At 41.0% G+C, this 522,251-nt stretch overlaps 36 protein-coding genes and 3 long non-coding RNA genes across 80 annotated transcripts; 19 read left to right on the forward strand and 20 right to left on the reverse strand.

The window, feature by feature from the left end:
- The first annotated feature begins 796 nt into the window (after window positions 1–796).
- grh (grainy head) lies at window positions 797–79,090 on the forward strand. Of its 9 annotated transcripts, XR_010574947.1 has the most exons (19): window positions 25,907–26,245; window positions 45,913–46,088; window positions 46,255–46,417; window positions 52,693–53,062; window positions 53,694–54,152; window positions 55,339–55,532; window positions 59,050–59,212; window positions 63,428–63,539; window positions 66,526–66,620; window positions 67,804–67,860; window positions 68,895–68,993; window positions 74,868–75,047; window positions 75,236–75,291; window positions 75,914–76,054; window positions 76,170–76,281; window positions 76,344–76,487; window positions 76,760–76,826; window positions 76,963–77,027; window positions 77,484–77,560. XR_010574947.1 is itself a non-coding variant. In XM_065486328.1 (18 exons), exons 2-18 carry the CDS (start codon window positions 45,983–45,985, stop codon window positions 77,611–77,613), a joined length of 2,646 nt encoding a protein of 881 aa, XP_065342400.1. In that variant the 5' UTR covers window positions 797–917; window positions 45,913–45,982; the 3' UTR covers window positions 77,614–79,090. The 9 variants fall into 9 exon arrangements, 8 of the variants coding, with proteins under 8 accessions (XP_065342400.1, XP_065342398.1, XP_065342395.1 ...); XM_065486328.1 differs by lacking the exons at window positions 25,907–26,245; window positions 76,760–76,826 and adding an exon at window positions 797–917 and having other exon boundaries at window positions 77,484–79,090; XM_065486326.1 differs by lacking the exons at window positions 25,907–26,245; window positions 76,760–76,826 and adding an exon at window positions 11,268–11,514 and having other exon boundaries at window positions 77,484–79,090.
- A 1,162-nt stretch (window positions 79,091–80,252) lies between these two features.
- On the forward strand, window positions 80,253–82,145 carry LOC135941439 (CCAAT/enhancer-binding protein gamma-like). Its single transcript, XM_065486964.1, has 3 exons — window positions 80,253–80,440; window positions 81,428–81,684; window positions 81,761–82,145. Exons 2-3 carry the CDS (start codon window positions 81,462–81,464, stop codon window positions 81,874–81,876), a joined length of 339 nt encoding a protein of 112 aa, XP_065343036.1. The 5' UTR covers window positions 80,253–80,440; window positions 81,428–81,461; the 3' UTR covers window positions 81,877–82,145.
- A 157-nt stretch (window positions 82,146–82,302) lies between these two features.
- cora (coracle) lies at window positions 82,303–92,628 on the reverse strand. Of its 6 annotated transcripts, none has more exons than XM_065486942.1 (18): window positions 92,431–92,628; window positions 89,538–89,710; window positions 89,306–89,453; window positions 88,918–89,038; window positions 88,688–88,861; window positions 88,480–88,632; window positions 88,219–88,404; window positions 87,942–88,114; window positions 87,643–87,824; window positions 87,388–87,489; window positions 86,433–86,723; window positions 85,289–86,281; window positions 85,034–85,141; window positions 84,787–84,897; window positions 84,355–84,432; window positions 84,030–84,239; window positions 83,545–83,730; window positions 82,303–83,484 (listed from the first exon to the last, which is right to left on the reverse strand). In XM_065486942.1, the coding sequence occupies exons 2-17, from the start codon at window positions 89,661–89,663 to the stop codon at window positions 83,551–83,553; spliced, it is 3,336 nt and encodes a 1,111-aa protein (XP_065343014.1). In that variant the 5' UTR covers window positions 89,664–89,710; window positions 92,431–92,628; the 3' UTR covers window positions 82,303–83,484; window positions 83,545–83,550. The 6 variants fall into 6 exon arrangements, with proteins under 6 accessions (XP_065343014.1, XP_065343015.1, XP_065343016.1 ...); XM_065486943.1 differs by having other exon boundaries at window positions 82,303–83,499; XM_065486944.1 differs by having other exon boundaries at window positions 87,643–87,815; window positions 92,431–92,627.
- A 2,796-nt stretch (window positions 92,629–95,424) lies between these two features.
- On the forward strand, window positions 95,425–99,868 carry stmA (Protein EFR3 homolog stmA). Its single transcript, XM_065486949.1, has 13 exons — window positions 95,425–95,943; window positions 96,439–96,515; window positions 96,586–96,864; window positions 96,917–97,069; window positions 97,125–97,231; window positions 97,285–97,507; window positions 97,573–97,986; window positions 98,034–98,206; window positions 98,266–98,497; window positions 98,592–98,720; window positions 98,782–99,078; window positions 99,134–99,292; window positions 99,543–99,868. The coding sequence occupies exons 1-13, from the start codon at window positions 95,850–95,852 to the stop codon at window positions 99,753–99,755; spliced, it is 2,550 nt and encodes an 849-aa protein (XP_065343021.1). The 5' UTR covers window positions 95,425–95,849; the 3' UTR covers window positions 99,756–99,868.
- Window positions 99,866–102,117, reverse strand: Fkbp12 (peptidyl-prolyl cis-trans isomerase Fkbp12). Its single transcript, XM_065486965.1, has 3 exons — window positions 101,957–102,117; window positions 101,072–101,306; window positions 99,866–100,285 (listed from the first exon to the last, which is right to left on the reverse strand). Exons 1-3 carry the CDS (start codon window positions 101,991–101,993, stop codon window positions 100,228–100,230), a joined length of 330 nt encoding a protein of 109 aa, XP_065343037.1. The 5' UTR covers window positions 101,994–102,117; the 3' UTR covers window positions 99,866–100,227.
- A 423-nt stretch (window positions 102,118–102,540) lies between these two features.
- Mettl14 (methyltransferase like 14) lies at window positions 102,541–104,577 on the forward strand. Its single transcript, XM_065486957.1, has 6 exons — window positions 102,541–102,703; window positions 102,785–103,111; window positions 103,178–103,351; window positions 103,492–103,701; window positions 103,757–103,929; window positions 104,205–104,577. The coding sequence occupies exons 1-6, from the start codon at window positions 102,638–102,640 to the stop codon at window positions 104,461–104,463; spliced, it is 1,209 nt and encodes a 402-aa protein (XP_065343029.1). The 5' UTR covers window positions 102,541–102,637; the 3' UTR covers window positions 104,464–104,577.
- Window positions 104,495–112,107, reverse strand: Pten (phosphatase and tensin-like protein). Of its 3 annotated transcripts, none has more exons than XM_065486956.1 (8): window positions 111,126–112,107; window positions 110,467–110,596; window positions 109,965–110,247; window positions 109,717–109,858; window positions 109,307–109,655; window positions 108,418–108,535; window positions 108,126–108,360; window positions 104,495–105,607 (listed from the first exon to the last, which is right to left on the reverse strand). In XM_065486956.1, exons 1-8 carry the CDS (start codon window positions 111,568–111,570, stop codon window positions 105,591–105,593), a joined length of 1,719 nt encoding a protein of 572 aa, XP_065343028.1. In that variant the 5' UTR covers window positions 111,571–112,107; the 3' UTR covers window positions 104,495–105,590. The 3 variants fall into 3 exon arrangements, with proteins under 3 accessions (XP_065343028.1, XP_065343027.1, XP_065343026.1); XM_065486955.1 differs by having other exon boundaries at window positions 104,495–105,610; XM_065486954.1 differs by lacking the exon at window positions 104,495–105,607 and adding an exon at window positions 105,857–107,376.
- A 262-nt stretch (window positions 112,108–112,369) lies between these two features.
- Window positions 112,370–114,869, reverse strand: nmd (no mitochondrial derivative). Its single transcript, XM_065486958.1, has 8 exons — window positions 114,708–114,869; window positions 114,357–114,504; window positions 114,233–114,277; window positions 114,000–114,177; window positions 113,743–113,943; window positions 113,234–113,430; window positions 112,999–113,177; window positions 112,370–112,946 (listed from the first exon to the last, which is right to left on the reverse strand). The coding sequence occupies exons 2-8, from the start codon at window positions 114,498–114,500 to the stop codon at window positions 112,790–112,792; spliced, it is 1,101 nt and encodes a 366-aa protein (XP_065343030.1). The 5' UTR covers window positions 114,501–114,504; window positions 114,708–114,869; the 3' UTR covers window positions 112,370–112,789.
- Window positions 114,870–114,985: 116 nt separating this feature from the next.
- CIA30 (complex I intermediate-associated protein 30) lies at window positions 114,986–116,843 on the forward strand. The gene is made up of 5 exons (XM_065486961.1): window positions 114,986–115,042; window positions 115,295–115,575; window positions 115,748–115,965; window positions 116,050–116,235; window positions 116,597–116,843. The coding sequence occupies exons 2-5, from the start codon at window positions 115,299–115,301 to the stop codon at window positions 116,819–116,821; spliced, it is 906 nt and encodes a 301-aa protein (XP_065343033.1). The 5' UTR covers window positions 114,986–115,042; window positions 115,295–115,298; the 3' UTR covers window positions 116,822–116,843.
- Window positions 116,832–118,572, reverse strand: CLS (cardiolipin synthase). The gene is made up of 6 exons (XM_065486960.1): window positions 118,039–118,572; window positions 117,842–117,979; window positions 117,661–117,787; window positions 117,510–117,595; window positions 117,103–117,263; window positions 116,832–117,039 (listed from the first exon to the last, which is right to left on the reverse strand). Exons 1-6 carry the CDS (start codon window positions 118,474–118,476, stop codon window positions 116,955–116,957), a joined length of 1,035 nt encoding a protein of 344 aa, XP_065343032.1. The 5' UTR covers window positions 118,477–118,572; the 3' UTR covers window positions 116,832–116,954.
- Window positions 118,573–118,834: 262 nt separating this feature from the next.
- On the forward strand, window positions 118,835–124,403 carry Gnpnat (glucosamine 6-phosphate N-acetyltransferase). Of its 2 annotated transcripts, none has more exons than XM_065486963.1 (7): window positions 118,835–119,170; window positions 119,854–120,016; window positions 120,291–120,353; window positions 120,411–120,541; window positions 120,834–120,895; window positions 120,961–121,101; window positions 124,085–124,403. In XM_065486963.1, exons 2-7 carry the CDS (start codon window positions 119,854–119,856, stop codon window positions 124,113–124,115), a joined length of 591 nt encoding a protein of 196 aa, XP_065343035.1. In that variant the 5' UTR covers window positions 118,835–119,170; the 3' UTR covers window positions 124,116–124,403. The 2 variants fall into 2 exon arrangements, with proteins under 2 accessions (XP_065343035.1, XP_065343034.1); XM_065486962.1 differs by having other exon boundaries at window positions 118,836–119,232.
- Window positions 120,901–129,674, reverse strand: LOC135941429 (uncharacterized). Of its 4 annotated transcripts, none has more exons than XM_065486952.1 (8): window positions 129,543–129,674; window positions 124,993–125,282; window positions 123,861–124,042; window positions 123,167–123,375; window positions 122,821–123,110; window positions 122,543–122,761; window positions 121,475–122,065; window positions 120,901–121,361 (listed from the first exon to the last, which is right to left on the reverse strand). In XM_065486952.1, the coding sequence occupies exons 1-7, from the start codon at window positions 129,562–129,564 to the stop codon at window positions 121,484–121,486; spliced, it is 1,794 nt and encodes a 597-aa protein (XP_065343024.1). In that variant the 5' UTR covers window positions 129,565–129,674; the 3' UTR covers window positions 120,901–121,361; window positions 121,475–121,483. The 4 variants fall into 4 exon arrangements, with proteins under 4 accessions (XP_065343024.1, XP_065343025.1, XP_065343023.1 ...); XM_065486953.1 differs by having other exon boundaries at window positions 124,993–125,279; window positions 129,543–129,579; XM_065486951.1 differs by lacking the exon at window positions 129,543–129,674 and adding an exon at window positions 127,670–127,846 and having other exon boundaries at window positions 124,993–125,279.
- Window positions 129,675–133,218: 3,544 nt separating this feature from the next.
- Window positions 133,219–158,305, forward strand: LOC135940312 (uncharacterized). The gene is made up of 37 exons (XM_065485151.1): window positions 133,219–133,406; window positions 134,846–134,884; window positions 134,952–135,121; window positions 135,230–135,451; window positions 135,613–135,773; window positions 135,832–135,989; window positions 136,045–136,333; window positions 136,604–136,793; window positions 136,850–137,119; window positions 137,174–137,402; window positions 137,500–137,710; window positions 137,922–139,281; window positions 139,332–139,625; window positions 139,681–139,893; window positions 140,585–141,229; window positions 141,283–141,482; window positions 141,654–141,990; window positions 142,130–142,427; window positions 142,487–144,372; window positions 145,051–152,918; window positions 153,105–153,246; window positions 153,296–153,543; window positions 153,906–154,088; window positions 154,143–154,367; window positions 154,430–154,617; window positions 154,669–154,822; window positions 154,880–155,039; window positions 155,096–155,574; window positions 155,633–155,801; window positions 155,919–156,173; window positions 156,227–156,500; window positions 156,556–156,877; window positions 157,110–157,362; window positions 157,430–157,561; window positions 157,614–157,763; window positions 157,822–157,908; window positions 158,096–158,305. The coding sequence occupies exons 1-37, from the start codon at window positions 133,355–133,357 to the stop codon at window positions 158,258–158,260; spliced, it is 18,678 nt and encodes a 6,225-aa protein (XP_065341223.1). The 5' UTR covers window positions 133,219–133,354; the 3' UTR covers window positions 158,261–158,305.
- Window positions 158,296–160,099, reverse strand: Ubc7 (ubiquitin conjugating enzyme 7). Its single transcript, XM_065485152.1, has 5 exons — window positions 159,970–160,099; window positions 159,476–159,557; window positions 159,299–159,417; window positions 159,099–159,239; window positions 158,296–158,534 (listed from the first exon to the last, which is right to left on the reverse strand). The coding sequence occupies exons 1-5, from the start codon at window positions 160,010–160,012 to the stop codon at window positions 158,416–158,418; spliced, it is 504 nt and encodes a 167-aa protein (XP_065341224.1). The 5' UTR covers window positions 160,013–160,099; the 3' UTR covers window positions 158,296–158,415.
- Window positions 160,100–160,322: 223 nt separating this feature from the next.
- On the forward strand, window positions 160,323–163,252 carry nop5 (nop5 ribonucleoprotein). The gene is made up of 8 exons (XM_065484698.1): window positions 160,323–160,503; window positions 160,686–160,762; window positions 160,822–161,136; window positions 161,192–161,391; window positions 161,453–161,598; window positions 161,683–161,973; window positions 162,454–162,748; window positions 162,811–163,252. The coding sequence occupies exons 1-8, from the start codon at window positions 160,459–160,461 to the stop codon at window positions 163,092–163,094; spliced, it is 1,653 nt and encodes a 550-aa protein (XP_065340770.1). The 5' UTR covers window positions 160,323–160,458; the 3' UTR covers window positions 163,095–163,252.
- A 324-nt stretch (window positions 163,253–163,576) lies between these two features.
- Window positions 163,577–168,044, forward strand: Vps51 (vacuolar protein sorting 51). Its single transcript, XM_065484695.1, has 11 exons — window positions 163,577–163,777; window positions 163,883–164,017; window positions 164,073–164,174; window positions 164,230–164,490; window positions 164,763–165,217; window positions 165,540–165,780; window positions 165,834–166,043; window positions 166,459–166,778; window positions 167,322–167,472; window positions 167,527–167,639; window positions 167,849–168,044. Exons 1-11 carry the CDS (start codon window positions 163,691–163,693, stop codon window positions 167,955–167,957), a joined length of 2,184 nt encoding a protein of 727 aa, XP_065340767.1. The 5' UTR covers window positions 163,577–163,690; the 3' UTR covers window positions 167,958–168,044.
- On the reverse strand, window positions 168,026–240,864 carry Snoo (Sno oncogene). 2 transcript variants are annotated; one of them, XM_065484696.1, is made up of 6 exons: window positions 239,844–240,864; window positions 189,210–189,275; window positions 174,287–174,543; window positions 173,769–173,916; window positions 173,026–173,397; window positions 168,026–172,637 (listed from the first exon to the last, which is right to left on the reverse strand). In XM_065484696.1, the coding sequence occupies exons 1-6, from the start codon at window positions 240,708–240,710 to the stop codon at window positions 172,476–172,478; spliced, it is 1,872 nt and encodes a 623-aa protein (XP_065340768.1). In that variant the 5' UTR covers window positions 240,711–240,864; the 3' UTR covers window positions 168,026–172,475. The 2 variants fall into 2 exon arrangements, with proteins under 2 accessions (XP_065340768.1, XP_065340769.1); XM_065484697.1 differs by lacking the exon at window positions 189,210–189,275 and having other exon boundaries at window positions 239,844–240,863.
- On the forward strand, window positions 195,227–196,672 carry LOC135940049 (uncharacterized). Its single transcript, XR_010574818.1, has 2 exons — window positions 195,227–195,643; window positions 195,779–196,672. It is a non-coding gene; the product is annotated as an uncharacterized LOC135940049 (long non-coding RNA).
- Window positions 215,562–217,847, forward strand: LOC135940048 (uncharacterized). 3 transcript variants are annotated; one of them, XR_010574817.1, is made up of 3 exons: window positions 215,562–216,528; window positions 216,761–216,992; window positions 217,244–217,847. It is a non-coding gene; the product is annotated as an uncharacterized LOC135940048 (long non-coding RNA). The 3 variants fall into 3 exon arrangements; XR_010574815.1 differs by having other exon boundaries at window positions 216,761–216,963; XR_010574816.1 differs by having other exon boundaries at window positions 215,565–216,499; window positions 216,761–216,963.
- LOC135940042 (uncharacterized) lies at window positions 218,043–220,536 on the reverse strand. The gene is made up of 2 exons (XM_065484694.1): window positions 220,230–220,536; window positions 218,043–220,165 (listed from the first exon to the last, which is right to left on the reverse strand). The coding sequence occupies exons 1-2, from the start codon at window positions 220,383–220,385 to the stop codon at window positions 218,090–218,092; spliced, it is 2,232 nt and encodes a 743-aa protein (XP_065340766.1). The 5' UTR covers window positions 220,386–220,536; the 3' UTR covers window positions 218,043–218,089.
- On the reverse strand, window positions 223,390–225,677 carry LOC135940046 (uncharacterized). Of its 3 annotated transcripts, none has more exons than XR_010574813.1 (3): window positions 224,738–225,677; window positions 224,274–224,476; window positions 223,390–223,993 (listed from the first exon to the last, which is right to left on the reverse strand). It is a non-coding gene; the product is annotated as an uncharacterized LOC135940046 (long non-coding RNA). The 3 variants fall into 3 exon arrangements; XR_010574812.1 differs by having other exon boundaries at window positions 224,709–225,677; XR_010574814.1 differs by having other exon boundaries at window positions 224,245–224,476; window positions 224,709–225,677.
- A 9,654-nt stretch (window positions 240,865–250,518) lies between the features above and the next one.
- On the reverse strand, window positions 250,519–277,724 carry aPKC (protein kinase C iota type). Of its 9 annotated transcripts, none has more exons than XM_065482549.1 (16): window positions 277,586–277,724; window positions 277,305–277,395; window positions 277,126–277,247; window positions 276,689–276,778; window positions 259,114–259,164; window positions 258,027–258,112; window positions 257,531–257,759; window positions 256,766–256,861; window positions 256,656–256,679; window positions 256,112–256,284; window positions 255,455–255,689; window positions 255,118–255,298; window positions 254,720–254,838; window positions 254,439–254,608; window positions 253,746–253,861; window positions 250,519–252,339 (listed from the first exon to the last, which is right to left on the reverse strand). In XM_065482549.1, exons 2-16 carry the CDS (start codon window positions 277,364–277,366, stop codon window positions 252,252–252,254), a joined length of 1,842 nt encoding a protein of 613 aa, XP_065338621.1. In that variant the 5' UTR covers window positions 277,367–277,395; window positions 277,586–277,724; the 3' UTR covers window positions 250,519–252,251. The 9 variants fall into 9 exon arrangements, with proteins under 9 accessions (XP_065338621.1, XP_065338618.1, XP_065338619.1 ...); XM_065482546.1 differs by lacking the exon at window positions 253,746–253,861 and adding an exon at window positions 253,534–253,649 and having other exon boundaries at window positions 277,586–277,723; XM_065482547.1 differs by lacking the exon at window positions 253,746–253,861 and adding an exon at window positions 253,534–253,649 and having other exon boundaries at window positions 277,451–277,587.
- Window positions 277,725–285,539: 7,815 nt separating this feature from the next.
- LOC135940230 (transcription factor ovo-like homolog lin-48) lies at window positions 285,540–326,340 on the forward strand. The gene is made up of 4 exons (XM_065485034.1): window positions 285,540–285,745; window positions 297,717–297,914; window positions 320,012–320,099; window positions 323,844–326,340. Exons 1-4 carry the CDS (start codon window positions 285,637–285,639, stop codon window positions 324,016–324,018), a joined length of 570 nt encoding a protein of 189 aa, XP_065341106.1. The 5' UTR covers window positions 285,540–285,636; the 3' UTR covers window positions 324,019–326,340.
- Window positions 326,341–333,185: 6,845 nt separating this feature from the next.
- On the reverse strand, window positions 333,186–410,231 carry LOC135939541 (uncharacterized). The gene is made up of 11 exons (XM_065484005.1): window positions 410,001–410,231; window positions 376,681–376,708; window positions 353,864–354,058; window positions 349,613–349,749; window positions 345,475–345,957; window positions 344,403–344,767; window positions 341,199–341,595; window positions 339,547–340,101; window positions 337,963–338,465; window positions 336,248–336,479; window positions 333,186–336,152 (listed from the first exon to the last, which is right to left on the reverse strand). Exons 3-11 carry the CDS (start codon window positions 354,054–354,056, stop codon window positions 335,721–335,723), a joined length of 3,297 nt encoding a protein of 1,098 aa, XP_065340077.1. The 5' UTR covers window positions 354,057–354,058; window positions 376,681–376,708; window positions 410,001–410,231; the 3' UTR covers window positions 333,186–335,720.
- Window positions 410,232–415,744: 5,513 nt separating this feature from the next.
- On the forward strand, window positions 415,745–438,017 carry Bruce (BIR repeat containing ubiquitin-conjugating enzyme). 9 transcript variants are annotated; one of them, XM_065486073.1, is made up of 52 exons: window positions 415,746–416,188; window positions 416,380–416,561; window positions 416,621–416,761; window positions 417,240–417,505; window positions 419,104–419,458; window positions 419,530–419,677; window positions 419,737–420,512; window positions 420,673–421,072; window positions 421,199–421,272; window positions 421,434–421,735; window positions 422,032–422,243; window positions 422,299–422,498; window positions 422,607–422,839; window positions 422,975–423,274; window positions 423,424–423,818; window positions 423,961–424,303; window positions 424,431–424,652; window positions 424,756–425,077; window positions 425,256–425,459; window positions 425,607–425,812; window positions 425,867–426,090; window positions 426,158–426,474; window positions 426,566–426,814; window positions 426,949–427,240; window positions 427,631–427,805; window positions 427,857–428,127; window positions 428,235–428,374; window positions 428,428–428,593; window positions 428,653–429,126; window positions 429,223–429,334; window positions 429,474–429,889; window positions 429,990–430,344; window positions 430,480–430,777; window positions 430,970–431,232; window positions 431,295–431,437; window positions 431,501–431,625; window positions 431,717–432,060; window positions 432,121–432,286; window positions 432,352–432,485; window positions 432,631–432,864; window positions 433,047–433,412; window positions 433,538–433,755; window positions 434,095–434,418; window positions 434,574–434,912; window positions 435,051–435,228; window positions 435,313–435,511; window positions 435,627–435,762; window positions 435,814–435,946; window positions 436,071–436,531; window positions 436,788–436,976; window positions 437,038–437,172; window positions 437,265–438,017. In XM_065486073.1, exons 1-52 carry the CDS (start codon window positions 416,011–416,013, stop codon window positions 437,529–437,531), a joined length of 13,302 nt encoding a protein of 4,433 aa, XP_065342145.1. In that variant the 5' UTR covers window positions 415,746–416,010; the 3' UTR covers window positions 437,532–438,017. The 9 variants fall into 9 exon arrangements, with proteins under 9 accessions (XP_065342139.1, XP_065342146.1, XP_065342140.1 ...); XM_065486075.1 differs by having other exon boundaries at window positions 427,863–428,127; window positions 429,990–430,308; XM_065486067.1 differs by having other exon boundaries at window positions 415,745–416,188; window positions 431,717–432,286.
- Window positions 438,018–438,962: 945 nt separating this feature from the next.
- LOC135939325 (cytochrome P450 9e2-like) lies at window positions 438,963–441,486 on the forward strand. The gene is made up of 8 exons (XM_065483634.1): window positions 438,963–439,246; window positions 439,312–439,404; window positions 439,471–439,668; window positions 439,720–439,890; window positions 439,951–440,170; window positions 440,414–440,635; window positions 440,689–440,940; window positions 441,150–441,486. The coding sequence occupies exons 1-8, from the start codon at window positions 439,016–439,018 to the stop codon at window positions 441,311–441,313; spliced, it is 1,551 nt and encodes a 516-aa protein (XP_065339706.1). The 5' UTR covers window positions 438,963–439,015; the 3' UTR covers window positions 441,314–441,486.
- A 714-nt stretch (window positions 441,487–442,200) lies between these two features.
- LOC135938386 (uncharacterized) lies at window positions 442,201–447,270 on the reverse strand. Its single transcript, XM_065482005.1, has 16 exons — window positions 446,949–447,270; window positions 446,799–446,891; window positions 446,553–446,750; window positions 446,328–446,495; window positions 446,060–446,267; window positions 445,782–446,003; window positions 445,439–445,687; window positions 445,219–445,379; window positions 444,269–444,523; window positions 444,118–444,210; window positions 443,865–444,062; window positions 443,640–443,807; window positions 443,123–443,327; window positions 442,848–443,069; window positions 442,544–442,792; window positions 442,201–442,489 (listed from the first exon to the last, which is right to left on the reverse strand). The coding sequence occupies exons 1-16, from the start codon at window positions 447,171–447,173 to the stop codon at window positions 442,320–442,322; spliced, it is 3,084 nt and encodes a 1,027-aa protein (XP_065338077.1). The 5' UTR covers window positions 447,174–447,270; the 3' UTR covers window positions 442,201–442,319.
- Window positions 447,271–447,881: 611 nt separating this feature from the next.
- Window positions 447,882–450,986, reverse strand: LOC135939326 (cytochrome P450 9e2-like). Its single transcript, XM_065483635.1, has 8 exons — window positions 450,584–450,986; window positions 450,437–450,529; window positions 449,903–450,100; window positions 449,642–449,809; window positions 449,381–449,588; window positions 449,104–449,325; window positions 448,717–448,965; window positions 447,882–448,660 (listed from the first exon to the last, which is right to left on the reverse strand). The coding sequence occupies exons 1-8, from the start codon at window positions 450,806–450,808 to the stop codon at window positions 448,497–448,499; spliced, it is 1,527 nt and encodes a 508-aa protein (XP_065339707.1). The 5' UTR covers window positions 450,809–450,986; the 3' UTR covers window positions 447,882–448,496.
- Window positions 450,987–460,682: 9,696 nt separating this feature from the next.
- Window positions 460,683–466,305, reverse strand: LOC135938387 (uncharacterized). The gene is made up of 15 exons (XM_065482006.1): window positions 465,967–466,305; window positions 465,711–465,914; window positions 465,475–465,642; window positions 465,182–465,416; window positions 464,901–465,122; window positions 464,485–464,736; window positions 464,219–464,387; window positions 462,865–462,996; window positions 462,536–462,755; window positions 462,259–462,465; window positions 462,029–462,196; window positions 461,731–461,971; window positions 461,424–461,645; window positions 461,001–461,252; window positions 460,683–460,919 (listed from the first exon to the last, which is right to left on the reverse strand). The coding sequence occupies exons 1-15, from the start codon at window positions 466,303–466,305 to the stop codon at window positions 460,753–460,755; spliced, it is 3,198 nt and encodes a 1,065-aa protein (XP_065338078.1). The 3' UTR covers window positions 460,683–460,752.
- A 212-nt stretch (window positions 466,306–466,517) lies between these two features.
- LOC135938388 (cytochrome P450 6B1-like) lies at window positions 466,518–469,350 on the reverse strand. Its single transcript, XM_065482007.1, has 7 exons — window positions 468,982–469,350; window positions 468,293–468,496; window positions 468,075–468,242; window positions 467,846–468,026; window positions 467,579–467,792; window positions 466,751–467,016; window positions 466,518–466,693 (listed from the first exon to the last, which is right to left on the reverse strand). The coding sequence occupies exons 1-7, from the start codon at window positions 469,318–469,320 to the stop codon at window positions 466,527–466,529; spliced, it is 1,539 nt and encodes a 512-aa protein (XP_065338079.1). The 5' UTR covers window positions 469,321–469,350; the 3' UTR covers window positions 466,518–466,526.
- An 883-nt stretch (window positions 469,351–470,233) lies between these two features.
- On the forward strand, window positions 470,234–471,878 carry LOC135938389 (N-acetylneuraminate lyase-like). The gene is made up of 5 exons (XM_065482009.1): window positions 470,234–470,386; window positions 470,436–470,604; window positions 470,886–471,049; window positions 471,103–471,274; window positions 471,724–471,878. Exons 1-5 carry the CDS (start codon window positions 470,234–470,236, stop codon window positions 471,876–471,878), a joined length of 813 nt encoding a protein of 270 aa, XP_065338081.1.
- Window positions 471,879–471,926: 48 nt separating this feature from the next.
- Window positions 471,927–476,211, reverse strand: LOC135938985 (twist-related protein 2-like). The gene is made up of 3 exons (XM_065483085.1): window positions 475,865–476,211; window positions 474,614–475,005; window positions 471,927–472,034 (listed from the first exon to the last, which is right to left on the reverse strand). Exons 1-2 carry the CDS (start codon window positions 476,165–476,167, stop codon window positions 474,634–474,636), a joined length of 675 nt encoding a protein of 224 aa, XP_065339157.1. The 5' UTR covers window positions 476,168–476,211; the 3' UTR covers window positions 471,927–472,034; window positions 474,614–474,633.
- A 1,675-nt stretch (window positions 476,212–477,886) lies between these two features.
- Window positions 477,887–480,591, reverse strand: LOC135940335 (phospholipase A2-like). The gene is made up of 6 exons (XM_065485182.1): window positions 480,295–480,591; window positions 479,938–480,015; window positions 479,675–479,830; window positions 478,806–479,616; window positions 478,385–478,673; window positions 477,887–478,329 (listed from the first exon to the last, which is right to left on the reverse strand). The coding sequence occupies exons 1-4, from the start codon at window positions 480,558–480,560 to the stop codon at window positions 479,556–479,558; spliced, it is 561 nt and encodes a 186-aa protein (XP_065341254.1). The 5' UTR covers window positions 480,561–480,591; the 3' UTR covers window positions 477,887–478,329; window positions 478,385–478,673; window positions 478,806–479,555.
- Window positions 480,592–480,655: 64 nt separating this feature from the next.
- On the reverse strand, window positions 480,656–482,945 carry LOC135940334 (uncharacterized). Its single transcript, XM_065485181.1, has 5 exons — window positions 482,812–482,945; window positions 481,698–482,201; window positions 481,143–481,220; window positions 480,933–481,085; window positions 480,656–480,870 (listed from the first exon to the last, which is right to left on the reverse strand). Exons 1-5 carry the CDS (start codon window positions 482,823–482,825, stop codon window positions 480,783–480,785), a joined length of 837 nt encoding a protein of 278 aa, XP_065341253.1. The 5' UTR covers window positions 482,826–482,945; the 3' UTR covers window positions 480,656–480,782.
- Window positions 482,946–484,989: 2,044 nt separating this feature from the next.
- LOC135938391 (uncharacterized) lies at window positions 484,990–504,199 on the forward strand. Its single transcript, XM_065482011.1, has 22 exons — window positions 484,990–485,100; window positions 495,322–495,659; window positions 495,727–495,930; window positions 495,979–496,146; window positions 496,205–496,430; window positions 496,648–496,869; window positions 497,057–497,302; window positions 497,360–497,523; window positions 498,301–498,651; window positions 498,710–498,761; window positions 499,007–499,149; window positions 499,204–499,426; window positions 499,492–499,713; window positions 499,774–500,025; window positions 500,094–500,202; window positions 501,899–502,241; window positions 502,300–502,503; window positions 502,562–502,729; window positions 502,785–503,007; window positions 503,210–503,431; window positions 503,589–503,840; window positions 503,895–504,199. Exons 2-22 carry the CDS (start codon window positions 495,330–495,332, stop codon window positions 504,059–504,061), a joined length of 4,491 nt encoding a protein of 1,496 aa, XP_065338083.1. The 5' UTR covers window positions 484,990–485,100; window positions 495,322–495,329; the 3' UTR covers window positions 504,062–504,199.
- Window positions 488,363–488,981, forward strand: LOC135938390 (cytochrome P450 9e2-like). The gene is made up of 2 exons (XM_065482010.1): window positions 488,363–488,710; window positions 488,769–488,981. The coding sequence occupies exons 1-2, from the start codon at window positions 488,363–488,365 to the stop codon at window positions 488,979–488,981; spliced, it is 561 nt and encodes a 186-aa protein (XP_065338082.1).
- Window positions 488,831–490,983, forward strand: LOC135938787 (cytochrome P450 3A19-like). The gene is made up of 6 exons (XM_065482716.1): window positions 488,831–488,972; window positions 489,049–489,191; window positions 489,244–489,469; window positions 489,521–489,742; window positions 489,792–490,043; window positions 490,105–490,983. Exons 2-6 carry the CDS (start codon window positions 489,120–489,122, stop codon window positions 490,269–490,271), a joined length of 939 nt encoding a protein of 312 aa, XP_065338788.1. The 5' UTR covers window positions 488,831–488,972; window positions 489,049–489,119; the 3' UTR covers window positions 490,272–490,983.
- LOC135938786 (probable cytochrome P450 6a13) lies at window positions 491,119–493,987 on the forward strand. Its single transcript, XM_065482715.1, has 7 exons — window positions 491,119–492,029; window positions 492,084–492,287; window positions 492,334–492,501; window positions 492,857–493,082; window positions 493,142–493,363; window positions 493,415–493,666; window positions 493,719–493,987. The coding sequence occupies exons 1-7, from the start codon at window positions 491,664–491,666 to the stop codon at window positions 493,883–493,885; spliced, it is 1,605 nt and encodes a 534-aa protein (XP_065338787.1). The 5' UTR covers window positions 491,119–491,663; the 3' UTR covers window positions 493,886–493,987.
- A 1,793-nt stretch (window positions 504,200–505,992) lies between the features above and the next one.
- LOC135938960 (protein distal antenna-like) lies at window positions 505,993–511,701 on the reverse strand. Of its 2 annotated transcripts, none has more exons than XM_065483042.1 (2): window positions 510,848–511,701; window positions 505,993–507,449 (listed from the first exon to the last, which is right to left on the reverse strand). In XM_065483042.1, exons 1-2 carry the CDS (start codon window positions 511,395–511,397, stop codon window positions 507,106–507,108), a joined length of 894 nt encoding a protein of 297 aa, XP_065339114.1. In that variant the 5' UTR covers window positions 511,398–511,701; the 3' UTR covers window positions 505,993–507,105. The 2 variants fall into 2 exon arrangements, with proteins under 2 accessions (XP_065339114.1, XP_065339113.1); XM_065483041.1 differs by having other exon boundaries at window positions 505,993–507,452.
- Window positions 511,702–522,251: the final 10,550 nt, after the last annotated feature.

Below are 522,251 nucleotides of genomic sequence, written 5' to 3' on the forward strand. Positions count from 1 at the left end.
TTTACATTTAATTCGAATTTTGTGGTTTCAGGGAACTAAAAGATTTTTATTGCTGGTTTATAAAATGTATTGTTTTATTTGACAACACCTTTAACACAAAAAGTGTGCAAGTTTAAGGTATCATTTCATAGTTAGCTAAGGAAAATTTAAAAAAAAATGAGCAAGAGCAGTTGCAAAGAAAGAATTAAGCACGGGAATTTTGATCAGCTGTGGCAGTTAAGTCTGTCATTTTCTGATAGTGAAATTTTTGATAACTTGACATGTACCATGCATTGTGTCTAATGATAATGAAATCATCAACACGCGAATTATGAGCTCCCGATAATATTGCTAATTATTATCGCACCTTCTTCCCGCTTACAACTTACCGAGAAATCCTTTTGATCTTTCTCTTTAATACTGATAGTAGCTTGATAAGGTAACTACATTTTTTGTACATAACAAACAGCCAAATAAACAAGTTAGCTTTCCTTTAATTTCGCGCCGAGATCTTCAAAATGAAAATAAAGGCACCACATTTTAACTCAATCTACAAGTTGAAAACCCGTTTGAATTTGAAGAAGGAAGTGTTTGATTGCCTCTCGGCCTTGAAAGCAGCTTTTCACCCCCCGAGCTCTTGTGCCGGGACCTGAATTTTCGCGCCTCGGGCCGGCGAACGGCTGATTTCTGCCCATTCATCCTTTCATTCACCTGTTCCGAGTGATTCGAGTGAAAGAAGCAGCAGATTTGCCTGTGGTCGTTGATCCGGTTTAGCCTGAATCTGGTCTCTCAGCCTGTCCGGTTAGTTGCTTTGTCTGGCTGCCTTAGCTAGCCGCGGCCGAGTGAGTCGCACGCTGGCTCTCCGGCATCCAACATCGCATCGCCTGCGGACCGCGTGTTTTACTGGAGCACCAGCTGCACCAGCTCTCAGTCGAAAGGTCAGTTACTCGTCTTCTTCTTCTTCTTCTTCTTCTTCTTTACATATAATAAAACGCTGCACTCGCTCGAAACCGTTTGCTCCGGCCGACGCATATACAAGGCACCCGAGGGTAGGATCAGGGATCCGATTTCGCGGGCGCGGACATGGCGCCTCGAGAGAAATCGGGCCAAATGGGTCACACAGATCCACTTTTAATTCCAACCAGCGGTAAACTGATCCTTGCACGTCAGCTCGACATGACGTGGAAAACTAAAATTTAGGTATGTGGTCCACTTTGACTTGGAATAGCCAGTTGGAATGATAACAATAAAATTTTACCTGCTAAATCGCCCAAATCCATTTCTTCCGATGTATCTCAGGGGGAAAATCAACCGGTCATGTTCTTGATGTGTTTATTTTTAAAAATTTCCACTAATAGTTAAGAAAAATATCCCAATTAGCTTTACTTCACTTTAGTTATTGTTTCGACTGATCCTTAAGAGGAGGAGGAAAATTATCTCGCACGTTCCCTAACAGAATAAGAGCAAGCTATTTTTTATTTCCCAGCCCTCGCATCAAAAGTACTTTCAATCAGTAAAACAAAATTCAACACTGCAGGGTTATGCGACAAAAAAGTGCATTAAAATATTTTCTCTTCATCCTTAACCTTAAATATTATCAGAAGCATATAGGATAATTAGTTAAATACGATTTTTTTAACCGTTGCTCAGCACATCCTGTTGGTTATGAGCTCACCGGGTGCCAATATTTGAGCATTTCGAGTAACTAGAACTGTATATTAATATCTCCCGTTGCCTTGACATTGCGAGCCAACAGGTGGAGTATTGTTGTCGTGACACTCTTTGGCCTGCCACTGACCGGAGAATTGAACCGTGCAACAATTGCATTTTTTATAATTCAGCTTTTATTTATGGAACTCAGAATGCATTAATATTTTTCTCTTTCAACACCAATGGAGTGTATTAGAAAGGGTATATTATGTTTGCTATAGGAATTCCGAAGTCATTGCGTATAAGGTTTAGCTAATTTAATTTACTTATTTTTGCTCCCATTTTATAGAAATATCTTGTGAAAAAAAGAACATAAAAACTGCGCAGCCAGAAGCCTTGTCTGCTAATTACGCGTCAATTGCTGCTGTTTTCCTGTTGTTGCATCGCATATACAGCAGCAGACAATTATCATTGTTATAGGTACGGCGCGGCACACGGAAAAATGCAGCCTCCTCCTCACTCGCTATATTTGTTATGATAATACCGGCGGCACATGCATTTGATACATAAATGCACACATAATACACACGGACTGGCAAAGGTCTCACAATATGGTTATTGTTACGTGAGCGCAGTGCTTCTTTTTCTTCCTACAGACGCGAGAGCAATTTTCAATTCCTTCCAGCGTCTGCTGACACCGAGACGCATTCGCTCACCGCGCTTTTTTGCCTTCCATAGAGTCGCATTTCAAATAATAACTCTCAGGGTAAACACATTGAGCGACGGGAAAATGTCGCAAATTATCAAAAGAATAGTGTTATGCCCGAGCGTATTCCATCATTTTATTAATATTTTTATTAATTGGTGTCAGTTGGTGTCATTCAACTTTGTTAACAACGAGTGCAATTGAACCTCTGTCAGGATAGGAATTTTACTAAATATATTTATATCTGTTTTATTTAACCAATCATGAAATTCTTACAAAAAATACGTCTGTAAATTTACAAAAACTGACATTTTGCCCAAATGAAATGTTTTGGACCAAATAACCAACTAAATCTTTAATTGATGGATATAAAATACGACAGTTTGTTGTTGTCAAATATTATATGGTCTTTCATTTTTTGTGCTCATGAAAAAATGCTGACCCTTAACATTAAATTATTTTCTGACCATGTGTTTAATATTTTGTTTACAAAAGGTTTCGTAGAACTCAAAATAACATGCACACTAATTGTAAGTACTTGCAAAAATTGTTATCTAATCCCAAAAAAAAATAATAATTGCCCCATACATCACAAAGGACACTTTTTAAAATCCGGAAACAACAGTTTAAGTCTTAAAAATTAAAGAAATTCGACTGTTTTGCTGATTAAACCGAAAAAATTTTCAAATCTAACAAGCGCCTAAATAAAATAATCTTCTGCAAGGCAACCCGCTCAGCAGCTCTTGCCGTTGTGCAGGTTGCGTGTTTACGACTTGAAGGAGCAGTGTGCTTCATATTTGATTTATTTTACGACATCTTTACAGCTGTAATAATATGTGGTACGGATTTTTAATCCTGACGATAACTTCGAAAATATTGGATTAGATTTATCGCAGCTTTCGACCCTTCCTTTGAATTTGCAACTTTTTCTCTGAAGCACATATCAAGGTTTTTGACTTGATTAAACAAGAAAAAATACACAGACGTTTGGAAATCACCGCACAACATATTCAAAGAAGGTATTGGCTGGAATGGGAACTGGGTTAGATTTGATCAAAAGCAGAAGTGGCAGGGTGCACTTATGGTGCGCCTCTCGCTCGCTCGCGCGCTTTTATTCTTTGAATATTCGCTGAGCACATGGCTGCAGGCTACTTTTTGTTTCAATTTCCATTTCCTCGGCCGCAGAAAGGCAAACAGATGATAATGGAAATCGGCCTCGTTATTTATTGAGCGCGGAAAGCTGCTCGTTGGCCGCGTCCGAGGCTGCGATTGGTCCGGCGTGCATATGCAATAAATATTTATTGGCCGCGCGCATCAGGAAGAGAGGATGCAGAATACATACACAATGTCGGTGTGCGCGCATAAATATTAAGCGCACAGCGAATGTATCTTTCATTCGTGTCAGGTCTGCGTCGCTGATGCTGATTGTGATCAGCTCGGCAGTGCATAATAATAATCATAATATGCGGCCCAAGCGCACCGAGAGCACCGCTCTTGCTGCAACTCAGCAGCACAAGAGCATTAATTTCACGTCATTATCCGCACTTTATAAGCGCATCAAGGCGAAAGATGCCAAATCGTGCTGCACTTTCGCGGCATGAACGGAAAATCCAATTATTTTTTTACTGAAAATCATTTAAAATTACTGAAACTATGGTGCAAACAGAGAGGGATTGTAAGCCTATTAACCAAAATAAAAAAGAATAAGAAAGAAACTGTGCTTACCCATTTTGAAAATTTAATATTTTCTATTTAAAACTAAAATTCCTAAAATTTATCACACGATAAACTGGATAAACTTTAATAGTATTAATTTTAAAACAAACACTACTGTTTTAAAAGTTTAATTTAAATTTTAAATATAGGTTTTAACAAAAAATTATAATGAATCATTTTTTTTAATTTTGATAGCATAAAATAACTAGTTTTTATATAAAAAAAATATTTGGTTTGCAGAGAAAAATTTTAATTTGGCAATTTTTAAACATTTAAATGTATATTAATAGTTTTTATTTATAAATTTTTAAGTATGAATACAATCTACTAATAATATCAGCGTTTCTAAAAAGATACATGCATATCTTTTAAAGAAAATTGTTTTTGTTATTTGTTGAATATATAACCTAGATAATTATCAATTACATTAATTGCACTCCGCGCTCGGCCCTGACTCCTGTTAATGAAGTTTGCTTGCGTCGCAACATGCTGTCGGGCAAACTGTTTTTAATTTTAATAAAACGCGCTGTCCACAGTTTAGAGGAGGAAAGCACGAGGAAATTAAATGAATTTAGTGGCTGAATACATAAGAGAAGAGATGCCTTTCTTGGCCAATAAATTAACAAATGGCTGTCGCCTCAAGGTTAGGCCTCGGCGCGCGGAGAGCTCCTATAAATCCGCGCTCGCGCGGGGACCTTTTTTATTTTAATTCCCTCATTTTGACCGACTAATCGCGAAGAATACGCCGTGAATACATTAAAAAGTGAAACACACTCTTTGAGCGCGGAATTGGCCAAAAATAATATAAATAAAAACGCTGCCTCTCCTATTAGCCGCGCACATCCGCGCTGCGGCTGCGAAATTTATTTTATTATTATAGCAGCTGGACAAGAGAATCCCCAAAGCACAACGGACCGATGTGGGCTCTTGAATTTGCATTGCTTCGTAATCAACCTGCGCCGCACTTAACCTTGAATCGCAATTTTGCTCTCCGAGAGCACAACTACACACAGCAATGTTGTGTTTGCTTTTATGACAGCGTGGTGACGACGCGCGACGATCGATTCTCGATCAAGCGCCATTCCCTTCTATGAAATTCGTTTTGAATTTCGGGAAATCACTACGAGACAGGCAGGAATAAATTATCGGACGGCCTTGCCTGGGAGAGAAAGAGAGAGATGGAAAACGCACGAAAATTCCCCAGCCTCTGGACACCGCTAAATTTAGCGCACGTCAAAACAAAACCACCCATGGCATGCTCTTGAAAATAAAAATGTTCTCGCGATCAGATTGTCTGCAAAGCAGCCAGGGGAAGAGGAAAGTCGGGCGCGGACGTCAGTGCATGCGAATTTGACGTCACGCTAGATCAATTAAAGGCCGCTGCAACTTAATTGCGCGTGTTGCAAATAATTGAAATCTGCTGCTGCAGCGGCAGCAATGACATTGGCACCTGGAAGTCGGGAATCGCGGTGCCCTCTGGCACTTTTACAAACAATTCCTGCACGAGACTCCTTGAGCGGACGGCGCTGATTGGCCGGCTCGGCGCCCATATTCTATCTGATATTGCACACACATTATACAAATGACTGCAACTGCTCATGTGATACATAGTGTAATTGCCGCACGCATTTCATGCCTATGCAAGTGTACGTTTAAACGTGTGTGACCTCGCACTTTACGTGAAACATCATTTTCCCCGTTCGGAATAAATTATTATGCATCTTTCACGCTCTCCGACCTTATCTGATCCGCTCACTCACACATCCGTCAAAACGCTCGATTTAATTAGAAAGACGTGTGTGCGCACCGTTGCTCAAAAACATTTTTACTCCACTTTTACAGTTAGTTCGTCTCTTACTCCGAATGCGTTGTGTGCGATTTTAGCACGTCGCAGCAAACCAACACAGCAGATGATGACGATTCGTTTGGCCGTAATTTTTAAGTGACAGCTGCGTAATTGCCGATAGCAAGTCTCCTGCTTTTAATAGTTTTAATTGAAAAATAATGGAAACCTCTCGCCTGTACGGTTTTTACTTCGAGAAAATGATTTTACGTCATAAAAGCAGACTTGCGCATGCATTAATTGCCCCTGCTCAAGGTGAGATTCAGTTTGCACGATTTGCATCATCTTGACTTTGTGATTTAGTTGACTCCCTTGTAAACCAGTTACTTAGTTGCAAGTTAGTTGTTGGTGTTTTTAAAAACAATTTAAATCATGCACTGGATAAATTGTTTCCTACCAAGTTTGCAGCAGAATATAATTCATATCAAATAAATAGCTATACTGTGTATAGTGGTGTAACCATGTCGGACATTGTGGTAAAAAAGGTAAACCAACATGTACAGCTTCTTTTTATTTAAATGATTCTGTTCAATTGCAAGAAAATTGTTTGTAATTTATCTTTCGTTAGAATTAGTGTTGACAGACATCTATGATACAATTATGAGTTTATGACCCATTTGTGAAAATAAAGTGTGTTATGTTTAACATACAAGTAAATTTGAGGCCACGAGACGCACAGTTTTTTTTTTGTTATACCAAGCCGTTTGGCTCGCATTATTGAGCGCATGCTTTATAATTTATAATATGCAATTGCAATGTGCGAATCCGAGCGATGTTTGGTGTCCAGTGCGGGCTGATTTTCGTCTACATTTGTCTCTCCTGCATTCCAATGACGAGTCCATTCGGATTAAGGACGATTGCGTAAGCTTTCCGACTCGCTACTTGCTGGTTTGTTCCTAATTTGCAGCATGCGTGAATTAATTTCATGGGATGAATGTCTAGTGTTTCAATAAAACAGCAACACGAGCTGGTCCTTTTCTGGAGTGAGGCCCGTGAGCCCAGGTTTTTCGCTCGCTATGTTATTGGGAAGCTGAGTTTTCCCAAGTTGTTTGCCCATCGCATAAGAGGTATGACTATTTGAGCACAGCTTTAAATGTATTGAAAACAATCAATTTTAAGGTTTGATTTGTACCGAAATAACAAAGCGCAACCTTCTTTCTAGAAAGTGATCTTTTTATATCTTGAGGACAAAACATCAAAAAATATAAACACACAAAAAGGAATTCAACTTAAGTAAACACAGCCTATATCCTTAAAATTAAGTAGAATATACCCATAGTAGAGCTATTATTTGTAGAGCAAGTTTGAAAGATCTGAGGCATAAAAATTATGTGAAGAAAAAGTGAAAGATTTGGTTGTTATCATGTGACTAATTATTTGTAACAGGTATTTTATGCACACCATATTTTTGTAAAGAAAAAAATTGCCATGCATATTTTTTCGGTAAATTGCTGCTGATCTAGTAGCTGAGCGAGAACCAGCCGACAGTTCATTCTGAATTGACTAGACTTGTAAAAACTTTCAAAATAAATCTAATTTAAAAAAATCGAAATGGTTCAGAAATTTCTGCTCTTTTATGACTGCAACCAGCAGGCATTTCATGTTAGAATATTCTGCTAGATAAAATCTGATTTGCATGCAATAAACCCATCAGTATAGCAATTTTGAAGTACAAGCTGCAACCTGCACGGCCATCCAATTGATTAAACTTATACTTTTAGTATTTCAACTAGACACAAAAGCTCCCTCAATCTCCTGATAATTTACTGCATTGTGCTTAGGATTTCTACGCATTGCCTAAAATGGTAACAGTCATGGACTTCTGAGAAACTAATCTCATATAAATGTAACCCGCGCGAATTCCAGAAAGTCATAGTTTTATGAGCCGCAGTAAAGACATGATTGAAAGGGAAAGATGATACGTATGCATTCTCGTAGTAAGCAATAATTATTGATTACGCAATAAACCTCTGTGCAACCTACTGCCGCGATTTTCCACATAAATAAGCCTGCCGTCATAATTTAGCGGCGCGGCGCGAGAAAGGATGAGAGAGTTGCACCAACACGAGACGCATTTTTCTTCTCGCCAGCCTGGAGAAGCAATCGGCATCGCTACCTTTTGCACTCTTCGCTGGTGTTTGGCACCGAGTAGCACATTTTTCACTTGCTTTATTGCAGCAGAAGCGAGAGAGCTGATGACAATAAATCAACACGCAGCGTTTTTCTCCTGCCGAGAGAGTTCCTCGCCTGTAATTTCGAGGAAGCCCGAAAATCAACGGCGGCCAAGGTTGCTTCCTCTCGCGCGCAGATAAAATACTCACCATAAATCGATAAATGGGTGCTTGGCCATTTGATTTATGGCCGCTGCTCGATCCACAGACCGGTCACATTAATAATAATTTCGCTCAAAGTATCCAACATCGATTTCGCCTAGCACGAGAACGTACTTAGAGTTTGTATTGCGGCGAGCAGAAGAATAATTGCTGCCTGTGTGCCTCTCGAATTTTTCGTACACATGACCGGCCACTGCGATAACAAATTTTTAAAAGCACTCCTTAGCCTATATAGGTTCGCAGCTTTAATTGTTTTTTCTTAGTCTCTACATATGCAACTCGTGCTTCAGAAAATTTTGATTACAAAAACAAATTAGTCTTTGCCAGTTCGTAATTTAGGCGAAAAATAATCTTACGGATCGGCAGAGCTTTTAAAAAAGTGAAATATAATTTTTAATTTTAATTTATTGTGCTATCAACAGATGAAAATTTTTACAATTAACTTAATCAGTTCAAAATTTAACATCTTAAGCACTAAAATTTTATCTTTGTTGAAAATTAAAAAACGGACTTCATCCTCGTTATTTATAGAAGTACAGAGGTAAAAACAAGTTTATTGCAATTTAATTTTTTAACTAAAAATCAAATGTGTCCCACCGAATTTGAGTTGATGCCGTTGCCTCCAATTTTGCCAGAGTTTACCAAGGCAATAACTTATTTAATGTTAAAAACTATATTTTGGGGTCATATGGAGGGAACGTAAAGATATTTTACCATTTTTTTCTCGCACAAATACAGACGAGACGCTGGGGGTGCTCTGTGCGAGTGAGTGAAGATCTGTCTTGGTAACACCAGGAAAATTCATAGGCATTTCAACAATTAATTACCAATATTAATACTGTGCTTCGTCCATGCTGTTCAAAATCATCTGAAACGTGCGTGATGTAGTATCAATTTTATCTTTTTTTAATGGGTCTGCTGAATGAATCAAGCAATTAAAATTAGCACAACTCTGCATCCTCAGCTTTCAAAGGCGATCAGGTCATTTACATTTCCCATGATGAGATATAGAAAACTAAATAAAATTTGCTCCGAAAGTGGAGCGTAATTTATTAAAATGACAGCTTCCTTCCAAACCAAATCCGAAGTCTTCATTAGCACCTCGTTTAATTGATTCGCCTGACAACTCTATGGCGTTGTCATTTGAGCAATTTTAAAAATAGAACCTTTGCAAAAGGCAGGAGCATGGGGTGCTGCCGCGGATACACGCGCCAGAGTTAATAAAGGTTGGGCACTTAATGTCAGAAGTAAAAATAATTTTCCTTAATTCAGGTGGTCCTCGTTTCAAGAGCTTTAAAGGAATTTCGCGGCGTTTCTAACAACAAAAAATGACGCAGGCCAGGAATTGTAAAGAGTGCAAATTGCAGCGCCATTTTGGTTTTTGATGGACATGCTGCTGGCTGCTGGCGAACGCTGCGGCCGCGGCACACACAGGCCGATTAGTATGCGAGGCACAGTGCGCACGTCGGCCATTTATTAATAATTTATATTCTATGAGACAGTGAGAGAGCGCGCGCGAGAGAGAGAGAGCGAAAGACAATTTAAAAATTGTTTCGCCGAGGAGACTTTTTGCTCAGCAGGAATTTATTTGTGCACGGCGGCCGGCTGGAAGTGCTGCGCGCATCAAAAATGGCCTGGACGCGGCTCACGTGGGTTTTGTTAATGAGCCATTCTCGAGCACGGCCACTCTTTGATCCTCTTTTTGTCTCCGCAACAATAGAAATACGCACGCACATTTATTCCGCGCGGCCAGAGAGCAGAGAACAGTCGCCGCGCGCGCATAACCCACCTTAACGCCGCGCAGAAAACGAACGCTGCGGGCTTTTCGGCGGCGCTGTCTCTAATTTTTTCTCCGCTCCTGTGCACCGCAAACGACATTTGCTGCTTGTTAAGTAAATTAGATTCTCGGAATCGGTCCGCAAGGCTTGAATGCATAAACGAGGCTGCTGGAACAGGGGTCCGCGCCGTGGATTTGAATTTAAAATTTCCTCCGGCCCAACTCCCTTGCAATGACAATTAGGCGACGGCAGCAGGAAGAGCCCGCAGGTCATTCAGGTATTATTGATGCTAATTGTGCGAAATGCCTCTGTGCGAAATGGATAACGAACCGCCTAATCCGCGCGCATCAGCATAAACTGCAGATAAAAGTTGCTTTTTTTAAGGCTGCTGCTACGACTAGGAGCTCTATCAGTTGCCTAACACAATTTGCATTTCAAAGGACGCACAAATCTCTGAAAGACATAATGACGGAGTTATTTTCGCAATATTAGAGAGAATGTGAATTTTTCCCCTCCATTAAAAACCAGATTTCGAGTTGGGTTGTGTTGTTTTGCGTGTGTTTACATATTTTTTGGGTTCTTGAATCATCAGCTGTTCATTAAAAATAATTCGGTGCCATGATTGAATGAGAATGGATATGTTTAGTTCTAATCTATAAACGAGATGAAATTAAAACTTATGAAATAGAAAAAAATCATCGTGTTCAGCATATTTTGGTCAATTTACAAGGTGTTTGTAGAAAAAGTTTTTTTTATTAAAATGGCAAGTTATAGATTATGAAATGAACAATAATTGAAAAAATACAGACAAAACTAACTCATGGGCGGCGAAAGAAATAATTTTCCATGAAACAGCTGCAATAAAATCACGTGCGAGCATTGTGGAGGAATTCAAAGGCACTTTAGCACGTAAATATCAATCAAAATAAACGTTTATCCAATCAAGAAGCAATGCGAATCGCTCATGCTGGCAGTGCGTGCTGTGGTTTCGCATAATTAACCGCCTTTGACATAATATCATGAGAGCGAATCGAGTTGAAAGTGGCCGTATAAGTGCTCGCGCGCGTAATCCAATCGTCAAAGAAAACCTTGTTTTTATGGCAGAAACGGCGAGATCTGCGCGACCGATAACTTTTTCGCATTGGCTGTCGTCATAAATAATTGCGACTGCGAATGCACCAACCGCTCGCCGAGTGCGATTCCTCTCGGCGGCCGCAGCGGGCAGGCTCGCGGCACACAATATGACATGCAATCGCGAGGGACGCTGCTAGAAAAGCTGTGAACTATTGGCTCTGCCGGCAAGGCAAGGCTGTTCACTTCCAAATGAGCAGAAATGCTGCTAATTGACCGAGAATCAGGAGCAGCCTCCGCGTGCTAGACGCGAGTGCTTTCGCGAGCAGTCGGACACTGCATTGCTGCACTGTGAGAACCGCGTTCGCTGCAGCCCCGGGCGATGGAGCCCTTTGACCCCTTTCAGCAGCTGCATCCCTCGGAAATGCACCCCGAGCAGTGAGTACAAAACCGCGTGTGCAACCCTTTCCTCGAGCAGCCGCTCTCTAACGTCCACGGCTGTTAATTTATCTGTGTACTTATGAGACAGCCGAATGCAAGAGCGTCTGCATTTTTGCAACTTGATCCCTCTTGCAATTAGCAACGCACAATAAAGCGGGTAACAGGAAATACATAATTTACATTCGCAAACATCGCATCACTGAAGATTTTTAGACGCACTTTCTCAAGGTGTTAAAGCAGAGTTTTAGTTTTGAATATTGGCTCTTTTGGACATGCATTACCATATTCAAAATTAAAAATATAATAGATAAAAGAAAAGAAAAATGTGTACGAAGTAGGATGGAGTTTCAGCGGATAGGTTGCTTGATTTTTCCAAAATTAGATTTTGTTTTGACATCATGGTTTTGGAGAAATGAACTAAATTGGAGACTAAACATTTAGAAATTTTGCTACGATGTCTCAATATTTCGAATTAAAGATTGTTCCAAAACGGCAACGTTTTAAAAATGTTAAACTTTTTTAAAATTAAAAAAGTGTTAAATAACCATACGGGGGGATTTTAATTTATTAAACTGATTTCGCAATGACTATATTCTCAGAGGATTACAGCAAAGAATAATTGACTATAAAAATTGAAGTGATTGTAAAGGAAAAATAATTTACCATAGCTGATTGTACTGACTTCATACTAAAAACAAACTAACAGTTTATTTAGTTTAAAAATGAACTTTATTGTGGTTCAGCAGGGCCACTCTGCCCCATACAATACCACCTATATCCAGACAAAATTAACGAATTATTGCAAATAAATGTGAAAGAAGGGTGAGACGATATGTTTAATACAGCTTGAAGAATTTTCTTTGAGCTTCTTTGTTCTCATTTAATCTCATATTCTGCTGCAAATGATTCCACAAGCGGTTGCACTGGACTTGAAAACAAATCTCTGGCACTTCGACGCTCACAAAAGGAGCTATAAAAACAGTTTGAAATTGTGCTCTTTGGTTTACCTCATAAATTAACATCTCGCATGGTAGTAACAAAAGGATACAGTTACGATCGGCAGTTTTTGTACAGTGTGCCTGTCTGAACTATCTAGTGATGTATTTTCCTACGATCAGTTATATAAAGAATTCCATTGACATAATGTATTATACAAAATTAACAGAAGTTGTACGCGTTATACATTGTATAAATGTAATGTTTGGAGTTTAGTTATCCGAGTTGCGTTAGGACAATCCCGCATTGATCAAAATGTGGAAAATAGGGCTCTAAACTTACTGGATCATATTTATATCTGAATTTGAGCAAACTATTTGATGAACCGTAAACATTTGGAAATTATTTATTTATTTGTGCACTCTAGTTCATTATTAAATATATTAACATTGTGAAACAATAGATGTTTCAATTTAGTAAATTAATAATTATTATGAGTCAACGCAATTTTTGACTCTATGTGACTTTTAACTCTGACATTTTTATTCTTCATTGGTGAAAGTCGTTATCCGCGTTTTACATAACAGCGAATAAAATTATTGTGCTGGACATGAAGCTGATTTATCCTTGCAACTCTAAAGCATGGTATTTTTTCTAACTATAATGATTTCAGAAAGACGCAAACAAGTGACTTTCTTTTTAATTAAAGACACGTCTCCAGCATACATATAATTATAATATTTTTATTTTATGAAGATTTCTGTAGAATAAACATTCTTAGGACAGTTAAATATTCCCACAAGGAAATCATCCAAAGCTTTTGAAGACTAATCAGACAATCCCAATCAAATTTATATGAAATCTCGAGAAGCCTTTTTATATTTATCATGTACTCAAATAATGGACTTGAAAATTGGTTGAACTCGCATTTTAAAAATCGCCGGCCATTCCAGCGATATTATTTCATGATGGATATCTATATAATCCCCATGTATCAGAGGTTTGAGCCGAACATCTTGATGCTCTGTGTAATTCGAAGAGGCATAAAATATGAAGTAATTATCAGTTACTGCACAGCCACCGAGAGCTATTAAATTGGGCTGAGCTTGTGGAATAGCGCAATTCGCTGCGATCAAGACAAAATTTATGAATGCAGGGCAAACAGCCGCGAGAGTGGTTGCGAGGGCACGCCGCGCGGTCACTTTTCGCGAGCATTTCGTGATTTTACTGCCAGCCGCCTGACAGATTGGATATTTATTCGATTACGGTAAAGCAGAGCCTCCTAGAATAATGCTACTGAAATTTTGAACGGCAATAAATTCAGATACAAGTTCATTAACCACGGCAGTAAAAATAAATTAAAATGGTTTCCGCGGAATTGATGTGTAATTCATCGGCTTGCGGGCAAAAAGCAGAGCTGCGCTGAATTAAATGCCGCCGCCGCCGCTCTCGAGAACGTCGTCATCGGCGGCTTGTTTGTACACATTCGTTCCTACACTTCAGCGTCGACACCATAATTTAGATGCAGTTTAATAATCGTGATAATAGAGCGGGTAGCGTAATTGTAATTGTCGTCGGCGCAGTGCTGCGAGACGCGACGCGCGGGGAAAAAAAGATTGATGAACGTCGACAGAGAGACCATTACTTATATATCTGATGACAATTATTTTTATTGCACAAACAAAAGAAACGGCTGCTCTGATAATTAGCGACAGATTTGTAAAAAGGCTATTCGAGATATAGGAAATTTGTAAATGGGCAATTCCATGCCTCTTTTCTGAGAAGCAAACGTGCGAGAGAGCATCAACCTCGTAATTGCATTTTATTTCCACCGAAAGGCACATTCATTTGTTCCAACTGCAGCAAACACGCCCATTAAAAGGGCAAGAATTTCCTTTCAGGAAGAAGCATTCCTTTTTTAGAGAGCGTGAAAATTCGGCCTGCAGGCACGAGGGTTGATCCCTTCACTAAAAACTGATGTTTGCACCGCGTACCTTTATATTGTGCGCAGGAATTTCCTCTCCGTTCGGCCTTTCAGAGGTATGCAAATTAGGCGTAATTTTGCAGCCCTCTCGGGAATCCGACGGAAAATGAAACTTTAAAAAACGCCGGTGATAAATTATTTTCAAAAGTTCAAAAGGCAAATTTGTCAGAGTTAAATGGCTTCTGCGAACATTTTTCGAGCGCAATTTGCATTTCGGCTATTAAGTCACTTGAATAGAAATTATGTCGGACGAATAAAGAAAAATGAAGAGAAAATTCGTCTCTGGGAAAGGATTTGGGGAATCTGGAATTTAACAGTGCTGATGAGGTCATCATCAGCGTAATTATCTTGATTTAAATAACTACATTTGTTCCACTAACCAGGATGTCGAAAAGAAGGCGGCGCACTGGACATTCCTAGCTGTTGAAATTTTTAAATTATTGAATGCACGACGCTCAAAACTGAACCAGTTTTTGAGGATTCTCATTGTTGCAGATTTAGGTCTCGGTCCTAATTTATGGCTATACGGTATATTCGGTTTATATTTTTATTTATTTATGTTTATATGAATTAGATGAAAGTTTAAAATCTTTATTTGCATGAGGGTTTATTAGTTTTTAACTACAGTGCCTTTTATTTATAGTTGGCCCATTAAATCCGTTGACTCAACGAATATATGAATGCAGTTTTTCAGCAGGCCTATTTAGAAAATAAAAAAAAATGTAATTTACATCTCTGCAAAGACCATAAATCGTGCTTGTTGCAGTTAAGATCTCGCGCTGGCAAAAAGTGGTCGGGGGTCCGTTGCAACTTTTCGCACACATGAGAAAGTGACTGCATAAAATCGATGCATGCAAATCAAATTGCGTATTTATGCAAATGTGCCGGTGGCGGGCGAACAAAAATGTCGGGTCCGTTGCGCGATAATAATAATTCTTCCTCTCTTCTCTGCGTGGCGTGCAGAACGAAAAGAAGAGTTGCTGGCGAATTGCAAAGGTCGCTGCGAGCAAGTCGTTTGTCACACTCGCAGAAGACGCGAACCGTGCAAAAAGTAATTAAGCGAATTTACAGTTGCGGTTTGCCTCTAGAAATGCAGTTTCCGACTGACCATGGCCGTTTCTATGTAGAATGGCCAGTGCATATGTGTGCCATTTATTATTCCATACTTGACCTGGAATCGGAGCAGAGTGCCGTGTACGAACGCGATTCTATTTACTATTACTACTGCGGCGCAAACAGCTTATTTTCCAGCGGCCATTGCGGATTACGCAGAAATGCGTTGATTAAAGTGGATCTGCTAGAGCTATGTGTGTAATTATCGCTTATCCCTCCGCCAGCCGAACGATCCGACCGACCGACCGACCGACCGACCCACCGACCACTAGGTATAATTGCGATCGCGAGTGACGCAAGGCTAACAATCATGCGCGAGTGCAGATCTAATAGCCCTCACCTGTCATCCTCCTTGCAGAAAAATATCATTTCTATCGAATATCACGCGCTCGTATCGCGTTTTCTGTTCGCCTTTTCCAGAATTAATGCAATCTCGCCTCGACCGCAAACGATTCTATTCTATACTCTTGCATACAGCACGAAAGCTGGACGTATAAATCATTATCAATTACTCTCAATAAACACTGCTCGCTCGACACCTCTGTGGATCAATTTCATTCCTAGAGGCGTGTCAAAAACAGACTATGCACTCAGTGGATTCGGTAAATGTTTCAGCAGGTTTGACTCTTAATTAATGATTAACCAGTGTGAAACTATCTTATCGATCTCTGATTGAAATTGCAATATCAGGCACATTACGCAAGATATCTTCTAATAACTTATAAGCGAAACAAACGTAGCGCAGCATTAATAGTGCAACGTTGTAATGGTTAATTGGCTTGAGAATCAGTTTAACACGTAATTATTAAAGGAGAGAATAATTTATTTTTATTTTTTGTAATTCTGTTCCTTAGTAAATAGTAAATTGTTTAAAATCGTGAAACCCATGGGAATAGTACATATTATATGCCATTATTGAAATTTTTGACCTGTTAGAAATTGTTGAGTTGAATAGTTACGGGTTAAACCTAGTCTCAAGCCAATCAACCATTACCACGTTACGATAGAATGTTCAGTTCCTAAATTTGACCTTACGCAGTTAATAGAAATAAAATTCATGTTAGATTCCTCAATTATTTGCGAAAACCCTTAGTGTTTGAATCCGCCAACGATAACGCCACCCTATATTTCCTAATTTGAGGCATTTTCCGTTGCGATTTAAGACTCAATCCTGCTGCTGTGCATTCAGATTCAGCCCATAAAATTATTTCTTTTGATTTGCTGAAAACCAAAATCGGTTCATCCAACCATCGTAGAAACGTGAAAAACAATTTTTTTTAAAGATCAAGATTATTATTCCCCATAATTATTCTTCGCTGCACCCCTAAAAGTACAACTTATCATACAATCTGATAGATTTAACAAAACAGCAAGTTCATTTTCAATAAAATTAAACTAATAATTTACATCTCTCAAAATGAACTGTTTATGATTCTTCAGGGACAGACCGATACAAAAACTAATTTCTTATAATTCAGTGCAGATAAGGTACAGCCCAAAACACAATATATATTATAAAGTGTTGGGGAAAACGGTGAAATATTTAAAATATGCATGAAAAAGTGGATTTACAACTCATTGGGAAACAAATCCTCACAGAAGGTATGGGAGAAACGAGTCGGCAAGGTACACAAGTGCGTCGAGGCAAATTTGTACTTTTCGTCGGAAATCGGCAGCATCCGAAATGCTAAGGGTCGCGGTCAGATGTGAATTTTTATTGTGTTCGAGCGGCGGGAATGCGGCCCCTCCGTTTGACCCTTGGCGGCAAAGCTGCTGGAATTTACGAGTGTGTAAGCCGAGCCTGCCGTAAATACGTGTATAAATTAACAAATAAATAGCAGCGTTTGGCTCATACACTCACTCACCTGCACAGAGCGTGCAGCAATACTTTAAACGACACTACACACCCGAGATATTCAAACTCTTTCCGCCGAGTGTGTATGTGTGTGCGCACCGACTCAAATAATTTTACTTCTGCAAGCGCCTCCTCGTTTGTTTCTCTAGTGACAAGCGTCATAAACTGTTTGAAGCCCGGCCACACGTTCGAAAATTAGCATTTTTATGAACCTTCAAATGGATAGTTTTGCTCGTCCTATCTTTTACTTGTTTTTGTTTTTTTGAATAATGATGAATGAATGCTGAATTTGAAAAAATAACGAGCATACATAATTATGGAGGAATTTTAAACGAAAACCTAAAAATTTATGAAATCTCACGCAATGAAAAATTACTTTTAGGTTTAATTTGTGTTAACGTTGTGAGTTGTTGACTGTATAAAACAAGAATCCAGACTTGATTTTGAGATTTAATTTGATTATAGAAATTTCACAAACAAAATTATGTGATATATATGTTATAAATCTGGGCTCCTCGTACTGCCACAACAATCAATTACTCTATGAACTTGTGCACTCCCTAAATAAAATATCAAAATCGATATTTCCACGCAGATAATAATTTGTCAGGCATACATGTAAAAATCTAATTTAATTAGAAAAAAACTGAAATAAATTAAGAGGGGTAATTGAATAGACACATTGGCTACTGTCATAGATAAATAAATAAAGGGATTGAGTGGCTTAAACTGCGTTGATGAGGCCATTGGGTCCGAAACAGCGAGCTGAACGGTGAAAAATTATGTGACATTATTATTTTTGCAATAATTTAAATTTTGATCAACCTATATTCCCTATACATTTGAATGTGGGAGAAGCCATTATAAAATCGATTTGTTTTTATTTCCCATCCATATTTGGATGATCCTCTATGTTGAAGCTGTGTTAAAACTTAGTGCCACAATTAATCATTGAGATAATTTGTATTTATCCAATTATTGCATTAAACACCGCGCTTGTTCTAAATTGAACAGTAATGAAGCCAGTGTGCTCTTTGCATAAATTATATAAGCGAGCGTACACCACGCTTGTTGCTTGGCATTGTGCTCTGTTATTAATTGCCTCATTCGAGCCGTTTAGCATGAAAATGATACGCAAATTAGTTTTCTGAGAGTGCGATGGGATCAAGGTCGTAATTTCAGGTGCATCAGCCACATAAACATGTGTGCAAAAAGCATTAGCTCGCTCGCTCGTCCGCTGATTCGCTCACAAAGACAAGCCGCTTGGGAAATGATTCGTCCGCGTCGTAAATTAAGAAATCACTCAATTTTGCAGCCGAATGCACTAAATCAGCGGTTTGAGTGGAGAGGTAAATAAGAGTGCTGCGTGCATGCTTGTATCTGTGTTTCAATAAAAAACAAATAAATTCATTCGGCGGGGGACTGGCAATGAAATGAATTCTTAATAACGCGCGCGCTTATCGCCAACTGAAATCTGGCTTCATTTTGAAAATGTCAACTGGTCAATTTATTGAGCACATTTTAGACCCTCCCAACCCAAACGACGTGTCTCATCAATCAAAATAATATCAATAAACTGGACTCATTGCATACTAAACGCAAGTATTTACAGCGCTTTGTAATTTAAATTTTCTTTCGTGGCGTAACGCGAACGGCAGGCTGCCGCACGTCTTGAATTTAAAAATATTAATGCTTTCAGCTGCAAAGTAACCAAATTTGGGAAGTGTTTAGACCAAAATCCGTGAGGCAATTTGTTAGCAAAAGGAAATGCCTCTAAAAGGCAGGCTTGAATTTTTAATCGCAAGCAAACGCCAGAAAATGTTTCTCGTGTCGCCAAAACATTTGAACATCTATTCATACTAAAAATTTAATATTTTTTTAATGTGTGCAAAGAAGATCGTGGCCGAGCTGGCAGAGAAAGAAGTGGCCGGTTAATTGCAAGAATAAGCACAAATGATGTGCGTAATGGAGTGGTAATGAGTTTCGCGTTGTCGGCAGCCGCTGCCGCCGCGTCGCGGGCAGTAAAAAATGTAAGTACGCAGACGTCTGTAAAGTGAGCCAGGCACAAGACGGGGAGTACATTAGAAACTATTAGTCATGCGTATACGTACGCGCGTCTGAATCTTTTTAATTGTGGCTTAATGACGGCTGACGAGCAGGGCATCATTCAACTTTCTAGGCGTTTCTGCCGCGAAATCTCGACAAGAACAGCGCGCCGCTGAGTGTGATTTTCCATTATGCTCGCGAAGATTTCTTCTGCTCGCAAACACAATTAAACAATTAGCCCCTCCAAAATGATTTCTTCCCAGCTATGCGGGTTTCGAATTTTATTTTTATTCAAATTAGATCCACACAGCAGGGACGAGTGTTTTGGTTAAATCCTTAACGGGACCGTAGCACACAGGAAGTACACGTGTCAGGCGCATCAGGTTTTGAGAAGACAGCCAGCCAGCAACCGATGCTGCTGCGGTGGATTTGTGTGTTAATTCGTCATTTGCTGCCCACGACTAAATTGGCGAGGCGCTGGGCGGATAAACGTAAAATATGCCCACCAACCGAGCCAGATGCATTTGCATGACGACCACGCACGAAGCCAGAGGAAAAATGACCGATTTTCTCCTCCATTCATTCGTGTTAATGTAGCCATCAAATTTATTATTTATTCCGCAAGACTTTCTCAAATGCATCTGTTGAAAAATGGGAACATGTAAAGTTGTCGAGGCATAAACTCTTTTAAGCAAATTAAAGAGAGTGTGCCCGGCTAATTTGCAACTTGTTTATCTTAAAACATTTAAAATCTATGAGGATTAGCTTTTTTGCGAATGGTAATCCGTTAATCACTGTAGATAATGATGAAAACGTCATTCCAATTAATCCAACCAAAACTAGATCTTGCTTCTAAAAGGTTCGAAATTTGCAGTCAATTTCTTTGACTATAAAAATGAGTAAATAACAATTTGATTTTAGGGCTTTCACTTTATTAATTCTTTTGAAAAGAGTTAATAAATGGAGCCGTACTGGTTAATGCAGAAATAATTGGATGGATCTCTGTAGCCAAATTCCTAACATGTACCTACAATGATTAGCAGCAACCACATAAATACGACACAAAATTAAATTGGTTTGTACATTGTCCGCAAAAAAAATAATAGTCCTAGTTCAATGAGGATTGATTATGACAACCAAAATTACCACGTGCGGTGGTCCGTGGTTAGATAAAGAAATTTTAGGTGAGTTTTTCGTTAGATGATACATAACAACCGACTCTATTAACTTATGCTGAAGCAATTTTTATTCCCTGCAATATCGTTCGGAAGAATTGGATTAACCCCTACATTCAACAGAAGAATAAGTGAAAAGCAATTCTTTTAGATAAACTATAATGAGAATAGACTGAATGTGACTCCTGTACTCAATTATTAGAAAATTAACACATAATGGCTTCACTTTGTGCGGATCAAAACCAGGTTGAGCTACTAAATGTGAACAATTGAAGATAAAAATAATTATCCCGCGCATGTTCTCGAACAAAACAGCAGCTGTTTTGGCTCCTCATTGTCAGTCCTCATAAGCTGCCTAAAAACCCACACATTACATATAATTAGTTGCAGCGAATACTGACTGTTACTTCTCTCATTTCTTTACTGAGCATTTTTTAACCCTTTCAATTCAAAATTCTTTTAACTATGAAGTTTTTCCAGAGAAAATTTTCTTATTTCGTTACAGCAACGTTGCTTTCCTCCTTCTTTCGGCTGATTTCAAGAAGGAAGGAAAGGTATGGGGCACACGATCGTAAAATTCTCGTGCCCTTTCCTGAAGTCGACGAAATGTCCGCGACGGCATGGGGGCCAGCCACTCCTGCGTCCGCGCGCGGTGCTCTCAGCAGGTGCCGGCGAGAGAGTGCACGAACGCAATTCAGCCGGCGTCTAATCAGAGAGTGCGGATCACGTGAGATTTCGGGCGGCCAGTAAACAAGTCAGAATTATTGTTTTCGTAATTGCACGCCTCCGAGTTGGCGGGTCAAACGCGAAATCCAGCGCTCGCGTGGTTTATGGCCCGGCCGCCCCGCGTGTGTGTATACGAAATCGCGCCGGGAGATGCACGAGATTTATCTCGCGACGATCGGAGAGTGCGCCGCAGCTAACTCGCTGCTCGCGTTCGGTTTGCTGGTTTGCTTGGCGCGGCCGGCCCTCTTTATTTTTATGTCTTTGTTCAATCCATTGAATATGAAAATGAGATGTCTCTGTTTTATGCCTCTCGATCCATCATTGTTAGCGCGCTCTCGGGCTGGCCATATTGTTGTTTCGCAATTACTCTGACCTTCCTGTTGCAGAAGAAAATGCGAATATGTGTGTGTGTATGTACACAGCGCACACACCACGCATGAGCCGGCGAACACAATAACGAGGCGCAGGCACTTTTGTTTCGGGATCATGTTAAGAAAACACACACACACACACTGTCAACCTACAGCCTGTATATGTATTTCATATATTACACGCAGCACTTATTTATATTTTGCTGTCTTTAGTGCAATTTACTTACAAACTTGAGCACACAAAATATGGAAACGAAAATTTATTATCTTATCGCGCCCCAACTCACTAAACTGAAGACCTTGATTTTGAAACTTCTAAAATTTCAAGTCAGCAAGTTGATTGTTTTGACTATTCAATTCACGAAGAAAACGGATCACGCAATAATCACATATTATTTTGAAACGCAATATCAGTTTAGTTAATGGCAAACCATTAATTGCGAGAGATATCAGCAAAGAAGCTGGCATACCATTGATAATGATGAATAGTATTATTCTCTTGACAATTTTTTAGCACGTGCAAGATGTCAGTGGCAGTCCGAAGTGACATGCAAAAAGATAATATGAACTAAATTGAGATAAAAGTAATCAACAAAAAATTAGTAAAGTTAAATGTTGCTACCGTTGAGAGTTAAGATGCGAGACGCAATTATTGCTGTTGTTTTAAGACTGATACTAACTATTTTTTGGTTGCATTTAATGAAAAATTCTGAAAATATTCACAAAGGCGATTGTATTTTGTTATCTATCATATTGACGTGTACTATATATGATTTTTTATTCCAATCTCATTAATATGCGTATTATCTACAGATAAAACTCGATTTTAAGTATGTGAATTCTTTCATTCTTAATTAAATTATAAAACTTTAATGCGTCTTGACAAATTTTTGTTCATCAGATAAACAAAATAATGGGGCTCTCGGCAATATTATTTCCTTTTTTATTATGCATCACAATTCATGAAACTGGCAGAACAAAGTATATCAATAAAAATTTGGAAAATTTCATTGATTTCATCTGTCTCAACTCTTCCTTCCCACACGTTTTGAAACAGCCTGCGATTGCATTATCTGAATTCGTTGCAAAACGCTGATGCAGATTGCCATCTGCAGAGTTCTTCCGCGTGTGTTTCGGACCACACAGCTTCGGCGCTTAGCGAGATGGGCAAAATTTGCAATCGGCTTTTCCCATTCAAAGGGCCTGCTCTGCACATAAAAAGCGTCTTCCATTACCGCACACACGCCTATGTAGCGGGCAAGTGCGTACATAATTGTTATGTACCGCGCGGGCACATAAGTGCACACATATGAAGATAATGTAAATGCTCGAGATGCTGCCGTGTCGGCAGCGGCGGGACGGTGCTGGTGCTCGGCTGCGGCGGCGGCGGCGGCTCCGACGGCTGCGCGCGCACCATTATTTTCCTCAGGTTGCTTTTTCGTTTTGTGTTCAAGGTCTCGAGTGGGCCTCTCTCTGACCTTAGCAAGGCGAGCCTCTTGTGAGTGAGTCGCTCGCTCGCTCGCTTGCTTGCTTTTATAAACTCTCGCAGGCAGGCCGCCGCGATCGTCTGCCCGTGCGCGATTCAAGAAGCAGTTATTTCGATTTACTCGCCGGGGCTGTTTCGAGAAACGAGACCAGGACTAGTTTCCTCACTCACTCTCTCGGCAGCTGCAACCTGAAACACCCTCGCACTCCATTCAGTTTCGTGCTCGTCACACCAGTCAATGGACCGCATCGCGCGTTTATGACGGGATATGCCCTTCGCGAAAAAATAAATATCACGATGAACTGGAACTTCAGGTCTTCTCATTATTCATCGAGCATTCCTTGGTTTTCGTCATAACGGATAAAAATAATTATTTACACGATCAATTATTTGTATTTCCTAGGGGCAAACTTTCCTCAGACGTCGACTAAATAAATCTACTTATTGGAAGCGTCCAATGGGAACTATTGATTGGCTACTTATTATAAGATGGAACCCAATTCAAATTTATGTTAACTGTCTGTGAGAGAAGAAAATGATGACAAACGAGTCTTTGAGTAAAACAGTGAATATTGATTTTATCTTCGCAGCACTAAAACGTTAATTAGAATCTATGCTGCGATTACTACACATGATAAATCGCATCAATCAAACACCTTTTATTTTATTGCTCTGCATTGAAGCTGGAAGGACGAGTATCAGTCGTAATTGTACCAGCTGAAATCCAATTTGGACCTGTTTGTATACAAATAGACGAGAGGAAAATAATTTATTCTTGTTCAGGCTAATAAAAATGCTATCGACCCGATCAGTGAGTAAATTTCTATGTTTTGACTGGAGACTGCAACGCACGCAAGTGACCGCGTAGCCCAAAACCTGCTGCACCGGTTCATAACTTTTCCTAATATTAAATTCTCTAGCCCATCTTATTCGCATTCGAAGCAGGCGTCGACGTAAGGTAGCCGCAGAGGAACACGCTTTCGGAGCACGTCGCCCAATTTAACAGGATAGATGGCCCGGCGTGCAGTTTTCTCTCGGCTTTTAATATTTCGATTTGTTGCGTGTCGCGCACCGGCTGCTCACGTGTCCGCCGCGCATTCCCGGCAGCGGTGGCAGACGCCAACTTTCTAACCACCGAATCTAATAAAATTGTTCGGACCAAAGTGATATTGTAAAAAAAAAAACGCCGCGGCGGCATTATATAGAGAAAGAAAGTCGTCCTCCGGTGAAGATAATGGACGCCGAAAATCGTCTGGAGGGTCCACACGCTTCTTCCTGGATGCGATTTTGCTCGACACGCAGCACCTGTTCCCTCACTAATGGTTGTTTTGTTTGCTCTCAGTCAGTCAGGCTAGACAAGCACTAGACGAGCAACGTGCGATGCTCCGATGACGATGACTTATTCTCTTTCAATATGCCCGCGCGTCTCTTGCGGTGTTTTTGTTGTTGTTTTGCGGCCACCGCACTCGAAGGATGAAATTGCACTCGAAAAAAGATACACTCGACACTCAGTTGTTCTCTCTCGCGCGCTCTCGCCGCATTATTCGAGCATTTCATTTGAGACGATGATTGAGCTCTAACTCGCGGTCGATTCACCCACGGTGAGCGTCTAATGGGACGGAAAATTGCCTGTTAGACCGTATCCACGCGGCAGAATGTGAGCAGCTTTTTGTCTGCTCCTTCCTTTTAACGACGTGTGCACTCTTTTCGGATAATTTTATCATCACACGACGCGGCCAGATTGAATTTTGGTGTTTTTTGTGCGGCTGGGTGGCGATCAGCGCGCGGGATTTGGCTGATTGATTTATGGCGCGGCTTGTTAGGAAGTGCAGATCGCATCGGTCGTGTTAAACAGTTACACGGACGAGAAAATGGATGTTCGCGATTTGCATCTGCAGAGGTGGAAGCTGCAAGGCAAATTTCGTCGTGGAACATTCACGCTCGAGAAAATGTGTGGAAGGTTTGAGCCGTCCGTCCACCGTGTGCTGAACGTTACTTCATTCCTTCTCGTGCTCCGCTCTTATCGATTCAACTTTATATGAAACATATCCTGAAATAAAAGTGTCAAATATACAGAAAGTATAGCGCTTTTATAAACATTTGCTTAAGATGTTTAATCTGGGAAATGCCGGCGTAGAAAAAATATTACTTACAAGGACGAACAAAACATAAGTTAAAAGCGCTTATCCAAATTTATGTCAATTATCCAATTAATGCTTTTGAAGTTAAGAGAATAATTTATAAAAAGACGCAAAAATTCACACAGTTCCCACCGGCCATGAAACGAAAATGATGCGTTGCTATTTAAAAAATTTCGTTCCTGGATTTACGAGCCATGGATATTGTTAAGCTTGAGCTCAGCTGCACGCGTCTTGCCAGTTCGAAATTGAAATTACCCGCCGACCAATCCTTTTGAGAAAAAAATTAGCGCAATAAGGAAACTTCAATCGGGGGTTAATTAATTGCTCAATTGCTTCGTTAACGAGAGCAATTCAACAAAATTGAGACTTCGTGACAAGCAAATGAATCAGCAGCCGGCAAAGTATTAGAATTATTGTTCTCGTTCTCCAAAGCAGTGGCAAGTGGCTTGCCGGACGATCTTCTCAGCTCCAGCCGCAGCATCTCGGCAGCAGCAGCGGCGGCGGCGGCGACGGCGGGGCTGAGGAGGGGAGACGGGCGGAGGCGTCCTGTGAGGAGGGGGTCTCAGGGTCCGGCGGCCTCTCCACCGGCAGACCCATTGTTGAGCCGATTGTTGATGGAGAGCGGCAGCAGCCAGCCGCAGTCGCCCGCCCCGCAGGCGGAGGCGGCCCCCGCCCCATCGCCACCCCCGGTCGACGAGCAACCCTTCCTGGAGGCGGCAGCCCCCGAGACGGCAGGCGAAGAGGAAGTGGCTCCCGACAAGGGCACCATGCTCATCGTCATGACTGCCGTCGACCCCAACGACCTGCAGCAGCCACCCCCGCCGGCCCCGACCGCTCAAATCCTGCTTCCGGCCGATGAGTTCCTCATCAGCTCTGCACAGATCAACGAAGAAAGGCAAGTTCTCAATTCAACGCGCGTGTGTAATTCGGCGGTGCGCACGAGGGTTGGACACGCCAGTGCGCATGCCCAGCAGTTTAATTTAGGACTATTTGCGATAGATTTTTTTAATGTTCATCTCTACAGTGGAATTCGTTTAATATGCGGTTAACCAAACGCCGGTAGCCAATAAAAACGATCTCTCATGCATTGCTCTTCTCAACGGCCACCGGCGACATGTGTGCAACAATCGGTGCATTGTTGAGCATTGACATGCAAATGGAGCAGTGTGACTTGGCTTTAACTGAGACATCACTCACACACCTTCGGTCGCATTTTTTGCGCTATCAGTCTAATGTGAAGCGACGTTTATTGATGATCAGTGGCGAAGAGGGTCGAACGGGGTGAGCCGCGCGGCGGAAGGGAATAAGGGTTGCTGCTAATCAAACAAAGCATCCCTCAATGTCACGCTCCTTACGAGGAAAAAATCATTTTCTTCTCGCCATCTCACGGCCAAACTGTGTGTGATATTCACATTTGCCTAATGGATCGTCATTTATTTTATTTTTACGACACAATCACAGGCGGAGCGCATACAAAATAGAAAAAACAACACACACATTAATTCAGCCGGCAAACGACGCCGGCTGTTGCACGCATACATTATTTATTTACCGAGATGGGCCTTTCTTCTCTCTCACAAATGAGCGAAGAATGGAGCCAGGCTGCGAAGATGAATGAAAAAATTAATAATATGCCATTGCTGCGAGCGCGCCGAGAGAAATCAAAACTGCCTTATGGTGTGTCTTGACTGCTCGAAATTAATCTCGTGAGCGAGTGTGGCAGTCAGTTTACGTTGATGATTTTAATTATTAGCGTAGATTTATTTCGCCTCGGCTCGCCTCAGCTTGTACACAATTAATGCTTTCAATGTTGCAATTTAATTGTCTCTGAAGGAGAAGCGCGATCGATTCATTGTGCCGTTAATTCATCAGGCGTTCCTTACCGCCCGCGTGAAGAGTTAATTAATTTTTTGTTCGCCGTGCGCGCTTTTGTGCGCGTCCGTTCGAAGAAGAAATCCCAAGAATCTCCGTTCGTTTCTTCCCTCCAGCGCAGAAATCTTACTTTTTAATGACTTCTAAAAACACATTTTGCTTTGGTTCGTCCAGGAATGCAAAAAATTGCGCAATCCCTTTTAATAAATGCAACTTGGCTTGCGCGACGCATGCAGTCACAGGGATGAGTAATCCAAAACTTAATGTTAAGTTTTATTGCACGCGCGAATTAAGGAAAAAGGCGGCGCGATTGAAAAACGAGCGTCGGTTAATTTTGCGTATAGAAGCGAATAAGTGTCGAGTGTTTTTCTTCTTTCTTTCTTTTTTTTTTAATGTAAATGCGTTTGATGCTGAGAGCGATCCGACCGACTGAGAGCGAAGAAATTCCGTGTGGGGAATAAAAGGAAGGAGAGAGAAGAGCGCGAGAGTTGAAAATTTCGCAAGAGGCGCTGTTGCTAAGTGTTTAATTAATTTCGACACACAGCCAACTCGATCGAAACCTTTGAAACATGCAAATATGTGCCTTAGTAAAATAGAAAATCGCAAAATCCACCCGTCAAAAAATTTCTGTGGGCAATAGAAAAAAGGCGCTGCGCGTATTTGTGTTAGGCGTTTATTTTGCGCAGCTTCGGTTTCAGCGGTGCATTCAAGACGTGAAAAGGACTGAATAAAACTGAAGTAGTGTGCTCTCTGGGAGGGTCGCTGGCTGGCTGCTCTCACTCGGCCGACGACGAGGAAGAAGCCGCTCGAAGAAAGGGTTGAGATGAAAACGCGACAACAGCGCTCGCCGCGCGTCTGCTGTATCCAGGCAGGCGCCTCTCGGTCCTCGTGACGTCACACCATTAGCATACCCAGACGCACTCTTAAAATTCTCCGCAGCTCACTCGAAATGAAATTGATTGAGAATCGCGGCCAATAACGATCCGACGCTCTTTGTGTGTGTTCGTTGGAAACCGAAAGAAAAGCCGATTTCGAAGGCTCATTTTAATAATATACTCCCGGCGGCTGGCTTCACGTTCGTTCGCAACACCGAGCGATAATAGAAAGGTGGTGATGAGGTTCAATTGAGCGTTGAATGGGTCGAGTCGTTGCGGTTGTTGTTGTTAAATTGGCCAATGGTGCACAAACAAATAAGAGAGCCAGCGAAGAAGCGAGATTTTTTGGCCCCAGGGCTATCTCTCTCTCACACACACACTTGTGGAGAAGCTTTTCATTTTCGTCTGACCCTGCTGTAGATGTTTGTGTTTCAACTAAAGGCCGTTTCTGACCATATTATCACCTGCGAGCTGCGGCTCGGATTGTTTGTTTTACTGGGAAACACAGATATTGTGGGGTAATGCACCTCCATTCCATTAGGGTCGGCTACTTTTCCTTTATTTGATTCACAGAACTCATTAGCGAATGGGCAGCCAAAGAAGAATGCATTTCGCGAGGAGATGCACGGCAGATACTGGCACAGAAGAGAGCTTGATTTTAGCAGCCCGTGTTGTGCGGTGCGCGCTTCACGTGGGCAGCAACTTTCGAGTGGGTGTGCTGATGATTTTACTCGCGCGCGCTATTAACTGCCTTTTATTTTCCTCCCCACTTGCCACTCTGCACAGAGCGAGAAAAAAGAATTAATTTTCCCTCGCCCGTTTTGAGAGGCAATTTTTTAGTTGGACTCATCGAAAATGAAAAGGTCGCGAGAATCGGCCCTGACGATCGGTGCCATTCGCATTGATCGCTGGATGGAAAGAAATGTGTCCCTCCTTTGCTTGGCGCGCGGGGAACAGTTTCACAAATCAACGTGTTCGCGGCCAGAAACAGAGTTTAAGGCGGACGTGAATTGCTCACTCAGCAGTTTTTTAATGAGAAGTTAAGTCCGTGAGTGTTTCGGAATAAACTTTGTGAGTGTGTGTGTGTGTGTGTGTACATATACACGGTCGCGGTGCAAACTGGCGCGTATATTCGAAGCAAGCCGAGCGTTGGTCGCAAAAAAGCAGCAACATCAAGTGTGTCGATCGAGTGACTCGCAGCAGAGAGAAACAGAAACAACCTTCTTAAGGGCGTGGTCACCGCCGCGCATATACATGCATGTACATTTATTTCTACACACACGCGCGCGAGAGCGGCAGATAGATTTTCTGAGTGAGATGCATGCCATCCTGATTATGTACCTCTCCGCTTAGTTAGTTAGTTAGCCTTTGCACACATTTGAAATAAAACTCGATTAGCATTTAATTTACGCATTGCGTCGACAGCTACGCGTGTACACTCTTATAATGCGAAGCGTCGAGCCCGCGAAATTGGCTGGCAAGGGACATTTTTGCTCGCGCTCCGCATTTTTGCATATATTAAGATGGCAAAGGAAGTTAAAATTTCCTCATTAAGTGAATGGAAAAGGCATGTCATTGAGGACGGCGCGTGCAGTAAAAATGAATGTGAGCTGGAATGGTCTGAAATTTTGCGCAGAGGACGCATGGCCATATTTACACACAAGCCGACAGATTGCTTATTTGCTAAAATATTAAGTCAGCTCGTGTGTTAAAGCCGCTGTTTTTACAAACAAAATCTGCACTCATGTTTCTTCTTGGAATTAGGTAAACACTAACACGTGTTAGAATCACAATTTTTTCATATTTGAAAGCGAAAATTTTTTTGGGAAGGCTGCCAGAAAAAATCGAGGAGCAACAAATGAACGGAAATTCCAAAGAGAAATAAGCCATTTTTCAATGACTGAAATAAGTGTGTCTCATTTTGACGAGTATTTTCCTCATAGCCATGACGTCACTAATCCTGAAAACAACAATGTTTGCGTTTTACCACAACGTGGAAAGCTTTTAAATGTGTACTAAATTTTTGGAAGAGAAGGAAGAACGTGGTATTATATTTAAATGATGACTTCTGTCTTGTTTTTGAAAATAAAGCATAAAATAAAATTTTAAAAAATTGATTACTGTGCTAGCTAACTGGCCAAATAAAAAATCCTAATCATGTACTCTGAGACCAAAAGATTTTGATTGCTTCTGTTCCAATTATAAATGTGTACTCAGCTGCTAAAAATCCATTTAAATGGTGTCGTAATAGCTATATAAATTAAGACCAGTGCTTAAAAACGCGTGATTGTCATTTTGGAGCTATATGCGTTGCGACACATTAATTTCCATGTTGGTCAATTTGGAGCGAGCTCGCTGTGCTGTCTTGGCTCCGATACCGAACGGCCGAGTGCAATTAAACGATGGGATACACGCGCGTTGCGAAATGCGCCTCATTTGCCTCACACTCGCACACACACATCATATGTATAATAAATGTATATCGCGGCGCTAAAAGTGAGACTTTCTATCGGGCTGGAAACGAGGCGATTTTATAGGCGGCATTCATTTTATGCTTATTTTTATTCGATATCCAAGAGGCACACACATAGCCGGTGGCTGTGCGCGAACTGACGGCGGACGGACACATTTGAATAGAAATACACAAGCCCTGCCTGCCTGCCTGCCGCGAACATCCCAATACACACACACACTGCCAACTTTTACCTATCTCAATAATAACGAGACGTGTGTGTGTGCAATAAAAAGACGCCGCCGAAACGATTTTTTGTGCTTTTGGCTCACAGGTGAGATTTTATCTCGCGACTTCTCAGTCGGCCAAAGCCTATATAAGACGCGCTTTAAAACGAAAAAAGAAAACACAGTACCAAGGAGATCATCTATCGTGTGGAGCAACAGATGCTGCTGCCTTTTCGAATAAATACCAAATTGTAGGGCAATTTTCAGAAGGAAATGCCGCGCTTTCTCACGGAGATGGATTTGAATAGGCCGCACGCAGTTTGGCAGGAAAAGACAACAATAAAAGCGTTTGGAGACTCAATGGTCAGGCGTTTTCACATACTGCGTCCAGTGTTTTGCATTAAAAAACTACTTGGATTAATTGTTTTCGGCCTATTTTTCTAAATTTCATTCCAAGCCTTATGAGGGGTAACTAAAACATTTTTACGACGCTAATTTATTTTTATACTAAAGCAAATTTAGTTTAAATGCTAATTCAGCACTTCCAGTGCAAGAGCTAGAAATTCTTGTTCAGGAAAAACGAATATACGTTCAAAAATTTTAAAAGGTGAGCTCTAGAGCAAGACTTTTTATGATAAATCATAAAAGCAGCTACGTAAATCTCCGTATGACGTATTTACTCTACGCGTCTACAATTTTGTCTGGAATTAATGAATATATTATAATATAGCTTTATTAACGGAGCCATACGATTTGCAAAATGAAGACTTCAGCGTAGGTAAAAAGACCGCTCATTAAACGCGTATGCTACGAACGAACGAGAAAAAAAGACCATTTGACTTGTAAATTTCTACTCATTTATTACATGCGGTCAAATGGAATTGCGGCGTCGTCCGTTGCTCCTCCAAATTGGACGCTTTAGCATCCAGCGCGGATTAGAGCTTTTCCAGCAGCGGGGCTCATTCCGCCTAATGAATGCGCGCAGTGACTTTAATGCATGCAGGCCCACTTTTGGGTGTGTTTTATTTGAGAGTTCACCCGCCGCGTTGAATTCCAATTACACACGTCTAGCCCAAAGAGCGAGCGCGGCGAATCGCGGCGCACAAACTCGTGAGCGCCGCGTAATTGGCTGCGTTCGCGAATATTTCGCCCTTTAATTTAATTATCATTGCTCGGCTCACGCGCTCGGACACACGAGAAGCGGCGAAATAACGTTATTTATCGACGAGCGGCCATAAATTGCGGGCGTCTATCCCTGAGGCCAGATGGAATAACAATATCTGCAACCAACAATGCGCCATAACTCAGTCGAGAGACACCCCAAAAGAGATGCTGCAGCCTGAAAAAATTCACATAAACGCCGCCCTGCCCACCGAACTCACCTCTCTCTCTCTCTCTCGCTCCGCCGACGAGATTCATTGCTATTTGCAATTTAAATGACCAACATTGTTACTTTTATTTCTCTCCCTCTCTTTCTCTCTCTCGCTCTACTAGTGTGTGTACGTCTGCCCAGTGCTCGTTGGTGTATATCGCGCAGGAGGAAAAACACCCACATCGAACCACGCGAAATTCTGTTCATATCGCGCAAGCTGAATTTGGATCTCAGCATTACCAAGAACACAGTATCAAGAGATGAATAACAATTATTTAAAAAAATTAAACTATTATATACAAAACAAAAAGCTCAAAGTGAAAATCTGTATTACGCCACGCTATTATTTTTTTTTGCATTTATGAAATGTGCATTTTTAAGGATGGAGCATAGCATGTTATGTTCGAAATAAATCAATACCTGCTGGTGGTACTATATGCAGGCTTTAACAAGCTACTTTAACTTTTTCCCTTGGCCATTGGGTTAAAATTATGTACAATAGATAAAAATTGTTCCAGCATTATCCAAGCATTTCTGTACGTACCATATAAATAGTTTGCAAAAAATATGTTTAAAAATTAATAATTTGCATTTAGTGGTGTTAATCTGAAATGAATAAATTTCTGCGATTAAATTTATTAGAAAACAGTTAAAAAGACAATAGAGAAAATTCAGGAACTTACTCCACGAACACAAATAATTATATAATCAAAATTCGCACCAAAATAAGGAAATTTTCTTCCTGATGGCATTTTAACCACGAAATAATACAATTTAACCGCAAATTATCACTCAGAGAGTTCAAATTAGTTGGATAATTGGGCTGCTTATGCGACCGAGCGAGTGTTTGTTTTTGTATATATGGACAGAGGCAGGCGCATTTAAATTTCACCTTGATGCATCCATCGGCGAGATTCGAACAGAGAGGAGAATCAGGTGCCGCGCGGCGTTCGTTTCCTTATATACAGCAGAGTGAAGTGTGTATGTGTGTGTGTGTCTGATGCGGGCTAATTTATAGGCTTATTTACCGAGATGCAGGTAGAAAATAAATCGACATCGCGACCAGCCCGAGAGCCGAGGAAAAGGAATCCGTGCCGCCGCTTTTAACTCTCTTCTCTCGCTCTGTTCTGCCCGCTGCTGCTGCTTTTTCTCCTTGACTCACTGTCGCACATAAAAAATAACCAAACGCGCGTCACACTCAAGGATTATTGTTTGGAAACGGCCCGACCGTCCATCCGATTCAGATTTTATCAAGTCCAAATCTTTAGCTCACTCAGCTGGTGCCTTTCACATTGCGTAAGAACGTTAAGTGAAAAATTATCACCCATTCGCTCGCTTCCTTGTGACTAATTTTTGGACTCGAACGCTCCGGCTATTTGGCGGGACTGGGAGCAGTCGAATGATGAATTGCAAGTGCTTATTGGAACTCCATCTCTACCATAGGTTTGCCAAAATGATTGACTGCCCAATAGTTTAGTTGAATAGGTTTTTTACTCGCACAGTTGACCATCCGAGAAATACTTTCTTTGCATATTTTAAATTTTACTACGACTTGTTAAGTTATTATACCAAACAAATCTATTAAAATACATTAAAATAATAGAACCAAATTTTTAATTAAAATTTTGGTCCAAAGTTCTCAAGTTGTTTCTTCTGGAATCTAATTAATGGAAGTATCAATTTCTGATAACATAATTCCTCTGTTGAGTCAATACACTTTTAAAAATAGCAAAATCATTCGATCGAATTGACGAGGAAGAAAATGATCAGTCAGCAGCGTTTGACCACTTTGGCTGAGGCGGCTTGCAGGTGTGGCTTTTGATGAAGTAATTTGATCGCCGTTCTCACCTGATATTATATGTGTTCGTGCACATGCAGTGTCAGGTGCTAGTGATTTCGTCGGTTTGTCTAGCTGTGTGAGAGCTGCTCGTGTTGATCTCCGCCCACAAATTGACCTGCGGTCGTCCGTCATTTTCACCTCTCGCCGTAATCGGAGGGGCCCCTGCGATTCGTTATTTACGCTGCAATCTTAAGAATGGTCAGAGGAGTCGTGAGAAAGTAAGTGGCTCTAAAGTCAACACCCCTGAAATCTGGCAGTAAATCAAGTCATAAATTCGTATAAGACATATGTAAATGGGAGCACGCGTGTTTTCAGAAAATTAGAGCGGCATTTTGTGAAAATAGAGTCTTTATTCGTGAGTGTGTTTTGAATAAGCAAGCAGCGGCAAAATGCAAACCGAGCCTCGGTTCGGAGAGCGCAGCAATTTATCTCAAATTGCCTTCCACGCAAACTATTTTGCATTTTAAACCACGCGGCTAATAGTGCGAGCTGAGCAGACGAGGGGAATATAAATATAATTTAGAGTTTGAGCCACCGAGAGAGTGTCCTAGTCGCGGCTTTTAAAATACTGTGCACTTGCCGCTGATAAATAAATCTTGCGATTGCGACGCTCGCCGGCTCTCACAAGGATGGAGATAAATTTCAGCGAGAGCCCTGAGCGGACGAAAAGCAGCCTTGGATGGCCACCGCGCAGCTCTTAATAATCCTTTTCTGGCGACAACGCTTGGAGTAAAATAATAATAATAATAAAATGAAGATCGTATGCCCAGCCCTGTTTTGAACGCCTGCCTGCGCGTGAATTAGCCGCTCCAAAATGTCAAAAAAATAATGTCAAAAAAATCAGTTTCAAGTCATTTTATAACGGAACAGTCAATTTCCTTATAGTTTTATTACACAATATGGCTTGCACGCAATTTAATTTACACGCAAATCCACTCTTTATAAAGTATTAAATGGCGGAAAAATGCTAATGATATGTGTATAAATTATTGATTAGCTTGAGCATTTTTAATTACACGTCTAGCGGGCAATGCAAATTTTCTCTGTGCAGAGTGTAAAATGTTGCAAGGTGACCGGAGTAATGCTATAAGTCGATCATTTTTATCCATATAAATTATTAATCCTCCATCTAGTGCATCTACTTTCACGCCTAACTGAAGAAAATGGGTTGAAATATCAGGCTTGAAGCAGCGGCAACATTGAAATTTCACACACCCATCGGCGAAGAGGATTGTCCGCGCGAGTCGCTAGAATGCATTTCCATTTAAGGCGCGTCGGCAATCGAGCCGATCTCAATAAAATGAGTTATGAATAATTTTCTGCTCGGCGGCTGATTTGACGATGAGAGACATACTCACTTCTCGAGAGACGGTTTTATTCACCTTTGCTTCACTCCATTAGCTTGTCAATTAAGCGCGTGACATATCGTTGGCTCCGCTTAATGGGATGAGAGAAAGATTTGGTCCAAAACTTTGGCCTGCAATCCGAAACGTCGAATAGATCAAGAACCTCGTTAAGCAGCGCTTCGCCGAACGGTATGTTAAAACATTTGAGCCATTTAAATCAAGAAACACTGATAGCATTTCTTCTTTTATAAGCCGTGCACCGCGAGGATTGGAATCGCTCTTAACTTTTCCATGCAGGCGCAAAAAGTGCGACCCTTCTCGCGTGTAATTTCATTAAGTGTAAGCAACTGCGGATCGGAATTTGCATTTGCCTAGCATTAGACAAAAGACTGTTAATTCTCCGGCGGGCATCACGTGCAAAAAAGCGCAGAGAGCCGCTTATTGTGCCTGCCAAGGCACTGCGTGATGCTTGATTATTATTATTTCTCCGCTCTTTTTTATCCGTTTGGTTTCCTTTTACACGGTTTAGCATTTGAATGGCCTTTCTGTGTATCTGGTCTGTACGTCTGTCCGTATAGGCATGGATATATGCGTGCGTGTGTTGGCACATAAAAGGACCCACCTTAAATCCCCATACATAATAATGTTCCAAATGCTCTCAGCAGCGTATTCAAATCCCCCTCCCCCCTCGCCGGTTTTGTCACTTCGCCGGCGTGAATATACTTTTGCGAGGAACCGTGTTCGATACTTTTTAACGTAGAGACCAAAGTCATAAAATCGCTGCATGCGTGTCTGACAGCGGACAATAAGACAATAAAATGCTGAACGCCTTTTTTAGGGGGTCCTTATCAGCGAAACACGACGACGTCGACGTCTATTCACCGCAAACTTTCCTTCTGCTTTGATGTCAAAGAATCCAATATTTCACAGAGAAGAAAAATATTGCAGCTAAGCCAAAACTCTTAAAACCTAGCACAGACGATTGTTTTTTAATACAATTGCATCCAAGAACTTCTCGAGAGCATTTAAATTAATTCGAATTAATCTGTGCAACGTCCTTTTTTCATCCACCTTAAACAATTTCTCGAGAGATCGAAAGATGCGACCGAGAAGAATTATATGTTCATTCACCTGGGCTTTGCTCTTTCATATTTCAAACGATGGATATCTGCATGACCGTCTAATGGGATTAAATTTAAATGCATACAGTGTACGCTTGATATGCAGACGCGAAAAGTCTGATATACTCGCGGCAGCCAGGAGCCGCGTATTTATGCGCACTCGGCAGATTGTGAGCCCCATTAGGTGGGGTCTTAGCACAAAGCGTTTGTCCGCGAACTCGCAACACACCAAACACTCGAGCAGAGAGACTCGACAGTCTGCGAGAGCCCTTGAAAATCACTCGACTGACTGCTGACTCTCAAGCAGTGTTTATTGAAAATCTTTTCTTAACCATATATAGAACTATATTTAAAATATTAAACATAAAGTTAAGCGATGAATTTAAAAATTAAATTTTAAGCCTATTTTGCTTGTTTGATTCATACTGATAATTTAATGAAAATGGGGCAATTAGAATTAGCAAACACTGCAAACACAATTATAGCTCGCCGTACTAAGCCAAACTTGTAAAAATAATTTAAGTGGAAGTGTTTTACAAATATAATAGTTTTCTCTCTCATTTTTAGCTGCATCGAGGTTAGTTTATATTATTTAGACTACTCTGTGAAATAAATGCGAGTTACATGCTCGACAAACCAAAGTATCGCATTTGTATTCGCGATCTCGTGCCTCCTGGAGACGTTTTCAAGGATGGGAAAAATAAATTCCACATGCAGAACTGATTTGTGCAGCATTTCTGTTGGCGCGGCGAGGAGGGACAAGTACACAACATTTTGTCCAAGTGCAAAGAACATGCATTAATAATGAGAGCAAGCACATGTACAATGCGAGAGCGAATATATGCACAAAAGTATCGGATGCACGCAGCGAGGTGGCTAATTTGAATACCCTCCGTGTCTGTGCGCGCGAGATAAGAATCTGGTGCGAGTCGTTATGTGCATTTGCGCTCATTTGCTAACAATGAGATGAGTATACGCGCGCGGGGGACACACACTCGTCGCCGACAGAGCAAAGAAAGAGAAAGAGAGACCGAAAAATAAAATAATACGCGCACACGATTTTTATCAGTTGGTCGCTTTGCGGACCCGCAATTTGCTCGGCGCGCAGAAGGACGCTCGGGAAAAGTTCGGGGCGAGTTATTTTACAGCTTTAATTGGCCGAAAACATTGAAGTAAGGAAGCGTTTTGCGCCGGTTGGAATTCCACGCACGGCTCTTCCTGGCCACATTTTCATATGAAACACTGTACATGCATGCACATGATTATTATTAAACGCGCGCCGCCGCCACTGCCGCGACCTTGCCTATTTTATTAGCACACGATCGCTGGCCGCAGAGCTGGCTGCCTTCGTTATAAATCAACTCGCCTCGGGACTATTTGTTTTAATTGAATGGTAACTGCGCGATTCTTTTCAGCAATTTGCGTTGAGCAGCGTGTTTTGTGGTGAGCTGCTGCGCCGCTGCATTATCATTAGCTTGCTAGACGATTATTTTGCGCCGCGAAACAATGAATCTTAGTTTAATGTCTTCTTTCCAGTGCGATTATTATCATGCACACAGCAAATTGTAAAAAGTTGTAAAACTAGTAATAGGTCAGAGACGATAGTTCCCTGTTCCAGAGTTAGTTGCGCACACCGCACACTTTAGTTTTTCCTCTTTATGTCTTCATGCAAACGTATGATTTGACTTGCCGAGGGAGGCAACACTTGCTTTACGCCGGTGAGGCAATAAAAATGAGGTTTTATGTGACAATTAAGCACCAGCGCATGTAACTATCTCACGTATGCAACTCGCACAATTTAAGCGGAGAGATTAAAGAATAACAATAAAAAGCAGCAGCCTTCTTCTGAACATTTTTGCAAAATAATTTAACATTCTGCAGATTAATGGATAATTTACACGAGTTATTTAAAATGGACAAATTTCAAAATCGTTGGTTTTTAATGACTGTCTATTTTGCAAAAAAAAGAAAACTCTTAAAAAGAAAATACATAAAATTATTTCGCTACAAGGAGAAAAGGGTTAGGAAAGGATAGTAAGCTTCGGGTCTGTTGTATATAGTTGTAAATATATATATAATGAATCTGCTCCGGGCTTCTCAATTTTATCAATACGTAAAAATGCAACCTCGCCTTTAAGGTAAATATAGGAAGAACCTCTAACCTCTGATTCCTCATTTAACTGTGTTTTCAAGATCAACTATAACGCAAAATAAATAATATTATTTTATACATGCACTAAACTGTATAGACTGTATTTATCTGGGAAAAACTTTAAAATAATGGAGATCTCGCAAAAAACAAGTGCTATTGCTATGCGGTGGGTTTTTCTGGAATTGTGTTTTTATTTGCAAATTCATCATCTACATGAACCTCTTAATTTGCTTAATTTTGTTCTTCTTCCTTTTCACCTCCGTACTACGAATATTCTCCTTTTTCCTCTCCCTTTCATTTTCTCTATTTTCCCTAAAAAAATCCTTCAGAGAATAAACCGTTACAGCGCAGACAGTATTTTTTATGATTTGAAATATTTTCAAGAAAGCTTCTAGATGAAATACCGCATGATAGCAAGTTTAAACCACTAAAAAAGATTGTGAGACAAAGCCTTGATTTTAAACGCCAGAAAATGTGCCAAAAAAGATCAAGGAAAGGTGAAATTCTGGTGCTGTCAACGCCTCACGTTTTCCAAAACAAACGACGTTATCAGCGCGGCCGTCGAAAACAGGTCCGCCGCGGCGAGCTTATTTTTTTGTGCAATTTAAAACGCTGCGCGAGAACTAGCTGCAAGTGCCACACACACTAGTTAGTTGCTCTCTCTCTCTCTTTCTCCATCGGCACGGAACAACAAGTGCGAACGTAGCAATTTTAAAAAATCGTGTGCCGCTATTTTGTCAAACTAGTTTGCGACGAAACCAGTCTGTTTGACGGCGGTGCACCTCGGGCCCCGCCCACACCGCAAAAACCGAAACTCGGCTGCCGCTTAACCCCTTCGGTGGCGGCCCGGCCGCCAGGTGGCTCCTCCGCGGGAGGGAAGGGGTCGCGCGGGTCGCGGGGTGGGGCAGAGGTGCCGCCTCCGAGGCCTATCTTTCAGTCCGCTCGCCGACTCGGACAGGACAGGACACTCGCTCGCGAGAGGATACGCTCGCCACTGACAATCGGCACCGCACACGCACTTTTTCGCAGGTCAGTCCGACAAAAAAGGGGTAGTATTTGACGGGGGTGTTGGAGATTTCGATGCACGATGCACGCGAGCAAAGCAACAGGTTGTTAGTCGATTGAATTTCACTGATTTAACTAAAAAATCGCGATTTTACTGTCAAGTTCTGATTGCAATTGTCTTGAAAGACGTTCAATATAAATTATCAGAGGCGCTTTCAAATTACCAATTGATGCCAGTGTCTTCTTTATGCATGAGACAGACATTTAATATTAAGGCTGAAATCTGAAATGTAAAGGAAAAGGGGCGTATGACAGCGTTAAAAAGGCAATTCGTCTCTTGCTGCCCTGCCTTAAAGATTTAATATCATTTCGATCTTTGAAACAAATGATAAAAATTTCGAAATATCGGCTTGCAAACAAGGGTTTTTTCTACAAGTTTCTGAGAGATCGACTGAATATTTAGAGCTAAGAATGTTTTTCATACCATAAAAATCTTCAAGGTGCGCCCTTAAAATTATCGCACCGCAATTTGACTTGGTTACCCATAAAAATCCACTCTGTTTAACATCAAAAGCGTTTTTAGTTTTTCTCTCAATCGCCTGTCAGCCAGAGATGCAAATGCCTTTTGCGAATTTCTCTCAGCACAGAGATCGAAATCTGCGGCCATAAAAATCTGAATCACACACAAGCCGAGCGCGAATCTGCGGGAACACGTGAGTCGAGCGCGTTTTTCTTTCTTTATTTGCATCTCTGGCGGCCGGGCGCGCTTTTGTGAGTGCACACCAGAAGGGGAGCTGAATCGAAATCTTTTCCCCGCGAAAGATGTTCTATGCCCAGCCAGCAGCGGCGGCGGCGGTGCCGGCGCATTTCACCGCGTGCTATTATATTATTAATGTTCGAAACGCAGACACACACAAACTCGCGCTCAGCGTTTTTCATTTCGCCGCAGAGAGCGTATATTATAATGGAGCAGGGCCCAAAGGGTTGTCTCAAACGCACATCCAATTCCGAGCTGGTAGCCGCGGGCGCTGAATTTTTAAAGCTCCGCAGACATGCGAATCTTCTTTTTGTTCGCTGTCAGGGATAAATATTAATGGAAAGCTGAGAATTATGTTGTACTGTTATTCGGCTAGACTCGAATGGTGTGGGAACCACCACTTTTTTCCATGCTGGAGAAATCAAAATGCGCGCGAATCTCGGAGATTGAGTATTGAATTTTTGATAATTGTTTTATTGTGTTGGGATCGGGCGGTCGAATTACGAATTCAGCACTCTGCTTTCATGCAGCTAATGATTTTCGTACATGCGTGTGGTATTCAGGTTTTCGGTCTGAACTCTTTTCATCACCCGGCCTGCACACAAAAGTTCAAGTCACGTCTTGGGAACGCCGCAAAATGCTCTCGAGTGCAATTAGTTTCGCAAAACTTTTAATGCAGAATATCGTGGAGATCAAGTGCCATAAAATCACTAATAGTTTTACAGTTTGGACATTCGATTCGGATCTGATATTAATATTTAAGAGATTGGGTTCGCCTCTCAGGCGTGAGAAGATACTCATTTGGCCGTAAAAGTCACCAGCACACGATCAGGATATTGCATTGCAACACACTCACTCGCACAAATGATGCACAATATTCTGCGAAACTCGATACTGAAAAATAAAGGTGTTGCTGAATTACCGTCGAACCTGCTGGATATGATATTTTCGCCCATTTCCCCTCTTGCCAGGTAAATCGCGCGGCCATTAAGAAATAATGGGGAAAAGAATGTGTGTATGTATGTGTATGTGTGTGTGTGTGCGTGCAGTAATAATAAAAATATTGTGTGTCACCTGCGAGGATAAAAACGCGTATGAGCATATATCTAAGTGGCTGGAGGCCAAGGTGTGGCCCATCTCGCAGTATCCATATCCACCCAGGATGATCCGATTTCACCATCCTGCTCTTTCGCACCTATATATTGCCGGGTCAAATCTGATTCGAGACGCGCAGAAATGCTCTCGCGGCGCAATTAACTCCTTTTGATTCATCGCTGCCACGAGAAAATACGTTTGAGTATTTGAGTAACACTTGCAAACAGCCGCCATCATAGCCCTCTCGCGGCCGGCGCGCTTTTCCAATTAATATTATGATTATTTTCTCCCATGCAATCTGTGCCGGCGTTTATTCTGCCGATCACACGCCGTGATAAGAATTCAGAGTTTTGCGTGGAAACGTAATTTATAAACAAGGAGAGAGTTTATTACCGCGGCCGAGGTGCTGCCGGCTCTTTCCAAATCAGACCCCCGCAGACAAATAAATGTTATCAAGCAAAGAGTGTTACAGGATGCACATAAATTAACACGCGCGATGTGCAGCGGCTGAATTTATTCGCCCAGCGCCACCTGCCAAGTGCGTATGTGCGCTCATCTCATCGCGGATTCCGGCACTCGAAAAATTATCTAATCGCCATTCACAATGCGCGCAACTCGCTGTCAGCCCAGATCTAATAAGCGTATTTCGCAATTAAAATTCGATCGCGGCAGCTGTCCGAGATAATAACAATTTGTTTAATTCAAGGCACAGAGAGTCTTATCCAAAATGGCCGCCGAGAGCTCATCGAAATAGCCGTCGTTAAATTTAATGAACGGCTCCTTATTTAAGCGCGTATTACAGCGAATAGGACGTGATGGGAATTAAATTTCGAGCCGCGCGCAGTGGCACAAAGGTCCTGCCGGCTGCATACACGCCCAGGGGCATCAGCCTGCAGCTTCCTCCGCGCGCGCAACCGATGTGTGTGTGTTTTTCGGAGAGTGATTTATATTTTCCGAGAATGCCCACTCTACTTCGCCAGCAAAACTGTGTATAATTGCGAGCTTTAACGAATTGTCCGTGGAAATTTATGAACGCATTTCTTCCTACACGACCGATTATTATTGCTGCGCGCGGTTAGAAAACGTGAACACAAAGCCTTACAGCGCATTTGCAAGCCCACTGTCCGCGTGCAGCGTAAATCATCTCTTGGTCCACTTGTTTGACTTGAGTGCTCACATAATTTGTACGCAGATGTTACTTTATCTCTGTAATTGACGTTCTCTCGTAAATTTCCGCTACTTGCTAATTAGCCATACGATATAACAATAAATGTTCGATTTAAGAATTTTTATGTAAAAAGGATTGGATGATCAAATATAAAATTAGCTATATTTACCAACAACTCCAAACCACGCACAAAGTAATTTTCCTTTTCTTGCGCACTTTTTTCTATTTCATTGTAAGCTCAAATTTAAAAAATAATTAATAGTAAACAAAGAAGAAAACAATCTCATTTCAATCTGGACCCTTTTGAAATTCGAGGTGTGTCCTCGAAAGGGAATCCGCTTACTTCCCAATTACAAACTGGCATTATTGTCTTGGCATCGGGCAATTGCAAAATCAAATTGAAAGCTGCCTGTCAAAGATCACTCACGGGCTGCGTCGAAATCGACACTATTTTCACAGCAGGCAGAGAGCAGCTTTCGAGATGAAATTTTCACCGCGTGCGAGTGAGTCACACAAACACAAACACAGACACTGCTCATTTCTCATTCGGCACCAAGGGAAAGAAACTCATCCATTTCGCGCCGGGCAGATCAGACAATGCCGGTGATAAATTCAAATGCGGAGCGCAAACAATCGCGCGGGCAACTCCGCCTGCAGGAACAGAATTGAATTGGAAAACGGCGAGAAATTGAAATGCGACGTGCAGTGAGCCAATTTAGATGCGCTCGAGATTAGCGCGAGCGAGCGAGCAAACGCGCGAGATGAATTGTGCTCTGTGTGTGTTTGTCGCGTGTTCGCTGCCGTTTTTGCCTTCGCGGTGCGTTTGACCTGCGCTGACCCTGGCCGGCTGGGCTGCGCCGGCGGATAACTGTTCGCGCTGCGCTGCTAGCGAGCGGACTAGCGGACCGACTTGGTCAGCAGCAGCCACCGACCAGGTCACCGGGTAGGTGGTCCCCCGCGAAAAACTAAATCACGCAATCCATTGCCAGATTCGTGGCCTAATGGCTCGATTAAATACATCTAAGATAAAATAAAATTTGCGCAACCTTCTCAAGAACACTCTGAAGGAAATTAAGCATCATTTAATTCTTTCTGAGAGATTTCACAGATAATTTTTCTAAATATCCGGGTAAAAATACTGAAAGAGATGAAGTCTTAGAAATTTTCAACGAATGTAAGAAGTATTACAGAGGTTTATGCAGAGTAAAGAAGTCTCTCTTCATTGATAAAAGTGATGAAAAAATAATTCAGGACTCCGAGAAGTTTTGTTTTAAATTACTGAATAAAAATTGTGATACTACGCAAGTCAATAATGTTCCTATGCATGAATGGGAGGCTCATTTTGGAGCGATTTACAACAATGCCAAATTAAGCGCATCAGATTCTCTAAATCTAAAAGACCTTTTAATAAATTACACTAAAAATCCTACTGTTAAATGGTTCCTAGAAGATGAAGTAAATTTATCTATTAAGGAACTAAAAATTAAGAAAGCACCAGGGCTTGACTTGGTAACAAATAAATGTTTGAAAGAGTTAAACGTAGTTTTAAATAGTGAACTAACGAAATTTTATAATATATGCCTTCAGAATGGTATTTTTCCCGATTCCTGGAAACTCTCTAATTTGAAGCTTTTATTTAAAAACAAAGGTAGTCCGGAGGATGTAAACAATTATAGAGGGATCAATTTATCCTCCTCTATGTTTAATCTTTTGGACAAAATGCTTAACAAACGTTTGTATTCCTCTCTAATCAGCTATATTCCATTAAATCAATTCGGCTTTATTAAAGGGAAATCTACTGTACAAGCTGTAAATTTACTTATTCAACATATTCACTCAACAGTAATTGTAAATAAGAGACCCCTGTACGCTTTATTTTTAGATTTACAAAAAGCATTCGATTCTATTAGTAGAACATTTATCTTTAAGAAAGTCGTAGATACAAAAATCTTTTCTTTTGAAGAGCTAAACTTGCTTGCAGAAATTCTTGACGTAAATTTTCTATTAATTAATGATGGTATTTCCGTTTCTGAAGAAATTTTACAGTCAAACGGGGTTAAACAAGGAGGGTGCATGTCACCCTTCCTGTTCATTTTTGCTATCAGTGATATTAACGATATTATGAAAGATTTCCCTGGCGTTAAATGCATTTTGTATGCAGATGATATTGTACTTTTAAGTGAAAATTTAAATGATTTTTCCATTTTACTGCCCAGAATTACAGACTACCTAGCTATAAGATGTTTAAAATTAAACGAAAAGAAATGCCAAGTCATGAAATTTAGAGCCGGTGGTCATGGTCGTTATAGCAAAGTAGATTTGAACTGGGAAAAACAGAATAAAATTACCTTCTGCTCTTCAATTAATTATCTAGGAGTCACTTTCCAAACTGCAGGTGTATGTTTTAGTAAACATATTGATAAGAGAGTTAAAGCCTCAATATTTGCTACAGGCAAAATTAAAAATTTGTCAAAAAGTTCTATTGTTACAGCCAAAAAATTATTTGATTTAGCTATTTCTCCTGTTGCCTCATATGGTATTGAAGCTGTCTGGAAATACTTGACTTTAAAAGACTTAAATAATCTTGAATGTGCTAAGTCTAGATTTTTTAAGAAAGCCTTATGTGTCGATAAGAGAATGAAATCAAGATTTGTATATGATCTAGTTGAGACTGATTATTTTGTAAATGACTTAAAGACAAAATTCTCCCTGCCGGACACACCTGTTTATATTAAATTCTTGGATAATATGATGCATAAAAAACAAAATATTCACCCTAATTTTTACAGTACCCCAGCTATGACAAACAAGAACTGGTGGCTACCCTATTGTAAAGATCGAAGTGTTTTTACGAGATACTCTTTCCATGGTTATCATTTTCTGTTATGTAAAGACAAACGTTTCCATCTAGATGTTTCTGCTAATTGTGTTTGCCAATTCTGCGATGAAAGCGGTATAGACATGTATCATTTCCTCAATTGTAAAAATAATACAACTACCTTATTTCAAGCTGCTAAATATAAGAAATTGCAGTTAAATAATATCGTTATATAATGTACTCTGTGTTGTACACCGTTGGTGTCTAATATAATAAATAATAATAATTCTTTTAGAAGATGTTAACTTAAAAATTGAACTGTAAAAATCGTTGGAATGAGTTTCCTTGCAAAGATGAAATTGATTATTTGAAAAACACATGTGTATAAATGCCATTGATTTTTAATTGTTTGATCAAAAATAATGTAATTAGTTACTAACAAATAATTTCTTTTGATTACAGACGGCGCAAGGAGTTGGGCTTGGTGGAGGGCGGCGAGCAGGCGGGCCCTGTGTTCCTCACAGCCACACACATGGCTGAGCTGGGGGCAGCCGAGGGGTCCGCGCCACCCCGCGCTGACGGCGACCCCGACAGTTGGAGAGCCTATTATGAACACCCCCTCACCGCAGCAACCTCAGGTAGGATCGCTTTAGCTTTTCAACAGAAAAAAATTATCTTCAGCACTGCTTTTTTCGTGGTCAAAAATGAAAATATAATGTAATCAGTTGCAAAATATAGTTTCACGTGTCAAATGGAATTACCAAAACTCTTTGAATCGGAAAAACATTTATTTTTTATTCGCAGCAATGCTAAACATCAGCGGCGGGGGCCACGAAGAGCAACAGTCCACTTCGATGGGCTTCCTCTACGAATACTACAAGCCCCAAGACAAGGAAGGTTTGAAGATCGTCCCACAGGCCAATGCCGCCACCCTGGCCGCTGCTTCCACCCTGAGCGATCTGTGGCAGTGAGTACCTTTTCATTGCTAAAAATCTTAATTTTCACCTACAAGACTCGAGGTGAAACCTTGTTACTCTGGCGCTCCATTTACTTACAATTTGCTTTGCAATTGAAATTGCTCCTGCAAACATGTTTAATGCCGAGCAATGGTAATAGAAGAAGAACTGGTACCACTTTTGAGGCACCCCGATTTGCAATTTTAAATTCGAGAGAGCCACTTTCTTCACGGAGTGAAATTTCGGACGCGATGTAGTCGGCAGGACATAAATTATTGATCGACCGACTCTTAATTAATGGCTGGCTCTTGGCGCAATTGCTGCGGAGTCGATGCAAATCTCGAGAAAAAAGGCAGGTGGGTGAAATTGACCACAGGGACACCTTAATTTGGTCACTCTCTCGAGAAAGTCACGCGCGCGCTCGGATCAGGTAGCTCAAAGCTCGAAAGGCAGCAGCTTAAATTGTGAAATAATTTCTCGTAGGACATTACGTGTGACTTTTAGCTTAATGTATGGTCCCTGATTGTATCGTATTACATTTTCTTGCAAGTGTGTTCCACTGCGCAGTGAACACATACAGTTTGCAATGCACCGCTGGGAAAAGTTTAAAAACAGTCACTCGTGGATTATATTTTCATGTAACTGCTTCAAATAAAGTCTTGTCCCGGGAAATAAAAGTTGATTGAACAGCACGAGGCTTTGGATCAGAAGATCAGACGCGCGCGTCTCGGGTTTTTTGTCGTCGACGTTCCTCTCGTTGATTCTCTTTTTTCACTCTCAGCTGGGCGGGCTGATCGCGGAGAGTGATTTTGAATAAATCACGTACGGTAGCCTGCGCTCTAGTAATTATCTAAATTGAGGAGTTGCGGTCAGAAAAGCAGCTCAATAATAAATAGCCGTGTGTGAGCTCGCTGCTGCCTCGTTCGCTTGCTCGCTCGCTCGAGCTGGACGCAGTCGAGACTGTGTGTTGCAATAAAAATAAAAACACGGCCCTCGGCTGGATTATTGCCCGCAATTGCCCGCCGTTTATGAAATATTGCTGCACATTTCGAGCAGACGTCTTCATCATGAGAACCGAATTACAAAATTTCAGGCCCGCCGGCGCATTTTGGGCGAATACATTATATAGGCAGACTTCGCGCGCGGAATAATTATTGCGTCGGGCGCCGAAAAACGCTGCTCGCATGTTTCCAGCAGCCGACGGCGTGTTCCAATAATCTTTCCACAAATTGGCGAGCGCGTCAGTGCCGCCCAAATCTAAATACTGGCCCGCGAAAATAACTTATTGAGCACGCGGTAGCCGCGAAAAACAATTCGTATTCACGAGTTTTCCTATTACAAAACGCAACATGCAAATTCAGCAAACGAGTGACCTGCAATTCGATCAGTAATAAACAGAGTTAAAATATGAGAATGGCTTCGATTTCATGGGAAAATCACGCCGCGTGAATTTCATATAGTGATAGAATGAGAGCGAGTACCTACACATCTTTTCTTTCTCGCCGTGAATAATCTTTCTACACTTTATATCATGTCTCGAGCGTTGAGATAATTATTTTATTAACATGATTCAGCATATTTGCTTCTAATGAGTTTTTATTGCTCAAATAATAAAACTCGCGGGGCAAACATGAGGGTCGACTTTGGCATGAAATTGAAGTGTAACACGCATTGTCTGAGAAATCAAGTACAATAAAATATTGCTCAACAGGACAATCAGTTATCGTAAAAAATATTCTCTTTTCTCACATCGATAAAATTAGATCTGAAACAAATTACGTAGTGATTTGGGAAACGAACTCCCAAGTGACTGCATCGTGATCTGCCGTGAATGAGCTGCAGCGTGTTCTTTGAAGAGGTAGCGCTCCAAAAGCGCCAAATTAATCATCACGCGGAGAAGCCGGTCGTGAGAGTGTGGCGGGCAAAATCTTTTGACGGCCGCCGAGTCAGTCAGCAATATTATTATTATTATCATCTCTCTCTCTCTCTCTCTCTCGCACACTCACTCACTCGGCGAGTGTGTTTGTAAACAATGGCGGCTTCTGCTCGTAGCAGCACCTGTTTGAGTTTTGTGCTGGCGGCCGCCCACGAGAAATATATTCAAAAGTGGCCAGACCGGAAATACGAGAGTGGCTGCCGCCGCGCTGTAGAGCGAGCATCTTCACTCGCTCGCTCGCCTGCTCGTGGAGTAAAAATCGTGCTCAATGAGAACCTGAACAGTCAACTTTTCATTCATTCATTCAAATATCGCCTGGTAATCAGCGGCGGCGGCGGCACGCCACCAGCCACAACTCCTCAATTATCCCCACCCAATATCGCACCCAAGGCTCGTTCGCCGCGCCGCGCAAACACACAAACACACGCCTCGCGCTACTCTTGTTTTCGTTCTTTCGAGTTGATTTTCCTTTTTCAAAATGCGCTTATGTCATCCACTCGTCGCGGGCCGTGCGTCACTCAACGCTGCGTTGCGCAATTAAGTGTGTACGGCACGGTAATGGCGAAATGAGCGAGCTTGCTGACTCCATCCCGAGCCGACAATTAGCTCATTTATACCGGTTTAAGGTCATTACGGCGTTTCAGTGGATGTGTGAATTAACGAAACGCTATTTTTAGACCCTATATGCACGAAACAAATACTCCCAAGTTGATTTAATTTTATTTTCCTGTCACAAATTCAACTTCAATATTTTTTATTGATCTGAGAAGCAATATGGGGGTTTCATATAAAATATTAACTAACTTTTGATGAATAATGATTTAATTATGAGAGTTGAGAGGGTTAGAAAGTTTTATATTTGAGGGTAAAAATTATCTCTAACATCCTCCAACTTGGGATTTTATTTTTCAGATTGAATGTAGTTTCTGTTGAAGATCATTTTTGTTTAAAAACAATTAATTTCATATTTAAGATATTTTAAATAATGCACGTCTGACTATGGTCAATATTTGTCTTGCATTTTGGAGGGTATGCAACGAGCTTGGCACAGGAGCCCAACTGGATGCAGAAATTTGCCTCCCCCACTCCACTCCCACGCTGTGCAGCTCCTCCGACGCCGTGGCTGCACGAAAATCCGATCTGCACGCGGAGTGTGAAGTGACAAGAATATTCGCACTGCAGCCCGGCCATTGTGGCGAGTGATTTCATTTGCCGCGACGAGTGCACGCCCGCCCAAAATCATCCGGCCAGTGCACAACAATGCGCTCGGGTTACAGTGCCCCGCGGGCCAACAATGTGCTCAACAATGCGTTCAATTCGGAGGACGCTTATTTACTATTCAAACCGACTCGGCCGGGGAAAAGGAGCACGCGCTTTTCACATGCAAATGCGCAGCGAGCAACAGGCCGTCGTTTGGGGCCCGCGGGTGTGCAGGCAGCGGCCGACCGGGGGCCGAGGGGCGCGCACCCCTTCCGTGCCGCCGCCGTCGCCCTGGTAATCAGATATATTAGCGCCTGTTGATTCGCAGCCACACGTGATACGCTTTTTCTGTCGCTTTCGACGCCTTCAAATGTGACATAATTCGCACGCAAAAAGGTTTGAAAAACAACATGACAATCCGTCTTGGTGGCGGAAAAATTGCGCATCGCTCAACACAAACAAGTTTTAATTTTTGAATTAATTGCTGCCCTTTTCTTGCAACAAGGAAATTTGTGATTGGTTGTTCAGCTATGCGTTATTTTTCCGCTGCAACTACAAATTCAAACCTTCAATATTTTTTTTTAAAAAAAAAATCTATTTGAAATCACCTCAAAAATACACATTATCACCTTCTTTTCTAAAATCTAAATAACCAGGACACTTTTTCATTTTATTGTTCAGCTTCATCTGAACAGAAATAAAATTAGAAAAAAAGTATTAAAATAATGATCTTAAAAATTATAGAACTATTCCCTTCCTCCCTTCTCGTGATTATTGAGTTCAATTGCGCGTCTCAAGCGAGGCACATGCAAATGTGAAGCAGCGAGCGAGCGCGTCTTTGTGCACACAAAAAGCGCCCCTCTCGCGTGATATTCTTCCCTCCTGGTGACGGCAAAAAAGCGTCGGGCCGTGCAGCAGACGCATAAATAAATGTACTTTGCGATTGTCTTACCGCGCGCTCTTGTACACTCTTTTTGCCGCCGCGACTTGGCATGTAAGGTTCTTGAAGGGGCGAAAATGCATTCGAGTGTTGACACGAGATGGGTCGGGGCGCGACTTAATGAGATTTTCCACCGGAGAGAGCAGACAGATGCATTTTGTTATAAATTTTATTTACTCGACACTCTCCATCAACTCGCGTGGTGCTGCTTTTGAGTCCATGATACCCGCGCGCGCACTTCCATATCTCAACCGATTTTCGAGAGTGACAACTTGCCACCGCGCGGAGGGATCAAAAGCGTGGTATTTTTGAAGATGCGCTGTCACCTCTCAAGTACCCGATGATACATGAAAGCGAATATGCATTTTTTATATAGAAATTGGCCGGTCCGCGTTTATTTCGAAAGTGTGCAAGCGTTTGATTTCACATTCCCACAAGCTCTAGAACTGAAAGTCTACACCTATGAGGAATCCGAAGCCTCAAAAAGCTTTTAAATAAGCGGATCGCATTTTTATCGAGTCGCGGCCATTATCACTCAACGCACACATGCGGCTGTGAGGCATCTTCCGCGCGCTTTAATGAAGAATTATCCACCGCAGAGATTAATACTGACACAAAACCTGATACGCGGCTGAAATCTAGCGTCACTCGAGCCGGCGGTGAAGAAGCAAAAATGCATCTCATCGCCATGTGTGTGCATATGTACGTACACTTACGGGTGTCGGCAACGTTCCTTCTTTCTCACGGGCGCAACCGCCGCACAAGTGATAATAGTGCAAATAAAAATAGTCGTCGAACCGGTCCTGCTTTTTGTCTAGGAAGACACTGAAAAAGCAGCGAGCGGCGTAACGAAAAGTAGTAAGTTTCGACTAAGAGAGAAAGAAAGTTGGCGCATGAAATGCGTGTTTTAAAACAGCAGCTCATTTGAAGGGCGAATGAATCATCTGCTCAAATGAGAAATAATCTCTGGCAGCATGTGAGAGAAGCATTAAACCCTTTACGACGTGCACAATACCGGCAGCGTCTCTCTCTCTCTTTCTCCCGTTTTATATCTCACTGCCTCTTCTAATGGGATAAATAATGATGAAAAGATGCCATAAAGCAGCTGACCAGTGACGGAACTTTTGTCCGAGCCGCGGAGAGATGTCAAAATTTGTTTTATTCCCACGTAATTTAATCGCCACCGCTGAATAGAGGCACAAAAGGCCTTGATTAGGCGGAATTTAACGCAGGATGCAGCAGCACATCGTAAAATTTACTACCTTTCTTGCTCGTTTCGATTCGACTCACCGCAGTGACGAAACAACCGATTAATAATATATGCTGGGCTTGTCGGTGTGTGATTTTGCAATATCCACGCAACGAATGGATTTCATTTCAATTAGTACCTGCACTCACAGCTTAAAGTGATTTTATACGTGACTTCTTTTTTCGCAATATGTGTTTTTACCGTTCATTTCGCTGGCATGAGCAGCAGTGAGCCGAATAGAGTCGGTAAAATTTCTTAATTTCAAAACCTTTTTTATTTCATTAATTTGGAATATTTATATGTGTGTGACTTTGGAATAAGTTGAAACTTAAGGAAAATAAAAAGCACTCTGTCTGAGTCACACACACACAAATGTTCAAAACCTCGTGCACAGAAATATTTTTTGTGTTTAGAGATTAGCTCACGTGAGAGAAAAAAATGGTATTTATTTGGTATTTAGCGAAATAGTTTTACTCGTTCAAAACGCAGGTTCATCGACAAAAAAAATGATAATGGAAAGGAAAATGTTGTATACAAAATCAACTGTCAAGAAATAGAAATTTGCCAAGAAATAGTCAAACAATGGTCATCGGTGGCACCAAGCATCAGACGTGCCGATAATTGCAATTAATTGGCTAAAAATTATTTTCCTTTTGATTTAATTACGAATGTTGTTGACGCCTATTTCCAATATACGTATTAATAGTTCCTACTTATCTATTTAAAAAAAAACAGCACCATAAATTAGGCTATTTAAAGTTAGTAATAATTTTGACCAGTTTGAGGAAACAAAAAAGATCAAGGTGACACCACGACATGGCTCTTGGAGTGCTCTTAATTAGAAATATATATTATTTAACATTATATATGAAATATATTGAGATAGTTATTTCCAATTTTATTTCACTCGTTGGCCCCAATCACGAGCTAATTAACGGCGGTGTGTTTGTCAATGTTGCAGGACGTCCAACTCGGGAATGCTTCCTCCGCACCATCACAAGCCGACCAATGGCCTCTCGGTGGGCGGGGCAGGTCTGCTCTCTGGCCCGTCCCACGAGTACTCGTCGTCGCCGCCGGCGGCGCCCGCGGCGGCGCCGAGCCCGGCGCGGGACGGCGCCGAGTCTCCGCGACGCGCGTCGCCAGCGGGGGCAGAGCTGCTGTTCGCGGCGCCCAACCTCAGCGTGAAGCGCGAGCCCGAGGACCTGAGCCAACCTGTGCCGCGCAAGCAAATGCTGCTCGACAGGGTCATCGACGCCGCCAAGCAGGTGGCGCCGACTAGACACGCCGCCGACAGCGTGCTTGTGCTCGGCAGGAAGGCCGTCAAGGTAAGGGTTGGTTGACAATTTTTTGCTTCTTTTTCCATATTTATATAGTGCTTTTTTAAATTACATGTGGACTCATAAGTTAACAAAGACTTTAAATGCTTTAAATAGACTAATTGAAGAATGACAACACATCTAAAATTTGATTCAGGGAAGTATACAAATGTCTTATAAAAGTGTAGTCTCCAAATATACTTCTTTTAGTTATTTAGCTTTTTGAAATCCCTCCTGCATAAAAACCAAAAATAATATTTTTTTTAATAAAAACTTACTAAAGATTGGCAGCAAAAAGTAGCACCAAAAGTTCTACATTTGATAAATTTATTCAAAAATAAAAATCCTTCAATCGATTTATATCATTTGCTGCATTGTAAAAACAGTAGTAACATCTTCACCCAAGCTGCTAAATATAAAAATTGTTTTCCGACGCCAACCATATTGTAATTTTTCTGTGTTGCACGCCGTAGGTGTCTAGTAAACATTATGTATCTAAAATTAAAATCTTGATGTACAAGACTTGAAGATGTCTTCTTGTGACTTGAGAAAATCACATCATCGAAAGATAATTTATTTATTGATAATATTATTTCACACATTGGAAAGCTCCTCTACATTTCAGTCCTTCCATTTGTTCCCTCAGGACGAATTCGGTGGTCGGGGCAGCCCCGTGGACGAGGCCCTGCTACTGAAGGCGCCGATTCCGCCGTACGCGACGCAAATGTTTGGCGTGGCGTCGAGCGGCGGTTCCACCTTCGACTACTCGCCGGCCTCGCAGCAATCACAGCAGGCGGCCAGCCAGTACGCGGCCGCTTCTCCCGGCCGCACCACAAGCGGCGCCACCTACACCGATCCGTACTACCGCGACTACTTCAGCGCCGACTACCAGCGCCAGTACGCGTCGGCGGACGGCGCCGACGCGGCCTCCAGCGTCGCCACGAGCACCGCCAGCGCGATTTCGAGTGCCTTCGTCGAGCGGTACGTGCGCCAAAGCGCCGTCTACAAGACGGGCAATGTCGCCTTGACGGTCGACCTGCCGTCGCCGGACAGCGGCATCGGCACCGACGCCATCACCCCCAGGGACCAGACTTCCATGCAACAGGTAAGCTTGACTCAAAATTTCTTTTGGTTCGCGGTCCCATCTATAAAATTTAGCAGATTATAACTAGAGGTTTGCTGTATCACCAACATTAATCAGAATCCAGTGGGGTGAAATTAAGGGGATCAAATATTTCTGAACTAATTTACCACCTTAAAATCGGAAAACAGCTCTGATTTTTTTTTGCTTAAAATTTGTATGACCAAGAGGCTCTGGAAATGGACTGTTTCTCATTGGATTAAGTAAAGTATTGAAATCATCGATCACTCGATTGAAAGGAAACTTATTCTAAATTAATTTATTTCTTAGAATTTTATGGTTTTAGTACACATACAAACTAAAGAAACTCAAAACTCAGCTCATTCAGTCATTAAAACATTTATTTTAGTTCAATTTTTATTTTGCGAGAATCTAAAAGCAAATGAAGTTCCTAAAAAAACGATAAACATAGCAAATTTGCGCTATTGAATAGGGCACCAAAGAACTAAATTTAAACCGCCTAAATTAGCTGAATTGTATAGCCCTGATTATTTGGCATTTAGTAAGAGTTTCTCAAAAAAGCTTGGCCTTATTTTGTGGAAAAAACTAAAATTTACAGCCCTTCAAGTGGAGTAATTAAAATTTATACCAAAGGAACGATGAATTTCTATTTTATCATTATAAATATTAATTCAGCCAATGGAAGTTTTAAATAAACTGTTAACAAGAAGCAACAAATGTTTCCCTTAAAGTTTTTAAATAGTCTTGCAAAAATGCTTACTTTCTTACTTGAAACTGTTGTATTTTTGTTATTTAAATATGTAATAAATTGCGTTCTCGTTAAGCTTACGCGCAAATATGTCATTGAATTCGTATACAATTCAATAAACAATATTTTTACACTCAAAACACAAATTTGGTGACGTCATTTTTTGTGTGTGGGAATCAACGTTCATGAAATTTTTCACTCATAAGTATGGAGTGCAAGTCAGCTGCCATGTATGTTGAGCGAGGGCATAACGTCCCCGCGCTAATCCCTAAAACAAACACCATTCAAAGGTGCCAACTGCCTTTAAAATTTATGAACTCAATCTCAATGAGGACCCCTTATCCCTCGCGTGTTTATTCTGTCGGTATGCCGATCGAGCGCGACTCGAATAAACAGTTTCGCTAACGCTGGGGTGTCGCGTCACCCGTTTTTTGCGCGCAGAGCTTCGACTACACGGACATGTGCCAGAACCCGATGATTCCTGAGACGCTGAACCAGCAGCGGTCCAGCAGTGCCAACAGCCTCGCCTCCCCCAACGCCTCCAACACGTCGATCGGCACCCCCGGGGGCCGCTCCAGGCCGTGGCACGACTTTGGAAGACAAAACGACGCGGACAAAGTGCAGATTCCGAAATTGTGAGTATTTTTTACTATTTTAATTTAACACGAGTTTCCACTTAAACTGAAAGTGCCGGAGAGGGGCATTTAATAAGTTTGTTTCCTCTCCACTGATGGACCGTACGTGTCGTACAAGTTAGATAACAAAATAGCAGTCATTAATGTTTGCAGCTTGCTGCCGCTGACGAATTTGTCAAATCCTAGAAAACACGAACCTTCCTCGTTAATTTCCGCTATCTCTCCACATATCTGTGTCCTGTGTCCAACTCTGAACATAAACCCCGACGCATTCTATGAAATAGTTCACATCTAGGGTAAAATAATTTACAATTTTGGAAGCGAAATTGCCGTAATTAAGAAGTCTTGTAATTAAAACCCAAAAGTGGCGGTCGCGCAATTTTCACTAACGTCGCACGTGATTCATTACGGCTTACGCAAACGTGTGTCTTCCGGGAACAAAAGTGTCAAGAGTGCGAAACATCTTCGCGCCGTGTTTTCCTCGAAATAAAACGCACCCCACACACACAACTCCACGCTCAATTAACTTTTGATTACTTTGCGGAAAAACTCTGGCGATGACGACAATCGAGAGGCAGAGAAGCCAGCGCACCAGCAGCAAAAGCAGCCTCAATTTTAATTACAAAGCGTGCATTTTGGCCAACAACGAAATAGGAGCCGACTCGTGATATTTTTTCTCTTGTTAAAACTTCGCGTGGCGAATTTCGGTGCTCATTAGAGTGTCGGGCTAATTGGTATGGAGGACAGGTCGGAAAGGGGGACGTGCGGCTTCTACCCAAACTCACCGGCGCGGCGGCGGCGGCTTCGACGACACACACACACACACACACACTCGTGAATAATTAAGCCTGAATTTTATCCGGGCCGAGGATTTTCTGTGTGCAGAGGTGTGTGTATTTATTTTTTTCTATCTTCCTCTCTTTCTCTGCGCGCGGCTCTCTCATTCCGCCTGATTTAACGAAGGGAGCAGCGAGGCAGAAAATAAAAAATAGCAGCCAGATTTCGAGGCACAGATTGTATTTTGGAGAAAGACACTCTCGGCTCGCCGGTTCGCCTCAGTTGACCCGCTCAATTAAAAATCGGGCCCGGCCATCCATCAACGGCGATGAGAACAAGGATGGATGGGTTTGTTTTATTTTCCTAACTCGCTGGCTGGCTCAGTCAGAGAGGTGGGTGCGCCCGACTTTCGGCTCCGATCGGCCCGTCCAAAGTGTCGCATCGCCGTACAAACACACACGCCGACGAGTACGTGCACCTTTATAAATTATTAATATTGCACGCCAAACCAGCCAGCGTGCCAAATGGGGAATTGGCCTTTGCCCGCGCCCGATTTCATCTGGGCGAGGGGGATTACGCGCCGCTAATGGTCCGAAAAGAGACTTTGACGCTTGCAAAGCCCTCATCATTAGCTACTAATTCCGCCAGCACGATTTATGGCGGATCTTCAATCGAAATGCGGCGCTGATCATTCCCACCCATTTCTTTAAAGTGCCTCCAGATGATTGGAGCGAAAGTTTTAAAATTTTACGATTTTATCTGGAAGCCGATGTGATTTTCTTGTAATGAAATGGGCTATGCAAATTTTATTCCAATGGTCATTCCACTTCTTATTGTTCATTTAAAATCTCGTCATTCAGCATTGTGTTTTGTATATTTTTTTCTGCTCGCGCCGCGCAATAGCGGAAACCGGCTATAAAAATGGCAAGAAGCCCATAAAATGATTTGGTCGGGGCAGCATCACTGCGCCGCGTGTGGATTTTCATTTTATTATTTATTTTTGGCCTGTGGCGAGTGCATTGCGTGATTGCAGCGAGTGCGGCAGAGTGACTCATGCGATCGCCTCTCCCGACGCCGTGTGTGTGTAATTTGACTTTTCTCTCGTCGGTTTAAAAATCGCGCGGCTCGGAAAGCAGAAAATCTGCGGCACTGCGGCACGTATCCCGTAATAAAAGAACGAAGACACAAAAAATACGACACGTACGACTCGCTGCTCATACTACGGGGCTAGCCAATAAGAGTATCTGGCTCTTTTTCGGGGTCACGTGTTCATTCGCATTCAAATCGACCGAACAATGGCCCATCAATTACCGGCTTTTATAAATAAATGAGCAGAGAAATTCGCGGCGACACGCAAACAAGCGGCAAAAAAGAGTTCGGAGAAAGGCGCTCTTTTTGTCAAGCCGCTTGAGGAAAAGAAACCGAGCTGCTCTGCTTGGTTGACAAAGACGCAAATATTTCAAACTCGCAAACGAAAAGTCTCGAGTCGCTTTTAGCTAATTATCCATAACAAACCAAAAAACACAGCCTATTGTTATTAAATTTGCATTGCTATTTGGCAAATGCGTAATTTTTATTATTTCGGTTACTTTAAAGAAACATAAAATGTCAGGGGAGTGTACCCGAAAGGTCAACTACTCGTGCCGAGCAGAAGAGACTGCTGAAATCTATTGCTGTGGCCACGTTGTACTCTTTTATTGCCTACACCGAAAACTCCTTCCTTTATTATTTCTCCTGCTCCTGCTTCTAATTGTAAGAGCAATTTGAGCCGCTCGCGTCTTTTCGCTGCTGCCCTGCGATATCAGTTACATGTCTCGCTCTTGTTTGAAACTGCTGCTGAAAAGTATAATTATACACGGCTGGCAGTATAATATTATAATAAAAGCTCGGCGCGCGCAGCAACACACACACAAGCGACGGCGACGAGAGTTGCTTGCATGCGTCTGCGATTTGCAATTGTAAATTGGCTGTTCTACTTTTAATGGCGGCGAATCCTGCTGATTTTACATCTCTTACACGTATATGTACTCTGCGGTGAAAATCTCGCGTGGACAGGCGAGTGAGCGAAATGCAAATGAGCCGGCAGCAACTATACAGTTAGATCAAAACTCTTTGCTGTCCGGCGCAATTAGGGTGTCGGCAATAAAGTAAAAAAGTACTTTTATTGCTAAATACATTTTTGACCAGGTGAAACTCAAATGGAACTGAGAGCCGACAAATCGGACCTTTCAACGCGACGGGCACTTCTCAAGTCAGAGGCGGCGGCTTCTTTATTTAATGTGCTTCGCCCATTAGAGGCAGCCAGGCGTTTTTATTTTCCATTGATGTACGCATAAAATAGCTGAAACGCGATCTGCACACAAATAAATTCACAGGCAATAATCGCGAATGGCCCGGCCAGCCGTTCGAATTAATGCGACCGCGCGGCTGATGCCACACGCATTTTATCAATCAGCTTTTTTACTTCTAATGGGCGCGCGGCTGGAAATGAGAAACGTCCGCCCTGTCGTGTCCGCTGATCAACCGAGCCAATATTTATTTGCATAATGAATTTAAATGGGATAACAGCCTGCCTCGCGGAGTGTCCTCTCTAGGGCGGAGATAAGCCTGACGAGTAATTGCGGTCGCTTCACTTTGCAAATTAACAAGTTCTCCGCCTGATTCGTTTCGTTTATATGCTGTATACGTGTGACTCGACGCATTAATCAATCCTTCCTTCGTCGTTTGCTTGTGTCAACAGATTTTCTCAGTACGGTTTCCGGTACTTCTTGGAAACGCCGATCTCGACGAGTCAGCGACGCGAAGACGACAGAATCACCTACATCAACAAGGGCCAGTTTTACGGAATCACCCTCGAGTACCTGCCTGACCCTGAGTCGGCCATCAAGTTCCAAACTGTCAAGGTAAGATGGCTTCCCATTTTTATCGCGAGATTATGCGCGAAGGCTATCAGAATAAATTTCAGCGCCGGCTGAAAAAGCTTAATTAAATGTGTAATAATTAAACTGTTGAGATTGAATGGATTAGACAATAAATTTTAGCTTCTTCCCTAAATTAAACATGCTTCTGTACGTTTGCCAATGTTTTAATGGCACGAAGAGCGAGGAAAACGTTTGCTTCATGCAGAAACTCACATTCGAGCTCTAAAATCGTCGCCTACGAATTGCAGAGATTGCAAGCAGAGATTTACGCCGACGGTAATAAAGTACCCTATAAACTGCCCATCTGAAGTTAAGAAGCTTTCTCGCAAAGAATACAGTTCTGAATAACAGCGCACAGGAAAGGGTTAGATTCGCTCGCAGCCAAGGCGTTAATGTAGAAATATCATGAGAGAGAAGTTTTCCGTTTGGCCTTGGGGTGAGCATAAATAAGTAAATGAATAAAATTGCAGCAGCAGCAGCAGGCCGTATGCAAATGAGCGGCGGCAACGCGAGTAATTGCTCATAGAGAAAAAATGTTAGAGAGCACAAACCAGGGGCCCGCCGACCAGCGTTTATTTATTATTTATATCTGCATGAGCGTATTTACACTCGGCTGGTGGGAAAGTCGAACATGCGTGAGTGCATTTTGAGCAATTACCCAGGCCATAAAAGAGAATCGGCGCGGACGCGCGAGAATGAGAGAGAAACAAGGAGCACTGCATTTTGCTATTGTGCACTATATGGTTGGGACAGCGAACAACAGCAACAATCGAATTATGCTGTTCACTTTTGCTTGAGCAACATTATGGGCGTGTGAGTTCATTTACATTTTGCTACGATTTTTTACGCACGACAAATTCTATATTCCACGAAAGGAAGCATTGTTTGGGAATTTACAGTACGTTTCATTTTAAAATAATTCGCGTGTTCAAACTAATTAACCTGTTTGTTTGAAATGATGTCTTTCAAAATAGAAAAATGGTGCTGTCTGGCAAATTTAACAATATATGGCCTAATTATAGGCATTGCCCTCCGACAACACGTATTTTTCTTGCCTCTTACAAATTAGCGAGATGCACCTTAAACGGCGCGAGAAACGATTTTTCTTGTTAAACACTCGACTGCGGTCTAATAGCATTTCCTAATCTGAGTTTTGTTCTTGTCCCGAGGCTCGGTTGTGTCTGCCCGGGAAATCGAGCGTGAAGCGGCCCATCATTTATTCTAGTCTAATCATTTATACATCATCAAAACGCCGCCGGACCCATCTTATAGAAAATGGCCTCGCTAATTGATTTCATCTACGGATTACGCCTCCCGTTTGATAAAGAAGCGATGCCAATCGTACATGTCACGAGTTTTACTTTAAAATATCGCGAAAAAGAGATGCCGAGAGGAGTTTGGTTGCGCTTTTAGCGATTACAATGTAGTTTCGCAATAACACATTAATTTACGAGCTGCTGAGAAAGTTGGGCTGTTCGAGTGTCAAAATCTTTTTGTGAGCTTCTTAACTAGGAATTTATGCATGCATGTGTTAGAAATGTAGGCGAAAGAGCGCCTCTCGGCGTCCGCAGCGCGTATATGAGCAATTTGCTTGTTTATTATGCACATCTTCGACCTTTTGACCACGGCTTGATTGAATAAATTTATGTCCATTTTGTCTCGACATGGAGATGAGTCGTTCAATCTCATCGGCACGTACACACACACACTAATTATCGGCGTTATTACCGACATCGGTGCAGCTAATTGCACACCGCGGTGTCAGAGGGATATGCACTTTTGCGCGGGGCCGGGAAGCACGACTTGATTGAAATAAACCGCGTGATTATTCTCGGCACATCCATCACCGACCATAACGTGAAAGTTTTAATTGAGAATCTCCGAGAGGCGTCGTTAAATTTGAATCGAAACGACCGCTTCGGCAGGAATTTTCGCTCCTAAGCGCGAAGAATTTCAGGTACACGTAAAAACGCACATTTTTATGGCGTGCCCAATTAAGCCTTTCCATTATTCGCGTGTTTTCGCATGGAGATTTTGTACCCGATTTGCTTTCCGTTCGCATGTGAGAGAGGCTCCTTTTTTTCTCTCTCTCTCTCTCTCTCTCTCTCTCTCTCTCTCTCTCTCTCTCTCTCTCTCTCTCTCTCTCCGATTTGAATAATGCTGCCAAACAAGTTTGCCCCGCAGTGACCCAGCCCCGCTGATGGTCACCGCAAAATAACTGTAAACCTGCTGTTCGCGCGGCAAAAGCTCGCAGAAATCCGAGTGGACCGAATCGAATAATTGGAGCACCTTTGCATATGCTAATTGCACGGTTTAACGCTCTGCTCGCGTATAAAAGTGACACACATGATTTTCCGGATTTGCGATTTGCCAGCTTTCAACTTTTTATGCGGCATTGGCAGTTTACGACGTGCTCCCGATTTTTTTGATGACGTGCGATTGGCTTCCTAATTTGTCATTTAATAACATGGAGCTTTCCTTTTAAAAGCCTATAAAACGTATGGAAAAATTGCAATGTTATTTATGCTAATCGGTTAACGCTTGTTTTTAATGGAATTTCAACTTCAAAATCTACACCACTCAAGTCTCCAGAGCATATTTTACCTTCTCTGCCGAGCGCAAGGTTAGTCGCAGTGATGTCAGCAAGAACACTTACTTATTAAATTAATAAGTACCGTATACTCTTAATTAAAACAGCAAAATATGTATGCACCGCCAACACGCTTTTCCAAGAACGGTGTCTATTTTGCAATAAACGTAATGAAAAACGCTTTTACGCCTAATGACCAGATGAATGAAGCGAAAATTTTGAGTGAAATTACGTGTCCATAATGGGGTTATAAATAAAAAGTAGCCTTCGCCAAAAAGTGGGCGGAATTCTGCGGGTCCGGAGCTTGTCGCGCGAACTTCTCTGCCGCTTTTTCCCTCGGCCGCATAAGTGGCGTTTATCTTTGTTGACTTTCACATTCGCTGTCCACCGAAGTGATTTAAGATGCGTGTTCCATTGCAAATAAGTAAGTGTAGCCGCCGCGATCCACTAAATATTTAAAAGAGCCCTTTCACATCTTATTGCCGGTCGCAGTTTCCAAACTCGACATTTTCACGCATCGCCTAGCAAGTGAGCAAAGCGCGACCGCAAAAAAAAATACGAGTATTTGCTCTCTCGTCAGCAATTTTTATAATTGCCAACTTCCACCGCCTGCATGCGCTTACGTAATGGACGCACTCGCTCGCAATTGCTCAAAACACAATAAAGTGGTGCTCGTTATTATTATAATAGTGTTTATCTGCACAGGAAGAGTGTATCTCAATTAAGTCGGCAAGAATTGCTGCAAAATCTCATGCATAATTTATCAACAGGTGAGAAAATTCAAATTAATCCGAGAGCGGAGTGATCCCGCAACAACCTTGTCGCGCGTCGTAATTAAAAATGTACTTGTAAGGTTTTCTGCTAATGCCGCGTTGACGATTCTTTGGCGAGCTCCATATTAGGCGACGCAGCAGGTGCCTCTCGCTCTCTGCACATCAAAATCGTCTGACCAATAATAGAACGACGAGGAACGAGAAAAAAGCTCGCGCGCTGCTCGTGCCGCGAATACGAAAAAGCGAACGCAAGTGCAGCGGCGAATAATTAACGAAAGATATGGACGCTGCGAGAGTTGAATCGATAATCACGGCCGCGTCCATAAATGCAGCCTCTAAGCTTTTTTTGTACAGAAACAGTCTATATTGTGTTTGAGAAATTCCGCGAAACTGGGAAAAGCGGCGTGGCTTTTGTCTTCTGCATCGTGGGAATCGAATTTTCGGTCTGCAAATGGAGAAGCGATCAAGGCTGATTGCGCGAGTTCAGGCACCGTGATTTACTGCCGGACTTGCTGATCACACGCCTTCCCCTGACTTCTAACGAGAAAGGACAATTTTTCACCGATGGCCGCTGCGACGTGCCGAAAGGCGAATATTTTTTCGCATACCGCGAGCCGCGTGCACATTAAATGTGAAGCTCAGTCTCAATCGAATGCCTTTGTGCAAAGTCCGAAAATCCATTCTGCGCCGCCTCACTCCTTATCTCGACTTTGATGTGCATGCGAACGAACGTTTTGCGTGCGTGAATATAGAATATAGTAGCTGCCGCCACGTCCGTCAAGCCGCTCTCGAATTTCTAGATGCTAATCGGCCGCCTCGAATGTCTCGTTTCAGAGCGTGGTGATGCTGATGTTCCGCGAGGAGAAGAGTCCAGAGGACGAGATCAAAGCGTGGCAGTTTTGGCACAGCCGCCAGCACAGCGTCAAGCAGCGCATCTTGGACGCAGGTGAGTGTCTCACAAGGGTCAACCGTCAGGTCGCAGTGGGCGTGACCATTTCAATCAGGAGCTTTTACGCTCGTTTTCCGATCGGCGGCCGGATTTGCCAAAACGGAGAATTAATCCTCTGCCTCTCGAGAGAATTAAGAACGCGCGCTCTCGGCTTTTATCGCAAGTCCGAGATTATAGAGAATGCGCCCTGCGAGAGTGGGATTAAATACATAAACTACTTTTAAGGTGAACATAAAATACACGTCACTACTTGTGTATCCGAAGATTTATTCACGCCGGCGAGGCTGACTGAAACGAATTAATCTTTTTCTCGCTCTAGTGTCGACCGGAATTTTGGGCTAGTCCGGCGACGCGAATGATTGTTGTGAAATTAATTTTTCCAGCCGACAGCTAGATCACCGGAAGAGTGTGCGGGGCAAAAAATCATCTCGGCGCCAGCATGAAAGGATGCTCCACATTTAATTGACAGCCGTCGTAAAAATCGCGCGCACAACACTTTTACAGCCCACAGAAATTAATCGCAACACTCAAAGTACACAAGAACACAATTACCGGGCCGCTGCTGTTCGGAATTTGCACGCGTTTCGGCCAGGATAACGATCTCTAGCGAAAACAATAAAAATAAACAGCTGTAGCGTGCGTACAATTTTGAGTAGAGTGATTAAGATAATCTCTATAGCATTGTAGTGAAGTAGTTAAGTAGAACAGCAGTGTTTTATAATTTGCGGATTTGTATTATAGCTTTGCAAAAATTTTGGAACCATAAAATACCAGAAACACAATGAATTCAAATTATGGAAGGATTTTTTTATTTTCCGCCTCTTGAGTTGTTACATTATAATTACATACATGTTTTTATTTTAAATCCATGAAAAATAACTTGAATATTTTTTTAAATAAGATATCTATTAAAATGTAAAAAATTATGCCCAACAAAAGCTCCTGGGAAGCGAGATTTATGGGCTGTGCCAATGAAGCCATCGTAAATCGATTCTGTACACTAGAAGAGATTTTGTATTATGATTTGCGTTTGTTGCCTCCCACTGTTGCGACTCGGGATGACCTCAGCGAGTGTTGAACTGCGCCGAGTCAGGCCCGCGCAGCATCTACGTAGCCAAATGTACAAAAAGCAATCAAGGGCTAAACACACGCAGCTCCGTGTCCGTCCGTCGGTTTGGCGTTCTCGCTCGCGTCGACAGCAGCATTTTGGTTGAAAGTGGATATCTGGGTGCGAGCCCCGCGTGAAATTCAATACGCGCGTCCAGCCAGCCAGAGCCCTGCCGAGACTCGGGTTTCACGATTTATTTTCCGTTTCGTGCGTATGCGGTCGGTGCGACTCGCGGGGCCGTCACCAAGGCCCCGTGGGCCCCTGCGTCCTTCGTGGGCCTCCTTCCTTCGGGCGCTTTTAAGATGGAAATTAAATTTGTAAGGAAAATAATGCTTTTTAGAGAGCCTAATTTGATGCCTTCCTGAAGGGGCTTGTGCTGTGGGTCGAAGAACCTTTTGTCGCTTTGGAAATTTCGCTTGGCGAAGACGCTGGGCTTATTATTATGCGCAATTATTGCGCGGCGAATCGCGGGGCAAAATTGATCGGATAATTAGTTCAAATTGCTGGAATTGCGTCAGGTTCGTGTGCACATGATGGTCGTCTTTTCATCTTTTTATCGATTATAATGAGGGTAATTCTATGCACACGGCGCGGATAGTGTAGAAATCGAGCTGGCGCTGATTTCGTCGTAATTGTGGCATTTTAAGGCAACTTTAGCACCTTGTAAATTTCGGAGCCACCCGAGGGTGTAGCCCAGCACGTTCCCGCGCGCGATGCATGCGCATTAACATATTTTATGCACGGCAAATACGTTAAACGAGCCATTTACTCTCTAGAGTGGATATATAATTTTCAAATTTCAGCCAGAAGGTTCAGACGCGGCCTGGTCACTCCGCGTCGGCCGATACAGTTACCAAGTTTTCTCTTGAGCAACAGGAAGCACTAAACAAGCGCAAATTGCGCTCGGTATAAGTGCGCGAGGCGAGATAAAATCTCTAATTGTCGATTTATTTTCCGATTCGCCGAGAGATGCAATTCTACAGTGCCGCGGTCGCGCGGTTAGTAATTATAAATATTGCTGTCCCGCCGATTGATTTACATCGCTAAATTACAATGTTGCCTTTATCAAAAGCAAGTGGTAGCCTCCCTCGCAGCGTGATGAGGTCATTGAAGGCCGCGTTTATTTATGTACACTCACGAAGTAAAAATGCGCAAAGAGCCGATGCGGCGGCAGAGCGTGAAATATCAATCATTGCTCAAGAATCCGACTTTAATTTCTGACTTCGGGCCGAGTTGCAAATTTAAAATTTACGACGGCTAAGCAATATTTTGCATGCGCGATTTCATGCATAAATTTCCAATTTTAAGCACCTGCGCGCAATCATATACTTGCGTTGGAGATTTACAGCTTTTAATAAACAAGTGATTGGGACAATTAGTGAGAGGAATTTTATCCAAGCGCGTTCACGTACATTCAGCGTTCCGTGCGACCCGCGAATAAATCAGCATTTGCGATAAAATTTATTTGCCCGGCGAGGAGCTTTCTAAGTGCGCTGCCTGGCATAAACATCTCCACAGCGCCCGGATTCGTTTTCACGTGCTGAATTTATTGTACCGCTGCACGACACCTGATTTCATTCAAAATAAATATGTACATTAAGTCGGTGTGACCTTTGCTTTCCTCTCGAAAAATGTCGCGCACTGCACGAGCTTGTAATTCGGTGACTTATCGCCGACAAATCCAGAAAAATTGGATTTTTTCGCAGTGACGAACGGACCTTGACTTTTGCGAAGAAATTTTCAGCTGAAACGAATCGGAATTTTGTTGCTTGATGGAAATCAAATATTTTTTTCCTCCTTTCGCTTGCACTTTATCTGAACTTTAAAATGTGTGTTGTGCGTCTTTCCTTATCTTTATTATTTAATATATTGCAGACACAAAGAACAGCGTTGGACTGGTGGGAGTGATAGAAGAGGTTGCTCACAATGCCATCGCCGTCTACTGGAATCCTCACGAGTCGTCAGCAAAGGTCAGTTTCATCCCTCAGTATTTTGTAACAGTTTTAAAGGTGATATGGACTCCAAAATAAAAATGCTTCAGACATTTAGACACCTGAAACTTGTGCCAGAATATTCATTAGTTTTTGGCGAGCTTCCAGCTTATTTCACTACCTGTTTGCGTAATACTCCGCGGCAAAGGTCGCTCGCTGGCTCGTACTCACAATCAATTCCTCTACATTCGCGCCGTGCCTATTAAGCTTTTTTCGCTCGGCTGTCGAGCAAACCGCCAATTATGATTTTTACACTGGTGGGTCTGCGCCGGCAAGTGCGTCTGGGGCGATTATAAAATTCCTGCAGCCCAGATGAATAATACATAATTATTGGAAACAAAACTGCCTCGTGTGCGCGCCAAGCAGCTCGTTGGGCAAAAAATAAACGCGAGCCAGCGAGAGGGAATGAAGTTATTTTTAATTGGGAAAAAGGAGTGAGTGAGTGAGAGAGAAAGAAGAGGATGGACGCGAGGAGCCGGCACGGTAAGCGCACGCATGGAGCGAATGTCGGAGGGAGAAAGACTGGTAGGAGTTTGTTTTGGGTCAGGGGTCACGCAGCCACCTGATCTGGAGCAGAAAATCAGGTTTGCCGAGTGTGTGTGTGTGCGCTCGCGCTGTTTGTACATCTCTCGGCAAAACAAGACTTCTTGTTTAACACATTATTTTATTCCATTTGCATGCTCCACGTGCTCGCAGGAATTATGAAACAGGATTCCCTTTCGCGCCGCGCGAAATGCGCCTGGTAATTATAACACTTTAACGGGCATTTTCACTTTGGCACGAAAAACGAAGCACATACTCTTGGCGTTGGATGTAGAGACGTTTTATCTAATTACAAAATACACACGCCGAAAACGGATTTAGTAATGCGCAGCACGCAATTTAAACGAATCGTTAGGTTTCAAATTAATCTGCTTTTAATTGCTTTTCGAAGAGCATGAATATTTCATTCCAGTAGCTTCGACTCGGAGCCAGAATTGTTCCATAATGGAGTCCATATCGCAGCGAGAGCGAGTTCATTCATTACGTTTTGTAATTATGCGCAGCCAGATCAGTGTCGGATCGACAAACCCATTAAAGCTCAACATAAATCTGCCGATCAGCAGCAGCTAACAATGCACTTTAAAGCAATCGTTTTCTCACGCCGCAATTGTGATTTCAGATCAACGTGGCCGTCCAGTGTTTGAGCACAGACTTCAGCAGTCAGAAAGGCGTCAAGGTGAGTCTTGAAACCGGCAATTACGATTCCAAGTGTTTACAGCAGCAGCACGGTCCGATCGGCAACAATTAGCTGATCAATCAAGTGATAACACTAATCACTAATTGAATCTGATAATAACGGGGGAGGCGGCCGAGAAAGAGGCGGTTTTTGTTGAAAAGCACCAACATCTGCATTTTCTTTCGTTACGCACGCACTCGTTGCGATGAAAGGGTCCGCGTCCTCTCGGCCGAGAGGTGAAAGCGAATTTTGTCAGCTGAGATATTGAATTTCGATGAAAGTTTGACACGCCGAGATTGCTCTCTACCTCTCTTATCTCGGGCATCTCGTATATACGCATCGCCGGAGTACTCGCACACAATTCGGTTTCTAACGCAAGGTCCGTGCACGTGAAGAAAAAGTAGTCGCATGTATTCATGCATGGTCCAATTAATGAGATAAAAATGTCCTCTAGTAGGTCAGCTCTCACGCAAAATTGAAATTCTGGTCTGTATGTACGTGCAAATTTTGGACTGAAAATTCAGCGCAGCTTCCAGTCGGACTGGTCCCCCCACTGATTCGACGATAGGCAACTAGGACCGCTTTTTCTCGGTGTCTTCTTTCCCTCTAACACAAAAAGCCAAGTCCTTCTCAGAAGAATAACGAAACTAAATAATTATTTCCGTTATTCGCGTATAGTGTGTTTTAATCGCTAATTGGGTCGGTTGTAATTTTGATTCACCTCTCGTCCACTCGGCGCGATTATATTCTCTTTCTTTTTTGCTCCCCCGAAAAGCTGCGCTGCTTCTTTTATTTATGGACTTTTCTCTATTTAATTAATCTGTGCGCGGTGTGTGTTGCTCAGCCGATTGTTCGGCGGGCCGGCCAATTAGGGCCAAATATTCAGGCAGAGTGGCCGCTTTTTGTCCCGCATGCTACCTGCTGAATATAATTTAAATCCGAGAGGACGTGCTTTGTTTTATTTTGTTAATTGGCTGCGGGAATAGCTGTACTCTTACTCTGGCTGAGCGTTTGTTTTTTTGTTCCGTTCACAGGGCCTGCCGCTGCACTTGCAGATCGACACCTACGAAGACCCGAGGGACGGACCAGTTGCCCACAGAGGATATTCCCAAATTAAGGTCTTTTGTGATAAGGTCAGTTGAATACTCCTTTGCTTATGCATGAATTCTCTCTCTCTCTCTCTCTCTCTCTCTCTCTCTCTCTCTCTCTCTCTCTCTCTCTCTCTCTCTCTCTCTCTCTCTCTCTCTCTCTCTCTCTCTCTCTCTCTCTCTCTCTCTCTCTCTCTCTCTCTCTCTCTCTCTCTCTCTCTCTGATCTCTCTCTATCGTTGGCTGATTCGATTTCTGGCTCTTTTTGTTGTCTCACGATGCTGTTTTTTGAAACTTCAACCATCTGAGGTTTGCTTGAAAAGAAAGTAAGGTAGTATCCCCGTCAGCGGCTACTCCGGACTTTCCACTTTGAATTCTGGCCGAGGCGATTCATGCCTGCCTACTCAATTGAGCAGGCACATACATAGGGACATAAAATTGGCAATTACCTCTCCTTGGCCCCAACGCTCGGCGATTTTAATGCACGGTCCGAGCAATTTTATAAATCGGATTTCGCAATTCAGCCGGTGTGCGGCTGTCTATTAGCGATAATATTCAGCCGCGTGTAATATTCCCGGCCGCTTGACAGTTACACGCAAACTCCATTTCTATATTTCTATACTACTCGCGCTCTCGCGCGCGGGCACACATACACTTGGACGGAGCAGCCAGGAACGGATGAGAAATAAAGTATAAATGAATGGTCCTGCTGAGTCGGATTTTATCTCGCCGGCCATCAGAGTAGATTTTTAATTGAAGCTGCTTGCTGGCTGCGCCAAGCAGTGGGCTGCCCGCTAAACAAATAATAAATAAGCGAATAAATTAATATAAGAATCGATTGGACGCAGCTTGATACACGCTCAGATTTACGGGTTTGCTTTTTGCTTTATTTATAGTCGATCTCACAGTTCTGGCAGCCCCGTTACATGTAGAATTCGGCCTTTCCTCGGCATTTTATTTTCAAGTGGGCTCATTGTATCAATGTGAAGATTTATTCGTTATTCAACGCTGCCTTGATTTAGGGACTTTCTTTGCTGTCGTGTTTGTTATTTAATGCAACTTAAACGTAACCCGAGATAACATTTAAGATTTTTGTTCATGAAAATTTCATCTGCTTAAACTGTTTGAAGCTTTTAAAAGTATTCCTCCCATTTAAACACACTAAGAACAAGACTTTTCCTTATTGCCACAATTTATAATCTCTGGCCATGCAGGTAAAACGTTCAATGAGTACATAGTGCAAGCTGCGTTCTTCAAAACTGCTTCACCTCATTATGAAGATAGGTTAGGAATAAAGAAACTGAAGACATTTACATGGAAGCGTAAAACCCGGTTACCTTTTCTCTGCGTGATCGAAATTTGCTCCAATTGTTTAAGTACGAATCGAACAAGATCGTAAAAATTTACACGCTGTGTAATGAGCAAGTTCCTTATGGAATAATTTTCCCGACTCGAAAAGCATTCTCAAACAACCGCACCGGTGTGTTTGTCTTGGCTTTATCGCATTTTTCTCTTTATTATTTTCGGTTCGGCGAGAGAGCGACGCAACAAGCCCGTTGCCATATTATGCGAATGCTGCTTGGTGTGCACGATTGCTGTAATTGATAGCGCGCCCGCGAATGGCCGCTGGAGAATAAATGCCTGGCGCGATAGACGGGTAATTTGCAATTAAGCACGCTCAAATTGAATGTTTCTTCCCCGGCCCCGATGCAAAATAGCCTCAAACATAAATTTTAGCGGAAATTTATCTGATCGAATGGCTTCTTAATTAAAAATTTGCGGCCCGCCGTTCGTTTCTCTCGCGCAACGAGCACGGACAGGTGTCAAAAGCGTTTTGTATGACTCGCAAAAGTCTGCCTTATCTGCCGGCCGGCGTGTCACTGATTATTTATTATGTGCCGCCTTGAAGACGGATTTCGTTGCGTTTGGTGACGTGTAAAAAAATCGAGTAAACAGGAAACCGTCAATTATTTGCGAGCTCAGTCCGCTTCACTGGTGAATATGATTATCCAGACCGACATGTCAATCTAGAAATAATGTGCACCTTGTTATCTAACTCGGTTTGTTAGCAACAATCCAAAACCGTCAATTACGAGCAGGCTTAGAATTCAATTCAGAGGAGTATACCAAAATGTAATAATCGGGCCATGAGTTTCATTTGACAAAAAAATAATAATAATAACTAAATGCAAAAGACATTTGATAAGCTATAGAAAAATAAAAATAGCACGGAAAGCTATTTTTTATCTCCATCCTCGCTGTGTGACTGAACTATGTACAGAAACTCTTCAGTAAAAACCACTGCACTCCTATTATTAAATGAAAACTAAATGCTTTTGCTAATCTAGCATATTTTAATGCGAATAAAGCCACAAAGAAACTTCTGAAATGCGCGGGCGAAAAAGGGAATGCAAGACAAAAGAAGCGTCTCGAGTCTCGACTCTTTCAGAAGCGGCGGTCGTGTCGTCTTTTTTTGCGACGAACAGGTCGTGAGATAGGTTAAAAAAGGGCCACGTTCTAAATTAATTGTTGTGTTTTTTGCCTCGCGAGTGCCGCGAGTGCGTCTCTCTCTCTCCTTTCTGTTGTTGCACCCGTGTGTTTGTGCATGGCCCGCTGCATTTCTTCCACTTCTTCTTATTATCGCTGCACACACGTCAACTCATTTGCATATGCAGCAGCAGCAGATGAGATGAAATCGAATGGCAAAAAAGGGGTTCTCGTTCTTGTGTGCGCGCAGAAGGCATCACGCGCTTTATCATTATTGTCTGCTCCCCGCGCGCGATACACTTCTGAATATATCAAGGTGTGTCATTTCTACATATCGTTTCTTCTGCAATTATGCACAGCGGCGATGAATTACTGCATGCAGCCAAGTCACGAGCTGGAGCAAAAGTTTTGTCACTGGATTTACAACGAAATTAATAATCAACAGCTTCGTCATCTATCTCTTTTCAACGTGGAAATGTTTTAGCGTTGCTGGAAATATAGCGAGTCTGGAAATTTTTCTGTTATTTTCTCAACATTTTACATATTAAATAGAAGCTTTTTACCTTTTCCTGATAGATATACTCTCTAAAAATTAGGAAGAACCTAAAATTTTCCCAGGTTGCCGTTTAAATTTGAGATAAAATCGGCTCCAAAGCTTGCATGCTAATCAAGTAGCGGGAACTCTCTCCCTATTGAATATCTTATTTATTTCGCCAGAGGAGAAATTCACCTCATAAATCGCACACCGTTTGATAAATCGCGACGAGAGGAATTTTAATCGAGCGAAAATATTATTAACAAAAACCATTCAATTTTTTAGAAAAATTCAGCAAAATCCGAAATTTAACTTCCGTGACTACTGATTTCATTATTGCACATTTGAGAGATATTTTGTTGTTAATTTCCACAAAAATAGACTCAATTTGCTAAAGCCAAGAATGCAAAATGTTCATACTTTAACCGTTGGCTCGACCCAGCGATGAAAAATCAATTTATATGAACTTAAAACCATATTAATCTTTGCTAAAGAATATTACGCGGCTGTGGAATGAAAACAAACTGAATGGTAAAAAGATTCTAAAGCAAAAAAGCGGTTGAGAAGAAATTCTCGTCTGACGTATTAAATATATACGATGGCCATATTCGATAGCTACACACATACACACACGCCGATCAAAGAAGGCTGAGCCTGCGTGTAATTCAGTTGAAGCAACAGTTTTCTAGCCGGTGATGTACACGCTAGATAAAATTAATTCCTCGGCCATTATTCGCGGCAGCCCATTTGGAGCAGAAGGAAATCAGTTACGTGTCCTTTTACATGCACACATCGCGTGTGCACTGTGCTCTCTGAAGAGCTCTGCCGTGTTTTGTATTATATTCTATCAGTGCGCGCGGAGCGGCCGGTTTTATTCATTTTGTGTGTGTTTTATTTTCATCTGAGAGAGCAGATTTGAATGCGCGTCATTAAAAATATTGGACGCGCGCACAAAAGGAAGAACGTTGGAAGCGACGCGAAGACGGATAATAAATGAATGCGATGCTCCTGCGGCAAAAAGAAAAGCAGTGTGGGAAAATTCGGTAGTGACCCCGAGTGACCAGTGGGGTTCAAAGGGGTGGTTAGCAACGACGTGCCTCCCCGCCTCGCGCGAGAAAGCGACTGTCCAGCGGGCTCTCATTTGCATACGGATTTCAAAGTGAGTGGCGTGCAATCTGTGGGGAAAATAAATCTCCTCCTGCATGCGTGCACATACTGACTAAAGTGTTCGAGGAAAAATCCGTCGAGAGGAAAAATCGCATTGTCAGCGGACGAGCATTATTATAAATCAAAAGGAGACACTTCTTGTCGGCGTCCGCGCATCTTGGAAATAATGCAACGTACACGAACCGTCCTCTCTTGCAAATTGCTGAAATTTCCATGCGCGCATTCATTTTTCATTTCAGTCACAAACAGCGGTGATGTATCATTTAGTGCTTTGACAATAGCTTGTAATGGAGGGATAGGACATGATCAAATTTTAATTCAACCGTTTATCTCCTCTCTTTGTGTGAGGTCTGAGACATCAAATAAAGTTATTTCGAAACAATATTTGAACTTGTTGAAATGTTCACCTCTTGCGCTGGACGACGCAGATTGAGTTAAAATGTCGAGCAGACACACCGGTCGTGTTGTACGAATGTAATTGCAGGGCAGGCAGCGAGACGCAAATTGAAATTATTAGAGTCGGCTCTCGGCGGCATTCGATCAAGTTGCGAGCGCATCCAGGCGTGACTGCCTTTGATCGGCAATATCGATCGGGATGCACATTGAAAGAGAATCGTTCAAGCGTCACTGCCGGTGACAACAGAATAATTCACTTGTTCACTACACAATGTGGCCATTCTTCAAGTGCGACGATTGCTCATTATCGTTATTATTTCATCCTTCGTTGTGCAAAGTCCGCGTGCAGAAAGAAAGAATGCGTTTTAAATATAGGTGCGGCCGTCGTATTATTTTTTTTTGCTCCGCGCTAATTTATCGGAATGGCGAGTCGGCAATGCTAATGCACATTCGTACGCAATAATAAGGCAAGCCTCCTTTCTGGGCATTTCCTGCTTTTTACCGATTGTTCCTATTTGCATTAATTACCATTCGGAGGAGGCGGCCGCATTATACAAGTAGCGGAATCTGAAGCATGTTTATTGACAAGCAAATAACTATTTTCTTGTAGCTCCATCAGATAATTTATTCAAAATACTACATCATCATTTGAGGAAAGAAATGTTGATAAAATCTGAGATATAAGTAAATTATAAAATAAAATCCTGCAAGCGGGCATGACATCTTTAAAATTTACAGTTACATACTCGCAACAACAAGCCAATGATTTTTAGCGACAAGCTCCAATCCTTCTTGATTTAAGCGGCTACGCTCCTGGCTAGCGATACCTTATATTTTCCAACATTTTTGGGCGAATGAATAAATTACAGCGATTTACAGAATATCCCATGATGACGGGAATTCAATCTAAATGCAAAGTAGGATTTGAAAAAGTCAAAGCTAACAGCAAATTCACTTGAGACAAATGGATACGGCTAAATTCTAACAAAATCTAATTTTACACCAAAATAGAGATCATTATTCAAATCATATTCGTTACGCTAACAAGAATAGTGATAATTTAATTAGTCTAACAATCGAAATAGCCATCGAAGCCAAGCTAAAATCACAAGTAATCCAATTTTAAAGCTTATCAAAACTTGAAAAAATACGCACTATTTTTTTTAATTTATGATTATAAAAACCGTATTTCATGCTCTCGTTTCATACTAGCCTAGTTTCTTGATCAAAAAGTAGATCCATTTGTTTACTCCTCATTTTAATTTAAGCTGTAGTGCATGAGTTACCTATAAAACATATAAAAAAAATTGAATCCTTGATCTTTCACTTTCCCAGGGAGCCGAGCGCAAAACGCGGGACGAGGAGAGACGAGCGGCCAAGCGCAAGATGACGGCCACCGGCCGCAAGAAGCTGGATGAACTGTACCACCCACCGGCCGAGCGCACAGAGTTCTACAGCATGAGCGACCTGGCGAAGCCCCCGGTGCTCTTCTCGCCGGCCGAAGACATTGATAAGGTAAATGAACCGACTTGCTACCCTCCCACACGCGCAGGCACATCGACTCCATAACTCATCCACTTTACGCCTCCTACGTCGTTAGCTTTTATTTCCCCGAGCCTTTAATTGTCGTCGTGATTTACGTAAACAATTCGCCAGCCTCACGCGTTCGACTTTTTTTCACAAGCGCAATCTCTCCATTTCAGCTGACCTCAATGGAGCTGCAGGGATTTTACGGACATCCTGACCCGGACAGTTCTAGGTGAGAATCTTTGATGTGATATTTTCGTCTGTGTTTCTCTGTACATGATCAATCAAGTCAATCATTCATCACTCAAACTACTAATAAGCTTTCCAGTTGGATTTAATTAACTTTCATTAATCAATTCCTCCTCCTGGGAGTTAAATATGCATGCGCAAGATTAACCAGTGATTTCCAAAAGCGTTTATATTAATTGATTAATCGTTTCCTGCCACTAACATGTTGTGTAACAAATACATTTGTGTGCTAAGCTAAGCTGGGGTATCAATTAAAGCCAAATTAATTCCGGTTTAAAGTCGAGAGGAGATTTAATATTAATCTGTATCAATAATTAATTATTAAATTCACCTTTTGGTGAGATAACTTAAAACCAAAATTATTATTTTAAATTAATCAACTCTAATTTATAAATGCATATTATGTTCTCATATCTCAAGTTTGTAACAAATATTTCGTTGAATAAAACCATTATTTTAATTAAAATGATAACCATAAACTCGCAAAATTGATGTTTATTATTTGAAAGTGTGATGAAAATGATTGATCGGTGGTTGGTTTTTCACTTTTTTTCAAATCTGTTGAGAATGTTTTGAGTCTGATTTTCGGCTTTTTCTGCTCGTAGTCTTTCAAATGGGGACGGAGCGCTGGGCCGGTCGCATGTGGCGTCTCCGACGTACCTGCTGCACGCCAAGCCATTCCACCACCACCCTCCCACCCCAACCACTTTAAAGTTCCACAACCACTTTCCCCCAGACCACCCAGGGTAAGAACAAAAACACATCAACCCCTTTTTCACAAAGATAAAAAAAAACATTCTGCTCCCAAAAACTGCGATCGCAAAAGCTTTGGACGATTCATTGCAATGCGTACTTTTCCAGATTCGGTCAGGAAAAGAAAGATGTACTGGAAGACACGGTCTTCAACAGTCCTACCCAGCCACCATTGAAAAGGCCGAAGCTGCAACCTTCCCCGTCACCGATTCACCATCAGGTAAACATTTTTTTCTCCAGCCAAAAAGAAAATTTCCTCACGATTCCGTTGTTGCTTGACAGGTGGCGCACAGCCCTGGCAGCCTAAGCAGTGGAGGTCCACCGCCGTTGAGCGAAAGGGTAATGCTGTACGTGCGGCAGGACACAGAGGACATCTACACACCCTTGCACGTGGTGCCACCAAGCACAGCGGGGCTCATGCACGCAGTAAGTAAAGTGCTTTTTTCTGCCTGCTCTCACTTGATTTAAAATCATCGACCCGTTTACTAACTAACCTTACATAAACACACGTGAAACTCTTTAACTGTGGTTCCTTTGGTTGGTGATTTCGTTGACTCGCTGCTTCCTAATACGAGCGCTTATGATTGTGTCGGCGAGGAATTATTTTTGCACGGCTGATGTGAAGTACCTTGAAGAGACCCAAAATATTCGATCTCATGAGCTGTTTTGTAAAGACTCGTCTGTGGTCTCTGTTTCAGCATGCCTATGAAAGGGGCCCGGGACTAATGTCTTTACAAAGCAGCTTTGACATGTGATTTGGCGCGAGTGAGTTTTTCTTTATTTTTCATCTTCTCTCATAATAATACACCCCCACTTCTTATTTTCGTTTCATTTACTAAAGAAAACACGCACCAAAATTGTTCGCATTTTGTGACATGTTGTGTTGTTTTGTTTGTTGCAGATTGAATCAAAGTACAAAATTTCAACTTCCGCCATTTCTAACTTGTATCGCAAAAACAGGAGGGGGTAAGTGTCACTCAAGTTTCACTTTGCTTTGCACAAACCTAAATTCAACACTTTTTTTTAAAAAAAAATCATTAACTGCGCCAAGCTCCAAAATCTAGCTCCGCGGCTGACGGATTAGCATGATTTTGTGATTTTGATAGAGGTGCTTGCTGGGCTGCTTTTGTAAATAAAAAACCCTATGTAGCTTAAAATTGGGATTGATAAAATTAATTCTCACGACACGACACGAGTCGATCAATTTATTTATTACCCATGTTCACCGCAGTAAGCTTCTGTGTAATAAAAGCGTATCCCTTCCGCAAAGCATAATCATTATTAGAACCCTTTTACAAGCAAGAGAGCAACAATGTTGCTTGTACTAATGCGATGATGCTAACGGTGCGCAACCACTATAATAGGATTAATGTCAGGAAATGATTCATAGGCAAGACTGATCGAAAAATCGGAATGTTGCAGGATTATAGCCAAACTTGACGACGACATGCTGAGGTATTACCTGAACGAGGACCTGTTCATCGTCGAGTTCAAGCAGGTCAAGGACGAAGATTTGTATGAGGTGACCTTGTGCGAGGTGGACGACCGCTGACCTGTGTAGCGCAGCGCTATTAGTGCCATTAACTCCCGTATAACACCCTGATATGCATTATTTGATACGAAAAGAAGAAGCATCGAAAATCAAACGCTGTGATTCGACGATGAAATTCGCACACAAATTTTCCGGTCCGAGAGCCAATCGAACAAACTCACACGACTCGACGAGAGTACAAAAACAAAAGATTTTGTCTTTTGCACACAGAGAATTTGTGTTTATCGACGATGATTTTGTCTCATTTTTTATAAATATACACCTAAGTTGTTAATTTAAAACGAAAGGCTATTTTGTGTACACATTGTGTTTTTACAAGTTGTAGTTGTGTAAAAATTAATGCTCAATAAGAAGTGTTTGCATGCTTAGTTTTAATTATGGAGCTGACGCGAAGGAAAATATTGTACTAAATGAAAGGCGTTCGGGGCGGTGGATTTCTCAATGAACAATCAACGGCTCAAATGCCAACTGTATAGTGTTTGCTCAAATTCTCTCGCAAACGAAATTCTGCTAAAGATTGTTGCGGGCCAAGCTCGCGTTTATTTGGATCTTGCGCTGTTTTCTGTGATTTTTAAGGTTTTCATTTGTCTAATCAGTATCGGCGTCAGCAGCTGGGAAAAAATTAAATGAGACCGTCTTTGTCAAATCCACCGCCGAAATTTTTAACTCTCTATGCTCTATGAGAATGAAAAGTCGTAAGAGGAAAAAAAGAAACAAAAATGTTTTGTGTTAATTTATTTGATCTCAAGTGAAAAGAATCCAATCAAACTCAAAAGTGTAAATCAAAATCAGACCTGATTGTGCTCAAGTAATATCAAACTCATTCATAGACGCACTCAAGGCGTAGCGCTCCTTGCCAACACCAACAATGATCCGATTGTTGCTCACAATAATCAAAATGTAATGAACAGGACAAATATTGTATTCTCGTTTGCCATCCGCCTCTCCCTCTCTAGATAATTTCGTATGTACAGCTCTCTCATCTGCCTAACCCTTTGTACAATTAATTATTTTTTGACACGATGTATTTTGTATGGATTTAAATAAAAAATATCAACCCCTGTCGCAATATAATTGTTATAGGGCAGGCCGCGCAGCAACACAAAACACGTATATTAATTAATGTAACAAATTGGGCCAGCCAACAATGGATGATCGCGATCTCGAGCAGTGCCCTCGTCGTTATTATTTTTTGTTTTAACTATATATTTTGCATGATGTGTACTCTCTGTGCCATTTTTACACTCACGATCCAATGTAAACACAATACACACGACACACTTCACTTGTTTGTTTTCTTAACTTCACTGCCCGCCAACAATCGAGTAGCAACAATGAATATGTTTTGTAATAGTAGTGTAACTGGTAGCAACTTCCGGCCCGCCGGAAACTCATTTGAACCTGCGAATCTGGTGTTGAAATCAAAACGATCACAAATAAACTGCCTTGGGGATTCTGTTGTACTTAAATGATCAAACCTTTCTGTTTTTATTTTCTATAACCCACATAATTTTCTTCATTCTATACATACTGTTTGTTAAACTCATGATCGCTCTCATGATACTAAAATATACGAAATATTCCACCTCTCGCCATGACTTTTTAGACAATTAATTGTTATAAAGCTAAACGGCGTTAAAGTAAATGAAAAATGAAGAAATCATTTTCGTACGCAACGAATCAAGTTTCGATACTTCTTGAGAAATGCTATTAAAAATATTCTAAAATAAGCAAAGCAAAGTTGCAAAATGAATGAAATATTTTTAAAATTTTTAATATAATAATAAATTATAGCAGGGTCCAGGAAATTTTTATTTTCCCACAAAGAATTTTCGTGATGTTAGGAGCAATTTTTCACTCTTTGAAAATAGCTCACTTAAGAAAGGATGGTGTTTTATGGCTTAGTAGCATTTAGAAAATCTCTATCACAGAGTGACTCGAGCTGTCGAATTCGTTGCTAGTTTCTCTTTTCGTTTGCAATCTGAAATTAGTGTAGGCGGACGTTTTCAACGATCGGGCTCATTCAAATTTCTCTGCAGCTAATACTGTGGTTAAGAATTTTGTTTTATGAGGTTAAGTACTGCTGATCAGGCTTGCGGGGCCAAACCCCCTGCTGTACAGTGTGAGGGCGTGTGATATTATTTTCTTATTAGCCGTCCATACTTGTTAATTTTCTTATGTTTGTTTATTCTCACCTTAAAAATGTACATACATGTATGTTAAAAAAAGTTTGTCAAAACAAATTTTAAAAAAATGGTACATAGTTGCCATTGTAAAATTGATTTATAACAATTATAATCTAAACAAATTGGAGTGTGCCCAAGTCTAGGTCATATTATCCCAAGCTGCCTTTTAAAAGAAACAAAATTGTAATAATTAAGTCGTACGCCGTAGTGACCAATAAACGACCGAATAATAATAATTATTGTACATAATTAAGTTACAAAAAATATCAAGCGATTTATATGATCATGTATTTGTATGATAATTGAAAAAGGTGAAATTGTGCTTTTCGTGTCTTCGCTGGATTTCATTGTCTGACGCAAGTTATGGTTCGCGCGGTTTGCCACTCGAACGATATGTTTATGTTGGTATCGTGCCTCATTTCTTTTCCGTTGGCAACAGTGCTCAGTGCTTTAGCTTTAAAGACAACAGAGAAGCAAAACTCAAGGCTGCTCACGTCGTCTGCTCATCGTAGCTCTGCAAATTTCCCAATATTTGGTTGACGTAATCGACTGTTTTGCAAGACACCCGTCAGATTTTCGTCTTTAAAGGATAGATTGCCTTTAAGTCCGAGACTGAGGTGAAGAGGACATCCACGATACTGGTAAAATGCTTGCGCCACTTACTGGCCTACTCTTAGCGTGTTGCTTTGTTTTTCGCTTGGTTAGGTCGTAATTTAACCATTTATCCGGCTGTAGATGCGTTTTACTATTGAATTTATCGACGGGGGGTTTCCATGGATGTCCGAATATGCCTCGTGGAAGTGACGGTGCTTTTCGAATACACAGCTGTGAGTCGGAATCGTAATCATGTCGCCTGACTTGAGGCTCCAACGCGGGTTGATTAATGTGACGCAATCTGGGAAGCTCATTGCAACTAACTATCAACATTATAGCAATAATAGCTGCAAGACTTGCTTCTGGTGATTCAACTTTTTGTTGTCACAGCTTATGTATGTATGTTTTGTCAGAAAAAATATCAAATGTACTGTATTTATGTTAAATAATTATAATTATTTAAAAAAGAAAAGAGAAACTTTGTCTCATTTTATGAAAATAGTTAAAGATGGTGATGCAACGCCCTAATCTAACAATTTTTTATTGGGTATGTTGATGCTTTCCGCATTATATCTTAGTAAGATCATTTTGATAATCGTTTGATAAGCCGAGGATATTGGTCATTTTAAGAACTTAAAAAGGCAATTATTATTAACCTCTACGATAACTTTACTTAATAAGCTAAAAATAAAATTCCTTATATATCAATATATTTATATATATCTATCGACTGTTTGATATTGTTGTTTGTGCGTGCGGGAAGGCACATTTTGACAGCAAAAGAAAACAATTTTTTAAAATAAATTTAGTGATCAAAATAATAATATAATTTATGTAGATTATTATTATAAAGTAAATTACGCTGCACCAAGTATGAAATATTAATTTAGAACTCACAGGAAGTTTTGAAAAATTATTATCTTTACCGTTCCATTTCTGCTAAGGCCAAACTATCAGGGAAATCTCACGCTCTTTTTTTTCTTGATGATTATTCGTTTAATTTTGCTAATTAATATTCAATCTTATGGTTACAGCCTGTCCACGTGACACGTTTTAACTGCTAGCAAGATGGGAAAGAACACCTACAAAGACGAAGACGAATACCGACGGCGCCGTGAGCGCAACAATGAGGCGGTGAAGAAGAGCAGAGTGAAAAGTAAATTGCGTAGCCAGGCCACGCATGAAAGAGTTCAACAACTGCAAATGGAGAACACTAAATTAGAGGAAAAGATTGGCTTCTTGGCGTCCGAGGTTGAATTTTTGAAAGACATGCTCTGCGCAAATCATTCAGGTAAGAAATTGTTTTTTTCGACCATGCTTTATCATCTCCTCTTTTCACTGAAATTTGAAGGGTAAATTGGTTGCAGACATCAAAACTGAAGACAGCAACAGGGTGCAAAGTATGCTGAATGATGAAATGCAGCAGGACCATTCGACGGGACACAACAACCCTCCCACAGGGAACAGGAGACTTCGCAAATAGGTTTAAGGCAAAGTGCTAGATTGACTCTCTCTATGTGAATTCAAAAGATCTTTTTTCGACTGCACATTTTCACAAGCATCATGTAACAAACCACTTTCAAAGTGGGCCATTTTCTGAAAGCATTTTGCCAATTTTTACAATTGAACTGTCTTTTCATTAATACCTTAGATTTTAACATGCTTCTAGAACTCCTGATTGAGCTCTATGTGACGCATTGGTGTGCAAATTAGAGATCAATTCTTCATTAAATTTACTGTAATTTGCGTAGTACTTTACTCATTTAACCATGGAACTGTACTTGGTTAATACAAAGTTGGACCAGAACCACGCCTCCAAGGCCAGCGATGTGTTTGAAAAGTGGTAGAAATAAATGGGTATAATTATACAAATTGAAATGTGTTGTTTTTGAAGAGAAAGAACACCAAATAATTGCTGCTAACATCATTTTATTGCAATTAAAGCATCTGCATTGAAGGCTTCAAAGATCTGCATGTGAGATTTCCAAACTGAGTTAATTTTGAAATGGTGCCTAACTCATGTGAAACTCGTAGCAAAAGCTACATACTCGTTGATAAAAATCAACAGCGCGTGAAAGTAGTAACATGGTTGTAGATCAATGGCCGTTAAGAAGCAATATTGAATCTGACGTGTGAATTAGTAACTTAACATAATGCTTTCCTTAACACTAATTTTAGCAAATTATCGAAGTCAACAAAATAACATTCGTTCAATATATATTATTTTATGAACACGCAGCCCCATCAACAAAGAATAACTAAAAATTTATATCAAAACTAAAAAAAGTAAAATATTCTTACAAGCTAAGAAGACTCATTTGAAAAAAAGAGGAGGTAATTTCAAAGGAGGCTTGAAATGGTGAGTGAGACCGGAGTTAACGAAAAGAAGCATTAAGCTTATATTTGATAGATTCAAAGATTTCTGTTTGATGACAGTGATACATTATAATATGCACAATAAAATAGTTGATCTCCAGTAGTTAGCTGCACTATTAATCTTCCAAATATATTTAGTATTTTATTATCTTGAATTGGTTAAATAGAACTCTCTAAAGTTCCTTTTTTTCCTTGTTTCAAAAATTATGCGGTTCACCATTCCATTTAGCAACAAATCCTTTCAACAACGTTCTTAGTGTGCTTAATAGGCACATCACTCACATTTCAAATTAATGAACGTGTCAATTTTGTCTTAGACATTAAGTGACAACACACGTAGCTGCACTCGTTTCCGTTTTGCTTAATAATCTCTCACACTCAAAGCTGTCTCTACACTGTTTGATACATAATATATCAATATTATAATTTCGTTTTGAGGTTGAAAGGAGTGCGAGGTGCAAAAGCACATGCTAAAAGTATAATAATTACATCATCTTCGTTAACTGGTAATATTTTTGATATTTCAACTGTAAACTATAGTGGAATCCTTTGCGTAAATGCTCGTCGTATTGAATTTGGTCCTAACATCATAACATGAAGTGAAATATCAGGAAAAGGCCGCCAGAAAAGCTGAGAAGCAAATTTTCATCAGAAGTATAGCTGATTTTGAAAATTATCACGTTGTTTATTCTCCAATAATTGTGACCTGGAGTGCCTGCATACAGAGCGAATATCAAACACAGTGAACAGGTTGAGAGAATAATTTTACACATACCAATGTCTACTGAGCTGACTGCTGCTGAATTTCAATCTTCTCGACGGTCATGTCGGGATTCATGGCGGTGGCTTCCTGAATTGCTTCAGCCAGGGCTTTGTCGTGGTCGATAGGGTCACCATCCGACTGAATGGTGATCTTCTGCTCAACCCTCGTCTCGACGATTCCATCCTTTTCTGTCTTGTACTACGCAAGAAGAAGTTAAGTGTTAAAATCAATTTTGCGATGCACAAACCACAACATGGCAAGTACGTCACGCATTATTAATTGACTGTGGACAAACCAGAATTTTAAAGTTATTGGGAGGCTTGACGTTAATATTAATTAATATTTTATTCTCTTCTGCAGGTAAAAATTCAAATTTATTCAGTATCCAGTCATAGAGAGTTGTGTTAGTACAAAAATAATCTTATTTTTAATTAGAGTACATTAGAAATCAATTGATTTCTTAAATCAGCTTATGGATATGCTAAAAAGAGTCTTACGGTAATTGTTTCGACAGTGCGAGTCTTGCTGCTGATGGTCTGTGAGCTGATTATCTCGCCAGATGCGCTGTAGTTGCCATCCGCCGACTCTAAGGCCACTTTGCGACTCTCGGTCTGCACAAGTGGCACCTGCGTGGTGCTGTGTGGTGGCACAAACTGGTTCACGACGTCCGGGTCGTACACCATACTCTCCGTTTTCACAATGGGAGTCTACACAAGTCAAAAGTTAGGCGTGCAAGTTCAACAGCTGCGCTTTAAATGTGGCTTTGAACGCGAAAAGCAGTTGGCATGAGGGCTATCTATGACTACAAGCATGTGTCTTTACCTGGCCTTCCTCGACGTCAATCGGGGTACCAGAGTCATTGGAGCTGCCACTCGACGTTCTTTCCCTTCGATAAATACTCTGCAGAAGCATGCGATAGCATCAAGACAAATGGATCAAGCTGTTATCATTACCTGAGACTAGCAAATTATCTGAATTACTTTATTTAACGTGTTAGGAAATTATAAATCTAATCAATTTAAAGGTATTAGCTGCTTATCAGATTTATCACAATCTTGAAAAGAGTCTTGATCTAAATATACAGAATTCAATGGTTTCATTTTGAGCCTAAATTCATAGTTTGGAACTATATCTAGAGCATTGTGTGAAAGAAAGCGCATCCAAATAATAGCATCATCAACTTAACACCGTCGCGCGTAATATGACTTCGATTTTAAGGCCTATTCAGAGGCTTGAGGCTAACTGTTAACTGACCTGGTCACCAGTGAGCACCGTAGACGTTGAACGCACTTCCTGGGTCACTACACGCTGCTCCTGACGAGTGGCGCTAGTGGTTGTGGTATGTGCAAATGTTTTCTCCTCGATCTTTCAAAAAACAAGGCAGAATGACAAAAGGGAAAGTGAGAATGAGATAACTACTGGTACTGGTTGCACAAGTTAATTGAAAACTAGTTAGAATGAACTGCTCGGCTCATGCCTAGTGAGTTAATTGAAGTCTTACCTGGCTAGTTTTCTCATTCTTCTCCTTGTCTTCAGTCATCATGGCTGTCCTTGTCGTGACAGCAGTGGCGGTCACGTGTGGTGAGCTCTCCGCATTTTCAGCATCAGCCTTTAGATAAAAGTGGTGCATAAGTGCTGATGCAATTTCTAACAACTAAAGCTAGCTTTCGCATGCGAACATCATCAACTAATATTGACAATCATGCCAATAATGAAAAGCATCAAATTATAATGGAAATCAAATCGACAGCCTCACCGTGTTGATGACGTTTGAGACGGTGACCACTCCAGTGCCACCGGGAGTGAGGTCTTCGACCTTCTCTTCGATGTTTTGCGTGATACCTTCAGCATTCTGGACCACCCTCTGCTTGGTGGTGGTTTTGAAAATCTTGGGCGTGTTAACCACGACAGAATCACCGGTGGAGCGAACTGTTTCGTTGCCTTGCGCGTACTGATCAATCATAGAGTCCTCGCTGCTGGAGCTGCTGGAACTCTCCTCAGATTCTTCCTTTTTGCCCTTCTTCTTTTTGTCCTTTTTCTTGCCCTTTTCCTCTTTCTTGCCACCCTTCTTACCCTTTGAAAGGAGGGCGGCCACCACAGACGCAGCCGTGGACTTTTCTGGCTTTTCAGACTGGCTCTTCTCCAGCTTACCTGGGATTGGAATAGCGACTGGCTTGCCCGCGACCCCGCCACTGCTGCCACCTTTCCCTTGTTCCTTCCTGGACGCCGACTCGACATAATCAAATCCAGGAGTGCCGATGCCTTGCTGCTGGTTGAGTTCTTCAGAGCGGAGTGAGCTGGGATCGGTCAACTTCTGGTCGAAGGTTTTCCTCTTCTCGGCTGCTGTTTCTGCCACCTTTTGATCTTCTCCAGGGGCGTAGTTGAAGGCGAGCCCTACAGCTTTGCGGCTGACCCCTTGAGCATCATCATTTGGTTGGTTCAGTGCAAGGGGGCTCTGGCAGGGGTCCTTCTCGTACGTGAATCCGTGAGCAAGGATGGCGTTGCGGGCTCTGGAGGGAGACAAGTTGGGGTTTTCTTCGTAGTCATACTCCCGGGTGTAACCAGGCAGCTGAGGGGATCCTTCAGGGGGGCCACCATCGGAGAGGACAGCTTTGCCTTGAGGACTTACTTTCAGTGACTGTGGAGATTCAAGAGTGGACGAGTCATCCGCAGACGAACCAGTGCTCTTTTTGCCCTTCTTGTCAGCGTCTTTGGACGGAGACGAGCCTTTTGAAAACAATCCTGAGATCTGCTCAAAAACAACGATACATGCAAAATGAAAATAAACAGCTACTAACATGCTGGCAAAGTAAAGTAAAAACTGTGCCTGGCGTAAAACAAAAGCATAAGGCGCACGTATGTGTTGTGTTCATTGTGTATCAACTAAACTACGGACGTACCTTAGATTTTGATTTCTCTTTCTTTTCCTTCTCAGTGCCCTTTTCTTTCTCTGGTGTGCCGGTTTGATTGTCCTTTTCTTTCTTCTCCTCTTTGTCCTTCTTTCCCTTCTTTTTGTCCTTTTTGTTTTCAGGGGAACCTGGCGTTTTTTCATCTTTAGATGCATCAAAAGCAGCATTTTCATTGCCAGCTTCCTTTTCTTCATCACGCTTTTCATCGTCATCTTTCTTTTTATCCTTCTTCTTTTTGCCGAAGATTCCAGATGGGAGCACTGCCACTCCACCAACTGGTTTCTGAGCCGAAAAAATAAAATAAGTACAAATTGCAACCAGCGCGCAATGATGCATTTTATAGAGGCACAAATAACAACTACCTGACCTCTAAACCAAATTGGAGTTGCGACGGCTAACTAATAAGTCTTTAACTATACGAAGTGGCCTCTCAAACGAACCTAAAGATGAATAAATCCAGACTTGGGCAGTGAATGCAAAGCTAACTTAAATTAAAGCTAAATCGATAGTAAATAGTGATTGGTCTCTGTCTGACAGGTGGGTAAGCTGACATTAATTGCACCAGCCATGGATTCACAAACTGTGACAAAAGCATCGTTGAAATGAACCAGCTAAACCATAAATATCCATACTGCAACTAATACTTACACAAGAGAAGCAAAGATTTTCGTTAACAAGATTACCATCCCCATTTAGTTAGTGAAGATTTCACAATAGCGTTATTTACATTAATGCGAACAGAGAGATATCAAGAAGAAGCAGACAAGTAGAAATGAATCGTATTCATAGGAAAAATTCCAGAGATAGAAAAGAAATCCAACAAGTAGCTTTGAACAGCAGGAGCAAATTTGTTTCCAAAAAATTGATTGAAAATGCAGAGAAAAATCAAAAGACCAAAATTCACATTCCACGAAAAGTGCATGCAGTCAGTTGAGGTGAGACACACCTTAGAAGTTGTCTCATCACATGTTTGTTCCTTGTTAGCTTCGTATTCTCCCTCCATTGAGCTGGAAGAGCCCTCTGAGGATACACTCGTTTTCCTTTCAATCTAAACCAAGCCCATTTGGTTAGTAAACTGGGCTTTCAAGCTTTCACATTGAATAAAAAAAATCAACACTCTGATTGCTCCTTGCATTATTAATATTATTAGTCACAGAACGAAAAAGAAGAGAAGTTGTTGTTTAATACTATTCATTCCTACCTTCTCCTTCAACTTTTCATCCTTCAATTTTCTGTCCTTGTTCTCCTTGTCCTTCAGGGGCTTGTCATTGAGGTTGTCGATTTCCGGAATATGCTCTGGTGGGTGAGACATGGTGTGTCGTTTGGAAGCGTTGTCCGCAGCAGTAGCAGCAGAGTTTCTTGATGTGGTCACAACTGGAATCACTACAGGTCATTTACCCATGGTTAAAAGACGATTTGGCATCCTCGCAAAAATTAAAAGGTGCCATAATAGTTTGAGTGCAAATTAACATTTTAGAAATAAGCGACAGTTAAACGAACCGTCCATGCTGCGGGAAGTGAGGCGCCTTCCACTCAGGCTGCGCTCAAATTGCGGCGCTGGCCGATCGATCAACACTTTCTTTGTCTCATAATGCGTCCTGCCAGAGTAGCGGAACTTGGAGCCGAATCGGGGGAACAAACTTGACTTGGCAACTGGCTCTGGAGTCATCAGTCTGCGAATAAGAGGACCAGTTTGTTAGTGACAGATATCAATAATTTTATTAACATAGGAGAACAATTAAATTTGACAGAGACAGGAATGGATCATATTCAATACCTGAAAAATGTGTGATGCTCCACGCAAACCTTCCAAAGTTTCTTGGCAGCTCTGTGATTGGCTAGTTTGAAGCCAATTGTGGACTCGCACTGCTCAAACTCTCCAGGGCGGATCTTGATGTAGAAATTATGACGTTTGTATGATATTTTTAGAATCTTGGGCCAGGCAAAACGGTTGATCCTCAGCCTGTGAAAGGAAATGGAGAGTGGCAATAATTGTAGAGGCGTTGATAATAACAGGCTGTGGCAATCAAATGCTTACTTGTCTCTGTAGACAAGGAGGCCTGAGGCGCATACACCCAGCATGATGTCAACGCCCTCGGAATCTTTGGCTGGATGCAGATCCAAACCGTACATTGCCAGTTTCTTGGCATTTTCCAGGTAGTGCAGCTCTGCTTCTGCCGGCGTTTGGCCCCTGAATATATACAAAATTGGTTGCGGGAAAACTGCATGGCGATTTATTCACTCACTTGAGCCCTTTGTGAAGTTCCATGACTTTCTCTTCCATCTCCATGCTTTGGTTGGGTGCAAACTGGAAGTTTCTCAAGTAATTTCTTCCATGCTCATTTGGATCGTAATCTCCGAACTCCGACTGGACGAGATAGGAACCCAGCACAGCATGCGTCACAAACGAACAAGGCAGCCTTTGGGTTTTGAGGAAATTACAATGTAGCAGATTAGGAAAACGTGAATAACTCACTTTTCTGTTAGGATATCATTTCTCACTTGAAGACACAAATGGTATCTGGTGATGTCTTCTTGCAGCTGGGATGGGTCAGGTGGGTAGAATTTGACCTCAAAATCAAAGGCCCATGGCTCGTCTGCAAGGTTAATTCAAATTCAAGCTATAGAGCTGGACGGTCGACAAGGACAATGGATTTACGTCAGCACTTAACGCATTATGTTTGGATGCCTTTTTAAGTGCTTGCAATACTATTCCCGGCATGTTCGACCAAAATAACTTTAGGCGTGCCAAATGAGTAAACAGTATCAATAGCTCAACTTGAGCGCAACAAATGTCTAAAGAGAAAAGGGACTGTAGATAGCTTATCTCCAAAATAGTTAAATTCACAGCTTTAAAAATGAACCTTTGATAAACTTGGCTATGCCTCTCTCTAGCTCCAGCCAGTTGCGTTTGTCATATCTATCCTCGTAGGTGAGACCAAAGTAGTCCTTTTCCAGCAGATTCAGGCTTTCGCAAATCTGCTCCATCAATTCGTAGCCTTTGCATTTGCGCTGCAAACAGATGCGATCAAAATGAATAAAAAGTTGAATTATTTTCGAAGCTAAAAAAGAGCTGAAACAGAATAGAATGCCTACATCAACGCTGAGTTCCATGTCTGTTCCATCGAGCATGTGGATTCTGGCCAGCACCTTCTTGCCGACAGACTTCTTACTGGCGGTTGGGCTCTTGACGGCCGAGGCTTGTTGCGGTTCCTCCGGCATTTTGCCGACTCTGAATTTTTAATCGTGTGGGTTGACAAGAAAGCCGCCTGAAACAGCAGATATCGAATTCTAATAATCAGCTGCGTGGCAGTTCCCATTGGCAATCGAGGAATATGGGCCACTCGCCCGCCCAGATAATCTTCGCTTCTATCTACGCGCGGCCAAATAAATATTTACATTTAATAAATCGAGACGATGCGCGCATGGCGAGCTGGTGCGGAGAGATAAGACAAAAGTAAGCAGGACACTGGTGCGAACTGACAGGGAAACGACGAATATACAAACAAATAATAGAGTGCAGCAAACTGCTTCGCGAGATCAACAAGTTGGCGTTGAATCCGCGCACAATGAGTCGCTTGCTCTAAACTTACGTGTCAGTGCCGGCTTATATCAGAAGCCAATTATGCCGCGGTAAAAATGGGATTTTTACTGTAGACGCACGAATATTCTAGAGTTGCTGCTGACGGTTGTTCAGCAGAGTCAAAGATCGGCATTATGAAATCGTTTTTTAATAAATGCTGTGCAGTAAGACAGCAAAGGTTGGTTAAACGAGGGGAAAATAACACGCAGCAATTGAAAGGAAAGCGACCGGACTGAAACAACATAGCCAGCAAAACACAATTATTATCATTACAGTGCAACGCAAGTCTCAGTCAAAAAACTGGGAACAATAAGCCTCACATTCCTTAATGTTTAAAATTGTTTAATTGCGTTGATCATTCAAAATTAGCGAAGAGTAATTAAAAATTGCACTAAACAGAGCTGAGAAGCAAATTTCTGATTTATGCAAATAGCGGTGTAAAGGTTAATTGGCTTGAGACTCGGTTTAGCACGTAATTATTGGGGAATAATAAAAAAAAAAATTAAAAATAAGCTCTTTGAACAATTACGTGTTAAACCTAGTCTCAAGCCAATCATTAACTTTTACAACGTTACAGCGGAATAGGAAATTAATGGCAAGCCAACAAATTGTTTAGATTTTGAGAGCAAATGCAGTGCGCGAGCTGAAACTTGTTTATGAATTGGACGAGATTTTTCGGGGAGTTTGTCAAAATCATGTATGATAAACAATATTTCAACCAAAATGACGTGAACATAACTATGATTTCTCCAGTTGCATAATTGTTTTTTCCAATTATTGAACAGTGATAAAACGAGATAATATGTAAAAGTTTACTCATCAGTGAACCCAAAATTGCCCCTCCGAAATGTTCGACTTTTCAGAAGGTCAAATAAAAAGGCAAATAACCAATGGTAAAAACTGAAAGTAGAAAAGAAAGCAAAAGTGACCCAAAACATGAGCAGAAAAATAAACTGGCGTTAGTTGTCCTGATTAAAACCACAAAAATGCTTGTTATTGATTCATGTATTGATCGTATCGTCATAAACACGCGACACTTACATGTACCTGTAATAGCGTGGCAAGAGCTAACGTGTAATATCACTGAATGATTATTCCCAAAACTTCTGTGATTGATAGTCTTTGGTTGCTATGGCCAAAGATTGAAAATCAATTTGCTGCTCGTCAGACTTAAATCAGCATTATTAAGACGGGAAATTAAAATTGTAACCAACGACTTGTTTGAAAAGGAAATGTGTTACCAATAAAAGCAAACTTTGTTTTTCACTAAGAGACTATCAAAAAATGAACATTAATGGTAATGCTCTTATAACGCTTTTACTATTTTATCTGCCTTTAAATAAAACGATTACAAGCAGAGGCACAGAGAACGCTGACTTGCCTATCATAATACTGCGACGTCGATTGTGCTTTTCGAAATGACTGATGTTTTATTTTCACCAGTAGACTGACAATGACTTCATTCAGCAGTTGGCGATCGAGCACCATAAAATCGCTACAATGAAATCACCTCGCGATCATGCAGCCACTTCTGAAGAAAAGCAGTCAGTCACTGGTATTTTTAGCACTCGGCAGATAGCAATGGACCAATTGTGAGGTCATTTATCACGTTGCAGCCGCGCGTTCAATTATGCTGTCGTGTGTTCAGAGAATTAATGTGAACCGCAATCACGCACGGGTGCTTTATTTATCCTTTGTTCAAAAAAATAAAAATACAAATATTTATCTTAACAGCTTTGAGGCAAGAATAACGCACAAATATCTCCGAACGTTATTTAATTTCAAAGTGCCGTGAAAAATGAACAAAAATGTTAAGACACTTATCCAGAACTTTCCTTTGAACTCAGAAGCACCAAGATAATCACGAAGTCGCCCTCATAATCGCTATACTTGACGAAGTACACACTTACAATAAAGAGAAAATACGTGCTTAAGCAACGCGGCTTTTTGCATGAAATCGTGAGAAAATTCGCGTTGAAAGTGGCGCACGGGTGGCGATGGCGACACTTTGACTAAAGAGCAGACAGTCTGGCGTCCAGGACACCGTCCGCGCCAATCGATAAGACGTGCGCGGCGCCAATTAAAACGCAAAATATGCACGCAAACGGGCACAGAATTACATGCAACGACAGTTAGTTATGTATGTGGTTGTCGGCTGCTTGAATCATATTGGAATCATACGTGATGGGCGGCCCCACCCACAAAAAAGCTCTCGCGAGTGCGGCACGGGGCGCGGCCGAATGCGTCTCCTCACGTCGGCTGATTTTCAAATTCGGCCGACGGGACCAAGGAGGCGGTCAACATCACCTCCGAACAGTCATCCCCTTGCACCCTCTGTCGCCCGGTGGTGTCGCGGACGAACGGAGCGGAAAGACGCGGCATCGACGGGTATGGTGTTTTGCTTACCCAGTTGCAGCTTCAGTCGCTCTCGCAGGTGCCAAACACCATCAAACAGTGCAGCCGAGCCGGTCGGATCGCATCCAAAAGTTTGATCGATCAAACCGCCCCGAAACACACGCCTGGAACTCGGGATTCTTGACGTTTACAGGTGAACAACACAACTCACAGCACAACTGGGCTTGGTCTGCGATGCTCGCAGAGCCTCTACCGGCGACACGCCTGCAACGCTTTCGGCACGCTGCCCGCGACCCCTGGCGGGGTCGTTCAAACGAGTGGGCGTACTCAAAGCTCAGACTGATAACAGTGCTGAAGAAAGGTAGGGCAAAATGATACATTAGCGGCGAATAACTTTGCCTCTCTTTAGAGTTCGTAACTGTCAAGGAAAAATACTGTTTGGACTTCTTGAAGTTAAGGTAACTTTTGGGTGGCACCATAACAGAGCTCCGCTGATTGAATTGGTTCGAGGCGGGTGGTTGCGGTCGGCTAAAATTTCATGCACAATAATTGGGTCTTATCATTTGAGATCACACTCTGTTGTACAACTTATTCCAGACAAGATAAACATTGCAAGGGTAAGCCCGATTTTCGTCCTTTCAAGGCTATCCATAATAGGTGCCTCCAAAGTCGAGTTTGGTTTTCGGTGACACTCCCTATTAAGCGTGTCAATGAGCAAGGAGCTAGGCCCATACTGTTCCTAATACAGTTAGGTCAACTCGAGGAATTTGATTTATTCGAGATCAGTAAATGAACTAATCTAAGGAGGTGTCTCTTTCTTTACTGCTGAACAGTTTTTAGTAAATTTCAGTTGAGCCATATAATACCCATTATTCAAAATTTAAACTTAATTAGTGGAATTGAATTTGAGTTTAAAATTAGATTATTTTATTTGTACTTCATAGCTCATAAACTTGTTAATTTGTATGTTCCTTCACATAGAAATTTGATATTTTAGTGCATATATTTATAATCTCCAAATAATTATCAATATGTTAATAATATTATGACATGCGAAGGTTATTTTATGAAAAGCAAAATTTTGTTTAATTAATAATAATTAATTATCAAACACCTAAGGTTTTCAATTTACAAAAGACATATTATAAATCTTCTTAACTATTGCTGCTTTCTTTCGCACTCAAAAACTTATCAAACTTGTATTGCTATACTTTTATCAAAATTTGCACTTAAAAGATGGTAATGATTCGAGATGGAAACATGTTTGAACAAAGCAAAGAATATCCATAAAATGTTTTTGGTAAATAACAAATTTTTAAATTTGCTTCTTTCCAAGATCCTTCAGATACTGCTAGTGTATTGAAAAATTTTGAATCGAATTAATCTGCTTTTAAGTTCATATCTGTAATGGGGGAGTGAAAATTTAGTTTTTAGAAAGTCCACAATAAATGATCAGTTGGAATTAGATTATACACAAATCGACAGACTTTGCTCTTTTTGAAAAATCTAGATTTGACACTTTCAAGAAGAATTATGTGCTTTAAAGATAAATGTTGCCACAGCGCTTTGATGCCGTTTGAAGCGAAGCGATTGGTGAGATAGCCAAATTGAATGATTTTATCCACTATAATAATAATTGTACTGATGGAAGAATTTGATAAATTTATAATTTTAACACAAGTAAAAATCAAAGCTAATAACTATAACTTAAAACTCTTTTCACTATATGTTTGTGAAAACACGTCCCTTTGAGGCTTGGAAAGTCACGCCTAAATAATTTCCGCAAGGACGAAAGTTTATAGTAAAATTAACTTCAAGTTGTGAATGTTGATTTAAAAGTTGAGACGGTTCTAGTTGATATCGATTTTATTCTTCATAAAATTTGATTTTAATCTTATTGGAACTATCGTTGTAATTACATCAACATTATTACGTGCACAAGTTTTTTTTCTTATTCTTGAAATGAAATCATTTTCCTTGGGGCAGAATTGTTTGATAATTTGAGCGCTCTAGATAGATAAAAAATTCCCCCTCGCTCAAGTTTAGTGTTTCAAGAAAATGCCATTAATGAGAACTTACTATGTTTTTTCTTGTCTGAGGTAGTAGTGCTCCTTCAAGTAAGCGAGAGAATTTGAAATTGCCTTATATCATGACCTATAATTTTATTACTGTTCCTGCTAGGTTTGTGAGATCGGTGGTTAATGTTACAATCGTTTTTTCCCCAGATTTCACTGATTATTTGGAGACTGACTTGCAGTGATGTGCGGTAAGAACGGTAAACCTTTTAAGTCTTTTTTCCCTCTTGTTATTGATGACAATTCTCTAACACCTGTTTGAAAATTGTCTTTTAATCATATTTATGTAAAAGCGGAAGTCTTTCATTAGTGCTCATGTTTGGATGTTATTTCTGACTTGTTCATATTTCAATTTGAATTAAAGCAAAGCTTTACAGAAAATTAGTGAAAAATCCTCTTTACCTTTTACTTGAAATACTATCTAAAAGTTAGCGGAATCATGTTTTATTTTGTCAGAAGGGAAATTTAGCTCATAATTTTCCCAACATTGGATAGATCGCTGGATCGAAATCAACCCAAAAATTATTTAATTTTTGAGAAATTTGGAACAATATCTTCGCTTTGGTCCTGATTTTATTATTGCACATTGTGGAGATAAACTGTTGCTAAGTTTTGAAAAATAATTAACTCAATGAATTACCAGTCAAGAACGCAAAATATTCTTCATTGGTGGCCTGTAAAGCTCTATTTTAACTATAAATTTTTAATTGAAAAGCATAATATCCTAAAATAATTATTAATCCTTCATGCTAAAATCTCTTTCCAACTTTGCATTATCAAAATAAATTGATTTAATAATCTTAAAATTAATTTTGCTTTTGGAAATATAATAAGTCGTGCACTACTGGCGCTTAATGAATTCCAAATAAAAATTAATCTTAATTAAACGAAACTATTATTGGAGACTTAATGGGTAACCGCATAAATTTAAAAACCATCCCTCGTGATTCAGCGTTATAACGTTATACTGATTCGGCTACCCTTGACCTATATTCAAGTTAACGCAGCGTGCCGCCCTCACAATTCAATCGAGGAAGCACTCTAGCTAATAAATTTAATAAAAGCAAAATCGCGGCACGGCCCAATATCGTCGGCTGCACGTAAATAATAAAAACAGAGGCGCACGCGATTAAGTGGCTATTTGGCTAATTCGGGCGTCACGCGCTTTCACCGTTGATTGTTGGATCAAAATGCAAATTGCCAGTCACAAACTACCACGGAGGGTGTCCCAAATCTTGCGCAGGGCGAAAAAATCGATGGGGACGGAGGGCGCGAAAAGGCGCATGACAGACCCGAGCAAAGCGACCCAGTGCTCGCCTCATCCTCAGCGAAGCCGTAAGCAGTGAGCGGTGCGGGCGGGCAGGCGAGTGAGTGAGCCAGCGCCGCACTCCAACCATGGATATGTCTTGGGAGTTTTTGAAATGCTGTTTTGACTCAGACCTGCCCGAATTGTTCGAGTCCGCCGTGAACAAGTGCACGGATCCTAGTTGTGAGTCCGCCCAATTAGCGCCCATTAGTCAGTCACGCTGTCGCGCGCTGCAATTGGACCTGTTTGCGCATCACAAGTAGTTTCTTGACCTTTCACGTATCGCTAGAGGTCTTTGATTTTTTCGTCTAACGTGCAATTGACATCCATGCTGATGACACATATTAAAGCCTGGTGATTAAGTTGTTCTTTGTAACTCTACTTTATATCTAGCTGCATTTAAAACTTATATTAACCATTTAAGCTAAAGCATAGGTGTATTCTTACATTTCACGCCGCAATGGTAGATATGAATAATGCGATTGACGCTCTTTATTGGCATTGATTTTTGAACGATTTCGTATAAATGTCGGCTAGAAACTTATTTCCATCTTTTACAACCCCGCTTCAATCCGCCTGCTTAGCATTCATAAGAATTCTCAAGGGTCTTAACTCTCGTCGTTCTCGTCGAGCTTTCAACACACCATCAGCGCCAGCTCAATTTCGTTTGCATTGCAGGTTGCTGTGGTTGCTGCTCCGCCCTCCGACCGCGTTACAAGCGCCTCGTGGATAACATTTTCCCTGTTGATGCGCAGGTAATAAAATATTGTGCATTGTGCAACAGTTGTCTGGATTGTTGATGTGCCAATTTCATTTCTGCTGCAGGATGGATTGGTCAAAAATAACATGGACAAGCTCACTTACTACGCTCTGGCGTCGCCGGAGAAGCTGGACCGAATCGGCGAGTACCTTCTGCAGAGGGCTCGACGCGATGTCTACCGGCGCAGATATGGCTTTGCGACGATCGCCATGGAGGCGATGGACACGCTTCTTTCTGCCTGCCACGGTCAGACCATCAACCTGTTCGTTGAAAGCTACCTGAAGATGGTGCAGAACCTTCTTGAGTCATCCGAGCACAATCTGCAAGTTCTTGCCACACAATCTGTAAGATTTTTGTCTCTGGGGATAGGACACAGTTGATCACGCTTTTCTGCAGTTTGTCAAGTTTGCGAACATTGAAGAAGACACGCCTTCTTACCACAGAAGATACGATTTCTTTGTTTCTAAGTTTTCGTCCATGTGCCACTTCATGAATGACAGTGAGGAACTGCAGAGCAATATCAGACTGGCCGGCATTAAAGGGCTTCAAGTAAGGCGTTTTGTTATGATGACTCCGTTTCAAATTAATTTGTTTCCTTATTCAGGGAGTTGTGAGAAAAACCGTGGCTGATGATTTGGTAGAAAATATCTGGGCGCCAGACCACATGAATAAGATTGTTCCTTCATTATTGTACAACATGCAAGATTTACCGTAAGAGCATTTTATGACTACTGCAACCTGATCCCTAATTTAATTCGTGACAGATCTCTAAAGAAAGGTCACCATGTTCAAGAGGAAAATCAAGAGGAGAGAATTGACCCTCCTGCACTGGCTGAAACTTGCATGCGAGAACTTGTTGGCAGAGCATCCTTTGGACAGATCAGGTGTGTTGTGAAACCTGTTTTGCAACACATCGACAACCACAATTTATGGCTGTCAAACCAGTTTGCAATCCACACTTTTAAGGTCATCATGTTTTCAATTCAGGTAATTCAAAACTCGCCCTTTTTGAAAAATTTGCAAAAGCTCAAAATTGGCTTACCTGCTCTCAGGCTCAGCACTCATATGCTGTTGTGGAGACATTGATGGCGCATTTGGATGAAAATTCCAAAGCATCTCCTAAGATCAGGACAAGCGTTGCTGACGTGCTATCGAAAATAATTGCAATCGCTGCTGGAGAGAGTATTGGTCCTTCCGTTCTGGAAATAATTAACTCACTGTTGACGCACTTAAGACACTCAGTCATGACTGAAATCCCACAAGAGCAGAGGAGGGACGAGAAAATGTACCAAGAGGCGTTGATCAATGCTCTAGGTGAATTCGCCAACCACCTGCCAGACTATCAGAAGATCGAGATAATGAAGTTCATAATGAGCAAAGTACCTCAATTCACGGACAACGTCAAAAAGGGTACCAACGTTGCACATGCCTTGTTGCAAAACATTCTCCTCAAGTCCTTACTCAAGGTACAAATAGGCTTGACATTATTCTGGTTGCTAATCATTATCAACAGGTCGGAACAAAATACCGCACTGTCCAATTTTCAACAACATTCCCGATGTCCTTCTTGGAACCACTGCTGAGGATGTCTGTTGCGCCTGACGGTGACATGAGACTCCTGGTCCAGAGGATCCTGCACACACTCATTGATAGACACCACAACATAGAAAAACTTCAGAATCCAAGGTTTGCATTTTTGTTGGATGCAATTCTTCTTTACTCTCGTTCTCATCTCTTTCTTTCAGTGTTGATGTTGCAGGAATTGGGTTGGAACTTGAAAAGTGTTGCCAGCCGGACGAAATTTTTGTTCGAAAGCATGGGCAAGAAATTTGTTCATATCTTGGCCAAAGCCTTGAGGAGCCAAGCAACACAATTGAGCACATATCCGCGATCTACTCAACCTTGGCCCTTTATTGCGTTGAAATCAACTGCAAGGAAAATATGATGGATATTTTGAGGCTTTTGAAAAGTGTACAGGTAAATAATCCTCATTTTTGTAGCGTTATTGGGAAATCTCTCTGTAATTGAATGTATGAATAAATTATTAAATGTCTTAATTTTCAATTATTAGGACACGGCCATAACCAACACTCAACTGAGCACAGTTCAGCGGTGCAGCCTGCATGCAGTAGTAGCTAGTCTTCTTACACTCATGCCCTTTGTCATGGGCGTCGCCCCCCTACAGGAATATGCTAATCAGGTAATCACCTGCTTATTTAAAGGCTAGGAATGCATCAATAGACTGAAAATCTGAATTGCAGATCATCACCTTGAGACGACAAAAAGCACCTCACATGCTGCCCCCGTTGCGAAGCAGAATTGAGGTTCCAGGAAACAACTCTCCTGGACAGATGCCAGCAGAAATGGGCATTGACCTCGCAGTCATCATTGACGTGCTTAGGTCTGCGGGTTATGACGTTACCAGACTGCAGGCACCGTTTGACGCTGGCGGCCACAGGAATTCATGGGTAGACTCCACCAATGGCAGAGGCAGTGTCGGGGACCTCAACATGACGGTTGACGACGACAGCCCTGCTTCCTCTCCTGGAATTATTAGAGTAATCTCCGATTCCCTTCTGCTAAATGGAAAAGCAATGGTTCTTTTGTGTCTAGAAACCTATTGACCCCCAATTAACTGTGGAGGCACTGAAAAAGATGCTAAATGAGCCAGCGAGCATCAGGAAGCAAGAGGAGGAGCAATACAGACAGCAACTGTGCATGGCTTACAGAATGGAACCATTCCAGGAGCTGGTCTCAAGAAACCAAACGAAAGTATGCATTATTGTCTATTTTCTGATTTCGTTTTGCTTTCAATGGGCACCTGTCAAATTATTTTCCGAACTAAGTCTTGCAGAGCCCAAGCTGCTGCTATCCACAAGGCACTATTTACTTGTTATTAATGGCACATTTTTATCACCTTAAAAAAGGAGCATAAAATGCCAAGAGAAATAAACCAAACTTTTTAGCACGACTTGCCCTTTTGGCTAATGGCAGTTGCAAAGTCAATATCCATTTGTTCCAGACGGACACGCTTCAAAACACCTTGAACGATATCTTCAGTATGCTGGTTAGTGACGTGCAGCGTCCACCTCACACGCCAAACCTGTCCATCAGCAGGCAGACCACGAAAAATTCAACCGACAGCTTTGCAGATTTATCAAATAGTACATCAGCCTCGGCTGTGGATCAGCCTCCATCATATGAAATACTGTTTCCACAACTCTTCCATATCTAATATTGTAAGATAAACTGTTACTAATGTATCCAAAGTTTAATGTATATATATTATTGGTTGTCGAGACCAATGGTTCAAAGTGAATGGCAATAAAATTAAAGAGGAGCACGTAATTTGTGTCGGTTTTAATTTCAATCTTGAGAACAAATCGATACAAAAGCAAACACACGTACTGATTTTGTGTAACAGTGAGGCAGAACAACAAATGCAAGTAGACCTGAATTATTTGGCTTAATCAAGCCAGGAAGTAGTCAAATATGAAAGGTCTTCTACACGAAATGTAATCTACCCTCGTAAATTATGAAGACGGGATATTTTGGATATTAATTGCAGACTCGATAGGTAGTATAGGTTCTTTTCACGTAACAGCATTAAAAAGTGGGTATTTTTGATGGGGTAAATTAAGGTGAGCTGCTCGTCATTTTAGACGGCCTATAGACGGTGGAAAGAGCAGGCGCAGAGGTGCAGCTCTTCAAGGCTCAACTCGCAGCAGCTCGACATCAAAAATCAGCGTGGCATTTGGAGGGATAGTGTGCTTCAGTCAAGGAAAATATCGTTCACAAGTGAAAACCTATAAATTGGAGCATGAAATTGTTTGAGAAAGCAAGGAACGACAAGTGTAACAAGGGAAACACCAATTATTGATCCAAAAAGTTTGATATTTACAGAAGTAAACACTTAAACAGAAGTGCAACACCTAGAAAGGATATTTCCCTTCTATGGATGGTCAGTGAATTATTCACCGTCGAACAGCGATTTATTTTCGCTCAGCGGAAAATAGCGGACGATTTAACGCTGTGGAAGTGACGATTGCCAATAAGAAAAAAAATAGGATTGTCGCAATAACCGCTGAGCAATCAATGAAAAATTAAAATTCAATCCTTTGTCGAAGGTCACTAGCAATCACCGCTTCCACAGCGCTTTAATAACGTTCGCAATTCTCCGTCACGCGAAAATAGATCGCTTTTTTATTGCGATAATCTCGTTGACTAAATTTTCTTGATGAGTGTTGCAATACTTGTTTACTAAATATTATCAGGTCAAAATTAAACATTTAACTATATGAATCAATTATTGTTTGCCTTAAAAAATTAATAACATTTTCATTTACCAAGAAAGTTTAAAATGCAAACATGTTTTGCAAGTTTTGAAGACGAGATTGGTAAAATTAACTGCTTTAACGTCAACAGTGAAATTATCGTTCATAAAGAGCTATGAAAGAAGAAGTAGAATTTAATTTAGTAATATATTTGGTATTAGTCAAATAGTTAAAATTGAAATAAATTATATTCAGTAAATATGCATGAAAAGGATATATTCCTGGGTGACCACGAGAGCCATAGGCAAAATCAGGGGAGCAGGTCAGCCTAGCGCGTTCGCCAACACACATCTGAGCCACGCCCTGGTCCCAGCCCTTGATGACCTCACCGCGTCCGAGGCGGAACTTGAATGGGCTGTTCCTGTCGCGGGAAGAATCGAATTTGGTTCCATTAGTGAGCGTGCCAGTGTAGTGCACCACTACGGTCTGGCCAGTCTTAGGGTACGTCTGGCCTGGAAAAATTATCCAAGGATTAGAAAATCAGCCTGAAAACATCATTTTTTTAAAAAAAAAAAAGTAATTCAAAATATACATTATATCCGTATTAGAAATAGAGCATGCACGGCAAAGAAGTCATTGCTGATTCAAACAACTCTCTGTTCTATTTATGATCATAAAGGCTGGGGTATAGGTCAGGTTAAAGGTCACGGTCACATTAATATTGCCAGTTGAATGTCAAAAGATGTGTTGACCAAACGTGTGTAATCAGTTGGTAGTAAATATGAAATTAATTTGGCACACATAGATTAAATTTTCGTACTAGGCTACTATGAGCATGGATGCCTCAACCAAATCCGGCATGTCCCAGGTGTTTGAGGTCTTTGGCCCCAAATCATCTACAAGACTCAGAAATCTGGTTTTAAGTAAAAAGTTAGCTCAAAAATCGGAAAATAGTTAGAAATTAACTTAACTTAAGTATTAAAAAAGAAAATTAGCCGAAGAGGCAAATTAGCCGCTACTTTGGTAACGAGTGCGAGCCTGGGGAGCGGCATTATGAAAGGCGTCAAGTGCGGATGGCTAGAGCCGGCAATGGTAGCGTTGCATCGATCGATCCACCGGGCACGGACAAAACTCCTTTCCGAAAGTCCCAAAGTATAATTACCGTCTCCGGGAGAAATAACTTCGACATCAACGCCCATTTTATTGGAGTTAGGCGAACAGAGGTCTTTCTTGACGGAATTTAAGAGGATAATTTAATGCCTCGGTTTGTTTATCAAGAACACCGGAAACCGTCGAGCTGAGAGTCAAACGGAAGTCGACGCAAGCGCTGTGCAGTACACGAAGAAAACGAAAGTTTTCGTCGGTGATTTAGCCTGAAATTTTTGTGTATCTCTACTATTAATAATTACTACTTTAATAAATTTAAATTAATCTCATTGGTATTTATACAGTTATTTATCTTCATTAAATAAGGTTCATGTTTAAGATCAATTGAGTTGATTAAACTCCTTTATAAACACTCAAATTTACAATAACCGGTTACTACATTAACGATTATCAAGTTTCTTGTCCTATTTCAAAAGATTTTATGAGATAAAATAATATTCCCGTTTAAAATTGCCTTTGTTTAATAATAAAGTTATTTAATTACATTTTTCGTTGAATATTCTCAAAACCACCTGTTTTCCTTCCAAGTTATATTTTGAACACCAAATTACCGGAATTTTATCCAGTCTTTCACCGGGAGATTTAAAATCACTTCTTACTACACTCACCAATGTAAACAGGTCCACCGACTCAAATTTTACAGTCCATTTATATCTCATTGTTAAAATTAAATATAATGAGTGAGAGATTGAAAGAGTTGCGGGAGCGCTCCCGCAAAAGGAAGGAATTATTAGCCCGGACGGTAAGAAAAAAATCACTAAACTCAATCCATCGTAAATCAAAATTTACAATCATGAGACTGACTCTATTATTGGTCGTATAGTTTGGAGTTGGCAGCGTGCAAGAATTGAGCCGGGTGCTCGGAACCGCGGAGGAAGTGCCGAGCAAAAAAGCGCAATCAGACGACAGTTTATATGAGAAAGCCAAGGAAAAAGAGCTTGAGGGCAAGGAAGAAAGTGACGATGCTGACAACCTTGTTTACACCGACTCTTCGACTTTCCTGAAAGGGACACAGTCGTCCAATCCACACAACGACTACTGTCAGCATTTTGTTGACACTGGCCAGCGGCCACAGAATTTCATTCGGGACGTTGGCCTTGCCGATAGATTCGAGGAGTACCCTAAGCTTAGGGAGCTCATCAAATTAAAAGTGACTTGATTTTTGCGTACAAAATGCGGCGATATTAAAACGTGACTTCCTTTTGTATTTCTTCAGGATGACTTGATTGCCAAAACAGCAACTCCACCCATGTACTTGAAATGTGACTTACATTCTTACGACCTGAAAAATCTAAAAAGCAAATTCGACGTCATACTCGTTGAGCCACCCTTAGAGGAATACCAGCGGACTATGGGAGTTACGAACATGGAGTTTTGGCCATGGGAGCAGGTATTCTAAGGGAAAATTATTTTTTATGACTTGGCTTCCAGAGATGATTTCCTATTTTGGTTTGGGGAATCATTTTAAGGCCGCCAAGGCTGCCTTGATATTTTTTTCTTGGAAAATATAAAAAAGCAAATTTTTCTCAGATTATGGAACTTGACATTGGAGAGGTCGCGGCGCCGCGAAGCTTCATTTTCTTGTGGTGCGGCTCTTCTGACGGACTCGACCTCGGTCGCTACTGCTTGCGCAAATGGGGCTTCCGCAGGTGCGAAGACATCTGCTGGATAAAGACAAACGGCAACAACCCTGGCCACTCGAAAAACCTTGACTCTAAAGCAGTGTTTCAGCGCACAAAGGTTGTTTGCACAAGTTGTTAAAAGGGTTGTTGGCACATTTTGTTCTGCGTTTCAGGAGCATTGTTTGATGGGCATCAAAGGCACAGTAAGACGATCAACCGACGGCGATTTCATTCACGCCAACGTTGACATAGATCTCATTATATCTGAAGAGCCAGAGTATGGATGTTTGGACAAACCAGTGGAAATTTTTCACATCATTGAACACTTTTGTCTAGGCAGACGAAGGTAAAATTTTTGTAATAGCTGGTTTATAGGCTTTGGTATACTGTTAACAGTAAATTTCAATCATACATTTTAGGGGTGTCTATTTGAGACATGAACATTAATAGTGAAATACAATTAAATTTTAAGGATTGTTAAGTTTTTAAATCGTCATCTCATTTTATAAGACTAAACAGAAAAATTGATTTTATTTTGAACCAATGAAATTGTCGCTATTTCCTCCAGTCACGCTCCCTCTATATTAAACTAAATTAGAAACTTCCGAAATATTTTCACAGACTGCACGTGTTTGGACGAGACAGCACGATCCGGCCCGGCTGGTTGACCATCGGTCCAGCGCTGACAAACAGCAACTTCAATGCTGACCAGTACTCTGGCTACTTCAGCAACGGGCAGTTGACTACCGGATGCACCGAACGCATAGAGGCGCTGCGGCCTAAGTCGCCGCCTCCGAAGGGCAAAGGGCCGCCCGGCTCCAGGGGAAGGGGTGGTGCCTCCAGAGGTGGATTCAATCGCGGCCGGGGAAGGGCCAGATAGGCGTAGCTTACAACCGACAGCACTCTCCTTATTTTTTATAGATTTTAACTCTTTATTCGTATAATATTCTCGCTACGTTAAACAGTTGTCAAATAAATTATAACATCTGCAAGATTCGTTCGATTCTCTCTTTCTACCATGTCGTTAAATACAATGTATAATAATTGCAAATTAATCGAAGGAGAAAGATACGCTAGTAAGTTTAATCACAAGCATTCTAATGCAATTGCTGATCATTCATAAAACCCATCACCGACCAAATTGTTGATCTCTATCAGCACATTCATAAGTTGGGAGACACTTCTGTTTTGCCACCTCTTTAAGTAATACCGATTGTTAAAAGAATACACAACAACTATGGAAAAGCCCAACATGCAGTTTTCTCATCCTCTGACACCTGTATTTCAGAAATACGTGTCGTGTTGTAAAGTTACCTAACACTTACAATCAATTTTTGGTGTCAGAGATTTGAGATCATAAAATTGTACATATAAACTTCTTTTTTTTAACTTTTCACACTTACTGTTAAATCTTGTCGAAAACAAGGAATATTATAACGTAGAAAAAATTTATCTGCTTCTCTATTAGAGAAAATTTAAACAATTCCGATAAAGAACATTTAGACATAAAATATGAGACACGTATTTTAAGTAGAGTCATATTATAATGCGCCACAGCAAGAAACCACTACAGTCCACACCTCATTCTTTCTAAAGCAGATCTGTTCGTAAGTCTTCAGATTTAACTAACATTTGCAGATACAAGTCTAAAATTTTACAATAATAAAATAAAAACACTTTTGTACTTGCAAATTCCTGCTGAAAATTGTGTAGCACCTAAAATCGTTTTTGTCGTCAAATTGTACTTGCATCAAACTCATCACATTTCTTCAGGTTCCTTTCGTAAATTGTCACATTTTGATGATGGCACCTTTTTGGCAAGCCTCTAATCTTACTTGGTAATCTACTACGTAATTGAGAGATGAAGATCTGTGTGTTATGAAATGATGAGCACTTTTTTCACATTAGATGAAGTCCGTGTTTGTCCCGCTGGCGGGTTAGTCTCCCGTTAGAGCAGTACCACCAGGCAAAGAGGCATTTTATACTTATGATGCGCATGACGATGGGTTAAAAATGAGTTGATTCTCCTGAAAGAAAAACTAACTGTTGAATTGAGCAGGGCAATTCAACACCCAGCACTCTCACCTTGCGACCGACCGATCGCTCGACAGAAAGCATTTTTGTTTCGTTTATACGTCTCACTCCAAGCATTAGTCATAATGAATTGAAAGAGACTTGCTCCAACCGAAGCAACAAGCTGTTAATGGCCGCCTCAAAACCACAACCTCGATGATTGGAAGCAAAGCAGGAAGAAATAGGAAGACAAAGCACAATTGTTGTTGTTCGTTTGTTTATTTGATTAGTTGTCGTTTTGCAGCAACTTTCTATGCCAATTTTGGTACACAGAGAGACAGAACATGCTTTTTCCTTCTCCACTGTCATCATCATTTCTCATTTTTCCCAACGAACACCTCCAACAACAAAGTGTGTTTCAGCAGCTAAGTAGAAATTCCGACAATTATTTCTCGAGATCTGCAGATAACTTGAAAATGCAGTATTTTCCTCTTGCTACATTCAATAAATTATTTCGTGAAGATAGGTGTGATTGGCACAAGTTGGCACAAAACAAATTAAATAGAGAACCGTGTGTAAATAATTGTTATAGTATATCGGTCGTTTAAATTCGTGAGGACGTCGCAGCAAGGGAGAAAGACATCTTGTTATACAATTGAGAAGCGCCCGTCACGAAGCCGTATTTTCTTATACGTGGGATTTTGACGAAATATCAAGTAGTAAGACAGCAGTTAGTTGAGTTGCAGTGAGGGAATTTCTTTCTTGATTTGTGCCGAACCAGAGTCACATCAACAATTGAATATAATTCTGCTATCAAATATTAAGTTGACATATTTTATAAATTAATTTGGTTCCTTAAGTGTGAGAAAATTCAGTTCTATTTTAGAAACCTTGTACTTGTCACTTTGACAGAGTAATTTAATAGTAAATATCTATGAATCCGTTAAAAATAATGCATGTATATGCAACTATCTCATACAAAGAATCATTATTATTAGTTATTGTTAATTGTTTTCACAATTTTCTTTTGTTCCGATTAGAAATCAAATTTCCCGACATTTTTGCCTCGATAGGTTACGTCTCGAAACTATTTCGCATCTTTTGTTCGAAAAATGGACTCAATGTGATCACTGAATAGCAAAATGTTAATTTGTACATGTATGGTTTTAACAGTCCTCCATCCACATATTCAAGTATCATTCTCGTCTAAATCAAAGCGCGCTCTTTTTTCGACTGCTACATCTATGGGTATAATTAATAATGCGAGAAAAATATGCATTTCTGACTAATTAAGATGGATGCACTAAGAACGGAACTAAACATCATCATTCGGCAAAAGGAATTTGCAGCTAATATTTTGGAAGTAGTGCGACCTGTTGAAAACAAAACAAAGTCTACCGAATTCCGCCAGGCCGGTCGATTCCGTGCAATTTCACACCGATCTGCAAACAAACTGCGGTGAAACAACTACCTCGTCAGTGTTGCGTCTTACAAATAGCATGAAATATGCACTAGGCTCGCTCAGACTAAGAGAATCAGTTTACTGCTGCTTTGGTTGGTGTTCTCTAAATCAACTTATCTCGAGGAAAAATAAAATCGTGTTCGCGCAGCGCTCGCACCAGGGCTGCCGCCCCGGTCTCAGCAGTAATTGATCGATTTGAATATCAGCTTTGTCTTCGATTGCTAGTTGCTCGGGATATGATTCATCACGCCACCTGCTCACCCGCTTGATACTCTGCCTCAGAGAGAAGCCGATACCTCACCACACGTGCATGATTCACTGGAGAGTTCAGAACAGAGTGTGTTTATCAAGGGCCAGCCTGCACCAACAGCATTCAATCAACAAATCAGAGCAAGCGGGAAGGGCAAGCGTTAAATCCGTATAATTATAAGGTGTCGCCGCCGGTCCTTTCAACCAAAGCAAACTGGCTTATTTCTTCCTTGGCATTTTGGTATTTTGTGAGAAAGCAGCGAGCCTGGTGTCTGGATACTCGCCAATGGGTTGAATCGCAGATGGAAATTTGAAATATTTTTCAGCCGCTGCAATTCCTCTTTAGAGTTCTGTTTGTGAGGTCTTGAATGAACAAAAAGTTATCTTACTAAATTCATTTTTAATGATTTTGCATACTAAGCAAATTTGAAAAATACAATAATTTTCCCAAAACTTTTACAGTGGCTGAAAGATGAAAAACTGCATCAATCAAGAGCCACTTTGCCAGCTTATTCTCAGTGAAAGAACCTACAGCGGTGTGCAAGTCACTGCTAGCTACTAATAATAATTGTAAGTAGAAATAAAGCAGAAACTGAGCGTCTCAGAGCTCGTACGCAAAGAGCCATGCAACAGCATGCAGCCAGGTAAGAGAGTAGTAGTGTCAGGATTGAAAACGACGAATCTTTGGATCATCCAGAGTTATTAATGATCTTGGCGAAACAAACGGTTTTCACAACACAGTTGCAAAACAATCAAAGGTCAAGCTCTCGGTAAAATGAGTGAAGAGTTTTGCAGTCTTTTTCAGGGGTGCAACTCACCAGACTCCCAACTCTCATCCTCGTCAGGCTCTTCGTCTTCGCTGCTGTCCGAACTGGAGCGATCGTCACCCTCGGAAGAGCCGTTCGGCGTGTTCTGGCTCTCCACCACAACCACTCCCGCTTGCGCTTGAGACGCAATGCCCGCTCCGGTTTGCAATCTTGACGCGTTGTTACTCAAAGAAATTCGGTCCACGGACGATTCCAAATTAGGTAATCGCAACATGCACAGGCGAACCTGAAAACGCACAATTCGGAAGTTTGAGCTTCAATCAACTGTGAAGAATATCCTCACTTTGAAGTCCTGCTCAAAAATCTTGTTCTGCTTGTCCTTGTGAGCGTCATCCAAATGCCACTTGTCTATGGTGAGCGTCAGTTCGTTGATGCCGTCGGTTCTTAGTGACGCAAGCGAACTGAAAAATTAAAACAAAAAATGAGGCTCAAATTCAGTTGTGAAAAGGCAGTTTTTAAAAGCATTTTAACCTTCTTAAGGACTAGAGATAGCATTATCCAAGTTGCAAAAGAGGCAAATCTATAGCTTAAAGATTGCAAGTACCAGGCAGAAGCTAAAAACTACTGATAAAAATAGAGCAGAATATTTGCATTACACTATATCAATAGAAACCCGCAAATTATGTTAATTGGTGTCCAAGGCAAACAGTTTTTGGCTTCTGTTGGACCTGGTTAGTGTATGGTGCTGAGAAAATATTTTAATTTATAATACAATTCTGCAATTCAGCATATCTTTGTTTCACTCAGAATACGCATTTATGCAATATATTATATTGTGATTCATTGACCAGAAAGAAAACTATCTGTGGTTGGGAAGTCCTTCTTAAGAATGCAATGTTTGTGAAATGGCCATGTAATAAGGCTAGCAAACCAAACAGCCTTGCAGTGTGGTGCTAATGATTTCTAACTCGCACAACCTCTTTTACAAACAAAGCCATTTTTATAATTAAGTGAATAGTAAGTTATGATTGTGACTGACGCAAATGAAGTTCCAAGTAAAGGAAGTTTTAGAAACTATGTGTTAGCATGGGAATTTTAGATAATGGACCGCTGTTTTCTAACCTTTGGAAATAAATAGATATTATTTTATAGGGGCGATGGGAATTTTCACATATGTTATAACTCATCTCAAACTATTGAAGCTTGATGGCATAGAATATTATTTCAAATACCTTGTTTGTGGTAGGAACTTGGTATGAGGAAATTTGGATTGTTCATCATAGCTCATGGCACGGCTGGTCCTCTGATGTGGCGTCATATCAGGCCCTACATCAGCTTCATTTCCATTCTCGTTGCTTTCATACTTGGCCTCTTCGTTGACGAAAAATGTATTGAACCAAAAATGAAAGAGTTTCTCCTTCCTGCGGAGAGCATTCTTCATGAAGAACTCCACTTTAATATCACCAGTGATGGCCACTCTCGCGCTCAGTGCCAAGGTTTGCGGAGGCAGGTTTTTCTTGATTTCATACAACGGCGATGTGTACAATTTTTTATGAGAATCTGAGATCACAAATTGCAAGTCTGGAACAGAAATGAACAGTGTTAAGACAATCTAGAGCGCGAGGAGCATTGAAAAACTCACTTCCTTGCATTCCATGGAGATGGGGGAGGGGTTCCATGATGATTTTGTCGAGGAAAAGGGTGACAGGCTGATATTTGAGCCTGAGATGGACAATCTGCGCATAATAATCCACAAATCTACGCTGGCTTGGAATTGTTACACCCTAGAAGAAGAATTATGGTAATGAATCCACTCAAATTTGATGGTTTATAATAAATCATATGATCTGCTGGACAGTTTGAAAGTTTTGATTAATGTATTGCGTCCACCTTTTTGTCATGGGTCCTACTCTGTCCATAGAAGTTGAGAGCGTCGTCGGCCGTCATGAACTGTTTGCTGTGCAGAAGGTAGCAGCAGATCATGACCCCAGTGCGACCCTTTCCAGCCTTGCAGTGGACCACGGCCACGTTATCTGGGTCTTTGCAAATCCATTCGTGCACATCGTTGCAAAACGGCCCGATCAAGTCGATCTGAGGCGGATTGTGGTCGTTGAAAGGATAGTGGGCTACCCTGTGTTGGAATTTGCTTGGGTCGTATGACCTCTCAGAACAACTGCAAAATAAGAATTGAGAAGTTAACAGGGAAATTAACAACTCAAATTTGTAAGAAAAATCATTTATTGATTTATGTTAAATTGATGACCAAACAACTCCACTTTAAATCGCAAAGGAAAGTTTTATATTTTAATTTCCTAGAAAAATGTCTTATTCAACCTTAATATATGTTTTTCATTTAACATCTTAAAAATAAAATATGTTGATTTAAGCTTACAGATTGTAGATTTTATAGTGGTCCGGGTGTTTTTTCTCCAAAAACCTGCAAACGTCCGCTATGTTGTTGCGGTACATGCCCTCGATCTTCTCAGCTGGATAACCCATGGCAATGATGTTGTTTCTTATGTCTAATCATTGAGTTAAGGAAAAGTTTAGAGGAATTAAACATAAAAATTGATAAATTCTATTTACAACCACTTTGAAATAAGGTGAATGAATTGTGAGGACACGCCGAGTTTAATAGGAATTCTCTTTCTCGTACACAATTTGTGTGTGAGTGTAGTGTACATTCATTCATCTATTCACGCACTTAATGTATGTAAATATAGTAGCACTCTACAATGGGGATAGGCGAACCATTTGTCATTCAGCTCAAACAATACTAGCTCGTAAAAATTTTAAGTCCTGAAGGGATTTTAACAACAAAGAGAGATGCCGCAATCTTGGCAACTGTTTCAAATATCGACTTTTCACGAGAACGATGATTGCCGCTCTGAGCAGTACAGTGGAATATTGCAAAATTGCAAAAGGAAGACGAAATTTCGCAAGCGATTGCGGCCACTGCTCAGCATTGGTCAATTCAGACAAGAAGGAAACTTTACTGCCGAACGGTCCGACCGACCGACCGAGGTGAGTCAATAACTTTGAAAAGGATACAAGTAAGGTCGAGATTAAAGCCGTCCTGGGTGTAGCGCTTCCGCTTCTTGCTGACCATCTGCTTGATGGGGTTTGCCATTTTGGTGTAGCCACCGAGGCTGTGATAGTAGTTGCTGTGGTGGTCGTGGACACCAGTATGCACCTGCTGCTGGACGCTGGTGCTCGAGGCTGCTGACTCTATTGAGGAGACCGCCTCGGTGGAAATCTCCTTGCAGCGGTAAATGTCTGCGATGTTATCCTCCTCCGAGCAGGATGAGAACTGGTTGACGCAGATGGCAGCATTTAAAGGTGTCACCGACGAGACGGTGTTGATGTACTCGACTTTGTCCAAGTCCACCTCGAGACGGTCACTGTGATTGTTGTTGCTGCTGCTGCTCAGTGATGCTTTACGGCACGAGTAGCAAACACCCATAAAAAACTCGCAGCACTTACTAGCCCACTTCATAAGACGACTGTTCTTCCGTGCGTCCGGCCAGCCCCGCTTGCTCGGACAGGCAGCTCGGCTCCCGGTCACGCCGACGAGCGGCCAAACGAAACAATGGCGCTGCTCCTCGGCACGCAGCCACCCACCGACCGAGTCACTGACTTTCCGCCGTGCTTTCTGTCCGACTTCGGCTGCTGCGCCACCCCGACCACTATCTTACGTTCATGCCGAGCCTTGTCTGGCCGAAAACGCACTCCGACAACCTACAGATGCATGCTAAAATCGAGATGTGTCACGGCAGCCAAACTGCAAACGAGTTGTTGCTCAAAACCTATAAAACTGGCTGCCAACCTAACGGCGCGAGTCGGTCACAGTGTAGGGAAAGCGTCGACCCGCGTTCGCCTGATGCTCTTCGTCGCGGCTATTTTCACTTTTCCCGACGCCTTCCGTACCGACTCGCTTCCACAAATCGGACGCTAGCTTCGGTCGACAACACGTTCTAATTGTCGACACTCGATTAGCAGCGCAAGTTGTTGGCAATTGTGCCGCCTTGCATGGCAACAACGTAGATGACGAATTAGAGCAGTGGTGGGGGGTAATAAATTAAAAAATCAACCACTGGCATAGAATAATAGACGCGGCGGTATCTTTTTTGCCTCAACCCCCATTAAATTTTCTCGCGTCAGTCAGGTAGAAAAAGAAAAAAGGTCAGCATCAAGGGGAGAGAACGATGCTTCTTAACAGAAAATCTTTTCAAAGCGTCCTTCATTCAAAGCACCCTCACGATTTTAAAGGGCAACTATTTAAAAATTCTAATATGTAATATTTTCCTACTTGTTTTTTAATGTTTTTGTAACACACAATTTTACAACTATTGGCTATAGTCACAGTGTGATTTTGGTAATATCTGCGCTTTTATGAATTCGTTTATAACAGGCCTAAAAACTATAGACAACAAAACTACCTTGTTCCTTCTCTGTTACTATTGACTTGACTCACAGTACCCGACTAAAGCAGAGAGCAAAAAGAACACAAAATTGAAGAATGTTATCACTTTCGCTGAATATTCAGACAGCGAAAATGCTCATTAAAACGAGCTGTACCATAAGACAAATGATAAAACAAAAATCACATCAGAATTGCAATTCTCTTGCAAACAAAGCAACTAACCAATCAATCATAACAAATATAACATTTAAATTATCAAAAAGGGAAAATAATTATTACTTTCCATCAAACCCTAGTCCATATCAGAGCTTGACGCCACTATACACGCATTACTTCGAACTTTAGATTCCCTGATCTTGCTAAAAGATTTTCTCAAATCATCCATGTTAATAGGCCGAAGCGCCTCAGCTGTTCCCTGATTGTTTCCATTTATCACAGCAGCCCTGTTCCTGTGAATCACAAATTGGCGTCAGTCTTCCAGCAAACAAATCTATGCCAAACCTGGTTGTAGACCTCATGAAATCTCTCATTCTGTAAACAGAGGCACTGCGACACAGCTCGTGGAGATCAGAACCTGAGAACGTTTCAGTCACTTTGGCAATGCCCTCCAAGTCTACGTCAGCGCCGATTGGCTCCTTGTCAAGGATCAGTTCCAAAATCTGCAGCCTTTGTCGGCGGTTCTGCAATCAGAATGGGAAGTTAAAAACCATCACTGGAGGCAAATCGTAAAACGCACCGGGAGTCCAATGTGGAACATGGAGGGCATTCTACGCTGGATGGCCTGATCCAGGTCGCGAGGCCTGTTTGTCGCGCCCATGACGATCACAACGCAGTTTGGATCCGTGATCAGACCGTCCCACAAACTCATGAACTGAGCTTTCATCATAGCAGTGGCTTCGTGGTCTTGCGAACTCCTTACTCGTAGGAAAGAGTCTGCAGAAGAGCAAAGCGTGCGTTTCAAACATTGCATAATTTTCTGTGGCCGCGAGAAAAAATTATTCGACAGAAATGTCTTAATTTCTCTGATTTTCAAATAACTGGATAGCCTAAAACATTAGGACAAGGATTTTTTCAAACAAAAGAAATATCCACACAGGTTTAACCTTTAAATTTAAAGAAAACTGACTTAAGCTTTCCACACAGCAAAGCCATTCAGTTTTCCCTCAAGTTCAGGATTTTTTCCTTAAACAAACACTATAATATAGTAAAACGATCATGCAAAAAGTCCTATTAAGATGGCCCTACCAATTTCATCAATGAAGATAATGCATGGTTGCAGTTCAATTGCCAAGGAAAATACGGCTGCAGCTAGCTTTTGACTTTCGCCATACCACTTGTCCGTGAGAATAGAAACGTCAAGATTGATGAATCGGGCGCCTGCTTCCTTTGCCGTAGCTTTGGCAATTAATGTTTTTCCACAGCCAGGAGGACCGTGCAGAAGCACACCTGAGGGTAAGAATTAGGTCATATGAAATGCAATGATAGTAATTTTGGACTGGTACCTTTAGGGGGCTGACTCAATTTTGATTCTACTAGCAGATCTTTTCTAGTGATGGGGAAAATAACAGTTTCCTGGATTTCCTCGATTACATCATCCAACCCAGCGATATCGCTCCATGAGACCTTGATATCTCTTGGGTCCACCAAGTGGGTTGCAATCATCAACTCATGTTCGGAAAGCTTTAAATCAAAGTACTGTTAGAGCCAACACGACTTTGAGCGAGTCTATGCAAACCTGTCTTTTTACTTGAATCCCTATTTTCTTCATGAGATCAGTGGCCTGAAAATATAAAATTTGGAGCAAAAATTATATTTGTCACTTTACTTCATTAATTAAGGAGTGTTATGTATATAATTACTTTAGCTTTTGCCTGATTTTTCTGTTTGTTGGTAGGATCAAGCTGGTTCATTAGCCACTTCATTGAATAGTATGAAAATGCTGACAGTAGAACTAACTTTGCTGTCACTTTGATAATTTCTGTTCTTGTGATCTCGGACTCCATGCTTCTGAAAGTCAAGAGAACAGATTATTAAATATGCTGGTGTGATGAATTCAGTGCATTGGCTATAATTAAACTAAACACGAGATAATCCTTTGAATAAGTAAAAACGAAGGTCACATCATTACTCTTCCATTCAGTGCGCATGGTTTTGTGACCTCCATACCGCACAATATGATTACGAAAATAATGATTGTATGAATTAGAGACCTGTAAATATTCTTCAAATGATGTGAAACGACGACTTGGGAACGATTTTCGGAATTTGATTAGTTAAACTCTTATACAGCTCAAGTAAAAATATTATGTGTTTGTCACAAAAAATAATTCATTTCTCCGCGCTGAACTGATTTCACTCCACCAGCAGGACCGGACTGGGACTGCTGTTGCTGTTCTGTACAACGTACATATTGTTCAAAATGCGCATGCACATACTGGACACGCCTTCTCATATCCAAGCGCGCTACGTTTAAAATACCCTTTCTGCCTTCAGTTGCGTTGCGTACACAATACCACCCCATCATATCAGCTAGTTGTTGTATTTCGTAAGTTTATCCAGTTGTATGGTAAAGAAAACTGTATAATATTATACTTATTATTGCAATTTCTCTTAAATTTTGAACCTAATTTATTCATGTTATAAAATAAATTTTGTTGCAAAATTATGGGGGACTCACACTTTCCGCTCACTCACAGTTCTCGCTCTGATGGGAAGATTCAATGTTAATCCCTATCCTAGCGAGAAACGGTGAGTCTGCCATATGTTTAAAAACAAAATTATGTTTCCTCTGTTTTAGGACAATGGCAGAGACTTTAAAACTCTGCCAGGTTTTGCTGCGAAGGCGTTTGTTAAAACTGGGCTATAGCTCATCATGTCAAGCTTTTCATACCTCTGCAAGAAATCAAGTTTACGATCCAAATCCGAAAGGGGGCTTCAGGAAAGAAGGAGATTTGAATTTTCCCAGTCGAACAGAAATGATTCGAGACGGCTTGAAACAACTCAAAGGTGAAATCATGCTTTGGAAAGAAGAGGTGAAAGAAAAATTAGCTATGGACCCTCTCATGGTGGCAAGAAAAGGTTCGTCTTTAATTAGATTCAAAGTAATTTTTTTATTGCGGATCAGCAGAGCAACTATGCTCCACACCTCCCCACACTCAGAACACAACAGATAAATATACAAAAACATTTTTTTTTCTTTTTTTTTAATTAACTTCTGAGAGTTTGGCTCTAACGAACCATATCTTCTTAGGTGAGGTGGACGTGCAGTGGCAGTTTAACAACCCTGAGGTGCTGGCCAAATTCCAGCTCAATTCTGACAGGGACCAGAATCACGGCTATAGCACCTGCGAGCTCAAAATGAGTCCTTCCGGCAAAGGTCTCTTTACAGGTTTTATTGACACACGGTGTCCAAAGGATGGAATCATCAGCACCACCGGCTACTGCTCGATGAGAACCTACAGGGCCAGGGTAAAATCTGTTTAGAAACCATTAATTTAAAGTTTAGTAAAGGCGTAAGTTCGTCCTGATTAAGTTGTCATATTTTTGTCTTAGAAATCGTTCAAACGGGACAGCTACCTGAACTGGTCTATGTATAACACACTGGTGATGCGAGTGCGCGGGGATGGACGCAGTTACCAGCTCAACATTGCCAACGCTGGCTATTTTGACATAACGTGGAATGATGTCTTTAATTTTATCCTGTACACAAGAGGCGGCCCTTACTGGCAACTCGCAAAGGTCAATATCAATACAATTAGGTGTTACCTAATTTAATAATGGAAAAAATTATTCGTGCGTTTTTAGACGGATTTATTCATCTTAAAGTGTCTGTACGTGGTAGTTTTCCTTAAAAATGACAAGTTAATTTTTAAAAACTTAAAGTTCTCCTCGAAAAATATAAAATTTAGCAGCCAACACGCGTGAATTCGTTCGGAACGTCATCTCAAAAAACCATCTAATTTGTACAGAGAAAGTCTAGAAATATTTGAGTATTTACTTAAAAAAAAACCGTCTAAAATTTTAGTCCTACACTACTTGTAAAACAATTATTGGTCTCTTGAGGATGCTTAGTTATCGCCTCTGGCTTCATTGTTTTCAGATACCCTTTTCGAAATTTTTCTACGTAAGTAAAGGCAGAGTTCAGGATAAGCAACGGCCGATCAACCTGGAGTTGGTCTCCAATTTTGGCATCACAGCTACAGACTCCTCAAGTGGGGAATTTAACTTGGAGATAGACTACATCGGCTTGGAATTTGATCCTGCTCACCAGGAAACGTTTGCATACGAAAAGTATAAGCATAGCAACTTCATTGTGGGTAATTAATAAAATGCTGTTTCAATTTGAAGCTCCTGTTTATGAATATAAAATTTGTAATTTACAAACCACCTTTCTAATGCTGGCGCAGAACAAATGGCTGGCATCTCATGCCAATTAGGAATTTTATCACTTTTCGAGTCTAGCGCTTGCTAATTATTTTAAAAGTATTCCTCTCGATGATGTAGCTAAGCGCAGAAGCTATAGTTGTTGCTGCTGTGACATACCTGCAGGAAAGCACAATTTAAATTTAAATAGATTATCGATTTCAAGTTCAGATCTCGTTTTACCCAAACGTGGTCAGTGCATCTTGGGACGGGTATGAAATGACTGGAGCCACCAATACGGACGCCACAAATAACAGTTGGACAACAGTGTTGACCTTGCTGATTAGAGTTGGCTGCAATTGTGCGGTGACAAGAGTGGCGTCAAAATACCTCTTCAGTGTCCTCTGCAATTGAAAGATTCCATGTGCTTATAAGTGATTATTAATATTTTATTGTAAATTGTAAATCAACATTTTAACAAGATAAGGAAAGTCTGGAAGCAACTAGAAATAGTATCTTTAGCATGAAAAAACATTTTTAAAATTTCCCACCTTTTTGAATTGATAATTATTTACATTGAAATTAGTGACCATTAACAAATGGGCCAACACGAGCACAGCAAAAATATATTAGATTAGGTATATACTTACAGGTGGTGGCAGAGATTTGTATCTGATTACAAAACCAGCCAAGACCAAAAGAACATCGCGACCGATTATTAGGCCAGTCAGGGCAACTGCAAGTTAAATGATAGTAATTCATTAAAGATCTGAATTATTTTTCGTGCAGTTAATTCATTACTGGGAATATGTCCAGCGACTGTGAGCGTAGCAAACAACACACTGATTAAAATTTTGTCTGCCAGTGGATCAAGGAAGCTCCCGAGCTTAGATGCTTGGTCAAAATTCCTGGCTATCCATCCATCAAGCTGCAATAAAATATTCAAAATATATTCTCTCAAATATTAGAAAATAAAATTTACCAAATCTGTGATTCCAGCGATTGTGAAAACTCCAAGGGCCATAGGAAAGTCTCCCTGAACGATGAGGTAGCCAAGATATGGAGATGCCACAATCCGAGAAATACAAAGAATGTTCGGGATTGTCCAGATGTTTTCCCTCTGTAAAATTATCATATGATTAATAACGTATCTTTCCTTTTGTTCATTTTTAAACATACTTCGATGACACCCATCCTCTCCTTCATCTTGTCCTTTGTCTCCCTGATGTCATTCAGGATGTTCTGCCCTGTCGCCCTTAGCCTTTTTTCCCTCTCCAAGAACTGGTCCTTCTTCATTTGAATGACGTCCTTGATCAGGTTGTCCTTGGTCGTCCTCCCCATGTGCAGACCCTTCTTGTCCGCCTCCTGACTCGAGTACAGGCGCCGCTGACCCGGCCATGCTTCCGTTAGAGTTTCAGGGTAAAAGAGGGACCTCCGCTCAAACAACTGCTGGTTTCTGCTGGCCAGCAGCCGTACCGTGTGCAGCCGGTCGCACCAGAGGAAGGCATGTCGGCTGGCGCACAACCTGGGCCCGACCAGAAGCCGCTCTACGAATTTCTTGTTGAGAAACTTGTCCAGCCGCAGAACGGATCTGGACATGGGTGCGTAGCAGGCCATGCTCTGCTCACCTCCTGTCACATCGCACGTACGAACTTCTCGTATGTGGTGCTAAAAAGCACAACAACACGAGCAAGAGCACCGGACAAAAATGGACACATGGACACACCCCTATCTGGTGTCAGCTGTATAGCGTGGAGTGGAAAGGAGTTGAAGAATATTTCTCGAAATGAACGTCTTGCCGTGAATAAAAACTATAAACCATACATTTTACCAAATTAATTCAGTTTATATATAGTTTAAAGTCCTTAAATTCTTATATTGTTAAATAAATTGGTGTGATAGTTATTTTCTTTTGTAAGTACGGCTCTACTCCTTAGAGGTTACTACCTCTTTATTTTAAACAATCCGTCAAGGTTGTATTGTGCGCTGTGCGAAAACACGAAAATCTGTGTTGATACAACGTGGAAAAACACAGCCTGAGCAACGTAATTCTAAAATGCTGAGATAAGCATAGAGTTCCGAGTGCATTCGCATCATTTTCCTTCGTAGTATCGAGTCAGAGTCGAGTGCCACTGCTTCACCGTCTTGCTCGTCTCGTGAAAGAAAATAGGCACCGCCCAGAGCACAGGGAAACGAGGGTTTCAAGGGCACCTGAGTGCTGCGTGGAGTGAAAGTACATACATACTTCTCTGTCAGGCGAGCCCCTTTTGCTCCTCTTGCTGTGCCAGCATACCTTCCAGGGCAGTCGAAGGTAGAATACGGATCAGATTAGAGTAGTGCTCCTAGCTAGAAATGAGTCCGCACGGCAATTCGGTATGTTTTTATTTTATATGTCAGCATTTTTTTCAAAAATTAGACAGTATGTATTCGTATAATATAATACTCTTTGTGCTGTAGGATCTCGTTCATATTTTTTCCATAAGGTTAAGTATAACATGATACGAATACGAAAAAGTGATGCTTTTATATTTTCTTAAGCGCGAAGCTCTCATTTTACAATTTTTATTTTTTCTCAGTATTTTCTGCATTGAAACTTCATGTTTTCATGTTGAGAAAAAATGAAACCAGGCTTCAACATTTAAAAACATATGTATATTTCTTAATATTGTCATAGGATTGTATTAATATTACAACAGTAGTATTAAAAATACTATTTTTAAGTATGATACATAACATTATTTGGAAAATGTTTTAAAAAAAGCAATATTAAAAAAAATCATTGCTCATATGGTTTAATCACACATCGTTTAATAAAAATTGCACGTTTTATTCTCTGCGTTAGATTGTAAAAATAGAATGGCTATTTATAAATAAATTAACAAAAATCAAAGGTTGCAAATTATAAAACAACTTGATGACTTCGTCCTGAATTTTGTCGATTTTTCTGGTAATTTAAATCTATTTAATCCAATGTACATTTGTTATTGTTTGAAGATGCGATCGAACAGCGAAGAGGCTGAGTTTTTGTATGAACCATCCATTCTGAAGAAGCTTGAATTTGGCAAAGCCAGAACTAAATTCGAGCCAAAAATTAGTGCAGCACAGCCCGGCGCGGGGCTTCTTGTACGGCCTTTGAGCTCGGATGACTACGACAAAGGTACACTATTTTATTATTCTGCGGTTGTTACTCTCTCGCGTCAATGGCGATTAGATTAAGTTGAATTGACGCGTGTTTTCAAGGCTGTCAAGGTGGACCCGGAAATTTCTCCTTAAGCTAAAGCGCCGGTTTGATCCGAACGTAATTGGTCACTTATGTGGAGCAAACTTGTCGGCCTTGAAAGTTCATTTAACGCCATGAATGCTGCTTTTTATTTTACACGCTAGCTCTCCAGTGATGTGAGGAATTAATTGCTATATTTCCATGATTTCAGGGTTCATCCAATTACTAAGTCAGCTGACCAAAGGAGGAGATGTGAGCAGACAAGACTTTCTTGGTAAACAACGCATTGTGAAAGGAAAAGGTGCATTGTCCTAACCCACGGCTCTTACAGATCGATTTGCTTCAATGAAGCGCTGTGCAAATACTTACTATGTGACTGTGATCGAAGACACGCATCTGGGCAGAGTGATTGGGTCTGCCACTCTGGTCGTCGAGCAGAAATTCATTCGCAACTGTGCCTTGGTAAATAATATATGCTTTTTATATGTTCTGCAATAAATAAAAAAAATATCAGTGGCTATAAATCTGTGGCAATACCGTCAGACTGATTGGAGCTGTATCTAAACATCTTTCAACAAACCTCATTTTTTTGCTCAAAACGGGTTTCCATCAGAAGTGAAAGCAGATTAATGCAAGAGTTGACAGCCATTTGAGGCGTCCCTGCCAAATTCTCTTTTACTTGATTGTGTCATATTCTTCCTTTCGTGTAAACTCTATTTTTAGGTAAATTCATAAACGTTTTTTCTCTCTTTAGCGAGGAAAACTGGAGGATGTGGTTGTGAATGACAGCTATCGGGGCAAGCAATTAGGCAAGCTGTAAGTAATGCTTTAAATGTTTGCTTTTATTATTAAATTATGTAACAACAACTTGAATCCCGCAGGATCATTTCGACGATCAGCCTTCTTGCTGAGGAACTTGGCTGCTACAAAATCAGCTTGGACTGCAAGGACCAATTGGTGCCATTCTACACCAGCCTAGGCTACCTGCGCGAGGAGGGAAATGCGAATTCGATGACGATCAGGTTTTGAGCTTTGCAATCTCATTTCTCCCATCTATCTATCTATCTTTCTATCCCGCCACTGATATGATCTGAGTAATAAAATAAGTCTGAGTACAAACAGCCGTAAATATCCTGGTATAAAAGTTCCATTCTTGTTGAATGAGAGAGATGCTGAGTGGAATTTTCCAAATTGAGCTTAATGTAACATTTATGGAGTGTTTGAAACAGCAGTTCGATTGAAAGTCCATTTCCATCAGGGAATTTTGATTCTCTGCATTTTTCTGAAACAAACAAATTAGGTTTTTAATCATTCAGATCGATAACTGAAGGTTTGCTTGCTGGAGGGAGTTGGTGAATGAATTTGTTTAATTCGTGGGTGAGGCATTATACTTACAAGTCTCTTTCACTGGAAGGCGAACGTGAGGATGAGAATAGGCACAAGTATCATGCAGACTAGGTACAGGGAGGTCCTGGGCTCGCAGGTGGACACGACCAGATACTCCTCGTTCCAGTGCTTGGCCAGCGAGTCAGCCGACGAGTTGGATGGTCCCTCTTTGCCTGGGGCCACGGGCACCTCGAGCACCACCTTCTCAGAGGAGAAAAAGTCGAGCGGGAAGGAGCATTGCATTGTGTTGTCGCACTGGGCCACCCTTTGGCTCGTGTTGTACGTGGTCCTCACCAGGGAAAACTCAACGCTGATCAGGTTTTCTTCAATCTCGTTCTCCGAGTTGAACACAAAGAAGTAGTAGCCGCTGGTGGTGGCGGTGTAGCTATACGTGTCCGCCACGGGCAGCGTCGTCACCGCTGCCGGGTTGGAGCACTCGCGCCGAGGCGTCAGCGGCAGGTACAGCAGCAGTCCTTCGCACTTCATTAGCGTTTCCTCGCTGCTTGAAAAGGAGGACCACTCTTCGTCATTGGAGCGGTCGAATGTCGTATTTTCCGCCAGGTGGCCACGCGTGTCTGCGATGCCGTCTGGCTCCAGACCCTGATATATAGAGGGGTAATTTATGATCCGTTCATTTCACAATTTAATTTGTGCTAAATTTTAATCAAGCATGTCTTTGTATCGTGAAAATAATTGGAATTCTAGTGTTTAATTAATCTCCATTGGATGCACTTATAGTTTTATTTTTCATATTTTTAATCAACTTATATATGTTAACATTTTAAACTCAAATCCCAATTGTGCTTTAACAGGTTTTTGGAATGAATTGCTCACCGGTAGTATAATTTGTGAGATGTTAAAAAAGAAATTTATAGATGCGAAATTAGAAATTTTCTATTGAATGCTTTGGCCAGTAGTGCTAAATCAATTGATGCCTTTGATGCATATTAAATTATATCATTACTGGTTGTGTCATTGAAATATAAAATTTATAATCGCATCCAATCATATTTTTCTTTTATACATCTTTCAAATAACAATTAGATATACTGGGTTGATTTTTAATCTGATCCTCACCTCCTCAAAAGCGCCGTCTTCTAAAGAGTCCGTTTCCGCGTGAAGCTTATCCTGCAGGGCCGCAATTCGCCGCTTCCGGCTCAGAATGACCTTTTCTTCCTGAATAACTTCGTTGAGCAACTGCAAAGCCTCAGCTTTGTGGTCAACACTTCTCTTGGTTCTATCGCTGCCGTTGTCGGCACTCCTTTTAGCTCTGTCGATCGCGTCTCCGTCTTCATCCTGACAAAGTAACAATTAATTTTATTTCCAAACGCGAGAGAGGCTGTGCTGATGCGCACCTTTGCAGTGGTCACAGTCAGTCTGCTGCCGCTATTCTTGAGAAGCTGTTGAATAAGTTCGACCAACATTTGGTCCTTTAGTTCGTCTTCCACCTGCGTCTTACCGTCGTTCTGCTCTTTGGAATGCAGTTGCAGGGCCAGCTTCCTTAGGGCTCTTTGGCCGCTGGGTCCCAGGGAGCTAACTTTGGACACGAGCTCGTCCAAGGCCTCCTCGGAGGTGATCGAGTCGGTGCTGATGCGGCCTTCTTTGACTAGTGGATTTGGCGCAGCAGCTCTTGCTACCTTTCCGTCTACGAAAATCATAGTTTGGTTTTTAAATACTTAAAACGCTCTCATACTGCCTCACCTGAATGTGTGGGTTCGATTTTTTCTGGAACACGACTTGCGGTGGAAGTAGTTGACATTCGGTCCGTCGTCGGCTCGTGTGATTCAGGTACAATATTGTCTTCCGTCGTCGTCATTTCATCTAGTTCCTCTGACGAGTTGTCGCCAATATAAGCGCAGTCTCTCAAATGTTTGTGGCCTTTTATCACGATTAAAGATGCACCAGGCCCCCTATATAAATTCAAAATTGTTGTTTGGTCGGAGGATTTGAAGAATTTGGAAATAAATTTTAAATCTAGGACTCTAATCCCTAAATTTGCCCGTTTATTTTGTAGCAAAGCTCTCTCTGGTATATATTTTTTAATTTTAAATACAAAGAATGACTCTACTTTACGCGGATATTAATTTGAGGCTCAAACAGCCGCTGTATTGTACAAGAACGTGTTTTTCACTACTAGCTGACCGTCTTGAATTAATTTCCACGCAGAGTAAAGCCATTAGTTCTACTTTAATTTTAACAAATAACCTTCTTGTGGCTTCTTGTATTCTTTATTTGTCTCAAATAAATTTTTAATAGACATTTTCACTAAATAATATCCAGATCCCTAGGAAAATTGGGGTAGAGTTTCTAAATTTAGAATCAAGCAGGAATAAATTTAACTGATACTACTAGAGTTTTCCTATGGAAAAATATTTCTACGTATAACATTAGTCACCTCGAGCAAGCTTTAACCTTCACCTCGGAGCCAGGCAGCAAGTAGAATCCCCAGTATTCTTTCATGTCATCTTCTAGGTACATGTGTCGGGTCATGCTGACCCTGGCAGGGCGGTTATTGTACTTTGGCGTTTCTGGCATCAGATAGGCGTTGAACGATGCGTTTCCCCTCATCTTTTGCCCCTGAAACATTTCACAAGCGTTTCTAAAACATGATCTTTTAAGGTTGAACGAGGTGGTCAGCGCAAAACTGTGAAACGACCCAGCGCGTTTTAACAAAAAGGACGGAACCGTTTGTCATCCTGTCTGATGTAACATTCGACCGACCAAGCCAGTGACCCAGAGTGCGATTCTACGAAGTGAGTCACCAAAAATATATAGTGATCAAAATAACCTGGTTAAAAAGAATAAGAAGCTTTGACTGCTGCGGCCAATTTCGGATCCTGCTGCCCGAGTTTCGTTGTTGCGCGCAGTATTGTCTTCTTTTATTTTACTATTTTGTGATATGGCTTGCGCGTAATTAAAGGTACTTAATAATGGGAAAGTGCGTTTCATTAACACTTAGCAACAACAGTGCTGATTAAAGCCCTTGACGGCTGTAATAATGTCTTTGGGCAAAATAATAAAGATAGTTCACGTCATGTGGAACATCTTTGTGTAATCAAACTTATCTTTCGAGCATTCTCTAGTGATATAACCAATGATATCGAGTAGTAAACCAAAATCTTGAAATTAAATTAGGAAACATAATCTTGTTACTCAAGCACACGCGTGCAGAAAAAATTATCTGAACATTAATTTCCGCAGATACGGACCATTTTACAGATCATATATAACTTAATCATTCCAATAAAATTTTGTAAGATTCTGTATACTCTTTCACTGGATTTTTTCATTTTCAAAGAATAACCAGAACTAAAGAAATCCTTTTTTTAAGTACAAAATTCATGCATCTTCTTGGATTAGTGTTTGGATCTTGTATTCGTCCTTCGGGGTCTAGAGATCTAGAGATGAAAGTTAAATATATACAATTGATAGTGATGAGTGCTCTTCAGATAAAAAGCCGACAAATAATAGAGCGATTGAAGAGGGCAATAATCTGTCGAGAGGTCTGTGAGGCAGAGGTTGCGTACCTGGCACCAAGTGGTGGAAACGTGTCCATCTATGAGTCGGACGTCAGAGAAGGCGACTGGGTACTGTTGCTCGTGCAGCACGTGGTAGCGCACGTAGAGTGGAACAGCAACAAGACACGCAGGCACCAAAACTCCCAGCAGACACAACCGCACCAGCCGGCATGGACCCTGAAGGCCGCGGCACCATCCGTCGCTGCCGTCCATGCTGCGTCGCCGTGCTCTGCATGGCACTACCACATTCTCGTCGAGGAACGAGCCCGCCTCCAGTGAAACCTCAGTTGAACTACCTGCTGTTGGAAAATTTTATATTTTTTTTTAAATTGCTGTTATTTTTTCTGATCTTAAATGTATGACTGGCAAGAATAAACAACAATATTAATTAATTTTTAACTTCATGAGGTGCCAGCAGAATGGCATTTTTTAATAAAAAATTGCAAAATGGCTCAGCTCTCAGGAAGGATAGCTAATAGTGAATTTTTAAGAGTAAAAGTTAAATACCATGTTTACGTACTCAGAATTCACCAATTTTGCAATACGCAAAAAACAGCTTGAAAACCACGAATTAGTCCGCATTTTTCCGAATCTGACCTCCAAACAGTATTTAACTAGTTTTTTCACACTTACAAAAAAAACAAGTTTCATCAAATCTATTGTTCATATTTAGCGCCAAACAAAAGAAAAATGTATGAAAACTTAAAATTAAATTTTCAAAAATCGTATTGTGGCACTAAGATAGATCTTTAAAAATTAATATTTCAGCCATCCAAAATTAAATATTAAGACATCATATGTACGTGTGACGTGCCCTAAATTGCAGAAAAAACGATATGAAACGTTTTCTGCGATGCCGTGGGTTTTTTCTGGGATAAAGCTGGTTATTTTTGCGTACCCTCTGCGTCATATTGTACAGCGGCTGTTTCTGTCCCGAAGGCCTTTACCAGCAGTACTTTAACTCCTTAACAAGAATTATTTATACTCCAATATTAGCTGCGGAGAATTCTGAATCACCAATCGTTGAAAACGTTCGACTGACATTTTTTCTGGAGTGGACCATACAAACCAAGCTTAAAATTATATGACGAAATACAGTGGAAGTATGAAAATGAATAAATTCTTGGCTACGTTTCTAGCAACGAGATAAAATTCCTTTAATTAACACAGTTGAAAACAATTAGTGCCGAACACTTATAAATGAAAATTATAGGAATATTATTGAGCTGCCGATATTACTAGAATAACTCTAGTTTAATTTGAAAAATTTTAATACGCGCTAAACACTGCCAACGGTTTTTCAAGTTGGGTGTTGAATGTTATTTTCAAGAAGTATTCCTGAGAGCATTAACCTAAAAGCACCCAAGGTTAAAATAAGAATAAAAAACTCGATCAAATACCATACTACTTGTTTACTGCTGAGCTAGCTGCTGCGAGTTTGCAACATTCGAGACTATCTCGCTAGGATTTTTCAAGCACATTCGAGACAGTGCGTTTGCGAGATCTGTGTTTGATGCGCGCTTGCTATTTAACTTGTGCAAATTGACGGTAGTGACTCCAAAATTTGGGCACTTTTATAAGCACTCTTTACTTGCTTGCTCGTTAATTCGACAATATTTTCAACCAAACAAATATAAAACAGTGTGAAACGTTTGATTCATGTGGATAGTCCTTGCATCCAAGCAACCCGGCGCTCTCCCAGCACGCGACGTTATTGAGACACTTAAAAGATTTCGCAAACTCTATTGCTTTTACAAGTAGTTTGCGCTACTCGTGGTAGTGAGACACTAATAAATAAAAGTCTAAAATTAGAACCTAAATATTTTATTGAATTTATTCTCTTCCATGCATGTTGCCAAAAATCTCGCTGTTATTAAGGTTTTGATTCTATAAAATACCAATTTTTCTTCCCTACAGTGGCAAAAGAGAAAACAGTTGTTTTGAATAATGAGTGAGATGCTCTACGTAGCTTTCATAGTGTGTCAATCATGCATTCCCACGCGTGTGTTCGTGAATTATCTTTTTATCTCCTGCAAGAAGCCTGTGGTTGGCTGGGATGATCCAACGATTAGAGACTCGTCCTCCGAGGCTACAAATTAAAATTAATGAAACAACAACATCCTTATTGAGCCCTCCCCAAACTATCTAACAGGCGCTTTCGTAACTCAAACATTGTCTTTTTTGCAAATTTCGGGCGATCGGCCTCTCTCAAGGACTCGGCTATTTTGATCGTGTTGCACAAGCAAGAGCCGGCGCGTGAACTAAACAATCGACTCGCGCCGAGGCTGGCTCTAGTTTTAAATGCGCACATTTACTGATCATTGGAATTTATTCCTTCGAACCATCACACAGCCGTTTGAGTGTCTATAGCAACAGGATTTTGTTTGCCTCGAGATTATAAAATATTGTAATTTTTTATGAACTAAAAGTAAGTTTTTTTAACAAATGGTCCTATATCTATTTTACTGTCAGAGAGATCAACGTGTCTTATACGATTTTATTTGACACGTGGATATATATTTTGAGTATACACTATTGTACTCTTTTAAAATGCAGTAAAAAATAAAAATTATTTTCCACCCAATATTGTGCGAAGCAGTGCCATGCTGCTTTTTTTGCAATGGTGGTCTAAATTAAAAATTAAGCAGAGGTTCTTCAAATCTTGCAAAGCAAATTTTGAACTCACCCATCGCGTACTTCATGCTGACTCTGTGCATTTTGCCCTGATTTCACCCAGCTTGCACGTCTTGAGGAATCTCCCCAACACCATTCCTCAGAAGAAGCCAGAAGGAAGCGAGTCCCCGGCTCCTTCGTTGGTTCGGAACTGGCAGCCGCGGCCACTCAAACCGTCCGTCCGCCGCTTCTTTATCTGTCTCTCGTGAGACACGGACGGCCCCCACCAACTCGCAGCTGATATTTTTTGTCCCACACTCGCGATTAGGGATGTCAATGATCACGGATTTTAGACTGACTTAATCGAATTGTTTTTCGGCTCTTCGTCTCGCATCTGAGTTAAATTTTTAAGTTTAAGTTTAAATCAAATGCAGAGCCCGCATTTAATTAAAACTAAAAAAAATTATGACAACCTCGAGTGCATTTGTATTCATTGGCATGATCTAGCTACATTTTTAAGTCTCAATCAGTACAAATACAACGGTATAACAATTGATATTTATATAATTTTAAAACAATATCCATTTTAAAAATGTTGTGATAGACTAAACAAAGGTTCAAAATTCATTTTACTTTGAATGCATACTCTGGAATAATATTATACCATTTTCCCTGTCCTATAAATCATTAAATCGTTTAAATTCATTATTACTTTAATTTTTGCTGACAAAGAATATAAGACAAAATTGAAAAAACGAACCACTAATTTTCTCTTGTTTATTCCTGCTATAATTTCAAAACATGAATCAGAGAAAGTAAATTAAAACGCACGGTATAAGAATAAGCGAATACAATTAACTAGCAAAGTACTGCAAATACAAACGTAATATCTCGCCGCATATTTTTTTCAATAAAATTTCAAATTGTCAGCGTGTTGCTGATGAATTTTATTTACTGCCGCCTTTTTGGCACAGTCACCCTGAAACACGGCTTTTATTGTTTTAAAGCTAAATTTGTTTTATCTTGTCGGAGAGGCGGAAGGCATTAATTATGATTTCTACGCACGTATTCTCTGTGTTGTGTTTACTTTGACACAAACGTGCCGTGCTTCCGTGATGAAGGAGCGCACGCTTAGCAAATCAATTGAGCTAAAAGCTATGTAATATTTTACGCAATCAGTCGTGAATCTTATGAAATATCACACAAAATTCGTTGCCCAAATCGATATTGTTCAATGTTCAGTAAATAAATTTAATTTCCAATCCAGAAAATCCGTGCACCTCGGAAATTTGCAAATTTTGTTAAAAATCTGTTAAATGTTTTTAGCACAGTTTTAAACTCAAAAAACCAGTTTTCAGATTCAAGATTTCAATCATGCTAGAGCCTTTAAGAAAATACGTCTATGAGTATGTCGTGTAGACGATTCATTAACAATCTGAACCAACAAGAAAACAGGAAATATTTGTCGTTGCTAATGCTCGAGCAAAGAAATATAATAAATATTAAATCGCAGCGTCAACTGAAGAAACGCGTGCAATTCTTTTGAAACCACGTGGAAAATGTTGAAAAGGGAGAACTCGTATTGTTCTGAAATTGAGCAATGGACTTGATATACGGTTGGAAAAATATTACTAAATGATACAGATAATTATACTATTTTTTGAGTTGCTATTGCTACTTCTACCTTTGGAATACTCATTAGATACTGCTTTTGAATCTAGTGTGGTCTTGAAGCATTAAATAGCAACACTTTAAAATATTTAAGAAGCTCTACACTATAGTAACTGAGTGCCTTGAAAAGGAATATTAACGAAGGCGCAATTCACTAGCAGCGTAATCCAGCATTAGCACCGGTTGAAAAACAATTAATTTTTCCAGTTTAGTCGACTATGGTTTTTAATTGTGATAGTAAAATTGAACGATGCATTAAATAATTATCAACTCACACTTTTTCAACAGCTCGTACATGTTGGTGTTTGCCGCTCGGTCTCAACCTGTTCTGCCGACGGGTTGTGCTGTTGGTCCAACTTTAATTAGATGATCAGCAGGCAGCGGCGTGAAGAAGTCCGTCTCTCTATCCTTTCCTAATTGCCTTTTTTCTCGAATGGTCAACGAAAGACGGCGTGCAAATTGGTATTAAATCAGTGCTAATTTCCTCACACACACATGTCAACACAAGCAAATATAGTTATTCGCACACGTGACCTGTTTTCTCATTGGCCGATTTATATTTAGTTCCATTTACTCAGAGAAAAGTTATATATTTATATACATTTGGTGCTTCAACGTTTTTCATGTTATGCTCTGTCAGTCCAAATATTTGAGCGTCGCTGATAACGAGTCTGCTGCGCTGAGAAGCAAAGGTCTCTCTCTTTTTACGAGTATAATAGAAATATTCGGTGCATACAAAAGGACTCTTATATAACTAAAGTGTCACCGAAAAGCATTTTCAGTGAATCATTAAATTTTGGCAGTTAAAACAGAGCATTGAAAATTCCCTTTCATCTGCGACTCTGCGTCCTTGTCAATTTCCAACCGAGTGAGTTATCTTGGGTCTTATTTCGAAATGAGAGTCAACAAATCGAGACCGGGCAGCAGCACGGTGGAAAATCAGAGGCCCTTCAAGGTTGCCAGCAAGCTACTTCAATTTTGATTTTCAGAGAAATGTTCTTTACAGCAAAAGAATGCAATATGACATCTTTTTTTAAGTGTGATTTGCTGTCTTATTTTGATTTAAGCTATAATTGTAATACAAAAAATTCAAAAAAATTTAACGATGGCCAGAAGTAAAAAGAGCTTTCGGTCTAGAATTTCATAAATCTAAAATATATTTCCATTTGCATGACTTACAATTATTATCAAATCTTAGGCATCTGACTGAAACGACCATTAAACTCAAAATGCAAATTATACACCACCTCAAATAACACTGTCTGCAGTTGAAGCTGCAGGAGACTTACAAACACGATAGTGACTCACCATATCGCTGATTGTTTTAACGTCTCGTTACATTGTGGTGTTTGTTCGCGGTAAAAGGTTTTTAGTACGCGTGCAGCAAACACAAGTGTGAAATTTTGTGTTAAATTGATTGAAATTGCATAGTAAGCATTTTAATGGTGTTTTTTTTTTATTAATTTTATATCAAGTGGTGTTCGTAAGGACATTTTGGGAAATCAAATCTCCTCAAACAAACAAAAAATCTAAATGTACCCAAAGGAGAAAAAACAAGTTTATCAAAGAGATATATATTGATTTTAAATGTACATTATTGTAAGCCAAATTTTGTTCACCTATTTGCCATTATAGAAACAAAAATAAAAAATTAAGAAAGGATTTAAAATAGGACCTTTTTTTTATTATTTTAATTTTGCACGTTTTCAGAAAGAGTACGGCAGTTGTATGCAACTGGAAGGGCGCGCATGCATTGCCTGGCTGCGTACATGGCAGGCGTCGTTCGAGACCTTCCTTGGGAAAGAACGACTGGTTATATGATAAGGCTACTCGTGACAGCGCAATTTGACTCGAAGAAACATTACAAAATTCTTTCTTCCGTGATTTAAACAGACGGGTCAACGTTAAAAGCAAAACCTTGTAGCTTTGTAGCTAATGATGGGAAATGTTGTGTTTTTCCAAAGAATAGAAAGAATATTAAAATTAAATGGAGTGTTATATTTACAAAGTTTATTGAAATTATTTTTAGGAAAAGGTTGGATAATATCTAAAATACGCTCTGAGCTGAATTTTGATTTTGACAGTTTTAACTAAATATAATTTTGCAAACTCCAAGATGATAATTCGTACATGATATATAAACCACTTAAATGCTATATATAAATATATGCAACAATAAACGTTTTCACCTTATTTAATTGATTAAATACATATATGTCTTTTATGCCAAAGTATTTTCTTTTACGAAAGTTGAAAATATCAAGAATATTCGATCTGTCTGGTAACCATATTTTCAGTATTTGAGTCAGTGAATAATAAGTCAAATTTATCTTTGCCGATGAATTAACATGCTCACGCAGTTCTTTTAGATCAGCCTACGCGTCAATATGTAAAGAATTGTATAGATTTTAAGCCTATTTACATTGAATGTTAGTCGTAATCAAACATTAATTTGTTTGAATGATCGACACGATTCTATCGCGAATTAATTAAACAAATTCCCAAAATCCATAACTTCAGGGTGCTCTTGCTTCAAACCCCTTGCAGTTTATGTTTTGGACCGAGAGCGGCCGGAGACCACCCAGCGCGGCCTCCGTGTCCATATCTTTTTGTCAGCCCTCAAGTCAAAGGTGGAAAGGTCGTTTGTTCTTATTCACTGCGCTTATCGCGTACTCTCAGCGAGCTAAAAACTCCAATCGATCTAGTTTCATGGCTAGAACACTTTTGGTCTCTTTGTTTGTGATCACAAAATGCTAGTTCTATCCGAACACAATTCTTTGTGGTAGATAAGGAGTACGCTCTTCGGGATTTTTGCTGTTTTTCTCTGTCTACAGACGGAAGGTTCACAGTACAAAGACGCTCGGTCACGTTCTCGATGTCGCCGTTGCCATTTCTCGCAGTGGGAAATAACCCACTGCGCATATATTTATCAATCGGTTTGGAATTTGAAATGGAAGAAATCCTTATTTTTGTTTATTCATTCGCTTGCATGTTGGAAAACAAAAATAAATATCTCATCCGCCAGTTGCGCCATTAATTGAAGAAACATGAATATGTGTAGATATGAGTCAGCTTTGGTGATCGATAATATATAAATATAATATATAAATAATGGTTTTCACCTCATTTGTTCAGTCAAGAATAATTGACTTTTCCGCTCACATAGAAACTTAGTTTAAATAAGGGGCTTCATCTCGAATTAAAAATTCGTTGCATTTATGTATAAATGACGATTAAAAATTATGTAATCGATATTTTAAATTTTATTTGATATTTAATGATAAATATCCCATAAAGCCAACAAAACAAATTAAATTGAATCCATCTCCAACCATACTTTGTTTGTACTTGATTTCATCACAACATACAATAGTGATAAGATTTTTATATTCATGAGAAATAAAGGTCACATTAAAGAACTTAATAAATCTTAATTTAAATAGGCCATGCAATTTTATGCTCGGACCAAGACTGAGTCTTATAATGTTGGTCTTTAGGCTTTTTTAGTACTGTATCTTTAATTTAATTAAATGTATCATCATAACTACTTACAAACCCTTCGGCTGTGATTTATTTTTAGTGAGAAAAATTGGTTCAATTTCAAATATTTTGGAACAAGAATTATTTTGACGAACACGGTGATGCGAAGCAAAATTGTCAAGCCTATATGATTATAACGCATCATATTAATTTCCAACATTCTATTAGGCTCATTGGAAAAACTTCAGGGTTCAATCAGCTTTTCTAACTTAAGACACAACTAAAAGAGAAGGAAATAGACAATTCTAGAAGGTCAAACATTCATTGAGGCAGGGGAGCAGGAACAAATTTCACACGTGACCAAGCGCGGGACGAGAGAATGGAGGGATTTACTTGATTAATTGATTTCGAGATGACCATCGCTGGTAAATAAAATGTCAGTGACGCGCGGCAGAGTCTGAAGGAGCTGAGGGAGTGAGAGGATATATCGCTGCCGGCACTCGTTATCACAGTTCACTTGCTTCACAGTCGCTCTCTGTATTGTCAGTTTGTCGGATCAGTGGTGAATTTCAAAGTCTGGTCCTCTGATGCAGCTTCCGGTGTCACCATGATCACCAGAATACTGCTTCTGCTGTTCTACGGCAGCGCTTTTGCCACAGGTAAATGAGAACATTTTTTTGCAAATTGTTGCTTCGTTATAATGAACAAAAAATACGCAGCCTTATTCTGAGATGAACCTGAAGTACCGAAAGTAAAGTCCTTTTTTAATTCAAAAAGAAAGAAAAAAGAATTGATCAGTCTAATTAGTGCGCCATATCAAAGATTTGTCATTGAAATACTGAAAAAAGCTTTCTTAAACGTGATCATCAATGTCAAAAGATTGACCTTCACTCTCTATGATGAAAATATGAAATCGTATATCACTAAATCATACCAAATCTGTCATGAAATACGTTCAAAAATTGTATTTTGCTTAGCTGGAAAGGTTAAATCATTTTTTTATGGACCGTAACGATTTAGTTACCCTTAAAAGCGTTTTTTCTCCAGTTGTAAATAATTTTGTTTGGTATTCACGGTTGATTTTCTCTCATAAAACCATTCAAGAGTTACTTAACTGGTAGTAGAAAGACTAATAAATGATGGGAATAGAAGAAAAATTAAAATTTTCATATCATGCTAGATTAAAACATCCTTGGGATCAGTATGGAAAATAATATTGTGTAATTTTTAAATGATTTAGTTCCAAATGCAGAACATTGTATCGATATTGACTCTTGAAAGTGCAAAAGGTGGGTATAGAGATTTGATTACATTAAACGAGTATTGATTCGTAAAAAATTACTGCATTCACATATTACATGCAGCTGAAAATGTCCTGAGAAGGCTTACAGCATGGCTTCTCGTTAAGCAGAAATTTCTTTCACAATGGATCGGAGAGCAGCCTAATTGCCGGCCTCAAAAAGGGCTTTTGTACTTTCAAAGCTCGCGGTCAGCAAGAGTCGAGAGAGATCTTTACACTCCATGCGTAGTCAACAATTGTTAACGCAGCGTTTATTTATACCAAAGACTAAGAACAAATAACAACCATTGAGCAGTTAAATTTTCAGTTAAAAGCGGTTAAAGTGAGGAAACTCGTTTTGTAGGAGAAATGATTATTTTCAAGAGGTTTTAGAGAAACTAATATATTGTAACTTGAACATTTCACTATTTTCAATGAGAAAATTTAAAATTTTATTCATCAATACAACGAACCTAAACGAAACAAGTATCCTAATACAGAAGGCCCAATATTAAATACTTGTAACGACAGTGTAACATAAAGAAAATTAAATTTTTACAGACAGTAAATGCAATAGAATTACAAATTGACGCAGGGAGTGTAAGAAAACTAAAAATTTTATTCCTAGACGCCCATCCTTAGTGAATTCTTTACAAAGTAGATAGAGCCATTGTGTAATTTCTTTGTTTTCATAAACAAAAAGCATCTATAATTTCCACGTAAAATATATCCCTGCCTTTCAAATAAATATATTCACCATCTTGCATTTGCAAAACACAATTAAAAATCTAAATTTCACGCCCATTTATCTAATTTCAGGAGATTCCTCGCCAGCAAAATGCGCTTCGTACTGCTTAGGTGAGATGATCAAGACCAATTTTCTATTTTTTCCCTGATGTATTTTAAACTACTTGTTAATATCCAGATAACTCGCTCATATTTGAGAAAGATGCTACGTTAGAGTACTCATACTCTGGGTCAGTTGAAACGATCTTGACATCTCAAGAGACGCTAGACAAGGAGCGTGGTGAACCTCTCGAGCTCAACGCTACCGTGATCATTAGGACCGTATCGCCTTGTGAGATTTCGCTTGAGGTCAGATTATCTATTTTTTGCCAATATCTGTGTTACATGAAACGAAAGTGTAAAATTAAAATGAAAAATAATTAACCGGATTTGTGTAAATGAAATACATGTTTTCAGCTGAAAGATGTAAGGTCGTCCAGCGAGAACGAAGGTGCCTCCTTCGTCGACCTCCTGACCGGCAACCCCTTGAGAGCCTCCTTCCAGGACGGTCGCGTTGAGGCGGTCTGCGCGCCGTCGTCAGAGAACCGCTGGGCTCTAAACGTCAAAAAAGCCATTCTCAGTGCGTTCCAGATGCCCCTTGGAGTTCTTGACCAAGATGATTTGATTACGGTGCACGAGGTAATGTAAAATCTGGGCCAAATTCATGCATGAACCCGTTTATAGAGTTCGTGGCTCCTGTGCAGACAAACGTAGGCAGCCAGCGGCACTCGCGTGTCAAGCTGGTTGCATATCTCGCCTCCGCAGGCGCTTTTAAACTGTTATTCCAATTCCTTTTGCAGACTGACGTTTCTGGAGTGTGCAGAACGCAGTACAAAACTCTATCAAACGAGGAAAAGACGGTCGTGAGCAAGACGAAGGATTTGACGCAGTGCTCTGGTCGCAGGGGAAAAATCAACTTGGAATTGCCTTATGTTCAGAACTCAGCAGTTCATCTTTTGAAGTACGAACAAAATTGAGTAAGAAAAGGAGATGCTAAAATTCATCTGAAATTATTTCAGAGGGCAACAAGAATGCGAGCAAACTCTCGCCGAAGGCCGTTTGTTGTCTTCCAAATGCAGAGAAACGCAGGCACTTGTTCCTTTTTCAGATAAAGATGGAGGTGAAAGCGTAAAGACGTTAGTCTCCCAGATCATTAATCTGGAGTCGGTCACTCGGGGTAAATTTCCAAAAATTAGCAAATTATCGTTTATAAAAATCATTTGATGAATTAGACGTTTCTGGCGTGGAACCACTTTCGTTAAACTTCAGCCGCTCGTCTCTGTTATTTGACTACGGAGAATACGATGAAAAACTAAGCCTGGAGGCTAAAACAAAGCCCGAGGACGCTCTCGTAGAGGTCAAAACGATTTTGCACGAGCTTTCCAGCGATGGCGGTGAATCAGCAGTCGTAACAGCCGACACAGCAAAATTGTTTGGCACTCTTGTGCACGCCATGGCGAAGCTTGACGCAGATCATTTGAAACAAGTCGTTACCGATGAGCGCTTGAGCGACGCAAAAAGGTTCGTTTTGCTTTTCCACTTGAAAAAGCATTGGCTAATTAATTTTACAATGCGACAACACTTAATTTAGTTAATTTTTATGAAATTCGATATTTTATGCATTTGTCTCTTGACCATAAATTTAAAATTAGTAAATTTGCTGCAAGTTCGAAGGAGAAATAGTATGCTAGTATTTCTAGTTGAAATAATTTTATGGAAAAAGGTCTTTTGCCTGTTCTTCCCTGACTATCTTATTTTATCGAATTAAATTGAGGAAAATTATAATTAAAGGGGATTTATCATGGACGTTTTGCCAAGCCTTGACAGCCACGCAAGCATCGATCTGATGAGTTTTCTCTACATGGAGAGGGCGAAGCAGATTCCAAAAATTAAGTCATGGATGGAGAACAACGCTGCTTCTTGGTTCGCCTCGCTGGCCTACTCGCGCAAGGTTGAAAGCGCGTCAATGAAGCCGCTGCAGGTTGGTGCCAGTTGTGCGTTTCCCCTTGCAAATTACTTGAAGATTACGAATTGCAGAAACTTTTGGTGTACTGTCTGATGGGATATGCGGCAGAGTCAGACGTTTCCAGCATTGTCTTGGGAATTACCGGCCTGGCTCGAAAGTACTGCGAAAACTCAGGAGACATGGACTCGTGTGGATCGCACGCTTTTGAAATTCTCTCTACCTTGGAGCAAGTTTTGATGCCAGATTCGCAAGCGAGCGAGAAAATCAGAATTGTTGCACTAAAAGGTTTAGGAAACATCGGCGCTTTTACAAATGGTCGAATTTTAAGGAACAAAATATTGGTAAATATAAAACTTTTTTTATAAAAATTTCGCAACTGTCTTTTTCTTTTCAAGAACGAATCTCTCAGCATCGAGGAACGTTTGGTTGCAATCGATTCGTTTCGTCGCGTCTCCTGCCCAACGTTGGACACCTGGATTACCTCCACGTTCCTGAATACCTTCACAGACACAAGCCAAGACACGGAAATACGAATCGCAGCGTACCTCATGACCATTCGGTGCCCAACGCCAGCCATTGTGCGTGCAATTAAACGGTCCCTCTACTCGGAGACAGTAAACCAAGGTCAGATATTAAGTTTATAATTTTTATTATTTTTGCACGAGAAGAGAGTATTTTAATGTAGTCGATTTCATAAATTAATTTTTTAAACTTGTTTTAGTCGGCTCTTTTGTTTGGACGCATTTGACCAATGGCCAAGAATCGACAGCAAAAGGGCGGCAAGTTTTGAGGAGCATTCTTGCCAACGAATTCCTGCAAAATAAGTTCAAAACTGACGCACGCCAGTTTTCCCGCAATTATGAAGGTTCCCAATACTTCCAGTCGCTCGGAATAGGAACCAACCTGGACGCTAACCTGATTTTCTCGACAAAGTGAGCAATTTTATTCCCATTCATTCACGCTGCAAAATCTAGCCGCAGAGTAAAGCTTGCAAAAGAAAACGATATAAAAACATGTACCCTGATATTTAAAATTTAATTAAAAAAGACGTCTTTTAGTGTCCTTAAATTTATTTTTTATATTTTAAGTGACATCATCCCTTACAATTAGGAGATAAATAGGTTATTAAAATTGCAATTTCAGGTCATACTTGCCGCGCTCGGCGATGATGAACCTGACAGTGGACGTGTTCGGCGAGTCCATCAACCTGTTTGAGGTAGGCGGTCGGGCTGAAGGCTTTGAACCCATGGTCGAGCGCCTCTTCGCCAAAAACGGGGCGTTCGAGAACGAAGCTCTCGAGGGGTTCCTGAAGAACGCGCGCCAGGACGAACAGTATGAAAGCGTGCGCAACAAGACTGTGCCGATGAAGCGGAGCACCAAACCCAGGGCAAGCGGCTTCCTCAGGGTCAACGGCCAGGAAGTCAGTTACTTGGAGCTTGAGGACGTGGTGAAGAACGCCTACAGGTTCAATTTCCAGCCGAAAGAGTTGCTGCGGAACCTGCTGAGCAAGAAGGAAGTCGATTTGCAGCAGTCGGCCGAGCTGCTCAACCTTGAAAGGGAGTTTCCCACGCTGATGGGGCTGCCACTCAGATTGAAACTCGCCGGCACGTCCAGCGTGACGCTCAAGCTCAGCGCCAGCTTTGAACGCAAGAACGCGGCCTTCCAGATGTCTGCGATGGTCAAGCCGAGCGCCAGTGTGCTCTTGACGGGAACAATGTCCGTCGGACAGGACGGCTTTGAGCAGGGTGTCCGAATCGAGGCGTCACTTTTCACCAAGACCAGCGTGGACAACCGACTGAGCGTGACGGAGGATGGAAAGGTCAGCTTCAAGGCCCACGTGCCTGAGGAGAAGCAGACCCTGATCGACCTGCGGACGGAAAGACTCACTTTCAATGGACACTCGGTGCGCAGACTCGGCGATTTGTCCGACGCACGCGACAACTCGAGTTTCTGCAGCGGCGAGTGGGTGGACGGGCTGTCAGGGCTGCGGTTCTGCTCCGACCTGAGCTTCCCGAACGCGACCCTGGAGGGTGGGGTGTTCCCCTTCAACGGCAACTCCCGCTTGCTGGTCACCCTGGAGAAAAGTGACCCCGACTTTGAGGCTTACGAGTTTCACTCGTCGTGGACGCATATGCCTGGCCGCAAGTACGACTACAGCCTCGTTTTCGACCGCGTGGGCTCCGAGCAACGCAACAAGCGCCGCGCTGTAATCCTAGTCTTCGACAGAGACGCTGGAGTGGCGTCTGCCGAGCTAGACGTCCCAGAAAAACAGGCAGCAATATCTATTCTCTGGGACAACACGGACTTTTCAGCTGGGGAATTGGCCATTTCTTATGACAGAGTTAATTACGTGGACATTGTGGCCAAAATCGACCATCAGAAGAAAACCATGTTTGGTACTAACGAGCAGTTTGGAAAAATCGAGCCAGAAATCAAGTTCAAGGTGAAGCGTTTGCCAGAGTTCCACCTAAAAGGAACGATCAACTACTCTGGAAAGTCAAAGGTAAAATTCGAAATATCTTTTCACGAGTGCTATAAATTGTTTTTTTGCAGTTGACTGCCGATTTGAATGTTTCGGGCCTGACCGAAAAGCCGATAATTTTGGCGATCGACTACAACACCGAGGCAAATTTTGGAGGCATCAATGCGAGGATAAACGTCGACTCTCAGTACATAACATGGGACGTGAAAGCCAATGCGAAAGTTTCTCCCAGCTCGCTCGGACTGAGGTTGAACGGAGTTTACAATGCGACCGCAGAGAAACAGCATACCTTTGAAATAATAACCAAGTGCAATTGGAATCAGCAAGGTGCCCTGAAAAGGGGTTTTCTAAATTTGAAGAGCAACGTAAGTTAAAATATTTAAGAGTGACACGACGTTTAAAGCAATTTTTTATCGACAGCTGTCACAGTGGCCTCAGTACAGCGGCCAGCTGCAGACAGACGTCATGCTGAGCAAAGGTTACTACGAGAGCAACGTCAAACTCTCTTTGACTAACGAGGAGTGGAACATCACGCAGAGACTCCAAGTATCTGGCCCAGTTGACGTTTGGCTCAAACAAACTGTTCAATGCCCACAAAGACAAATCAACTTCCTCCTGGAGCACAGACACAAAGTAAGTTGGCGGATGTGAGTTTTTGGAAGCAAAATGGATGATATTTGAGCAGTTCGGGGATCTAATACTGGCTGCCAAACGTCAGAGATGGCAAAAGGTGGTTAGTTTCGAAATGCTCAAATAAAAAAAGGTTCAAAAGCAATATTCTATCGAAAAAATCGAAAAGTTACTAACTGATATGCCTTATAATTATTGAAAGTTGATTCGAGTTGTTTTATTTGTTAGTTAAAATTATTTTTCACCGGTCTACAAATCGTAAAATAATATTTCTCGCACGCACTTTAAAATACAATCGGGTCACCAGATCAATTCGATAAATATAGCAAATCTCAGCCTGCAAAAATTAAAAAAAAATATTTTACACAAACTAAAATATTTTAAGTCGTATCTCTGTCTAAAAAACTACTATTTGGATTGCCTACGCTGGGAAATTAAAATATAAAGATTAAAATTATATTTATTAAAAAATTTTGCGTATTATACGTAGGAGTGATTTTTTAACATCAAATGTCCTTAACGTTTTTTTCACCAGGAAATCAGACAATTGTTGAAAACAAAATTTTCCTTGTGTCATGCCCTTAATATGCATTACAACCCAAGATCCCTTAAAAAACTCCGTGACCCGTGACGCATTTAATTTTTAATTTAATGTATGCAAAATGCACTCTGAGATTTATAATACATTTTTTAGGCAGGACAAATTTCCTCTGAGCTTTTGCCGAGAATGTTCTCAACCACGACCCAGCTGAACGTGGATGAAAAGCATCGGGCGAACTTCCACCTGGACTACAAGTACATTGAAGGTGACGGCATCACCTTCTCTGCAGAGTCCGAGTTGCTGTGGCCGAGGTTCACGTTTTCAAACGGCACGGGGCCGCACCTGCAGTCGCGCGTCCGGCAGGTTTTGCCAGGCGAGTATGACGTGTTTTTCATCACGCAGTGGACGGATAAGCGACCACCGGTCAAAATCAACGCCGTTTACAAGGACAAAGGGAACCAGAAAAAATTGAACCACTTTTTGAACGGCACCTTGGCCGGCGTCTTCGGCTTCACCGAGCTCTCTGCACTTGGAGTGCAAGCCAAATTCCAAGCCGTCAGCCACACGTCAAATTTTGAAGGCCGAGTCACTGTCGGTGCAAGCGAAAAGTGCGAGTTTGCGGTGCTATACGAACATGACAAACTCGAGAAAAAAAGCGTCGCAGCAAAAATGAACGTCTGGCGCGATGAGGGTGTCAAAAAGGAATACCAATTGAATGGGACTTTTCAAAAGTCCGAGGAAGAACTTCTCCTCTCCTTTGACGTGCTCATGAGTCGGCTCATCTCCTTTGAATTTAGGGTGCGAAAAAATGTCTCACTCCTTTGAAATATAATGCATTTACCATTTTTTAGAATGGAGGGGAAAGTGATTTCATCTCTCTTTTCTGGGACAAGGCAAACGACGCAAATAAAAACATTACCCTTTTGATCGAACATCCTAGGACAAACGAGATCTCCGTCAATCTGCTCTTTCCAGGGCAGAATATTTTTGTCAGCGGGAATCTCCGATATCTAACAGCGACTAGCAAAAGCGACAGTAACGTACACTTGAGGTAATTTTCAATAATCGCAGTGTATTTTTTATTTCAATTAAATAGATAAGTTATTAAAAATATGGCCCTCTTTACAATCTTAAATTCCGCAGAAAAAATATTAAACTTAAAATTATTATAATAAGAAAAAATGAAATTTTTTCAAAAAATTAACATCCACATGAATTTCAGTGGTCACGCAGTAAGTGGAAGAGTTGCTTGGTCTCCAGGAAGAGAAATTTCTTTCGCTGGAAGCTACAAGGGCAACTTGAACTTAGGTTTGGAAGTTTTGGTCGAGGTCAGCACAAAAAATCTGCCTGTGGTTGGTTCACATTCGCGCAAACTAGAGGGAGAGTTTACTCCGGGAAAGAGCGAGAGAGGCGGAAGATTAATTATCAAGCATGCTTGGCGGACCAACGGGCAAAAGCCGGAAAATCTGGAGGCGCAAATTCTGATCGAAAAGGACCAGGAAAATCTGAATATTGAATTCTCGTTCCTCTCTAGCCTTTGGCATCCAAAAAGTGTGACGGTAAGGAGCAATTAAACTAAGTAAAACTAAGGCAATTTAAATATTTCACCAGCAATTAAATTGTTGAATATTTTTTAGATTTCCGTTTTCAATTTTTTCTCACGACATTTAAAAAATCATTCTACTGCTCTATTTTTAGGGAAGAGTAAACAACAACTTTAAGGACTGGACCGCTATCAGAGGAAATGTGAGCACGCACTGCGGAGAAGAGGGCGTCTCTTTTGCTTGGGACTGGAACTTGACAAACGGTGCATCAGTAGCAGTGCAGAGCAATTGGGAGAAAATTTCTTCCACTAAATTTGAGGTCAAATACAACGTTCCATCTGAAAGTCACCAAGGAGTTTTGCAAAATTGGATTTTGCTTCAAATGAAGGACAATATTTGGAAGATGAATGTCAACGTGAAAAAGGAAAAGACTTTCACCACTGGAGATTACGGTAGTAAAGATTTGATTATAGCTTGCCACCTAAATTTATTTTCTCCTGTAATGTTGCAGTGTTTGAATTGAGAGTGGAAACACCGATGAAAGATTTTGAAAACCATTTGATTTCGGCCAAGCTGAACAGGAACAACAATGACGTTGACTTTACAAGCATAATTCTAACTCCTCTGATTGGCGATTACGCGTTGAACTTGTCTAACCGGCACATAGTCGAAACAAACAAACTAAAGGCCAAGTTAACAGTTTCTAATCAGGGCGACTCAGTCACAGATTTGAGATTAACCGCGACGCATATTCCTATCAGCCAGGGCGTGGAAGCAGAGATCTCTCTTTACATGCCTGACATTTTAGAAATTAAAAGCGAAGTCACGGTTGTTGTCCGAGAAGACGGCGCCGACGCCAAAGTGAACTATTTCAGCAACGACGAACTGTTGCACGACTTTAAGCTCGGCCTAGAGTACGAGAATGAAGGCGACTGGGACAAACTTAGTGTCGATTTTTCAGGCTACAGCTACATGGTAATGCCCTCGCGGTGGAAACTCGTCGTCAAGCTCGAAGGCACAAACCTTAATCACACCGGTTACCTCGAGGTCAACAAACTAATTCTAGAACACAAGTTCGAGTTCAACGAGAATGAAAGTAGCTGTGCCTTTGACCTGAAAGGAGTGGCGGATCAAAAGGAAATTCTGAACGTCGGCATACTGTACGAGGATGTACTGGACGGCAAGTATTTCTTAACCGTGATGGGGACGCAGGTTTTCGACGTACAATGCCAAGTCAACCTGGGCTACGTTAACATGATGTTCATGAACAAAGCTCTGCAGATCTTGACACGGGTTTCAGACGAAAACGAGATGGAAACTAACACCAGAATTATAGCCAGTGGAAAACTGTACGCGACTGTGAAAACTAGCGTCTACTTGCGGTTCAAAGACGACGAAGGCGGGGTAGAGTCAGCAATAATTAGCCTGGACGTCGTGTCAGAAAAAAATAGTGCCAACGTCCAGGTAAACTTGGATGCTTGGCGCCGACTGGTCACGAACGTGAAAGGTAAATACGAAGATCACAAGGCTGAGCTGGAGCTCGACGTGCTCTCCACGAACAACACGCTTAGTTTCAAGTACTGGAAGGTAGATGACGTAATTTTTTATTCGGACGCGTATGTGTACTTCGAGATTCCGGCAGCCGCAGTCGGCGTGGTAATCCACGAGGGACCATTCAAGTTAAGGGCGGAAGCTGAAGGCGCCGTTGACGAGGACATGGTCGTTTACGCCGTTGCCCAAGTGGACTCGGACGACTCTATTTACTTCCCTATGTCGGTGAAGGCGCAGTGGCAACTGCCGCAAGACGATCCTATCAAGACTGGAGGGAGAGTGATATTCACAGCTCCAGGCAACTTAAATATCAAGTTTTCCGGCCACCTTGACTACACGGACGCAAACAAGTACCTGAATGCAACCCTCCTCCAAACTATGGGCGAAGGCGAACATTATGAAGCGCACACCTATGAAGTGCTTGCGTCGCATAAAACCTTTGAGAAGCAGTATTTGTTTGCGCGGTACCGTTACGACGAAGAGAAAGTGGAGGTCGAGGTTATGCTGACGGAAATGATGCTGGAAACGAAGCTGATAACGCCGATTCAGAACTACAAGTACGTCAGCCTGAAGGCGGGCGTGGCGGAAAGGTCGGAGACGGAAAGGCAAATTCTTGAATTCGTCCGAGACGAATACATTATGAATGCCGAACTTTTATTCAAGAAGAACAAAATGATTGGCTCCGCAAAATCCAACAACGGATTCGAGTTGGAATCTTCCATGACCAAGATCGAAACTGAAGCGTCAACTGATGTGGCCATTGAAGTGGTGTTAAACAAAATTAGCCGAGTCGAGGCCGGAGTATACATGCAGTATGGACAAGGAGTCATGGATGTTGCAGCAAACGTAAGAATATTCTCGAGTATTAAAAAAACTTGGTTGTTTCGTGTGCACCAATTTTTATAACCATTGCGCTCATGAAAGTCACCCAGGAAATTTCAATAGAAGGCGTTGATTATTGAAAATACTTAACGTATTGTGCTTGTGTTGTCACAAAACAATGCTGTCTTGCATTAAATTTTTAACAATTAGGCTCGTTAATATGTATTTAAATCATTTAGAGCTATCACGAGGGACTATATAAATAATTATAAAAATGCTGCTAAACCTACAGTATTATTTATTTTCAATTTTTTACGTCGGAAGTTTAAAAGAGTCATTGATTGATATACGCGAATAAAATGTTATAGATTTGAAAGAAGTTATGCAACCTGTTCGTAAGATATGCTTGGCGGCGCAGTGTTTCTCCTTCGAAGGCGCTTAAACGCACAATTGGCGGAGCATTGTGATGTAAAGCGGAGATCATACATTGTTTATATTTGACTAGCTTTGCATTTTTAGATGCAACCATAGCAAGATGTTTTTATTATCCAATGGTTATATAGAAGTTGCTAAAATACATAAAGCAAATTTTTAATGTCGTGCTAGTTTTTTACTATCAAGGGGAAACTTTAGAGCTTTTAAAAATTGTAAAAGGTCCTCATGGCTATAAACCTTATAAAATCTTGATTATTCTAATTTCAGGTGACCAGAAACGGAGAAACCCACAGGATGCAGTCAGTGATAATGAACACATCGGACAAAAAACGGTTTGGTATAAAAACTGAATACATGAAGAAGCGTTATGAAATGGAAATATATTCAACAAGGGCGAACGAAGGAAATTACAGTCAGGGTTTTAGATTAGCTACTCAAGGGTTGGCATCAGAGTTTCACTACGAGAAAACAGAACAGAGTTCCGCAGCCATCTTCAAGTATCAAGAGCAGTACCTGAAATGTCAGCTGAATGGCTCGACAACAGCCGGATCTCTCCACGTCACGCAAAAAAATGGGAACGTTGGATCACAAATGACTCTTGCATTCGACTTTGAAGGAAAAATTGACACCGAGTTCAGAGTTCGACTAAACGAACAGCTTTCTGACAGCGACGAAGTCGATATTCCTTTGTTCGCTAAAGCTATTGTGCGTCCGGGCCAGGAAGTACACCTGAGCTTCTATCACGGTGGATCAATTTACCTTTTCGAGGGTTCAATCGTGAAAAAAGAAGAGGAAATAAAAATCAACGGAGCAACCATTACTCCATACTTTGAGGCAATCCGCTTGAACGCCAGCTACAGCTTTGAGAGCACACAGAAATGTATCAACACGCACTTGGACATCGGATCTGATTTCTATGAGCTAAAGTCTAACATTTCGATGGATGGATCGTACTCTATTGAACTCAACATGGATGCCAAGTCCTCTGTACCTGACTATGAAGCGATAAAAATTAAAGGTGGCTTCAGCAACAACGAAAAATTCAAAGGAGTGCTGCAGATGATTTTTCCCACGAACACGTACAAAATAGCTGTTGAATACTCGCAAGAAGCTGCATGCAGTTTGAAGCTCGAAACAGATGACAATGAATATTTGTTTAAGTACGTCAGGTTGGATGACAACACGAACTTTGTCGAGTACTTCCGCGACCAGAATCAACTGCTGAACTCGACTTTTGTGTTTGCGAACGAAAGCCTGCTAGTGACCATCATGACTCCTTTCGAGAGATTCAATAATTTGACCTTTGATATTGGTTACGGCGCAAATTTGCCAAGCAAAAATTTAGTCGTGCACAAAAACAACGAGGTGGTCTTTATGGCGCAAATGTTTCCAATCGACCAAGAAGATATTGCCAGCGGAACTGGAATTACGGCTACCATCTACCAGGGAGACCAAAAATTCGTGTATGATGCTCAATTCTCGATCGACAACCCAGTGTTTATTGTCTTGAAACAACACGAAGATGGAAATGTCACGAGAGACATCTTGCATTTTAGCCTAAACGTGACGGACGAGAATTCTGCTTCAGGAAAGGCGGAAATCATGCTTCCCATCTCTCCAAACACAAAGTTGCTGGCAAAGGGACAGATTCAAATTGAAAACAAAAACGCCGAGTTTAAAATGAGCTACAAGTTTGACGAGGAAGAGGAAAACAACTTTGCTATCCACTATTTCACCTACACTGACAACTACAACATTTACAACATAGTGACCAACTTGACGACGCCGTTCAAAGGATACGAGAGCATGTCGCTTAGGATCACGAGTAGCTGGACCGAAACGGTGGTCAAGTTCACTAGTCAATTGCCCAGCTATGAAAACATTGCTCTGATCGCGGTGCACAGACTGGAGGGACCTCAAAAAGAGCTCTGGGTTCAATACCAGAACATGAAGAAAAGTGCGCTTTTCGTGAAAGCGTTGTTCCACAACGAGCCCAACAATAAACGAATTGAACTTAGCACGCAAACGCCATTTTTGAACGGACAGGCACTTGCTTCAAACAATGGAACAGTGATGGAAATTATGGTAGAGCACGAAGGAATTACTCTCTGCCAGATCATTTCCAAATTTGAAGAGATCACGAACGGCAATATTTACGAATTTTCATTCAAAAAGCCCGAGAAGGTCTTCAAACTGAAGTCAAAATTGGTCAAGCAGCTCGGTGTTTTGTTTGAATTCGATTCATATCTTGACAACGAATTGCTGGCGAAAATCGATTTCATAGTCGACGCATTGGGATCTTTCAGCTCTAACATAACCGTCAAAGAAACACAATACGAAATGACTGGAACCTTGAACTGGCTGGAGAAATCGATAAACCTTGTCATTAAAAATCAAGACAACTTCCAGGCTAAATTACAATTCGTTCTTCTATGGAAAGGATTTGTTAAAATATCTTCCACAGAAATACAACACGACATCAACGTCGCCTGGATTTTTTCCGAAAGTCTCACCAACTTCAACATATCAAGAGGCGAAGTCATGAAAATGGATTTCAGTGCGAGCGAGGATAGCTTAGAATTCAAATACGAGCGCAACGGAAAAGAATACTCCTTCACATTCGGTCAAACTCGCCCAACTGGATGGCCAAATATTCTTTTAAAAATTGTGTGGGACGATGAAAGTTTGATTGATTTCTTGCACGAGTTTTTAACTGATGCGCATTTGCTGATCGTCCGAACACGGCTCACGTCTCCTTTCCTCGGCAACCACAAAAACATGAAATTCAGTCTAACCCTCAAAACAAAAAGCATCATCGAAATCGAGGCGGAGTTCAAGTGGCGACCAAAAGATGTGACGCTCTTTACGGCAGCCTTGCAAATGGACCGACTGGCAGCTTTAGCTTCCGTGGCGTTTGTGTCTCCTTTCAATTCAAATTTCACCTTCAACGCACAGTTTGATTTCTCTGGCGCCGAAAAAACGTTTGCCGTCGTTTACGTCCTAGGCAACGTCGTTTCCATCGAAGGAAGTATTCAACCAACTGGGGACGAGCAGTCCATCAGCATTAAATTGCGGACACCAATTGTCGGATACAGCACGGTTGATCTGGTCGCTTCCCACAAGGTCAATGGCAAATCACAAAGAGCCGAAATGCATTTCACAAAGGAAACCGATAAAAAGAGCATCGAAATTTTCTATGACGACCGAAATTTAAAAGCAAACGCAATCATCAATCCTGAACTGCGTTGTGTTTTGTCAGCAACCTATGAAAAGAAGGAAGGCATTCACAATATTCAAGGCTTTGCGAAGTGGAGTGGTACCAAAGAACCTTTCAAGTTCGAGGGTAGCTACAAGCCACGCGAAAAATTCTCCATCTCTTTGACAAGCCCACAAAATGAAAAATATTCGTTTGACCACAAAATGATATGGCAAAAGGAGAAAAAAGCAGTTGACGTTTTTATCCAGAAAGCAGACGAGACAATGGAGCTGAGTGGCAGCCTTTCAACTCAAGAGAATTTGAACGTTCTGATCGCGTCCATCAAATCCACCTGGTTTAGTTACGTGAAAATTTCAGCGATTTCAGACAGCAAGACAAATGAATTAGGGGGTGCTCTCCAAATTGAAGACTCCGCTTATTCGATGAAGGCTAGCCAAGTGGTGGGGAACACTTACGACATCAAACTCTATGACGGTCAGGAGGAAAAATACAACATTCAGGTCACGTTTGAAGGCGAATATCGTTCAGGGTTGAAAGTGGCATTGAAAAGCACAACGCCAGGGTACAAATTCACTACAGACGCTGCAATAACGGCAAATGAAGAAATGCTGCACGTTTCGAGCTCAATTTCATGGGGTGATGGAGAAACAGTCTATTTTTCACTGAAGAATTCTGTTAACACGGAAATCGAGTGCGTCTTGAATACGGAAAACGTCAAAGACAGCGAAGTCTACCTATCTTTTGGGTCAAATTTCATAACTGCGATGATGAGAAATCAAAGCGAAACCTACAAAGGAGGCTTAAAGTTCGAACTTGGCGAATTTTACTCGATCAACGGAACGTACGAAATCAGCGGCAAAAATTACGAGGTCCTTACTTACTATGATCCCAATGAAATTAAACTCCACGTAGCATATGCTTGGCCGCGCGACAAAAGAATAGAGACTGTGATTGTGTTGAAGCCCGGAGACGTGTCAATGACTCTGAAAACGCCATACATTCAATACCACAACATACAAATCAACGGTAAATACTCTGAGCATATGACCTACAATGACTACCAATTAGCAAGTACGGCTGACGCCAAGTGGAACGACTTCCTTGTGACCGTTTCTGGTGTGATCAAAAGCTCGCAGAATAACTATGGCTTGGACGGTCGGCTTGTTTGGGACAGTACTAATGAAATGAGACTGAAGTTTGGAGTAATTGCTAGCAAGCAGGTCAATTTCGAATTGAAAACACCATTCAGAGGGTTGCCCTATTTCTCAGCACAATTGGAAGCATTAAAATATCGGCACCTTGTTTCTGGAATAAGCGGAGTTTTGAGAACACCTTTTGAAAAACTCCCAGTCCTGAATTTCACCTTCAACACGGTGAATGAGGAGATCGAAATGAAATTTTCGTTTGATACGGCTACTTACAAGAACGTCTCCATTCATACCATCCTGAAGAGTAAAAATGGAAAATATCTGCATATGCAAATCCACGCGCCATTCTTCAGCCACGTCAAACATCTCATTGTGAACGCGCGTACGAGCAAATTGATTGGAAAAAATGGACAGGAAACAATGATTTCACTGCATCTTGATGAGAAAGAGTACAGTATTCACAACAATTACACTCTATTGAAGAGGAGGCTTGACAGTTACGTGTTCATGAAAGGTCCAAATATTGAGCCAATCGTCATCAGATTTGGAGGCCAATTCGAAATGGAATCCATGGAGAGCTTTGATTTGGAAACCTATTTCAACGATATTCTGCTCGGATTCCAGTACAAGTCGGACAAAGATTTGCTATTGCGTGGACGAATTTGCCTATCAACGATAATTCCCATTCCCAACACTGATTTCACTCTCAATCTCGTCCGCAGCAGTCACTTTGAAGGAAGGTTCGATTATAGCTATGGAGATTTTACTGGTAACGCCCTAGTGAAGAACAAGCTACAAAAAGACTCTCTGGAAACCGTGTTGTACCTAAATCTGCCTCACATCCTCAAATACCCTCTTCAGGTCGAACTGACTGCAAATTACAACCAACCAAGATTGCAATTCAACGGATTTGCAAGTTTCATGGCTGAGCACCGACTGGAGCTCGTTATGGTGCAAACGTCGTTCAGGACGACGCTCAACGCCGAATTGGACAGCGCCTTTTTCAAGGGCAAGAACAAATTCGAGCTTACTTTGAGCGGTGGGTCTCTCAGCGTATCCATCAATGACGAAATAAAAATTACCGGTATGAAGAAAACGAACCAGCTCATGCTCACCCTGAGTCAAGTGTCTTCAAGACAGGATCACACGCTGACTTACAATTGGGATCTTTCGCAACCACCAACCTTTGACGTTACCCTGGAGTCCCCAGTCTTGGCATCCAAAAAAGCAACCTTTTCGGCTACGTACCTGGGCGCCTTCAAGGGCGTGAACATCAAACTTGTGTCTGGGTCGGAATCAATGAAACTGGATTACGATGTGGTAAACCAGACACACTCAAAGGGCCTGAGACTTGTGGTTGGCAACTCGCAAACACAGCTGTTGAATCTTGCAGCTTACTTGGATCAAACCAATAACGGACACAAGCTTCTAGCAGAACTGAATTTGTTTGAAATAGACTACAAAGCTGTCTTTGAATATTCTTTGCCGGTCCAAAGCGCGAATCCAAATTTGGAAGTCAACTTTTTCCTAAGTTTGCCGTATCTCTTCCCATTCAGGCTTCTGGATTTGAATGTAAAGACTGGAAAAGATGCCGAGGAATACTTCATCAATTCCAATATTGCCATAGACAACGACAAAGTCAACTTGAACGGAAAATTGGTCAGTAATCAACTGAGCATCGATATCTCGTCAACTTTTGAAGAAATGAGGTCATTGTCACTGGAAGGCTCGTTCGCGGAGAAAGGAGAACAGCAGAGTGTGAACGCATTGCTAGTAGTGAACGGCTTGGAGTTTCTCAAAACTAACATCTCGGTGATCCGATTGCTAAATGGTGTGATTCTGCAAGTGGAGTCTAGCTCTAAAATCAAGCACTTTGAACACATTTTCCTTAAGTTGTCAATTCCATCAGAGCAGCGGTTCAGCCTGACTGCACAGTTTGAGCTGAGAGGAACAACACACTTTGACGCTCACTTGTCTCTGTCATGCAAACCTGGATACACGAATATGGAAATGAAAGTTACTGGCCTGACAGTTAATATGTACCTGACAACAAACCAAGGCTTTTTTGGATACAAAACTCCAAGTGATGAATACAGCATCAGGATTTATTCAAAATCATCTGGCCACCAGTTAGACAGCGAAGTGACAGTAAACAGCGGAAAAGTTCAGCTCTTTAAAACTGGTCTCTTTGGAATGTACTACAACCACACCGACTTTTACATTTTGATGAGCACGAATTGCATCTACGAGACACTGCCGGATACAGTCCTCTCATTCAGCGCCACCAAGTCCGAAATCAAATTTGGAACCGAATTCGACTACAAGATTGGAGACAAGCGGTCCTATTCTGTAATAATAAATCACTTCATGGAAAGCGCTACAAACTTTGACATTGGTTTAACGTTTGAGAGCAATGACAAGGAAACATTCGTCACCAAGATTACGCACGTTCTGAAAGAAGATTTGTACATAGCCCTGGCGCAGGTGAATAAAGACATCGTCAAAATAACCAAAATAAACCAGAACAACGCGATTTTGGTGACAGGAACAATTATCTGCGCAGATTTCGCGAGCGACCTAAGTGGAAAACTGTTGAATGAGATCAGCAGCAAAGGCGTTGACCTGAAAATCACATGGGATGGAGACCTGTACCAAGCTGGCGGTAGCTACAATTACAGTGACGGCGAATTCATGCAGGCAAAGTTTAACCTAAACTCCCCACAAACTGGTCAGTATATCGGTCAGTTAGAATATTCAGACACATCCAACCTGCACGTTTTGTTTGATCGCGACCAATCGCCCATTCTCCTGGTTGAATTATCCAGTCAAAAAATGCGTACTATGTACATTTTGCTGAACACGACATCGACAAAATTCATGCTGAGTGAATACCAAAGCAGCAATTACTCTTACGAGCTCTTGACCAGTGTATACTACGATGAGAAGACGATTCAAATGCAATACGACTATGACACATTCCCTGAGAGTCCAGATTCTTACAGAATGAACGCTACGATTGTCACGCCTATCAGGTCAGTTGGAGTGAGCAGCGAACAATTCATTAGTGAGACGTACAACCTGAGTCAGTCGTATGTATCGTGGGAGACTCTGGACAAACGAGTTGGCTATAAGTTTGAAATTACACAAGATGACGTGAAAACAAATCTGAAAACGTCTGTTGAAATCCCACACCGAACCATCGACCTGAACACTCACTACAAGTTGAAGAAAGTCGCCGAGCTTACTAACCTAGAATGCGGAATTCAATTTAACTGGAACTCTAAGTTACGTCTCATTCCGGTCACGTTCGTGACAAACGTTACGCTGGACCACGCGCAAGAAGTGGCTTACCATTACACGGTGCTAACACATCCCTCATTCAACAGCAGCTTCATGATCAACGGCAGGATGACAAAGCCAAATCCATACGAAAACTTCTTCAACGTAGAAATGGGATCTGTGGAAAACGGAATAATGAGTCCAGTTCTCAGGATCAATTCGAATGCTACTCGCAAAGCTCTGTCAAGTCTCTACCAAATTATTCTTGAACATCCAAAGACAGGAATACAACAGCAGTGGGAGCTTAATGTTTCCTACGACCGTGGTCTTGCTGCGAAACTGTCGCTGCAGCGTGGAGGAGAAAACCGCGGCTTCAGCTCAGTCAGCTTTGCATATAACAGCGCAGGAAAGAAAATAGAAGTCGGGCTAACTCACAATGAACTGACGGCTGACGCAATGGGACTATTAACTATGGACAAACAGAACAAAAGGTAGATAACAAATTTAACTTATAATGCATTGAAGCAAATTGTGTGGATTTTAGATATAAAAGAATTTCATAAAATAATTATTACAGAGGAAATTATTTTTTTAAATTTATAATTCTTTTTAACATTAAAAATTGTCTTGAGATTAGTTTCCCATTTTTTATTCAGGTATATATAAATTTTGTTCAGGTTTGGAGTGCACGCTTCAGCTTCTTTTGATGAATTCATGCCACCAATAATGTTCACGACTGTCGTGGAAAAACCGGAGACAAGCAGTTTCATTTTAACATCAGAAATTAATTTGGCACTGCAGAGAGCATATTTTGGAGAGGCAAGTATTAATTTAGTTGCTTGTATTGTTTTATAATTTAAAATCGTAGGCTAAGTGGACACCCAATCATGTATCAGCACAATTGAGCACGCACGAGTACGATGAAACTCGCACCGCTTTGCAAGCAGCCGTTACCCTGAACACGACCAACACCCTTTCGTTTGCAGCTAAATACAAGTCTTCCATTTGGGCAAATCTGACGCAGGATCTTTTGGGATCATTTGAGCACGGAAAAATCATTGTCAAACAAATTTCTCGTGGACTTTGCGACACTACCAAAGAGGAAGTGTTTGCACGGTAACTCCTTGCACGGATTATCTTAGGATTCGACGTTTTAAGTTTTGGGGTATTTATTGAAAACGTCTAGTTTTCAACGAGTTAAGAGATATCCTAAGGGGAAAAAGTTTGATTGGATGCCGTTTGCGTATGAAGTAGCTCTGAAGGTAAAAATAGTTATGGGATTTAACATGGGAAATCATTAATTTTTTTTTTAATTTATGAGCTCCATTTTCGTCACTCCACCGCTGTACGTGGTTTACATAAGAAAAGACTACACGAATTCAATGGTTTCACCAAAAACTAAAACGTCGAAACCAAGAATTTCCTATTGTTAGATTCGGTTTCTCAAAACAAAAACTTACGCATATTTTTAATAATAGATATGCGTCGATCATAAAATCAGGAGCCGTGAAAAATGTGTATCACACGATCGTGGAACACACGACTTCTGAAATTAACAGCGTTCGTCAAGACTTGGCTAGTTTCCGGCAGCAAGTTCTGCAGATTTACAAGAGAGACGATTTCTACGTGAAAACGATTACTGAATACTTCATCAAAGCTTTGTAAGATTTTACCATCTGAGGACCAGAACAAAAACTTTATGTTTCAATATGCAGCTCTAACAGTCGGCAGGCCTCTTCGCACGCTCTGGCCAAAGTGAAGCAAGCCTTCTTAGACTTCTTCACGGAAACGATGCCTAATTTCTACGCAGTCATGTACAAAAACAGCTTTGAACCAATCGTATCTGCTTGCCAAAAATTCAGTCCAACATTCGCAAAGTCTCTCAGAAAAGTTTCTTCTATTTGGAATGAAATTTACAGCGGCGGTTCATCAGTTTTGAGGTAGGAATCAATTTTCTACTGAGTATAATGTCACTTAATTAATCCACGAGTGCATTTCTCAGAACCTCCGTGTCATACATGCAAGAGGGAGTGAAAAGAATATCCAAGCACACGAGCGAAAATATGGCTTCTGTCTCAAACTGGGCTGTCGAAACCAAGGAATGGGTCACCACAGACTATTTGGAGCCTGGAAAAAGAGACTTGCTGGCAGCGGCGAATGCTTTGGAGACGTTTTTGAAGGAAATGAATGGTTTGAAAATTTTAACTTTGTAGAAACGCTTTAAAGTGTGAAACATTTTAGCATTTTTTGTTTCCCTGCCAAGAGAGATCGAAATTTATCTGCTGTCGCTAGAGGAGGTCCAAGAAGGAATGCAAATTTACAAGCAATACGCCGCCTGGCTGGAAGAATTCAAGGTTGCTAGATTGGTTGCCGAGTTTAAAAAGGAGTTTGATAAGTAAGGGTTAATTTTCCTAACTAGAAATAATACTATATAATATTAATTCCATTTTAGCCTTACCGAACGTTTCTTGGAGGACTTGAAAGAATATTTAGGGGAGCACGCCATGATTGTGACGAAGGTCATTAAAGCGATAAAAGGATCTTACGACGAATTCATGCAAATGCCGTCGGTTGTTTACCTGAGAATGATTTACTCGAAAGTCAAGGCCAAGGTAACAATGAAGATATAAAAAGATTTGACTCGCAATATGAACCATCCCTTTTTCAGGCCGAGTTCATTTGGGAAGCGTGGGAAATGAAAATGTTCCTACAAGAGCTGGTGATTCGCACAGCCAATGAAGCGCTCGCGTTCATCAACAAAATCAGCTCATCAAGCGACGACTATCGGAAGGGCGTTCTGCTCGAGGATGAGGAATACAATCTCAGATACGAGCCGGAAAATGGCGAGCTCTCGGGCAGCATCACCTTACCCGTAACTTGGAAGAGTTTTGACCAGTTGCCCACCTTGCCTGAGGACACAAACGAGAAGTTCCACAACCTCCGTTTCTCCTTAATGGACAAGGCGTACGAAGCGACCAACCTTGAAAATCTGCAAGACGCAATCTGGCGCACATTGCTGCCGCCTTTCAGATCTAACGCGCTCATCACAGTCAACGGCCACGTCATCACCTTCGACGGCAATCATTACAAGGTCAAGAACGTATTTTGTGGAAGCTATCTCCTCGCTGCTGACTATATGGACAATACGTATGTTTTTTTGTTCAAAAGCAGACTTTTGATTACGGTTAAATTGCACCCAAAACAGATTTGCTATCGTGGCAAGCTACGGCTCTGAAACGGAAAAGAAAGCGGGCCAGCTGTCGTCCTTAACCCTCTACACGCACAACGGAAACAAGGTCACCATTGAGATGACACAGGTCTCAACAAGGACAGACGTGGATGGCCTGAGCAAGATTTTCATCAACGGCTCAACGGTAAAAAAATCGAGCTAAATTTGTGTTATAAATTAAATCATGAGCTACACTTCCTTATTGAGCGAATATATGCAACCGGTGCGTCGCGTGTGATTAACAAATTGTATAACTCCGCAGCAGGTGGAGCTCCCCCTCGTCGTCGACGACTTCGAGCTGACGCGACAGGGCCCCAAGGTGGTTGCCCTGAACGAACGAGGCGTCGGCCTACACTGCAACATCGTCAACGGCATCTGCTCACTTGATCTGAGCGGCTGGTATCACGGAAAAGTGGCAGGGATCATGGGCTCCTTCGACAAAGAGCAGAGAAACGACTTTGCCAAGCCGGACGGTCGCGTATTAGACTCGGTCGTCGAATTCCTTGAGGAGTGGAAGGTCTGACTGTGTCTCTTTACTTAATAAATCAACCGAAGGCTTCCTAATTTCAGGTGAGCGGATCGACTGATTGTGAAATGCCGAAGAAAGTGAAGACAAACAACAATGACGCCGGCGCTGCTGTTTGCGCTCAGCTCTTTTCAAAGTCATCGTCGGTGCTGCAGCCATGCTTCGCGCGACTCGACCCTGAACCCTTCCGCATCATGTGCGAGCAGGACGCGACGGACGGCGTCGCCAGCGATAAGGGACCCGACTGCCTCGCAGCCGAAGCGTATGTCGAACAGTGTCGATTCGTCGGCATGGATGTATCCCTACCTGCACACTGCTGTGAGTGATATAAATATTTGTGAAAATTCAATAAATATCAAAACTAACTATTTAGCACGGTGTCGTCTTCCGGGCCGAAGCATCGCTGCAGGCGACGTAATAAGTTTCGACAGTAGTCCAGGGTCTAGAGCGCCTCCGCCACCACAGATCGCGGATTTTGTGTTCTTGCTCGAACAAGGAAGCAACCAAAACTGCCTGCAAGGGCCCCACCTTGTTGACCTTCCTGCAAAGATCGACTCGGTTCTACGTTCAACCCTGGGCATCAATAGCACCAAATTCGCGCTCGCCTCTTTTGGCGCAGGCAAGCCGCTCACCATTCACACCATTGAGGGCAACATCTGGAGCGGGCGACGCGGTGTCCAGAATGTTATGAGCAGGTAAAATAAAATCGCCGCAAATAATTTCGTGATTTAAAAAGCAAATTGAACTAAAATATGTTGTAAGGGATGTTGGCGGTGTTGCATCAAATTAATCGAATCTTCATTTTGGGGACTAATTTTAAATAGAAAAAGAGAAATTAAAAGTTATTAGTTTTTAAGCTACTGCTACGTTAGTCACATTAACTGCTAAAATACCAAAACTACAGACACAAACACAAATTGTTTATAGTTTGGAGCTACCAAAGAGCGAATTGGCGGCAGATAACAAAGACCTGCGGCAGGCATTGTTCGCCGCGGCCTCCAAACTGCACTACCGACCTGGCGCCTCGAAAAATTTGATTCTGGTGCCGTGCACGTCATGTGGCAGGTCAGAAAAAACGGCTGACATATTCTCTGAAGCCTCAAGCGGACTTGTTTTTACTGATATTAAAATGCACGTGCTGCAGCGGGACGAAATGATGTTTAAACGCACCATCACTAAGGTTATTTCTTATCCATGAGCAGAGTGAACTTGTTTTTCCTGAGCTAAATGATAAAAACAACTTTCAGAAAACGAGACGTGGCAAAGTGAACCCTGTGATGGGCCTGGACAGGCACGGCGCATACACGGGCAGGAGACACAAGGGCACATCGCTTCCGCTCGCGAGCAAAGCCATTTTCCGCCAGCTTTCCCTGCCAAAGGTACGGAAATTCAATCGCTTCTAGAAAACAGATTTAACGCGCGGTATCGCAGGACTTGTGCACGCCGCTGGTCATGGAGACGAACGGAACTCTGTTCTCTGCGTCGAGCTTGTTTGAAAGAGGTGCCAGCGACGAGAAACGAAAGTGGCTGGACGTTTGGTCGCGAAGGGTGGCTAGCTCGGCCAGACCGACCGCCTGCCAGGTCAGTTGCGTCGTGTATTTCCCCTATGTTAAGTAAAATTAATTGACCCTTCCGACAGGCGTGCGACTGCATTCCTTTGCCCGATGGAGTGTCGAGGCTGTCGTGTACCTCGTGTCTGATGCCAGAAATCGAAATTTTCTTGGATGTGAGTAAAACTTTCAAAAGAATGCGGATTTGAATGCTTGGCAGAATTTTTTATTGACTAATATAACAGCTCTGAAGCATGTTGTACTAATTTTGTATCTTTAGACTTAAAAACTATTAAGAATATATTCATCAAGCTAATTTTATTACAACCGTAACTACAATCAAACTCATTTTGTACAAATTAGGACTGGGAACGCGCTTTGGATGAGTCCATGCAAGAGGTTTTGGACGAGGACTACGGCTCAGTTGAGGTCGAACTGCCTGACTTAAGAACCAGCGATATCGAGGCTCTCAAGAACATACGGGGCACATTGTATCCAGGCAACACATTTAGTTCTGACGTAGTTTAACTCTTTGTAACCGTTTGAAAATATAGATTATATCATTTGTACGAGCGTAGCGAGTTTTATTTAGCAAATAGACAAGATTATAAGATTATCACCACAAATACCCCAAAAAAGCATGCATTCACAGATTTTCGCAGGCTATATACAAAGAGAAAGAATTAAGGAGGCAAACCAAGCGTGCGACGAACCAGCCTCTCTGCAATTTTGTTGAACTCTTCTCGATTTTCTCTCCACATCTTCGCGGCGTCAACATTGGCACCACTTTCGTCGTTTGGTTCTGTAGCATTCAAATAATATATCAGTTAGAAACATCATAAAAATTATGGATTTGCTATTATTACTAAATATTTTTCAATTAAAATATCGGTTTAGAAATAAAAAATATCCAATGATGAGATTTTAATTTGAGAGCTTTAGGCGTTTAAATAGTTGTAGAATTGTAGGCAAAAGTTTTAAAATAATTAAAAAAATAACCAAAATCTCTGTTGCATTAATGAATTTCTAACAATCTCACGAATAACAATACATACCCTAGACTAAAAATGAAAAAGGAGTGGGAGCTCGGCTCCGCAACCACTACACTACTATTCTCTGCACTGATATCAAATAGTGTGGGGACTGTAATCGAAATTTTAGGAAAAAAATCACATAATTCTACCCTCAAAATTACAAATAGTCCCGATCCTAATTAATATCAGTGCAGATAATAACAGCCATGTCATAATTCGTTTATTTTCAAAAGAATTTCCACTCTTCATTCAATACTAAGTTCAGTCTTGTAATCAGGAGATCTAATGAATGCACAATTGGAAGAAATTGGAATTGTCCACGATATAATTACCTGCTAGCATGCTCACAACAGAGAGTAAAATTTTCTCCACACTCTGGACTGGACTCCACCTCTCAGCACTGGATTCGTATCCCATTGGATCATCTCCAGGTGCGTGCAAAATGGAAATGCATACTCTGCCGTCGCTGTAAACTATAGATAAACAATATCATTTATACTTCTCCTGAAACAATTTCCAATGATAAGCTTACTGTTCGGATGAAACATTTCACAAGTAAACTGCATTTTAGGTGGACTCAAAGGGTAGTCAGGCGGGAAAATTAATTTTGCCGGGAATACGCCTCCTTCAAAACAGGTACCTTCAGGACCTCTGCAAGATGAGCGTTAGCTTAAAAAAGGATCCTTTTATATTTTGAAAAATTTCTTACGTTATCAACGCTTCCCATTCAAAGAAATTTTCTTCATTGATTGGCCCAGCTATTATTCCCTCTGGAGGATTTAAGGTCAACTCTGAAATTAAAAACGATAATAAAGCTTCACAAAATAAAATGTCTGTTCAAAAGCGAAAATTATGAAAGGAAATGACTTTTATCAGTTTAAGTACATAATAAAGGTAGAATAAGTAACTCTAACATTAATCACCATTTCCTGCATAAGAACCGTTTAATTTGTCAACTATCTATGCTCTATGTTATGTCTATGTATTTATGCCTATTGTGCATAAATTAAGTACATACTTGTCATGAAAAAGTAGAGCAGAATAAATACATAAATTATGACTGTTATTTCTTTTGATTGTCATTACTTCTCATAATACTCCTTTGATCAAAATGAAAATTCTGCCAGTTGTAAAGTTAAATACGTTTTTCATTCTACACCTATTTGTGAAGCCGAAATCATTATCGGCTAATGGAAAACTTACGTTTGTACTCGGCCATCAGCCGACGAAGTGCCGACCCTGCCATGTTTACAAATTTTTAAACTTAGCGCCAAATCTTCGTTACATGAGTGGTGACCTGAACAAGACAACGTGGGAAGTGGCAACAGTGCAATGATCGATGATTAGTTGGTTAGTATTTTATTATTTTCATCTCTTTAAGTGTAGACAATTTTTATAGATGGCGTTAAAACTCGCATAGTGCCATTCAGTGGGTACCGATAGACGCTGGTGCTGTCACTTTTTTGTGTGAGCAACATTGGTACTAAAAACAATTCATTGGATGTTGTCCGACTGAGTCATCTCCATCTCCAACCAGCCGCCTTTCCATTTTATCAGCCTACAAATCGACACGGACTGACGAGGACGCCGGGCTTGTTTTTATCGACCTCGTGGTTGGAATGAAATTGAGTTACACTGCTTGTTGTTAGCTCCAATTTTTATTTGCATTTGTTTGTACTATCCTAAAGCAAGATGCTGGTTTTATACGAGACTTCAGCGGGCTATGCTATTTTCAAGGTACATAAATAACTACACACACACACACTCGATTTGATGCAAAGCTTCTCCCACGTGGTTTCGCCTAGAAACTTCATAGTTGAGCACATTTTCAAGTTTAACAAGCGCATTGGGAACATTATGCATATTTTTATGACTACTTGACATCACAATAAATTCATTATCATATGTATTTGTTTCAGCTCTTAGACGAAAAGAAACTGCAGGCGACAGACAATTTATTTAAAGATTTTGAAACTCCAGCAAAAGCAAATAAAATGTAAGTCCGCTTAATAGCATTCCCTTGTGTCATTTTCTGACTTTCTATTCTAATTTCAGTCTAAAACTCAAGCAATTTTCCAAGTTCACTGACACGACTGACGCTCTCGCAGCCACAACTGCTGCGGTTGAGGGAAAAGTGTCCAAACAGTTAAAGAAGGTCCTGAAGAAGCTGGTGTTGCCAGATGTGCAGGAGAAGCTTTTGGTGGCGGATGCCAAGTTGGGCGGTGCCATCAAAGAAAAATTCAACTTTTCCTGCCTGACCAACAGCAACGTGCAAGAGCTGATGCGATGTATCAGGTCGCAAATCAACGGCCTTCTGGGAGACCTTCCCGAGAAAGAAATGACCGCCATGGCTCTTGGTCTGGCGCATAGGTACGCTTTTCATAAAGCTCTGGTGAACTTATCTAATCTATTCTTCCCTCTGCAGCCTCTCTAGATACAAGCTCAAGTTCAGTCCTGACAAAGTGGACACGATGATCATCCAAGCTGTTTCCCTCCTTGATGACCTTGACAAGGAGCTGAATAACTACATCATGAGGTGCCGTGAATGGTATGGCTGGCACTTCCCAGAGCTCAGCAAGCTGGTCACAGACAACACAGCTTACATCAAAATCGTCCAGCAAGTTGGTAATGTTGAAAGCTTAAGCTATGTGAGTTCCGTGGTGTTAATTGAAGTTTTCAATTTCAGGCACAAGGGAAAAGATGATCAAATCAGATTTGTCAGAAATCATTCCAGAGGAAATGGAAGCTCTGGTGAAGGAGGCAGCGGAAATCTCGATGGGAACAGAAATTTCTGATGAAGATATTGATAACATTCAAATGTTATGTATTGAGGTATGCATAAAATAAAATAGCAAATTAATTGAATCTTTGAATTGATCCTATGCAACGTGAGTGAATCATAATATTTGTTTGCAGATCCTGGCGATGATCACGCACAGAACCTCCCTGTTTGAATATTTGAAGAGTCGTATGATGGTCATTGCTCCAAACCTTTCCATCATGGTCGGAGAACTGATTGGCGCTAGGCTCATCTCACGAGCTGGATCTTTGGTGAACCTGTCTAAGTTCCCCGCCTCCACGGTGCAACTGCTTGGTTCAGAAAAGGCCCTCTTCAGAGCTCTCAAGACCAAGAGAGACACTCCGAAATACGGCCTCATTTACCACGCTACCTTGGTCGGACAGGCCAGCACAAAGAATAAGGGCAAAGTAAGTAATGCTGTGAAGTTTCTAAAGAATGCATTTCAAGAGCATACTATTATTTATGAATTTAATCTTGATCATGAAGTTTTATTATTTTGTGGTTTGGTTGAATTATTTCCTTGTATCACTGATTTGAACTGTTTATGAGCTATTAGCCAATTTCTCTTCAAAAGACAAAAGACATGTACAATAAGAAATAAATGCCTCATTGTTCCATTTGTCTTGTCAAGAAGAGACAACTATCATCATGGATGATAGAAACCTTGCTTCACAATTCGATTTTGAAGCACTTCCCATGTTAAATTCCATTAGGATTCGAAACCTTTGGAGCTCAAAGACTCACTACCCTGTCAAATCAAAACTTTTCCTTTGATAATATCTCTTAACGCGTTATTTTACCAAACACTAAAATGGAGAATCCTTGAAATGTCCTTATAATTGTATGGGTAATTAATATGTTGAATTCAATGTTTCCTCTCATTCTAGGCTGCCAGGATGCTGGCCGCAAAGGCCTCTTTGGCCTGCAGAGTGGACGCCCTTGGAGAGGACGGCAACGTTGATCTAGGTGCTGAGCACAAAGCAAAACTCGCCTCTAGGATGCGCATTTTAGAAGAAGGAAATCAGAGGAGGATCTCCAGCGGAGGGAAAGGTTCTGCCAAAAAGCACGAAAAGTTTCAGTTCAAGAGCGAAGTGGCGCAGTACGAGCCTGAGATGGACTCAACCTTGCCTGTCAAAAAGAAGAAGAAGAAGAGGTCTCTAGTTGAAGAGGATGGAGAGTCTTGTAAGTTTTGACAGCTACTCTTTTAATATAGATTTATTTTGAGTTTGATCCTTTTTCTGTAGCATCTCCAGCTGCAAAGAAACTCAAGGTTGAAGTGAAAGAAGAGGAAGCTCAGGAAGCTGTTGCAGAACCTACCTCCGAAAAGAAAAAAAAGAAGAGGAAGAGAACGATGGAAGTCGAAGAAACCGCTGCAGCTGAACCTGAGGAGCCTGTCAGTGCAAAGAAGAAAAAGAAGAAGTCCATGCAGCCTGAGGAAGTGGAGGAGGTTGTGGTTGCCGAGGCTAAAGCTGAACCCACCAGCGAAAAGAAAAAGAAAAAGAAGAAGTCCAAAGTAGCGGATGAATAAATTTGTGCTTAATTGCAAATGGATGACTTGTATATTTTATATTTTTCTTTCTCTGGCTCTGTTTCAGGCAACCTTACCCATAATATTATTTTCTTCAGACAAATTTGCAATTTCGGTCGGTTAATGATCAAATAAAAGGCATTGATCTACAAGGAGAATATTTGCTTTTTATTTTCATATTATTTACTGTTAATGTATATTATTCAGAATTAATTAATAATGAGATTTAAAATAGATAATTCGGTTGCAAATTATTATCACAAGGCTCTTTAGTGAAAAAGGAAAAGAAAGAGCACACAATATCAGGACAAAGCTGAAAGCAATTTCTGGATTCCTGTTACGGTAATTAAATTTTGCGTGAATGGGTTAATAAAGATGTTAAAATATTTAAGAATTGTATCATGTCCCACAAACCCCCTTCTCGGTGTTCTTAGTCCTTCACCAAGGACACGCCCATAAACCATCAGCTGGTTGGCTGACGTTGTAAACAAAATATTGGAGTTTGGAGTGGATCGGATCAGTGGACCTCAGTGTGGCGGACACTCTGTTTTTGTTACGTTTTGCTCAAATTAATTTATGTACGAGTGACTTTAAAAATGGGAGAAAGATCTTCAGAAGCAGCGGCGATGGATCTTGACGCTGCTAATTTTAATTCAGATTTATACATACAAACAGTTTTAAAGGTAAGAAATGAACATTGAATGAATAACTCCCTACTGTTCAATCCCATTAATTGTTTAATTCTCTTTAATTTGACGAAAAATAAAATATGTTTAAATATTTTTTAGAAATGCACGTTAAGAGAAGTGATGGAAAAAGAAGCTCATATCATAAGAGACACTCAAACCCTGCACTCTGACATGCAGACTCTTGTCTACGAAAACTACAACAAATTTATATCAGCAAGCGACACTATAAAAAAGGTAAGGGGTCAGCTAATCAATTTTAGTCTTAATGCCAGAACTTTAATTTTTTCAGATGACCAGTGACTTTAAAGAGATGGAGGCTGAGATGGATTTGTTGGCTGCCAACATGAATTCCATCGCAAATTTTTCTGATCAGATCAGCACCACTCTTCATGTAAGAATCAATTACGTCTGTCATTCTTCTGTGTCTATATCTTCTTTAATCACAGGACACAAGACAGAAGCTGACTCAGCTTTCGTCAGTACACACCACCCTGCAGAAGGTCCAATTTCTCTTTCGGCTGCCCCACACCTTGAAGCAGAATAAGGAGGAAGGGAGCCTGTCGCTCGCTGTGCAGAACTACACGAGAGCATTGGGAACGCTGAAAATATACTCGCATAATGTGTCATTCAGCAGCATTCATAAGGAGTGCGACGAAATCATGGAGGGCGTTAAAGATCAGCTTTTTGGCCAGCTTTCGAGCAAGCAGGTGCAAAACACACAATATTCCACCTATAAAACTACTACCCCTTTCAAATTTAGGCCCGTTTTACCCTTTTTTCACGTTTAAGCCAGACAAAATATTTTTTTGGCTAGATCATGCCCGAGTCTTGACAGTATGGTTCCCAGACAGTGCAGAAGGAAGTCAACTTATTTTTAGTCAAAACGTAACAGGATTGGTTTAGCAATACAATCTTAACGTTGGGGCCCTTAAATAATTTCTGATTTGTGCATAAAAAAACTTACAAACATTTATGGCAGGCAACACCAAAGGAGCTGGGCGAATGCGTGGAGCTGCTGCTGTCGCTGGGTGAGCCTGCTCCGGTGCTGTGCCTGAAGTTCCTGCAACACGCGAGCGAGCGGCAGAACGAGCAGTTGCAAGGCATGGAGGAGCACCTGCGCGTTGGCGACCAGGACGTGATAGAATTCCTTGACGTTGGAAGCAACGATTTCCTCAGCGACATCTGCCTCAATGTGGCCACCTACAACGAGCTGTTCGCCAAGAAGTGCCAGATCGAAGAGGGCGACGACCCCAGCGCGCTGCTCGACAATTTCGTCCACGAGGCTATGGACAAGTACTTACAACTGGTGAAGCGCAAGGTGGAGGACGAGCAGGCGCCTGGAACTGAAGCCACAGTGCTGGTCAGGGCCCTCGACAGGTTCTACCGCCGTCTGCAGGCTGCTAGTACCCTCTTGCCCGGGCCAAATTATTCAAAGTGAGTTAATTTGATTTTTTATTGTAAGCAAGAGGATCCTTATTTAGGATAGAGTGTTTATGTGCAAAGCATCTTGAAGTTAAATTTCCAGATCATTTTCAAATAAAGCTCAAGTGTCTTTACAGCATTTGGCTGCCATGTCCCAAATAAATTCCAATTGAAGCTTTAAGGTTTACAAATTATCACAACAATATGCTATACATTATTTATGCTCACATAGGTAAAAAAAGGAATAGGTGGCTCAGATTTTCAATTTACCAGTTTGATTTTTTAGTAAACTTCTATTGAAATGACCGTGAGTGTTGCTTTGCTCCTTTTTTAGGTATGGGATGGAGGTGGTGGTTCAAGCTGGACACCGTCAGTCGCAAACGCACCTAAAGAACATGCAGGCACACTTCGTGGAGCTGCTGAGCAATGTGCGTCAGACGCTTGCCGCGCCAAAGTTGTCCCTGACCGTGGAGGAAGAAAAACGAAACCCTTCCAGCAGCAACCTGCCTGAGCTCCTGAACACGCTTGTTGCAGGATCTGTAGACAAAATTAAAAGCTGCCTCCAGGATTTGAAAGTATAGCTTGCTTTGCGTTCTATGAGCTGTATTGTAAATCACTTTTCCTCCAGCTCTTCCTGCAGTCGGACCTGACCTTCAGTCTGAAGCAGGTCTTCCGGTCCAAATTTTGTTGCAGCGTGCGTGAAGGATTCGTGGTTGCGTTCATCAAATTTCTGATGGACACTGCCACTGGTTTTTGCGTGCCGCAGACGCCGCCAACACTGCTGCTTCTTTTGTCTAAAATGTGTCTGGAGATGGAATCTAGCACCGTTAATTTTTTGGTAATGTACCTGTTTTTAATTGTTGCAAAGAAATATAAAAATTATCAGGGATGCTGGATAACACTCATCATCAAAATTTAAATAGAGAGCATATTTTTTGCGCTTGTAGACACACATTTCTATGAATTTAATGAGACTGGATGTGCCTGCTGAAAGTTAAATTTGGATGAGCAGTGATAAATTAATTGCATTTGAATTGACGCAGTCCAATAGAGTTGTTTATCCTTGCAAAGCAGATGAAAACAGTATCTAGAACAAGTTTTAATCCATATTTGAGTGTTATAAAACCAGACACAAAAAATAAACAAACTAAACAATATGTATGTTGGCATGGAGCCTATTTAGTTAATTTGCCCATACTTAACCACGTTTTCTGATTCTTTCCCTGAAAATAATTATAATTTTTCTTATCTAGTTGAGTCAAACCGACGAAGAATTTTGCGTGGAGGACTCAGCAAAGGGGACGACGAGACTGGTACTATGCAAACAGCTGCACGAGTCAGCTCAGAAGCTGCTGGACTATTTTGTGCGGACGCAGGGGCTCAATTTATCGCAGATGCTGCGAAAGTCTGTCGAAACAAGGGACTGGCTCTGCACCCCAGAGCCCCGCACCGTGCGCGCAGTCATGAAGAGGGTCGTGGAGGACGTGGCCGCCATCGAGGTGCAGGTTGGCTCGCTCTACGAACAGGGCATCCAGCAAGAGAGGAGCTCTGACTCGAGCAGGAGAACTCAAAGGTTAGAAAATTAGCTGCTCAGGGCTGGAATTAATTTTTGCAAGCGTATGGCCATTTATTTAACTTGGTTATTGGTTCTTGACTGAGTAATCTTTGGAATATAAAAGTTCTTGTAGGAAATTATAAAAATCTACGTAAAAATTAATGAGTAGCTCTACTCTGCGTGGAAATTAATTCAGGTTATTGGTTATCTAGAAATTAAATAACGCACGGGACGTAGAGCCATTCATTGACTTTAAATTTTCATAAATAACCTGCTTGTGTATTTCTTATCTTAAAAAATCTATATTGCCCCAAAAAATTCGAATCACTGCTAAATTTCTTAAAATATAACAGTTTTATTCTAATCTTATTCGATTTTGAAACATTTTGCAGGATTTTCTATTGTGCTAGGGTCTTAAATTGACTTATTTTGGATACCATTAATTATTATAAATATTTGGCAAGCAGCAATTTTTGTAAGAAACGTTTCATCGAAACACTAACAAAAATTACACAATCAGCGTTCAAGTTTTTATTAACAAGTTTTGGCGGAGTTTTACAGAAAGAGGACCAACTGGTATGCTCCCAGTCAAATAGATTCAACACTCGCCAGCAACTTGCAAAAACTCTTTTCTGAGCGGATTGAGATTTTCTCTTGTGTGGATTTTTCGACTGTCTCAATAATGACAGGCATCATTAAAATAAGTCTGAAGGTAAGGGTATTTACATACAAAAGAAAATCATTGAAATTACCTATTGCTTTTTAGACGCTTCTTGAGTGCGTTCGCCTGAGGACCTTCGGCAAATTTGGTCTGCAGCAAATCCAGGTAGACACTCACTACCTCCAGATGTACCTATGGCGCTTTGTAGAGAATGAAAAGTAAGTCCATTTTGGTTTAATATCTAAAATACGAATGTTTGGGGAATGAACTAAAGAACCTTATCAAATTTTTGCAAAGGCATTGTGGAATGTACTCCAAAACCAATAGTACCTTAACGGAAATGATATTTTAATTGCTATCGCTGTAAAATTATAGGAATCTTAAAACTGATAAACAATTTCCACAAGTAAAAATTTAAATATTTCAGTTTGGTTCACTTCCTGCTGGACGAAATTCTTGGCAGCACGGTGCACAGGTGTCTCGACCCTGTGCTAATGGAGCCAAGCGTGGTTGAGATGATCTGTGAGAGAGGCTAGTCCATCCATTCCACATAAATGTTAATTTAAAATTATGTTGTATATTTTGATCATTAAATAAAACAGGATTTTTCGTTTTTTGACTTAGATGCAATTTATTAATCACTTTATAATAATTATTAATACGACGTGTGCATTTGAAGAAATTACACTTGTTTTTAACCGTTTTATCATCAACTGGTGGCGTAATGAGTGTGTAGTGTCAAAATTGGTATTTAAAATGACAATTGCACTTCTTTCGTGAAACAATAGAAGGAATAAAATCCCAACATCGGCTAGTATTCTGTTTTCAATCAGCCACGTACATTTGCTCAGCGCGTGTTTAGCGTACACACTAGTGTGAAAAGCGGTGAAGAGAGGCGATTCGCGTGTCCGCAACATTTCTTATTTTGTCTCAAGACCGACAACACCATTTTGTTCATATGGCAAAGAATAAATTAATTATTAGCAGCTGCCAAACCAAAAAATGTGAACAAATGCAAAAAAACGAACTTGCTTTCGACTAGCGAAACAATTTAAGCTAATTAAGTAAAGACAGTAAGTCGATATCGTGACAGAATTATTATTTTTATTTCAGCTTTCTATTACAAGAAGAGGTGCTTTGTACTTGATTTGCGTTTTTCTAAAACCCATGCAACAATTCTATTATATTACACTTCGCGTGTGAGTTAAAATGGCTTCGGCAGAGTTAAAAACGTTGTGAAATATGGTATATTAACAACAAAACATAAACGATGGCAATAAATTCCTGAAAGTTGTGAATTAAATCATACATATCTTGTAAAATGTTTAAAAGTCGCGAGTGGATGTGGGAGATGAAGAAAAGGCAACAATTGTCTCTTAATTGTCTCTTTTCTCAGCACTTATGCCCCCGTTCAACAACAACTGATATTACACAGAACTTAGGCCTACGCGCGCGTGTGTGTGTGTCATTGAAAAGATTTTGTTCTCGTCGTTCGTAACTACATAACAATATTGAGAATGATTGTACTTCTACTCTGGGTTGGTGGCTTTACCTACTAGGATTCACGAGTGAAGTGTGCTGATACATAATTTCTTTACAGGTAAAATGCGGGTAACTTTTAGTAACCAACAAGTGGAAGAGAATTCATTGGCATTGAAAGCGTCAGACTCGTTTTTTTGCACTCCCGGTAGGCACGCGGGGCTTGAATTTTTAGTTCCCTCCCAAGTTCGCAACTAGCTGATCTCGCGCGGAGTCTGAGGTGGCAGAAAGTTTAGCAGGAAAATTGCCTTTTGCGTGAGAGTGAGTGTGTGTGTGTGTATGGAAAAAGTGCACAGGGATCGATGGGTTATTGAGCTGTTTCTCTCTTTGTTTCCGCTTCGAAAAAACACATTCGCCTTTCCCAGCAGCGCTTCCAGTACAGTAATTGCAACACTTAATGACAACATACATATTTTTGTTTTCGTAAATTCACGCTACCAATTGCATCTAATGTAACATTACCTTGTCATGATTTTCTTTTTCACAGTGTGTGTTTTCTTGAATATAATGGTTTACCTTTAAATATTGTAATATACGATTTTTTCAAATAGAAATAATCACACCGTCCATCGTCTCTGGCGTGCCGATTCGGATCCATCCGCCAAGAAACTACTACACTCTAGCATTCTTTCTTGCTTTCTTTCCACGTGTCCTCGAGTAGGCAAGTTTTCCTCTATTAATTGCTACATTAATTGCGTTCCCCTCTCAGCTAGAACAGATTTTAATAGCTCCTTTCGGAAATAAACGCAACGCTCATCGCGAGCACGATTTGCACAATTTTTACAACGCATATGTACCACATTGTTTACAATTATATAAAAAGAACGAATTTACATGCCGTTTATTTTATATTTTTGGATTCCATGAAACCAGCTCAATGAAAGATTTTCACAAGTAGTGCGTGTCTCTCTCGAAACCCTTTTCAAAGTCGCGTGTTTGTTAGTTTTTCCTACATAATCGAGAGTGTGAGTCCGTTCTAAAGAGCTGCGCGGTAAAGTTGAATTTTATCACTCTAGAACAATGTGTGGATCATCAAATTTTCAAATTTCCTTCCGTTGAGCCGTGTAAAACCAAAGTTAAGGCGGTTCCGGAGCTACACGCTAGATTCCCCAAATCAAATTGTCCATCTTTTTTCTTTAACTTCGCACCATGACATCTACTAGCAGTTCGAGTGTACAGCACAACGATTGTGATTCAAGCTCATTTTTTGTTTAAATTTACGCACATAATCAACATCATTGTTCTCACACTTATTTTAAACCAACAGATTATCAACGATCAACACGGTCTGCGAATCACAGAAGTTGTGACATATTCGATTTATCCAGCGTCCCGCCCGGCGCGGGCTCAACAACGGGGTCTCAGGGGCGGCTAATGGTAAGGGAAGGGTCTTCAGACCGAAAACAACTCGCGCGTTATTGCATTTCAATTTTCCGAAGTAAAATGCAATCCCTGCCAGTCAGCCTAATCCGCGAAGTTTGATTTTGCAAATTTCAATCGTCTTTATTTACAATTGCAACGAGAGTAAAAACTATTACACTTGCAAGTGTCTATTCTTTTGAGACGGCCTCTTGTTCATAACAAAATTTAACTTCCCCCTTTTTTTAAAAGTGATCGACAAACTCTGCGCTTTGCTATATAATTTCATTTTTGTTTTTGTCATCTAAAGATCCAAACTGTGTGTTTGTGAGTGTATGTGTGTGAGTGAGTGAGTGCGTGCGTGCATGTAGCAGGAGACAAATATCCATTACACGTCGTCTGTAAATTATCAGGTACTGCATTGGAGGACAAAGACATTCAATTAAAACATATCGTTTTCATTATTCGTCACCACAAGACGAGAAATCAAGGCTTGGAGGAGAATTAAAATAAAGTTCATCAGCGAGCTGATGTACCCAAAATCAAGCTTGTTTGTAATAGCCTTGAAAATTCCGAAAAATGTCTACAAAACGACAAATGTGTCAAAGACAATGAATATACACGAATGCGTTGCCGCACAAAGCAAAAATATAAATTTTCAAATGACAACAGAGACAAAGGGGAAGGTGGTTTGCGTGAGAGTTTGTGTTTGCTCAGTCGAAATTATTACTGGTACGTTAGTTTCTTAAAGACAAGGCCTGCAAACTTGGAAAACTCTTTCTGTACCAAACTGCTACGATTTGTATTATTCCTTTCATGTTTTAAACGTGATGCTTGTCGGAAATCCTTTGCTTCGATTTTCCTCCGCTAGAATTGTGTGTGTGTGTTTTTATATGCTCTGTGTCATAATCGCGTTTTATTCGTCGTCAGAACTGTTTGGCAGTGACAAACTGGCTTTTCATCTATTACAATTCATTTGTTTCATCAGTTAAAAAGAAACCCTGAGAGCTCGTTTGTATTATCTCCTTGTCGCAATATAAAGAGCTGCCAGAATAAATTTTTGGCTATTTACAAACACTTTTCGCTTACTTTGTCTAGTGTCAAAATACTGCCGTTAAGTCTTTTAAAACACTTCTTTCTTATTTCAACTCAAGAGGCTGTTTGACCGGATGATATTTCCCATATCATTATTATCGTCATGTACACATATTAAATAATCACTTTTTTTCTCTCCCACGCGCGCGCTGACGGCAACATTCTACTTTTAACGGATAAAATAAGTTTCTCAATCAGTCAGGTAATAACAGCAGCAGAATGTTGGCACATATTAGAGTTACTAAAAAAACTGTACACTTCAAAGTCTATCATTTTGAAAACGCCCAAAAATCGCCAGCCCGGAATCACATCATCAGTCGTTTCATCTGTTTTTATGCTTCTGTGAAAGTCCGGGCTGCAACTCGCAAGTGGGGCTCCAGTTCAAAAGCTATATTAATTCCCTCTGCACGGGTTCAAGGGTGTGTGTGTGTGTAAGTGTTTCGGAATTAGCCGTTTCACCGTAAATATATGGTGCCTGAGAGAGTGAATCATTCGTTAAAAAGTCCAGAGAGATGGCCAGCGGAGCGGCGCTGCGAAGGAAGCTCCGCTCGATGGGCGCTCTCTGGACGAAACCAACGGTATAGTGTGTGAGATTCAAGTGTCGGAATCTCGTTCAACGTGTTTGTTATAAGTTGCTTCTCTTCTGCCTCTGTTAAATTTCTCCCTTCTCAACAGTACTCTTAACTGCTTGATAAAATTATCTCGTACAATTACAATAATATAATGATCATATATTATATGTTTGAAAGGACAGCGGATTACAGTAGCGTGGTGGTTAATTACATATTTACACTATTTACACGGCGAAGAAACAGATAAAATTCTGGGTTGTGCATGATGTGAGAAAAATCCCTAATCCCATTTCGATCGGTCTAATTAGGAAATATGACGAAATCAGTTAACCGTCTGCAGCTTAGTTCTTCATCATTCTTCTTCACAGCACAATAAAAAAAGGAAACAAGAGTGTTCAAATTATATCTGTAGTTTGTACTATTATCTCAAGAGAGTAAAAGAGTGTCTAGCAGCGCGATCCGCACAAAACAAAGTTCAACAGAGCCAGTTCAATCCACGTTTAGCGGCTCTTTCTTCACGATGGCCGACGATGAGGTTATGACTGAGGTGGCCGGCGATGTCCGCTGCGCCGAGCCGTTCTGCAAATTATGCGGATGCTGAATGACGTGCTGGGGCGACCGTAGCCGCTCAAGACTCATGGCCGCGATTTCCTGCAAAACCAAGCAACCGTCGGTTTTAACTTATGTTATTCACCTTGCTGCCTAATAAAATCTGAATTAATTTATTTGGAACTTTCAGGCGTGAGAATTAATTGTCCCTAAAACATTCTTAATTAAAAGAATCGACTGGCGAGATGAAAAAAAATAGGAAAGCAGCGAAAATCCAGAGAAAAGGGGATTTTAAAGAGGGTTTTTTGGGGTTCAGCCTGATGATTTGATGACTACAAGTAGCAGATTGAATCAATATCAATTTACATTTTTTTAAATAAGCAAAATTAAAAAAATGTCATTACAGTAAGAAAAACGATTAAAATTATTTTTTTTTAGTAAAATCTGTTTTGTTACAAAAAATTTTAACTTGCAATGTCTATCAAAGTACCTTTTCGTGCTGAGCCCGCTCCTCACTCATTCTGCACTCGATCTCGTCGAGTTTACTCTTGAGCATCTGGTTCTCGTTGCGCAAGCCCGCGGTGACTTCGCGCAGCACCTGCAGCGCGTGTTCGCCGAGGCGCCGCGCGTCGCCGTCCGCATCAGCCACGCAGCGGGCCAAACTGCTCAGCAGCTTGGTTTCCTCGTCGACAGCCGTGACGATGACCACGCCGCTCGTGCCGGGCGCCGAGTCGCTGTCCTCCGTGTCCGTGGACAGCTCAATCTCCGGGTTGTACGAGTGGACAGGTGCTGTGGTGGAGGAGGGCCGCTGCACGATTTTTTCAATAGGTTTCGGCTCTTTTCCTAGCGACGCGCTTTTCACCTGCAATTGTAAAAAGCCGTTAATTATAATAGAGAATTTCGAAATAAATTTTTTTCAGGCCATATATGAGAAAAGTTTGCCCAAAAATAAATACATCAGTGACTGTCAAAAAGAGTTAACTGTCGTGGCATTAGCTATTTTTATTAAATGCAAATCATGAGGATTTGTGATTTCGATTTCTTGATGCCAAAATGTTTATTAAATAATAATGCTTCAACCAAAACTGTTCACCTCTTTAAGGTAGAGATACTTTTAAATGCAAATACTTAATCTATTACTGCATCAATGAAAATCAATCGTCCTAGAGAGTGGTCTTTAAGGAAATCGGTCCTGATTTGCTGCGACCTTCACTCCAATTGAATCTCAATTACCTGCGTGGACGACCTCTGTAATGACTGGGACAATGGCGCCAGAGCCACGTTCGGTTGCGACTCGAACCGGTCAGACTCTGAAAAAGGCACAACTCTGCTGGGATTCGTCAGAATCGGCGCTGCGTGACTCAATAACGAAAAGGGCATCCTGCAATGAGAAACGGAGAATTAGATTCGTATCGGCCGCGATTCGTGTAGCTTTAATTTTGGATTTATTTCTCCACGCCATGCAAATTGCTCTGAATCGGGTAAGAAAGCGTCCCGTTTAAGTTGACCATTTGCAATTATGATCAAAGTGAGCAACGACATCCTTGCGAGAATGTTAAATTTATAGACGAATTTGAATAGAAATGTAGTCACGTCTGAATTATAAATCGACTGTGGCAGCAGGAAAAATTGTAATTAAATTTGGAAATTATTCAGACACGCAAATTATTCAAAACCTAAAATTTATAGCAGATTAAAAAGATTTAATATTTAACAGACGAGTTTAAGATAAAAAAAGAAGCGAAACTCACGGATCTCTGTGCATCTTAAAGGCCTCCTTGGAGGCGGCCGCCACGATGGGCCAGTGGCGGAAGGGAGCGGCCATGCGGGCGACCATGTCATTATGCACCCAGAAGTTGATGGGGTCGTGGAAGGAGTATGGCGGCGGCCCGCTGGGGAAAATGTGCTGCGGGTCCATGGGCAGCATGTAGCCATCGTAGTGTAGCCGCTGCCGCTTGCCATTCACCATGGCCAACGGTGGCGCCTCGATTTTGATCTGATCCTCATACTGAAACAAGCAAAACAAAAATTGAGCAAATTTCGATCCATAATTTCGAGGCGATAAGAAAATTAAAAATGTTATGATTCTGGCAGAAGCCAAAAATTCAAATGGTCTTGCTTTAAGACGTAATAAGAACTAATTTTTTACGGACCTCCTGAGGTGCAAATGGATTAATTCGTTAAAAATCCATTGGAGAGTAAACAGGTGTCCTCCAATCCATTTTGCCCGACGCAGGAGTGAAGTCGTAAAATGCAAAATTCCGCATTACGAAACGAAAAAAGAAAGAGTTGTTTGAAAAGGAGGCGCGATTAAATCCCACCGCTGTCTGGCTTCGAACCTATCCTAAGGTGCTAAAACGAAATTGCCGCGAAGAGCGTGTGTTTGTTCTGGCGCATTTACACACAAAGAAATGAATCGGGCCGCGTGGGCGTTTCGACTGGTTATTTTCGGCGCCGTCTGTTGCCTATCGCATTAACGCGTGAGACACAGAATAGCATTCCGCACGGTTCGTCGCTCCATTTCACAGAGAGGAATGAACTGCACGATTCTGCACCCAAATCCTGATGGAAAAACGACTTCGGGCGAATGCGACACCGATCGAATCCCACTTGACACGAATTGCTTCTCGCGGCGCCGCTCCAGATACATAATCGCCGCGTTGCAACTCGAATTTGTCACCTTAAAAATAAACCCGATTTCCAGAGAACGGAAATTTGCCACGAAACACCGATCGGAAGTCGGTATTTGAGCGAACACCTATTTTTAAAGTGCTTTTCACGTCCGTAAACTACGCAGCCTTGCCAGAGTGTTACAAAATCGACCGTGAGTGGCTGCCTGGTTGGTTGGCTGGCTGGCCTCCGGGCGCGGATTTTCGACCAGACTCGGCCGGGGAAAGTGCATTTTTACTTTAGGGTCACGCAACGCGGCCCACGACCGCGTCTGTCGCCGTTTCCACTCCAACCTAAAAGGCAATTCCTTGTTTTCTTCCTGTCTACGTGAAAATGCAGATGAATTTGGAATTAAAAAAACCTTCCATGGCAATCAAATTAATCATTTCGGCGCAATTTCTCAACCTGTGCTGATTTCTTATCTCCAGTTATTATCAGAAGTCATAGAAAAGTAGATTTTTCCTTAGTGGTTTTGTTATATTTGTCCATTTAGTGCGCAGTTAGTGTAGCAATTTTACTTTTTTAGCTGGCCTTTTCAGGCATTTGGCTGAGTTCAAACCGGTTGACCGATGACATTTTTTCATCAATTTTCTAAACCAGCTTGGTATACAGTTATTTAACGCTCTTATTGGAACTAAATTCAAGATCTTATTTGCAAAGAAGTAAAATCAGTTTATCATGCTAAAGAGCCCGGTTTTAATTTTTCCATACATCAGTGAGCGTAGATATTTTCGAAAAGCCAGTCGACTGCACCGCACGTCCCTGTCAGAATCTATTTATTTATCTTTCAGCTGAATTCGGCGTGTGCAGCAAAGCGCAATTGTGCACACAAATAATGCGCGCGGACTCGCGGAGGCAGGGCAAGCGCGCGCGCGCGTCTAATTTTAGCCGAGCAAATGTGCCCCAATTGTCCTTTGCGAGAGAATCGGCCGGCCAGCCGCGAGTCGGACGGGCGGGCGACTGGCAGACGTACGCAACAGCACGCAGACGTGACCTCCAGCGAGTGTGCGACCGCGAAAGCAGAACGCCAGACTTTTCGGTCGGCCGACGCGAGCCGAACCAGGTGATTCACCTGTTCTGTGTGCGAGCGCGGAGGGGCGCTCGGAGGGGAACGCCGACGCTCTCAACAAACAGCAAACAGCCGAGACCGGGCCCAACAATCGCACACTTGGTGCAAACTCTGCCACCAAATTATCTCCTCGCGATCGAGAGATAAGGAAAGAGGCGTGACGCATAAAAACAACTTTATTTTTCTTTTGCATTTATATAGTTAATTAATATTTTTTAATAAAGAGGAACCAGGACTAAAATAATCATTTCAACATTCGTCTGGTTATCTCGCTCGGAAGCTTCTATGAAATTAATTTCGGAGAAAATCTAAAGAGCGGCGGCTAAAATAAACCACGTGCTTATCACCAGAGTCACAAGCTGGCGATAAGTTTCCATGTCTCCACCTCAATAAAAGTACTAAAATAGTTTCTGAGCCGACGTCAGACTTAATACCAGTGATTTGTGCGCGTTGTGCAGAAAGGCGAGAAGCACCTGGCGCCACGAGTTTCAGCAAAGTGATAGCGACTTGCACATTTTGATTCCTAGGCGAGGCGGCGGTTTGTCGGTGGTCGGCCGTCCAACAATCGACCTTGCAGCGAGTAGGAGTGCGGCTGGCTGGACCAACGTCCGCGCCGCGGGTCGTTCACCCCTGTAGTACCAGAGAGCTGTACTCGCGCTTTCTCGTCGCCCGCCGCCGCCGCCGCTTCTCTTTTTCGCCACTCCGCGACCGAGAATGTCAACACGCGGCTCCACGCTAAAAAGATCTCGCGCGTCTAACACTGCCACCGCCTGCTGCTGCGTTTGACCGATAACCGACTGAAAACAATGATCAGACTCCTTGAGCGCGGAAACTGCACACAATATGGTTTCCTTATCATCTTATTTTTAAGGTCGCTCAACTATTTATAATAAAATCTATGATAATTTATGATAGTATTTTTCTGACTATAATGTATAATTCATGAGCAATAAACACTAATAAAATCTAACTTGTTTTTTCAAGTTTGGTTATTTTAAAGTAAAAATCTCTGCCTCGAAAAATTGATTCTTATTTTTATTTTGAGAGTTAGAAATCGGAATTAAATCTCTTGTAATTGTGCCAAATAGAATTTAATTTCACGTCCAACCGAGCAAATTTTGCCTGATCTCTTCATAAATTATTTTATTTTAACCTAAGCAGTTAGTGAAACTGACCCTACTCAAGGATGCACATTTTTCAGAAATTAAAGCCATTTCAGAATGGTTCCTATTCTTCTCAATTCAACGATGGTAATCATAGAAAAATCCTATAATTTTGCTCAATTTTGATTAAAATTTAAATAAACATCATTTAGCATTTCAACAAGATAATGGAAATATTCAACAAAAACGTCCTTTGCGTGTCGACTGGCATCCATACTCATTTGTTGGTCCACGGAGTAATTTCACACAATTAAGCCCGACGACCGAGTCCTTTTTGTCTTATTAGTGCAAAAAGAGCAATTATTATCAATTTAAAAATATTTTATGTTGAAATGGATATTTACGAGGCGAAATAAATATTCGCGTGCGTCATAGAGAGCGATTAATTAGCCTACGATGAATAACGCGTGTGTGCGTATTTGTGCGAGCGGAGGGGTCGGAAAACAGCAGCCGGGCACATTTTTCTAACTGTTTATGGCCAATTTGGCAAGGTGCTTTTCGAGAGCCGCGCTGACGTCAGAGCGCAAAAAGTACATTTTTCGGCCGCATTTAATTGGTCTCGCCAGACGCCAAATCACAGCTCGAAAGTGGCAGATATTGCAGACACATATGGAATTTCTTTGTCCGGCTGTTTGAAGGCGGTGTAAAAGAGGTCACAAATCACACCAATAATTAATTCCAATACTCAGAACCAGATGGCAAAAGAATTAACTTATTTGACTTGTATATTTATATTTATTTTTTCCTGGTTCATTTTTAAAATAAATTAATAATAATAAAGTAGTAAGTCCAGGAGCACCGATCGCGGTATCAAAAAGATTACAAAAATACTGTTTCACGGCATTGTATTTAGATTAGTACTGCAAGGAGGCGGTTTTACACATTTTTGGTTGTTGAGCAAAAGACGGAACTATGGTGCCTTGCGGCAAGGCAGAACTCAAGTTTGCGGCCACCCACCGTAAACAAAGGGAATTTGAGCAAAGTTTCGTGAGCAGGTAGCAAACCAACAAAACTTGCTTCGCTGCCAACAAAATGCAAACTTTCGGCTGAGTTCTCGCTTTGAGTTTTAATGTGCCGAAATTCATTTGCAGCGTCGTCTTGATCGTCTCCACGTGTCCGACCATAATTCACGAGACCACCCTCGAGAGTTGGCTTGCGCACCTGCGACGGACTCGAAATAAATTCGCCGCGACTGCATTCATCACATAAATTCATTCGCGGCTCGAGGAAAAGCTGTAAATTTGTTGAATGACTAAAGTTGTTTTTCTCATTTCGGCTAGTCGATGAAATGTGGCAAAATTTCGAGAAAGGGCCTTTAGTATTTAAATTGCAGCTGTCAGAGACTATTCATTTGTTCAGCAAAATGCATTTTGTAGACACAAAGGACGTGACAAATTACGTTGTTTGTGTTTAGTACAAGGACGAAACTCGTATTTTACTCAAGGAATATCCTCATTTGAACGCGCATTGTTGTGAAATGAAATATTATTGCGCGGCACCGAAATTGAGGGCGGAGAAATAGTTTTATTGAATTATGGAACCTACACAATTAAATGCCTGTCTCAAATAATCGTGTATATGTTGATAAATTCACGAAATTTCTCACGCAACCTCAAACATGGGACTGAATTTATTATTGGTGGAAAATTTATTTTTGCCCTTTAAGAACCAAACTCTAGACATTGCCGCATGCGTATATTTGCGAGTTTTTTTTTCAGATAAATCACTTTGCAGCATTCCAGCCACAGCGGCTGGGGTGCGAAATGCACAAATCTGGTGCGAATTCATGATTTACGCTGACACCATTATCGTGTCAAAAATTTCACGCCGACTAAAAGCATTTCGCGATAAACAATGCGTGTGCGTTTTGTACTCCCGGTGCGGCGCACGTCGGCCGAAAGGAAATATCAGGATGAATGGTGTCAAAACCAAAATCTAATCAAAGGCACACCACAAAGGACCACTAATTTACTACTCTCTCTCTCTCTCTCTCTCTCTCTCTCTTCTCTCTCCCCGTGGAAAAGCTCGAATATGGCTTCTCAATTTCCTCTCGTTTATAATTCCGGGCCCTTCAGCTGCAGACATTGGATAAATTGACCGCATAGCAGAGTCGAAAGGATCCAAAAACCTCAACGATTTCAAAAGAGATTTGCACTCAAGGAAGGTGAGAGGAAATTTCACACTTTTAAAGAGCAATTTTATCCTTCTCGCCAGCATGAAAAAAATTAATTTTTCGTTGATAAACATTGCACAGGAGATGAATTCAACTGCGACGTTCTTTCGGTTTATTAAATCAGCAGAGCTCTGATTAAACGCCAACGACTCTCAATTCTGGCTTCGCGTGAATTCGCGAGGAAAAGGCGGATGCTGAACACGTCTGGCCGTGTCTTTCTTCCTCTCACGTCTGGCCTGGGAAATAAATTGGGCGCCGCCCGTGTCTTTAATTAATGGCATGCATGCGGAGAATGATAATTTCACTCCGACCAAAACCTCTTTTATTTACGCGCTCTATAAAAAGCAGACACGAGTGGTTTTTTAATGAGAAAAGTGGCGGGACTTTCGAACCGTGGAGTTTTTCAGCCTATTTTCTTATCAGCTAGAAAAACCGTCGAATATATAGTACAATCAAAGACACACACGTGCATTCCGTGTTTTGTTTTCGCCTTGCCTTTATGTTCTGCATGCTTGCGTTCCACGGGGGAAAGCCTTCTTAAGCCTTTTATTTTGCTGCTTCTTGCGCGCATTACGCGCACTCTGACACGCAGCTGCACTTCAAGTGCATCTCTGCTGCTCCCTGCTTGCACCGAGAGGAGGACATATTTCTAAGGCAGCGGAAAATAAATAAATAAACTCGCTCGGGGGCATCTGTCTCGCTCTCTCAAAAGCGCCGGCGACTTTTTTATCACCGAAAATTCTTTCCATCTCTCCTCCTCTCACGGAGAAAAGAATTATGGCCCGTTTAATAAATAAAAGAAGTGCTGCTAAAAAATTTATTGTCTCCTTTATGAATAAATGCCTTGGGAAATCTTTATTTTATGTAACTGTTTAAGAAGATTTTCTCGAGGCAAAATCAGCTTTGGTTACATGTTCCAACCAAATTAAATTTCCATTTTGGCCCGAATTTGAAATTTCATGTTTTTTAAAGTCATATTCGTTTAAGCTTTTATTTTACAATAATGAGCTGTCTGAATAATTAAAATCCGGTTCTCAGCGGATGTCATATATACGCATTTTTCTCTGGAACGCACTTGAGAAGCGGAAAAGACGTCTGCAGCTATGCTTCTTCTCTCCTCTCTCTTTTCTGCAAGTGTCGCAATTCGGCTGGCTGGTGCGCAACGACCTTTCCCCGAAACGGTGGCCGCGTTTCCCCGAATTTTTTCGCAATTACGCCGTCGCACCAAGCTCTCTCTCTCTCTCTCTCTCTCTCTCATTCTCCCCTTTCCTACAGCAGACACAATTAAAACCGGTATTGACAACCAGAGGAAAAGAAAGAGAGAGAGAGAGAGAGAGAGAGAGAGAGAGAGAGAGAAGTGGGTGGGTGGCTGCTGACGCGGACGGGGGACGAGGGGGGCGCTGACCCAGTAGATTAAGGCCAGGAAGGAACGAAAGAATCGCTGCGGCGACATGAACCGACTTTATTTATTGCGCCGGCGAGCGAGGCAATAAATTTAGCAAGGCAAAACGCCGACAGGCTGGTTTTTGCCTTCGCCCGTCCGCCAGGTGTCCCTTAATTGGACCCTGCTTTTTGCCAAGTCCCCCTGGAAAGGCAACACAACCGGTTTAGATAGCTGAATAATCGATTTGGCAGGTTATTTCAGGGCTGAATAATTGTAGGATTGAGATTTAAACCGGCAAATTCAAATTAACAGCGGTGTCAATTAGGGGAAATTAATTTATTTAATGTTGATGAAAATTATCTCGAGAACTTGATTCAAGCGAGTCAACTTGAAGGAAATTCGAGTAATTTATTACGTAACCAGCATGGTTAAGAATGTGCAAAGAGTTTTAAACATAGCATTTAATAGTTAACTACTGGTTTTAAATTACTCTTGTAATATGTCCCTGTTCTAAACAGGGATTGAATTTTCAAACAAGGAGTCTCTCGTGGATGGTTTTTATTTATTATGCAGTAATTTCTACCTCGAAATATTCCAATTATGTGCACATTTAACAAATTTTTATTTGCTTTGCAACCTTTTTCAATTCCAAGCTCTGCGTCGCATTTTTCTTTTGCACCGCAGAGGAGGCTTGCTTGACTTTTGACTGCAAGATCAGGGGAAAGCCTTTGATTTTCCACGTCGCTCGGTGCAGCAGAGAAACTCGTAAAATTGATATAGGGCTTTTTGCACACAATCGCTTTACGTCTGCGAATTTCGGTTCGTTGACTCGGAAAAGCGGACCTTTCTTTGCAGCTAAACGCGATCAATTTCAACTGCTTGTCGGGCCAACCTGGACTTTCGGAGAAACTCGTCTGGGCGCGACGGCCAACGCGTCCTCTGCGCACTTAACTGCACATTGGAGTAAATAAATTCGCGCAAATCTCTCGGCAGACGGATAACAGTACTGCCGAGTGTAACGCAATAAAAGCAAATCGCGCGCGACCGACTTTCGGCCCGCGCCAAAAATTCATTCCAGGCAAGTGTCCGCTCATGTTATGCGAATTAAAAAACTGACCTTCACCTCGATTTATTTGGCCACAATTTTCACCAACTACTTCCTCCTTCAATTTTAAGTCTTCGTGCTTTAAAATAACACTTGTTTTTATGATTCTCTTAAAAGTAAAGCTTACAAAAATCCTTTTCACTTCAACGTGTTCTTAATTCTTATTTTCTTTCAAGCTCTACTTTGGTTTGAAATAAATTAAAACTACAATTTTAAATAAAACTGTGATTGTCAAGTTAATATTTAATTTTAAGGATCTAAACAGTTTTTCAGACTGTTTAAAAATTCTCTACAAATATTTTAGAAATTAATTCACCACGAAAAAACTTTACATGGGCGAGCGTGGGAAGGAGCGATCAATCGCCGACGCGCCCCGGTCGGCCAGTCAACCCCACCCCGTCCACCCCTCTAGTCTGCCCTCGTGAGCCGGCTGACGTCAGAAAGCGTTCTCCAAAGAGCCCCGAAGGCTTACGGAGGCGACTCCAAAAAGGTTTCCCAAGCGTGCAGGTGGAGAATTTTATCGAAATTCTTGTCAAGTTTGTACTTATACAAAATTCCGCAGTAAACTTCCTGTCACAAGAAGTTCAACAAGCAATTAACAAAAAATTAACTGAGGGAACTATGTTTATTAAATTCCTCGCAACCCTCAGACTTTCGCAAATATTTAATTTCGACCTATCCAATATTTGTTTTAAAGCAGCTTGACTTTAAAAGACTTAAATAATCTTGAATGTGCTAAGTCAAGATTTTTTAAGAAAGCCTTGTGTCGATAAGAGAATGAAATCAAAATTTGTATGTGAGCTAGTTGAGACTGATTATTTTGTAAATGACTTAAAGACAAAATTCTCCCTGCCAGACACACCTGTTTATATTAAATTCTTGGATAATATGATGCATAAAAAACAAAATATTCACCCCAATTTTTACAGTACCCCAGCTATGACAAACAAGAACTGGTGGCTACCTTATTGTAAAGATCGATGTGTTTTTACGAGATACTCTTTCCATGGTTATCATTTTCTGTTATGTAAAGACAAACGTTTTCATCTAGATGTTTCTGCTAATTATGTTTGCCAATTCTGCGATGAAGTCTGTATAGACATGTATCATTTCCTCAATTGTAAAAATAATACAACTACCTTATTTCAAGCTGCTAAATATAAGAAATTGCATTTAAATCATATCGTTATATAATGTACTCTGTGTTGTACACCGTTGGTGTCTAATAAAATAAATAATAATAATATTAAAGCAGCTTGTAATTAAAGCAAAGAGCTGAGTTTGATGTCCTTCACCAAATTAAAAAGAATGATCTTCAAATAATAATGTTATTGCATTAAATAAAGTGGTTAACGTCAGAATGAATTCTCGTTCCATCATTGTACCCTAGCAACCCTTTATGGCAGCTGCGGTTGCGGGATTATTTTTGGCAGGCGGTGGGACTTTCTTTGCACCGTGAAAAGCAGCCGACCGGAGAAAAATTGCTCACAGCCGGCTTGGCTGCTCGTCTGCAAAGGCAAAAAGCCTGAATTGCGCTAATGCGGCAAAAACTCATATTTTTATGCATGACGCCGCTTCCGTAGCGCAGTTTCTTTCTTCTCAATTCTGTGATTTGGAAAAACTTTCCGGATTAAACTACACAATTGTGGCGAATGAGGATTGTGTGCAGGGAAGTGAAAAACTTCCTTTGCTTACTCAAAATGACAGGTTCGTTCCAAATTTAATTTTCTGCTTGAGCCAAACAACCATTGAACTAAACCTTCAATATTTATCTTTATATAAAAGTTGCTTAAAATAAGACAGGCGAACCACAAGCTGAAAATGAGCCATGTTTTTCTTTATTTTATGTTCAATCTTCTAAAAACCCAGCTTGAGTCCTAGGATTGTCCAAAACTGTTCACCAGTTTTTCACGGCCCTGATTCCCATATGCAAAAGTTGCCCAATCTGCACTTTCCTTTTTAACGACGCGCTTCATTCTTGCGCAAATTCAACTTTTCCCCTAACAGTTTCGCCCTTTCTGACGATTGACCGCTTGAGAGGACAAATTCGGTCTGGGGGGGATGAAATCGAATGAGAGGGTAATCGCAGGCGGAGGCGTCGCGTGCACTTTCAGTCAAATTCCGACTGCGATTTCACGCTCGGCACGTCGAGTCATTATGAGCAGCTCGCAGCGGCCCTAATCAAGCCCTCCTTCATCTCCTCCCCGAGCAGATTAAAACATAATTCCGCAGCGCCGTGTGCCAGCCAACCAGCCAGCCAAATTGCAGAAACAAGATTTGCCTGCTGCAACTTGATTCACTCTCGGCGCAGGATTAAACGCCACGTGCGCACAAATCAAGACCAGAAGACTGTCGCCCTCGGCTTGGGGGTTGTCGCCAACCTTAACGCGCACCCTTTCCGAAATTTGGGCAGAACCGCTACCTGTGGAGACCGGCAACCACGCATGTTCTATGCGAAATTAGAGAAATTTCCGAGAATTGAGGCTTGCGAGTTCATTTGCTGTATGATACTGATTTTCAGAAAAAAGCCAGCCACACGGGAAAAATTAATTCCAGTTCTTGCAATCGGAGAGCGCTCCCGCTTGACTGCTCCCGATTGGAAATGAAAATTCGACTCCTGCACCTCCGGGCGCACATTATATTATGCCCTCGCAGGTCTAATTTCCGTTCGCAGTGTTCATAATTCAATAAGCAGAGCGTCGGGAACGTTCCCTGCGGCACGCCGCTGTAAGCCGCACGACCGGCAAATCTGCTGCTTCTTAAAGGGGGATTAGAAGTCGGGGGTGCGTCCTCTCGAGGTGCCAAACTCGCTCACCGAGCCGGCCCAATTAATGTGTGATTACGCGCAGCTCATTAATTAGAACGGCTCAATTCTCGGGTCACTCCGCCGCTGCCTTTTGCAAACAATTAGTTGTTGAATCATGCCATCGGCGTATTTCAGCATTACGCCCGGCGTTGCCATTGTTACGAAATTCCGGGTGCAGCGGATTGGGGCGAAAATTACGTGGAACTGGCAAAGCTGGGGGCAATTTTACGGACCCTATACCATATTGAAAGTCCGAAGTACTAACGAAATTAATGATATCGTATTTTGACCCAAACAAAATTGTCGGTGAGCGATAAATTCCAGTAAATATTTACTGATTAAATTCCAAACAATTTCCTCTGGCAGCAAACAGTCAAAATGTTATTATTTTGTCCCCAAATAATTATTGTCAAGTTCAATAGGTCGTGAAAATCGACTAAAGCTCGAGTGGAAAATTCAGTGGAAAATCGTCATGAGTGGCGAAGAGAAATAATTGAGAGCGTTCGTGGAACGCAGAAATTAATTTACGTGGGTGTCGCGCTGGAAATTGAGTTTTCATATCCACCGACGATTGATTTATCGCCTGTGCGCAGCGTTGCTCTGGGAACGATTATTCGCGCTCGAAATGAGCATTGACCGTCCCACTCGCAAGCTATATAATGAATTATTTGTTTCGAATCAAATGAAATGCGGATTCGTTATTTTAATTTATGAGACGTGACTGGAACCACTACGGGTCTAAATTCGGACCACTTAAATTTAAATAAATAAAACCGTTTCTCGTTATTTTGTTTAGCTTTATTTCCTTCAGAGACAAGCGACAACAAGGAAGAGTTGTTTCTTGTCACCTTCTAGTATTTAATGTTCTTCCACTTTCTCGGCGAGTTTAATAAATCTCTAAGTTTGCGTCGTTAATTCCATCAGCAATTTTGGCACCTGCTGCGGAAACACCTCCCACGCGAACGCATTTTGTCGGCGTGAGCGATAAATTGTGCGGCGGCTTGTTATGAAAATCAGATTTCCCAAAGTAACACGCGCAGGGAAGCTCGAGAGGCGGCCATTATTTCTGACAACGGTTCACGCAGCAATTCATCTGAGATATTGAACGAAACACTGCGTCGGAACGCGAGAGAATATCACTTGACCGGATTAAGAAAATTGAATTTTACTGTAAAATTTAATAAGAGGAACATTTTGGATTTACCCTGCCGAGTCTCATCAAGTTGTGCGCCTAAAATGCTTACCTCCTTTTTAATATTGACAAAATATTTTTTGAACATGACTTGTAAATAGTGAGCATTAAGTTTTCTCAAGAAAATTTTGACGCTTTTACTCTTCAATGAAAAAGTAAAAAAAAAACTTTCGCGAGCTTCTGTCTTCATTATAGCATATCTATCAAGAAAACAATCCATTTAATCAAAATTATTGAGATCAATGAGACTTTAAATATTAAAACAGGAGATCAACCATTAATAGAGTATCCGAACCTGACTGTTTCAGAGGGAATCCAGGTTTCCCTCTTGAATAAATTTGCCGAACTTGTGTAAGAGCGCGAAAATAAACAGGGAATTTGCCGAAATTGAGGCAAATATTTGGTCTGATAAACTTCTCCTCTCTTTGCGCTGCGTGTGTATGTATATATTTTATGCAAAATACACATGAAGTGGAGTGTGCACAAAACTCTGTTGACTTTTGCGCTGGCGGAGGCGCACGTCAAAACACAGAAGCTCGAGTCGAGATTATTTCACTCGAGGCGCTCATGAATTATTCCACGCGCAAATTATGTCTCTCCGGCCAAACAGCGCGCTCCGGGTGCGAATTGCTTTCCAAGAAAGGTCAATGTCGGAAATTTCTCGTCACAAGAAAGAGGAAAGTGGATACACCTGACAAGCTTAAATATTTGATTTTTTTCCATTTTTTTTCGTTCTTATAATTTCTACTGCATTAATAATTTGTTCGACTTACTTATTTTTAGATAAAAAAATTGGAGCCCAAGCCTCAAGGCTGAGCGATGCTCTATCCTTTCGATTTTCTAGCGTGACATCTTTATGGGCGAGTCGTGATTTGCATCGACACAGAATGCAACAAAAGTGCTCTCGAGCCTCGCGTTGATTAATGGCGCCGCTTTACACACCTAATAGTAATTACCGATGCGTGGCGCGTTTTGTACACATTTTATCTGCATTTCATTGTAGTGCATTCGCCCACATGCGCTATAAATCCATCTGGCCGCAGCTGCAGTGCGTGTGCATGCGCGACGCGACCTTAGTTAGCGAGTTGCACCGCGCCGAGGCCGTCACCGCGCCGAGCTAATAATGCTAATCACGACCTTTGCCTTCACCTGCAGCCCATTATCAATTGGCGCCGACTTTCGTGCCTTGACCTGCCGCTTTTCCGAAAATTCACTCCTCACCAAGTCATTTAAAATAGTTAGCAGCTCAGATATATAAATTGTATCCATTACCACTCGGTCATTTTTGGTTAAAAATGGTGCAAACTTTATAAATTTTACTTAACGTGAAAAGGAGATTTTTGCTTAAGCCGAAACTAACATCTCATTATTAATCAATTAAAACTAAAGCCAATTTTTTAGATGCAAAACGCTTCAATTTATTAAAAATTTAGAAATAATGAATATTTATTAAATTGTTGAGTGCGCAAGCAAAACGTTTGCCATGCAAAATATCTGTGAAAACTAGTTTTTTTTTTTAAATCTTCTATTGAAAGGAAAAGTTTTCCTCAAGTCACTCGCAAAGTTTCATTAAATTTCCGTGAGAAATTTCTCGTCCGCGGGTTAATTGCTCTTCAACGTCAATTGTTATTTCTTTTTTTGCATACGAGCCTTTTATCTCAAGATTCGATCGCGTTTGCACAATTTGTGTGCACTTAGTTTTATTCCATCTCCTCCAACGCAATTACGAAGACAAAGTGTATATAAGTTGGATCGCCTCCACGAGATCGTAAATAAACGCGTGCGTGAATGCAACGAGCGAATCACGTAAGAAATGAGTGACCTCACCTCACAAATCATCTGCTGCTTTTATCCTTTCAACCGGCAGATCGATTCTCATTCAAGCAGAGAGACTTATTACATCTCTTTTCTCGTAAGAGTAAAAATTCCCGCTGTGTCATAATTTCAATTAGATGGAAGATTTTGTCAGATTACAAACTATCTTCATTTTTTATCTCTCGGCCTTGAAGGTATGTTTGATTGATTGGTTTAAGTTACTTGCAATTTCTGAGGATTCTCTTTACTTATTAGTCACTATTATATAGTATCAATGCACTGGTCGATTCTATAAAATTGGATGGGTTTTTATGTTTTTCATTCAATAATACTTAAAAAATATTTAAGTTTCAATCACAAAACATGACGCTTTATTTTTGGAGCATCAGAGAAGAACGTATTAATTTATTCAGAACTGATATCTATCGCACAATCAAATAATTCACGAAATCTAATTTAATGTTTTTCATCCTCAATTACAGTTATCTGCATTTTCCATTTACCCCTTTCTTTCCAATTTTTTTTCTCTAGCAACGATAAGTCTGTCCAATTTTCCCCTTTTTGTGGTTGGAGTGTTTTATTTGCCGGGTCTGCAACGTGGTCACCGGCTCGCATCGAATTTTCCGAGGGCACTTTGGTGGCGGCGTCGCAGCCCGTGCGTGTTCGGCTGCACTAGTATTGATCAGGCCGCACGAAATACGCATTTGGCTGGCCCGGGAGCTGAATGGGCCGTTGACGCAAACTCCGTGCGCGCCACTCTACTGCCAGAGTACAAACGCGTAAAATTACGCATGCAAACCCCGCTGCTGAATTTTGCGCAACATTGCTAACAGCGCCACAGCGCAATTCCGTGATTTGCACAAAGCAACCGCAATTTAAGTGGTGCATCAAAAATCTCATTTTTTTCGTGTTAAAACGTCTGTGCATTTCGGTTAATTGTTCGCAATTTTCTGGAAACCCATGCGATTTAATTTAATTTCTAGTACGTATTAACCTTTGCTACACATTTCTATAGGGTTATCAGGCAAATTTGGCATCTGCTAAGGGCTGTTTGTAACCTTTTTGTCGTTTGACTGCAGATGATTTCGCAGGGCAAAAGTAAAACATCGAACGGCCGCATGCAGTTTCGGCCAAAAGTAGGAATCGGTCAGCAAGGGCTGCCAGATTTCGGCTTTTCCTGGCGCTGCATGCCGTTTTTAGACTCTTTCTTTCTCATCCAATTGATATTTGGAATCTGGCAGCTCCAGCGTCTGATTTGAAACATTCAGACGGTGAAAGAAAGAAAGTGAGTGAGTACCTCTGAATAAGGCGACGATGGAGCAGACTTGACTTCAACCGGGGAATATCGCGGTGGCAGGCATACCTGGAACAAACAGACCAACTCATTAGTCCTCTCGCAAATCGTTGAAATTTCGCCGAAGACCTAAGTGGTCGTTAAAAGCAGCGGCTGCAGACGGCAATTCGCATGCTAAAAGCGCCGCAGCCGATTGCCGAAGCCTTCTACACGCTTCCTCGCAATTAAGCTGCGCACTTTTCCTTCCACTCACTACCACAGTTCTCGAGAGTTTATCAGGGTGGAAAATCGAGCTTTTCCGAAATGTGCAGTGGTAATCAATAAAATATCAGATACGAAAAATGAGAAATTTAACAAAATGAGATACAGACTAGAGAGAAACGATTAAAAATACACTGGTAAACTTGAAAAATAGCCGTGCAACAACTAAAATCAGTTATAGCTTGCATACCAAATAACATTTTCAAAAAATCGACGAAGACCACAGGTTTTAATTACACTTTTCGGCCACTTGTTTATTTAAACAAAGCCGATCGATTGCCACAGGGGTAAAATTCAAATTGGAAGAGCTGACTCATCAATTTTTGCAATCCATCATATGAAATCAACCCCGACTGTTGATTCTTCGTGGATTAATCGGAAGGGGTGACCGCCCGAATCTCCCCCGTCGGCCTTCGATGTGCGTATAATAACAGTTGGTTTGCGGGACGACCTGTATCGCTTGTGTGGGTAAATTCTCGATCTGCATGGCAGGGTGTGCGAGTTGTGCGTGCACGCGCTGCACCGAGCACAATTAAAAGACCTGTCCAGCAAGGTCAAAACATTCACGCGGACAAGTGCAGGTGTGGAGCAGGGGCAGTGAAACAGAATGCTTTTCTATATAGGAACGGATATTAAAAGTGAGCTCATCTATAATTCTTTCCGTCTTTCAAATAAATATATATTTAGTGAAGAGGGATGAAATTGAACTCGGATACTTGATTTTTCTTAATTGATATTATTATTCGAATAAAAGGCGGACATTAATATATATATATATTATATCATTTAATTTCTCAACTGAATAGATTCTAGTCTTGGTCAAGTTTTTATTCGAAATAAATTTTTAATTATACATTTCAGGAGTGTAAAAAGTGGTTTCAAGTTTAAAGGACTTAGTAATTTCCGTATATGGATCATAAATTTTTATCTAGTGTTGATTATTTTAATTTCCGCTACTATAGCGGAACTAGATCATCAAAATTTTATTCGCGGCAATAATTTAGCATATATATTTGACCAGCAGAATATAAGCAAAAAAATCTACATTGTTTCAATATTGTTTTCCTCTGAATTAAGCAGCTTTCGCACCAGCAATTACACTACTTTTTTGTACTGGGAAATGTACAAAAATATTAAGAATTTCGCCGATGCGTTGCAATAAGTTTTTCACTGCCCATCCAGCGTGTCAGGAGCGTTTGTTGCGGTGCGATTGCGGCTCTTATTTATGCGAGTGGAACATAATCAGGCTTTTTCTCAGCGTGCCGCTGCAGCGAGCACGGAGAGTCTCCAGCGAGTCTATCTGGCCGTCATCTCTTCTAATAAGCTGCCAGACATTTGCATTTTAATGGCCGTGCACACCATTCACAACCAGCAGCAGCGGTAATAATAATAAAATTATAAAGACCGATCAACGCCTCATTGAATTAAGCCCGCCGACGGTTCCGTTCTCACTTTGCCTCTTACTGTAAATGCATTGTGCATACATAATACCAATACAAATGAATAGGGAAATTTTGAACTTAAAATGGTCAAATTTTTCTAAAATACACGAAGAGTGAGACATAAAAGGGGGAGCATCATACATACTAGGTTTTTCGAGGCATGTAGAGTTGGTTACGATTCACGGCACGCATGTACGAATGAATTTGAATACTTCAGTCGCCGATCGAGATAAGCGAGTGCCAATAAGTTTGAATATAATTAGCCACCTAATTGTGACAAATACCGTAATTGTGGTGTGTGATGATGTTTATCGCAGTGAATGCACAGTTTGTTTGTCTGTTAGCGTCCAACGGGTCATTATATAAGAGCAAAAACAAAATAACCATTGGCAAACCTCTTTTTCTTCTAGTTGCGAGCAGTGGGAATAGGAGGAATGTGATTGAATATTAACCGTGTGAAAAATAGTGCAATTGAAGGTGAACAAAAAGAAGATATTATTTTATTTCGTTCATATTTTGCATTCAAAACTTGCTCATCTACTTGAGTCAGCATTTGAATTAGCTTAACAAGTTTTATTTTCAAAAAGATTGAATAGAACAAAAAAACAAAGCAAATCTTGACCAGGCCTAATAGGAAGCGGCAGGCATAAAATTTAATTATTGATCAGCGAGAATAATAAAGTTATATGGCTCTCTCATAAAGGCCAGCAGAGAGGAACAAGGGGCGGCCCATTAAATTTCTCTCCTTTGTAAATATTATCAAACGGTGCGGTTTTGCCACACACATGGACTAATAAAAAATTTATAGCCACCCAAAGAGGAATCGCGGCGGCAAAAAAACAACACCACTCTCGTCTTCTCGATTTCCAGCAATCGTAAAGAATTAATTTTGCAATTAGCTCCCGCAAACAAACGCAGTGTGTTTATTTAGCTTTTCATTGAAACGGGCGCGTCGTTTCTAGTGTTTCGTCAGCTTGATATTGTTGTTTTTCTCACTCGCTATCGCAAAATCAGGAGGTTTAATTATTAGGTGTGTGTTGATTGGCAAAAAAACGTTTTCTGCTTGCCATAATTGCAGGTTCGCCCGCCCGGCAACAATACCAGACGCAGTTGTCGGATTTGAACGCACTTTGGACTTAACGACGCGGAAAGAGATATACCAGCGATTAGCATGCGGCATTAAAATTTCGTTATTTTGCTTTCTGCTCACAATTTTGAGAGCTAGACGGCGCAACTGCCGAATGGCACGTCACGGCACCGGAATTTCGCAGCGATTCATTAAACAAATGGATTCGACGCCGCCGCGACCGTGATGAATTGACGCGGAAACGGCGAGACGCTAAAAGCCAGCCTCTTTTTCTGGCGAGGCAGGCAACCACACGCCCGAGGTGTGTGTGCAACGCCACGCCGGGGCCGCACGCACCCCTTTTGTTTCCTAAATCACCGATCCCGAGCCGATTCAACTCTACAAGACGGCAAAGCCGCTCGATGATTCCACTATAACCCAATCAGACGGACCGAATCGGTCAAAAAAGCCGTAAATGCGCTACGCCGAGACCGTGAGCAGAGGCATTGACCGTAAATTGGACAGCGCGCATTGTCAGTTTGTATTTTTCAGGTGTCGCAACGCGCGCGCATCACCTGAAAGTGGTTCAAACAAAACAAAGCGAGAGCGCGCCTATCTCCCCCAGGGGGTGGCCGCTCTCGCAGGGAGGGGGTGTGATTGAAACATCCTCCTGATAAGTGAGCCCGCCGCAGTCTGGCGTTGTCATAAATTTTCCATCCATCCAGCCGAGCGTGCGAGCGAGCGAGCGCGCTGAGAAAAAGGGCATCAGCATCATCAGAGCAGTTTTGCTCGCGGCTGCTTTTTGCTGCGAGAATTAAAGTTCCATCAAGAGGGCAACGAAAAAACACAAACCAACGACGCCTGCGAGTGAGTGAAGGAAGAAAGAAAGTCGGCCGTAATGATGGATGAGTGATGACCATTATTTCCAAGGTCGTCCAAAGTTGCACCAGCGAATTTTCTCCACAGCTCTATTCCAAAAGTCGGCGATTTATGCCTTTTATACAGTATTTAATAAACTCGCGCCGAGTTTGAATTATGTTTTCTCATATCTGGTGGAAAAGGGGGCTTGGAGCCACTGCGCATTTCATAAAAAAAACTGGTTTATCAACGGTAGATCTAAATTGAATTTGCGGCTTAAAATCAAAGGGCTTTTTCGGCCGAGTTTCTACTCCAATCAAACTCTAATTTGCTCCAAAATAGAGCATTTCCAGAGTTGATTATTGTACAGAAACAGCTGCCTTTCGTGAGCCAGGAGGGAAAAGGATGTTGAAAACACTTCTCATGCCAGGCGATAAAACAAAGGCAATATTGTTTGAAAAAAACTTCCGTTTTGCAAGAACAGAATTAAACCAAAAATGATTGCTAACCGGCAAAGAGCCAACTTTCAAATCATGTGAATCGTGGATTTCAATATGCTCAAGCTCGTATGTTCCGAATGCAATTAATCGCGGGTGTAATCGGCGGGCGGCACTATAATAGTGTAAAATGGGATGGGAGCGGGTTACGTCAGTCGGCCTTGATATAATGGTCTCGCATGCACGCCTCTCCATCCCATTCCATTCCGTCCGATGCGATGCAAATGGATGTGTGCCACCTGGCTGCATACTTTGGAAAAGCAGAGACCATTATTTTCCCCGGCGCTTTATTTTCACTCGCGGTCTCCAAAAGTGCCTCGTTTCGCTTTACAACTTTTAAAAAGGGCCGTTTTGCGCACGTGCAGATGAAAAATGCTATGTCATTCTCACGCAGACGAGGGTGCCAAAATTAATGAAAATTCCGCTAGCTGCAAAATTTTAAAGGATATTTTATTTTTATTTTCAATTCGATAAAGAAAAGGCGCGTTAGAATTTGTGACGCAATTGCGCGTCTCTCTCTCTTCGTCTCATTTTTCATCTAGGCTGTTGTGGGCAGCGCTATACATTTTATTATCATTTTCACGCTAGCACTCCATTTGCAGGAGGCCGAGTTCATCTCCTTTCTTCTCTCGTCTTTGAATAATGGAGAAAAAATACGCTGCTAGAACCAGTCTGACCAGACCGGTTGCTATTGAAGAAATAGCGTTGCGCCAAGAAAGAGAGACTACTTCATTATATTATAATTCAAAGTGGGAAAGACGCCGAAAATAGCAAGAAGTCAGTGCACAATCGCAATTAACGTTTTGAACTCGAGGAAAGGTCCATTGAGCGCGAGTTTGTTGCCCGATTAGCGAAGAAAGGGGTCTTTCAAATCGGTAACACCCGAGAGTCACTCGCGCCGCGTTGGAAATTGATACCGCCCGGCTTGATTATCGGAAGAGAAAGAAAAAGGGCACAGATGCACTGACGTGGAAGATGAAACGCAGTTGCCTCGGCCGCTTGTCGTCTGCTTTCTGCCAAAGTGCGTCCGAGCCGCACACGGCACACCCGATAGGTGCGATTTTTTCATCAAAGGTGGCGAACAAAATCCTTAAAATACGACGGGATTTACGGAAAGCTACAATAACTCCTTCTTGGAATCTTCTATAACTCTGATTTTAGCACATGCAGATTTCGACTTCAAAATCGGTTAAGTTGGGAATGGATTACGCGGTAAAAAGCAATTTGTAAAATATTTATTCTTTGTTCTGAATTTCTGAAAAACTAATGCAGAGGATAGTAATAGTAATGTTTTTCGACCGGGTTAGCATTGAAATAAATATGAGATAAAGGCCGCAATAACAGAGATCACAATTCTTGGAAGAAAATGCACTCAAACATGTCGTCAACGTCTCTTTTTAAAAAAGTACCATTAATAATAATAATATCGTTTCTAACGATCAGAAGTCGATTTTTCAAAGTGGACAGCGGGCAGGGCGATTTTCCCAAGTGAAGTGCACTCGCAGAAACAATTTATCAAAAATGTATTAATTGGCGACGCAGCACCATTAATCAAAAGTGCGTATACGATATACGACATCAGAGCGGCAAATTGAAATGCACTCGCACTCTAGGGCCGCAAGCCGGCGTCGCCGGAAAGCGATAAGCATGCATGCTGCAGCCTCGTCGATTAATTAGAAATAATAACACGAGACGTGTCGACGCCGCCAAATTGTTAATTCGCCAGACTCGCGCATCACATAACTAAAGCGTGTGCCTTTTGTCTTTTGATAAAAGCAGTTTTGCTGCGAAACAAAGCTTTCCCTTGCGCACGTGAAGAGGCAAGACAACAAAGCTGAGCCTGCTTTTTGTTCCAATCTTTTTATCTTTTGGAAACAAACAACCCTGCGAAAAATCTTCATTAGCCAATAATACCAATGATAATTTAATCATAAGCATTATTGGAATAATGTTAATAAATGATGAATAAAAAATGATTGCAACACAATGTTGCGGTAATATTAAAAAAATAATGAAAAACAAATGTAAATAAGTTATTATCTTAAGCTTGTTTTAATATTACACCAATGTTAATTCAATGATATCAGTGCGCATGCGTGAATGCGTGCGCATCCATGAGTCGCACACTCTGCTACTCCGTCCGCCATCACCGCATCAAGAAACAAACACTGAACGGCTAACGGCTACGCTTCATGCAATTTTCGTTTTGTTCTTCGTTCTGCGAGTCGTTTGTCTGCTCTTAAGAGTTTAAAATACACCCATGTAAGGATCCTTGATGTTATCAACACACGCACCGTTCAGCAAATATTACAGGTAATGAGAATTATTCGTTTTTTACTTTGTTTTCATTCCAATTCGCGGTTACAAATTTTTACTGCTGCACGCAGTGAGAAAACGAGCCGTAACTTTGATACAACATCGAATTTTGATGCAATTTTTCGTTGACAGGCCGGGCGAGGATGGCTTCGACCCTGTGGAGCAGACGATGAACGAGCTGGAAGAGGGACAAGGACAATGCGCGGCTGGACAAGAAGATGGCGAAGTTCGTCGGCTTTGAGCCGGGCCACTTTTCACGTCGCCGCCTAGTGCCCAAGGACATCCACGACCCGCACCCGTTTACCTTGTGGACTTTCTCCTCATGTTGCTGCCCTAATCGTCTTTTCTGATCGAGAACTACCCTAGCTCCATGAACATCCACCTTCCACGAAAGTGGCCCCACGTACCGCCACACCAATAAACTACTTTGGAACTCAAAATAATTAATTTTATGTCCTTGCGTCATGCGTTCGTGCAGAATTGCATTTGTATTCACCCGGTATTTTTCTCCACTGGTTTTTAATTGCTGTTTGAGCAACTCAATTTTTACCAATTTATTGCGCATTAAATTGACTTTTGTCATTTCCTCCTAGGTATTAATATTATATAAAATTAGAGGTCGGAGTGGTCAAAATTTACAAGTAGATATTTCCTTTTAAATTTTCATTTGCCTCAATTTCTCAATAAATTTATCTCAGACAATTTTTCTAGTCGCATGAGCAATTTAGAAAAATATTGAAAACTTAAGTGAAAACATGGCCTGCAAGAAACTGGTGAAAATTGATAAAAAAAACCTTATTGCTACCACTTCACTGCATTTTTTTTAATTTGGGCGTTTTGGAACCTTTGGTCCTTGACTTAAAAAATATTAATGACTTTTATGAGCACTGGCACCAAAAAGGGCGGTCAGAAATTGATGAGGTACTTGTCATGTGTGCTAATGGCCTGAACTTTATATTATACAGAGCCGCCATTATTGTTTCCCATTTTTGTCACTGTCAATGCGGCCCGTCGGGCCGAACGATTTGAGAAAATCAAAAGTGGCACTCTAATTAAAATTAATTTTGCATTTAAATTTTTCAAAATTCGTTAATAACAATGCTAGAACTGACAGTTATTATTAAATGCCAAATTAATTTTAATTAGTGTGTCACTTTTGATTTTGTCGAATCGTTCGGCCCGACGGGCCGCATTGACAGTGACAAAAATGGGAAACAATAATAGCCGCTCTGTATAATATAAAGTTCAGGCCATCAGCACACATGACAAGTCCCTCATCAATTTCTGACCACCCCTTATTCATGCCAGTGTCGACGTCGCTCTGTGTCCCGACAGGACGACGATTTGACTAAGTAAGTGGCCAACATGTATTATGTAGTGCTGATTTTAAGTATTTCCCTACTTAAACCCAACGACTTTGTCTCAATCCCTGCTGTGCACTTCAATGTACATTGTAAAACTAGAATGCTGTGACTAGAGAGAAACCCAACTGTTTTATGTGAAATGACGTATAAATAATTTTTTATAAGTTATATAACTTCTGTGACTTACAAGTGTTACAATAATTTGTCTAGATATAATAAAAATATAAAATAATTAAATAAAACTATGTATCTCATTCAGAAAACCCCTAATTACCAATATTCTACGGAAATTAGGACATCATTTAATTTCCATTTGAAATTAATAATAACGCAATGATAGCGGCCAATATTGGTGCCAATATTAGAACAATATTGAAAAAAGTCACATTTTCACATTGATATAACATTAGACGCCAATATTAAAACAATAATGGTTATTGGGAAATAATATTACCCTAATATTAAAACAATGAAGATTTTTCGCAGGGAAGGTAAAAAATATTTTTTATAATTTTCCACTCATTATTTACGCTTTTATCGCAAATTGCTTATTTTTGTAGCAACTTATCGATTAAGCCTGTTGTTTTTCATTTCATGATATATTTATGAAAAATATTTATTTGTACTTTTTTAAGGAATTTAATTTTTCACCGTCTGAGCAAGAAACTATATTAATTGAGTCATTTTTATTGTAAATCCAGTGAAGGAATTTGCTCGGAAATACTCTGGGGATCGGCAACCCTTTGTTCACGGCGAGTTTGTGTTTCGGCGCAGCAGCTATAAGCTCATTAAATCGCGGCCCATTGTGGCAATTGCTGAACACACACTCACCGACAGCAGGCGTCGGTCGTGCCTTATTATTCGGCGGCACCTCGGATGAAACGCGACAGCTGCTGTGTGCGCGAAAATACATTCCGCCCGGAATACACTGCCTTGGTTTCTTTTGACAAACGCCCGCCGCTGAATGCGAGAGAGTGAGAGAGAGAAAGAGACTATAAGCTCGGCTTTTTAATGACGAGATGCGCATCGCGTGTTGATGATGTTTCACCGCAAACTTTTCGTGCGAGAGGGATTTTCGGTGGAAAATGGGGATGCGAGCTGTCGCCCCGCGGCCCAAATAATGGATGAGACGCCGGCAATTTGCATGACAATTCCATTTTTGGCTCTCGCCCCGCGTCAAATGGCCTCGCAAAGCCTTTTAATTAAAAATGCAATTTTGTGCTCAAATATTTGAGAATCCCCCACACTTTAAATTTAATTCTCAAAATAATGCTGATAAAAAAACTACTCGACAACAATATATTTCGTGTTTGTTCAAAATCTTAGTTTAAACAAAAAAAACTTAAAAATTATTCAACTTTTAAAAATAGCGCACGGCACTCGGCAGACAATTTTTTTCCATTTCTTTTCAAGGTTTTCAACCGGTTTCTAGGCTTTTGTTTGATTGTCCGCAAAAGAAAACATTGTTTCGGTTGAAAATTCGCGTGAAACTTTTCCCCTTACCGCTTTTCGCGGTGGTGCAGCAAGATAATTTCCATTCAAGACGGAAGCAGCTGCGGAACATACCTGCAGCACAGAGGAAAATGCATTGTTTAGAAGATTTTGTATAGTTTTCCGCTCGAAGAGGATTTTTCAAAAAATAGGGGGAAAGCAGGCGCGGCAGCTTTTAATTAAAGCGCGCGCCGCTGATATCTCTTCTCATTCCCGGCGCAGAAGAGTAATTGTGACGGAACGTGCTGAAGTGGCCGCCAGATCAGATCTCGCCCGAGATTTGCATTTTCCAGATTCGTCGCGAGATGCACGCCGCGAAATAATAACACGTTCCAAATCGAAAGTACACAACCAGTTTTCGAACCAAAGGCAAAGCGAGCTGGCGAAGTCATTTAACTGTAAAACTTGCATCACACACACACTGCCCGCAATCAAGAGAGAAACTAAAAGGGACAATATACAAAAACTGCAGAGTGCATATAATAGCGAGAGATGCTTTTGGTCAGCAGTTGCGAACAGAAATCAAAACGGCGCTTTCTGCTCAACTCTCTCGTGCCAATCTAGTTGGGAGAGTATTGTTAACAAACCAAAATTTTACGACTCTATGTCGTAGCTGTGATATATTTTTTAGAACCTCTGCTCAGCACATCATGTAGGTTATGCGCTCACCTGGTCCCAATAGCACAGCCAAGTGGATAACATGGGCCCCAAGTGGCCGCAGAGGAGCTTGGGCCCAATGTGGCTATCTTTTCGCATCCCCGCACCGAGCTCTTTTATATATTGAAAAGCCTGACATTTGACCCTACAGACGTTGGAAAGGTGCGAAAACCAGCAAGTGGCGAGTCGGCCGTTGAGCTTTTTGAGAATTTCGAGTAACTAAAAACACCTTTTGCCATCACTGACATTACATAGTAAGAGTTCCCAGAAATACTCAAATATCTCTCATTGCTTTGACAATCCTGAGATTATGTACCTTAACAATGGCCTGGTTTTATTGTTATAATTAATTGGGATATCCAAAAACTGGTTAAATATAAATGAGATTAAAATTTTCACAGCAATACAACAAAAATATTTATAAATAATGTAAATTTAAACAATTTAATTGAAAGGCAAAAAAATACAATTAAAATTAAAAATATTGTTATATGCATAAATTTTAAAAGTACAAGACTTTTGATAAGTAATACATTTCTCTTCTCTAATGTATTTGAAAGCATTTTTAAACTGAATTCGTTGTGTGTAATAAAATGAAATGATAATTTATCCACTTGAGTTCTAAGCGAAAAAAACTAATTTCCGAGTGCTGTAAATTCCTTAAGCGATTTTAAATTGTAATCTAATCCATTCCCGAGTGCGCAATTGAGCAGTTGTATGAGCGAAGGTGCAGGTGTTCGCGCGATTAGCGGTTAGAGGAGGATTTATTTATAATTGACCGTGCGTTACACTGAGTGCGGGCACCTTATTCGGACCGATTTCCAGCAGCCGCTGGAAGGCCACGCGATAACGATTAATTGCCTGCGACAATTATATACAAGTGCTCACGCACAGGTAATTTATGGTTTCCATGTGATCCATCCCACTTAAGGAGTCGCGTTAATTGATTGTTTAATTAGAAAATGGATTTACGCAAAACTGAAAGAATTGTATAGGGCGGAATACATTTTTTATTCAATTCAATCGTGCTCTTTAAATAATATGTCAAAAGGAGTGGACTGTATTCATTGTTTTTACAGTATTTTTACCAGTTATAGCAAACTGGTTTATTGTTTTACTCCAGAAATATTCGGAATTTTACGGGCCACCGCCACAAAACAATATCCCGCTTGATTTTCGTTCGTAAAAAATGAACTTAACATTTCTATAGGTCTTTGCAAACTCCAGGAATGAATCAGGAAAACATTCTTTCAATTGAAAGAATGATCTTATCATTCAACAACTTAAATCGTCATTCCTCGCATAAAAGATATCATTCGGCGCCAAAAAGCCGATTACACCGCGGCAGAACTGGTTTTCAACTGTTTAAATTTTTACGAGTTGTTGCGTCTGTTCTCAGAAGAAAAGGAGCATTGTGAATTCGTTGAGTGGCGTGCTTTTATTTTGATTCGCATTCCTGGCGCGCGGCGTCTGATTTAAAATTCAATCTCGCGCGCCTTTCACTGAGCAAGCCACACACGGCGTGCTCTCTCGGCCTTTTTTATCGATTCGAGGTAAACGTCCCTTGGTCGGCGCTGCGTGTGAACCGCGCACTCCAGCAATTGATGCCACCCCATTTAAATAGAGTAATTGCACGTGATCGAGCTGAATGGAAGCATGAAAAATCCATGTCATCTTTACTCGATGAAGCGTTCGAGTTTGCGTTATTCGCCGATCGCATTTTTTTGCGCAAGGCGCCGAAAGGAGGCACCAATTTTTTAGAGTGCCGCATAATCGGCAAATGCCTTTTTAATGCAGCCGGGAGCGCGGTGTGCATGCGATGCGGCAATTTTTCTTTTGTGTCGACGCCCCCGCGGGACTGCAACGGCCGTTTTTCACTTTTCCTTCTCCAATCCTGTTTGTGCACACTCGCGTAAATAAACAGAATATCGCTCTTCACTACCAACTGAGTGCATTCTTCAAAATCAGACTTTTCCAGTCGAGAAAACGTAACTCCAAATGAAACAACTCAAGTGACAGGATATAAAAATGTTTTCCACCGTCTTTTTGGTGAAACCACTCGCAAATCAAATTTGCAGCTTAGCGCTGAATTGCATATTTCCAGGAATTCCTATTGGAAAAATGGTTCAATTCAAAAGCCATCCAAGAAAAAGCCTTAACGAATTTGTGTTTCTATACAGTAGAATTTTATAAATATAGCCCAACGGCAAATTTTTAGAGGGAAGATTTTTTTATAGGGGAGTGATTTTTCATGGGAGATACATAAATGGTAAAATATTTATTTTAAACTCTGGGAATACTGTGGTGTCCAATATTGAATAATAATGAAAATAATTAGCCTTGATGAAGCACGTCTTGTTCTCACGCTTATTTGTGGTTGCATTTCACGAGTATAGATAATGCTGGGGATATTATTTCTTAGTATCCAATGAAAAGCAACCCAGAATTATAGGGAAATGTTCAGTTTCGCTGCCTTCAACACTGTTTTAATTGATTTGCCTGGTTCAGCACGGTGACGAATTGGCGCTGGAAAAGGCGAGCAGCGAGCGTGGGCAGGCTGCGAGCGCTTTTCCATTCATCTTTGAAGGCGGCGACGCGCTCAGTCGGTTTTATGTGTTGCACATGTGCTACAGCAATCATAAGTATAACACACAGCGGTTGTTGCCGGAGCAATTATCGTCATCGTTGCGCACTTGTGCATGCATAATGCACAATAATAACAATAATGATCGTTCAGCCGCCTCTGTCCGCAACAGCTCGGATCCCTTTTGTTTCGCCTCGGGCCACAGCATTGGTCTGTCATTACCATATAATTACGCCTCGCTCCGACACTTTGTCGTCGCACGCTTTGCTATTTTGTTGACGCTAATATTAAGCTTTTTTCAGCCAGACAACTCTGTCTAGCGGTTTCCCGCAAAGCAAGCAATGTCGTTGAAACCGCACAAAAAACAGCATTGGCCAGAAATAGAATGTTCAGGGGAAAAAGTGCAGCAGATTTTGCCTCGAGTGGGAAATGCATGCATACACACAGGTTGACTCCAGAGTCGAGGTCGTATGTGGATTACAAAAACTTGAAACTCAATCTGCCGTCGACGTCCAGCGACAGTTTGAAAGGCGAGCCGACGTATCGTTTGTCATCGCTGGGTGCAACGGCATGCACTCGTCATGATTATCATAATTATATGCAGACGTAAGACAGCCGCATGACGTCCTGCCGCAGCGGGAAATTCGATCTGTGCCACCAATTTCAATTTCCGTCGCGGACTTTTCCGCGCCTGGCGTCAAAACACACACGCACTTTTTCTCATTCGGCTTACGCTGCGTGACCTATTTCTCGCCGCAGCGTGGTCGGTCGCTCTATCTGCAGCACAAAGAAATTTCATGCTCGCATGATGGAATTTCCAATTAGAGCGGCTAAAAATAACCACAGGAGGAAATGTGATAATGCCGGGCGATCGACGAAAGTTGCCTATGCGGCGCACCAAACGCCAAATTGCCGGAGACAAACGGCTTTCCGGGAATTTCGGCAACGCGAATACCACCGCTGCTTTGTGCCAGCAAATGGCCTCTTTTGCCTCACAAAAGGCGCGGCCAGATTTAAGGGAGGTTGGTGAATGGTGCTTGGTGCTGGGGAGGCCGCAAATAGAAGCTGTTCGAGCCGTTAGCAAATTGGACACCTACGAGCCGTAAAAGTTGGACAGTTAGAGTTGTAAATTGGACAACTTGCTGTTGAGTTCGGACAAAAAGACAGCCGGGCTTTAAAGTTACGAGTCGTAAAGTTGAATTTACAGCCGTGAAGGAATAACGCAGCCAGTTATTCCGATTTCAGTCTCGTTTACTGATATTTGGGCTCTAGATCAGATCGAGATGTAATTATTATTCTCTGCCCTATTTCAAGCTTCACAACTAAATTATTTAGTGGGAAGGTATTTGCTTTGTTACGGAACAAATCTAAGACGAAAAGCAAAGTTATTTTTGTCCCAGAAAAAACCCAGCTTGAGATTAATGTACTTTTTTGTATCAGGCTTGAAATTTTGGGGAGCAAACTAGGTTCAGTTGGCCGCGAATGACTGGTTTGTATTGACATTAAAAGGTCGGTCGGCATCTGGAAAGGAATAATCATCCGTGGGCCGGTTGGCATTGTTGACGCGGCACGGCATGTGTGCGGAGAACGACCGCGAGCCACAAGTTTTCCACGAGCGTGGAAAAGGCGAAGGACGCGAGACGCCGGCGTCTCGAGTGAGCAGCGCGACTTTTTCGGTGCAGCGGCCGCGGCTAGATGTGGGGCAGGCCGGCTGCATTATTGATGTCTCGGCTGGCCGATGGCGCAAGCGAGCGACTGACTGCGCTTGGAAATGCCGCGCTGGCTGCATAAGTGCGCGGCGGCGGCACGTGCACTTGCATTTCACCCTGGCCTCGTTTCGCGCGCGCTGCACTCGCGCTCGTTGGGGTCAACAGCAAAACACAATCGTGTGAGTGAGTGCAGCAGCAGCAGCAGCAGAAGCGGCGGCGGCAGCGAGCACCGCCCGAGCAGAGAGGCCCATTGTTCGAGTATCAAGTGCAGTAGCTGTAGGCTGGCGACACGCCGCGCGAGATGCAGTGCCGAGAGGCCCACGAAAGGGGACTGCTGTGCATTTATTTATGGAAAAATCGATTGCGTGCAGGCCTTGAACCGTCCGACACCTGCAGCGAGAAAAACTCAATTTTCTTGCATTTCCCCCGAACCAATAAAAGCAGATAAAATTTAAAAATCGATCAATACAAAATTAAAAATGTTCGTTTTTTGCAACTAATGACACTGACAGTAAGTCTGCTTCTTTCATACAAATTTTCCGAGCAGAATTTTCTGTAAAATTAAGAAATTCAGTTAGCTAATCCTCGACCCTTTCAACACTCTGCCGCTTTTAAGTGTATCAATTCACTACTCCAAACTGCATTGATGGAGACGCAATCAGCGGGTCAGCCTTGGCTGCTGCTGGAAAATAGGCCGCTGCGGTGCATTCGTGAGTGCTTTTTGCAGCTGCCATTCGGCCAACTGCATCGGTTCGCGCACCACGGACTTGCGGACGGACGCATGTGAAATATGCAATTAGCGTGCAGCATGACTAATGCGCGTCGATGGAGCAAGCCGCAGCGCTGCGAGGCCGTTTCGAAAATTCGGCCCTTCCCCCTCAATCAACGCGATTGGCGCGCGAAACGAAAACGTCCAGAGACAAAATTCGATTTCGAGCCGCACGAATGGAATAAAAACACACATTGTGCGGCTGCTTGGTTTACGAGAGAGTGTGTTTTTTGTCGGTTGCAGCGGAGGAAGGAGCGACGGCCAGAAGGCTGCACCGCGATGCACGTATCGCGTTTCACGATGGGAAAAGTGCAGCCTTGCTTGAGAGAGAGAGAGAGAGAGAGAGAGAGAGACGCCACAACGCGCGACGTCTGCTGCGTGGAAAGCGGTTCCCAGATGAAAACATCGTTTTCTTCTCAATGCCAGACGCGAAATGCTTCCAGCAGTCATAATCATTGTGCTGGAAACCGCAGCACAACGCTCCTCTAGTACCAACCTCGCCGCGTTCTCAAAGCCTAGGCGAGACCAGCGTTATGCTTTTTGCCATTTCGAGCCTTTCGCGGCGCTTCCGAAAATAATTTATTCGTGTGCAAGATTTATCGACGCCCGCAACCAATTGCAAAAGCTTCGCTGGAAAGTTTCAGTTAATCCCACGGACTTCTCCTTTGCGCAAGATTTTTTTTCGTTTTCGCAAGACACACGGGAATTTCCAATTTGACGCACGGCGACGGCGGCATGTTATTTATGTGTCTTTCGCTTTAATGGGCGTACGCAACTTTTTATTATTCCAGCTGGCTGCACGTTGTTTTATTTTCGTCTCCTTGAGTATATGCGCTGAAGCAACTCTTTGTTGCAAATAAGAAATATCAACGAGACGAATCACCATTTCAAATCGTAAGCAAGAGCAAAAATATTATTTCTACACTTAATGATTTGAAACGATCGATTTAAATTAGTTCAACTAAACTCAATTACGCTGTTTAATTAAATTTGAACCTTTTAAGTGCAATCGAGTCTTCAACAACACGCATAGAAAAACGCACTACTTGGAGGAAGTCTCAAGGATTCAATTCTGCGGCTGGAGTGAAAAGTAAATTTCCACTCGATAAATCCCACGGGAGCCCTTCTTTTCTCGGGGCTTTCAGCGCCGCGCAGAGAGGAAGTTCGTGCGAAGAACAAACACAAAACAGCGTGTCGGTCGGCACCGCACGATTTCCAGCAGAATGCATTTGCATGTGGCGTGCGTGTGCGTCTGTGTGCCGTGCATGCGAAAAAAGAAACGGGCACACGCTGGCTGCCGAGAGCCGCGTTCAGGGCGTTTCATTAAAATTCCAAGTGCACGCCGCGCATCAAGAGGCAAAAGAGCATCCACTGGTGCACTCTGGCAAAACCGACCGACGTGCAGCACACCCGTATTTATATGTGTGTATGTGCACATGCAAACGCGCACGCCGCGTAGACGTTTCCATCAGCCTGGCGCCGCCCACCTTGAAACAAAAGCACCCCGGAGTCGGCGAGACCCTCTTGAGAGCGGGCCGCAAACTTGATGGTTCAATTTAGCAGGCGAGAAAGAGCGTATCGAGTTTCAGGGGCCGTGTAGGTCAAGTAACAAAACTCTGAGAAACTTAATTTTCTAACCAACCCCTGTTATATTTTTGGTTTTCACTTTTAAGCAATTACTCGGAGTTTAATTAAAAACTGTTCCTTTCTTCTTGAATAGCAAAAGCTTGAAAAAATTAACCCATTAGAAAACGATAATTATGGTTATCGCGCGTTTTTTCTAGTGAAACAATGAAAGGATTTTGATTTTTTACATCACCACCACGCAGTGAGAGACAACAGTAAGCAATCGTCAAAGGAAGCAATGGCATACCTAAAACACAACCAAAGAGATAAATTAGAAATTTTAGCTTAGGATTCCTTCAACAGCAGTATCAGGGAAGTTTGAAACCAGCCCCACTAAAGGTTCTCTCGACCAGTGTGTATTATGTCGGGGGTGCATTCCGGCTCATGCACCACCGCCGAGATAATAATCGCGGCGAGCACGTGTGTAATTACTCAGCTGCCAGCGAAATATACGCCTGGAGGGTTGCATACACACAAACACACCCGGCTGCCTCTGCCTGCTCCTCCGGCAAGCACAATGCGAAAGAGTAATTTTCATAAACACTGCTTGCTGGCTTGTTATGCATAAAAGAGGAGACGAGACAAAAAGCTGCTGTGTCGCGCCGAGATCAAGATCAGGTTTTCCTGCGTCATTTAGAATTTCAAATCTGGCGCGGAGCAGCCAACTGACCTGCCAGAGCGAAATACGAGCGAGCGAGAAAGAAGCAAGCTTGTACGCCGCGTATCAAATGCTGCTGCCAGGGCAGAATTTCATTATACAGCCTGCTTCTTATTATATTCTAGCTGCCAAGCTGTGCAACGCGGAAATCTCGGATTGTACGACAAAGTGGTGGTGTTGGAAGGCGTATGAAATAAAAAAAAAACGACTTACGCTATATGTAATGTCAATTGTTTTCAAGTTAAGATTTTAGGTAATTACTGATTGGAAAGTAACAGACAAAAACTTGGAAACTTGGAAGGCGTGTCTAATGCTGTGATAGCTGAGGTCAATGAAGGCCACAAACAACAAAGACGCTCAAGTAACTTGCTGGCGAAATCTTTTGTAGTAAAATTTCTCAAGGAAAGGTTTGTTAAACGTATGATATTTTTAAAAACAATTATCATCCTCATTAATGGCAACATTTTTCTTTTCAGTGCACAATTTTAGCCTTAGATACAGGACAAAAACATTTTTGTAAAACAATCTCTTTGATGTTGCAGCACATCAAAGACATATTATTCCAGAATTGTTTGGATTGCCTTTCCTTTTCACGCAGCTGTCCGAAAACAAGGAAACGAGTTGATGCGATCTGCCCGAAACTGCTTTGAAGTGAATTTCCGAAAAGCCCGCGATGGCCCCTTTGTGTCTTGAGCGTAAAAAATAGGAATCTCGACGACGAATCAGAAAAAAACAACAACATCAAGAGCGAAAGAAAGGAGGAATTTGCGTTCGGCAGCAGATAACTCGTTCAGCACGCACAATATCTGGAATATCACACTTGAATGCACATTCTAGAAAAAGCTGGAATAACAACAGCAACACCTAATACCTTATTATATTCGTTCGTTTCGCATGCAGCTCAAATATTTTCGGCCACCCGCACTGTTCTCCATGAGAAAACGCGCTTTTTGATTCGTTTTTAATGGGGTGCGGCTAATGCGCCGGACAAAAAATGAACGCACAGTCGAGCACGTACCATGAGAAGTTTGAAAGATGAGTCTTTTGCGTGCTGTGAGATATCAAACAACAATTTTCAGACAATCAGGCCTAATTAGGCACGGCTGAAGCTTTCGTATCAATGGCATATGGCACTGCAACACTTTTGACAAGGAGAATTTACTAAAGCGGATGTTGAATAATCTATAAAACAAATCCAATCCTTTTGATCTTTCAATCTATACTTTCGCATAAAAAAGCATATATAAACTTTTACATCTTAATAAACCAGTAGGCTGAATCCTTTCAATACTCATTCCAGGCCGGCGAAATTGATGCGCCTAGATTATTGTTATTGTCAATAAAGATGGGAGTTGAACAGATTAATGGCGTCCGAATCCATAAATCAGGCGCCGATGCGGATGCAGCGGCCCGAGGAGAATATCAGCCAATCCATCACCCGGCGCCATAAATAAAAATGAGAAAAGTAACTTTGTGGAGCGAATTAGCACGCGTTTCTGCTCGCTGCACAAGTTTCTTATATCGATCAAAATGTGCGCCACCGGATGTTATCAACGCAGGCCGACAACTGATTAATTTACTGCGCGTGCACTTATATTCCGTCCTTGCCGAAGATTCAGCAACGCTTCGCAACTCGCCAAAAAGCAAAAAAATTATAGATATTATGATAGTATCATTTTATCCTGTCTTAATGCATGAACATCGAAGATAAGAGAGAAAGAAAAAAAGATTTAGAGAAAAAGAGGCCATTTCTATTCAATACGTAAATAAATTCCAATTTCTCAGTGCATGAGTGAAATGGTTCTGTTCAGAATGGGTTATTTTAAGAAGAATTTTAGGTGCACTCATGAGTTCATTGGAGTAAAGAATACGATGCTATAGTCATTAGCCCGTTTGGTGGGAGTCAGTGTATTTTGAGACGAGGATCGATTTTCACCGTTCGAGCGGCGCTACCGCGGGCCAGGTGTGGAACTGCGCCGAATTCGTGCAGGCAGTGCACACACCGGCCAGCCGGTAAAAACAGCGAATTCCGCCGGCCGCACCCCTTAACCTGGGGGAGGCGAGATAACCAATTCTGCGCTCGATTAGAAGAAACCGGTGCCGCGAGAAAGGTTGAGCCAAAGGAGGCGACGGAATTAGCAACAGTCCACGCGATTTATCGGCGATCGGCTCCGATTTCGCTCGTAAAACGGTCAAAAGGACACGGAAGGGACGTTGCGGGGCCACAGGGGCGGGGGTGCCGGAACGATATCGACCCGAGCATTGTTGCGGTAGGCCCACGCGCTTGGGGCGCGTGCGCGCCGCCGTCTAGATGCGAGAGAACGCATTACGTATGTATGCTCACGGCGGCGAGCGATCGAGCAAGCGTACGACCCCCGACCCACCCCCGCCCAACCCCCACGTGCGGCGAGAGAGAGCAACCCTCGTCGCCGCGCTCTGAAAAAAAGGAAGCTCGCGGAAATCAGATTTGGCCAGAGCGAAAGTGGCGTGTGGAGGAGGGGGTTGCTCCGAGGCGCGGAATCGTGATCGAAATTGGCATGAATGGTCTCTCACTCTATCTATATCTGTCGGATATCTGCGAAAATTTACCGATATTATTTTGTACAGGCACACAGAACCGGAAATATTTGGAAAACTCGCTTCCTTTTTCAGTTTATGATTCCATTTTTTCTAAAAGTCATAAATAACTGTGACAGATTCAAACGTTCTAATTTTTTTTTGGACAAAACGGTGTGGCTAGAATTTCCAGCAATGTGCCGTGTTGATCGATTTAAATTACGGACATTTCCGCAAAATTTCATAGCATGCTGGCAGAGCCAATGTATTTTATTACCATTGGAGAACGGGATGAGGGTGCTTTATTATATTCTTGCGGTCGGTTTTCATCATGCACAACGTCGGCCGCTGTCAGTTGGGCCGGAAATCAAATCAGCGGAACGAATATTGCGCCAAATTGGAGCAAAATCAATATGGTCGAGAGGTGCGTCCGCCCTTCTACCCAACGGCCGAGCAACCCTCCGACCTCCACCCTTCCTCTGCACTTGAACGACCATCGAAACTGAATACAAAGCGATTGTTTCCAACATTTTCATCGCGCACAAAATCAATATGCACTTGAAAGCAGATTTATGCTTTCAACTTTTCGTCCATTTAATGGATGAAAAACTTTGGTATTATGCATGCAAAAAGGAGACAAAGGAAAAATTAGATAGGATGCGCCGATGATCAAGGCTTTTGATTAAGTTGTCCAATACATGCGAGCTTGAAATTTTTAATAACAGTTTAATAAATCAATATAGATTTGAGACCGTTTTCAGCCCTCGAAATTAGAATTTCGTTGGGGCACCGCCACTTTGGAGCGGCGAGTCCAATTTCCTGCTTGGCTGGCGTGTTCATTAATTCCGGTTTTGCGTCAAGAATTTTTGACAGGCGAGACGGGGAGATTATTTTCAGTGCGCTGCGGCAACGCAGATTAAACTGTCGTTACAATTTGCAGGTGAAGGGGACAAACTTTTCTAAGCCGCCACTTTTTGACGCAAATAAATTTTACTTGTGTGCATTAATAACACGGAAAATGTCACTCGCACCCTGGACAAGTACATACCGCAATTCCAAAATGGATGAGAGGAAAACAATGCTCCTCCATGTGAGATATTTTTCACGTGGAGGAGCATTGTTATATATAGATTATTAATTGACAGGCAATATTTTGGTGCATAATCAATAAATTCATTTTTTTACTCTCCTGATCAACATTTTATGCGACACTTTATATATAGCAGTGGAAACTTGTTGTTTTAAGGTTCCAATGAATAATTGATATTTATTCTTAATTTCCTACAAAAAAAATAAATAGTAGATGAAACTTGGATCCAACTCAAGAACAAAAATAAAAAACAAGAATAAAATCTCTTTCCGATTCAATTATCGATAGACTACATTTCCTGTTGCAGGAAGAACTTTTAATATAAAAGTTTCCGAAATATCTGAGCGGCTGAGGAGGAAATGGAAAGAGCGGCAGTCAGGTATTTCGGAAAAGGGGATGGTCTGCGGTTTGTTTCAAAGTATATTATTATTCAGCGCCGAACAGGGTGCAGGGTGAAGAGGCCCTCGAATGCATTCAAGCCTCCACGTTTGTTTGCCGATTCAAGAATCGCTCGGGGAAATTGATGAACATATTAAAAAAGTTTTGAGGACGCTGCCGAATTTTCTGGTTTAGAACAATGCGAGGAATTCTATATTACATAATATTCCAACCAGTTATGACTGGTTTTCCAGTAGCAAAATTTGCAGACTTTTAAACCTGGGCGAGTTTGCACATTTGCAGCCGATCGAAACTCTTTCTTTTGCAGGGCTCAAAATGAAAATGCTGACGAATTTCGGTTGACCTTCTAATGAGGTTTGTGCACTCGAAAATGCGAACGTAACAAGCTCTTCTCTTGGCGTTCGTCAGGGAATATATGGAAAGAGCAGCAGCAGTTAAAAAGTCGTAAAACTTTTATTACCGAGCATGAACGAACGTGTATATCTGCGCCAGAACACACTCGCTCATTACTCAAGAACAAGCAGGAGATTATTTTCGCAATAACAAGCAGCCAGAGCAGCTATTCTTCTTCGTGCTACGGCCAAATGGAGCTTGAATCCAAATGGCACATTTGCACTCTAGGCATTTTGCTATTTATCTACGCTCTGCACGGCCGCCTCGAGCTTTTCGGAATATATATATATATATATATATATATATATATATATATATATATATATATAGGGTTGGGTTGAAAATAAAAATGGATAGTTTATTTCACTGACGTGTGTGTTATCAGGCAAGCCAAAAACATTTGTGCTGGTAATGAATCATTTTAAGAGAGCAGCAATTTTAATCCAGAGTAAACCAGATAAATTGATGAAACTAATATCAATATAACAGCTTAGATATGAAAAAAAATAATCAATTGGATCTACGATGATTTTTTGGCGCAACAAAAGAAATGTTTTAGATGGAATTCACATCAGAATATGCTCTGCACAGTCTTCGCCTTTACGAGCGCATGATTCGTTTTGATTTGCGTGCGAGCGAGTGCTTATTCTAGAGTGTCCGCATTCGCACGTTCGCGGGTTTCGCGAGTCACGTGACGCTCGCGGATTCGGCCTCGGCGGCTCTTTTCGCCGCTCGCCGTGCACCCTTCCCCCGGCGCACGCGACGTGGCAACGGCGCTTTCGGTTGCGAAAATCCAGCGCGGCGGCGACGGTGGACGAGGCTAGCCGACCGACCGAATAATCAAAATAATGAATGCCGCCGCCGCTGGATGCTGTGCATCGCACGGCATGGAGCGTCGGCACGAACGCGATTCGCCGCTCTGATAACACAGCCGACAGCCATTTTTCGCCGCACAAAAGAATTCCGGTCGCTCAGCCGCCGATTCGCTGCTTTTTCTATATCACTTTATATTATATTAGGATGGGTCAGGTTTTTTATTCGCGCGCGCCCGCCAAGCCGAGCTGATACCTTCAGCACTAAGTCAGTCACTCGAACTCGCTCTCCCCATACTTTGTTTTGACAAAGGCGACCGCTAGCATTGAAATCTCGCGAATTTCCCCAGCGGAGCGAATTCCGACCAAAACATGTAATTAAAATAAATCGTTTCGCTGAACTGCCGCAATAAATCACTCGCCGAGCTCGAACCAAAATGCCGCTTTAAAGAGAAAAATGTGTGTAGAAGTTGTCCTTTCACTAATGGCCGGTTTTATGTGAGAAACCGGTCTCTTGCTCTTTTTAATTAATAGGGAAATACTACTTCTAGATATGGAAAATATTTGGATTAAAAATTAAACCCTTAAAAGGATTTTAAATGTTTTCTATAGTTAAATCAAATAAAAAATTATCTGCAACAGCAAAAATATTCGCCACTTCCTGGAATGCTTTTTTTCATAAGTTTTTATACTGTGATTTATGTTTGTTTGTGGATAAAGTGTCAGCTCAAGATGATTTAAAACACAGGTGGAAACTTCTAAATCCGGAGGCTTTTTTGCACATAACACAATTAAAAGTTCTCCAGAACGGTGCATGATATCACAAGGCTGACAGTTTCAGCACATTCAGGGCTTTCGGATTAAATTTAGATGCGACTCTGCCAGTCTCTTTCACTAATTAAGTGTGAAATAGCAGGGCGGGTTGAGTGGGCGGGGGTGTTTAGGGAGGAAGGAACGCAGAGGCCGCATAAGTGCAGTCGCTAATGAGTTTCAGAGAAGCGCTAGTCGGCAAGCCAAGCCACTGCTTCGTGCCTATGGACACCCGATAGCTTTTTCACAGAAAAAAGCAAGTTTTCCTGGCAAGCAGCGAGCTATTTCGTCAGTTGAGGCAGCCGCAATCCACAAAATCGACCCATTTTACTACGACTCATCTTCTAGAAATTTACCTGTCAGGATAATATAATTATAGCCTGAACTTTCCGAAAAAAAAACACGAAGCTTTGCAATCCTCCTAAATTTTAAATTGGATTCTTTTGTTTGCTCTCTATTTTACGAGAGATCATGATCGGGCAATATTTTTAATATTACTATTATTTATTGACGTTGGCAAAGTAAAATAAGATCGGTACACTTTGTGTCGCGATTTAAGTCATTTTGCTATGCTCAAAATTCACAATTTCAAATTACTCTTCAATAACGTTATACAAGAGGATGGAGCTAAAAAATCGTTTTAACCTGAGCAGAGGAGAGGGGAGAAAAAGACTCAACTGTCCCAAAATACAAATAAAACAATTCGGTTCCAAAGAATTCAAATGACGATGTTCAGCTTGGATTTCCGGAAAGGAATACATAGTTTTGTTCCCAAGTTTGGAGCCGAATTTGTGTCAGTTGGTGAATGCTCCCTGGCTCGGGGTGGAAATCCGATCGGGGAGGCAGGCAGGCAGTTGTCGAGCAGCTGAGCGTCTTTATCACCATATGTTGGAAATTTCCAGGAATGGATCCCTCGGCTGCAGCATCCCCCGGGGGTGCGACATAATGAATCCCTTCGTTTTCCCCTAAAAGAGCGGCTGCTCGTGAGCGTGCGTGTCTGTCGTGCAGCGAGGGCAACGACCTCCATACCATGTAGGGATAGCAGCTACCCTCCGCGGAACCTTTTCCCCCCTATGGATCTTTTGTGAGCCGAGGTCGCGTCTAGACTTATGAGTAGACTCCCTTTTCAGGTATCGCTTTGCTTCCCCCCAGCAACACAAAGAGAGGGATGATGAGGGTTTTCAGGCGTGCTACAACAGTCAGATTAAACCGACAAACGTGCATTTGGAGGGAGATGAGGTCATTGACACTGCAACACTGATGCGGAGAAATATTTTCCGTCCAACCACGATTCGCTTGCCTTAGGTCGGCGGCTCTGTGATAACGAGAGACGAGAAACTTATATTTTTGAAAAAAAATAACTGTTTAGATTATTTCAAACTTTAAATTATTTGGTAACAATGCAGCTGAGTTATTTCACGGATTAAACTTTAAAATGTTCCTCTTTCATCCGTTCCAGATAAAAAAAACACTTCCTTAACAACATACTTACAAGAATTATGTTGTAAAAATGTTATGCAACAACCGGGAAATATGTGGAAAATACATTGATAAATAGATAATGATCTTGTGAATTCCCGTGTTTCCCGTCATAACCACATAAAACTTCCAAATTTACACATAAAAAACTTTTCAACCGTTTGAAACCAAAACCTTTAAACCTTTAGAGCAAAAAACCTTTAAACGGTATCGCCGTCAAACACGATTTATTTCATCATGGCTTGTTAAATTTCAATTGAATTTTAGGCCAATTAAATGCTAAGTGGGAGGAGGAAAACTGCGTGTTTGGTCGGATTCCATTTGGGTCGTGCCCTCTCTTACTCTCTTTCTCTCTCTCTATATCTCTCTGGTCGCAAAGTACACACCCAAGAGAGCCGTGTGAGATTTTGCACGCCACACTTTTGGCGCCCGGCCGGCCTTGCTTGCGGCTATTTGCGACGCGGATTGCGCGCCACTTGGCCCCGATTCGCCTCTTCAATTACTTTATTTGCGCCGGCTCGTCTTCCTGTTTGCAAAAATCACCGAGATAACGTCAATGCTCGTTGCGCAGCAGTCAAAACACGCGAGCCGGAGAAGGAGGGGAAAAAAAGGTGTCGACGACGCTCCAAGCGCCTTTCACTGCCCGCTAATCGCTCCTAATTAATTGACCCACTCGGCAGAACCCTCTCCTCCGAGCACAACTGCTAATTAATATAAATAAATAAACTGGTAGATGGAGTTTAAAGAAGGTGTTGAAAGGAAATTTCAAAAGGCATTCTCAATAATTGATGATTCATGTTCAGTGTGCGCGGTCTTCTGCCGCAGCGCGGGCTCTCCGCTCGGCGCGGTTGGAAGCGAATTCGGGAGTTCATGAGCGTATAGCAAGGGCATTAGCCAGTTAGTTAAAAGTAGTTGTTGCCATTTGCGCGCACTTGACCCGCGTCGCACGCGAATTATTGCGAAGCTCTCTCGCCGCGGAGCTCGGACGGAAATGCGACGTTGCGAAAAACGGCGCGGCGGGCGGGAGGGGGCAGCGCAGGCCTTGAAAGCACGGAGGCAACGCGAAAAAGATTAACCCGGCAGGCACGAAACCAAAATCGCACACCGCTCGCGCGAACTTCGCTGCCGAGCCCCGAGTCGTGACGCTGCACTTTGATTGATTCCAAAAGCATCGTCGGTCGGTCGGCGCGGCTGCAGCCACTTTGTTTGCGATCGGCCGGCGACGCCTGCGTGGAATGCAACACGCGCCGCCGCCTGCTCGACGGACGGAGAAATCGAGAAAACGGCGCGTCGATAATAAGCAGACGTGTCTAGTCATCAGCCCGGCGAGAGGAGCGCGAGTGAGCAGCCAGCTAGAGGCTAGATTACGAAATCAGTTTGTTTATAATGCGTGCGAGTGTGTGTCTGCGTGTAATCGCCGACGACGTCGACTGCAGCCGCTCACGCCTGCAATCGGCTCTTTGCGCCAGCCGAGAAAAAATTTCTAAATCTAGTGATTGAGAGGCAGCAGCTTACACTCACAGAAATTTTTCTCTATTAGAGACACTTTTTAGGCATCTCAAGCTGATTCAGTAAATAAAGTGTCTCAAAAAGACTCACCTTTGCGAAATGTGTCTCTAACTGATGCGTTTTAGCGATTCCGTCTCAAACTGAGACGGCGCGGCGCGGATCAGTGTCTCTGAGTGAGACACTTTTTTGAAAAGCGTCTCCCTCTGAGACGCTGCGCTACCGCGCTAGCTCCCGGCCGCCGTTTCTTCGCCGTATTTGAAGACATTTCTTCGTTTTCGGGACTTTGGACATCATGTGAATCACGTGTTATTGTTTTTACAAGCTGTGAAACATGATAGGCAACAAAACAGGATAAATTTGCAGCTGGATTGTGTAGTTCTGCGCGGAGGATTTAAAAAAAAACGAGGTGGTAAAGTATAATAATATGCCTTTTCAACTCGGACACAATATATTTATTCTTCTCGTTTAAAATTGAAATGATTTATTAGAAGGATTTGGACCAAATTTTACATTTCCTCGCTGAAGTTCAGAGTCTAAAATTTCAGCTCCCTTTCTTCCAACTATCCGCTCCTGTTGGCCAAACTTCTTTTGTCTTTTAAAACAAATCAGCTGGAACCAACTATAAAGTGTTGACATGAGACAGTCATGATTTATTTCAGATTTAAATCTTAAAATATGTTGCGATATTTAGTTTTCTGAAGTTAAATTCACAAAAAGGAGGAGTATAATTTTATTTTTAATTCATTTCGCAAGAAATAAGCTTAAATAATGTTCTAAAAAATCCACACAACAGATGCAATCCAGTGTGGCTGTTGCCATCACGCCGAAGAGCCTGGAGCCGGTGCGGTGTGCGTGGCTGTCTCAGCTCATCCTGACCCGGCTGATGGCAGTACACTTGTCGTCAAGCCGAAGAACTTCAAGCCTTTGGCGGCTCAAAGGCCTTTTCGGCACGTCAATATATTTTCTCTCCCATCACGTAATTATTAATTTTATCACTCGAGCAGACTGTGAGAATGATCGCCGGCACCGGCTAGCATGGTGCTTTGTTTTCTTTTCACGAAATTTTATATTTTTAAAATATACATTCTAAAGGTTATTTTAAATTTACACATACACAAATTAGACAAAATATTTTTAAGGATGTCTGGTTGTTAATTTGATTTTTTTTATTGTGATTTGCTGACCTCGTCATTAACAACATTTTGCAGGAGTGAGTTGAACCAAGGCGTCAGTTGCGCCAACGCAGAGACGACGTCAGGTGCATATCCAGTGTGGCTGTTGTCATCATGCCGAAGAGCCTGCAGCCGGTGGTGTGCGTGGCTGTCTCAGCTCGTCCTGACCCGGCTGATGGCAGTACACTTGTCGTCAAGCCGAAGAACTTCAAGCCTTTAGCGGCTCAAAGGCCTTTTCGGCACGTCAATATATTTTCTCTCCCATCACGTAATTATTAATTTTATCACTCGAGCAGACTGTGAGAATGATCGCCGGCACCGGCTAGCATGCTGCTTCGTTTTCTTTTCAAAAAATATTATATTTTTAAGTAATATACATTCCAAAGGTTTTTTCATATTTTTATACATTAACAAATGAGACAAATTATTTTTAAGGATGTCTTATGGTTGTAGATTTGATTTTTTTTAAGATTTGCAAATTCCTAGCCTTGTCATTAACAGGTAGTGGTCCTTTTGCAGGAGTGAATTTAACGTCAGTTGTGCCAGCCCAGAGTATAGCCAATAACAGACGAGGCGGGCTTATAGCAACAATGTACGCGACGTGCTGACCGAGCTGCCGATGGGAAGGTGCATGCGTCCGTCGACTTCTCCAACTCGTGATGCCAATTTCAACCTGCCATCTGACGAGCCCCGCTCCATTGGCCTTATTAGCCCCGTTTGAGTGAAAAGAAAAGCCTGAGCCAGCTTTATACGACGGCGTTCAAAGGACAAACCGACGTTCGCTCTATCGTGCGCCACGGGTGTGCCGACGCATCTTGTGGCGAGTTCTCGTCTTGGACTTTGTGCCCGCAAACTGCACCCTTTGGAGCTTGAAGCTGTGGGAGGACAGCGCTGGGGCGCTGAATAGCGTGGCGCCGCCCGTGGGCGTCTTTTCGCGGGGGACCCGGTGCGGAGAGCGCGGCGCCACCGTCGGCTGCTGCGACGGTGGCGCCGCATGCTGCTGTCCTAGCATGCTGCTGTCCTTTCCACTTCGCGGAAACTATATATTTAATAATTGATTTGATTGTTTTAGTTATTGATTAAATTGTGTAGTCCTTTAAACCAAAATAAAAATATTTCTCGTATAGAACTTGTGTTTAAACTAATTTGAAAATTTACAGCCTCATAATTTTACTACAATAGATTTCCTCAAATACATTAAACTCTTTAATATATCTTGATTTAAATATAAACTTAACTCCAGGGTGATAAAATTTCAATAAAACGCAATCTAAAACTATATTATACACCGTGAGATTTATTTTTTTTGTACAAAATTATCTGCATAATTTAAAATATTTACATAGCACACAAACAAAACAATTTTTAGCCTACAAATTCGTTTCGACTGTGAAACTGGAGAATGATATTTGTTTTTCTTCTCAACTGAATTTGTGGAAGTGGGTTGAAGAAAGGGATTTTTTTGACATTTTTGCAGGAAAATTTGTTGGTCAAAGTCACCTCGTACGCATTTGTTGAATAATTGTAGCCTTCCGTGCTGTACAACTGAAATACAAAGGCACTCTCTTTGGACTTAACAAATATGGCTTTCACTTTGCCAAACCTGGGAAGTGTTTCTTCAGTGTCATTGATCAACAGGTTTGAATCAGCTTGAATTTCGAAATTGTTCAAGAACAATTTTTTAACAGTATGTACGCCATTCGAAAATTCTGATGAACAATTTAATTCTGCGGCTACTTCAGCTCCTAGGATGTACAGGTTTAGGTCAGCCAGTTGCTCTCCTACAGGCATGAAAGTTTTTTCTCCCAAGATTGTGCTACTTTTGTCTCCAAAGTTAAAATCAAGACAACGCTTGGTTTGGAACCGTGTGGCAATTGTCTTTGGAATATTAATGAAATTTCTGGTTTGTTCTCCCACTTTAGAAGCCCAAGCGTTCATTGCTTCATACCTCATGTTCCAAGACACTCTGACTGGTCCCAGTTGCTCGATTACTGAGGGTGCATGAACAAGAAAATGAAACTTGGGAGTGGGAGGAAATTTGGGGTAAAGATCGCAGTATCTAGAATGGTGACAATTAATCATGAATCTGCTGAGGTTCAAATCGCTCTTTTTCACCTCATACGCAAGAAGCACGTTTGTAATTTTTCCCAAGAGACTGAAGTTTTCAATGTATGGCAAGGTTTCGCTCTTTGCGAAATCCTCTAGCATGAATGGCACGATGTAAATGAGACATAGCATTTGCGAAGCATTTTGCCTCAGTTTTCCGTTCTTGATGTGCGCAGGTTCAAATGGTGAGGGTTTTGATCGCAAAAACTCTTTTGGGAATGGGAAACCCGAGACAAGATAGTTCAGGTCGTTGTAGGTGAGCAAACTTCTCTCTTCAATCAATTCAAAAATTAATGCACGCAACTCTACTTCTGCGACTCCTTCGAGCAAGTTATGCATCAGGTCCTGTGGTAGGCACGTTGTCAAATCGAAATTTTCAAGATCAGCCAGTACAGAACGGCCGTTGATCCCATACAATTTACTGATTTCAGTTCTTTGCTCACCTGTCAAATTTTCGCTACACAATTTATCCACTCTTTCTCTGTGGCTTTTCAAGTCCCTTGGAAAAACTTCAAAAAAAACTTTTCCAATGTCTTCTTTTGAAATGTCGCAGTTCCTGCATGGCTTCAGTGCGAATCCAATTCCTTTGAAACCTCCAATACTATTTAAGGCCAAGCCATCACCGTTAAGAGACACAAGTGTGCCGTGAAGAATTAGTGGCTCATCCAACCCCTCGACAACAATTTTAACTCCTTCTGGAGCCTCAAGCTTTTTAATGAAATCAATAAAATCGGAAAGCAACGCTTCGAACCCGAAATATTTGATACTGTCGGCTGTGGCCACACCCTGCAGGTTTATCGACTTGAGGTTTGACCTAACATGCTCTGGTAGATTCAGTAGAGTCCAATAGACAAGTGTAACTTTGTGGGTTTTGGAGTATGAACCAAGCGGGTTACATAACTCCACATCATCCTCGTAGATTTGGAGTAAGAGGCAGTTTTCATTTTTGTATTTCTGTACAATTGGGTGATTTTTAACTACTTTGCCATCATACACTGAGCGTATTATATTTTCGTCAGAGATGTAGTTTTTAGAGTTCAGGACAAGCTCCCTCACTTCTCTGTATTGCAGAAGCTCAGTAATTTGTTTTTCAATAGGAATATAAACTGCTTTAATGTCGTGCACGCCAAGAGATTCATTGCCATCCCCGTACGTAGGGAGAAAGCCAATACCTTGTTTGACAGGGACTGGCTCAATCAGACCGCAGTAGAGGCGAAGGCAAGACATGACTCGATGCTCAGTTGACACAGGTTTTACAGGATCTTCAAGCAGCATCTGCTTCGCTGCCCAGGCAAACTCTCCAGCAAGATCTTGATCAATTTTGCGCATCTTTTCCTACAAATTGATATAAAAATTTGAGCAGTTATAATCATATGAAATTATGAAATCATTTATATACCTCTAGCTGACTAATAAAGGATTGAAGTACGTTGTTCACGCATTCCGTCAAAACCTCAATGCCACCTAAATTCATAGCATGATTTTCGCGAAGAGTAACGATTGTTTTCAATGTCTCTTTTGCAATTTGGTTAAGGCCGACTTTATCCTCACTCATTTTGTAGCTTCAAACTGTAGGGAAAAATAAATTAATGATAATATTTAAAGTTAGTTAGCGCAGTTTAAACCATGAAAAATTTTGTTAAATAAATCTGCTGTCACGACGCCAGCCCCTCTAGCAACCATCAATAATGAGCCGATTGTTTACATTTTAATGATAAGCAATAAACTACCACCAAAACAGAAGTTCATATGTATGTGTAATCCATAAATAAACAATTTTTACGGAAAAAAAATAAATCTCTATTTGACAAAATTGATTTCAATTAAAAATTGCTTTTTTTGTACTTAAAAAAGTTGTCAAAATAATTTTTTGTTTAATGAATTATACGCACTTGTGTGGCAGCCCTGCTAAATTAAAATCTCAAAATATGTTAAATTGATACACGCCATTGGGTGATGAAACAAAGCAAATAATAATATAATGATTTGAAAACATAAAATCAAAAATGAACGAAACTTTCACAGTTTACATTTTGATAGCAGATAGGCCAGATATACCTTTGGACCTAGATCTCAAAAAAGGTCTTTTTACTGAGTTGCAAAAAGGATTTGCACTTTACTGTGAGGTAGATCCTTACCTCTCCAAGAAACTGGAAAATTTTTTTCCTGTCTTTGACTTCTTTGATAACGTAAGGCAAAAGAACATTCAAATTGTGCCTACCACAAAGAATCTCCCACAGGGAGTCAATGAAGTATTTGTTCGTTTCCTTCCCAAAAATTCCCCAGTTAAAGAAAAACCCCAACCTGGCACAGAACCTGTTCAAATAAAGGTAAAGTTTAGCTATCCAAATAGCAGAATTTAATAAGAGCTTATACATTAACGATTGTAACAATACATACGTGTTTTCTCAGCCTGTAACTGATGCCAACAGTACAGAAGGAATATTTGAAAGAGCTGCTGATGCTGATGTGCAAGGGTTTGAATATGAACATTCCTTGGGAGAAATCGCGCTACAAATCGTGAATTGTTCTGACGAACGCGACTTGGGTGATCTTGAAGAACAGGTAATAAAATAACAAAATGGATTTCAATTTAATGTTTTATTTATGATCAATATTTCTCCTTTCTGCGCAGGAGGTGCAGGAAATAAGCTCTGTCGTGGGCGGAATTTCTAATGGTTTACTGCACACTGAAACCACAGAGGGTACCAGCGTGTTTTTCGATGAAGACGAAGGCAGAGAAATCGCCCCTGAACAACAAAATCAAATCATCCCTGCAAATTTCGCACAAAGTTTGAGTGGGAAATCATCCTGCAGCGCGCTTAATCTGGAAGAGATCCCCCCCTTAAGGCTTAGCAAGCCTGTCCTGGAGATGGTTCAAGCTGGGCGAGTTCTGCACAACACATCACCATTTATTCGCGAAGCTGGTCGGCATCTATTGGATATCAAGTGGAATCCAACACCACGTGATTACGTGACTTACGTAACATTTTTACTGACCAATTTCCCAGAACTTGACACTCCAGAGCTTTCACAGAATAACTGCTTGATTGGCGTATGTTAAAAAAATTAAAAATATTCAGTAATAAACTTAATAACCACTTATTGCCTATTCTTTTGTGAAACAGGACCAACTGAAAAAGATGCTCACCACTTTCGCCAGAAATTACAGGCATAGGATTGGTAACCAAGTACAAGATGAGGAAAGAAAAAGAGGATCCCTTTCAAAATCCATGGAGAAGAATCAGGTTTCTGCTCAAGCAATCACTGGCAATGACAATGAAGAGGCATCTTCATCGGCCGCTCCTCCACCAACAAAAAGGCAGAGAAAAACTGCAAACAATTGTGCAGCTGAAGGATCGAAAGGTGAAAAAATATGTATTTCTATCTGTCCTGTATATACATATATAGGTATAGATAATCCAAAGATATTTTTCCTTGACCAATTTCATTAATAATTTACATTTTTCCTTTTCAAGACCCCCTCTCACAACTTAAAATAAAAAATTTAGACGTGGATTTGGCATGCGAGTTACTCAAGGAGTGTGGGCCTGAACGAAGGGAGTTGATTGAAAACAGTGTTTCCATTTCCAAGATTATTGCTACATTCCCTGTATTCAGCACATACAGAGTCGTAAGTATTGTAACATATTATTTCATTAATGGTTTCAAATTTAATAACAAAAAAATCTTGATTTTTAGATCACATATGAGTTTTACTTGTGCATTCGAATTGAACGTCAAATGGTAGAGGAAAGTTTTGAGAACATGGTAACGACACTTCAAAAATTATTTGGGCAACCCAGTACTACAGAGGCTGAGAAGCTGCAGCTGCTATGCCAACTTGATCGAGAATTGCAAATCAACGTTAGTAAGAAATTGCCACCAGCCTTCAATTTAGAACAGGTTTGCTCGTGTACAATTTTATTTGTATATGTTCAACTTTATCGATTAATAAAAATGTTTCTCAGTTAGGAGAAGGCTCCAATGTGGTGAAGCCCAGCAACATCAAGTCAGTTGTACCAGTGTCGGTCAGTTACATTTCAAGTGATGGAGACCTAAAGGAAACTGTTCTCATAGGTGAGGGCAAAACTCTTGCCACTAAATCATCACCATCGGCGTTCAACGCTTACGAATTGCTGTGTGGTGCTTACTACACCTTCCACAGAAAGTACTCAGCCAAAAGCAAGAATACAATGGATTTCCTTGATCTCAAGCTTCTGAAAAAACATACCTTTAACCAATCAAAAAAGTTTATCACATTTAATAAGAGGTATGAAAGTGTTTAGGCGAAAAGAAAGATTGGTGCACTGAATTTAAGTTTAAAATAAGGAATAATAAATTGAAACCAGTAATGTTATGCGGACAAGTTTGTAAAAAAATAAATCTCACGGTGTATAATATAGTTTTAGATTGCGTTTTATTGAAATTTTATCACCCTGGAGTTAAGTTTATATTTAAATCAAGATATATTAAAGAGTTTAATGTATTTGAGGAAATCTATTGTAGTAAAATTATGAGGCTGTAAATTTTCAAATTAGTTTAAACACAAGTTCTATACGAGAAATATTTTTATTTTGGTTTAAAGGACTACACAATTTAATCAATAACTAAAACAATCAAATCAATTATTAAATATATAGTTTCCGCGAAGTGGAAAGGACAGCAGCATGCTAGGACAGCAGCATGCGGCGCCACCGTCGCAGCAGCCGACGGTGGCGCCGCGCTCTCCGCACCGGGTCCCCCGCGAAAAGACGCCCACGGGCGGCGCCACGCTATTCAGCGCCCCAGCGCTGTCCTCCCACAGCTTCAAGCTCCAAAGGGTGCAGTTTGCGGGCACAAAGTCCAAGACGAGAACTCGCCACAAGATGCGTCGGCACACCCGTGGCGCACGATAGAGCGAACGTCGGTTTGTCCTTTGAACGCCGTCGTATAAAGCTGGCTCAGGCTTTTCTTTTCACTCAAACGGGGCTAATAAGGCCAATGGAGCGGGGCTCGTCAGATGGCAGGTTGAAATTGGCATCACGAGTTGGAGAAGTCGACGGACGCATGCACCTTCCCATCGGCAGCTCGGTCAGCACGTCGCGTACATTGTTGCTATAAGCCCGCCTCGTCTGTTATTGGCTATACTCTGGGCTGGCACAACTGACGTTAAATTCACTCCTGCAAAAGGACCACTACCTGTTAATGACAAGGCTAGGAATTTGCAAATCTTAAAAAAAATCAAATCTACAACCATAAGACATCCTTAAAAATAATTTGTCTCATTTGTTAATGTATAAAAATATGAAAAAACCTTTGGAATGTATATTACTTAAAAATATAATATTTTTTGAAAAGAAAACGAAGCAGCATGCTAGCCGGTGCCGGCGATCATTCTCACAGTCTGCTCGAGTGATAAAATTAATAATTACGTGATGGGAGAGAAAATATATTGACGTGCCGAAAAGGCCTTTGAGCCGCTAAAGGCTTGAAGTTCTTCGGCTTGACGACAAGTGTACTGCCATCAGCCGGGTCAGGACGAGCTGAGACAGCCACGCACACCACCGGCTGCAGGCTCTTCGGCATGATGACAACAGCCACACTGGATATGCACCTGACGTCGTCTCTGCGTTGGCGCAACTGACGCCTTGGTTCAACTCACTCCTGCAAAATGTTGTTAATGACGAGGTCAGCAAATCACAATAAAAAAAATCAAATTAACAACCAGACATCCTTAAAAATATTTTGTCTAATTTGTGTATGTGTAAATTTAAAATAACCTTTAGAATGTATATTTTAAAAATATAAAATTTCGTGAAAAGAAAACAAAGCACCATGCTAGCCGGTGCCGGCGATCATTCTCACAGTCTGCTCGAGTGATAAAATTAATAATTACGTGATGGGAGAGAAAATATATTGACGTGCCGAAAAGGCCTTTGAGCCGCCAAAGGCTTGAAGTTCTTCGGCTTGACGACAAGTGTACTGCCATCAGCCGGGTCAGGATGAGCTGAGACAGCCACGCACACCGCACCGGCTCCAGGCTCTTCGGCGTGATGGCAACAGCCACACTGGATTGCATCTGTTGTGTGGATTTTTTAGAACATTATTTAAGCTTATTTCTTGCGAAATGAATTAAAAATAAAATTATACTCCTCCTTTTTGTGAATTTAACTTCAGAAAACTAAATATCGCAACATATTTTAAGATTTAAATCTGAAATAAATCATGACTGTCTCATGTCAACACTTTATAGTTGGTTCCAGCTGATTTGTTTTAAAAGACAAAAGAAGTTTGGCCAACAGGAGCGGATAGTTGGAAGAAAGGGAGCTGAAATTTTAGACTCTGAACTTCAGCGAGGAAATGTAAAATTTGGTCCAAATCCTTCTAATAAATCATTTCAATTTTAAACGAGAAGAATAAATATATTGTGTCCGAGTTGAAAAGGCATATTATTATACTTTACCACCTCGTTTTTTTTTAAATCCTCCGCGCAGAACTACACAATCCAGCTGCAAATTTATCCTGTTTTGTTGCCTATCATGTTTCACAGCTTGTAAAAACAATAACACGTGATTCACATGATGTCCAAAGTCCCGAAAACGAAGAAATGTCTTCAAATACGGCGAAGAAACGGCGGCCGGGAGCTAGCGCGGTAGCGCAGCGTCTCAGAGGGAGACGCTTTTCAAAAAAGTGTCTCACTCAGAGACACTGATCCGCGCCGCGCCGTCTCAGTTTGAGACGGAATCGCTAAAACGCATCAGTTAGAGACACATTTCGCAAAGGTGAGTCTTTTTGAGACACTTTATTTACTGAATCAGCTTGAGATGCCTAAAAAGTGTCTCTAATAGAGAAAAATTTCTGTGAGTGTAGTGGCATCAAAAATTTGACACGCTTAATCCATTGCAAAAAAAATATTCTGTTGACCGTGGAGGTGAAATTGGAAAGAGGCGATTTAGAGAAAATTGAGAGCTCGTTAAAAAAGGGAGGAGCCCTTTGAACTGGTATAAAGGGCAGAGAGTTTGGTCTGACCCAGAAATGAATTTTGTGAAAATATGGCTGGCCATATAATAAAACTATAAAAAGCATAGAAGAGCTAGTAAAAATGAAAGAGCCGTAGACGACTCAAGAGCTCTTGCATTTAATTCAAGGCAACATAGCCCACAGATAAACGCAAAAAAGTGCCTTCAAGCGCTGTACGTTTTTTTATTACCCTTTGACCATTTATCTTTTTTTAGTCTCGTATTTTTGTGCCGGAAGAAAAAAAATATTCCGTTTTGTTTACATGTTTTGTTGACGCAACAACAGTTTTCATTTTTTGCGCCGTCGTAAGCGGCGTCTCGCTGGTGTTGTTGGCGAAACGCGCATTTTGCAAGCGCTTTGTTGACGGGAAACATCACGTGTGCCCTCTCCATGTCACGCGGTCTGCCTGCTATTATGCTGTTTTCCATATCACTTGCGCGAGTACACACTGCATTACTGTGTCTTTTATAACGCCGTCTGCGCTTTACGAGCGAATGTTTTATGGATCATCTGACCTTCGCGGCGTTTGCATGCACCATTCAAGTTTCGCAACCAAATAATCAAAAGTATTTAAGAGCATGCTATGTAACATGTAATAGATGAGAAGAATGTTTAAGTTTATGTTTCGATCAAAACAAAATTTTGAACGGTAATCGCTCTACGGATTGTCTAATTCAATCCCCTGGATATTTTGGAACCAAAATCTGCAATCTATATAAATATATAATGGGCTGCGATACCTTTAACAACTAATTTGCCTGTGAGCAAATTTGCAGATCTTCCCCCCTTTTGAGTACATTACCGCCAAGTTGAGGCAAGGTGGAAGATGGATGGGAGAGATTTAATCGCACGTAGACGTTAACACATACCTGCAATGAAAGAGAATAGCAAATTAAATTACAACTCCACGCGATGCGAACAATTTTCGTCTGACATTTGAAACTCCTCCAAACTTTTCGGAGCTAATTAGGGGTTTGCATGGGTAATTGCCTTTGTCTCTATAGATCCTGTAGTTGGCATACACGCGATGTGTATTTGTTGTCAAAAGAAATTCATGCCCTCAGAGAATATCCGAATCGACTTTTGGGGGAGTAAACATAGTTCGACCAAGCTTTTGTTCTGTATTTGCACACACGGTGCACGGCAGAAGGTTAGAACTGCGATTTATTATCAGTCAGTCCGAGTGAAGCAAGAGCAATAATTAAATGGCTAGCGAACAGGATAAATATCGATCTTCCTCCGCGCCTGTTTTTCTCGCGATTTCGCCTAAAATTCCAGCAAAGGCGTGTCGCATTCGCTAGAATTTATATGCATACCAAAAAGCGGGCTCTTTCTCATTCGGATTCCATTGTTGCTCAGAACAAAACACAGTAAATTTGAGAGACTTTACGACTGGGAGACGCCGCACGCTGGTGTCGTCAGGAAATTCTCGGGCGCGCGTTTTAAGTGGACAGCAGACGGATATTTATTCGTACGATCCATCCTGCTGATAACTTGGATCAAGCGAAACAGGGAAACCGCGCGTCGCCAAGGATTTCGAGGCTAAGTTGCTTGCTTTTCAGGTTTCGAAATGTTTCAAATACGTGAAGAAAAAGTGCGGTTCATAATCCTTGATAATGATAGCAAAGAGTCCAGTACGCGGCTACTACGCAGTAGCGACCGTAACCTTGCAGTACTTTCACAAATATTCGAATTAAATGGCTGCTAAACCCCTCAGAGCCGAAACGGAATGCTGTTCGTTCTTTTTCAGCAAAGCGTGCGAGAGTGGAAGCTGAACAATTTTGGCGAGCAGTGTTTCCCGGTGGAAATCCCGCAATATTCATTTCGGGAATGAACAGGCGCGAGTACGCGGTCTTGTTGCAGAGAGGACGGCACGGCGAAGAAGCGAAGTTGGCTTCGCTTTGGTTGCTATAAATACGATTCTAAGAGAGAGAAGTGAGCATCCTGTTTTGTCGCCGTTGGCATTATATAAAAGAGAGCTGCGCGGCGTTGGCGGCGGCGGCGGCCAAATCAATGGACATAAAGCACGCAGATGGCCCAGGTTGTTTGTCGGTGCGAGTCCAATGGCCCTGCCGCCGCCGCCGCTATTAAACCCTCTCCTCTCGCGCTCTCGGCAGGGACACATTTTGGCGAGGAGACACGACTCGCCCACTCCGCCGGTGCCAAGTTGCTGAAAGAGAAAGATCCCGAGGAATGCGTGCGCCGCCGAAAATTCCGCCGTCACGGCTATTTTCTTCTTTATCCTCCCTGCCCGCGCACGACCAATCTCCCTGCTGTCCAGCCGAGGAATTCCTGCACACGTCAGCTCTGAGTAGTGAGTTTCAAAATTCAAGAAGTGTCGAAATTGGGTGTAACAGTTAGCGCAGCCACAGATTGCGCAGCTGGTTAGACCGCTTGAACGTGTTTATCCTTTCCGCTGCGATGCAGACAACTATATACCGCGTCATATAATCCTGCATACAATGGGATTCTGATTTTCCCCAAATCCCGTGATTTTCGTTTATGCAGAAGCGCGGTGGCGGCGGCTGCAACGGGTCGTAAAAGAGATGCACGCGGCCGGCGACGCGGCGCGTCTCGTGCGGATTTTTATTAGAAAGCAAGCATAATAAATCCCTTTTTATGCCCGAATATGTGTGCGCGAGAGTCGTAAAAAAGTGCGCCCGGCAATAAATTATACAACAATATTTTTGTCACAGCTTGTGGCACTCGCCATTTTTTTACTATCGTGATATCACGTGCGAGTGGCTGCTCGATATTAAATTTACGAGCGCGGCTTTTCGCCCCCAAACACGACTGCAACTGCTGTTATTTACACAGTGCGCAATGCTAATATCGAAGGGAGAAGCAGCGCATCATCTGACACTCGAGAGGAGAGAGAGGAGACACATGCACTTCTCGTCAGCCGAGCAGAGAGGCATTTCAAATGACCTTTGCTGCTTCACATCTGCACCACGCCACCGCAGAGTCCTGATTAATTAGTCAGTGTTGTTTTACCTCATTCCGACCGGATTCGACGCTTTCCGCAATCACAACCTCATCCTTTGGGTTTTTAAAAATAAAATTTAGTTCAGTGTGTTTGTAAAAAAATTCTCAACAAATGATTAAATCATGCTAAAAAAAATGTCAAAAACCTTTAAAAATATTTTGATAATAGCAATATAAATTTGCAAATTCAAATAACGCTACACACAACGCTACTATTTTACAGTTTAATTTAAAATAAAAAACCTTGTCAAGAATTACTACATTGAGCGAGAGCGGCGCCCGCAGGGTGAATTTGGTGGTAAATTGACGTAGCAGAGGCGGCGCAGTGCCTGCACCGGTCCCCCTGCTTTTCAAAATTTTATCTCCGGCTCTCTTGGTGCAGCTGATAACAAACTTTACGAGCACATCCTCGCTCTCAAGCTAATCCCACCGCCGACCGAATTCAAATCGAATCTCCAGAAAATTTGAGGCACCGAATTACGTACCGGCGCATGAATTATTTAGGCACCGCATTGTATGCAGGCTGGTAATTTTTGTGCGTCGGGCGCGACTTTATTATATGCCGGCGAATATGAGCACCCCTTTTACGAGCGCCGCCGGCAGATTGCAATATTTGCACTCGTGCTGCAAAGTTTCAATTTTGGCGCCGCGCCACTCGTCAGCTCTTCATTTACGCAACGAAAACTGTTTAAAAATATATCTAGATGATTAGCATTTTTCGACCAAATATATAACAACGGAAACAAATTGTCCATGATTTCCATTTCACCCTAAACAAACACACCACGCTATATCCAATAATCAGACAAATGAATACATGAAATTAGAGAATGGGGCTATATGTGCATCGTCCGGATATTTGATTTCCGCTGCAAACGCATCTATTTGCACTCGGAACAGAGGTTTGATGAAAAATAATGGGCCGACCATAGGGGCTGCACCGCAAAAACCGCGACAGCCGCGCGTTCGGTCGTCCCTCTCTCTCTCTCTCTCTCTCTCTCTGCCATTGTTCCGCAAAGCACCGAGTTATCTTGCACTGTTTACCGAACGACGCGAACAAAGAACGCAGCCATTAAATTATGCATTCGCTCGGCAATTATCGTCGCAGTCAACGCCCTATTCATTAGCACATTTGGGGGTAGGCTTCAGAATTGTGAACGCCAGGTAGTCGATTCGAAATACTAGACCTTTAATATAGTAAAGAAAAAAGGGACAGCTTTTTTGAAGCACAGAATAAGGAGTTTAATAATCCAAGCTCTAAACCTACACAACAGCTAATTGGACCGGGGGCCGTCGCGTCTGCACAACAAAGAATAAGCCACGCGAAATCTCGTGCGTGCAACACGTTGAAAAACGAAAATGCCGCATTCCTATAAATACTCCAGCATTAATCTTGATCTAAAAATAAAACAAATTAAAATTCCACGCGAGCAGGCAGAGTGTCAGTGTGCGACCGACGAGCCTGGGGCCAAATACAATTTCCGAGCACAATTTCGCCAACGGAGCGCCGCGAGCGTTACAAAATTACATTTTTTGGCAGGCGGCTCTAATCCTTATTTGACTGACGTTTTGACGTCTCAGCTGCAGCGCATCTCGATCCGCGCGCGCGAAGAGCCTTTCGTCGTTCGGACGCCGGCGAAAATAGCTGCCGCAATCTGTCTGCAGCCTTTTGACACTTTGCCGCTGCCGGTGTCCTTCTGATGGAGACGCGCACGACGTTGCATCGCGAGCGCACGGAAACTCCTCGAGCGAGACTTGCGAGATTGGCAGCAGTTTGGAAATTGACAAAGCCGCAAATCCTCGCCTTATCAGCCATGCAAATCCGCCGACGGGAAATGGAAAGCGGCGGAAAATCGAGTCAAATCCCGAGCGGCGCCGAGCCCGCCCGACCCGCGCCACTTGGATTCATTCAATTTGGGGCCAATTTCGGCGCAGCGGGTCAAACGACCGCAAGATTCCTTTGTTCCTCTGGCAGAGCTTTTAACCAAAGTTCCATATATAGCTGCTGGTAGTCTCTTATTTCGGACCCTTGATTGCCTACGAGCCGGAACCTCTGTCAGGCGGGCCAGCGCCCAATTCCTCGACAAAAACCGAAAGGGAACCAGTTTTGTAGACACACGCATTTTCGTAAAACGACCGTAATTTACGATAAAGCTGTCAGATTCTGCAAGAAAAATAGTAAGAGCCGTAAGAATTACTCAATGTAACGCAATGTTTTGAAAATTGAATGATTAAAATCGTTTTAAGTGAGCAATTAATGAGAAGTAGGTTAATGGAGTTTTTAGCTCCCTGCTTAAAACTTTAAACTGCGATTTAAGTTAAAACGAGTCATGAAATGCTTTCATTGCTTTATTTTACTTTTCCAAGAATATATAGTTTCCGACAAAATTGGCCGTTGTAAGGACACATATTACATTCACCAGAATACATCGCTCTTACGAAGCATCTTTCTCTACTATTCAAGGATAAAGGAGAAGAAAAACGAACAATTTTTCCAATGGTGCCGTTAAAATTCCACGCACCACCGACTTTTCCAGTCTGCTGAAGCATTCTCTTTTAAACCCCGGCTGATCGTGTTTTCGGACGCGTTTCCGCAGAGCGCGCCGCAGCTGCAGAGGAGCAGGAAATTCTCGGTGCGGGCCGACGCGGAAGGGTTCTCCCGCGAGGGTGGTCATTTACGGGGGTCGACAGGGGGATCACCAGACGTGGGAGCGCACGAATTCGGTCAGGCGAGAGGCCGACGAGGTCAGACTGCTTACGCACGCCGGCTGGCTGCCGGCTCGAAGCCCCTTTCATTTATACTGCGCCGCATTGCAGTGGTGGCGCTTCTTCATCGCACTCGCCCGCCGCCCGCCTCGCAGACTGATTGCAGCCGAAGCGGGTCGCTCCGCCACGCAGTATTTGCATATATTCGTGCTCTCCTTCTTCGCTCGAGTTGCGATAACAGAAATCAGAAAATGTGGTCGTGTTTCCACTTAGTTCGTGGCAAAAAGTAATTCCACTCAGGCTCGCTTATAAAATCCAAATGTGTGCTTTCAAAACTCGCATTTTGCATTTTAATAGCGAATATATTTAAAACGATACGAATGCTTTGAAAAATCATCCCTTGTTGTTTATAAATCTCCTGGCCCCCGTAGCCAGTAGGCAGGAGCAAAAACAGATGCATCATCAGGTTGACAAAAAAGGGAAGTGAATCAGGCCGTCCATTAGGAGCCAAATTAGCAGTTCTGCATAATTAAACGATCATCTTTGCGAGCACTCTGACTCGGACTGAAATAATCATTTGCTAATTTCACGTGGTTCAAATGCAAATTAGGGGTCGGCTTCCCCCGAGACAAAACCGAGCAATGCATCACGACCCCCCATTGTTTGCGCATTTGCCCACGGAATCGCGATTTGAAATGCAAAACAGCGTATTTCCAACTGTGAGTGCTTCCAAAAAGAGAATTTGCGTTTCAAATGGAAGCGAAAGTTATCAAAAATATTATTGCGAGCTGTTATCCATGAGCCGCAAACAGAGCGGCCATTTAGCTGGGTGTATCCATATATTTGACGTTTAGGAAGGGCCACTATGGTGATAAATCAGCTGTAAATTAGATTCTAGGCTTCGACCGTAAATCGGATATCTGGCTGATTCGGGCAATCCTATTTTTCGTTCTTATCATCCCTCAAACTTGTTTTCTCTGCACTTGGATGGGCAGGCGTACCAACAGAACAAGCCAACGCAGCGATTCCCCCTTTCAAGCTGGACCGACGATTGTTATGATTATTACCGCCGCCGGCCAGCCGGCCGTCCGTCGGGACGACCAACTTTCTTTCGTTTCGTTTTGTTCCGTCTTTTGCTCTTTTGTGAAGAGGCCGGCTTAGTTAGTTACTAAGGTTAGGCAAAGAACGGTCGTAGAAACTGGAATTTATGTGCCGTCTCTCGTTCCTCTTTATGGTATTTTCCCTTTCTTTTAAACTCGCTCTCGTGCACTTTTATCGCACACTGCTTCCGCTCGCCAGGACAATAAATTCTTGCGCAATTCGAGTCCCCGCTTTCGAAATGACCTTTTTGCCGCCGAAATGAAGCGCACTAAATCAACTCGAGCAAAAGTATTATCAGACAGAGAGAAACTCATCTTGTGCGATTGAATTTTTCTGCCATCGTTGCTCTTTTCCGAGAAAACAATCATCGAGCGAGCGGTCTCTTGATGACGCTCGTTTATTCTGCACTCTCTCGCCAGCGGAATTAATTTTCCCGCCGAGTGCAGCTTGCAAATGACTAGACCGTATTTCACGCCAGCTCCTCTCATATCGCCTCAGCTCATTAGTCAGGGAGAAGATCGATTTTCACTGCACTTTTTCAATAAGAGAAAAGAAATTTAATACAGACGTGAATTTCAACATCAGAAATAAAAGACAAAAAAGGTAAGGGGAAACGTATTTAAAAAAAAAAAATTCATTCAAACGAAACGATGAGATGGCGATATAAATATATATTATTTAAGTGTAAAACTAAGGGAGCACTCAAGAGTAGTTTATAAAGACCATGTTAAATTACCAAAGATTAAAGCATAAAATTTTAATTAAAAAAAATTAATATCAAATAAAAAACCCTATTTTAAAAAAATTAAAACAAAGAAAACAGCGAGAGAAATATAAATTGTGTTTAAAATTATACATATTTAATATAGAGGAATATGAAATACTAAAGAAATAAAAATTTTTAAAATAGTAAGATAATATGCAAACTTTTCGGACAGAATGCAAATTTGCCACGAGGTGCACGCGCCGAGTGCAGAACGAGGTCACTTGTGCAGCGAGTGCACGTGCAGGCGGCAATCGGGGGCAGCAGCCGAGAGAGAAAACGAGGGTCAGACCGACGTCGTAGTCGGCGAAGGCGAGGGGCGCGCGGGGTGGCGCGGGGGTTGCTGCAGCCAGACGCATAGCGGAGGCACGTACTCGGTCGTCTCCCCGGGGGCGGGAGGGCGCGCAGGGGAGGCTGGGAGGGGGAGGCGGCGGGGCGGCTCACTGACGGCTATGGATCGACGGCGGCGGCGGTGGTGGCGGCGGCAGGGCGAGAGCACCAGCCGCCGCCGCCCCCCGCGCCTCCGAGACGGCGGCAATCGATTTCTGGGTCTCGGCGCCTGCGGCCACGCCGCCGCCGCCGCCACCGCCTCCTCCTCCTCCTTCTGTTCGTACGACCCGGCGCTGCTCCCGAGGAAATTGGGACCTACTTCCCACCCCCACCAGCCTCCGACGGCAGGAGTCTCGCGACTATTCTCGGAAGACTTGTCTCGGAAGGTCCTCTCCTCTGAGAGCAATATACCGAGTGGCGTGAAAGTAATTCTTGCAACGTAGACATGGAAAAATTTTCGACATGCTGTGCTGAATATTTTCACAATCGATGAAAGCAAACATATTTAAGACTTTTAGTGAAGCCTCATTAATTTTGGATGTGTTGTGGACGCTGCCTTATTGGATCGAGGATATATTTGTATATGAATATTTCATTTCTATTCGCCGGGTGTATTATGACAAAGTCGATCGTTTGGGATTGTAGGCGTTATCACGCGCCCCGAAACGAGACCGAGTGCGTAACGCCACCCCCGCCCCTTTACCCGCGCCTCCCGGCCTAGAAAACGACGAGCCTCGTAAGGCGAATCGATGATCGGGCTGCGAATTCGGCCTCCGCGGGTCTCATTGACGCGTTTTCGGCGCACGGGGGTGCGGCGGGGAGGGGGAGGCCGGCCGGCGTTTCCGCGTGCGTTTGCAGCGGTAACTGCGGCTGCCACCAGACTTTTCCGGCTTATTACTTATTGATTCGGCCAGCGGCGCCACCACCCTGCTCTACTTTTCCCATTGCTATATATCCATACTACGAATCGCGGAATCACAAGTGCAGTTTTTTGTGATCAAGAACAAATTTAAGGTTTCAAAAAGCAAGTTAATTAAAAATATATTAAGCAGGGATCAATAATACAAAAATGCTATGGTTTGATACGAAGGGAATTTTTTCGTAAAGAGGTTGAAACTAATTAAAGGCGACACTCGGTATAAGGTTGGAGTAAAGAATTTCGTGTGCACGGAGGGTGACATCCCTTTTCCTGGCCAACGCGCAACTCATGCCGATCGGAATGCAAATTAGCCAGCCGTCGAGACAATGCAGTGGCGAGAGGCCTCTCGAAATTCACCCCTCCGTCACACCTCCTACTAGGGGGTGGTAGACCACTAGGAATTGGGTCAACAACCGCGAGCAATGAATCAGCCGGATAAGCTTTTAAATCGGATTCGTTTGAGAAAAGGCGGCAAAAAGGAATCGATTTGCACCCATTGGTCCACTTTGGCGCTTTGTCTGCTTCTGCTGCTGCATTCTCTCTCCATCTCGCTCTCTTCATGACCCATCAGCATACACGCGTCCGTTGACCCCGTTCGCTCATGAGCGTAATTGACTCCGTGGGGACCGACGACGTCAGCTCGAGAGACTTTCGGATCCAAGAGTCAGCGCGGGCGTCCGAATTTTTTTCTGCGCAAACCGGCTAACTCATTACTCGTTCCTAGGTGCCATTATGCAAATTCGCACGCTGCACTTGACATTTGTGGGCCGCGAGGGGCGTGCGAATGCTAAATTGCGCTGAATTTGGTCGCATGACTGAATATTGTGTGTCATGCTGCTTTTATATTACGCAAAAGAGCGAGAAGGAAAACATATTTTTCTAGCATTTTTCTTCTCCAATTTAGAATTGTTTATTATATTCTATAAAATATTGTGGTAGATTTGAAAAATAATTTTCATTTTTCGCATGCGCAGAAATAAACTGCAGCAAAAATAAATGCGAAGATCATCTCCATTTCAGAAGCTATTACGTAGTTTTGCCATTGCCACTTTTTGAGCTGTTCAGCAGATAAACCCTGGAGCTTACAATTATCTCGCTTGGCGTGTAACCATTGTTTGGTTATTTTCGTGCGTATTTTTATCTTATCTTTAGCGGATTAATTTCATACGAAGGTGATCTCAGAGGCTGCTGTGTCTGCCGCCGTCATTTTCGACGAGACATAAAATTTGTCGGTTTCTCTTCTTCTCCGTATGTGGATTGCCTTGATTGGCATCTGTTTCTTCAAGTGTTTACGTTGATAAAGACTTTCGGCGCGTAACACAAGCCGAGGAAAAGGCTTATCTTCCGCTGTCTGCCACCTGAGCGTCTTTTGCCTAATTCCACTCGAAAATTGTTGATGGGATTCGAAAGAATTCATAAACATTTTTACTACTTTTCTTGAAAAAGTCGTAAAACAGGCTCACAATTTCCTAATTTGTCTCAAGGAATTCGCCAAGTCCTTTGTCTTAACGCGGTTTTTCCTGGTGCAGCGAGGAAAAATAATGCGTCGGTGATGGGGCGTGCCGCGGTCGTAAAAAATTGAACCGTTCTCTTGCGAAACAAAATGAGCTGCGCGCGTATTTCATCGTGAAGCGACCGTCTAGATGAAGCTTTGTCTCTTCTCTCTACACAACCACACGCATGATTCAGTATTCAGTTGGTGTTCGTGGTTGTTGAAGAATTAAATTGAGCAATTCAACAGCCACAGAAAACTTGAGTTTGAAGCGAAAATGATTATTTCCTCAAGGACGAAAACTTGTTATCTTGGATTGTCCTGAGCATTATGTATATTATCGCATTTACTCATCATTCGTGGAATTAGCCAGCACATATTCCAGAGCAATGGAAGAAATGTGCTGTTGGCCAGCCCTGAAAACTCGCTCGCGAGTGAAATGTTGATGCGTATTTGGTTCAGACGCAGACGCTTGGCAATTTTTCACAGGCTAGCGGCAGCTCATTAAAATAATCGCACGCTTAATTTGCTCGGCGACAAATTCGCTGGCGAGATAATGGTATACGCTCGAGGGGCGGGGGTGGTGGACAAGGCCATAGAGCAGATTCTTTCCAGGCTCTCATTAAATTTTTTTATTGCAACCCACCAGCGTCTAATTAATTTGCCGCTACTCGACGGGCGAGAAATATATTAAAAATCAGAGGGGAAACGCCTTCTCCCATTCAAATCCGAGTGCGTCAAGGGTGTTCCTTGGAAAGACTGGATTGGGGTCGGACAAACTCAGTAAAAAAAAGATGGACTATACAAGAGATTTATATCCAGTAATCAAAAAGTGCAGTGGAGTTTTTTTTTATTAAATTTGCTTGCTTGACTGATTTCGAGTTCTGGGTGTAACACACAACATGTGCATGTGTTGCATTATTCTGACGCACTAGCGCGATAATTAGAGACGCAGTGCTAGTAATTCAAGTTGGTTTGGTAAGAAGAGAGCGTCAACAGCTCTTCACTCAACATCAGCGAAATGCCAAGAGAGGAACACGCTTTCCAAACCATCAAAAGAGTTCGTTTTCCACTGCTTATGAATTCCTGTTTTGCTAAAAAGTTGTCGCATTGACAGTTTTAATGAAATATTCAATGGAAATCAGAGAGTGAAGTCAATCTATTTTCCTTCTGTGCGCTATTCTAGATCGAATTCCGGTTGAAAAAGTAGTGCGTAGTTCATTGTCGTTTGCACTTGTGCATTTTCGCTCCGGTTTCGCCCGCGTCGGCTAGAAATGGCAGAAGACGCGCGAGCTTTTTTGCCTCGGCGAGCACGAAAGGTGTCGGTTAGCCATTTGTGCACTTTGCACTCGCGTCGGTCGCGTGCGCGCTATTTTCTCTTGAAATTAATTTCCCAGGGTGCGCAAGGGGGAGAAGCGTTTTTCATGACAAATTTGATAAATTGCGAGCGAAATTTCCCCATTAAACGTAGCTGCGTCACTATGACAATGGGATGAAATTTTCTGCGCAAAAAAAATAAATTAAAGGAAATTAATTAGTTTAATCCACCACCCTTGATCGAAATAGGTCTGGAATATGAATCGAACGTTAGCAAGAATTGTGCAATCGATTTGAAATTCCGGTGTGTAGCAACTGTGCCACCAATAGATTCACTTGCTCGCATAATGTTCAATTTGAATTCAGGGCTGCGTTTAATTCAAAGTTTTTGCCGGTAAGCGTAATCATTGATTGACAACAAGCGCCACTTCAAGGTCGACAGCTTCAATTGCGTCTCTGTGATAACTGCGAGTTGGCTCGACTCGGCACATATTTCCGTCGGTCGGACAGCGAAATAAAAGCGAAGCAAACAATTGCTCCAGATTCCAGCGGCGGGGTCGTTTGTTTTGATAGTTGCTGCTAGCTGCTTTTTTTCTTCTTCATCAGAGCTCGAGAGCGCGCAAGGGAGCAGCAAGCAGCAAAAATATAATGTAATGGGAAAAGGAGGCCGTTCGCTCGCTGCTTGACAGGCATTGAGTGGCGCGCAATTCGCTCTCTCACCATTTTCACTCAGTTGCACATAATTGCGGCGCACACAAAGCAAGAACACCCCTTCGCGCCGGCCAGATTGTTCACATATGTATACAAAAAAGAAATCAAGGGTTATGACGATTCGTCTGGAAACTGCTTGGGCGGTAAAGAGTACAAACAAAAAATGACCCGCGGTTCAAAGTGAAGAAATCGTTTATTTTGTTCGTAAACAATAATCACATCATGACGAGTAAAGGTTGTGTTCCGTAAAAAAAATATTAATAAAAAAAGGTCTCTAACAACTATAGGTGACATAGATTTTATTTGGTCCCTGCATTTTGAAGGATTTTCAGCTCCAGTGCGGTTCGTTAAGTTGATTAGAGCAAAATGCCGTGAATGATGGTACAAATAAACAAATGCATGGACGTGTCCCGCATGATCGAGCAAATTTAACGAAACGGCCGTGTTTTGTTCCACTCTTGCTTCTGAACTGCTTGACCTTTCAGCAGCTCACCCCTTTCCTTCTCTCACGTCGGCGCACAAAAGCTGCTTTTTACCCATGAAAAGCGTAGAAAGAAGCGTTTAATCACGTTTAATGCTGCCTTTTGTGCGGAACAATTTTCCTCATAAAATTGCGTTAAGTGCAGCAAATTAAAGTTATATGCTCACTTTTGACGATTGAAGACAGTTAAAAAGAAAAGTCAAGGAAAGTTAAATATTTTTAAATACTTTTTGAAGGTCTCAGAGAGCAAAATTTCAAGAAGCACGTGGTAAAAACAAGCCCTAAATATTTTTTAACTTAATTTGCTGCTAAGAAATAATAGTGCTGAATGAAACGGAGATTTTAATTCATTTTAAAGTATATTTATTTAGTCAGATTTTTCCTTTGCTTCGTAGGAGCATTTCCGGAAATTTCTAGCTTGCTAGTTAAATTAAAATACGCTTGGAATTCCGGAGCGCAGCAGCATGGGATGGATTGGATAATAGGATAATTTGAACACCGCGAGGCAGGAGAAAACAACATTTTCGTCGGCTCTCCCTACACGAGACCTTGACCTTGGATAATTCAGCGACTCTGACGGCGCGTAAATTTGTGAGCAGCGACGACCAGAGCGCTGGAGGATAATAGTTTCAATTGCGAACCATTAATAAGTTACAGAACAAGCGATACAACATTCCTTTAAAGAATAACGCCGCTTGGGACAGACTACCCATTGATGCGTCATGCAGTTGAAAAGGGGTTTCGACCTGAATATGCGTGTGATGTGAGGGGTGGAACAACAACATAGGCGAGTTCGATAGCAAACAAACGAACAAGGAAGGGAAAGAGAGAGATATAACAATAATACAGGAATTCCTCAGGTGCATCGGCCTGCCATTCCCCCTGAGAGGTGGAGTGGAAGAAAAAGGGATGGAAGGTCCAGGCGAGCAAGGTCACTCATTGTCCTGCCTCCCTCCCTATTCTATCCTCACTCATTGAGGGAAAAAAACGGCCAAAAAAGAAAAGATCAAATGGAAAATGCAGGTAAATAATATAATGGGACTCGCGTTTGGAAGGAAAACTGATTATCGAAATGTATTATTTGAGTAAAAGAGTCGTCGTCATGGACTGGCCACCTATTGAGCTCCCTGGGGATACGGAAAGAATTCTGGTTGACATGTCGACAAAGGTTGTGAGCTTCCTTTGTCAACTAACCAATGAACTTGCCTGTTTGCGCTTGGGCGGCTTGTATTTGATGACTGGACGCTGCTTGAGTTGGACAAGCACGTCCTTGAGGCGTTTGGCGTCGGGCTGGTCCTCGTCGAGCAGAAGGTAGGCACGCCACTTGGCCGAGTCGAAACCCCAATGGCACGTGCGGTTCTCCAGGTCGACGTGCACGTGCGTGACAAAGTGCTGCGGACTGAAGAGGCGTCTGCAGTCGCAACACTCGACGCACTCGGACTCGTCGTGGTCGAAAAGTGCGGGCGTGAGCAGGCCGTGGCACACGCCGAAGCACTCGTGGTACACCCTGATGACCGAGTCGGCGGCCGACGCGGCCACCTTGCACGGCATGGCCTGCGTATTGAGCAGCGCGCCCGAGAGCCGCTCGGCATCCGTCTGCGTGATCAGACCGCACGAGACGGCAGTGTCCGGAAGTTTTTTGTCTCTTTTCAGCACGTCTAGTTGCTCCGGCGAGCAGCGGCTGCAGTGGATCATCAGCTCGTCGCAGTGCACGTAGATGATGTTGGGCTGGAAGCCGTGCAGCACCGAGTTGATTACCTGCGGAAGACACAGCCGCAGCTCGCCGCCCACGTTGAAGCACGAGATGCTGGCGCCCCTGAGCACAGTCTCCAGCAGTTCCGAGCTGTTGGGCCGGTCCTGCGTGTAGAAGACGGGCGGAGGCTGCTGCGTGGGCGGCGGCGGCGGCGACGAGCCCCCGGCCTTCACCTCCACCTTGCTGTCCACGCCGGCCGGCCCCTTGAGGCTGCGCTGCGCCGTCAGCTGGTACGTCTTCAGCACCTTCTTCAGGTGCGGGCTGTACATGCGTTTCTGCTGCTGGCTGTCCAGCCCGTTGCTCACCACAGCCTCCATCATCCTTTGCTCTGTCCCTTCCGTGCCTGCCTAACCCTGACCCTGCTGCTTCCTGCCTGCCTGCACTACTGCTTCTTCACTAGCGACAACGCACACTATTCCACACCGGCATCACACTCGTTCACGTGAGCGCTGTTCGCTGGGCTCAACATGTCTGCTCTGCCGGTCGGTCGGTGGCTGGCGAGCCGCACTCGCCGCCGCCGCCGCACCCCCTCACACGATCGCTTCGATAACGCATGCGCTTTGGTGGTCAGACCGGGACCGTCTACCTACCTGGCCGGGAAACTTTGGAAAAAATAATGCTGCAAATATATTATGTTAAGAATTTGTAGCCAAAACAAAGTTATGATTCAGGAAAGAGTCATCTTTTTTCTTATATTTATTTTTTATTTTCCTCCTGTGAATAGCAACCATTTAAAATAAAGCTTTACGAGAAAAATTTCAAAAAATCCTCTTCACCTTGAGATTGAGATCATCTCTAAAAATTAGGAAAACGCTAAATATTTCCCAGGTTGCAGTTAAAATTAGCGAGAAATTCTGCTGAAAAGCTAACATGCTAACCAAGTGGTGAGCATTGATGCCCTATTGGGCATTATGATTAAATTTGTGTCTTTCACCACATTGACGAGGAAAAATTACCTCATAATTAAAATACCGTTGGACAGATAGCGATGAGAAGGGATTAAAATCAAACGAAAAAATAAATGAAAATCGTTTAAATTTACGAGAAATTCGACTTTTCCTGGTCCTGATTTCATTCTTGCGATTCTTGCAAATTTTAACGATAAACTGTTTCTAAAAACCAGCCCGTTGGCTCGCATTGTTAAGGCACTCTCAGGAGTGTCAAAGCAATGTGAGGTATTTGAGCAGTTCGGAGATCTAATACTGGCTACCCAATGTCAGAGATGGCAAAAAGTGGTTAGTTTAGTGACTCGAATTGCTCAAATTGCTCGACGGGCTGGGAGGCGCACCGGCGCCGACTCGCTACTTGCTGGTTTGCACCTTTCCAGCATGCGTGATTTGGCTTCACGGGACAAATGTCTAGCGTTTCAATGCAGTCCTCGGTGCAGAGGCAAGTGGCCCTTCAGTGGGCTGGGTCCCTGTGCGGCCTGGTGCGCCCATGTTATCCGTTCGCGGTGTTATTGGGACCCGGGTTTCAGCATTCGTGCTAGTGCAGTGCGCGCCCTTCCCGGTCCTCGGACGGACAAGGATAAAAAGAGCAAAAAAAAAAAAAAAATTTCACAAGCAATCAACTCGAGTAACTACATAATGAGTTGAAAAAATTCGACGCTACTCTAAAAATTTAAATCCCATTTTAACCAGGAGTTGTCTGAGTTTTTTTTAAATTTATAAAACACAAGTTTGACTTCATTCACAGTTTAAGTCAGAAATCAGGCCTATCCGCAGAACGAAAGCATATAATTCGGGGACAGCCGGTGAATAAGGTGGCCCTGGGTCTATTCAGCACGGCCGGGCGGCGAGACGGGCGAAGAGCGGGCACGCCGAGCGGGAGACAACCAACGTGGAGGGCGGGCAGCACGTCTGGAGTGGAGGGGACCGACCGACCCGACGACCGCGCTCGCTTCCCCTACCAGGCCGCTCCGCGTGGCCTTGCTGCCGTCAAAATAGCCGATAAAACAGCCTGCCGGCGGTGCACCGACCATGGAACCTTCCATCGCAATGAAAAGCCGGCTGTCCGCTTCTTGCTGCTCGCTCCGGCGTCACCAGCAGGGGACACGGAGCCCTGATTTGCGAGGTGATCGGCGAGGAACGCCGCGCCGCTGCGCTTTAACCAGAGGATGACTGTATTATTTCTGGGTCATTTTCAATTCAGAAGCCTGATTGCCGTGTATGATACACACAACTCTGTATTAATTGAAATGATGAAATTATTGAAGATATTAAAAGTCTAGCTTTTTTGTTATTCTTCATGAAGCAATTTTAAACTACGTTTTTGAAAATTATTTTTCTTAGCGTTAACATTGTCTACTTAGCGCCTTTCCAATCTAGGTGTGTTGTAGATGTAGAGGTAACTCATTTCTTTAATATATGAAATCAATTGATATAAAGCACATTATTTGAATAAAAATACTTTTTTAAAAATAAAAGTTAAAATCAATGGTAGCAAGTAATCGAGCTATTTAATAATTGTTTTTTTGCTGTCGCGGCAAGAGGTTACTTATTGTTAGGAATCATTTTTCGGCTTTACTGTTCTCTCTTGCTCTACGTTTAATGTTAAGATTTGCAGAAAAATCATTTTTACTTTTACTTTAAATACTTTTCAAAATTAGGAAAAAACAAAAAAATCACAATTTACCTTTTAAATTTTAAATAATATCGACTCAAAAGTTTACATGATAACCATGATTTATTTCACCAGATGGGACATTTAGCTCATAATTCGCAATTCGCAAACCATTGGATAGATCGCGACGAGAGGGATTGAATAAAATATATTATAATATTCTTGTTTATTTGTGCTAGGGTCGATGTCGATATATATAATAAATATGTACATTAATTATGAAAATTTAAAAGCAAGAAATTGTGAACAGTATACAGTGAAAATGAGTTAAATAATCATTAACAACCCGTTTAATTCTTAAGCTGTTACATACTTGATCTTGATTTCATTATATTGCACAATGAAGAAGTGAACTGTAGCTAAATTCCACAAACAATAATAGACTCGACAAACCACTTTTGTCAAACCAGCCCATTGGCTCGCATTGTTAAGGCACTCTCAGGAGTGTCAAAGCATTGTGAGGTATTTGAGCAGTTCGTAGACCTAATAATGGCTACCGAATGTCAGAGATGGCAAAAAGTGGTTAGTTTAGTGACTCGAAATGCTCTCAAATTGCTCAACGGGCTGGGAGGCGACTCGCTACTTGCTGGTTTGCACCTTTCCAGCATGCGTGATTTGGCTTCACGGGACGAATGTCTAGCGTTTCAATGCAGTCCTCGGTGCGGAGGCAAGTAGCCCTTGAGTGGGCTGGGTCCCTGTGTGGCCTGGTGCGCCCATGTTATCCGTTCGCGGTGTTATTGGGACCCGGGTTTCAGCATTCGTGCTAGTGCAGTGCGCGCCTTTCCCGGTCCGAGAGGACAGGGATAAAAAGAGCAAAAAAAACATTGCAAAATGTTTCTTTATTGTTGGCCCTTAAAACTAATCTTCTTTAAAATCCTTTTAGTATAATTACTTAACCGTGAGACTTAATGGCAAAAGAGAAAAGTGACTCCGAATTTTTGCATTTAAATTGTTAATTTTGGAATTAACAAATAATTGCAGCATATTTAGTATGGAAGACAGTATGCAATGAATTTTTGCACCTTTTTGCAGTGTTGATAAAAATATCTAAATCGGAACGGAAAATTTGGCACCTCAAATATGAAATAGATTGGTTTATTGCAGTTGCCCTCTTTTTCTCAACATAACAAAATCAAAATGACTTCATTGGATAAATTATGAGAGCTTAGCCAGCAAACTTACTTTAAATTTAGAACCATGTAGTTATTCCCTAATTTGTTGCTTTTTTCACCCTTCATCCCCTTTTAAGCAACTCGTTAAAATGTTGCTATAAAAAAGAATAGAATATCAATTTTCACTTTAATGATGCGCCTGCACCGACTGCAGCATTATAATCTCTGGGAAATCGGAGACGTTCCCTGCGCGCTGTTTGCTTATTTTCGACCATTTTTCTCCGTAATTACTGGTTGTTGATAAGGCGCGCGCGTCACAATAAATTAGACGAAATAAAGTGTGCGGGTATCATTACGATCAGCTTTGACAAAACAAGCGCTCCCGCACACGCGTTCTAATTTTGACATCGAGTCGCGAGGACTGCTTCCAAATATTTTTTTATTCCATTACAAATTCCATTTTCGAATATTTGAACGCGGAAAATGTTGCTTTCTCAAATATTCTGTTTATAGCATTTTATTTGCCCATTTATTCCGTCGCAAAAAGTAACGAGAACGCAAACCTGGATATAAATGCAATTTCCCAGAGCGTAATATGTCATAAAAAAGGAATAATTTTTCTAATGCATATACGAAGCCCACTGCGTAGAAAGCCGGCGTGTACGCATACAAACTCGAATAAACATCTCTCCCCCAAGGCACGGGAAATAAATACATTTTCCGCGGCGTACGTTCTAATCTGATTCTGCATTTCGCATTTCATCTCGCAGCGGTGCACGCACTCGGCCAACTTAATTTCACATCCAGCGTAGCAGCGTTTCCGCAAGTGACAGCGCGTGGTGAATTGATTTTTTTTCCTGAGTACAGGAGAAAAACTGCACTCCTTCATGAAAAGAAGAAAGATATGAGCGAGTGGGTGCTGGGTGCAGCGCGAGAGAGATATAGAAGAAGATAGTAATCGTCGTGCAACGCAGCAGCGCCTTTTGTCTCTTGTTCTTTATTCTGAGAAACCACCCAGCAGCAAATCCAGGTCAAGCAGTGGAAAAAAGCTGCATCCACTCATCTTTGCATACTCATCGAGCGGCTGCACGCGCTGCAACTTGGAAAATCTCAGACTTGTTACTTCAGCTAGCATTCGAGTTGAAAATTCTTTCCCAAGCACACCTCACAAGCAGGGTATAAACTTAACGAAAAATCTGGACCTGCGCAAGTTCGTTGGGAAGTTCGTTGGTCCGCTAGTTAACAATAGGAAGCTTTATAGGAATCCAGGGATATAACACAAACAACCTTTGCAGCACATGTCAAACAGATGAGCATGGGCAAAACTCGCTTTCCACCCCCACGGAAGCCCCTCGGTCAGCTACTGGATTCTTCTCAAATAATAAAATACATTTCGATAATCTTCGTTTTTGCTGTTTTTCCTATCCAGTAAGAATAGAATAGCGAGCGCAGTGGGACAGTCGGCTTGCTCGCCCCAACCATCCACCCCTTTTTCTTCCAATCCACCTGTCAGAGGGGATGGCAGGCCGATGCACCTGAGACATTCTTCTCTTTTATCGTAAAATCTCTCTTTCCCTTCCTGCTCAGATTGGAACTCGCTGTCGAAAAGACAGAGAAATTTTGATAAATTTGCCACTAAAAGAGACAAAAACAGTCAATCAGTGGGGGGGGGGGGGGTGAAAATATTATTCAAGTTCGGTCTGTGTGCACATGTGCCGGGGGACTGGTGCTGGGTGTGGGTATTTCAAGAGCCTGGTTTGCTGACGAGGCTCTTGCGATTAGCTGTGTAATAGCTATACAAACCAGTGCTCCTATATTGATTATGTGATTGTTCTCCTTGCACAATTTTTTCTCCTGACCGTACAAGCAAATGGGAAATTTCCACTTCAATCGAGAGCATTTTTCCAATTTTAAAATCATTTTGATCAAAGATAGTGGAAAAAAATAGTAACTTCTATTTTTAGATTAATTGTAAAAATATCATCTCAGATAGGGCACTTGTGTGCTATTTTACTCTATTTTTTACAACTAAGACAGATTATAACAAAAATAATGACAAAAATGATTTTTTTCATGGAAAAAATGCCATTTTAAGCAAAAGAAAATGCTTTTATAAATCGAGCTAAATAAATTATGTCCAAAAATCTCAGGGGGAAAGTATGATTCGCTCCGAAATCGGTTAAAACTTTGTAATTGTATCGTGTTTCCACAAGAGATTTGTGGTCTGCTTTTTATATTTATTATTTTTTAGCACCATCCTAATTTTTGGTATGTTAATTGTTAGGGTTGTATAGGAGTGTCGAAATAACCAAGGTTTCCGAGAAAATTAATGCACTTTTTACGGAAATTCGGGGTGCAATCAGGAGAAACGGGCCTCTTGGCGTTTGCAAATATCAAGGTCTAATAATTCTGTATAACATTACCCTTTGAGCTTAAAGATGACCATTTAGATAGCCTATATTTTTAAATTCAAATTATATTTATTTGGAGTTTTTCATTTTTAAATATGAAAAGTGTATTTATATATTCTTGTGAGTATGGGATGAAATGCTGGCCTAATTGTGTGTACTACATGATTAGAAATTTTGTAAGATACTGAAGGTCAAAGATCGAAAAAAAGTATATATATTTTAGAGTTTGTTTTGACCTTCGAAACATTCTGGGGGGTCCTCCTTGTGGTCAGAAAAGACCAACAGAGTAGGTGAAAAATCGACCTCCGGCGTCAGGGTAGCCCTCGAGCGATAAATCATTCAAATCGCATGGTAAAGCTACCTTACCGATGCCTATAATGGGCTCTTTATTGGTTCGATTTGCAAGATCTGCACACCGCTGGAACTGCTCAAATGAGAGCTTTCAGAATATGTGCGATTTTACCCTTTAGGCGCCTCCAGGCTGCATAGGGAATGCCCATAATCTCGTTCCTAAGCACCCTGAAGGCATCTAAAGCACATACAATTAAATTATTAAAACTGTGGTAGTTTATAATCAACTAGATACTTTAAAAATGAATGCATTCTGTATATGTGTGTTTGAGCATGCATTTTTAGAGCTTCTTTTCTACTGTGGTCTTTATTGAGTGCGGCGTGTGTACTGAGGTTCTCATAGCGCGTTAAGCTCTTTGCCAAGAAGCTTTTCCACTCTCCGCGGGCGATGGGTTGCGTCGTGTGCAGTGCGACACTTTTTAATCCGCACTAATGAATCACGCAGCGGCTAAAACCTCGCGAGATTTATTTGCGGTATTGTGTGATGAAACAGACCAAGTTGCTTTTCAACCAGCAATGAATTCCACGTTTTTATATGCGAGTCTTCTGCTTTGAACACCATTTTAGAATGCTGTAAAAAGTGAGGTCTATTTATTGCAGCACAGAGCACCCGAGAGAGTTATTTTCCAGTTCTACTCTCAACTGAATCAAAAACGAGGAACGCATTTCAGTGTTTCCTTGCTTCGCAGCTGCTGTGCTCAATTTTAACTGATTTTACGGCTGATCTGGACCCATTAAAATTCTATCAAATGATGAATAGATGTAAGAAAAAATTATAATGCCTTCTGGCTTTCATTAGGATTCATTTCATTTCCATTATACTAAAAGAAGATTTTTATATTATGATCGTCTGCGTCGAGAGTCCACTTTTCGTTTGAGAGAACCCCTCTAACTAATGAAATAAACGAGTTAGTTGATTGTGTCGAAATGCAAAATATCCACGAGATGAACGAGCGGAGCCGCCTTCTCGGAAAGAGCGTGGCTGCGAGAGAGTCGTAAATATTTCGGCGCGAAATTAATTTTTTCACTTGCAGGCAGAAAAGACATTAGCGGCGCGCTAAGCCTTTTGTCCCTGCTGCAATAAATTTGGCCGCTCGCTCTCGGCCATGATGTTTATAATTTTGTGCTGGAGAGGGCAAACACACACCATGCGTGTGCGATAAAATGCAATCATAAAAACAGCTTTTCCCAGCAGGCAAAGAGAGAGAGAGAGAGAGAGAGAGAGAGAGAGAGAGAGAGAGAGAGAGAGAGAGAGCACAGCACAAAAGTGCATCTTGGGACCTTGGAGGAACAAGGGAAAACCGCGATACACGCACCTCTTCTTGCTCTCTTTAACTTTGATCTTGATGTTTTTATATAAGGAAGAACAACCGCACAATCGCTCGCGCCTGTCACAATTCCTTTGAATGAAATACGGTCCTTTTTTGCCGAGCGCGCCTTGGAGGATTCGCGATGTAAAATAAGAGAAAAAACATGGACGTGCCCCGTCATAAAACAACAAAAAATAAATTGTGTGCTTACATTTTTGTCCACCATGGGTTTGGGGAGATGTAGAAAATTCAAATTGAGAAACCTTTATTTGAATGGCACACTCACAACTATTTCTAAACCAAAATCAATGCTATATTGTGATTTGTAACATTTTTGCCTGGTCAATACTTGCGATGATGTCTTGTTTAACCGAGTTTTTTACATTGTAGCAACATTACAGATTAGCTTATATCAAAGCTCGAATTTTTTTAAACTTGTCTTCAACATCCAATTAACAAAAAACAAACCACTCATCATGGTTCTTATCTGTATCATTCCTGCAAATCGTGTTATAGATGGAGCAATAACAAAAACAAGCTAAAATTAAAGTTGTGATGTTTGTTTGTGTATGTTAACTCAGATTTAGCTGAAAAAACTACAAACAAATTTTTATCGTAAGCCGATTTTGTTAAATTTTGAAACAATTCATCCGAATTGAAAAATCGTTCATCATATACTGCAATAAATCAGTTCTCTGCAACCTGCGCAACACTCGCGCAACGACGATTGTACTCGAAAGATTTTTTGCGGATCTCTCACGGTCTTTTTGCGCGGCAGCGGATCGATGGACGCAAGGAAAGCAGCAAAGCTGGCTCGGCGAGGCTGCTTTTATTAGAATCAGTCGAATGTTCCGTCGGCAGCGCGACGAGTAAACGCTGCGCGCACTCGGTGGCGAAAAGCCGAGCGAGCGAGCATTCCAGCTCAATTTGGAACTGTCAAACGGCTGAAATAGTCGCCGCCGCGCTCGTCCATAATTCAGAAAAGCGAATAATGCGCGTAGAGTTGGCAGCCGAATAGCAAAGGGTTGCGTGGTTAAAATTAAACCACTTACCTTCTCACTTGCAGACCGATTTAGACCACCGCAAAATTATTTATACGGCGCCTCTGCTAAATCCGAACGCTATTTCAGAGATAAAAAACACTTCTTCTTTACTGCGCAATTTCAAAACCGTTCCGCTGGACACGGTTCTTAAATCTGATTAAAATCATTTTAAAACTGCAACAAAGTCTCTTTTTATCTTCAAGCTACGTTATATAGAAATGACACTGAAAAACGACAAATAATTTAGATTTCTGAATTGTTAGACCTTTTCCTAAGTTTCAACTGATTGTTCTAGAAGTGCAATGCAATTTATGACCAAATTTTAATCTCTTACAATTAAGATTCTATATTTTGACTGGATTCGTGTAGCTTGTTCTAGAGTGAACCAAAGTTGAGTGGTCGATTTTTTTAGCATATATAAAGAGCTTTTTGTTTTGGAAAGAAGAAATTAGTAATTTCAATTAAAATCAGTTTGAGTTAGATGAAGGAAAACTTGATTGTGGCCAAATTGTGACGAGATGAATTGATTTTTGTGAACTTCTGCTCATGAGCTGCAGCACGTAACCCATCCCGTCGGCTATGAGCTCACTGGTCTCAATAACAACTCCGAGGCTGGAGCGCTTGACATTGACTAGACGTTGCACCGCTAATCTCGAAAATTAAAAACAAAAAGCGTTTCGTGATTTTTTTGCAGAACTTGCTCTTGAATATTCTGAACACAGATGATACTTGCATATTTTCAAAATTAATAAATTTACTAACAGTTTCGCTGTTCCGAAAAATTTAATTATAATATAGCTTTACATTTAAAATTATTTCCCAATTACCAAAATTGAGCTAGAATACATGTCAATCAAACTGATGAGAAAAGATCGGAATCAATTAATTCATTGAATAAAACTTCTAACTGGATTGAGTGCTTGATACAATTTATATTGTTAAATATCATATAAAAAGAACCACAAATATTCAATTGGTGAAAGCGTTAAAAAAGTAGATGGGTTTGATGAGTCTACATCTAATTAAACCGTTGCATTATCCCAAGTTTCCTTCTAAGTGCCCTCACACATTTTGAGAACAATTAAGTTAAAGAGTGGTCGTTACTCTAGCTTTTGTAGCATTATGGATTAGTTGCAAAACAAAAGTTACAAAGGAGGAGCTCTTATACGCTTTTAAATTTATCTCCTCTCCAAAAAATTAACAAACCTTGTTCTGATAACGCGAAAAGTGGGCATGTATTCCATTAGCAGAGGGTGGTGTAATTTTAAACGCACTCAAGTAATTTTAGCCAATAATTTTATTTTGTCGAACAAATGTATAATTAACTCCAACTGACAGCAGCTGGGACACATAAGTGACAGTAATGTGTGTGTGTGTATGTGTGTGTTGCGAGTGTCTGTGTGTGTGTGTGTGTACGAGAAGGTAATTCTAAAACACGATACATGATAAGGCTGCTTACATTCAATTCCGGTCGTCGGCTGTGTCTAGAAACATTTCTCGAAATGCACCATTGTTACGCCGTCTTTGGTAAAACACGATTCAAGTAACCAAACATGATAAAATGGAATGTAAAATAAATGAGGAATGCCAAGGTAGTATATTTACATAAAAGTGATAAAAACGTAGCATCTTTTTACAAAAATTAAATGAATTAAGTATGCGTTTGTTTATTTCTTTGTATACATTACATGATTAATTCCTTTTGATTATTCTTTCTCGATTGTTACGGTTTAAAAACGAAGGGCTAAAAAGACGTACTAAAAGATGCACAACATTTCCCCCGTTCGCCTAAAGTGTCGGTGCGAATTTACATGATTCGAAAGTGTGATTAGACAAAAATATAATACGGTATGTATGAGATACTGGAATGCATAGCTAAAGGTCCGCAGACCCGCGTGTGTACTTCTACGATAGACTGGAGAAAAATAGTGGTAAAGTTCAGTAGCACCAAAAAAGCAGTACCCTCCGAATTAAAAATACTCAGTGTGTGTATAAAGTTAACAGTAAAATTAGTACGCTGACGAACGAAAAGGTTGAACAGACCAGAGTCTGTCCTTATTTTGATAACTTTATCTCTCTTTCTCTTTTCTAATTTAATAATTCAACAACTTTCGTCAAGAATGAGCGCTAGTACAAGATTTTTCTGTTAAAAGCCTTTTTAAGTTATTAACATGTATAACATGAGCAACTTGGTTTGGACAAGATTTTCTTCAACTAACGATACAATACGGAAGTACCATACTTCGATATATTCATATAATTTATCTCTCTACGGGTTTAGTCAACAATCATAGCTATTTTTATATCAAAGCGTTCACAGTTTCTTTCTGAAATGAAACGACAACCCTCTAGGTGAATTCCTTATCCTCTTGTACTGTTTTAAGGGGCCTCTATTCGACAGGGAAAATTTCTAGCGTTGTAGTAATTTTTGACAGAGGTCGTGCAAGGCATGGATTTTTCGTTATTCCGAGGAAAAAGCTGACCATGCCTGGATGTTCATTTTGGCGCCATTTGGAAGTCACATTTTATAAAACTAATGAATAACACACCGGTAAAAAAGCGAATCGACTCAACTGCCATGGTGGATTCTAATAAAGCTGCTTGAATTGTGAACCAAACAAATAGTTCAGGAAGCTGCATTAAAGGTAAAACTCAAAGCACAATGACACAAGTGTCAAAAACGAGCAACAGCCGAAATATTCCCTTCGTGAAACCTCTATCAACGTTTAGTATTTTAGCCAAAATGTAAGTGAATCATTTTTTCTGCCGACCCGTTAAGAAAAATAATCGTTCCAGCGGCGGGGTTAGAATTGTTTACAGGGTGAGAGTCATCGAGCGCGTGGATAGTTTGAGGCTGCCCATGTACGGCGGTTCGAGCGGCGTTGACGGCCTGTCCGGGGGCGGGGGTCGAGGCAACGGCCGCACCAACGAGGTCGCCCGCTTGCGCGTGTTGGCGCTGACCGACGAGTGCCGGGCAGGTGGCGGGGGAGGGGGCCCCCGCGAACCTGGACGTCACACACAGTCCTCCAGAGACATCAGAAGCGGGTTCACGTACTCGAACCCTTCAAACTCGGACTGGTCGATCTTTTCGATCACCCTCCTGAAAAAGAGCGGCAAAATATTTCAAGTTCTGTACAAGAATTCGGGAAGTTAAGAATATTTTTCCTATTATTGCATCCCAAACAAGACGTCCAATTTAATTGTAATATGGAACAACCAACCAACTTTGAGCGTCGACATTCTAACTAAGAAGATTTATAAACACTGAAAATTTTAATGTGTTTAATGTCTAAATGAAAAATCGAACAAATCGCATGTTGCTGATTGGGAACAAATGAAATTTAATTAATTTTACAAGAGGCTCTAAGCTGCGGGCAAGGCGACCAAGAGAACATTTTTTCGAACAAACATTCCAAGCGCATTATTCAAGGCTCTTTCGAAATCCAAATTCTATTTCCTTGCGAAGGAAAATTCATTCTTCCATTTAAAATCTTCAAGTTTTTTATTTTGCATCAAAGACAGGTAATATCTAAGAAAAAAATTAGCAAATAATTTAACCAGTTATCGCAAATCGTTTAAGTTTTTAATGTGGTTTTAATAACATTTTACTGGCCCAAAATGTTCTCAATTAAAAAAAAAATTAGGTGGCTTTTCAGAAAGTAAAAAATGACCCACCAATCGATTTGTCGCGTTAAGAAGAGTCCATGTTATTTAAAAAATCACCGTGATAGAACAAAAATTGGATTTTTAAATTTTTCCATTACATTTTGTACAGTTAATAGCTCGATTAATTAGAAAATTTTTGACTAGTGGTTATGTTTCCATTTCAATCACAAAGGTGTACACGTTAGACCTGAAAAAGAACGTTTCCTTGTCAGCTACCTGGAGAAAAAATCTCCATAGGAAACTCAACCGAGTTAAAATATTAGTTAAAGGCCTAAACGGGGAAGAACATCATATTTGCTTCCGCGCTAGCGAAAAAAACAACGTTGCCAGTTATTTTTCAACTATCTGGTTTGTTACAATTTCCAACCTAATATGGAGAGTTTCAATTGCCATTAGATAAAATTAACGCATGTCATGATTAAAATAAGTGATTCTCTATCCTTTGCAAGTAAAATATAAATACACTTAATGATCATCAGATTTTTTAAGTCTGGCATTTTCTTTGATGAATGATAAAACTGAGTAGGTTGATTCAACTTTCTGCAGAATCAGCACCAACGGTAAGTCGAGTACCTCTTCGCATAAAGCTTTAAGTGACCACCATCTGACTGAGTCAAATAAAACTTACGGATCATCAGGTGTCAAATGAACAGGTTCATCTGTGAACTCAGGTGGGAAGTTTGCAAGATCACGGTCCGAATCAAGTCTTGGTTTGTAAGGCGGCGCCACTTGTCTCTGATTCAGCTGCAAAACGAGCGTGCTTACCTTTTGTGAACGGTCGGGGGCACCAGCAGCCTGAACTTGACTTTCAAATAAAAAGAAACGAGCGCAGAGACTTACGCGTCGTCTGGCGTCAAGTGAACCGGTTCCAAAGTGAACTGGGGGTCAAAATTGTCACAGTCATACTCTGACTCGAGTTGGGGTTGGAAGGGGGGCGCAATTTGTTTCTGATGCAGCTGCAAAAAAGTCGTGTCACTGCACAATTTCATGGTTTTAAAAATGCACGACAAATAATGATGAATATGGCTGCGAAATTTGCAAACTGTTCAGGTGATTCATGCAGATCGAATGAATCAAAATTTTATACAAGAAAAACTGTAGCATTCAGATAGTAATAGAAAGGTGCCACCATCTCGACGGCATACTAAATTCTGATAAATGTTAAAACATTGAACACGATGGACCTACAGGTTACATAGAATGCCGAGTAATTTCTATGCATATATGCCAATCTAAACCTATAATTTTGGTTCACAGCCAGTTGAATTCTTTAAGGATATTGTAGCCAGAATAGAAAAAAAGACATTAAATGACGTTTGTTTACAATGTATGCGAGTGCAGTAGAAAATTTTTACAGCGCTAGGGATGAGTTAAATGCTTGCAATTTAAATGAGAGTTATTCATGCTGCTCAGAATGCAAATTCTGCCGGGCAACAAAAGTTTATGTTTCGATTCTAGAAAAAAAGAAAAGTCAAGCAGGCTGCTGAAAATGGATGGTGATTTGTGCTTTGTAATGTTAGAGTGCTCTCTTACCAGATCCCAATCAATACTTTTGAAGAAGGGGTGTTCAACAATGGCAATGAAGCCAGTTTCTCTGAGGCAGCCTAGACGGTCGGCTGGGTTCTTGTTCAGGAAGCCCTTGAGCACCGACGCGGCCTTCACAGACAGCGAACGCGGAATTCGAATCGTCTTTTCCAGTATAACTGATAATAAATAATTGTTTTGTAAATTTTGTATACATTTTAACAGAATTCACCGGTTTTTTTCCTGGAACTAGCTATTTTTAATTTCTAGCATTGGTTTTTAGAAACTACCTTGGAACAAATAATCCTCAGTGTTTTGATCAGGGTTGTCTGTCGCACCAGCAATGTCGAACGGACTTCTGCCAGCCAGCATTTCATATAACAGCACTCCTAGCGCCCACCAGTCGACACTGAAAAATGACAAAGACCACTATATATCAACAAAGTTGCTTGCTATCTTCATTTGAATGTCTTATGGTTGGAGCTATCAATGGTAATGATACTACTCGTAAGGGCGCAATGTGAATATTGCCCTAACCATGATATCATTTGAATCTGATTAGAAATATGGAGTTGGGTCATTTCATTGTTAAATTTAAACATGTTATCCGATAAACTAAAAATGAAAAATTAAACATTTTTAAAGCCATTTTGCTTCACAGGAAGAATGATTGTCCTCAATAGGTTACCTGAAACCATAATCCTCCCCACGGAGGATCTCTGGCGCAATGTAGTTAGGCGTGCCGCAGAAAGTTGAGGTCGTGTCCCCTTGCCTGATTCCCTCTTTGCACATTCCATAGTCAGTGAGTTTGATGTGTCCCTCGTGATCGAGCAGAACGTTATCCAGTTTCAAATCTCGGTATATGATGCCTGCGCAAAAGACAATGTTTATCAACCAACTGAAAATAACTTCAACTCAATGAGAAGAGGATTAGAAAAACGGTCTCTTTAGAACACTATTTTTGCTAATTATGTTTAATTCAGAGTGGAATATTATGTAAATGAGCTGGTGGAAAATGCTAAAACCTTTGTCGTGCAAAAAGTTGAGTGCAAGGCTGATCTCTGCGGCGTAGAAGCGGGCGTGCTCTTCGGGCAGGCGGCGCTGTCGCTGCATGTGGAACATGAGGTCACCGCCTCGCACAAATTCGATCACGAAGAACAAGCGGCTCGGTGTCTGGAAACACGAGTGCAGGCCCACCAGGAATGGGTGGTTTGATGCCGTCTCGAACACATGTTTTTCCGTTTGCACCCAGTCAATGTCCTGCGGAACATTTTGCCACAATCAATATAGAGAAAACCACCACTTCAAAATTAATTAACGCTGAAACTTTACAAGAATTGATAAACAGGACTTGAAGTAGTTGTTACAGCGTTGTATTGATTAATTGGCATTTGACGAAATCAACACGTAAATTATTCAAACAGACGAGTGATTTATTTTAATTTTTGTAATTCCTTCTTCTCAAATTGCGCTTATCTAATTCCGACTTTAGCTGTCCCAAAAATCATAAATACCCAACAAAAACACAGAAGAATTCAAGTACAATGGATATTTGGGAAACTAGGATGTACAAAATAAAAAAGTTACAACAAACTTTTGTTGATTTTATCTTACTCTTTTCATAGGAAGCAGTATCAAAAATGATTTCATGCATGTATTGAGTCAAAATGAGGTTTTCTCACCTCATCGTCTGTAACAAGAGCCTTCTTGATGACTTTCATGGCGTAAATGCGTCGCGTCTTCTTGAGCTCGACCATCAGCACCTTAGCGTAGCTGCCTCGGCCGATGACGCGAATCAGTTCAAAGTCGTTGAGCGAGTACTGGCGTTGAGTGCCAGGCTCCAAAGCTTCCTCGGCTGGAAAAACGAGAAATCAGCTACGGATTCTAGCTCAATAGAAAATTCAAGCTGAATGCAGCGCGAGCAGGGTTAAATTTCCCAAAAACATTATATTAGAAGTTCAACATGAGATGGTTTGATATTCTGAGCTTCAACAATAATAATTTTTAACTATTTCACCTATTTCACTACTCAAAATAAGCAAGTAATCTTTTAAATGGCAAGATATATCAAAATTTGAAATAATTTGAATTGATGCAATCGATTTATCCTTTTACTTATACATATATCCATCCTGAAGTTCCACCTTGCGTTGTTTTAGTCTAGCCATTAACTTATAGCAATAATAGCAAAATTTTGAACCCAGGGTGCAAAAGTCGGTTACTTACAGCGTGAGTGGTAAATGTAGCAGTCTATGTGAAAGCAGTGAAAATGGAAACGGTTGCAGTGATTGGCTTTTTTTCGAAACAAGCAAGGGCGGCAAATTTAGAAAACTTACACTTTCCAGGATCCTCGACAGCCACCGACTCACTCGTCAAGTCTGGAGATTCGTGGTAATCTTTGGAATCGGGCAGCAAATCCGAGGTGGGAGTGCCTACGGAGCGGGCGCATTAAATTTTGACAAAACGACCTTTTTGAGTCAGATTAGAGCCGAAGGCATGCATATTTTAGGCCCTTCAGACCACAACTTCACTCCAAAACTAATTCCGGCTGCTTTAATTTATTCACGCGCATGCTCAACTCAATGGAGGCAAAATTCTCCAATGGCAAATTAAAACCAAGCATAAAGCCAAAATTAAAACTGAATAAGAAGCGATTATTTAGGCTCTGAATTTTTAACCTTAAAGGGCTAACCTTACAATGAGTGTTACGTGATTTATAGTTCAAGTATTAAAATCGGAGAGCTTGCCAAATAATGTCTATTTCCATTTAAATCTATTCAACATCCTTCTTTTTGTCTGAAAATTACTAAGAAGATATTTCTGGAGTAAGAATTGTAAAATCATTTTACACTCGTTTCATCCGGAAAAAAGGAACGCAAACGCGTCATTTGTACTTGTCTTGCATTCTCAAGGTTTTCAACGAAATGCTAAAATTATTTAAACGTAAGCCTTTCAAGGAATAATCAGAGCTTTGCACCAGTCACTTCTGGCATTTGGTTTGTTTTTTTACTGCAACTACGACACAGCTAGGTGTGGAACAACGGCTGGCTGCTCCTCTGGCTACTACACAGACAGTTTTGGAGTCGAATTTGCGCGCTGACCTGCTTTTCTATACGTGTGCCCGTAATAATCGGGCTCTGGTAAAAAGCTACCTCCACCATTCTGCTCTTCGCGCAGCTCACGCGAGTCTTCGTGGTGTTGGTCGGCGTTGCACGGCCGCTGCACCAATTTGTGGCACTTCTTGTGCACTAGCAGCTTGCACTGGTTGCACTTGAAGCCCTGCCGACCGAGGCCCCATATTCGGTCGCGGCAGAACGCGCAGAATGCTCTCTGGAAAGACAAAATCGTTTTAATCAATCGTCTGCGATCAAGTTAATATTAAAATTCTTTACGGTAGTAATAATCAGTAACTAAGATCCTCATTAATAATTAATGAGATGGGCCACAAGAACTCTTATAGACGTTTGGATAACTGTATTTATTATCAACTGTGATAATTACAGTCAACTGCAAAATTTGGATTTGTATTAACTAAACTTGCACGTCTTCAAATGATTTGCCGAGCAAGGGGATCAGAAAAGGAGAGTTGACACTCACCCTATTGAACCTCTTGGCCTGGAAGATGTGTCCGTTGACCAAGTAGAGTTTCCTCCAACGGCGCGCGCCCCGTCGATAGATGCTGCCTGCAACCAGCACAATCGCAAAAATCAAAATCGGCGTTTGGATTGACGGAACAGTTTTAGCGACGTGTAGTCGGAAAAGTCTGCGCCTAAGGACGTCCAAGTCGAGAGAGAGTGCGAGGATTTCCAACTTGCGAAGCAAGAGATGCCATAGCATCTCGCAGGCGGAAAATGGGAAAATCGAAAGGAGGAGCGAGAAGAGACGCGTTCGTCAGCCAAGTATCGACTGGCTCAACGTCAGACAAATGTTTTATTAAGTGGATAATGTGCCTCTGACGCTCCAAATTCGTGTATATACGTTTCGGGAAGGCGGCCATTATAAATTGTTAACATTACTTTTTATAGAAAGGAGATAATTTACTTAATAGAAGATTATGATTGCTCAATTTAAAGCGAGTAGGTGCAACCCAAGATATCCTGATGATGGACAGGGCTAATACATGATGGAACATTACAGGAAATGTCGACTAGGAACGACATGGGGTAACAGAGCTATCAACGCTGACGCCCTCAGCCGGCAATTTATTGACTGACAGAAAGCCGAGAGTGCTCTTCAAAGCGATTACTTGCCGATGGCTGGTTGACCGGTAGCGTAGGTAAACACGCGAGGCCAAATTTTGGGATTACAGAGCGTTAATTTAAGGTCAAGTCGTAAAGGTCATAAAGTAATGGAAAAATTAATTGACGGTATTTCCATTAAACAGTGATTTAAAATGAAAAATTTGCCATTTAATAATAAGTGACATTCAATACATTTTACACAGAAGTAACAAGATCTATGCAGATTCGAATTCCCTGCTGTGATTCAATTTAGCTGCACGTAATAGGTACGCAGTAACAATTCACAAGCAGTAAGGGCGCATGATTTTTTTTACTGATGTCTGCTTAAAACGAGCAAAGGGGAATGTTGTAATGAATAACGATTGGAACGTGTCGTTCGCTAAGCACGAGTAGCTTTGAATCGCTCTTGACGGCGAGAATTAATGAGCGAGAGTAATACTCACGGTCTTCTCCTTGGCATGGCATTCCAGCTGCAGCCGGCACATTCGGGAAAACTGAAACAAAACAATCAAGTCGGAATTAGCAATGCAAAGTTAATATTCGCGCACTCGGGTTGTTTGATTTTCGGCTCTGCTACAATTTAGTTCGGTTGGTAACAACTTGAGCAAACACGAAATCAGTCGGCGGTTTTTAAAAGAGAGAAGCGCTGAGTTAACAAAAAAAGGCTCTTGAATAAATTTTCGAAGGTAAACACCAGAAAGTTGAGCGAAAGAAGCCGTTCTATCGATTTTGAGTCACACCCTCGCCCGACCGCAACGCAACGGTGGAATTCAATCCAATGTTTCATGCGGAATCAAGCACTGACTAAGCACGGAAAAATAATCAGCTTGTTGGTAAAAACAATAATGCGAATCGGTAATGGAAAAAATATTTAATTTGAAAACCTACGTGACACATTAAATTGGATAGAAAATTCTTGAAGTTTTTCATCAATTCTCTCGCGTATTTCAATTTCAAAGCATTGGAAGCGTGTAGGATGTGCGTTTTGTTATGGAGCAATCAGCTAATGTGTAAATTTTGTTAAATAACATGAGACCATTTAAATCACAATGACTTTATTATTAAATTAGGAGAAAAGGGTAAGCCTGGCAGACGTCTATTGATTTTATAAACGAAAACGGAACAAAAAAGAATATGAATACGAAATATTGTTTAGGGGGTTGACTTGTTGAAGCGAGGATAATTTCCCAAGTGATAAACGGGGCAGAATGAAAGCGGCAAGGACTCAACTGGTGTTAGACGAGCCTTTGCGTTTGTCTCCAAGACAGAACGTCTTGACGAATGCACTGGGGCCGCCTGCGACAAACAACCGCGGGTTACATACAAAAAGTCAGTTCAGCTCGTGGCTTGCTCGCCTCGCTTCTTCCGCAGTCTGCACCGCATTTCGCTCGACTGGCAGTCAATTCTGAGCTCACTCAGATAAGCCAATAATCGTTATCTCCTCCAAGCAGATGATAAGATACGATTTTCGCAGACCGACCCAATTAACCGATTTAGAATAATTGTTCTCGTGTGTGCAGTGCACACAAGCGACTCTTGGGTTTTTTCATAAAGTAAATAATTCAAAAGATGAAAGCAATATCTGTCGACGTTGGATTGGGGTCGATTTAGTTGATCTGTACTCGTTTAGTTCCGAAAATGTTAAAAATTTCCTCAAGCTACAATCGCAACCCGATAAAAAATAGATTTTTGGCTTAGGAGGAGTCAGTGATGCAAGAGCAGCATCGTTTGCCAAGAAAGATTAAATAATGTTGACCGCTGCATGCTCACATGCAAAAAGTGATCCGTCGATTGGATGGAGAAAAATGAGGGCGCATCTGGGTCGCTCCTCAGATTGAACTGGCACCAACTGCATTTTCAGGCGCATGGCAAATTACCAACACTGCACAATCTCAATGAATTTTCCAGCACTTTCTTTGTCCCAAACAAATGTCCAAACCACAAAAATTAATGTTATTTTTATCAAGCAATCAAATTGATGAATGATAATATAGTTTGATTTTACAAATTTTACAAAACAGGTCTAATTCCCCCCCCCTCCCCAAAAAAAACTTCCGTAAATACCGGCAAAAGGTTAGACTGCCGGCGAATAAAATATTACAAAAAACTTCTAAATCAAAATTATGATTTTTAATAGCACTATAAAGTTTACTTTTCAAGAGATTTCAGTAAATGGTTCAGCCAATCAATGCAAGTAAATTACCAACGATTCATCGTCAACTACGTAATCATCACATAACGACGTTTTTATTAAGTGTGCGTGTTTTGTGGAACTTTGCCGCGTTGATACGTATAATGATGTTCAAAAGTAAATTGCCTCTTTTGACGGGGGAGCCAGTAAAAAGGTCGTCAAGTAAAAAGGCATAAAAAGCAGTCACGGGAATGTCTCTCGCTTTTTTTTTTTTTTTGTTTTTAAAAAAATCTGATCAACTAATTAATGCAACATATTTCAGTTCGGCTTTTCTGAAAAGCTGGAGTGCTGCTTTGAAGAGCTAAAAGAGATCGTTGAAAACAATTCTATACCCTGAAAAGCTCTATCACCGCTATGCTAATGAAAATCACTCCCGAAGCAGATAATGTAATGAACAAAATTCATCTGCGTTTAAATAAAAATCTTTCCAGGTTAATTAAACAAGTTTTTAAAACTGAATTCCAAAGGAAATGCTATCAAAATATTAACAGAATCAATTTAGTGCAAATTTGTATCAAGGAACCAAAATATATCACAATGTTAGAATGGAAGAGTTACTCAATAAGGATATATAATTTAAAAGTAATCAATCAAGCGTTCTCCTGTTACAAAAAAGACAGAGTTGCTGGCATCAGCTTTTTGTCGAGCGAGAACAAAAACATACCTTTTTGCCAGCAAAATAGTGATGCGTGAGCGGCTTTGGCGCACATGTAATTAAGCTGATTTACTATTCCATTAGCGAGTAGGCGAACGAAGAGACTCGGCGCAAAGTGAGTCACCGAGTGCGCCCGTGACGCTGGCGGGTCACGCCCCTCTTCCCGAAACCAGAGCTTCGCCCTGCGATTAGCTCTTGGCTTCCGTTTACTGTCTCCAAATTATTCGTGCGGCCGCGCCCTTTGTGCCAAACGTGACGGCCCTCTTGACCCTGCAGTGCGAAAATGCTAATTATCTGCTCGGATGATTTCAAGAAAGGTATAAACAAAGTTACTGCGGATACGACTGGTGCAAATTGAGCACAAAAAGCATGAAATACTTACGCAAAAAATAGATGATTTGTCATGACGGCGTGACAATTTGTGAGATTGCATAAAAGTGTTTGACACGCTGTTTTTCGTAAAAAGGTAGCGTAAATATGACATGAATAGCTCTCGGAAATTATTGGGGAATCTTTTGAATATTTCAATTTATAGAAGATAAAATATTTTTGTCCTTTCATCATTCGTACTATCACTTTTCACTACCAGCTATATACTAAAACCACTTGAGTTTCCATAAGACTGAAACCCGTCAATATTTCAGTGTATCTCTCTAAGAGAGGCTGTTAATTAGCTCCACTTTTTCCCGCGGGACCGTTTTAGTCGGCGCCGCTTCTTTGGGCAGTGCAAAAACGGCATTCTCCGAAGCGTTTCAAAGGGAGTGGTGCATTCTGAATAATTAAATGCGCTCGCTGCTCGAGCAGAGCAAAAAGAGTGCGTAAATTCTGCGAGACGGAAGCAGCGCCGGAAAAGCGAATTTACGCTCCGAATGGAAAACGCGGCAGCGCGGAAAACACCTGCAGCCGACGCAAAATGGAGCCGTGCAAATGAATCAAATTGAAAAACGGTCATGACAACGAGTGGAAAATTACTTTTTTGGAAGTTCAACAAATATGGTGGTATTTCCTAGCCATATTTCAACCAATGTTGATCTTACGAGCAAAACACTCCGCGGCTGTAATATGAAAACCAGAATTGAAACCAACCATGCGAGCCAGGAGAGAAAATGATTTGTTAGTATCACTTGGCAGTTCGGTTATTTATACAGTGAAAACTTTGTGAAAACAAACATTTCATCACCACCATTTAATTAATTGGTCTGTAAAATAAGTATCTAAGCATCTGCCAGCAAATCGTAGAGAGCTTGTTATTCATTTTTCTAGACATATTGACCCAGAAAAATGAAATTTTACGCCTCTACTTCTCGTTAAAAATTTAATACTTATAACAGCGCAAAACGATAGCATTGTGCTTGATGATTCGCAGAGCAACAAAGGCTTTGTCCGTGCTCACTTGAGCGCCTCGTTTATCTCGTCGCCTGATGGAATAAGCGGCAGAGAGAGAGAGAGAGACAATCGTTTTAGTGCCTGCTGCATCAGCGCCAATCTTGTCGTTGGCGCCAAATGTTTTCGCCAAAATATCGATCCACATCAGAAAATGGCATATATTATGCCACTGTCAATTTCAAGCAAAAGAGCTATGTTATTCAAATTTTCAGGCGTAAATTTGGAGCATACATGTATATTGAGGATTCCATTCATTGCAAATACACATTCAAATGCTGCAATTTGAATATCGGCAATGATTTATTCAGCCTGTCTACTTTAGCGCTAGTGATGAGATAGACCGTGCAATTTACGATGTCGTCGTGTGCGTGTTTGTGAACTAAATTAATGCTGCTTCGCGGACCAGGTTTCAAGCTTTGTTGGTCGCGCGATTAGGATTTATTGGCCTCAGACGCGCGCCACTTTTGTTCCGGCGAAACACGAGCTTGTTGTGACAAGAAAAACGGCTTAAGTTTAGGACTCGCTTTGTCATAAACAAACTCATTTTTTTGGTGATTCAAATCTAACTCAACAACAAAAATATCTCTTAATAATTGTGGCTGTTTCAACTTTACAGGGTTGCCTCAATTCTGCACTTTCGTTTCAGGTTATCAACAGAATAAAAATGACATTGACAACTTAATTAGGACGTCAGTGATTACTGAATACTATCTTAAACCTCATATTTAAACAAAAAGTACACCTTTGACGCGCGCACTTTCCGTGTTTATCTTTATTTAGCTGTCCTTTATCTTCAGAAGGTAAAGATACGAATTATTGCAAACTGACGACATCCAAAATTTCATTCTTGTATGAATTTTAGCTAAGCTCGTGTGCAGATGAAAAAATATTCTCACCGTTTTAATATTCAAATTGCTTCTTGGATCGTTTGTTTTAAAGGCGGTAATTTACGATGATGAATGTTGCAATTTCATTACCAAAATATCCTGCAGAATCTAGGGAGTCTAGAGGGTTTTGCCTCAACAAACTTTCTGCCTTATTTTAAGCTAAGTGCTGCCATCTTCTGCAATTTATCAAAGAAGTGCACTGCAGAGAAAAACGGCGGATACAAATTACTGCGGCGAGATGGCACCGGACCAGAAGGGAGGCGAGAAAGCGCTCATCACGTGAAAAACGCCAATATTGAGTGACGAGAACAAAATCTCGCGTGCTGCAAGAGAAGAGTGCGAATAAACGTTTTGGCAGCTCGTGAAAGAGAGTGGAGGAGGGGAATTAATCAACTCCGCAGGATATTAACTTTCCTCTGATTGCTTTCCGCGTATATATTGGCGCTTGATTAATTTTACCCTTTCCATTCAAACGATTCCAACTGACAATCGGCGGTTAATTGGAAATTTGTTGCTTCGCGAGGCCTGCAACGATATTCTTCGAATGACTTTTGCGAAGGTCGTTTCTCTCATTCAGGCCGTGAATTGTGATCGATGGTTTCAAATCAAATTGGTTGCAATTTTTCCGCATGCTTAAATTATTCAAAATATTTGAGAAAAAAGTGTCCAGAAAATAATTATTTCTATTTTTAAGGTTCAATTAAGTTCGCAATAAGTCTTTTATGCTGTCTTAACGCATGACCGCGATTTCAAGCAGAAAGGTTGACGTCAGCTAGTTTTTGTGAGGGAGGCTTTGCAGCCAGGATTTCATATTATTTTCTGAGGCCGTCAAGATGCCGCAAGTAATCGCCATTGTTGTTGCTCTTGTTGTTGACGTCACGGTGGATGCTGGGCGAATGAATTTTATAGCAGCCAGCAGGCAAAAGCACACTTTTATGCCGCGACGGCAAAGTAGAGCGCTTAAGTGCGCTCGCCTCGTAAAGTTCAATTTCTCTCCTTTCATTCGAAATCACGAGCTTCCTGCGCTTTTACTCGCCGTCAAGTCGCTAACAATAAGTGATTCAGCGAATAATAAATAAACACAAACTCCATTAAAAGGCGATCGCGGGCGAGTCTGTTAACAAGCACGCGTGATGACCGACGCCGCCATTGTTGCGGCCTAACGCAAAAACAATGTCTGAAAGTCGATAAATTTGCATCTGCCAAGCTGACGTGTCACGCGAATCGCGCGAAACAGCACTCGCGGGACGCCTGTGTAATAGGTCAGTGGCGCTGCGGCCACCGGACACCCCTCCGGCTCGTCAGCCGCAAAATTATTCAAAGCGTCCCGTCGCTCGTAAATTACGTCTCTCGACACCAACTGCAAAATGGCCAACGGCACACCAGAAGGAAAAATCCGGTGGTGAACTGTACTAACTACAAATTGGATATGCTCATTGTGGCAGCACGTTACACAGCAAAGCAATGTCCGTGCTTTTTCTTTTCGAATGTATACTTTCATCACGCGAAAAATGAATTGGAGTTAAAATTTAAATTGGAATTATTCTGGAAATGGAAACGAAAACCTTGGTGACCATTTAATGCAGTATGCAACACGGTCGTTGTGGTATTTCAGACTTTAATTGACCTTGTTTTCGATGGAGATTAAATAAAAGAACCCGAAAATTAGTATAAATATCTGTATAAATATGTAAATAAAGGTATGCAATCGCTTTAGGTCAGCATCATTCAAAGGAAAGCAAGCGCATTTGAATAATCTTAGTTTCCCTGCGAGTGTTCTGGATTGTGCGGCGGGCAGGTATTATGTATGTGCATTGGGCACGCACAAAAGCTCATTCAGGTTATCGACGTCAGCGTGCGCGTGGAGACAATGAGTGCGCTTGCTCGCGTCGACCCGCGTGCTGGCCGATTCGTGTGACCCCGGAGAGAATGAGAGGAAGAAACTAAACTATTTCTCGTCAGCCAGCCAGCCGAAATGGAGCACTTTGCTAGCCACAGAGTGCGTGGAGTCGTACTAATTTTTCTTCCCGCGAGACGTTTTCCACGGAGAATTTATGCTTTTAGGGTTGCGAGTAATGAGGCCGAAACTACTGCCGCTGCTGCTCGGAAACGGAAAATAAATTCAAGCGGGGACAAGAGAGGACGGCTGACCTTTGAGCTTCTTTTCTTTTCTTTTTTAAAGGAGGTTGCTTGACGGCCAAGCGGATTTTCTTCTTTCTTTTAACATCAAAGACGGACACAAAAGTCGGCGTTGCGAAAGCTCCATGCAGTACATCAGCGATCAGGCTCCGATTTTGCAAGACGCGCAAACTATCGATTCGGTCGCCTGCCACATCTCGAGCTATGCAGCGCGCTAATCACGACCGCTCAACTGGTTGCCTATCCCGTCCCCTAATTGCGCCGTCAGGCACACAAGTGTCGCTTTTTTATATGGCGACCGCGTTTAACAGCATTAGTATTGTCGTAAAGGATAAAATATAGATTTGTGTTAAATGTGACGAGAGAGATTTAAAAAATTTCTTGATGATTTCCATCAAGGCATCAAAAATTCCTGTTCATTATGTTCCCCACTCATGAAAGAACCAGCTTTTTCCACGATTTTTTCCAGTTTATTCATAGTGTGGTTTTTCTTAGTTTGTGCAGACCAGATTTTCCCAGAACACCTGTACGAGAGTCAATTCTGAAAGCCCGTTGAGTGCGATTTTCGCACAACTGACGTCAGCAGCGACGCGCAAATAGTCGAGTGAGCCGCAGTACAATGCATGGCACACTGCAAGAGTAAAGTATGTTGCGAGTGGCTTTGCTTGCGTGACGCCTTTACAGAGCTGGGAGAAACACGCGCGTACCCAGCTGCCGCCAGGCGTTGCCTCTCAACCCGGTTTGCATCAGGGAAATTGGTGGACCGGAGCGCCGCCATTTTGATCCGGCCTAATTCGCGGTGAGATGCTGGAGGTGTGCGAGTGGCTTGTCAAAACGCTTAAATAAAGCCTCAAATGCCGCGACACTGGTCGCTCTTTCTGCCTATGCTAGAGTACCGCAGTGAGGAAATCAATATCAGCTAGGAAAAGATGCGTGCCGCCGCCGACTCGGCCAGCCACGGCCACGACGTGGAAGCTCGCCAAAACGCGAAATGCAGACAATCCACTCACTGCCTGATGTCTTTCTACAAATTCAATTTCCTAGCGGAAGTGATTTTTTCAAACTATTGCAGGTCTTTCATAATAAAACGAATTCAATATAATTTAGATTCGAATAAAAGCAACCGTTTCTTCTGAACAAAAGGTAAGCAAAGACTCCAATGGAGTTTTGAAAATTACATAAAACGAGGTCAAAACAGAACATCAAGTAAAAATAATCATTATAAGCGGCAAAGTTCTGATAATGTGCCTTTGGCCCAGATTTATGCTATTAACAAAAAACCATTCCCCTGAGTGTGCCGTTAACATGGCAACATCCAGACAGGATCGAGGTTCTTGGAAAATATTATTACCACCGCACGACTCCACCAGAGACAAACATTTCTCTCGATTCAAATTGATTGCTACAAATGTCTCGTTTGGGGGTGAAAGGTGAGACTTTGCCGGCGAACGAGGTGCGAAAAGGGGGAAATTACGCTTCTCGGGGCCACGAGGACGAGCGCCGCTGAAATCAATAGAATGGCGAGTCAGCAGGCAAGAGTGATATCGCCGCCGCCGGCAACTTGATCTTTTTTGTTTGGCTGTGCAAATTGCTTTCACGCACATATCAGTCCACTCTTTCTGACGGCGATGACGGCGAGCAAAGAAAACGTACTTGGGCAGGTGCGATTTCAGTAAATAAACAAAGCTGAAGCCATTAGTTTTGCTCGGTGGGAAGAAAAGCACGTGCGACCACATGCTGGCGGGGTATTTGCTTCTGCTGCCCCCGTTGTTGCATGACGTCGGGCTCATCCCACTCGGCTATTTGTTTGCGGCGCGCCAGAGAAAGATGCACGGTTAATATTCTGTCTGATTAATGGTGCGAAAGAAAAAGAGGGACTCCAATTATGATTCGACAAGCCACGATTCGATTAATACTCCGGCCCATCCTTAGATTTGGCTATCCTTAGATTTGGATTACTATTTTACGTTAAAAGCGCTGAATCGAGTTCGGAAACACACGTAGCAGCAGCGTCAGATCAAAAGACTTGGCGAATAATCGGCTTAACAGCAGAGGCGGATTTGTACGGCGCGCTACTGTTAATCAAATATCTTGGAGCTGCGCGCTTAAATTACCGCGGCGGCTGAAATCTTTTAATCCGTTCGACGCAGTATCAATTTAGCAACTGGCATCAACTCGAATCGAACATAACACTTTGTGAGAAAGATCCCAAAATCTGACTGAGCAAAAGGGCTGCAGTCTGCGACAGTATGCGTGTAGCGGGACGGCTTGTTGGGGCTGAAAGCTAGAACGATGCTTCTAGAGACGAGGGGCTTACGACACGTAACAAACAAACAAACGCGTCGCATTTCATCTCGCGATTTCCCACGTGCGTGAGCCAGACTATTACCAGCAGCGAACGAGGCACAATTCTCACCAGAAAACAAATTCGGTGTCAGAGGAAGAGGATAGAGTTCGGCCGCATTAGCGATGGAATCGATTTTCCGAAGTGAATAAATAAGAGTCTCAGGAAAAGAAATTACTATTAGTGGGCTCGGTTGACTTGAGAAAGCGGAAGGGAAACGTTACTCGACAACGCAATTTATGGCTTTTGTGATTGATTCGAAATATCGATTACGCTTCCACTATCAGCCGTTGTTGGACAAATCACCGCATAATTGCGACGCATACTACGCAATCAAATTTGCATCTACGTCGTAACCAATGGATGAAGTCACTAACTAGAGGAAACAACAATTATGCGAGAGGCCGTCGGACGGCGCTACGTCCGCTGACAGTAGCGCTTGATAGAGGCCAAGTTCACGTGCCTGCGGGGTAGAAATTGCAGCAACTCGGAACGGAAAAGTTGGCGTCTATTCCCTGGTGGGATAGCAAGATGCTGAAAGTTAAAACCTATATAGCATCAACAACTTTGACATGCAGCTGTAAATTACGTCTCGCAAGCACCGAGTTTGTATTTGATATATTTGTGATGGAAATAGGGCGTTTTATTAACAACTGCTGGCTTATGTGGGGTTTTTTATTTGCTCTGCGTCAGATCGGCAGCTCAACCTGCGCAATAACGTCAGTTCTCGTCTACCAAAACAATGACGTTGATGTTTGATTGGCGTCGCTTTTGCACGCTGTCAGGGGGTCACGTCATTACCTTCATCAAGGATGATTTCCACCTCGTCCTCGGACGTGTGCCCTGGCGAGGGCGCCGGCGAGTTCTCGCGGGTCGGAGCGGGAGTGGGCGCCGGCGACACGGGCGCCGACGCCGCCTGGATGTGGTGGTGGAGATGGTGCGGCTGGTGGAGCACGCTGGGGTAGTGTCCAAGGCTGGAGGAGGCTCCGCCGTGCGCCTCAGCGGCCGCGGCCGCCGCGATGGCCACCGGGCACTCGGCCGCGTGGTTGTGCACGACCGAGGCGACCGTCGGCGGCGCCGGGTGGGCGTGATGGTTGCTCGGCCCGGGCACCGAGTGCAGGGTGAATTCACGCGACGAGAGCGGGTCGCGAAACGAGGCCCGCCGCTGGAAGTTTGAGCTGAGCCGCGACGACGACTGTTTACGCGGCGAGCGACCCTTGTCGGTCACGAGAGTGGCACTCCAGTATCCCCACGCCATAGTCCGCGAGACGCCAACGACATGCACTCGGCTCGGCCGCTCGCTGCTTTTTGCACTCGACGACACCGCGGCACACCCTCGGTCGGGCACGCGTGCGCAGCCCGGCCGCCCGAGCCGAGGGGGATGCACCCCGGAGGGGCAGCAGCCACCCTTCCCAACGCTGCCTGCTTTTCCGCTCTGCACTCTCGAACGCCACGGCCTTGGGAAATATTTTGTTCCCGTGATCTATCTAAACTGGATCGATTTTTCTCTGTGATTGCATTCCAGGGAACAAGAGAGAAAAAGAGGTATTTTTATGTGAAAGAGAAATAATTCAAAATCAATTGCGTTTTTAACCTCAACTTATGTGAATATAATCAAACTGTCTGCCAAAATTAACATTAACTTATCACTCAATAATAAAGTTAATTATTTACGATTTTTTTCATTAGTTGTTGACCAAAAACAAGTTACTATTTGTGTTTTCTCTCAGAAAGCAAACGTTTAACTTTTTGCGTTCTGTAATTTGCTTGTTGGGATAGTTGGAATGTATACACAAAAGCAAAATAGTATATAAAATTCAAGAAAAATTATATGAGGAAAACTAACGTAATTTGCGATTCTTGGACAAAAAAGTGGAAAAATGTAGCTCAAATCAACAGATTCATTTGTCAGCAGATGCCATTAAACGCAGAAGCACACAATATACTACCATATTTTTATTAAAAAAAAAAACAACAGCATCATTACTAGTCCAAATTTTTTGAAACCTAAGAATTACTTTAGTATATTGCAATTTTTAGCGCAATTTGTAGAAGCAATTTTTAAGAATGTTAAAAATTAAGAATGTTAAAAATTCATAGCACATTCATGAATAGATAACAATTTTAGCAAATTGAAGGATGGTGTGGTTATTTGATCAACGGTTCAAAGCCAAACCTGATTCGACCATCAAATTGAACAAGTAGTGGAAGTTTGCGAGTGCGGAACGCCCGCGTCGATCCCCCTTGCCGCACCCCGGGCCTCCCTCAGCTGCTGCGACTGCCATAAAGACCTACATCGGACCACGGTGCGCGCCCGTCTCCTAGCAACGGGCGGGGAACACGTTCGTTCGGTGCGACCAGTGCCCTGAGCGGTGCACCTCCGAAGAGCTCGCTAAATAAGTTAATCAGCGCGCGCCGTCAAACGTCGCCGCGAGGATGCACGCATCAGCGATATCGACTGTATCCGAGATATCCGTTTTACTGCACGGCGCGCACCGTTACCAAAAATGGCTCGACCGTGCGAAAAAGGACGAGCAATTTGATTGGATTCGTTTTTTGTTCATTTGATTGAAAGGAGCCGATTTGATTGTTTCCAGATACGATAAGAATTTTGTTTTAACTTTAATAATTAGAATTTCAAGTCTTCCAAATCAATCGCAATCCTTATGATTTGAATATAGAAAAATGCGGTGGATTTTAGGGATGAAAATAACTCCTTGCAACGCCTAAAATTATATTTTTTTCAGGCACTAATTTAGCTTGTATGCAAACAAAGCTAGTTTTCACGTCCATATTGATCACGAGAGTGCCGGTGTGCAAACTTTGCTTGCACAAGGTAAAAGCTGCATGAATTTTTTAACAACACACACACACACACACACACACACCACTCATGGCATAAAGCAGACGTAATTCACCTGGCCAACTTTCTACGCGTGTGTGCAAAATTGGAAATGGCGCATGACCCACGGTGGTAGAAAAGAAACTTTTCAAATTAGACTGGCGGTGTTATTATTATTATTAGTACCGGCGGGATGAAGAAGGATGACTCTTTTGCAATGCAAATCACGCCCGCCGAAAATCAATCGTGCCAACTTTGGCTCAGAAAAATGACAGCATGTTTTTTAGCCGACGGAAATTGCGTCGTTTACACTAACTCGGTAATGCCGCCTCCATTTCCTCGCCTGTCATGGCTTTCGCTCACCAGAGATCCATCAACAATCCTGAAATTTGTGTAGTGAAGCAGCACTGCTTGTCTTTCTTCTCGTTCCAATTTGTATTAATGCGCTATTGTTTCGCGCTTGTCATTTTTTAATAATTTTGCTACCATTGTCACGAAATGAATGAAAGGTTTGTGCCGAGTGCAAATTTTTGGAGCTATTCGATCGATGTCAAACTCGGTTCACTTCCAACGAAAAAATTCCTCACTGAATAATTTATAGTTCGATCCAGCTTTGAAATATCGCCGAACGCCATAAATTATTGGCCGACCGCCATCATTATCGCGGCCGCATTGCACTCTCCCATAATGGAAATGAACGGTGGTTATATGTACTTGGCCCGATTTCTAGTTCCGATCGAGGATTCGTCTCCTTTTTTTATTTCCTCTGCGGACATCCAGTTTCAGCACTTTTCTAGTTTCCATCGGTCAGCAGAAGATGTAACTGATGGAAGTGACTTTACTTTGATGGCGAAAAGTCCGCAGTCATCTTTAATTTCAGGCGTCAGCGAAAGGGCTAAAAGCGCTCAAAAAGAGCATCAAAGGGCTTTTGCGCGCCACTTCATTATTTTGGCCGTGAAAGAGATTCCGCCGCTGCTCTCACCCAAATTACACCGCCACGCACGCGGCGTTTCACGGAAATGCGCCGTTTTTATTCAAAAGGGCTAAACATTTACGATAATTCGCGTAAAAAGCGAAAGGTGTGATCGCAATAGTAGGCGCATGTGTCATGTGTCAAACCCTTGTCACGCAAATCATTTTTTATTTACCGTTGTGAGCTATCTAACGAAGGTAGTGGCAAAGATGTTTGTGGCAGGGGACCAGACATTTATTGTGAGCAGAGCAGAGGATATTAAATAGGAAAATTGAAGCAGACGCTTTGAAAATTCCGCTAGCTAAGATTTGATATTTATATCCTAAAACGATCAAGGGTGTAAACACGTTTATTTTATTAATTATGAAAGACATTTACGAGAAGTAATTATTACCAAGGAACATACCCTACTTTCCTCCTTCGAATTTTGTTTCAGAACTTGCGATTTGGAATCGATTTGTTTTATTGTTTACAAACTCAACAGGAAATAGTATGGGAGCGGGCCAAAATGAATTCGGAGACGAATCCCCAGAGCCCTGTTACTTCTCTTTCCCCCTTGGGCGACCGTCCAGCTACTTTTGCCCTCTGTTTATCATTTTCCAAGTGGGTCGGCTCCATTGATCTGTGGTTGCAAATTGGCCAGTTTTTTCTTCTGCAACTGGCACGGATGCGGGCCAGTCTTGCAGATCTGCGGAGAACCAAGAGGAAAAAAGGAACGAACAACTCGCGGCATATTGATTGCCGAGTGCAAGGTGTTCCTCGAATGTGAAAATGCGAGCGGCAATCGCGCGAGGCGCCGCAGGGTTGTGCCGAATGGCCGCACAAACGCTCTCATTTGCCGCAATTTCTTTGATATCGACGGAAGAGAGACGACAGTGAAGAGCAAATGTTTGCCGATATCTGACTCGAGACGGTTCGTGAAAAGCCGATTGACGACCATTTCCACGCAGAGGCACAAAGCAGGTCGGGAAAATAATCGCAGAAATCGTCCACAAGGAGTTCTGTCAGCTCTTTACAAGTCAGACAAGTAATAAAGACTGCTACGCTTGTTCTTTTTCTGTTAGCTATCTCTGGATGTGGTACTTTAAATGAAAGAATGCTGCTCGGACGATTTTCAAAATGTCGCAAGTTTTTTAATTAGCTTTACGTCATTCAGCTCATTGAACAATTTCCACGTTTCGCCGTTCTCTATTTCAATTTTAAGACCTTCAAACACATTCATTAGAAAAAAGCAAGAAAGTTTGCACGCCCACTCGATCGTCCATCGGCACTAATTGGCTTGGCCGGAGCAAACATATCGGGCCGCAGATTTGCTCTGGGCATGCAAAAACTTTATCTAAACTGCAGGTTCTTGCTGCGAGTTGGCAAACACGTCAATCGCGCGTCTATTCGTGGCCATCGATCGGGCAGCTGGCTAAATTTTGCCACGGGAAATTCGGCCGGAGCAAATTATCCAGTTGGCCTCAAGTATTGGCAAAGACATAAAAGGGGTTCGTGTTCGCTGCGAAACAAACGCTTTATCCCGGGCCTAAAAGTGATTTATCGCGGGAAATAACACGCGCGGCCGATGCATCACACGGCCAATTAAATTTATTAGCTGCCGTTGATCAATCTGTTGATTCGCGTCTTCTCCGCCGCGTTCCAATGAAAAACGGCCAATGTGCGCAGTAGGGCCTCTCGTTCCCCTTTTTATGCGGAAAAATGTCGGAGATAAGCGCGATTTATTTTCTCCCCGGCCGTCACGTGCTCGTCTCGCCGCCAAAAAGGCCCCCGCGCGTTTCAATATTTAATTCTGCGGGTAAACAAGGGTTTCAAGAGGGCGGCACACACTCGGAACTTATCTGACACAGAACCCAAGTGGTCGCAAAGAGAACTTAAATCAGATTTTGTGGCGGTTGCGGCGTTAAAAAAACCTTCATACGGTAAAAACAGATTAATATAATGCTGGATCTAACCATGCTAAAAATTCAATTATAAACCAGATTTTAAAGTGGGGAAATTTTAAATTTAATGATAAATTTTCAGGTACTCCACCAATTGTGCAAAAACAAAAAATACTTGAACAATTTTGATGACGAAAATGCATGTTTTTATATTGTCTGGAACTTTGGGTTGTCTAGTTTACTGTTGGCCAGAACAAATGCAAATTTTAGCTTGACACTATAATAGAACGGTCGAAAATTTGCATAGGCGAAATGCGAGCTGTAGCAGTGGAAGTGCTGTGGTAACGGTTATTAAGACAAAGTTGGATTGGCAAAAGTCACGCTGGCTGCACGGCCAATTCTCAAAAAAAAAAAGCCGAACACTGTTTGTTTCGTTGTCTTTTCTCTTTTGGCGCATAAAACTAGGCTTCCGTCCTTCACCAGCACTGCGGCGCAAAAATCGTTAGCGGAGCAGCGACAAAAGCCCCGTGTAATTTGATAAAATCTGCGGCTCTCCTCCTCTCAACAAAAGCAGGAGCAAACCAGCTCGCCACGTCAATTAAGAGAGAATTAGTGGAGCCGAGATGCGGCTCTCTGTTTACTTGTAGTGTAAGACAGCCTTCTTGTTTATTCTAAGCTCGTTTGGCTCTTCATTGAAACAGCATACAATGATACAATGGAAAAATATTAATTTCTTTTTGCTCAACTTCATAGCAAGTATTACCACTCTGATATTAGGTTGCTTTTTGTCACAGGATGGTAACTTTCTACTGCACCGTTGCTCTTCAATGTTTTGTTTTTCAGGCCACTAGACAAAGTTTGTATATCATTTTCAAAATTTTCTCTCTGACGTTGACCTTTGTCAAGCGAGGACAAAAAAGAGCCGTGTGCTGCGGAAAACGTAGAATTAACACCCCGGTGGTGTCGCGTGTCAGGCGAATTACGCAAAAAGCAGAGCATTTTGGTGCGCGGAGGCGCAAAATCGTACCGCAACAGCACTCTCAATTAGCCGCAAAACGTTTCAACTCGTTGAGAATAATGCTGTTGTCTGTGTCTGTTCTGTACGACAACCGCTTTCAAAGATATGTGTAATGGTTCTTAATTCTATTCGATCTGATTAATAATGATCAAAAAAATTTTAAGGGAATTTATTCAAAAGAACTATGATGGTTTGGAGGTCATTGTATATTGTTATCAAACCATGACGGACCTATAAAAATAAGTGAAGTTGGGTATAAAAGCATCGAGTTTAAATGATATGTATTGTAATCAGAGCATTTAAATACCCTGTTGTTTCTTATGATGATTAACCATAAAATAGAGTAAGTAGTAAACATGAAAATGATCTTTCCAGGAATATTAATTTTGCAAATAGGTGACACGTGTGAGACAAGTTTGAATTACAAGCCAACGAGATTAATCAACAAGCCAGTGTTGCGGCACTGGTTAATGAACAAACAAACTGAGCATACGCTGCGGTGTTCGTTGTTATTGAAAAATGATTGCTCGCCAGGATAGCGGCACACCAGCGTCGATTTAGACCACCGCTTTTCACCAGACATATAAAATATATAGCGTGTACTGGTTTAGAAATTTGTTACATAAAATGAGATGGGGCGCATGGATGCTCAATAATGAACAATTCATTTGCTGCTTTGCCTAGTGCACAAGAAACGAAAATGTTTTTATCTGTTATTTAAAATAAAAAAACTTTCAAGAAACAAATTAATATATGTACTAAAAAAGATTAGTAGAGATGCTTGATTTACAAAAGTAATTTAAGTACTCTGTGTGTATGTGGCTTTGAAACATGGCTAATAAACGAAATAGGCAGTTCAGAATGCTATTGGTTTTAATTATTAGTGCGTGTGCGACTGCTTGCTGGATGAGACGCAAAACATTCTCATATGGCCAGTTTGCGCGGTCGATATCACCAGTCAACGCGAAACACTAGCTGTTTTTGCGCTTTATCTGACGGGCCACTCGCCAACTACATGCAACGGCATGCTACGATGCAGAAGCACATCGATTTTCTACAAATACTTTCGTTTAGTCGTTTTTGTAGAATAGATTAGTCATCAATAGAAATCAACTGCATTATGATGTCTTCGAATGCATCAGCCTTGATTGGCATTTTGTTTATTCTCATCTAGATATATTGTATAATATGGTGCAGCAACGGTACACAGAAATGAGTAAAAGGCACCAAAGCCAGAGGAAAACAAATTAATCAGACCGTAGCCAACCGACAAATTTTATTACATTGTAATAAATTTAATTGGTCGCTATAACAGCCACCAATTCCCAAATACTTATTTTGCTGTCTAAAATTTGCAATAATTTTTTCCAATGTAAAAAAAAACACAATATGAATATTGCGTAATTAAGCAGATATATCATGAAGTTGTTACTCTGCTTAACTGTATATTAGATGTGACTTTCATGGTTTTATTTTTTTATCTGACAGCAATTATAGCTCGTTACTGTGTGTCATCATTCATACTTAAAAAACAACCTTGTGCTGCTAAAAAATATTATCTCCTTATGCGTGTGAAAAAACATAAAAAACAATAGATGAGACCATTGCGAAATATGAACGCGGGGTTCCACCTGTCGCCAATCCTCCCAACTAACAAATCGCACAGCCAAAATTGCAAATTTGCAAAAGTCTGTACTCACCATGTATGGTCAGTTCTGAGTCTTTGTTAAGCTCGTACAGTCGAATTGCTTCATCTAACTCTAGTTGTGTCGAAATAGTGCACGGATCACCTGAAATTTCACTCTTCATTACTCTGTCGCTGTTAAATCAGGGTAAGCATGCAGAGTTTGAATATATGCGCTTTTCTGAGGCTTCCCGACTGCAAGGGTTTCACATGGATCAATTGGCGTGGACAAATTGATTCTTTAGATAGTAAAAAGGAAAATATGAGATAGAATAACAACAATAATCTGTCTACAAACAGCTTAACTTTTTTTAATTCTTTATTTACTAAGATTGGAGAGTTTTGCTGATATAAGAAAATCATGATTTGATCGAACGGTAATTAAATTTTATAGAAAAAAAAACACAAAATTGAGAAATTCTCTAGGCTAAGCAAATAAATATCAATAATCACCTTCTTCGTCCACCCACTTCATGGTGAAGACCTGATTTGGAGTAAATCGGCAGATTTCCTTCATTTCAGAACACAGCTGCTCAAACGTGACCCCAGGGTCGACATAGGTGATCATCACCTCCCTGAAAGGTGTAAAGCTTTACTGTGAAAAAGCGACACGCGTTGTTTGGCAATCATACCCATTGTAGGCCGTCTTGACCCGGACGTCGTGTTGGTCCCCATCGGTAGCGTTAGCCGGCATGATTGGGCCGCCGTCACGAAAGCATCAATCTGAAAAATACGCACGGTTATCTATTGCTCGAAAAGGAAGGTGTGAGTGACGCACGCAGCACCGACAGACGCCTGATGACTAATGGGTAAGAAATTTGGGCCGTCGGCCCGCGTCGGCGTTTATTCGGCGCACCACGCGCTTTAACAGGTGCTCAGTCGGGTACGGCCGACGCGCCGAAACGCAACTCACCCGTAATTGCGGCGAAAATCAAGGGTAAACAAGCGGAAATCGCCGAAAACACCCACACCCGTCACAGGTGATCAGCCGAGTCCGTTGTTTTCGCTAGTTCTCGTGTTTGCCACCTGCGCCTGGAACCGGGAGTGGTGGCAGCACTGCGCAGAGAACGCTGACTCGTAGTTCGAGGCGCGGTGTATTGCGGGTGGCGGTAAAGTAGGTCTGTTTATTTGGCCGACTGGACTTACAATCAGCTAAAATGGGTTTGGACTTTGGACCCTGTAAAAATAATTTAATATTAGCATGAACTTATTTTTGTATTAGGAGTGGTTAAATATTTTTCAATAAAAGGAAGTAGCACGTTGTGTGCAATTGGTTTGGTATGAAAAAGAGCAAAAACATTTATTTAAATCTTGTGTGCACTTTTTAAATAATTATTTATAATTCTCCTTCCTGACTTAATTTAGTGCATTTTCACTCTGTTACAGATGGATGATGGTCAAGATTCACACTCCTCTCGAAGCCATAAAACCTATTTATTACTACATTTTTGTCTATCATAAACTTGATAGTTACAATAATTACAAATAACATAATTATACGATTACGAAAATTTATATAAATTGAAATGATATTAAATTTACGATATGGCTCATTGTCAGTTCCATGCGGATTTACTCAGCGATGAATGCTGTTACTGAATTTTTTTAGAGGACAAAATTAAATACCACGTTCCCGAGTTGTTTTTTCCTCTCCAAATTTAAGTTAAGAGCAGAAAAAATTAATCTAGATTGGTTGAGAGCAGTAATGTGTATAATTTTATCTCAACTTGTTATTACTACTTGAAATCATTATCACTATCACAAATTTTTGTACTTTCTCGCAAGCTAATACAATTTCAGGCAATTACCAAAGCTTTTCTGCTACGTAATAGAATAACTTTCCTCATTTTACAAAGCAATTTTGTCATGCCTGGAAATGTTAAAAAAGACAACTGAGTCGAGGGTTTTTGAGAAACAATAAAGCTTTCTGCGGAGCAACCCAATGTCGTCGTCTGGTAAAACGAGTGAGAATAATCAAATGTGCTGCTCCGCAGTGCTCGTTAACGATCAAAAAAGGAAGAGCAGCTGTGACGGTGATAAAAAGACTGACTGATGCATCTTTTTCACGAGGCAATTTCTCGGGAGTGGGCCAACCGGCGTTTACTTCAATTTTGCAATTTTGGAGCGCCAACGACGCGATACTGCATGTGGCTCGAATCGAAGAAAAATTGAAGCCAAAGTGCGATAAAAATTTCACCAGAGCAGCAAAAGACGTGAAAACCCCTGTGCGGGTGCTCGTCAAGTATTTTATGGCGCGTTAAATGACGACGGAGCGGGCAATTTTGCAAAAAACGAATATTGGAGGGAGCAAAGGCAGGTATGCCATTTTGTTGGATGGTTTATATTTCATGTTGGCAACTCAGCTGATGTAACATTATGTTGCTCATGAAATTGAATACGACGCTAAAGGGTGTAACTATACCAGCTCGATATTAAAGACTGTCAAAGCGAAAAGTTTATTTTGTCCCAAAAATCAATTCGCCGATGGAAACTCACAGCAGAGTAGTGGTGCATGATTTCTACGTATATCCTCGTTTTCCTTTGTTGTTTTGTGAATTGTCATCACTTTAAAAATTGTGTGCCAAAGCGAGAGACGATTGCGTAGCTCGTGGGAAAATTCGAGGTAATTGCGCCTTTTGAGTTTTAGTTAATAATTATTGGCATAAAATGCACACATACACGCAAGCGAAAGGGCTGTGAAATTGCGCATTTTATGTAGCTTCTACTTTCCAAATTACACATCAATGACGTGAAAATTTGGCAACTCCAATTGAAAGTCACATTAACTGATCTAAATTCTCTAAACTTGACAGTTATCGTTTTCAAAGAAGAATTGAACTTATTTGAATAAACAAAAATCATTCCGTTTTATTCTCATGTCAAATAATTTTTTTAAACCGTAACTGGCTTCATTTTTTGTTTCAGCAATATTTTAAATTAGTTCAAATTTTATAATCTTGCTGCGTTTAATCTTAAAATGAGACGACACATGACAATGATTTAACCAAAAACCATCATCCCCCAAGTTAAAGTTTAGTGGCTCTCAATATAGTAGGAAAATAAATTTAAAGCTAAGCTAAAAAAGTTTATTTATTGAAATACATAGCATAATTTTGTGTCCGGTGGACGCGAAGGCGGCTTTGTGTCTCCTTCCGGAAATTTAGGACATTTTGCTTCGTATAAATAGAATTTTGTCGATTTTCGATGCTAAGCCTGTCGACGCGACAAGGACCGAGAGAGAGGACGGCATCGCTGGTTGTGAGCGAAAACACAATTTGGCTCGCAGAGAAATAATGCGATTGCTGGGCTTTTGTCGTTGGAATAAAGAAGAGCACTGGACTCTCCTCTCTCCTAGCTAGCCCTGGCCTGCTGACGCAATTTCGATGGTAACAATGGCAAAGCAGATTGCTCAAGAGCAACTTATCAAGTGGACAGACGTGCAAAATTAAACAGAGACCAAAAAGCAACTGACAATGAACTGTGTCACGTGGACATTTGGGGGATCTGCAAACGCTCCGTTGCGTAACGAGCACCATTGTGAATTGGATATACAAGTATAAAGGGATCAATTCAGAATATTGATAATGGGCTACCATTTATTTGATATATTTATCCCTGAATGTCACTCAAAATTTATGTTAGTTTTTGCAGGAAAATACGCGCATAGCGGTTGAAGTACGAGGATGAAATCTTTATTTCGTAATATGTGAAGCAACGAACCTTAAGTGTAATCTCAATCTCTTTTCAAAAGAATAAAAATAATTTACTGGTATGAATTATTACTCTTACTTTTCTATTTTGAATAATGCCAATTGTTGTGTATGTTTGCTTTACTTTTTGGATAAATAAACAGGCTGAGATTAACGTTGGACCATGCATTAATTTATAACGGAAGAAATAAAATCCCCTCATTTGTCAACAAGCAACCACAAAGAGAGCGGAAAATTTATCACAGCCCTTAAGCTCGGGGAGTGGGTCGCACCGCGGTTAGACTCCTAAGGCTAGTGCCCAAACCCCAAACACACTTCTCTTACAGCAGCAGACTGCACTTCTGCAGACAAGAGGCATTTAAGTATGGCGCTAAAACTCTGGCAGATATGCGGAAGCGTGTGTTACAGTGTCGCCCATTCAACTGCTGATTAAAATATTACGTTTGATGAAGTTTCTCAGTGATAAAATTCGGTACAAAAACAAAAAATTAAATTGAATCTTGTTTTTGTTTACGCCATAGTCTAGGATAATATATATTTCTGGCTTCGCCCTCTTAGGTTAATAGTTTTTAAAATCAGTTTTCCATAAGCATGTTGCTCTGTTCTCTGTCTTGAAGTTGTTGAAAATTTTGTGGAGAGGTTATTTATATCAATTTAAAGCGGGAATAAGCAGTAGAAATTAATAACATTCGTGAATTTCTAATCATAAGGCCTTCGGCATTAAATAAATTCTAAACAAGTCATGTGCAGAGATGTAAATAATGTGCGTTTTCTCTGGTCGTGTGACGCAAACAATGTCCAATTTTCGAGGTAAACGCAAATAAACTTGTGCTATCATTTCTTGTTAAAACGCAATCATTTGCTCATTGTGTGCTTGCGAAGGGATGAAAAGGGTGTGCTGCGGGTCGACCCGCGCTTTCCAAAACTTGCCTTCTGAGCGACGCAAACTTTTGTCATTTCGCACGAGAGCAAGGAAAACGAGAGACGTGCGCTTTGAATAAACATTATTTCATATTTACAGCTTCCTTAGCAGAATAATCATTCTCCGTGGAAACGAAGTACAAAGCAAGAAACCAAGTTTCCGCCTTGTTCTTAAGTCGTTGAGGTCATGCAGAAAGTTTGTGAAAATTTTAAAAAATAGCACTTTCTGCAGGTATTGCTTCACTCGCGTGGATGCTCTTTTTCAAGAGACTGCTGCTTCCCAAGGAGCAGACAAAGGATTAATTAGCCATTTTCCACTTGCCGGCTCCGCAGCGAGATGAGCTGCAAGTGAGACATCAGTCCTGGCTGCGCGCACGCCACGGTCGATATTTAATTAAAAGCAGGGATCCAAGGTTAAAGGCAAACGCAGCGCCAGTAGCCCGGAATCGCGCAAATATTTGCATCATATCATAATCATTCGAGCTGCAGATTTCATTCTCTGGAGGTTTCCGCTCATTAACGCAAACCTTAAAGGATCCCTTGCTTCCCTGTTCCGCGTAGAGACGAGAGATCCACATCATGAGATGCGTTATCATGCGTGAAACCTCTACTTACGTGGTCTAAGATTCAAAAGAAATTTAATTGCGTACCATCAGCAGAGCAACTATGCCCCATAAATCTTGTTACGTCATCTCAAAAATATAAAGGACACTACCAGTTTTGAGAAATTAGAAAGGTTTTTAAATCAATGGGACCGTGGTCCTCATTTTAATTTGCCCCTAATATTCTTTAAATATAATCATGTACTCTTAAATCACCAAATCAATATAACTTCAAGCCCATATTAGAGATCCAAGCCGCTAAAATTACATGGAACTTAAATTTGCTTTAGTTCATGACCATTTTCATAGCTTTTAATAAACATGAAAAATATATACACAAAATTTCAATGTTAATATAAGCACAATATAAAGATATATTTATCAAAAGTATTCTCTGGTTGAGTGATGTTTGCATTAACTTTTTGTGGGAGCATTTTGGTGGTCTTCAGATGCGGGAGACCCAAATGCGGAATACCAATGTTCTGGGTTGAAAGATGAAAGGAGAAAGTACAGACGACTGATGTGGGCGGCTCGTCGTTGGCAAAGGTTCCGAAAGTATAAAATAATCGCATGAAATTCCGATCAACCTCGCTCTTCAAAGGGGTTCTGGTTGCAAACGAAAATCGATGGATGCTCTTCCGTTGAAACTAAAATCGCATTTAAATTTATTGATTATCTATTGGTTGGACCTGCATTAAAAGCTATTTAGGCGTTCATATTTCATTTGGACGTCAGCGGTATTACGCAACACCATTATTGTTTCCACTCGTCACAATAATGCAGCTAAATAAATAGATCTCAACAAATACGTAGAAAGTTTAAGAATCACACGTAAGATAAGTATGACTTTAAAATGGCGAGTAGTTTGCTGTATTTCGATTTCACGTGGGAGTTTTACATTAAAGTAGGCCGATTTCATTTAGTTTCATAATTGAAGAAATAAACAAATTGAGAATGAGTATTTTTTGCTTCTCCTGAAAAAATCGCAATTTTTGCGACGGTAGGTTTAAACATGCAACACAAATTAAAATTTTCACTAATAAGAGAACTCCACAACGTCAACGTTTTTAGCAAGCATACCATCATTCAAGCAAAAAGTCGATTTTAGATGTTGGCCACTTAGCAGGTAGTCATAAAGTAGACTTTTCATATCGTATAAATCAAACGTCGGAAAAAAACGCAATTTTTCATCATTAAGTACAAATATCGACAGGCGAGGCATCCATCACTCGGGCATAAAACATTGGAAGCGCAAGTCTAATGCAAAAGTTATTGCTCCACGCCCTTATAAATACCGCAGCAAAACCATTAGCTAGCGGTTTGCAGCCTGCACCAGATGCGTGCATATCTTTTACGATGAAAGCCTTCAGAGGGCCGCCGATCAAAGCGGGAAAAGGCAGATTTCCCAGGAGTGGCACTGAGGGCAACTTTCGTTGAAACCCAAAAATTATGTTCGTTTGAAATTTATGGCTCAACGCACACTTTGATCTCCGATGAGAGAAGGTGAAATTGAATTGCGCACGCAAGCATCATTGACACGTACACGGGCAGTTTACTATTTTAATATAAAATAAATTAAAATGTTGCATATTATCATTATGACTTATTATTGCTTGAGAATAATCGTCTACATAGCTGGAAATCATTTGCTTTACATCATCAAGACATAATTTAAAAGGATCAATTATGGTTTGCTACTGTTTTAGTGATCAATGACAACAAAGCATGGTAAAGTATCACGACAAAGTTTTCAAGTGTTTGAGATTAAACCGATATATAAGATTAAACAAGCATCTGATGGTAATCTTTTAATCAAGAAAATCCATTAAAAGCAGGCTCGAGCGGGCGAGGAAGAAACCACGGGCTCCCGCAGCGCGCAATCACTCTCGAGTTGCAAAGTACGCGTGCGAGCTGCGAATTCGTCCGCACCTGCCAGGCTAAACACGCCTTCTCCAACTTGCTGAGCACTTCGGAGTGTTAGCATTCCGCTCGTTTTGCGCCTCAAAAACTGCGAGGAACTCTCGAGTAATTCAGCTAAAAGCCTTGATACTCTTTTTGAGTTCTCATACCTTTGCATCTCCTCTCGCTCCGTGCGCACTCGACACGCGGCTTAAATCAATTTCCTAATCTCCAGCGCCTCCGGATTTGTGAATTCCTCCAGAGACAAGTGCCACTACTATCCGAAAGCAGCACTTAGCGAGAAGAAAAGAATTTAATTTTGACTCTCTGCTGCAGGGCGATAATTGGATGGTTGCTGATTAAAAGGAAATGAAGATATCATTTATTCCTCTTCATTTTATTAAATCTTTCAGGATGGTAAGCTAAAAGTGGAACAATTTAATTAACGAAACTTTAGCAAGAAAGAGCGTGAGAGAAAAGAGATTGGGATCAACACACTGGGCGAAATTACTCTTTTCCACTTCATGTTCTTTAAAAACAAATTTAATTGCTCCTTTTTATAAATAATCAATGGAGGCATAGAAATTTCTTTGTTGCTATGCTCCTAAATTGTTCATGTTTAAAATATTGCCAGCCGCGCCAGCCGCCGGTGTAAATGGCCAGCAACCGCCGCTGGGCAAATAATTCGGCCAAGCCGATCCCGCCAACCGCCGCCTTAAATCTCACGGTTGAGACCTCTAATATTGCCTCTTGTTTGAGTAATTCAGCCGTGAATCATTTCATCGGTTGATTTTGTTTCAGAAATTTACAAATTTTGAATCTTTTAGTTTCAAAGTTGTTAATTTTGTAAAAATTTTAAAATTGAGAATAAACGTGAATATATAATTTTTATGGACCTGCAGGCAAAATTTATGTATTTATTTATTGGGTCGGACCAAGACGATGTTTTGTCGGTCTGTGACTCTGTGCCCTTGTGGCTGTATTATTTTACATATTTATTGTAATTTGAATACATTATTCAGAAATACAGAAATTTCCTGCTTCTATCCAGGAGGAATACAAAAAAAAACAGCTCACTATAAACCGAGAGGGAATTGCATTTTATTTCAACTGGAAAAAATTATGACCGCCTCGTTGCTGCATCTACCAGCATTATATTTTTTCTGACTTTTTCAGCTGTAAAATTATGTACTTTAGATAACTCTAATCACTATTGAATCAAATTGACATAATGGAAATCACTGTGATTGTGAAGCACTTTTAGATAGTCTACGTGTTTTTTTCAATATCTGCTGCCTCAAACTTTATCTGGTTAACAGCAAGACAAGGCATTCAACCTTTTCATCCATGATATAAACATCAATAATGCTTTGCGCCGAGGTGGGTACCCACTTATCAAAAAAAGCAGCTACAGTAAAACCGAATTCAAGGAAAACCTGGCAATTGTATCACTAGCTCCCTTGTTATGTTATAGATTGCGTGCAAACGGACGAAAGAGTAAAATAACACAAGCGTCGATCGTTGCAGAGCTGCTTTTGCTGCTATATGTATAGTTGCGAAACGAAACCAAATATATATGCACATTATTGAACATGCACGAGAGTGCAAAGCCAGTGTATTTGTGCAGTGACGGACCAGCCTGTTTGATTACCGTTTTGCTGCGAGTGCGGCCTGCGCTTTTCCGCTTCAGGTGGCGCGGCTGCGCGCCCTTTCTCGCTCGGCCCGGCGTGCTCGCCACCCTGCTGGCTGCAGAGTCAGTCGCTGGTGGCCGTCGATCGCTCCGCAGCCGCCGATCCGACTCGCAGCCCAAGCACGCACATAACGCACACAGGATGTTTTGGATCTTGAAGCGCAGCCGACTCACCGGCTCTTCCTTCCTCAACGTCCTCAACAACAACTCCAACGGTAATCAGGCCAACAACAGCAGCGTCAAAGCGCAGAGTGAGTTGTCGGCGTTAGCGTTTCATTATTTATAGTAATCGATGGTATATTGTGCTTGAATTTCTTCTTACTCTTTTTATGGTTTTTAATGAAAGATTGAGCTTCGGTTTTTCACACCTTAAATTGAAAAAATTGCTCAGGATTTAAAGCTAATAAATAACTGTTCCCTTAAATTTTATATATTTCAAGAACGGTTTTCGTTTGCTGTTATATATATGGTGTGTTAAGGAAAATTCAGTTAGGCTGCGTAAAAACCTAACAAAAATAAAGCAAAAGTTTACGAGGTGCGCTCATCAAATTCTGCCAATTTGCAAAGTAACACACCAAGTTTGTGATGTCACAGAGAGACAAGAGTTGGTTTGGTTAGCAAAATGGCCTGCAATGGCCAAGACTGGAGGCGAGCAATCAAACTTGTCGCTGCTCTTGTCACCAAAACTTTGGTCTGAACACAAAGTACAGGCAGATTGAGTCGGTTACACTGGCAAAAGAGCGATCGTCGCTTTCTAATTACATCATCAGTGAGCATGCTCCTGGCAGTCTTTGTTCCCTTTCAAGGAACACGGGAGAGAGCTCATCCACAAAATTACCCTTCTCACGCGCCGGAAGCAGAGATAGAAGAGCAAAAACGACTATTTTTGCTCCAGATTTATTAAGAAGCAACCTAATTCTTTCTCTTCGCCAACTTTATCTAAGATGTAAAACTTAGATCGAAATTTTTCCTTCATTAGGCTCTCGAGGCGATCAAGTTTTAATGAACTGCGTATAAATAGACAATCAACCTGCTGAGAATTGATTTCAAATATGACGTCATCGTCGAATGAAGAATCAAATGAACTCTAAATGGATTTCTGTATGCATATAACATTATTTTTTCTATTCAGCTGACATTGAGGTTTTAAAGTGTTCTTTGCCAGGTCATATTTGGTTTCAATAATCCCATAAAACATTAAAATAGCATGCAGAGCTGATACCATTAGTTGAAAAACATTTTTTGAATTGTCGGATGCTGATATATCATTATGTATTATCTAAACTTCTAAAATGTATTTAACAATTTTTCTCCCTTGTAACTAGTAAGTGGTTTATTTCCAGCACAAAAAAACGAGAGAGCGAGAGAGAGAAAAGATAAAACTGAATATGCCAACACGCTGTAACGTAGACGTGAGACTTTGCACGTTTCCGTCTGCACAGCTTGAAATGTAATCTTTGACAGCATTTTCGTCTGTACGCGCGGAGAATGTAGAAAGCAATAAGTCGGGTGTCACCCCGCGTATATATTCCAAAGTGACGCGATCGACAATTTCGCTCCTGGACCGGAGGGGTATCCTGCATGCGGTGCGAGAGGAATTCCACTTGCCGGAGGCGCAAGAAATGCGCCGATCACACTTCAGAGAAGCACCATTAATCTCGAGGGCCGCCGTCGCCAGCCTTGCGGGAAATTTAATAAAACTCATTAGATCGAACGCCCCGCAGACGAGGGACAAACCGTTTTCACCATTGATCCTTTCAAGTGGATTCGCTCGTCCTGAAAATTGTCAAAGTCATTCGAATCGCCGTGATTACGAATATATTTGATCAGATTTAATCAAACCAAGATTATATTTACCTATGCTCGAGCAGGTATAAAAAATGCAATTATATAGTAGTTTGGACGTAATATTCATCAGCTAATTTTAAAAAAAATCACTACTTAACCAAGTGGTGCAAAAAGCTAATTGTTTATAACTATTAGGGATTTTCTTCATTTGAAATTAAAAAGTATATTCTAGGAATAGATAGCTATATCTGACTATATAAGCTCATCAATAAATGGAGATGGTCCAGATATTATTTTTAGATCATAAACCAAAAATTGTTGCTGGTTTACTACTAGACGAACCACTTTATAGCTTTTTGGAGGCTCGTCTGGCTAGGCGTGCTTAGAATTGTTTTAGTTAGGTTTATGAGTTATATTAAAAAGATTTTATAATTTTAAAGCTCTATCTTTCAATTTTGCAAAGCTACACATTCTTGCTTGATTAATTTTATATTGCTCAATCAGGCCACCAGAGAAAACAAAGCTGAAAGCATGCCAATCTTCTTTGATCTCAAACAACAATGATTTCGTTTTTAACGGTCACTCTGAAGGAGACAGAATTTGACTTAAAGAACTACGAAACCTGCAATACTCGGCGCCCTCCTTTGCAGTACGGTGTACGTGCGTGACTGCATGCAATCAGTCGACAGTTCAAGCCGGCCGGAAAAAAATAAACCGCATTCCTCCTCCTTGTTGCGGGAAATTTCCTCTGCTTTCATGTGCCTTTGCCGTGTATATATATATTTATTCGTCTCGAAGGCGACGAGCGAAAGAAGAGACGTTGCGAAGTTTTAAACTCGCAGAATATTAAAAAAGTTTATCTTGCTCACCCATGCAGCTCCTCAGTCGGCAGTCTCGAATTTTACTCGTTATTCTTTCAAATTTGCACAGGAAAAGTTGTATTCGGCCAAAAACGTTTCTTGCTAGTTGGTTCTTTGCTTGAAATATAAAATGCGGAGTAAAAAGTTCTAAAATTATTATTGAAAAATAAAACTAAATAATTAAATATAATGAAATTACATTATTTAACCATTTAATGCAGAAATTTTGATATTTCATAGCATTTGGTTTGTAAATATTTAAAAAACTATCTCCATATTGGCCTGAAATTCAAGATATATTGCAATTATGCCCAAAGAAAGTTAGTTTTATATTTGAATTTGCATTTGAGTGCATTGCACGTATAAACAAAATAAGCAAAATTTAACTTTTGCTACTAAAACAGAACAATATATATTTTTTACATTTCTGTTAGAAATGAAATATTAAAATAAAAATGTGTCCTTCCTTGTGGGTCGATTGCGACTCGCCACGAATGACAAATGATGGGAACTCACACCAAATCGATACTTTCATCAGCTTCACTCTTGGCAGCTATGACTCCGCATCATTACAGTGAGACAGCAGTCAAACACAAATTTTTGCGTTTCGCGTTTACTGTGTATGTATTTATTTACGGGGGGATGCTCCGCACATTGTGTTTTGAAACAGAATATCGTGTGCGTAGGAAATTAATTCTGAGAGGCAGAAACAAGGGCTGTATTGCATGCGGTGTCAGAGACGCCATTGTTGTGCACGATCTGCTTTGTTTCTCTGCGTTTGACACCTATTGTCTGTTCGTCCAAACAAACAAACAAAGGACGCACCTCGAGCGAAAAGACGCACCTTGGAGCGAAATTGCTCTCAAATGCATCCCCTTCACTGAATGCACCGGCAAATCCAATTTCATCATCTCACTCCAGCATTTAATTAAAGCCACGACCATTCTTCTCTGTTAAGTTCAAATTCTTTTAGACGAGGAGAGTTTTCTTTTTTAACGAGGAAAAAGCTGAACTAATGAATTCCGAGAGAAGTTTTTTATCGAACGTCACGCACACTCCACCGTCTAATTCGGCTCAGCTTTTTATGCGGGAAATTTCTTACGTTTACGATGCATTTAAGCCTTTTAAAAAGCGGAGGGATCCTTTCTAATTATTCTCCATCTTGCTGCGGAAACACATTCTGAATATTCAATGGAGCCGTTTGGCGCAGAACAAGGCATAAATATTCATGAAAATACATGAAATTTTTAAATTTTTTCGCAGAATATAATAATCTCTTGAGAGCAAGACATAATTGTTGAAACAGTTTTATGCGAGGGTTGCTAGTAGTTATCCTCCCCCAGCAAGTTACGTGCACAATAACGGCAGGCAAAAGTAATCTTGCGTTGCAATTTGTCACGGCCGCTGCATCATGCATCATGCGCCGCTGCAAGGAAGTATGTAACGCATTATATTTGTATTTGTCGTCGTCTCTTCTTGAAGAATGGTGCAGCTCTGTTTGCATTACACGGCAGGATAATTATATGATGTGAGCACCAAGCGCGCGCTCCAAAGGACGCCGACGTTACCTCATTATGGTGCAAATTCCAGCCGACGTGCACTTGCATCCTTGTTCCGTCCGACAAATTACTGCAATCTACGTGCCTTCCTCTTTAGCAAATGAGCACAACACGAGAACAATCTGTTGTAGTTGTTTTTTCTAAAAGCACAGAAAATCACGAAAACTCCGTTAGCGCTATACTGACAGCTGACACATTCTACTGTAGTCACTGTAACGACAAAAGGGAACAGACTTTTCCCTATGTTTTATAACTCGTGGATAATTTCAAAATAAATTTATCCAAGAGTTTTTTCTGGAGCAAGGAACGTTGCGAATTGAAATCAACAAAAATAAGATAAATATAAAGGAAAGAAATTAAGTGAAAGAAAGAACTACAATGGCTCATTTTTTTGTTTCATTTCTGACTGAGTCAGATGGAAAAATATGTACAGTATCACGGCCATTTGCCAGTGAATCCCTCCTAATTGGGCAGCACTTTTACTCCTCATTGTTTCCATTGTTTTTCGTGTACAAGAGAGCAGGATTTTTACTAAAAGCCATGTAATTTTGGGGTTGTGAATTTTCGTACCAAAAATGGTAGTTTTGTCGCATTGACGGGACTTTTCAAAAGTTCGCCACTCTTTCTTTGTCTCTCTGTTGATTGTGCTCAGCAGTGAGTGCAAGTTATCGATCGATCGTTTTAAGCAGTGTGGTCGATCCATTAGAAGTCTTTCTCTCTTTCTTCAAAGTATGAATTCGTAGAGCCGATGTAACTTCTTGTTTTTAACGGCCAGTGCAATTAACCTTATTTCCCTGACAAACAACATCATTAAATATTGAGGGCCAGCCATAAAATATCCTCTACCAGCAATAAAAAGCTACAGCCAGCTCACTTAAAATTCCCATTTAGTTTCAAAGTAATCTTTATTATGGTTCTGCAGGGCTATTTTGCCCCATACATTGCCATATCCAGACAAAATAATATCAGTTTGAACATAATTGTATAAAAGAGAGGTGATTCAATATTTCTTGAGGTACTGTTCTTTTAAAAATTCCTTGAATGCACTTTGGTTTCCGTTGAGACACAAATTCGGCGGAAGATTGTTCCAGAGGCGGTAGCTCTGCACTTGAAAACAGTTTTCGGGCACTTCAACACTTACAAATGGGGCCAGTAGTTTCATTTGATGCGCTCTTGTCCTGCCAAAAAGATTTACATCGTACATTTTGGTTGCTAAATGGCACAGATAAGGCGGACAATTTTTGTACAGAATTTTGTGTGTCTGCACTAACACGTGCAGATTTCTCCTATCGACTACATTTAATATTTGACATTTTTTATAGAGATCAGACAGTTTTTGGCCACGTTTAACATTATAAATATAACGAATTACATTATTCTGCAGTATTTGTAGCTTATTTAATTGACAGGTACTGAGATTACAACACACAATGTCGCCATAGTCAAAATGAGGCAGGATTAAACTCTTAACAAGTTGCACTCTTATTTTCTCTGGGGTTACGCTTCTAAATTTTTGTAAGTTTTTTAAGGTGCCGTAAACTCTTTGAAAAATTCGCGAAACTTGGCCATGCCAGGAGAGGGTTTTATCAAAAACGATGCCTAGGTTTTTCACATTTTCGCTGAACTCGAATTCAACCTCTCGCAACTCAATCTCATCGCTAAATTGAATTTCATTGTCTTTAATTTTAACTTTACCGATTGAGTCGAGCTGTACGCGGGAGTGTTGCCGCTCAGAGCCCACTAACAGCACCTGTGTTTTGCGTGGATTGAGTTTTAGGCCGTGCATTTCAGACCAGTTGACAACGTCGCTTAATATTGTGTTCATTTTGAGAATGCCACTTTCGATTTCATCCGGCTTGCAACTAATGTATAATTGAATGTCATCAGCGTACAAATGGTAGCTGCACCGACCTTTAAATAAGCTGACCACATCGTGCGTGAATATTGAAAAAAGAAGTGGGCCTAAAACAGCTCCCTGAGGAACGCCAGCCTCAATACTGACCCACTGAGACATTTTGCCATCTGAACCGCGAATTGCATGCAGTCGGCCGGACAAGTAACTCTTAAAAAACTTTATCACTGATTCAGAGAAATTGAGCTGGCGCATTTTGCTGAGGAGTAAGGCATGATCAACAAGGTCAAATGCCTTTGAATAATCTAGGAAAACCATCAGAGAGATTTCGTTGCGGAAAATGGCTAGGCGTAAATCCTCGGTTATTTTGAGGAGCGCCGTGGTCGTGCTATGCAGCCTGCGGAATCCTGATTGAAAAGTGTCTATAACCTCGTGCGCCTGTAGGTACTGAATAATTTGATCGTAAGCAACTTTTTCTAGTACTTTCGAGATGGTACACAAAATACTAATTGGCCTGTAGTCAGAGCTACATTTCGGGCGTCGCACTTTTGGCAGCGGCTTTAAAATGGCTTTTTTCCATTCGCTGGGGTATATTGCTGACTGAAGTGACGAATTTATCAGGAAAACCAACGTGGGTAAAATTATATCAATCGACATCGTTAGCATTTTATTAGAAATTGCGTCGACCCCTTCTGCTGAGGAAGTTATCCCCTTGAGAGCGTATTTAACCTCTATGGGTGTGACGTACTGAAAGTAAAATTTCTGCTCTCCGAATTCCCATTTACGCGGACATTTAGTTGTTTTCCTGTTGCCGTCGGACGAGAGCCGCTCTGTGAAGGGTCCATTTAAACAACGGCTCGTTTTAATTACGGCAAAAGCAACGAATTTGATGCGTCGCTCACAGTAATTAAACTGCAATTGCGTGCTCAGCGAAAATTATGAAAAGGCTTTGTTGTGTGTGTAGAGCAAAGAGTATGCGCGGACGACAGCGAAACAAAGGGAAACAGCTCGCTCAGGAAATGAGCTGCGCGAGATTAAGCTCGGCGCGTTCTCGTTTCTTCACTTCCGTTCGTGTTTTGTTTGCAAGCACCGTGTGCAAATTTTTGCCTTCGCGAACAAGTTTTGTTCCATGGCGTGTGTGCATCTTGGAAGCAATTTCGATTTACACTCTCGACGTCTGGGGATATATAGCACTCTCATTAGCATATCTTTATTGGAATAGCTCGAGGGAGTTCAAACTTCAGATCGGCTTCTGCTAATGAGACGAAAAATAGAACATTAACTCCGATCCCTCCGGGCTATTGAAACTTTGCTTTTTAGCAGACTCAGCTCTATCACAGTCGAAATTATCAATCAAACGTATTGATAACTGTTGATATTTTTCATTTGTAATTAAATTACTGATACGGTGAAAAAGAATATTAAGGAATCGTCACTTCCAATTATTCTTGCCTGGTTTTTTAGCCTCTGTTCATTGTCAGCATATCCCGTGGGCTATGCATGAGCTCACCGGGTCCCAGTAACACCGCCGAGCTGATAATATGGAGCCTAAGTGGCCGCAGAGGAGCTTGGACCCAATGTGGCCATCTTTCCGCCTCCCCGCACCGAGGTCTTTTATTGGAACGCCAGAAATTGGTCCCTAAAGCGTCTGGAAAGGTGCGCAAACCAGCAAGTAGCGAGTCGGCGCCAGTGCGCCTTCCAGCCCGTAGAGCTATTTGAGCATTTCGAGTCACTTATTGTCATCTCTGGCATTGGGCAGCCAGTATGTATATTAGATCCCCGAACAGCTCTAATATCTTTCATTGTTTTGACACTCCCGAGAATGGCTTAACAATACGAGCCAACGGCACTGTTTCGTGTGCTTAAAAACGATTTTTCACAGATTCTTTTACCTTTTTACCAGGAAGTTCTCTCTATATTTCTTTCTGACAGCAACCACTTTTGCCAAATAATATAAACAAACATAAAGGGGTTTCCTTGACAAAAGAGAAAGATCGACGGATATGATTACTACTAATGATATTCCGCCATCAAAATTGATCGTAGATATGTTCCCAAGATGCTCTCTTTTTAGGGGAACGACGTAGAGAATTTCTCTTGAGGGAAAAGAAATTTGGGAGCAGTGAATCGAGTCGGAGGCCTATTTGCAAACTCGAATTCGATTTCTCCGAACCACAGAACCATTTCCCAGAGGCCCGAAATAGCGAAACTTTTTGCAAATCCCAAGGGCGTTTGGCACCAATCGAACTCGATGCAAATTCGATGAAATTCTGGAAAAGGGACAATTGTGACCATGCACCCCCATTCCATATTGTGCGCTTTGTCCATTAGCGATCTACAGACTGTCTGTTTTGCTTGGCGAGCAGACGGAGAGGAAATTGGAATGGAAAAGTGCTGCACGTGCATAATGGGAAAGCAGTATTGACATGCACACGTGCTGCTAGACGGTGCGCAGTAGCACCCAGGAGAAATAAGTTGCAACGTGTGTATATGTACTCGTGCTGCGATCTCTTTCAAGCGAATGATGCCGGCAGTAAAACGAGTAATGCATCGCGCACAAACGAACTTATTTACTGAAGGCGGCAGCAAGCATGTTGTCAACGAGGACGACGCTCCAATAGGAATAAAGAATAGAAATAATCAGGTATCATGATATAGTTGAACTAGTCAATTCAAAGCATTTTAGAAAGGAAGAAAATTCTTGGAATTGCGTCATTAAAAATAATTATCCTACTTCTACTGGCTTCTACATTCCTTAATACCCTTGGAATGAAATAAATCATTACAGTAATTTAATTAGTTGAACAAAAGTTGTGTAGCTTTAACAGTATGGGGGACTCACACTTTCCGCTCACTCACACTTCTCGTTTTTTGATGGGAAGAATGAATGTAATGCCCTATCCTAGCGAGAAGTGTGAGTGTTGGGCGAAAAGTGTGAGTCCCCCATATTCACCTTCAAAGGTGCAACTATTTAACTCTTTCGCTTAATAAGGGCTTTCTGCAAATTGTAAAAAAAATCTCATGCCACAAAGCGTGGAAAAACGACAGTTGAAAGTTAAATAAATTTATCTTGTGATTTGTTAACTACAAAGAAAATTAAATAAAGTCAACCTCTAGGCAACTACATTGAAATACTCTTTATTTATTTTTATGCCAATTTTTTCTTAGTAGATGATATATGGTTATCTCTTCAGTAGTCATATCCTGGTCCACTGGAGTTCATGTGTTTTGTTTAATTTAAAGACGGCTTTTGTGTGCTGGAAATGGTTTGTTCGTTTCGTTCTCTCTTTTCGGATGGATCTGCCACTCGACATGCCAAAATCGCTATCCAAATAGTGAAATTTATACGAAGATCGAGAATTCGCTGCTTGTCATAATATATGTGTTGGCGTGACAGTGTTCTACGCGGCTGTCACTTGGCTGCCTTTGCGACATCAGAAATCAGTCGACAGGAAAATTCGAGAGGCATTCAGCCTTGGCTGGAATCTGCTTTTCAGTTTGACGCAGCTGAAACAAACTAATACGAAATTGATTAGAAACTTTTGATTAACACTCCAGCTCATCAGTGCGATCCGCCACTCGAGCTGGGCAGGGACGGTGATGATCCCTTTTAAATTACAGATGATTAGAAGTTAGTTGCAGCGAGATTGGCGTGCGAAGCCAGCGTTTAGCGTCTTTAGCGTGCGATAAAAGAGAGGGAAACTTTTTAACCCAAAGTCAAGAGCTTCAGTCGACCTTGGATGTCGACCAATGAGGACCGTTTTACCTCGACAAAAGATTAGGCCCGGCCAGCCGTTCTAATCCGTTTTACGAGCAAAATATATGCATGACTAAAAGCCATTTATTATCAGCACAGTCGCATGTTGTCCGCACTGAGGCGACATCTGAGGCCCGGGGGTTGTTGGACTGCGAGCATGCATGCGAAATACTGCCTCCCGGTGTCACAAGAGCACGCTACTTTAATTACAACAGCTGTGTTTTATGTTAAGTAACAAATCTGCATTTTTATTGTTCTGCACAGTTTAAACCGAAAAAAGATAATGAATGAATATGAAACAAAAATGAATATATTTGACCAAATGTCATAATTTTAGGAAATTATATGCTTTTTAAAATTAGGTTTTATATTATGAGACATTTGAATAGGCTCGAAATTAAAGATTTTGCAGTTTTCGCGTTGTGTGAAAGGTTTTCAGTTTATCTGGAACCATTGAATTTTCAGTCAAACACAAACTAATCTGCGTAATCGCAACTGTGAGCCGCAGCAGCGGTCTTTTATGATGAGCTGCAATTAAAACTCTCGTGCGCTCTTGCTCTCAATTAGCGTGGTTCCAAGCAATTCTGCGAATCAATTGAAACAGAGTGCGCAGAAGCTGTTAATTAATTCACGGATGAATTCCCACGGCTTCACGCTACATTAGAAGAGAAGTGAGACAGCCAGAGTGATCCTAATCCAATTTAACCCATTGACAGATAAATACACCTTGTTGGGATGTCAAAGTCTCAGACCCCACTGTACCTATAAAATTTCAAGCCAAATATTTACTTTTACATGGAACGTGTTTCATTTTAAAACAGAAGCCTAATTTAATGGGGGAAATCTCTCTGTTCGCTCACAACAAAAGGTTGTTCTAGGTTCCATACTTTTAATCAATACCAATTCTAATTATAGTTATTAACCTAACTAATTCAAATAAATGGTGGCAACAAATTACATTCCTTGGTCAAATTAAATATTTCAAAAGGAAGATTTAAAAGAAAATATTGTCCGTCTAATTTCTTCATGATTTCAAAGGAAAAGGGAAAGAAAAGTTGTCACAAGTGAGAATGGAGGACAAAAATAATTAAATGAAATGGTGTTGTCGAGTCAACAGTGCTGCTCATTTAGATATAGTGGGAAATTATTTCCAAATGTACAGGACCACCGGCTGTACTGCATCACTAAATTTAAATATTTTTTTGTCATCTGCTCACCCTTGAGGTTAATTTTCTTTTCCTTGTTTTCTTTTGCCCCTCTTTTATTTTCCTGTAAAATTTAAGGAAATTATAGACAGCCCCTCTGGGATAATTTATTTTTAACCTTCCCTTTCCTGTTGAAATAAAGTAAAGAAACGTTAAAAATAAATAACTACATTGTGAATCATCATCATGAGATTATAATCAGTGTTTTTATGACTTTGTGAAGAAATAAAATTAGCAACAATGTCGTTAAAGTAATACGTATTTATCCGATAAATGACGATACAGCTTTGCATTAATTTGATGAAATGACAGTAATTTATATTGCGGATAAATCGACTCTACTTAAACAAAAAAATGAGGCATTGCCCCCACACCGCTTGCAATTAATGCTGTATTCAAGCGTCTCGAGCACCAGATGTGCACATTTGTGTGAAGAGGCAGCCTCTAGTAGTTATTGGTGTGTTTGCTCGCCGTCCAGATCCAGATTGTGCCTGTTTGCGGCGCCGCAAACACCACCCGCTCGGCACGTAATCGCGAATAACGAGCTATGCAACCGGCCCAACAGACTTGCTCGGCAGGTTGCACAGTCACATATGCATGAATGTGTGCATTCGCGCGCATGCAATTAGCAGCGCAAACGTGCATTCTTGGCATTTCTGCTCAGCTTTCAGCCGTTTGAACCTTAGCAAATGAAATGGCGCGGAAATTGCACACAGATGTGACCTTTTGGAAAAAAATTAACCGCCTCGTGAGGGTTCATTGTTAATTGTTAAATCAATATAAATATGTAACAACTGATTATGATACTGGAAGATTGAAAACGTCTAAAAGGTCCAATAATTTTACTCTAGATCAAATAGTATCTAAAATACTAAAAATTAGTAGTTATATAAGTACAAAATATTTATTTATTGTTAGAAAAAAGCATAATATTACATAACTATTTTCAACTTCTTACTGCTGACATTATAAGTTGATATTTCTAAATACCATAATTCACAGAAGCAACTGAAATTCATTAGTTTAAAGGTATGAAAAAAAGAACATTTTTTTCTATTAAATTTTACTTGCTTCCTAAAAACTGACGAACTTACAGACAACATTTTGTAACACACGACGGATGAAGGAAAATCTATTTTGACAAACTATGCCATTTTCATTATTGATCAGGAAAGTAAAAGGTACTTTTTGTGCTCAACAGGCAACAGCAGCAAGAGGGGCTACGGTCGTTTGCCGCACGAGGACCCCGACGACAATCACAATACGCAGCAGGCACAAAACTCAAGCGCGACCAACTCGACCGCCACTACTCCGTCGAATCCGCCTCCAGTCAACCATCTGGCGCCTGAGCTATTTGACTTTGAACTCACAGACGAATTTTCCGACGACTCCGAGTATGGTGAGTACGCCAGGGGGCCAGAAATGATTTTCGACACAATTCTACCCGTTTCAAATGCAGCATAAACTGACATCGTTTGAAATTTTAAAGACAAGTAGCATGAATATTATAATATAAAAAATAAATTATTTTGATTTTGCAACAAGTTTTTTCTGCCATTTCTCTCAATTAGCATTATTTAAATAAAATTCTGCTGGTATAGAGTTAAATATTTGCAGCTATTCCTCCACCAGACTTTGCCACCCCCTTGCGCCCATATTTGCCGCTGCATATTTCTCCCCTGCAATGGCGAAGCGCTGCGTAATTATATTTTTAAATGCTGGAGTAAATCACCTCGAGGTCAATTAGTGCAAACGCGGGGATGTTGCCATTTGAAGCTTATGGAAGTTGTTTTGCTAACGCTTCACTCGCACGACCGAGCCGTCGGCAATGAACTTTTGCATGTTTGTTTCCTCGACGCTCTCAAGGAATCGGCCTTGAGGCCAAAGCGGCTCTGATGTCGGTTCCCGACTTGCTTTACCAAGCGGTGAAGAGCCATGTTTCCCTATCTGAAACTTCCCTTTCAGTTAATTAGTCGATTTCATAGAAGAGCACCCTGGATGATGCTTCCGTGGAAAGAGATGATGTGTTTTGTTCTTGGTGATGATTTTTACTTTTAATTTGATCCCTTTCAAAAATATGAGGTTCCTTACAAAGCCTTAATTTGTCTCATTTGTCTGTACTCCACAGTATAATTTAGTATTTTTCGCCGAAATTTCGCTCCAACAGCCAATTTCTGCCGCGTTTGAAGTGTCGAATTCATTTACATAACAACAGGGCACTCGAAACAAGAGTTGTATTCGCGCCGGAATTCGCTCTCTCGTGAAAACATACTATTCATTCGTCCTCATTAACTGTGTGCGCATATTTGTTTTGCTCTGCCTCTGCACCGAATTAAATTCGGACAAAGTGACGTTAACGCGCTACGCTGACAAATAGTGCTTCGTTACATGGTTGAATATGGGGGTCCCTCATTTTATCTGAAAACGGAGTTGCTGTTGCTGATGCAATCGCGGGGGTTAATTAGAAGTAGTTTGAGAAATTTACTTATCCTAAAAAGAGCAATATTTAGAAATGGGATCTACATTGAAAGAAATTGTTTTTTTTAGGTTTTTCTGAATTTATTAAATTTTTAATTTCTGCAAAGTTTGGAAAAATCAAAAGCCCTTAAGTTCTTTACTTTGTTTTAGGCCCCTTGAATTGACTGAACGCTAATTTTATTAATTACTTAACAGTCAACTTTTGAGTAAGATTAATAAAAACTAAAGCAAAATGCTCATTCCAGCTGCAATCAAATTTCTTAAATTTATATTGAGATATAGATTTGCTGTATTTCCCGAAAAAAAAACAATAATAGGTCAGTTTTCATAAATCGCTTTTTGGACAAGATGGGGCACTCTGGTTGGCTGTAAAAGAGGCGAATTTTTGCCGTTCCAGCAGGTATTCCGAGCTGATGCGCGGCGTAACGCAATTGGCGCCGGCTTAATTAAATTACACACGCGACACGTCGGCTCAAAAGACACAAATACACACGCAAGCAGACGACCGAAATAGCACATAGTGACGCGCGTCGAAACTGCGCTAATTAAGCGACAGCACCAATTTTTGTTTTGAAAAGTCGGTCTCTGTCAGCCGCACGTTGTTGCTGCCACTCATTAGCAAGGCAGTTGTATCGCCGACGCCTTCGATTAAGGCTGTATGTTTGCAACCGCTAAATGACGAAAGAGGGGTTTTTCCCAAAAGGAAAACATTGCAATAAAAAGCAAGGTTGGTTTTGAACGCAGATATGCGCGCCAGGCATTCAGGGCTTGTATTCTCTGAAAGAACATCTGCATTCTGAGTAGAACAGCGCAATTCATCGCCAAAGAAGTTGAGTTTCTATGTGAAAAGACATGAAAAAGCACGCTGGCTAAGTTGAAATTTCGCGGGAATATCAAAACCTTCTCAAATTCTGTAATTAATGCAAACAAAATTAAAATAGGGGTGAACAAGTAGCTAACCAAACTGTTTATAAAAACCATACAATTTTGTGTTTTATGCCAGAAAAAAGTGCATTTAAATCAGAAAAAATAGGTCAATTGATCTACACTATAAAATAATCATGAAAATTTTATCAGCTTTAATTCTAAGTGTATACAAAAGCTTTGGTAGTTATATTTATGGGGAGTTTTTGTACATAAAATAGAATGAACGGTAAATTTTAACACGAAAGCGGACATATTAAAAACAAAGCTGTTATCATTCAAAGGCTTGCACCTTCTGGTTTGCGGCTTCTTACATGATGTGTCACATTTAAAAAAATACTACAGTTCATTTAAACGCTTTTATTAGTTTATATAGTTCATTTCTAAAATCGAAACGTGGAAGTCATGGCAGGTGTATCTTTTTAATTTGTGGAAAGTGATCTAAAATCGCATGAGTGTCAAAAATCGGGATTTACTTGTGACATTTTAAAAAGATACGTTTTTAGCTATATGTGCCCGATGGAAAATTAAAATTCTTGACAAAGAATTTATTTTGAGATAAATCGAAAGCCTTGAATGAATTTGAATAAAGAAGCACATTATAAATCGTAATTTAATACCGATTTTATTTTTGCATATCGTCATAAAGCTGTGAAGGAAAATTTAACTCACAATTTTTCTGTATTAAAAAAGCTATTATTTTCTCATTTCACATTTAGGAACCTGTGTCGCATTTTCATCCCAATAAAGTTTAATGAGGAGTTGGCTATCTCACGCCGTTTAGGTGGATTATTCTGTTGGGAGCGTTGGGTCTTTAGGGTGCGGCGCTCAAACCGTCCGTACGCTTTCGTCCGTGCAGCCAGGTGGAAAAGAGGTCGGCTTAATGAAGCAGTCGGTGGTCCACTCGAACAAGCTTCTCTCTCCAGTTTGTTTTATTTAGATTAGGAGCTTGTTTTTGCAGTGCGGTGGAAAAATATTATCAGACCGTCGTCTCCCGTGAATGGCAAAGCAAACGCAGAGCGCGGCACTGGTCTTTTTCGATTAACTCAATGTACGATTTGAACAGGATAGAAACTTTTGGTCGATGCCCAAACAGGTTTGTTTGCTTTATGAAAACGATGTTTGCAGAGAAAACAATGGCTCTCTACTCTTTGTTCTAGGAAGTTTAATATTCGCTTTGTTTCTTTGTGAGCCAAAATAAATACGTAACAACGAGAACAAAGTTTCTGAGATCCACAAGTGCGTTATATTTCCAAAGTAGCTTTACAAGCTTTGTATTAAAAAAAAAACAATAATTGAATTCCATATCTTTTTTGCATGGCTGGATGAACTATCCAATTAAGTAAATAACATCTACTTATTCTCATGTGCTCTTGTACGTATCTTGAAATTATGAAGAACAACAACGTTGTTGTGCTTTTTGATAAATGGGCTTCCATCAGAGATAGACAGGTCCCCGGCTATACCATACTTTTTTAATTGAATCAGACTGAAAAAAACAGCATTTTGATGACGAACTAAATAAGAGATGAAAAACACGGACAATGGCAAAGATTTTGGGATTGGCACCAGGGTGCCAAGTTGGTGCAGGTTAAAATGCTTTCAAACGAATGTGAATCTAAATACAGTACGCGTTTCTCCATCCCTACGCGGCAGAACTAAAAGCGTGAAAGCGCATTAGATTCTGTCACAAGCTTTGTGTGCAAAAAGCCAAAACATTTTTGTTAATATAGAGCGAGTTTCATCACTTGAACATCTTGTGTTTCGCAAAAATATTTTTTTGCACGTGCCACTCTCAAATGAGCGTCGAGCGAAACGCGTTGGAAGTGCAGATGACACATTTAGAATACGTTAACTGCGCGCAGGAGTGTGTATTGACATCATCAAGGGGCGGAGGAGGCAGGCTTTTTCAGAGAATGGCACTCGTCGGCCGTTTGCAGCACAAAAGCGGCGCTGATTGCGTCGCCGTCGCCGTCGGAATGGAAATTAGGACTGACTTTCTGCGTTTTTGCCTGTTTGATCGGGAAGCGGGCGAGATGTGACAGTCGACTCACTCCGTTGATAATGATCGCGTGGTTAAAATGTGTCAGCGCCACCCTTGCTCATTCGAATTGCAAATTTCGAGGCAGGGGAAACGAGGAGATTCTCGTGACCCGTAATCAGGTTATGGCCTCGGTATTTTGGGGTTGGCTTAAACATAAAAAAGAATTAACCCTGTATAATAAATAGCAATATATTTACATGATCCATTTATTTTTTCTGCCATATTTAATGAAAAAAAATTGAGAAAACCCCATTGGGATGTTCATATGGCCTTACAATTTTCATTTTTTAAACAGCACAACACAACAATGATTTACAATGAGTAACATTGCAGCTCGTTCTTCTGATTAAAAAACAAATTTAGTTGAAATAAAAGCTTATGAATTAAGGCTGAAACCAGCAACCAAAACTTACTGAGCAGAAAATTTCTGGAAAAATGTGGAAAAATAAACAGCTCGCTAAACACTCAGGAGGCTCTTTTTAATTCAACTGGGAAACATAAAATTCATCCTCGTTGTGGTCTAAAACTTTATTTCAGCCTTTAGGAGTGAAGCAAAGGTGTACGTCATGAAATAGGGTGGCAATGAATTATGATCGGTGAAACTTGTATAGGAAATAAAAGTTTTTCGCCACACAGGATGGAATCCAAATTTTATTCATATGTACCATTTTGTTCCGAAAATTTATTTGGACAGATAGAAAGTTATTTCATATTGCTCAAAATAAAATTGAGTTGTAAATCTGAATCAAGGAACAGTTATAGTCCAGGTGAAAGGTTTAAGAATTTAAATCTTTTCACGCTAAAAAAGCAATATTGATATTTTTCACTATCCTGATATTTATAATGACTTGTTTGGAGAAATAAAACTGGATTGAAAATCCTTAAGATTAAAGGATAAAATACTTTCCTGCACAAAATGAAATGATTTCTCCGCGGATAATTCGTAATTTCATGAGTCTCAGCCGACGACACCCTGCTCGGAGAAAGCATTTTCCCAGCCTCAGCCAGCTCGTGTTGTGCAAAAGGAATGCGTGCAATATATAGTGCCACGCGTCCCTTTTTATTTCATTGCCGGCTGCGTGGCAAAAGAAATCCCCGGCAATAATCCCCGCTTGCAGTTGCACACCAGCCACTTTTCTCTCTCATTTCCTTTTTCTTCTCGCTGCAGCACGTACGAAATTGGAATGCTTCGCACGGACAGATAACACTCGTTTCCCTGAGAAAGCGGCTGTTTTTCTTCTCTATTGCTTCCTCAGCTAGTCTCTAACAAGGTGTGCAAACTTTTCTAGTCAATAATTTGTAATATAACTCTAAAGGGAATACTCTTATTAAAAAAAATGTTATATGTAATGCTTTAATTTCAACGTCAGACAATAACAAAAAATATAGCAATAATGCACCTTGTTAAATGTTAAAGCACACTTAGATTGTTGCTCTTACGATGGTTCTAGAGGTCTCAGCCACGAAGTTTAAAGACAGCTGCAAGTTGCACCCAGGTGGTGGCTGGGCATTTTTGACAGTGGCTAGCGCGGCTGACCAAATTGAATAATTTAAATTCATTGCTTAACAACTCGAAGAGCTAAAATCCAATTTATTTGTCAGAAACTTTTCAGTTTTCTCGGCTTTTTGACCACGCTTGGCCAAAGTTACGGTGGCTGGCGGCTGACCATGTGACCCAAAATTACCGCGGCTCTAAATAGTTCAAGAAAAAAAGTATATTTTTTAAGAAGGGATGAAAGATATCCGTTTTCTATTTTGAATCATTTGGTTTGCAGTTTCTTATCGTGACTCACTCTAGATTAAACTAGCTCTCTTTCCATCTTAATCTAATAACTGCTGGAAATCGCTTTATAGAGTTAGAATGTTGAATCAGTGTGATTTTCAATATTAATCCCATTCTGAGCGAAAGGACTCAATCGACGGAAAAGACGTCGGCGGAATGCAAATGACTGCGAACGATCAGCATCTATTGTGTGCCGCAGTGTGGAAATCAGTATTCCAAGCCTATCGCTAAGATTGAGAGCATACATTTGGTTGTGCTGAAGAAGATTTACACTAGCACCTCATTCCAAAGCAAATCAAACTTTCATGAAGTAATAAGACGAATCATTCTTGGATATAGCTGAAAATCAACAAACGTTGCCAGCGACTGCTGCGTCGACGATGTTATCACCAGGGACGAGAAAGCGTCAAGTAATATCATATTCGCAAAGGGCAACTGCTGCGTGCAGTCTCTCTTGCTGCTCCAGAAAATGCAAATCCGCATGCTCTCTCCGAATCAATTAGATCTAGGCCAGCACAGCTTCTGCAAACACTACCTCGATTTAATATCATATCATAATACTTTAAAATGCTTCATGTTTTTTAATGTTTGATTTTAAAATGCTGCAATAAAAATCAGCAGATTGATATTGATTAATATGTGCTTTTATTTAATGGTATCAAAATTATGCACATTGGGTAAAGGAGTTCGTCAAATTTGTCTTTCAGGCTATCAAACAGAAAGATTAAACACAGAAAGTAGCGTCCAGGTCGTAATACTGGTAATGAATGATCAGCTGATCAACTTGAAATATAACTCTACACTAATTGTCATCTTTTAACATTAATTATCGAATTTTGAAACGCGTTAAACAATCTCAGTATCATACATTAATATGGGTGTTGCACTGCCGGTGTTTTAGCGGTCAGGGTTCGAGTTCGAGGAGCCATAATTAATACAAGAGGCAGCTTATTAACGTCCGAACTTATTTATCTCTTTTATTTGGACTTATCGTGGCAATAATCGTAGGATCGTATAGTAGTACAGGGATAGATCTAAAATTGAAAGATACAAATCACAGTCAATTTATCACAATATCAAATCAACAATTCACATTAACAATATTGTCAATCAATAACAACAATTCCTTACCCCAAATCGGGTTCAGTCAGTTATACAAAATCCATTTGGATTATGCAGTGGGGGGTTAAGGTGCAGTAAAGGTAAGATTCCCCTTTGCACTGCCACCTATGACAATCAAGGGAGTTATCCCAAAATTGATATTTTACTTGTAGTGGCGGCAAGGCCCCACAGTGTAAAGCAGCACGGTTAAAATAACAAAAGCTGTTACTTACCACTAGTGTTAGGTACGCGGAGCATTGCAATTATTTTTTACCTATTTTGCTACATTTTGCAAAAGGATTGAGATACCTTTTCTAGACATTTTTTTTTGCTCTTTTTATCCCTGTCCGAGGACCGGGAAGGGCGCGCACTGCACTAGCACGAATGCTGAAACCCGGGTCCCAATAACACCGCGAACGGATAACATGGGCGCACCAGGCCGCACAGGGACCCAGCCATCTGAAGGGCCACTTTCCTCCGCACCGAGGACTGCATTGAAACGCTAGACATTTGTACCGTGATGCCAAATCACGCATGCTGGAAAGGTGCAAACCAGCAAGTAGCGAGTCGGCCTAGCGCTATGCAGCCAGCAGGGAGGGTTTCCAGGCGGTCACCCGTCCATCTATTGACTGCACTCAATGTTGCTTAATTTTGGTGATCTAACGAGAATCGGTGTGACCAACATGATACACCCTACATTATGTCTCGCGAAATTTCATATATTCAATGATTTTTTAATTGTCTACATTATCGATCATTTTATAAAAGGAATATTTTTAAACGTATATACTAGAACTTAGTAAACACATTACATTGTTACAGGTATAGAGGATTGAAGCTTGTCTCAGAGGCATTTTTTGAAATTGGAATGTGCCGGCATTTTACGCAACGCTCGCCGCACAATTTACAATTGCAGTGATTTTTTCGCATGAATTGAGAACTACATTTGAACAAGCTTTGAATGTTTGTTAAATTATTCGAGAGCTTTGTTGGAAAAAAATAATCCAATGCGCGCACTCCTATAAATATAGCGGCACACACATGAGACTATTGCCGAGGTTCCATTTGCATAATTTAGTATGTGGTCGGCGAGCTAATTCGAGAAAATCAATGACACAAAGAAGACTGGACAAGGGTTGCGAATCGATGCGGATTTTTCGCTCTGGCACACAGAATATGCTGGCCGGGAAACAGCCACATAGTTATTCATAAGTGTGGAGTAGCTTGGCGAAAATTTTGGCGAGAGAACAAAGCCAATGAATCATGTCGGCAGCCTGCTCTCGACATGCTTGAGAAATGTGCAGCAAGAAGGCGGACTTCATTTATAATGCCATCTTTATGGCACTTCACGGGGGACGCATTTCAAACTTTTAAATGGCCTCTTTACGCGCGCGATACAAGCTTACATGCAATATCGCCACTTGGCAGAGATTTTCCATTTAATTTTACATGAGAGGAATAGCAGAAATTACGGAAATTGCTTTTAATCACCAATGATAAAAAAGGAGAGACACGGAAAACGAACCACTCGGTAAAGAATTAACGAAGAAACTTTTATTATTAGCCTAGATCCTCTAATGTTGATATGATTTTCAAATGGCATGATCTGTTTGACTACCGAAAATTGTCATTTATTTTGCTATAAAAAAATAAATTATTCCCTCAAAAGTCACACACCGTTAGATTGATCGCAGTTAGAGGAATCGAAATCAACTAAGCAAAAATACTAATTGAGAAAAAAGTAGACTTTGATTGTCGATTTAAGATCATCATTTTCACCATGTAGATACAATTTGGTGCTATAAATTCCACGAAAAATTCATTCGATTATCAGCCAGAAATGCGACAGTATCCTTACTCATATTTTTTCTACCAATCTATTAAACAAAAAATTGCAAGTGAATTGAATTCTCACGTTTACTGTAAAATCGAAGTTACAGGTATTTTGTCAGAAAATATTGCACTTCAAACGCTGAAATCTACTTAGGAATTAATAAAAAATATTTAAGCGATAAAGTCTTCATTTGTCTTTCTGAGGAAACACTCAAGAGGTCAGCAGTTTGATTTAAAAGAGAAGGAACGGAATAATGATCGGTTTAATTTTATTTTACAACATATTTCAAGCTCTGATCTTATACTTAAAACATCTTTAATTTTAACTATCTTTCCAATAGACGAATTTAATTTTCTCGACAGAATCTCGAGACTCATTTAGTTGCAAGTGTCCATTAGCGTTGAGGATTTTAGGATTTGCGCCAAATGAGCTGGTTTCTGCTTTTGGCGCGGACACTCACACTTTTCACCCCCTTTTAATTACGCTTTTAGCAAAAAGGTGTGCCTGCTTTTACGTCATTAGGGAGACGAGCTTTTTGAAATCGTCACTCGTGTCAGCCGCATGCAGGGCTAATCTGCCGCTTCATCCCCGGCTTTAGTCTAGGTGCGATTGCTCTCTAAGTCGCGGATGAAACGAACGGCCGCCGCCCTAGTGGTTAGTACGTACAAAAGCCACTCTCTCCCCTCGTCTGCTTTTAAAAAAATCTGCCCCTGACGCACGAGGACAAAAGGCATTGCTTTTTCAACGCTAAAACGTGTTCGCATTAGGACGAGTTCATTGATTTTTATATCAAAAAGTGCTGGGAGGTAGCAGAAACACGAGTTTTCAGACATGAACACAGCCTATGTACAAAGATAAAATTTAAACACGATAATCAATACAAATTTCCTAATTGCCAGTCACATTTTTTTACATATAACCTATTCCTATTTCCCGAAAAAAAACATTTATTTATATTCTTCAATGCGTGGATATATTCTGAAATAAGATACGCAAACATATACGGTTCAATATGCTCTTTTTATTTATTACTTTTGAACCTCTGCTCAGCACATCCTGTGGGTCACGAGCTCACCGGGTCCCATAACACCGCCAAGCGGATAAAATGGAGCTCAAGTGGCCGCCGAGAGGCTTGGGCCCGATTTGGCTATCTTTGCGCATCCCCGCACCGGGGTCTTTTGACGTCAGACATTTGTCCATAAAGCCGTTGCAAAGGTGCGAAAACCAGCCCGTTGCGCTATTTTAGCATTTTGAGTCACTTAAATGACCACTTTTTGCATTCTCTGACATTGAGCAGCCAGTAATAAATCAGAGAAATGCTTTAACGATCTCCCAATACGTTGTAACAGCTAGAAATACCTCAATTATGTGAGCCAACGGGCTGGTTAAAATGGAATTAATTAAGATCAATAAATTACTCAGCAAATTTTCTTACTGGTAAAATTAGAATTTTAGATTTTTTGTTTGTACCATAAATTGCACGCAGTAAAATTTACATATTGCACAAAGGAAAAATTGGTTTTGCATTTGCATGTTGAAGTTTGCAACCTAAATCAATTAAATGGATTTTTCTCCATTGCAATTCTATTCTCTATGGTTTGTAATTCATTGCATGTATTAATGGCACATATTATTTTCCGAAAGAGAGTCATTTGGAACCTCGATTTTAATTATTTTAATTAATAGGACACTGTGCGTTTGTGTGAAGCGTGTTTTCCCCTTTGGCAACTTGGCCTGAATCGAGGCTTGCTTAAACATGGCACGCGCCCGGCAGCAGCTTTTTCGGTTGCCGCTTTTTCCCGCCCGGCTGCCTTTCCTTTTTGCCTTTTGCCAAGCGAGACTCGTCTTCTCACCTTTTGTGTGCGTGGCTCACTTTGCAGGAAAGCCTTTGCGATATAACGACGCCACGCTGCTCTAATGGAATTTGCAAATAAATTAAGCCGGCGCTCGCGTTTCCGCCTCGGCGAATTAAAACAATCCACAAGGCAGCAGTCGATCCTCTGCCTTAATATTTCATTTGAGCAAGGGCAAACTGCTCGTCTCACGGCAGAAGCGCACCAGACTGCGACACTTCGCAATAATTACACTCTCGGCTGAGATGACTATCTCGTCCTTCACCAACGCGAAAAGCCTCACATCAATTCAAACTTCCAAGAGCACTATCTAAAATGGCAACTAAAGTTTCGCAACTTTTCTTATCCATCACTCTTATTTTTTTTTAAGTTTGAAGTAAACAGGCTTGTCATATTTATCATCTTTTAATTATCGCGCTTCACTTCCCTCGTTTGTTGCCTCGGGAACTTATGAAAATTCTTCTGATTTTGCTGTTTGAAACAATCCATCTTCAGATCTTGCGTACGCATAATTATTAAAAATAAAATCCATTTCCTTATTTTTTTTTAATTTATCAAGCATCGTTTAAGTTTACTTAAAAAATCATTCATTTTCTTATTCATAGGAATTTCAATTAAGTTATTTCCGCATTCTATGCCAATATCGTACGTTCCCCTCTTATATAGATGGAACGCGCGATAGCCATACGCCCAAACGTTGAACAATCTTTCTCATTCATCATGGTAATTTTTAAAAGTCGACGTTAACTGGCTTGCTGTCGCATAAATTTCCCCACAAAATGGCAGCACAAATATTGTGTTACGCGCAGTGTCAAAATTTGACGTAACGTCCCCTTGCTGGCCATATTTTGCTAATCCGGCTGCGCTCGTTTTTAATTTAACAAGCGACCTTTTTTCACGCAGAGATGTAAAAACTGCGACACCTGAGCCGGTAAAAACGCAGAAATTCAACGCCTCTCTCTTGCTCTTGCTCTCTTTTCACCTTCGCATGCCCGCCAGCGACTTTTTGACACCTTTTCCTCCTTGCAGAAAAACAAACAACGCCATTGCCGCAAAAAGGCAGCAGTAATCCCTTAAAATGGTTTCAGAAAAAGCGGGAGCTTAGAAAACAAGAGCTGCGCGATGAAAGCCGAGTGTTCATCCTCAAAAGCACTGGCCCAAATTTCCAAGAACGTACAATATGCCAGCAAAGTATTTTTTGCTCTCGGTATTTCAGGGTAACAAGAACTAGATTGTTATTCATTTATTGGATTTCGTTGGCCACCAGCGGCGTGTAAATTACACTTTTTATATAAGTGGTGGTTTGGGACAAGGATAAAGTTTATAAGCATAGAAAAATAAATAGTGCGTTGAAAATGATTGAATGAAAAAATTAATAAGTTTTGTTTAAACAGAAAGTAATAAGTTTTTGTCGTGTGGTAAATTTTCAGACTCATAAAATACAATTTTCCTGTTCATTCCTGCTGAGTCTTCAATCCAGTTGAACCTTTTACCTCACATGGTTTTTACGACTCGTAATTTTTTACTTCTCAATGCAGAACCATAATCAATACAGTTCAGCGAAATGGGAAGACAAAAGTGGCCTGGATCGGCAGCCGAGCAGAATGCCGTTCTTTTGGAGGCAATTATCGCTGCGAATCGGAGCGGAAGTCTGCCCACCCGCCTCTCTCGCGAAATTCCTCCTCTTCATTCAAATCAAGAAGACCTCGTCGCTTATCATTCTCGGTTTAAATCTACACAGCCCCCATCAACCGTGAGCTATTAACGAGCACAACTTTACGTTGCGCGGAGTAAAAGCCCCAAGCAAATAAACCAAACGTATGATTCACCAGAATAACGACGAAGTGACGTCATTTAACATGAAAAGGAATGAAAATTCTTAAGAAATTAGGCAGAGATTCTATTAAATATTTGTTGCGTTAACTAAAAAAACTCATTTATTTTCCATCCTTCTCTGTTCGCATTCGCATATAGAAAATTATATGAATTCTCGCTTGAAATCCTTCGGCTTCTTCGCTCTTACATTCAATAATGCTTAAATCCCTGGTAGATGGAATATTCGATAAGGCAGGATGGACAAACGTGCTGGAGGCTGGAGCACCGGCGGGTGTACATCATCGTCGACTAATACGAAATGGGGCTGCAGAGATTAGACCAGCGCACGGGTGCGTGTAGTATTTTGACGAATGGAGCTGTCACGGGGGGAGCGCTTCATCACTCGCAGCCGCAGCGCGTTCTAATCCGTCAGAACGTGATGGAGAGAAGCTTGTTCACCAGTTCCCCGAACCCCAAACTCATATTATTGTTTGCCTCGTATCAACTGCACGTACAAACTTTGCGTGTTGACCGCCACAACCTTCACCCTTATCTCCCTCGTCCACTCTTGTGCTACCCCTAATTCCTATCCACCCCTATTTCCCTTCCCATTCAATACAAATATGTTTCTAAATCTTCATTGTTGCCTGTTTTATTTTCTACCATAGGGGACTTTTTTCCAAGCTCCCATTTTGCTCTCGCTTCTACTCCATCGGGGTTTTCACTCAATGTATTAGGATAAATGAAGCCTTAAGAATAGTGTCAGATAAAATTTTCGCTCCGTTTTTGGCATGCTGTTTTATTAATTTAAATAGAATATTCAGCGCTGCTCTACCGCTCTCTCTTGTTCTTGCCCGTCTCATTCACCCCCTCCTTCCATTCTGTCTCCCTTTTTCTCCCGCGCGGGCAGTCGAGCGCAAAATTGAAAATCGACGATATACCCGACACAAAGCCGACCGTGATTGAATTTGGCCTGCGTCCATTTTTCGTGCCAGGAGAGCAGAGCAGCTTCATTTAATTACGCTCACCTGTTCGCTGATCCCATTAGCCGCGGAGCCATCAGCTCTGAAAGAGCTCTTTTCAGAGGAAAACACATACTGCACGCAGAGCGACGTTCACATACTCCTAATGGGGCACATACCTACGTGAGCATAGGACCACACGATCGTCTTTCTTTATTACCATGGAGTTGAGTTCTGAAAGCCCTGGTTCTAAATTGTCGACAAATTTACTGCGAAATGGCGATGGTTTCAATGCTCCAAAAATCTAAATAATTACGAAATTGGTCGGGATGAAAATTAGATGAGCCGATGCCTCCCAAAGCAATAGAAAGATGTCCTGGGAAACAGAGATTTGTTTTTGAATATTTTGAACTTTGTCTCATTTGCCGTTGAGCAGTTGAACCCCGAATTAAACATTTTTCGAGTTTTAGGGATTTAAAGTAATCCCTAACTTTGTTCAGGTTGGTCGTAGAACACTAATTCGGACTGTTGGACTTGTCTTATTAATTAAAACAACAAACCTCAAAATGAAAGACCAAAGGCTCTGGATGTTTATATAAGATTAACACGCCCAAATCTCAGCTTCTAATGGTCAGATTTTGAAAATCGCACTTAAGGCTAGCCTTGCCATCCCCTAAGATAGCCAAAGCTGTCTTAAGTGTGCCACCCATGGAACCTCCTTTTTTGCACACTGAAAACGTCATAAAAAACGTATAACATACACAGCTTATGTTTCTAAAATATAATTGGAAAAATTATTTCAACACCAATACATTTTTTCTATCAAAGCCTGATTCGCGTGTTGCGCAGGAATGGCTTCGGCTGGGGTACGTTGCTTTGAAACAGGCAAATAAAAAAGTGGCAAACTTGCGAGTTTTCTACTAAATTTTGATATAATTTACATTACGTTAGTAAATTATGCTAACTGGATCGGAAAAACACTCGCGACACTTGTACTAGAGCAAAAACGAGCTCAACGTTTCCCACATTTAGACGCCATCTTGGATCTCACCGGCGGGAACCAATCTGGCCACCAGTGTACTTTATTGATTTTTCTGAAAATTCAGTAAAATTTCATGTAGCCAAAAAAGGGAAATAATTTTCAGATATCATCCAACCATTTCCATAATTCTCTATATTAAATTGAGGTCTGTTTAATCCAAATGGATTGAATTCCGGAAATTCAGAAATTCCCTCGTTGTGATTGAGAACTTCGCGGAAATTTCATTTCGCCGGTGGTGGGACTCCCATCTATGCCAACGCCAACTGGACGAAACATATCGAATCCCTTTCCGGATTCGGCGAATCAATTAAAACTTGCGTGATCATCCGCGTCGGGCTTATAAACTTTACCAATTACAGCAACTTTTCAATTACTGCTCGTTCAGGCGGGAGTCGATTGGCCGACGACACAGCAAACCAGAATTGCGACAACGCGTATATAGTAATTACGCTCGCTTTTGTCCTCTGCGTTTTCAATCAAGGCAACCGATTCCACACTCAATGCTCAGTAATTTAACAGATGAAACAATATATGCTTTATTGGAAACATCAAAAACATATTCATTCCGATATTTTTGCCTCGCAAAAAGTGAGTTTGAGACCGACACGCAAAGTTTCGATTATGTAAAGGCAATTTATTCATGAAATCGTCTAGATCAAATGAACTTTGTAGGTTTTACGGTGCGTTGAACTCTGAGCAAATAAATCAACAAACAGTGAAAATTTGCCGTAAATTTCGCGAGCAGCATTCTAAGCCATAGGAGTGAGGCGAAAACTTGGTAGATTGTTGTTTCGCTCGCGATGGAATGGAAGCTTTATCGAGGCGCGGGTGCAAAGAGTATCATAACAAGAGAAAATTGGAATTTGCCCCGGCGCTGGGAACGACGGCAGGTGCCTAAAGAAAAGGGCGGAATTTAATTACACCAGCGGCTTAAGAATTTTTCCGCAGAATTTTGCACACTAATTATGGAAATGGCAGTGCACACTCATCAGCGGCACCATGTTATTCCAAGGGTAGTACCCGTGACGTCACCGGCGGACACATCGATTCGCGAGTGCTGTGTGTACCTGTGTTTGTTTGTTTACCGTTAGCTTTGCGCATAATAATCATAACAGCGGTGAAAATTAGGGTGTTTCGCGCGACGTGATGGATTGTATTCATGACCGTATATCTGGCCGGTGGTGCGTTCAATCGGGAAAATCCGCCATGAATATTCACGCCTGCTTATTCTGCTACAATCCGGCCTCTTTTTCCGGCTGACCAGTTTATGCAAAGCCTAATTTATTATTCAGCACCGCGGTGGTCTGGAAAAATCGATTTTTGCCTTCACGAAGGATAATACACTCAGCCACACATATTCCTATTTAAATTTTGTACAAAAAATTCGACTTTTTGCAAACGTTTCCTAATATTATTAGGTGAAATCACTTTGATGGATTAATATTTTATAGGGATATTAAGTTTGAATCTTTTAATTAATTAATGGTTTATTAAACGCAAAATATGCGTGCAACACTCTACATCTAAAGGTTAATCAGTTTTTACAAATTTTCGCTGCTTCTTTCAAATAAGTTTTCTTGCTGTACACTTTTGGATATGATATTTTTCACAAGTCTCGCCACAGAATTTACATCTACAATCATAATCAGTTTGGATCTTTTAAAATTTATTTTATTATTCAGAGAAATAAAAACTGCTCTTTGTTGTTGAAAAAAGTTTGAGGGAAAGCACTTTAAACATAAATAAATAAATAGCTTCTGGTCGGAAATAGCTCGGAGATTGTAGTTTGAATTTTTTAAGCGAGGAAAGCATTATGGATCTTGCTTGATAGCACTTCAGGCACAGAAAGTTTTTCTTTCAAAAATTCGCCATCTTCGCTGGAGTGAGGTGAAACATTTTTCTTTAGCAGTGGCACTTTATTTTGAATAACGACGCCTCCAAATTGTTATTGCCGTACACGAAAATGCTTTTCTCGCATTGCGTCCTAAAGCAGGCGAGAATTTGCCTCTTGACAATCGATCCGGTCGTCATTTTCCGATTATCTGCTCGGTGGTTCTGCGAATGGCGAAACTTGGCCATTCAGTGAGCTGGAAAACTTGTTGAATTCCGCACTGAGCGACGATGCGTCTGGTTTCATCTTATTGTGCGCGCCAATCTTCAAAGACGTGAACAATGCAGCTCGTTCGCGCGTTGAATCTAGCGTCTGGGAACTCGTATTTTAATAAAATATCTTCGAAGTAGAGGAGACAATGCGCATGACTTAATTTCAAGTTGAAGTCTCTCAATATAGAATCTATGTGTTAGATTTAACACATGGTATTCTATCAGCTGCGAGAGTAAATCGTCATGTGGTTAATAAGACAAATACATTGTACTATACATTCAGCCAAGGAGGATCAGGATTCATATAAAATCTGAATAACTGAATTTACTGGGAATCAGTCTAAAATTTCATCTCCAACCTCAGGGGGATGGAAGTACACGATAATATCCTCTTGTGAGACTAACTTATTTCCTCGATTACTTTAACTCTTCAGTCCCAACTGTAACTTTTTTCGGCAAAACATCAAGCAGATACGCATGAAACTCATGTTGAGTGTGGCCATTAGGGTTGCTTTTTTGCAGACAGGCTAGTGCCTGAATTTTAACGAGTTGCTTCATTAATATGCGTGCCGAAATCTGCCTCTCGCCTTTCGCGACTCCAAATACAGTTGGCGTCGTTTTTCCCAGTTCGTAATGGCCATCGGTCGATAAGTCGATTTTCTCGTTCCGCATAATGGATTCAAGCCCGAAATGCGACGAGCCTGCAACTTTTATCTGCCGATCGATTCGACCCGCACAATATTATCGGAAATGCGCGAGAGAATTTATTCGGAACTGCCAGTGACTTAGCGAACCGCCGGCGAAGTTAAATCACCCGTGATCGAACATGTGTAACGTAATGGGAACACTCACTTCAGAAGAAAAACTGAAGTGCTTTTATGTTTTAGAACAATCAGCAGGCAGAGCTTTTGACCAATGAAATATGATGTATTTTTATTCTAGACAATATAAATTAACTGCTTGTTTCCGATTGAGACATGTTCAAATTATTTATCAAGCGCATCATACCTAGATGAGTGTTGGTACTTATTTTGCTATGCATTAATAAAAATAATAACTGAACAACTATATTTTTTAAATATTAGCTAACATCAGCTTTTAACTTACGGAAAAAATACCAGCAGCATCCCTCAAAAACCATTTTTTTGGTGAAAATTTCCCGTTTTGCTCATGCTTTATTATTAACGGGCGTCTCTTTATCTAATTATTACACGAGGGAACATTTTACGGTCAAATTTTAAAAGGGTTGCGCTTCCAGCAGTGGTTTTTCAATTTTCATAAATTGGGTGGCCAAAGCCGAGTGCCGTGGGCGCACCTGGCACCAACAAACGAGCCTGCTAATCCAGCGCCTAAGCCGGCACGATGTTGGCAGGCAACGCGTCGGACGCGTGTGTTGCGCAGGTGGCCTGTCTGTCTTTCCTTCCAGCGGAGGGGGCTCGTTTCGCGCCGCATTCACGCACTCGTGCAAAAATTACACTTGCATGAGCTCGATGAAACAGAGGAAAGAGAGGAGAGAGAGAGATTTGAATATATCTTTTTTACTCCTCTGGCTCGCTCGTCGATAAAGGCAGTTGCTTTGATAAAGCTTTGGACGCAGTCGTGCGGGCAGTAAATTCTGAGCGAGTCAGCTTTTTCCTTTTTATATCTGATGCCTCAGCATCGAAATCACGCTTTTGTCTCGGTGTGTGGAGTTTCTGAGCTGGAATTAACAACTTCTGGCACAATTTAAAATATTTTCTTTGTGTTCCACCGGAGCATCTGTTTTCCACTCTTTTATTTCAGAGAGAATAAAAACGGAATACAATTTGCAGCATTCGTAAAAGTAAACCACCAAAATAGAGATTTTACTTATCTTTGACGGTGTCCGTTAGAACCGAATTAATGTACTGTAGCTAAAAATTTTGAAATTTCATTTAATTGTAACATTTTTATTCTTATGCGTTTGGTTTGTGCTTTTTGCTCGCTTATATTACTAAAAAGACGCCTCTTTAAAAAGAGGTGACCTTCTGATACACAAATGCTAACAATCCTTGTCCTAATAACACCCCCGAGCGGATGACAAGGGCACACAGACCGCAATTTGGAGGCCCGAACCAGAAAAAGGCCGCTGTCGCCGTCGGGGTCTTTGAATAAGCCACCAGACGTTCGTCTCGTGAAGCCAAATGCTGGCAAGGTACAAACCAAAGCATCTGGAGATTGAATACAGTGCCTCGTAAATGATTTTAATTTTTCTCCAATAAGCATGGAAACTGTTGAAAAATAAATAAACTATGCATAATCCGTTTAACAGCAGTGAGATCAGGCTTGAATTTTGCCACGCCATAGCCATCAAAACTTTACTGCTACCATCAAACTCGGGCAGCCGTAAACTCGCACCAACCCTGATTACCATAGCTATATTCTTAGAAAGCGGCGACTCCAATTTCAAATATGATAATCAAAATGATAGGTCGGCGGATCGATCGGAGAGCAGGTCGATGGCAGTAAATTATGGCAGTGGCTTTCTGCTGCACCAGTGAGGCGTCTCTGCCGGCAGCATCAAGGGTTTCTCCTTCCTGTGCAAGCCACCCATTTATCAGTGCGGCCCTTTTGCTTGCCCAACTTTATCATCAGCCAAGGAGCAAAGTGTACGTTCGTCCAGGTGGAAAGTTTGCGAGCGCCTTTCGTCCGGCCCAGGCATGCACGCGTATACCCAGAGACGAATTAGGGATTCGTCGATACTGCTCGGCTCGTTAGAGAGAAGTGAGATAGAAAAATTGAGGTGCGGTCTAAGAATCTTTAGAAGAACCGTGAAGCCTTCATTTCTGACGTTTTCATACAAAAAATCATCATGAAATCATTGGTTTGGCCCTTGTTACCAAGCAATTTCGGCGAGGCCTCTCGATACCACAAAACTAAGATTTATTGGAAAATGGTAATTGATTGCTTCTAAACTGTGTATTTTCACGACCCCCTTCGTGATTGCAAACGAAGCGTTTTGCTATTGGCCGACGAGTGCTTTTCCGTTTGCGTGAGCCGCAATTCTTTTCCTACCCGAGACTTGGTCTCATGGGAAATAGCAAATCGCGCCGCGAAATTAAATTGCGTTTTGTGAAATTTATTCCGCATCCAGCTTTTCTTGGAAGTACGCGCTCGATTACAAATTGGACCGACCCATCGCACCAGCAACTCCTTGAATCACATAAAATTAAACCTAACCTATTTTCTAAATTGCCTGAGAGAATTCCACGGTTTTGATACCTATACTGGAGATGGCCTAAAACAATTAAGGCTGGTAAATGTAGTATTGTGGCTGTTTCCACAGCAAAAATGAGAGAGGTGCTTTAATATAGTAACATTTGTATTAAATTCCTATATAGCACCCAATTATTGCAACAATGGATTGGTGAAACCCCCACAGAAACAGGGTTTCATAGTTCTCCATTTCACCGCAGAAGGCCACAGAATAGTTTTTCCTTTGCCAGAGGGTTGTTATTTTCATTCTGTATTTGGGCGAACAAAAGCGATGAAAGGTTGAGAAATGTGTGCGTTCAGTCTGTTGCCTGTAAATTTTATCTGCGCGTGGCATTCAACGGCTTTCTACGAGCGCTGCAAAAATTTCATTATTTCCCTCAGTGTGGTTTCCAATTTTACGTTGCACAAAGCAGGCGGATCGGATGAAAGGGAAGAGAGCTTGTTGCTTTTCCCGGTATATGGAGCAGCAGCAGCAGCAGCTCGAAGCTACGTTTGTAGGTGCGTCCAGCGTGCGGTGTATAATTACAGAGTATTTTCTGCTCGCCTGCGTTTGCTATTGATGTGGTTTTCTCCCATAAAAAACAGGACTTCATTTTTGCAGCAAACCCGGAAAACCGACGATGATAAACAAGGAAAACAAAATATCAAATCGGTTAGGGGTTGTGAGAAACGATCTTGCAAAAAGTGGATTTTCTTTGCAAAATGTTGAGTCTTGAGACGTTAGTAACTTTTTTTATCAATGGCAAAATTTCAAATTAGCTTAAATTAAGAGAAATAAAAATTATATTTACTAATTTAATCTTTTTCACAGTGATAGAGTATTACTAATTTTTTTTATATATATGGTGAAGCAGTTTTCATCCAATGTGACATAAAGCACTGGACGATTTTCAAGCTGGGAAGGGGATTTATTATATAGGGAAACTCTTAGAATAATCCGTTTGTGGTAGATTTATTGAATTCATGCACCTTTCAACGATGTAAACTAATTATGAATTCGACGGTGTGTCAGCGACGCAGGGCAGGGGCCGCCAGAGGTGTGCAATCGGCCTGTACCCTGCCTTCCATATCTCACGAGTTCTGAGCTTATTCTTTTAGCCATAATTGAAATTAAGGGTTGAAGAGTGAACTAGTGCGTCCGGAAGGAAATAATACCATACCCGTTTATTGGTGATAGCGAGGAGTGTACATCACGGCTACCCAGAGGGACGAGCAGGGGAGCGAGCACTCTCTTGCTTCGCTGGCCGTCGGGAGAAAGAATATGAGTACGAGAGGTCACGCGCCTAAGAGAAAATATCGTGGGGTACCTTTATTATACCTGAGTTTCTCTCTCCACCCTCCCCTGTGGGCGCCACATATCGGTACACAATATATTATTGATTGTACATCGTCAGATAAAACCCTGATATCTCGTTGGTGGAGGGCTGCAAGTTGTCCGAAAAGAATTTGTCCGAAACGTCAAAACGAAATTTATCCGAAAGCTTCTCGGAGAGTCACTGCAGATTTTCGATTTGGGCCAGGTAACTTACAATCAGCTCGTTAACACCTCAAGATGATTACACCAATTTTATCTTAACTGATTAATCAGGTTACGAAGGCCCCATTTCTGACATTTTGATATTTAAGGTTAAATTTTAGTAAATTTAACTAAAAATAAATAAAAAAAACCAAAAGTATCTAACCATAATGTTATTCGTGCATAGTTTCATAGTTCAGTGATGTAAAATTCCTAGCACACGGAATAAATGTATGCATTTCTCATTGTTGTAATACAATTTTTCGGCTCAGAGAAGCTAGAGTCGGGCGTCTGATATATTAATAATCAGCTTCTTTTATCTAAATTTCCTGCTCCCATTTTAAATTTCACTTACTGCGGTTTTTCATTTTCCGTCCTGCACCAAACTGATGAATTTGCATTTTGCCAACAAGAAAATGTTGAATTTGGAGCACAAAAAAGCAGGTTTGGCCAAGGGCTTAGTTCTGCATGTGGCGCAGGCCCGCGGGTCAACTGCGGCGCAAAAAGTGTCTTTACGAGAGTGCTTTCACATGCGGCAGTAAAACGGTCTCATCAGCCGGCGACTCATTATATAGCATCGGCAGAATCGGCTCGCGCGCGTTCTCGGTTCTCGTTGGCCTCTTTTGCTGGGCGCGCTTTGATTGCGGCCGCTGGAGCGTGAGATCATCTGCCCGCCGCTTGCAATGCGAAAACCCCCACCGTCGGCGAAGAGATCAATAAGCGAAACGCGTGTGTGTGTCCCATTCGATTCCGTTTCGATCAAAGAAGAGTCGTTCGTCTAATTGAGTGTGTTTCCCTCTGTTTCAGACGAAGCGTTGACCTGCAATGTGTGCGACAGAGCTTTCAGCACGCCACGGTTACTACAGCAGCACCAGCAGAAGAAAAGGCATTTCGGGTGAGCATATTGTCACCCTCTTTGACTCCCAGACGCCGATTGAATTGAATGAAGTCAAATGGTTGTTCAATGAATTTACGGACATTAAAAGATTCATTCAAGGGTGGTGATGCAGATTTCGAAAGTAAATATGGATCATAATTTATTTATAGATTTTGTGTTGCTGTTTTTAATAGTAGCTAAAAATATAATTCGATTATCATCACTTATTCTCATTCCAATTATTTAGTGCAAATAAACAGAGTAAAATTTGTATTATCAAAGCTACAAACCCCCGTTTGGAAGTTCATGACAATCAGTATTTAGCTGGTTTATTGCTACAAACAAGTATATTACACTAAACATAAACATATTCACTGAAATGTTTTTAAGAGGTAAAATAAATATTAACAAATGTTGATAAATAAATTTAATATAATATGCACTCAATTCACAAACCATGTTGAATGGTGCTGGATTATGATTGCTAGCAACCTAGAAAATCAGTGAATTAATTATCCAGAGTATAAATAGAAATAAAAACGAAGTGCAATGAAGCGGTTGTGAAGTATATGCGAGCGAGAACATTTTAAATTGATTGAATGCGAGATCGCATGATTTCATTCTACTATTTATGTAGAGAGGCAGAGGGGATATTCAATAGCAGTAAAAAATTGAGTCAGAAGAACTTAAACAAAGCAATTTTAGGATGGAAAATTAAATTTAAAATGATTAAAGGGTGAACTGTGAGCTTTTTCCTTGAAGCGCGCAAGCGGGAAAGCGGCAAAATTAAGCTCTCCCTCCAGGGAACTCTGAAGAGAGCTCGATAGCCATTTTTTCTGGCAGAATTGCGTGAGTTAGCGAGACGCTTTTTACGTGTCGTGTGTATTTACTGCTGCGTCTCGGAGAAAATTAAATCAGGAGACGCTAAGGAACTGCTTTTCTTTATGTCAGCAGCAGAAGAGATACCTCACAAACTTTAAACAGCTATTTGCCACAAAAATGAAACCTTACGCTCCACTGGGGCTGCAAAAGAGAAGGTTAAAAAGAATTTTTCGTGAATTTTAGGGAAGGAAAATAAATGTCATTAGAAATTGTTATTTTGCGTTCTTAATGCATTGCCTTAAACAGAAATAATGATTTATTATTAAATTAACCCTAATTTATTTTAAATATAATTTAATACAGAAAAAGCTTAAAACATACTTCATCATAGCACTAAGAGCATTAATTTTTTACCTCCTAGCGCTCACCAGAATCCAAGCGGTAATACCATAAGACAAGTATCAAAGTACCTCTACTGATTCCAGCTCTCGTGTTTCTTTGAAGTAATGCAGTTTGACATACATTCTGTTTCCCTTTTTCTCTTTACAAATAGAGGCAAACAATGATGCTGAACTTGCATGTCCTTAGAGACATTCCATCAAGAGTAACATTTCAAAGTTGTGTAAATTGAATTTCAAACTAAGAGTGCAGCTGCAGTTAAAACCCATAAAATTCAAAGATAATTTTAAATCAAAACTTGCTGCAGCAAGGAGTTGGGGAAAGCCTTTGTTTACTGGGATCAGGAAAGTTGTCTCTATGTCGCCCCTAATGAGCATGCAAAGGTTAAAGGTAAACAAATCAATGCAGAAAACTTTTCAGCGCAGGCCGCAAAGGTCACAAGGGCTTTGAGACAACCTTTGCTCTTCCAACGCGCGATTGTGATTCTACGAGTTTGTCAAGTTGCATAGCTTTGTGCGTATAGCCGTCTAGTTTGCTCCTTTGACAGGGGTCTCAAGTAGCAGCTTTCATTTCGTGCCTTCCAGAGACAAATTCATACTGCTCGATCCCTTTCGGAAAGAGACGTCTTGCACTTCAGTTGATTATTTTTTTCTAGTTTGTGGAGATGTATCTTTCTGGCTGCCTCTTCAACTGCATCTTGGAGTAAACACATTTAAAATTAATTATATTATAGTAAAAAAATCATGCAGCCAGAATTAGTGGCAGTGAGGCAAATTAAACACTGGAGGCATAGCGACCCTCGGAAAATAATCAGTTTTGGTGCGACTTTAGTTTCAATTGATATTTATTTTTTTTCTGCTGGGCTATTGTGCCCCATACATTGTCATATCCAGACAAATGAGTGCAAATATCTTTGAATGGATGGTCGAAGAACATTGTTTGTTTTTCATTTTCTATCTACAAAATGGCGCCATTAAAACAAATCAAATCAAAAATTTAATAAAGCAACAAAAAAATTCAGTGCCTTCTATTTTGCAAAACTGGGCACCAAATAGGCTGGGTCTGACCAAAAGGTTAATAAAATATAAGAAAATATGTAGGTTATTAATCAAACATTGAAAGAAAAAACTGTATAACTAGTGCACTATTAAGGAAAAAACAACGATGGTGAACCATCCATATTTGCTTGCACTCTGTCCCTTTATAATTCGATCTCGTCAGCGGTGTTCCCGGGGCAGAGTGCTTGATATTTGTGGTTGGCAAACGTGAGCATGCTCCGGATAAATAATGGTATTAGGTGTGAGAGCTGCGGAAGCGTACACGGTGCTGAAAAGGAGGCGCCAGGTGCGTGCGCTCGACTGAGAAAAATGCGCAAATATCAGCTGCAGGCCGTCAGACCTGCTTTTTAGTACAGACCAGCCCGCTGAAAGCGCTCAAAAGACGAAATCGATAGTTGGGGGGAAACTCCACTTGGGACGCTGCAATTTTGACATATATAAACGATCTTGAAAATCGTAAACACTCTCTGAGTACAATTTTTATTTTATCATTTACCTAATTTGCTAAACGGAGTGAACTCCACGCAAACTTGGTTTAAGCATAAAATTTTCATATCTTCTTCTTCTTCTGTTTAAAAATAAATTGGTTCCAGGTAATTCTTAATTGATTCTTAGTTTTGATGTAACAGTTTCGTAACAAGTTAACTCTTGCTGTTTAAATTTTTAGCACTTATGCTGGTAACAAAGCAGAAAACCGAATTATCGCAATCAATAAGTTTTTTTATTTCATTTTCACAAAAATTAGCAATTAAATTGTTTTAGAATAATTAGTCTTGAGTCAATTTCGTATTATGTAGCTCAGAACCTTCAATTGACAAACCGCATTTTCATTCATAGTGGAGAAAGCGTCCGCACTGTCGATGTCTCCACAGTAATTCCAGGTCTGCAAAAGCGATCAGGCGTGCTAAGGCTCGGAGCAACTCTAGGGGAAACCAATTTTACGTGGTGTTGCTCTGCCGCCCACGAAATGACGCAAAATCGCCACAAGTTGTCGGGCAAACTGAATGTGTCCCTCGGATTATGGCCTTCTAATCCAAAGCAAACACTATTTGAGGCATCGAGCTGGTTGTATATCTTCAAAAAGGATAAAAGTACGAAGAAAATAGGAGCAAAATTTAATTAAAACTGCCTCTCAAAATAGCATTTTTCTTAGATATTTTCCCTTTTTGGTGCGTAAATTCAGTACATTTCTTCTCCAACGGCTTTTTTCAGATAGCTGGAAATCCTCAATGTAATTAATGCTTCCTGCGGTGCCTCTTCTCGCTCTTTATAACCTCGCATCTTTCATAACATTTTTATTATTTGTTATTTATCTCCCCTAATCATTATAAAAGTTTTCCCTTTGTTTGTAATATAAATTGGAAACAGACTTACCCCCCACAAATAATGATGTTGAATGTAGAAAACACGACAGGCCTTGGATGAGATATTTCGGCCTTTCTATTTGCGGATGACTAACATTTGTCAACTCTTGTTTTTGCAGCTGCTCGGCCTGTGATAGCCTGTTCCCGTCTCTAATGGCCCTCGAGCACCATAAGGAAGAGTTCGAGCACTGGAGTTCCGCCGACGACTTTCTCTCTGGCGACTCGGAGACAGAGGAAGAATGCGCGGACCTCGAGCCGTCCGAGGAGGAGGAGCGCGAACGCCTCCTGCTCTAATCACCGCCTACGCTGCTGCTGCTGCTGGCTGAAATTCGACGCACCCTTCTGATCTTTCCATATCAAAAAACAGGCTGAACGAAGAGCTAGACAATTGGAAAATGAAGTCGCTCCCATCTGCAAATTCAATCAGGAGAGACCCTCTCTCTCTCTCTCTGTCAATTTCCTCGTACTCGTCGCATTTTTGTCTCTATCCGGCCGTCGCAAAAATGGTCTGAAAAATGTACGAGTAACAAGGAGAGACAGTTCTCTCGGAAACTTTTCCGGCTTAATTCCGTCGAGAGCGACTTCATTCCTGAAAGGAAAAGTTTCACTACATGTACAGAGGCTCCGCATATACCTGGAAGTATAGCAACGGGAAAAATGTCGATTTTGCTGCAGAACGTAATTTAGCAACATGCATTCCCAATAGCCTCTGGGACTGGCAACCCGTAATAGCAAAAGGGCCTTTGTTCCCTTAAAAGTTAATGAATCAAAATATTTATTTGAACTCTCTCTGTATTCTACGCTATCAATAAAGGGATTTCTGCGACTATTGGGAACACCTGATTCGAATTAAAATAAAAAGACAGATTAATTAATCTCTTTGTTAACGTTAACACTAAATGCAAAAACTCATGGATGAAGATTGAAAAGTCTCAAGTATTAAATGGAACAAATTAGTTAAAAATCTGTTTTAAATAATTTCTTTTCCAGAAAAGATTAAATTTACAATCTATTTTTTACCCAGGAATATGAGCTTTTTTGGCGAGAATTCGTTTGTCTTCTAATGGAGAAAAGATTGCGTTAAAGGGTAAAATCAATATTATTTTAATTCTAGGGCCAAATTTATTGCATTAATTATTCGTTTTTTAATTTTTGCTAGTATCGATTGATTTTTTCGGTTTTTGTCACAAATGCCGGTTTTAAGATATAAATTTTAAAATCAGAACTTCTTAACTGGTGAAGATATCAAAATTGAAGCTACGAGAATACGTGGAATGAATTTCCGACTGGTAATTTTGCATTAACCAACTAAAATTGAAGCCTAAATTACATTAGATCTGCATATCACGAGATGTACGTTTCAAACTGTCTGTCTCAAGCATCCGTCTGGTTATTGCAAATCATTTTTCCCGTTTCTATGGTCGGAATTTGGAAGCAACTCTGAACTTGCGGCTGCCTCGAGTCGGCCGTCGAGGAAGTTTCGCTGATCAAATAGCTCGCATATTACTATAGTCTGTGTATGATACACACCCAGTGTACACTTATGCATACACACAACCCCACGTAGATATGTATCTGTGAAATTGAGTTTAGCGAGATGACTTCCTGCTGACATCTAATGAACTGCTGGGACTTAGCAAGGCAGGCAATCTCGCCGACGTCGGCCTTTGTGGCTTTGCCTGGGGAAATAATGAGGCCAACACACAAATTGAATGCCCGCTTTGCGCATGACGCGCTTTTTATGCGATGCGCGTCTCTGACATTCGAATAAATACATATTATTTTGGCTGTTTATGTACGCATTTCATTTAGTGGAGTTAGATTATTTAAGAGAACCACACAATCTAAATGAGACTTTCCAATTTGATCAACTAACCGTTTATTTAGTCACTCTGTTCCACAGTTAACAAGTTTGGAATGTCATTAGCTAGCTATGTTAATTGAATTCATTTTAATTTATAAATCATTTGTGACTTGAAGCAACAAAAAGAAGCACAACGTGAAATTTCAAAAGTTTGGCTTTAATTCTTTTCAAGAATTTCTCTCAGATTTAGAATACAGACAGCGAGATGCGCGAAGTTATGAATGGATGCGTGGAGTACGAGCGCATGATTTTATTCGTGGTCTCACGACACCAATGTATAATATTAAAGGCTAATTAATCAATCAAAGAGACACGTATTTTTGTTCCCTTGAGCAAGAAAAGGAAGAGTGTGAAACTTCAAATCGTTTGCTTCACTCAAAATCGGAGAAAATGCAACGCAGAGAAATTATACATTTTCTAAATTTGTACATAAAGATGCGTAGAGTCGAGGTTATCAGTATTTTGTTTTATGATACGGGCTGGACCTAATGTTATTGCTCACAGGAGGAGAGTTGGACGTGGAGAAAATGAGGTTATTTTTAGACCTTTAGGAGAATTGAATCAGGATCAGTGTTCCCCTTCCTGTACCTGAATGTCGGTAGCAGGACCATTCACGCACGCAAAATTATATCAAATAAGTGTAGCGATTTTTTCGGAGACTTTCAACGTTTCTGTAAAACTGTTGTTTGTATATTCAACTATGACAATGTTGATTGTTAATAAATTCTCTAAGTGTACCGCGAATCACGAAATAGCTGGTTTTCTTTTCATACCTTCAATTAAAACAAAAATACAAAATTTGATTAATTAATGCACAACTCTGCTCTGGATTTAAATAACAAATTTTTTCATGAAAATGATTTAAAAACTTAAATGACATATCTATGAATTCGTAAACACATATTGTGATAAAAAGAACAGTTGGATTAAAAATAGTTTAGAACTGAAAATTCCTGAAAAATAAATTTGAAATTTACTTAAAATATGCTCAGAAAATTGGGAAAGCGCTAAAACTTACCTAGGTTGCTGTTAATGTTTCTGAGAAAGTCAGCTCCAGAGTTTTCATGCTAATCAAACGGTGAGAACTGTAATTCGCACACCATTGGATAGATCCCGCCGAGAGGGATCGAAATCAAGCGAAAAATACTGGTGAAAACCGTTTAATTTTTCAAGATATTTGGCAAAATCTTAAATTTAACAATCAATAACCCAGTCCAAATTTATTTTTGCACATTCTTGAGATAATTTTTCAAACAATTTGATCAGTTGGAAATTTTAGTCGACAATTCAAATTAATTTTCATTGTGGGCCTGTTTATATCCACTTTAATCAAGTTATCTATAACTCATTAAACTTTGGCGGTTAAGGGTGCCAATTCAGCTGCAAGTAAACCATAAAAAATTAAGATGCGTATACAACATGCTTCACTGACAAATAACAAATTCACTAAAATAATTACATTTCTTTTAGCAAAAGATATTGATTGATTTCAAACAAATTAAAAAAATGACTGGTTAAATTTTCATTCTGTATTTCCTAATAGCCGGTCCATATATTTGCAATTTGTCATTTCATATTTGCAATACTAGCGGTGGCTTCTGATACTTCATTCTAGTGATTCAAAAGGAATCCACGTGGTGCGTTGCGCGCTAGCCCTCTCACAGCAAGGGTTGATTCCACCCTCCGTAGCCAGATGCCGCGAGCGTGAAGCAAAACCTACCCTAAAACCATATATGAATGAACTTGTTTGGCAATAAAAAAGTATTTTTCCAATCAACAGTACTAAAATCTATAGAATGAGAATTTTAAACTCAGTTGAAGAAATTAACTTTTAAAATTCAATGTTGCGTGCACATTTATTAACAGCAGTAAAAATTATTTTTCATTTACAAGAAATCGCTCCTAAAGAGCTATATCAATTTTTAACCAGGTGAAGAGTGCATTGGTGAGGTGTGTATCGCCACAGGAGGACTCTCAGCGGGCCACGTGCTCTCGGGGGGACGGCAAGTGCAGCCCCGAGGGCGCCATATTACGTGAGTGTGTTTCAAAGGTCGCCGCGAGTCACCGGCTGCAATCAGGTGGTGCTGCTGCGTCGTCGCGAGCTTCCGGCTGCCCTCTGACCCCGAATCCACACACTCACGCATCCCGCTATACTCTGCTGCCTCCACCCGTGGGAGGGGGAGGAGAGAGAGAGAGAGAGAGAGAGAGAGAGAGAGAAAGAGAGAGAGAGAAAGAGAGAAAGAGAGAGAGAGAGAGAGAGAGAGGTGACGTCACACCTCGATCGATCCAAGAACGGCTCCTTTGAGTGAGGCCTTGCCAATCCATCTACAGTGTGCCACTGGAGCACACGTCGGCTCTCTCTCTCTCTCTCTCTCTCTCTCTCTCTCTCTCTCTCTCTCTCTCTCGCTTCGTGTTCTTTCATTGCTAGTAAATCACATACGGCGTGCTCTCCGGTCGGGTCGACACGGCACTGCATCAAAATGCGACTTTAATGTCACAAGCTGGCGGAATTGTTTCCCACCGCAGCTTGTAGAGCAACATTCGTTTCCTTTTAGACGTATATCTGCTTAATTGATTAGAAATGATAATATGTACATATAAAGATGCCACATAAACTGTATGTGCAGGAAGATTCATTTAATTAAATTTAAATGACTTGTTGTTTTTATTAATTCTGGAATGTGTGTACGCACGGCATTTTTCCCAAAGAGCTGACATGTAAAATCAGCATTTTATAATTTTGAAGTTAACCCTCGTGGTTCAGAAATTTGTGGAGAAGCGTTATCCCTCTCATTTTTCAGCTCGGTGTCACAGGCAGCAGCCTTCTTTCCCAATGCAAACGAGAGTGCAAACAGTCGGAAAATTTGGGTTGGCAGCCAACTCTCTCTTTTGAAATGCGTGTTCTCTGAAAATTCTGCTCCATTCGCTCGTGGTTTTAAATATTCCACAACTTTTCAGCAATGGCCAATTTATTATTCCTACGCCAAAAATTTAGAAGTTTTTTCTGCTCCAAATTTTTAGCTAACTGATTGTTAAGATGGTCAATTTTGTAACCTTTCCATCAAAATGAGTTTGCAATTTTTGTGAGAATTTATATTTGATAGAGAGGAAACATTATCTAATAGAAGACCGAACAAAATCGCTTTAATGAACTTCCTCATCAATTCATCACTCCAATCATTCATGCAACTCGCTTTTATTGTGCCACTCGACCATAAAATACAATAGTCGGCCGACCCTTATCAGGTAAGAGCGTGTTTATTACAGAGTCGGCGAGGTAGTGAAAGGGAAAAGGTACGGAGCATCGAGGAGGGAGGCCAAAAAACTTTGCCAACACTGCGTCCGCTGCGGTGCTTTGTTCGCGGCAACTTTGGCGTGCAAATTTCCCTTTGCAAAGTTGTGCTGCTGATTCTCGAATCGTTCCTTTCCCGCCCAAGCCGCACCGACCGACTCCCAAACTTGGCATTGTACGCGCGATTTTTGACAACTCTGCTTTCTCCGCCAACAATCGGTTGACTCGGCGATTTCCAGCAATCGCGGCAGCTGCTTCAAACGCTCCATCGAGCGAAAATCTATATTATAGGCAGCTCGGAAAGAAGAGTTTCGTAGTGGAAAGTATGTCTTCCGAAGACCGGATGGATTTAAGCGGAAAAAAGCGGGAAAGACAACATAAAAGGTGAAAAGATAGGGAATGTCGGCTGAAAAAGCCCCCTTTACCCTGATTTCAGAGATTTTCTCTCTCTCCTGCATTAAGTTCTGATTAAATTTACGAAAGCAGGGAAGATTTTCCGTTTCTGAGAATAGGATGAAAAGGGTTTGGCGTACAGAAAAGAACATGCGTCGGAATGATGGAAACAAAGGAGTTAAATCTGAGCTGCCAAATGAGCAGCAGAGCGAAACATTTTACGACTTTCCACTTTTCAGTTTGCCTAATCAAAGCAAGCACAGGGTAGAAGGTTTGCACAGGATCCGCCGAGAGGAGAGGAGAGAAGAGAGAGAGAGAGAGAGAGAGAGAGAGAGAGAGAGAGAGAGAGAGAGAGAGAGAGAGAGAGAGAGAGAGAGAGAGAGAGAGAGAGAAATCGATCGAAACGAACGTCATAGTCCAGAGAGCAAGTAATGCAATAAAAATATTGTTGCGAGTCGGCAGGCAGGCGAGCTGGATCTATATTTATGGCCGGCGGAGAGTGAATCAAAAAATTTGGCCCTGTCTGTTATTACCACGACGGCAGAATGACACGCTTCCCCTGAGGCGAAAGAAGAACGCAAAAAGCTCTGCCAGTGAGCTTCTGGACAGAAGTTTCGTTTCTAATTTATCGCCGCTCACACCAAAATCAATTCTTTCCTAATAGGTCATTTAATTTATTTTGTCTTCAAAAGCAGATTTCTGCTTGACTTCAAACAACGAGAAGGATTTATTTTCAGTGACTTGTGCCAAAACGAGCATACATTTTTTAATTGACATAAAGAGTGACTAAAATACCAGGTTTGACACTTTTTACCTACCTTTTTTTTGTTAAACCTGTGGTTTTCCAGTTTTAACTTTGAATTTGCAAGTTTAGAATCCGTGACCCAAGGCGCAGAAAGCAGGAAACATGCCGCACTGGAACGAACAGCGAACGGCTCTTCTCCCTTTCGACCATATTTTTTTTTTAACTTTTACTGTCTTTAACACAAACCATTTGTTCTATAAAGTATATCACGATGGGGCCTGTGTGTCACCCGCAACGTCGGGAGAATGTGTCGGAACTGCTGGCTGCCCTCTCCAGCTCCGAAATGCAGCGCCGAAATTAAAAGCAGGAAGTGCCTCTTTCTTCTCGCTCCTCTTCAAGCTCGTCCGTCTTTTCCTTTCTCGCCGCTGCGCCACTTCTCGCAATCAAAAACTTTTCCCACCGATTTCAATTTGCGATATAAATTACGCTGGCTGGCTGGCGAGTTCCTGCATGCCGGCAGAAAGTTTGTCTTCTCTGCCAACCCGAAAAATTCTCACTCGAATCGGACATGCTGAAACTGAGTGGAAACCTTCGTAAATGAAATTGGTCAAGCGAGGAGTTTTCGTAATTTTACGAAAAAATTAAAATTTTGATACACGTATTAAAATTTTTATAGGACACGGACGTCATGAATAAATAATTCTTTATTTTAAACAAGATAATCTGAAAATTAGAGCACCGCTGGGAATTTTGAAATTATCTAAACAAGAACTGGACAAACGAACAGTCAATAAATTGTAATTTATCAATATTTGGGCTGCTTTGGAGCTGTACTGATTACTGTTTATTTGGTAAAAAAATGTAAACAACAAATTTAAATAAATAAAGCTGCCCAATAATCAAAGTGATGACGTCACAATACATACTGACCGCTCTCTATTTACCAGCCTTTACCGCAAACGCGGATGCTCATCCCAAAAATCAAACGACTCATTAAATTTCAAATTCTTGCTAATTGTACATACGTAAAAATACTACAGTCAAAAAATGTTTTTAAACACAAGTTTTAACATTTTTTTTAGCAAAATGACTGGACAAGTCTGCGAAGAGTAGAGCAGTTGGTTTGTTTTCTTTATGTTAAGTCTCGCGTATGAACAAGTTATATCATGTATTGTCACACGCGGAGAGTGTGGGAGTATGCGTAATAAAGTTCATTCATTCCATTCCTCCTGGTGCGGCGAGGCGGCGACGTGCCGCATGGCCAACCTCCAGAGGCGTACGACATAGCTACGTTTCACTACTTTCTTTTCTACATACTTCTGCGTGCATATGTCTTTCAATCCAAATTTAAAATCTCGAACTAATTTTTGGGTATAATTTAAGAGGCATAAATATGATTTTTTCGGAATCAATAAATATTTCCACGCAAAGAAATCGAATAAATCATTTAGTTCTAAGAATCTCGGCGCTTTGAGGAATGAGTCAGTATAAACTCTTTCCGCTCTGAAAAGGGCAAGGAGCGAGCAGTGACTGCAATAAAAGTTTCCTCCTCACGTGTGCCTCTTGGACGGGTGAAAGTCACGAGATTCGGCTTTTCACGTCAACGCCAGTCACATCTGACTGCTGCGCGTCCATGATTTATTGAGCAGAGGGTCTCTCGTCGATCAACAGGAAGGAACTTGTTTTTCACCCACTTTGTTTCTGAGAAAATTAGCAACCCTTCTCCTCGGCGCTGCGACAAACGAGAAGGGAAAGGTGGAAAGCTACTTCTATTCCTCTTTTTCCACTCCAGACGTGCTACCGCCTGCGGCTTTTTTTGGTCGGCAAGCCCGCAAGACATGCGTATCGTGCGCGTTGCATAACACTGCTAACAAAAACGGATTAGAATAAAAGTGATGCGATCCTTTGCGCGCGAGACTGCGACAGAAATCTGCTTGACCCTTCCTGCTCCGAGTCCGCATGCCAGAAAACTTTCAATTCTCGAGGCTCTCTCGGAATGATCCGCGGCAAGCGGTGCCAAATTCGCGCAAATCTCGACCGCTGCTACGCGAAATAATATGAGCAGAAGAGCCGGGCCGTGCCGTGCAGCGGACGCGTGTGTGATTTGGCACAAGTGATTGTGGCCGGTCCGGGGGACGCGAACAACAATAAGCAGCGCGGCCACACCCTCCGCCTCTTTGAATCTGCTCTCGGAATGGTTATCCCGCGCGCGCGTGCCGATGTTGAGAGATTTCCGCCGAGCTGACCCTCCGCCGTTCGCGCTCAAATTTATGGATCAAGTGGATAACCCGTCTTCTGCAACGGCTCCATTACCAGAAAGAGATACAACGTCGCAACGGGCAAATACACTCGTGCCCAACAGACGAGAATTCTGATGGTATCCTCTTTTATTTTAGGTATCTCCGTAGAACAACATGCTGTACTTGCAGGAAATCGAAGAATAAACAGAAAGAAGTACGAGTCGGCACAAAAAATTGTTGGCAAAAGCTTTCCTTTTGATTATATATGTCTTCTTCTTTTTTGCAATGAGGGCTTGTCAGAGGAAATATGATTCGATCATCTCTGTTAAGCAATCTCACTTCAATATGATACCTCATATGCAAAATTTATAATTTTAACCGCTTGTATCTAACGATTCATGCACGGAATAAATCACAATATGTCTTCTTTGGATGCTGCTGAGCCAATTAAAAAAATATACCTTTTAAACATTGCCCTTGCAGAGAATTATTTAATGTCACAATTTCCTCATTTAGTTATTTTCATTTATCATTTCAAAAAACATTCATTTGATAAATACTCACTTTCATTTTTCTTTTCTGGAGACGAAATCGCAGAAACTGCTGCAAACATCTAGGCCGCAGCCTCTCGACAAATGATCTTGCTGCTGGGAATGGAAGACGACGTTGCCGGGCGACTGCTTTTCATCTCGATTATAGCCGTAAACCTGTTTACACTGTGTATTGAATTTATTTATCGCGGGCAGGAGCAGCTCGGCGTGTTGCTGATCATGTGCAGAGCTGTAAAAATGCTATTCACGTGCCTTCGGAAGAGTGCATTTTCGAGGCGTCGGCGATTTTATCTCGGCTGAAATTGGATCGAATGCAGACACAATGGACGGACGAGATTGGATTGCGTGCGCTAGGGGAAGAGGAAAAACAAGCCCGTTTAATTCAGGATCAACAGAATTAATCTTTATTCCATCGCTCTTTTATGTACAAATGGCCTCTGATATATCGCATATTTTCTGTCTCGTCCGTCGTTCACACAATATGGATATACATGTTGTGGTGTGTGAGAGATGAGAGATCAACATAAACTCTTGCATGTCGGCGTGAACGTGTTTGTGTGCTCGTAAAATCTCTTCTCGCCGCGCGCCCTAAACATATTAATTCAACAGGAGTTAATTTTAAACTCTGCCATTAAACTACTCGGCTAATAATGGTAATAATTGCCTTCATCGTATGTGGATAACAATAAATCTTGTTGCTTTACCAAGTTAACTATCGATTGGCAAATTTTTGAGTTCTTCATTTCTTATTAATTATTCGGTCCAAACCAATACACGCGAGTCTTGTTTGTGTCTGAATCTTACCGGAATAAAATAACAAAGTTGGCATTTCTTAACACACCATGGTGAACAGCAAAAACAGTTGGTTTTAAACCAGAAATATAAATTATTATTAATTCACCTCAACAGCTCCCGGCCAGGATATTTATATAAAAGGAATGAAATTCAGTAAATTTAGTAGAGACTGTAAACAAAAAGATTTTAATTTAATGGTTTTATTACTAAAACCGGGTTGAGTGTGAGAACTAAAGACCGTATTCCATGCTCCGAGATAAGTCTAGTTGAACCAAATCGTCGGCAGCCGCATGTTATCTACCACAGTCCTTTTCTTCCCTAGCTTTACCGCGAATTCCTCGCTCGTCGTGGTGCAGAGAGTAAGAGAACAGCATCAGTCATGAAACAATGGAACTCGCCTCGGCAGCCACTCTTGTTTGCCTCGTGAAATTGCAAGTCGAAATTACGCCGTGTGATAAGATGAAGGAGGAATGGAGCAGGTTTGCGCGTGACGCCAGGTGAGTGTATGTGTGTGTATCTCTAAAGTTCAGTCTATCGTTCAATTGTCTCCGTCACTCACAACCGCAAGGGAAAAATGGAGTTTTGGCACGCACAAAGGATTTGTTCCAGCAACTGCGGAGGATTGTTTTTATATGCTTTGCTTAATATTTAGATTCGAGACAGTGAGCACCATGTCAACACATTCACAGAACAAATTGCTAGTTTCACGATTCGCGCGCGCGGCCCGCTTAGTGAAATTAAAAGCCGTGTCTGCACTGCATTCCACTAAGTGACGTGAAATCGCGTTTCAAAGACAATGCGCATCCACACCCAACCAACCAACCAACACGTGCAATCTCTCCTCCGGCCTTTAAAATGAACAAACAACAGATAGACGATCCTTTTTCGTCCCCTTTAGTGTTCTAATTTATTTTATATTGAACAACAGCAGTATTTAAATCGTATTTTAATTGAGCTTTTCTTAGAAAATGTAGTGAGTGTCGTCTCATCATCTTTTTGTCGTCCCGTTTTATTGAAACTTTGTATCTACCGCTAAGTAAATTGGTGCACTTCAGTTTTACCACCTAGAGTTGGTCTAACTTCTTTGGAGGGTCGTGTAAGTGTGTTGTGTGCGCGTGAGAATGTGTGTGTATGCATGTGTGTGTGTGTCTGTGAGGCTTTCGTCGTAGAACATTTATCAACTAATTTGGCATTTCCTGCTCGTTTCTCCGCTATTAATCTTTTTGCTCGCCAACTGTACACAATAGAGGCTTTTTAACAATGTATAATACCTCCACGGAAAAGAAGCGTATACGTCGCAGCAATGCGGTTCGCAATTAAGGAAGGGCGATTGATGATTCTCGTACTACCCGGAGAAATTGTTCTCCGAAAACAGCAATCAACAGACAACTCGTACGTCCTAGGTCGAAGGTCCCGAGTTCAAAGGGAGGAAAACGATTGGGGCCAAAAGACTGGCCACATTTTGATTCTGAATTGGATCAGTTGTTCTCGGGCAATCGCTCTAGGAGTCTTGTGCGGGAGACCGATCATTTCTAGTAGCTGAAGTGACTAAATGCCCGTGCAACGGAACAATTTTGTTCAAATTAGTTTCACTTCAGTCAACGCACACTCAAGGTCAGAGGATCAGTCTCCAGACATGTAAAACCCAGCACCGCGAGGCCAGGAATGTGCCAGTTGCCCGAGTTCGCAGAGTCAGAAGCCGGAAATGAAAACGACACCAGACATGTATAGAAAACAATAAACATCAACCGGACTGTCACGGCTTTACAAGGTTCTCCTCTTCGGACCCTGCGGACTCGGGTGGCTGGCGAAGTGGACGCCAAAACTGTGAACCAAAGCGAGGAAAGAAAGCAGAGGAACACTGCGCTCGGAAAGCAGTCACTAAATGGTCAATCACTTGGCTTGTTGAGCTGTCGTGTGAGTGTGTGTGTGTGTGAGAGAGAGAGAGAAGTCCGAATACCGCGTAGATAGAGCACCAAAATCACACAAGAGGAGGGAGGGCTGTAAGCAACAGTTGGTGTTGTGTCCTGTCGGAGTGCGACGCTCGCTCCTAGACGGTGGTCTCGTGCTCCACGCGGATGTACTCGACCGACTGGGCGCGTCGCGGGTCGTTTTGTCAGGATGGGTCGAACATGAAGTCCTCGGTTGTCGTGCGGCTGCGGATGCTGCGGATGGTGCCCATGTAGGACGAGTCCGTGTCCTCTTTCCTACGCCGCTTCTCGTACTGCCGCCGCCGGTTGGCCGTCATCAGGCCGCAAATTGCGCACGACACGCACGACACGGTCAGCACAGCCACACCCACGATCATGTAGATGTAGGCCCAGGTCATCGAGTACGCCTCGCAGTTGGCGTCGTTCTCGTCGTAACCGCTCGGACAGTTGACCTGGCCGTCGCACCATAGCGCCCCGCTGATGCACGCGTCCAGCTCGGGACACCGGAACGGACATTCACTGCCGGTGTCGCTCGAGTTCTCCGCCGAGTAGTAGAAGAACGGGCTCAGCGACGGGTCTGATGGAGGCTGCAAGAGGGCAGCACTGGTTGACCGAACCTGCAGACACCCCATCAGCAAATTAATCAGTGACTTGAATGGCCTTGCACATATTTCCAAATCAAGAATCCTAAATAAAAGATCTTTCAACATACTTTAGTCACGTCGAGCCACTGGATGCCGTGCGTGCCAGGCTCCCTGCCGACAAACTCGACGAGGAAGAGCGGCGGCCTCGAGGGCTCGAGGAAGGCGCCGCCCTGCTGCGGCTGGACGGCCGCTGGCAGGGAGGAGAGCAGGAGGCTGTCGGCGCCCCACCACTCATCCGTGTACACGTTGATCGCGTACTGCACCGAATGCGGCGCCACGGGACACACGACGCGGATCAGTCTGCAACAGCGGTCGTCCATCAATGTCATGGGGGAATTTTATTGAGAACAAATAAGCAGCTGTCGATGCCTAAGGAGAACACCGATTTGCGCTCATACATTCTAACAAACTGACAGGAAGGATGTTACTAATACACATTAAGTTAGTGTGTAGAGTTCATTCACTCGCTAAATATTAAAATAGAATAATCAACGAGTTTATTTTTTCGAAGAAAGATCAAGCCGGATCCATTAATGGTGAAGACTATGCGCTAAAGAATCAATAAAACTATTTCTTCTGCCCATCAGATTAAATTTTCCAAGCCACGCAGACAATATATTTGATGATTATCCCGGTACCAGTCCAAACGCAGTGGCTTGATGTCAGTGAGCATGCTGCGCATCATGCTTTTTGCCGACTCTGCGAACTTTGAGTTATTGCTAATTTATGAGGCATGAAAGCAATTTAACGCCTGTCCGCGGAAAAATGCTCCATTGCATCCCGTTTTACTGTCCCATCCAACTTTCGCAATTACACGAACGGATTGAGAAGTGGTGGACAAAGTAAAAATGCAAACACGGCTCTCCTATTGTTAAATTTAATCAAGTGAGCCAATGGCAACACAGCCTTTTTGCTAAATATGCATGCACGAACATAAAGTCGGCGCAAAGTTTGCCCAGTTCCATCTTTCTTGTGCCAGTGGCTCTGGCGCGCGAATTTTAATATAAAATTGCTCGAGAGAGGGTCGCTTGTTCATAAAACAATCCAACTTTCCTGCCAGCAAACTTTGAGCAAAGTTTATGCATCAGCTCGCATATACATATTCTTGTAAAAACACAAAACGAGCCCGCGTACGTGCAGAGTTATTATAACACGCCTCGAGTGAATTATTATATTGCCACAACCCACCAAGGTGGCCACCCACCGCAAAGTAACCGTTTTGAAAAATCTGCACCGGCCAAATTGCCAGCACAAGCTAATTAAGTAATCAACGGTACCGCCTTCAAGGCCTTCCAAACTCGCAAAGAAAATTATTTATGCTTGCCGGTGTTCTAGATTAACTTCTAATTTCACGCTGGCTGGCATGAAAATGAAAACGTTGCGAGTAAAATCTCTTCATTTAAATGTAAAATTCAACGCGAAGCCGAAAATTCAGAAACTTGTACGCTGCTCAATATCCTATTGTAAAGTTTCAATCACATTGATTAAAAAACAGAAGAGGGGGGCGATTAGCTTATGTTGCAGACCAAAGTTAAAAATGAAAAAGATCAACTGAGTAATTTAACTTGGTTCCATAGATCAAAGATAAATTCTAGAATTTTTAAAATTCATAATTATTTTTATAACAATTTAATCTCGTTAGAAGATTTAAATGTAGACAACTCGTTCCATTTTATTTGCGCTTTTTAATTTTTTTTTAATTTTAACTTCTTCAAATATTTGGAACAATTTTTATAAAAAAATCTAAATCATCATTAACTGTAACGGAAAATGGAAAACTCACCTGGCTGGTCTACCGGTGTAAATGAGAATGCGATTCTGTGTGGTGCACTTTGAGATCTCGTTGTCGGCGACTCCACCCACAACCTGAGAGGGATCGAGAGGCAGCAGGGTGCCCCAGGTGAGCAGGAAGAGGCTGTGTTTGTCCTCAGCCTCGAGCAACCACGGTAAGTGCCCACAACCAAGCGACTTGGTGCGCAGCAGCGGCGCCCGGGTCGGCTCGGCGCCACCTGGCGCCATGGTGGGCGGCACCGGCGGGCCGTGGAAGGTGACCTCGCCGCCGGTGCCCTTGCCGCGGTGGTCCTTAGCGCAGTCTCCGCCGCCGCTGCCCGTCGGCACCGTGTCGAAGAAGGCCTCAAAGTGGAAGTCGTCAAAGTCCTCATTCGGTGTCATCCCCTTCACCACCAGATGCAGCTCGAGCACCCGCGACGACGTTTCGTACTCCATGCCGACACTCGAGTTGTCACAAACACACGCGTGTGGCGCCCGCACATCGCGCCACGGCACCTACGTAAACAAAAATCAATTTCGTTAGTTTTTACTTTACTTTGATGTTAAAAATTTTTCTTTCTCAGTCATTTTTAATAAAAATAAAATTAGAAAATCACTTTCCTAACGCCAGGGAAAATAACACAAAAATAATATAAGAAACGATGATGACTTGCTTTTTTTCAATAATAAAGTCTTTCCAGAATTTAACCATTTTTCAGAATAGATTATTGATGCAAAACCAAATTGTAAAAGTTTTTATGGGTTAATTTAAAATAATATACTGTACATATAATAATTGACATAACAATTGGAGGACAAGTAAATATGTGTAAAATTTATATGTGGCTATTACAGTACAAGGTTTTTTTTATTCGGTAATGATGGTCGCAAGATTAATCTATTAAATTTTTATGCTTGTTGAACTATGAATTTACTTAGTCTTTTGACTTGGATGAGAATAAACAACAATTATTTTTAGTATAAATAAGAGAAAAAAGTGAACAACATTTTTGATGACTGGCCAACAGTCAAATGCGTTTCAATTTAACAATAAATATAATTTAGATGTCAATGTACGCGTGACGATATTTAAGACATCTCCTTGATGCCTCGCAACCAAAAGAACGCTGGAACGCTAACATTTACCTCAAACTAACTGGACCACATTTCAATATTCTTTTCTCATATTCTGACTAATTTCTTAAATTGATTTCGAGAGACTCGGTTAAAAGTATTTAAATCGTTTGGAGATTAAATTAATTTCGATGAAGTAGATTTGCACCACAAAAAAATTAAATTTTCAACTTAATGACCGTCTTTTCCTCATGTCCGCATCATTTAGCATCAATGTGGGTTCAGTCTGTCCTCACACGCTTCTCTACTGTCACTTTTACTACCATACCACTCTTGTGTTTTACAATTATAGCAACCCTTCCAATTGATTGAGTAGGGCAGTGCAATGCTATAAGGGCACAGAACGACATGACATCGCCTTGATCTGACCCAAAAAACACAAAAAAGTATTAAAATTTCTGCATATTTTAAACAACTACGATAATTGTAACCACACCAGCAAGGAAATAGTTTTGTGACTTACCTCGATGATCCTGAGTTCCGCCCAGCGGCCGTCCGACTCTGGCTGGACGTTGACGCACCTGGGCCGGTTGTTGTACGGATCAGGGCGGGTGACGCACCTGCCGGGCGAGTCGTCGCCGAAGGACGTCCGCTTCAGAGTAACCTTGACAGCCCTGCCGTGCGGCGCTTCTAGCCTGTAGACGCACGACAGGTTGGCGCTGCCGCCCCTGCCGAAGAGGAAGACGTTCTTGGGCGAGGTGAAGTTGACCGGCGGCTGCCTGAGGATGCGCGTGCAGCGAGGCGAGTGATCGCCGGGCGGTACGGAGCCCTTCCACAGTTCGCCAGCCAGCCGCGTGTCCACGAATTCGTAGCGCAGTCGGAAATTGGACGGGTAGAGCGCCGTGCCCGGCAGCGTCTTGTGCTCCATCTGCAGGTTCTTGTCCACTGACAAGTAGCTTTCGTGTGGGCCGCACGTGCGCATGATGCGCGACGAGTTAGCCAGCATCGCGTGGTCGCACAGCTTGGGTGACGTGTCGCAGTGCTCTGCCATCGCCTTCGCCGACCCCGGCTCCCACACCTGCAACGCAACCGCAGCCGTCCAAATTGAAAAATGTTGCCCTTCTAATAATTTGAATTAAACAGTCTTAAATACGAAATTGACACTCGCTTAAAGATATGAATTCCGTGACGCGTTGATTAGGGCAAAATTTTAATTCTTTAATTTATCCATCCTAACTCTTAATTTTCTTAAAAATTATCGGACGTACTTTTTGCAAACCACAGAAAGATTTTTTGTATAGGAAATATGTTTAATGACAATGGAATACACGTTGATTGTTTTTTTTTTGCCTTGATCAAATTAAAAATCCAACTTTGGTCAGTGGAAAAACGACGAGGAAATTCCAACTACCTAGGTAAAGGTCAAAGATCACTTCTGTTTACTTTGAATTCTTTTTAAAATTTTGGAAATGAGCCTAGGATTTTAGAACGTTGAAAATGTAACCTAAATGTTGCTCCGTGACATGTGTGAAATAATATATATTATTATGTTCGCTAGAAATTCCATTTCAAAACTCGACAAAAAGTGAATTTTTCGTCTTTTTCGCGTTCTGCACATATTTTCAAAGCCAATTCTCGTGTTCTAACAATCAGAATTGCGAAAACGTTAGACTCGCCTTTATCTCCCATGACCAGAAATTTATTTTTAAGTACTGGCCGTTTGGAAATTATTTATCGTTGGAGTTTTTTAGTGTTACAGGAAATATTTCACACAAAAATTGATTGATTGCATTCCTCAGAGAGCAAGAAATCACAAACAAGATTATAAAAACCTTTAAAGAATCTCTGCAAATTTTTTACCTAAGAAAGGCATTTTTACTTATGAATAAATGATAACTTTTCTAATTGTTGATCTCATTAAAAAAAGATGTTTACATTGAGTTTTACTTTCGGGAAAAGAAGTTAATAGAAAATCAATTAAAAGTTCCAGAAACGACGCTTTACCAATTCTTACAATTCCTTATTTGTTTATTTCTTACATCCATAAAAAATTTCATCTAATTAATTAAATTCGCTGAAAATTAAATTGTAGCAATTTTCTAAGGCGAGATTGAAGCCAAAATGAGAAGTCCGCTTGCAATCACAAACGATTTATAACATTTTAAACAGACAAACCTTTAGCCAGGAGGCGCACTGGTTCTTCTTCCCCTTTTTTGGCGCTGGCGTGGTGGTCGTCGTGGTGGTGGTTGTCGGTTTGTACTGCTTGGCCGCCACCTTGGAGGGCGGAGGCAGTGGCATGGGGTCGCCCGGCGGCGGCAGCAGTGACTGGTGCCAATACGACTCGAAGGCAATCCACACGCGGTCGCCGGGCCGCCCGACGAAGTGGTAGTGGCACGTCGTGTTCGGCGACAGCGTGTGCCGCGGGCTGTTGATCACGCCGCCACGCAGCGTACGCGAGTCTGGCCGCCGCGGGCCGCCCGAATCGTCGCCGAACTCGAGCGGTCGCTCCTGCGCCATCTCCGAGTCGTCCTCAGGCAACATACTCTTCGTTGCGTTTATCCAGAATTCGCACCTGCCAGCAAAGAGGATCGAGGAACAAGGGTCAGCAGTGACCTTCAAATTTTACATCTTTTTGAGCGTAAAAATAAAAATTTAATAATTTATAATTAAATAGTTGTTTTAGTATTGTACGCCTTGTGTGTTTAGTACAATTACGTATTTTTTTAATATGATTTGAAGTCTTTTCTGCATGATGTTTAGCTGTTATTGTTTAATTCTAAGTTAACGGAGCAGGAAAACACAAGGAAACCTGATGTTCAAATTCAAATTTCAACCACAGAGGAATTTATTTAATGAAAATTAGACCCTTTGCATAAAATCCTAAAAAGGATTTAAAAATGACGTGAAAATTGCACCAGTCCATCCAGCGACATTGGAGATTTTCAAAGATACTGCGATCCATTCCCTGGTTTTGGACACCGACTTGAAAGTTTTCCGTCTTCTTTTTGGCTTATTGCGTTTTCTGGACTAAAGAACCCTTGTCCTAACTGAAACGACTGACGGCTATATTATTACAAAATTGAGGTCACGTGTTAATTAGTAAATTCATTCACCTAGATCCCGGTCATTGCAAAATTAACAAAACGTCAGGAAAAAAAGGTTGCCAGTTCTGACTGACTAATTAAAGCTGGACTTTTTGTACCCGAAAACTGAGCTGATTATTTAATTATTCCGAATAATTTCAGGTGAAATAATGCCAAGTACTGATGGTGAAAGTAAAGTGAATGACGATGGTTTTGATAGCAACCCATCGCGCACTAATTATTTGATTTTCAGTGGATTTCATGTTTCCAGTTGAATAAATAACATTTTGCTCTGATTCTGGATCAAAACTTTGTTTTCCAGCAAGCAAGCACAGCATAAAGGATGAATATTAAATACACGAACAAAACAATTTCCTCGTTACTTTGAAAAGCACCGCAGAGAGGCAGAGTGGGAGTAGCACACATCCGTGCATGTGCTGGTAATTCGCGAGTACGTTTGCCCCTGACGGTAAACTTATTTCCCAGGGCGTTACTTTGTATGTGTCGCGCAGCCTTTATTTTTTTATACTAATTAGCACGGGCTTGCGGAGTGAAAGAGAGCGGGCCCTGCCTTCATTACACAATCCACTCACAGATGAAATGCGCTTTTTGATTAAATTAAAACTCCATCATGGCGGGCGGGCCAGCTTATTCGCGCTAATGAATAGCAGGCAGGGTGGAGACACACACACATGAATTAAGACACCAGTCATAAAAAAGCAGAGCCGCCGGCTTGTTTTCTTCTCGCCCCCCCCCCCCTGCATATTAAACTCATCCGAGAGAACAAAGTCAAAAAGCTGCTTCCTTCAGACGGCGACGAGGAAACAAAGGAAAGCCGCCGACTCGATTCTTTTTTACGTCCTGCAGGAGCAAGCTGAAAGGGGGAAAGAATTGTTTGTATCGATTCTGGCCGGCTGATATTTCATTTGAAACGTTCATTTTTTAGATGCGACGCGCAGAGAAAGAGAGCAGATAAAGCAATCTCAGCAGCAAGTTGAAGTAAATAAAATATTGCCTTCCTGCCACCGGTGAAAAAGGGAGAAAGAGCAGTAGAGAGACGAGTGCTTGAGCGCTTTGTTCTCATTAATATTAGCTCGCTTGACGTCACGCCGGATTGCCCTGGCCGCAAAAGTAGCTCAAATGCGCTCGCGAAACTAAATAAAACGACCTGCACGAGGACTAGAGAAAACGCCAGCTCCATCTCAGAAAAGCTGCACTTTTGTTCCAGAAACAAGTGCAAAGAGGCATAACAAAAATAGTCTTTTAACATTTCGATTTTTACCCCCGCTATTCTTCTTTTCATTTGTAATGAGAACGAGACGACCACGTAAAAATAACAGTATTATTAACATTAAATAATAAAGATTTAATTTTGAAATTATTAACAATCTGATAGTAATGAAAAAAGGCTGGGGATCAAACCTTTCTAGAGATTTTTCCACAGTTTTATTCGAATAAGCATATTTAATTGTATTTCAAGAAAAATGAATATGTTTAAGTCTTAACATAATACTTTTAAACATTTAAACGTGCATCATGTCCTCTAAAAATCCCAAGTCCTTCTTTCCAAAAACTGGACAATATGATTATTGTGTCGGTGCTGCCGTAATATGTCACATTGGGGACGCACGGTTGTCCAAGCGGGAGCGAAATTCATCAATTTGAAGAGCTGATTTATGGGCTGCGAGTTATGTCAGGCGTCTGTGAGTGCATCAAGCACAAACTCCAGCTCCTAGCTAACGTTATTTATTGCGTTCAAAATGTTTATTTCCGAGTAATTTTACTCATGATTTATTGCGACAGCTTTTAATGAAATCAAAACTTTTTTTCTCCGTCCAAGCCACATTAAGCGACACATTATTGATAGATTATGATACCGAGGCAATATGGTGCACTCTCGCCGACTTTTATGAGCTAATGCCAGTCAGTAAATGGAGGTAATGGAACTTTGTGGTCTCCGGGAAACGCAATATGATGGAAGGGAGATTTTTTGTCCATTAAGCAGTTTGTAGAGTATCATTGGGGTTGAGCCTCTAAAAAATTATAGCTTGGGAATTAATTTGAAATATTGAAACTTTCTCGGATTAAAAAATATTCATCAAACTGGGTTTAAGTTTGTGGCAGTTAAAAATAAGTAAAATATATATAAAAGTACTGTAGCTGTAAATTTTTCACTAGAAGTAAAGCTTTCAAAATTGTTTGCATTAAAAAAGCCTAATGAAAACGGTTTTAAATTTTCTTAAAATATTTTGCATCATTTACATCACAGTAATTGGGAGAACAAGAATAAACTCACTTGACAGCATCCTTGGAGAAGTCGAACGAGTCCGAGTCGACAAAAATGACGTCGACGTCGAGCTCGAAGCCCTTGAGCGAGAGGGCAGAGGTTGGCGCGTCGTTGAGCGGCGCGCTGAACGGCGACGAGTGGAACGCGACCAGCATCTGCGGGCCCCTGGTGACGATGGGCGGCAGCCAGTCGCCGCCGCAGAACTTGACCAGCACAGGGTCGTTGGTGGTGTGGCCGTCGTAGAAGATCAGGTGGTCCTTGTCGCTGGTGCAGTCTTTCCACGCACGCAAGGCGCCACTAACGGAGGACGGCGACGCCAGCATCGTGGCGTTGTCCACCGAGCGCCGCTTTATGTGCATCTTGTGCGTGCCCTCCTGCAGAAAAACGGGAAAACTTGCATGTTATTTGCTGAAGGAAATCACGGAAGTACCTCTATTTGATTGGAATTTAATATTTTTTAATCGAATAAAATTAAAATCCTTTGATTAACTAATACTAGTGAATTTGTTTTCCCTTTAATCTGATAATTAATGTAAATAAGATTTTCAGAAAATTCTGATTATTTGAGTAATCTTACAGTATAATATCATTTAATGGGCAGAAAATGTTTGTAATTCATTATATGATAAATAATTCTTGCCACTCGTCAGTTAATAAGAATGCTACCACACTATCTATAACTGAGATAGATGTATATTTCATCTATAAACTAAAAACATCTTAAAATTTTAATTAATTCGAAATTAATTAATTAAAATTTGATAGACTTTCATTGCCCTGCTGATCCATGATAAAATCACTTTGAATCTAAAACGATTTAATAAACCTGATAATGATGTGACAAATGGAATTTGGGCCAGGGAATCCAAAAATAGTGTTTTATTAAAATTATTTTGAGCATTGCCTTCAGTACAGTACGCAAGTTTTCGTCAGTTTTTAGTGAGTCACCCATTTCAGAAAAATTAACTGATCATAAATTAGTAATTAAAATAGCATTCAATTATTTTTTATACCTGTTCACAAAACTACCAAAATACTGAACAATTATTTTGTTGAGAAGCAGAATTCGACGTGTTCGTACCTGTCTGACAGCGATCATAGCGTGTTTGCAGTTTGGCGGGTTCTTTTGGCGGATGATCAGGTAGCAGGTGACATTGCGAGGGTAGATGCCAGGGTAATTTGGCGACTGCAAGCGGCACCTGCGCCGGTCGCACTCGTCGTAGTTGCGGCTACAGTAGGTGCCCGGCACGGGGGTGCCCCGCTCGAGCGGCGCCCCTGGGGGCCCGAAGCGCACCACGGCGTTCTCGTGGCTGATGAACTTGTACCTGAGCCGGAATTCGAACGGCGAGGTCGACGACCTGAGGCCAGGGTACAGCCGGATCGACAGGGTCACCGTGCTGGTCTCGCTGTAGTAAATGTTTTGGCCGCCTGGCGCACTCGACGAGCCGCACCACGAGCCGCCGGTGAAGGGCCGGCCCAGTTCGGACAACTGCATCGAGCCGTCGGGACAGCCATCAAATGAGGACACCTCATACCGCCCCACTTGGAACGCGTCGAAGATCAACTGCAACAGAGAATGGAAGGCGTTTTCGATATTAAAATTAAAATGTTAAATCAAACTGCAGATTTAAAAGCGTCCCTAAATTTTTATCAATTGATTTGATGTATTGAATATTTCTTATCCAATTTTTAATTTCAAATGCAGACTTATAAAGACACAACAGTACTCGAGGATAATAAATGTTTATTCTTTATTTAAAATATGAACTTAACAACTTTTGAAATAGCTCTTAGTAATTTTGGTACATAATCTAGTAGAGTTCGAAATCGCAAAATTTAGCGCAAAATATTTGAACATGCTTTGCGTGAACCCCTACAGTGCCATATATATTTTTCAGGATTTTACCATGAAAAGATTGTTCTCAATGTGCTACGTATTCACGTCACAGTTAAGTGATCCAAGCAAAAGGACTTTCGGCTTTTCCAAGAGGGTTTTCCGCCAATGTTTGAAAATATGCACAATTTTCTTGAACGGAAAGATATTTTTTGCAGCATTACGAACGAACTCCGTTCCGTTTCAGAGGTCGTTTGCTTTCAGCGCGTCGTTCGGAATCGGATAGCACTCCACCTGATGGCATCAAGCGATGCAAAGATTTGCGCCCAGCATGTGTGTAAGCATTCCGAGCAAACATTAGTCGTCCAAGGGCTGAGATGCCGCTATCGCTGTTCTGTCGTCAGCCGCAATAAATTTCATGGTTGGCACTCTCGCTCGAGAGGCGATGTTACTTGCGGATGGCCCGATGTAAATCATCGCCTCAGGTTGTTTTTATCTCTTCCCAATGACAAGCAAGCAACCGAGCCGTCTGCCTGGTGAATTTTAATGCTCACTCGGCAGCGAAAAAAGCGAGTAGAGAGAGAGGCACACAAAATTTAATAATGTTGCCGAAATTACCTGAGACTCGGGGCGACGCCGCTCGATCGATAATTTTGAAGCCCTCCGTCTCTGCCTCACTTGATAATATTACGTTATGAAATGGGCCTCGCGAAAAAATTTCCAGGATGAAAACAGGCGCGTCTCTGTTTATGAGACTCGCAAAAAGTGCCAAGCAACTTGTAACAAAGGCATGCTATATGAAATGAGAATTTAAATTTGAAGACGCATCGGACATGTTTTGCTCCATAGGATTTTATACTGATTGTTTATCTATGCTCGCCATCATGCTAGCGTGTCTCATACTTTTCTTTTCAAGCTGACGCATAATTAAATTTAATAGATTTATAACGTGGATCTAAACTCGATCAATCACTTTCAGCTGTTAAAGTAAATGCACTCTCACACATTCTCCGCTCATTTGCATGCCAGCCGGCTTTATTCCATGCACAAAAGCGCTGTGGGAGAGGATTAACAGACGGAATAAGAAAGTTGGACTGTAAAAAATAATATATTTCATTACTTTCCTTTTGACCGTGACGCACGTAAAAAGATTTCCGCTATACTGTTCTCATTAAGCAGTCTCTCTCTCTCTCTTTCTCTCCTCTTTCTCCCTCCATTTTCCGGGTCCTTTCGCGTACTATATATACGAAGAGCAAAGGGGAAGCGCGTGTGTTTCACATTTTTATTGCCACCCTTTGATTTATGCAGGCAGGTTGGCGTGTCAGCCAGATGAATTATTACCCGCTGCAATCGATTTTATTACTCACGTAAATTGACTGAAATTCGCCACAACACCCCCGAATGCAGCTAGTCCGTATATCTTGTTTCAGGGGTTGAAACTACCACGAAAACATATCACAAATCAGCTTCAATTGGGGCAAAGGTGTATTTTCCGTATTGCCAACAGTAAAAAGGTAAGTCGGAGAATTTTTCCGTATGTTTGAAATTTTTAAGTACTTTAACTTGCTTTTTTATGAAATATATTATCTGAAGAGTGCAGAGGAACATAATTATGCATCTAATCTACTGCAGTAGAAACCTAAACCTGCAGAGTAAATTTAATTATTTAGCCAGATTCCCCGATTAATAATATATCTCATAGATTTTTTTGCCAATTTAAAACAATATTAGAATATTTTTTATAGGTTCACCTCATTTGAGTTGGGCGACCCCCTGATATCCCTGATATCGAACAAATCGCGTAAACTCCGTGTCCCGAAAACATGGGCGCACGGGCGTCAATAGAGGAATCCCAGTACAGAAAAGGACCAGCTCGTGTTGGGGTCATTTATTGAAACTCTAGAAATTCGTCTCGTGAAATTCATTCGCGCGTGCTTGAAAGGTGCAAAGCAAGTAGTGAGTCGGAAAGCTTTCGCAATCCTTCCAAATCCGAATGGACTCGTCATTTTGCAATGCAAAGAAAATCAAACGTAAGCGCATATCAGCCCGCACCCAACCCCCAAACATAGCTCGGGTGCTCACATAGCAAGTGAACACAAAGCATGCACTCAACAATGCGAGTGGCATTGTTAAATTTTAATCAGAGGAACATTTCAAATATAAAAGATTTGCTTCCTGGATTTTTTCAATCTTTATATACCAGCTGTAAAAGCTTGTTTCAATTCCGCTGAATCTCTTTAGATGTTCTTATATGCTCTTTTTGGAATCTCGTTTGAAGGAAATTCTGATTTCCTCGTTTGATTTTCTTCTGCCTCCGTTCGTTCTATTATGCTTCTAATATCGCGTCCCGATCCAACTTCTGTGCTCTCTTACGTCAGATTGGAAGCAAATTAAACAGCGTACGCCTGCTTCAGAGAAATGACGACGATGAAATTGGAGGGAATAACATTAAGAGCCTGGCAAAGACGGAAATTCGTTCGGTTCGCCGCGGGCTGGCGGCATGGCTGGTTAGCTGACTGGCGCAAAAAGGAGTCTTTCCATCTACCTGCGTGCTCCGCCGTCGCCGGAACAGAATTTAATTAACTCTGCCCAGAGAATAAACAAACTGCCTAATCTGCTCGCCGGAGACGCCTACAAGATCGGTAATTGAATGTAGCATCTCCGTCGATTTGCTAGAAATGCTTGAAATAAATTATTTCTGAAACCGCGGTCGGGAAAAGCGTGCATTTTTCTTGTAGAACGGAGTCACTCTGAGAGAAAAGCAAAGAAGCAATGAGGATTTTAACATTACCTAACGCCAAATTCGAAAGGTGAAACTTATTGTACCATTGACATACGTATGTTTGAAATGAAGAAGGAACAAGGAACGCAAAGTAATTGCATTGCCCAAAGAGGAAGGTATTTTAATGTGGGATTGACTTCTAGATATTTTGAGGGGTTTATCATTTTCAGTTACATACACATTACATAATATACTGCCTGTTCTGATACAAGAAAAAGTTTGCAAATAACCTTGATCTAATATTGGACGCGCATGTATTGAAAATTATTTTTAAAGCAAAAATAAACTAAAATTGATCTTTTGCAATTTGTAATTCCAAAACCAATCTAGATAAAACAATTTTTTCATTATAAATACACAAATAACTGAAAAAAATTATAATTTAATAAAAATTGGATATAAAATTTAATTAAATAAATTTTTTATTATTAGTAGTAACTATTACTAAAAACAATTATTTAATTTTATTTTATTCCACAACTTGTATCCTCTCTCAAATGCCACACACATCATCCATGAAAGAGACTCTAGCTAACGCTGTCGCAGAGTAATTTCGTTAGGGACGCGTCAAGCGAATAAACAAAAATACGTGTGAAATGTTACCTGAACCAAGTCGCCATGGATGTGACCGTTGGCTGTGAAGGTGAGGTGACAGAGGAAGGGCAGCCGGTTCTCTTGGGGCTTCTGCAGCTCCAGCTCGTACGTCTTGCCCACGTCACCGTAGTACGTCCGGTTGCACGCTGAAACACCAGCCGCGATTCAATTAGAGAAGATGGAGTGGAAAACCCCGGCAAAAAAAGGAAAAAGAACATTATCCTGAAAAATACTCCATCCCTGCGGATAAAAAAGAAAATTGGATTTTCCATTATTTAATGTATATATTTGCAACTTCTAGTATTATTTATCTGTCCATTTTTCCTGTTTTTTTATATGTACATATACTGTGCCCTCAATTGACATACTTTAAAGCTAATGAGCGAATGTTACGCATTTTTAAGTCTTCCAAGCCACGACTAATCCATCCAGTTTGCGTTTGAAGCTTTCTTAACTCGATAAAACCATATAAAAAGGTGAACTTCAAAGTTTTAATCTATATAGAGGAAAGCATTCGCCGCAAATTCATAAAGTATGTATGGTTGCATGAAAAGTTTGATGCAAAGTGAAAATGATAGCCATTCCGTTCTTTTTTCCTTTGAATCAGAAATATTTTCACTTTTTCGAGTAAAATTGATCCTATTTGTGGAAAATAAATTTTAAAATGGGAAAATAAGTGATTGTTAAGGTTTCGGTTTAATTTACAACTGCATAAACCTTCATGATTACTTCCTGATATTGCTTTTAGCCATCTATTCAAACCATACGCTATTCTGAATTCGTCAATCATTTATGATAATCAGTCCAGATACGAAGGATACCAATTAATTATTCATTCCCCAATATATCCGTTGCACAGGCTCCCCAATTGGCCCATTATCAATCGGCCCATTGTTAGCTCAAATTTATTCATGTGATGGATGATAAGTTTGTTTATGCAAGTCATTATTTTTTCCTCCACTCCGACGTTCCTCCAGCGTTTCATACCCATTCGTGCACACAAAAGGATGCAATTTGTTTCGCTGGTTTAATTAGGCTCGCCGTCGGCGAACGACTTGAAGACGAAACGGTCCGCGGGGAGCTCCGCTTATGCAAAGTGTCGAGCACGCGCGCCCGCCGCGTTGCATAACAGTCATTAGCGGCAGGCGCTAACGTGCGTCGCGTGGAGCGGACCTGTCTATCGCCGGCAGCGAAAATCGGCCGGCCAAAAGGCAGAAATTCTTTTGTCCTACTGAAATTTCCAGCCTGATCAAAAATGCGGCCCATTGTCTGCACGCTTTGTTTCGCGTTGAAATTGAGCTAGTCAATTATTCATTCGGCCGATGTTTGCGAGCGAGCGCGAGCGAATCGTTAATAATATCTCTGCGCTGCAAATGGACAAATGTTTGCCCCACGCCCGAACAAAAGCCGTGAATCAGTTGTTTGTTGTCTGGAGCTTTTTTTATTTGCTTATTTATTTTTGGAAACGGACCTGAAAATTGTGATGGAGTCGAAAAATTCTTTGTGCTTAATATGTGGAACGGTTGAAATGAAAATTACGTTTTTGATAGAGAAAAAGAATATATTCAAGTTGATTTTTTTCTGATTGAGCGAGTTTGTATAAGAAATCGCGATATATAAGATTATTTTTTCTTTTGGAAGCAGATTTATAAGTAAACCACTAAAAAGAAGCTATAATTCTTGAACATTACCATCTTTTGCTTTTTTAGCAACCCTTTTTATAATTTTATATTAAGTTAAAAAGAGGAAAAGGTGTTTTTCATTGACCAATAGTACCGCTATAAAATTTGTTTGTTGTTTGACCTATTAATACTCAGGTCTCTCACTTTACTTGGCCAAATATTCCTCAGACTGATGTGAAATTGTAGCCATTAAACATTGGCTCAAGGAGCGGATAGCACAAAATATAGCACACTGCAGAGCAAAGCCAATTTTAAAGTTAACTTCATGGACGAAGAAGGTAAAGTATATTTAAACCTCTACTTCTTGCACCTGTACTTTGCTATGGGTTCTCGGACTAATTTTCTCATTTCTAGGCGCGGTCGACCTTCCTTCACACAGCTACAGTGAAGTTTCAACTCTATTCAAATATTAAAGAGTTGCGTTAGAGCGGCACCAAGTTTGCAGATTTAAATCACAATGCAGTAAATATCTCAATTTGAGCGAACTTAGGCGCGGAGTCAACAAAACTTTTGCAACGCAAACAACCTGCCTCTCGTACTTATGTAAAAAGTTCTCATTTTCCACGCAAAATAAAACGGTTCAAAGCACAGAGCTTACAAAAAGGCTTGAGTACTTTTTGTGCCTCGTGCCACCAGTGGTGCGAATGTTCGTTTCGCATGAAGGGTCCGACGCAATTCAGTAGAAAATTTTCGTGTAAAATGGCTCAAATAGCTATGGTTCAAAATCACTTTTTTCATTTTACTATACTTAAAATTTAAAGAGCTTAACAAGGCCATCAATTAGTATCGTTTAGCATTTTTGACTGTAGCAAGTAATTATCAACTAATTATCTCTACAATGTGCAATAATGAATTTCAGATTTTGCCAAATTTCTCGGAATATCAAATGGGTGATTTCAATAATTTTTTCGCTTGATTTCAATTCCTCTCGTCGCGATTTATCCAATGATGACCGAATTTTCTGGAAAGATTTTCTCTTCTGGTGGAATAAATCATGCTTACCAACAAGGAGACTTCTCGCCGCGTTAGTTGCGTGCACACCTTTTCACAAATTTAAATGACAACTTGGGAATTTTTAACTTTTCCTGATGTTTAGATAGTATTTCAAGTAAGGGCAAAAAATATTTCACATAAATTTTCTGTATAGCTTTCCTGTGTTTTTTCTGTTTCAACTTCAAAGGGCCTATAGTGAAATTTTGATATGGTCTCTGATGTATTATTTCTAATTTGTATCATTTAAGCTTTGTCAGAATGTTGTTCATTTTTCTTTTGCTAAAAATATTGCTTTTTTAGAACAGTTATAATGAGAATTTTCCGCTGAGCTGTCACTTTTGTTGCCAGCACTGAGAAACAATGGAAACACTTGTTTGGATGCCGAACGCTGCAGAAAAATTGTTCCGGCCTCAAGGCGCTCTATATTGTTTTTTGCGTCCTCGCGGGAACGAGAGTTTAGAGAGTTTACGGCGCGCGTGTTAAATTATTTTCCAAACACTTGACAGCGACGGACGGACGGCACTCTGGGGGTTCGCGAGCGCACACATGTCGCCGCAGCAGCGCAACTAGTGCGGCGGCCGCGTGTCGTAAAAAGGGCTTTTCATTAAACACCTATTCAGGCGCGGCGAGTGTGTGACAGCCCGTGTCAACACAATAATGGAGTTTCACTCGCCTTTGTCCCTCCTCGCATCGGCCGATGCCATTAAATTATCCGCGCTCGGCCAGAATCAAATTAGCCCCGAATTAGTTTTGGTTTCCATTGCGAGGCAGACTTTGATGATGGTCGATTTTATTGTTTGTTTGCTTGTGTGTGTGTGTTCGCCGCATTGTTGGATTTGCACGCAGGCTTGATTTGCGAACGCGCCCGACCGCGGATTATATTTTATTTCAATTAAATTCGGCACCACTGGCGGTCGTGTCTCTCGATTGATTTTTGCACCGACGCCCACGTGCGCGCAAAATTAATGCCGTGGACGTACAAAGGCATTCCTTTGGGTATATTTTTGGTTTATATAACAAATTCCTGTTTAAAATAAAGCTTTACCGAATATTTTCGAAAAATCCTTTTCGCCTTTAATTTAAAAAAAATATTGACATCCTAATTTGCTCACCATTAGATAGATCGCATTTGGACAGATTGAAATCAAGCGACTAAAATCATTGAAAAACCGTTTAATTTTTCGAGTACAGGTATAAATTAAAATTGAAATTTAAGGTAAATAATTTTAATCTCGCACACCAGTTTACACATTTTTCTACGTTGGTAGTATTTAACAGAATTTGGCAATCTAAAAAATATCTTTTTTCCGACAGTTTGAAATATGAAAAATCCAGATTCCTTGCAAGCCTGCTGCTTTTAAATTAAATCTGTGAAAAATTATGAAAGACTTTCTTATGACTTTTCTGCTGGAAAATCCAGCCAAAATTGATTTTTCCGATACATCTGATCGACTAAAAAAAATCAAATTTTAGTTAATTAAAATTCACTCGTCTATATACTTCAACGAGAAATAAAAATTACTTAAGAAGAATCCTGTGCTTCATCGTTTTAATTATTTTGTGAAAAAGGTAAAGGTAAGCTCACCAGTGCAGAATTTGGGCTCGTCGCTACTGTCGCCGCAATCGTCGTGGGCATCGCAGTAACGGTCCAGTTGGACGCAGCGTCCATTTCGGCACTGGAACTCTGAGATCCGGCAGGCGGTGGCAAAGGCGGCCACGGCCACCAGCAGCAGCAGCGGCGGGGAAAGCAGCCGCGGTGGCGGCCATGCTGGAACCATTCCTGAAACAAAACCGCCAAATCAGCACCAACCACACGTCAACTCTCGCAGGTAAACAGCGGGCTATGTGTGGGAGTTTCCACATGCACGCCCGGTTTGCATAAAATATCAAGTCTGCCTGGAAATTTAATTCTCGCCGGCATTAGCTCTCCCCGCGTGGCGTGCCGTGCGCCCACCCTAATTGGATCGTTCGTTCGGGCCCGGCGCAATGCTCGATTCAGCAACGCACCGACGCCAAAAACTCGGCCAGAATTTCAGAATTTTTGATTCATTTAGTGGCACTGAACGTCCATTTCCAAAGCTCGGGCTGATAACGGGGGAAAATTTTGTGGATCAACGGAGAAAATTAGATTGGCCAGGAAAATGTTCAACCAAGAGACTAATTTACGTATTTTTGGCTGCTCGTTCATCAAGCAAATTGATCCGATCACAATCAAGTACGAATTTAGTTTTTGGCACGCAAAAATACGAAAACGGAACGCAGTATATATATTAAGGTAACAAATTTCATATTTCATATGCATGACAAAGTGTGTTGTTTCCATCAGTTTCTAGCCACAATGCAAACATAAATTATTACATGTTTGACGTAAAAAGTCTGCAATTTGGCCGTCACTTACAACAGACGCTCTCATTCGATTAGGTTTTTCCATGCACCGCATTTTTAATACTTTTTGCGGTGGGATTGTGTTTCGCCTGCGTGTCAATGATGGATTAGCCAAAACGCAGCAAGCACACACTCTCTCACCGGCGAAAGGGCAAAAAGAAAGGAACACCCACGAGATAACTGATACGTACGGTTGTGCCGACTAATGCGAACGCGGCCCAGCTCCAGCTACTAGGGTTGCCACCGTCCTTTTATGAATGAATTAAATTATAGTATCTTGAAAAAAAATATGTGAATATTTTAAGCAATTTTTCCTCGAAAATTGAACGTAAAATCTATATTCCAATGTTGATGCTATATTTTCTCCGTTGGTCCTTTTGTTCTAAGTCCATTCCAGTGTTAGTCGATAAATGGCAATTTAAGTTCTCCCTAAAAGATTTAAATGGCATATTATATTATTTATCTCGTGATAACCAATGCTCCGTGTCAAAAATTTAAGAATCTAATTTAATTTGATATTTTTCAAGAATAAAAATGAATTTTGTTTTCACTGGCAACCCTACACCTGAGCGTGTACGCGATATTTCGCCCGAGCGTAAATGGATGAGGCCGCTGGCTTTTTATCCCTGTCGACTGACATATTTAAGGGTCTCTTCTCTCCCTTTCTCTCTCTCTCTCTCTCTCTCTCTCTCTCTCTCTCTCTCTCTCTCTCTCTCTCTCTCTCTCTCTCTCGCTTGCTCCCAGATGAAAAATCAGCTCCAGCAGCGGGTAGGCAAATGTTTTTGCTCTGTGATCTCTTATTCTGAAGATCTGAAGATGTCCTCGTGAAATATTAACCCGTCTTTCTGCTCTGTTTAGAAATAAACGTGTGTATGCGGATGCGCGCGCTGTGTGAATGGGGCGTGGCTGCACTTTAAAATATGCCTCTGAGGACTGTCTCTGTTAAAAATGCGCGAGCAGAAAAGGTCAGGCCGTTTTTCTGCGCCGGAAAGCCGCGGAAATATTTATATGCAGACGGTGTCGTGCGGCAATTTTCCACTCGGAAATTCTTGTTCCGAAGAATGACGTGTGCACACACAAACATGCAACTCTTGCGCGAAACAGAGCGAGACACAATCAAAGCGCACACAGCTAACACGTGTTCAAGTTTAAATTGAGACAAGGGTTACTTATTGGATCGGGTGATTCGTGTGTGTGCTATCTGCTGTTAGTGCTATTTTCTAATTTGGCCCTGTTTGTTTCTCGTGATGTCGTGTTTTTGTCAAATTTTGAAAATTATTTTACGCACACAATTTGGAGACTTTGGATGGTTTAATTAAACTAAACAGTTATTCAAGCCAAAAATTGAAATCAGGGGATAGAAACGATCGAAAATATCAAGCACGTTCTTGTAATGGTCAGTATATCTCTTGAGTCTTGAGATCTTTGCAATCAAAATTTGCACTGCGCACCACTTCTACATGTTGCAAATTTTAAAATCGAATGTTTTCATGAAAGGTAAAGTATATTGTTTGTTTAATTCACATTGAAGTTTAAAAATCTTTCCTTGATTTTTAAAGTCCCTACAAATAAATACTTCAATAAATTTATTACCCTTCATTTGTGATATTAAGTTAATAGACACTCTTTAACATTCAAATTTCTAAATTGAAATGAAAAAATATTATCATTTAATCATAGACTAGTAAAATTGTCACTGCTTCTCGTCGTAATTGTTCTGTTGCATAATATTCATGTAATTGTCAAGGATCGATTTTACTTTCAAATGGTATGTAATATTTAAAATAATTTTTTTTTTAACCCCAACCACAATTCCCCTTTTTACGCGGTAGAAATTTTAAGCTAATTTACATGCAGATAGAGAAACTAAAATAAATTACAATTCCACTCTTATTCTTTCTTACAAAGCAACCGTCCATTACTCACAATTTGTGAATCAGGCTTGTTGATTGCGAAATCCTGTAAATGAGAGGCAGAGAAAAAATTCCTCGAGAGTTAAACAACTCTTTAGGGAATGAAAATTCCTCTCTACATTTGTAATGGCGTTAAAGGAGTTTAAAGTCTACTCGTTACACGCCCGCGAATGTGAGGATTTGATGGCCCGAATTATCATTCAAGAGCTCTTTAAAGAGACGGCGTTTTTCTTGCACGCCGCAAATTCCACGAACAAATAAACCAGCCGGTTTTGTGCGCGTGCTTTCTTTCTCTCTTTCTCTCCCGTTCTTTTCAATATGCTGACACAAAAGGAGGCTGCACACACATTTTAAAAAGGGAGCGATGATTATGAGTGTTTGGATAGCGAGGGAGGCTTACAACGGATTAAGCGGCCCCAGGCTCTCGATCTGAATGAGCAGCAGGCGCGGCGCGAAATTGCGACGATGATTAAAACCGGCCGCCCAAGTGGCAAATCACATTTTGCGCCCTGCAGCCGGCCGCTTGGATTATTTGCTCCAATTAGTTTTGGTCTTGACCGACGCAAATTAAGGCTTCACATCAACTTAACTAGGCCAAAGGAGGGCATTGATACTCCTCTGTTAATCTTCCCGACCGGCTTTCTACACGTTTGAAACAGAAAAGCCAAATGAACCCTAAACTGCATATTTTATGGCCATGATCCTTTCACCACCATTGAAAAAGATGGAAATATAAAACCATCGATTTCATCCAGCCTCCCAGCGTTTTGGAATCATGATTTTCTAAAGAAGAATGATTTTTGCTTGCTTTTAACTAGATAGGGTTGCTACTTTGAGGTGATCGAACTTTTCTGTCCATCTGCTAATAAATAAGCATACGAGTCATGCAGGTCCAAGAGTTTTATTTAACCAAATTTTAAAACATTTTAGAATCGCTTTTGTCTGTTTTTATACCATCTTCTGAAAAAACTTTTTTATAAACATGGTAAACATTTAAAACGCTTGAATAATAAGACTACTAAGTTGAAAATACGATCTTTAAAAAAATAAAATCAGCTACATTTGGCAAAAATAAAACTATTTTTAAAATCAGGACGTTTAAAAAGGCGGTATAAGAAGGTCAAAATGGGATTCTAAAATAAATTAAAATTTAATCTAACCAGAAAATTGCTGATAAGAAAATAAAAATTATTTTTACAGTCTAAGTCTAAACTGCAATTAAACGGGATTTTTGTTAAAGCTCCTAATTGTTTACATGATTTAGATCAATCTTTCTCTAATTTTTGTCTTTTGGTTTGTTATATCAAAGTTAATTTCTTTTGTTTCTTGTGTTAAATTTATTTCAGTTGATCAACTATAAAATTTTGATCTGCAAACAAAATGAATGAGAGACGAAGTCTCCTTTCCCGAAGCCTAATTCAAATTTGCAATTCGAAATTCTGTGCAGAGATGCATGAAACCGCCCGTCATTAAAAGGTCATTGCTTTTAACCCTTTTATTTTTCCAGGCTCGTGTCTGCGAATAATATTCTGCTGAGCAAGTAGAGCAAGTGAGGGGAACAGTAAAAATCAGCAAAAACATGATCGGATAAATTACCGTGCCGGTAGCAACGTCCGGCACAACTCGATACAACGATTGTTGACCTTTTTGTTGTAGCACCGCTCGCTGGTCGAGAACGAGCGGAGGAAATAAAAGTTTTAATGTCGGAACACACTAGGTGGGTTTTGCAGCGGCGCTGCAGCGAAAAGGAGAGACGCGAAAATAACCCCGAGCGGCTCTGCCTTTGACGTCAAACTTTTTGGCGAATTCTCTCCTGTTCGCGCAGCCAACCAGCCAGGCGCACCGGTGAATGTAAATAATATGAAAGACGCGCGCGCGCCTGTGTTTGAGCAGATGTGATTAAGCCGACGCGTGATTTCGCAAGCGCAAATATTTGAATCACGGTAGAATGACAGTCGCGTTGCGAAAAATACACGGCCGTCAAGTTGGATGGCGCGAGTATTAAAATTTAGAGAGGGCTCTCTTGTTTGTAAACTGAAAATTACTTGCGCCAAATGTTTGTTAGAACTCAAAGCTGGATCACAATAAAAGAGGGAAAGCGTACCCGAAAATCATCTATTAAAGGATCAAATTGAATAAAATTAAAATTTGGTGAAAATCTCTTCAGGAAAACATCTTTTGTGACTAGTATAGAGGCGATTAACAGCAAAACAAAATTTGTGATTTGAAGGCTACAAAATATATTTTCCTAACAATTTTCGTTTAAATTAAACCAGTCAGACTGGCGAGACGTAAGACAAGTCAATGGAAATTTTAAAAGTCTTTTTTTCATATTTAACAAACATTTCTTCATGATTTACATAATTTTAGAATTTTCTGCATGCCAGATTACTTAGTCAGCCACCTACCACCTTTACTTTTGCCATCTAAGCTTAACAGTGCCAGCCATCGGTTAAAAAGTTGACAAAAATTGAGAAATGAGAAAAAAAGGCAAAACCTTAAAAAACGGCACCAGCTGACAATTAAAAATGCTCAGCCACCGGTGGCAAAATTCGACTTAGCTGGTGCAAAAATCTAAAAATCTTGCAACCTCTAAAAAAATAATTTGTGCCATTTTCACGATGAATTTAAATTTCTAAATATTTACCGTTTGCAATAGTTGTGAAAGTGATGTAGGCCATAGCTGATAGTTCCCAAAAACTTCCGTCAGGGTCTGGTTGAGTTTACAGGCGTTAAGATGCCGTATTGAATATGGACTAACCACACGCCAAAATCAAAATAATTCCTCACAGTTTTTGCGTAAAATTGTTAGAACAAAATCTAATCAAATATTTATCAAATGGATTGCCTCCATTAAATTTATTTAAACGAAAACGTATGCTCTAATTTGAATTTGAAAATGAGGAGCACTTTTGGTCCTGCTCAATGTGTCGCGAGTAATCAGGAGGTAGGAGTTCAGCAATTTGGATCAGGTGCATCTCGTTTAGCGCGACATAAATCGTGCATTTTGCGCGGTTGAAACGGCCGACCTCAAATGAAGTGATTACAGCGGTGGCTGCATCGACCATCTCGCGGGTTGAAGGTCGTGCAGGTGAGGATGTGGCACGATTTGCTCTCTCTCTCTCTCTCTCTCTCTCTCTCGCTATTGTCACACTCGTGTAGCACAATCAATACCAGTGAGAGAGGGCTAGATAGAGAGAGAGAGAGGAACAAGAGAGCGAAAGCGGTTCTCAGCGGTTTTCGAAGCGAGAGCAATTACACTGCGACCGCAAACGCCCTCGCTCACTCTCTCAAACACAACTGTTGACTGGCTGGCTAATTGAGACCTGGCGCGGAATAATATTTTGCTTGTTGGCCCACCGCTCAGCGCAAAAACTAGAGTGGAGAGCTTGTGCTTTGTTGGTTTTTCGCGTCAATGCCGCCGTTGCTGCGCGCGTGTTTGCTTACGCCCAAGAGGAATTTAATTTTGGACAAATGGAACCTTTGTTTTTAAAGCGCCGGCCTAATGCGCACCACGGCCGGCGAAGGGATTAAATAATGTGTTGTGTCCGCTTAGTACATGGCATAGCTTACGTACAAGGAGCTGGAAACCGAGAACCGAGCCAGAGTGCTTTGGGTATTAAAGTCCTCCCGAGTTGTAACAACCATTCACATTTTTGGAGCCGTTTAAGTGGCTGTTCAAAACAAGAGTGATTCAAAGGCGAGAGATAGTGTCCACAGGACTATTAGGATGAGATTTGTGCGAAGCGATAATGCATTGTTGGACACTTTTTTTTATTTTGCTGGTCTTGAATCTAATTGTTTTATGGACTTGGAAGGTGGTCTTTAATCTTCACAGAGGATTTCTATTTCCTCCAACTCCTATTCGTTTAATCGTATAATTGCACCGCCGAGTTCTAAATTTAATTTGGACCGCAGACAATTCCATATTATTCGAACGAACGGTAGCATTTTGCGCCCATTGCTCAGGATTAAATTCACGTTGGCGAACCGCGAAATCGAAGGGTATACTTACGCCTTTAAGCATTAATTAAGCCGCGCACCGAGTACCGACCAAAAGGTATTATTGTGCGGATTATTCAAGGCGAAAGCCGAGTGCTCGCGTAGCAGTAAATGTGTTCATTATTCCGAGCAACAAAGAAATACGATTTCGGCATTGATATTTGCGTTCTAATTGGACGGTATCGGGTCTCATTTGCGTCGCCAGGTGGAAAAGAGCAATTCTCTCAGTGACGGAAATTGTTTCTCTCGATTCTGCTTGGCGGGATGGAAAAGCAAACGTATTTTCCTCTTTCGAAGCGCCTTTTTACGCTCTGTTTGCCATTCTGCTCTCAGGGCAATTATATGAGGTTAATTGGAAAGTGATTAATACGATGGAAGCGTTGATTGAATTCAAATAATGCGCAGCAGGAAAGGTCAAAGGAACATGGGCCACCAACAGAAGTTCCGGCACATTTTTTCCTCCTAGTGTTGGGAAAGAGGGAAGTTTTTCGAGCTATAAAACATATGACGACTCCGCTGACGGCAAGTTTGACATAATATACGTTCACATTCCTCGGGTTTGTGGCAACATGTGTACTACACGCCGCCGAAACACATATCCACACACAAGCAGCTTTCGCCCGACTGTGCGCGCATACTGCAATAACCATGTACACACGGCATCTGTACATAGAGAAAGAGAGCAGAGCAAACAGCAGCCAGGCAAACACCAAAGTGAATTGCAGGCAATGTGGATTTTAGTCATCAATTATTATGTGTGTTTTGCCTTTCCCAGCTAGATATTTTTCCAGAATACGTTGCAAATTCACAGAGAGGCTACACTTTGTTAAGTAAACGCCGCTTTAGAGCGCAGTTGAGTTTTTAATTATTTATTTGCACTGGTTTTACTCGGTTTGTTTGGCATTTCTATTATACTTTAACTCTGTTTGTTGTTTGATGCAGCATAAACTTGCCAAATAAGGGCGCAAAATTTTGTTCCCATTTTGATATAATTGAAAAGTGTGATTGTTTGGAACATTCACTGCGTGTTAAACCAAATACTATGAATTATTTTTACACGTTCCAGGTAGTAAATATAATTAATATTCGGAGCGAAAATAATTTAACATTAAAACACGAACACCTACAGCAGATGCAAAATTGTTCTCTTTACTTGATAGCTAAGCTATGGCTCCATTTGGAATATTTCAATAACAACAATCATCTATCAATGCTGAATTGCTAGAAATTAAAGAGAATGAAGATTAAATACAGGAATCAAAATATTATATATATATATAAATTGTAACCATTTTACGGCATGTTTTTTTAAAATGTATGATTTAAATCCATCTCGGTGTGATATATCTAACCGTGATTGTTTTTGAGGAAAAGCACTCTTTTAGCGATGTAAAACTTGAATTTCAGTGTGCAGACAATGTTCATCGCACTTAAAAAGAAGAGGCATACACCAATTTACTCGGTAACCGGGATATAAGTAGCTTGCTTGACCCATTTTTAATGAATTATTTGATTACAGGTAGTAATATTTCACTTAATTATGCGGCGTCACGAAGCACAAACTAAAAATTTAAACTCATTTTGTTCTAACCAACGCTGTGGCACGGAGTATGACAAATTGGTTTTATTTGAAGCACGCATTAAAAGTTATCGGGCGTGCCTACTTTGCGGTTTTACACTTGGAAATCGGCTTGCGAATATTAGACGCGCGATAGCGAGCGAGTGTGACAAACACACATAGGCAGGAAACTTTTTATTGGCGTGGCGCGGCATGCTGATGTTGACTCAGCCAGCCCCGAGGGTTGATCTCGTTGGTCTGGCCGGGCGAGTGTGTGTGTGTGTGTGTGTTCCGGTTCAGGTACCTTATAAACTCCTTAATGCCCGCGTGCGCTCTCTCTAAATTCTTTATGGGACACACGAATCCAGCACGCCGCAGAATACGAAAGCAGCCGAATGACGGAGGAGGAACTAGTGGCTGTCACACCTCAGCCTCCGCCATAATAATTTATACGTCGGCAGAGAGAGCACCGAGCTGCTCCGGCTGATGCTGCAAAATCAATTTCGGTTTGTTTTCTGTTTGCAGATGAGTCGGGTGGCCGGCGGTGCGGGTCTGCCGCGTGCCGTTTCCTCCCGTAATTTGATAACGCGCGACTGGCCCGGTCAACTCTGCAGCGCACGCTTCCAAACGGCACGCTTCCGGCCGCGCGTTATGCTGATTGCTGCTTTTTACTTTTTGCAGAGTGACACTGCAGGGCAGTGAAAAAGAATGCTTTCAAAACAACCCAAAGCGTCGAGTGCGAAGAAAAAATGTTGAACTCCGGAATGAAAACCAAACACAAAAACGCTTTGAAATTCGCAAACGAGGAAAATGCAAAAAAACATATTATTATTACGACGCATAAACATCAGTTTGTGGACACATAAAATTCAAATAACTCTCATTTGAAGTCTCAGAAATATGGATAGTTTTAAAACTAAATAATTATTTCCAAATGTCTTCATATGTGTTAATGAATCAATGGGGATACTGAATAAAGGCAATAATTAGCAATTGAAGTTTACAGGAGCATGAAAGAAACCTAACATTGGGGTCAAGAATGAGTTTAAGCAAATATATTAAACTTGGAATCAAACTTATAACGACTAAAAAGTGATTTAATATATTCTAGTCATTAATTTAGAATACCAAGGAAATGAATAACTAAAAAGTAAATGATATTTAAGTAAGCCAGAATAACCAAATCTGGTCAGTTTGAACTGTGCCCCGTTGAAAGAGGGCTTGTCGCTTTATATTTTGGCCAGCAACAAATTTAGGCTGGAAAAGAAAATTATGTCAATCAATCAGAGAGGGCTTTTTCACGGCCCTGCTGTTGGGAATTATCTAGGAAAAGCTCTACGGACAGGAAATTGCCTGATGGCACAGTTTCGTATCGAATATGTGATTTTTTGCGGTAGATCGGGGTGAAGCGAACTGACGAATTCGTCAATCGCCGCAGGCATCCTCTCGGTAACTGTCACCGCTGTTATTATTGCCTTAAATCATTCGGAAAAAGCAGAGGCTGGGTGTACACAGGGCTAAAAACAATCTCGAATAGCCGCCGGCTGCGCGGCTTCTCTCAATTATCAATAAAATAAAACAACCAATAACAGAGTTCGGGGCACGTTCGCTGCTCGTTTATCAAATTCTCGCGACACAATATACGATGCGGCTTAATTTATTTCGAGATAATAAACTGCAATCGCTCTAAATAAAACGAAGCTGAACTTCAATACGTTTGACTGCGAATAAAATATTCCATCAGTCTCAATCAGTTTGATTTGATCGATTTTAATTAAGAATGTCAATAATCGACCAATTTGTCGATAGTGGAGAAAAATCAAAGTTTTGAAGCAGCTGAGTCGTAAAGGACCACTTCCGAAATTAAATTTCGAGCGAGCTGATCAAATTTCGCTTCGGTGCTTCCGTTTGATTAATTTTAATTTGCAGAAATGTGCGTCTCGGGGATGAAGGGTGCCTTTTGACTCTGTGCCAGAAGCGATTTGCGCTGGGGAAAAAAAACTGCTCCCGCAGGAAATTGGCGAAAATGTACACGGCTGCCGCGTGACGGTCGCGCGCGTATCGACGTTTCGCCTCTGATTCGCTCTTCCGGCGGCGCGCTTAATAATAACGATAATCGCGAAAGATGCGCATACATACAAACACGCGCGTGACACGCGCCCTCGGCGCAAAGAGGGCACGAGCAGCTTTTGCTCGGCCGCGAGACGAACGGACGATCCGGTCTGCAGTAATGATGATATTGGAAATGTGCCAGCCCAGTTTGACGCTGGCACATCTCTCCCTCCGAGGTCGGCGAACACTCGAATGTACGGGCCAATGTGCGGCGTTTCGCCTTCTTCCGACCCACGACCGTTCACACTGAAATAAGAGGCTGTGGTGAATTCTATTCGTCGATTGTTCGAAACCTTCTGGTTTCCGGCACTCGTTGAATGTCCCAAACCAAGCTGTGGCTCTCAACTAACTTCCAATAAAACGGATAGCAATAATTTTTATATATTTCCAATGAAACGGTTTCACATGTCGGTCAAACAATAATTTATATACTTAGTACAAAACTAAATTTAAGAGCACTCTTGTTTTTTTTTTAATAGACTGTTGCGTTAAGAAATTGGAGACAAATGGAGATGTCAGCACATCGTAACGTCATTAGGGCTGGGTAAAGATGAAGTCATAGTAAGCATGATAAAGATCAGGATTTATTTGAAAGTAGTTGAAGCCTAAACTTCGTTGACAGTGTATTTTAAATGAACAATAACGTTACAGAGAACAATATGCGTTGCAGACATCCACGCCCACTGTAAAATTATTATCCCTACCATCCTTAAGCTACGGTTATGATGGTAGAAATAACAGTAATCCCAGATAAGTAACAGGATCTGTTATCCTGATTATTTTATTTACCTTTCTTGGCTATGTTAATTACCAGAACACAATAAAATAATATGCAGCAATTGACGCATCATCACCAGACAAGTAGAGTGTCCATTCCTTGTCTTTTTTCGTAGGACACACGCCACCAAGGATGTGACTATGGACTTGGATCCTAGTTACGTTCGCAAATAGCTGAGTAACTAGGATTGTCGTATCCTTCCATTCCATTCTTACGCGCTTCTGATTGTTGCGCCTTTCCGGTTTTTTGGTTTAAGTAGCATGTTCAACAAAGGATAATCCAACACGTAGCCCAAGAAACAATGTTTTTGTTATATATGTGTAATCTTGATTTTTACCCTTCACTGTTCGGATAATATACCAGGGTATGTTACTCGAACAATGGGCTTTGTTGGAAAAAAAGCATAACAACATTAAGACACCAACAAGCAGCCAAAAATTCAAACCTAACAAAGGGTATCAGGATTGACATCTTTTGTCACTTCTCTCCTATCAATAAGACATCACAAATCACAACCCACCATGCCGGAGACGTCATTTCGTCTATCCAATCGTTGTCAGCGACTGTTAAGTTTTTAATAATTTCACATGAGAAGCATTGATATCAAGAAACCCAACAATCACAGGAATCTCGGTCCTAGATCCAAAGCGGATCCTGGTCTTTACTATCCTTAACTGTTTCCTTTGTCCAGCGCTTGTCCACCAACATGGCGGTCGTATACCCATAATTTCCGATGGTGTGAACGCACATATACAATTTTTCGCATTTTTCCAATGTCCGTGACCTTTGAACGCAACATTAGAGACGTTTTTGGAGAGTATACCCTAGCTGATTTACCATTTTTCCATACCCTTAAATCCAAAACAACGCTTTGTATTATTTCTCTTGGAAATCCGATCCGCTGATGGATCTTAAAGTAACTTTGAACCAAAGAGATTTGGTTGTTTCCCCTCTCTGCATCTGTGCACACCTCCAAACAAGGCAGATTGTGCCTTGTTTTTTCCTTGTTGTGAGTGGTTTCGCGTGCACCCATATCACAAATGGCCTTTATCTCCCAAACAAAGTGGTTCTCAAATGGCGGCAAAACCCCAAATGTTCTCTCGAATGGCTAAAAAATCGATTTCATCCCGAAGACTCGGGGCCCGTTTGAGTTGTCCCTGGCCTCAGCTCACCCCTTGCTTTCTTGCAGCCGAGATATGACTGTCGGCGCAGAGCAGACGCAAAAAGCGCGTTCATCTTGCTGCAAGACAAAAACCTGATGATGCCAAGAAATTTGTATTTTATACGCTGAGCGAAGCGGGCCTCGGGCGCATGAAAAGCAGCGATCCCCGCCCGCGAATGCCTAATATCGGGCGGGGTGCGGACGCGGAGTAAACAAATATTCGCGTCCAAATAGTCGTGCGCTCAAATTTGTATTCATTGATTTTGTGGGGCGTAACGCGCGTCGCTCTTGTTGTTGTTTTTCCTCCGCGCTTTCCCGATAAGCCAGCATTTACGTTTGTTTCGCATGCAGTGCATAAATTCATCGCCGTGAAATATGAACGTACACTACTCGTCTCTGCGAAGCCCTTTATTCGCGTGTTTTATGAGAGGGACGAATGTGTATTTCTCGGAGTTATATCGCCAATGCAAATTTTCTGTCTGCTAACTCGCGAGAGTGCATAAAAAGCTTGGAGAACCAGCTAGCAGGGAAGCAGCGTGCTTCAAATTTTATGGCCGAGAGTCTAGTGGTCGAATTTTGCAAACTACCTGTTTTCAAAATGAATTTTTCAAATCTCGCCTTGCGCAGAAGCTATCTCAAATGATCTAGTTTTTTACTTTCATGCTGAAAAAATTCCAATGCTTTGTAAGGTTGTTAAAGAAGAAGAATAATGAAGCTATAAATAAAGTCTGCTCGAAATATATTTATTTCAGTCTGCTTTTTTTCGACTGAAATGTGCTAGCCAGAAAAGAGAGATTTTCTGGAATATCATTATTATTATATTGTTTTTCAGCTTATTAAATTACAGATAAAAATGGAAATTAATTAAATGTAAAACCTGTTTTACAATCTTAAATTTAATTAATTTTAATTTATTAAAGTCAACTTAAAGCAAAAAATAAATATTAAGTATTTTAAATATTTTATCAATTTTTTTTATTTTAACCAAAACATTGTTTTAATTAATAATATGTAAATAAATATTTTAAGTTGAATTTTGAATATTTATTTTTTAATAATTATTTTTAAACTTTTGTATAAAGTGTTCACTCTTGATGTTTGTGATTTATCTAAAGAGGCATTCCTAGCTCGATCTAATGTAAGGGAATCTAATTATTTACGGGAAAAATATATGTATATCGTGACACAAAATACAAGCGTTCCCCAGTTCTTGTCTTTGGCATATAGTAAATATTGTTGGCTCCTAAGGCAATAATTTTTGCACTGATCTAGCTATTCGTGTCCAAATGTAAAGAGAGTGAGTGATTTATTTTCGTGAATTTGCTGCAAACACAAAGAAGAGCGGCTCAAAACCCCTTTCCGACGCGCTCTTATAATCCCTTTTGCCCCGCGCGAGCGCATTCACGAAAGTTGCAATGGAATCTACAAATTTTCCTCTTCACTTGGCCCCTTCAAACTACTTTCGCCTCGTCATTTAATTCGATTCATGCACCTTTAGCAAAAACAAAAGCGCCTTTGAGAGCTGCTCGAGAAAGTAAACGATTATGCAAAATGAATATATTCAGCGGCGGAATGAAAGGCTGGATTAAATTATTGCTGCATTTGCCTGCGCCGCGCCGCCACCGCCGACGAACTAAATCATGATTATTGTACGGGCCGAGCGGCGAATCATTATTATTATTTATAATGGGCGCGCACACACAAGCCTTCCTCCGCTACGCCGCATTATGCACGCTTCTCTAGGCATAAATTTGCCAGCAGAGCAATGGAGAGAGCGGCAGAGGGCGATGGATTTACAGCAATCCCAGTTTATGCATGCAAGCAAATAAATGCAAAATTGTAAATTGAACTCGACAAATACGTTTGGTTGCAAAGGCTGACGCGGCTCGGTGTTTGCCGAAAAACTCGAAAGAGCCAATTTTCCAGGCGCAAATTGAGTTTCCTCCTCCTGCTGATAAAACATGCAAATTGGGTGAATTTTTAATACGCTTTGCTGTGCGACTTTCGCTTTGATTTTTTTTATCAAGTTGAGCCTCTGTTCATAAAATGAAACTTATTTTCAAAGTTTGGTAATTAAACGAGGCCTACACGACGTTAATTCTATGCCTGAGGTTTCAATCTCAATTTTATTCTGGAGAGTCAAAATCAAAGGCTGATTTGGAGCGTTCATCACGTTTCCTGTATAGTGTATTGAGCATATTTGCGAATTTATCAACGGGGAAATTTAGTTGCTCTTTTCTCCCTTAATTGAAAGCTGCTATTTTTCTCAAAAGTGTATATTCTTCTACTCGAGTATAAGCCTTTTTATAAAAAAATACAGTCTGATTCTTTTATTGAGTCAAGTTTCATTCAAGCTTAAATCTTTTTACCAGGAAACCACTCCCTAAAATGAGCTTTTCTCACATATATTTTTACCAATTTATTTTCTGAATGGAAAATTAAGTCATGGTACTGAATGTTTTCAAAGATTTTGAAATTGGCTCGAAAATTGTATTTAGTCAAATTAGAGCTTCAAAGACGGACTGAAGTCGCTTTGAAAACCTTATTGGCAAAGTCGATGGCAGAGAGCGAATTGCTTCTTTGACATTGGAACTCGTGAATAATTTACGAGAGTCATAATCTTCAGAAGAGCCGTAAAAGTTGCAAACCGTCCGATTTAGAAGGATCTGTTTAAATATTCACAGTGCGTAAAACGGTTCATGCAACATATTTTATGCAGCGGACACGCGCGCCAGTTGGTCGTGGCGCTTTTCTGCGGTCTCTTAACACTCGATTGCGTCCCGAGGATCGACTTAATTGCTTTTTCCGCCCCATTTATCTCACAAATTTTCACATTTCAGCCAGAAATAAGTAAACGGCCGGTCGGCAAACCCAATTGTCTTGTCTCCGCCCACCAAATGACTTATTTGCGAAGAGTCTTTCAACTGCTCTTAACCAACAAAGTTAAAGATTTTTTTTCTTTAGCAAAAAATCAATTCTCCTTGAGAATTTTTAACATACGGAGATATGAATTTCCATGTTAGGAACGTTTTGATACGAGTGCAAACAAACCGCAAATCGGGAAGGAAAGGACCCCTTTAATCGCGCTCATTAGTGGAACGATAAATTCGAGGCGGCGCACGTGTCACGTACTACTTTTACAACTTTTAGTCGGTGCGACGCGAGTGCTTTCGGGACAAGTTCAGCGCTCTGCAAGTGGATTTATGCCCGTGGCTAAAAGGTGCGCGTAGCGGCAACCCTGGTTTTAATCGGTTTCGGTTTATCTCCCGTGGGCGGGGATATTCAACTCGTAAAGAAACTAGTTGAGTCGTTTCTTACAGTTCTGCCCCGCAGTAATTTTCGCTTTTCAGCTGAAAGTGTCGAAATGCTATATTAATACGCAGTTTCCTATGATATGATCTTCTTAAAAACGTATATCACCGAAAATTCAAATTTAATATAAACAAACAATTTCATACCCTCACAAACTTAAAATTTGGCAATATTTTAATACCAAATTTGTAATAGCAAATTTTCAGCATTATAAAATATTTAATATTTGGTTTTAATTTAATTTTACCGGTCTCATCACATTATCTAAGGGTATATACATATTATAGGAAGTAGCCAATTTTTCATTTAACTTTTGCAGTCATGGGAATCTTTCCTTTTGTTGAGTTCTTTTTATTTATTAAATGAATCTTCACACTCAATTTAGATATCACAATTTTCTAGCTCGAAAGGGTTGGTTGTTTCAGCTTTACTTGTCAAAAAATCATACTCCTTTTGAGCGACAGGGGAAAGTTGTTATTTTCGCTGCTCCAGCAGGCGTTTCCTTTCGATTTTATTTCGCTGGCTGATTTATTAATGGTCGCACCGCACGCGGGCCGACTGTTTTTCTGCCGCTGTATTTGCCACAATATGATCCCCGAGGGTCTCAATCGAGAATAATAGCGGAGTGCGAGTATCAGCACACAACACACAGACCCGGCTAGTGGAGAGAGCGAGAAAGAGAGAAAGAAAGAGCGCTGGCCCGCGGGATTCAATAGTCGATCAATATTGACAACAAACCACCGGCGTCGTCATCTTATACAGCAGCCGCACGGGGCTTTTAACCATTTTTGCCCCAATAAAATATGGATCGCGCGTGGCTCAACAAAATTATAGACTCGCGCGCTCCTCTCATAATCCCATTAACAACTTTGTCGCCTCTGCAATCAGTTCTTGTTTCCGCCGACTTTTCGCCCCTCCCACCAGCTTTCGGTTTTAATTAGAATCACAGTGTTCAAGTTCAAAAGTGATGCTGCTGTAAAATATCCATTCGTAATTTTTCACTACAGTCAAAAGTTTCGAAACTTAATAAAGGCTAGAACAGCGCTAAACAAAATTAGAATATAAGACGTTTAATAATGCTTTTGAAAAATCTTAACTCTACGCTGTCAGCTGACGAATCGTATGTGATTTTATGCGTGATGCGATCAAGAACCACTTTGCTCTTTAGTGACGCCCTGTATAAAATTATTCAACGGTCAAAAGCCAAGAAAAATATTTTCAGCCTATTTGAAAAGAAGGTTATATTTTTGGCTCTCATAAATCGGTTTTACGTTGTCCAATTGAACCGCTCTTATAATTTATATTCATCACAAAATTGCTTGGGAAATAAAAATCACAAAATAAATTTTGTTCAAGCTCAAATCTAATCTTTCCATCAATGCCACTGCTAGCCACTTATTTTTCTAAGCAAAGTGAGCTGACCGACGGATTTTTCCCTGTTTTCATATTTCGTTGCTTCTTTTGGATGCGGGGATGTATGGGGTAAAGTTACCCTGCTGATCCGCAATTGACTCTTTCTCTGCGAATGCTGTGCACGAGCAAACGAGGCATGGGCCGGCGTGACGGCGAGGTGAGTGTAAAAAATGTGAACTTAAAAGGCTTCATCTTGGTCAGACCAAAATTAGTTTAAATGTTACAAATCTCAATTAATTTAATAGACCAGAACTTTTACTTCAGCCGAGAATGAATTAAGGGACTTCAGAATTTTCAACTGGTTCGGTGCTCCACTTTAGTTCGATTGCATCATCAACTCTGAGACTGACTGGATGTGCAATCGTGTGGCACTTGATCAAATTTTTTGCAAAATCCGCGTGAGATAAGGCCGAGCTGTAAAATGCTGGCCGATCGGGCGCGTTTTCGCATATACGGATAAGGATAGCGATGCAAAATTACGACCCTTCAGAGAAGTACGCTCATTTCCCGCTTCAGGCAGGAAAAGAGGAGAGCGAGAGCAGCAGGCAGGCGGCGTCAATTTTACGGTCGCCGGCCCGGGGCTGTAAATTCAGAAATAAGTGTGCAGTCGTCTGGCATAATAAAAACGCGAAACAGGTAGCAATAGCTGGATTTATCTGGCGGAAGGGTCGCAGAGGCGGGCAGCCAGCCGGCGAGGGAGGTGTTAAAATTTGGGTCCCTTCCATATCATTCGCCAGCCATCAAACACACTATTTTACTTTTATTGGGATAATCAATCCACCCTTTGAGGCCGTGCACGCATCACGGTTATTTTCCTCCGGCCGGTGCTCGGCGCAACTGCCAGAGCAGCTCAATAACGCGCGTGTTGTCGGTCGGTCCGTTTGGTCGACCCCAGGACGGAGACTGCAGTCGCTGGGGAAAACGCGCGCGCGGCAAAAGAAGTAGGAAAACAGTGATGCGTCCGGCGGGCAGGAAATTACGCTGCTGCGCGACTAAATTTTTAATTCGGCATCGCCCCGCGACGACACGCTCTCAAGGAAAAGCCTTTCCGCGCGCCCACTCGCCGTGCTACACTGAACACGGATTCCTAAACTTTTCGCATAGAAACTGTTTTCCAGACCGTGAGCCGCTAGGGACATGAAAAAAGCTCGATAACATTTTTCGTACAGCCATTAACAGAGCCGTAAAGGTGAACTGGGTTCAATGGCATATGATTTCTTTTCTCGTTGAAGAATCTCGCAGCCATTTTTTGCAGTACTTATTTATTGATTTTGATTGCAGATTATCAGGGCCACTATGCCCCATACATCCACATCCAGAACACAACAAAAGAGATATAGGATGTAGGTCGTCAGCAATACAGCTCCTTATTGAAATATGACTGTTGAATGTTGCCAAAATAATCAAAATAGTCATTTCTAGAGATTCTATCGAAGAAAGTACTCGAGGAATGTTCCATTGTTAAAAGTAAAGCTTCACAGTAAATTTGTGAAAACAATTTTTACCTTTACTTGAAATATAATCTAAAATTAGGAAAAAGCTCAAAATGTCCCATGTTTTGCCGTTTAAATTTTTTAGAAAATCGGTTTTAAAGTTTGCATGCTAATCAAACGATTGTCTCCTTATTTGAAATCATGATTTTTTCAGAAGGGGGATTTAACTCATAATTCGAACACAACCGGTTAAATCGCGACAAGAGGGATCGAAATCAATCGAAAAAGTCTTTGACTAACCGAGAAATAGGAAACAAAAACTGCATTTTTACGACTGTTCCTCGGACATGATTTCTACTAGCTATAGCCAAAAATGCAAACTGTTTTTAATTGTTGGCTTGTAAAGTTCTACTCTATTCCCGCCAGGCAAAGAAGCAGTAAAATTTAGTCTCTAGTGTTATTTCTATCTTTTCCTATGCCAGTATATGTTGCCATTTTCCTGCTCTGCGTTGTAAATTTTGCAAACAAATCCTCGCTTCCAAAAGTTGGGCCAAAAATCCACTTAATAATTAGTCTCCATGATTTTAAAAAATCCCCTAGTGAAAGTTTCCTTTGTTAGAATTCTACGCAAAGAGGTACATACCACGGCTGCACTGGTGTGCGTCATTAGCATGCTAGAAAGAGCAAAGAAAATCGAGATGCCCTGCCAACTGAGAACGCGGGGCCTGCAGGCCTTCTGGATGAATATTTTAGTCTGGAGAGCCAATTTTACAGCTCTTTGGGCCGACTTTTGAATTATTTGCAAGGGCGACGTTGCACAGAGAGCCGGCCGACGACTCATCAAAAATGCTTCTTAAGGCGCTCTTTATGTTCAACGTAAGAGGATTGCGCACGTAAAAATAATGTTCCGAGCAGAGAAATAGAGACGGCTGCTAAGAGCATGTAAGCATCTGCAGACACGTGATACGCCCTTTAATTGCAGCACCGTTTTCGCTGTTCCAGACGGAAAACACATTATCACGTTAAATATTCGATAAAATAAGCTATATATAGATAGATGCAGCAGCTGTCGGCCCCCTCTCTTAGCCGCTGTTGATCACTTTCTCACTCTATTCGCACCACTCGAACGGGGGCTGGAATGTCGTCCCAACTGGTGGTGCCGTTTTCTCATTTGCCAGTCGTATATATAGGAATTGAACAAGTGGATCGATCAGTCCATTTGGTGGACTGGAAAACACGAAACTTCGCATGCTCTTTGTCAATAAAAATCGACCCTGCTGACTTTCAGAATCGTATCCCAGCAATTTCAAAGGCAATGTTTTGTTTGTCACTCAGTTGTCGGAGTGAAAATTGGTCTGTTTTCAACGTTGAAACGCTTTCACCGCGACAAATTGACGAGAACATCTGCACAATCAGTAATTTGCACGACTACTAGACTGAAGCCCAAAACTTTTAAATCACAACCTTCCTTGGAATTTTAAACTGTCTAATTTTCTTGCAAAATTTACATAGAAATCAGGATCAGAAAATGGACAATCTCTTAAGAATAAAATTTTTCTAGTTGTTATTTCATTGTGAATTTTGCTTCTATTTTGATCATGAATATTGCCAATGCTATTATTTTTCTAAAAAATGTAGTTTTTTAGATTTTTTTTAATTTTTTAAATTTTTTAATAAATTAATCACTTTTTATGACCAATAAACACTTTATTTTGTAAATCAATTATTTAATTAAGACTTGTAGCGGTACAACAACGCGGTCCTGCTTTTTGTTGGAAGCCAACAATTGTCGGCGGTTTGAATTATTGTAATTTTGCATTATTGTTTAACAGCAGATAGATGATTTTAAAATAAGAATTCAGTTTTCGTCCGTCAGCCACACGGTGCTGACGTGATTCGTTTAATTGTGCAGAACCCGATTCAAAGGGGTGAGTCCAACCGTCAGTTAGCAAAAGAATTTATCACTTATTATTGTAAACCATTTCAGTTCTTGTATTTGATTAAGCATCCGATCGGATTTCCAACTGTAACCAATCCACGAACAAAATTCTTTATCTGAATTCATCGGTCTTCATCATTCCAAGCCCCTCTTCATTACCCCCAAAGACTTATTAGGAAATAAATTATTTAATTCTTTTTGCACAATTTATTTTATAAAAAAGAAATATTATTTGGATTAAATTTTTATTTGATATAAATATTAATGGGCACCATTACACGACTACAAGGACTAATTTAATTTAAATAACAATCTAGGAAAGCAACTAGGGACGTTGGTAATAAAGAATGCATCATAAATATTGAAAACAATTAGTAGTATAATTAAGGAAGATTAGGAATCTTCTTCGATGTATTTCCCTGTCATCCATCCAGTTTGACACATTCTGAGAAATCGAATTTGCGGATGTAATTTGGGAGAGAAGTGGTATGCGCGTATCGAGTTGGAAGCAAATTTGGCGGTCCAATCTGCGCACGACAAGACGTTAATGACAACACTTGCGACATTATCCCGGCATGTGCGCAATTAGCAAATTGGCAAAGTTCCTGCTGCGCCTCCAGCATTCGCTGCCTCGCTGCACAAACAACCGCTTTCGAGTGAGAACACCGCAAATCCACTGTGAATGCTCATTCTGCTTTAATAGTGCGCGAAATTCTTTAGTCAAAACTTTCAAAAATCGTAAAATTGAGAGCTCGCAGAAAGAGTCACGGTCATATCGTTGTCCTTTTATTCCTACAATTAGTTCGCACCCATTGTGAAAATCCGGCCAAACTTCAGGGATTAGCGTGGCCGAGAGGATACTTGCAAAGTTTCGTCATAGATGACTTTTAAACTTCTTGCGAGACCAAAAGTCTTATACTTAAGAAGAGCTTAATAAACAAAATTACAAAATGAAGAGTTTAGAGCATTCGGAATATTTCCCTAGTGCCGAAAGCGACACTCGAGAAGCACGAAATCCCTTCCTTCCGGCACCTGCAATCTTCCAATAGATTACGCGAGATAATCGCTCTCACTCTCTCGCCCACGAGAAATTGAATTAAAGTTGCCGGCACTGCGTGTACGGCGGCACACAATAACTCGGTGCAAAAGTTTGGAACTCCCGGCGGACACGCGAGAAATGTTGGCTGCATAATGTCGCGTAATAAGTCGTAATTCAGCAGCTGGAATTGGCGTCGCCGTAGCGTCGCTCTTGTGTTACGCTAGATTAATCACGCCCAGCCCCCGCCTAGCAGCAAAAAATAACTTTACGAGATGCAAATTGTTAGCGCCGCGCGCGCGCGTCCCCAGCTTTTTTTTATTTATAGGTCTCGGAGGCGCCAGCACGCTGTTTTTCTCGCTCGCAGACGCCCGACCCACACCCCAGTGTTTTGTTGTTTACAACCAACCAGCGGCATATTTTCCACTATAATATATGCATGTATAATTCTGCAAGGCCTATGCTAGGCGCGAGTAGGTGTCGCGCCCTTCGCGCACAAACTTGCCTCGACTTCTGCGTGCTGGAATTTCTGTGCCAATATGCTTGCCAGATTGCTCAAGATGATGATGCAGTTTAGTTTTTGGCTGCGAATGTATTTTTTCGGGCAGTTCAAGACAAATCTTTTGAATGCCAACGCTCTAAAGAACACCATATTGCAATTGTATTTATTTAACTGTATAAATGGGAAAATATTAGGGCTTCGCCTCCAAACCCTTTGCACCGAATTTTTCCTCCATCATTTTCAGGGATACAGAAAGCAGAATTTCACTCTCTGAATAAGCTCCCAATCGGATGGAATTCAGGACTTGAAAATTTTCAGTAAGAGAGAGAGGTGGGATTCTTACACAATTTCATCACTCGTTTTTTCTTCAATTTCTGCTCTCACCAAAGAGTGCAGTCAATCAATCGTTTCTACAGTTGGTGATCGGAGAATCGCAGTTAATTATGATCGGCTCTCCTCTCGAGCGAGAGGAGAACATCTCGCGAAAACTCCTCGTCCCAATAACAGGGGTGCACACGAGCCTCATTGGAGGAAGCCCAGTCCAGATAAGGACCTGATCGTGTTACTGCCCCCACATCGGGATCTTTTACTGAAATGCTGGACATTCGTCCCGTGAAATTAATTCACTCATGCTGGAAAGGTGCAAACCAGCAAGTCTCACATAGGAAGTGCACGCATCAATGCAAGATGGGCTCAAGTAGTGGCTGTCAAATAATATGAAAAACTGCTAGATAATCCACACGGAGTAGTCATTGAGCTTTTCTTTTAATCGCTTTAATAAACAACAACATTTAAGTTCAGTAAATTCGTGATCTTGAAACCAAATTCAAAATATATTGTTTAATGTTAAATCTTACCTTTTAACCGACACTGTTGTCTCCTTTTCTGCAACAAACAAAACAACGAGAAGTTAGAAATTTAATGAAGAGGAAACAAAACAATGATATACATAAGAAAATAAGAGGCCATTTTCAAATTTGTTGTGATCCAGCCTATTCAGTTGAACTACTCTACTTTTCAAATAATAAAATGCATATCTAAACGAGGGAGAATTATTTGTAATTATAATTGCGCAAAGGAAAAAATAAATAAATGTGCATACATTTTTTCAATGCCTTTCTCGCTTATTATAGAATATTATTTGAACACTACACCTTAAAAAAATACACTATGTATCCTCAATAAACTAAGCACATCGCAGTTCTGAGCTGAGCCAGTCCCCTCCACTCTCATTTTCAATATTAAAATTATTACTATATACTTTAATCTTATGAAAATAAGTAAAGAAGGGGCAAAAGTTCTTCGGCCGTAAAAAAGACTGTTTAATTATAAGAAAAAGGCCCGCTGGACTGGCAGATTGGCCGTTGCAGTCGCACGAGTTATGGCTTATCACGGGCGAGACCAGCATAAAGTTAGCTGCCGCTGTAAAAAGTTGCAGGCAAACAAGGAGAAGGAGAAATGCCAAACTCGTAAAACGCGTGGAGAGCAGTGTGTGTGATTGAAATAGCGGACGCCGCGCTGCCTCGTAAACCCGAAAATCCTCAGTGGCACGTGCGCTGCGAAAAGATGTTTTTGCCGCACATAAAAGTGAAACGCTCACGTGTGTGTTTGTGTGTGTACCTGTTATGCACAACGATGCGTTTATGCGAAACTGCGGCGGAAATCTCGGTCGCCATGGAAACGAGCGGATTAATTCCTAATTAGGACGCCCGCACGCACACGCAAGCGTCTGTCTGACGGAAATGGTGCCCGACAAGCCTGGGCAATAATCCACAAATTGCACGGCTCGTTGATTCTCGTTTTCATGCGAAGCATTTTTTTGTTCTCTATTTTTTTAGCTTTTTAGTCAATTTTGCTTACTTATGATTAAGCTTTTTGTTCTATCTTCATCAGCCCTATTCATGGTGGCCGCGGATTTGCGCACGTACAAGCAGCGGCCATTATAATTAGCCAGCGCGCCTTAATTTATGACTGCCGCCTTAATGCGCACGGCGGACGTGTAATGAATTCTGATTCAATTTTTGCGTGGGGCTCGGGAAAAGGACGCAAACACACAAAAGTAATATTGCTTTTTCCACTTGCCGCTGTGGTTCCGCGGAATCGTAAATAGATTCGCTGCTCTCTGAGGGGAGAAGGCGCTTTTATGCTCTCTCCTTATCTATAAACTTGAAGCTTTAAAGCGTAATAACAGACCGGTGAGTCTCTAAATATAAAAACCCTCTAGAGATGAGAGGAATTTTTCTCATTCAGAGAGAGGGAAAAGCTGTTACCTCCACGGCAGAGACCTTTAAAAATGATTGGAGGAAACCAATTAAAAAAATACCACGACGGAAGGAAATGAAGCACCATTTTTACCGGGAATATTCACTCTTTGATCGTGAAGCTTGTGTAATCAATTTGACACACCGGAATATCTTTTATAAACTCACTAAAATACGAATCTCTGAGTGAATGCCTCGAATGGTAATCAAAAACTAATAACCATTACTGAATACATCAAGCTCTGATTGTATTATCATGATTGCAAGTGTGAACTTTGGTATATTCGGAAATTTTCCGCTCGGTTTAACCACACACGCAATATTATAAAACCGTGCGCGCGGGTTTCAAAACGAAATAGCATTAAAGGGTAAATCCTCGTGCGTCCTAGTTTCCAACCAACAAAGGACTCTCGCACTTGAATAGCTTGTGACAAATTTTCCACCACGAAAGCCGATTAATAATTCCGCATCGGCCGTGAACGCTGGTGACCTTTACCGCACTCATTTTAAACTCTCGTGCGGTTCAAGTGCAAACAATGTACGTCGGTTTGCGTCCCACTTTTGTTGACCCACAATGTTATCGCAATAAAATTTAACGCGCCGCGCGTTTTTCACCCATAAAAGAGCTCGTTGGGCCGAAAACGAAGCGGATATCGTACCCACACCTACGTTCATTCGCTTGTTTGTTGTTCATTTGGCAGGCAGCTCGTTCCGCCGGCTAATAAGTAGCCCGGTCCAGTCCGAGGGATGTGCGGAACAGCCGGATGTTATTCGCCCCATGGACTGGTGAAAGCAGGCAATTTGAAGAGTATGGACCGTGAAATATCATACATCGTGGTTGACGTTATGAAGGAGAAAATTTCCAGAATGCCTTTAGCTGACATAATGGTGAAATTAGGTTGATAAACTTTTAGTTCAATCTGGCTTTTACAACATGAAACAAAAATGTCCCAAACTCATTTAGAATGCAGTCCACGCATGAGGGATTATTTTTATTTTATGTCGATGCAAATCGAGTTCAAATCCCACAGCTGTATGGTCCATGATATTATTTACTGGAGAAATATTACGGCATGGTTTCAGTCAGTTATTTTTTAAAAAATTTACAAGTGTTTGTGATTAATCATTTTTGCTAATTGATAGAAGACAACGAAGGCATAATTTTTCAGTAAAAGTTTGATGCATTGTCCGGTGTACAGCGAGCTGCTTATTTTTCCGAGTATCTACAGGAATTTGCTACTCTGATTCATGAGCTAGAGTTTGTTGACGTTAACGCTTGTATAAAATTCCGCAATGTGAAAAGAATTTTAATTCACCTTAAAATTGATGTATTGCAAATTGTTATCAATCTAACTGAATTTCATGTTCCATTCTAGCTCATGAATTACGGCTGAAACAGTATGCAAACTAGTAAAACATACATTTTGGTCAAATTTTCCAAAAAAAAATATGTAAAGCAACTATGAATGGAAGGATAACTTGACCTATTTACATTATTGTGCTTTAGTAGGAATGTTGATCACAGATCGGCATTTAGCAAAGTTGTATAACTGGATTTCTGTTTAGTACTGTTGGCTACCAACAACAATTCAACATCACTGTGAATTGGCATGCGACTAATGTCGTAATTAATTTGCGCACGTGCCACTTGATCCCTTTGTCTCGATCACTCATTGGCGGAACGGAATTTCGCAACAGTTTCCTCGTCCCTTGGTATGCGTATTCGCATTTCAAAAGCTGTGTTAATTGATTTCTAGTAACACCTATTCTATTTGAAGCGGAAATAACGAATTTTATGCGCCAATTACACTCTCAGTCGAGTTGGAGAGAAGAAGAGGCAACGTGACGGACGAGGGTGCCACGCAGGTTGCGTAACTTGCAAAGAAGCAGGCGTTTGGATGACGTGTGTGGAGCACGAAGCGGCGTCAAAAGATCAGCGCCGGGTGTTAATCTAATAGTCCCCCCAGTTCCAACAAGATCCTTTGCTCAGTTGGGATAAAACAATTTTTTTTTTTTTAGAAATCTGACCATTTATTCCACGATTAATATTTTTCTGCTCCAATGCTTTGTAAACGAACGAGGAAAATGTTTTCTTTGAACATTCATTTTTCGCTCTCTTAAAAGCAATTTTACTTCTCTAAAAGAATCCTCTCTTTTCAGAGATTTCTTTTCTCTTTTACATCCCTTTCCGCTTTACTCTCGTTGATTGTGAATGCTGAAGTTGGTAGTGCACGCCAGGAAGAGCAATCAGAACTCGCGTTAATTGACACTTCCGGCGTTGTTTAGAAACTTGTTCGAATTGTGTTTCGGTGCGTTAAACGTGAGAAAGAGCGCACATAAGGGAGTGCGATAAGGCCTTTCATTTTTCATGCGCGACGCCTCTCCAGTCGCTCACGAATTACACACTTTTGCAGAAGGGTGCGACGGCCCTCTCTTCTTTTTTATGCTTCCCGACTTGAAGAGCGCGAGAAACGGACTGGGAAGGAACCCTCGGATCCTTCCTCTCCAGAAATCTTTAGAACGAGAATAGCACGCAATTTACATTTTTCTTTTCATAGGAGAAAAACGTGCTAGGAAATAATATCAGCGATCGACTTAATGTGTGTACGTGTGCTACACAGGACGTTGAAGGCTAAATTTGAAATCTTAGTTAGTTTTGTGTAGATTTAAAGGATTAAATGGCACAATTTTTAAATGTTTTTTACTAATTTGTTCAATAATAAATATTTCGTTTAATTTTTTAATCCAGTAATCTAAATACAAATTTTTAAAACGATTTGAAATCTTGAAAAGATAAATTTTCAATTTATCACTTTCAAAGGGGCTGTCAAAATTTACAATAATCAAGTATTAAATCTTTAAACCTAACTCAAATTAAGAATTTTAGATTTTTCTCACAATTTTTCAAGCATAAAAATCATGAATACCCAGTCGAATTAATTTAGCTCCGCTTTTCATAACACGGTTCGAAATTCAGTTTTTTACTCTGTTAGATAAATTCTTCACAGGATATTAGACTGAGATTTTTCGCTTTGAAGTGCAGTTAAGGCCACCAAGAAGTGCCCTTTTTCCTTTATCCGATAAAAAGAAGCGATCCGTAGCAAGACAAAGCATTAAAAAGTAATCAAGTATCATGGCGCTCCTTTTGATTCAACATAAGAAGAGCGACGGCTCGGCCTTTAATGCATTTATAATGCGTTCGGGTCGCCTGGCGAAAAAGCTGCTGTGTTCGTCTCGGGCTGCGTTGACCAATCAATCACTGTGCGCGGCCAAAATGGCGACCTCGGCACTCGCAGCCACCGAGGTGAAAACTCGGCCAAAGTGCGAATTGCACCTGTGAGCGGGCCAAGGAGCGTTTTTTTCCACGCGCGTGAAGCTAAAACGCCCTCTGAGGGTTCAATGATTCATGAAAAATGATGGCAACGCCGCTCGCATCGCTGAGGAAAGGGCTTTGTACATTTTTCGCCGTCTACCACTATGCGCCATACGCGCGTCATCGCCAGCCAGTGTAGTGTGAAAGGATCTCAAAAAGGATTTCTTATTTGGCTTCAGCATTCTTTTTATTAGCTGTTAATATTTCGTTTGGAGAGAGCTAATGAAAGGTGGGTTTTTCAGCTAATGCGCTGGTATTCAATTAATTTATCAATGCCTTGTCGATCTACGAGCTGTAATGGATTGAATCAATTGATCAATGCTTTTAACAAGAGAATAAGTGAGTGTTGTATAGCCAACCCTTCTATTTCAGGAAATTCAAATACTTCATCTAAATGCAGTTGTAGATTAGTAATTTTGAAGGAATAAATCTGATCATTTCACTGAAAACCCACGATGCGATCTCAATCAAAATTATTTAGGAATCAGTGCCGGAAATCGAATATAATTTTTAAATTATTACATTTGAACCTGAGCCATTTGATACATTACAAACCAATTCTTTAATTAATACCTTTTTTTAACCTCTGCTCAGCACATCCCGTGGGCTCACAGAGTCCCAAAAACTCTGCAGAGCGGATAATATGGGGTCCGAGTGGCCGCAGAGGAGCTTGGGTCCAATGTGGCCACCTTTTTGCCTCCACGCACAGAGGATTCTTATTGAAACGCCAGATATTTGTTCATAAAGGCGCTGGAAAAATTCGAAAACCAGCAAGTGGCGAGTCGGCGCTGGTGCGCCTCTCAGCCCTTTGAGCTTTTCGAGTCACTTAATTAACCACCTTTTTCCATCTCTGACATTGGGCAGCCCGTTTTTTATTTCTGGAATGCTAAATTATCTCCCATTGTCTCGACACTACTAAGATTGCTTCAACAATGCGAGCCAACAAATTTTTAGGGATGTAAGAGTTTAACAGCTACATAGCATTAAAAATGAAACATTTATATTTCTTTACTAGGGACATTTTTATTCTGTGCTGAGACTGCAAATTTTCTCTAATTACTATAAAAGCAGGCGAGAATTCAGCGACTTGATATTGCACTTTATTGGAAAAGGTGTCGCGCACAAACTTTAATCAGCGGCTACGAATGTAAATGTGCGGCGGAACAGAAAAGCGACAAAGCGTCTTTTCGCTTGTTTCCCGTCTTTCTCTCGGATAAATTCCAATAAAAGAGAGGGAAGAGCGAGAGGAAAGGATGATTTCGGCGCGCGCTTGTATATATGGTAATGACAGCTGCTCACCTTGGCAAAGGGAATGAGTTGAGATATGGCAGCACTTTGTAAATACGCGGCATGAATTATTTATTACGCCGAAGCAATATCCCCCGCCGAACGAGACGACATACTATAGCTGAAATAAACCACACCACGGTAGCAGCCCGGCCCAAATAGCTGGTTGGCGTGCGGTCAAATCTTCATGCGGTGTACAAAAATCTTTTTAATCCTCATTTTTTTGCAAATTCCAGCAGATTAGCAGCAGCTGTAAAAAAATTGTCAGATCCAGATAAACCTACTTTTCATTAAAAAATTTAAATTATAATAAAATAATGAAAAAAGAGAATTATTAACTTTTTTTAACTTCAAATACCCCATCGAAAGTTCCCGGACTGTTTATTTTCTTTCTCCAATTGTTTGGTGGGCGTTCGTCGTTTCGCACCCGCAGCACGCACATTGGGCGTCGATGACTGCTCTTCTCTCCTCCTGCGTCGTCTTCAACCGCTGACAATTTAATCCCGGCCTGCCCAGATTGAGCGCCTTTTTTTCTGCCCTTAAAGCCTGTCATTAGGCTCTCACTCAGCAGCTGGATTAGCCGCGCGACCTGAATTTATTACCGCACATTCCGAATCAAAAGCCGATAAACGATTAATCTTGATCTCGACTTTTCTCCCCCATTCAGACGACTCCATTCTTTACCTCCTCCCTTATTTCTAGGCTTAATATTACTAAAAACTTATTAATTAAATTACCCCTTTCACTTGCATCTAGATATAACTTACAATTGTAGTTCCCATAAGTTACTTTCCAGTTACTCCCGGTTGGATATTTGGTATTTAGAATGAACTAATGCCTGCGATGGTGAATGATAGTGTTTCCTCTGCCTCTTGTGAGATTTTAAGTGTCAGAAGATTGCCCCAACCCCGACACATAACTCTAGCTTATGCGTATAAATCAGAGAAAAATAATATGTTCCAAATTATAAGGTCACAAATAATATCTGGTTTGAGAGACGTGGTTTATAATCCGGTCTGTGAGATTTGCTAGTACCCTGACACAAAATAGACAACAATTTAGGCTAAGAGATATCTTTGCCAACAAATTTAATCGCATTTTTTTCAAATATTTAAATGTTAAGGATGCATTCGTGTTAAAAATAATCTCATGACATTTTAATCTCTAACAGTATTTTGTCACTGCCCAAGCGTAAGTTTCGTAATAGGATCAAATTTAAATCTTCTGGTTATCAGATGGAGATGAGGAAAATGTTTGCATTTCCTTCCGCACAGATTCCAACAGCAGCCGCTCCTTTGAACACTAAACATATTTCTGTGCCTGTTATTTTCTATTCATCGCTGAGAAACAGTCGGCTCGGTGCGGCTGCGGCCAGCAGCAAGGTCCAACTCGTCGGATCCCAGCTGCTGCATAATTGAGGCGTTGGGAAGGAGAATCATTAACCTCGGGCGACTGTCAGTTTTTCCTCTCGCAGTCCCCCGAGTATTTATTCAGCAATGGTCAGAACGGGAGTTTGTCTTGACTTTCTCTATTTAACTTTTCCTTTCAAAAGTTGCCGCGCAGCCAGCGTGTTGATTTAGTACGCAAGAAGCAATGCAGCTCTAGCCGCGTGTGTGTGCATCTCTCGCCGCTCTCTCCCTTTTCGCTCGCTCGCGATCTCTCTCTCTCTCTCTCTCTCTCTCTCTCTCTCTCTCTCTCTCTCTCTCTCGTTTTGCCGCTGCTATTGATCGCGCAGCCGTTGCCACTTTGGAAGAGTTGGCAAAGTCATACAAGCCGAGTTATTTATTCACATCTTGTTAGGACGGCGAATTTTTTTTCGCAGAACAACTTTCCCGCAGCTTGGCTAAAAGAGCTTTCAACACATGATTTTCGAATAGCGTGTTCACAGTTGCTTTGCTTCAATTTAATGACTCTTAGCGCGACTTCTAATACGAGCTCTAAGAGCAGCATTAATTTTGAATACATTTCTGCTTTGTAAAGAGGAAAAACTAGAAGCATGTGCATTTTAATGAGACTTTTTTAAACATGCGTGAGAGCTATGGTACGCAGCAGTTTAAAAAGATTTTACTCGCATTTCCAGTCACTGAATTTCCATATGACCTGCTTCAATTGCACTAAAGATTTCTTGCAATCTGAGGTTGCAATAAAAACTAAAAATTAACTGGCTTACTAGGAAATTTCTAATGCAGTGCGTTACTTCAAAAGTAAGCGAACTGAAGCGAGAGACCGCACATGGATGGTTTTTCTAGGAAACTATTTTTCTGCAGAGATGTAGAATCTTGTAACACGGTAGCTTTTGAATGTAAAAAGTATTGCGATATATTCTTCCAGTTCCTTGGGGAAATGTTTCTATAGATCCCATAAAAAAATTAAACAGTCGGAAATCTAGCTCTAAAAATAAAAGTTTCTCTTCATTTTCACTTCCCAGAGTACGTGGCATGTAATCTCCAACTTATGAAACTCTTAACAATCCAAATTCTTTACTGGCTAAATCATGGTTCTAACCCTCTAATACATAATTAATTGGAAGAGATGTTCAATTTTCGGCCGCCGCAAATTTGATGAGCAGAGAGGCAGTATTTAAACCTGAATAATTGAAACGCGGCCCACATGAAATATTTAGTCGACTGTTGCGTATATGTATTGTGTGCGAAAAACAGCGGAACGGGGCGTCGTGGTGGAGTTATTTTGTCTGCTGCTGCGTAATGTTCTCGTGGCGCACAAACTTTGCAATTCCGAGGAGAAAGGAAAGTGAATGCTAAATAAAAATAATCATTTCGGCTTTTTACGAGGCTTGAACGGGAAGCAAGCAGGGAGAGAGCTATGGTCTCGTCAAGTTTTATTTTCCTCCCAAGAAGAGAACAAGAGAGAAGGGAGAAAAGCGACAAAGACGGAAGCCGCAGCGGCTTAATGTGAGAATAAGCCGTCGCCAAAGGCAAAACAAAAAAATCGACTCGCTCTCCCATCTCTGTTCACCGCCGCAAATTATTTTATACAAATCGTGCTTAATTACGATTGTCGTTCTCTTGTTAAACGCGCCGTATAATCGTAATCCACTTTGAAAAGCGGCTTATTCCCTTCATGCAGCCAATAGTGTTGTTTATTTCGAGCCTCTACCACCGACCAAGTGAATTTCAGTCACCCGACGAGGCATCTAAATTGGCTTAGTTTGACAAAAGGGTTGATGTTTTAGGATCTCACTTGTTGGCTCACAAATTAATGAAGCGACGAGTTAGTCTTTGGATTCATTTGATTATCACCACGCTGAAATGGATTGAATATTTTGACAACACTGTAAATATTATTCTTGCAGCAACATAAATTATTAATTTTGGTTAGCTAACTTTAAACCCCCTTGAAATCAAGTCAAAAGTTAGTCATTAAATATTAATTTGCTTTTCTTTTTAGGTCATTCCAAAAGATGTATACGGATGCAAAATGAAATCCTACAATTGCCAGAGGTACGACATGTTTGGTGTTCCGCAACTCAAAATGCCACTTTAAACAAGTGCCACATCATTAGATTGAAAATCCTTTCTGATAAATTCTTCATTTTGTGCAAATAATGAAGAAATGTTGATATTTGAGGACAGTAAATAAAGCAATTGCATATTTACAAATTAATCAAAAGTATTCCAACCACCACAATATTCCACATAGCACATAACATTCAAATATTATTCAGAGGTGATAATTGTATTTCACTACACTAGTATAATTAAATAAAAACCAAGCGCCAACCTTCAAAGGTTGGCACCACACATCGGGTATTGTACGTTTTACCGCAATTGTGGACTTCCATAAGCGAAGGGAGGATAGAGAATGAAAAACTTTCGGGCATGGAACGTTCATTAACTGGTATTATACGTGTTTTCACGTTTGAAGGCGTGACATAATATACACACACAAAAAAAGGAAATTTTTAATATCCTTGAGAAAGTACGAAAATTTTTGTAAAAATGTTGTTTAATGTACAAAATATCACTGGTATGCTATATGGAAAAGGACATTATTTGCCTTACCATTTATATATTATAAAGACAAGGAAAGATTTAAGATGCTGAAAAAGTTTTGGCTTGTTAACAGTGTTTTAAGCCACCAGCAGATCGTCTCCATCCATTTGCAAGTTTTCGCCTCATCCGCTCTGATTTCGAAGATAGATTTGCTTCTATAGACGTGCATTTTATAATTGATTGGACCTTAAAAATTATTTATAAGTTTTTAGAAACTAAATTTACAAATTTTTGAGAAAATGGATTGTTATAAAAAATTGGTTCTGCTGATTTTTAAGCACACTGAGAATAATAAAAACAAGCAGAAATAAAATAATGCCATACACTTTCTTATGCTTGTGGATAATGGTGCCATTTGTTGACAGCTGCCAAAATATTCAAGAATTACGGTTTAAAATTACATTTCGTTGGAAGAGAAATAAATTAAAATGTGGACTTTTCAATTTCAGATTAAACGTCAGCAGATTTTCAGTCATATCATCCAGATCAGCTGGTGATTGATCCGGGAAATATGAACCGATTGAATGTCGATTGGCGAGAGTTTGTTCCTCCACCGCCCCTCGGATGGAGTGTGCAGCAATTTAGCCGCTTTTTCCGCGCCGTCCGACTTTGCCGCCGCCGCTGCTGCTGCTGACAACACAAACACAAGGCACGCCTGACGTGGAATAAATTATTTCTATTGATTGAGCGCTGCAAAAGCATTTTTTACATCAGTGACAGCAGCTATGGTGCTGTTTGCCAAACGAACTCGACGCGCGAGAGAGCTTCTATCTTTTCTTGCGCGTACATAGCGTTCGCGAAATCGCACACACGAGAGATTCCCTTTTTTCGTCTAGCCTTTCAGAGCAAAGAATAACACCAGGTCGTATACATTTCCATTTTCCTTAACTCTTTTGCTGCAGTGCTCTGCTTTGTGCAATTCTGGCCACTGTGATAAAAGCACTCGCCTCCCTGGCGATTGCGTCGAATTATTTTGCATTTCAACTAAATAGATATCGGAACGAACTGGGGCAAATAATGGATTTCCTGGTGCGGCGCGCTGGCAGATCCGTTCACGCGTTTTTCACTCGTCCGATACGGATCAAATTAATCTCGCAACATTTATTTCTCCTGGCTGACTCGATCGGCGCCGCACTCTCTCCCTCCAATTTCAGCGCGTGAAAAATAAGTCGACCCGTCGAATATAATAAATCGATCCAGAATTGAAAGAGGAGAGAAATATCAGCGCTCCAATTAATGCGTGCGCGTTTGCCAGCGAGTTGCCGCCGATGAAATAAAATTTTTATATTCCGCACCGCTCGCACTCCACCGTCGTCCAAACAAAAGCACCCGCATACTGCTCTGCTGTACTGCATGACTGTGTTTTATGAATATTTTATTCGAATACACACGCTGTACTAACAATCGCGGCCTCAACGAAAGCAGCCAGCAGGCCTCGAGTGTGCCAACCGACTGGCTGAAAAACAGAGCAAAACTGCTGAAATGACGAAGTTGCCCAATTGACAGCTTCAAAAAGAGAAAATTGTAATGTCGATAGTCATCAAGCGTTGTTATTACTCCAATTGTTTCCTCTCATGCGTCGATTTCAAACTCTTTCCGCGGATATCTGCAGGCTCCTGCCACAATCTGTCCTCAAAGAAAATAGAGATTTGATCAGGGACTTGACAGACTTCATATTTATTCACCCGAACCCAAAAACGTGGCGCAAAAGGTTCCTCATCTCAACCTGACACTACTTCAATCATTATAAGTGGATCAGAATTATGCAATCGAAGAACATAATTTGTTTAGAGGCACGTGATTTTAGGCAATTAAAAAACTCTTGTAATTTTATTATTTATATAGCAACTGGTTTGCTATATAAAAAATCCTGTGATTTTACTGGTTTTGCAATTTTTTGATTTAGCAAACCGGTTGCTATAAGTTCAGAAAATCACAAATTTAGATAATAAAAATATTGAATGATTTTATCAGGTCCTCTTCTTTAACTCCATCCTTTTCCCTCCCTCATCAAAATTCGTCCTACGCTCAGAGCCAGCGGCGAAATTGCGTTGTGTGCGCTTTTCGTGCGCACATAGCAGGTTCCCGGCCGATAATTCGCTTGATTACCCGATCCAATCAAGAGCAGCTATATTTTGCTGCAGGTTGCGACCGATTCGGCGCGTTATACGATTAATTTGCATGAAATGCCCTGACGGCAATTACACTCGGCCGCGCGCGCGCGCGTGTTTGACTTGTAAATTTAGTCATTTGTTTGCACAGCTTTTTAGCTCCCTTCACATGCAGGAAATCGTTAAAATTATTGCGCTGTATACACAGGTTCTCCGTCTGATGAACTCGTTCACTCGCAAAATTAATTAGTGCAACCGAGAGGAATTTGTTCGTCTGGGTGACGGGCAATCTCTCTCTCTCTCTCTCTCTCTCTCTCTCTCTCTCTCTCTCTCTCTCTCTCTCCTCGCTTCTTACTGTTTGCTGACCCAATATTTACAGTCTATTTGTTACGTAAAGTAATTTGTGTCTCTCGCAAAATGGAATCCTTTACCATCACATCACGGCTCAGCAGAAAAACACAGACAGACGGACGCTATTGCGCGCAGTCTATAAGCGCGCATGTGGAAACGGTTTATTTGACTTGATAGCTTGTTCTACCCTTTCCTCCGCGCAGCAAAAACTCAACAAGCCCCTGCAGCAGATTGATTGTGAGTATGCGATGCGAGGCAAATAAAGTTCGAAATGGTCAAAGGCAAGCAAACCTATTTACTCGCTGCTCTTGACTTGTAATGGGATGATTTTCGGGCTTTGATCGAAAAATAATGGTTTTTCGTAAAACAAAGAACACTTTTCGCTCAAGTTTGCTCACAAAGTCGTCTGTTGTTGGCATTCGCAGAATTGCGTGGGACGTTAGTGAAACATTTATTCAGCTCCTGGCAAGAAATGGAAAAACAGGATGAACAATAATGGAACAAACATTTGAAATTGTCATTCGTGCTCATAATCACTCGCATCAAATTATAATTATGCAAATCAGGTAGAGGATTAAAGTCTAATCAAGCGTAACAAACACCTTCTATGAACAAGTCGCAAAGTGCATTTTGCCGAAGCGTCACGAATCGCCAGCAGCAGCACCTCAATCTCGCACCTGGCGTGACGAATTGTCGACAATACGGGCCGGGCACTTTGGCCCGCTCCCCCGACGTCAGGTACACGGCTGGCGGGAATTTGCATTTAAATTAAACGCTAAACTGCGCGCCGGGCCGCCGCTACGGCGCTGAGTGCTCGAGAATTAGTGTCCGCAGCAAACTCGAGAGTGAAATGATGTCGGTCGCTGAATAATTAATTTGAGTGCTGGAAATCATTTTCGCGTCAGCCAGCTACGCTGACTCGCATACAAATTGCCTGTGCACGCTTTTAAATCTGCGCGATCGAGAGGTAGGGAGGGCAAGGGCAGAGACGAAAGCTGCTGCCACAGCCAGCCGTTCTGGACGGAAACTGATACTCTACAGTGGTGGTTGCGGCCCTCCTTTTTCCAACAAGATAAATAAACTGTCGATCGCATTTCGTATATAAAACGTGATAGAAATGAAAAGTCAGTGCTGCGGTATTCTGGGCTGTTACTTTTTTATAATTTTGATTTTTTGTGAATCTCTGCTCAGCACGCCCGTGGGCCATGAGCTCACCAGGTCCCCGAGCGAATAACATGGGGCCTGAGGGGCCGCAGAGGAGCTTGGGCCCAATGTGGCCATCTTTTCGCCTCCACGCACCAAGGTTCATAAAGCCGCTGGGAAGGTGCGAAAACCAGCACCTGGCGAGTCCTCCCAGCCCGTTGAGCTATTTGAGCATTTTTGAGTCACTTAACTAACCATACCTTTTGCAATTTCTGACATAAAAACTTTATTTTAGGAAAAAGTTATTTAAGCATAAATTAATTATCCGTTTTATACATACATAAATTATAGTCACAGAGGGAATTTAGCAAAGTGAATATATTAATAAAAAGTTTCACCTCTCTACTCCATGCTTAAACAGGATGGGCGTTAAAATTTATTTTATTTTGCCCATGCTCGTACTGGATTACAGATGGTTCTGCCTCACCAGCAGAACCTTTTGTCTGGAAAAGGAATTTGCATGCAGGATTGAGTGGTGACATTATTTACCGAATTCATCACTCTTTTATTATTTTGCTCAACAATGACTGCATTCAAACGTTTTCGACGACAGGTGATTCAAAATTCTCGGCAGTGTAGAATTTGTTTAACATGTTCAATAGAACTGATGAGGCATGACTAGCTGAATGGCTACAGTCTAGCACGAGCAAAAAATCCAAAATAATTTTCCTCTCCTATGTTCAACTTTGCCGTACATCCTAATTCACAATCAAATTGTGGAGTAAATAAGCCTTTTTAATCTGATTGATGTCCAAATCACAAAAAAACATTTTTACACTGCTTTTAAATTAATTTATAAAATTTATTTTAAAGCAATTTTTGAAAGTGTCGTAAAGGGCCAACAGATGGATACAAAAATCATCCTAAGAAGATTATGATTTACGGTGACATTACTCCAGCGTCCCTTCATAGTTGTCATAGTTTAAGTTGCTCCTTGTTTGCTTGCATTCGCAACAACAAGGACCTGGGAATGAATGCCTCCTTTGGGAGCAGACAAAGTTGGGAATAGCCTTTGGGCCATCTTGACCGAAAGTTCATGATTCATGATCGCAGCAGATTACGTGTCTCCATACCGAGAAATAGGTCCGGTGCATTACGTGTATATTTACGACTGAGAACTGAGAAGCGTCGCCTTCGCGCGCGCGTGTTGTGCCTTCCAAGCTGCATTTTATGAAGTAGAACTCACACAGCTTGCTGCCGCAAACAAAGCGCTGCTAGACTGCTTGCTTGTTGTCTGCGACCGACAGCGGACGCTATTGGAAAAAAGGAAGAAAAGCGGCGCATTTTTATTTGCATTCCTCGCCAGCAAAATCGGTCGTACTTTATTTCTTGCGCTGCACTGGAAAAATCGAGGTTGGAAAACATCCGGCTCTGTTTCGGAGAGGAAGCGCGCACAACTCACCGTGTTCTCGGCGCGAGATATTTATTCTGTGCATCAGCAAAAAAATGTGCGCGAGCGCTTTCTCTGCTGCTCCTGCTAATATGAAATGTGGCAGAGAGCAGTCTGCTCGGCCAACACAATGCTCGAGCAGAAAATGGTTCTCTTGTGCTAATAGCCTGCCGCCGCTCGCTGTGCAAAAAAGGCCAAGAAGCAGAGTTCAAGTTTTGCTGGAGCGCGCGCGAGCAGCATCGAGAAAGCCTTATCTGCCGGGATAGAAGTGATGGGAATAATGAGTTTGCGTGGAAAGGAATCCCGTGAAGAAGATCGATCTCTTGCCGTGAAGCAACTATGTAGTCAGCGCTCGAGAGAGGGAGAGAGATGGCTCAAATGTGGGCCACACCATTTCCGAGCCGACGACACATTCTTCCAACAATAAAAGCAGCCGACAACGGAATTTGTGGCGGGCTGAAGCTGCTGAATATATATATTTTTCCACTTCATATTGCTAGAAGTAAATATCGTTTTCAATATCTTAAACGGTTTGAACTCGTTTGTCTCCCTCCTTGAGCCTCTGAATCTAGGGAGACACCTAAATCCTTCATCTCTCTTTCCTCGTTACTATCTTTTCTCTCCTCTTCCATTTCTCTTTTCAGTAGCCTCCAGTAACAGATAAAGAACCTGACATATGCTACACAAAAAGGAAATATTCAATATCAAAGAATCTATTAGTTGCATTTCGATACCATCAAGTTAACCCAAGGCGTATTATATTTGAGCATGTATGTGCTTGAGGGATTTATTCAATTCAATCTGTTGGTCTGAACCTCTGTTGAGTACAATTTGCACTTCCCAACGGAAAATTCATTTTCATTCATTAAACTAGAAAATAATAAGTCTGTAAATACTACTATTGTCAGGGTGCAAGCATTGAAAGAATGGATTCATTAGTTTCCTAATCGATTTCACTGAAGCAGGAAATTTCCCAAGGTGAATTCCAGATTTTATATTACTTCAAGAAGGGCGTGTTGCTTCGAATACCTTCCTTCGTAAGTGTCAGGATCTCAAATTTATTTTTAGTGACATATATATATGCTTTCAAAATTTTGTAGACTTATATTGATTATTCAATTTCGTTGAAATATTTAATACTTTGAATGCATCCTCTTGAAATTAAGAATTTTCCTTATATAAATAGATCCTCTGTTGAAACAAAATAATACAAACTATAACATTTTATGACATTTCATAAAACTTTTCTCGGTGTATTTTTCCTTTTTTTCTGTTCTAAATCAGTTTGTTGGGTACTCTTCCCTTTTTTGTGAGATACCAGCAGGTCAAAAAAGGTGGCTGAGGCTATCACTGCGGATGCGGAAGGACGGCTCACGGGAAGGTCCTGACCAAGGCCCTTTGTACGTGCACGGCGCCCGACACGGTGGCTGGCTGCTTGGCTATGTGTGAGCTCTGAGCTGTGCCTCCTTATCTTCATCAAAATGGAGCGATTCACGCGCGGGGAGGCCCGAGAGTTTTCGCAAAGCCCGTACTCACCCAGATGAATTATTAAAAGGAACCGAGACAGCACCGACAGCATAATATTATGCCTCCAGCCCCGCCTGCTCGCTAATAATTCCGTCGCTGATGGCTTGTTTACATTTTAAACAGGCGCCGATATTGCTCAAACATCGACCGAGTGCTGCGCTCTGCACCGCCGTCGACCACCCGTTTATTTCGTTTGCATTTGCTCCCCACTCTAATTTTGAATAAATTGCTCTCGGCGGCTCACCCATAACCAAGCTGCCATAGGGATGGGGATGTGAAAAATCCCTTTGCTGGCTTTGCTGCTATTTCTACTCTCGAGAATATTTCTCGGTTTTCTCCGCACATGCTTGGTGTTTGTCGGAATTTCGCTCCAACCTTTTCCATAATTAAATATGCACCTCCTTTGATGATCTAGCAACCCGCAGATTGTGAGTGACATTAACTTTCAAATAAAATTGCGGTCGATACATTGCTACACTTTCAAGCAGATAAGCGAGCGAGGATGGCCTTTTGACAGATATTGAAATTCTCTTTTGACGTGTCTAGACCGCGATTTTTTCCAGACCTCGAATCTGAATGTGCGATTTGTCACGTCCCCATTCACCTGGCGGGCGTCTGTCTCATTAGCTCGCGCGATTATTTATTCAGCGCGGCGGCCTTTGATTGCATTACATGCGACCAGCCCCAATCAGCACCAAGCAAAAGTCATTTCGGCGGGCTCATTTGCTGTGCGCGATTTGTAAATTTCCGACCGATTGCTCCTGCGTTTTCCGCCCGCGTGCTCACGCTGCCTGGGACGATTGATTTCTGGAGGACGCTCGAGACGACAGCGCTAAACAGAGGATCGGGCTGATTAGACTTTGAAATCCACGCCTTATGGCTTCTTGGAACTGTCACGCGGCTGCAGAGTTCGTTTGAAGAAGACGGGGAAAAAGAAGAGAAAGGACATTATCTCTTGTTTTAATCTAATTGGAACTTGCTCGATATCGCTAGCAGGAATTTCTGATAAATCGTGAAACGCGCTCTCCAACTTCTTGGCTATGGAGTGTCGTCTGCACGTGCGTTGACGAATAGCGGAATAACACGAGCGCCCCTTAATCTGCATAATCAGCAAAGCGATGCAGAACAAGATGAAGACATATAACGCGCCGGGAAATGAGCCGCGCGCCGCTCGCTCGGCCGTTCCAATTTCGCATTCACTTTGAAGCGTGCGTGTGCAGGATTATTCAAATAAGACTGCCGACTTTGAACTCTCCCACGGTCTGATGCGGCTGCAGGAGGGAGCAGAGGCCCGTCAGCTGCCAGCACCATTATTGCCAATGCAGCAACAAATTTATCTGATTCTACGAGAACGTACACTCTGGGTGGAAAGCAAAGCACACACAGCCCTCTCCACCTGTGCACCACTTTAAACTTGCAAGGGTAATGTGACTCCGGGCTGAGATTAGCATCGCTTGGTGTACAACCCCTCGATTTGCGGCTTTTGGAACATGCGGTCGACTCAGTAGCTATTCCGCGAGGCATGTATCTCTTGCGAATTTGTTGTTCGTAAATTATTTAGCCTCGCCTGTGGCATATCTCTAATTAAATTTCAATTTAAAGCCAAAATCGGCAGAAATACTCGCTTTGAAATTTTCTCTCTTGATCTTTAGGTTTTTTAATTTTGTAATGTGCTTCTACCTGCAATTAAAATACAAAATTTGCCCATTTGCTCAAAAAATTAGAGCGCTCGACCATATTTTCTTGGCAGTATTCAATTTTCTTTATTCGAAATCTATTCAACGAGGTATGATACTTTTTGGGGAAACTCTTTGCTGTGAGATAAAATAAGATTTTAAGTAGTGAGGCATACCTTCACCATCAAAAAAGCTTTTAAGCCACTTTTCTCAAAAGCTGTCAGTACTACCTAGGTCAATTTTGGCTTTAACTGAATCTTTGTGGATTATTTGATGCATTAGCCACAAGGATTTTCTGGGGGTTTTGCATTATCAATCCTCTTTAATCATGTTTTATGCTCGAGTTTTCAGTTTTCCATATTTATTTATTTTTAGTGTCTGCTGCTGCCCTATGCACGAGACTCGTAAGAGCGTGTATCAAATTTTCAAACTTTCTGCCCGTCCTGATATTTAAAATAAATCAATTGGTCATATTCGTTTTTTGGTATGTTCGAAAAATGATAAGTAAAAATTGAATTGGTCGCTGAAACAAATATTTTAGTTTGAAATGCCATCTCAATCTCAGCCTCCCCAAAGTAACAAATTTCGATCCTGTAAGCAAATTCCGGCTTTTAAAACGCTCTCAATCTGAATAATAACGCTTCACTGCCAATGAGATAAAAAGCAGGGCGTTTGGAAGCACGGCACGCATTGTTGGCGAGCTCATTAAAAGCGAGGCGAAAGTAACGATGCTGCGCGCCGCCGAATCCGAGTTGACGCACTTCTCTCGGCGCGGTTGGTGCTCGTTCGGTTGTGGCTGATGAGAGAGCGAGAGGAGCCAAACCGCAAACATCTCGAGTTCATTTGGCCAAATCGCCTCGCCCCGAACGACATCGCAGCCAATTACGTTGGCCGTTCGATCTGAAAGTTTCGAACACAAAGAATGAAAAAAATATTGATAATCGATCTGACCCGCTCAGTGCGCCAACCGGAATAATGCTAATCCTCTCACACGCACGAAAAAAATGAAATTCAAGCGTGAAATCCGCTCATAATGCTGTTATGACATCTTGGAACGCGACGAGACAAAACACAATGGACAGAAGCCGCTTTGCCGGTTCGCCATCGGAATTTTTAGCGCTTCTTCCTTCTCCTCTGCTCTTTCAACACCAACTTTCTTTGGGAACGCCACTGCGAGTCCGAAAAAATTCAGGTATATTGATGTAATTTGTGACTAAATTTTTAAAAGAAAAGAAAAACTTAATTAGTAATTGCAAAGATGAGTTTCTCTCATTTTAAATTTTTAGCGTTTTTAGCGTTAAATAAATTTTATTTTATTTAAACTATGAGCACGTGACAACATAGTTAAAATTTATTGCTTCAGTCGGTTATATAGTTCCTGCTTGTCACTTTTTGCCATCGTTCATGTAACTTAATTTTAATTCTGACCTATGTAATGTACATCATGAATCAATAAACAGCTGACTTTTGAGTTCCACCACGTTTCAAAAACTTGCTATTATGATATCGATATCACAAATTCAAATTAACACGCTCTCACATTGCACACATAATTTTTTAGATCATAAGTGAACACCAAACTACTCTAAAATTTAATTGAACTTTAATTGAAACTACCTCAAATAAAAAATAACAGTTTGGTCACCACATCTAAAATTAATTTATTGATTTGCTTATTATTGTTCTTTTTAAACGTTTGCTTACCTCTCATTGTGGCACTTATATCAGCTTAAACCATCTTAAAGTCGTTGGCATCTTTGAAAATCTCCAGCAAGTAGATTTCAACTTATTTTTGGTTTTGGCCAGACGGAGGCTTCCTCTACTTTTCTTTTTCTCTCGCCAGCTGCCCAGCGGGCTCATTTTTTACCCGTCCACCCTTTTGGAGCAGGCGGCCGGCGGAATTCAAGAGAGTCTCTTGCGTTTCTCACAGCAACTGTCGGGAGATAAAGCCGGGAATTGAAGCCGCCAGCCCTTGATGTACGAGAAGGCCGAATCCAATTTTTATACTCGACACGTCAACAATGCCGGCGCACAAACTCTCACATTCTGCCTTGATAAACTTTTTAAAGCGGCAGATAGAGAGTGTATCGCGTTCCATCATTCGGTGTCAGCACGTCACTGGCGGTAAAAATAACAACAATAATGAGCAAGCTCGGGCATTGAAGCACGTCCGCTGTCCCACCGAGAAGGCAAGAGACTCCCTCGGAACGAGGCTTTTATGCACCCCGCTTGTTATTTATTCTCGCGTGGTTGCATAATTCTGCTGCCACCGAAAACCAGGCCAGTGCGCGTCTTGTTTTACGGCGAGCGAGCCAAGGCAAATAATAAATATTGAAAATGAATAAATTTGTTTTATCGTTTAAAAACGTCTTGTTTCTCTGTCAGACGTAATTGCAAATCGATACCCGAGGCTTTGTTTCTTTATCCCGCTCGGGCTTAAATGGATCTGGCATTTACGAGCCCACGCAACGCTGCATGCATTGAATTTATTTGGAAATAAAATGCTCGCTGATAAGATTAATCAGCAATTTGATTGACACAGACTATAACAGAGGCTCGTTTCGTTTTACGAGATGAAGAAATAAAAAGAGAAAGGGCAGTGAGGATAATTCTGCGAAAGCTGTAGTATCACAGGTGGTCACAGGTGGTGCCTCTGTTCATTTAAAAATTTAGGAAACCTATGAGATGACTTTTAGATTAAAAATCTTTGCTGTTGTTATTCTTCTATTCAGCACATAAAATGAAATCTAAAAGAGTACAATGCGATTGGAGCTGAAGTGATCCCTAGCATTGTAAGTAAACGTTTTCCTCTACCGAACAAGAGTATAAAAGAAAAAGGGTGCCATAGAAGAAAACAGTTCTGTTTCGCATGCAGGAACTAGATTCTGGGCAAATCAGGGCGTTTCCTGAGATGGCTTCCAAAGAGTCGAACTGAACATATTCTGAAAGCTCTCGACTTGAGCAAACAAATCTTGCGGATCAAAACTAAATGGAGCCCGCGGGCGACGGTTAAGTGAATTCAATTATATCGGTCACTCGAGGGCTATCCTGACGCCAGGGTACAATTTCTCACCTGTTTTTATGGTTTTGTCTCACCTCAGGGGTGACATTCAGCATGTTCCGCAGGTCATAATTGATCGGCCGTGCAATTTAGATTCACCTGAACTCTAAAATTCCCTATTTTCAACATTTCACCCTCTGCATCTCACAAAATAAAAATTGCGCCATCTTGAACATGGTTATTCAACACCTCTACACAATCATATCAATATACCGAAAATCAGGATGAAATTGAAAAATTAGTAGACCATATCAAATATCTCGTTGAAAAGCCCAGGAAGGTTTCACTTTCCATGACTACGAACCTGCCGACAAATCCTCTCTGCAGACACTTTTGACCTACTTTCAGCTTTCGCCTGTGAACATGCGTTTCTCGCCAACGCTGCCGTGTTTGCGGCTCCAATGGAGCGAGCATAAATTGAAGCGCAAATCGGATTAAAGGCGGCGTTTTACTGAGCATGAGAGCACTTTGGCATGTATAGGTGCACGCATAATTGTGGCCCAACACGGCAATATACGCGACAGAGGAGTAAATTAATTATTTTTCACTTAACCCGTTCAAAAACATGCACGCGTGCTCGCACGGCAGCAGCGGAATTAATTAACAAACTTGCGCAGGTAACAACAAACTAATTACTCCAAGTAGTTTGCTCCCAGGCAATATTACGCTGCTTTAAAAGGTCTCGCCGCCACCACTGCCGCCTCGAGGAGAGTGTAATTAGGCTGGGCGCTCCGAATAGACGCATCAGGTACTATAAATGGGCACCCCCCACCCCCTCCGCAGTGCATAAATAAGCGCCGCTGTGGCCAGAGCCTGTCACGCGGCCCACAACTCAAGCGCAGAGCTGAATTCCTCACTCTGCAAAAAAGGTGAGAGCCCGACGTGTCGGGTGTGCTTCGGAATTTCCGGCATTTTTAGGGAAATTTTGTTTCTCCAAGCATGCACCCATCTGAAGTGTATTTAACGATAAGTGGTGCAAAAACGTACTGCATTAAAAAAAACAAGGTGATGACATTGACATTAATTTAAAGTTTATAAGACTGCAACTTGAATTTTGTATTTATACACTCTTGGCATCAGCAAGTTATGAATTACTCCAGCGAGGCGACAGTAAAATTTTAAGAAATACACTAGATAAAAAGTGCATGGATTTGAAAAAAGAACACACTGAAAATATTGAAGGAGAGAACCAAAATAATATAATACTCAGATTTTGCCAATTTTCTTGAAATTTAAGCGTTTGACTGGTTTTACTTGGCAAAAATAATGCCTCTCAACAAGATCTGTCGAACGGTCCGCGCGTTTTGACGAGTTTACTCGGCATTTTTACAATAAAAAAATCATATTTCGTTAACGCCGCGGAAATTTGGCCCATCTCTTTCTGTTGCATTTTGTTTTTTTGGCCCATCTCTTTCTGTTGCAATTTGTTTTTTTGGCCCATCTCTGTTTTGAGGAATTTTACAAGGGAAACAAAAAACTGATTAAATCTGTAAATGCTGAATTAAACATTATTAAAAATAGATATATGACACAGGAAGGCATTTCTAATCAATCTAGTAAAAGTTTTTCATCGTGTTCTCACTCAAAGCCGTATTTTTCGAGAAAATTGCGGGCAATGACTAGTAAAGCACCTTAAAAAAATCATGGCATAAGACTGCGGTGTCCATTATTTTGGCTTCGTTACTTCATTACCTTATTGATGAATCGATTTTATAGTATAAATTAATTATTTATTCACTATCTTAGAAATATATAAAATTTATAGCAAAAATTTGTGAAAGCAACAAATTTTTGTCCAGGGGTCTATGGATTTCGACGAAAGTTTTTTTTGCGCAATCTTGGCCCTAATTTACCGACAAAACAGTTCAGAAAACTCCAACTTTCTAATTTTTCGGGTTTTGCGGGCGTTCAAAGGTCAAAATGTGGGAATTTTGAGTATTTTGTAACTTTTCTCAGGGTGGTCCTAGTACAAAAATTAAAAAACCGTGTAACTCATCTTAACAAGGCTAATAACTTTTATGGTGATCTAAAAGTGTTAGGTCAAAGGTCAAGGTCATAAAAATTGATTTTTTTATTTTAAACTCAAAATTGAAAATGAACATATTAAAATTTTTTGTTTTTTCATACCCATTTTGTAGAGCACAAAAAATTAAGTTTGAAAAGTTAAAATTTGGAATGGCGTTGTCCCTCATTTTTTTAATAAAAAATGAAAACTTCGAAAACCCTTGTTTTTCAAGGTTGGTAAAAAACGATGATCGACTAAATCTCGACTTATAATCACCAGATTTTAAAAAACTGCACACCGTTAGACTCTTCTCGACGTCCCCAAATGCACTAAAGAGGTTTGAGACCCACCAACCCCCAACCCCCTTTTAACCCCCTCAATAACTTGACATTTAGCATTTTTTGTCTGTTTCAGCACCTTAGCACGACGTTGACGAATAATTGTCCTCTTGAAACCAATTCAGTTACTTAGTTCACTTCGAAACGAGTCAAACGGTACTTAATTTTTGTTAATAGGACCACCACAACCTGAGATTCGGGTGCACAAAGATTTTTTTCCAAACGCGATGCAATAAAATTCTGGATGATCAACCAAATCTTGACTTCTAATCATCTGATTTTGAAAAACCGCATACCGTTAGACTCGTCTTGACATCCCCAAGTGTACTAAAGGGGTATGAGACCCACCAACCCCCTACCCCCATTTCGCCCCCTTAATAATGTGAAATTTAGCATTTTTTCGGTCGTTTCAACACCTTATCATGACGTTGACGAGTAATTGTCTTCTTCAAACCAATTCATTTACTTAGTTCACTTCAATACGATTCAAACGATACTTAATTTTTGAAAATAGGACCACTACAACCTGATATTTGTGTGGCACAAAGTTTTTTATTAAGACGCGGATGCATTAAAATGCTCGGTGAGCACCAAATCTCGAACAAAACACAAAAAGGTGGTCCTATTTACAAAAATTAAGTACCGTTTGACTCGTATTGAAGTGAACTAAGTAACTAAATTGGTTTAAGGAAGACAATTACTCGTCAACGTCGTGCTAAGGTGTTGAAACGGACGAAAAAATGCTAAATTTCACATTATTAAGGGGGCGAAATGGGGGTTGGGGGTTGGTGGGTCTCATACCCCTTTAGTACACTTGGGGATGTCAAGACGAGTCTAACGGTATGCAGTTTTTCAAAATCAGATGATTAGAAGTCAAGATTTGGTTGATCATCCAGAATTTTATTGCATCGCGTTTGGAAAAAAATCTTTGTGCACCCGAATCTCAGGTTGTGGTGGTCCTATTAACAAAAATTAAGTACCGTTTGACTCGTTTCGAAGTGAACTAAGTAACTGAATTGGTTTCAAGAGGACAATTATTCGTCAACGTCGTGCTAAGGTGCTGAAACAGACAAAAAATGCTAAATGTCAAGTTATTGAGGGGGTTAAAAGGGGGTTGGGGGTTGGTGGGTCTCAAACCTCTTTAGTGCATTTGGGGACGTCGAGAAGAGTCTAACGGTGTGCAGTTTTTTAAAATCTGGTGATTATAAGTCGAGATTTAGTCGATCATCGTTTTTTACCAACCTTGAAAAACAAGGGTTTTCGAAGTTTTCATTTTTTATTAAAAAAATGAGGGACAACGCCATTCCAAATTTTAACTTTTCAAACTTAATTTTTTGTGCTCTACAAAATGGGTACGAAAAAACAAAAATTTTAATATGTTCAGCGAAAGTTTCTGAATGTGCGAAGGAACAAGATTTTTAACGATACTTCAATGCATGGGGTGGGAGAGGGATGAGGGAGGGTCACCCTCAAACACCTTTGGCTATCTAGGGACGATTAAGACGAGTCGAACGGTGTGCAGTTCTTTAAAATCTAATGGATGAAAAAATAAAAACAAAGCAATTATCGACGACCAGGACTGTGTAGGTATGGCGGAACAGCATCGCGCAAGGGGCTGAGCCACCAGAAAAGTGATGCTCTGGAGCGCTCTGGGAATTTTTTCCTACTATCTACCATTTTCAGATGGTAGATAGGTGTGTCTAGAGCTTATGGATACAATAAAAAATTTTCTGTCGCCATGTGAGATGGGCCAAAATTTCTGTTGGAGATTTTGCCCTTGGGCCAAAAAAACAAATTGCAACAGAAAGAGATGGGCCAAATTTCCGCGGCGTGAACGATTTCTAGTAGGGAGACAACACTCACAATCTGAAGAGCAGACAAACTTTGCAGCATTTTTTTAAACATTTACTGCACCACTCAGATAAATTTTGGCTTTTAGTCAATTCTGAAAGATTGATTTATGCAATGGAGAAGATAATTTTTCTGGATATCGTGGGATTATCCTCTTTTTATTAAAATCTGTTGATTTTTGCGTCATCATTGTCAATGTGAAATTAAATTCATAAACAACTTCTTTAGATCTCCGCCGCTGTGCAAAATCACAATTTTATAATTTTCTTCCCTTATTCTACATTTCTTAATTTTTATAATTGCTTGAAACATCGGACTAAAGACTTTTAAAGTATTCAATTCACTTCATTACTCCAAAACAACAATTCAATTCTTTTTTGTGATAAGCAGCATCGCAGCACTACAAATTGCAAACTGACAATGAGAGAGATAGATATAATTTACATATTAGATAAAGCATTATGAATGTTGCTGCGATTGAGTCACAACCACACAAATAAAAGTTGAGCAATAACTCTGTTCCACTTGGTGAGCATGTAATTATTCTAAATGCCAGATTACATTTTACGTGGGAAGTCACGATTTAGCCTGAGCCCCTGTTTTCCGTCTGCGTTTGCCACTCGGAACAGCAGCGAGTCCGCCTTTTGCCTGCAGCGCACAAAGCGTTCCGGTGCGTGCGTTTGATACTGCAAATTATTGCCTCCGCCGCAAAGCCCCGCATAAAATAAACAACGGCAGGCAGCGTGTCGACAAGCGCCACTTGACCCCGCAACACACTCGCTCAGACTTTCGGAATGTGAAATGTGCCCTAATTCTTCCGCAGATGTAAGTTATGCGCGAAATTTCTGCGCGAGCCAGGCGCCAGGCAGGTTAATTGCTTTTGGGAAGTGCGGACGAAGGAAACGATAAATTTGGCTCACCCACGTGCACCTGCTCTGCTCGCGAAAGGGTTGGCAAGAAAGCGAAATTTATGCTCGCTTTAAATCCTCCTTCTGCAGCTACTCCAAAGTTTCAGCCTATTTTAATAGAGGGCTCGAGTATGCCCAGCCGAGTGGATAAAATCTTGGGTTTTTACGGAATCGTTAAAACTTTTTGAGCAATGAAAATTTATTGAATACGCTAAATTAGAGGATTAACTTCATCGCACTGCGAAAGATCCCAAATTATTGCCAGATATTTTAAATTTTCAAAATTTATTTGGTCTAACTGTCAGCAATCTCGACGGTTTATTTAACTGGGCTGTGCAGAAAATATGATATTGCCCCTCATATTACTGCAAAGATTGTCTCTAGGTCTCCAGGAAAGAGATGACATGGATCGATCACTTAATCTAACTAGGTTGTCCCCTTGGTTTGCTTCCCTGCCGAAAATAATGGGCTCATTCGGTAAGGATATTTATGCAAATATCTACTCCCCTTCCCACCAAATCCAAGGGGTTTTACTTTTCTTATCTAGTTCTCTCTTGCGGGTTGTTCGATTTTTCCAACAGAATATACATCAAGCACCGATATTCGCCAAAATTAAAGCATGGAAATAATACAAAGAACTTGCTGTCCTGTAACGAGACCACTGAATTAGCATATATATGCTGGTCGGACGCAAATCCCGCTTTGAAACCAGAGCTGATTGGCATTCAGCGGGCGCGATTGCCACGTGCATCGAATTGAGTGAGCTCAATCAGCCGTGATTGATGGAAAGGCGTGAACTAATGTCCGAACAATGGGCTTTCGAATTGAGCGGCGTTTCATCATCTTTGCCTATCGCATATTCACACACAGCACGTGGCTAATGAGGTCTACGATCATCTCGGAATGCAATCTATGCGGTCTGGGAAAGCAATTTCCAAAGGAGAAGAGACCGAGAGAGGGTAAAAAGGGCTCCGTGCTTTTTTTAAGAACATTGGGAACGTTGCATGTCAGCCGGAATATTAGAAAATGTTTCTCTAAGTGTGCGTGGCAAAGTTCCTCTCCTGCGCAAATCTCTCTTCTCTTTTCTCTCCCTCTCTCATCTCTCCACGCTGCACCAGGGCAGTGATTTCTGCGCGGCTTGCACAAAATCCGATACGCAACTCGCGCCCACGCGAATTGAGAAAACACAAAAATCGATCGCGTGGAAAGGGTTGAGAACGCGACTTGTCTCCTTCCAATGGCGTTATTGGCAGATTATTGGAAAACTGCGAGCATTACTTTCGTAAGCCAAAATACCGATAACGACACGCGAGTTCAAATCAATTTAAATTGGTTCGTGAGTTGCTAAAAAATACACGCAAACCTAACGATTCTCCACAAAAGCGAGATAAAAATTGGATTTATTGTTTTTGCTTCCATATAAAAGTTTATTATTCCTAATCCTATGCCTTTCCGTGTGAACGAAAGAGGTAAATTTGTTCAACTCGAGTTTTGCTTTCCACCTTATCCCCTACGCAACTTACGTTGAAATTTATTATATCTGTGTTAGTCGGTACTGAAAAAATGGTATTATTTCAGCAGTAGAGAGTGCCTCTAGGGCATGCAATAAGTAACAAGTAAGAGTGAGTTGAAATCTGGTTCCTTTGTAAAAAAAATACCAAAATGTTTATTTTAATTTTTTAAATACTCGGAAGACTCAGATTATGTTTTAAAATTTAAGGGAAATCTATGTTTGAGAGAAACAACATTTTAATGGCAGCTGAATTCAATAAATTTTAAGCTTTAAAATACATTAGATAGAGTACATTTCCTCATCACGGAAGTTCCTAACAGACAATATTTCTCTCATTTTTTTCTTCGAATGTTTCAGTTAACTTTTGCTTGGCAGTGGCAAAACGAATGTAATAATTGCGGCTTCGTGCCTCCAGTTTGTCAATTACGCGAGCAGCGCAATAATTTAATTGTTATCGGACTGGATTTACTGCGACGGGACAGACGACCTCGCTCGCTGAAACTGCCCGCGTGCACTCGCTTTTCTGGCACACTTTTTGATGTTGTAAATGCTGAGCTGTGTTCCAGTTGCGAAGTTGTTATTACACTTGGTGAAACGGAATTAGCATAACGCGAGCACGCCCCGCCTCGTAACGAGCCTCTCAAATGGTTTAATTTACAATTACGAGCTGCGGAGAAGAGTTAAAAAGCCGTCATCCATATTGCGTGCTTTTAATTAGACGGATTTTCTTGCATATTCTGTCTAGTACTTCACGTCGTAAATGCTTTTATGGGTTTCAAGAGAAGACGTTAATTTTTAATTATTGCGACTGTTGGGTTTTTCAAGGTAATATTTAGCGAAGCTGAAAAAGTTCCCTTCAATTGCCATTAATATAGCTTTATTGTCTGGCGTTTCCATTCAAGACTCACAATCAGTATAAAAGAGACGCTGGTCGATGGTCAATCCCCTGCAGTCGGAGTTGTGGGAAAATAACAAATACAATTATTCAACATTATTGCGTTGATTCCTAAATATATGTTTTCCCGATCGGTGTAGATAGTATAAATTTACCCCGCTTATGTTTAAACTTGTAATAGTATTTATATTTTTCATCGCAATATCATTTTAAATCTCGGTTGGTTAGTTTTTGCTCAGGAAGAAACACAAACAGCTCGGCCTTTCAAAAGGTTATTAAATGCGTCGGCTAAAGAGGCGGCCACAAACATTTTTAATCGTGGCGCAGTTTATTATCGGACAGTTATCAAGCGACCGCCTGCGCCAAACAACTCAAAGTAGAAAATACCGCGGAATTTTTTAATAAACGTGTGTTCAAAATTTTATTCATCATAAGTGTGGGATGAGCAAAAACGGCGGCAGCAAACTTTGGAAATGTTTTGTAATAATAATTCCACGCAAGCGAGTTTGCAAACTTTGACGCGAGCATTCATGTCGCATATACACGTTCTATCACAGCACAAGCCAGAGCAAAGCTTAATGCAGATTGACAAGTTTGCATATTACACTTTCGCAGCAGCTCCGCCAGATATGTACAGGCGGGACTACAAGTCTTCCTCAAAGAAGGCTTTGATGTGTGATTTCCCTCTTTCCAAAAAGCTATTACGAATAAGTCAATGGATTTTAGGAATTAATAAAAAATTAATTTAAAGCATACGCTTTTTTATTTCTGTTTGGCCTACCGTCCAATCCTCTGTTCTGAACCAGCTCTACTTTTAAGGTAATTTCAAATTTGAAGCTACTCATCAATCAGTTACGATTTATGGTCATGCACACTTTACTGGACGTTCTAGTAATATTGAATCAAGTTCTAAAATGCAGCACATTTCTCAAACACTAATTTAAATTGTTAAAATGTTTTTATTGCGTTGTTATTCTTAATATTGTGAAATTTCAAATCCCAACTCTCTTATTTTTGTATATTTGTCAGAGAAAATTAATAAAGATTCAGAAGATATAGAATGATTCTAGCTCATTTCAGTTCTGACTCTCGCCTTCCATTTTTTGCTTTATGTGTATGGCATGGGATGTATTTGAAATATTAATGTTATATTTTTCGTTTCGTTCATTTTGTATTCACAGCATATTACAGAAAACATGTGCCATTAAATTTCACTTTAATGCTCGATAAATGGAGAGGACAAAAAGAGCTAATTTCATAAAACAGTAAATTTATTAACTGATTCATGTTTTTCCAGCGGTGATAAATTTTTCGATTTATGGACCAGCCTGTGTGCTTCCGCTGCGGAGCAGTCACAAAGGTCGGTACAAATTCGACAGCGTTGCTCTCACGTCGTGCAATTTCAATCCAAATTAATTAGCGCCGCGCGCGCCCGAGAGAGAGAGAGAGAGAGAGAGACCTAAAACACACGCGCGCGCGTTGCAGTCGGAATGGCAGATTGAAATCTCTCTGGCAGTGCGCCGCCTTTATTTATTAACAAGGCCACACATAAGCCAGCCATAGTCTCTCTCCCAGCGAGACGTGATTTGCACCAGGGAGATGCGTGTGATGCGATAATCAAGCCTGCTAAATATTTACTCAGCCTCCCGCCGTTTGCTTTGCGCCAGAACAATTGCGTTTCTTCAGCGAGAGATGCCGTGCGTGAAACAAGCATCAAGCCAGCCAGCCTCGCAATAGAGAACTTTGCATTGTCATTTTCCCAGGTGCCGCCAGTTAAAATCAAAATGCAGATTGCTGAGCCGGCAACCCGCGCAGCATTGTTGCGGCGCAGGTTGCTTACACGGCCCCTGCGGAAGACTATCGTGGACCTTGCATAAGTTCAAGACAAGTATGTACTATTTTATTTATTGATTTCATTAAATCTTTATTTACATGATAATTTTTTTTTAAAGAGCTGAGAAAATTTTGTTGTTGTGAAGCATGTATTTGCTTTGTAGAATTGATTGTGTGAAACAATGAGCATATATGTATAACACATTTGAGGAAAACATTTTTATCTCGTATCATTTTGACATCCCTCTAGAGATAATGCGTTTTGGGGTTTGCAATGAACTCAGTTATTTTTACAATCATTTCGCGTAGACCTTTATGCAATTTCAGGGTCGTGAACGACTATTTCATAAATTTCAGGGTGTTTTTAATAACTTTAAACCATTAAAAATGCGCAGGAAGTACACCGTGGAAATTCCAAATTTATCATAGAGATATCTGCACATATTAAGCGCTACCAGTACCTCTTGCCTGCCCTCGCCCTTCTAAATCTCAGGAGACCTGGAAATACCGACATTCTTGATTTACGTATGAAATTCAACATGAAATATAATTTCTAGGAAACGTTTAAAGTGCGTCATGCATGATTAATCTCAAAACTGACGAGCTGTTGAATTGGTCATTAAAATCGATTTAATACTTGGTAAGAAAGCCTGGCCTATGTGCCAGTTTTTACTGTATTTTTTGTATCAGTTAGGGGGGCACCATGTGCAATTTGTAGCAAAATCAAAAACAACGTCCTTACAAACGACCATCTCTGTCAAATTGAATGTCAGCGTGCGTTCGCCGGGAAAAAGAGGCGGTGATTCATGATCTGCGGCCGTGCAAAAACGTTAAAAAGTCTCCTTTTATCTTTGTGCATTTATTAGGGTTTTCGCCGGGTGCGTCGGCGGCGTTTGGCCTTTTGTGCGTCGATTTCTGGCTGCGGAGCAGCCGAGCCGTGCACGACCCGGTGAGTTATTCGAAATGAAAGCTGCCCAGCGTCGAGGCTCTCTCTCCACGACTCATTTACCGCCGAAACAGCTCCACAAGTTTGCGCCCTTGTGGGCCTGATCAAATTTTCATCCACTTGCCCGACCGACCCGCCGATCGACAACAAGAAATAAGTGATTTGGCCAAGCAGCTGTCGATGGGCTTAAACCGAGTGGATTTCGGTCTGTAATCGAGTGCTTTTTGCGCCGGCGAATGGAGAAAACTAAAAGCAGAAGTAGTTTCGATGGCCATGGCCGCTCTCCAGAGTCAAAACTCTGCGAAACCAAATTTGTTCGAAATTACGTTCCAACCGTTAAGACAGTCCCTGATTGCAATTAAGATGCTGCGTCGTTATTATATTTATTTCCAGACGTCAAAGAAATATGGAATGAATAAGTCTGTCGAGAGGAGACATATCGGTGGCAATTAGGCGGCGGGAAGCAACTCTTTTATCTTTCAATCGGGGGTGTTCGTTAAAAGTTTTAATTGAACCACTTTCACGTAAATCCGCAAATGTGCGTCTCGCCCTATGTATTTGCAGGATAATTTAAACGAGGACTAGAGTGACGTCAAAGGAATGTACACGGCGAGCAAACTTTTGGTCGGAGAGCTGATTAGAAGCCGCAGCTCTCTGCAGTGATCTTAGCAAATTGGCTCCGAATATGAAATTTTTTTTGCTAATCCCCAGCGGAGAGCGGGAAATGTGCGTAGTTTGCAAAAGGTTTAACCTTTTTACGGCTCTGTTCGCAATCGCAATCAGGTCTAAAAATGTCGAGTTGGGAGAAAGTCTTTAACGGATTTATACACACAAACTTTTCCGCATTTAAATTAGTTTCGATCGAAATTTTGTTTTTATTTAATTATTTGCAGAGAAAATTGCAATAAAATTTCCCTTGCTTTTAATAATCGGAACCTATCTCCATTTTTGTCAGTACGTTTTGTCATTCTCATAAATTGATATAAATTTTAAGTAACCTGTGTGTTACCCCAGGAAACATAAATGTTGTCACCTTTAGTGAATTAGTCACGAAGCAATTTTTTGCGAGGCACTCACGAGCAGAAGCGCTGCATTAAAAAGCGCGCGAGTGTATTATGCATGATTACGCTGGCGTATGCAGGGCGCGTTGAAATAAAAATGAGATGTACACACACCGAGTGTACCAAGTGGATGAGGTGCGCATGCAAATTCGCTATTTTTCCTCGTCCCTAGGGCACCGCAGAAAAGTGAGTGCCGCTGTCTAACAAGCGCTGAAAAACTCCACACGTTCCCAATACGTCTGACGAAAGGGCGTACAGAGCTGAAAGTCGTACGTTTACTTGATGGAAAAATCTATCAAATTAAATCGAATCGTGCAGCAGATATTTACCTCATTTAAAAAAAAATCAACTGTTGACAGTTTGTTTTTTTAATTTATTTTGTTTCATTTTGAAAACGTCATAATCTCCCCTAGTAACTCAATTATTAAGAGGAAAGCTATACAAATAAGAAAGCAAAACAAAGGACTGTTCTCTGAATTAAATTTTTAATTTGCCGGCCAAAACTGTGAATCAAATCAAAATTTTCAGTTTTGGCCCAACCCCGGTGTGAAAAGCGGCATGAAGTTGGTCCTACCTGAGTTGTCGAGTGGGCACCCTGATGCCTGAAGGTCGAGATCACAGAAGGTCGGGCAGCACCGTCGCTCGAGGCATCCAGCGGCACACAGCTGAGCGAAACAAGGGTGGAGCACGCAGGCAGGGGTGCAAAACTCTGCTGAGTGAAGGAGAGAGAGAGGAGTGAGAGAGGGATCGAAGCCAGCTGCTTCGCCCTGCTGGCCTACACAAGCTCGACTGCTTCGCCCGCCGTTCGCCGTCCGCCCCAAAGCAACCCTCTGGACCCGGCCCGACCGCTGCCGACGCCGCACGACGCCTGCAAACGCGGCGGCGCCACTGCTCGCTCGCTCCCAACTCTGCCCAACTACCGCACGAACCCTAGCGAATTTCTTTTTCAGTTTGCACTACTTCTAGTTCAGATACAGCATATGGCAAAACTCAAAACTTTTTTACGGCTTCGAGCAAGTTCGACAAAATTAATTTTCATTATTTCTTAGTATCTCTAAAAGAGACGTGCTTTCTGTACACCATTTTACATATTATTTTAAAATTGATTCGTTTTCTACATGGTAAAAATCTTATTGAAAAACTAGTCAATGTTCATTATTAAAACCATTTAAACATTATTATCGGTAACACTGTATCGCGTAATTCTTGAAAACGCAATTCATATAAATCTGGTTTTTAAATTAAAATTAAAGTAACATTAGACTCTGGGTCTGTGAAAATAATTACACAATCAAATTATAAGCTGAAATAACCAATAAGGTGTAGCTTTTAGATATATAAAATTGGCAGTAAAATAAACACCCTAAAAACGTCATTTTCCGCTTATCAAAAAGAAAAGCAAGAGCGAAATTTCCTCCGTTGGAGCTTCAACACGACATTCGAACTTTGCTCCCAGGTCGTATTCCCGACGGTGACATAAAATTTTTACTACCACCCGTTGCGAGAGTGTACGGTAGAATTCTATAAGGTGCGAAAAGGAATGCTTTCTACAGCCGAACATCTATATTGATCAACCCAATATATTTTTAATGTTTTATTTGTATTACAAAAATCGCAACTAGCTCAGCTAGAAATCTTTAGTTTGTGAAACACACATCAATTCACATGTGTTCCCTGACATGCTCAGCAAACTGTTTTATTTTCGCTTCTATATGTAATAAGGTTTATTTAAGAAACGGTAGAAAATATGTAAATCAAACACATAAATATATAAACTCGTTTTTGCCTTTACTTGGTCTGAATTTGAAATGAAGAGGATTTTCCTCCACCTGGCCTCCACAACGTTTAGCAACATTTGCCTAGTTTTTCTATGAAATCCTCCGTCGCAAAAACTTCTACTTCCAATTAATCGTGTGTTTAACATGTTTGCCACTAACGTCAAGGGCTAGACACTGATTTCAAGCTCGATTTCCGTCAAAACTGTTGCGGTGATCAGCCAGCGTGCTGCTGTTTTCCGAGTTGCGGCGAGGGCGTCGGCTAATCTGGGCTGCTGCTGGGCTGTTTTTCCAGCAGCGCGAGTGACGAGGGCGCCCGTTCGGCGCCACGACCGCTGCGGTCAACCCTTCCTTCTTGACGTTGCACCTCGCCGACGCCGCGATTCCATGAATATTCAATTAATATTTAATGCCAGCCCCGTTTGCTCGACGGATATTGTTAATCGAGTGGCTGCTTCAAGTGCGACTCAGTCTGCTGCTCTCTGCTTTTGTGAATTTTTAAGTTCGCCCTCCCCCTATTTCTGCTAATCCTCCCGAGACGCCTGCAATTAATTAGAAGGCAAGATGCTGAGGAGCAGTTTTACGATCTCTTCTCTGTTGAATTCATCGTCTGCAAGGGAGTGGCAAGGACAAAGCCCACCCCGGTTTTTATCTCCTTCATGTTTAATTTTATGCATATGAAATTTCTGATGGCGGTGGTGGTGGGTTCACTTTATATTTATTTTTTCATGCTTAGTATTAAATTTCAGGCTCTTTTTTATCTGTTGCTGTTTTAAAGAAGGCAGTTGAGACAACTTCCATCCTATAATTAAATTAAAAGCGTGGCTTTTAAAAATTCAACAAATCTCAAGCTAAATTTGACATATTTGTTTAAATCTATCATAGATTTACCAAGACTGTAAAATCATTCCCCACCTAGTTTGGCTGAAACTCCGTGTCCCAATAACATCGAAAACGGGCCTCGGGCCTCAATTGGAGGAAGTCCAGTCCAGAAAAGGACCAGCTCTTGTTACTGCCTCCGCACAGGGGTCTTTTTTAATGAAATGTCATACATTCACCTTGTAAAATTAATTCACATGCTGGAAAGGTGCAAACTAGCGAGTAGCGAGTCGGGAAGCTTTCGCAAAACCCCCAAATCAGCCTGCACTCGACCCCCCAGACATCCCTCGCGTTCGCACGTTGCAAGTGCACTAATAACATGCGCTCATGCAATGCAAGGCAGCGGCTTGATTAAACCCTATATTATTTCATAGCAGCTCTTTTAAAACCATTTGTTATTTTACTCTCATTGTCTGTAGTGTAAAACATTAAATAGAGCTTCAGATGTACTACAGTCAAAACTAGTTGAGAAATAAATTGACGCTCTTTTTTGCAACATGGAAATACATTGTCCCCATTTTGTTTCAACATAATATATATATATATTATTTGTTTTAAGAAGAAACACTGCAATTCATTTCTAATTTTCCAGGGGCATGCGTAAACACAAAAGTAGTTTCAACAGAAACAAAAGTGGTTTCTGCGAAGAGAATAAATAAATGTGTAATTCATTATACGAACACCCAATCTGCGTTGGCATCAAGATATAAACGAGATTTGCATATTTGGTATGCTTGTAACTTCTTTCGCAGGAGGAGTGGCACGAAACGCGGATTTCCAGCAACCAGTGCTGTCTTTTATCTGCTTGAAATGCAGACTTCTACGAAATTGCCGTTTTTATCCAGTATAGAGCTTGAGAGGGCAATCTTCATCTCGCCTTTTCTTCTGTTTTGATTCCTTATCTGCGTCACTGCATTGCACTAGCTGCGTGCATATGCACGTAATATTCAATTCAGGCATCATCCCAACATGCAATAATTTCCATTAGGAAATTGCAGCACATGAGCGTGTGCGCGCGCTCACAGAAGCGCAATATATTCACCAAGTATTAGAATAATGGGCAGTGAGAAGTCGGACCTTTGTTATTTTTTAACAACTGCAGAATTTGCCATACGTGTGCATTCCAATGATTCTGCGAAAAAAGGCAAAATATGATTGAGATGCTTTAACTTTTCAAAAATTGTATTTGCTTCACTAATCAAAATTTGTTAGTCTTATTCAACACATAAAATAACTCTAATAATTAAATTCAACCAAATTAAAATAAATCCTGTTGGCATAGCCTTCACAAAAGCCTGGAAATTATATTATCAATTATATTATATTGAAAAATAATATAAATAAGAAAATGTTAGTGATTCAGACGGGTTATGCGTGTTCTATTTTAACAAACTTGTTAACTAAAATAAGAAAAAAATTATGCCGCCACATTCTAAACTCCTGATTCTTGCACAGATTGGAAACTGCTTGCTCATCGGAATGCATCACTCACTGCCCCTAATGAAATCAAGTTGCTTGATGCCAATGACACATTATTGCAGTTGCATGCTGACAGCCGCTGGCAAGCGGCCATCCCTGTGCGGACAGTCGAGCTGGGACCAGCTAGCGGTCTAGCGCGTCGTGGCCCATTTAAAAAAGCAATTAGCGCGCATTTGCAAACAGAGGAATAGCCGAATGCACTCTCTGCACGGGTGAAATGTGCATGCAATTACTGCAGCGAGAGCGGTTTATGAAAATTTGAATTAGTCCGCTTTTGCACTTCGGCTTTTAATGAGCGCGCGGCCGCTTAATTAGCTCGCGAATAATTGAAACCGGCCCGTCGGGGTTTAATTTGCTTGTATTTGCCCTGATGTACCGCAGCGTCAAAGCGGCAGCTCCTGTCGGAAAAAGCAACTTTTGACTTGACCCGCATTTCTTCTGCCTCCAAAACAACACAGCATGTATATAGGGCCCGCGTGTGTGGTTGTTGCTTTAATAACATTTTGTTGTCAAGCAGAATGCAACTTGTGTCGCGTATGTTCCATCCGAAATTTCACCTGGTATTCCATGGAAGTTTTACCGACTTTTGTAATTTTTACCTCATTAATTAATATTATATTAATAATGACATGCCGATGACTTAGACGTTTGACCCCAATTTTTTGCCACCCCTGCTATGATCAACCGAAATTGGAAGTGAACCCTCTTCTTAAAAGAGAAATCGTGTTTTTCTAACAATGGTTCCTGTGGTTTTCTTGATTTAATTTGTGTTTAAGTAACTTAATAACGCTCCTGACTGAAGCGTTAGACAGGTAGATCCTTGATACGTGCAGCCCAGCAATCAGATAAAATTAAATTGAGCAGTAAACCAGTGTAATAGAAAAAATGTTTCTTGAATAAAAAATTAAAAGAAAATTGGTTCAAGAACATCATTATTGAAAATCCCTTTACCGTAGCCGAGTTTTGAAAATGTCAATATATAAGGAAAATAACGGTTAATTGCATTCTCAAAATTGACCAAAAACGTTGCAACCGAAGAGTTTTCTTGTGAGAGAGATTCATTATTAATATTAATTTTCTATTTAATTCAATTTATAACTATTATTCAATGAAATTTTTGGAATTTTGTATGAAATAATTTTGATATTTGGGTTGTTCGATTCATTTAAGGTAATCGCATCATCGCATGCACCTAGGGGTGACAAACTTCCAAAGCTAAAACCCGGAGATTTTGGACTCGAAAACCCGGAGATCCCTATACTCCCCGTGTTAAATTTTAAGTCCCAAAATTTTTTAAAATTCGTTAATAACAAAGCTAGAACTGACAATTATTATTAAATGCAAAATTAATTTTAATTAGTGTGCCACTTTTGACTTTGTCGAATCGTTCGGCCCGATGGGTCGCATTGACAGTGACAAAAATGGGAAACAATAATGACGGCTCTGTATAAAATAAAGTTCAGGCCATTAGCACATGACACACGTCCCTCATCAATTTCTGACCGCCCTTTTTCGTGCCAGTGTCGCTGTGGCTCGCCGGGACGACCATTCGACAAAGTGGCCAACATATGTTGCATTATCTAGTGCTGATTATAAGTATTTCCCTACTCAAACCCAACTTTGTCTCAATCCCTGCTGTACGCTGAATGTATATACAAACAACTGAATGCTGTGACTGTAATACATAAACCCAACTGCTTATATAATGTAAATAATTTTAATTAATAATAAGTTAAATTACTCTTGTGACTCAGGTGGTACAAAAATATGTCTTGATAAATATAATTAATAAAATTCTAAAAATCAATGAAACTATGTTACTAATTTAAAAAACCCTAAATTACCAAAATTCTACGGAAATTAGCGGAAATTAGGAGATCATTTGATTTTCATTGGAAATTAATAATAACGCAATGATAGCGGTCAATATTTGTGGCCAATATTAATACAATGTTAAAAAGCGTCACATTTTCACATTGATACAATATTAAATACCAATATTAAAAGAATAATTATCATTGGGAAATAAAAATGGCCTAATATTGAAACAATGAAGATTTTTGGCAGGGAACCCGCAGATCTCCGGTCGAAACCCGGAGAGTGGCATATATCCCTACATGCACCTTTTGCGCCTTTACGGTACAAAATCAGCCTGCGCCCGAGGACAGCGCCGCTAACAGTCATGCGGCCATTAGGAAAACTAACGCGAAAATAAAAACATTCGCGAGACTTAACAGCAACGAACAGTGTTCGAATTCGCGTGGAATCGATCTCCGTTTGTGGTCAGCATCTGGACAGTTCTTCTGAGGAGATTAGGTGGTCGGCGGCGGACAGGGTTCGGGTCTTCAGGACGAGCGGCCGCGGCCGTCGCGATGGAAAATTCGGCGCGCGGATCGGTTTTCTTGGCATAGGTCACGTGACTAATTGGAAAATATAGCACTCTGGTGCAAAATGGCTGATGAGGAACAGTGGTCGATGTGCGAGGACGGCTGTCTGAACGTCAACACAGAGCCCAGGACCATCGTCTACCACCCAAACCTCAATGTCATCCTGATCGTGTCTAATTCGCCCGAGGTGTTAGTCATCGACGTCAATACGGGCGCCATCCTCCACAGGAGCTGCTACTCAGGTGAGAACATGCGTTTGCAGACAATTTCGGACACCATCCCTTCCCTCGCATTGCTTTACCGGTGTTCTCAAGGGTCGAGTGGTGTCGCTTGCACCCCATAAACCAGGAGACCTAGCCCAAATCGGCGATAGCGTGGTCCCGTAAAGGGGCGTGTCGGCTGCTGGTGACAACACACTGTTCATGATTCGCAGGTTCGACGACGAGCTGTCTTCAGGGCGCCTACCTCGCTGGACACGACAAGCTGCTGCTGACCGATGGCACGAATGTGGGGCTCAGGAGCGACTACAGCGGCGTTCTGCTGTTGGACAGCATCCTCCAACCGCCGGTCTTGCAATCGCAACAAAAGGCCCGAGTGGAACTACCACTCTCAGAGGTTATTTTTTTTTGTGATAACCTTCCACACGCCTCACGCACTCGATCACTCTTCCACAGGCGCTCGTTCTGCAGAAGGCCCTGACGCAGATGTCTGAAGTGCCAGGTGCAGATCAGTTCATCCATGAAGTTACTGAGCAGCTCTCAGCGCAGATTCACCAGTCACAAAATCATCAGTTACCTAGCAGTAAAGCAGCAAAAGTGAGACGCAAATTATTCCTAATCCCATTATTGACTATATTTGGCATGAAGTGGGCTGAAAATTTAAAAAATCCAACTTTTTATTCTTTTGAAAACTAGCTAATGAGCATTTTAATTTTTTTGGCGTTTCTGATAATGGCCATGTTAGCCCTTTTTAATCTAATTATTAATTGATTTAAAAATGGACTCTCCCATAGGAAAAAATATTATCACACGCTCTCATACCGTTCAGCAGCTTTTTCAGTTCAGTCAAACCCTATTAATCTATTTATAGTATTTTATTTAGTCCTTAAAATTACGTCAGCTTAATTCAGTTGCAGACATGATTCGCGAAAACGTATTGTTATGTAACTTTGACTAACTTCACTTCTATAATTATACCAAAATCTTTGTTGCATCAGTTAGTGTACTGTACATCACAAAAATTTATTTAATTTCCCCTTGACTCGAGCACGTCCTGACTTAATTCCTATTTCAGTGGAGGTTCATAACTTTGGAGATGCCAGCTGGTTCGCTTTGGCTTGTTTGCTCTGGCCTTGCTCAGGAATTGAAGCGGCAAGGCCGCCAAGTGCCTGCCATGACCGTGGCGTCAGCCCTTTGTGAAAGACTGAGCACCCTAGCGTACCAGGAAGCCACTTCGTTGCTGGGCACAAGCGAGGGCTCCTCAACGCCCTACAGGGCCCTCATGTTCAGCGAGGCAGCCCGCAGGGCCACTTTTTCAAAATGGCCTCACATGAATTACAAGTGAGTCTGTTGTTACATTTTTATTCCAATTTGCTGGGTCATTTTAATATTGACTACTGGAAAAACTGACCAAATCCCATATTATAGAAGAACTCGTTGTTCTTTTGTAAATTTCTCTCTAAATGGATGAGCATAACAATATAAAATGAGTAATTATTACAATGTTAGTTTTTGCATCAGTGTTGAAATCATTGTCTCTGTGTTTTTTACAATTGAATTACAAGCCTTAGGGATGGGGCTTGTTGGAAAAGTCTGGCAGTCGCCACGGTGTGGTATTTTTACCTTCGGCCGACTGAGTCTGCGGCAGTTTTGTTTTTAGTGCAAACGCCGTTTTAATGGCAATCACGCTCTGCGCGCACAATTGACCATGGTGATTGGTGATCCTGGCATGTTGGCGCGACACTGATTTCAAGCTTGATTTCTGTTAAAAGAGTTGCGGTGATAAGCCAGTGTGCTGCTGTTTTTCCTGAGTTGTAGAGAGGGCGTCAATTAATATGGGCTGCTGCTGGAACGTTTTTCCAGCAGCGCGAGTGATGAGGGAGCACGTTTGGCGCCACAACCGCTACAGTATACCCTTCCTTCTTGACGTTGTACCTCGTCTTCACAATACGTGGACGATGGGCAACGCCGAGTGGTCAAAAGGTCAGGGTAGGTCATGGCGGTCCCTCTGGCCCTAGTGTGATTCAATTGCGGGCGGGGGAAAAAGTTGCCCAGTAGGTCGGCGGCGCCAAGAGCTACGCGTTGGTAAAAAGCCAATTAAAAAAATCGCCACAATTTGGCAATTGGACAGAAAAACCTGAGCCGAACCTGAAAAAGGGTTTTTACCTTGATGTAAACTCTGAATTAAAAATCCGGGGACTTGGCCGCTCAGCTCTGGTCGAGACCCGTCTGATGCTTATTCACCATGGCTGTTCAAATTACTTATTTAAAATGTAGAGCCCATGGAGAATTAAACTTTAAATCCTAAATTTCGACTTTTCAACTGTTACAACTCTAAAAAATGCTACAAATTCGAAAAATAGTCTGATTTTCAAAAATCAAACGGCCAAGTAGAATTCGTCGATAGGCATCAAATAAGAACCCAGAGGCCACAAAAACAGTTACGACGCGTCCATAATTGCGTTATTCAACATTAAAAATCTCCTTTTCTATCGCACCTACAGCGCTTTGCCAATGCTCTAAATGGCTCTCGTAAAATTCTGCGTCGATTGGGCACCATCGCCACCCCACCCGCCCTACGCCGGCTTCCAGGGCCGCGCAGAAAGTAAAATAAATCGTTTTTTCCTTCCTTTTTTTCTATGGGCCTGATTGAAACACGTTTGTACGTCGCCATCTATTGATTACCGGGGTTTTGCGCTTTATCCCACTTTTTGGCGATAATTTTACACACAAAAATGGGGACTGGGCCCTGTGGGAATGCCTGACTATTTCAACTAGGCTTTTCGTCATCTGGGCCCCCGCCCCAACCCCCCACTCTTGCCCCTAAACTTGAAATAATGTCCACTGGGAGCGTATCGTGGTGTATGAATATTCATTTATTTTTTCTCCTAGTTAATATAAATTCCAACGTCCATTAAACAGCGCTTCTTTTCTTTCAGATGGGCTCTGCCAGAACAAATGGCACAGGCGGGATTTTACCACCAGCCAAACAAAATGGGTGATGATCGGGCGTTGTGCTTCACCTGCAACGTTTGCCTTGTGTGCTGGGAGCCAACTGACGAGCCATGGTCGGAGCACGAACGACACTCGCCGTCGTGTCCTTATGTTAAGGGCGAGCCCACGCAGAACGTTCCTCTCTCTGTTTCGTATGCAACTCAGCCCGCCGTCAAGGTCTCGACAAACTCCACCTGCTTGCCGGTCGAGCACGTTGGGCCGTCTTCGGCCAGAGACCTGGTCGCCACCAGTTCCAAACAGGGCCATGTAACTGTTTGGAATGTCTCTAGAAAATTAAAGGTATGTTGATAGATTAACTATCACTTAAGTGTTTTTTCAAAATATAATAATTAAACATATCCATTTCACAGGAGGAAACGAGCTTTAGTGTCAATTCTCGGCACGAGGTGGTCCAGGAAGTAGTTAGGCATGACATTGTCACTTCGACACCAAAATTAAAAGAGGCATGGACTGAGAAAAGTGAAACTTGTGATCAAGATAAGTTAGCTGAAATCGAAGGTGGGTTTAATTTGAAATGAAATTATCATACCTTCTAAACGACTTTCTGTAATTCGCAGTCATTTCCATGGAAACGGAAGTCACAGCCTTGTGCATAGCTGCTGTGAACAAATCAGGCAAAACCAGCTCCTGTCTTGTACTAGGAGCGACGATGCAGCTTAGTTCCCACCAGAGTGAAGCTTCCTCCTCCTCCATGGTTCAGGCGATGAACTTTGCGAATCAAGCTAGCAGCTCATACGAGGAGGACGCCGCCAGAGAGGAAAACAGCGCCTACCTGCTTGTCTACAACCTGCACTACTCGGAGCAGAAGCAACCTGACAACAACAAAAATAACAAAGACGCGAAAAAGAGCAAGAGCAGTCGGCAGGACTTGTACGCTGATTCGGCATTCATGAACAACATCCTGTTTGAGAGTTACTCTGGCTCAGTGATCGAGGACAGCAGTGCGGACGCGGACAGTATCGAAGACCCTGTGGAGCTTCACCCACAGCCCAACGCGGCCGTGCTTAAGTTTGGTGCAGAGCCTAATCTTCAACGTGCCATCGAGATGTCCGAGAAGACGCTGGAGCCTCTGCTGGTGCAGTGTTTGGAGCTGCCAGAGAAGCTGCGGCGCAACATGGTGGTGAGCGCGGTGCAGCCGACACGCGACGGCCACCACCTGCTGGTCACGCTGAGTGTTCCGCAGACCAAGGAGTCCACTGAGATTCCTGATGAAAGTCAGATCATCAACTCAATTGAAAATTCGATACACTCAATGCTTGATGACAAAAACGACAGCTGGGCTGCCATCATGGCCAAAGGCGCCGTCCTAGACTACAACAATGATGCAGTCAAGGTTATTATCATTAATATTGCTTATCAGTCTAATGCTTGGAATTAACATCACATTTGAATTGAATTTACTATTCTAAAATAGAGAGAGAAGCTAGTGGTTCAAATTTGAGGAATCACATTAAACAACATCCTGTAGTTAATGTATATTTTTATTTTTTTAGGTAAAAGACACGTTTGCCTTTATTCTGGGTGACTCTTACATAAAAGATGGCAAGAAACTGGAGAAGGAGCAGCAGTCGGAGGCAATGTACTCAAATGTTGAAGAACTGCCAAGCGGTGCAGTCTTGCTGTTCGCTCTCGAGCCGTCAGGAGACCGCTTTGTGGTTGAGCAGCCGCTACTGTGGAGGTTCCTCTCGTCAGGGCCAGAGCAGACGCTATTGCTGCCGTGTGGCGAGAAGGACAGTGACTCAGATCACAAAGGCAAGGAGCCCCAAGGTCTGGCAGCACTTGTGTGCCGTGATGGCGCGGTCAGAGTGCTTGATATCGCATCCCTGAGTACAGTGGCCACAGCCAAACCATCGCAGGCGAACGCAAAATTTGTCTCTGTCACATACTGCAACAGTAAGTGCTATTTCCACTAAAGAAAACTATTCTTAGTTGTTCAAAGCAAATAGTTTTTTATTATTATTTACTGTATTAGACATAAATAAAAATGATTAACACGTCTTGTTGTTTGTTTTTTTCCAGGCTTAGAGCAGTTATGTCTTTGCTCAGATGCTGGAAAGCTACATTTCTTCACGCTAGCTGTGCCTGGAGCAGAGGTATCTAAAATATTTTATCTCTTGAGCTTTTGAGAGAGTTGAAAACTGGTTTCAGCAAGATGAAAACCATTAATAACGTCTATTCTCAACATAGTTTTGCCTTGTTCTTATTCCCTCAAAATATTTCCTTTTACCTTAAACCGATCCAATTCTTTACTTAGCCTGTCGAGGAGGAATCCGACCAAATTCTGTACCTGAATTCTTCCAACACGGATGCGCCTGATCACGCCTCGGCAGGAACTTCTCAAGAGCTCTTAGCGTATCAGCCAGCTACCCTGAGCAACCTGCGAACGCTGCAACAACTGACCAAGTGCGTCAACCTAACGCCGTGCTTCACCGCCAATGCACCTGCCTGCTGGAGTGAAATGATGCAGGCTCAGAAGCAGCGTCGCCACCCGCAACACCTGCAGCAGGGAGGCGAGGAACTTCATCACACAAGGACATGGAGACTGCAGCATGAAAAGTAAAATAAGAATAACTTCAAGCTCTCTTTGTTTATGCCAAGTTTTGAAAATGAAAAGACGAATATTTTAAAATGGTTAAACAACATCTTAACTGGGGTAAAAGCATGTAAGCCGCTATTAAGTGATTAACCATCAGTTATGGTCTCATTTAAGGCTGCATGACAGAAATTTCCTTTCATGAGTTAGTTGACAGATACATTAAAAAATTAATTGTAAACGTTAGTATTATTTGTTCTTGTTTTGCAGCTTGTTGATCAATGTGATTATACCCTAATATGACTCTTATATTCTGCAGTTCTACTTGGGATGAACATGTGTTTGAGTTGACCCTGCCAAGAAGCTGTTGTGTTGGTCATGTTGACGTCAAATTCACGCTGCACGCTCTTCCTTCAATGGCAACAGAAATTCAGGTCACTCTTCTCAGGCTCAACTCGTCAGGAATTGGCAAGAAAGACAAAACTGCCGGTGGCAGAGCTGTGGATGACAGCATCAATTTTAAATTCTCTGGTATTTAAAACTCAGTTAGCAGCATGAATATGTGTTAAAACCGCTTTGATAACAGGGAATCCAGTCACTTCGGAAGAGTACTCCAGTGAACACAACACTGAGGTTCTGTGTGGTCCTGTGAACATGATGTCCTCCCTCGATCTGAGCGGTTTGAGCGGCATTGTCACCCTAACTAGCCCCGCTCTCCTGACAACCCGAAGCAGAACCCTCCTTGTTCATATCAAAGCCATATTTACTCCTAGTGATAAGTCAATGGTATGTTAAAAAACAGACCTCCTGAAATATTCTTTGTTGCTTTTTCACAGTTCAATGAACGTCTACTGAAACTCCAAACTTTTTTAATTTGCATAACCATTTTTGCAGAGTTCTAAAAAGGACGACAGAGCTGCTCTGAAGAGAAGTCGCGCTGACCAAAAGATACTAAAGGAGCAGCCAGTAAGTTCTGATCAAAAGGTGGATTTGAACTACATGCAACATAGACCAAGCAATAGTAGCAGTAGCTCGCAGAGCAAGAAAGAAATGAAGGGTTGTGACTATCTACACGAAATCTCCATCACAATTAGGCGATCCTGCAGAACATCAATACCAAATGAGAGGTAATTTTTTCATGATTAAGTAACTACTTAAAAGCAGCAATAATGTACAATTTAGAGTATCTCATTAACCATCCGTTAGACTACTTTTTATGGAATTAACTGAAACTTATTGATGTTTTGTATTCTTTTCCTCAGATTGCAGCGGAAAGCGATGGTGGAATCCCTGGCTTTCACAGAACAGCTGATAAACGCAGCATGTCTGCAGGGACCAGAAACCAATTCTATTGTCCAAAGTACTGCCTTAGACATACTCATATGGATATGCTCGGTCAAACTAGCGCGGTACCGCGGTCAGCAGATAGACCACCAGACAAGCCAGGTGGAACTAGTCCAGCTGATAGAGAAGAACATGGAACCGCTTGTACTCAACTGTCTGCTCCTCTCTAACAGAAGTCTGGCTCACAAATTCGCAAAACTTTGTGTGATATGCAGCGAGTAAGTAACAACTAGGACATACTATTTTTGCTTTTCATTGAAAGTGTATTTGTCATACGCTATTTAATAAAATAAATTTCAACAATTCTCTTCATTTCAAACACTCTAGACTGCTGCTAAATTGCAGTGATATTTCTTTATGTTTTCAGAGGTGTGAAAAACGCATTTGACTCGCCGTCAGTGAACTTTGATCTAACCCTTCTTAACGCCCTACTCAATGCTCTACCGATGGTTCCAAAGGCACTGTCAGCAGGCGCTCTCCATTGGTTCTTCATGCTTCTGAGCCGAAAAGCGTTGCTCAATCCTGCCCAGACTGGTCAGCGATGCATGACATTGCTTCAGCAGGTCGCCTTGGAGCTGGGCTCAAGGAGCAGTCCTGAGCACATGCTTCTCAGAACCAGATTTGGCCTCTACGGCCTGCCGCTAGAGCCTGAGATCTTTGACGCTGATCTTCCGCAGCAACAGTGCAAATCGTCTTCTATCCCACTCTCTTACGCCACCATTGTCTCTGGCGAATCCAACATGAATTCCTTCCAGCACGTTGGTAAGCCTATATGATTCGTTTGGGACGAAATTTGCATTTTACACAGTTATTAAATTCATCATTTAGATTTTAAATTCCATTCTAAATACTTCAAACATAAATTTTACGTTTTTTCATAACACATTCTAATTCATAATTCTAGCTCCAAGCAATGGCTTCTCTGAGTTGAAAAACATGTTCACTGGGTCGAGCGCGAGTACGAATTTGTCGTCTGAGAGCCAGATGCGCGGGCTGCTGGAGACTCAACCTCTGCACTTTACGTGTCACGCCGCCAGCGATGGAACAAAGCTTGAGGCACTGCCATCCACTGACGGTCTCTATGTCAACAGCGTGTGGGAATCTGAGGGCTTCTCTTTCTCTGATTCCCATTCTGCCGATGAGGAGAACAACGTCGGCAACCTGGCGATGCTGCCATGGCAGCAGCTGCTATCACCGCCCACTCAGCAGACGCTTGTGATCGAGCGAATGCACTCAGGCGCACGCAGGTACTGATTTCTAAATATCGTTAGCCTTAATAAAGGAAGAAAACGTTTTTTTGACAAATTCATCCATTACCTCAACAAAACTTTCTAATAGTTTTTGCTTCATTCTCACAATGGTTCAAATGTTTAGGTTCGTGGTTTTGGACTTTGGTGCCAACGTCGCCCTGACTGATCTCTTCATCCCCGCCTGTCCGGATCTGGTGTCCTTGTCCATTGACTACTGGGTCAGCGCCGAGGAGACAGATGGACAGCGTTTGGTGGTCGCCTCTGACATTGGCACCAAGTCGCTGATGCTAAGCGACCTGCAGCCACAGCCGTTGTGCCGCTTCCTCAAGGTGACAACTATTGGCAGGTCAGTCTTCTAATTGAATTTTCACATACCATTTTGCTACACTAATGGTGATAAAAAGTAATTTCAAAGTTTCTACTTATAAATAAAGTACATCCTTATCCAGGTATGGCATGAGTACAGCACGCTGCCGAATCCCTGTGGGACAATTTTACGGACACATGGTGTTAGTTCCTCTCGAGAACTGTGATGATTGTGGTGGCAAGAGCGAAGAGCAATTGCACCACCACTACCAGGCCATCCTGCAGGCCTTGATCGAGGACGCCCAATGCAGGCACAGTTTGGCGTCGGCCAAGCTCAAAGGACTGCTCGCGCCCTACCTGCAGGCTGAACAGTCCAGCATCTCTCATCTTTATAACTTTTTGCGTCCAACCGTTGCCAACTCAATGGAACACACAGACGAACAGAAAATTACTCACGCTTACCAGGTCAGTTTAATTTTTTTAAAGGCATGACTTCAAATTTCCTTTTTTCACATTGTTTTGGAAAACATTTGTTCCCTTGCTGATTTCTATTTGTCTTATGATTGCTGGAAAATATTCGTTCAATTTGCTATGAAATATTGATTATCTGTTTTGCTAATTACATTATTAATGTTTTGCGCAGGAGTGCATTGCTTTCCAAAGACAGCTAAGCATTGTTCGTCACGTGTTGGGCAGACTTTGCTCAGCCGCCTCTTTGGAGCCGAAATACTTGGATAGCAAATCACAACAGGTTCTCAGTGCAGCATGCACGGACAAACTGAGGATCATGGCGGACTGCCTTTTAGACACGTTGCTTGGAATTGCCCACGAGTCTGGATCAAACCGGGTAATATCACGTTTAAATTTAAATTATTTTCATTATTAATGCCTCCGATCTCTTATGTTGGAATAAATAACTGTTACATTAACAAAATTAACGAATTTGACCTCTTAATTTTTTCACCTGTGATTAATTTCCAACCATTTATTTTAGAGCTTGGCGCTGCAATTGAATCACAAGTCTTGTTTGGATCTGTTTCAACCACTTTGCGTTGGAACTGAGTCGCACACCCAGCTAGCAGCCTGCTCTCTGCTTGTGAGGGGCTGTGGCCTGCAGACCTGGTGGGGTGACTTTTTAGCAGACAATCTTGTCCAGCTCTTTGGATCAGGCCCGCTTGTTTCCATTTTTCCACTTGACAGGTTTGCAATAATTCAAATTTTTAAGTTCTATTGTTAAATATAATTTCTTTGAAGGGTTTTCATGCTTCTCACATATTTGGGGAGAAAGTCCCTTCTGAGTTCGGCCAAGAGCACAGTTTTAGAGAGCGTTTTGCTTGCTTTGGGAAAATTGCTCAAGCCTATTCACGAGAAAAAAGGCTACAAGAAAGCGCAACTTGACCTCTCCCTCATTGGATGGCTTCTACTTTATCTGTCATCATGTCTGGATGTGTGCCTGCCAGAAGACAAAGCAGACCAAGGTATAGCAGCAGAGATTTTGTATTATGGATCCTTACGATGTCTTATTGCATTCTTTAATCCTCTCAGGCGCGAGCAATGCAGGCAGTTTGGGATCCATGAACCGATGGACCTTCATTCAAGGCTATGAGGCCATGCAGAAACATCTGGCCAGCTGGAACAAGTCTTCTTCGAGCAGATGCTACAGCAGGAAGCTGCACAAGCGTCTGATGCATCACTCTCAGCAACTGAAGGAGCTAGAAGCGGCCAAGAAAGCTTACCAATCTTCAACGCAGGCGTTGTCCGCTCTCTCCACGCAAGCTGCCACCCTTTCGAGCAAACTAGAAGCTGCCCTTAAAGCTCAAGAACAATATTTGAAAAAGACTGTTCAACAACACACCTTGAAGGTATGGGCAAACGATATTTTCTGATCTTATTTTCTCAAAAAGATTAGGAAATCTGTTAAGTGGCAAAATTTGTTGCTAATTAATGGAAAAGCATCATCCAAAATTTCAGAGGTGGAAAGAAATGTCTCAGGCGTGGAGGTCAGACAGAGGCACTTCTGAAGGAAGCAGCAGCCTCTCTGGAGCTGGTTGCTCCAGGATTTCAGAAGACCCAACTGAGTCCTATCCGTGCATAGGTCTACTGCCCCAAACGCTCAGCCTTCCAGTTGCCAGAGGCCTCGTCCTTCTTATCTTGAACATGGACTTTACCTGCAACTCGGACCTCTTCCTTCTTGCCTGCAAGGTAACTTGCTCTTTAAATAATTTTTGTTTATGATAGATTGATGGTTAAATTCTGCTACCGCTAACACCAAGTTCTATGAATCTGATTTGATGATGTAAACCATTAAAAAACGGTGTTTCTTACTGTCCAATCAGGTTTTGTCGGGGATCATCAGTTGTGCACGACCCCCAATCACTCTGAACATGTTGATGAGCGAGGCGCAACTGCTGCAGTTTGTGCAGCTGGCTGTGCGATGGGAAGGGGGCTCTCACTCGTTGTGGGGCGGCCCCTGGGTGTCCCACGCCATTTCTTGCCTTTTGCAAGACCTTTTGGAGGCCAGGCCTTCGGGATTAGAACTGAAGAGTAGGGATGCCAGCCCCAGCGATGACAGCCTAGAAGCACCTCAGAGCGAGTCCACCCTGGATGGAGAGAGTCAGGATGACAGTAGTGAGCATAACCGAAATTTTTAAAATGTGTCTTTATTCTCAAGGGATTAACTTTTTAATGTTTTTTATTATAATAATATTATTTAAATTTTTACTGGTTCGCCTCTTTCGAGTTGGGCGACCCCTGATAGCGAACCATTTACGAAAACTCTGTGTTCTATTAACGTCGCGATTGAAAGACGGATTGGCATACGGGCCTCATTGGAGGAAACCCAGTTCAGAAAAAGACCAGCTTGTGCTCAACAATGCAAGCCAATGGCTTCTTTAAACCTATAATTTTAATTTAATTAAATAACCTCTGAACAAAATTAAAATACTACTATGAAAAGGAAAAAATTAAGTCCTGTGTAAATGTTATTGAAAGATTTTATTTTTGTTTTTGCTTTTCCAGCCAACGCGTCAAGTGCAGAACCAACAAAACCTTTAGACAGCATCAAATTGCCCTCTTTGCTAGAGTCAGAAGATAGTGAACTGGACGAAACCCTTGAGGACATTTGGATCCGCGGCAAGTACTTGCTGGGCCGCAAGGGCAGCACACAACGCCCCGTCACCAGCATGTCGTCAACGTAAGCCTCCTTAAAAATCTCAAGAGTAGAATTTTTAATTTTAATAAATAGCGTCAGCACTGCAATGGACGCGCGGCTAGAGTTTGGATTTGAGTGGAACTCAGAGGTCATACTGCGCCGATTGTCGACGCAGAGCTCGCAGAATTTGTCAGCCAGCATTATGTCCTCGCTGCAGCAGACCAAACAAGTGCAGAGCTCTAGTAGCTGGGACGCCAATCTCGCTCAAATGAGCCTTGAAACTGCAACCGTGACCACAAACTGCAGTGGCGAAGCCATGCTCTCCAAATGTTTTGACACCATCTTCCGCAACTTACACACTCAGGTGGGTTCTAGAAATATGAAACATTCTTTCCTTTAATTAATTTAAATACATGTTCACCGGCCTATTATCATGAATTGTTATTTACTTACAACGGATTAAACCAACAGCCTCACGCCATAAGTTTGGAGCAAACGCTGCAGCTGTGGAACACTCTGGCACAGCAGAGTCCCACTTTTGACTCAACCTCCATTCCTATTCTACAGTTGCAATTTGGTGCCATATCTGGCCTAATGACTGCTCTCGTGTGGTAAGTTTTTTTACTTGGCGTGTTATGCATTTAAACTGATACACTTTTATTAGGAGTCCAAACGTCTCCCTTTGTACCTGGGCACTGGCCTTCCAATGCCTTACCCTTGCTTCTAACCAGCCAAAGACTGATGACTGGAAAGTCAGTAACATTATAGAGAACCCAAATTTTTCGAGGATGCTCAAAAAGTTCCTATCTGGCAATGGAACATCGTGCCACGTAAGTTAACCTTTCCCTGACAATGAGCCATCCTTATAAATATCTCATTTTAATTAAAGGCTGGATCCATGGTGTGCCAAAACTTCAACCAACTGTTAGTTCGGTTGCTTACGCTGTCTGAGGTGGAGGAGCTATCCAGTTGCTCCAAGATGAAAGAGGAAATGTTGAAACTATTGTTGGAGCTAGTGCTGCCAAGCGGCGCGATCGAACTAAAACAGGGTCCATTGGATGCACAGTGTACGCTGCTAGAGTTTCTGCTCAAGCCCAACTACGAAAACATCAGCCTAAGCATTCTCAAGAGTTTAAATGAGGCTGTTAGCCAACTCGTTTACTGCACCTTCTTGCAAACTCAAAACGTAGAGTGCCGCAAGTCATCGCACGACTCATCAAACACAACAGCCTCAGCCCGCTGCTTTGGCAGTTTGTTCTCATCTGTCCTTGGCACAGAACCACCGGTCAACAAACGTGCAAATAAAAACGCCCTTGAGTGCAATTTGCTCGCACTCACTACAAAACTCATCTTGTCAACCACGGTAATTTTTTTCATTGGACTCATTTGACCCAACACTTAATCATGGTTGTCCTAACAGAAAAAATATAATACTGATGCTGTGATAAATTTTTCACAGGGTTTCAAGCCAGATAGCGTGCACAGAGATGGCCTAAGCAGCAAAACTGACGAGGAAAAACAAAGCTCAAAGATTGATAATCCAGCTAAAGCGACCAGCCATGTAGATTCAAGTAAGGATTTACTTTTTACAAATCGGTACAAATCGGGGTATTGCAGCTTCATTTTGTTGTTAATAGATAATTAATAACTCCTCTTATAAACTAAATGATCTATCCACACATGTGCTACAAGAATTCAATGTGTTAACAGTTTTGGTAGACGAGGGAAGCATCATGCGTTTGATGACTGCATTGGCGCACTGCAACATAAACTCAATGGCAGTTTCGTTTGCGCCGAACGTGGACCTCTCACTGCTCGCATTGCCAGACTCACTTGTCAGCCTGGGCAACGATCCAAATGGCGACTCTGTAGGTGACGCTGTGCTCAACCTGCTCATCACCCTAGCGAAAAACACGTCTCGGCCTGAGCTGATCCTGAAGCCGCTGCTTAACCACATCAGTAGCGCGCCCGGTAGATCTGTGCTTCAGCTATCAGAGGCATTGCTCTGGTTCATCCTGAAACTCATCTCTGTGGAGAAGTGTCTCTCGCTGTTCATCAGCATGGGTGGCGTCTCCATTGTATGCCAGAACCTGGTGCGCAGCTGCTCAACTGTCATCAACACCATGGTAAGTGCTACACAATTCTTCATTTCCTTAAATTCAAGTTTCATAAAATTATAATTGAAACTCTTAACCCTCAATTAATTTATTTCTATCTATTCTGCAGCCAAGTCTTGTGTCGATGGTGATGCAGCACTTATACCGCAACACTCCGATGGCACCCAGCAAGAAGGGTGTAGCACAGCTTGAGTCAGTCAACGGAATGCTCAACTTTGCCCCACTTGGCGTCATATCGTCAAGCAACCTGACTACTCAGCCTGCTGACAGTCTGCTCCAGGCGTCACCGCCGCATCGCAGGGCGAGAACACCCGCCTGGTCCTACCATTTCTATCCTGATGAGCACTGGGTTGACCTGACAATCAACTTGCCATGCTCTGTGCTGCTCAAGGAGATCCAAATGCTGCCCCATCTTACTGCCTTAGCCAGTACGATTTACAAAAAAGATAATTCCGCAGTCATTGGTGAATTATTATTATTTTTTTTTCTTACTTTCTGATATTTTGTTCAAATTTATTTGATCGGGTGTTGGGAAAACATATTAATTTGTGCTTAGTGTTCTGATTGGGTCAAAATTTAAATGTTTTGTTTCATTTCAGCTTGTCCATCAGCAGTGGCAATTGAGATTGCCCGCGAGCCTGGTTCCGCCTTTTTCCCAGTTTGTTCGCCAATCAACACAAGCTGTCTGACCTTTGTTAGCCTGCGGCTGCCTGTACCTGAGGTTGCTGGCTCTGTGCTCATCCGCCTCTACAAACCGAAAGACTCGTCCAACATTGGGCTGTCTCAAATCCGATTGCTTGGATCGACATCTTTTGGAGACAATTTTACGATCACAAAAGGCAATGTCATGTCGACCAGCGCTGATCAAAAGGAAGAGGAAGTTCTAACTAAGACAAGGTACGTAAACATATATTGCGTTAGTGTTTAGAACATATATTCTTAACATATTCTCTCTTCCCACTTAAAGTTTTTGTCTCTATTATTGAAATACAAATAAAATTATGATCTAATCATCTAGATTAAAAATTCCCAAATCGCCACCTTAATTAAATCCTGTTAAGGCATTTAATAACCTTTTGTGACTTTCAGCTTTGGCTGGCTGCGTCTGCTGTACTTCACGATGTCAATTTCGCCGCCAGGCTCACCCATGTTGAAACAGGTGGTGGCAGCGGCTGCCAAGAGCGAGGAGGAATTGTTGGACGCATGCTGCGCCCTCCTTTTTGTACCACCACCGGCATCTCTGTCACCCAATTTGGAAAGGGTGCTGCTGTACCTTGGCCTTCACAGTTCCGAACTAGGCCTTAAGGAGATCAACCTGCTACTGCACCATACCAGAGCCAGTGAAATGCAAGGTAACAAAACATATGGAAATGCTCAAAACTATTTACTAAATCAAATAATTAATTTCCTGAAGGCTTTTTGACGGAAGGAGAATCTTCGCACCAGTCTGTGGTGGAACTTCTTGCTCACCTGTGTCTCACTCAAGATAGCAGCACGCATCTAAGGGTGGCTGCTCTCTTGTCCTGGCTCCAGGAAGTGGCAGAAAGTAATGTTAAGGTAGGATAAATTTATTTTGTCTTGTTCTTGACTTAGTTATATTTGATCACATTAACTATTCAGCAGACGAATAATGAGAGCTACCCCTCTGGCATATACATTCACGCTGTGGCCGCGATATTGTGGGCAAGCAATGAGAAGGAGGTTGCTTATGACCTACCTGCTCTTATCACAGACAAAATGTCAAGGTAGGTGATAAATCCCTCTTAGACTCGCTGTAAATTGTGTCTCAATATTTGTAACTTCAAGTACGACTTCAACGTTTTTTTTACATTTCAGCATTCTCTATGAGTGGTCTAGCAGACTGCCTGAAAATGGCGCTTTGAAACGAGCAGTAGATTGCGTTTTGTGCTCATTCTGCTACATCAAGCCGCGGATATTCACAAATATTCTGGAGAAAATCGGTATTGAATTGCTTGAAGAGCGAGGAGTGACCAAAGAAGTCCTACTTACCGAGAGCCAACTGCTTACGATCGCTATGGCATGTCAATCTCCTGTGGCCGTAGACATGTTCCTTGAATCCAAACTGCCCCTCTTCCTTACCAAATGCATTCTTGATTGGTGTGGTGGAAACCAGGTGAACAAAAGTCTCAACAAACAACAGAAAATCTTCTGCAGTCACGGTGAGTTGCTGGGGATATATACTATTTGGACAACTAATTTTCAATTTTTAATTATTGTAGGCGTCTTGTCGACGGAAGGAGTTGCTGTGGTACTTAAATTCTTTGCTGATATCTGCTGTGAAGGCAAAATCAGAGACTGGCTTGGATCACCAAGTGGCTCTGAATTCTGGCTACCTCTATTGCTGAAACTCTGCAATGAAAGACAACCAGAAGGCAGCAAACTTTCGTATGAATGAATCACTTAAATCTGTAGTATTTGTTTTTAATTTAATTGTTATTTTTCTTACCCAGTGAGGCATACGCCAATGTTCTGTCAGCAACGGTCTTGTTCCTCTCACAGTGCACTACATTCCATCAAGAAAACCAACACCTCCTCTGTTCAGTCCTCTGCGAAGTGATTCGACGCCAACAAAGCTCCAGTCAAAGTAAATCAATCGCTCCATTCACCAACTTACTTAAACACAATAACTGTTTTTCATATTTGAAAAAAAAATATATCAAAATTCTGGACCTGACATTTTGGAATTAAAGACAATTAAGGTGTAAGCTGTAATTTAAAATAAATTTCAGATCTGAAATTTCTGCACGGACTCTCTGGTTTCACTCGGAGACTAATTCTGCAGCTATTGCTTGAAAGTGAGAAGATCCTAGTCTCTATCAAGGCTGATTGCACGCTGAATCAGTGCCCTGTAAATGCCACGCGGCAAGCTGCCAGGCACCCTCGCCACGGCACTGGACACCAGAACCAACTGCTACTACTGAGATCGCAGTCCACTTGCACTGACATTTTGAAACTAATGACAAGTGAGTATATATGCAAATTTAATTCAATATTTGATAACAAAAGAAAGCCAATCAACATTTTATTAATATATATATATATATATATATATATATATATATATATATATATATATATATATATATATATATATATATATATATATATATATATAAAATGCAGTCCTAAATAAATAAATGCTTAGTTCCAGCGTCAGTGGTACCATCAGGAGACAGCAAACCAGATGCTAGCCAAGAACTGAAGGTAAACTATTGCGACCCAAACATGGTCTACCCTGACCAGATGTCGATGGCGGCTGGGGTGACTGCTCAAGACAAACGGGCTAAAGACGCGCGCAATGCCAGCTCAGCTGCCGCTTCAAGCCAAGGCAGCGTGTTGGCTGGCTCTGCCGTGTTGGCCGCCAATTGCTACTGCCTGCATCACAAAGCCTGGCCGAACCAAGTGTTACCCGCACACCTCACCATGTCGGAGCTGCTGGCCGCCCTCAAACACAGTGGTCACTCGCTCAGCACGCCTGGCATCGCCCTCACCTTGAATTACCTTAACTCTGGTTGGTACTTTGTCATGTGTTTGAACATTGATATATTTTGCACAATAAACGATTTATCCTGGCAATGAATCACATTATTGATAAATTTATAGATTTTCACATTGTGTTAATAATCAATCGTGCAGATGCTGACAAACTGGATTTCACAAGCCTACCAAAAGCGATCTCGACGCCATTGCAAGTTTTCGCGCAAATGGGAGGGTTGGCCCTGCTGGCCAAGCACCTTCCGCTTGTCTACCCGCAAGCCTTGAAGATACAGCCTCCAGAGATGTCGAAAAACCCGTCTCCAGATCCGGTAGACGCTGACTGGGTCAAAGTGGAGGTGTCTGAAGACTTCTTAGATGTGAGTTACCCTTTTACGTTGATAAATTTTTATATTCAACTTCTTCGTGTAGTTATTCTAAAAAAAAACAATCACATCACATCACATGCCTGCAAGACTCTTAGGGCTAAAATACCAAACACAATACCAGCGTTCAAGCATTACTGTTTCATTTGTTGCACCAGTGATTCGTGAACATATAATTTGCATGCCCTGAAACACATAAATATATATTTTTTGTTGGAAAAGTTTCTTCTATCTTGACTCTCCTAGATCTTCTAGTAGTTAATCTTGAGATCATTTTAGTTTGACTTTTTTTCGTAGAAAGCCAGTGTTTAGAAATGAATTATTCATTTTAAGGTCCAAAAAACGATTTTTTTGCCACCAAGTGGCGTAATGGGAATGATTCACAAATATCAGGATTTGGAGGAGCCGCTACCTATCAGCACGGCGGCGCCCAAGACTGGCAACGTGCACCCTCTGGTGACCCCATCCGTGCCGCCCCACTCGCTGGTCGCGTTTGGTCTATTCCTGCGCCTCCCAGGGTATGCTGAGGTGCTGCTCAGGGACAGGAAGAAGGCGCAGTGTCTGCTGCGGCTCGTTCTTGGCGTTTCTGACGATGGTGAAGGCGGTGAAATTTTCAACTCCTCTGTGGCTCCTGCCCTCCCCACGCTGCCCTTCCAGGTGAGATTCGTTTTCATGAATCAAATAATCTGTTATTGAACAAATTAACGACAAAATTAGCTATGAAAAAATAATTTTTAACATGGCATCCACCAGATCTGAAACGAAATCTCAATTTCTTTTATCTAAAATTGATTTTTAAACCATTTGTTCAGGTCTTACGAGAGCTTTTTGATTCAACACCACTCAACTCTGACGACGGCCTGCTGCTGAGGGTAGCAACCCTGGAACATGGCGCAATCCATTTATTGCTCAATTGCCTGGCACACTTCACGCACCACACTGGCGCCAAGAGCCCTGTTCAGGCTGACTGCAGCAAGAATGGCTCACCCCCGGACCGACGCGCCTTGAAAAAAGCGCCAGACGATAAATCGCACCTCTACTGGGCCAAAGGCACCGGATTTGGCACTGGCAGCACCCAGCAGTCGTGGAACGTGGAGCAGGCGCTCCAGCGGCAGAAGGGCGAGGAAGAGTACGTCACGGTCCTTCTGCAGGTCAGATATTACTTTTTCAACCAAATTAAATATCCTCCAGCGTGTATGTTAGGTTTTTTAGAGCCTTAATAGCAATGTTGAATTTCCAATATGTTTCGAATCTACTTGAGAGAGTTAAAATGTTTAATTTTTCCGCAGGTGTTGGCCAGCTTTATCAATCCTTTAGGGGCAGTACCAGCTCATTTCTACTCAGAGGATGAGAGCGATAGTGAGACCGAAAGCAAGGAGCGCTCTCCACTACCCGCGTCAGTGCCTGACCTTCTTTGCCAGTCTTGCTTGCTACCCGCTATCTCGTCCTACCTTAGGAACGATTCAGGTAATAATTGAATCTTGTAAATTCTTGCATCAAACAGATATTTAAAAAGTCTTTATCAATTAAATACCAATATTATTGCTTCAGTTTTGGATATGGCCCGTCACATTCCATTGTACACCGCCGTGCTACAACTTTTGAGGGCTATGGCGTTCAGCTCGCAGTTGGCAAGTCTACTCTTGCCCTGCCAGTCCTCTAACGGCAGACTTGAAGACCTCTCAGTTGTGTGTCTTCTCACTAAAATGAAATCTTGTGTTGACACATATGCCTCAAGACTCAAGGGAGCGTAAGTTTGCTTTCACTTCTTCTTTTAGATCAAGTCACAACAAGTGATGTGAAATCTAATTGGATATATATATTTATGCTGGGTCGATTTATTAAGCCACACATTTTTGTTGCAGTAAACCAAAGAAAGCTAGGGTAAGGAAGCAGTCCTTTGCCAACTTAAAGCAATCTGAGGACGAAACAGACCAGCAAGATGAAGAGGGCCTCGCCCAGCTGATACCAGACATTCAAGAGACTGCTAGCTTAGTTCAGGTACAATTGCACTCAAATTCTTGTTAACTGAACTCAATTTCCGCTTCACAGATGGCGACTGACAGACTTGTCATGGATGATGATTTCGGCAGTGGTAGTCAAACTGACCTTGGAAGTATTGAAAAACCCCTACAAGTTTCATTAGAGGAGAAATATATTGAAATCATGAGGAGACTTCGATTTGGTAGGTTGAAACTTAAAATAATGCATGCTACTTGCATATTTTGGCCAAAGCCACAATAAAATGCTTATCTGTTAGTCCTCTTCTAACTTCCAAGCCTTCATGGTTATTTTTCTTTTTTTAACAGATTCTTTTGAAATGATCACTGAAAATGAAGAAGGCAATGGCTTTCGGTTTGTGGTATCGTACCACTTTGAGCCGAACATGAGGGCCGCGGGTGACAGATCGCTGCCATCAAGAGTGAAGCGGCTTGCACAAGAAACGGTGACATTGTCAACGTCACTTCCGCTATCATACAGTAGCTCCGTGTTTGTGCGCTGCGACACGGACCGCATGGACATCATGAAAGTACTGATTACTGGGCCTGCTGAGACGCCATACGCCAACGGCTGCTTTGAGTTTGACGTCTTCTTCCCGCCCGACTATCCCTCCTCGCCAATGCTCATCAACCTGCAGACCACCGGCCACCAGACTGTCCGATTCAACCCCAACCTCTACAACGATGGTAAGGTTTGCCTCAGCGTGCTCAACACGTGGCATGGCAGACCTGAGGAAAAGTGGAATGCGCACACTTCAAGCTTCCTGCAGGCAAGTGACGTTTTTGTTCTCATTAATGTAGTGGGGATAGAGAAAAATGCTCTTTTTTGCTCAAAACTCTACATAATATTAAAGAGCATTGTTTTGTTTGAGTTAAATTAATCGCCTATTAGGCAAAGAAGAACCTTGTTATGGATATTTTAAAAAGAAAATATGGATGATTTTGAGCAAAATGCGCATAAATTTATTTAATTATGCTTGTTATTCCCTTAACATCCTGATTTCTTATGCTTCTTTTGAATTTCAGGTTCTTGTATCGATCCAGTCGCTGATTCTTGTACCAGAACCGTACTTCAATGAGCCAGGCTATGAAAGGTCCCGTGGCACGCCCTCAGGTACCCACAGCTCCAGGGAATACAACTCAAACATCTACCAGGCGACCGTGCGATGGGCCATGCTTGAGCAACTCAGGCAACCGAGCCCTTGCTTCAAGGAGGTGAGACTCTCAATTCTTGGCTTGTTGAAACTCGTGTGCTAAATTTGATCTTTTGATGCAGGTCATCCACAATCACTTCTGGTTCAAAAGACACGAAATCGAGGCGCAGATTGAAGGTTGGATTAAGGAGCTAGACAGCCAGAGCAGTGACAGGAGGACAGGCCGCACTATCTCTGTTAACTCTATTTCTCTAAAGGTACGCATCTTCTATTATACTTTATTGTAAACCGAGGTTATTTGCTTGTAACTATCGCACTAAATTAATTTCAAATTTATTGTCATTTGCAGCGACACTACCGTCAGCTGAAGGACGAGCTCGCCAACCTTAAAGTACCCGCCGGGCTTGAGGAGCTGGCCCTGGCGATGGAACAGCAACACCAGCAGCAGCTGCTGCAGGCCAGCCCCTCCACCTCGCGGGAGGGTGGTGAGTGCGCCGCGTTTGGGGATCCAATCACGCCTTTGACGCCCACTCCATCCAACCCGCCGACACCGACGGGAGAGCACTCATTGATGCCCAACTCAGTTTACGACCCTGAGCTGGTGCAACACGTCTGAGAGGTCCGGTGGCAGGACCAGGGTGGCCCGCCGGCTCGGTCGGCGGCTGGTCACCACACGCCAAAAGTGACGCAAACAATGTGCATTTCCCCCGCCCCCCATACGTTGATAATCGAGTCAAGAGCCTGCAAACCGAAGACGCAGGTCGCCCGTTCACTTTTTCTTTTTACCCTCGTGGTTTTTTTAATTCGTCATTACCGACATCTAAGTGCATATTTCCAAGTGCCAAGGCTCTTGACAGACTGAAATGTCTTATTTTAATGAACAGTTTTTCATTGCGAACCGTTAATTGTGCCCTTTGATTTCCCTAAACCCAAAAAAGTATTTGAACATGGTTGTTGACGATTGATGCAAGTAAACTTGGCTGCAGTGATATGCCAACTGAAGAAAATGTGGAATTTGCAGACCGCAAAGCGAAATTTTGTTGCGTTGTATATAGAAGATCTTGCATTGTGAGGATAAAATACTTTTGTTTAACAAACCTTACACCTCCAACTGTGTTATTTCAAATTCTATATCCCCTTAAGAAGGATGAATAAGCATAACCTCTAATGAGAGCATAGGAGATTTAATAGATTTAACCCTAAAAATTTAAGGAAGATTTCTATTTTTTCTATTTTTGTGTGTCTTTCCTGGTCTGTTACGTGAGTATGAATTTACCAAGTAATACATGATGTCATACATCTTTTGTGCGTAAAATACGAACGTTGATGAAGCTATGAATACCTGAAAACGTTTCTAGTTCAAGTGGTGAGAGGACTAATTTCAAGTCATAAAAAGAATGGAAATTTAAAAATGAATGCAACCTGCACTGCATACCTTTCAGGCGGCGCAGCATTTCATTTCAATAAAGGCGCACTGAGGTATTTCGAAAATGATATTTTTTCGGTTAGTTATAATGCTGCCAAGTATATCTGATTCATTCTTGAATCAAAATTAATTCGCGTTCGCACTTTTAAATTTACCAAACGTAGTGATTCTAGCAGTCATTTTAATTATATAGTAATTACAGTTACCTGCGAAGTGGGCGTAGTTTTCCTTACTAATAGAAGGAAATTTTATTGCAAATGTAGTGGTTGGAAGAAGTGCGACCTGACTGCACTATACAAAAGTGAATGCGCACATTTGATGGTTCTTCTGCCATATTGCGTGAAGAGAAAAAGCTCGCTCCGCACATCAAAAGCTCTAGTTTACTCACTTAAACCTCAAATTACTCTTGATCTTAAATATGTCTGATCATTGTTATGATCAGAATAATCGTATTGATTAAACAAGTATGTATTTGTGTACAGACATATTAATTATAATTCAAACACAGCTCACTTTTGACCATTTATATGCTGCACTTGAGATAAGAATTTTTAATTTCAAGGACATTGGAGATTGTTTTGAGTCCACAGCAATAAACTGATAAGTGAGCAAATAACTATATAAGGAGCACTTTTCTTAACTCTAGAGATGTTGCTGAAAATAATTTTCTAGCGATGGACGCTCTTTTGGTGACGCTGGCGTTGGCTGGCGTATTGCTGGCCGTCCTTTACTACCTCAGCGTGCGAAACTTTGGCTACTGGAAGAAACGAGGGGTGCCGTTCATAAAGCCACTGCCGCTGATCGGATCGCAGTTGTCGGTCCTTGCCCTCCGTGAGCACATTGGCGATTATTTCGACCGCTATGCCCGAAAGTACAAGGGCCAAAGGTTCGTCGGCTTCTTTCAGGTTCTTAATTTAAATTGAGTACACAAGAAATCATGGTTTAAGACACAGATTGGTTTGACATACAGGGGAACACGCCGGCCCTGATCGTCATGGACCCTGAGTTAGTTAAAGCAATCATCGTCAAGGACTTTTCGCATTTTGTCGATCATGCTTTTGAGGTATTTGAATTTGCTCTGTTATAGGAGATTTTATTATAGAACATATATTTCATATGATCGCTCTAGGTTTCAGAGGAATCCGATCCAATGCAGTCAAGAAATTTGTTCAACATGAGGGGACAAAAATGGCGAGAAATGCGGAACAAACTGTCGCCGACCTTCACCTCGGGCAAAATGAAGGGAATGTATCCTTTGGTTGAGGAATGTGCCAAAAACGTCGAAAGCTTCATCCGCCAGCACCAAAACGAAAATATTGATATTAAAGTCCTTATTTCAGATCATATTTTCGCTTATTTTTAAAGAGAGGATTTCTAGGATTTACTTGCTCGGTTTACAACTGATGTTATTGGCTCTTGTGCCTTCGGAGTGTCAATCGACTCGGTGTATGAACCGCACAACCAGTTCAGGGCGATGGGTAAAAGAATGCTTGAAGTAGATTTCATACAAGGAATGAAAAATGCGTTCATTATTGTGTTCTTGCCTGAGGTATGTTAATCTTAAATTACAATTTTAGCGAGAAAGACTGAAAATGCATTATGATTTTAGCTCGCCAAGTTGTTCAAATTCAAGTTCTTCCCTGAGGAAGTGAACGACTTCTTCCGGAACTTAGTCAAACAAATCGTCAGTCAGAGGACAAAGACTGGCAACATGCGCAAGGACTTCATGCAACTGCTGATTCAGCTTAAGCAACTCGGAAAACTGAAACAGGACGATGAAGTGGAAAAGTCAGAGCATGAGGGCTGGGCAGCTGTGCAGACAGACTATAGTAAAAACATTTTTATGTCATAAATTTTGGCTAATTTCTAATTTATATTAAAAGAGTATCTAAATTTTAATACACAGTTAAGACCAACGTTAGAGATGACATTATATCTTGAAAGTTTACATCATTCCTTTTAATATAAGTGATATGATTATGAAATATCGTCTAAAAATTTGCAGATGCGAGTAAATAAGGACAGATAAAGATAAGATCTTTTTTAAAAAAAACCATTGTGATTGTTTTTAGAGCTGACAGATGACGACATCGTGGCGCAAGCCCTTGTGTTTTTCTTCGCCGGCTTCGAGACGAGCTCGTCCAACATGACCTTTGCCATGTTGGAGCTGGCGCGCTACCCTGACGTGCAGCAAAAGGCGCGCGATAACATCGAGGAGGTGCTGCAACGGCACAACGGTCAAATGAGCTACCAGGCGCTGCAGGAGATGACCTTCCTCGACTGGATCATGCTCGGTTTGCGCTCAAAGCTGGCGTTGCGATCGTTTTACTTCATTTTTTTTAAACAGAGTCGCTGCGAATGTATCCACCGGTTACTGTCATCAACAGGGTGTGCACCAAGAACTACAAAATCCCTGATACTGACCTTACCCTGGAGAAGGGTGATTTGGTCATGATTCCTAACAGGGCATTGCAGAACGACCCTGACTACTTTGAAAATCCTGAAGTTTTCGACCCTGAGCGATTCCGCGATGAGGAGAGAAACCACAAAAACCAATTCGTCTTTCTGCCTTTCGGCGAGGGACCGCGTCAGTGCATTGGTATATATACCTTCACTTTTTTTGCCATTGCTCATAGATAGATGGTGTTTTAATTTTCCGACTAAGAAGATTATAATTTATTTTTGAAAGGGAAACATAATTAAATAATATTATGATGCTTTTCGATTAATCAAAACTATTTTTGAGCATTTAGAGAGAATTCTTATTATTTTTTAACTAACAAAATTTTCAATGTAATTGTTTTCCAGGGATGCGATTTGCCAAAATGCAGTCCAAGTTGGGCTTGTACACAATTCTGCGCAACTTTGAAATTGTGTCCAGTCCCAAAACCGTTTACCCGCCAAAGTGGGACCCAAAGCAATTCTTACTTGTTGCTAAAGACGACATCTTCGTTCAACTGAAGGCCCTCTAATGTGCTCATCAAATAAATATTAAACATAACAATTGCATTCACTCAGCTTAATATTTTATATCTGTTAACATTTGAATTAACAACGGAAATTATGAGTTTAAGATCTCTCAAAAATAAAAATAAAATATTTGACAGCGGAAATTTATTGTTAGTGTACTCGCTACTCAAGTTTTCTGAATGGTGTTTTAGTTTAAAATCCCTACTATCTACAAAAGGATTTTTGTTTCGGGCAAGTCTCATGTGAATACAATTTTGAGTAAATGCGGCAGCTATGATAAGCTAGACAGTTTGAAAAGAAAAGAAAATAAAATAAAAGGAGAGATGAAATGGACCAATCCGAGCGATGTTTACATTCTTTAACTCGCGCAGTGGAGTCAGTGAACTTATTCACTCACTCATTGTCAGCTGGTCAGGTGTCATGATCTGCAGCGAAGATTCATTTTTGCGGTGATGGTGATAATGGCGTTCGTACTTAAAATCATATATGAAATTCGTAGTGCTTTTTAATCAACCATACAGGTTTTGATAATTTGTGTGCTTGTGCTAAAAATGTGACCTGTCAAGGAATCGTGTTATTCTCATCCACCTCACGGCAACTGGCAACAGACACAATATAAGAAACCAGCTGACAAACCGGAAAACTGGAAATGTAAGTGATATAATATATATGTCACTTCTTATAGTTAGGCAACCTGACAAATCGCTCTGGCTCGCAGTTTTTACAATTCGTAAGGAACACGCGTTTCAGTTGCACCATACTTACTTGTCTTGTTGCAGGATCAACCAGATTGCTATACGCACACAATGATTTTTTTGCTTTATATTTTCTTAGTTGAGCTATGTACAATATTTTAAATAGTTTTTTTTTAATATCAAACCACTTCAAATACAAAAAAGTTCTGAACATTTTTCTCATGATCAATTTATTATACGAGTCTTCTTTCATTGAATTTTCGTTAGTCAATCAATCGATCACTTTTACTAATTCCTCTCAAAGTAAAAGTTGTTATTTCTGGATTTCTCTGAGCTTGACGTAAATGTTATCTTTCGAAGTCAGGACAAATTGCCTTGGATCTATCACGGGGGGATAGACAGTCTTGGGCGATTCCAGAACTTCAAAGTGACGCAGAACTGCAAATAATCCAAGTTTGGATTGCAACTTGGCGAAACGCATTCCTGTGTAATTAAAAAATGGTTATAAAAATCCAAGAAAATCAAAGTGAAACGCACCAATACAATGGCGCGGTCCGTCTCCAAAGGCCAGTAGCAAGCTTTTGTTTTTGATCGATTTTTCGTCGGTGAATCGGTCAGGGTTAAATTTTTGTGGGTCCTCGAAGTACTCAGGGTCGGTTTGTAGGGCGCGGTTTGGGATCACCAAAAGTGTGCCTTTCTCCAAAAACACTTTCGTCCCGGGAATATTATAGTTTTTCGTGCAGACTCGGTTTAAATTTCCGACCGGGGGATACATTCGAAGAGCCTCTGGAAAATATTTTTTATAGGAACCTAAAATTCATGCTCGGATCCTTTGAGGTACCTTGAACTATATCATCAAGGTAGATCATCTCTTGTATGGCTTGGTACGTTACTTCGCCTCCATGACGTTTTAAAACCTCTTCAATATTATCTCGAGCCTTCTGTTGCACTTCTGGATTACGTGCAATTTCCATCAATGCGAAACTCAAGGTCGTAGCAGACGTCTCAAAACCACCGATGAAAAATACAACCGCCTGTGCCACAATGTCGTCGTCCGTCAACTCTGTTTTAATGGGATTTGTAGAAAATTTAAAAAATGCGCTTATCGAATATTACTGAGGGTAGACGCAGATCCGTTCATTTCCTCTGATTCGCCGTCGATTGAGCTCAGTTGGCCCATTTTCAACTGTATCAGTAGTTGCATGAAGTCCTTTCTTGTGTTTCCTGATTTTAACCTTTCCTCTATTATATCTTTCACGAGATTGCGGAAGAAATTACTAAGTTCTTGGCTGAAGAAGCTGAACCTGAAAAACCTGGCAACCTGTCAAGGAGAAATTACACGTTAATAGTTTTTTTAAAGTACAATTCCGTAGGAAAGCGTCTTTTAGTAGAATGACCATTTTTAGCTTAATAATTAGTGCCTTTTTTTCTTCTGAACCTCTGCTCAGCCCGTGGGCTATGAGTTCACCGAGTCCCAATAACACCGCAGAGCACGCGGATGTTGCCTTTTTTCCCCCTCCTGCGCCGAGGTCTTTCATTCAAAAACCTTTGTCCCCGTAGAGCCTCTGGAAAGGTGCGTGCCTCCCAGCCCTTTCGGCAACCTAAATGGAAAAATTAAGCTTTGACTACTTACGCTGGGAGCAAAGAAAATGCAGTTGATTTTGATTCCCTGTATGAAGTCCACTTCAAACACCTTTCTTCCCATTTCTCTAAACTTGTCGTTTGGATTTTCAAGAGAATTCACCGAAAGGCCAAAAGCACAAGACCCAATAATATCAGTGGTAAATCTGGCAAGTAAATCCTAAAATTACAAACAAATATATCGGTTATCTCTTCAACCATATTGCAATGAAGACACCTTTATATCCAAATCCTGGTTTTGGTGGCGTCTCAAGTATTTTTCAAAGTTGCCAGCACATTCGTATACAAGTGGGAACATAGCCTTGATCCTTCCTGAGGTGAAGGTCGGGGACAGCAAGTTGCGCATTTCCTTCCACTGCTGGCCGCTCATGTTAAACAAGTTGCGAGACTGCATTGGATCGTTGTGCGGGTCAACCTATATAACATATAAATTCATCAAAACCCGTAATTTCTTTTAAAGCCCATCTTACTTCGAATCCATGGTCAACGAAATGGGAGAAATCACTAATGACGATCGACTTGATGAGTTCAGGGTCCAGAACTAGCAGCCCCGGAGTATTTCCCTGCGACACAGGATTGCTTACTAGAGAGCCCCAAATGTTTAATGTTTTTCGTGTATACCTGATAGTAACCGACGAACCTTTTGCCCTTGTTTTCATAGTAGAGTCGGCTGAAAAGGTCAGACATGTGCTCCCGTAATGACAGCATGGGCCAGAGGCAACCGACAAACGGCACCGCATCGACGCTTTCCACTCCATGGCGGCGCCAATAGCCGTGGTTGCGGGTGCTGAATTTGTATACTAGCAATATAAAAATTACCACCAGTGCCACCGAGAATGCGTCCATCTTAGCTTGAAGTTCTGTTTGCACTGACAAGAGTTATGAGAATGATGCGCAAATTCGATCCCAACGACTTTGACTACCATTGAGACGAGATATAAAAAAAACTTGTGCTTATATGGTGTCTTGTTTTTGCGCAAGTATAATGCTCCCTTCTCTCAAATATGGCGATAAGGTTCAGTTGCTCCAAAACAACACGCGCAATATTCGTGCTTTTGTTTTGCTCATATTCTTAACAATTTGTATCTTTTCGCTCTACAGAAATACTCTATTCACAATTTATTTGGCGATATCTAAATAACAAGTAGCGTAACTTAATTTGGATTAATTATTATTTATTTTAGGGCCTCACAATTTGTTTCTTTGGATCGAGTTCCTTTATTTTAAACTGAGTTGAGATGAGCTATTATTCATGAAAATTTATTAACCATACATTTCTCGCAAGTTGCTATTCATACACATAAAAAGCGCATGTAACTTTAGAGTCGTAACGCGACAGTAATTAATTTTTTATCCAACTCAAGAACACCTTTTTTGATTGATATTAATTTGCATTAAGTATCCTGGAGAGCATTCACGTGAATAAATAAATAAAAAAATCTCCATTTAGAGCTCCCAATTAATCCCTAGCGAAATGTTTGGAATAATTTCCCACTTTTACAAATTAAAGCTGTATTTTTTTATTTATTTTCCAAATTACACCTTGAACATTTTTATAGAAAATTAATTTATATTTCTTTTAATTGGATGCAAATTTCATCTTTTGCGGACAGAAAGAATTGCTTTTGATCAATCACTGGTGGATACACAGTCTTGGATGGTTGCAGAACCTCAAAGTGGCGTAGGATGGCAAACAATCCCAGCTTGGACTGCATTTTTGCAAATCGAATGCCTGATGGTGCAAATTAATGGTATTACAAAAGTCAACATAAACCCTGAATTAAGAGATACCTATGCACTGGCGCGGTCCGTCACCAAAGGCCAGAAGCAAGTTTTTGTTTTTGACCGAGTTTTCGTCGTTGAATCGGTCAGGGTTGAAAATATCAGGGTCCTCGAAATACTGAGGGTCGTTTTGAAGGGCTCGAGTTGGAATCAGTAAAACCGTTCCTTTCTCCAAAAACACATTTGTTTGAGGAATGGTATAGTTTTTCGTGCAAACCCTATTCAAAAATGGAACCGGGGGATACATCCTAAGAGCCTCTGAAAATGTGTATAAGAGTTTTTTTGTTATATAAATTCAAAATATCTGCCAGTATTAATAGAATAGGTGAAAAATAATTCGTTGAAAGTGCACCTTGAAAGATTTTATCGAGGTAGGTCATCTCTTGCAGTGCTTGGTAACTCATTTCGCCACCGTGACGTTTCAAAACTTCGGCAATATTATGTCGAGCTTTTTGTTGCACTTCTGGATGCCGGGCTAGCTCCATTAGCGCAAAGGTTAAGGCCGACGAAGACGTCTCAAAGCCCCCAACGAAAAACACAACCACTTGGGCCACAATGTCGTCGTCTGTTAATTCTGTACTCACAATTCACGTTACATATATATATTTAAAAATCATTTTAAAATTTTACTGAGAGTTTCTGCAGATTCGTAATTTTCCTCAGATTCACCATCGATTGATCCTAATTTTCCTTTTTCTTTCAACTGAATCAACAGCTGCATAAAATCCTTTCGCGTGTTTCCTGATTCTGTTCTCTTTTCAATAACATCCCTTACTAGGCTGCGGTAGAATGTGTTCATCTCATGAGTAAGGAAACTAAATTTAAAGATTTTCGCCACCTGTATGATAGATTGAGATAAAATTAATGCAAAATTTATGGATGAGAAGTAATAATTTACGCTTGGAAGAAAGAAAATGCAAGTGTTCTTCATCCCACGGACAAAGTCGTTTTCAAACAGTTTTCTCCCCATTTCTCTGAACGCATCATTTGGATTTTCAACTGAATTAACAGTAAGACCAAAAGCGCAAGATGCTATCACGTCGGTGGTGAATCTCGCGAGCAAATCCTGTAAAAAATATGAATTAATGTCAATGCAATTACACAGAATAATCAATAAGTTGACCTTAATATTCAAATCCTGATGCTGGTGGCGTTTCAAATAATTTTCAAATGTATCACAGCATTCATGCACGAGTGGGAACATTGCCTTGATCCTTCCTGAGGTAAAGGTTGGTGACAATGTGTGGCGCATTTTCTTCCACCTGTGCCCGCCCATGTTAAACAAATTGCGTGACTGCATCGGGTCGATGTCTGGATCGACCTAACAATACATATAAAAATTGCTAACCAAACGGGCCGCTAAATTCACCTCAAAGCCATGATCGACGAAGTGTGGGAAGTCGGTAATGAAGATCGACTTGATGAGCTCAGGGTCCAGAACCAGCAGCCCTGGCGTGTTTCCCTGTGCAACACTCAATCATTTTAAAAATGCCCTCTTTTCTCACGTTTGTTTGTGTACCTGATAGTAGCCTAGAATTTTTTTGCCCTTATGTTCATTGTAGTGTCGGCTGAAAAAATCGGACATGTGCTCACGCAGCGACAGCACGGGCCAAAGAGAACCGAAGAACGGCACCGCACCCACGCTCTCCACCCCCTTGCGGTGCCAGTGTCCGTGGTTGCGAGTGCCGAATTTGTACACTAGCAGCAAGAAAACGAGCGCGAGACCAACAGTGAACGCGTCCATCCTGGCACAATGCTGTATTAACACTGCAGAAAATTAAGAGATTTTTCAAGGTTGTCTCTCGCTGCGCCTTAATTGCGCTTTGAAGGCTATAAAAAATTAAGGCGGTATAGCTATTCAGAGATGTGGGCACCAATCGACTCCCCACTTAACTATAGATGACCAAATCTTTTTGATGTTCTTATACAACAATGAATCAGATCAGTTCTCTCAATCTGCGAGCGGTACTCACTCGCCCCGGCGTCTGCTCATCATGTTTGCAGAATTATTGAAAATAATTGCCTGGAAAAATATATTTGTCGTAAAAAATAGCTCTCCTTAAAACGTTTGTTACTAGGTCATTTCAAGACTAACTTTTTGCTATCAAAAATATGGATGCTATTAATACGATAAGTTAATGTGCCATATATCACTGATAAAAACCTCTCTCGTGAACCGCTTCATAATCATAATCAGAAATATTTTTATACATAGTTGAAATTAAGATAAAATATTATCTTACCATAAAATCTGTCTCCTTAAGCATATTTGATTTTATTCATTGATATTACTGGCATTATTATTTTGTGAAATTTCTAAATATTGAATATTTTATATAATTTTGAACCGCTGTTTGCTTGTTTAGATTCTAATTATTCTTTTTTTTAATTTAAACTAATTTTCGAATTGCTTTAAATTGTGGTAAAAGGCTATCAATAAAACGAGACAAAATATTTTTTGGTTAAATATTTTTATATGATATTCTGTGTTTCATTACAAAATAAATTATGAAAAGGCTATAGTAGAATGTTAAATTAGTTTACCGTGAGAGGGATACAGTTTATTAACTCTGCAATAATTTTTAAAAAGAGATTTTTTTTCAGATCAATGTCAAAAAATACATTTTTCTATTGTACTTAATAAAGTAGTTAGGATCTCTGAATCGATCCAACTCAGTTAGATTTTTCTTTTATATTTATTCTTGCATTCAATATACATAACACAAAATATTGAAAGATAAAAAGGATAAAAAGCAAGAAATGGTTAAAAAGAGGTAGCAAAATATTGCAAAAAAAATTAAAAACAAATACAGGTATAATCTCTCGCCGCACTGAGCCGAAATCACAATAGCTTTATATCATTGCTCTCTGAAAAGTAACCACAGATGCTATTTGCATAAGAAGGGGAATTAGGCCACGATAATATAGTCCTTGATTCGAGTGACAGAGGTCGTTCTTCGGTTTTACCACCCTGAAGGAAAATGCTAGCTGGCAGAAAATGCTGCACTGGTTAAATATTGTTGACTAACAAAAAATTGAATATCATGTTGTATATTTATCACTCAATTTATGCCTCAATAAGTTGAATGGAAATGCTGTCTTTCGCAGACAAAAACATTTGCCTTGGGTCCATGATAGGGGGATACACAGTCTTTGGCGATTGCATGACCTCAAAGTGACATAAGAAGGCAAAAAGTCCAAGTTTGGATTGCATTTTGGCAAATCGCATTCCTGTAAATCGAGAAAGTTGGACAAAATAAGCCTAATATGACCGGAGCGATACGCACCTATGCACTGACGGGGTCCATCACCAAATGCCAGAAACAAATTTTTGTTCTTAGTCAAGTTTCCATCGTTGAACCGGTCAGGGTTGAAAATTTGCGGGTCCTCGAAGTAATTAGGGTCGTTTTGAAGGGCGCGAACAGGAATGTACACAAATGTTCCTTTTTCTATAGTAACATTAGTTTGTGGAATGGTGTATTTTTTCGTGCAAACTCGGTTCAAAAATCCGCTCGGCGGGTACATTCGAAGAGCCTCTGAAAATTTCCAAAAATTTCCGGTTAACAATCAACGAAATGTGAACACGTTGTGATTGATTACATAATAATTGTTTGTGTTTCACGATTTTAATAGGCGAGAAAATTGTTTGATAGATCGAGTTAAAAGTTGACTACCTTGAACTATATTATCGAGGTATGTCATCTCCTGCAATGCTTGGTAACTCATTTCACCTCCGTGACGGTGTAAAACTTCTTTAATATTGTTTCGGGCCTTTTGCTGAACTTCTGGATGCCGGGCTAATTCCATTAGCGCGAAAGTCAAACTCGACGAAGACGTCTCAAAGCCCCCGACGAAAAAGATAACCGCTTGGGCCACGATATCGTCATCAGTCAATTCTGAAATTCGATTGTTGACATTTTCAACAACTATTTATTTTAAACTTTTACATACTCAAAGAAGCTGTTGAATCGTTGTTTTCTTCTGGTTCGCCTTCAATCGTGCCTAATTTGCCTTTCTCCTTCAGCTGAATCAGCAGTTGCATGAAATCTTTCCGAGTGTTACCGGTTTTCGTCCTTTTCTCGATAATGTTCTTCACGAGACTGCGGTAAAATAAGGTCAGCTCTGGCTTTAAGTAGCTTAATTTCAATATTCTAGCAACCTGAGAAATGTTAAAATAATTCAAAAGAGAAAATTGAAATGCCAACAACGTACACTGGGAATAAAAATAAGGCAAACATTTTTTAATCCCTGGACAGCATCTATTTCAAACATTTTTCTACCCATTTCCCTGAACTTGTCACTTGGATTTTTGACCGAATTCACAGAGAGTCCGAAAGCGCAAGTTGCTATGACGTCAGTTGTGAACCTTGCGAGCAAATCCTGGATGGGAAAACATTTATTAATTTTTCCATTGAATTTTAGTTCAATAATAATAATAAAACATGATTACAAAATTGAAAAAAAAATTGTCACCTTAATATTAAGATTTTGGCGTTGATGATTGCGTAAAAAATTTTCCAAATTGACACTGCACTCGTGCACCAGCGGAAACATTTCTTTGATCCTTCCTGAAGTAAATGTTGGTGACAACGTGTTGCGCATTTCTTTCCACTTTTTGCCGTTCATAATCAACAAACTTCGTGACGTCACGGGGTTGCTTTCAGGATCAATCTATAAAATTCTCGAAAGTAAAAATATAGAATTTTTTTAAAACACGGTAAGGTTAACCGATTGCAGAGACAATTCTCTGGACCACTGCATTAAAGTGATTTTTAGGATATATCCATGCTAAAAATCACCTTTTTCACTCACTTTTCTCACATCAGATACTATTCTATTTTTCTATCGACTTTCTTACATATCTATTATTGAAACTTTTAAATTTACTAAGAAACCTTGACAACGCGTTCTATTAAAACAAATTAAACTTGTCAAATACGTTAAATACAATCAGCAATTCAATTTACGATTGCGTGTGTTCGAACCAGTTAAAATAAACGAACTCACCTTGAATCCGTGATCAACAAAGTGAGAGAAGTCGCTTATGGTGACTGACTTTACGAGTTCAGGGTCCAGGACCAGCAGCCCCGGCACGTTCCCCTGTGACGTGACGATTTTTCAAATCACCAATTTTTAAGAGTTTAGAATATATACCTGGAAATAGCCGATGAACCTTTTGCCTTTGTGCTCATTGTAGAGTCGAGTGAAAAAGTCTGACATGTGCTCACGCAATGACAGCACGGGCCAGAGGGAACCGACGAACGGCGCCGCACCCACGCTTGCAACCCCTTTGAGGTGCCAGTGTTCGTGGTTGCGAGTGCTGAATTTGTACAATAGCAGCAGAAAAACGAGCACGAGACCAACAGTGAATGGGTCCATTCTGGCCCAGTGTCAGATGCATACTGATGAAAATTATTTAGCTTACCTCAAGGTTGTGCCTAGCATGCGTGTGCGAATAACTTGTATGTTTTTGGAGACGTGAGTCTGAGTAAGCCCCCTTCTCTTATTAAGTATGTTTCGAAACTGGCAGAAACAAGTTATCAATTTAGGTCTTTTAAATTACAAGGCGATTATCTGTAAATTGTTTGATCATCTTGTTTAAATTTCGACTCGCTTCAGGATATTTTTTCTCAGTGGGATTTTAGTACAGTGATAATCAATCAATTTATTTCAAACACAAGTTTTGTACTATAACGTTGTTTAGTTCATTGGCTTAAGATTAAATCAGACACGTAATTATTCGAAAAGAGAATAATTTATTTTAATTTTTTTATTACTCTATTCCTTCCACTATGTCCCCTACACACAAGCGCTATCAAAATTTGAATTGTATAAGTTTCGCGCGAACCAATGTATTGTGAATTTTCGCTGTAAGAGTGCACCTTCGCCTATATTTAAAATAGACGAACCTATACCCTGAGCAGGCACTAAGTGGGGGCGAGTGCATATGTATTCGCCTGCAAGTAAATTTGTGAGAAGCCCAAACCCCTTGACTGGCGAAGCACACATCGTGTAGATGGTGTGCATTCAGCCAACTTGCGACTTCTATTCTGAGTCGGATCCGATTTAACTGTTAAGCTGTACTACTACGTAAGTTACAGTTTTAATCTTTGGGCTTCCTATTTTCCCAAGTGACTTCTGGGCACTTGATTTATTTTTGGCCGCTTTCTGACAAATTTCTTGTAACCTCAGGTGCCCTGCGGGGCCGTTCTGTACTGTTTGAATCGACGGCCTGCGAAGCCTTCCCGGGCGTCGTACGGGCGGCGGGTTTGGACCCTCGACACCCTGAGTCCACCCAGGACCATCTACCCGGTCCTCGCCGTGCAGCCACAGCGACCACTATACATTGTGAGCAACAGGAGAACTTCGACTACAATTGTTTTGTGATTGGAACTCGACCTTTCTTACAGTGATGAGTACGAAATAATGTTTTTGATAGCGCAAAATTTCACACCACGATTGTTAAACCCCTACTAACCTCTTCCTTTTTTTTAATACTTGCCAAGACAAAAGATGACACATCACCATACAATATTTAGTCTTTTGTAATAAACTGGCAGCAGTATATTTTTCATTTTCTTGAAGTGTCGCTAGTCTCATTTTCTTTGTTTCACCCGGAAATTTGAATTTCGTGTCAATTAGATTTACGAATCGGATGGCCGCAGCGAACCCTTGAACTTGATTTGATTTAAATCCTGGATGAGAATTCAGTTGCGTACCTTTTGCTTATTTAAGGTTAGAATTTAAATAAATAAGCTGGCATTCCTTACTTTTCAACTAAAATTTTGATTAATGGCATTTGGCCATTAGATGGCATCCCTTATGGCATCCCTTGAATTTGTCAAATGCGACATTCGGTTCCCTAAAGTAATTTGAATTCTTCTATTTATAAAGTGCATTTTCTTGGACATTTCAATTCCCATTATTGAAATTTTTGGCTGACTACAAATTGTTGCGTTGCGATCCTGTTGCAGTTTTGTGTAAATTTCTTGCGTTAGTAGCATTACATTAATTGCGAGTGCGTTGAGAAATTTGTTGAATTTTGTTGAGTCGTGGAATGCGAGATTAGGGGCGAACTTCCATTGTAAATTCCTCTCTAGATCGTAATTTTCGATTTCGTTGTCGTTTATTCAATTTAATTCTAAGGCAGAGTTTGAATTGATTTTTAGATTTTGTGTGTGCATTCATTTAATTTTGATTGTTGATTTAAAGATTTAGTTTGAGTTCAAGATGGAACGGCTGAACATTGAGTTTGACCGTTTGACAGATGATTATGTTAAGCTAGAATGTGAGTTCCGTGGTATTGAGATCGGAGACAAAACTCTGAAAACTTTGAGAGACGAATTGAAAACCGCGCGCGCTGCAGTTCTTGCGGGTGAAATCGAGGAAATCAAAGTTACAGATGTAGCCGAGATTACCGACGAGCTTGCGAGGCTGACGACTAGTGTAGAGAATGTGAAAACGTGGGCGAAATCAGCTGCTTCAGGGCAGAATCAAACGGAGATGCGGAAGGTGAAAACGCATATTGCATTTTTTCGCGACCGACTTTGCAGACTATTTCCCCCTGAAGATGCGGTTAAAACAACTCAAAATATCCAGTTTTTGAGGCAGCATTTAGAGAGAGCTTACGCGCGCGGGTGCAAAGGTAACGTGGATGAGCAAAAGCAACAGGGTGGGTCGGGAGTGACAGCTGGACCTGTCGACCGCCAAGAACAGCAACTAAATTTGTCGATTCAGATTTTGGGAGCCGGGGACTCGGATGATGATGAAGAGAGCGAGGGCAATGCAAACAACGCGCGTGAAGAGAACGCGGTTGCGGCGCACTCGACGCCTCAAGGCAGGGCAAAATTAACCGCAGGGTCACTTTTGTACATGCCGATGATTGTAGATGAAGAGTCGAAACAACCAATTCCGATTTTGGCAAGCGATGGACAGGCCAAGGTGTGGCCTATCACGGAGTCGTTGACAGAATCGCGGAAACGAGGGAAAGTTATTTCGGTCCGGGACTGGAAATTGAAATTTGACGGAGATTCTAAATCTGAGTTAAGTTTCGCCGAGTTTCTGCGCGAATTCGAGTTGAAGAAGAGCGAGAGTAATTTGACTGATCGCGAGATTTGGTTGGCCGCGCACAACTTGTTCGTGGGACAAGCGAGAACTTGGTTCATGGCGAACCGCGAGTGTTGGAGTTCGTGGGCTGATTTTGTACCGGATTTCTTGCAGAATTTTAAACCTCCGAATTATGACGAGCGATTGTGGCATCAACTTAGATTGCGAACGCAGGGAGTAGATGAACGTTTGAATATTTATGTGGCTGAGATGAAGCAGAGTTTTTCACTGCTAGCGAAACCGCCGAGTGACGCGGAGAAGCTCGAGTTCATTATTGCGCGTTTGAATCCAGTTTCATTGGATAAATTGCCACTCGAGGATATTCATTCATTGCACGATTTAGTCAGGGAGGGACTGAAACTGGAGAAGGTCCAGTGTAGAATTCAGACATACAAGGAGCCGCAAACTCCAGAAAATCCCGTCGAGCCAAAATTAGTGTATAGATACGAGGAGAAAAAGCGAGCGAACGAGAAAAAGACAAACGAGAAGAAAGCGTGCGCGATTGCGAGCGAAAAGAAGCAGCAGCAGGCGGCTTCTGCGAGTGAAGGCGCGGCGCGACAAACTGAAGGGAAAGACAAGAAATTGAACTATGTGCCGGGTTTAGCAAAACCAAATCCATTGTTTGTGCGAAATGCGACTGCAGAGAGTGCAGACAGAGTGTGCTGGAATTGCCGTAAACCGGGACATAGATTTGTTTATTGTCCTTCTAACGTAGCAAATAAATTTTGTTACTCTTGTGGGAAGTCAGGTGTGGTTAAGTCAAAGTGTACGAATGAGAGATGCAGTCAAATGGCAAAAAACGTGCCAAGGGGCCCGACCGATACGAGCACTTCGTCGCCGCGGCCCGCTGTCAAACAAGACGGGAATGGAAGTGCCATGTAGATCGATTTCGGACAGAGACAATACGCGTGAAAATTGCGGCAATAAAGAATAAATTGCGACAAAATTCACTGCGCGCGAGTGAGAATGAACGAAAGTTTCAGTCACTTTTGGACGATGACAGATTATTTTTAGACGTATGTGTAGTAAATAAACAACTGACTGCATTGTTGGATTGTGGTGCATCTGTGTGCATTGTCGGAGGTCCGGGCATGCCGGTCATCGACCAGTTAGGATTACATATAGACAAGACGAGTGTTAGGCGAGTTGAATTAGCCGACAATTCGTATAATGAAGTGATAGGGAGCGTAGATTTACCCATCATTTTGGACAATAAATCTTTTTTGATTTCGGCGTTGGTGGTCCCTAAAATTGAACAATCCTTAATTCTAGGCTTAGATTTTTGGCTAAAAACCGGATTTATTCCTGACGTGAAGAAAGGCACTTGGCATATTTCGTGCGCGGGTGAAAAAGGTAACCAGCCAAAAGCAGCAGCAGTATTAGCGGATGGTAACAAGTTAGGTGAGCACGACAAAGCTGAATTAGAAACATTTATTGCCGAAATGCGAGATAGTTTTCCAACTAAGTTAGGACGCGTTCAATTCGAACATCACATCGACACGGGAGACGCAAAACCGGTGAAATGCAAGCAATATTATATTGCTCCACCAGAGCTCGTGGTAATGCACAAAACCGTTGATGAGTTGCTTGAAATGGACGTGATTGAGGAAGCTAAAAGCCCTTGGAACGCTCCAGGATTTTTTGTGCGGAATGAAGCGAAAGGAACAGAACCAAGATTTGTATTAGATTTACGGGAGCTGAATAAAGTTACAACACCTGACGCGTATGCAGTACCGATTTTGGCCACAATTCTTGATCACTTGGGCGAGTTTAAATACATTAGCTCGGTTGATTTCCGGAAAAGCTATTGGCAAATACCACTTGATAATGAAAGTAAACCTAAAACAGCCTTTTTCATTCCTCAGAAGGGCCAATTTCAGTTTAAAGTAGTGCCATTTGGGGCTATCAACAGTGGTCCAGCTTTCATGAGGGTGTTTGACAAGATTATTGGGAACTCTTGGATCAAAAAGTATCTTAAGGTATATATAGACGATGTGTTTCTCGGTACGCCGACGCTTGAGTTACATTTTGAGGTGCTTCGAGAATTCTTCCGCTTGATTAGAGAAGCGAATATGACTCCAAATTGGGGAAAAAGTAAATTCCTACGTAGTTCAATGAAGATGTTAGGTTATTTATTGGATGAAAACGGGTTACATCCAGATCCGGACAAAATTCAATCGATTTTGCAACTTAAAAGGCCGGCAAATATTAAAGAGGTTAAAATGTTGCTTGGTGCCATTTCCTATTATAGGCGTTTGATCGATAATTTTAGTACCGTTGTTGAACCTTTGACAAGACTTACGCGAAAGAAAAATGCTTTTGAATGGAAATGCGAGCAAGAGGCCGCATTTACATCAATTAGACAGGCACTGATTAAAGATCCGTTTGTGCGTTTACCAGATTTTACGAGACAATTTATTCTGTCAACTGATGCGTCCGATGTGGGCATTAGCGGCGTTCTTACTCAATTGTTTGAGGATGGCGAACACCCAGTGTTTTATGTTAGTCGTGTTTTGACTGAAGCCGAGCAGAAGTATCCAACAATACACAAAGAAGCGCTAGCGATAGTTTGGGCGATCGAGCGGTTGGAGGGTTATCTGGCGTATAATAAATTTTTGCTCTTTACAGACAACAGGCCGCTGAAATTCCTTAAGGACCTCAAAAATCCTAAAGGGAGATTAGCTAACTGGGTCTATAAATTGCAGAAATACAATTTTGATGTTTACCACAAACCGGGAAAATTAAATGTGGTGCCAGATTTGCTTTCACGTTCATTTTCCGCGCCAGTAAAAATGTGCCTCATTGCATCCGACGCGCGCGTAAAGGATAATTGGTATTTGCACTTGTTGCAAAAAGTGCAAACCAATCCCCAAAAATTCCCATTATTTAAAGTAGTGAATGGTAAATTGTTCAAAATAGTAAAATCATGGAACCCTTGGGAAGAGTCGTGTTATAAACAAGTCATTCCCAAAGAACAAAGAGCCGAAATACTAAACCGATTTCATGCACGCCCTGAAGCAGGTCATTTTGGCTTCACTAAGACGTTTCACAAAATTGCTGAAAATTTTTATTGGCCCAAAATGCGTGGTGACATTGCGAAGTTCGTGACAAACTGCCACACTTGTTTGGAGCAGAAAGCCAGTCAGTCCGCACAGGCGGGATATATGAGTTCTCATCAGGTCGAGAAACCCTGGCAGGTTTTTTCTTCAGATATAGTGGGGGAGTTGCCGCGGAGTTCGAATGGGCATAAATACGTCCTCACACAGCAAGATTTTTTCTCCAAAATGGTTATTTTAACACCATTGCGAGACGCGACGGCAAAAAGCGTTTGCGCCGCGTTGGAAAAATCATTCTTACTCTACGGCGTGCCAGAGTTAATGATCCAAGATAACGCAAAGATTTACCAGAGTAAAGATTTTAAAGAGTTAGCCAAGAAATTTAACATTTCCTTGCAGTACACACCGCGATATCACCCACAAGCTAATCCTGCTGAGCGAGTTAACCGAGTATTTGAGACAATAATGCGAAGTTTTGTGTCCGACAATCAGAAAGACTGGGATAAATACTTGCAAGAAATAGCTTTTGCCATTAACTCTAGTGTACATGAAACGACAAAATATTCGCCTTTTTTCTTAGCATTTGGAAGACAACCGAATTTATACAATTTTGACGCACCGCGTGATAATAGTAATGACAAAAATGTAGCAGACCCTGTTGAGAAATATGCCAAGCGTTTTCCCAAATTGAACAAAATATATAAAATAGTTCAAGAATATATGCAAGCAGCAAACAGGAAAAATGCGCACCATTACAATTTGAGACGCCGGCCATGCAATTTTCAAGTTGGAGATCTTGTCATGAAAAGAAATTTTGTGCTTTCTAAAAAAGGAGAGGGAATGTCAGCTAAATTGTTGCCCACATTTGTCGGTCCATTCGAAATCGTAAATCAAAAATCTCAACACATGTTCACTTTGATTGGTGAGAATGGGAATGTTATTGGTGACTTTGATGCAAAGGATTTGAAAAAACATCCTTCTGTGAATTGATTTTCCATGGGAAAACAGTTCTGTTTCCCAAGGAAAATTTAGGCACGGGGGGAGGTATAACGTTGTTTAGTTCATTGGCTTAAGATTAAATCAGACACGTAATTATTCGAAAAGAGAATAATTTATTTTAATTTTTTTATTACTCTATTCCTTCCACTATGTCCCCTACACACAAGCGCTATCAAAATTTGAATTGTATAAGTTTCGCGCGAACCAATGTATTGTGAATTTTCGCTGTAAGAGTGCACCTTCGCCTATATTTAAAATAGACGAACCTATACCCTGAGCAGGCACTAAGTGGGGGCGAGTGCATATGTATTCGCCTGCAAGTAAATTTGTGAGAAGCCCAAACCCCTTGACTGGCGAAGCACACATCGTGTAGATGGTGTGCATTCAGCCAACTTGCGACTTCTATTCTGAGTCGGATCCGATTTAACTGTTAAGCTGTACTACTACGTAAGTTACAGTTTTAATCTTTGGGCTTCCTATTTTCCCAAGTGACTTCTGGGCACTTGATTTATTTTTGGCCGCTTTCTGACAAATTTCTTGTAACCTCAGGTGCCCTGCGGGGCCGTTCTGTACTGTTTGAATCGACGGCCTGCGAAGCCTTCCCGGGCGTCGTACGGGCGGCGGGTTTGGACCCTCGACACCCTGAGTCCACCCAGGACCATCTACCCGGTCCTCGCCGTGCAGCCACAGCGACCACTATACATTGTGAGCAACAGGAGAACTTCGACTACAATTGTTTTGTGATTGGAACTCGACCTTTCTTACAGTGATGAGTACGAAATAATGTTTTTGATAGCGCAAAATTTCACACCACGATTGTTAAACCCCTACTAACCTCTTCCTTTTTTTTAATACTTGCCAAGACAAAAGATGACACATCACCATACAATATTTAGTCTTTTGTAATAAACTGGCAGCAGTATATTTTTCATTTTCTTGAAGTGTCGCTAGTCTCATTTTCTTTGTTTCACCCGGAAATTTGAATTTCGTGTCAATTAGATTTACGAATCGGATGGCCGCAGCGAACCCTTGAACTTGATTTGATTTAAATCCTGGATGAGAATTCAGTTGCGTACCTTTTGCTTATTTAAGGTTAGAATTTAAATAAATAAGCTGGCATTCCTTACTTTTCAACTAAAATTTTGATTAATGGCATTTGGCCATTAGAGTACAACAGATTACATACAATAATAAAATATTTTTTGCTCTACCTAAGGGTTAAAGTCCATAAGTGGTATAAAAAACTGTTACACTTTTTATATATCAATCTGTTGCTTTATTTTTAGTGTGAATTTCAAGCCAAATTCTACCGGTTGCGGTGAACATATATAAACTGTTTCGGGTTGATTTGGACAGGATACTGTGTTCTCTTTGAGGGGTAAAGATAATATTTTCTTAAAATTGCCGCAAGGCCCATTTTTGTTTGAACCAGCGCAACCCGATTACCTGAAAAAATATTCTAATTAGTTCCGATATTTATTTATTAACTCGGAGAAATAAAGTACCGATGCATTTTCTTGGCCCTTCCCCAAGCGGCATGTGAATAAATTGGTTCTTTTTCAACGCCTCTTTGCCCATAAAACGGTCTGGATTAAACACATCCGAGTCTTGGAAATACTTTGGATCGTTTTGCAGCGTTTCTTCCACATTTAGTTGAGAGTCCGGGACAATATAATTTGTCGATTAAACTCGCGTCATCATTGCGGCGGGAGGGTATTTTCTCAGGGTTTCTGGAAATCATGTAGATAGGTTCAATAAAATACACATTTCTGGAGAAAATGGTAAATAAAATGGAAACAATTTATTTTCTCCAGATATTTGTAGTAATAATTTAAAACCGTATTATCTTTGTAACGGGCAGCGCTCTATACTCTCCATATAAAAACCGGCTATCCGAGAGAAGCAGAAAATAAAAAAGTATACTTTGGACAACTGCGTCCAAATATTTCATTGCCTTTAGCGCTTCATAACTGATCTTCCCATCGTGAGCACTCGAAACCAGTTCAATTTCTTCTTGAACTTTCCTCTGGAGCTCCGTTTTGACTGCCAGTTCCAAACTGGCGTGGGATATTAAAATTGAAGAAATTTCAAAGCCGGCCATGAAAGTGCTGTCGCTTGCGCCGTAATATCATCGTGCGAAAATTCTGTAATTTTTTCTTAGAAGGAATCCTGGGACAATGAATGTGTACTTGCGGATGTCCTTGTGATGTACGCCCTCTAATTCATTTAATTCATCAATTTCGTTCTTCTTTACGTCATCGTCCGTCTTGATTTCGCCTTTATCCTTAAGCTCGATCAGCAGTTGCATCAAATCGTTCCGCGTTTCTCCCGTCTTCTTGCGAATGTCAATCACGTTTTGTACCATTTTTCGGAAAAAGTTGGTGCACTCGTCACTGCTAAATTTCCATTCAAATGTCATTGCCCACTAAAAATTGAGAAAAAATCATAGGGTCTTTGGTATTGTGGTATAGTCAGTTGCTTTTCATGCGCCTGGGAAAAGCAAAATCCCTATAATAGTGCTTTTAATCCTTTCCAAAGATCCTTCTCAACCAACTTTTTCTCATAGCCCTGAATTTGCTGTCAGGATTGGCTAGCGAATTTCATTTTATGCCGAAAGCGTTTTCTGCGACTCACTCAACGCGGCGATTAATAAATTGAGGCGCCAGACGTCACGCTCGAAAATAAACACATTTGGCCGTGCAGCTGCCGCTCTGGAGTTTTGCTTCGTGAGTAGACATCTCTGGTCAGTGTTCAGGACACGCCAGTTGCTGAATTTCAAGCAAAAACCTCCCACTAATTGTTTTTAAAAGTGGGATAATTTTTCTGCCATATTAAAGCGCAGAATTAAACACCATAGAATTATTTATTTTATATTGCTTCAAAAATTTTGAAGTTTTTTATTTAGTTTTCAATGCAGCTAGTTTGAGTAATAATTTAAATCCAGTCAAATATAATTTAAATTAATGTCAAACAAAAAAGCTCACAAACATTTCAGCGACATTTTTTGTAAAAATTTTGATTGATATTTAAATTTGTCTTTGATTAAATATATTTCGCCTGAATCAAAAAAATATTCCATTGAAACAGGTGGGTTGCAATTCAAACGACTGACTTTATTTACACAAATATTTTCCAGGTAGATGACATCCGCACGATATGAACTTATTTACGCTCCTGCAAATTCACGTAGACTCCTCCCAAAGCACTAATAATCGGTCTCTTGGGATCAATTTTCGGTGGATAAACTGTTTCTTTGCTAGGCGAGACGTCAAATTTGCTCAGGACTGACGCTAGGCATACTTTGATTTGAACCAGAGCAAATCTCATCCCTGGAAAATAAATCAAATGAAAATTAACAAAACACTCACCAAATGTATTCAAAATTAATTAATTTTATTTAATGAAAAGACCTATGCAATGTCGCGGTCCGTCTCCAAAAGGCATGTGTAGGTATTGCAGTTTGTGCAGTGCGTTGTCATCGCTGAAACGGCCAGGGTCAAACCTCTCCGGCTCCGGAAAGTACTTGGCATCGTTTTGGATCGAGTATATTGGGATCATGATTGGAGTTCCTTTATCAACGTGTACGTTGGTGCCTGGTATGATGTAGTTTTTGGTGCAAATCCGCAGCAATGCACCAGTCGGAGGATACTTTCGCAGCGTTTCTGAAACATATATTGTTAACGTTCTAAATTTTTAAAGTAAGTAGGGTTATTTGACAATTCCAAAGTCGCTCTTCCTGAGCATGAAGAAATCCATTAGATAGATTATTTGTGTTTTTATCGTTCTCTCAAAACTGTTATTCTCGAACAAGAAATTGTTATAAAAAAATATACCTTGGATAATGCAATCGAGGTAAACCATTTCTTTCAGCGCATCAAAAGTTAGGCTGCCGCCGTGTTTGCTCAAGACCTGGTCGATTTCGGCTTGAGCTCGTTGCTGGCATTGATAATCTAGTGCTAGCTCCAAGCACGCAAAGGAAATTATTGTTGATGAAGTTTCAAAACCAGCCAGGAAGAAAATGGTTGCTTGAGCAGTCAAGTCATCGTGGGAAATAACTGTAATTTATTAAGATCATGAGTTTATTACAAAGAAAATTTGGAAAACGAATGCAAAACTCAAAAGCACTGAAATATTGTTCACGCTCTGTACTTGTTGAGGCACGTTGGTCTTCTTCAAATCCACCTAGTTGTCTGCTCTCGTATTCGTCCTCGGCATTGTCTACCGAAATTGAGCCCTTATCCTTCAGTTCAATCAGCAGCTGTAGAAAGTCTTTTCGCATTTGTCCCGTTTTCCTTCTGCTCTCCATCATCTCCTTGACCATATTACGGAAGTAATTGGTCAAATCCTTCTCAATAAACTCGAATTTGAGCAATTTTGCAACCTTCACAAATTATAAAATGAAAAAAATGTCAATTAATTAAAAAGTCATTTCTCTCACCTCCGGCACAAAAATAATACAGAGCGTCTTGATTCCTCTCAGAAAATTGAAATCGACTAACTTTTTGCCCATGGCCATGAAGGTAGTGTTTGGGTTCTCTATTGAATTGCACTGCACGCCAAAAACGCAAGTGCCAATCGCGTCAGTTGTATAGCTCACCGCAGCTTCCTAAATCAAAAGTTAGTAGAAAGAATTATTGCATAATTATATATTTTTAACTAGCTGCCCACCTTAATGTTGACTTTACCATCTGATTTATTGGCAGTATTTGCCAAAAATGTCTGCAGTGTTTTGCCAACTTCAGCGATGAGCGGCGTCATCATTTTTATTTTTCCTGATGTAAATGTTGGAGAGAGTTTACTTCTCATCTCCTTCCATCGGTGTCCTTCCAAATTGAACAGATTCTTCGCCACCAATGGGTTTAGTTCTTCATCAAGCTGAACAAATTTTCCAAAAAAAAAAAAATGTTTAATACATTATATAGCTATATACAAATTCTTAATTCACCTGCAGACCGTGATCATGAAAATGAGCGAAATCCTTAACGACAATACTCTTGATCAGCTCAGGATCATTGACGAGAAGAGCCGGCTGTCTTCCCTGAAAATATCCCACAATGCTCTCATTGCTGAACTTTTTATAAATTTTGTCGATGCATATGATTCTGTGCTCCCGCAAGGTCATGGCCGAGAAAAGTGAGCCAAAAAAGGGTAAGCCCTTTTCATATCTGAAACACAGTCGAATTATTTAACTCAATTTCGAATTACCTATTTCTCTCTACTTAAAATACAAGATTTAGCTATATAATTTTAGTCAGATATTTAGAGTTTCAGTACCTGACACCTCTTTTCTTCCAATGGTCAAAATTCGAAGTAAGGAAGTAATAGAGCAGTCCCAGAAAAACGACCCACAGGCCCAAAGGCACGATGAGCCAGAGCGACAAGGACCAGATCATTTTATGCGTCGCCAGTCAGCTGCGTAAGCGAACCGAGTGGAGACTATTATTTGTTGTATATTAGTTTGGAGACGAATACTTTTTTCATCGGCCTTGGCTAACCCGAAGACGTCGGAGTACACGTGCAAATTGAATGGCGCATTTAGGATGAGCGCTTGATAAAAGAGTAATTTAAACAGCGGTCACCCCTAGGTGATACTCTGCTGGAATTGATTTAAATTTTTAGAATAGTTCAATTCGAATTTTCCGTATAATTGTTATAGTTATTTCCCATAATGATAACTTTTAATAAGTGCGTGAGTCCCTGTCTCTTAATTGTTGCGCTTTAATTTAATTCTGGTCCATGAATTTTTTACTTGAACTTAAATACACAAAATATTTCCGGTCTTTGCTTGAATCTTCTTCTGTGTAACGGTAACGTTTCAGTTTATATCTATAGAGTTATTTTTTTATCGGCACGGTCCATGGTCCATCTAAAAAATTTATATCTCTCTGCGTCTCATCGTAAGTGAAGTCGTTCGAGAGGCAACGCCACCTCCGGACTGATGAGAAAGTTTCTCTCCCAGAGTGTTTTGACCTTGGTTAACAGTATCAAAACAAAGTCTGCGACGGCGAGAGAGTACACTGTTTTTATCACGGCGATAATTCTATTTTTCCCATCAGCTACACAACTGAATTGTCATTGTTCAGACTTTTGGCATCAATTTCAGTTGTTCCAGTTAAAAATGGCCAGCAATAAGTTTAACTTCGATGGGTACATGGCACCGGTTTTCACCCCGTTTGATGAGTATGTGTTATTGTTAATTTTCATTGCGTTGTTTACAAACCAGCACTTCTACAGCTTGCAACAATTGGAGATAGGAGTTATTCCAGCCTACTCAAATTACTTGCACGCAGCTGGAGTTAGAGGAATTCTGGGTAAGTTATTTATACTTCAGGCATTTTGAGACGTAATTGTGTTTTAAATATATTTGGAAATATTTAATTCACTGCTGCTATATATTTAAATTCTTTATTGTTAAAAACTTTAAAAAATATAGTTACTTTCAAATAATAAAATTGTTGAATAATAATTTTATGGCTCTTATCAGCATGTACTTAATTTACTAATAGTAATTTAAATTTTGGTGAGGAAAAATATTAGTTTATAGTACGTCCAATTTATTTAGACTATCAGAGACAATATATTTTAGGATCGAATTTTTAAACATTTTAAAATCTGACGGTCGTTTTACTCTTCACTGCGGGCTTTGACATGCACCCAAACGCCACCCTTTACGGCCAGCACAAATTGTTGCGGATCGATTACTGGAGGGTACTTCGTTTCCTTAGCTAATGTCACTTCAAATTTGCTGAAAATCGAGGCCAGACCCATTTTCGACTGAACGAGAGCAAAGCGGTTGCCTGCAAAAAAAGGAATTTAATCAAATGCCATATTTTTTATTTGCTTCGCGTCTGACTCTGAGTTTTCTCAAATGTTTATGCAAAAACATTAATTTACCAATGCACTGGCGAGGTCCTTCTCCGAAAGGCATGTGCAGGTATTGGTACTTGTGCAGGGCGTTTTCTTCCAAGAAACGATCAGGATCAAAAGCTTCAGGATTAGGGAAATATTTTGGATCGTTTTGGATGGAGAAAGTTGGGATGATAACTGGTGTTCCCTCTTCAATCTGTACATTGGTGCCGGGAATGATGTAGTTTTTGGTGCAGATGCGCATCAGATTTCCTGCCGGTGGATACTTGCGCAACGATTCTAGTTATCAATCAAAATTTTTTTAAATATTCACACTAATGACCGTAGTTCATTGTCCAAGTTTTTTTTAGATTAAAAAATCTAATAGACAATTCCACCCTTTAAATATAATAAGAACAAAGCCACTTTGTTATTGTAATTATGGTTTTAAATAAATTTTTAACCTTGGATGACGGCGTCCAAATACTTCATCTCCTTTAGGGCATCGTAGGTGAGTTTCCCATTGTGGTTGCTCAGGGCTCGGTCGATGTCATCCTGGAGTTTTCTCTGTACGTCAGGGTTGGTTGCCAGCTCAAGACAGGAAAACGAAATCAATGTTGATGACGTTTCAAAGCCAGCGAGGAAAAAGACCACTGCCTGGGCAGTCAGGTCGTCGTCAGTCAGGGCTGGTAGTAAGATTAATACTTGCAACTGCTAATAATTAGTTGTTTATTTATTCTCTCACTCTGAGACTCGTCCTGCGGAGGTAAAGCGAATCCGTTCTGCTGTTTTATCTCCTTTTCGTCTTCGGTGGTGTCGACCGACACACTTCCTTTTTCTTTCAGTTCGATCAACAATTGAATGAAGTCTTTACGGATCTCTTTCGTTTTCTTCCTCAGCTCCATCACGTCCTTTACCAACCGGCGGAAAAAGTTTGTCAATTCTTCGTTGATGAAAGCTAATCTCAACTTGATACCGATCTGTAGTTGTTTGAATTATTAATATTATTAAAGGAGTTTCCCTTAAATATACACAAACCTCTGGTAAAAACATAATGATAAAGGCCTTAATGGCCCTCCAGGCATCCATGTGGATCAATTTTTTCCCCATAACCTTTAACTCAGAGTTGGGATTGTCAATTGAGTTGCAATTGATTCCAAAAGCGCAACTTCCAATTACATCCACTGTGTATCGAGAGGATAGATCCTGCAACACATTATTCCAAATGCATCTCAGTTATGAAACATATGCTTTAATAGTAGCAAAAAAATGACCTTCATTTCGACAGCTCTCCCGCTCATGGACAGATCGGTCAGGTTTTTCTGTAAGTTCTGGCCGACTTCTTCCATCAGAGGTGTCATTAATTTAATTTTTCCGGAGGTGAAGGTCGGTGACAATTTACTCCTCATAACCTTCCACTTGTGTCCTTCCAGATTGAAAAGATTCTTCGCTTCCATAGGATCCGCTTCCTCGTTAATCTAGTATTGATATGGATTAAAAATTCTGAAAGTTTGTTTTTTCTATCTTTACCTTAAATCCGTGGTCATAGAAGTGGGCGAAATCTTTGACGATTATATTTTTGATCAGTTCAGGGTCTCTGACCAACAAAGATGCCCTTTTGCCCTGGAAGAAACCGACAAACTTTTCGCCTTCGAATTTCTTGTAAATGTAATCCAAATTTTCCATCATGTGCTCCTTCAGAGTCATAGCGCGCATCAGCGAGCCGAAAAAGGGCACACCAGGTTCATACTTAACACCCTTCTTCTTCCAATTGTCGAACTGGCTGGTCAAAAAGGCGTACGTGAGGCCCGCAAGGATGGCCAGCAGGCCCAGCAGCACGTTCAACCAAAGCGGTAGCATCCACCACATCTCGACAACGAGTGATTCGTTTTTATCTTTCGATCCTAACTGGTAACTGAGCTCGGCTCTTTAATCGCCGGCTCGGTTTGGCCTTGGCGGAGTGATCTTCAAAAAGGTGTGAGTCATTGTTATTCAATTGCCGGCGCAACGCGTAGGTGGAGTGCAAAAAAGGAAATGAAGCATTTTGTATGTTGGCAGAGGCAAAATTTATTACAAAAGAATGAGCTTATTCAAATTCTTTCCTCAATGTTGAGCCAAATGCCGCCCAGCGGCGTTGAAATCAGAGTCTTCGGGTCAAACCGCAGAGGTTGGTTGGTCAGCTCGTTCAGTGTCAACCTAAATTTACTCAAAACTATCGCAAGTGCCATTTTTATTTGAACAAATGCAAATCTCTGTCCTGAAATGTATGGTGATCATATAATTATTTAAAATAATAATTTAGCGGATTACTCACCTATGCAATGTCTTGGTCCTTCTCCAAACGGCAAATGAACAAACTGACTTTTGCCTTTCGAGTTTTCACCCCAAAATCGTTCAGGATCAAATATTTCCGGGTTTGGGAAGTACTTTGGATCGTTTTGTAGTGAGTAGCTTGGTATCAGCAGCATTGTTCCTTTCTCAACTAGAACCTCTGTGTTAGGAATTATGTAATTCTCTGTGCAGACGCGCATTAAGTTGCCAGCTGGTGGGTACTTTCGCAGAGCTTCTAAAATCCAACCACTAGTTAGTTAAAGCAATATAATAATTTAAATATTGATTTTATTTCGGATGTTGTAAAAATGTATGTCTGTAAAGTGAAAAATGAATTGTATATTTTTCAATGGTGGCACACATCATTTTTAAGATATTTAAAAATGGAAAATCTCTAGACAAAATATTTTTTTTTTTCAAAATTGTAAGAGTAGTAATGAAACAATTCAAAAAATCAAAAAATCATGCAGAGATTATAATCCAGCACTGGTTTGTATTTTCAATGTTGGCCTCATCAGCAAGCCTGGTTTTTACTTACCTTCTCTCACACTCGCCGTAAAATATGTGTGAGGGGATTCGTCAATTTTCATTTAGACTAGACTATTTTTTACATTTCAACTAGTTTAGAAAATCGTTGGAAACCAAGAGCTACCATTCAACGATTTCAACTTTGGTCATGTTTTGTTTGAAAAACAAATCTAATTTTAGTTTTGCAAACAAAATGTAACTTGTACGGTATAAACGTTAAATTTTGTTTTTCCTTCAGATCGTTGTAATATTTAAAATTGTGATCACTTCGTATTTTTTTTACCTTGAACAACGCAATTTCATTTCTTTCAGTGCTTCATGTGAAAGATTCCCATTAGAACCGGCCAATATAAAGTCGATTTCACTTTGCGCTCGATTTTGGATTTCCAAATTGCGGGACAGTTCATAACAGATGGTGGAAAGAGTCAACGCGGAAGTTTCAAATCCGGCTAGGAAGAACACGGCCGTTTGAGCCATCAGGTCGTCGTCGGTCAGTCCTTTTTTCTGATATTAGTTGACTGATTACTTTTCAAATATTAAAAGAACTCACGATTTGAGACACTTTCGGCGTTTGACTGTTTTCTTCTGTCTTTTAAATCAATTAGCAGCTGAATGAAATCCTTCCTTGATTCGCCTGTTTTCCTCCTCGCTTCAATCAAATTCTTCACTAAGTTACGGAAAAATGCCGTCACCGTGCTGTCCATAATCACGAATTTTAACCTATCTGCAATCTGAAGTCTTTGCTAGTGAAATTCAAACTGTAAAATAACTTTTTTTACCTCAGGGAGATTTATGACGGTGAAAATTTTGATCGCCCGCCAAAAATCAACATGTGCTATTTTTTCTCCCATTGTGCGCATCTTGTTTTTAGGGTTGTTGATCGAGTTGCATTCAATGCCAAAAACGCAACTGCTGATCACATCTGTCGAATAACGTGCGAAAACTTCCTGATTTGCAGTTAAATTATGCTTTGCTTATTAATCTTATTTATGTGCACCTTTGCCTCGATAAGCCGCGATCCTTTGGTCACGGCACTCAGGTGTTCCTGCAAAGTCGTAGCCACTTCTTGCATCATTGGTGTCATCGTTTTGATTTTACCGGAAGTAAAAGTTGGGGTCAGTTTTGCTCTCATTTCTTTCCATCGCTCTCCGTCTAAGTTAAAAAGGTTTTTGCCTTGGATAGGGTCGATCTCCTCGTCGATCTATTAATATTTATATGTAAATTTGGTAAATATTTCAGCTTTGCAATGTAAATTGCCGCAATAGACTTTTCAATTAAAAAGTGCCCTGTAAACAATTAAATCGAACTTCCATCGATTTATACTGCAATAATTTTTGATTTCATGTTACTTTGTACATTATTGTATACATAAATTGTGCAGCTGTATAAGCAGTTAATTCTTCTGAATTGGCTGGATTTCCAAAATTTCTAAATAAATAATTGCTGTTTTCAAAAAAAAAAAAATATTTACAATTTGGTAGGGCTTAAAACTATTTACAGTTATTTTTTATTTTCCATTTTAAAGGTTTCTAAGCACTATACTTGGTTTGAATAATATTTTATTTATCTGTCTGTTCGTTTTTACATGCAGTTAATTTGTAAGAAGATATTTTGACTGACACTGAAATTGCAATATAGCGATAAAATTATTAAATTGAATATTCATATGAGATTCGTGGTACGAACCCTGAATCCGTGGTCGTGAAAGTTGCCGAAGTCTTTGACTGTGATGTGTTTAATGAGCTGCGGGTCTCTTACTAAAAGGGCTGGCCGGCGCCCCTGAAAAATCCCGACGAATCTTTCACTCCCGTACTTCTTGTAAAGATCATCCAAGTGTTGCATGAGCGGCTTCTGCAGAGTTACGGAAGGGTAAAGAGAACCAAAAAAAGGCAGCCCTTTTTCGAACACGACCCCTTTCTTCTGCCAATGGTCAAAGTGGCTCGTGAAAAAGCGGTACAACAATCCCAACACGATTGTCCAGAGAAAAATGCCGACGTTAAGCCAAATCGGTAAAGACCACAACATTTTTTACCAGGTGCAAAATGCTGACTGCGAGAAACTTTCGCCGGCGCATTGTAACAGAGGTTGTAGAAAGCAGATTGCTTAAACTCTAGCCGGTTTCGCACGTTATATGTTGTGCAATAATTTAGTTTCGCACAGATAATTTTTTAGTTATGCAGGAGATCTCTGCCCGAAACATTGCCACTGAAAGACACAAGTGGGGGGGGGGGGGGAAGGTGATTGCTGCTAATTGATTCGAAACAAATGAAAAGGAGTTTAGAAGGGTTTTTTTATTTTTAAAAACATTACGTTGCAGCTCTTGGATTTCCAAATATTTGATTGTTTTGAAAATTTATAACCGATTAAAATTATTTGCAAAGACTTAATGAAGTTTTAAAATAGGATGATGCAATCCAATCCAATCTTATCGAATCAATGTACTTAATGGCACATAATAACATTGAAAAATGTAAACGGTTATTTGTTTTTCAAGATTGAAGTACCACACACCTGGATTAAAAGATAAAAACCCCACGTGACGTTCGCAAATTGCATTGTAACCAAATTTTGTCACTATATTATAAAGCTACCATTTTAAAATAGACTGAAAATAACTTCAATAATTCACATTTTTCCTATTTTATCAAACAATAAAGGTTGACACTAAAATTTAAAAAATTAAGGAAATAACTATTCTCGCAGGTTCTCACACTGAACAGCAGCTGTTTTGGCCTCTCGGGCCTCATCACTTATTTATCTGCTTGACACTGGCCGTTAAAAGCTGTTGACTGCAGAAATAATAAAGCATTCTAACTAAATGTACATTTTTTGCTTTAACTATTTTCACATTGAATTCAATATGAAATGGTAACAATCCTCATTTGCTTCGATCGAAATAAAAGAATAAAAAACCTACCCTATTTAACTTTGTCAAAAAATGCCTGCAGTAAACGGCACCTCGGGCGAAGGATGCGCGCAGAACTTGGAGGAGCGAAAAGCTGTGGCGGAGGCGTGGATGCAGTGCCGGCCCGCGGGCCAAACCATCGTGGTGCAGGTGGGCGGAGGACCGCTGCCAGATGTGCTCGCTTTGGTAACAAAAAACACTTGAAACAAATTAAGAACCGAACAAAGGAAATTAGGCGAAGCACGCTGAGAGCCTCAAAGTGGACGGAATCATGTGTCTTCACGACTTGTTCTTCCGGCCGGCCAACGTCGAGCAACTGGTGCAATACTTGGCCCTGGTCAGCGCTGCTGCCCCTAACACGCCGCTTTTCTACTACCATTTGCCCGGTTTCACTGGAGTCAATTGTAAGGGTCAAACATGTTAGATTTACAAGAATTTAAGAAACTCTGCGTTACGCCATCGATTATTGTCCCTCTCTTTGATTTTTTTTAATCTTAACTTCGTTTTTTCTATAGTATGAAAGGAAATATAAAAGCTTATTCTACGTAAATTAGTTAATTAGTTCAGAATTTTATTACTTCCAAATGTTATTTTTCAGTCCCCGCACAAGCTTTAATTATTGACGCTAAAAGACAATTTTAAATTAGCAGCTAGGAGTTTGATAATTATTTAATTCAATTTTTAGTGAGCATGAGTTCCTTGCTGGAGAAATGTGCAGCAGAGGGCAAGGTGCCAACCTTCGCCGGACTAAAGTTTACGAGTTCCGATTTGCAAGAGCTGGCCAAATGCGTGCAGGTGATCAAAAGGTACAGCGACAAGAATTTCCGCGTCTTCCTAGGCTGTGATGACGTGAGTCTTTGATTTCACTCTCAAAAATCAAGTAATATTTTGTATATGTTTAGCTGTTGCTGCCGGCATACACGCTGGGTTCAATCTCCGCCATCGGCACCACGTTCAACATATTCCCCGAGGCAACTTTAAGGCTGGAAAGAATGTTGCACCAGGGTGACTTTAAGAAGGCGGCCAGGGCGCAGGAAGCTCTCTCGAAAGTCGTCAACCTCATCACTGAGAATGGTTAGACGTCTTGTTAATGTCTGCTGAGTTAATTTTGCTTTTTCTGAATTTTGTTTAACGTAAATTGAAAACAAGCATGCATTAAATACTTAGTACCTCATGTCCCTGAGATCAACAAAAATTTAGCAAAAATAGGGAAATCGTTTGAAAACTGTAGTTATAACAATAATTAATTTGTGACAGCAAGTAAAATTAAATTTAGTTCTGATTTCCTTATTTTTTCTCATAATTTAGAACAGGCGGGAATAATTGCTTTTCCCTGTAGCAATGCATGATCCTAAAAAATACTCACTGTCTGTGTTTCCCTTTATCACAAATTAATTTCAAAATTCCCTCAAATGTTTTTATTCCTCAACTGAATCAGATGTGTAGGATGGAAAAGTTTGGGCTGTTTTCGAATGCTGCGCTGGAGTAAAACGTGTTTTGATAAATGATGTTTGTTTTGTTAGGACTGCGGCCGTGGGTACCGTGGATGAAGGCGGCGATGAGAGCGAGCACGGCCATCCAAGTCGGCCCGACCCGCAATCCTCAGAGCAGCCGCGAGGAGATCCCCGCCGCCGTCAGCGCTCAAATCAATAGCATTCTCACCGAAGCTATGCAATGATTTCCGACCTCAGGGGGAAAACGATAATTTCTTGCAAATGGTGCAACGTAAACAGAATATAAAAATACTTTATTTACAAAATCACAATTATTTCTTATTCCTTGGAAGGCTGCGCAGGTGGTCTCTTTTCCGCTTCTTTGGTAAGGGATTCGTACACTGTAAAACAAATAAAGAAATAATTAGAAACTGGGAGAGACTTTAGGGGAAACAATGTTCTTTTAATTTGGATGTTAATATTGAAATTAAATCCTATGCAAATAAGCAATGCCAATATTATCGATTCTTCTATAGAAATGTTTAGTCTAAAAAGGTCAGAGCCACATGAAAGTGTCTACAACTATAATCATTATATTATTTTCGCCTCCCTGCACTGAGGTCTTTTATTGAAACGTCAGATAATTGTCCATAAAGCCGCAGGAAAGATGCGAAAACCAGAAAACGGCGAGATCAAGCCCGTTAAGCTATTTGAGCATTTCGAGCCACTAAATTAACCATCTTTTGCGCCATCTCTGACATTCGACAGCCAGTCTTAGAGCTCAAATGACTCTCATTACCTTGACATTCCTGAGGATATCTTAACAATGTAAGCCAAATCTCAGGCTCGTTATAGTTTTTTGAGCATAAATCGCAATAATTTAAAATCGCCATTTTAAATACGGAAAGTAATTAATTTTACCTCTAAATGATTAATTCTGACTATCACAAGAAACATTTTTGCTTAAATAGGGTAGTTTTGGTGATGATTATCCCTCTTTTATTTTTAACGTTTCAAAACGTCTTCCTTGCACGAAATTACGACGCAAGTCCGATAAGATTATTTTCTCAAGCGCTCTACTCTCAGCATTGAAAATTAATCTTTTTGTAGCTCGCATGTAATTTTAGCTTGCTCTCGGGACGATTTATTTGTATTCCCGGCTGCACTGCGATGACGAGAGTGAGTGAATGGCGGCTCCCACCGAGAAGAAAGAAAAATAAATATACAAAAACAGTGGTATGCTGGTGTGCGCCAATTAAAGCCGCTGCTCATCAACGACGAAGAAAAAAGCTGTCATCGAGAGATAATAAAATCGACATCTGCGCATTGTCACTCCAGGCGCAGTTTCCCAGAGGCGCGGATCAATTTTCTACTTAGGATGCGACGAACAGAAAAATTCTCCTCAATTCAGTAATCGAGATGCCTTAACGGCTAGAAAAGTAATTTTCGCCCCTAACTGATTTTAACTGCGGGGGCGATGAACACTAGTTGCATCTCGGAAAGCAAAACAAAGTCGTGTCGCGTCATCATCCCCCCATTGCAGCTGCCACAACCACATGTGGCACCAGAGTCACTGGAGACGGACGGATATGAAAGCTTTTTTGCTCTGCCTGAATTTCCCTGCGAGCCTAATACAGTGGCGGAATTTCTGAAACGTTGGGGCCGAGTCATTAAAAAGCGAGGGCCAAACTAAACATAAAGCCTAACGAAATTTAATGATCTTAGTTTTTTGGTACGAGCATCAGTGGCTCAGACGTTCTTAATTAAAGTTAACTTGTAAAATAATAATAGAAAAATATGAAGGCATAATTCTCAGAATTTTCGTGGAAAACCTAAAAAAACTAATATTTTCCTCTAACATTCCTTGAATTGGGATCAAGGAAAAATAAACAATAATTGCTAAAACTAACTGAAACAATTTCTGTATATTTAAGACCTCTTTGGTGCCCATTTTAATGGCACTTAACTTTCATGTCATTCAATTGTTTGCGAATGTGTTGGCTTCATATGTAATTTACCATTTGGTTCCATATGAAAAAAGGTATTATTCAAAATTTTAAATTACAACATTAAAAATAACATTTTTAGAGGAGGGTAGATTAAAAAGGTTAATTTGATTAAATAGCAAATTTACGCAGACAAAAATTCAGCGAGGAATTTGAGTTGGCTGTGCGCGGCACTTTTTGCGATGTATATTGATTCGCACATTCCAACGCACAGCAGAGCACTACTTGCGTGTGCCAGTTTTATGTATTTATTTTAATTTGAAATTCTTTTCGATTAGTTTCACCCCTGCGCTTGAATCTCCATTGACACGTTTTTAAACCCTATTTGGCTATTTTTGTAGCGATTTTCTTGCTTTATCAAGTGGTTGGAATTTTTATGAAGGTTTTTTAGTTTCTAAATAGAGCGTTAAAGTCAAATATAAGGTTTCACTAGCGAATTTTGATCATTTTAGATGAAATAATGAACCATATTAGGGGGGTTTTCCCAGTCCACAAAATTTGTTTGGAGATTTTTCCTTCCAATTGTCTCTATACAGCACAAAATGTACTAGTTATAGCTCGGATTGACTTAACTATCTTTTCAAATTATTTAAACCAATCTTCTTTCATGAATATTGCATGATGGACAAAAAACGGCCGACATTGTTTAAACTCTCATTATGAAATTAAATTATATCTAGAGTCAAGAAATAATTAATGCCCAAAACCATTATTGGCGTTTTAAAGGCTTTTATCAGGCACTTTTGAGATTTAAATGGTTTTATTTAAGTTTTAGACTGTTTTGAGTTCTGAAGACAGATTTAGAATATTTTAAATGTGGATCAAAAATCTTAAAAAATGTGTTATTAGTGCTCTGTTGGTGTCCAGAATTCAGCAAACCTAATTTTCAACCTTAATTAAAATGAGCATCAATTATGAAGTCATTTGGTCTAATAAAAATAAAGTAAGAAACAGGTAACGATAAATAAATTTACCTGGCTGAAGGGGAGCGGCGTCACTGGGGGCTGTCAACGCCGTGGTACTCAGTCTGCATACGCCACACCCTGAAGCAGTAGCCGAGCTCTTCCCTGATCTTGTATGGGCTGGAGGGGCGCGAGACGGGCCCGCGAAAGGGCTGGTTGCACTGCACCACCTGGCTGAGAAATTCGATGTACTGCGCGGCCAGCATCAGGATCTGCTTCTTGGACAGTTTGTCGGACGGTAGGCTGGGCACGATGCGCCGCAGGTCCTCGAGCACCGTGTTCAGGTACTTGGTGCGCTGGCGCTCGCGGTGGTTGGCCACCGCGCGGCTCGACTCCAGCTCCTCGCCGCTCCGCACCGCGCTCGCTTTCCGCCGCGTTCGCTTCAACCTGCCCACCGCGCCCTCCTGTCCAAAATTTAGCAATTCGCCATTACATTTTCTTCGTTTTAAGTTTCTAATTACGTGCGTATAATATTAAAAATCATACATTGTTTAAAAAGAAAATCGCAATGCAAGTAAATAAGACTCTCTCTAAGGAAAGAAACAAAATTATAATTTTTGCTTAAAAATCAAATGCATTTTCAGCGGAAAATTCAAACTGTTTGCCTGGTGCTTCTAAACCATTTAATAGGCAATAAATCTCAAAATTTGGAGGATATGCTATGCGTAAAATGATGTAGGATATATCGAATTTTAGCCCTATTTAACTATGTAAATTAGTTCATCAGGGGTAATATTATTTAGTTGTGGAGCTCTGCGCCGATTTTTCTTTAATTTTATATTGGATTTGTATTATTTTAAAATCAAAATCATAAGCAAACAGGTGTTTGCTTGATCATGAAAGTATATTATGTCAATCAAGATAATCAATCGCTTGATGTGTTATTTCAGCCTTTCTGGAAAGTCCCTGGATTTTAGATTGTAGACAGGAAAATTGCTAATAGCTTTTGTTAATGGCTTTAAAATCTGATTCAATTAATATCACTAGTTTTTTTTTAGTTTTTGGTCTGAGGGGCCGAAACAGTAAGCTGTTCAGTACGAGAACACGTGAGATTATTTTACACTTGTAAATTCACACATCTTTAATTGGCTTTACTTTATTTCAATTAATTTCTCGCGTGTGCATTTTTTATTATTACTGAGTAAAAAGAGGAAGCATTTAATTCAACAGTATTTCAAGACTGGAGATATCTAGCAAGTTTTGTCTCTTAATTTACATTCAGATCTTATTTTATTGTTTCTGATGACAATTTTCGAAATTTACCTTAAGTACAGCATCATTTTGTTCGAGATCAGGTTGCAGGTGCAACGGGTCCTCCTCGTACTCTGGTTGCAAGTACGAGTCGTGATCATCAGCAGTCGGTGTGAACTCAAAATAACAATGTTGCGCTTCAGGGTGAGTTCCAAAGAAGTAGTTGTTGTTGACCTTCTTGGTGCTCAGGTCCATCAGCTGAGGCGAATAGTGGTCTTCGTCGTCCCAGCGCGGCGCCGACAGCAGTGGCGGCGCTGCCGCCGCGTGGTCGACCACCAAGTCGGGCTCCTGCTTGATTTCCGGGTAGAATTCCATGCTCTAAAGACGTCGACCGACTGATGCGTCGAGATGCCGGCAACCAGATGGGTTTGCGGTCTTCGGGGGTAGCAGATGCAGCAGCCAATCGCGCATCCACTTTCGTCCATGCATCGTCTCCTTGCTTTTCTTCGCTCCTGCAAGCGGCCTCTTTGGGCGAATTTAAGTGTCTCTTCTGCTCAAAACTGGTTTTAATTATTAAATATCATATTTTCTGGGCAAATTCATTTTCCTTTTTTTAGGAAACATAAAATAACTCATTGTTGACGCAGATGCTAAGAAAGGCACATGCTCTATAACAGGTTTTGTATTTTCCAGTTGAAATTAAATATCCGCAATGAATGTTATAATTAAAATTAAACTCTCTTTGTTGATCAAAACTTTATCTACAGCATCCAGCCAAATAGTTTTAAAACTGGCATTTTCTGTTATTGCCTAATTATAATGTAAGATGTAAGGGGGCAAATTTTTTAATATGAATATTAAAACAAAATAAATGCTGCTTAAAAAAGTTTAAAATATTTTATTTCATCCACAATTGAAGAGGATAATAAAGATACATAATAAAATAGAGCCATTAAAATTTAGCCTCGCTACATTTATGAATTCACAACAGTTGCCCTGCTGCTCCACAACACACATCTAATTTTTAATCTTCATCAGACTCTAGACGCTGTTGACAAATGAGTACGTCGTCTTGTACTTGATGCACTTTCTGAAAGGGAAAATTTATCGCTGCCAAAACGATTTTAATCACACAGGTGGATAACTCACCCTTTCGACCATGAAATGCAAGTCTTAGATGTTTTGATACACTTTTTAGGACCCAGGGTATCAAACACAGCTTGCGAACTGCTGTAGCATGCACACCGCCCACCTTTTTTAAACAACTCCTCAGCGGTGTGTCACACTCACAGGAATACCTTTTGAGAAAAAATTATTAAAAAACAGAAAAATGAAGAGAGGCAGGAACGATATTTTACCTTTGCTGCCCACTGTCGACGAGAGGATGATATGATCGAATAGGTGCACTGGTGCCCTATTAAATACCAAAACAAAATCTCCTCTGCACATGGAACAAGTGTCACGGGCACCAAATAAAAACAGATAAAAACTGTAAATAATTGATTTACTGTGTTATGAAATATTTTTATTTCTTTATTACTCCTTAATATACGGCTAACGATTCTCGCGACAAAATTTCCAAGGTAGGAAGTAATGTTTAACATCTGAGAAAAGGGTGAAGCGTTGATTCGGGACCATAAAAATTTTTATCGCGAGATTCATTTGCCTTTTTGAGAAGTTTTGAAGAAACGAAGAACACAATAGCACGATTATTTATGGTTTTAATCGGATCCTATTTTAAGACTACGTTTGTAAAAGATTATTTGGAGACAAAGTTTAATGGCATCGTAAACTATAGCCTTTGTTTTATTAAACTGTGTAATTCTTCTCTCCAGCCTCCAGTAAGAAAGTTAATCGATACAGTTTTAGTGGCTAATAAATCAAATAACATTTTAGAGCAACACTGTTTTTATTAGTGCGAAATAGAGGTAACATTATTAACACATAGAGGAAATATTGACGCTATTTATTATCAAGATATGTAGAAAACTAATTATAATTACAATGATTACATTGTAGAGTTTAAATCATACTTTAATTATAGCTGCTATTAATGCATGCTGCTATAAGACCTTAGAAAAACATGATATTTATAGGCGATTTCAAATGTTTCTTAAGCTAAAATATTGGCTAATGTGAAAATAAAGTAAAATTGAGTGTTTAAAGTACTGAAACGCGTGATAGGTCATGAGAGTTCTAAAGTTTTAGGTGGGAAGGGATAATCGCAATATAAAATTAGTAAAATACCATACACACATGATTATACATATAAGTGAAATACATTGCATTTCGTTATTTCTTTAATATAGAAAACTTTTTTGGTGCAATTTTCTCTGCAATTTTTTCTGTTTGCCTCAAATCATTCATGGCTTGAATGTTCTAAGATATAAAATTATAGTATTTTGTAAAAATAAAATATATTGGCATTTGGTATAGTGATAAAAACTCTTTAAGTCGGATTATTTATTTATTTTTTAAAAGCATGTTTAGTTTTTCTCATGACAAACGCGTAGGTCGTCTCGTTTTTGTTGCAAACTCTGAAATATAGAACGCGATTTAGAAATTTACCAACCATAAAATAGAAGGACTCACCCTGAAATTGTCCTCTCAATGCAAGTGGTTTTAATTTCAATACACTGTGTTGGTCCAAAGAAATCATACGTTTTGCGAATCACTTTCGAATGCCAACTGCCAACCTTTTCCAAACAGTCTCTAAGTTCTACGTCACATTCACAGGAACTCCTTATTTCAGGAAAAAATAATTTCAAAACTACTGTATTAAGAAATTAAATTGTGTAAATGCCTTGTAAAAAATCCGTCGTTAAACAGGCTATATTTCTCCACGCCCCTTTCAATTTTGATTGGGCATCCATCGTGCAATCTGAAATATTATGGATTGGGTGTTATATGAACAGGTTCAAAATTAAAGCTGAAAGAAAAACAAAATAAATTTGTTAGAACTTCAGGAAAATTAAAACAAGAAAATCAGGAAAAAATATTAAATGAGACTTACTTGCAACAGTCATCCACGTCTTTCAGTTTGGCCTCCCCTTGTGCAGAGCTTCCAGGTCCGCAATAGTTAGTGCCAGGGTACATGATGGTGGCCTCTGCTAAGGCAAAGGCGACTAACAACAGGATGCAAAAGGACCTCATTGTGTCAGTCAATGTTCAGACGGTTGGTTGCGGTTGCTTGTGGTTCAACAGTTTCGAATAATGATCGAAGATCAAAATGTAAAATTTGAGTATCAAGGGAATCTCTTTAGTTCTTTTGAAGCAGTTGCTGCACTAAAAAACCGATTCCTGATACAAACCAACCAAATTTAAGGTTTTTAGAGAAGCAGAGATGTGGCAATGCGCTCGCCCCTATAACATGCACTGAACTATACTCCATCGAATTCTGGTTACGAAAGGGTGTTTGTTCATAGTAATACTATTGCCTAAAAAATACTGTGAATAATGAATGTGGACGATAGAGCGTAGCATACAAGGTTCACAGTTGAACAGATATTCAGAAGAAAAAACTCAAGTTTATTTTGTTAAAGGAAAGCTTTCGAGAAAGGATAAATTTTGTAGGATCCTAATTACGAAATTAAGTGTTTCCTTTCATAGCCAACCTTTCTCATAGGCTTTAGAGATTTTTAATTTGTGATACATTAATCCATTCCTTGACTAATTGCGAGAAAAAACATACACAAGCAAAGGGGCTAAAGTCAATCACTTCATTTTTATACCGATTTATTAATTTAACACAAACATGAAACTTTCAGAACCTCGGGTTTTCGGCCCAATTCCACTCATCGATAGCCTCAAACCTCAAACATTCACTAAATTGCAAAAGAGGAAAATTAATGAAGCACGTTATAAATAACTTCGCTTTATTACCCATTTGACGCGATTTGAACACACTGCTGTCTGGTAAACTGCTTATAGCATTTCGATTGCAGCACGTTGAAATAGATATTGCCGACGTTTACGGCATGCAGGCCTTTGGCGGCTTTCAGGCATTGATAAAAATTCGAATCACAATCGCAGTGAGACCTAAAAACTAATCAAGGTTATTCAATGCAATAAACTTAGCTGTAGTTTATTTCCTTGAGAAACTGTGCATTCCAAATCGGTTGTAATAAAATCAATCAAAATAATACCGTGTGTAAAAGTCTTTATTTTCAAGTCCGTGCTTGCTGGTTTTGGCTGGCATGCTGTCTGGACACTGGTCGTGCATTCTGGGATTGATTAAAATGTTAATGAAATCACACTCTTGTCCATTTGAATGGAGCAATGACAATTAATAAAATATATTAAATTTTTTTACTAAATTTAGTTCTCATTTTTAAATTTTAAAGACTCGTTATTATTTGACTAGACTTAAAAATTCCTTGTTCTGAACTGAATATGTTCTAATATAGCAGATAATTTCCGAAAAAATGACACCAAAGATATCATCTCAAGAGAAATCCCCGCGTTCTTAAAATGATTTTTCCCGTTCATATTTTGACAAGAACCTGCAGCACTGGTCCAGCTGAATGAGTCTGCCCAGCTCTTCGCCTCTAGAAGCACTCCCCACACCGCAGAAATTTGTGCCAGGATAAATTAAATTAGTGTTGGCCGCGACTCTGCTGTTGAACCAAAACAACGATCTTCCTTCCGATGATTCAAAGGCTTGGACTCCTCCAACGCAAAACGCAGCCAAAACACTGAGAATAAAGAGTCTGCAGAGCAAAATAAATTGCAGAGAGCAAAATTTAAAATGAAACCTTTGCTTCTGCATTGCTGTGTGAATATTAGCTTCGTATATTTGCCCGAGACCCAATTTCGACTCTGCTCAGCAAACAAGCGATAGGAATGCCCAATAAAATCCATGCATTCATGTTCTTGTTTTTTTTTATTGCAACTCGCACTCTAAATATACAAAATTGAGACATCTATTTGATAACACAAAAGGAACTATTTATAATTTATTCAGAGGTAACTAATAGTTCATAATCTAAACTCAGAATTCCTTGGCGTCAAACCACTGCCACTTCCGCTCGTTTCCGTCGGAAAACTCGTACTTGACGCATCTCTTGGTGACAGCAACCCTGAAAACCGATTATAGTGTCAGTTGTGGTGGAGAGAAGAGGTGAACGGACGGCAATTATACCCGATGGTTTTCGCACAGCGCGACACAGGTCGTTCCTCGCGGAAGCACTTCGGCCGCAGGACGTTGAAGTAGGTAAGTCCGACCTTGGCCGACACCAGGTTGTCAGCCGTTTTCAAACACTCGTAGAACTCGTCGTCGCAGTCGCAGTGAGACCTAATCATCATTTCCAAACGGGATTTAATAAAAAATAAATGGCTGATTAAATCTTACCTAGTGAATTTTCCTTCGTTTTTCAAACCGTGTTTTTCGCCGCTGGCGGGAATGTTATCAAAGCAGTTGTCGTGACTCCTGAAAGTAGGGGAAATTTAATTTATTATAGTTCAGATGATTGCAGAGATTGTCATTAATTAGAATTAATTTTTAAAAATTAATTTTATAAATTATAAATTTGTTGTTGTAATCTTAAAAAATCATCAGAATGAAATGCGATATTTTTTTCATTATTTTCTTATCTATTTTAGTTCTTCAATAGTGTATTAGTAGCAAATCTAATTAACTGAAAAGCGTCTAGAGCTTTAAACCACAATGTTGCACATAATTTTTACGTTGAATTACTATGAATAATAAAATTAAAACACCAATGGTGCTGATTCGTTAAATTATAGCCTTATTTCCAAAATGAACGCTTGAATAAAAATTTTAAAATACATTTTAGAACCACGAAATCAGTAAATCTACAAAATAGATAAAAGACTTCTTAAAAATCACTCTCACAAAAATATTTTTGGACATTTTCAAAAAGACATTTTCAATTTTCGACCAAACCTGCAGCACTTGTCGACTTTCTTGAAGACGCCCACGTCGGTGACGTTGTCGGCCTTAGTGCCGGCGCCGCACCACCTGGTGCCGGGGAAAATGGGCTGCGTGGGGTCCGAGATGACGACCAGCGTCTCCTCGGCGCCAACCTGGGCCACGTTGACGGCGCCCTTGGCCCCCTCGGCCGCCTTGTCGACGACGGTGACGGCGCCTTCCTTGGCCTTCTCTGCGATGACGTCGACGCCCTGCTTGGCCTTGTTGGCCAGCGAGCCGGCGCCCTGCCTCGCCTGTCCGGTCACCGACTTGCTCACAGATTGGGCCTCCTTGGCCGCCGTCGACGCGAAATTCGTGGACGCGCTGGCCACCTCCTGCGCCAGGTTGGCACCGGCCAGGGTGGCACCCTTGGCCAGGTTGAACGCGCTGCCGAAGATGCCCCGCGTTGTTGACTCCAGCGTTGACTGCTGCGTGGACGGCATGCCCGCCACCAAAGGCACCGTCACTACGATGAGAAACCTGAAAAAATAATTTTAACGTTTGTAATATTATTTATTTTTCATTGCAATTTAGCGCCAGTTAGACTGCTGAAATATTTGCACAACGAAGCTAATAAGTATATAACTTCAGAGAAATTAAATAAATGCAGCTTCCCGTATTTCTACATAAATTTTTCGGCTGCCATATCCTCAGCCCCCTGATAGGACAGGAAGCTCGTGAATTAGGGTCGAAATGAGTCGAGCAGGACATTTGTGAAGAAACAGGAAAAATAAACGCTGAATTTAAACCGAATAATTATGAAAACCTCTCACGTGCTTCTGCCTTTATAGCCATAAATCAAAAATTAAAAATTAAGATATATGTCTAGCTGTTAGAATTGTTAAAAATTCAATTAAGTATCAATTAGTCAAAATCAAAGCATGTGCAAATGGGTGAGACTTAAGATAAGCAACTAGAAGCAAGATTCTGCCTATAGAAGTAAAGAGTATAGAATAAAAGTATTTACATGAAATTGTTTTTACAGTTAAGCTTTACATATCTTTTAAAACAAAGAAGCAAAGGAAATTTAAAAATAAGAGGAACCGAATAAAATATTGACATATGAAAGATAAATAATTGAGCGTCTTACCTGAGCACGTGCATCTTCGCGACTGCGACTGTTGCCGTGTATTAATCAGTGCTTCTTATGGCGAGTAAAACAATAACTGCCGCGGGACAAGAGCTCGACTTGCGTTTTATATAAGCTGCAAGCACGCGCTGTCCGCCGTGCAAGTGGTAGAACGACCACTTTTTTACACTAGCAACTTCAGCGGGGAAAATAGCAATAAAAATGCATCTGCGGATCGCGACCTTGCAATAATTGCACTTCTTTTACGTTTCAAATAGGAATATTTATGGGCATAATCACAGCTTGTTGTGCTGAATTTATGAAATGAAAAATGCTGCTTTGCTACATTTCGCAATTTTCCACCTGATGAATAACTGAACGCTTAGAGCTATTCTTGGAAATTTCCTTCCGTGGTCGTAAGAGGCGTCGCACTTTGACATTGACTTTCACCGCAGCATCAACATTGAAACTTCCCATCTCGCTTGACATTATTCTAACAAGGAATTTATTTGTATTAATGTAAATATAAAAACACTGACTCCCAGCTGTGAATTTTCCTTACGAGCCGCAACTTAGACTTAGATCGAGTAGTTTTTTGTATACTCTCAATAAAAGCATTGATCTCCTCACCTTCCCTTTGACGCTATTCTTTCCCGCGTGGAATCCGTGAATGCGTCCCTAAATGACGCATATGTTTTTCAGCTAATAAGAAAACCCGTTCATTCTAAACTGTAAGACGTATTTATTTCTTTAGTAATTGTAAAACGATTCTTTGGTTGTGTTTTGAAATCAAATGTCGACTGCATAAGTGAAATAATGTTTTAATTTACTCAATTCAAGAATGAGATTTGCCAACACATTCTAGATGGGTTACTTCATCATTCAAAATTTGGACAAAATAAAAATGAGTCAGTCGGTGTATTTACATACAACAGAGAGTGCCAACTGGTGAATTGAAATTCGTGCCACGCCGTTTTGTTGGACAAAGGAAGTGTTCGCAAATGGCTTGATATATACCGGCGTGCGATTACCGACGCCCTGCGTTATTCGAATGCAGCGCCAGGCACAACTATTAATTACTCAAGCTGTGTATATCTCGCACGCCGTTCCGAGTAATTATTGAACACCTTGTTATCTGCCACACAATCAAATTTATTTCACTGACGACGCATTCAACTGCAAATAACAGTCAATGAATGCCGCTATTATGGAAAAGCGGAAGGAGGGGCAAGTAGCTAGTTTCTGGTTTATCGCAGAATTGATATTTTATATTTTTATTGAAGTCAAAATATTAATTTGCTGCCTTATTATTGCTTTATACACAAAGGAATAAATCAATGCCCAAAGCCTCGGTACAAAATCAATTTATTCAGGAAGTCTCACCTCTTTAAATTTACTTCTGTCTACTAGTTCCGCTTGCTAAAAATATAATTTAATCCGTAAAATTACTTATTTTTGCAGACAGTCCTTACACACGCCGTATTTTTACTTAAAATACTTCAATTTTAATTTAGCTTTTAATACGTCATGAAAATATAAAAGAAATTAAATTTTAATTCAATTCTTGTGTTCCAGGATAATATGTATTGTCTTTTCGTTCTTCCAAATGAGTAGAAAAACAAAATAATCTTCAAAATCTCATGAGTGTGGTAATCGTCTCCTGTACGGCAAGAGAATGTTTTAAATAGACGTGCATGCATACCAGCAACCCGCTTTGCAGTAGAGCCACGCAGGTTGTATATCTATCGAATTAAATAGTTAATGCTCTGAATTCCCGCAGTTTAGGAAGCAACATAAATATTTTATTTCAGATAATTGTTTTAAAACGATTAAAAATTGAAAATCTAACTCTTTATTTTATTAATTTTATTACACCTGATTGTTTAGAGCCGGAACTAAAATTTTTGAACAGTCTCAACTAATGACACTTTGGGTAAGTGTTTATTCCCATTACGTTGTACCAAATGGACCGTCTGACACCTCTAAATATCAAAGCGAGTTATCAGGTTGTGCTCGGCACTGGTTGCCAGGCACGTGACTCTCTGCCTCTGCATCTGCATCGGTGCGAATTGTATAATAAACAGTGCCGGGCGCAGCTGCATCTGCCTTTTTTATTTCGGCACTCTCCTAATCCAAGGCCGCCGCTGATGACGCAATCTCCTTGTCAGAATGAGCGTAAAAAGGAGTGGGGGTCGAGTGATCACGCCTAAAAACTCACTCGGCAGAAGAAGTCAGAAGAGATTCTCGCAGGCTCAATCATATTACTCTTGGAAGGTGCCATCCCTTTCTTGCAGTTTGATCCTTCTCAAGGTGAGTACAGTCAAAGTTTCATTGCTCCTTGCATCTCGCCGTTTTTCCTTCTCAATCTCAAAATTCGACTTTCGAAATCATCTTTGGATTTAATTTCGCAACCGGAAATTAGCGAACTATGGGGTAAAAAGATTAGAACTTTAGTGGCAATAGGGATAAAAGATAACTGCGTATTTAGCTGCCCAGGAAATTTCTGCAGTATAATATATATATTTGTGTCTTCAGTGGTTATAAATGAGTGACAGGCAACTGTGACCCGCGGCAACTGTGCCCTAAGTTAAAATGGTGGGAAGAGGAGGAGTGTGGCATCAGGGTTTCGTCTTTAGGGAGGGTCTTTCGAGGGTGGCTGTGGCCTAAATATAATATGCTACTTTAAATAAAAAAAAATTGCTTACAATATCGTTGATTTCCTGCTTAATTGGCATAGTATATATTTAAAATGTGTGTTGATATCAAGATAATAACACGTCAATCGAGTCTGCTCTTAGTTAATTAAATTCTGAAAAATTTACTTTGGGCACGATTGCCGCGAGTCACATAGTTGTTGCCTGTCGCTCGCTTCAACTGTGACCGCGAGACGAGCTTGCAACGCAGCACCCTCTGAGGGTGTTTAGCCCATGCACATATTTAGGCTGTGCATAAAAGGGGACGCGCCGCTTCACAATTAAAAAATCGCTAGCAGGTCAAACTTTTCCTTTGCAGCCGATCGCTTTTGTGTGCTTTGACAATAATGTATTGACTGGCGCGATGCTGGGGGTGCGTGAAAAATCAAGAAGTTACAGACATCCTCCTTGCTCGAGGTTAACGCACTAGAGAAATTATTTCTTTATTTATAGCTGTTCCGATAAATTTAAGAGTGTGAAACTGTCAATGCCTAGATAATTCCATTACATATTTTTACTCTCTGAAGTATAAACTCGATATAAATGTTTTTTATGGAAAATATGCCTGCACGGACAAATACAAAAAATCTTTGCAATAAAATAATAGCATATGCGGCAATATCCTTATTTTGCAAAATATGGTTATTGCTATCTGCGAAAAAGATTGACCGCACATCGCACACTTAGTGCAATGGAAAATAATGGAATCACTCGGCTCTCAATAATAGCCATGCAGCAGGTGCGAGAAGCGAGCACATAGAGCTCATCAGCCGCTGCAATAGATCCGTGTTTATAATTAAATATTTTTCCGATTAATATCGCGAAAATTTCGACCAGAGTAACATTTTTGGAAAGAACGAAAAATTGTCTTTATCTAGGTGCTAATTTAGATCGAGAGCGTTGATTATGCCAAGAGGGCAGCGGCTGACCTTGACCTCTTGAGGGCTTTAAAATACATTAAGTTCAAACTACTCGTGAAATCATACATAAAATGACCTCAATGGTGTCAATCGGTCTATTCGTTGCAAAATTATAAAGCCCAAAAGCTACACGACTTTGTAACGTTTTTTTAGTACATTTTATATTTATTTAAATTCAACCAACAACTGTGGGGGAAAATCAACGGTTGAACAAACTTCCAGAATTTTTGAGCTGCGTGCAGTATTTTTCATTAGCTATTGCATCAACAAAAACGACTAATTAAATACACATAAATTATGAAATTGTAGTTTAAGTCTAAATCTTTGCTTTTTTCGGCAAACTCGTAATCTATTCTTTTGGTCTATTGGCGTAAACGCTTTGGTCTTGAAAAATTATATAGTTCAATTCTTAGTTTAGAAATTAATTGGTCATGAACAATTTTCCGCTAAACTTATTATAAATCGAGATATTAATTAAAAACACCAATTTTACAATATCTAAAATATTAAATCAACTAAAATACGACAGCTAGTAAAAATGTATTGCCTTCATTGATCTGGAAATTACCAATGTCAAAAGAAAATTTTGATCTAAATATTTCCATTTTTAATTGTTTATTTAAACTTCGAACACAATAATATCAGTTCTCTCCTGATATTTTTACGGTTCAGACGTCGCCATTCCACTGCGTTTTACAAATATAAATAAATGTATACTCAATTATCGTTTCATTTGATTGCTAACTTTTTAAAAACGATTTTAATTTAGAATACTGGTGTACGACACAAATTTTCCCGCGCTTGATTTTCGATTTTTGTGGATGAGAATCCAACAGCGGTTCTTTCGTGATTTTTCACGCACCCCCAGCATCGCGCCAGTCAATACATTATTGTCAAAGCACACAAAAGCGATCGGCTGCAAAGGAAAAGTTTGACCTGCTAGCGATTTTTTAATTGTGAAGCAGCGCGTCCCCTTTTATGCACAGCCTAAATATGTGCACGGGCTTAACACTCTCGGAGGGTGCTGCGTTGCAAGCTCGTCTCGCGGTCACAGTTGAAGCGAGCGACAGGCAACAACTATGTGACTCGCGGCAATCGTGCCCAAAGTAAAATTTTCAGAATTTTATTAACTAAAAGCAGACTCGATTGACGTGTTATTATCTTGATATCAACACACATTTTAAATATATACGATGCGAATTAAGCAGGAAATCAACGATATTGTAAGCTAATTTTTTATTTAAAGTAGCATATTATATTTAGGCCACAACCACCCTCGAAAGACCCTCCCTAAAGACGAAACCCTGATGCCACACTCCTCCTCTTCCCACCATTTTAACGGGTCACAGTTGAAGTACCCTCGTTATAAATATCAAATAGCTTAAGATTAAGATGTTGAAGTTACAGTTTGCTAATAATCTCGAGATAGTCAGCTTATTGCGCAGCGAAACGTCATGCGTATCATTTTCTCATCAAATCTACCTGATCGCCTGGGGAGGCTGCTTCTACCTAAGATCGTTGCCAGGCCAGAGCGCTATTTACTAAGGAGGGCGTTAAACAAATAAATTAAAAATTTAATATAAAATAAATAATTTATTAAACGCAATCATGCGTGCAACACTATAAGCCTACACTTATTTACTATCCATTTTTACAATTCTTTGGTGCTTCTCTTTTACTAACTCTTTTTGTTGGACATTTCAAAATATGACGTTTTTCACTCCTTTCAACACAGAACCTACATTTACAAACATCTTGGGGTTCATGATGGTACATAAGATTTATCGTGTCACGCGAGGAATAGGATCAACTAAAAGAGAGAATCTTTTTTCCAAACATACAACTTAAACTCTTTCTAGATTACTAACATTTGGTCGTTTTAAATCCAGTTTATTGCTCTATTCAACATAGTTATATAGTTTAATCTGCAAGAGAATAATTTTTGTCGTTTCAGTTGCAATGTTGGGACTTTTGTCAGCTATACCTTTTGGTATAAAAGTGACATTTTCACTTTTGGCCACTATTATCTTCCTGCTCTACAAATTTTTCACCAAGCACTTTGACTATTGGCGCAAGCAAGGAGTGAAATTCATCAAGCCAGTTCCCGTTTTCGGGTCTGTGGCATCGTCGTTTCTCTTGAAGGAGCATCCTTTGGAGTTTGCTCAAAGATGGTACAAGGAAAATGAGGGTCTGCCATTTATAGGCTATTTCCAGGGTCGGACACCCACCCTGATGGTCTTTGACCCCGATCTGATAAAGCAGGTGTTTGTCAAAGACTTCTCGCACTTCGTGGACCATGGATTTATAGTAAATTATTGTAGAGCAAACGAATATTCAATTTTTATCTCATAGCGATCGTCCTCAGATTAGTGAAGAAGCTGACCCGCTGCAAGCTTTGAATCTTTTCAATCTGCAAGGGCTAAGGTGGAAGGAGATGCGTGCCAAACTTGTGCCAACTTTCACCTCAGGAAAAATTAAAGGAATGTTCCCACTTATGGTCGAGTGCAGCGAACAGTTTGACGAGAACCTGCAGGAAATGGCTGACCGAAATGAAATTTTCGAAGCGAAAGTACGTTGAAAATTAACAAAAAAATAAAAATCTTCTAACGCAATGGTGCAGGATTTACTCGGCTGCTTGTTTACAGATATCATCGGCTCCTGCATTTTCGGGATTAATTGCAACACGATCAAAGAACCGGAAAATCAATTCAGAGTCATGGGAAAACGGTTGATTGAGCTGAACTTGCTACAGGCTATCAGAATTGTGCTCGTAGTCTTTCTGCCTGAAGTAAATTTGCATCGTTTAAAAATTGAATTAATATGCATTTTAACAATCACAGGTCGCAATGAAATTCAAAATAGGAGTTTTGGATAAAGAAGTAACCAGGTTCTTTGAACAGCTGACAAAAGATATAGTCGACCAAAGGAAAAAGACTAAAACCGTCCGAAAAGACTTTATGCAACTATTAATCGAACTAAAAGAAAAGGGCAGTGTCGCTATCGATGATGACGACGAGGACAAACATCTTAAAGAGGAGGATGACCACCAATCAAAGGAACCATTCAGTAGGAAATTCGAATAAAAACTGTTGACATTTTTACCAAATTGAATTCCAGGATTCAATGACATTGATTTGGCAGCGCAAGCAACCATCTTTTTCCTGGCAGGGTTCGAGACCTCTTCCACGGTCATGAGTTTTGCCCTTCTCGAGTTAGCTGTCAACCCTGACATTCAGCGAAAAGCTCAGTTAGAGATAGATGAACAACTGGTCCAATGCGGTGGAAAAATCACATATGAAACTCTGAAAAAAATGGAGTACCTCGAATGGATCCTCCAAGGTTGATTTTTTTCCAGTTTTAAGAACTCGATCTCAATGGCAGTTTTCAGAGAGTATGCGCAAGTACCCTCCAGTCGCGGTTCACAGTCGAGTATGCACCAAAAAGTACACCATGCCTGACACGAATGTTTCCTTGGAAAAGGGCATCATTGTTACTATTCCGAACCACGCGCTGCAGAACGACCCTAAATTCTTCCCAAACCCTGACAGATTTGACCCTGAGCGGTTCAGTGAAGATGACATACTGCGCAAGAATCAGTACATTTATTCGCCGTTTGGAGAAGGACCCAGACAATGCATCGGTATTGGCCTCTTTTTATTTTATTCGGCGTCAATGTTTTGCTAATCATTGAATCTGATTAGGAAACCGCTTTGCAATGGTCCAGTCAAAACTGGCGCTGCTCACTTTCCTGCGCAAGTATACCATCAGCACCTGTGAAAAAACGCAGTTTCCAGTGCAATTTGACGCCACGCAGTTCATTATAACTGCTAAAGCTGGAGTTTGGCTAAAAATTCAGAAAAGAGAGTAAGTGTTTGTACAAATTTAACCTCGCTTCTCCATGGAGATTTTAAAGAAGAAATTTTCATAGAAGCTCAATTTTATCATATAGTATCTCTACGTACTCAAAACAAACATCTACTGTAAACGACTGTAAACTGTAATACTCTATTTCAGTAATTGATGATTGCATTAAACGGTTAAGCAATCAGTTAAAATGTTTTTCATTTTTATACCATGAAACAAACATTTTTTCTCAAATGTATATTGAACTGAAAATTTTCGACAATTTTTAAATTCGTTTATTTAAATTGAAATTCAAAACATATGTATGTTAACATTCGTAATAATTTTATTATCAGCTCTAATATTTCAGCTCCAATATATGTATTGAATCGTTTAAAAAGGGCATTTTTCCAATATGAGAGCGATCTTAAAATTATTTAAATATTTTGCATATTTTTTACATGAATCCATTTAGTCGTAGTATAAAATGCACTCAGACTTGCTGCTTGCTGGATTCAATCTTTGTCATTCAAGATTGTGCTTAATGGGATGATTAGCAACTGCCCGCTCTTGTTTGTTTTGCACGATGATAATGAAATGGTTTTCCAGCTCGCAATGACACAAATGGTTAGCCAAAAAGATAAAATGCGTACTAAGCGATCGGAATATAATTTTTATTATTGGTTCGTTCGATGAGGAATTTGTGTAGCTGAAATAAAAAAACTATTGTCATAATATGATTGCCTCTTAATTACAATTAATGCATGATACCTATATATATTTATATTATCAACGTTAATTACGCAATGATCAAAATTATTAATCATGGAAAAGAAAGGACAACGCACTTCTGGTAAACAAGTTGACTCAGGAGCACTAAGTCGAAGTAAACCAAGACTAGAAAAAAATTATCACAAAAATCGCACTGTAAAATCTAGCTGTGTCATTCGCCTTGCAAAGGGAAGCAAACTATGCCGCCGAGCAGTCTTTCAGTGCGGGTGGCGAACCGTTGCACACGACACGATCGTCATAAACGGTTCTGCCGAGTTCGATGCTGCATGCGCCCCAGGGTGATTTGTGCCATAGCATCAACTCTAATGTTTAAAAAACAAATGCGAGCTCAAGCTTCAGATACAAGCTAATAACAGTTTCAAACGGTTTTAGCAAATATCAATCGCAATTCTGCAAATAAGTGCAATTTTGGTCTAAAATTATTACAAATTTATAATCGTTTGATTGATATAAACGAATGGAGCAACCTTTACAATGTTAACTGTTTGCTATCAAATAAAGCGGTAGACCTTGTTGAGCGGTCGTTCACCTGCAGCTATTATCAGTTTTGCCTGTTTCATTTCAAGGCATGCCGAACTAAATATCAAAGATTAGAACTATTTAACTGTGTCTCAACGAAATTAGAATGTCATTTCTAGCCGAGATGTTGGGACTCGAGGAAGCCGTTCCTTTCAGCATAAAAGTGACTATTGCACTTTGTTGCGCCGTGTTATATCTTTCGTACAAATTCGTAACCAAGCACTCTGACTATTGGCACAAGCAAGGAGTAAAATTCATCAAGCCAGTTCCTATTTTCGGCTCAGTTGCGTCTAATTTTCTCTTGAAAGAACACCTTTCCGAGACCTCTCAAAGATGGTACAAGGAAAACGCGGGCCAGCCTTTCATCGGCTACTTTCGAGGCCGGTCGCCTACCCTGATGATTTTCGACCCTGAATTGATCAAACAAATCTTCATCAAAGACTTCTCACACTTCTCCGACCGCGGATTTCAAGTATGTAAGCATCGATCCATACGAAGAATTCCAGCTCCTATAATTATTTTGCAGTTTAATGAAGAGACCGATCCGCTGAGAGCGTTAAACCTATTCAACCTCGGGGGGCAAAGGTGGAGGGAAATGCGATCTAAGTTAGTTCCCACCTTCACCTCGGGAAAAATGAAGGGGATGTTTCCACTGATGGTAGAGTGCAGCAAACAGTTTGACGAGCACCTTCAATTGATGGCAGATCGACACGACGTTTTTGAGGCAAAAGTAGGACGAAAAGAGTTTGATTGGATTTTGTTTTAATTTTTTTTAGGATTTGCTTGGATGCTTGTTCACAGACATAATTGGCTCTTGCATTTTCGGCGTTAAGTGCAATGCAATTAAAGAACCGAAAAATGTATTCAGAGTTATGGGAAAGCGTTTGGTCGACGTGAAGCTCTTTCAGGCGCTAAAAGTTTTCTTCGCCGTTTTTCAACCTGAGGTATATGAATCATCACATTATTATTTTTAATTTCAATTCCCAATATCTATTTAAAAAACTTGTACGCATGAAAATGCTGCATTTAAATTGATTTGCATACAATTTAAAATATTTAACGCATTTTTGTGCACACTCGAAATAATTAAATTCAATTTCCGTGGCTAAAAAATTTACGTAATTCTCCTTCAAACATAAAAATTTTTAGTTCTGTGTGCCCCTTAAGCCTTAATGGGTAATATATTTTGATCTTGCTTTACAATAATTGTTTGTTTTGAAAGCCATAAAGTAATTTATTTGGGCACTGCAATAACCACGTGAAAGGCTTTTAAACGGGTATTAATCATAATTATTATAGGTTGCTAGGATATTAAAAATTAGAACCATGGATGAAGAAGTGCAGAATTTCTTTATAAATTTGACCAGGGATATGATCCAACATAGAAAAAAGAACAGCATTGTGCGGAATGATTTTCTGCAGCTGCTGATGGAACTAAAAGATAAGGGCAGAGTAACCATCGCTAATGACGATGAAGACGCATCCTTAGAAAATGAAAATTTTCAAGAATCGTATACGCCCTTTAGTAAAATTTAGCAAAATTAGCTGTCAAATTTTGGCTTTCATTAGAATGTTAATTCGCAGGATTTGATGATACCGACCTTGCAGCGCAAGCAACCATATTTTTCCTGGCAGGGTTTGAGACCTCTTCCTCGGCCGTGAGTTTCGCCCTCCTCGAGTTAGCTGTCAACCCAGACATTCAGCGAAAAGCTCATTCAGAGATAGACGAACAACTGGCTAAATGCGATGGAAAAATCACTTATGAAACTCTGAAAGAAATGAAATACCTAGAATGGATTGCTGATGGTTGACAGAGCAATTTTAAGTTACGCTCGGTCTAAAAAAGACTATTTACAGAGACCCTGCGCAAATACCCAGCGGTGGCAGTGCACTTTCGCATGTGCAACAAAAAGTATACTCTCCCTGGAAAAAATATCACCTTGGAAAAGGGCATGCATGTTGCTATCCCGAACTACGCGCTTCAGAACGACCCCAAATACTTTGCAAACCCTAAGAAGTTCGACCCTGAGCGGTTCAGCTCTGATGATATCTTAAACAAACTTCAGCATATTTATACACCGTTTGGATTAGGACCGAGGCAGTGCATAGGTAAAATGTGAGGTCATTTCTAATGCATTCAAACCAATCAAATTCTAATTAGGAAATCGCTTTGCTATGGTCCAAACGAAACTAGCTTTGCTCACTTTCTTGCAAAAATATACCGTCAGCATCTGTGAGAAAACGCGTTTCCCTGTGAAATTTGACGCCAAGCAGTTCATACCGACTGCTAAGGATGGAATTTGGCTTCAAATTAAAAAAAGAGGCTAAACACTATGATGCTAAAATTCACATCTTTCGAATTTTTCTGTTTTAGTTCATTTGTGTAGTTGTTTACTCGAAATATTGATACAAATAAAATGTTTGCATGCATTTTTTCTAATTTTATTGGTCTTAAATTTAGTTGAACCATTTTGCGTAATTTAATGGAAGACACTATTCCATAAAATGTTCAAAAAATTCAACCTCTAGGTTAGTCTGTGTCTGTTTCAATTTTAATTTTTTTTTTTAACATAATTATCCGTTCATATAGTGTTTGTGTATTTTCATAGCTCATTCATTTTACCGCTTTAAACTACATATTAAAAAAGAGACTAACCGTAGAATGTTAATGTGGCGCCCAATTATAAGAGAGGAGAAAGAAATTATGTTCAATTTTAAATTTCAATTCAGGTTTTATATCAATTGTGTTCATCAAAGAATTTCGCTCTAACAAGCATTTCTCCAGATTTAATAATTTTAAACGATTCAGCAAATTATTAGCGATTTATTCTCTTATTATTATGCTTGCAATCTGTTAAAGCTGGGGTATGGTTCACTCTCATATTTCATATTGTTTTTGCTCTTGCCAATTGCATTTATTGTTTTCCGCACTTTTTTATAATAATGAAAATTTACGTGAATACAATTCATAGTTAGAAAATAAATTATAATAGCAAAAACAAAATTTTACTTTTTGTGGTGTAGCGTTACGTTCGCGTTTTGTTCCGATTTCTACAGGTATCTGAGCAAGTCACCTGCATCTGAGGTACCAGAAAATATCCGATTTTCGTTCAAAACTAAGCATCCTGCTGGTGTTATGGTCTTTGGACTTGTCGCATCTGATGGCAAGAAGATGAATCCAGTGTTCATAAAACAAGGGCTTAAAGTAAACACTGAGGTCTACTTAGATATTTTGACGTGTAATAAAGCTGTGATGTAAATGACGTCCGCCTAACTTAAGTAGTTTTTGTTAAGCAGCCATTTTAAAAAAAAACATGGAAGAGTCTCAAAATATAAGTGGTCATACTGTAGTTGTTCCTGAGATTGAGCAAGCTTTAATTTTGGGGCTTGATTTCTGGAAAAGAACTGGATTTATTCCCGACCATAGAACGATTATAAGGTTACTTAGGTTATGGCAAATTTTTTACTCCATTTAAAAACTTGCATAGTTATATTTCCCACCTACTTTGATTATAATTTTTGCGCTAAATTGGCACACATGGCAAATCGTTGTGCCCTTTCCTTGACCTTCTCGAGTGTCAACGCGCACTCACATCTGACACCAGAGGCAATACATGTGCTTTTATAAAGTTCGGCCATATTGAGATCAGCGTTCGATGAAAAATTATCAAAACCATCCCCCCCCCCCATATTTTGATCTGGCTTTTAATCATTTCACAACTTTCACATTTTCATTTGTTTTCCATCTTTATATGCTTTTCTAGGTTAAAAGATGATTTCGCTCGGCTTGCAAGTGACTCTGCTCCTCATGGGCCTTATGACATACCTGGCCTATAAATTCTTAACCAAAAACTTCGACTACTGGCAGAAGAAGGGCGTTAAGTTCGTTCGGCCTGTGCCATTTTTCGGATCAGCCTCGTCTGTCTTCATGATCAAAGAACACGTGCTAACCTTTACTCAGCGTATCTACCAAGAGTATGAAGGTGAACCCTTCGTCGGCATTTACATGGGCAGGACACCATGCCTCTTGTCGCTCGATCCACAGCTGATAAAACACATCTTCGTCAAAGACTTTTCTCACTTTGTCGACCACGGATTCCAAGTATATATATATTTCAAACAAACAATAATAGAATATTAGGCACATACGTTTTACTATTGTTTGGCAGTTTCACGAAGAGGCAGATCCATTGCAAGCCCTGAGCCTGTTTAACCTGAATGGTCAAAGGTGGAAGGACATGAGGACAAAACTGGTGCCAACATTTACCTCGGGAAAGCTGAAGGGAATGCTCCCAGCTATGATTTCGTGCGCTAATCAGTTTGAAGAGCACTTAGAGCACATGACCGAAACCAAGGAAATATTCGAAGTGAAGGTATATTTCCTCTAAATTATGCTGAACTCCACTAAAAACAATATTTAGGACCTTATGGGATGCCTTTTCACTGACATCATAGGCTCGTGTATTTTCGGAATCACGTGCAACACGATCAAGGAGCCAAAGAACCAGTTCAGGGTGATGGGCAAAAAACTTATCGAGGTGGATTTTGTGCAAGCTTTAAAATCAATGATTAGTTTCTTTATGCCAGAAGTATGAGCGCTCCTTTTTTAAATTTCCTTTTCAAATTGTAGATAATTTGTTTCGAAAGGTTGCTATGAAACTCAAGTTAACTTCAATGCCGCTTGACGCAATTGAATTCTTCAAAAAACTATCTAAAGATATTGTGGAGCAGAGGAAGAAAAGCAAAGTGGTGCGGAAGGACTTTATGCAATTGCTGATAGAACTGCAGGAAAAAGGCAGTGTCGCTGTGGACGCGGATGAAGAAGAGAGCGAACGGCATGATGAGTTCCAACACGATGCAGCCAAAGATTTTCGTACGTTATATTTATTGCATTATGTTAAATATCTACAGGTCACCGGTGTTTATGTCAATTTTTTTCAAGGTGGCCTGTGGAATGTATATTTTTTTAAGTTCAATCGGTGCTTTTAATGATTGTGGCATCTGAATTATTTATATTTTAAATTATATTATCAAGTCGTTACAAATATATGATAACCTTATCATTAATTATTCCTATTAAACAATCACAGAGATGACGGACATTGACTTGGCAGCGCAAGCAACCGTTTTCTTCTTAGCTGGATTTGAAACCTCGTCGACTGTCACTACGTTTGCACTAATCGAACTCGCCGCGAATCCAGATGTGCAGCAAAAAGCGCAAAGCGAGATCGATGAGGTGCTCGCCGAAACTGAAGGAAAAATAACCTATGATGCCCTGAAGAAAATGAATTATCTGGACTTCATTTTAAAAGGTTTAACAAACAGTTATAGATTAAAATTCATTTTTATTATACAAACATGATAAATAAATAGAGTTAAACTAATATTTAAAATTAAACATTTCGTTGATTTCAAATAGCTGTGTTCCACGAAATGAACCTATTAAAAAAAAAAATCGCAATTTGTTTCTGTTTTAAAGAGATTTATTGCTATTTACAGAGTCGATGCGCAAGTTCCCACCGGTGCCTGTTTTATCGCGAATTTGTACCAAAACGTACACAATTCCAAATACGAATATTACGATCGACAAGGGAACTACTGTGCAAATTCCATCGTACTCGCTGCACAACGATCCAAAATACTTCCCGGATCCAGAAAGATTTGATCCAGATCGCTTCAGTGACGAGGGACAAAAGTACCAGTTCATTTATACGCCGTTTGGGGAAGGACCGCGACAGTGCATTGGTATATTTGAGGGAAATTTTTAAATTAAATTTCCTAATTTTGTCTCTCGTAAATTAGGAAACCGATTTGCAATAATTCAGTCCAAGCTGGCGCTGCTGACATTCCTCCGTCGCTTCAGGGTTGTATTTTCACCGAAGACAGTCTATCCTGTTCAGCTTGACATCCGTCAATTTATTCCCACGAGCCAAGGAGGTGTCTGGCTGCAGATAGAGAAAAGATGTGAAGAATGAATTTCTCAATGTGTCATGATATCCGCTTCGTGAAGATAAAAAGTTGTGTCAATTTAAAAAAAGATACTTTGCTCTTATATTTTTCTCTGTTTTTGTGATGTAATTTTTTTATTTGCTTACTACTTTCTCTATTTCAGTTAAGCTTTTAAGCTTTATTTTGTTGTTTTAACATATTAAATGAGGAATAAATAGAAATAAATATACATAATGAACAAAATGAAGTTGCATTTTCCTGACTAAAGCGATAAATTAATTCAGGAAAATATCAAATTTGGGGGTTTAAGCACCACGTCCTCTTAATATTTATTTTGATAATCGAATAATATCTCCTCTCGGTACGTAAAATATTAGCTTTGAATAACACATCGTGGCACTATACTCGGTCTGCGGCCTGAACTGCAAAACGGTGGTTCTTGAGCTGCGCCTTGTATCTGCAGGCGCGCGTTGGGGCAGTTCAGGCCGCAGGCCGAGTAGTGTCACGACAACACACAACAGTTAATATATGCTGGCAAAATACAAAAAATGATGAAGTCTTGATTGCTTTCGTGTCGAAGTGAAAGAAGAAAATGACAGCATCTTTATCGTTATTCGCTTGTCGGCATACGATATTACGAAAAATTCCTATCTTATAAATATTTTATCAGTCCAGATAAGCCCGCGTGCGAGGCATCCTTTAAATGTAGCACTGCATGCTAGGATCATTTGATACGTGTTAAATGGCCTCTTTATAACACGGTTTAAAAGTACGTCTCTATCTGTTATTCACAGAAAATGTTCGGCTTTTTGTGGAGCTTTCCTCTTGGACTTAAAATCAGCCTGGGTCTGATAGGGCTGCTTCTCTTCCTGGTCTATCGCTACCTGACAAGTACCTTTGATCACTGGAAGAAAAAAGGCGTGAAGTTTATCAAGCCTTGGCCGATTGCTGGATCAACGGCGCCAATTATGCTGATGAAGGAACACCTTCTGCACTTCCACCAAAGGGTCTACAAGGAATACGATGGCGAACCGTTCATTGGATTCTTTCAAGGAAGGCTGCCCTCACTGATGATATTTGACCCTGAATTAATCAAAAGGATTTTCGTCAAAGACTTTTCACACTTCGTAGACCACGGGTTCAAAGTATTTTAATTTAGAATTATTGGGATTTTTATCCTTAGCTCTGTTTATGGGATTATAGATGAGCGAGGAAGCAGATCCGTTGAACGCCCTGAACTTGTTCAACGTACAGGGTCAGAGGTGGAAAGACTTACGAACAAAGTTGGTTCCAACATTTACATCGGGAAAAATGAAGGGAATGTTTCCGCTTATACAAGAATGCACTGAACGGTTCGATGAACATCTCGACCAACTAGCCAAAAGTGGCGAAATCTTTGAAGCAAAGGCACGAATCAACTTAACAACTTAATAATTAAATTATTTCGATGTATAACATGCTTTTAATATTCACAGAATTTGCTGGGCTGCTTGTTTACAGACGTAATTGGCTCATGCATTTTTGGAATAAATTGCAACACCATAAAAGAGCCGAACAATGAATTTCGCGTGATGGGCAAGCGCCTTATTGATGTTACGCCAATTCAGGCCTTCAAGGGAATGCTCGTGTTCCTTTTCAACGACGTAAGTAAACTTTAAAATACTAAAAATGCTTTTTTAATTCTTAAATTCCGATAGCTCGCTTTAAAACTGAAAATCGGCGTCACAGATCCCGAGGTGACAGAGTTTTTCAAAAAATTGACATTAGATCTGGTGGCGCACAGAAAGAAAAACAACATTGTGCGCAAAGACTTTTTGCAGCTTTTGATGGAACTGAAAGAAAACGGCAGAGTTTCTGTTGATGACGATGACGATGACGAGGATAGTCACTTGCACAGAAACGAGACTAGCAACAATATAAGTAAAAAATCATGTTCTTGCACACAAAACTAAAATATGAAATTGGCACCTCTCGTTTTCCAACAGAGTTTGACGATATTGACATGGTGGCTCAAGCATCCGTGTTTTTCCTCGCCGGATTCGAAACCTCATCAACTGTGATTAGTTTCGCTTTGCTAGAGCTAGCCGCAAATCCCGATGTTCAAAGGAAGGCTCAGATAGAAATTGACGAGCTTCTTGCACAGGCCGACGGGAAAGTAACATACGAATCGTTGAAAGAAATGAAATACCTAGACTGGATCTTGCAAGGTTTTGATAAATTTGAATCTATATTAAAAATACCATAGGCATTTTGTTTAATTACTATAGAAACGATGAGGAAATACCCTCCAGTGGCGGTTCATTTCCGTGAGTGTAGCAAAGCATACAAAATTCCGGACACAGACGTAATCCTGGAAAAAGGCAACATAGTGACAATTCCCAACCACGCCCTGCAGAACGACCCCAAGTATTTCCCGAACCCTGACAGATTTGACCCCGAACGATTCAACGACGACGACTTCTTGCACAAACACCAGTACATTTACTCGCCGTTTGGAGAGGGACCCAGACAATGCATCGGTAACCATATTTATATGACTTGCGATGAAAAATTATGACCATTAAAAATTTAATTTTTGTTCAATCAGGCAATCGATTTGCGTTAATCCAGTCGAAAATGGCGCTGCTGGTGTTTCTGAGAAAGTACACTATCAGCTTCACTGACAAGACGGTGTTTCCGATCGAACTTGATGTCAAGCAATTCATTTTGACCACAAAGGACGGAATTTGGCTGAAAATGGAACACCGAGGAGAAGATTAGACCGAAAACACTCTACTTATGATGATAATCTTATCCATATTACTTATCTCATATTGTTTGCGGACTCTAGAAATTATTTGGTAAATCGTACTTTACCCAAACATCTAACAATAAAAGTGACAATGTGAAACTAGCTATATCTAATTTATTTTATCTTACAACCTTTCAAACCCATTAGTTGCTACGCATTTGACAAATAAAAATTTTCTCGGTTCACCGTCGAAATATCGGTTGCAGTTTAAACCATTTCATAGCGAGGAGAAAAGTAAAAATTTATTTCCGCGTAACAGCACGGCAAACAAGAAAATTTTGACATTAATTGAGGCTCTGCAATGACGCTCCGAGAGCTATGGATTGGGCGCCCTTAGATGTGTTTTAGTCGGCCGTAAAGGGCGCCCCCGGCCTTACGGACTGAACTTTCACAAATTAAAATTTTATTTTATGAGTGGGCTTTTGACTGGACAGCAAAATAGAAAAAGCATGTATACTATTCGCAAATAATTTTGGCTGCTCTGAACGAACCACAGAAAATGGCACCGCGTTGGTGTTTCGGTCGACAAGACTAAAAGTATATTGCTTCAAAATAAGAGTAACGGCGACAAAAATAATATGCTTGGTGCTAAAATAATCACGAGTGTTTCTCTAATTTTAAACAGCTTTGTGACGATATGATATTAGCAAAAATATTATTGTTTTATCTTGCCAGAGATAAACGCACCTCTTTAGGTGTGTTTCGCTCTGTTTGGGTTGGTGGTAATAAGAACGTGTATTATCTCACTCATTGGTGAACTTGACTTTGTAGGACGGAATCCAATATACACAATTTGCGCCAACACAATGTTAAATGCAATTGAGTCTGATATATGCTCTCTGCTTGAAAATTATTTGTATAAAAAATAGGCTTTAGATTATTGGCGAGGGAAAGGCATCATGTTTGTGAAACCTTGGCCACTGGTAGGCTCGTTGGCGTTAATTTTCTCGCACTTTAAGCCTATGGCTGATTACCTCAAAAAGGTGTATCAAGAGTTTGAGGAGGAAGAGCCATTTGTAGATTTCTTGATCGGTAGGCAGCCTGTTCTCCTCATCCACAATCCCACGCTCGCCAAAGCTTGTAATGTACCTTATGCTACTTCAGCAAGTATAAAATAAATTTCTGATATAAATAGTGAGACCAAATAGGTAATTAAATCAATTGGAAAACCAATAATAAATGAAACTCATAAATATATTAAAAGGTGACGATCGCTCTTCCTCGGTTGTTCCTGCTGACTAATCGAGACATTGCACGATTTCGGTCCTCCGGGTTGGATAGTTCTTTTGCAATGAGAGCGATTTCCGCATACAACACTGCTGAGTTTTTTTCTATTTATACTAATAATTTTCTTGTCGAGGCTTCAATAATGCTGGCCTAGCAGCTCAAGCAGTTTTATTTTTCTCGACTGGATTCAACACCTCGTCTTCACACGTATGGAACACGTATTTTTACATTTAATGATATTATGTAGAATCGCCAAAGAGGATTTTTTTAATATTTCTTCTCTTTAGCAATAAACTTTTATCTTATCTTATCTAATCGACTAATAAGAAAACTCTTCTGCTGGCTTGTAACAAGTAAATATTTTTCTGTTACAGCGGTGAATCGTTGAAAATGCTGCTGGCCGTTCAGGTGACCGTGACCCTTTTTGCGGTGGCCGCGTTCCTTCTCTACCGCTATTTCACGGAACACTTTGACTATTGGCGCAAAAAAGGCGTAAATTTCGTGAGGCCGCTCCCCGTTTTTGGCTCTTTGAAAGAAGTGCTTTTCATCAAGGAACATTTGGCGGAATTCTTCGAGCGAATCTACAAGGAGCACCAGGATGAGAGATACTTTGGTTATTTCATGGGCCGCAAACCCGCCCTGGTCATCACAGATCCAGAGATTATCAAGCACGTGCTCGTCAAAGATTTCTCGCACTTTGTCAACCACGGTTTCGAGGTTTTTTTTTAATTTTTAATGTTCCGTCCGGAAACGAATATAAAACGAGTTGGTTTAGATCCATGAAGAAGCAGACCCGTTGCAAGCCAAAAATCTTTTTATGCTGGAGGGCCAAAAATGGAGGAATATGAGAGCGAAATTGGTGCCAACTTTCACCTCAGGCAAAATGAAAGGAATGCTGCCTTTGATGATGGAAGTTGCTGGTGAATTCGATTCAAAATTGACTGAGCTTGCGGATGCAGGCGAACAATTTGAGATGAGGGTAAATTTAATGAAATTGTCCATTGAAATATGGGCTGCAATTCAAGAATAATGTGCAGAGCCAAATTTCCTGTTTTTTCACGGACATCGTCGGAAGTTGCATTTTCGGAATCAAATGCAATTCTCTGAAAGACCCTAACGTGGAATTCAGAAGGGTGTCGAGAAAGCTCGTCGAGCTAGATTTTTTTGGCGCCTTGAAGACCCTAATCCAGTTCTTCCTTCCTGAAGTAAATTATATTAAAAAAATTTCGTTTCTGTAGATGACCTAGTTTAAAATTCCAGCTTGCGTTAAAATTGAAATTGAGCTTCATGGACAAAGAAACAACCAATTTCTTCCGCAGACTCGTCCGAGAAGTGATGGAATTGCGCAAAACGAGTGGCACCACGCGCAAAGACTTTATGCAGCTGCTGATCGAGCTGAAGGAAAAAGGCCATGTGGCCATGGATGAATCCGACCTGCACGAGGTCAGCGAGGAGGTGCTGACAACCGCTGACGACACTTTTAGTAAATATAAAATAAAACTTCAAAAATAGCAGATAACCAAATCCACCAATTTTTTAACAATGCACAACTTCAAAAAATCAGTGCATAAATTTGATTATGATAGTGCGATATGGGTTGAAATTTTCAAAATTAATCTAATTTACTTTGTAACTAATTCCATCTACTTCTTAACAATGCCTTAATTATTGCGGAAATCATTTAGGTCTGACGCAAGATGACCTCACAGCCCAAGCGACCGTCTTTTTCCTGGCCGGCTTTGATACCTCGTCCAGCGTGTCCAGCTATGTGTGCATGGAACTAGCGCTGAACCCTGACGTACAGAAAAAGCTCCAAGAGCACGTGGATGAAGTTCTCAGCAGACACGACAACAAAATCACCTATGAGGCTCTAAAAGATATGAAGTATTTGGAATGCATCATCAATGGTAAACAAAATTTTAAATACATAAATAAATTAAATAGTTATGGGTACCTGAATGGTGCAGCAATTTAAAAAATGAATGATTGAATAAGGCCCCTTTTCACCCATTCAACATTCTGTATGGTAACAAATTAAATAATAAAATACCGCGCTTTCTGCAGAGACCATGCGTTTGCATCCTGTGGTTCCGAATCTCATTCGAAAGTGCAATAAAACGTACAAGCTGCCTGGCACTGACTTGGAAATCGATCCTGGAGTCTTGGTCAACACCCCTATCTCTGCGATGAACAAGGACCCGAAATATTTCGAGGAACCAGAAAGGTTCAACCCAGACCGATTTTTGGACGAAACTCTCATGCAGCGGAATCAGTTTGTCTTCACTCCGTTTGGAATGGGACCAAGACAGTGCATTGGTGAGTGCTGCAGTTTTTCATCGCGGACTTTGGAAAAATTAAATTTTAATTCAGGAAACCGATTTGCAACGCTGCAGTCAAAAGTGGGTCTATTGACGGTCGTGAGGAAGTTCAACTTGGAAGTAGGGTCCAAATCCAAGCTGCCGCTAAAACTGGACAAACGTCAGTTTTTTGCAGCAATTGAAGGAGGTTGCTGGTTGAAAATTACTCGCCGCATGTGATTTTCGTTTCTCTATTTCCAGTTCAAAAGAAGTTAATATAAATAATCTGATATGTTTTCCTCACTAATTGTAAATTGATGTTAAGTTGATTCACCTTTGGACTAATTTAATATTCCTGATTTGAAATAAAAGGTTTTAAAGTCAAAACGGCCTTTCTCTAGATTTAAATTCGTCGAAATTTATATGAGATAACCATTCAAATCTATTAACTTAAAAGAGCGAATCTGGTTTCTCCCGGTTGTTCTCTTCTCTTTTTGCATTGTCACTGGGGTGTCACTCATTTTTCGCAGTTTCTTGCAGACTTACTTTAAATTTCGTTGCCTTTCCTTGGCTGGATAAATGATTTAATATCTATGAAAACCTGTCGTTAAAATCACCCATATTTCATAAATTGATTTTTAGACAACATAAGCAACAATATTTCGCCGTTTATATTCTTCTACTTTTGTATGAATTGCCGAGCTAACCAATTAAAACGAGGTTTAATCTGTTGGTTTCCACAAAAAGATCCATCAATATGTCTAGACGTTGATTTTGTAAGCGTGAAAATTTTCAGTTGGATAATGATGCGCGTTACACGTTACCATGGTTACCTCGACTAAATTTGTTTATCAACTCCTTCCTACAAAACCCATTATTTTGTGGCAGAAGTCCGCTTTCTTCAAATTCAAGTTTTTCAAAAATGATTTCAAAATATTTGCCAGCAGGAATTGATTGTGGTCAAAATGAAGAACAGGATTTGGAGCAGCCCAAAGAAGATTTGCTTTTAGATCCGGCAGAAAGGTACATTATTTTTGGCGTCCCAAACAATTCGTTTGCATTCCTTACATAATAAGCCGCTGGCTACTGTCTTTTTATTTGTCTTCTATTTATAATTAGGAAATTGACCTATCACTCCTGCGCGAGTGAGGACTGTGAGTGCAAATTTTTTCTGTGATAAGCCAATCAGTTTCTACCATTTTAATGTGATAAGAACACTTTGACACTGTGCCAAGCCGCCAAAGCAAAAACTAGCAATAAACCTGTGTTTTAATTATTTTATATGTCTGTTGTTGTACACCCGTGGTGTCTAATAAATATTTCATCATCATTTATAAGTAGGATAAATTACTAATTGAATTTGTATAGAGGCATAATATCGTCTAATTCTTTTTTACATCACAATTAAGCTGGAATCATAATTTTTGAAGTTTGGGGTTAAATTGTATTTAAGAGTTTTGTGGTTCATAGCCACGAGCTGCTAAAATGATTATTCTCTGAAAAATATATTCTTTTTGTTCCCCCTTAGTTATGAATGGTGAATTTTTGCGCAAAAAAATATTCATACAGGCTCTTAAAATCTTGGTGATTAAAGAAATTTAAATTTTAAAAATTTGCAAACCAAAACCGATCGAGAAAATTAAGAGTTGTAGGAAGTTAGCTTGACACGTTTAAAATAAGCTCAAGATTGAACAAAAAAATGTAGTTGACCTGGCCAGTGCACAACCTGTACGGCGTCTGTGCTCTGCGGGGTACATACTTCGATTTCTGCAGGCGTTTTCGTGAGCTGCAAGCGTTTACGTCTCTTGGATTCCAGCAGAGCGTGGCCTGCCTCGTATAGCTCGGAAAAAGAGGCGAGAGCTGCAGAGGAGGCGGAGAAGTTCCTCTTAAGACTTCGGATGGACTTTCCTCAGCGAACGCCTCCCCTTCTGATGTTGAAGAACGAGTGTGGAGTTCAGGTTGGATTTTATTTACATCTGACTAAAATTGCCTTGACTAGAATACGTAGATTTTTTAATGATAAGAAAATTCTTCAAGTTGTTGTCTTCTCTTTCTCTGACATTAAGTAATAATTAAGAGCTTAATTCATTCTTTTTTTATTCTTATTTTTTTGCCGTTTAGTTAGGCATTATTTTAAATTAATCTTGGTATTATGAAATGAAAGGCATCAGTTTAACTTTTCGATTTTATTTACGTTTATTCTGTACAAATTCAGTTTTTCGCTTCAACACGGACTATGAATGCTATTGCAAAACTACGTACCAATTCTGTATTATTGATTCGCCTATTAGTGTACAGTATGTGAGAAGGACTGTCTAATTTTGTTGCAATCGTGGGAGAGATCTTCAGGTACAGTTCCAAAAATACGTTTTTATCGTTTCCGAAAATGTCTGCAATTTTACAATGAAATAAATAGATTGTCGAAGGGGTTTATTCAAAAACAATAGCCTGTGTTTTGAACAAGGAAGACAAAAACGTTTGTAACTGCTCAAACTTCTTCATTCCAAGTGGAGATTTGTTAAAATCAGAGTGTTTACCCTGTGACGGCGACTTTTTTCTCATTTATTTCTTGGGTGCAACTGGATTATCACAGGAGGCGCACCCTTAATTTTTTCAACGCAACCGTAATATTCCATTTAGATTCAATAATGTCAATTTATTTACACTTTAAGTGGCCATTTTTGAGTGTTTGTACATGTTTCTTTCTCTCTCTCTCTCTCTTTCGCGTCTTCTTGTACACAATACATTTTATTCGTTTATTAACTACAAAAGAGAAATTCTGCAATGAACTGAATTAAGGAACTCTTTTTCATCACTGAGATCAGTTGGAAACTTGTAACAATTGTTTCTTTCAGAAATTGATTTGCACCTTCATCAGGCCGACGGCGGTGTGCCACCCTGAGCTGGGCACCTGGCAGGACCTGGGCTCCTTCGTCGCGGACCACTTGGCCTTCGCACCGCCGCTCGAACCGACGAAACAGGTGAGTTCCACTTATTGGAATGTGAAACGGAAAACCAGGGCGGCCGGGATCACCCGAGGCCGCCCGTGCAGAAGCAGAAACCCCCAAAATATTGTCCATCAAATCTTGCACTTAACCTAACCTCTTGAAAAAATACCTTTCGACCATCACACGTGATAGGAAATAACGCCAGCCAGTTTCGACGTGCGAAAAACTAAAAAATTCAGTCCGGTTTTGGCTGAGAATCTTACGAAATGAAATATTGGAAATATATGAGAAAAAAAAATGAAAAAACCCATTTGAGTTGAGCAACAAAAGAAAAGCTTATTTGTTGTCCTTGGACTTGCGGACGGCTGCCGCCCTCACGTTGTTCAGCAGGTACCTGAACTGCAGGATCTGCATGGCGGTGATGGTGGGGTCTGAGCAGCAGTCGAGCCAGCGCAGGAACCTTTCACCGTGCGCGACGGCATCATTCGCTGACAGCGGCGGCTCATCGTCTTCATCGTCGGATGGCTCATTGGGCTGCACCTCCGGGCTGCAGCGCGGCAGTTGCTGATGGCTGGTGACGCCGGTCATCGACGTCGCGTGATGCGACGACGCGTGCGCTGGTGCAGGAGTACGGCTCGCGTATGCTGACGACACCAGCAAGGGCAAAGGGGAGGCCGAAGCTGCTGAAAGCAAATGCAACAAGAAACAGGTCAGAAATATGTATTTTCAGTCGGATTATTATTCAATAAGTCTTTAAAAATTACTAAATAACATGCCGGAATGGCAGTGTAATTTTTCTTCACACCCGTTTTGCCGCGGATTATGCTGTTCGCCAGCGTCTTGAAATTGGTTCCCGCCGTTCAGATCCAAGACGGTGTGAACATAATGGGAATGGGAAGCGAGAGCTCTCATCACTATTTTGATCTTTGTACAAGTGTTGCGAGTTTTTTCCGATTAATTTGTGCGATGAACTTTATATCATATATCGAGGGAAACTCGCTTCTTTACATTTTCATTTGCCAGTTTTTAAATGCCAGCCAAAGCCATGACTGCGCGTCGCACGAATTTATTTGGTTATCAGTGCCAGGAGCACAATGTTGTGTTTTTATGTTATTATAGCGTCAGTTATTTCAATTTCTCGAATCTCAGAAGAGATAAACCGATAAAGAACAACTTTTTTATTATATTTTCTGTGCAATTAGCCAAAAAATAATTTGTCATTAACTTTATGCCCTCCCTCGAGCCATGACAATTTACATTGCTCATAGTTGAACAAATGTTTGGCAGGCAGATTTAATCAATTAAATTACAAAACAAGGGACACCAAATTTTTATCCTTTTTCGCATTTAGCAACAGTTTAAATGCCAATTACCTATATTAAATATCAACAAAGATTAAAGGGAGTAAATAAATTGATGAAATTTTTATGGAAGTGCATCAATGAACCGCTAAATTTTTAAGTAAGGTCAGGGCTTCACAACGAGGCATCAAAATTACCTCAATAAATTCTTCACACGTATAAATTAATTAATGCACATTAAATAAGGCCTTCAAACAATTCAAGCGATTTTTTTATCGGGGAAATTCAAAATAAGTGATGTGGAGTAAACATTGATTGCGGTTCAGTTTTACGTTCATTTTGTTTTTCGTGCAAACAGAGCTCTTGAATTTTCATTGAAGCAAAAATACCTTGTTTGGTTAGCTCTTACCACACATTTAATAGATTAAACGTCAAACTTAACTGTTCAACATTTGATTTATATAATAAGGGGTGTGTTACACGAAAACATAATGAATGTAAAACTGAGCCGCCTGAGCCGCAATCAGTGTTTAATTTAATTTTTTGTTGCTTTACAGATAAACAAATTAGCTCTTTTATAATTTTAGTCTGTTTTGCTTTTATTCCCTTCATCTTAAAATTTTCCTCCCTCTCCAAACTCACTGGCATCAAGCTTTGATTGAACTATAATTAGGTTTTTTCAATTGCACCCATTTTCGCGGGAATAAGTGGAATGATACATAATTAATGTTGTAAAAAATTGAGAAAAATCCTTTAGTTGGAAGTGGACATACTTCTACGGTCAGGAGTGGTAAATTAAAACCAACCATGTAAAAAGAAGAATAACATATTAAATTTTAACACTTGTTTGTATTGTATAGTCTCGTCAACAAACTTGAAAATGCCGTCAGTTCTTCCTTTTCAACCAACGTGTGTTTTTAATGACAAGTAAATAAATATTTTCTATAAGAGGGATCGAGAGGAGCCTCCAGTTGGTTTACATTTACACCCCCATTTGAAAAAAAGGTTGTTTCCCTCTCCATAGATAAAATTTTCTTGAGGACAGTGGATGCGAACATTTTTTTCAACTGCTCATCCATTTCCTATTTATTTCCTGGTCATTCAGGTAATACTCTTGAAAATACTTTTTCATCGCGATCAGAGCGCGAGAAAGGGTTTCTGTCAGGATTCAACACAAAGCCTGTTTTTGAGAAATATTGGTTCGTTTTGTTCCTTTACAAAGGCCCCCCACGGTAGGGGAGCAGCGAAAACATCTCTATACTGACCACCGCAGTGTTGAATCGCATTCACAGTGCAAGCTGGTCCGTCGGAATGTTTTGAAAAGCTCACTTTGACAGTTTTGATAATTTTTCTTCTCTCGCGGCGTCGCGGCTCGGCTGATGCCTTGCTGGAAGGAATGGGAGCATTGGAGGGAGCAGCCGCGCGCTCGCGATAATTAGGCGGCAGAATAATTCGGAGCGAAAAAAAAAGAAAGAATGCGTGGAACGAGCGAGGCGCCGCGAATAAACAACAAGTCTGGCCAGCGAGCGGGAGAGTGCGGCGCGAGCGAGAAATGCCAAATTGGTAACAATCGCGAGAGCGCACGTTGTGCGCGGCGTTTCGCACTCGTTGCCGTCCATCCGTCGGCCTGCCTGCTCGCCTCCCTCCCGCCCGCCCGCCCGACGCCCGCGCGTCTCCCCTCGACCCGACACGAATTGCGAGTGGCGACAAGTCTGGAAGAGCGAACGAAAAGCACGCCGGCACCAATAACAACCAGCACGCAACCAGCCGCATGCCGAAATTCGCGATTTCCTTCTCTGCATTATATTAATTTTACTGCGCCGGCGAGAAAAATAATCAAGCGACCGCGAGTGGCAGAATTTATCATAGCAAACCTCGAAATAAATTAGAACAGTCCAGAATAACGTAACAGAAGAACCGCGTCTCTCATTCCATTTGAAAAGGAAAGGAATTTTGACGGAATTTTGCCAGCATCAACTCAACAGATTCAACTCACAAATAATAATAAGTTAATAGCAACTATCGAGTGGATTTATTTATTTAATGAAATGTAAAATTTTTATTTTTAGTGTTTGGAGCAAACTTAAATTTCATTAAATAATTTATTGTTCAACAGGAAATTTCGGTTCAGACGACAAAGAGAGTACAAAATAGCTACCACGCTGGGAGATGCAACAAAAAGAAAGAATCGGACTGCATCAAAAAAATCTTTATCTTTTTTTCCTCCCAAGAAAAATGGAATAAAGAGGTGGAAGATTTTTGAGCTAGGAGGATGAAGTAAGATTTCTACATATTACATATCATAGGGAACAACCAACATCGAGTATCATCAAATTATCATTCTTGATAATTTGCAGCGATTTTAAATGATGTTATGCCAAAATTTGATACTTAAAAGTTGCTCTATGTACATATCTGAAGACCGAGTGGAGAAAATTGACAACGCGCGCGTAACCGCGCGTCCCTAAAATGTTTTCAATCACCTTTGTCAACAAGTAATTAAATTTGAGCAATCTGGAACTGTTGAGGGGGAGGAATTACTCTACACGAAGCGAATTGTGCAATGCGTCCGCACGGTATCAGGGTCAGGAGGGGAAAGAATTTTAAATATTCAAATATTCACATGTGACTGTTTGTGCGCGCGAGAGCTTTTCGGTATCGCGGTGGCCCGAGAGTCGGTGACCTATGATAATAATGCAACAAAAAATGTGCCGTCCGAGCCCGATGGCTGTGCGTGGGCGGCAAAAGCAATGCGATAAAGGCAAAGAGTGTCTTACCCGTGGTGTCAGAGAGGCGTATGCTTTTGTACCAGCGCCAGAACCATCCGGGGTTGAGGTCGTTAATGGCAGACGTGTTGGCGGCGACGGCAGCCGCGGCCGCGGCCGCGGCGATGGCCGTCGATGTCTTGGCGGCCACGGCGTGCTGGCCGCCGGCGGCAAGCAGCTGCTCACTTATGCCGGTCACGTGTTGATGCTGATGACGGATCCAAGCCCAGAGTGTCTCGCCGTCCACTTCGGCCTCCTTGGGCTGCTGGGGCTGCTCGGTCATCCTCGGTCGCTTGGCCGCCAGGTCGAGAGAGCCGTTGGCCGTGACGACACTGTCGACGAGCGAGGCGGCCAACGGGCTGTTGTCGTTCTCGCACGAGTTGCGCAGCTTTTCTTCACTCTTGCACCAGCCGCGAAGCGTCGACTCCGGCACCCCGATGTCCCTGGCCACGGATGCCTTAGATTCGCCCTCGTTGACGCGCTGGATGGCATCCAATTTGTCCTGCACCGAGAACTGCTGCAGTTGCCGCTTCATTGTGACGCGCTTCGCGGAAGGCATCATCGCGACGGACCACGGTCGTCTCTCGCACCACTGCCGCAGCTCGACTGACACTGACTGCTTGGTGCGGCGCAAAACGTGCTGCTGGCTGGCGAGAGAGCGAGAGAGAGAGAGAGAAGATGGGCTGCTGCTCTCCTCTCCCGCGACTTGTGCTTGGTCACTCGCCGCGGCGATCAGCGAACGGGGAGGCAGACCCTCCCGCCGCCGCCGCCGCTGCTGCCAGCCGTGGATTATGCGTATGCGACGCCAAGGAAATGCAAACCGAAGGGGGGGCTGCTTTTTTCAATTACCTGACTGACGCCGCGCTGCTCCCTCTGCCGCCGCTATCAATCCAGATACTCCAGATGCCGGGGATGTGCGAGACCAAAGCAGCCTGATTAAGGTTAAATAATTTGTTTTTAGCGTGTGAAAGAGAAATTGCGCGACGCAAAATAAAATTCTAATCCTTTTGAACTAATTTTGAGTCAGTAAAAACATAAATGCCCGCCTCAGAGGTGTTTAGCGGACATGAGATTGAGAATGGAATTATAACTGGAAGAAACAGCCCTAAATGCCAAGCCGCGGTATTTTTAAAAACCTAGTTAACCAGATATTAACGATGGAAAGAAAACTAACACCGAAGCAAATGAATATTTCGTACGAAATTAGGGCGTGAAATAACTCATTTCCAAACCCTCAGATTTAAACTGTCTCTCCAAAATTAAATGCAAGAGCAGATTTTTTTGTTCATGAGAATCAATATTCGTTCGAGCGGACTGTTTTTCACGGTCCCGGCGCCCCCTGCACTCTCTTTTATCGCAGGTGCTCCCTTTTCGCGTGTTTAATTAATTTTATCGCTGCGCGCCCGAGCGAGCGAGAGCGAATCTTTCTGAGCCCGAGCTCGTCTAAGACTCGATGCGCATGCTGTTTATGCGAATAAAGCGAAATGTTATTGCCGGCAGACGCAGCCAGCCAGCCAACCAGCCAGGGAGAGAGAGAGAGAGAGAGAGAGAGAGAGAGAGAGAGAGAGAGAGAGAGAGAGAGAGAGAGAGAGAGAGAGAACGGCACGAAAAACGTAAACAAACTTGTGCAGCATCAGCTGTCAGATATTGTACATATACACATAGCAGCTCTCGCTCGTTTGTTGCCTGTCTGCGCTCCGAGTGTGTCAGTCGGAGCACTTTTACATTATGTATCGTAGAAGTTTGTACTTCTGCTACCTACGCTCTCTTGCCAAACGTTCACGCAGGAATGAAACTCGCTGCGGACAACTACTCGTTCTTATCGGAGAAATTCAAATTCAGTATTGTAAAATTAAAAAGAAAACTGGCTTTAAGATAATATTCAGCCAAAGATGCCGACACTGGCCAAATTTTTCTTTAAAAAAAAAATGAGATTCGCGTCTAAATTAGGTCGGCAGACACGCCAAATTTAGACAGTTTTCATTAAATTAAGAAATTAATGTTGAGGAATTGTATTTTTTATACTATTACCGACAGTTACCAAACTATGTGCAAATTTAGGGGCTGCTGAATTATTTTCGTTTTTTTTCGCCCTTATTTGCGCCAAATATAATTAAAATTAATATTAAAATTATATTGCTCATGGAGCTGAATTGTCACAATAACTTATGGTAACAAAAATAGCTCTGGGCAAACTCGCTACTTGCTCGTTTGCACCTTTCCAGCATGCGTGATTTGGTTCACGGGTGTTTCAAAAAGTCCTCAATTCGGAGGCAAGTGGCCCTTCAGTGGGCTGGGTCCCTGTGTGCAGCCTGGTGCGACCATGTTATCCGCTCGCGGTGTTAATTGGGAACCGGGTTTCAGCATTCGTGCTAGTACACTGCGCGCGCTTCTCGGTCCTCGGACAGGGATAAAAAGAAAAAACGACCTTTGGTAAGATTTGTTTAAAATTCTCGCATTATTAAAATAGAAGTGTCTGCTTCCAAATAAATCAATAAAGCCTTGATGCATTGGTTGGAGGTTTTAAAAGCTAAATTCAATTAGGTTAGAATTTTTTATTGCTTTACAACAAAGCGATTAATAGTTTTCAATCAGCTTTTGACGCGAATCCACGTTTAACTGGATAGCGCGTGCACCCTTATTGTCCTTGACTTGTTAAGTGTTGTTCTCTAACGGGATTTGATATAAAGTGCTCGAGTTTGTAGGGGGTTTTGCTGAAGCATGGTATATCCTGGCCTATAAAGCTCTTGAACAAAAGCCTGGGTGCTATTTTCATGTTTGGTTGCGATTCCATCTAGATTTATTTCCGACAGAGTGTATTACGGTCTGCACTATTTTTAAGAGATATGTGCGCAGCAATATAAATGCAATCAAATCAATCACTTGCACTCTTTGACACAGCACATTTACAACCTCCAATAATCCTGAATGAATATTTTTCTTCCTCCGGCAGCAAGCACCACGACCGGCAATATAAAATTTATTGCCAATGAAATCAACAAGTTACACACATTTCTTTCTGCGCGCGCAAAACCGCTCTCGTGTAAGAGTATCAAACTTGTCATTGCTGACAATGAGAAAAGGTATCAATTTTGAAATTGCCTCTCAAATCAAGGGAAAAATTTAACAAACGATAATTTTTATGCATTTTCAACTTATTTTTTGTTTTAATTTACTTAGAGGATGAATTAAAATTTTTATATTGCTTCAAGGCACTGGGCGAACAAAACCTATTTTTTATTATTTATTTTTAAATCTAGTTTCTGTGTTAGTGGCAATTTTAACCCCTTTTTACGGACAATTCTAGAGTCAAATCGCATTATAGCCTTGCTGGCATATTGATTCTGTGATGAGATTGACTTGCATGATGAATCAACCTGCTATGTTGTGTGTCGTATATAGTAAAATAAAAATTGAGATACGCTCTTGACCTAATCAGAATGGGTCGATCTTTTCGGAAAAATCCCTTTGGAAAGAAGTTGAGAAGCATGCCATAAAAAATAGCGACGCAATCAACAAGTTCCAGCACATCTCGGCTTCTATATTATGGCCGACTGCATAGAAGCGCACCTATATGTGCTCGGCGTGTACATAATGAGAGCGTCGGCGGTATGATTTGTATAGCCGTGCAGATAAAGCGCGCCGCATAAATCACCCCCGGCCACCCCTTTAAGTTTTCGGCCCGATATCTGCTGCAGCTTTCGCGAATGTGTGTGTGTGTGTGTGCGTGCGTGTACACACACATGTGGATGTGTGCGTGTGTTTCTCTCTCTTTGTTAGATCAATAACCCGAGCAGCAGCGTCGTCCTCGACCGCCTCGCCTCCCCCTGCCGTCCCCGTGTGCTTGGGTGGACACTGCCCGCGGCTACGCGATGAAGAGGTGGTGTGGGTGAAGGAACAGCAGCAACGCGGCGGCGGCAGCGGGCAGGGAGGTCGTGTTGCCACGGTAACGCGCGCGAGGAGGGCGTTGGGGGCCGGTAAGAGCGAGCCAGAGAAACGCGAGAAAGGATCGCCACCCTCGGTCCATAAAGATATCCGCGACCTCACATGTCGCCAGGGAAGGGTTGATTTATGGGGTGGCTTGCTGTAGGGGACAAATATGCTTACTTTCTGTATTGATAGAAACGACTTTGTACCTTATTGTAAGCTTCGGTCCTCTGAAAACTACAGAAATCAGCATAATGGGTCTGTCAACTACTTAATTTTTATTTGTGGGGTGTGGAAAAATATTTTGAAATTACTCAATCGTGATTTCTTATGTTGGGAAACTCTACTTTTTACGTCTCAAAAAAATGCAAAGTCTAATATCCACAGACCACCATGAAAATCATAATAAATATATCTGTTTCCGGTTTCATGCTTGAACTGTGCGTTTCTCCTTTTCCCAAATTTTAAGATAAACATAACCCTTAAAAAACGACGTTATTAATGGTACGCTCACGCTGTCTCTGACGATGCACTTCTGCGGGAAAACATTTTCACGCGGTTCCCATTAAATTTCCTTTAACTGTCAATCCTGTTGTCATTCGTCAATTCCTGGTCACTTGGGAGGCATAGTCAATTTATCATTGAGATTCTTAAAAAATGTTACTTGTCAATAAATAAATCAATTGAAATTTGTATTTATTGCACTATTCATAGCGAAAACTCTCCTTTACATTTATTCGAATGTTAGTTACCCCATCCAATGCCACCCATATCGCTGGAAATCACTTTGTCGGTATTTTTGTTATTTTCATGCGCAGTTTATTTTTAACCCGCAGCGGCCCTGCGGAAATGTTCAAAACATCAAAAAGAATAGGACATTGCATTTTCTCCGCCGCGGCCGCGCGGTCCCGAGTTTCTCTCATTGTCAGCTATAATTCTATGAGATTTGTCAACAATAACATTGACCATGTCCAACAACTGGGAGGGAGAGAAGCAGTCCTTTATACTCTATTTGAGTACCTGCAGTTTTATCTATTTATTTCGTCTTGTACAGTATGAAACAGGTAGTGACATATAACTATGGATATGTCAACATAAATTTATGCATTAGCCGAAGGGGGGGGGGGGGCTGTTTGTAAGTGCTGGTCTCTATTGGAACTGTCACTCGTCTAGAAAAGATCCTTTATTCAGGTGTTTCTAAACGCCTAGGGGATTCCCTTTACCGCAGAAACAAATAGAAAATTTCCAATTCTATCTCAGGAACTTTCTTGGCATTCTACATGGGTACAGGTACTATCATTCCATATTTTCTCGCGCGAACGAGAAAAATATGAAAATGAGCTCAAATTTAGCACATTGGCTGGTTGGCCAGTAAATAAAATGCAGCTCTCTCGGTGTGCAGTCATTGTTTATTCCCGTTTTGCATGCACTTTGTAATAAGAAATCGGAGTGATGTTTGGAGGTCGAGTGCGGGCTGATTTTCACCTAATTTTGACTCTCTTTTATTACATTTGGATTTTGGGTATTGCGAAAGCTTTCGGCCTTGCTACTTTCTGATTTGCACCTAATTTCCTGTGTGTGTGAATTAATTTGACAGGGCAAACAAAACATGTCAAGCGTTTCAATGAAAGACCCTGGAGCGGAGGCAGTAACTATAGGTGGTCTTTTCTGGACTGGGCTTCCTCCATAATGAGGCCCGTGTGCGCCCATGTAGGAATCTTCTTGAGTAGTCCGCACATCTCGAAAATTCGCCCGATCAAAATAATATTAAAATTATATTTCATGGCCGACTAATGAACTTAATTTAATCATTCCTATTTAACATTTATTTCAAAAGTTCGTTTTGTGGTGCTCGAGATCTTTTTTTTTTTAAAAAAAAACTTAGCTGGTACCACAGGATGCTGGTTAAAATTTTAAACTAGCAGTTTTCCTTGGAAGATGGCTGAAAACTTTAAAATTGCACTCATTGTCAGCGCTAATGCCATATTTGTTTGGAGGCGAATCTGGAAAGGGTCAAACTCTCAGTGCAAAGTGTCGTACAAAGAGGCATTCAGCGAAATTCTTTTCAGACACATGGGGGTGGCGGCGGTGCGCGGCGGCGGCGGCGACTGATGGCTACGGTGGGTGGTTTGGGTCGGTTCTCTGTGTGATGGGCGGCAGCTGGGGCCTCGCTCGCTCGCGTTGCTGCTGAGTAAGCTGCACGAAACTTCTTCCCTTTATAACAGACCAGGCGAGCAACCCTCCTCCTCCTCCTCCCCCACTGTGTGTCCGTCCGTCACACAAATTCTGCCTAACGACCTCGCCGCCGCCTCCTCATCTAATGTGCCGCCGCTGCCGCCGCTGCCGCCGCCGCCGCCGCGCTGCATCCAAAGTGGAAAACGCCGTCGAGTGCGGAGAAAATAGCCAGCACGCAAATTAGGAGGCCGCCACCGCGTCAGCAGCTGCCGCTGACACTGGCCGATCATGCCTCCCGATGGAACCGTTAGGCCTTCTTCTCTCCGAAATTATTTTCTCGCTCTTGGCCGGTGGCCGGCCGGCCTCCCGACGCCGCCGCCACTGCTGCTGCTGCGAATTCCGTCGCACCCATTCTCGCGAGCATTTGCATATAAACTTGCCGGCCGGCCGCCCCAATCAGCCGCAGCGCCGCAACACTGCAAAAATCCGACTCTGCAAAAACACCGACTTTGACTGCGACGCCGTATCTCCTTTTGACCCCAAATTGATATTGGGGGAAGTTATTGCTGTCTTTCGCACATGACCAAAATGCTTTTCCTTGCCTCTAGACGTATTCTTTTTAAAGATATTTTATCTCAGATAAGCGTAAACTTTGTGCTCTGTAGCCTATGGTGGTTATTGATGTCCAGCGTGTCATGCAGGTGATTCACTCTATTGAGAAGCTTATTCTTCTCCACTATTCTTTGAGGGTCAGGGGTGTTAAAAGAAGACAAGCACTCAAAGATATTTTTCTAAGGTTTAAAATTTTTCATCCGCTGACTTCAATACGTTTGTGCTACTCCAATCCCAAATTCCAAGTAACCGCCAGTGTTTGCGTTTGGGGAGAAATATGTTTTGAACCGATCCTCAATAAATCCACTTTTCCTCAACACATCTTACACCCTCGTCAAAATTTTAAACAATGCGTAGTTCGTCTTCTATGGGTTGAAAGCTAAAATTTCAAAAGATTTAACATTTTTGCGACTCATCGTTAAAAAATCAATTTAGTCATAAATCAATTGGTTATGCCAACCTTCAAGACATAGGTAATTTTTACTCCAAAAAATTCCTCAACATTTTCGTTGCACCAAAAATATCAGGTTCATATATTTCTTCACTCTATACCTGCAAAAGAAATATTAAAAAAAAATCCACGTCCTTGTGCCTCCAAAAGAGCTTTTGTCGGCTGGAGCGTCGTTACACCTAATAAATAAAGCTCGACAGTTTCGTCCAAAAGCCCACTACTATTTCCATTACCTCGTACAAGAAGAATAATATGTGTCTCAATATTCTGCGTCTGCATTATTAGAAAGCAGGCCGGTGTGTGCAAAGCGGCGGAGGCGCGACAGGACGTCGCCATCGCGGCCTCTCTGTTTTTCTTAGCGGAGACCCTTTGTTCTTTTATTGCACGCCTGCCGCGCGCACATATTATACGTGGACTTTGCTGTTTTTTGTCCGCCAGCCCAAGAGGAGCGAGCGACGGAAAAGGCCTCTTTTACAAACCAACGCTGCGCCATAGAAATTGAGAACTATGCTTGGGAAACAAAATACAACCCCCGCACCCTAGTTGTAAAGCAATAGTTTCGTGGAAACTGCGTCATCTATTACAGTTGACCCAAAATTTAATAATTGCTCAATAGAGTTCATAAAATAAAATAAAATAAAAAAGCTACCTGCAGGGCGATGACGCTTCTTTGTCCAAGAAAAGTGATTGATGGGCTTTTCGCTGTTTTATTTACAATTAGTTCTTTTTTAATGCTTAGATTTCATGCCTTGCTCCACATCTATTTGGCATAGTACCGCCCCATATTTTGTATTTCCAATCCAACAAATGATTTAATATTCAGCTTTTGCAAGCAAAGGAATGATATAACGGTATGCCCAGCCATCACAAAATTTAAAAAACATTTCTCGATAGGAAAAGATAATTCTAAATAGCTCAAGTGTTCTCAAAAGCAGCATGGACACAACTTTTGATAAAAAGGGAAGCTAAAATATGATTTATAATAACTTGCTACTCGGCTTTGCACTCTTGTTGTGATCAAAAAAATAATTAATTGTTGAATTTTATTATGTTTTGTGGTGTTTCCAAAGAATATCACTGTGATTTTCCATTGGGACAGGGATAGGAATAATAAAAAATATTGTTTTCAAATATCACAAACCGTCAGAACTTCTAGATTCAAAATTTTTTATTCTAACTAGATTTTGGCCACTGCACTGTAGCCCAAGTCATGAGAAAAGGCAGCTTCAACCTTTTTCAACAATCCTCGAGTGAGGAAATCATTATGATCTACTGTAGCATGTCTTTAATTATATTCACAGCTTGTGAAAAGCACGATACAAAATTTAATTCATAGTTCCAATGGTGCCGTGAAAATCAATGAAACACTTGTTGCGGATTCCAAATTAACCGGCCCGTTCGTTCTTTAATAGCTGGTAATTATTTAATAGGTTGACATGTATGTTTTACTACACTTAGTCCACTTTGTGCTAAATTCTTGTCACATAAATACTTGGAGCACCGGCAACTGGCGATTTTCCAGCAGCACACGAAATATAGTTGGAAGTGCGCGAATCACTCATTGAATCTGGCTGAAAGGAAGAAATTGGCCCCGTTTTACGATTGAGCCAATTTCCCAGACGACTGGCTAATAGAAAAGCGATAAAAATGGTGCGTCAGTGGGGCAGAAATATTCGCATCCCCTCCGTATGTACTGTGCAGGGCGGCAGCAGCAACAACAAACAACAATGCGCAAGGCACGCTGTTGTGTGTATATTATATTCCATGAGCAGTCTCTTTGGAAGGTCGCCGCTCTTTCCTTTTCCTCTTGCTACTCGCCCATTGATAACAACTACAAAACTCTCTCTCTCTCTCTCTCTCTCTCACTCTGACTCACTCACTCACAGAGCAAGAGAAAGAGAGAGAGAGAGAGAGAGAGAGAGAGAGAGAGAGAGAGCACTCGTTTTTAAAGCTGGCCGTAGTAATAATACATCAGTGTATAATGTCGGCCGCCTGCTCCAGTACAGCCACTTTAATATTTAGCCGTTTTATTTTATTACTCACATATATAGTGCATTGCTATATAGCGTGTGTGAATCAAATAGACTTTCGCTGGAGAGTGAGAGGAATTTAAGGAATCTTAAGTACGCGGGTGGTATTTTTTTCTTTAAGCGATAAGAAAATTTAGAAAAACAATGTTGGTGTAGTCATATAATTCGTAAAATATAGCTTTAAAATCCCTGAATTATTATGGAGACAAAACGTTACGAACTCGCCATGCCCGTTTCTAATTTAAAAGACAAAATCTAACGCATAAGTCCTTTGTTGCACCTATTAGCAACACGCAAAAATACAAAAGATTTTCAACTATAACAAAAAGATTTGTGACAAAACGAGCGGGACCACCATAGGAAACTGAAGTTCAAATCTGTAGCACAAAATGCTCCCCGAGGTGTTCAGCTCAATGGTGTCGACCTTGACCCTTTAAAAACGATTTTTCACGCGTGGAAGACCAAACAAAAGTGTAGTGAAGAGTTGTGTTCAACTCTGGGGCAAACTCTTCTCTCTCTCCCTTTTTGCCATTTTGATGAGCGTGCCACCCTCTCCGTTCACTCTGAGCTCGGAGCAAAGCCCTTGTGTTATTAAACGTGAATAGACGCGTGTGTAATGATGTTCGGGAGCTTCATTCATAATTAATTAACAGCTTGGAATGCGCCGAAACAATGCCTGGCAGCTCTTTTCGCGCTGTCAAACTCAAATCGCGTCCATTACTAAATTTATCCGGTGGGGATTTTAACACCGACTGATTGCTAATTACCCGCGTTGTGTTTGTGTGCGTGATCCAATTTCGGTATATAATGATAAACCGCACGCGCGACTATTATAGCCAGAGAGAATTAAGGTGAAACGCGCGTTTGACGCGAACATAGAGAGATTTTCGCGCTTCTAGTGATATGACTTTGCCTATATGAGTAGCTGATAAATTAATTGAAGCCTAAGGTGACTAATGAATGTGGAAATCGCGTTGAATTTGTCACTTATAAACAGCGCTTGACAAAATTATGATCGTTGTTTTGTTGATGCTCTTATTTTGTTTTAAAAAAAATTAAGCTGCAACAATTCGGATGAGGTTCAAAAATGTAAAACAGATTTAAGCTTTATGTAGTTTATGTACTTCATTTCATTTCCAACTCTTTTGAGTATTGCTGGATAGGAGGTGAAAAATAATACCTTGGATTCTTATTTAATCAGTCGTTTATGACAAACAAAACACAAGGACCATAATTAAAAACAGAATTTATAATCGAATTTAGAATAAAACTCTTGACAACAGTTATCAATTTCTAGGATTGGGAAACAGACTGTTTTTTTGCACAAAATAGATAGATATAATATTTATTTAAAGCCAACGGCGTACAACTATTTCCAGCATTTGTATGAGGCTGCATTGGACAATGACATCGGTTTTGTCGAACAATCAAGAAGATGGTACATTTTTTTTTTTTTTTTTTGCTCTTTTTATCCTTGTCCGTCCGAGGACCGGGAAGGGCGCGCACTGCACTAGCACGAATGCTGAAACCCGGGTCCCAATAACACCGCGAACGGATAACATGGGCGCACCAGGCCGCACAGGGACCCAGCCCACTGAAGGGCCACTTGCCTCCGCACCGAGGACTGCATTGAAACGCTAGACATTTGTCCCGTGAAGCCAAATCACGCATGCTGGAAAGGTGCAAACCAGCAAGTAGCGAGTCGGCGCCGGTGCGCCTCCCAGCCCGTCGAGCAATTTGAGCAATTCGAGTCACTAAACTAACCACTTTTTGCCATCTCTGACATTGGGTAGCCAGTATTAGATCTCCGAACTGCTCAAATACCTCACATTGCTTTGACACTCCTGAGAGTGCCTTAACAATGCGAGCCAACGGGCTGGTTGATTACTATATACAAATCTGCATTACAGAAACTACACTTACATTTATCAGTAACATTCAGGTGAAAACCAGTATTTGTGCAAACAAGAAAATGATAACCATGAATAGAATATATCTAGCTAACATGGAACTATCTTTGCAATTTGGTTTTTTCTAATCGGTATTTAACATAACAGGTGTATCATAGAATTTAGGAACAATATTTTGCTTTTTAATATTCATAATATATTATTTACACATTTGTCAAAAGCTTCAGTACAAGAGAGTGAGAATTTTTATTTCAACTCTATTACAAAAAAAATATGTCTGTACAAGTTCATAAACCAGTCTAGAACGCATT

The sequence above is a fragment of the Cloeon dipterum genome, chromosome 3 (assembly GCF_949628265.1).
Source record: "Cloeon dipterum chromosome 3, ieCloDipt1.1, whole genome shotgun sequence".
Taxonomy (NCBI): Eukaryota; Metazoa; Arthropoda; class Insecta; order Ephemeroptera; family Baetidae; genus Cloeon; species Cloeon dipterum.

What these genes read in the sequence shown, in the direction of transcription:
- LOC135938391 (XM_065482011.1), top strand. Translation starts at nt 495,330, where the DNA reads ATGATTTCGCTCGGCTTGCAAGTGACTCTGCTCCTCATGGGCCTTATG. An exon ending in GCGAACAATTTGAGATGAGG is followed by an intron (nt 502,504 to 502,561) that starts GTAAATTTAATG and finishes AATAATGTGCAG; the next exon opens with AGCCAAATTTCCTGTTTTTT. An exon ending in AACCGCTGACGACACTTTTA is followed by an intron (nt 503,008 to 503,209) that starts GTAAATATAAAA and finishes GAAATCATTTAG; the next exon opens with GTCTGACGCAAGATGACCTC.
- LOC135938387 (XM_065482006.1), bottom strand. Translation starts at nt 466,305, where the DNA reads ATGTGGTGGATGCTACCGCTTTGGTTGAACGTGCTGCTGGGCCTGCTG. An exon ending in TCTATGACCACGGATTTAAG is followed by an intron (nt 465,915 to 465,966) that starts GTAAAGATAGAA and finishes TATCAATACTAG; the next exon opens with ATTAACGAGGAAGCGGATCC. An exon ending in TGCCTCAACAAGTACAGAGC is followed by an intron (nt 461,646 to 461,730) that starts GTGAACAATATT and finishes AATAAATTACAG; the next exon opens with TTATTTCCCACGATGACTTG.
- LOC135940335 (XM_065485182.1), bottom strand. Translation starts at nt 480,560, where the DNA reads ATGCAGAAGCAAAGGTTTCATTTTAAATTTTGCTCTCTGCAATTTATT. An exon ending in AATAAAGACTTTTACACACG is followed by an intron (nt 479,831 to 479,937) that starts GTATTATTTTGA and finishes ATTAGTTTTTAG; the next exon opens with GTCTCACTGCGATTGTGATT. An exon ending in GTTCAAATCGCGTCAAATGG is followed by an intron (nt 479,617 to 479,674) that starts GTAATAAAGCGA and finishes TTTGCAATTTAG; the next exon opens with TGAATGTTTGAGGTTTGAGG.
- Pten (XM_065486954.1), bottom strand. Translation starts at nt 111,570, where the DNA reads ATGAAGTGGGCTAGTAAGTGCTGCGAGTTTTTTATGGGTGTTTGCTAC. An exon ending in AAGTTCCTACCACAAACAAG is followed by an intron (nt 108,536 to 109,306) that starts GTATTTGAAATA and finishes TTAATTTTTCAG; the next exon opens with TTCGCTTGCGTCACTAAGAA. An exon ending in TTTTTGAGCAGGACTTCAAA is followed by an intron (nt 108,361 to 108,417) that starts GTGAGGATATTC and finishes GTGCGTTTTCAG; the next exon opens with GTTCGCCTGTGCATGTTGCG.
- LOC135940230 (XM_065485034.1), top strand. Translation starts at nt 285,637, where the DNA reads ATGTTTTGGATCTTGAAGCGCAGCCGACTCACCGGCTCTTCCTTCCTC. An exon ending in TTCCGACGACTCCGAGTATG is followed by an intron (nt 297,915 to 320,011) that starts GTGAGTACGCCA and finishes CCTCTGTTTCAG; the next exon opens with ACGAAGCGTTGACCTGCAAT. An exon ending in CAGAAGAAAAGGCATTTCGG is followed by an intron (nt 320,100 to 323,843) that starts GTGAGCATATTG and finishes TTGTTTTTGCAG; the next exon opens with CTGCTCGGCCTGTGATAGCC.
- LOC135940334 (XM_065485181.1), bottom strand. An exon ending in AAAGTCGACAAGTGCTGCAG is followed by an intron (nt 481,221 to 481,697) that starts GTTTGGTCGAAA and finishes CCCTACTTTCAG; the next exon opens with GAGTCACGACAACTGCTTTG. An exon ending in CGCTGTGCGAAAACCATCGG is followed by an intron (nt 480,871 to 480,932) that starts GTATAATTGCCG and finishes ATCGGTTTTCAG; the next exon opens with GGTTGCTGTCACCAAGAGAT.
- Mettl14 (XM_065486957.1), top strand. Translation starts at nt 102,638, where the DNA reads ATGAGTGAGAGATTGAAAGAGTTGCGGGAGCGCTCCCGCAAAAGGAAG. An exon ending in GGGAGCTCATCAAATTAAAA is followed by an intron (nt 103,112 to 103,177) that starts GTGACTTGATTT and finishes GTATTTCTTCAG; the next exon opens with GATGACTTGATTGCCAAAAC. An exon ending in CAGTGTTTCAGCGCACAAAG is followed by an intron (nt 103,702 to 103,756) that starts GTTGTTTGCACA and finishes TCTGCGTTTCAG; the next exon opens with GAGCATTGTTTGATGGGCAT.
- LOC135941429 (XM_065486950.1), bottom strand. Translation starts at nt 127,700, where the DNA reads ATGCACAGAGTCAGCATGAAGTACGCGATGG. An exon ending in CAGCATGAAGTACGCGATGG is followed by an intron (nt 125,283 to 127,669) that starts GTGAGTTCAAAA and finishes ATTTTCCAACAG; the next exon opens with CAGGTAGTTCAACTGAGGTT. An exon ending in TTTCCACCACTTGGTGCCAG is followed by an intron (nt 124,043 to 124,992) that starts GTACGCAACCTC and finishes GAAATGTTTCAG; the next exon opens with GGGCAAAAGATGAGGGGAAA.
- LOC135940312 (XM_065485151.1), top strand. Translation starts at nt 133,355, where the DNA reads ATGATCACCAGAATACTGCTTCTGCTGTTCTACGGCAGCGCTTTTGCC. An exon ending in CGCTTGAGCGACGCAAAAAG is followed by an intron (nt 136,334 to 136,603) that starts GTTCGTTTTGCT and finishes TTATAATTAAAG; the next exon opens with GGGATTTATCATGGACGTTT. An exon ending in ATCCCTACCTGCACACTGCT is followed by an intron (nt 156,501 to 156,555) that starts GTGAGTGATATA and finishes CTAACTATTTAG; the next exon opens with CACGGTGTCGTCTTCCGGGC.
- LOC135938386 (XM_065482005.1), bottom strand. Translation starts at nt 447,173, where the DNA reads ATGGACGCGTTCACTGTTGGTCTCGCGCTCGTTTTCTTGCTGCTAGTG. An exon ending in CCTCGATAAAATCTTTCAAG is followed by an intron (nt 445,688 to 445,781) that starts GTGCACTTTCAA and finishes ACACATTTTCAG; the next exon opens with AGGCTCTTAGGATGTATCCC. An exon ending in CGGATCTGCGTCTACCCTCA is followed by an intron (nt 443,070 to 443,122) that starts GTAATATTCGAT and finishes CCATTAAAACAG; the next exon opens with AGTTGACGGACGACGACATT.
- LOC135940042 (XM_065484694.1), bottom strand. Translation starts at nt 220,385, where the DNA reads ATGAGTGAGGATAAAGTCGGCCTTAACCAAATTGCAAAAGAGACATTG. An exon ending in CCTTTATTAGTCAGCTAGAG is followed by an intron (nt 220,166 to 220,229) that starts GTATATAAATGA and finishes ATCAATTTGTAG; the next exon opens with GAAAAGATGCGCAAAATTGA.
- CLS (XM_065486960.1), bottom strand. Translation starts at nt 118,476, where the DNA reads ATGGCCTGCTACGCACCCATGTCCAGATCCGTTCTGCGGCTGGACAAG. An exon ending in TCGCTGGAATCACAGATTTG is followed by an intron (nt 117,788 to 117,841) that starts GTAAATTTTATT and finishes ATTTTATTGCAG; the next exon opens with CTTGATGGATGGATAGCCAG. An exon ending in GATGCACTGACCACGTTTGG is followed by an intron (nt 117,040 to 117,102) that starts GTAAAACGAGAT and finishes GCTTTCCTGCAG; the next exon opens with GTATGTCACAGCAGCAACAA.
- CIA30 (XM_065486961.1), top strand. Translation starts at nt 115,299, where the DNA reads ATGGCAGAGACTTTAAAACTCTGCCAGGTTTTGCTGCGAAGGCGTTTG. An exon ending in TCTCATGGTGGCAAGAAAAG is followed by an intron (nt 115,576 to 115,747) that starts GTTCGTCTTTAA and finishes ATATCTTCTTAG; the next exon opens with GTGAGGTGGACGTGCAGTGG. An exon ending in TGAGAACCTACAGGGCCAGG is followed by an intron (nt 115,966 to 116,049) that starts GTAAAATCTGTT and finishes TTTTTGTCTTAG; the next exon opens with AAATCGTTCAAACGGGACAG.
- cora (XM_065486942.1), bottom strand. Translation starts at nt 89,663, where the DNA reads ATGCCGGAGGAACCGCAACAAGCCTCGGCCGTCAAGAGCCCAACCGCC. An exon ending in GAACTTCACAAAGGGCTCAA is followed by an intron (nt 88,633 to 88,687) that starts GTGAGTGAATAA and finishes GTATATATTCAG; the next exon opens with GGGCCAAACGCCGGCAGAAG. An exon ending in GCACTGTCGAAACAATTACC is followed by an intron (nt 83,731 to 84,029) that starts GTAAGACTCTTT and finishes CTTCTTGCGTAG; the next exon opens with TACAAGACAGAAAAGGATGG.
- Vps51 (XM_065484695.1), top strand. Translation starts at nt 163,691, where the DNA reads ATGGGAGAAAGATCTTCAGAAGCAGCGGCGATGGATCTTGACGCTGCT. An exon ending in AGATCAGCACCACTCTTCAT is followed by an intron (nt 164,175 to 164,229) that starts GTAAGAATCAAT and finishes CTTTAATCACAG; the next exon opens with GACACAAGACAGAAGCTGAC. An exon ending in GCTGCCTCCAGGATTTGAAA is followed by an intron (nt 165,781 to 165,833) that starts GTATAGCTTGCT and finishes CTTTTCCTCCAG; the next exon opens with CTCTTCCTGCAGTCGGACCT.
- LOC135938389 (XM_065482009.1), top strand. Translation starts at nt 470,234, where the DNA reads ATGCCTGCAGTAAACGGCACCTCGGGCGAAGGATGCGCGCAGAACTTG. An exon ending in TGCCAGATGTGCTCGCTTTG is followed by an intron (nt 470,387 to 470,435) that starts GTAACAAAAAAC and finishes AAAGGAAATTAG; the next exon opens with GCGAAGCACGCTGAGAGCCT. An exon ending in TCTTCCTAGGCTGTGATGAC is followed by an intron (nt 471,050 to 471,102) that starts GTGAGTCTTTGA and finishes GTATATGTTTAG; the next exon opens with CTGTTGCTGCCGGCATACAC.
- LOC135938787 (XM_065482716.1), top strand. Translation starts at nt 489,120, where the DNA reads ATGGGAAAACGGTTGATTGAGCTGAACTTGCTACAGGCTATCAGAATT. An exon ending in TCGTAGTCTTTCTGCCTGAA is followed by an intron (nt 489,192 to 489,243) that starts GTAAATTTGCAT and finishes TAACAATCACAG; the next exon opens with GTCGCAATGAAATTCAAAAT. An exon ending in AGGACCCAGACAATGCATCG is followed by an intron (nt 490,044 to 490,104) that starts GTATTGGCCTCT and finishes GAATCTGATTAG; the next exon opens with GAAACCGCTTTGCAATGGTC.
- Bruce (XM_065486067.1), top strand. Translation starts at nt 416,011, where the DNA reads ATGGCTGATGAGGAACAGTGGTCGATGTGCGAGGACGGCTGTCTGAAC. An exon ending in TAGCTGTGCCTGGAGCAGAG is followed by an intron (nt 421,273 to 421,433) that starts GTATCTAAAATA and finishes TTCTTTACTTAG; the next exon opens with CCTGTCGAGGAGGAATCCGA. An exon ending in AGAAGACAAAGCAGACCAAG is followed by an intron (nt 426,091 to 426,157) that starts GTATAGCAGCAG and finishes TAATCCTCTCAG; the next exon opens with GCGCGAGCAATGCAGGCAGT.
- LOC135938786 (XM_065482715.1), top strand. Translation starts at nt 491,664, where the DNA reads ATGTCATTTCTAGCCGAGATGTTGGGACTCGAGGAAGCCGTTCCTTTC. An exon ending in TCGCCGTTTTTCAACCTGAG is followed by an intron (nt 492,502 to 492,856) that starts GTATATGAATCA and finishes TAATTATTATAG; the next exon opens with GTTGCTAGGATATTAAAAAT. An exon ending in AGGACCGAGGCAGTGCATAG is followed by an intron (nt 493,667 to 493,718) that starts GTAAAATGTGAG and finishes AATTCTAATTAG; the next exon opens with GAAATCGCTTTGCTATGGTC.
- aPKC (XM_065482542.1), bottom strand. Translation starts at nt 269,530, where the DNA reads ATGGCGTGGGGATACTGGAGTGCCACTCTCGTGACCGACAAGGGTCGC. An exon ending in AAAGTATTGATTGGGATCTG is followed by an intron (nt 253,862 to 254,438) that starts GTAAGAGAGCAC and finishes ACTTTTTTGCAG; the next exon opens with CTGCATCAGAAACAAATTGC. An exon ending in CACTTGACGCCAGACGACGC is followed by an intron (nt 252,340 to 253,745) that starts GTAAGTCTCTGC and finishes GCTCTTTTTCAG; the next exon opens with GAGGGTGATCGAAAAGATCG.
- Gnpnat (XM_065486962.1), top strand. Translation starts at nt 119,212, where the DNA reads ATGAGTCCGCACGGCAATTCG. An exon ending in GAGCAGACAAGACTTTCTTG is followed by an intron (nt 120,354 to 120,410) that starts GTAAACAACGCA and finishes CGGCTCTTACAG; the next exon opens with ATCGATTTGCTTCAATGAAG. An exon ending in TCATTCGCAACTGTGCCTTG is followed by an intron (nt 120,542 to 120,833) that starts GTAAATAATATA and finishes TTCTCTCTTTAG; the next exon opens with CGAGGAAAACTGGAGGATGT.
- nop5 (XM_065484698.1), top strand. Translation starts at nt 160,459, where the DNA reads ATGCTGGTTTTATACGAGACTTCAGCGGGCTATGCTATTTTCAAG. An exon ending in CCAGCAAAAGCAAATAAAAT is followed by an intron (nt 160,763 to 160,821) that starts GTAAGTCCGCTT and finishes TTCTAATTTCAG; the next exon opens with TCTAAAACTCAAGCAATTTT. An exon ending in TGAAGAGGATGGAGAGTCTT is followed by an intron (nt 162,749 to 162,810) that starts GTAAGTTTTGAC and finishes CTTTTTCTGTAG; the next exon opens with CATCTCCAGCTGCAAAGAAA.
- LOC135938388 (XM_065482007.1), bottom strand. Translation starts at nt 469,320, where the DNA reads ATGTTGTGGTCTTTACCGATTTGGCTTAACGTCGGCATTTTTCTCTGG. An exon ending in TTCACGACCACGGATTCAGG is followed by an intron (nt 468,497 to 468,981) that starts GTTCGTACCACG and finishes AAATATTAATAG; the next exon opens with ATCGACGAGGAGATCGACCC. An exon ending in AGGACCAAGACATTGCATAG is followed by an intron (nt 466,694 to 466,750) that starts GTGAGTAATCCG and finishes CATACATTTCAG; the next exon opens with GACAGAGATTTGCATTTGTT.
- LOC135939325 (XM_065483634.1), top strand. Translation starts at nt 439,016, where the DNA reads ATGGACGCTCTTTTGGTGACGCTGGCGTTGGCTGGCGTATTGCTGGCC. An exon ending in TTATTGTGTTCTTGCCTGAG is followed by an intron (nt 439,891 to 439,950) that starts GTATGTTAATCT and finishes TTATGATTTTAG; the next exon opens with CTCGCCAAGTTGTTCAAATT. An exon ending in GGGACCGCGTCAGTGCATTG is followed by an intron (nt 440,941 to 441,149) that starts GTATATATACCT and finishes ATTGTTTTCCAG; the next exon opens with GGATGCGATTTGCCAAAATG.
- LOC135939541 (XM_065484005.1), bottom strand. Translation starts at nt 354,056, where the DNA reads ATGGTTCCAGCATGGCCGCCACCGCGGCTGCTTTCCCCGCCGCTGCTG. An exon ending in CGAGCCCAAATTCTGCACTG is followed by an intron (nt 349,750 to 353,863) that starts GTGAGCTTACCT and finishes CTGGTGTTTCAG; the next exon opens with CGTGCAACCGGACGTACTAC. An exon ending in AGTGGCTCGACGTGACTAAA is followed by an intron (nt 336,153 to 336,247) that starts GTATGTTGAAAG and finishes GGGTGTCTGCAG; the next exon opens with GTTCGGTCAACCAGTGCTGC.
- Snoo (XM_065484696.1), bottom strand. Translation starts at nt 240,710, where the DNA reads ATGATGGAGGCTGTGGTGAGCAACGGGCTGGACAGCCAGCAGCAGAAA. An exon ending in TTTAAGATGCACAGAGATCC is followed by an intron (nt 173,917 to 174,286) that starts GTGAGTTTCGCT and finishes TTCTCATTGCAG; the next exon opens with GATGCCCTTTTCGTTATTGA. An exon ending in AGCGGGCTCAGCACGAAAAG is followed by an intron (nt 172,638 to 173,025) that starts GTACTTTGATAG and finishes TTGGTTTTGCAG; the next exon opens with GAAATCGCGGCCATGAGTCT.
- LOC135941439 (XM_065486964.1), top strand. Translation starts at nt 81,462, where the DNA reads ATGGGAAAGAACACCTACAAAGACGAAGACGAATACCGACGGCGCCGT. An exon ending in GCTCTGCGCAAATCATTCAG is followed by an intron (nt 81,685 to 81,760) that starts GTAAGAAATTGT and finishes AATTGGTTGCAG; the next exon opens with ACATCAAAACTGAAGACAGC.
- LOC135938390 (XM_065482010.1), top strand. Translation starts at nt 488,363, where the DNA reads ATGTTGGGACTTTTGTCAGCTATACCTTTTGGTATAAAAGTGACATTT. An exon ending in TCGTGGACCATGGATTTATA is followed by an intron (nt 488,711 to 488,768) that starts GTAAATTATTGT and finishes GATCGTCCTCAG; the next exon opens with ATTAGTGAAGAAGCTGACCC.
- LOC135938960 (XM_065483041.1), bottom strand. Translation starts at nt 511,397, where the DNA reads ATGATGCCTTCCGCGAAGCGCGTCACAATGAAGCGGCAACTGCAGCAG. An exon ending in ACGCCTCTCTGACACCACGG is followed by an intron (nt 507,453 to 510,847) that starts GTAAGACACTCT and finishes ATTTGCTTTCAG; the next exon opens with CAGCTTCGGCCTCCCCTTTG.
- LOC135939326 (XM_065483635.1), bottom strand. Translation starts at nt 450,808, where the DNA reads ATGGACCCATTCACTGTTGGTCTCGTGCTCGTTTTTCTGCTGCTATTG. An exon ending in GCCAAAATCTTAATATTAAG is followed by an intron (nt 449,810 to 449,902) that starts GTGACAATTTTT and finishes TTTCCCATCCAG; the next exon opens with GATTTGCTCGCAAGGTTCAC. An exon ending in TGGACCCCGTCAGTGCATAG is followed by an intron (nt 448,661 to 448,716) that starts GTGCGTATCGCT and finishes CTCGATTTACAG; the next exon opens with GAATGCGATTTGCCAAAATG.
- LOC135938985 (XM_065483085.1), bottom strand. Translation starts at nt 476,167, where the DNA reads ATGGAATTCTACCCGGAAATCAAGCAGGAGCCCGACTTGGTGGTCGAC. An exon ending in AAAATGATGCTGTACTTAAG is followed by an intron (nt 475,006 to 475,864) that starts GTAAATTTCGAA and finishes AATTTTGGACAG; the next exon opens with GAGGGCGCGGTGGGCAGGTT.
- nmd (XM_065486958.1), bottom strand. Translation starts at nt 114,500, where the DNA reads ATGGAGTCCGAGATCACAAGAACAGAAATTATCAAAGTGACAGCAAAG. An exon ending in GGATTCAAGTAAAAAGACAG is followed by an intron (nt 114,178 to 114,232) that starts GTTTGCATAGAC and finishes TTTGATTTAAAG; the next exon opens with CTTTCCGAACATGAGTTGAT. An exon ending in TTCATGAGGTCTACAACCAG is followed by an intron (nt 112,947 to 112,998) that starts GTTTGGCATAGA and finishes TGTGATTCACAG; the next exon opens with GAACAGGGCTGCTGTGATAA.
- Fkbp12 (XM_065486965.1), bottom strand. Translation starts at nt 101,993, where the DNA reads ATGGGCGTTGATGTCGAAGTTATTTCTCCCGGAGACG. An exon ending in AGTTATTTCTCCCGGAGACG is followed by an intron (nt 101,307 to 101,956) that starts GTAATTATACTT and finishes TAATTTTTCCAG; the next exon opens with GCCAGACGTACCCTAAGACT. An exon ending in TCTCGTGGTCACCCAGGAAT is followed by an intron (nt 100,286 to 101,071) that starts ATATCCTTTTCA and finishes ACTGAAGCACAC; the next exon opens with TATCCCTCCAAATGCCACGC.
- Ubc7 (XM_065485152.1), bottom strand. Translation starts at nt 160,012, where the DNA reads ATGGCAGGGTCGGCACTTCGTCGGCTGATGGCCGAGTACAAAC. An exon ending in GAATGGGAAGCGTTGATAAC is followed by an intron (nt 159,418 to 159,475) that starts GTAAGAAATTTT and finishes CTCATCTTGCAG; the next exon opens with AGGTCCTGAAGGTACCTGTT. An exon ending in TGAAATGTTTCATCCGAACA is followed by an intron (nt 159,240 to 159,298) that starts GTAAGCTTATCA and finishes GTTTATCTATAG; the next exon opens with TTTACAGCGACGGCAGAGTA.
- stmA (XM_065486949.1), top strand. Translation starts at nt 95,850, where the DNA reads ATGGATATGTCTTGGGAGTTTTTGAAATGCTGTTTTGACTCAGACCTG. An exon ending in CCTCTCCTGGAATTATTAGA is followed by an intron (nt 99,079 to 99,133) that starts GTAATCTCCGAT and finishes TTTTGTGTCTAG; the next exon opens with AAACCTATTGACCCCCAATT. An exon ending in TCTCAAGAAACCAAACGAAA is followed by an intron (nt 99,293 to 99,542) that starts GTATGCATTATT and finishes CATTTGTTCCAG; the next exon opens with ACGGACACGCTTCAAAACAC.
- grh (XM_065486321.1), top strand. Translation starts at nt 25,965, where the DNA reads ATGGAGAGCGGCAGCAGCCAGCCGCAGTCGCCCGCCCCGCAGGCGGAG. An exon ending in TCAAGTTCCAAACTGTCAAG is followed by an intron (nt 59,213 to 63,427) that starts GTAAGATGGCTT and finishes GTCTCGTTTCAG; the next exon opens with AGCGTGGTGATGCTGATGTT. An exon ending in CCTGACCCGGACAGTTCTAG is followed by an intron (nt 75,292 to 75,913) that starts GTGAGAATCTTT and finishes TTCTGCTCGTAG; the next exon opens with TCTTTCAAATGGGGACGGAG.